The sequence below is a fragment of the Coregonus lavaretus genome, assembly GCF_964263955.1.
Source record: "Coregonus lavaretus genome assembly, chromosome: 16".
Classification (NCBI taxonomy): Eukaryota; Metazoa; Chordata; class Actinopteri; order Salmoniformes; family Salmonidae; genus Coregonus; species Coregonus lavaretus.
In genome coordinates, this window is record NC_140003.1 from 499,847 (window position 1) to 1,076,562 (window position 576,716).

General features: G+C 43.0%; 3 protein-coding genes across 5 annotated transcripts; 2 read left to right on the forward strand and 1 right to left on the reverse strand.

Annotated features, from left to right (window-relative positions):
* The first annotated feature begins 23,336 nt into the window (after nucleotides 1-23,336).
* On the forward strand, nucleotides 23,337-339,833 carry LOC311143712 (E3 ubiquitin-protein ligase MYCBP2-like). 3 transcript variants are annotated; one of them, XM_084179581.1, is made up of 83 exons: nucleotides 23,337-24,012; nucleotides 29,586-29,661; nucleotides 40,362-40,577; nucleotides 63,541-63,694; nucleotides 79,780-79,976; nucleotides 86,601-86,843; nucleotides 87,713-87,784; nucleotides 88,151-88,250; nucleotides 88,892-88,965; nucleotides 106,517-106,655; nucleotides 106,998-107,074; nucleotides 129,578-129,782; nucleotides 130,312-130,476; nucleotides 130,858-131,016; nucleotides 131,193-131,397; nucleotides 131,921-132,066; nucleotides 140,891-141,001; nucleotides 141,400-141,495; nucleotides 152,051-152,170; nucleotides 167,421-167,502; nucleotides 176,276-176,393; nucleotides 177,016-177,220; nucleotides 180,406-180,559; nucleotides 194,524-194,696; nucleotides 196,717-196,842; nucleotides 197,424-197,551; nucleotides 200,423-200,649; nucleotides 200,746-200,829; nucleotides 200,950-201,046; nucleotides 201,415-201,607; nucleotides 201,983-202,257; nucleotides 209,893-210,114; nucleotides 210,566-210,757; nucleotides 213,803-214,009; nucleotides 218,423-218,560; nucleotides 223,253-223,431; nucleotides 223,639-223,781; nucleotides 227,688-227,788; nucleotides 233,222-233,440; nucleotides 244,929-245,151; nucleotides 245,581-245,699; nucleotides 247,144-247,231; nucleotides 247,773-247,822; nucleotides 248,048-248,220; nucleotides 248,436-248,580; nucleotides 250,562-250,771; nucleotides 253,852-253,907; nucleotides 254,327-254,442; nucleotides 256,391-256,488; nucleotides 257,224-257,340; nucleotides 258,334-258,474; nucleotides 261,558-261,791; nucleotides 263,934-264,066; nucleotides 267,182-267,307; nucleotides 273,487-273,678; nucleotides 275,346-275,456; nucleotides 276,227-277,936; nucleotides 278,257-278,426; nucleotides 279,714-279,958; nucleotides 281,932-282,099; nucleotides 282,329-282,486; nucleotides 285,442-285,641; nucleotides 286,113-286,271; nucleotides 286,511-286,671; nucleotides 296,602-296,758; nucleotides 297,360-297,584; nucleotides 297,716-297,781; nucleotides 298,414-298,653; nucleotides 298,741-298,830; nucleotides 298,981-299,061; nucleotides 299,262-299,528; nucleotides 303,574-303,857; nucleotides 305,032-305,248; nucleotides 305,907-306,008; nucleotides 310,284-310,412; nucleotides 312,171-312,303; nucleotides 312,604-312,707; nucleotides 316,282-316,470; nucleotides 319,269-319,376; nucleotides 328,933-329,142; nucleotides 334,549-334,656; nucleotides 336,621-336,786; nucleotides 338,433-339,833. In XM_084179581.1, exons 1-83 carry the CDS (start codon nucleotides 23,747-23,749, stop codon nucleotides 338,546-338,548), a joined length of 14,379 nt encoding a protein of 4,792 aa, XP_084035707.1. In that variant the 5' UTR covers nucleotides 23,337-23,746; the 3' UTR covers nucleotides 338,549-339,833. The 3 variants fall into 3 exon arrangements, with proteins under 3 accessions (XP_084035707.1, XP_084035706.1, XP_084035708.1); XM_084179580.1 differs by having other exon boundaries at nucleotides 140,915-141,001; nucleotides 297,327-297,584; XM_084179582.1 differs by having other exon boundaries at nucleotides 140,915-141,001.
* A 1,880-nt stretch (nucleotides 339,834-341,713) lies between these two features.
* Nucleotides 341,714-355,374, forward strand: LOC311143570 (F-box/LRR-repeat protein 3-like). The gene is made up of 5 exons (XM_084179422.1): nucleotides 341,714-341,917; nucleotides 345,131-345,535; nucleotides 345,717-345,839; nucleotides 350,154-350,325; nucleotides 354,131-355,374. Exons 2-5 carry the CDS (start codon nucleotides 345,131-345,133, stop codon nucleotides 354,769-354,771), a joined length of 1,341 nt encoding a protein of 446 aa, XP_084035548.1. The 5' UTR covers nucleotides 341,714-341,917; the 3' UTR covers nucleotides 354,772-355,374.
* A 20,722-nt stretch (nucleotides 355,375-376,096) lies between these two features.
* Nucleotides 376,097-473,687, reverse strand: LOC311143713 (LIM domain only protein 7-like). Its single transcript, XM_084179583.1, has 30 exons — nucleotides 473,443-473,687; nucleotides 422,846-422,962; nucleotides 419,949-420,190; nucleotides 418,731-418,980; nucleotides 417,775-418,125; nucleotides 416,826-417,152; nucleotides 415,983-416,132; nucleotides 414,639-415,496; nucleotides 412,309-412,341; nucleotides 409,200-409,305; nucleotides 402,969-403,096; nucleotides 400,551-401,271; nucleotides 399,243-399,551; nucleotides 398,733-398,847; nucleotides 397,181-397,342; nucleotides 394,332-394,528; nucleotides 394,007-394,070; nucleotides 392,841-392,891; nucleotides 389,418-389,443; nucleotides 388,657-388,764; nucleotides 387,931-388,023; nucleotides 387,454-387,845; nucleotides 385,922-385,978; nucleotides 383,327-383,382; nucleotides 382,882-383,040; nucleotides 382,336-382,525; nucleotides 381,417-381,788; nucleotides 378,344-378,452; nucleotides 377,434-377,536; nucleotides 376,097-376,959 (listed from the first exon to the last, which is right to left on the reverse strand). The coding sequence occupies exons 4-30, from the start codon at nucleotides 418,946-418,948 to the stop codon at nucleotides 376,937-376,939; spliced, it is 5,478 nt and encodes a 1,825-aa protein (XP_084035709.1). The 5' UTR covers nucleotides 418,949-418,980; nucleotides 419,949-420,190; nucleotides 422,846-422,962; nucleotides 473,443-473,687; the 3' UTR covers nucleotides 376,097-376,936.
* Between the last annotated feature and the right edge of the window lie 103,029 nt (nucleotides 473,688-576,716).

The window sequence follows — 576,716 nt, forward strand, 5'->3', positions numbered from 1 at the left end:
TGTCCCCCAGGGCTCAGTTCTAGGCCCTCTCCTATTCTCGCTATACACCAAGTCACTTGGCTCTGTCATATCCTCACATGGCCTCTCCTATCATTGCTACGCAGACGACACACAACTAATCTTCTCCTTTCCCCCTTCAGATAACCAGGTGGCGAATCGCATCTCTGCATGTCTGGCAGAGCTCAAGCTGAACCTTGGCAAGACGGAGCTGCTCTTCCTCCCGGGGAAGGACTGCCTGTTCCATGATCTCGCCATCACGGTTGACAACTCCGTTGTGTCCTCCTCCCAGAGTGCGAAGAGCCTTGGCGTGACCCTGGACAACACCCTGTCGTTCTCCGCTAACATCAAGGCGGTGACCCGATCCTGTAGTTTCATGCTCTACAACATTCGGAGAGTACGACCCTGCCTTACACAGGAAGCGGCACAGGTCCTAATCCAGGCACTTGTCATCTCCCGTCTGGATTACTGCAACTCGCTGTTGGCTGGGCTCCCTGCCTGTGCCATTAAACCCCTACAACTCATCCAGAATGCTGCAGCCCGTCTGGTGTTCAACCTTCCCAAGTTCTCTCACGTCACCTCGCTCCTCCGCACACTCCACTGGCTTCCAGTTGAAGCTCGCATCTGCTACAAGACCATGGTGCTTGCCTACGGAGCTGTGAGGGGAACGGCACCTCCGTACCTTCAGGCTCTGATCAGTCCCTACACCCAAACGAGGGCATTGCGTTCATCCACCTCTGGCCTGCTGGCTCCCCTACCTCTGCGGAAGCATAGTTCCCGCTCAGCCCAGTCAAAACTGTTCGCTGCTCTGGCACCCCAATGGTGGAACAAGCTCCTTCACGACGCCAGGACAGCGGAGTCACTCACCACCTTCCGGAGACATTTGAAACCCCACCTCTTTAAGGAATACCTGGGATAGGATAAAGTAATCCTTCTACCCCCCCCTTACCCCAACCCCCCCCCCCAAAAAAAAACAACATAATAATAATAATAAACAAAAATTGGTTATCCCACTGGCTATAAGGTGAATGCACCAATTTGTAAGTCGCTCTGGATAAGAGCGTCTGCTAAATAACGTAAATGTAAATGTAAAAAATTCCGGTCTTGCTCTGTTAGTTTAGGAAGGTTCAAATTCTGAAAGAATGCCTCTGCTTTCTGCATATCTAAAGGACCGTCTGAAGTATAAAGTTCCTGATAGAAGTCTCAAAATGTATTGTTTATTTCTTTATGATTGGTAATCAGCTTGCCTGTCTTATTTCTGATTCCACATACGTGCCGATATGTTTCTCTAGATTTCAATTGACTGGCCAACAGTTTTCCTGCTTTTTCACCTGATTCGCACCATCTCTGCTTCAGCCTGTACAGTGAATATTCAGCTTTTTCACTGAATAAAGTATTCAGCTCGTATTTGGTTTTCGTCAGATTTACCAGATAAACGTTTTTAGGATTGGACCAATTTTCCCTCTCCAGCGTTTTGAGCTCTGTTTCAAGTTTCTCCATTTTCTGTTTATCTTGTTTCTTAATAATAGCTGATTGTTGTATCATTACTCCGCGTATGTAAGCTTTAAAAGCTTCCCAGACATGTACCTGTTTTGCACTATTGTTGTTTGTTTCAAAGAATATCGTAATGTGTGTTTTAAGGAATTCACAAAATGCCTTGTCCTGTAAAAGGCTGGTGTTCATTCACCAACATTGAAATGTTTCTCTTTCTTCTCCTATTCCAACAGTCAGATCAATGGGTGCATGATCTGACACAGCTATCGTGCCCACACTGCAAGCACCCACTTTATCTAGGAGAGAGTGTGAGATCAGAAAGTAGTCGATGCGTGAATAAACAGTGTGCCTATTTGAAAAGAATGTGTAATCACGAGCGGTTGGATTGATCAATCTCCATATATCATAAAGACCAGTGTTTTAATTGCTTCCATCTGTCTCCCACCCTTGGAGCATCATTTTCCAGCAGATGGGTCTCTTGGAGCATAATCACGTCAGAGATTTTTTGTTTAAGATAATTCAATACCTTACGTCTTTTTAAATATGAACCTAATCTGCTCACATTCCACGACGTAACTTTAATCACATTGGTCATTATATCTGAAAGGTTGTAAATATATTATTACCAAAACGTGACAAGCATTATAATATTTCTTATCAATGTATTTCTGATAGCCACTGCTTAGAAAATCAATTAAAGTGAATGACTGGTAATGCCCCCCACCTGGAACACTAAACTTCCCATAGAACAAACATGTCATAAACATATCCCAACCACACACGGTAAAAGATTATTGAAAAAATAAAATACAAAAATCCCTCCCCCCTAAACCAGGACTTCATCTGTGTGAAGTGTCCCAAGGTCTTCCGAGCACTGACGCTCCAACTAGAATAAGAGCGTTTGTCATGCGACGTGTATGCGGTAGCGAAGTCAAAAGCAGGACACAGAGCTGCTGGCAACGTTATTTACTGAACACAGTAAAATCAACGTACACAACAACAAACCTCCAAAACAGGGAGGAAAGCAACAAAGACCCGTACATACATGAACTGCCGGAAATGACAACAAACAATAACACAGAAAATACCAAATGAGAGACAGGGGTAAAAATAGGGAATACAATCAAACATAATGGGGAACAGGTGTAAACAATAAAGACTAAACAAGACAAACACCGAAACATCGATTGGCAGCAGCTAGTACTCCGGGGACGACGAACGCCGAAGCCTGCCCGAGCAAGGAGGAGGAGCAGCCTCGGCTGAAACCGTGACAGTAACCCCCCCTTGACGCGCGGCTCCAGCCGTGCGCCGACCCCGTCCTCGGGGACGGCCAGGAGGACGCGGAGCAGGGCGAGTCGGATGACTCCGGTGGAAATCCCTCAACAGGGAGGGATCTAGAATGTCCCTCCTAGGGACCCAGCACCGTTCCTCCGGACCGTACCCCTCCCACTCCACGAGATACTGCAGACCCCCCATCCGACGCCTCGAATCCACGATGGACCGGACTGAGTACGCCGGAGCCACCTCGATGTCTAGTGGGGGCGGAGGAGCCTCTCGTATCTCATTCTCCTGGAGTGGACCAGCTACCACCGGCCTGAGGAGAGACACATGGAACGAGGGGTTAATGCGGTAATTAATGGGCAGTTGTAACCTATAACATACCTCAATCTCCTCAGGACTTTAAATGGCCCCACAAACCGCCGACCCAGCTTCCGGCAGGGCAGGCAAAGGGGCAGGTTTCGGGTCGAGAGCCAGACCCGATCTCCCGGTGCATAAACCGGACCCTCACTGCGGTGGCGATCGGCGCTCGCCTTTTGCCGTCTGATAGCCCGCTGCAGATGGACATGCGCAGCGTTCCATGTTTCCTCCGAGCGCCGAAACCACTCATCCACCGCAGGAGCTTCGATCTGGCTCTGATGCCAGGGTGCCAGGACCGGCTGATACCCCAACACACACTGAAAAGGCGTAAGATTAGTGGAGGAGTGGCGGAGTGAGTTTTGGGCTATCTCTGCCCAGGGGATATACCCCGACCACTCCTCCTGCCGGTCCTGGCAATAGGAACTCAGAAACCTACCCACATCCTGGTTTACTCTCTCCACCTGCCCATTACTCTCAGGGTGAAAACCCGAGGTAAGGCTAATCGAGAACCCCAAACGTTCCATAAACGCCCTCCAGACTCTAGAGGTGAACTGGGGACCCCGATCAGACACTATATCCTCAGGCACCCCGTAGTGCCGGAAGACGTGAGTAAACAGGGCGTCGGCCGTTTGTAGGGCCGTAGGAAGACCTGGCATAGGAATGAGACGGCAGGCCTTAGAAAACCGATCCACAACGACCAAGATCGTGGTATTCCCCTGGGAGGGGGGAAGGTCCGTGACAAAATCCACCGATAGGTGAGACCACGGCCGTTGTGGAACGGGTAGAGGTTGTAACTTCCCTCTGGGCAGGTGTCTAGGCGCCTTACACTGGGCGCACACCGAGCAGGAAGAAACGTAAACCCTCACGTCCCTAGCTAAGGTGGGCCACCAGTACTTCCCGCTAAGGCAGTGCACCGTCCGACCAATACCAGGATGATCAGAGGAGGGTGACGTGTGAGCCCAATATATCAGTCGATCACGGACCTCGAGCGGCACGTACCTCCGCCCCTCTGGACACTCTGGGGGAGTAGGGTCGGCACGTAACGCCCGCTCGATTTCCGCATCGACCTCCCACACCACCGGTGCCACTAGACAAGACTCCGGAAGTATGGGAGTGGGCTCAATGGACCTCTCCTCTGTGTCATATCGTCGGGACAGGGCGTCTGCCTTGACGTTCTGTGACCCTGGTATATAAGTGAGCTTAAATACAAACCGGGCAAGAAACATGGCCCACCTAGCCCGACGAGGGTTCAGTCTCCTCGCTGCCCGGATGTACTCCAGGTTACGATGGTCAGTCAGAATGAGAAAAGGGTGTTTAGCCCCCTCAAGCCAATGCCTCCACACCTTCAGGGCTTGATCCACCGCTAGCAGCTCCCTGTCCCCCACGTCATAATTGCGTTCCGCCGGACTGAGCTTCTTAGAATAGAAAGCACAGGGGCAGAGTTTTGGAGGCGTGCCCGAGCGCTGAGACAGTATAGCACCGATCCCCGCCTCGGACGCATCCACCTCAACTTGGAACGCCAAAGAGGGATCCGGATGTGCCAGCACCGGAACCGAGGTGAACAGGTCCTTCAGATGTCTAAACGCCCTGTCCGCCTCAGCCGACCACTGCAAACGCACCGGGCCCCCCTTTAGCAGGGAGGTGATGGGAGCTGCTACCTGTCCAAAGCCCCGGATAAACCTCCGGTAGTAATTGGCAAAACCCAAAAACCGCTGCACCTCCTTCACCGTAGTGGGAGTCTGCCAATTACGCATGGCTGAAACACGGTCAATCTCCATCTCCACCCCTGACGCGGACAACCGATGTCCCAGGAAGGAGATGGACTCCTGGAAATACAGACATTTCTCCGCCTTCACATACAGGTCATGCTCCAACAGTCTACCTAGCACCCGACGCACCAGGGACACATGCTCGGCTCGTGTAGCGGAGTATATTAGAATGTCATCAATATACACCACTACACCCTGTCCATGCAAATCCCGGAAAATCTCGTCCACAAATGATTGGAAGACTGAAGGAGCATTCATTAAACCGTATGGCATGACGAGGTACTCATAGTGACCCGAGGTGGTACTGAATGCTGTCTTCCACTCATCTCCTTCCCTAATGCGCACCAGGTTGTAAGCGCTCCTGAGATCCAATTTTGTGAAGAATCGCGCCCCGTGTAATGACTCCGTCATACTAGCAATCAGAGGGAGAGGATAGCTGTATTTGATTGTAATCTGATTGAGACCACGGTAATCAATACACGGGCGTAAACCCCCATCCTTCTTCTTCACAAAAAATAAACTTGAGGACGCAGGGGAAGTGGATGGCCTTATGTATCCCTGTCTCAGAGATTCGGTGACGTATGTCTCCATAGCTGCCGTCTCCTCCTGAGACAGAGGATACACATGACTACGAGGAAGCGCAGCGCCTACCTGGAGGTCTATCGCACAATCCCCCTGTCGATGAGGTGGTAATTGAGTCGCCTTCTTTTTACAGAAGGCGAGTGCCAAATCGGCATACTCAGGAGGAATGTGCATTGTGGGAATTTGGTTCGGACTTTCCACCGTCGTTGCCCCTACGGAAACACCTACACACCGCCCGACACACTGATCAGACCATCCCTTGAGAGCCCTCTGTTGCCATGAAATGTTGGGGTCATGAGATGTTAACCAGGGAAGCCCCAACACCACGGGAAACGCAGGAGAGTCAATCAAATACAACTGTATAATCTCCTCATGGCCCTCCTGCGTCTTCATCTTAATTGGCGCTGTGACCTCCCTAATGAATCCCGACCCCAAAGGGCGGCTATCTAGGGCATGGATGGGGAAGGGCACATCAACTGGTACAATAGGAATCCCTAACTTATACGTGAACCGGCGATCGATAAAATTCCCAGCTACTCCTGAATCTACTAGCGCCTTATGCTGGGAGTGAGAAGAAACCTCGGGAAACACAACTTTAATACACATATGTACAACAGAGAGCTCTGGGTGAGTTGGTTGCTTCGACATGTCCACCAGCTGATCGAAACTTAGGTTGGTGTCCCTGCAGGCCAACTCCCGACAAATGTCCTCCCTGCACCTGTAGTGGTCGATGAGGGCCCTCTCATTCCATCCCGCATTGGCAGCCAGAGTCCGGAAGTCCAGTGCGAACTCCTGCGCGCTACTCTTCCCCTGTCTGTGGTGGAACAGACGCTCACCCGCCGCCTTCTCCTCTGGGGCATGATCGAACACCGCCCTGAAGCGGCGGGTGAACTCCACATAGTTGATTGTAGCGGCGTCTATTCCCCCCCACTCGGCGTTGGCCCACTCCAGTGCCTTGCCAGACAGGAGATGAGGGCGGACACGCTCTCACATCCCGAGGGCACCGGGTGGATGGTTGCCAGGTAGAGTTCCACTTGGAGTAGGAACCCCTGACACCCGGCCGCAGTGCCATCATAAGCCCTCGGGAGCGAGAGCCGAATCCCACTGGACTCCGGAGGTGAAGCGATGGGTATAGCTGATGGTGGTGGTATCGTTCGAGGAGGTGTGGGCAAACCTCCTCTTTCCCATCGCCTCAAAGTGTTCATCACCACTTCCATGTCGGTGCCAAGATCCTGGATCATGGCCGCTTGTTGGATAACGCGCTCCTCCAGTGATCCCGCTGGCACCGCCGCTCCTGCTGACTCCATGGGTGGTGTGTTATTCTGTCATGCGACGTGTATGCAGTAGCGAAGTCAAAAGCAGGACACAGAGCGGCTGGCAACGTTATTTATTGAACACAGTAAAATCAACGTACACAACAACAAACCTCCAAAACAGGGAGGAAAGCAACAAAGACCCGTACATACACGAACTGCCGGAAAGGACAACAAACAATAACACACAAAATACCAAATGAGAGACAGGGGTAAAAATAGGGAATACAATCAAACATAATGGGGAACAGGTGTAAACAATAAAGACTAAACAAGACAAACACCGAAACATCGATCGGCAGCAGTGTCACGCTCTGGCTCCGGGACTGTGTTGTTTGAGCCAGGGTGTATTCATTTGGTTGTGTTGGGTATAGGGTGTGTTCATTTGTTGTGTTTGGTATTGGTTTTGTTTTCCGTGTTTGGTCAGGTGACTCCCAATCGGAGGTAACGAGTGTCAGCTGTCGGCTCGTTATCTCTGATTGGGAGCCATATTTAAACTGTGTGTTTTCACCTTGTGGTTGTGGGTTATTGTTCTATGTTCAGTCGGTGTACTGAGGACTTTACGGATCGTGTTTTGTTTTGTCGTGTATTCAACATTAAAGTCATCATGTTCACTCCCAACGCTGCGCTTTGGTCCTCCTCCTCTATGTATGACGATCGTGACAGAATAACCCACCATCAAAGGACCAAGCAGCGTGTCCAGGAGTCGGCAGCCTGGATGTGGGAGCAGCGTCGGAGGGACGAGAGGCACCCCCAAGAAATTTTTAGGGGGGGGCACAGGGCATGGACGACGGGGCTGACGGAGGCAGAGAAGGGGCGAATTCAAAAGGCCACCAGGTTACGGGGGCCACTGGTCAAAGTAGGGAGAGGAGATGTAGAGGCACGGCGAGTGGTACTGGGGTGTATTACCAGTCCGGTCCGGCCCGTTCCAGTTCCCGGGGTAGAGCCAGTGGTGTGTGTCCCCAGTACGGTCCGGCCTGTTACGACCCCTCGCACCAAATGGACGGTGCGCGTCGCCAGCCCAGCCCGGCCTGTTCCTGCTCCACGTACGAAGCCTACGGTGTGCGTCGCCAGCCCAGCCCGGCCTGTTCCTGCCACCCGCACCAAGTGTACGGTGCGCGTCGCCAGCCCAGCCCGGCCTGTTCCTGCTCCACGTACGAAGCCTACGGTGTGCGTCGCCAGCCCAGCCCGGCCTGTTCCTGCCACCCGCACCAAGTGTACGGTGCGCGTCGCCAGCCCGACCCGGCCTGTTCCTGCCACTCGCACCAAACCTACGGTGCGCGTCGCCAGCCCGGTCCGGCCTGTTCCTGCCACCCGCACCAAGTCTACGGTGCGCGTCGCCAGCCCGGTCCGGCCTGTTCCTGCCACTCGCACCAAGCCAAGGGTGCGAGTCGTCAGCCTGGTTCAGCTCGTCCCTGCTACTCACACCAAGCCAAGGGTGCGAGTCGTCAGCCTGGTTCAGCTCGTCCCTGCTACTCGCACCAAGCCAAGGGTGCGAGCCGTCAGCCTGATCCAGCCCACTCCTGCTACTCGCACCAAGCCAGGGATGCGAGTCGTCAGCCTGGGGAGGCTCGTTCCGGCTCCACGCATCAAGCCTAGGGTGCGTTTCGTCGGCCCTGTCCGGCCCGTTCCTGCTCCCCGCACCAAGTCTGTGGTGCGTTTCGTCAGCCCTGTCCGGCCCGGTCCCGCTCTCCGCACCAAGTCAAGGGTGCGCTTCGTCAGCCCGGTCCGGCCCGTTCCTGCTCCCCGCGCCAAGGCAGTGGTGCGCGTCGTCAGCCTGGTAAGGCCCGTTCGTCCTCCACGCACCAAGCCAGGGGCGCGCGTTGGAGGTCCTGATCCAGCAAGCTGGGTCAGATCGGACCGGGGGCACTACGGGGGGAGTGAAGTGGGGTGGTGGTCAAGCCCGGAGCCGGAGCCGCCTCCGAGGAGCAACACCCACCCAGCCCTCCCCTATTTTGGGGTGTAGGCGCGGTCGGAGTCCGCGCCTTTAGGGGGGGGTACTGTCACGCTCTGGCTCCGGGACTGTGTTGTTTGAGCCAGGGTGTATTCATTTGGTTGTGTTGGGTATAGGGTGTGTTCATTTGTTGTGTTTGGTATTGGTTTTGTTTTCCGTGTTTGGTCAGGTGACTCCCAATCGGAGGTAACGAGTGTCAGCTGTCGGCTCGTTATCTCTGATTGGGAGCCATATTTAAACTGTGTGTTTTCACCTTGTGGTTGTGGGTTATTGTTCTATGTTCAGTCGGTGTACTGAGGACTTTACGGATCGTGTTTTGTTTTGTCGTGTATTCAACATTAAAGTCATCATGTTCACTCCCAACGCTGCGCTTTGGTCCTACTTCATTGGCGATCGTGACAAGCAGCTAGTACTCCGGGGACGACGAACGCTGAAGCCTGCCCGAGCAAGGAGGAGGAGCAGCCTCGGCTGAATCCGTGACAGCGTTTTACCAACCCCAAATATAGGCATGACCATATACATTTTATGACAGAGATGACATGTCATAGACATGACATAGATCAACCAAAAACATTGAACATAAAGACAGGCTGATCGTTATTCTCACAAAGAGAAGAGATTACCTTTCTCATGTAGACTGATACATGAACTGTCTAATTCCAAAAGACAGGAATGTAAGGTGAGGTCAAACACAAAACGGAGACCGGTATAGGTCATAATAATGATAAAATAAAATAAACTGACTAACACTTTGGGTTGTGCTCATCACACATGGCACAAACGCCTGGTATGGTCTATATTGACCCACTATTGTAGTTATTAGAGTGAAAACTTAAAATAATATATATGCTTATCACCACTATAACCATAATACAGAATTATATGCTTGGACTATATTCCTGCTTAATCTAGTACTATAATGATGTCAACTGTAAACAAGAAAGATAAATTATAGGCAGCATTTGTAGCATAAACACTCAATGAGACTGTTACTCACAACATGGGAGGTTCTATCACCTTAAAGAAAAATGGTTGTCCATCCGAGATGAACCACTGCCACCATGGGATCTTCCATAGCCTTCCACGCTACTCAATTTGTTCGGCCTCATTGACGTCCATGACACACTTCTTTGCCTCCTTTGGTTCTGTGAAACGACATGGTGATCCTTTCACAGTAACCCAGAACACGGCGGATATTGCAACGAGTTTTTCAGTCCCCGTTTCATGCACATATGTCTCACCTCCGTGAACACATTTCTCTTGTCCTGATCCTCCTTGGAAAAGTCAGGGAAAAACTCCACCTTTTGACCCTTTCCAGTGAAAAGTCCTGAGCTCTTTAGCTCTGAGCCGGACCTTCTCCCTGTTGGTGTATTGTAAGAATTTCACCAGGATAGGCCGGGGGTTGCGTGGTCCTGGGCGCAGTGTCGTCAGTGTCCGATGTGTTCTCTTGATGGTCATGTTGTTAACATCCTCCAGTGTGTTATCAAATAGGTTGCGTAAAATGTCTTTCACACAATCTCCCGTATTTATGTGGATTTCGGGAACCCCTCTGATCCGAAGTGTGTTTCTCTGACTGTAATTTTCCTGGTATTGAAGTTGTTCTTCGAGTTTTTCGATCACAGTCTCCATTTTTCAAACAGTGTTGTTTAGGCAGGTGTTCTTGTCCTCCAGGGTTGATATCCTCTCTTCTGCGTTTGTAACTTAGTTGTCGAGCGTGTCCACTTTTGTTTTCAGTGCGCCCACTGTATGTTTTACTTCAGCCACATCTTTGCCCACTTTCGCAATTTTCTCTTCGGGATTTTTGTTCATTTTGCAAATCTCATTTAGAACTGGGTCATCAGGCTGTTCTTCTCCGCCATTTTCCTTGCTAGCAGCAGCTGCAGGTAGAGACGACATTTTCGTGGTTTTCGTCAAAAGTGTCTGCTTTTGTGCGTTTCTATGTTGTTTTTCCATGTGACCGATATTTTGTGTAACTAGGCGTTGAATAATTAGTTAAAATATAGTTGGAGCTACACAGCCTCTTTAGTTAGCTGCTGCTCCTTGCCACATCGTCGCCGGAAGTCCTATACCTTTACTTTTAATACTTAAGTATATTTAAAACCAAATACTTTTAGACTTTTACTGGGTGACTTTCACTTTAGTTATTTTCTATGGTATTTTTACTTTTACTCAAGTATGACAATTGGGTGACTTTTCTACCACTGGTCAGATTCAAGTTCAATCCATGAAATATTGGAAGGTGGAAAAAAGTATACAATAGTCCTATAAATCTACCCTAATTCTCACTAATCATGGAACTATATGACACAATGGTCCAGTCATTGTGAGCTGTGCACCAGGCTCCAGGTTCAACCTACTTGGTGTGGTCTGAGTTCCATAATGATTCAAATAAGATGTCCCAAATTATTGCACTCTAGCCTAATATTATCAACGTGACAGAGGAAAGAAAGGTAAACGGAATGGAATTATGCAAAATGTAAGCTACAAATTGAAGAAAACGAACACTAAAGTGACAGTTATAAATGTATGTGGGTATTACTGACAGTGGCTCCTGATAGTGGCTAACATTTAACATGATACAAATTGTAAAATAAAACGGAGAAAATCCCGGTCATAGGCTATAATTAAAACATTCTAAAGCGCATACATCAACTCGGCAGGTTCAGCTCTACAGAAGCCCATAGCTTGGGTGTCCAAATTTCATCAACGCAAATTATGAGGGCACACAATTAAAATTCTGAATAATGGCACAGATATTTATAGCCTATTTCACTGTGGAAAAGGGGCCTCAATATATGTCATGTTAATATGATTTTCAGTTTGCTTCAATATGGCTGGTTTCACATTAGTCTCCAGGGATCATAATGAATGAATGGCGCCGGAGGAAATGGCTGCCGTTTTACGGGCTCCTAACCAATTGTGCTATTGTGTGTGTTTTTTTGCATTATTTGTAACTTATATTGTACATACTGTTTCTGCCACCGTCTCTTATGACCGAAAAGAGCTTCTGGATATCAGGACAGCGATTACTCACCTCGTACTGGATGAATATTTGTTATTTAACGAGTCGGACACAAAGGATTTTCTTCAGACACCCGACAAGGGCCAAATCCCTGTCATTCGCAGGAGAAAGAGACAGAGATATTGGGGAAGTAGGTCGGGGTGCCTTGTAAGGATCCGACGGCGAGTGGGTAATCTGCCTCTACCATCAGTCCTATTAGCCAACGTACAATCATTGGATAACACAATAGACGTACTACGATCACGGATATCCTACGAATGGGATATTAAAAACTGTAGTATCTTATGTTTCACCGAGTCGTGGCTGAACAACGACCTGGATAACATACAGCTGGCGGGATTTACAGTATGCTGCATCGGAAAGATAGAACAGCTGCCTCCGGTAAGACAAGAGGTGGCAGTCTGTGTATATTTGTAAACAACAGTTGGTGCACAAAATCTAATATTAAGGAAGTCTCGAGGTTTTGCTTGCCTGAGGTAGAGTATCTCATGATAAGCTGTAGACCACACTATTTACCAAGAGAGTTTTCATCTATAATTTTCGTAGCTGTCTATTTACCACCACAAACCAATGCTGGCACTAAGACCGCACTCAATGAGCTGTATAAGGCCATAAGCAAACAGGAAAACGCTCATCCAGTGGCGGCGCTCCTAGTGGCCGGGGACCTTAATGCAGGGAAACTTACATCTGTTTTACCTCATTTCTACCAGCATGTTAAATGTGCAACCAGAGGAAAAAAAACTCTAGACCACCTTTACTCCACATACAGAGACACATACAAAGCTCTCCCTCGCCCTCCATTTGGCAAATCTGACCATAACTCTATCCTCCTGATTCCTGCTTACAAGCAAAAACTAAAGCAGCAAGCACCAGTGACTCAGTCAATAAAAAAGTCGTCAGATGACGCAGATGCTAAGCTACAGGACTGTTTTACTAGCACCGACTGGAATATGTTCCTGGATTCTTCCGATGGCATCAATAAGTGCATTGATGACGTAGTCCCCACAGTGACCATACGTACATACCCCAACCAGAAGCCATGGATTACAAGCAACATCCGCACTGAGCTAAAGGGTAGAGCTGCCGCTTTCAAGGAGCGGGACTCTAACACGGACGCTTATAAGAAATCCCGCTATGCCCTCCGATGAACCATCAAACAGGCAAAGCGTCAATACAGGACTAAGATTGAATCGTACTACACCGGCTCCGACCCTCGTCGGATGTAGCAGGGCTTGCAAACTATTACAGACTACAAAGGGAAGCACAGCCGCAAGCTGCCCAGTGACACAAACTTACCAGACGAGCTAAATTACTTCTATGCTCGCTTCGAGGCAAGCAACACTGAAGCATGCATGAGAGCATCAGCTGTTCCGAACGACTGTGTGATCACGCTCTCCGTAGCTGATGTGAGTAAGACCTTTAAATAGGTCAACATTCACAAGGCTGCAGGGCCAGACGGTTTACCAGGACGTGGACTCCGAGCATGCGCTGACCAACAGGCAAGTGTCTTCACTGACCCTTTCAACCTGTCCCTGACTGAGCCTGTAATACCAACATGTTTCAAGCTGACCACCATAGTCCCTGTGCCCAAGAACACTAAGGTAACCTGCCTAAATGACTACCGACCCGTAGCACTCACGTCTGTAGCCATGAAGTGCTTTGAAAGGCTGGTCATGGCTCACATCAACACCATTATCCCAGAAACCCTAGACCCACTCCAATTTCCGTAACCGCCCCAACAGATCCACAGATGATGTAATCTCTATTGCACTCCACACTGCCCTTTCCCACCTGGACAAAAGGAACACCTACGTGAGAATGCTATTCATTGACTACCGTTCAGCATTCAGCACCATAGTGCCCTCAAAGCTCATCACTAAGTTAAGGACCCTGACACTAAACACCTCCCTCTACAACTGGATCCTGGACTTCCTGACGGGCCGTCCCCAGGTGGTAAGAGTAGGTAACAACACATCTGCCACACTGATCGTCAACACTGGGGCCCATCAGGGGTGCGTGCTCAGTCCCCTCCTTTACTCCCTGTTCACCCATGACTGCATGGCCAGGCACGACTCTAACACCATCATTAAGTTTGCCGACGACACAACTGTGGTAGGCCTGATCACCGACAACGATTAGACAGCCTATAGGGAGGAGGTGAGATACCTGGCCGTGTGGTGCCAGGATAACAACCTATCCCTCAACGTGACCAAGACAAAGGAGATGATTGTGGACAACAGGAAAAAGAGGACCGAGCATTCTCATCGACGGGGCTGTAGTGGAGCGGGTTTAGAGCTTCAAGTTCCTTGGTGTCCACATCACCAACAAACTATCATGGTCCAAACACACCAAGACAGTCGTGAAGAGGGCACAACAAAGCCTATTCCCTCTCAAGAAACTGAAAAGATTTGGCATGGGTCCTCAGATCCTCAAAAAGTTATACAGCTGCACCAGAGAGCATCCTGACTGGTTGAATCACTGCCTGGTATGGCAACTGCTTGGCCTCCAACCGCAAGGCACTACAGATTGGTGCATTCACCTTATAGCCAGTGGGATAACCACTTTACAATATGTATATATATATATTATTATTATTTTTTTTGGGGGGGGGGGTATTGGGGGGTAGAAGGATTACTTTATCCTATCCCAGGTATTCCTTAAAGAGGTGGGGTTTCAAGTGTCTCCGGAAGGTGGTGAGTGACTCCGCTGTCTTGGCGTCGTGAGGGAGCTTGTTCCACCATTGGGGTGCCAGAGCAGCGAACAGTTTTGACTGGGCTGAGCGGGAACTGTGCTTCCGCAGAGGTAGGGGGGCCAGCAGGCCAGAGGTGGATGAACGCAATGCCCTCGTTTGGGTGTAGGGACTGATCAGAGCCTGAAGGTACGGAGGTGCCGTTCCCCTCACAGCTCCGTAGGCAAGCACCATGGTCTTGTAGCAGATGCGAGCTTCAACTGGAAGCCAGTGGACTGTGCGGAGGAGCGGGGTGACGTGAGAGAACTTGGGAAGGTTGAACACCAGACGGGCTGCGGCATTCTGGATCAGTTGTAGGGGTTTAATGGCACAGGCAGGGAGCCCAGCCAACAGCGAGTTGCAGTAATCCAGACGGGAGATGAGAAGTGCCTGGATTAGGACCTGTGCCGCTTCCTGTGTAAGGCAGGGTCGTACTCTCCGAATGTTGTAGAGCATGAACCTACAGGATCGGGTCACCACCTTGATGTTAGCGGAGAACGACAGGGTGTTGTCCAGGGTCAAGCCAAGGCTCTTCGCACTCTGGGAGGAGGACACAACAGAGTTGTCAACCGTGATGGCAAGATCATGGAACGGGCAGTCCTTCCCCGGGAGGAAGAGCAGCTCCGTCTTGCCGAGGTTCAGCTTGAGGTGGTGATCCGTCATCCACACTGATATGTCTGCCAGACATGCAGAGATGCGATTCGCCACCTGGTTATCAGAAGGGGGAAAGGAGAAGATTAGTTGTGTGTCGTCTGCGTAGCAATGATAGGAGAGGCCATGTGAGGATATGACAGAGCCAAGTGACTTGGTGTATAGCGAGAATAGGAGAGGGCCTAGAACTGAGCCCTGGGGGACACCAGTGGTGAGAGCACGTGGTGTGGAGACAGATTCTCGCCACGCCACTTGGTAGGAGCGACCGGTCAGGTAGGACGCAATCCAAGAGTGAGCCGCGCCGGAGATGCCCAGCTCGGAGAGGGTGGAGAGGAGGATCTGATGGTTCACAGTATCAAAGGCAGCAGACAGGTCTAGAAGGACAAGAGCAGAGGAGAGAGAGTTAGCTTTAGCAGTGCGGAGAGCCTCCGTGACACAGAGAAGAGCAGTCTCAATTGAATGACCAGTCTTGAAACCTGACTGGTTTGGATCAAGAAGGTAATTCTGAGAGAGATAGCAAGAGAGTTGGCTAAAGACGGCACGCTCAAGAGTTTTGGTGAGAAAAGAAAGAAGGGATACTGGTCTGTAGTTGTTGACATCAGAGGGATCGAGTGTTGGTTTTTTGAGAAGGGGTGCAACTCTCGCTCTCTTGAAGACGGAATTGACATACCAGCGGTCAAGGATGAGTTGATGAGCGAGATGAGGTAAGGGAGAAGGTCACCGGAGATGGTCTGGAGAAGAGAGGAGGGGATAGGGTCAAGCGGGCAGGTTGTTGGGCGGCCGGCCATCACAAGTCGCAAGATTTTATCTGGAGAGAGAGGGGAGAAAGAAGTCAAAGCATAGGGTAGGGCAGTGTGAGCAGGACCAGCAGTGTCATTTGACTTAACAAACGAGGATCGGATGTCGTCAACCTTCTTTTCAAAATGGTTGACGAAGTCATCCACAGAGAGGGAGGGGGGGGGGGGGAGGATTCAGCAGAGAGGAGAAGGTGGCAAAGAGCTTCCTAGGGTTAGAGGCAGATGCTTGGAATTTAGAGTGGTAGAAAGTGACCTTAGCAGCAGAAACAGATGAAGAAAATGTAGAGAGGAGGGAGTGAAAAGATGCCAGATCCGCAGGGAGTCAAGTTTTCCTCGATTTCCGCTCGGCTGCACGGAGCCCTGTTCTGTGAGCTCGCAATGAGTCATCAAGCCACGGAGCAGGAGGGGAGGACCGAGCCGGCCGGGAGGATAGGGGACATAGAGAGTCAAAGGATGCAGAAAGGGAGGAGAGGAGGGTTGAGGAGGCAGAATCAGGAGATTGGAGGGAGAAGGATTGAGCAGAGGGAAGAGATGATAGGATGGAAGAGGAGAGAGTAGCGGGAGAGAGAGAGCGAAGGTTCCGATGGCGCATTACCATCTGAGTAGGGGCAGAGTGAGTAGTGTTGGAGGAGAGCGAGAGAGAAAAGGATACAAAGTAGTGGTCGGAGACATGGAGGGGAGTTGCAGTGAGATTAGTAGAAGAACAGCATCTAGTAAAGATGAGGTCAAGCGTATTGCCTGCCTTGTGAGTAGGGGGGGACGGTGAGAGGGTGAGGTCAAAAGAGGAGAGGAGTGGAAAGAAGGAGGCAGAGAGAAATGAGTCAAAGGCAGACGTAGGGAGGTTGAAGTCACCCAGAACTGTGAGGGGTGAGCCATCCTCAGGAAAGGAACTTATCAAGGCGTCAAGCTCATTGATGAACTCTCCAAGGGAACCTGGAGGGCGATAGATGACAAGGATATTAAGCTTAAATGGGCTAGTGACTGTGACAGCATGGAATTCAAATGAGGAGATAGACAGATGCGTCAGGGGAAAAATTGAGAATGTCCACTTGGGAGAGATGAGGATTCCTGTGCCACCACCCCGCTTACCAGATGCTCTCGGGGTATGCGAGAACACATTGTCAGACGAGGAGAGAGCAGTAGGAGTAGCAGTGTTTTCAGTGGTAATCCATGTTTCCGTCAGCGCCAAGAAGTCGAGGGACTGGAGGGTAGCATAGGCTGAGATGAACTCTGCCTTGTTGGCAGCAGAACGGCAGTTCCAGAGGCTGCCTGAGACCTGGAACTCCACGTGGGTGGTGCGTGCAGGGACCACCAGGTTAGAGAGGCAGCAGCCATGCGGTGTGAGGCGTTTGTATAGCCTGTGCGGAGAGGAGAGAACAGGGATAGACAGAGGCATAGTTGACAGGCTACAGAAAATGGCTACAATAATGCAAAGGAGATCGGAATGAAATGAACTAAACATCTGGGAAAGGAGAGAGCGGGGCCTCCCTCACTTACGTTTCACTGAAACACCCAAATATAACTCTCCCAATTTCCACCTCAGAAACTATAATTGTTGTAAACTACAGCGGTTCAATGTTTTCTAGGGATAGACTAACTTTATTCAGCTAGCTAACTTGGTACAGTATTCTTCCGTGAAAATCGTCCAGGGCACCTAGTCATATGACGCCACAGCCAACTAGCATGCCGGACTCCAACAACACGGTTTAGCACCAATACTCGGCCACAACAAACCACCAGTGTGTCAACATGCCATGCAGATCATTCGTGTCCGTGTCTAACGTTGTGGGTTAGTCCCGACAGCTTGAGCGAGTCCGTCGTCAACTTATTCAGCCAGTTAGTTAGCTAGAATAGTTAGCATACTAGCTAGCCATTGCTTTCAGACAACGAAGAAACCCCTCCTCCCACGGCACGAACACACAGAGAGAGCCAAGCTAACGTTAACTAGTCACCCATGTCCCGAATTCCCTTGAACGACTCTGGCTACCAGTATGTAAAAACAAAACACAAATGTAGGTTATAACTTACCCCTAGCAGCTACTGTTAGCTAGCCAAGTGCAAAGCTAGCCACTGAATTGACTCAGCCAGTTCGCGTCTGTTCGCTAGGTCGTTCCAGCTATTGTTTAGTAGCCATCCAGGTAGCAACAAACTAGCTAAATTTCAAGCACAGTAGCCACTTACTACCTAACGTTAACGCTTCAGACAATGAGGTTAGAAAAACAGCTGAATGGTAGGCATTATTGTATGTAATTATTGTAGGCAGCTAGCTGGCGTAATTACAGGTACTCTCAGGCGTGAAACAACTATCCACAGTTGCTAATAGTTACCAGTAGCTACCCGCTAGCTAGTCCAGGTAGTGGGTTAGCTAGCTTCGTGCTTCACCGGGCTCAGCCGAATACAATACTAACTACAATAATTCCATACAACAACCCACGATAACTACCTACAATACCTAACTACAATCTAAATACATAGTTTAAGCTTTACTCGACAAAGCCCAAACTATGTATATAAGCCATATAAGCCTGTCACACCCTGGCTCTGGGACTCTTTATGTTGAGCCAGGGTGTGTGCATTCTATGTGTTCATGTTCTATGTTGGGTGTCTAGGTTGTCGATGTCGATGTTTGTATTGAGTGACTCCCAATCGGAGGTAACGAGTGTCAGCTGTCGGCTCGTTGTCTCTGATTGGGAGCCATATTTATACTGTGTGTCTTCACCTTGTGTTTGTGGGTTTTTGTTCCGTGACGGTATGTTTAACCGTGGACTTCATGAATCGTGTTTTGTTTTGGTTTTCGTGCTTTAATTAAATAAAGTCATGTTTATTTCACACGCTGCGCCTTGGTCTACTACTCCTTACCCAGACGATCGTGACAGAAAGACCCACCATACCAGGACCAAGCAGCGTGTCCAGGAGCCAAGGGTCTGGACATGGGAGGAGATTGTGGACGGTAAAGGGTCTTGGACTTGGGAGGAGATCCTGGATGGGATGGATCGCCGGCCATGGAGTGAAACAGTGGAGAGGCGACTGAGAGAGGAGCAACGGCGTCAGCAGGGCCATCGTCGGAAGGACGAGAGGCAACCCCAAAAAAGTTTTTGGGGGGGGGCACATGGCTTGGGCGGCTGGGCAGCAGGAGGCTGCCACAGGGAGACGTGGAGAGAAGGCTACCGGATTACGGGAGCCATTGGCGAGTAGAGGGAGGGAAGTAGTTGAGGCACGGCGTAAGAGACTGAGGTGTGTTACCAGTCCGGTCCGGCCCGTTCCTGATCCCCGGTTAAGGCCAGTGGTGTGTGTTCCCAGTACGGACCGGCCTGTTCCTACTCCACGCATCAAGCCCACGGTGTGCGTGGCCAGCCCAGCCCGACCTGTTCCTGCTCCACGTACTAAGCCTAAGGTGTGCGTCGCCAGCCCAGCCCGGCCTGTTCCTGCTCCACGTACGAAGCCTACGGTGTGCGTGGCCAGCCCAGCCCGGCCTGTTCCTGCTCCACGTACTAAGCCTAAGGTGTGCGTCGCCAGCCCAGCCCGGCCTGTTCCTGCTCAACGCACAGAGCCTACGGTGTGCGTCGCCAGCCCAGCCCGGCCTGTTCCTGCTCCACGTACCAAGTCTACGGTGCGCGTCGCCGGCCCGACCCGGCCTGTTCCTGCCACTCGCACCAAACCTACGGTGCGCGTCGCCAGCCCGGTCCGGCCTGTTCCGGCCACCCGCACCAAGTGTACGGTGCGCGTCGCCAGCCCGACCCGGCCTGTTCCTGCCACTCGCACCAAACCTGCGGTGCGCGTCGCCAGCCCGGTCCGGCCTGTTCCTGCCACCCGCACCAAGTCTACGGTGCGCGTCGCCAGCCCGACCCGGCCTGTTCCTGCCACTCGCACCAAACCTACGGTGCGCGTCGCCAGCCCGGTCCGGCCTGTTCCTGCCACTCGCACCAAGCCAAGGGTGCGAGTCGTCAGCCTGGTCCAGCCCGTTCCTGCTACTCGCACCAAGCCAGGGGTGCGAGTCGTCAGCCTGGTAAGGCCCGTTCCTCCTCCACGCACAAAGCCCGGGGTGCGAGTCGTCAGCCTGGTAAGGCCCGTTCCTCCTGCACGCACCAAGCCAGGGGCGCGTGTCGTCAGTCCGGCTCCGGCCAGCGGGGCTAGACAGGACCAGGGGTACTATGGGGGGTGTATCGGAGGGTGGTGGTCAAGGCCGGAGCCAGAACCACCACCGAGGAGGTATGCCCGCCCAGCCCTCCCCTGTTTGGGGTTTTTGAGGCGCGGTCGCAGTCCGCGCCTTTAGGGGGGGGTACTGTCACACCCTGGCTCTGGGACTCTTTATGTTGAGCCAGGGTGTGTGCATTCTATGTGTTCATGTTCTATGTTGGGTGTCTAGGTTGTCGATGTCGATGTTTGTATTGAGTGACTCCCAATCGGAGGTAACGAGTGTCAGCTGTCGGCTCGTTGTCTCTGATTGGGAGCCATATTTATACTGTGTGTCTTCACCTTGTGTTTGTGGGTTTTTGTTCCGTGACGGTATGTTTAACCGTGGACTTCATGAATCGTGTTTTGTTTTGGTTTTCGTGCTTTAATTAAATAAAGTCATGTTTATTTCACACGCTGCGCCTTGGTCTACTACTCCTTACCCAGACGATCGTGACAAAGCCAAGCTTACCTCCCGCCAGAGAGAGACACAACCTCAACCGACGACGACTTTTAGCATGCAGGCCTTTGCAACTGCCTTATAAAATGTTTACTCACATCTGTCATCACTATTATGTTGATTGATTAATTCAGTTCATAATTTTGGATTGAAAACGTATAGGCAGCCTAGCCAGCCCAATTTTGAATATAAACCAAATTTGATCACATTCACATTTTCTCCTGACACACAAATGGACCATAAATACATAACGTTACCAATTAGTTAACCTGACCAAATGGACAGCGCACATAGGCTGTATGCATCTACTCTCATTAGTAGCCTACAGTAGCCTACTGAAAAATTGTCTCGTTTTCATCACATACAGCATGTTAAATCTCTAATGTTTAGGAGTAGCCTAGGCTGCTGCAACATTTATGTAATGAGTTTTTGCTTGTGTCTGTCCGGAGTGATTATGTGTTATCATCTTTGCTAAATAAATACAGAAGGAAAGTCGTGTCCTCTAAAAGCCAATTATTGCATGCCCAAAAACGCAGTGGTGTTGATAACCTGCTTGAGAACATCCCTGTTTCTTCTTACTTTCTCGTTGTGTTGCGCAGTTTGAATATGCAGACCTTCGTCATGATCGATGCAGCTTTTTCCCAGAAGCTTGAATCTGATGTGGGCATTTATATGCTCCCTGCTTTTGTTTTGCTGTTTAGCTGAACGATCAATGTTCTTCAGGTCACTGTACCCCTCGTTCACCCAAGGCTCAGACTTTCCAAAAAGCAGGCAAGGCCAGCAATACAGGTGGCTTGATGAAAGCTATACTTTTGAAACCAATTGGTATTGAACGCCTCACCTTTTCATCCTTCTTCATGAAACTGATCTCAGGCAGAGGTCGACCCTCGGTTTTAATTCACACCTTTTCTGTGTACCCCAGAGAATGAAAGGGGTTCTTCAACAAAAAGTCAAAAAAATGTGCGGTAGCATTGGCGGCAAAAGGTGCACACTCGCTACTGAAGTTAGCAAGGGAAATTGAAATACATTGCACTAACTGGACACAAAAATAAAGTTATAAAACCAAGAAAACAATTTATAATCTACCTCCTCCTGTAATTTGAAGAAACTAATTTGAATTGAATAATATGAAGAAAAAAAAATCAACTATCACTTTTCTTTATTTTTGACCCCCTTTACTCCCCAATTGGTAGTTACAGTCTTGTCCCATTGCTGCAACTCCCGTACAGACTCGGGAGAAGCGAAGGTCGAGAGCCGTGCATTCTCCGAAACACAACCCCACCCAGCCGCACTGCTTCTTGACACAATGCACGCTTAACCCGGAAGCCAGCCGCACCAATGTGTCGGAGGAAACAATGATGCAATGCCTTAGACCGCTGCGCCACTTGGGAGGCCACGTTTCAATCTCTATCCAATAATGTCACCAACTCACCAAGCTTCTCAACACATAGAACCTGCTCATAATGGTTTGCGGCACAACCCCAATACAACACACTAGGTTCATTCTCTGATCGTAATCCTATGATTGGATGGACAACATGTCAGTTCATAACGAAAAAGCTTTGATTGGTTGGAGGACGTCCTCCGGAGGTGGTCATAATTACCATGTAGGTCTATGGAAGGGGGTGAGGCCTACGAGCCTCCTAGGTTTTGTATTGAAGTCAATGTACCCAGAGGAGGACAGAAGCTAGCTGTCTTCCGGCTACACCATGGTGCTACCGTAGAGAGTGCTGTTGAAGTTACTATAGACCTTCATTGCAAAACAGTGTGTTTTAATCAATTATATGGTGACATATTAATATATTTAGTATAATTTTATCTAAAAAGGATAACTTTGTTAGTGTTTCACTATTTTAATTTTTATGAAATTTTACTGAGCAGGATGGTCCTCCCCTTCCTCCTCTGACGTTCCTCCACTGCTGTTCTTCAACAATGCCTCCTTGTCTTCTGTACTCTATTATTACAGTTTGCATATACTGTGGTATTATAGTAGGAGAGTGTATAAAAGTGTATTAGGCTAGTCTGAGTGTTGTTATTTGTGATGAAATATGTGATCTAACTGCCCCACAATCCAAAGTATTAAGGTTGATAGTGTAGTCTATCAAAGTGATCAGACAAATAATTTTACTAAATTTAACTTTGACTGTATTTAACTGCTTGGCTTAAGTAAAACATTTTAAACTTCTTCCACTACCACAAACATACTTGTAAAGAGTTAAAGCAAGTCCCATAAATGTTTCTTCATGGAAAAGTACCATGCTTTTTAAGTGTTCTCCCTCCAGAGGTTAAATGTATCTCAGGCCTTTAGATAAGTATGGCTCTGGATAAGAGCGTCTGCTAAATGACTAAAATGTAAATGTAAATAAGTAGCTAATTATTTCCTATTTGATGCTGTTGCCATGGTTACTGACCGTATCCTTAAAATTAAGGCCAAGCCAGAAAACAAAACAAAAAAACATGAATAGATTCAAAAGCAGACTATATAGGTCTACCTTGATTCGTATATGTTAGACATTGCATTGTCCTTGAGTGAAAGTCTTGTATTTGTATGTTTTCAAAAGAATAACTAGCTACATATTTATAAAAACGGAATTATTTCCTGTTACAAAACACTGTAATTTTTTATCGGGAAATGGAAATAGGAAGAATGATATTCCAATATGCAGTTACAAAGTCTCCTAGAATAACATAATTACTACTACTAATACTGTATTGTGTGCATGGAAATGTATCCCAGCATGCTTGACAGCGAAACGACGAGCAGGGAAGGATGATGAAGCTAAAATGGCAGCACAACTGACGGTGCTGCCAATTCGGGGTGAAGAAATACACAAGGAAGAAACTAGAACAAAAGGCGACATGACACATTTTTGAAAGAGATTCTTTGCTTAATCCCAAATTAAAAAACGATATGGTCTGAGATTCGGAATTCCGGGAAACAAGGACCGATTCGACGCTCTGAAATTAGAAGACTATTTCGCAGTTGCATCGCGCGGGCTACATTTTTTCCGTTTTTAGGAGATACACTGGGATGTAACAATTCTGCTGTTAATGCATTTCAGGATGGATAAATGACGTGAGGTGTAGGCTTTTATAATGACCGTTGAGATATAATTGCAAACTAGCTGTTATATTTTTAATGTTATATATGCATTGTTCTCCAAAACGATGATGTGTGCTGCTGCTGCAGCCGGTGGAGGGATTCTGCCATCCACATCGCCTTCGATGGGGCTAGGCATCAGGGTCATTTCTGGAGTTGGAGACGATTTCTCCTCCATTGGGTCGGGTATGGGTTCGTGTCAAACACCGGGAACCCAGTCGGATTGCCGAAGTCGGTACCAGCTTCTACTCTCTGGGCGAGCTTTGGCGGAAAGATACAGGAGGATTTATACCACGGCTATCAATGACAAAGAGCAAGGGATAAACCAAGGAAGGTATGTTGGGTGAAAATGAGAAATTGCAGACTCGTCTGACAAAGCTGGCTAGCCTTTGTAGCTAGCTTGCGAATTAGCCCAACTACCTGCAGGGTTTGTCACATCACCAATACTGTTTGACTGCATGCTCACATATCCAGTTAGCCTACTAAACTCAACGATTTACGATGGGAAATCCATCGTAAATCGTAGAGTTATGTTTAATCGGCTAATATCCAGTTAGCCAGGCTAACTTCCCTAACTAGGTTGCTAGCAAGGTGGCTAACTTTGACAGCTAACGTTAGATAGCTATCCAACACTTAGCAGTTTAGCAGCTAACTGGCCACATGATAGCTACGAGTGACGTTAACGTTAGTGTCCAGTCATAATAATTTTACTGTGGGGTAGGTTCGTTTTGAATAGGCTTATGTACGCACAGGCAGATACCCGTCAATTATGTTACTAGGTTATATCGGTAACTTACTAGCTAACTAACGTTAACTAGTAATGAGTAGCTAGCTACCTAATCTAATTAGCTAGCCCGCTATTTAGCATAGCTAGCTAACGTTAGCTATCCTCGCTAGTTGCGTTTGTGGTAATTTTTTACGCACTGCAGTATACAGGATTGCCAGCTAACGTCAGATAACGTTACTCTTCGTATGATCAATGCATGTTGGTTAATATGTGTAGTTACCGAACTAGTCTACATTCGGCAGGTAAACATAAACAAATAATGATGTCAGTAGCTGCTTGATTTTTGACATCTCACGTAGTTAAGTACCTAGCTAGCATGGATCGAACAATGTGTCTGGTATAGATCCTACTTAGTTTCTATTTAGTCATAAACCCTCAAAATTCGAGAATGGGGTTGAAAATTGCAGCCATATTGGTAAGGCAGAAATCCAAACCAGTCCAATTGCAATGAGTGGCAGTAAGGGCATAATCCTGATTTTACTTATGCAGGAAAATAAAAGGCATGTAATATATCAGAAATTGTGTAATATAATTATTGTCAACCAAAGATATTGTCATGTAATTATAAATAGTTTATACAAATCTTCTGTATAAATAGCCTCTAAAATATATGTAAACAGACCATAACTTTCTACATTTTGGTTTTCTTGGAAAGCTGTGAGTGCTACTATATAATACAGTATCAGTACTTCTTGCTTTTACAACTTGTTTAAGTCTTAATATCCACTGATTTCAGCCAGTGTATGGCTGTGTATTAGAGGTCTTTGCGGATCCGTGTGGACCCAATATATCCGAGACCGGGTTCGGGTCTGAAATTCTAACTGGTCCGGGCGGGTCCTGTTAGATTGTCCTAGGATTTCGGGTCTATGTAGCTACAGCTGGTGGACCCATGAAGATCTATATTGTGGATTGACTGCATTGTTTGAATGTAATGTTGGCATATTAGCAGTTAAAGCTGCAATATGTAACTTTTTGGGCGACCGATGAAATTCAAATAGAAATGTGAGTTATAGATCTCATTCTCATTGAACGCAAGTCTAAGAAGCGGTAGATCTGTTCTATGTGCGCTATTTCTATGCTTCCCGTGCTTAAGTGTCGTTTTTGCATCTTACGGTTTTATACACCAACTTCTAACAGCTGAAAATACAATATTTTTGGTTATTGAAAATATATTTCACAGCGGTTTAGATGGTACAATAATTCTCTACACTTGCTTGTTTTGTCATAAACTGAAATTAGGCAAACTTAGAATTTTAGCAACCAGGAAATGGAGTAGCGATTTCTGTATATAGCACCTTTTTTTAAATTAAAGAAATGTAAGGAATCAATCCTCTAAAATAGTCTGGTTAGCTAGCTAACAAACATACAGTTCAGATAAATTCTTCAAATTCATTATTTTACACAATAGCTTATTACAACTTTGGCAAACCATGGTTGACCAACTCCCTGACCAAAATCTCTGACCTTTATCCCATCATAAGAATGTTTGTTCCCATTCTAGTATTCAAATTACAAATTCTATGGCGTGTGTGGGCCCAAATTCACAGGGCTGTAGTAGCAGCCCTTCCCTTGCAAATGGTATTGTCTATAAGGGATACAGCTTTTGCCAAAATTGACTTTTCATAGAAGGTTTAGGAGAACTAATGCAGCAGGTAAGGATAATTAATGTAGCAGGTTAGGAGACGTTGGTTAAGGTTAGGAAAAAGGTTAGCTAAAATGCAAAACAATCTACTTTTGATGACAATTTGACAAATGCTGTGTCCTGTCTAGACATGACCCTGGCAAACGCAGCCAGCACTTTTTTTCTCAGATAAATAAAGGGTGGCCTTATCTGGGATTATAAAGTGCATTCGGAAAGTATTCAGACCCCTTGACCTTTTCCACATTTTGTTAAGTTACAAACTTATTCTAAAATGGATTAAATTGTTTTCCCCCCTCAATCTACACACACTACCCTATAATGACAAAGCAAAAACAGGTTTAGACATTTTAGCAAATGTATTAAAAATAAAACAATTACATTTACATAAGTATTCAGTCCCTTTACTCAGTACTTTGTTGAAGCACCTTTGGCAGCGATTACAGCCTCAAGTCTTCTTGGGTATGACGCTACAAGCTTGGCACACCTGTATTTGGGGAGTTTCTCCCTTCTCTGCAGATGCTCTCAAGCTCTGTCAGGTTGGATGGGGAGCGTTGCTGCACAGTTCTTTTCAGGTCTCTCCAGAGATGTTCGATCAGGTTCAAGTCCGGGCTCTGGCTGGGCCACTCAAGGACATTCAGAGACTTGTCCCGAAGCCACTCCTGCGTTGTCTTGGCTGTGTGCTTAGGGTTGTTGTCCTGTTGGAAGGTGAACCCAGTCTGAGGTCCTGAGTGCTCTGCAGCAGGTTTCCATCAAGGATCTCTCTGTACTTTGCTCCGTTCATCTTTCCCTCGACCCTGACTAGTCTCCCAGAGCCTGCCGCTGAAAAACATCCCAACAGCATGACGCTGCCACCACCGTGCTTCCTCCAGACGTGACGCTTGGCATTCAGGCCAAAGAGTTCAATCTTGGTTTCATCAGACCAGAGATCTTGTTTCTCATGGTCTGAGATTCCGTTAGGTGCCTTTTGGCAAACTCCAAGTGGCTGTCATGTGCCTTTTACTGAGGAGTGGCTTTCGTCTGGCCACTACGATAAAGGCCTGATTGGTGGAGTGCTGCAGAGATGGGAGAACCTTCCAGAAGGACAACCATCTCAACAGAGGAACTCTGGAGATCTGTCAGAATGACCATTGGGTTCTTGGTCACCTCCCTGACCAAGGCCCTTCTCCCCCGATTGCTCAGTTTGGCCGGGCGGCCAGATCTAGTAAGATTCTTGGTGGTTCCAAACTTCTTCCATTTAAGAACGATGGAGGTCACTGTGTTCGTGGACCTTCAATGCTGCAGAAATGTTTTGGTACCCTTCCCCAGATCTGGGCCTCGACACAATCCTGTCTCGTCAACTGTGGGACCTTAAATAGACAGGTGTGTGCCGTTCCAAATCATGTCCAATCAACCGAATTTACCACAGGTGTACTCCATTTATGTTGTAGAAACATCTCAAGGATGATCAATGGAAACAGGATGCACCTGAGCTCAATTTCGAGTGTCATAGCAAAGGGTGTGAATACTTACAATACCAGTCAAAAGTTTGGACGCCTACTCATTCAAGGGTTTTTCTTTATTTTTACTATTTTTTACATTGTGGAATGATAGTGAAGACATCACAACTATGAAATAACACATATGGAATCATGTAGTAAACCAAAAAGTGTTAAATCAATCAAAATATATTATATATTTAAGATTCTTCAAATAGCCACCCTTTTGCCTTGACAGCTTTGCACGCTCTTGGCATTCTCTCAACCAGCTTCACCTGGAATGCTTTTCCAACAGTCTTGAAGGAGTTCCCACATATGCTGTGCACTTGTTGGCTGCTTTTCCTTCACTCTGCGGTCAGACTCATCCCAAACCATCTCAATTGGGTTGAGGTAAGGGAATTGTGGAGGCCAGGTCATCTGATGCAGCACTCCATCACTCTACTTGGTCAAATAGCCCTTACACAGCCTGGAGGTGTGTTGGGTCATTGTCCTGTTGATAAACAAATGATAGTCCCACTAAGCCCAAACCAGATGGGATGGTGTATCGCTGTAGAATGCTGTGGTAGCCATGCTGGTTAAGTGTGCCTTGAATTCTAAATAAATCACAGACCGTGTCACCAGCAAAGCACCATAACACCACCACCTCCATGCATTACGGTGGGAAATACAATTGCGGAGATCATCCGTTCACCCACACCGCGTTTCACAAAGACACGGCGGTTGGAACCAAAAATCTCAAATTTGGACTCCAGACCAAAGGACACATTTCCACCGGTCTAAAGTCCATTGCTCGTGTTTCTTGATCCAAGCAGGTCTCTTCTTCTTATTGGTGTCCTTTAGTAGTGGTTTCTTCGCAGCAATTCGACCATGAAGGCCTGAATCACACAGTCCCATCTGAACAGTTGATGTTGAGATGTGTGTCTGTTACTTGAACTTTGTGAAGCATTTATTTGGGCTGCAATTTCTGAGGCTGGTAACTCTAATAAACGTATCCTCTGCAGCAGAGGTAACTCTGGATCTTCCATTCCTGTGTTGGTCCTCATGAGAGCCAGTTTCATCATAGCACTTGATGGTTTTTGCGACTGCACTTGAAGAAACTTTCAAAGTTCTTGACATTTTTTGGAATGACTGACCTGTCTTAAAGTAATGATGGACTGTCGTTTTCTCTTTGCTTATTTGAGCTATTCTTGATATAATATGGACTTGGTCTTTTACCAAATAGTGCTTTCTTCTGTATTACCCTCCCTACCTTGTCACAACACAACTGATTGCCTCAAACGCATTAAGAAGGAAAGAAATTCCACAAATTAACTTTTAACAAGGCACACCTGTTAATTGAAATCCATTCCAGATGACTACCTCATGAAGCTGGTTGAGAAAATGCGAAGAGTGTGCAAAGGTGTCATCAAGGCAAAGCGTGGCTATTTGAAGAATCTCAAATCTAAAATATATTTATGTTGGTAAAAAAAATGTTTGGTTACCTCATGATTCCATATGTGTTATTTCATAGTTTTGATGTCTTCACTATTATTCTACAATGTATTAAATATAAAAATAAAATAAAAAAAACCTTGAATGAGTAGGTGTGTCCAAACTTTTGACTTGTACTGTATGTAAATAAGGTATTTCTGTTTGTTTTTTTATACATGTGCAAACATTTCTAAACCTGTTTTCACTTTGTCATTATGGGGTATTGTGTGTAGATTTCTGAGGGAAAAAAATTAATTCAATCAGATTTATAAAAAGGCTGTGATGTAACAAAATGTGGAGAAATTCAAGGGGTACTTTTCGAATGCACTGTGTATATATATCTATTATTTAAATGTTTGTTTTTGTATGGAGGCCCTTGGAGGTTGTGGCCCCAGGGCGTTTGGTTGGTCAGCAATCTGGCCATTACCATCACTCTTTTGGTGAAAGTGTTACCATATTGATTAGACATTGCTGTGATAGGCTCTAGGCTCAAATGTTACTGAAATAGCTAATGAATTCACAATGTGTTTCAGAGGAAAGAAAGCTTTGAGCAAGAAGAAGCTGAAACGGCGGCAAAAGGTCAAGTCAAAAGTCAAAACAAGAACCAAGGTAAGAGATTTTATTGGTACAAGAGGGACCTTTCTTTCCTTGTGAGTTACTCACTTTTTTCAGAATAATCCAATAGTTTCTTTCCTCTCGTTCTTTTTGATCAAAGAATGTTGGAGTAGCCTATTTGAAGTCTCAAGCTGAGAAGAAAATAAATTATTTAAGCTGGGTGCCAGGAACACAGTTTTATTTAGCTGAGTTGACCAACTGCCAGGGCTCCATCTTCCACACACCAGGAGGAGTAGCTAGAGAAGGAGGATGAGGTAGGAATGGGAGTGGGTCTGGCTTGGGCATGATGGAGCTGTTGCTGAGCGACCTATGTGTTCCACATCTCCACAGAAACCGTTGCCAGCCTGCCATCTCCTGACCTGTGCTGTGAATCTTTCCTGTGTGTGTCTCTGTCTGCGCAGGGCTAGGAATAACTCTCTTAGTTATTTATGCCCAAGGGCAACACCCCAACAAAACATCAGCGTATTGAGTAGTTGAGCACTGCGAACATGGTCTGTGCAGCGTGTCGTAGTGCACAAAGTGACACTTGGTGTGTGTCCCAAATGGCACCCTGTTCCCTACATAGTGCACTACTTCTTACCAGGGCCCATAGGGCTCTGGTGAAAAGTAGTGCACTGTATACAGTATAGGACAGGGCTCTCCAACCCTGTTCCTAGAGAGCTAGCCCTAATCTAGCACACCTAATTCTAATAATTAGCAAGTTGATCAACTGAATCAGATTAGTTATAACTGGGGTTGGAGCGAAAACCTACAGGAGGGTAGCTCTCCAGGAACAGTATTGGAGAGTCCTGGTATAGGGAATAGTGTGCCATTTGGGACACTATCTTAGAGATGCCAGTAAATAATTCTGATTTGGTCAGGCCCCCAAATGGAATCCGGTCCGCTTAATGGAAAGTTGTCAAATATAATTCCACATGAAATAGCCTATCTACTAGGCCTAAAATTTTAAGGGTGCAACTCCTGAGTCCTGTCACCAGCTGCTGTCAGCAAAAGGGTCATGTTAATTTTGTCCTACAACATTTTACAACTTTTGCAACCGAAAACAAAAATGAGTTTATTGGACAAACCCTGTATCTGTCTGTTTTTGATGGCTAATAAACACAACCCAGCAGCTCTGGTCCCTTACAATTACAATCATCATCACCATGACTCAATCAGGTGTGATAGGATTTATCTTTGGGACTTGAGGCCTACTTGATTTTTCACGTTGACATCCGCATGTTCTATTAGCCTACATGCTGGACTAAGCTGACCGTTCAAATAATTCAGAACACACGACATGCTGTATTGCACTTCTTCTCTGCATTGCCTCTGCCGCTGTAAAGGCAATGCAACAGCAATTGTTAGCCATGGATTTGGATTGCAGACTAATTTGCATACATTACATATGCTATTCCTTATTGTACTGTGCTTAGTGGCTGAAGAGGCTTGCCCATCACCTCAGCCAGCCAAACTGCATTCCATATCATCACCATAGCCATCTTGGATACTTTGGGGTCATTTTCTGTCTCCAATTTGATTTGCAGCAGAAATAAGCAGATGTAATCTCTCTCAAATGGCACCCTATTCCCTATATAGACCCCTTTCTGAGGCACAAGGGCGATGTAAGCAATTTGGTTGCAGAACACGGGAGTTCTCAGATCGCCAGCAAAAAAAGCCTCCATTTACATTTAGCTTGAGTGCATTTCACACTACTTCTTGCTATAATTGTATTTTAAGGTTCGTATGAATGTCCTGCTTTATGTCTTTCATCACAAATCAACTGCATTATACTTAAACACTTCAACCAGTAAAATGGCTCTGGCTAGATTTGATATTGTAATGTTTTTAAAATTGTATAACTGCCAGACCCCAGGAAGAGTAGCTGCAGTCAATGTCAATTAGCGTTAGCATTTTAGCTGACAACTGCCGCATCCAAAATAGGTATTTTGCAAAGATCACAACCAAATATAATCGTAGCGATTTGTTCAAGCAATAATCAAAACAACATTGTTAAGCGTATTACAACCCCAAAATATAGGGCACTGGTTACAACAACCTTTGAATGTTTCTTCGGTGGCGCTGACTGACAATGGGGGACTTCCTGCTTTTTTTCTACATCCAATGTGTGTCATGTACTGAAAAGGGGCCTATAGTGTACAGTTGTGGTCAAAAGTTTTGAGAATGACACAAGTATTGGTCTTCACAAAGTTTGCTGCTTCAGTGTTTTTAGATATTTTTGTCAGATGTTACTATGGTATACTGAAGTATAATTACAAGCATTCCATAAGTGTCAAAGGCTTTTATTGACAATTACATTACGTTTATGCAAAGGGTCAATAATTGCAGTGTTGACCCTTCTTTTTCAAGAGCTTTGCAATTCGCCCTGGCATGCTGTCAATTAACTTCTGGGCCACATCCTGACTGATGGCAGCCGATTCTTGTATAATCAATGCTTGGATTGACCACAAGCTCTCAATGGGATTAAGGTCTGGGGAGTTTCCTGGCCATGGACGCAAAATGTCAATGGTTTGTTCCCCGAGCCACTTAGTTATCACTTTTGCCTTATGGCAAGGTGCTCCATCATGCTGGAAAAGGCATTGTTCGTCACCAACCTGTTCTTGGATGGTTGGGAGAAGTTGCTCTCGGAGGATGTGTTGGTACCATTCTTTATTCATGGCTGTGTTCTTAGGCAAAATTGTGAGTGAGCCCACTCCCTTGGCTGAGAAGCAACCCCACACATGAATGGTCTCAGGATGCTTTACTGTTGGCATGACACAAGACTGATGGTAGCGCTCACCTTGTCTTCTCCGGACAAGCTTTTTTCTGGATGCCCCAAACAATCTTAAAGGGGATTCATCAGAGAAAATGACTTTACCCCAGTTCTCAGCACTCCAATCCCTGTACCTTTTGCAGGATATCAGTCTGTCCCTGATGTTTTTCCTGGAGAGAAGTGGCTTCCTCGCTGCCCTTCTTGACACCAGGCCATCCTCCAAAAGTATTTGCCTCACTGTGCGTGCAGATGTACTCACACCTGCCTGCTGCCATTCCTGAGCAAGCTCTGCACTGGTGGTGCCCCGATCGCGCAGCTGAATCAACTTTAGGAGACGGTCCTGGCGCTTGCTGGACTTTCTTGGGCGCGCTGAAGCCGCCTTCACAACAATTGAACCTCTCTCCTTGAAGTTATTGATGATCCGATAAACGGTTGATTTAGGTGCAATCTTACTAGCAGCAATCTCCTTGCCTGTGAAGCCCTTTTTGTGCAACGCAATGATGACGGCACGTGTTTCCTTGCAGGTAACCATGGTTAACAGAGGAAGAACAATAATTTCAAGCACCACCCTCCTTTTTAAAGCTTCCAGTCTGTTATTCTAACTCAATCAGCATGACAGAGTGATCTCCAGCCTTGTCCTCGTCAACACTCTCACCTGTGTTAACGAGAGAATCACTGACATGATGTCAGCTGGTCCCTTTGTGGCAGGGCTAAAATGCAGTGGAAATGTTTTTTTGGGATTAAGTTCATTTTCATGGCAAAGAGGGACTATTAATTGCTATTCATCTGATCACTTGATAACATTCTGGAGTATATGCAAATTGCCATCATAAAAACTGAGGCAGCAGACTTTGTGAAAATTAATATTTGTGTCATTCTCAAAACTTCTGACCACGACTGTATGTAGGGATTAGGGTTCCAGCCTCTGTTTCTCCACAGCTGATGATGGGTCGTATTCTGTGGGCAGATGTAGGCCTAGGCTCTGTTTAGCTAGAACTAGGCTATGCTATGTATGTAATGTCTGAGTTTTTATTGGAGTGGTTGTGATTGTGACCCAGACCTAACAACTAGCATATGACTGGTCATAGGCCAAGATGTTGTAATAGAAGATTCAATAATTAGGCTAAATGTGTTTTGTCAATTTCATTAAAATTCTGCTGAACATAATTTTACTGACATGAATAGGCTAGTATGCAATGCAGGCTGAAGTGCTCTTATTGACTCTGTCCTGTAAGACCGAGTAGAGCTGTTGGTGAGGGCTAGGTAGGGTTGCAAACGGAGGGTATTTTACTGGAAACTTTCAAAGTTTACCAGTAAACTACCAGAATTTTGGTATCTTTCAAGGATTTTATGTCATCGATCACAACACACCTAGTGGCCCTTTTTGGTACTTCATATTATGACAGGTGTTTTATCTCTGGCCTGCTGTGCCTTATTACATGTAAAATATATTAAATGATTTCATACGTCTTTAAAATAAACAAATACTTACAAAGCTGTAAAACATTATCCTAAATATAAACCATCAACTTAGTGAATACCATTGGTGTTGTAATGATGGTTTCAGCATTAAATATCCCGTGTAGCTCAGTTGGTAGAGCATGGCTTTTGCAACGCCATGGTTGTGGGTTCGATTCCCACGGGGGGCCAGTATAAAAAAATAAGAAATGTATGCACTCACTAACTGTAAGTCACTCTGGATAAGAGCGTCTGCTAAATGACTAAAATGTAAAATATATTATATTTTTTATGTCTATATATTTGTTGTCAATGTTTTGCCGTTAAACTGGTGGCAGTTATGAAGAAAAGTCAATCGTTGGAGGAGTTGCAGAGTTCATTGAAAATAATGGCATTGTTGCATATGTGTGCATAATGTCCATGAGTTTCTAGTAGATACACCATATGGTTCAAGAGAAAATAGCCTTAACTGAAAAAAACATCTAATGCCATTTTCAGTTATTAGGCTATTTTCTCTTGAACCATATGCTTTTTTCAGTTATTAGGCTATTTTCTCTTGAACCATATGCTTTTTTCAGTTATTAGGATATGTTCTATTGAACCATATGGTCTATCTACTAGAAGCTCATGGGCAATATGGACATGGAAAAATATATGAATACATTTATTTTTTATTCAATTTGCAGCAGTGAGAAAATCCACCCCTGCAAGACATGTGGGTCAGGGTAGGGGGTTGAATATAGCCTAGTCTTCCTGGTGCTTTTTACTTAAGAAGATGGCACCGTACTGTATGGCTGCCGTCTTGGGAGCTCCGACCCAACTTTGCTATTTTGTGATTATTTTGGCATTTACCTTTTTCTTTTTTTGTTGTTGCATGAAATGTATCCACTATAATTTCTTATGATCGACAATAACTTTTGAACATCAGATCGGCAGTTGCTAACATAAATTCAGGCTTCAACTTCGACCATTCTGCCCTGGGCTCTTTGTCATTCCGACCCAATTTTTGGGCTATCCAAGAGGAAATGCCTGCGGAAAAGAGGCAGGAGAGGGAAGCCCATGGCGAGATTAAGGTGAAAGGAAAACCGGCCACCTCTTCCCTCTCTTCCATTGGCTTGATAGTAAGATGGATGACCTCCGATCGCAGATTTGCTATTAACGGGACTCTCGTAACTGCAATATTCTCAGCTTTTCTAAAACATGGCTTTTGGACAAGATACCCCCCATGGCTATCCAACTCAATGGATTCTCCATTCACCGAGCAGACAGGACATTAGATTCAGGAAAATTGAGAGGGGGAGGGGTATGCCTCTTCATCAACAGCAAATGGTGTGCTGACTGGTGCAGTGGAAGTCTCAACCTATTGTTCACCTGTCTTGGAATACCTGATGGTCAAATGCCGACCCTTCTATCTCCCGAAATAGTTTCCATCTCTTACCATGACTGCTGTATATATTCCACCTCAGGACAAGAAAAACAACAAGCTGGCACTTAACGAACTGTACGAGGCTATAAACAAGCAGGAAAACATGCACCCGGAGGCTGCTTTCCTTATTGCCAGCTTTAACCCTATTTAAAACGTGACGCCAAACTTCCATCAACACGGCCGATTTAAAGTCCTAGACCGCTGTTACTTTTTTTACCCACAAGCAAGCGTACAAGGCCCTCCCTCGTCCCCCTTCGGCAAATCAGATCATGACTCTATACTTCTGCTTCCTGTCTACAAGCAGAAGCTCAAACAGGAAATGTCTGTGACTAGTGTTGTCACGATAACAGAATTTTGACTAAGATACCAGGTTTAGTATCACAATACTCGATACTATCATGATACTCAATACCAAAACGATACAAAGGCAAAAAAGGCATATTAGCCAAAGTCACAATGGCATTTGATCCAGACAGAAACTCTGCTACGGTCATGTGAAATCCATAGATTAGGGCCTAATTAATTGAATTGACAGATTTTCCTAATGTGAAATATAACTCAGTGAAATTGTTGCATGTTGCGTTTTTATATTTTTGTTCAGTATAATTGTAATAATTATAATTCCCGGCTGCCAATCGCCGTACCCCCGAAGCACCTCTCACTCATATGGCTCTCTCAGGAACATGGTAAGACATGCCTCATAAAATGGAAAAATAAGTCCAGGTTTTAAACAATTACGGTAATGTTGTCTGCCTCCGCTCAGATTGCAAGGTGGGTGAACGAACAGTGCCTCAAGTATGTTGACAGAATCAAGTCTTTTAGATGTTAATATTAATAATGATCCTACATTATATTTGTCAAACCTGACTGGTGTTTAGCCTATGCATTCGGAAAGTATTCAGACCCCTTGACTTTTTCCACATTTTGTTACGTTACAGCCTTATTCTAAAATGCACACAATACCCAAAAATAACACAGAATAAACAGGTTTTTAGAAATGTTTGATAATTTATTAAAAATAATGTAAATATGACATTTACATAAGTATTCAGACCCTTTACTCAGTAATTTGTTGAAGCACCTTTGGCAGCGATTACATCCAAGTCTTCTTGGGTATGACGCTACAAGCTTGGCACACCTGTATTTGGGGAGTTTCTCCCATTCTTCTCTGCAGATCCTCTCAAGCTCTGTCAGGTTGGATGGGGAGCGTCGCTGCACAACTATTTTCAGGTCTCTCCAGAGATGTTAGATCGTGTTCAAGTCCGGGCTCTGGCTGGGCCACTCAAGGACATTTAGAGACTTGTCCTGAAGCCACTCCTGTGTTGTCTTGGTTGTGTGCTTAGGGTTGTTATCCTGTTGGAAGGTGAACCTTTGCCCCAGTCTGAGGTCCTGAACACTCTGGATCAGGTTTTCATCAAGCATCTCTCTGTGCTTTTCTCTGTTCATATTTCCCTTGATCCTGACTAGTCTCCCAGTCGCTGCTGCTGAAAAACATCCCCACCACATGATGCTGGCACAACCATGCTTCACCGTAGGGATGGTGCCAGGTTTCCTCCTGACGTGACGTTTGGCATTCAGGCTAAAGAGTTCAATCTTGGTTTCATCAGACCAGAGAATCTTGTTTCTCATGGTCTGTGAGAGTCCTTTGGGTGCCTTTTGGCAAACTCCAAGTGGGCTGTCATGTGCCTTTTTACTGAGGAGTGGCTTCAATCTGACCACTCTACCATAAAGGCCTGATTGATGGAGTGCTGCAGAGATGGTTGTCCTTCTGGAAGGTTCTCCCATCTCCACAGAGGAATTTTGGAGCTCTGTCAGAGTGACCATCGGGTTCTTGGTCACCTCCCTGACCAAGGCCCTTCTCCCCAGATTGCTCAGTTTGGCCGGGCGGCCAGCTCTAGAAAGATTCTTGGTGGTTCCACACTTCTTCCATTGAAGAATGATGGAGGCCACTGTGTTCATGGGGACCTTCAATGCTGCAGAAATGTTTTGGTACCCTTTCCCCGATCTGTGCCTTGACACAATCCTGTCTGGGAGCTCTACGGCCAATTCCTTCGACCTCATGGCTTGGTTTTTGCTCTGACATGCACTGTCAACTTATATAGACAGGTGTGTGTGCCTTTCCAAATCATATCCAATCAATTGAATTTACCACAGGTGTACTCCACTCAAGTTGTAGAAACATCTCAAGGATGATCAATGGAAACAGGATGCACTTGAGCTCAATTTCGAGTTTTATAAATTTTCAGACATTTCAGAAAACCAGTTTTCGCTTTGTCATTATGGGGTATTGTGTGTAGATTGAGGATTATTTAAAAAAATCAGTTTTAGAATATGGCTGTAATGTAACAAAATGTGGGGAAGGGGTCTGAATACTTTCCGAATTCACTGTATACAGTGAGCTCCAATAGTATTGGGAAAGCGACAATTGTTTTGTTGTTTTGGCTCTCTACTCCAGCACTTTGGATTTGAAATGATACAATGACTATGAAGTTAAAGTGCAGACTGTCAGCTTTAATTTGAGGGGATTTTCATCCATATCTGGTGAACCGTTTATAAATTACAGCACATTTTGTACAACCCCATTTTAGGGACCCCAAAGTATTGGGACAAATTCACTTATGTTAATTAAAGTAGTAGAAAGTTAAGTATTTTGGCCCCATATTCATAGCACTCAATTACTACTTCAACCTTGGGACTCTACACATTTTGTAGGATGCATTTTATGTTTGTTTTGGTTGTGCCCAATACAAATTAATGGTACATTTTAGAGTAATTTAAAATAAAAATAGAATGTTTCTAAACACTTCTACATTAATGTGGATGCTACCATGATTATGGATAATCCTGAATGAATCGTGAATAATGATCGGTGAGAGAGTTAGAGGTAAAAATATCATACCCCCCCGAAAATGCTAACCTCCCCTGCTATTGTAATGATTAGAGGTTAGCATGTCTTGGGGGTATGATATTTGTCTAACTTTCTCATTCATCATTATTCACGATTTATTCAGGACTATCCGTAATCATGGTGGCATCCACATTAATGTAGAAGTGTTTAGAAACATACTGTATTCTATAATTATTTACAATAAAAATGTCTAACTACACTTTTTACTACTTTAATATCCATATAAGTATACTTTTGGTCCCCTAAAATGGGGGGGACTATGTACAAAAACTGTTGTAAATTCTAAACGGTTCACCTGATATGGAGGAAAATACCCTCAAATTAAAGCTGACAGTCTGCACTTTAACCTCATAGTCATTGTATCATTTCCAATCCAAAGTGGTGGAGTACAGAGCCAAAACAACAAAACGTGTCACTGTCCCAATACTTTTGGAGCTCACTGTAGTGGTTTGGCCCGTTTTATAACCTTATTTCTGTGGTAAATGGTTCCTAGGCCTAGGTGCTCTTCACAGGCACAGTGTCCCTCGTTGAATGACGTAGCTGTGCCGACTCTGACGGGAGTGGTTCCCTCCCTGAGGAAAGAATGGGAGGGGGGAGAGTAGATATCTCCTCCCCCCTGGTGTGTTGCACTCAAAAATGAATGACCTCCCCTTCCTAAATGTATGACATCACCGTCTGTCAGTGGCTTCGATGCCTGAAATGTGACGATGCAGCAAGTCAAGGGGAAAACAATCAATAGCATGAAGCATTCTCCATCCGGAGGTTGCCTCAGGAGTACTGCGTAGTAACGCTATACCCTGGTCCATGAAAAGAAGAGTAATTTGATTTCATTGATCCAGGTTTTTAGGTGGTATTCATTAATTAATTGATCATAACTTCATTTTGTAGCAATGATTATTATCACGCATTAGCCTAAAGGCAATGGTGGACTTCTTATTTCTCGTTCAGCTAGATTTGTCCAACCCCTCATTTCAATGGCTCATTGACCTTACTGTTGGTGGCAATGCTGGGTTATTTAGCATTGTTTTAAAAGCCGTTCAGTGCTTATACTGAGCCATATTCACAGTGTAAGGAACCAAAGGAGGGCCACGTTTTTGAATTATTGACCAGGGCCTGTATTCTTATAGCATCTTGATCTAGTATCAGGTCCCCCCCGTCCATGTGATCGTATTTATTATCATCTAAGAGGCAAAACAGATCCTAAATTATTGTAGATGGGGCGGATGACTTTGTGTGCCGGTCACGTCCTTGTTCTTATCACTGCAAGGCAAATGGGGCGGCAGGTAGCCTGGCAGGTAGGAGCGTTGGGCCAGTAACCGAAAGGTTGCTGGGTGGAATCCCCGAGCTGACAAGGTAAAAGTCTGTCGTTCTGTCCCTGAGCAAGGCAGTTAACCCACTGTTCCCCGGCCACCGATGACGTGGATGTCGATTAAGGCAGCCCCCTGCACTAAATGTGGAAGACACATTTCAGTTGAATGCATTCCGTTGTACAACTGACTAGGTATCCCCCTTTCCCTTTCCAAATGGCCGCTTCCCCTCCTCTTTTAGCCTTAATCATTAAAACAGTGCCACTCCCTCCCCTCAATGGTTATTGGGCTGTCCTCACTCCTACCTTTACAGCTCACACCACAATAAAATAATCTCTTCTTTGCCTTCCTCTCTTCCCCTCTCTCCTACCGTCCCTCATCTTATCATCATCGCTCTCTCACTTGAATCGCTCTCTCTTCCCCTCTCACCATTTTTCATCCTATTTCTCGCACTGAAATCTGAGAATGGTATCCTCTTCTCGCAGACAATTCCATTAGGCTTAGTTTCACAGAATGATTTTCTCTGAATAGGCTATATCTCACTATATCCCTCTTTAGGCTTTACTGTAGTGTCTCGACTATCTGGTCTACCTTCTACTCCAAACAGAGAATCAATCTCCATTGGACTGCTACAGTTAGCTAAAGAACTTAGCCTACATCTTCCTCCAAGAATGCCTGCCATCTCTGAATATGCATTCTAATTAGCCTATCTGTCTTCTCTTTTGATGAAGGCTTGAGGGGCAACACGCCTCCATTCATTGACTGCTGAAAATAAATATGAATAATTGTTTATTTGCGAGTCATGGCTGTATTTCTTAAACTTTATCTCAATTTTCTCCACAGACTGATAACCTAGATGGGGCCTTCTGTGTGCCGGACATCAAGCTGCACAGTAACCCATCGGCGTTCAACGTGTACTGCAACGTGCGCCACTGCGTGCTGGACTGGCAGCAGCGGGAGTCGTCCCTGGCGCTGGCCTCACGGAGCTCCGTGCAGAGCGGTGACTCGGACAGCGAGGAGGAGGAGGAGTATCGTGAGCCCGCCATCAAGCTGCCCAAGGTAACTTCAGAAGCACAGAGATGGGAACAGGGTTGGTGGAAGGGTAGAAATACAATGACTAGAACAGGTTGAGGACCAAAGCTAGATAGCCCGGTAAATTTGAATATTTACCCTGTGGCAGCAGCCATCAATTAGACATTGGTTGCTGTCGCCGTGTAAATATTCAAATTTACCGGACTATCTAGCTCGGGTCCTCAACCTGTTATCCCAATATATTGGATACCACCCTTGATCCATCAAGCTTCCTAAGGTCAGAAAGAATGGAACGAATTGGTATCAGTTAAATCCAGCACAATTGTCCTAAAGTATAAAATGCATCTTGAATTTTCCTAAATAATCATTTAGCAAAATAAAAGTTGTAATGTGATCTCCTTAGTAAGTTGCACATCATACCGCGCCCTAACTGTGGGCATCTGTCCTGCCTTATACCTATCCATTTTAGTCTAGTCTATATGGTGCATGGTGAACTTTGCCTCTAGACATTGACCTAGAGTCAGTTTAGCATTTTCTCCACCAAAGGTTAGGATTGGGGAGGGGAAGCTGATCATAGATCTCTACCTAGTGGAATTTTCACCCCTGTAGCCTATATCCTGTATCTCCCATTGCTCTCTGGTTCCCGCCCCGACACTGAACTCTGTTACTCTGGGTTAGTGTTGTTGAACCCTTTTGACTGCCATGATAATTTATAGCAACACTATGAGAGGCTTAAAGCACTGGTCTGTGAGGATTAGCTACCGCCTTGTCTAACTCACTCAATCTCTCACTCACTGACTCACTCTCTTTCCGTGTCTGCCTCTCGCTGTCTCTCACTCTCGCTGTCTCTCACTCGCTGTGTCGCTGGCTCGTTATCTTTTTTTCTTTCAGCTCTCTCTGAGTCTCACTTTATTTTTCTCTCTCCCTGCCTCTCTGCCTCTCTCTCTCGTTTCTCTTGTTTGTTGTTTTCTCTCTGTCATGTCTCCCTTTCTCTCTGTTCCTCTCTGGTCGTCACTGCTTTGCCACTGTGGCCTCATTGAAACAGGGCATGTCCCCAGGAGCAATATCACAACACACAGAGGAGGGCGTGTGTGTGTAGCTGGTCTATGTTTGCGTGTGTGTCCTGCATCCCCCGCATTTTTTTGCGCCGGCCGTCGGCTAATTAGCTGTTTACAGACCAAAGATCAAGCGTGGTGGTGGTGTGATGGTTTGGGGATGCTTTGCTGCCTCAGGACCTGGACGACTTGCCTTAATAGAAGGAACCATGAATTCTGCTCTGTATCAGAGAATTCTACAGGAGAATGTCAGACCATCCGTCCGTGAGCTGAAGCTGAAGCGCAGCTGGGTCATGCAGCAAGACAATGATCCAAAACACACAATCAAGTCTACATGAAAATTGCTAAAAAGCAACAAATTGGAAGTTTTGGAATGGCCTAGTCAAAGTCCAGACCTAATCCCAATTGAGATGTTGTGGCAGGACTTGAAACGAGCAGTTCATGCTTGAAAACCCACACGTCACTGAGTTAAAGCAGTTCTGCATGGAAGAGTGGGCCAAAATTCCTCCACAGCGACGTGAGAGACTGATCAACAACTACAGGAAGCATTTGGTTGGAGTCATTGCAACTAAAGGTGGCACAACCAGTTATTGAGTGTAAGGGGGCAATTACTTCTTCACACAGGGGAATTGGGTGTTGCATAACTTTGTTTATGAAATAAATATGTAATTGTTGTTATTTGTCCACTTATGTTCCCTTTATCTAATATTAGGTTTTGGTTGAAGATCTGATAACATTCAGTATCACAAATATGCAAAAGTAGAGAAAATTAGAAAGGGGGCAAATACTTTTTCATAGCACTGTATACTAGGCTACTTTTAATTTAAAAGTTTCAAATCGCTAGTCCGTCGAGCCCTCTCCCACTAGAATGAACGGTATGCATCTTCTAGCGATCTATTGATAGGATAGATGGGCGCCTGTTAGTCACAAAGCGAGCGACGACAGGGAAACGCAGTCTGCTCTCTGTCCTGCCTCCCAGTACAATTTGTCTGTGCAGAAGTTGGTTGCAGTCTAATTTCTTTACACGGAGAAGGGAGAGCGCATGATGCGTGTATTTGGGCGTTCCATGTAATGTAAGTGGTAACGATGAGTCGAAATCCACTTAGTGAGTGACTCTCGTCAGTCAGTGTAACCTACCGAATCGCATCGTTGAGAGCCGTTCATTTGGTCCATAGTTTGCATAGGCTACTGGTAGGCCTAGGCTTTTTGCCGTTTCTCTGCAGATAAATTATGAAAAAGTTTGATGAAGATGGTCAATCATCACTGCAGGAACAATAGGTCCAAATTTGATAGTTAGGGCCCTCATGGAATCCAGGCATTAAAATGGAATTCAACAATATTCAAAAATGTATTGACCTCATTAGGGAATCCACTAAATGTATTGAAAATGTATAAATTTTCCCAAGTTTATCATAAGACCTGAACAGAATGGGGGGGGGGGGAAATACCTAGTCAGTTGCACAACTGAATGAATTCAACCGAAATGTGTCTTCCGCATTTAACCCAACCCCTTTGAGTCAAGAGAGGTGCAATGGGCTGCCTACATCGACATCCACGTCATCGGCGCCCAGGGAGCAGTTGTTGTTGGGGGTTAACTGCCTTGCTCAAGGGCAGAACAACTTATTTTTGGCTTCCAGTTACTGGCCCAACGCTCATACCCGCCAGGCTACCCTGTCACCTCTGCAGTGATTCGTATTTCCTAGAACTTTTTGAAGAGGCAACGAGAATGCCCCTATCTGTGTGTGTGCGGCGTACACATCTACCTCTTTGTCTAGCCGTTAGCAATGATGCTAATGAAAACAGTCTTCTGGTAGATGGAAAGGCTTTCCCAAAAGCCTTGTCAGTTAAATGCTAACTACAAAGTAGCCTATGCTTACCTGGCAGAATGATTATAATGATTATTTTAATAAATCCAGTGGGTATTTGTTTTGCAAACTCTACCATCACATGTGCGCTACAAAAACACAGCTAGACAACAGCCTCTTGCTAGGTGTACACTTGAATTAAAGGGTAACTTTTTGATGGAGGAGACTGTTATAGAGGAGTGTAAATGCTATTTTTAGGCTGGATCATGTAGTTGAATTGTATTGTTGTATGTTTTAATTCTGTAATATATTGATTGTTGCTGCCTTCTTGGCCAGGTCTCCCTAGAAAAAGAGACTCTGGTTCTCAATTGGCTTTTCCTGGTTAAATATAGGTAAAAAAATAAAATGGAAAAAAAAAACTCACCCAAAAATCCATATTTCTCAGATTTTTCCCAGACCTCAAAAGTGGTCTCCAAATGTGGTTTAAGCATTGTTGTGGACTTAGAACATCCAATTTGGTTGTTTTTCTATTTTTAAAAGTCGGATTTTGAAAGTGAAAACCTGGAAAAACTATTTGGGAATGAACAAAACGGACTAAGGCAAAAAATACATGATTTTAGGGCCCTACCTAATGATAATTAAGGGGAGGGCGGGGGGAGGGGGGGCATGGTTATGGCTAATAGGAGTACAGGCAGAGGTCTCCAGAATTTTTAATGAATTTTTTTGCATAAAGTTATTGCCAGTAACACCTGTAGGGGATTTAGTTGATGAAAAGAGAAGTGCTGGAAGAGAGGTGTTATGTGTACAGTGAGGGAAAAAAGTATTTGATCCCCTGCTGATTTTGTAAGTTTGCCCACTGACAAAGAAATGATCAGTCTAACTCTGTCCATAAGGTGTAGATAGTAAGTATAGATCGGAAGTAGAGGCCTGGGCATTGTTGTTCACTAATTTACTCCAAGTAGGGAAAGGATGGCGGGGTTGAAAAGTAATAAAGGGGAGTATATATATATATATATATATATATATATATATATATATATATATATATATATATATATATATATATATATATATATATAAATAAAACATGGGGGATTGGAAGTGATGCAGACAATTACATTGATAGAAGATTCAATCTATCTGCAATATTAAGCTGATCCACCCCCCCCCGAAAAAAAAGAAATGATCAGTCTATAATTTTAATGGTAGGTTTATTTGAACAGTGAGAAACAGAATAACAACAACAAAATCCAGAAAAACGCATGTCAAAAATGTTATAAATTGATTTGCATTTTAATGAGGGAAATAAGTATTTGACCCTCTCTCAATCAGAAAGATTTCTGGCTCCCAGGTGTCTTTTATACAGGTAACGAGCTGAGATTAGGAGCACACTCTTAAAGGGAGTGCTCCTAATCTCAGCTTGTTACGGTAACGAGCTGAGATTAGGAGCACACTCTTAAAGGGAGTGCTCCTAATCTCAGCTTGTTACCTATATACAGTGGGGAAAAAAAGTATTTAGTCAGCCACCAATTGTGCAAGTTCTCCCACTTAAAAAGATGAGAGAAGCCTGTAATTTTCATCATAGGTACACGTCAACTATGACAGACAAAATGAGAATTTTTTTTCTCCAGAAAATCACATTGTAGGATTTTTAATGAATGTATTTGCTAATTATGGTGGAAAATACGTATTTGGTCAATAACAAAAGTTTCTCAATACTTTTGTTATATAACCTTTGTTGGCAATGACACAGGTCAAATGTTTTCTGTAAGTCTTCACAAGCTTTTCACACACTGTTGCTTTAATATTTTGGCCCTTTCCTCCATGCAGATCTCCTCTAGAGCAGTGATGTTTTGGGGCTGTCGCTGGGCAACACGGACTTTCAACTCCCTCCAAAGATTTGAGATCTGGAGACTGGCAAGGCCACTCCAGGACCTTGAAATGCTTCTTACGAAGCCACTCCTTCGTTGCCCGGGCGGTGTGTTTGGGATCATTGTCATGCTGAAAGACCCAGCCACGTTTCATCTTCAATGCCCTTGCTGATGGAAGGAGGTTTTCACTCAAAATCTCACGATACATGGCCCCATTCATTCTTTCATTTACACGGATCAGTCGTCCTGGTCCCTTTGCAGAAAAACAGCCCCAAAGCATGATGTTTCCACCCCCATGCTTCACAGTAGGTATGGTGTTCTTTGGATGCAACTCAGCATTCTTTGTCCTCCAAACACGACGAGTTGAGTTTTTACCAAAAAGTTATATTTTGGTTTCATCTGACCATATGACATTCTCCCAATCCTCTTCTGGATCATCCAAATGCACTCTAGCAAACTTCAGACGGGCCTAGACATGTACTGGCTTAAGCAGGGGGACACGTCTGGCACTGCAGGATTTGAGTCCCTGGCGGCGTAGTGTGTTACTGATGGTAGGCTTTGTTACTTTGGTCCCAGCTCTCTGCAGGTCATTCACTAGGTCCCACCGTATGGTTCTGGGATTTTTGCTCACCGTTCTTGTGATCATTTTGACCCCACGGGGTGAGATCTTGCGTGGAGCCCCAGATCGAGGGAGATTATCAGTGGTCTTGTATTTGTGTCTTCCATTTCCTAATAATTGCTCCCACAGTTGATTTCTTCAAACCAAGCTGCTTACCTATTGCAGATTCAGTCTTCCCTGCCTGGTGAAGGTCTACAATTTTGTTTCTGGTGTCCTTTGACAGCTCTTTGGTCTTGGCCATAGTGGAGTTTGGAGTGTGACTGTTTGAGGTTGTGGACAGGTGTCTTTTATACTGATAACAAGTTCAAACAGGTGCCATTAATACAGGTAATGAGTGGAGGACAGAGGAGCCTCTTAAAGAAGAAGTTACAGGTCTGTGAGAGCCAGAAATCTTGCTTGTTTGTAGGTGACCAAATACTTATTTTCCACCATAATTTGCAAATAAATTCATTAAAAATCCTACAATGTGATTTTCTGGATATTTTTTCTCTCATTTTGTCTGTCATAGTTGACGTGTACCTATGATGAAAATTACAGGCCTCTCATCTTTTTAAGAGCGAGAACTTGCACAATTGGTGGCTGACTAAATACTTTTTTTCCCCACTGTAAAAGACACCTGTCCACAGAAGCAATCAATCAATCAGATTCCAAACTCTCCACCATGGCCAAGACCAAAGAGCTCTCCAAGGATGTCAGGGACAAGATTGTAGACCTACAAAAGGCTGGAATGGGCTACAAGACCATCGCCATGCAGCTTGGTGAGAAGGTGACAACAGTTGGTGCGATTATTCGCAAATGGAAGAAACATAACATAACTGTCAATCTCCCTCAGCCTGGGGCTCCATGCAAGATCTCAACTCGTGGAGTTGCAATGATCATGAGAACGGTGAGGCATCAGCCCAGAACTACACGGGAGGATCTTGTCAATGATCTCAAGGCAGCTGGGACCATAGTCACCAATAAAACAATTGGTAACACACTACGCCTTGAAGGACTGAAATCCTGCAGCGCCCGCAAGGTCCCCCTGCTCAAGAAAGCACATATACAGGCCCGTCTGAAGTTCGCCAATGAACATCGGAATGATTCAGAGGAGAATTGTGTGAAAGTGTTGTGGGCAGATGAGACCAAAATTGAGCTCTTTGTCATCAACTCAACTCGCCGTGTTTGGAGGAGGAGGAATGCTGCCTATGACCCCAAGAACACCACCCCCACCGTCAAACATGGAGGTGGAAACATTATGCTTTGGGGGTGTTTTTCTGCTAAGGGGACAAGACAACTTCACCGCATCAAAGGGACGATGGACGGGGCCATGTACCGTCAGATCTTGGGTGAGAACCTTCTTCCCTCAGCCAGGTCATTGAAAATGGGTTGAGGATGGGTATTCCAGCATGACAATGACCCAAAACACACGGCCAAGGCAACAAAGGAGTGGCTCAAGAAGAAGCACATTAAGGTCCTGGAGTGGCCTAGCCAGTCTCCAGACCTTAATCCCATAGAAAATCTGTGGAGGGAGCTGAAGTTTCGAGTTGCCAAACGTCAGCCTCGAAACCTTAATGACTTGGAGAAGATCTGCAAAGAGGAGTGGGACAAAATCCCTCCTGAGATGTTTTAAAACCTGGTGGCCAACTACAAGAAACGTCTGACCTCTGTGATTGCCAACAAGGGTTTTGCCACTAAGTACTAAGTCATGTTTTGCAGAGGGGTCATACTTATTTCCCTCATTAAAATGCAAATGAATGTATAACATTTTTGACATGCGTTTTTCTGGATTTTTTTGTTATTCTGTCTCTCACTGTTCAAATAAACCTACCATTAAAATTATAGACTGATCATGTCTTTGTCATTGGGCAAACGTACAAAATCAGCAGGGGATCAGATACTTTTTTCCCTCACTGTATATCTTTTTCAATAGCGAGCCATGAAGGGGTGGAGCGATCTACCATGCCAGGGTATGCATCCTGTCAATAAACCAGTGCTCTAGCATTTGCTGCCCAATAATAATGCTGAAAATTTGGCAGACTCAGGCCCCCTAATTTTGGGGGCCTGATTATGTTTTTTTGAGATACGGTGTACTTTGTATCCCCACACAAAAGGCAAGATGAGAGAATCCAAGGATTTGAAAAAAGCTTTAGTTAAAAATATAGGCAGATTCTGAAAGAGATAAAGGAATCTGGGGAGTGTATCCATTTTAATAGCATTAACGCGGCCTATCATAGTTAGATGCAACACTCTCCAGATCTCAATGTTGCACTTCAACTTCTCCATCATGTCGCTATAGTTCAATTTATAAATCAATTTAGGGTCCTTTGGGATGACGACACCTAAATATAAAATGTTGTCTCCTGTGATTTTAAAAGGTATATGTTTAAGAAACTCTGGGTTTAAGTCACCTTTAAGAGTCATGAATTCACTTTTATCCCAGTTTATGATGTACCCAGAGAGTGCTCCAAATGATTCGATGAGCTCCAACAGCGGTGGGAGTGACTCTTCGGGGCGTGAGACGTACAAAATGACGTCATCCGCATATAGCGAGATGCGGTGATCAACCTTGCCCATGTTTAGCGGAGCAATGACAGGATGGCTTCTGATACTAATAGCTAAGGGTTCCATAGCAATGGCGAATAGCAACGGACTCAAGGGGCACCCCTGGCGGCAGGAATCCAAAAACAACCAGCAAGTGAAAACGGAGATGATTTATTGTAATTAGTGAGAACTGAAGCAGTCGGGCACGCATATAGTATTTAAACCCAAGAGACAAAACTCGCCCAGACCAAACTCATTTATTACTGTCAGGATGTAGTTCCATTCCAATTGGTCAAATGCTTTTTGACCGTCAAGTGCAAGAATCGCAACTTTAGAATCTTTGTCATGTTTGGAATACATGATGTTCATCAGTTGCCTAACGTTGGAAAATGAGAATCTGCCTGGGATAAAACCAGTTAGGTCATGATCAATTATAGTGAAAATGCATTTATATAGTCTGTTTGCGAGTATTTTAGTAAACACATTAAGATCGCATCCGAGGAGGGCGAAAGGACGATATGAAGATGGATCTGTTTCATCTTTATCTTTCTTTAATATTAGGAGATATTGGCTGAGTATAAAGACTCCGGGAGTCTGCAAGTTTCAATAGAGTGTTTAAACACCCTCAACATAAGAGGAGTAACTTTTTCTAAATATGCTTTGTAAAACTCTACCAAAGCTGTCAGGGCCAGCCGCTTTACCGTTAGGGAAGGAACGTACTGCAGAGACAACCTCTTTTAAAGTTATCTCTGCATTTAGCTCCCTTTGAGCAGCGCTGCATAATTTAGGTAGGGAAAGGGAATGGAGGAAATCAGAACTTCTGCAGTAGTCTTTGAAGTGTAGAGGTCTTGATAAAACTTTGAAACATGCATTCATTTATTTTGGGTCCGTAGTAACAGCTCCTGTACTAGATTACATTTTATGAATAGCTCTATTGGCCTGTATACCTCTCAGCTGGCGCGCCAGTAGTTTATCCGGCTTGTCACCCAACTCAAAGTGTTTTTGTTTAATCTTTAATAGCATTGTCTTTACTTGGTTAGAGAGAATAGTGTTCTATTCATATTTTGAGTTCTATTATGTCATTCAACTTGGAAGATAAGGGCGCTTCCATATAATCTCTTTCAAGCACTGGGAGCTGTGCCTTGATTTCTAATCTTCTCTGCCTAAATTTTTTAATGGTAGCCTCATGATATTATATGCCTACGCATAACAGCCTTAAATGCCTCCCACAAAGTGGAGTCGGAAACATCAGCAGTATCATTCTGGGACATATAGTCCATAATTAAATTGGCTGTTTATTGGTGAAATTGTTCATCATTGAGAAATGTTGGATTAAATCGCCAGCTGAATTGAGGCTTTGTTCTGCCAAAATCCATTTGTAATAAAATGGGACTGTGATCGGAAATTATTATATTATGGTACTTGGTAGAGGTGACTTTTAACGAGTCTGTTAAAAAGTAGTAAATTCTTGTTTATGATTTATACGCATGTGAGATGAAAGAATAATCCTTATCCTTAGGCTGTTATCTTCAAATATCAAGGTTTATTGTTCCAATTAAATTATTCAAGACAGTAGTGGAATTTAGTGAAGTGGTAGGGCAAGTATGAAGCCTATCCATAGGATCCAAAATGCAGTTAAAATCTCTGCCTGTAATTAAGTGTGTGGTTGATAAATCTGGTAAGAGATTGAAGACATTCCGAAAGTACCCTGGGTCATCGAAATTTGGTGTTTAAAGATTAATAAAAAAAAAAAATTGTGATAGAATATGGCCTATTACTATAATAAAGCGGCTTATAGTTGAAATGTTTGAATGGGATGTTTTTTCGTAATATGGCTACACCTCTAGCCTTGGATGAGAAAGTTGATTGATAAATCTGTGATACCAACTACATTTTAATCTCCATTGCTCAGTATGGTTTATGTGAGTTTCTTGTAGTAACATAATATCTCCAGATAAAGATTTCAAATGGGGAAAAAAGCCTTTTTTTCAAATTTGTTCTCAAACCTCGTACATTCCACGAAAGAAGGGTAATGTCGATATGAGTTACCAGTAGCCATAATAAATAATTATTTGGTCCTCCAAATACATTAAAATTGTAGCAGTAGGGCTTGCACAACACGTAAAGAGCAAAGGACAAATGAAAAACACAAACATTCTCCACCTCCCTATCCCCGTCCACTTCCCCAAATTAAGTGGAATATAAGTTCCCCCATAAACACTGTGGAACTGCTGGACACTACAAGGAGACATAGGCTAGCTAACCAATTTATAATGAAACTAAATTAGCGTACTTTCAGGTGGTCTGAATGAGCCCCCTCACCCTTATGTCTAGAACAATTGCTCTTATAAAATAACTGAATTGAGCCAAACAATGTAGTCAATATGTCCCTACTGAAATAGGGAAACCGGTCAGGTGCAGTCTTACCCGCCTTTAGGACTATGATAGCGCTGTCATATCTAAAAACTTTGGGATAATCGGAACTACCTCTTCTGGTGAACAGCTACTCGGGACGGCCCTATCGGTTCTAGGCGTCGGTGGCTATGGTAGTAATCCTGTCAATGAAAGGCATATTGTGGTTTTTCGAACACCTTCACTACCGTATCATGGGTAAGAATCAGCTGAGCAGGGAAGAGGATGCCGTGTCTGATTCCCGCATCTCTGAGTTTCTTCCTAGCTCCATCGAAGGCCTGGCGCTGCTTGGTGACCTCAGCAGTGTAGTCTGGGTATATGTTAACCCGAGCCCTGTTGAAGGACATGGGTAATTGCTGGCGGGACAGACGCAGAATATTTTCCTTCTCGGGGTTGTGGTGTATTTTAGCAATCATATGACGTGGGGCCGTGTAGCTGAGAGCATACCGATGGGGTGCGCTCAGTCCACTTTTAGGCCTTTGGGGAAATTGTCAATCCCTAACAGTTTTGGTATGAGTACTGCCACGAACTGTGTTGGTCTGCCCTTCTCAATTTTTTCTTCGAAGACTGTGATTTTGATATTCGAACGCCTTAAACCTTCCCTCGAGGTCAAATAGCTTGAGTTTCATAGCTTTGTTTGCTGTTAGTAGCTCTTCATACTGTCCCTCGAGGGTGGTGCTGCGTGTCTCGTGGTCACCTGCGTTTCCTTCCAGGTCAATAATGCGGGTTGTGTGGTCAGCCAGGGAGGTTTGCACTGATTGTAAGGAGGAGTCCAGATTATTAAATTGAGCGTTCATGTCCTCTTCCATTTTCTTGATAGCTGCTAATATGATAGTCGGTGAAAGCTCAGAGTCCGGGTTAGCCATGCTAGCCATTACGGCCAGGCTAATGCAAGCATCGCCATCCTCGTCTTGTGCTGTGGTGGGTTCAGACACAACGGTAGGGACTTTTCCGTCTTTCATGCTGGTTGTTTTTTGATTAATTAGTTTCCCCTTGGCCGTGTTTCTCATAGGGTTTCTCATTGTAGCAGTTTGGTCAGGCAAAAGTAGAATTTAAATCAAATTTAAGCAGGGGTGAGGAGGTGGAAGTCGGAGAAGCGTCTACTCCAGGGTTCTTCAATTCCGGTCCTGGAGGGCCGAAACACTTCTGTTTTTTATTTCTACCCGGTAGTTAATTGCACTCACCTGGTGTCCCAGGTCTGAATTAGCCCCTGATTAGAAGGAGAGGATGAAAAACAGAGGCGTTTCGGCCCTCCAGGACCGGAATTGAAGAACCCTGCTCTACTCCATGTGGTGCTCACTAGCGCCCCCAGCTAATTCAGTTCTATGTGTAGGCTAAAGTAGAAATTAAGAAGCGACTAGATCATCTTATGCGCTGACCTTATGTTTAGCCAAGCTGACGGCAACTGGCTAGCCTATCTAACGTTAGCTAGCTTATATTTCTCTGTCAAATCACAATTATGCCAAGATGGCAAGAACCAGTGTCTGGAATGTATTTCATGAGACACTCGTTCTACAATACCTTGCCACGAAAGTAGCTTTTAATTTAGTTTCAAAGTTACATCACGTCATGTTACCTTGGAAACGATATCAACTACAGCTCAGCTGTCCTACAACACAATATTCTATAATTGGCTAGTTTTGTCTCGTCTCTCCTTATGTCCGCTGTTAGATCTTTCATGTTTTGTTTCCTTGCCACGATACTAATGAGTATCACGATACTGGTATCGTCCCGGACCTAATATTTATGTGCTTCTAGAGGTCGTATGTCTACACTTTACCTAGCAAATCAGAATCAGTTGTGTGTAGGGTACAGCTTCAGCTCTCTAACCAGAACTAGAAAAGTACATTTCCTGAAGAAAATGTGGTGTGCATGCTAGCTTGTAAAGGATCGATTGATTGATAGGAAAGCCTGAACATGTGAAAGTTGGTTTGGTGTCTCTAGCTTGAACGGATCAAGAGTTACTGTTGGTGGGTTATTTTATGCAAATGTATATAGTTATAGTTGATGATCATCTTAAAGAATTTGAAGTTAGGATAGCCTCAATGTTTTAAAGTTGATCTTCTATCGTAATTGGTCAAGGAGCAGGACCATTTTAAATAGTTTCCATTGTATTACTATGGTTCTAATTCATACCAATGTTAATTTATGCAAATTTTAAATGGTTATAATATAGTATAAACATTTTAATGCAAACAATCTAAATTGGTCTGAACATCTCAACGTTAGTTTGGCGTTGATCGCTTAAACGGTGTTAGAACAATGGTGAATCCAAATACTTCCCATTCAAGCCCTATAGAGCTTTTATTAACAAATGTTTATAGTTCCAAAACTATAAATGTTATTGAAATTCTGAATGCAAGCGACGTTAGTTTGGCATTGATAGTTTAAATGGTGTAGGAGGAGATACACACCCAGATTTCAAACATTTCCCCATGCAAGTATTTTGCAGTTGAAATGCATTGGGAGGTCATTTAACATTTACATTTTACATTTTAGTCATTTAGCAGACGCTCTTATCCAGAGCGACTTACAGTTAGTGAATACATATTTTTTTTATACTGGCCCCCCGTGGGAAACGAACCCACAACCCTGGCGTTGCAAACGCCATGCTCGATCAACTGAGCTACATCCCTGCCGGCCATTCCCTCCCCTACCCTGGACGACGCTGGGCCAATTGTGCACCGCCCATGAGTCTCCCGGTCGCGGCCGGCGGCGACAGAGCCTGGATTCGAACCAGGATCTCTAGTGGCACAGTTAGCACTGCGATGCAGTGCCTTAGACCACTGCGCCACTCAGGAGTACAAAATTTAAATATTATTGTAGTACAAAAAGTATAAATGTGACCGACCGGTTCGATTCGGTCTTATGTAGCAACATTTGAAAAGTTTTTTAAATTTATTTTTTACATTTGATAAAAGTAGAGACTCAGAGCTAGAAAATGGTATGCCATACACTACAGTTGAGGAACAATGGGAAAGTAATTCTGCTTTGAAAGTTGATAAACTTGTAACCTCACTTTTGAGAAAATGGCCTTTGAATGTTTTGGTACACCTACTGGAGAGCTCTACTTTGTCTACACCCATTCAGCATCGTTCAAACGTTCACACCCTCTTAAACTTTAGCCCCACCTATCTCTTTAAGGGTTGATCCGAGCGTTCTGTCCAAACAGCAGTCAAGCGCCCAAGCTAACATTGGCTAGCTTGCTAGCTACTTCCAGACAATGAGAGAACAGCTCACTCTGACCATTTTACTCGCCATAGCAGAGCTGGTTATCCAGAGCGTTGGTGACTGCAACTGTGCTGCTGGCAACATTTTACACTTTTTTGCAAACGTTTAGTGCGTTATTCGTCAGTTATTCTGCGCTCTGGCACACTCAGACGAGAGTGCTCTGAAATCGGAGTAGATAGCCAGAGCGAATTTACCAGCTACGTCTATCAACAGCTGTCGCAGTGACATCATGAACATTCTATTGAAATGGATATTTGCATAGTGGAGTCTTTTTTGTTTAGACATGTAGCTAGCTAGCCAACTCATGACGTTAATACCCTGCATGAATCTGCAGGTATTTACAGATGGCATACAAGTTTGTTATTAAGGCACATGAAAGTTCACGTTCCAGAAGGCATTTCTGCCAAAAAACGCATTTAGATTTTAAATTTTTTTTTATGTTCAAATGGCTCTCTTGTGAAGTAGTGATCTGCAAAATACGCCTAGTTTCCTGAAACGAGTCACAAATGCTATCAAAAATACACTGTGTACAAAAAAATCGGAACACCTTCCTAATATTGAGTTGCACCCCCTTTTGCCCTCAGAACAGCCTCAATTCGTTGGGGCATGGACTGACTACAAGGTGTCAAACGCGTTCCACAGGGATGCTGGCCGACGTTGACTCCAATGCTTCCCACAGTTTTCAAGTTGGCTGGTAGTGGATCTCTATTCCGAATAGCTCGTTCCATCATCCCACAGATGCTCAATTGGATTGAGATCTGGTGACTGGGCAGGCCACTGCAGCTGAATTCACTGTCATGTTCGTGGAACCATTCCTGGACAATCCTAGCCTTGTGTCATGGGGCATTATCCTGCTGGAAAAATCAATTTGCAGATGGACACTGCTGCACCTGATTGGCAATGATGTTCAGATATCCTGTGGCATTCAAACGTTGCTCCACTTTTATCATGGTGCCCAATGTGTGCCATGAAAACACACCCCACACCACCACCACCAGCCTGCAGTGTTGATACGCGGCATGATGGATGCATGTACTCAGGTGTTTTTCTCCATACCCTAGTCCTCCCATCAGCATGAAACGGCAGGAACCGGGATTCATCAGACCAGGCAATGTTTTTCCAATTCTCCAGTGTCCAGTGTTCCTTAGCGCACTGCAACTGCCGTTTCTTGTTTTGTGCTGGTAGAAATGGAACTCTGTAAGGTCGTCGGCTGCCATACCCCATTTGTGTCAAGTTACGATGAGTTGTGCATTCTTTTATGGGTCTTTTGGCTCCAATGTTGTACTATCCCTGATGGTGCTGACGGAGATGACGGCCACGCGACTAGCCCTTAGGAAACGTTGCAGTATTTTATTTTATTTTTATGTATTATTTTTTACATTATTAGCTCAGGAAATGTTTTGTCATTACATACAGCCGGGAAAAACTTGGATATCAGAGCGGCGGTAACTCACGAGAACTACCAGCATTACGACCAGGAATACGACTTCCCTGAAGTAGATCCTTTGTTCAGAGCAATTGAACTGATTCCAGAGGCCGACCCAAAACATCACCGGTAGAGGAGAGCCACTCAAGGCGGCCTGCTGGTTCGACTTCGGAGGCGCGTACACCACCAACCACTTCTGAGTATATTACTCGCTAATTTTCAGTCTTTGGATAACAAAGTTGACGAGCTCAGGGCAAGGATTTCTTTCCAGAGAGACATTACATTTACATTTTCGTCATTTAGCAGACGCGCTTATCCAGAGCGACTTACAAATCAGGGCCTGTAACATACTTTGTTTCACGGAAACATGGCTCTCTCGGGATACTCTGTCGAAATCGGTACAGCCAGATGGGTTCTCAGTTCATCGCGCAGATAGGAATAAATATTTCTCTGGGAAGCAGAAGGGCGGAGGTGTGTGTGTTTCATGATTTAACGACTCATGGTGTAATTGTAGTAACATACAGGAACTCAAGTCCTTTTGTTCACCCGACCTAGAATACATTACAATCAAATGAAGACCGTATTATCTCCCAAGAGATTTTTCCTCCGTTATAGCCATGGCCGTTTATATCCCCCCTCAAGCCGATACCACGACGGCCCTCAAAGAACTTCACTGGACTTCATGCAAACTGGAAACCACATATCCTGAGGCTGCATTTATTGTATCTGGGGAGTTTAACAAAGCAAATTTGAGGACTAGGCTGCCGAAGTTCTATTAACATATTGACTGTAGTACTCGCGCTGCTAAAACACTGGACAGATGTTATTCAAACTTCCGGGATGCTTACAAAGGGTCTCCCCCCCCTCTCCTTTTGGCAAATCTGACCACGACTCCATTTTGCTTCTCCCTTCCTATAGGCAGAAACTCAAACAGGAAGTATCCGTGCTAAGGACTATCCAACGCTGGTCTGAACAATCGGAATCCACGCTTCAGAATTGTTTTGATCACGCAGACTGGGATATGTTCCGGGTAGGTTGCGAAAATAATTTAGACGAATACACTGATACGGTGACTGAGTTTATCAGGAGGTGTATAGCAGATGTCGTACCCACTGTGACTATTTAAACCTACCCTAACCAGAAACAATTCAACGGCTCAGACACAAGACCTATGTGGCAGGGTCTACAGACAATCACGGACTAGAAAAGGAAAACCAGCCACGTCGCCGAGACCGACGTCTTGCTTCCGGACAAGCTAAACACCTTCTTCGTCCGCTTTGAGGATAACACAGTGCCACCGACGCGGCCCGCTACCAAGGACTATGGGCTCTCCTCCTCCGTGGCCGACGTTAGTAAAACATTTAAATGTGTTAACCCTTGCAAGGCTGCCGGCCCAGAAGGCATCCCGAGCCGCGTCCTCAGAGCATGCGCAGACCAGCTGGCTGGTGTGTTTACCGGCATATTCAATCTCTCCCTATCCTAGTCTGCTGTCCCCACATGCTTCAAGATGGCCACCATTGTTTCTGTACGCAAGAAAACCAAGGTAACTGAACTAAATGACTATCGCCCTGTAGCACTCACCTCTGTCATCATGAAGTGCTTTGAGAGACTAGTCAAGGATAATATCACCTCTACCTTACCTGCCACCCTAGACCCACTTCAATTTGCTACACACTGCCCTATCCCATCTGGTCAAGAGGTATACTTTCGTAAGAATTCTGTTCATTGACTATAGCTCAGCATTCAACACCATAGGACCCTCCAAGCTCATCATTAAGCTTGAGGCCCTGGGTCTGAACCCCGCCCTGTGCAACTGGTTCCTGGACTTCCTGACGGGCAACCCCCAGGTGGTGAAGGTAGGAAACAACACCTCCACTTCGCTGATCCTCAACACTGGGGCCCCACAAGGGTGCGTGCTCAGCCCACTCCTGTACTCCCTGTTCACCCATGACTGCGTGGCCAAGCACGCCTCCAACTCAATCATCAAGTTTGCAGACGACACAACAGTAGTAGGCTTGATTACCAACAATGACGAGACCGCCTACAGAAGGTGGTGAGGGCTCTGGCAGTGTGGTGCCAGGAAAATAACGTCTCACTCAACGTCAACAAAACAAAGGAGATGATCATGGACTTCAGGAAACAGCAGAGGGTGCACCCCTCTAACCACATCGACGTGACCGCAGTGGAGAAGGTGGAAAGCTTCAAGTTCCTTGGCGTTCACATCACTGACAAACTGAAATGGACCACACAGACAGTGTGGTGAAGAAGGTGCAACAGAGCCTCTTCAACCTCAGGAGGCTAAATACATTTGGCTTGGCACCTAAAACCCTCACAAACTTTTACCGATGCACAATTGAGAGCATCCTGTCGTGCTGTATCACCGCCTGGTACGGCAACTGCACCGCCCGCAACCGCAGCGCTCTCCAGAGGGTGGTGCGGTCTGCCCAATGCATTACCGGGGACAAACTACCCGCCCTCCAGGACACCTACAGCACCCGATGTCACAGGAAAGCCAACAATATCATCAAGGACATCAACCACCCGAGCCACTGCCTGTTCACCCCGCTATCATCCAGAAGGCGAGGTCAGTACAGGTGCATCAAAGCTGGGACCGGGAGACTGAAAAACAGCTTGGCCATCAGATTGTTAAACAGCCATCACTAGCACATTAGAGGTTGCTGCCTATGGACATAGACTAGAAATCACTGGCCACTTTAAGAAATGAAACACTAGCCACTTTAATAATGTTTACATATCTTGCATTACTCATCTCATATGTATATACTGTATTCTATACTATTCTACTGTATCTTAGTCCATGCCGCTCTGACATTGCTCGTCCATATATGTACATTATATCTTCTTAATTAGTTAATGTTACTGCACTGTCGGAGCTAGAAGCACAAGCATTTCGCTACACCCGCTATAACATCTGCTAAACACGTGTATGTGACAAGCAAAATGTGATTTGATTTGACTAACTGTAGCCCGTCTGTTGCTCTGCAGAATTTGTGTTCGTCTCCTTTGTCCTCTTTCATCAATGACCTGTTTTCGACCACTGGCCTGTTGTTGGCTGGATGCCTTTGGGTGGTGGACCATTCTTGATACATACAGGAAACTGTTGAGCGTGAAAAAACGAGTAGCGTTTGACACACTCAAACTGGTGCACCTGACACCTACTACCATACCCCGTTCAAAGGCACTTCAATATTTTGTCTTGTCCATTCACCCTCTGAATGACATGCATACACAATCCATGTCTCAATTGTCTCGAGGCTTAAAAATCTTTCTTTAACCTGTCTCATCCTCTTCATCTACACTGATTTGAAGTGGATTTAACAGGGATCATAGCTTTAACCTGGATTCACCTGGTCAGTCTATCATGGAAAGAGCAGGTGTTTCAAATGTTTTGTACACTCAGTGTATATTCTCAAGCAATCTAAGTTGGGGCAGTCTGCACGTTTGGAAGTTGGTTTTGTGTTAATAGCTTCAGTCATTTAAGCGCTAGAGCGAGCGGAATAAATATAATAATAATAATAATAATAATAATAATAATAATAATAATCATAATAATAATAATGCTATGTGAATTTATGCACATTTATGTAGTTATAGTTGATAAACGGGTTTAAGAATTTGATGTTAGGATAGCCTGAACATGAGGAAGTGGATGGTTTAGTGTCTCTAGCTTGAACGGTTTGAGTTACTATTGGTTATGTTATGCAAATGTATATAATTATAGTTGATAAAGATATTAAAACATTTGAAGTTAGGATAGCCTGAATGTTTTAAAGTTGGTCTTATAGCTTTATTGGCCAAGGAGCAGGACCATCTATCTACTACTGTATTACTGTGGTTCTAATTCAAACCCATGTTCATTTATGCAAATTTAAAATGGCTATAGTTCAAAAAGTATAAACGTTATCAAAATTCTGATTGCAATCAATCTAAGTTGGGTCAGTCTGAACATCTCAACGTTGGTTTGGCGTTGATAGTTTAAGTGGTAGGAGGAGATTCATGCCCACATTTCCATATTTTTCCAATGTAAGTCTATGGCACTGTTGTAGGACAAAGAAGTTTGGGCAGTCTGCACATTTGGAAGTTGGTTTCCTGATAATAGCTTAAGTCGTTTAAGAACTAGAGTGAGCGGAATATGTCAAATAATAATGAGTATGTAAGAAGTATGTGGACTTGTTCGTTGAATAAAGTCCCCAAAGTCATGGGCATTGATATGGAGTTTGTCCCCCCTTTGCTGCTATAACAGCCTCCACTCTTCTGGGAAGGCTTTCCACTAGATGTTGGAACATTGCTGCGGGGACTTGCTTCTATTCAGCCACAAGAGCATTAGTGAGGTCGGACACTGATGTTGGCCGATTAGGCCTGGCTCGCAGTCGGCGTTCCAATTCATTCCAAAGGTGTTTGATGGGGTTGAGGTCAGGGCTTTGTGCAGGCCAGTCAAGTTTTTCCACACCTATCTCGACAAACCATTTCTGTATGGACCTCGCTTTGTGCACGGAGGCATTGTCATTTTGAAACGGGAAAGGGCCTTATCCAAACTGTTGCCATAAAGTTGGAAGCACAGAATCGTCTAGAATGTCATTGTATGCTGTAGCTTTAAGATTTCCCTTCACTGGAACTAAGGGGCCTAGCCCGAACCATGAAAAACAGTCCCATACCATTATTCCTCCTCCATCAAACTTTACAGTTGGCACTATGCATTGGGGCAGGTAGCGTTCTCCTAGCATCCGCCAATCCCTAGATTCGTCCGTCGGACTGCCAGATGGTGACGCATGATTCATCACTCCAGAGAACGCGTTTGCACTGCTCCAGAGTACAATGGCGGCGAGCTTTACACCATTCCAGCCAACGCTTAGCATTGTGCGTGGTGATCTTAGGCTTGTGTGCGGCTGCTTGGTCATGGAAACCCATTTCATGAAGCTCCCGGCGAACAGTTATTGTGCTGACGTTGCTTCCAGAGGCAGTTTGGAACTCGGTAGTAAGTGTTTCAACCGAGGACAGACAATTTTTACGCGCTACGCGCTTCACCACTAGGCAGTCCCGTTCTGTGTGCTTGTGTGGCCTACCACTTCGCGGCTGAGCCGTTGTTGCTCCTAGACGTTTCCACTTCACAATAACAGCACTTACAGTTGACCGGGGCAGCTCTAGCAGGGCAGAAATTTGACTAACTGACTTGTAGGAAAGGTGGCATCCTATGACGGTGCCACATTGAAAGTCACTGAGCTCTTTAGTAAGGCCATTCTACTGCCAATGTTTGTCTGGAGATTGCATGGCTGTGTGTTCGTTTTTATACACCTGTCAGCAACGGGTGTGGCTGAAATAGCCGAATCCACTGATTTGAAGGGGTGTCCACATACTTTTTGTGTATATAGTGTATCTATCCTAATCTATCTATTTTATCTAGCCTGGCTCATTAGCATTATTACATAATGTTGCTAGCTGGCTAGCTAGCTAGTGCAACCAACTCACCAACATGTACAGGCAGTATCTTGTTTTGCATGGCACGGTGCCCCAGGTGGGCGGTGTCTTCTCCAACAACACGGTGCCACCACATGTTAATGGTCAAAAGGGGTCATGAATTGACATAATTGTAATCCAAACCCAACCTTCATTTACGTTGTGACGCACTCAGGCTCCTAACTCCGTTTTGGATGAGGTTGTCTTCATGACCAAAATTATCCTATTTACACTTTGTAGTCAATGTTAACAGTAAAATGAATGTTATTGACTCGTATTGATACCACAGGCCATTTTCAAAGGGATACAGTGAGGGGAAAAAAGTATTTGATCCCCTGCTGATTTTGTACGTTTGCCCACTGACAAAGACATGATCAGTCTATAATTTTAATGGTAGGTTTATTTGAACAGTGAGAGACAGAATAACAACAAAATAATCCAGAAAAACGCATGTCAGAAATGTTATAAATTGATTTGCATTTTAATGAGGGAAATAAGTATTTGACCCCTCTGCAAAACATGACTCAGTACTTGGTGGCAAAACCCTTGTTGGCAATCACAGAGGTCAGACGTTTCTTGTAGTTGGCCACCAGGTTTGCACACATCTCAGGAGGGATTTTGTCCCACTCCTCTTTGCAGATCTTCTCCAAGTCATTAAGGTTTCGAGGCTGACTCTGATTGATTGATTGCTTCTGTGGACAGGTGTCTTTTATACAGGTAACAAACTGAGATTAGGAGCACTCCCTTTAAGAGTGTGCTCCTAATCTCAGCTCGTTACCTGTATAAAAGACACCTGGGAGCCAGAAATCTTTCTGATTGAGAGAGGGTCAAATACTTATTTCCCTCATTAAAATGCAAATCAATTTATAACATTTTTTACATGCGTTTTTCTGGATTTATTTTTTGTTATTCTGTCTCTCACTGTTCAAATAAACCTACTATTAAAATCATAGACTGATAATTTCTTTGTCAGTGGGCAAACGTACAAAATCAGCAGGGATCAAATACTTTTTTCCCTCACTGTAAGTTGGTTTTTAGAGACAGTCGCTCTTTAAAGATACTAAATTAAGCTTTTGCCTCAGGCTCTTGAACCAAAAGGGGCCCCTAAATTGACAGAAATGTTGACTTTAATGTAGGTTTGTGATGAGACTGATTCTAGTTTAATTGTTTTTGACAATGCAACCCACCACCACTGTAGTTGTCTCCTAACCACCTCAAATAGTCAAATGAACACAAAATAATTGCATGATGTCACATAGCTTAATGATATTGATTGATTGCATAATAGGCTACTCTCTGTATGTGATCCATTTGAAATATGAACAGATGGTCAAGTGTGGTTGGATTGAAAGTTAGCCTATGTTAAAGGCCCAATCCGAATGGCTATTTCTAAAATCAACAAAACGGCAGCCTGGTATGCTATAAAGCTGAGGGATTGGGCCGTAGAAAAGTAACCACTCTCTAAAGGACTGACAATCCATGAGAGGGATCAGCATGGTAATACCAAGGTTCTGTATAGATTAACTTTTTCTTTAACTGATGGGCCTATAACTTCCAAAACTAGCCTTAAACGCGACATAAAGAGTTCCACCTCAATCATAGCTGATCCTTGGACACAATAAAATATTCCCTCCATTATACAATAAAATATATTATAATACTCTTCTACTTAATTCTGTAGCGGAACGGCCAAATTAATGAACCAATAAGAACAAACATAAACAAGCTCCTCACGCTGATGAGGACACAGTGTAACTTTTCCTTTACTTAGGGTACCAAATGGCACCCTATTCCATAGGATGTGTACTACTTTTGAGCAGGGCCCATAAGGATTCCAATAGGGCTCTGGTCAAAAGTAGTGCACAATGTAGGGAATAGGGTGCTATTTGGGACCACCTTAATTATATTCTAACGGGCAACCCTGAGAGGCAGGCCTTTCTAGGCCAAATTGTTACCTTTAACTTACCCTCTCAGAGAGAAGCTATCGTTATAGGCTGATCAGAATGGATGTTTAAACTTGGCCGTAATCACCGCACTGTACAGACTGTTCAGGCTCGGAGCCTACTAGAGGAAACCGAATGTTGTTCTCTGGGGTCGAATTCATTAGATTAAACTGTAACTAAATGTTTCGCAAAAGACAACAGAAATGAACATTTCTAAGTCAGGTAGACGGTCCTCCCTGTCTCAATCCGTTTTTGTCCGTTTGGTCCTAATAAAGAAGCCGTGGGTTGTTGGATGTGTGGACGTGGATAATAGGAGAGCGCAGCAGTCCATTTGAACCTTTGCGTAACCCTCCGATTGATAAAACTCAGAAAGATGCCTGAATAGAACCCAATAAATGCGAATGTTTAGAGGTCTAGCCTAGTTTTTGTGGATTGAGTCTTATTTAGGCTAAACCTCTCTGTGGGTTTTAGCTGAGGTGGTACCAGTGACTTCTTTTCTCTCTAGATCATTGGCACTGGGCTATGTTGAGTCTTTAAACCTCTTTGACGTGTGATATTTTGAGTTCTGTGTAATGTTGTAGCTTATAGCTATCTGATAATAACTGTATTGTGTGTGTTTTCTCTCTATAGATCATTGGCATCGGTCTGTGTGGGGTGTTTGAGCTGATCAAGGAGACACGGTTCTCCCACCCCTCCCTGTGCCTGCGCAGCCTTCAGGCCCTGCTGCATATGCTGCAGGGACAACAGCCAGAGGGCTTCCAGACCGAACCTCCTGATGTACTGGGTGAGTACTACTAATAATAATAATACTACTACTAATAATATATTTATTTCATATAGTGCTTTCATTACAAGTATAATCTCAAAGTCGCTTTAAAAACAAAATAAACCAAAAACAATTTAACAAAACAAATATAGGTATTTGGGCGATGTTCTTCCACATCTTTAGATGATAGGCAGTTCAGAAAGGTAGTATCCTGAGAGGAGGGAGCATAGATGGTAAAGCCAGGCAGGGAGGTAGAGACATCTGGCAGACTGGCCACAGAGCACCTCAACGGGAAACTCGTCATCTTTGAAAGTTACAGCTCCTCCTCTGTAGATCGTCCACTACTGAAATGTAACACCCACATGGGTGATGCTTCAGTGACTGTAAAAGTGGCAGTAAGACCACCACACCTCAGCAATGGCCAGAAAAGCCCCAGATGAAGTGAGCCTCTTCATCCCCTTACACCACTGTCCACTTCTCTCTAGAAACTGGAGCAGGGAGCTAAACATCTGATGCTGTTGATCTGGTGTTGCTGCATCATTCAAATCATATTAGTTAGCTAGCCAAGCCAAATATAAACTGACTTACCATAATCAGTCCTGCAATTCCATGTGTCACCACCAGATATTTCAGTTAATCTATCAACAAGTTATCAAAAGAATTATACAAATAAACAATTTTAATAATAATTTAATAAAGAAAATGCAATTTAAAAACAATATATGTAAAATATTTAGAGGGTTTCCAGCAATGGCGAAGCTCTAACAAGATGCGTCTGTGTAGTGTCCTCAAACCTTTGACATTTTCGTTTACCTGTTCGTTAAAAGTAGGTTGAAAGTTAATACGTCTCTTTTTATCGCCAAAACAAAAAATGCCCAATCATGCAAAGCCTCAGACGAGGCATGGAAAAGTGACCCCCCCCCCTCTGACAGCCCGTCGGCCTCAGCTGATGCTAGCTCGGAAGACGCACTAGCATGGTTCAGAATCAAATTAAATGAAATTTTATTGGTCACATATTTAGCAGATGTTATTGCGGGTGTAGCGAAATGCTTGTGTTCCTAGCTCCAACAGTGCAGTAGTATCTAACAATGCACACAAATCTACAAGTAAAAGATGAGTATGGACAAAGGTATTACACAAATTCAAGATGCACTTTCTGAACGCCTCATCAAAATTGATGTGCTGGTTGATAAACTTCACGAAGACCAGAATGTCACAAAGGGACGAGTGACAACGTTAGAAAAAGACCACGCTGCAATCCTGGAAGTCCGCGAGGACGTGGATTCAAAGCACAAGAAGTTGGAGGATGCCATTTTGAAACTCAGGGAGAAATTTGATTCTTAGGAACATTAACAAAACGCTTGAATTTCCCGGAGGCCGTGGAGGGAAGCGGTGCCATCTCCTTTCTACAGGAATGGATTCCCAGAATCCTGGATCTACCCCCTTCCGCGCACCCACTGGAAATCGAGAGGGCCCATCGCACACTACGGAGACAGCTGCCTGGCCAGGCTGTACCCACGGCATTTGTCATTTAAATTGCTACGGTACCAAGGCACTGTCCGCATCTTCGCTGCTGCCCGAGCAAAGGGAGAGCTCAAGTATAGAGATGCGAGAATCATGATCTTTCCGGTTCTTTCTCCCATACTACACAAGAGGAGGATGGTTTCTCCCCACTCAAGAGGCTTCTGCGGCAGGCGGGCATATGGCCTGCGCTACCCGGCGACTCTGGATCGAAACCAAGAATGGTGAGCCCACATTTAACTCTGTGAAGACGTCTGAAGCATACATGAAGAAGGAACACCCTGACTTGTTCACTCCAACTACATTATGAGGAACTGACTTTCGAACTTGGATACAGTGGATAGTGAACTGTTAGAACATGGCGATACAACAAAATGACTCTCAGATATGATCGACTGGCTGGCTGGCAAGATGGCTAGCTTGACAATGACTGGGAAGGTAACGTTGGAACATAGCTAATGTTGGCTGCGCTATTTAGCCAGCTAGCTAAGTTTACATGGGTGTGACTATAGCTACACAGCATAGCCACACTACGCCAAGTAGTTAGATTTATTGGGTGCTTTTATTTTGCGCATAGAGATCCAGTCGGATTTGTTTTAAATACAGTGAGGGAAAAAAGTATTTGATCCCCTGCTGATTTTGTACGTTTGCCCACTGACAAAGAAATTATCAGTCTATAATTTTAATGGTAGGTTTATTTGAACAGTGAGAGACAGAATAACAACAAAAAAATCCAGAAAAACGCATGTCAAAAATGTTATAAATTGATTTGCATTTTAATGAGGGAAATAAGTATTTGACCCTCTCTCAATCAAAGATTTCTGGCTCCCAGGTGTCTTTTATACAGGTAACGAGCTGAGATTAGGAGCACACTCTTAAAGGGAATGCTCCTAATCTCAGTTTGTTACCTGTATAAAAGACACCTGTCCACAGAAGCAATAAATCAATCAGATTCCAAACTCTCCACCATGGCCAAGACCAAAGAGCTCTCCAAGGATGTCAGGGACAAGATTGTAGACCTACACAAGGCTGGAATGGGCTACAAGACCATCGCCAAGCAGCTTGGTGAGAAGGTGACAACAGTTGGTGCAATTATTTGCAAATGGAAGAAACAAAAAATAACTGTATCTCCCTCGGCCTGGGGCTCCATGCAAGATATCACCTCGTGGAGTTGCAATGATCATGAGGAAGGTGAGGAATCAGTCCAGAACTACACGGGAGGATCTAGCCAATGATCTCAAGGCAGCTGGAACCATAGTCACCAAGAAAACAATTGGTAACACACTACGCCGTGAAAGACTGAAATCCTGCAGCACCCGCAAGGTCCCCTGCTCAAGAAAGCACATATACAGGCCCGTCTGAAGTTTGCCAATGAACATCTGAATGATTCAGAGGAGAACTGGGTGAAAGTGTTGTGTTCAGATGAGACCAAAATCGAGCTCTTTGGCATCAACTCAACTCGCTGTGTTTGGAGGAGGAGGAATGCTGCTGGTAGAGCACGGCGCTTGTAACGCCAAGGTAGTGGGTTCGATCCCCGGGACCACCCATACACAAAAATGTATGCACGCATGACTGTAAGTCGCTTTGGATAAAAGCGTCTGCTAAATGGCATATTATTATTATTATTATAACACCATTCCCACCGTCAAACATGGAGGTGGAAACATTATGCTTTGGGGGTGTTTTTATGCTAAGGGAACAGGACAACTTCACCGCATCAAAAGGGACGATGGACGGGGCTATGTACCGTCACATCTTGGGTGAGAACCTCCTTCCCTCAGCCAGGGCATTGAAAATGGGTTGTGGATGGGTATTCCAGCATAACAATGACCCAAAACACACGGCCAAGGCAACAAAGGAGTGGCTCAAGAAGAAGCACATTAAGGTCCTGGAGTGGCCTAGCCAGTCTCCAGACCTTAATCCCATAGAAAATCTGTGGAGGGAGCTGAAGGTTCGAGTTGCCAAACGTCAGCCTCGAAACCTTAATGACTTGGAGAAGATCTGCAAAGAGGTGTGGGACAAAATCCCTCCTGAGATGTGTGCAAACCTGGTGGCCAACTACAAGAAACGTCTGACCTCTGTGATTGCCAACAAGGGTTTTGCCACCAAGTACTAAGTCATGTTTTGCAGAGGGGTCAAATAGTTATTTCCCTCATTAAAATGCAAATCAATTTCTAACATTTTTGACATGCGTTTTTCTGGATTTTTTTGTTGTTATTCTGTCTCTCACTGTTCAAATAAACCTACCATTAAAATTATAGACTGATCATGTCTTTATCAGTGGGCAAACATAAAAAATCAGCAGGGGATCAAATAATTTTTTCCCTCACTGTAGTTATGTGGCTGTAGACTGTGGTTCAAGCCTAAGTTGTTCATATTACTGAAGTTGTTCATATTACTTCAGGGAATTTGACTGGCTTGTTTATCGTTATCGATTTATGCTAGCGTTAGTGATACCGAGGCAGGGATAAGCTACACAATAGCTAGCGTGGCTGGCTGCTGCTAGCTGATAGCTTTACTATTTTTTTCATTTGTGGTTGGGAAGGTAAACTCATGATGTTGATTGTTTAACTAATTGTCCCTGTTCCTATTTCATATTTGAGGGATGATAGCCATTGTCTCAAAGGTTTCCATTTATTCGTCATCTTTTTTCCTGGGCTGCTTGGGTGCGTTTGTGGTCATCGCTTTTGCTGCAGGTTACAGGGCACCTTGGGGAATGCTGATTGGTTGACATTTAAGTGTACTGGTAGGTACAGCACAGCTGCGGAGGACGACTGTGAATAAATACGTCCTCTATGTTTTTTTTTTTTTTTTTATTCCAGATACATGCTCAAGTGGGGCTAATAGTCCTGTATTTTTTGTTGCCGATGTTTGTCGCTTTGAATCACATTTTTATTTAGTGATTCGACTGACAACATTTTCATGTTACAGGGAACAGTTAATGCACTTTCATGCACTAGACGTATAATTTAGAATGAACCTAATTCGGGTGATGCTATGCACAGCAGGTACATCTAGCTTAAAGACTAGCGTCTAAGTTTTTTTTTGTTACACTCAGTTGAGGAGGGGGTTGGGTGGGTTTGTGGTATGGTCAGGGTTTTAGCTCACGAGGTATTTACTATTTTATACTTTCATATTTTCATTTTGTACAATTTGTATACACTCAATGCAATTTTGTTTCTAGCTCTTTTCCCTTTTCTTTTCCTTAAAGATGTTGGCACTTAATATCTATACATTTCTGACACTAAACTTTAGGCGTACTAAATGCCCAGTCAAGCGCATTCTGAATACTCTAAAGTGGCATAAGGTTGAAATAGCTCTTCTTCAGGAGACACACCTGACTGACACTGAGCATGGTAAACTAAAGAGAGAGTGGGTGGGTCAAGTTTACTATGCGTATTTCACCTCTCGGGCAAGAGGGGTTGCCATTCTCATTAATAAGAACTGCCCCTTTCAGCTACAATCTCTGATTAAAGACAACGGGTGTAGGTTTGTGATCATTCAAGGTTCCTTTAACACTGAGTCCATTACTATTGTGAATGTGTATGGGCCTAACCATGATGATCCTACATTTTACCAAGACATCTTTCAGGAATTAACATGCCCCTCATCAGAGATAATAATAGATTTTCCTCTAATAGTATTAACCTCACACAGGCAGCTAAAATTTTAAAAGCAGAAATGAAAGCTTTTGGACTTGTGGACATATGGAGATTTCACGACCAAAAGTTTATAGAATACTAATTTTACTCCCCTGTCCATAACAGTTACTCTAGAATTGACATGTTTCTTATTCCTGCAGGCACACAAGCAAGCATTTCGCTACACCCACAATAACATCTGCAAAATACAGTGGGGAAAAAAACTATTTAGTCAGCCACGAATTGTGCAAGTTCTCCCACTTAAAAAGATGAGAGCCCTGTAATTTTCACCATAGGTACACGTCAACTATGACAGACAAAATGAGATTTTTTCCCAGAAAATCACATTGTAGGATTTTTTATGAATTTATTTGCAAATTATGGTGGAAAATAAGTATTTCGTCAATAACAAAAGTTTCTCAATACTTTGTCATATATCCTTTGTTGGCAATGACACAGGTCAAACGTTTTCTGTAAGTCTTCACAAGGTTTTCACACACTGTTGCTGGTATTTTGGCCCATTCCTCCATGCAGATCTCCTCTAGAGCAGTGATGTTTTGGGGCTGTCGCTGGGCAACAGACTTTCAACTCCCTCCAAAGATTTTCTATTTGGTTTCATTTGACCATATGACATTCTCCCAATCCTCTTCTGGATCATCCAAATGCACTCTAGCAAACTTCAGACGTGCCTGGACATGTACTGGCTTAAGCAGGGGGACACGTCTGGCACTGCAGGATTTGAGTCCCTGGCGGCGTAGTGTGTTACTGATGGTAGGCTTTGTTACTTTGGTCCCAGCTCTCTGCAGGTCATTCACTAGGTCCCCCCGTGTGGTTTTGGGATTTTTGCTCACCTTCCTCATGATCATTGATGCCCCACGAGATGAGATCTTGCGTGGAGCCCCAGACCAAGGGAGATTATCAGTGGTCTTGTATGTCTTCCATTTCCTAATAATTGCTCCCACAGTTGATTTATTCAAACCAAGCTGCTTACCTATTGCAGATTCAGTCTTCCCAGCCTGGTGCAGGTCTACAATTTTGTTTCTGGTTCCTTTGACAGCTCTTTGGTCTTGGCCATAGTGGAGTTTGGAGTGTGACTGTTTGAGGTTGTGGACCAGGGGCGGTGTGTTCAATAGGGCGATATGGGCGACGCACTGCCAAACGGGAAAAGGAAGGGATTTTTTTTCTAATCAATTATATCACGGCAACAGTAGTTATCAGTGTTGTAATCTAGACGTTTGATCTGCCACAGTGCCACACTGCCACTAAATGTCCAATCAGGCTAAAGTCGTGCTTCAAATGCCCCCCCCCCCCCTTTTGGGGCGATTTCAGTCAGGTTGAAAATCGCCCAGAAGTCTGTCATAGACTCCCATGTAAAATCTATTTTTTTCAAATTTCAGAGCTTTCAATACAATCTCTATGGGTTTCTGAGGGCTTGCACTTACGCGCTTTCGTCATACGTAACGTAACCATGAACGTAACTAAGAAAAGAGCGGGTAGCAGCATCAATCAATTCACGTACTACTATCAAGATGGCTATAGCGTTCAGTGCAACTCGATTGTCTCTTTGAAAGAAGTTCACATCAAAGAGACAACCACAAAGTGCAGGAGCGCTTTTTTGAGTTCCTTCCCATCTCGGAATCAACCTCAGTCTCAATCGCCAGTGTGCTTTTGGAGAGACTGAACGGTCTTTTTGCCGACGACGTGAAAGTCAAACTCATTGCGCAAGCTTACGATGGAGCCAGTGTGATGAGGCGAGAGAAGGCAAAAGGTGCGTGAGCATTTCAAGAAAGGCCATTACGTGCATTGCTATGCGCATCAGCTGAATTTGATCATGCAGCAAGCTAAAAAGTAACTAGTAAACTAGTCCTCAGCATGCCTGATTTCAATGAGAAAGTCATTGACCGCTTTGCTGCATTGAAAGAGAGAAGAGAACAGTTTCAGTACAAGTAATGTAGCCTCTCTCTCTCTTTGTCCCTCCCTGTCTGTCTCTTTAACACACACACGCCCAAATCAGTTCACAGTTGATGTTGTTTAAAATAGTTATTTTTCATTTTAAAAAAAGTAAACAATTTTTTTTTTTACAAATCTATACAATTGGCCAGAATATGGTTGTTCATATTTACAAAGCCATACAGATAGCTGTGTTTACCTTTTCTAGAAATTATTTTCAAATTCTGTTTTCAGGCAAAATGTCTATCACTGTTCATTTTCACAAATCTATACAAGAGGGCAGAATATGGAAGTCTATAAAAATTTCTTATTACCAATAACTTGCATCAATGTTTTCAGTAGCCTCTATCAAAAGCTCCTGCTTGCTCAGGTGCACATATTTCCAATTCAACCATGAGGCCTTTTTGAAGCAAGTAATGTGTATATCAGTATTGACTTATATGCTGCCCCTGTCTTCATGTTGTTGCTGGACATATCTTTTTTAAAATGTGTGTAGGTCACCTAAATCATCAGAAAAATTGCCCCCCCCGAGAATTTTTTCAGGAGCCGCCACTGTTGTGGACAGGTGTCTTTTATACTGATAACAAGTTAAAACAGGTGCCATTAATACAGGTAACGAGTGGAGGACAGAGGAGCCTCTTAAAGAAGAAGTTACAGGTCTGTGAGAGCCAGAAATCTTGCTTGTTTGTAGGTGACCAAATACTTATTTTCCACCACAATTTGCAAATAAATTCATAAAAAATCCTACAATGTGATTTTCTGGAATTTTTTTTCTCAATTTGTCTGTCATAGTTGACGTGTACCTATGATCAAAATTACAGGCCTCATCTTTTTAAGTGGGAGAACTTGCACAATTGGTGGCTGACTAAATACTTTTTTCCCCCCACTGTATGTGTATTCGACCATTAAAATTGTATTTGATTTGAAGGGAACTTTAACTACTGGGTGTAAGTATTTATACAGATCTATAAAAGCTCTTAGGAGAACAAAAAACAAAAAAAGCTCTTAGGAGAACAAAACAAATCTACTATGAGCATGGAGATAAAGCCGGAAAGTAGCTTGCTTGGCAGATAAAGTGAGAGGAAGCAAGTAGAGTTATTAACTCTTATTAAGCTTCCCAATAACAGTTGTTCAGGGTCCTGAGGAAATGTATCTAGTCTTTAGGGAGTTTTATGAAACACTGTACAAGTCTGAAGGGGATGCCCCCTGCCACAATGCATGAGTTTTTGAACAAGCTCAATTTGAGCTTTAACTGATGAGAATAGAAAGGGCTTGGAGAAAGAGATTACATCTGAAGAAATTAGGGAATGCGTTTTCAACACTGCTGGGGGAAATCACCAGGGGTTAGACAGATTAATTGAGCCTCTTTGCGATATGTTTAATCATGCCATAGAGACAGAACAGCTCCCAGACACTTGAACAAGCACTGATCACAGTTTTGTTAAAACCTTGGAAAGATCCTCTGCTTTGTGGGTCGTATAGACCAATGTCTTTATTGAACACTTCATAAGATTCTTGCAAAACTCATAGCTCTTTGGCTATCGAGCCATTGGCGGAAGCTTTTAGATCCTATCCATCCATCCATCCATCCATCCATCCATCCATGGTGTTCGTATAAGTGGGCACGAACATCTGGTCTTGCTATATACTGATGACATTTTAGCTTTACCTCACTAAACCAGAAATTTCACTCTGAGCTTTAGTTGACATACTGAAATAATATTCAACCTTTTTAGGATATTAAATAAACCTATCAGAGTATAATCATGCGTTTTCACAGGAAGGTCTCTTCATTTCTGTTGAAACGGCAACCTCCCAGAGGGAAACTCACAACTTTATGCAGACCATACTTACTTTACCTGACTTCCAGTTGTATTACTGTGTGGGTATGGCAGGATACAACAACAAGTTCACCCTCTTGGAAACAGATGGAGGAAGAGTGTCTTTCCCGTTTCATTGGCAACTATACCTTATAGTAGCCCACCTAAAGCTTTGATGGGTCTCACAAACAACCCTATAATAAAAAACACTCTAAATATAATGATTGAAGTCCGTAAACAAGCAGGAGGGCATAGATCTATATATGAACAAACACCTTTCTGTAATTACCCCATCTTACCTAAAGCCCTGAGAGAGGGTATTACATTTTCTTGGTTCAACAAAGGAATTAAAACATTTGGTCGTCTGTATAGAAAAGGTGAACTATTATCTTTCCAACAACTGGGATCTCACTTTCAGTTACCTCAACCTAATTTATTCAAGTACCTACAGGTTAGGCATTATATTGCCATTCAACAGGGAGGTAGGAGTCAGCCCATGAGTAAATCTAATGGGGCATTATCTGATTGTCATACGCTATACAGTGGGGAGAACAAGTATTTGATACACTGCCGATTTTGCAGGTTTTCCTACTTACAAAGCATGTAGACGTCTGTAATTTTTATCATAGGTACACTTCAACTGTGAGAGACGGAATCTAAAACAAAAATCCAGAAAATCACATTGTATGATTTTTAAGTAATTAATTTGCATTTTATTGCATGACATAAGTATTTGATACATCAGAAAAGCAGAACTTAATATTTGGTACAGAAACCTTTGTTTGCAATTACAGAGATCATACGTTTCCTGTAGGTCTTGACCAGGTTTGCACACACTGCAGCAGGGATTTTGGCCCACTCCTCCATACAGACCTTCTCCAGATCCTTCAGGTTTTGGGGCTGTCGCTGGGCAATACGGACTTTCAGCTCCCTCCAAAGATGTTCTATTGGGTTCAGGTCTGGAGACTGGCTAGGCCACTCCAGGACCTTGAGATGCTTCTTACGGAGCCACTCCTTAGTTGCCCTGGCTGTGTGTTTCGGGTCGTTGTCATGCTGGAAGACCCAGCCACGACCCATCTTCAATGCTCTTACTGAGGGAAGGAGGTTGTTGGCCAAGATCTCGCGATACATGGCCCCATCCATCCTCCCCTCAATACGGTGCAGTCGTCCTGTCCCCTTTGCAGAAAAGCATCCCCAAAGAATGATGTTTCCACCTCCATGCTTCACGGTTGGGATGGTGTTCTTGGGGTTGTACTCATCCTTCTTCTTCCTCGAAACACGGCGAGTGGAATTTAGACCAAAAAGCTATATTTTTGTCTCATCAGACCACATGACCTTCTCCCATTCCTCCTCTGGATCATCCAGATGGTCATTGGCAAACTTCAGACGGGCCTGGACATGCGCTGGCTTGAGCAGGGGGACCTTGCGTGCGCTGCAGGATTTTAATCCATGACGGCGTAGTGTGTTACTAATGGTTTTCTTTGAGACTGTGGTCCCAGCTCTCTTCAGGTCATTGACCAGGTCCTGCCGTGTAGTTCTGGGCTGATCCCTCACCTTCCTCATGATCATTGATGCCCCACGAGATGAGATCTTGCATGGAGCCCCAGACCAAGGATGATTGACCGTCATCTTGAATCCATTTTCTAATAATTGCGCCAACAGTTGTTGCCTTCTCACCAAGCTGCTTGCCTATTGTCCTGTAGCCCATCCCAGCCTTGTGCAGGTCTACAATTTTATCCCTGATGTCCTTACACAGCTCTCTGGTCTTGGCCATTGTGGAGAGGTTGGAGTCTGTTTGATTGAGTGTGTGGACAGGTGTCTTTTATACAGGTAATGAGTTCAAACAGGTGCAGTTAATACAGGTAATGAATGGAGAACAGGAGGGCTTCTTAAAGAAAAACTAACAGGTCTGTTCCAGCTGGAATTCTTACTGGTTGGTAGGTGATCAAATACTTATGTCATGCAATAAAATGCAAATTAATTACTTAAAAATCATACAATGTGATTTTCTCTCACAGTTGAAGTGTACCTAGGATAAAAATTACAGACCTCTACATGCTTTGTAAGTAGGAAAACCTGCAAAATCGGCAGTGTATCATACCTGTTCTCCCCACTGTATATATACAAAAATATGTGTACACCCATTCAAATGAGTGGATTCGGCTATTTCAGCCACACCGTTGCTGAAAGGTGTATAAAATCGAGCATAGACAAACATTGGCAGTAGAATGGCCTTACGGAAGAGCTCATTGACTTTCAACGTGGCACTCATAGGATACCACCTTTGCAACAAGTCAGTTTGCTAGAGCTGCTCTGGTCAACTGTTAGTGCAGTTTTTGTGAAGTGGAACCGACTAGGAGCAACAACAGCTCAGCCGCGAAATGGTAGGCCACACAAGCTCACAGAACGGGACCGCCGAATGCTGAAGCGCGTAGCGAGTAATATTCTGTCCTCGGTTGCAACACTCACTACCGAGTGCCAAACTGCCTCTGTAAGCAACGTCAGCACAATAACTGTTTGTCGGGAGCTTAATTTATTAAAAATAAAACAGGGAAATATTAGATTTACATAAGTACTCAGACCCTTTACTCAGTACTTTGTTGAAGCACCGTAAGCAGCGATTACAGCATTGAGTCTTCTTGGATATGACGCTACAAGCTTGGCACACCTGTATTTGAGGAGCTTCTCCCATTCTTCTCTGCAGATCCTCTCAAGCTCTGTCAGGTTGGATGGGGGAGCGTTGCTTTCAGGTTTCTCCAGAGATGTTCGATCAGGTTCAAGTCCGGGCTCTGGCTGGGCCACTCAAGGACATTCAGAGACTTGTCCCGAAGCCGCTCCTGCGTTGTCTTGGCTGTGTGCTTAGGGTCATTGTCCTGTTGGAAGGTGAACCTTCGCCCCAGTCTGAGAACCTCCTCCAGAGCGCTCAGGACTTAATCAAGGATCTCTCTGTGCTTTGCGCCATTCATCTTTGCCTCGATCCTGACTAGTCTCCCAGTCCCTGCCGCTGAAAACCATCCCCACAGCATGATGCTGCCACCACCGTGCTTCACCATAAGGATGGTGCCAGGTTTCCCCCAGATGTGACGCTTGGCATTCATGCCAAAGAGTTCAATCTTGGTTTCATCAGACCAGAGAATCTTGTTTCTCATGGTCTGGGAGTCTTTTAGATGCCTTTTACTGAGGAGTGGCTTCCGTCTGGCCACTCTACCATAAAGGCCTGATTGGTGGAGTGCTGCAGAGATGGTTGTCCTACTGCAAGGTTCTCCCATCTCCACAGAGGAACTCTAGAGCTCTGTCAGAGTGACCATCGGGTTCTTGGTCACCTCCCTGACCAAGGCCCTTCTCCCCCGATTGCTCAGTTTGGCGGGGCGGCCAGCTCTAGGATGTGACTTGGTGGGTCCATACTACTTCCATTTAAGAATGATGGAGGCCACTGTGTTCTTGGGGACCTTCTATGCTGCAGACCTTTTTTGTACCCTTCGCCAGATCTGTGCCTCGACACAATCCTGTCTTGGGGCTCTACGGACAATTCCTTCGACCTCGCGGCTTGGTTTTTGCTCTGACATGCACTGTCAACTATGTGACCTTATATAGACATGTGTGCCTTTCCAAATCATGTCCAATCAATTGAATTTACCACAGTTGGACTCCAATCAAGTTGTAGAAACATCTCAATTTCGAGTCTCATAGCAAAGGGTCTGAATACTTATGTAAATAAGTATTATTATTTTAATTTTATTATTAAAGTAGTATTTATTTTTTCACTTTTTCCACAAACAAATAAATAAATTTTTTAAATAAAACGTACAGCATAAAAACATTGAGCATGACATCCAGACATATCCTCCAACATAGCACACATACACAGTCAAATAATATCTCACTAGCTATAATACAGAACTAAATGGGTTCACAAGCATAAGTAATCACCTCCCAGTCTTAGAAACATGACAAATAAAACGTGTCCAGCTTCTAGAATTGTCGTTTCTACCAGTGATCCTTGCAAGCATTTGTTCATAAGATGCTACCTCCAACATTGATTCTATCCACTGTTTCAGAGTAGGAGTGACATGACCCTTCCAAATTCTAAGGATTACTCTAGCTGCTGTAACGATACCAACAGTGATCAGTGCAAATTCCTCATTTGTGACTTTGTAACTCGCCCAAGAGACATATTCTCGGTGAAACTGGAATTGTTAACCCCAACTTTTCCTCCAGATATTTCAAAACATCCTTCCAGAAAGGTAGCGCTAATGTACATTCCCATATTGCGTGTAAAAAATGTCCCAGTGTCTTTTTGGCATTTCCAAAAAAGAGAATTGTTGGTCAGCCCCATCTTATGAAGCCTTGTTGGGGTCCAATAAAACCATTTTAATATCTTATATTGAGTAAGTTTCCCCCTGGCTTCCCTTTATGTTCCTCCCTGACAAGATCTTCAACCAGGTATCATCATCAATTTCACACTTAAGGTCAATTTGCCATATTGTTCAGAGGTTTTCAGTCTTTACTCTGCAGATAACTAAATATTGAGTAAAAGATGGCTGCTTTATGTTTGGGTAATTCCAAATACTCAGCTATTGGGTTCTTTCCTGGATTTTGTTGATAGCCAGTTAACAAACATTCTCTCAATTTGTAAATAGTTCCAGAAATGTCCCTTGTCCACCACATCACATTTTTGTACCAAATCTGAGTATGATATTAAAACATCTTCATTGTACAGATATGAATTCCTTTCATTAGCCACTGTTTCCAGTAAACAGACTAATTTTCCTATCTGTAGCCTAGGATTGTTCCACAATGATGAGTATCCTTGTTTTTGATGTGAAATTCCACATATCTTGTGTACTGTTCTCCACACCTCTTTTGAGTGTAACAAAATTGGGTTGGGAGTTTCAACAGACCTCTCCCCTGTAAGACTGTGACGGAGTATCAACAGGGGTGAAAGGATAACTTAGTTCCCGTTCTATTGCTATCCAATCCAAGCCACCATCCCTTTTGCCCCAATGCTTCTCCAATTTATCAATTTCAAATGATAAATTGTACAATTTAACATCTGGTAAAGCCAAGGCTCGTACATCCCTTGGTGAGCACATCTTCTTCATATTAATCCTGGGTTTCTTCCTATCCCACAAAAATGATTTAGTTAATTTGTCATATTGTTTAAAATATTAATAGTTAACATTGCAGAGATATATAATTAAATTGTGGTACCACAACCATTTTAATCACATTGTTCTTTCCCCATGAAGAAAGTTGTATCTTTTCCCATTTATCTAAATTGGTCTTAATCTTGACTAGTAGTGAGCTCAAATTCCTCCAAATATGAGCTCAACTTAATACCCAAATATTTAATCCCAGTAGAAATTTGAAATTCAATGTGGTAACGGTTCCAGAGTAACATTTGGCATTGCTTCCGACTTATTCCAATTAATTTTGTAGCCTGACATACTAGAATATGATTCAATACAAGTAAGTAATCCTGGTACAAACTATGAAATAACACATGGAATCATGTAGTAACCCAAAATGTGGTAAACAAATCAAAATATATTTTACATTCTTCAAAGTAGGCACCCTTTGCCTTGATGACAGCTTTACACACTCTTGGCATTCTCTCAACAGCTTCATGAGGAATTATTTTCCAACGGTCTTGAAGGAGTTCACACATGCTGAGTACTTGTTGGCTGCTTTTCCTTCACTCTGCGGTCCAACTCATCCCAAACCATCTCAATTGGGTTGAGGTCGGGTGATTGTGGAGGCCAGGTCATGTGATGCAGCACTTAATCACTCTCCTCCTTGATCAAAAGCCCTCACACATCCTGGTGGTGTGTTTTGGGTCATTGTCCTGTTGAAAAACCAATGATAGTCCCACTAAGCGCAAACCAGATGGGATGCCGTATCGCTGCAGAATGTTGAGGTAGCCATGCTGGTTAAGTGTGCCTTGAATTCTAAATAAATCACAGACACTGTCACCAGCAAAGTACCATCACACCTCCTCCTCCATGCTTCACGGTGGGTACCACACATGCGGAGATCATCCGTTCACCTGCTCTGCGTCTCACAAAGACATGCCGGTTGGAACCAAAAATCTCAAATTTGGACTCATCAAACCAAAGGACAGATTTCCACCGGTCCATTGCTCATGGTTCTTGGCCCAAGCAAGTCTGTTCTTCTTATTGGTGTCCTTTAGTAGTGGTTTCTTTGCAGCAATTGGACCATGAAGGCCTGATTCACGCAGTCTCCTCTGAACAGTTGATGTTGAGATGTGTCTGTTACTTGGAACTTTGTGAAGCATTTATTTTGAATGCAATTTCTGAGGCTGGTAACTCTAATGGACTTATCCTCTTCAGCAGAGGTAACTCTGGGTCTTCCTTTCCTGTGGCGGTCCTCATGAGTGCCAGTTTCATCATAGCGCTTGATGGCTTTTGCGACTGCACTTGAAGGAACTTTCAAAATTCTTGAAATATTCCGTATTGACTGACCTTCATGTCTTAAAAGTAATGATGGACTGTCGTTTCTCTTCGCTTATTTGAGCTGTTCTTTCCATAATATGGACTTGGTCTTTTACCAAGTAGTGCGATCTTCTGTATACCCCCCTACCTTGTCACAACACAACTTATTGGCTCAAACGCATTAAGAAGGAAAGAAATTCCACAAATTAACTTTTAACAAAGCACACCTGTTAATTGAAACGCATTCCAGCTGACTACCTCATGAAGCTTGTTGAGAGAATGCCAAGAGTGTGCAAAACTGTCATCAAGGCAAAGGGTGGCTACTTTAAAGAATCTCAAATATAAAATATATGTTTATTTGTTGAACACTTTTTTGGTTACTATATTATTCCATATGTGTTATTTCATATTGTTGATTTCTTCACTATTATTCTACAATGTAGAAAATAGTCAAAATAAAGAACAACCCTGGAATGAGTAGGTGTGTCCAAACTTTTGACTGGTACTGTATATACACACAGTATATCTACAGAGCTCTATTGCTGGCACGCACATGCTTGGGCAGACACGCACAGTGCATTTATACACGCACGCACGCAAATGCAAATAGACCAAGACACACAGAGGCATGCACGCAAACACACTTGTACAGACACAGGTTAACGCACACACATATTGCAGACACACACCCCTCTTAACCCTCTATATCCTCCCTTCAGAGTCTCTGTTCCACCTGCTGCTGGAGACGACAGTGCGCAGCACGGGGATGAACGACCCCACGGGGCAGGCCCTCACCGCCCTGTCCTGCGCCTGCCTCTTCAGCCTGGTGGTGTCCTGGGGAGACACGGGCAAGACCCTGCAGGCCGTCTCCGCCATACTCACCAACAACGGCAGTCACGCCTGCCAGACTATCCAGGTGAGACGACGCGGTGCAACACAACACTAAACAAGACAACACACTTCCCCACTCAGGGTAGACTTGTTAAAACTGCTCCACACTAATCAGACTGTCTCAAGGCAGCAGTGTCTGGAGATCTGATGGAGAGCAGAAATTACATTGGAGAGAATGTCAAGCGTCTGATTTCCACCCTCTTATGTTACCCCGCCCGCATTCTTCCACTTATTAAGTTTATAATATTTGAGCGTATGAGTCCCTTGTTTGTGTGTGTACGTTATTTTCTGCTTGAGTGATACTATTTGTGTGTGTGCGTTTGTCTGTCTGTAACCATGTTTAACCAACCTTTTTTAATGCGAGTAAAGTCATGCCGTATAAAAATTAATCACGACAGGTGGAATGAAAACAGCACAATTTCGTAAATGTCAAGACAATTTTTTCGTTCGTCATGTTGGGATCTTTTTGTATCGGTAAAATTAATAATGCGACAATTGTGATGGAAACGGTTTTATGCGCAAATATTGATAAAATAAATGTCGATGTCAACATGCACTCACGCGATGCTATGTTGTGTGGTCCTCCAACTGCGACTTGGAAAAGCATGCACAGTTTTTTTTAGGCTAAAGATGAAATAAGTTATGATTAACTTCACAGGGTGGTAAAAGTACACGGTGATGCGTTTGATGCTACTTTCCCAAAAATATGTGATTTAGTCTTATTGATTTGGTCTTTATGTAGCAACATTTTTAATGGTGTTTTTACATTGGATAAAAGTTGAGACTCCGAGCTAGAAAATGGCATATCATACACTGCAGTTTAGGAACAACGAGAAAGTAATTCTGCTTTCAAAGTTGATAAACTTGTAACCCCACTTTTGAGAAAATGGCCCGTGAATGTTTGGTACCTACTGGAGAGCTCTTCTTTGTCTACACCCATTCAGCATCATTCCCACCCTCTTAAGCCTTAACCCCACCCTTACTCTTTAAAGATTCACATGTGAGACCATGTGCTAAACAGAGTGGGTAAGGTAGTGTAGTAAACAACCAAAGATTTCAAGACTAAAAGTGGTGAAAGTAGTAGCAAAAAGTAGTAGTAAAAAAAAACGTTATCTATTCCTTGGCCTATATCCTAATGTGACTTTGGTGCAGGTCATGTTGTTCACATTACCGTCTCTGGTAAACACATACTATATCAAATAAAATCTAATTTTATTTGTCTCATGCACAGGATACAGAAGGTGTAAACGGTACAGTGAAATGGTTACTTGCATAGTGGAGCCTTTTGTTTAGACATGTAGCTAGCTAGCTAAACAATGAACCATAATCCCAACTATAATGCAGCGTAAAAAAAACTGGGAAAAATAGTTTTGAACGGTTATCCAACTCGGAATTCCAACTCGTGAACTCAGGCCTCTTTCTAGAGTTCCTACACAGATCATACACGTAATGTTAGCTAGCTAACTTGCAATGAAAATGACTTTCTGACAAAATTTGAAAAGTATACTGCTACCTAACTGTGTTCCGTACATCAGTGTTCCGTACGCTTGACCTTATTTTAGCGCCAAATAAATTAAATACTTCCAGGTCAACTGTAATATTAACACCATTGTAAAGGCCAATTTCTCCCCTTTCCAGCAAAATCAATGACGAGACCTCCACGCTCTGCATGATTGAAGAAAGCAATGGAGCTCTGCCGGGTCTTTTTAACAATGGCGGTGGGGGATGCGAAGGCTATTGAGTGATAGGGAAAGATATGTCGTTTGGGGAAACAGCTTTTTTCACCCGATTTGTCCAACTTAAAACCTCTAAAATGTCAATAAAACACTATAAAGAGTTTATATAATGTCTCATTACATACCTATTTGAAGGTTTGTCTAATTTTAATAGAGGTTTTAGGGCGGCGCTAAAGTTGTCTTCACACTTAAACTGCGGCTGTCACAGCTTTTGAGATGATGGCTTGCAGTGATGACACAAAAAATGTACTCTTGATTGAATTAACTGTTGATGAACTCACGAGTAATTAACTTTACACTCACCATTGATAATGTCTTGATAAATAAATAAATACCGTTAAATATTTGATTCACACAAAGTAGTGAACTTTATTTTGAGAGTGGTTGGACCCTAATTGCTCCTGTAAGTCGCTCTGGATAAGAGCATCTGCTAAATTACTAAAATGTAATGTAAATGTAATGTGATTCTGTTCAAAGAGATTAAGGAATATAATGTTACTTTATATAATGTTAATGAAGAAAGCATGAGAATGATTAGGGTTACTATTATAACTTCCAATAGCACGAGATAAATACTTTTATAAACTACTTAATGTTAGTAAATTACTGTATAAAGCAACTATTAATATAAAAAATAAATTAAACTAACAGTTGTAACACCAACTCACTCCATCATATACACTGAGTGTACATGAACACCTGCTCTTTCCATGAAATATGCAATAACATTATGTTGGATTACATGGAAATGATATCCACATTTGTGAGTCCATTTCCTTGGCACTATCTTAATAAATTATGTCGCATGAACACAAAAAAAAAAAACTTGTTTCATTGTATTATGACAGGAAATGTCTGGAAAGGGAATGGCCCAACAAGCCCAAGAAACAGCACCACTACACCCCCGAACAGGAAGTGAAGGCAGGGAAGAGCCTGAGGGAGGTGGCTCGTACCTCCTGTCAGTACCTGTTTTTACAGGGAAGCCAATGGTCCAAAAACATTCCACGTAGTTCATACAGTAACTATTGCAGTTTGGTGACATGCTGTTTTTTAGGGAGTCCTGTTCATTTTCTTCACCTGTGCACAATCAAGAGTAGAAAGGGAGGCACGCAGGAATGTCGCGTCTCATTTTGGGTTAGAGCATGTCATTTAAAAACGAGTTTAGTAGATGGCACACGTGAGATTTTAGGACATGCGTTATTGACATGCACATGAGAGTTCAGAATTATTGAACACAACTCTCGTGAATAGGTTGGCACAGCAAACGTGAGAGCAAAAAATCGAAAGCTCTTTGTGAGCAGGTATGACGGGTTTGCTTGTGTAAATTTAGATCAGAGGATGGCGCAGTGGTATTCTTTTTAAGATTCTGCACAAAGTATTTTATTCAATTCATTATTTATTGATTCAGTGTTTGTGTTATTGATGACCACATTGCTATTAGAACCCTACTCATGAAAGATGTTTAATATTAGCCATAATAATATGAATACTAATGCTCATTGAAACGAAAATCATGAATAATTAAGTGTATATGGTTAAGCATGTTTTTAATCTACGAGAGAAGCGCTACCCCTGGTGGAATGATGATGTACGGCAGCGTTGATGTAACGTACAGCGTTAGAGGGGTCCGTAAAAAAAAAAGAAAAAAAAAAAGCTTTTCTCTAATACTATTGGCCCATTACCATGTCAATCAACGCTTGAACAGAAACAGCTTATACCCCGGATTTTAATGCCAACATAGTCGCTACAGTCCCATTAGTTTTCATTACAGCCTCGTTTGAATGCCGCGGTTACGCAAAATGTGTACTGAACACACTGTCAAGTGTTTTATACAACAGCCTTCTTTCTGTGTTCTCTTTTTGGACTATCTTCCACCGGGCATTCCACTGATTTCAAAACTCTGTAAACTTATTCCGTGACAACGACACAGTTTCTTCCCCACCATTGTCATCAGAAGACTCTACAATGTCTGGTTCAATGAGAATGTTTTTACCTAAATCAGGGATTTCCTCATTCTGATTTATTTTCAGAGTCAGCATGGCATGATCATCCTCCAGAAAGTAGTCCATCACAACGTTTTCCCATGGAGCTTTGTCGATAGCGCTATTAACTTCAGGGCAGCAATGTTGAAAGTTGTAGCAAAACCTTCATGATATCTTTCAAAAAAAGCAGCGGTAGACAGGATTACCCACACATACTTAGCAGCTCATGTTATAGACAGAAGCATGCTACATGGCAGACCAATCCTCTCTCTTCTCTCGGCATGTCCAGCCCATCCATTATCTCAGCCAATCATGGCTAGCGGGAAGGTTCCTGTATTTTTCCGTGGCTAAACCAACTAGGCTTGTTATTTAACATTTGTATTTGTTTTTACAGATGGCATGCTTGTTTGTTATTAAGACACATGAAAGTTATCATGTTCCAGAAGGCTTTTCTGCCTCCAAAGTTTTAATTTTTTTAAACGTTCAAATGCCTCTCTTGTGAAGAAGTGACGTGCGACATACACCTAGTTTCTTGAAACGGGTCACATATAGAGGGCCTTCATTTGTATGCTGATGATCAGTGCTAGGATGCCAATTGACAAATACAAATTATCTTGCTCCTATCCATAATCTCATCATGCACTGTGTCTGCGAGCTGATGGCTAGAGTGCACGTGCCAAGACCCGAGGGGGCAGATTTGCTGTTTATCGCAGACTTTTTGTGCCAAAACCATCGACAGAGATAAAAATGGGATGGAAACACACAACTTTAGTTGTTTTATTCGGTAAATGAAAAGTTATACGACTAAATGCTTTTTATGTGCACTACGTCACCGTGCACAACCTTTTATTCACAATAAGTCAGTATGATGGATGGAAACACCTGTGGTGGGCAAATGCGCATATTCATTTAATGCAGATTTTAGAATATTTGCATGAAAATCTGTCGCAAATTGGATGGAAAACCTAGTTTGTGAGATGATTTGTTTCCTCTGTATCAAATGGTGTCTTCATTACGTTAATGCACAGTTCAGAGAATCATGCTCTTCAGGGGTGAATGGCGATATTTCCATTGGATAGGCCTAAAACTCCTGATGAGTGTTTATACAGTAAAACAATACTTTCTGTTTGAAAATCCCGTCATCATCAGGCCTCCACATATTACTCTAGTTAATGTGTGCCATGATTAACCCCAAAATGGACTACATCAAGGCGGATCCAGGTATTAACATTTATCAGAAACAATGTTATCTGAGAAAATCATGGATTCTGAGGTTACTATTGATGGTGTTAGAGTATTCAAGGCTGATAGAATGGGCAAAGGTGGTGGTGTTTCTATCTATACAAAAAGTCACCTTTGTGTCTCTTTTTTAAAGGCTTCTTCCAGTCTTAAACTATTTGAATTTCTAGCTTTAAGTCTTCGACTAGGTTCTAATTGTAAAGTAACTCTTCTGGGAGTCTACCGCCCTCCCTCCGCTAAGAAATGTTTGTTAACTAGTCACACTGACTTAATAGCTTATTTTTCTACTTCTGAGATGTTTGTCCCAGGTGACTTGAATCTGTCCTGGGGAACCCAAGACTCAGACGGTTTAATGGATTTTTGGAATAACCTAAATCTCACTCAGTTGATTACCAAGCCCACACGTCTAAATCAGAGGGATCCTACGAAATCAACATTAATTGACCTTACGTTTACAAATACTCCAGAGAAATTTGTGGTTAGTGGTGTTTTCTCCCAGGATATTAGCGATCACTGTCCTATTGTTTGTATTAAAGATGTTAGGACTCATTGGGCAAAACCATGCATTATTACAAAGAGACATTTTAAAATGTTTAGTGAACAAGCTTTTTTACATGATCTCTACCATTGTGATCTTAAAGGTATCTTAGCTATACCAGATTCTAAATAGGCTCTTAACCACTTTATTACTGTTTTTAAAAACATTGCAGATAAGCATGCCCCGTTTAAAAAAAACGGAGAGCTCAAAGTAGGTTGAACACTTGGTTCACACCTGATTTTATGAGTTCATACGCAATAGAGATGCTGCCTGGGCTATGGCTAGAAGTACTGACTCCGGCCGGGACTGGCAATCCTTCAGAGAATTGAGAAATCTATGTGGGAAACTTGTTCGAAAAGCGAAATCTGATTAGGATACTAACACTATAGCTGACTGTACTGGAAATCAATATAAATTCTGGAAAGTCATTAACCCCCTAAGGTAGATACCGCTCTCCCGCATAAATGTAATTAACATAATACAAAAATCCCCATAAAAATACGTCAGTTTAAGCTAGAGATATCGTTGCATTGGGTGCGGCTCAATCCACTGCAGCCGCCTATGTAACACTTCCGCATCTGCGATGAAAGGTGACAGAGCTTGAGTGTTGTTTGTCAGACCATGAAACACCCCCCTACATTTATTTTATGGAGACTGTTAAGTGAAAAAAAAGGGTTTAAATACATGTGTCAGCAACGGGTGTGACTGAAATAGCCAAATCCACTAATTTGAAGGGGTGTCCACATACTTTTGTATATATAGTGTAGGTTCTGATTTTTTTGGTTCAATTGAGAGGAATTTGTCTAAATTTTTACGTTCAATAATATCACGTTAGGCTATTTCATCTGGGGCTAATTCACCTGAAGAAGAGGAAACTCAAAACACATTAGCTAGATCGCAAACTCTAAATATAATACAATTGTATTTTGAGATGTTATACAATCAGAATGCATTTTTCTCAAATGAAAGGGTTGCAAAATGTGTCAACATTTTTGGCACTCTGGAGCCCTGATATCAAACCAGACCTTTCTACCAAAGTCAAAAAAAGCCAAAACAGTCCACTTCATAGTCTCCCATCTCTATTACAGTTCAATTCCGTTAAAGCTTCTACATTCTTAATCTTCATTCTTCCCTCCCTTTCCTCTTCGTCCCAGGTGCCGACCATTCTGAACGCGCTACAGAGGAGCGTGCAGGCCGTGCTGGTGGGCAAGATCCAGATCCAGGACTGGTTCGGCAACGGCATCAAGCGGGCGGCGCTGATGAACAAGTGGGTACTGAAGGAGGTGACGATCGACGAGGATGAGCGCTGCCTGCTGCAGACCGACGGCTCCTTCCTCTACCTGCTCTGCAAGGACGGCCTCTACAAAGTGGGCTCCGGCTACAGCGGCACAGTCAGGGTACGTGGGGTTGGGTATAGGAGGGTTGATGTGAGAGAGAGAGCGTATATGCTACCTGCTCTGCAAGGACGGCCTCTACAAAGTGGGCTCCGGCTACAAAAGTGACACATCCTTGCTCACTGCAGGCATAGTCCTCATAGTTTCTTTGCCAGTTTATATAGAAAGGTTTTTAAAGCATTTTTGTAACGCTATGCTCTTCTACAGCAACAATGGTTTTATGACTCTGTACCTCTGCTTTAAAGATGACAGGCTTGTCGAAGTGAAAAGTAGATTACAGCACACACGAAATAAGACTTTTTAATTTTTTTAATTTTTTTTTACATTTAGCAGACGCTCTTATCCAGAGCGACTTACAGGAGCAATTAGGGTTAAGTGCCTTGGGCACATCGACAGATTTTCACCTAGTCTGCTCGGGGATTAGAACCAGCGACCTTTCGGTTACTGGCACAACGCTCTTAACCACTAAGCTACCTGCCGCCCCCCTTCATCATACCTAAGTTCTTACAAAGCATTATGTAGATCCTTCCATTGACTTTTGATCACACAGTAATAGGTCATTGAGTCAGGACTTTTCAAAAACATATCTCCGAGCAAATGCTCCAGTTACTGCCCCAGTTGGTCGATAAGAGGAGACTCTCCATAATAGCACTCTGCTGTTCTAAAGTAGTAGAATAAATAAAATATTTGACACTAACTTCCCCCAGATTCCATAATCATTCTCTCATTTCTGAGGAGAATGATTGTTGATGCCACATAGTGCTGACACAGAGGACCATACATCATTGAGGGAACATATTTGTGTCTAACGTTTGGCTGTGCGTTTGTGGTTGCACTCTAAAATTGGATCAGTGTGTGTGTGTGTATTCCAGGGTCATGTGTATAATTCCACATCACGCATCAGGAATCGGAAGGAGAAGAGATCATGGTTGGGTTTCGCTCAGGTAACTTAACCTCCGGATTCTGTTTTCATAATGTGGAATCAAAATAAGATTAACACTAAAATTAAGACTATAGGCAACCTGGAATTCTATTTCATCGCGAGTTATGGTTGTCTTGTACAACGCCGTTTGCTCACTGCATTGATTTTGATCACCCCCCATTTGACCCAATAAACATGGTTGCTGATCTGTATGATTGTGACAAATGCAGTCCTAAAAGTAGTGTGTGTGTATGTGTGTGTGTATATATATATATATATATATATATATATATATATATATATATATATATATATATATATATATATATATATATATATATATATATATATATATTAAAAAAAATATTGATTGATTGTGTGCGTGCAGGGCTGCCTGTTGTACCGGGATATGAGTAACAACCACAGTACGTCGGCCATCAAGATCAACCCAGAGACTCTGGAGCACGAGGGGACCATCACCATGCCAGGTACATGACAACACACAGTAACACCTCCTTCTCCCCCATATTGTGTGTTATAATAAACAATGCATGGATTTTTTTTCATGCACCAGTTTTTTTTTGTTTTTTTGTAATGACTATTGTCTTGAACCAGTGAACAAGGCCTCTTTGAAAATAGATTTTATCTTGAGATTAACTTGGATACATTTAATAATAATATTTAAGGCTCATAAAACTAATAGGTGCTTTTAACCCGATTGACCAGTGATTGACAATATACCCTTTAGCCAGTTATCATATCATTAATATACGCTAAAATAAGGCTTGTACCTACAATATTTCAATATTCCTGATTGAACTAGGAAAGGATTGAAAGGGAACCAAATGGACAAATAGCCACAGGACAAGGATGGCTACATAGCTTTATCGATTCAATGTGCAGACAACACTTGAAACACTATCTGTTTTTTACAGTATGCAAAAAAATTGTACCGTATCAAGGACGGACACTTTAATTAATAAAAAAATAATAAGGTTGTATTAACGGAAACGGAGGCCAATGCACAACGTTTCGGCTGAATTCCTTTGTCAAGAACATGACAAATTCATCTCCCTCTTCTTTGTATATTATAACTAATCTCATCTTGCTCACTCTGTCCTCTCCATAGGCCTACAGGCAGACGGCCAGAACATAGTCTTCACCGATGGAGAGTACATCAACCAGATTGCTGCCTGCAAAGATGTGAGTCTCCTCATTCTCTATCACACACACACACACCTACCTACCTGCTCCAGGGGCGCTAAAGTATTCTTCCATTCTTTTATTTTTTTGCTTCTTGAGAGAGAGGAGTTGATAGGGCCAATACGTACAAACAACTCCCACTCCTCAAATGGTTATTATACTATAATGTAGAGAGCTGCTGGCCCCGACAGAGATCATAACGGCGTGGTCAGCATTTTTCCTGCTGTGGCCTTGAGCAGGCGGTCAGACTACTTCAGGATGAAAATATTTGGTAACACTTTACTTGACACCCAGCTTCATAGAGTACTAGGTCCAAAAGGCTCCTTAACAGCTTCTACTCCCAAGCTATAAGACTGCTGAACAATTAATCAAATGGCCGCTATTTACATTGACCCCCCCCTACTCGCTGTTGATTATCTATGCATAGTCACTTTACCCCTACCTACATGTACAAATTACATTGACTAACCTGTACCCCCGCACATTGACTCGGTACCGGTACCCCCTGTATATAGCCTCGTTATTGTGTTACTTTTTATTTAATTTTTTACTTTTGTTTATTTGGTAAATATTTGCATTGTTGGTTAAGTGCTTGTTAGTAAGCATTTCATGGTAAAGTCTACACCTTTTTGTATTCGGCGCATGTGACAAATACAATTTGATTTGATTTCAGGTGCAGGGCAAGACACCCTCTTTTTGACTGATGACTGACATAAGGGCATGTACGTGATAGGCCTATCTGGCTTATATGATTATGATGGTCATAATGCTTCTTGACCGTGTCATAAAGTGCATTTTCTTAGTCCCAAGTAAAGTGACACAGGATGGTCATAATGCTTCATGTGTCTGTACCTTTGTGTGTATCTCTTATCTGTCCCCGTTGTTCCATAAGGTGTATTTTTACCTTTTAAAATGTATTTATTTATCTGATTTTAGTGTTTGCATCAGTTACCGGTTGTGGAATAGAGTGCCATGTAGTCATTGCTCTATGTAGTACTGTGTGCCTCCCGTAGTCTGTTCTGGACTTGGGGACTGTCAAGAGACCTCTGGTGGCATGTCTTGTGGGGTATGCATGGGTGTCCGAGCTGTGTGCTAGTATTTTAAACAGACAGCTCGGTATATTCAGCTTGTCAGCACCTCTTACAAAAACAAGTAGTTATGAAGTCCATCTCTCTTCAGCTTTGAGCCATGAGAGAATTTTAGCTCTCCGTGTACTTTTAAGGGCCAGCCGTGCTGCCCTGTTCTGAGCCAACTACAATCCCTCTTTGTGGCACCTGACCACACTACTGAACAGTAGTCTAGGTGCGACAAAACTAGGGCCTATAGGACCTGCATTGTTGATAGTGTTGTTAAGAAGGCAGAGCAGCTCTTTATTATGGACAGACTTCTCCCCATCTTAGCTACTGTTGTATAAATATGTTTTGACCATGACAGTTTACTCCAAGCAATTTAGTCACTTCAACTTTCACATTATTCATTGCGAGATGTAGTTGAGGTTTAGGGTTTAGTGAATGATTTGTCCCAAATACAATGCTTTTAGTTTTGGAAATATTTAGGATTAACTTACTCCTTGCTACCCATTCCGAAATGAACTGCAGCTCTTTAAGTGTTGCAGTCATTTCAGTTCCTGTAATAACTAAAGTGTATAGTGTTGAGTCATCCGCATACATAGACACACTGGCTTTATTCAAAGCCAGTGGCATGTCATTAGTAAAGATTGAAAAAAAGTAAGGGCCTAGACAGCTGCCCTGGGGAATTCCTGATTCTACCTGGATTATGTTGGAGAGGCTTGCATTAAAGAACACCCTCTGTGTTCTGTTAGACATGTAACTCTTTGTCCACATTATAGCAGGGGGTGTAAAGCCATAACACATACGTTTTTCCAGCAGCAGACTATGATCTATAAAGTCAAAAGCTGCACTGAAGTCTAACAAGACAGCCCCCACAATCATTTTATCATCAATTTCTCTCAGCCAATCATCAGTCATTTGTGTAAGTGCTGTGCTTGTTGAGTGTCCTTCCCTATAAGCATGCTGAAAGTCTGTCAATTTGTTTACTGTAAAATAGCCTTGTATCTGGTCAAACACCATTTTTTCCAGAAGTTTACTACAGGTTGGTAACAGGCTGATTCGTAAGCTATTTTAGCCAGTAAAAGGGGCTTTAATATTCTTGGGTAGCGGAATGACTTTTGCTTCCCTCCAGGCCTGAGGGCACACACTTTCTAGTAGGCTTAAATTGAAGATATGGCAAATAGGAGTGGCAATATACTATCCACTATTATCCTCAGTAATTTTCCATCCAGATTGTCAGACCGGTGGCTTGTCATTGTTGATGGACGACAATAATTATTTCACTTCTTCCACACTGACTTTACGGAATTCTCGTCTTTCATAATTTGGTCAGATATACATGGATGTGTATTGTCAGCGTTTGTTGCTGTTATGTCATACCTAAGTTTGCTTATCTTGCCAATGAAAAAGTCATTAAGGTAGTTGGCAATATCAGTGGGTTTTGTGATGAGTGAGCCATCTGATTCTATGAATAATGGAGCCGAGTTTGCCTTTTTCCAAAACATTTCAGTTAAGGTGACTCAAAGCTTTTTACTATCATTCTTATATTATTTATTTTTGTTTCATAGTATAGTTTATTTTTATTTCGTTTAGTCACATGATTTCTTAATTTGCAGTACGTTTGCCAATCGATTGAGCTGCCAGACTTATTTGCCATACCTTTTTTCCTAATTTACATTTACATCATTTAGCAGACGCTCATCCCTCTCAACCATACACTTTTTTAATTCCTTGTCAATCCAAGGGGATTTAACAGTTTTTACAGTCATTTTCTTAATGGTTGCATGCTTATTAGTAACTGGAATAAGGAATATCATAAATGTGTCAAGTGCAGCGTCCGGTTGCTCCTCATTACACACCACAGACCAGCAAATATTATTTACATCATCAACATAAGAATCACTACAAAACTTATTGTATGACCTCTTATACACTATATTAGGCCCAGCCTTTGGAACTTTGGTTTTCCTAGATATGGCTACTTTATTGTGATCATTACATCCTATGGATTTGGATACTGCTTTAAATCAAATTTCTGCAGCATTAGTAAAGATGTGATCAATACATGTTGATGATTTAATTCCTGTGCTATTTCTAACTACCCTGGTAGGTTGACTGACAACCTGAACCAGGTTGCAGGCACAGGTTACATGTTTGAAGCTTTTTCTTGATGAAAGCCAGTCAATATTTAAATCACCTAGAAAATATATATCTCTGTTGATATCACTTACATTATCAAGCATTTCATAAATGTTATCCAGATACTGACTGTTAGCACTTGGTGGTCTATAGCAGCTTCCCACAAGAATGGGCTTTAGGTGAGGCATATTACTTCAACAGTATTTAACATGAGATCCTCTCTAATCTTTACAGGAATGCGGTTGTGAATATAGACCGCAACACTGCCCCCGTTGGCATTTCTGTCTTTTCGGTAGATGTTATAGCCATGTATTGCTACAACTTTATCATCAAAGGTATTATTTAAGTGAGTTTCAGAGATAGTCAGAATATGAATGTCATCTGTTACAAGAAAGTTATTTACTTCATGAACCTTGTTTCTTAGTCTACATATGTTCATATGGGTTATTTTTAGCACTTTTCTGGGTTACTTGATTGTTTTTAATGCATTACTGGGAAGCTTATCAGAAGTAGACTTGCTCATGTTATTTCTATTGGAACTGGTAGTGCACAGTGAGCTGCACATAGTGGACTTTCTACTAGTGCACACCGCCTTAGTGCTAACAGTGTAACTCCGGTTCATAGGCACATGATTACGGCATATAATAGCTGTATGATCAACAGAGGTATTCAGGGCAGTTAGGGGGACATAAGTTACTTAGATTGTGTCTGCCAACGCTCCTGGGATAATGTACATTTGATGCAGCATTATGACAACTCATTGTCACAATGGTAGGGATTAACTGAGCTGGTCTTGGGTCATTGAGAAGTCATTGTTTCAACGCAGCCTTGAAATGCGTGGACAGAGTCCAGGAGCCAAGATGATTTGGATGGTCATTCCTGTAGAGTATCTTCTGTTTCCAGAAGGTATCAAAGTTATCTACAAAAGTGATTCCAACAGAGCTACAGTAATCTTTTAGCCAGATGTGTAATGCCAGTAGACTCCTGAATCTTTCACACCCGTGGCCCAATGATGGTACCGGACTTGAAATTATTGGCCACTTTTTGGAATCTTTCAATGCTAGAATCAGTTCGTTAAAATCAATTTCAGAATTTCTGAGCTAGCCCTCCTGATGTCTTTTGACCCCACTTGGACTACTACAGCGTCAGCTCCTGGCATCTATCGTAGAATGGTTGAAGCAGCCCTGTAATGTCCTGTACTCGTGCTCCTGGGTTGCACAGGGTTTTTGCACTGGGAACCGAGATGTTTCTCACCATAGAGCTGCCGATGATGACATCTGGTGAAACAGCCGGGGAGGTCCTGACGTTCTTTCGCCTCGAGTGGTTTAAAAGACACCTCGAGGACCGTAGGTTGGTGTGGCCCGATGGACCATAGCCGGCTGTAGTATATATGCTGGAGAACCCCTGGGCTGGAGACAGGGTAGAGGATGAAGGAGCATGAATCTCTGGAAGCAGGTGGGCGAAGCTGTTGGTCAGCAGGATGTTATCCTCCAAAGCCATTTCAGCCAATTCACCAAAGACCCATGCCTTGCGCAGGGCTTACAGTGTGTGACGTGCCTCCACTGGGATGCAGGATCGATAACCGTGGCATCCGCCAGCTCCTCATAAAGCATCCTTGCTCCTTTTTTCTCAGAGAGGGGTGGGCAGGAAGGTCAGGGTTGGATGGGGAGCGCAGGTGAGATGGGAGGGGAGAGGTGACTTCACTAGGGAGGGGTCTCTGCAGGGCAGCTCTGCCCAGTCAGTCATAAGAGTGGCAACATGGTGGCGAGGCAGTGGCACGACGACCAAACTGAGGAGTAGAAAAGGTCTAAGAGTGGGACCTATCCAGGATACGCACCAATGTCTCAATTTTCTTACTCTGGACGTCCAGCTCAGACATGTATTCCTCAATAAGCTGAATGTTTTCACATTGGAAATATGGCTGGACAATATTATCTCAGAACTGTGAAAAATAGGTGCAGCTCCTACATGGGATGAAACATTCACCGTAGGCTCTGAAGGTGGTTGCTGCCAATCTGGATAAAGTCAGTTTCCCCTTATGGCGGAAAGTGGTAGACGACATTTTGGAACAATTCTGTTAAAATCCACGCAAATAAAATAGGTTGTAGAGGAATCAGCTAAAAGTCAATCAATCCACACAGTGTGATAGTCAGTTAGATTGAATCACACAGTTTGTAGGATCACCACAGTCATAGGCAGCGAGCCAGAACCCAACCACAGACTAGAAACCAGCCAGCAATAGCACCCACAATAAACACAACCAAGGCACAAAACTCGCCAGCATAACAACCGCAAGGAGAGAGCGGTGACTTACTCAATGCGATTGAATGTTGGGACCCATCAGCAACGCAATGGAGGCTGTGTTACCAGTATTACAGCCAGGAGAGAAGCACCTTGGAGGGGACGTAGTTTCCAGTACAGGTCGGTGGAAAGCCGGGAGGGTGGCAAGCACTACACCGGGACACAGAAGAGTCAAAAATAGTAAATCCAAGTGGAGTTCAAGTTAGGTAGTAGTCCAAAAACATCCAAGGCACATTGTCAAGTGGAAGGCACAATGTCAAGTGGAAGGATGAAAGCAGTAGTAGGCAGGTGTCTGCTCAGATAATGCCCCAGTGCAGAGTAGAGTGCCCAGGTATATCCAAGTAGGCCTCAAAAGTTTCAGCAGACCTGTTTTGTATGTCTCCTTAAAAACTCTGTATGCAATATTGCACTATTGTACAATGTGTTCACAGCCAGATGAAACAAAGGTAAATGGAGACACAAATCCACCAAAAACGTTTCAGCTACAAACACTGATCAGACAAAAAAAAGACATGCTTGCCGCCATCTTGAAAAGTGTGTGTGTCTCAGAATGGTATCAGATCAACAAGTTGTAGAAACTTCTCAAGGATGATCATAGGAAACAGGATGCACCTGAGCTCAATTTAGAGTCATAGCAAAGGGTCTGAATACTTACGTAAATAAGGGGGTCTGTTTAAAAAAACAAAAAAGTTAGCAGAAATTTCGAAAAACCTGTTTGCTTTGTCATTATGGGGTATTGTGTGTAGATTGATAAAAAAAAATTAATCGGTTTTAAAATACGGCTGTAACGTAACAAAATTTGGAAAATGTCAAGGGGTCTGAATACTTTCCGATTGCACTGTACGTGTCAGCAACCACAGCTAATGAAGTCACTGAAACCCTTAACAAGGAGTCGCAGTCAGTTTTGGAATGGGTGGCCAGTAATAAACTGGTCCTAAACATCTCTAAAACATTGTATTTGGTAAAAATCATTCCCTAAGCTCCAGACCTCGGCTGAATCTGGAAATGAATGATGTGTCTGTTGAACAAGTTGAGGATACAAAATTACTTGGTGTTAGCTTAGATTGTAAACTGCCATGGTCAAAACATATAGTTTAATTGGTTGTAAAGATGGGGAGAGGTCTGTCCATAATAAAGAGATGCTCTGCTTTTTTGACACCACACTCCACAAAGCAAGTCCTATAGGCTCTAGTTTTGTATTATCTTGATTATTGTCCGGTCGTGGTCAAGTGCTGCAAAGAAAGACCTAGTTAAAGGAAAAATCCACCCAAAATCACTAATTCCTTTAATTTACAGCCTTAAATAACACTAATATGTGAACAATATTTTTTGTGAACAAATGTTTCATTTTGGCATAATAATAGGGTTGGTAGCAACATGGAAAATCGTTGTGGAAATGTAGATGCAGCTCAAGTCGACTACAAAATTCGCAATGCGCTCTCTATGGGCTGGCCAGCTAGCTAGGCAAATATACCTACACACAGTAATACCAAAGACACTAGTAGCTAGTTAACTTTAAAATCGCTCAAACAAACTGCACTATCAATTTAGGAGTCTACAATCTCACCATGTTCAACTTTCTGTGCGATTCTGGGACAAGGAGCGCTCTCCTTCAAGGAGTGAACAGGAGTCTATTGGGCGCTAGCTCAAAAACCCAACATTAGCACACATTTCGTCAACAAGAAGTACAACATTACAAACCTTTTCCGAGATGTTAGATAGTATGTTAATTATCTGTAATATCGTATAGCTTTGGAATCGTGACATCATGTACTTTAGAAGAAAATAGACAAGTTTCTCGACATATACACTGACTTTGAGAAGGGATTGTGTGACGATAAGCTTAGCAACCACGTGATGCAGCATGACAACGTGAACGCGATTGGTCGACAGTGTGCTCGGTGGGGCGTTTATACATTCCTTTATTCATTGGATTCCGATCGCCTTTCTATAATATCTCTGGTAACGGCACCATGCAATGCACCCTGGACTAAAGAGGCAGACAAATAGGAAAACTGTACTAGACCCACCTTAAAATTAAACATTTCTCGAGGTAGGAGTATCGCAAAAATATGATCAATGGCTCATTCGAGAGAAGACATCCCCCCCAGAGTTATCGGCCGGTATTGAAATCTGACATGTATAACAGACATTTTTGTGATCTAAAAGTCATATACCTATTAACTTCCAGTGTAGTGAGAGCGACTTTATCAAAGTGTTACATCATACCGGCCAGATCTTTGCTTGCTTGAACGGCAATAACTCAGATAAATATGAAATTATCCAGGGAATCGATAGAACATCACTCAGAGATGCACAAAAACAATATAACATTCAAAATGGGTGAACCTTTTCTTTAAGCTGCAGCTAGCCCAGAACAGAATGGCACGTCTTGCTCTTCATGGGCTAATATAAATATTTTGCGTGCCAGTCTCTCTTGGCAAAGAGTTGAGGAGAGACTAACGACATCATTTCTTTTTATAAGAAACATTGTGTTAAATTCCAAATTGTTTGCAGAATCAACTTACACACAGCTCTGACACACACACTTACCCCACCAGACATGCCACCAGGGGTCTTTTCACAGTCCCCAAATCCAGAAGCAATTCAAGAAAGCGTACAGTATTATATAGAGCCATTATTGCACGGAACTCCCATCTCATATTGCTCAAATGAACAGCGAACTTGGTTTAAAAAAACCCCCAGATAAAACAATACCTCACGGCACAACACCTCTCCCATATTGGACCTAGATATTTTTTATGTAGGCTATGTGTGCCGTTTTAAAATGTATATAGTTCTGTCCTTTAGCTGTTCTTGTCTATTAATGTTCTGTATTATGACATGGAAGAGTAGCTGCTGCTTTTGCAACAGCTAATTTGGATCCTAATATAATACCAAAAATACCATGTCATGGCAAAATGGGTAGAATTGCAGGAAATTTGCTGTAAAACTGCAACAGAGAAATCTGTACATCAAACTTATTTGTTTACCTTTTGTTAATGAAGTATTTTTTATTTTAACAGATCCCTCTGTACGTATGAAATTATAGTTTTTAATCCCGGTGCTGAGTTAATGGGTAGCGGCTAATTGCATACTGTAGCTAATAGGCTATGTGTTTGCAGATGAACTGAGGTTACATTTACATTTACATTTACGTCATTTAGCAGACGCTCTTATCCAGAGCGACTTACAAATTGGTGCATTCACCCTATAGCCAGTGGGTTAACCACTTTACAATATATATATATTTTTAATAAAGTTACATGCAACCAATGTGATAATGAATGGGGTCATCTTTGTTTGTTTTTGCCGTGCTCCAAATAGGAATTTAGTGTTTTGAAATTGTATAGAAATGCAGTAAATGACCTTAAACTTTGTTAAAATAGGCACAAAAAGTCAGACCCTGCGGTATGGAGAAAGCAGTCCCACGCAGAACTCTACTATAGAGTGAGTGAGAGAGAATGAGTGAGTGAGAATGAGAGAGACCCTAGTTACCTCAGTCCCAGGCATCACTCTGTCCCCTCTTACAGCTCCGTCACAGAGAGAAGGGGTGTGTTTTTGTATTTTTCTGTGTGTGTATAAGGACAAACGCCTAGTAAACCAGCATGTCACCATACTCTCCAGGGTTAATCCTCCCAGGCAGATGTAGGTCTATACATTCATGAGTAGTAAGCAGAGATACAGGGGTGGGGGAGGACCTTACATTTATTTCAACTATGAAGCCTTATGCATGGGTATGTGATCAGTCCCTGGATAAAAGAGGGCGGGGGTGGGGTTGAACGTGTGATAGAGAGATGCTGCTGATGAGAGGAGCATATCTACCTTCCGCAGAGGAGGGAGATAGGCAGTAAAGGGAGGGGCAAGGGCAATCCGAGGGGAGGAGGAGAAGGAGGGGCTAGGCAGTGGATATCTTACAGAAATGGGATGGGATGACGGGAAGAAGAGCATGTGCTCAGCTCAGCAGGAATCAAAGCACAGTGGAGAACCGTGTCATCACACCAGCATGGCCCCAGTCCAGCTTCTGTCTATCATGGCCCAGCCCCCCTAATACGTTACCTTACAGAATCTCATCACTGTCACCGACTCGCTCTCTCCTTCATTCTTTTCACGAGCATGCAGAGAATGGGGTTCTAAACATTTTAATAAAATACATTTCAGGTAGGCTACTAGCAACGTCTCATATATTTAACACTACATGACCAAAAGTATGTGGACACCTGTTCGTCCAACACACCGATCTCGACAAACCGTTTCTGTATGGACCTCGCTTTGTGCACGGGGGCATTGTCATGCTGAAACAGGAAAGGCACTTCCCCCAACTGTTGCCACAAAGTTGGAAGCACATAATCTTCCCTTCACTGGAACTAAGGAGCCTAGCCCGGACCATGAAAAACAGCCCCAGACCATTAATCCTCCTCTGCCAAACTTTACAGTTGGCACTATGCATCGAGGCAGGTAGTGTTCTCCTGGCATCCGCCAAACCTAGATTCGTCCGTCGGACTGCCAGATGGTGAAGCGTGATTCCACTGTTCCAGAGTCCAATGTTGGCGAGCTTTACTCCACTAGCCGATGCTTAGCATTGCGCATGGTGATCTTAGGCTTGTGTGCGGCTGCTCAGCCGTGGAAACCCATTTCATGAAGCTCCCGACAAACAGTTCTTATGCTGATGTTGCTTCCAGAGGCAGTTTGGAACTCGGTAGTGAGTGTTGCAACCCAGGACAGACTATTTTTACGCACTATGTGCTTCAGCACTCGCCGGTCCCGTTCTGTGAGCTTGTGTGGCCTACCACTTTGCGGCTGAGCTGTTGTTGCTCCTAGACATTTCCACTTCATAATTACAGCACTTACAGTTGACCGGGGCAGCTCTAGAAGGGCAGAAATTTGACTAACTGACTTGTAGGAAAGGTGGCATCCTATGACGGTGCCATGTCCACATACCTTTGTATATACAGTGGGGGAAAAAAGTATTTAGTCAGCCACCAATTGTGCAAGTTCTCCCACTTAAAAAGATGAGAGAGGCCTGTAATTTTCATCATAGGTTCACGTCAACTATGACAGACAAATTGAGGGGAAAAAATCCAGAAAATCACATTGTAGGATTTTTAATGAATTTATTTGCAAATTATGGTGGAAAATAAGTATTTGGTCACCTACAAACAAGCAAGATTTCTGGCTCTCACAGACCTGTAACTTCTTCTTTAAGAGGCTCCTCTGTCCTCCCTCGTTACCTGTATTAATGGCACCTGTTTGAACTTGTTATCAGTATAAAAGACACCTGTCCACAACCTCAAACAGTCACACTCCAAACTCCACTATGGCCAAGACCAAAGAGCTGTCAAAGGACACCAGAAACAAAATTGTAGACCTGCACCAGGCTGGGAAGACTGAATCTGCAATAGGTAAGCAGCTTGGTTTGAAGAAATCAACTGTGGGAGCAATTATTAGGAAATGGAAGACATACAAGACCACTGATAATCTCCCTTGATCTGGGGCTCCACGCAAGATCTCACCCCGTGGGGTCAAAATGATCACAAGAACGGTGAGCAAAAATCCCAGAACCACACGGGGGGACCTAGTGAATGACCTGCAGAGAGCTGGGACCAAAGTAACAAAGCCTACCATCAGTAACACACTACGCCGCCAGGGACTCAAATCCTGCAGTGCCAGACGTGTCCCCCTGCTTAAGCCAGTACATGTCCAGGCCCGTCTGAAGTTTGCTAGAGTGCATTTGGATGATCCAGAAGAGGATTGGGAGAATGTCATATGGTCAGATGAAACCAAAATATAACTTTTTGGTAAAAACTCAACTCGTCGTGTTTGGAGGACAAAGAATGCTGAGTTGTATCCAAAGAACACCATACCTACTGTGAAGCATGGGGGTGGAAACATCATGCTTTGGGGCTGTTTTTCTGCAAAGGGACCAGGACCACTGATCCGTGTAAAGGAAAGAGTGAATGGGGCCATGTATCGTGAGATTTTGAGTGAAAACCTCCTTCCATCAGCAAGTGCATTGAAGATGAAACGTGGCTGGGTCTTTCAGCATGACAATGATCCCAAACACACCCCCCCAGGGAAACGAAGGAGTGGCTTCGTAAGAAGCATTTCAAGGTGCTGGAGTGGCCTAGCCAGTCTCCAGATCTCAACCCCATAGAAAATCTTTGGAGGGAGTTGAAAGTCTGTTGCCCAGCGACAGCCCCAAAACATCACTGCTCTAGAGGAGATCTGCATGGAGGAATGGGCCAAAATACCAGCAACAGTGTGTGTAAACCTTGTGAAGACTTACAGAAAATGTTTGACCTGTGTCATTGCCAACAAAGGGTATATAACAAAGTATTGAGAAACTTTTGATATTGACCAAATACTTATTTTCCACCTTAATTTGCAAATAAATTCATTAAAAGTCCTACAATGTGATTTTTCTGGATTTTTTCTCCTCATTTTTTCTGTCATAGTTGACGTGTACCTATGATGAAAATTACAGGCCTCTCTCATCTTTTTAAGTGGGAGAACTTGCACAATTGGTGGCTGACTAAAAACTTTTTTACCCCACTGTATAGTGTATCTAATCAAAACAGTAAAATTCTGTAAGCAGAAAAATAAAACTAATAGGCATGTTCAACTATTTTAAATAAATTATGACGTTCAACGATGGAGAGAGTCTATCAGAGCAGAGAGTGGAAATAGAATCTAAGGCGCACACTTTTTTTCTCTCACCACAGCAATGCGTTGCACTCAAAACATGAAATGTTGCGAAAACCTAAGCCCGGACACAGCCCAACCCAAATCTCACATTACATTTTTTTTTGGAGGTGGTGGGGGAGCAAGACAATTAATGAGGAGTGTTTCCAGATTTCTATGAACTATTGACTATACTTAACAAAAATATGTAAAGTGTTGATCCCATGTTTCATGTGCTGAAATAAAAGATCCCAGAAATTTTACATTTGCACAAAAAGCTTATTTCTATCAAATTTTGTGCACAAATTTGTTTTCATCCTTGTGAGCATTTCTCCTTTGCCAAGATAATCCATCCACCTGACAGGTGTGGCATATCAAGAAGCTGATACCACAGATGTCTCCCACTTTGAGGGAGCCTGCAGTTGGCATGCTGACTGCAGCAATGTCCACCAGAGCTGTTGCCAGAGAATTGAATTTTAATTTCTCGACCATAAGTTGTTTTAGAGAATTTGTCAGTACGTCCAACCGGCCTCACAATCGCAGTCCACATGTAATCACTCCAGCCAGGAAGTACCTCCACATCCGGCTTCTTCACCTGGTGGGATCGTCTGAGACCAGCCACCCGGACAGCTGATGAAACTGTGGGTTTGCACTACCGAATGTGCAGAAATTAAACGTTCAGAAACCGTCTCAGGGAAGCTCATTTGTGTGCTCGTCGTCCTAACCAGGGACTTCACCTGACTACAGTTTGGCGTCATAACCAACCCTGTGTCCCAAGGATCTGTACACAATTCCTGGAAGCTAAAAATGTCCCAGTTCTTCCATGGCCTGCGTACTCACTAGATATGCCACCCATTTAGCATGTTTGGGATGCTCTGGATCGACGTGTACGACAGCTTGTTCCAGCCAATATCCAGCAACTTTGCACAGCCATTGAAGAGGAGTGGGACAACATTCCACAGGCCACAATCAAAAGTCTGATCAACTCTATGCGAAGGAGATGTCGTGCTGCATGAGGCAAATGGTGGTTACACCAGATACTGACTGGTTTTCTGATCCACGCCCCTACCTTCTTTTTTAAGGCATCGGTGACCAACAGATGCATATCTGTATTCCCAGTCATGTGAACTCCATAGATTAGGGCCTATTGAATTTATTTCAATTGACTGATTTCCTTATATGAACTGTAACTCAGTAAAATCTTTGAAATTGTTGCGTTTGTTTTTGTTCAGTGTAATTACAAAATGAGTGAAATAGTTTTACTTCCACAAAATGCTAATTAAGTATGTTAAAAGCAGCTTTTATGTGTTGGAATGGTGTGGGTGTACCCCAACAACAGAATGGTGTCAGCGTATACCTGTCATAAAACAATATGAATGTGAGTAGACCGCTGATTGGCCAGCTCATCCTCCTCAGGAGGATAACATTATCCTCTGAGGAAATAGCAAGCATTTTTGCAATGGTCTGTTTGAGGTAGAAGTTTGAGGTGGGTTTTTTTAAGTGGGTTTTTCTCCAATTAATGCTTTGGCCATAAATATGAGTATATGATGCGTCAACAACATTATTTGTGTATGAGTTAACAGAATATTAACTTTTAAAAGTTAGATTTTCACTGGACAATTAATTTTAACTTGGATTGCTTTTATTAGAATTTCTTACTTTTCAAACAGTGGAAATTATGAGAGAGAGAGAGATAGAGGGCCTGATGCTATATCTAGCATATAGTGCTGAAAACGGCCTTTCCAAGCATTATATCCAAAGTTCTTTGCATGTCAGGGATGCCTGACTTTGCATGTTTGTGTTTGTGTTTGTATTTGTATTTATTATGGATCCCCATTAGCTGCTGCCAAGGTAGCAGCTACTCTTCCTGGGGTCCAGCAAAATTAAGGCAGTTTATACTATTTTAAAAACATTACAATACATTCACAGATTTCACTACACACTGTGTGCCATCAGGCCCCTACTCCACCACTACCACATATCTAGTTATCGTGTGTATGCATGTGTCTGTGCCTGTTTGTTGCTTCACAGTCCCCGCTGTTCCATAAGGTGTATTTTTATCTGTTTTTTTTAATCAAATTTTACTGCTTGCATCAGTTACTTGATGTGTAATAGAGTTCCATGTAGTCATGGCTCTATGTAGTACTGTGCGCCTCCCATAGTCTGTTCTGAACTTTAGGACTGTGAAGAGACCTCTTGTGGCATGTCTTGTGGGGTATGCATGGGTTTCCGAGCTGTGCGCTAGTTCAGACAGACAGCGTTCAACATGTCAATACCTCTCATAAATACAAGTAGTGATCAAGTCAATCTCTCCTCCACTTTTAGCCAGGAGAGATTGACATGCATATTATTAAAATTAGCGCTGTGTGTACATCCAAGGGCCAGCTGTGCTGCCCTGTCTGAGCCAATTGCAATTTTCCTAAATCCCTTTTTGTGGCACTTGACCACACGACTGAACAGTAGTCCAGGTGCGACAAAACTAGGGCCTGTAGGACCTGCCTTGTTGATAGTGCTGTTAAGAAGATAGAGCTGCACTTTATTAAGGACAGACTTCACCCCATCTTAGCTACTTGTTGTATCAATATGTTTTGACCATGACAGTTTTACTCCAAGCAGTTTAGTCACCTCAACTTTTTTAGATTTAGTTGAGGTTTAGGGTTTAGTGAATGATTTGTCCCAAATACAATGCTTTTAGTTTTAGAAATATTTTGGACTAACTCATTCCTTGCCACCCACTCTGAAACGAACTGCAGCTCTTTGTTAAGTGTTGGAGTCATTTCAGTCGCTGTAGTAGCTGACAGGTACAGTGAGGGGAAAAAAGTATTTGATCCCCTGCTGATTTTGTATGTTTGCCCACTGACAAAGACATGATCAGTCTATAATTTTAATGGTAGGTTTATTTGAACAGTGAGAGACAGAATAACAACAAAGCAATCCAGAAAGACTAATGTCAAAAATGTTATGAATTGATTTGCATTTTAATGAGTGAAATAAGTATTTGACCCCTCTGCAAAACATGACTTAGTACTTGGTGGCAAAACCCTTGTTGGCAATCACAGAGGTCAGACGTTTCTTGTAGTTGGCCACCAGGTTTGCACACATCTCAGGAGGGATTTTGTCCCACTCCTCTTTGCAGATCTTTTCCAAGTCATTAAGGTTTCGAGGCTGACGTTTGGCAACTCGAACCTTCAGCCCACTCCACAGATTTTCTATGGGATTAAGGTCTGGAGACTGGCTAGGCCACTCCAGGACCTTAATGTGCTTCTTCTTGAGCCACTCCTTTGTTGCCTTGGCCATGTGTTTTGGGTCATTGTCATGCTGGAATACCCATCCACGACCCATTTTCAATGCCCTGGCTGAGGGAAGGAGGTTCTCACCCAAGATTTGACGTACATGGCCCCGTCCATTGTCCCTTTGATGCAGTGAAGTTGTCCTGTCCCCTTAGCAGAAAAACACCCCCAAAGCATAATGTTTCCACCTCCATGTTTGACGGTGGGGATGGTGTTCTTTGGGTCATAGGCAGCTTTCCTCCTCCTCCAAACACGGCGAGTTGAGTTGATGCCAAAGAGCTCCATTTTGGTCTCATCTGACCACAACACTTTCACCCAGTTCTCCTCTGAATCATTCAGATGTTCATTGGAAAACTTCAGACGGGCCTGTATATGTGCTTTCTTGAGCAGGGGGACCTTGCGGGCGCTGCAGGATTTCAGTCCTTCACGGCGTAGTGTGTTACCAATTGTTTTCTTGGTGACTATGGTCCCAGCTGCCTTGAGATCATTGACAAGATCCTCCCGTGTAGTTCTGGGCTGATTCCTCACCGTTCTCATGATCATTGCAACTCCATGAGGTGAGATCTTGCATGGAGCCCCAGGCCGAGGGAGATTGACAGTTATTTTGTGTTTCTTCCATTTGCGAATAATCACACCAACTGTTGTCACCTTCTCACCAAGCTGCTTGGCAATGGTCTTGTAGCCCATTCCAGCCTTGTGTAGGTCTACAATCTTGTCCCTGACATCCTTGGAGAGCTCTTTGGTCTTGGCCATGGAGCAGAGTTTGGAATCTGATTGATTGATTGCTTCTGTGGACAGGTGTCTTTTTATACAGGTAACAAGCTGAGTTTAGGAGCACTCCCTTTAAGAGTGTGCTCCTAATCTCATCTCGTTACCTTTATAAAAGACACCTGGAAGCCAGAAATCTTTCTGATTGAGAGGGGGTCAAATACTTATTTCCCTCATTAAAATGCAAATCAATTCATAACATTTTTGACATGCGTTTTTCTGGATTTTTTTGTTGTTATTCTGTCTCTCACTGTTCAAATAAACCTACCATTAAAATTATAGACTGATCATTTCTTTGTCAGTGGGCAAATGTACAAAATCAGCAGGGGATCAAATACTTTTTTCCCCTCACTGTATAGTGTTGAGTCATCCGCATACATAGAAACACTGGCTTTACTCAAAGCCAGTGGCATGTCATTAGTAAAGATTGAAAAAAGTAAGGGGCCTAGACAGCTGCCCTGGGGAATTCCTGATTCTACCTGGATTATGTTTTAGAGGCTTCCATTAAAGAACACCCTCTGTGTTCTGTTAGACAGGTAACTCTTTATCCACAGGATAGCAGGGGGTGTAAAGCCATAACACATACGTTTTTCCAGCAGCAGACTATGATCGATAATCTCGAAAGCTACACTGAAGTCTAACAAAACAGCCCCCACAATCTTTTTATCATCAATGTCTCTCAGCCAATCATCAGTCATTTGTGTAAGTGCTGTGCTTGTTGAATGTCCTTCCCTATAAGCATGCTGAAAGTTTGTTGTAAATTTGTTCAATGTAAAATAGCATTGTATCTGGTCAAACACAATTATTTCCAAAAGTTTACTAAGTGTTGGTAACAGGCTGATTGGTTGGCTATTTGAGCCAGTTAAGGGGGATCTACTATTCTTAGGTAGCGGAATGACTTTTGCTTCCCTCCAAGCTTGGGGGCACACACTTTCTAGTAGGCTTAAATTGAAAATATGGCAAATAGGAGTGGCAATATCGTCCGCTATTATCCTCAGTAATTTTCCATCCAAATGTGTTACTCAGGACTTGGATTGCAAAATTCTGTGGATGTCCTAAAGCTCCCAAATATTTCAGAAATTATGGTTGTACGGATTCTGGATTTCCTGCTTATTCTCTCCTTATTCCAGTTATCTTCCAACTAGGATTTCTGGAAAACCTGGACATTTTGAGAATAAGTTACAGAAATATTCCTACCCCACTCATGAGTCCAAGCTTTTTTATGACCACAAACATTTGTGTCCTTCATACTTGCTATATTTCAAAGTGGAACTAAATAAGCCGTTGCCATGTTTCCCTCAGGATGGGTTTGTGGTGAGGATATACGCGACCAGCAATGACCCGGCACTGCAGCAGGAGCTCCAGCTGAAACTGGCCAGGAAGTGTCTCCACGCCTGCGGCATCTCTCTGTTTGACCTGGAGAAAGACCTACACATCATCAGTGAGTGCTACTGACTGTGCTCCGCTGTGAAATTTCCCCCTAGGACTAGCTTCCCCTCCCCCAATCCTAACCTTAACCATTAGTGGGGAAAATGGAAAACTGACCCAAGATCACCATCTCGCTCTGTCAGATATTGGCATATGAGGCGTCATCATATGTGCGTGTTTAAGAGACAAACCATGTTTGATACCTTTCTATTCATTCCATTCCAGTGATTGCAATGAGCCTGTCTCCATATGTGTGTCTGTTTGTGTATCTATAATGTCTTTGTTTATGTGTGAATTTGTGCGTCTGTGTTTCTCTGCAGAAGTCCATATATCAAAATGTGTCTGTGTTTTCCAGGTACAGGGTTTGACGAGGAGGCAGCATTGCTGGGAGCAGGCAGGGAATTTGCTTTGATGAAAACGGCCTCAGGAAAGGTAAGAACGCGAGAATTGTCCAAACTGAGATGCATGAAACTGCAGTATAAAAATGTTAATGGTAGTTTGTGTGTGGGTGAAATAAGGTTTAATTCAATAAGCATGCAAATAATAATTAATCTGCTACTATAATCTGCTACTCCTAGTTTTGGAGTGTGACCAGCAACACAAGGGCTCTGCCTGTTCTGTTCTTACTCGCTTCTCTCACACACACACACACACACACACACACACACACACACACACACACACACACACACACACACACACACAGTCTTCCTATAATAGTGAGGACCTTGACACAGGACCTTCAAATGAGGACCATTTCTGATAGATTTGGGAACAGACAGACATCTCACCTCATTCCAGCACTAAGTGGCCCCACATAGACATATGAAAAAATAGATATGCAGAGCACGAAGTCTAGTCGTTGCTAGGCAGTTTCTGGATCACATCTCCTTATTTGAGTGTCTGCAGCCTACAAGGCTGTTGCCGTCTGATGAGGTGAAAACATTACAGGAACGTTCTGCGATTGTTGATGAAGACGTCACTCAAAACACCCAAAAAAGACATGCAGGGAATGTTTTAAGAGTTTTTGTTCATGTTTTATTCAAGCCCCCATACTGCAAAACGAGCATGAGGAATTCAAATTGTTAAAAAACTGTCTGGACAGTGGATTTAAGAAGTGTCATCAATAAGGGATCATAGCGTTCATCTGGTCAGTCAATGTCATGGAAAGAGCAGGTGTTCTCAATGTTTTGTACACTCAATGTATACCATGCCATGAATTGAGTATCAAGTGTGATAAAATGGATACGTTTATGATTACGAGTATGACGAGATCAGCACATCCCTACAAACTACCACAACTTAAAGCTATACCGACCAGAACTTATTTTAAAAAGAATAGCTGCATAACTCCCATCATCAAAAAAAGAACATCAAATCTGTGTCATGCTTATGTTTGCAATAGCCTACTGTCACAACACAGACAAAGAACTAAGTTGGTTTGAAAATGTTGAGCACTGAGCAGCAGCTGAAAGGATAACAGACCATCTGTTTTGCCGGGAACCTTCTTTAGCGCCTCAAATTTTCCAAAAATGATGCCACACTGCCGCCTTCTCACAGCTGCTCCAGGGCCTCTTGGGTTGAGGAGTCATTCTCTCTCTATAAAATAAATGAAAGATTAAAACTAATACACATAATGGTCCAGCAAAGGAGGGGGAGGGGGGCAGGCAGAGGGAGGAAGGGAGAGGAGTGAAAAAAGGAGCATTAGCGAATGAGAGGTGAGGTGACAGAATAGAGAGGGAGAGGAAGCCAGCCATCTCTTTCTGTATTTCCACCTCACAGTAGAGTGCATGGGGTTGGGTACTCACGGTTCCCTGCAGGTGACCCGCAAAAAAATAAAATAATCAGCTGGTGGGTGGAGTGAAAACATTCCTTGAAACAGTTGGTCGGCTCGCGGTTCAGAACAATTATATTGCGGGTCGGAAACATTTTAATTAATGTTAACATAATATCTATAATATCTATTGTTAACAGGAAACTAATTCAACAATTTAGATGGAAAAAGGACTGGGGGGGGGCGAAATATACTTCTCCCATGGGCAAAGAAATTCAAAAGGGGTGATGATGTTAATTAACAATATTTATCAGAATGTGCAAATTGTCCAAACAGATCCTCAAGGTAGATGGATGATTTTAAGTATGTTATTGGACCATAAAAAGGATATGACTCATTAATCTATACGGTCCAAATAATGATGATCCATGCTTCTTTGAAAATATATTAATAATTGATCAAACCTACTAGCAATACAAAACTCTTATTATTGTGGGAGATTATAATACGGTTTTGAATACCTCAATGGACCGTAAAGGAAATCACACTACAAACTATCACCCTCATGCGCTTAAGGAAATCACAAATATCATGGATATATTGGAACTAGTGGATATAGGGAGGCTTAAATATCCTGACCTAAAAACAGATACCTTATTTACATAAGTATTCAGACCCTTTGCTATGAGTCTCGAAATTGAACTCAGGTGCATCCTGTTTCTGTTGATCATCCTTGAGATGTTTCTACAACTTGATTGGAGTCCACCTGTGGTAAATTCAATTGATTGGACATGATTTGTAAAGGCACACACCTTTCTATATATACCGTCCCACAGTTGACAGTGCATGTCAGAGCAAAAACCAAGCCATGAGGTCGAAGGAATTGTCCGAAGGAATTGTCCGTAGAGCGATGAGACAGGATTGTGTCGAGGCACAGGTCTGGAGAAGGGTACCAAAAAATTTCTGCAGCATTGAAGGGCCTGAAGAACACAGTGGCCTCCATCATTCTTAAATGGAAGAAGTTTGGAACCACCAAGACTCTTCCTATAGCTGGCCGCCCAGCCAAACTGAGCAACCAGGGGAGAAGGGCCTTGGTCAAGGAGGTGACCAAGAGCCCGATGGTCACTCTGACAGAGCTCTAGAGTTCCTCTGTGGAGATGGGAGATCCTTTCAGAAGGACAACCATCTCTGCAGCACTCCACCAATCAGGCCTTTATGGTAGTGGCCAGACGGAAGCCACTCCTCAGTAAAAGGCACATGACAGCCCACTTGGAGTTTGCCAAAAGGCACCTAAAGGAATCTCAGACCATGAGAAACAAGATTCTCTGGTCTGATGAAACCAAGATTTAACTCTTTGGCCTGAATGCCAAGCGTTACGTCTGGAGGAAACCTGGCACCATCCCTACGGTGAAGTATGGTGGTGGCAGCATCATGCTGTGGGGATGTTTTTCAGCGGCAGGGACTGGGAGACTAGTCAGGATGGAGGGAAAGATGAACGGAGCAAAGTACTGAGAGATCCTTGACGAAAACCTGCACCAGAGCTCTCAGGACCTCAGACTGGGGTGAAGCTTTACCTTCCAACAGGACAACGACCGTAAGCACACAGCCAAGACAATGCAGGAGTGACTTCAGGACAAGTCTCTGAATGTCCTTGAGTGGCCCAGCCAGAGCCCGGACTTAAACCTGATCTAACATCGCTGGACAGACCTGAAAATAGGTCTGACAGAGCTTGAGAGGATCTGCAGAGAAGAATGGGAGAAGCTCCTCAAATACAGGTGTGCCAAGCTTGTAGCGTCATACCCAAGACGACTCGAGGCTGTAATCGCTGCCAAAGGTGCTTCAACAAAGTCCTGAGTAAAGGGTCTGAATACTTATGTAAATGTGATATTTCCGTTTTTTATTTTGTATAAATTTGCTAAAATTTCTAAAAACCTTTTTTTGCTTTGTCATTGTGAGGTATTGTGGGTAGATTGAGGGGAGATTGAACAATTGAATCAATTATAGAATAAGGTTGTAACATAACAAAATGTTGAAAAAGTTATTGATTTATTGAATTGCTGTAGCATTTCTGTTGTGAATACTGCACCCACAATACAGTAGCCTAGTAGCTACAGTAGCCTAGTACTTGAAAGTTTGCTGTGGAGACGAGGGGGCTAAAGTCTATTACAAGCGGTGCCCGGTCCATAAATCAGAATGGAGGATTTGATTTACATGTCCACCAGCTTTACATCTAACTATTCATTACAGTAGCTAGCTAGACCATTGAGTGCTTTGTTAACTTTATTAGAAGTAGCCTAAGTTTTGAGAGGTGGAAAATGCGTGCATCTATAGCCCTGGTGCCCAGTGGTACCGTGGGCTGCCAACTCCTCTCTCTCTGCCTTGTTTGTGCACTGTGCTGTCCCGCCAATAAAGGCTTGAATAATATGCTAGCTAGTCTAAGGAGTTTTCTAGGCAGTGACCATGGCATGTTTTCTAAGATGAGACCGTGGCAGCTAGCATTCAGACCTTATAACTGTACACGCCCAGTCAGTAGCCTTTTGGACGTATGGCTAGTCTACTTCCCTGAATAGGCATTGTTTGACAGCTATCGGGTTGTTTTTTGAATGAACATCCCCTGATCTATTCACCCCTGCGTCTCATATTTTACATTACAAAATTACTGTTATTATTATGATACTACAGCTGTTATTATAGGCACATTTCAGTGATGAATAGGCCTATACCTTGCAAATTACCTTGTCATCTAAATATCACTATCGACATGGACATCTACATTTTCCAAAACGTTGTGACATGTAATTTGACTACTGGGCAATTGTCAGTACATTTTGTTGTCATATGATATCTACATGATCTAAAATGCTGAACATGTGCACAATGTTTGCAGTACCAGTGCACTGAGTGGTTCCCCTGGCGATGTGACAAGTGCTTGTTAGAAAGAATCCTAAGAAACAAACTAGTAATTATTATGGGAAAGGGGGGTACCTAGTCAGTTGTACAACTGAATGCGTTCAACTGAAATGCGTTTAACCCAACACCTCTGAATTAGAGAGGTGCAGTGGGCTGCCTTAATCGACATCAACGGCGCCCAGGGAGCAGTTGTTGGGGGTTTACTGCCTTGCTGGATGGGACCTCCTAGTGTTGATACGGAGCACCGCCGATCCATCACGACTGGTCTGCCGACGTAATCGTCTGATGTGGTTTCAACAGGCTTCCCGTTGCGACGACCACGAAGATCCATCTGCTAGCCTCGGCCCGCTAGCCCTGGCCCATCCTGGATGGATATTGACCTCATTCCGTCCGTACAGGATGCCTGGTTGTTCTTTTAAAAGTGCTTTCCTCTTAAATAAGCATGCCCCATTCAAAAAAATGCAGAACTAAGAACAGATATAGCCCCTGGTTAAGCCCAGACTTGACTGCCTTTGACCAGAACAAAAACATCCTGTGGCGTACTGCATTAGCATCGAACAGCCCCCGCGATATGCAACTTTTCAGGGAAGTCAGGAACCAATATACACAATCAGTTAGGAAAGCAAAGGCTAGCTTTTTCAAACAGAAATGTGCATCCTGTAGCACTATCTCCAAAAAGTTTTGCGACACTAAAGTCCATGGAGAATAAGAGCACCTCCTCCCAGCTGCCCACTGCACTGAGGCTAGGAAACACTCTCACTACCGATAAATCTATGATAATCGAAAATTTCAACAAGCATTTTGCTATGGCTGGCCATGCTTTCCACCTGGCTACCCCTACCCTGGCCACCAGCTCTGCACCCTCCGCTGCAACTTGCCCCGCTTCTCCTTCACCCTAATTCAGATTGCTGATGTTCTGAAAGAGCTGCAAAATCTGGACCCCTGCAAATCAGCTGGGCTAGACAATCTGGACCCTTTCTTTCTAAAATTATGCGCTGAAATTGTCGCAACCCCTATTACCAGGCTGTTCAACCTCTTTCTTATCGTCTGAGATCCCCAGAGATTGGAAAGCTGCCGCGCTCATCCCCCTCTTACATTTACATTTTAGTCATTTAGCAGACGCTCTTATCCAGAGCGACTTACAGGAGCAATTAGGGTTAAGTGCCTTGCTCAAGGGCACATTAACGTCATTTAGCAGACGCTCTTAGCCAGAGCGACTCACAAATTGGTGCGTTCACCCTATAGCCAGTGGGATAACTGGCTTCAAAGGGGGTGACACTCTAGATCCAAACTGTTACAGACCTATATCCATCCTGCTCTGCCTTTTGAAAGTATTTGAAAGCCAAGTTAACAAACAGATCACCGACCATTTAGAATCGCACGTACCTTCTCCGCTATGCAATCTGGTTTCCGAGCTGGTCATGGGTGCATCTCAGCCACGCTCAAGGTTCTAAACGGTATTATAACCGCGATTGATAAAAGACAGTACTGTGCAGACGTCTTCATCGACCTGGCCAAGGCTTTCGACTCTGTCAATCACCGCATTCTTATTGGCAGACTAAATAGCCTTGGTTTCTCAAATGACTGCACATCATCTTCTGCACATCTATCATTCCAGTGTTAATACTAAATTGTAACTATTTTGCACTATGGCCTATTTGTTTATCCCATATGTAACTCTGTTGATTTTATCACACTGCTTTGCTTTATCTTGGTCCCCTATGCCAACAGTGTGCAAAGCTGTCAAGGCAAAGGGTGGCTATTTGAAGAATTAAAAATTATAAAATATATTTTGATTTGTTTAACACTTTTTTGGTTACTAAATGATTCCATATGTGTTATTTCATAGTTTTGATGTCTTCACTTATTCTACAATGTAAAAAATAATGAAAATAAAGAAAAACCCTTGAATGAGTAGGTGTCCAAACTTTTGACTGGTAGTGTATGTTCGGTCCTCACAAGTATAGCAAGACGCACACACCTCATCTTTTAATTGAATGCTCCTTAACACATCTGCTTTGAGTTAACAACTTCAAGGAAAGGGGAAACCTAGTCAGTTGCACAACTGAATGCATTCAACCGAAATGTGTCTTCTGCGTTTAACCCAACCCCTCTGAATTCAGAGAGGTGCGGGGGGCTGCGTTAATCGACGTCCACGTCATTGGTGCCCGGGGATCAGTTGTTGGGGGTTAACTGCCTTGCTCAAGGGCATAACGGCAGATTTGTACATCTTGCTGGCTCGGGGATTCGAACCAGCGACCTTTAGGTTACTGGCCCGAGACCAGACCATGGGTGTGTTCACTATGAACCAAATGGAGGCAAAACGGCTGAAACGGGGTGAGACTAACTTGTTTTTTGTTGCAAAGTGTTACCCATTGCAAAACATTTTGCTACGTTTGCCAAGGTGTACACAAATGTCTTCTTGTGGTTTTGGAGCAGGTTGCTGATTGCTCATAAACACTTGCAAAGAAGCATATTCATTAAAAGACAAGCAAGGTGGTCAAACTGGCTTATACTGCCATATTCAAATTCAATATTTGGGCAATAGTCTGTTTTTATGTGTGGATGTTCATTTGCATGTCTCGTATGTTTTGTCTGTTTCAAATGAATGTGTGTGTTTGTATCTCAAATGTCTGTGTGTATTTGTTAATAATTAGTGTGTGAGGTTGTATTTAGTGTACAGGGGCTCTGTATGTATGTACAGTGCATTCGGAAAGTATTCAGACCCCTTGACTTTTTACACTTTATGTTACAGCCTTATTCTAAAATTGATTAAATAAAAACTAACCTCATCAATCAGGTTTTTTAGACATTTTTGCAAATGTATTAAAAATAAACAAATACCTTATTTACATACTATTTGCTATGAGGCTCGAAAATTGAGCTCAGGTGCATCCTGTTTCCATTGATCATCCTTGAGATGTTTCTGCAACTTAATTAGAGTCCACCTGTGGTAAATTAAATTAATTGGACATGATTTGGAAAGGCACACACCTGTCTATTTAAGGTCCCACAGTTGACAGTGCATGTCAGAGCAAAAACCAAGCCATTAGGTCGAAGGAATTGTCCGTAGAGCTCCGAGACGGGATTGTGTCGAGACACAGATCTGGGGAAGTCAGCACACAGCTTCGGGGCATTGTGTGAACAAGCCTCACAAACATATCGGTTACACTGCACACACTGTGGCAATTGGGATCACTGTCTCGGTTGGCTCTGTTCTGGTTATTCTGTAGGGAGGCTCAGGCATCGGAGGCGGAGGCTCAAAGTCAACATCAGAATCAGATGAAGACTCTTCATCAGCAATGTCGATTTCAAACTCAATATCTGAGCCTCCATCCGACTACAACTCATCTAAATTCTGCAGCATTTGCAATGCTGTCAGTGCGTCCATTTGTTTGGTTCATCTTGCCATTGTGAACTACGCACATTGTATGTTATACTCAGTGTCTGATTTGACTCTCCGAGGGGAAATGATATACAATTTCCAGCCTTTCATAATAAAATAATTAGACTGCCCACAATTCTTCATAATCATTACACTATTGTTCTAAATTAAATCATCTTCACCCTCCTCTTCATCATTCAGTTCATTGAAGTCACATGCACCATTATCAGTTTCTCTGGTTTCTATTGCCCATTCATCCGTTGACGACAGAAAAGCATATTTTCATTTTTAAGTTTATTATGTTACTAGATTTTGCTGCTGCTCAAGTGGTCATGTGCTGAATGCATGGACAGCACAAATATTATTGGAAAAAGTGAGATTTTGAAATGGAGCTACACCTCCTTGAATTGAGTTATTTGACAAAGGTAAGTGTCATAGAAACTGCAGAATATGCTCTTTCTGATACTATATAGAAATCAAAATGTTTTATCTGCATGTATTTATTATTTGTGTTTGTTGTCCGTAGTTTGTCTGCCCATACCATAACACCACTGCCACCATGGGTCACTCTGTTCACAACGTTGACATGAACAAACTGCTCACCCACACAATGCCATACACGAGGTCTGCCATCTGCCCGGTACAGTTGAAACCGGGATTCATCCTCGAATAGAACACTTTTCAAGCTGCCAGTGGCCATCGAAGGTGAACATTTGCCTACTGAAGTCGGTTACGATCTCGAACCGCAGTCAGGTCAAGACCTTGGTGAGGACGAGGAGCACGCAGATGAGCTTACCTGAGACGGTTTCTGACAGTTTGTGCAGAAATTCTTTGGTTCTGCAAACCCACAGTTTATCAGCTGTCTGGGTGGCTGGTCTCAGACAATCCCACAGGTGAAGAAGCCGGATGTGGAGGTCCTGGCTGGCGTGATTACATGTGGTCTGCAATCAAATTCTCAAAAATGTAATGAACATTAAATTCTCTGGCAACAGCTCTGGTGGACATTCCTGCAGTCAGCATGCCAATTGTACTCTCCCTCAAAACTTGAGACGTCTGCGGCATTGTGTTGTCACAAAACTGCACATTTTAGAGTGGCCTTTTATTGTCCCCTGCACAGATGTTTTTAATCAGCTTCTTGATATACCACACCTGTCAGGTGGATAGATTATCTTGGCAAAGGTGAAATGCTCACTAACAGGGATGTAAACAAATGTGTGCACAGTATTTGAGAGAAATAAGCTATTTGGGTATATTATCTGTTTTTTAAATCCGATTTCACTGCTTGCGTGAGTTACTTGATGTGGAATAGAGTTCCATGTAGCCATGGCTCTATGTAATACTGTACACCTCCCATATTCTGTTCTGGACTTGGGGACTGTGAAGAGACCTATGGTGGCATGTCTTGTGGGTATGCATGGGTGTCCGAGCGGTGTGCTAGTAGTTTAAACAGACAGCTTGGTGCATTCAGGTAGCAAGCTGTTAGCCAGCCTGCCAGCTTAGTGGAGTCTGCCACTAGCACAGTCGGTGTAGTCAGCTCAGCTATCCCCATTGAGACCGTGTCTGTGCCGCGATCTAGGTTGGGCAAAACAAAACATGGCGGTGTTCGCCTTAGCAATATCACTGGAATAAAGACCTTCTCCATTCCTGTCATTATTGAAAGAGATTGATATCTCACATCTCAAAATAGGGCTACTTAATGTTAGATCCCTCACTTCCAAGGCAGTCATAGTCAATTAACAAATCACTGATCATGACTTTGATGTTATTGGCCTGACTAAAACATGGCTCAAGCCAGATTAATGTACTGTGTTAAATGAGGCCTCCCCTCCTGGTTACACTAGTGACCATATCACCTGCGTATCCCGTAAAGGTGGAGGTGTTGCTAACATTTCCGACAGCAAATTTCAATTATAATAAGTAAAAAATATTACTGTGTTTTCGTCTTTTGAGCTTCTAGTCACAAGCTATGCAGTCTACTCAATCACAAGGCCTCCTGGGCCTTATACAACGTTCCTCACTGAGTTCCCTGAATTTCTATTGGACCTTGTAGTCATGGCAGATAATTTTCAAATTTTTGGTGACTTCAATATTCACATGGAAAAGTCCACAGACCCACTCTAAAAGGCTTTTGGAGCCATCATCGACTCAGTGGGTTTTGTCCAACATGTCTCCGAACCTACGCATTGCCACAGTCATACCCTGGATCTTAGTTCTGTCCCATAGAATAAATATTGTGGATCTAAATGTTTTTCTTCATAATCCTGGACTATCAGACCACCATTTTAATAAATTTGCAATCGCAACAAATAATCTGCTCAGACCCCAACCAAGGATTATCAAAAGCCGCGCTATAAATTCTCATAACTAAAGATTCCTAGATGCCCTTCCAGACTCCCTCCTGCATATTATTAATGAATAGTAATACAAGCCGTGCTGCCCTGTTCTGGGCCAGTTGTAATTTTCCCAAGTCTAGGTGCGATAAAACTAAGGCCTGTAGGACCTGCCTTGTTGATAAGAAGGCAGAGCAGCACTTTGTCATGGACATCTCTCCCCATCTTTCTTTTTACCCCCTTTTTCTCCCTAATTTCGTGATATCCAATTGGTAGTTAGTTTTGTCCCATCGCTGGTTCTAATCCCCGAGCAGACTAGGTGAAAAATCTGTCGATGTGCCCTTGAGCAAGGCACTTAACCCTAATTGCTCCTGTAAGTCACTCTGGATAAGAGCGTCTGCTAAATGACAAAAAACAAAAACAAAACAAAACAAAAATTAGGTCACTTACATCATGGCTTCTAACGCTCCTGGGACAATATACATTTGCTGCAGCACTATGACAAGTCAGCGACACAATGTTAGGGATTTTCTGAGCAGGGCTTGGTAAGTCATTGTCTCATCGCAGCCTTGAAATGCGTGGACAGAGTCCAGGAGCCAAGATGATTTGGATGGACTTCGTCATTCCTGTAGATCTTCTGTTTCCAGAATGTGTCAAAGTTATCTATAAAAGTTCTGCGAACAGCGCTACAGTATTATTTTAGCCAGTTGTGTAATGCCAGCAGCCTAATGAATATTTCACAGCCACGGCCCAACTGTGGTACCGGGCCTGAAATAACTGGCCGCTTTTTGGAAACTTTCAGAGCTAGAATCAGCTCTTTAAAATATATTTTCTGCAGTTCCGAGCTAGCCCTCCTAATGTTGTTGGAGCCCACATGGACTACGACAGCCCCCGGCATCTGTCGTAGAATGATAGGAAGCAGCCTTGTAATGTCCTGTACTCGTACAGGGTTTTTGTCCCGGGAACCGAGATGTTTCTCACCATAGAGCTGCCAATGATGACAGCTGGTGCAAAGGCTGAGGAGGTGTGGTCGCTCTTTTTCCTCGAGTGAACCCGAGCCAGCTGTTGAATCCATCGTGGATGATGATGGGTGCCGCCGTCTCAGACACCCTTACAGTCCTATGAGGGGGGGAGCTCTGAAGATCTGATACAGAGTTAGAAGCAACCGGAGAGCGCGACAGAACAGAGGACAATGGCGCAGGTATCTCCGGATCTGATCTTGAAGAAGAAGCCGGAACTTCTGGTTCCAGGGAAGCGAAGCTGTTTTAAGTCTGTGTCCAGTCTGTTCTTCCCATATCCAAGGAGGCCCCCATTGCCAGATGCCACTGCTTCCGACTTCCTTGGTGAGTGACTTATCTCCATGGCTGGTTGATAGGTTCAAGAACAGGAACATCCACCAAGTCATCCAGAAGCAGCTTACTGACTCCATTCTCTAGGGAATAGGGAGACACTTCGGCCAGATCGGGTTGGAGGGAAAAAGCAACAGGCAGCAGGAAATACAGCCAAAATTAGCGTGGCACACCTCCACTGTCCCAGCCACAAGGGCTAACCACGTCGCAGGCTGTGTTCAGGCTGTTCATGGAAAACCCTGCTGGCTTGATAGCTACGGCAAACAACTTCAGACTTTTTGGTCTGGCAGGATCCCGGGACAGATAGTAGTGGTCACAGCACCTGAGGCTAACCGCGTTGCGGGATCCAAAATCTAAAAGTATATAAACCAAACACTGTCACAACTTGACAAAAACAATAAACCGAGGTCTCTCGTTCAGCGTTCAACATGTCACGTTCTGATGACGTCATTCTGAAGGAGGATTTGATAAAGTGATGCTCCTTCGCTGCATCTGTAAATTAGAAGATGCGCCCTTCTCTTCATGTACAATTTGACAACTGGTAAGCCTAATACTGTCGCTCATCAGATTGTCAATTTTATGTTGTCTATAGGCTAACTCTTATGTTTGAAATTAGTGTCGGTGTAGTTTCGATGGGCCAGCTGTGCAGGCTGACTGGCATCGTTTGTTTCCCGCTTATTAACTTGGATAGAGCCAAGGATACACTATATATAACAAAGTCTGTGGACACCCCTTCAAATTAGTGGATTCAGCTATTTCAGCCACACCCGTTGCTGACAGGTGTATAAAACCTCTCCTTGGGACAGAGCCATGCAATCTCCATAGACAAACATTGGCAGTAGAATGGCCGTACTGAAGAATTCAGTGACTTTCAACGTGGCACCGTCTTAGGAAGCCACCTTTCCAACAAGTCAGTTCGTAAAATGTCTGCCCTGCTAGAGCTGCCCCAGTCAACTGGAAGTGCTGTTATTGTGAAGTGGAAACATCTAGGAGCAACAACGGCTCAGCCGCGAAGTGGTAGGCCACACAAGTTCACAGAATGGGACCGCCGAGTGCTGAAGCGCGTAGCGTGTAAAAACGTCTATCCTCGGTTGCAACACTCACTACCGAGTTCCAAACTGCCTCTGGAAGCAATGTCAGCACAAGATCTGTTCATCGGGCGCTTCATGAAATGGGTTTCCATGGCCGATCACCATGCGCAATGCCAAGCTTCGGCTGGAGTGGTGTAATGGTCTTGGGCTGTTTTTCATGGTTCGGGCTAGGCCTCTTAGTTCCAGTGAAGGGAAATCTTAACACTAAAGCATACAATGACGTTCTAGACAATTCTGTGCTTCCAACTTTGTGACAACAGTTTGGGGAAGGCCCTTTTCCTGTTTTAGCATGACAATGCCCCTGTGCACAAAGTGAATGTCCATACAGAAATGGTTTGTCGAGATCGTTAAGGAATAACTTTTTTTTATCTTTTCCTTTTATTTTCCCTTAACCCTCCCCTAATTGGAATAAACTAATGGACAGCAACACGTAGGCTTCTACTTCCAGCTTATACATAATAAAAAAAAACATATATATACATATATATATACACATATATACATATATATATACATACATACATACAGTGGGGAGAACAAGTATTTGATACACTGCCGATTTTGCAGGTTTTCCTACTTACAAAGCATGTAGAGGTCTGTAATTTTTATCATAGGTACACTTCAACTGTGAGAGACGGAATCTAAAACAAAAATCCAGAAAATCACATTGTATGATTCTTAAGTAATTCATTTTTTTTCCCGGAGTTAAAGGCTTTATTTGCATCAAGAAGTTCCTCCTCTATAATTTGGCCTTGACATGAGTCTTTCTTTACAGCTGTTAATTTTACATTATTAATAGCAAACAAATCCATACAATTAACTTCGGTTAGTGGAGATGAAGGAGATGAAGGAGACTGAAACAAAAACATATGCTTAAAGTACTTTACTTCCGCTTCCAAAATATAGTTAGGTGAATCATGGGGGACTCTGTCATTTGTAACAAGTTTCAGTAAATTATTTCTATGTTGAAGATTAAAAAATAATTTGGTGTATTTTTCCCCATATTCCATCCAGTTCACTTTATTTTTTATAATATATTACACTTTATCTTTCTGGAATAAGTTCCTCCATTTCTTTTGTTTTTCCTCTAACTTATTCTGTGCCTCTATGGTACAGTTTTTATTGCTCTCGGTCTGTACTGTTAGTCCTTCTTTTTATTTTGTTAATTGGAACTATTTTGACCTAAATTGCTGCTGTTTTAAGAGATGAGTATTGAGTTGCATGGCCTCTAAAGGCACATTTAAAAGTGTCCCATACAGTCAGTTATAAATTATTATATCCTAGTTAAAAAGTTGTCATCCAATAGGCTTTGATTACATTTCCAATATCTTCGCCCACATGGAAATTTTGTAAGAGTAATGTATATGCCAATTATTTGATGGTCCGACCACATTCTATCCCCTATCAACACCTTAACTTTTGGTGCCAGTGAGAATGACATAAGAAAGTAGTCAAGACGTCTAGCTTGATTGAGCCTCCGCCATGTACAGTACCAGTCAAAAGTTTGGACACACCTGATTTAAGGGTTTTTCTTTGTTTTTACTATTCTTTAGAATAGAATAGTAAAGACATCAAAACTATGAAATAACACATGGAATATTTTATATTTGAGATTATTCAAATAGCCTGCCTTTGTCTTGATGACAGCTTTGCACACTCTTGGCATTCTCTCAACTAGCTTGATGAGGTAGTCACCTGGAATGCATTTCAATTAACAGGTGTGCCTTGCTAAAAGTTCATTTGCTGAATTTCTTTCCTCCTTAATGCATTTGAGCCATTCAGTCGTGTTGTGACAAGGTAGGGGGGTATACAGAAGATAGCCCTGCTTGGTAAAAGAACAGCTCAAATAAGCAAAGAGAAACGACAGTCCATCATTACTTTTAAGACATGAAGGTCAGTCAATACGGAACATTTCAAGAACTTTGAAAGTTTCTTCAAGTGCAGTCGCAAAAACCATCAAGCGCTATGATGAAACTGGCTCTCATGAGGACTGCCACAGGAATGGAAGACCCAGAGTTACCTCTGCTGCAGAGGATACTTTCATTAGAGTTACCAGCCTCAGAAATTGCAGCCCAAATAAATGCTTCACAGAGTTGAAGTAACAGACACATCTCAACATCAACTGTTCAGAGGAGACTGTGTGAATCAGGCCTCCATGGTTCGAATTGCTGCAAAGAAACCACTACTAAAGGAAACCAATAAGAAGAAGAGACTTCATGGCGCCGTTTTATGGACTCTTAACCAACCGTGCTATTTTGTGTTTTTTCGCATTGTTTGTAACTTATTTTGTACATCATGTTGCTGCTACTGTCTCTTATTACCGAAAAGAGCTTCTGGACATCAGAACAGCGATTACTCACCTTGAACTGGACTATTAATTTTTCTTTAATGAGTCGGACGAGAGGGATTTGCTCCAGACACCCGACAGGGCGCTTATCCCCATCATTCGCAGTTTAAAGAAAAGGACGTATTGTGGAAGGAGATCGGGGTGCCTGGTAAGGAGCCGGCGACGAGTGGCTAATATGCCTTTGCCATCGATACTATTGGTCCACTTACAATCGCTGGATGATAAAGTGGACGAACTACAAGAACGTATATATTACCAACGGGACATTAAAAACTGTAATATCTTATGTTTCACCGAGTCGTGGCTGAACGAAGACAATAATAAAATACAGCTAGTGAGTTATACACTGTATCGGCAAGATAGAACAGCAGCCTCTGGTAAGACCAAGTGGTGGCGGTTTATGTATATTGATAAACAACATCTGGTGCACGATATCTAAGGAAGTCTCTAGGTTTTGCTCGCCTGAGGTAGAGTATCTCATGATAAGCTGTAGACCACACTATCTACCAAGAGTTTTCATCTGTATTCTTCGTAGCTGTCTATTTACCACCACAAACCGATGCTGGCACGAAGACTGCACTCAATGAACTGTATACGGCCATAAGCAAACAGGAAAACGCTCATCCAGAGGCGGCGCTCCTAGTGGCCGGGGACTTTAATGCAGGGAAACTTACATCCGTTTCATCTCATTTCTACCAGCATGTTAAATGTGCAACCAGAGGGAATACATTCTACACCACCTTTACTCTACACACAGAGACTCGTACAAAGCTCTCCTCGCCCTCCATTTGGCAAATCTGACCATAATTCTATCCTCCTGATTCATGCTTACAGGCAAAAACTAAAGCAGGAAGCACCAGTGACTCGGTCAAAAACAAAGTGGTCAGATGAAGCAGATGCTAAGCTACAGGACTGTTTTGCTAGCACAGTCTGGAATATGTTCCGGGGTTCTTTTGATGGCATTGAGCAGTACACCACATCAGTCACTGTCTTCATCAGTAAGTGCATCGATGACGTCGTCCCCACAGTGACCTTAAGTACATACCCCAACCAGAAGCCATGGATTACAGGCAACATCCGCACTGAGGTAAAGGGTAGAGCTGCCGCTATCAAGGAGCGGGACTCTAACCCAGATGCTTATAAGAAATCCCGCTATGCCCTTGGTTGAACCATCAAACAGGGCAAGCGGCAATACACGACTAAGATCGAATCGTACTACACCGGCTTTGACGCTCGTCGGATGTGGCAGGGCTTGCAAACTATTACAGACTACAAAAGGAAGCGCAGCCGCGAGCTGCCCAGTGACACGAGCCTACCAGATGAGCTAAATTACTTCTATGCTCGCTTCGAGGCAAGTAATACTGAAACATGCATGAGAGCATCAGCTGTTCCGGACGACTGTGTGATCACGCTCTCCGTAGCAGATATGAGTAAGATCTTTAAACAGGTCAACATTCACAAGGCCGCAGGGCCAGACGGATTACCAGGACGTGGACTCTGATCATGCGCTGACCAACTGGCAAGCGTCTTCACTGACATTTTCAACCTCTCCCTGTCTGAGTCTATAATACCAACATGTTTCTAGCAGACCACCGTAGTCTTCCTGATGGGCCGCCCCCACGTGGTAAGGGTAGGTAACAACACATCCGCCACGCTGATCCTCAAAACGGGGGCCCTCGGGTGCGTGCTCAGACCACTCCTGTACTCCCTGTTAACTCATGACTGCATGGCCAGGATTGTCTAGGCAGGGATCTGGGGAAGCTACCAAAAAATTTCTGCAGCATTGAAGTTCCCCAAGAACACAGTGGCCTCCATCATTCTTAAATGGAAGAAGTTTGGAACCACCAAGACTCTTCCTAGAGCTTGCCGCCCGGCCAAACTGAGCAATCGGGGGAGAAGGGCCTTGGTCAGGGAGGTGACTAAGAACCCGATGGTCACTCTGACAGAGCTCCAGAGTTCCTCTGTGGAGATGCGAGAACCTTACAGAAGGACAACCATCTCTGCAGCACTCCACCAATCCTGAAGCCACTCCTCAGTAAAAGGCACATGACAGCCCACTTGGAGTTTGCCAAAAGGCACCTAAAGACTCTCAGACCATGAGAAACAATATTCTCTGGTCTGATGGAAACCAAGATTGAACTCTTTGGCCTGAATGCCAAGCATCATGTCTGAAGGAAACCTGGCACCATTCCTACGGTGAAGCGTGGTGGCAGCATCATGCTGTGGGGATGTTTTTCAGAGGCAGGGACTGGGAGACTAGTCAGGATCAAGGTAAAGATGACAGGACAACGACCCTAAACACATACAGTGAGGGGAAAAAAGTATTTGATCCTCTGCTGATTTTGTACGTTTGCCCACTGACAAAGACATGATCAGTTTATAGTTTTAATGGTAGGTTTATTTGAACAGTGAGAGACAGAACAACAACAAAAAAATCCAGAAAAACGCATGCAAAAAATGTTATAAATTGATTTGCATTTTAATGAGGGAAATAAGTATTTGACCCCTCTGCAAAACATGACTTAGTACTTGGTGGAAAACCCTTGTTGGCAATCAGAGGTCAGACGTTTCTTGTAGTTGGCCACCAGGTTTGCACACATCTCAGGAGGGATTTTGTTCCACTCCTCTTTGCAGATTTTCTCCAAGTCATTAAGGTTTCGAGGCTGACGTTTGGCAACTCGAACCTTCAGCTCCCTCCACAGATTTTCTATGGGATTAAGGTCTGGAGACTGGCTAGGCCACTCCAGGATCTTAATGTGCTTCTTCTTGAGCCACTCCTTTGTTACCTTGGCCGTGTGTTTTGGGTCATTGTCATGCTGGAATACCCATCCACGACCCATTTTCAATGCCCTAGCTGAGGGAAGGAGGTTCTCACCCAAGATTTGACGGTACATGGCCCCGTCATTCGTCCCTTTGATGCAGTGAAGTTGTCCTGTCCCCTTAGCAGAAAAACACCCCCAAAGCATAATGTTTCCACCTCCATGTTTGACGGTGGGGATGGTGTTCTTGGGGTCATAGGCAGCATTCCTCCTCCTCCAAACACGGCGAGTTGAGTTGATGCCAAAGAGCTCGATTTTGGTCTCATCTGACCACAACACTTTCACCCAGTTCTCCTCTGAATCATTCAGATGTTCATTGGCAAACTTCAGATGGGCCTGTATATGTGCTTTCTTGAGCAGGGAGACCTTGCGGGCGCTGCAGGATTTCAGTCCTTCACGGCGTAGTGTTACCAATTGTTTTCTTGGTGACTATGGTCCCAGCTGCCTTGAGATCATTAACAAGATCTTCCCGTGTATTTCTGGGCTGATTCCTCACCGTTCTCATGATCATTGCATCTCCACGAGGTGATATCTTGCATGGAGCCCCAGGCCGAGGGAGATTGACAGTTCTTTTGTGTTTCTTCTATTTGCGAATAATCGCACCAACTGTTGTCACCTTCTCACCAAGCTGCTTGTCGATGGTCTTGTAGCCCATTCCAGCCTTGTGTAGGTCTACAATCTTGTCCCTGACATCCTTGGAGAGCTCTTTGGTCTTGGCCATGGTGGAGAATTTGGAATCTGATTGATTGCTGCTGTGGACAGGTGTCTTTTTTATACAGGTAACAAGCTGAGATTAGGAGCACTCCCTTTAAGAGTGTGCTCCTAATCTCAGCTCGTTACCTGTATAAAAGACACCTGGGAGCCAGAAATCTTTCTGATTGAGAGGGGGTCAAATACTTATTTCCCTCATTAAAATGCAAATCAATTTATAACATTTTTGACATGCGTTTTTCTAGATTTTTTTGTTGTTATTCTGTCTCTCACTGTTCAATTAAACCTACCATTAAAATTATAGACTGATCATTTCTTTGTCAGTGGGCAAAGGTACAAAATCAGCAGGGGATCAAATACTTTTTTCCCTCTCTGTAGCCAAGACAACACAGGAGTGGTTTCAGGAGCCCGGACTCGAACCCGATCGAACATCTCTGGCAAGACCTGAAAATAGCTGTGCAGCAATGCTCCCCATCTAACCTAACAGAGCTTGAGAGGATCTGCAGAGAATAATTAAGAAATATATACAGGTGTGCCAAGCTTGTAGCGTCATACCCAAGAAGACTCGATGCTGTAATCGCTGCCAAAGGGGCTTCAACAAAGAGCTCAGTAAATACTTATGTAAATGTAATGTTTCTGTTTATTTCTAATAAATTAGCAGAGAAAAAAAAAATGTTTTTGCTTTGTCATTATGGGGTATTGTGTGTAGATTGGGGGGGGGGGAACAATTTTATCAATTTTAGAATAAGGCTGTAACCTAACAAAATGTGGAAAAAGTCAAGGGGTCTGAATTCTTTCTGAAGGCGTCTGTAAATACACCTGGATCAAAAAATGTAATTAAACGAAATAGACTAGCCTGTTAAACTGAACTTTCTGCAAAAAACAATTCACTCTCAAATAAATTCATGCCCTCGCTCTCCTTCCAGTCAAAGAGTGGGCGTGGGCAGGAATGAAGAGAGGTGTGTGTGTGTGTGCCTGTGTTTGAGCAGTGAGCTCATGGATCCACTTCTATGCTTAAATAACTGGAAGTGATTGGATTATTCCATCCATCTAGCAGAGCAATGAGTCCACTGCTGCGTTGCTCTACTGCTGTCTGTGCCGCCCATTCCTCCCAGTTAAACAAGCAGGAGGGAAAACACTGACCAACCACCAGCACTGGATACAGAGATCCTATAATTCACAAACAATGAAATATACTGTATTATGGACCAATCTGGACGTCTAAGTGACAGACTGAAACAGAACCATGTTTGTTTGGGGGATAGTTTATTTGGATCCCCATTTAGCTGGAAGCTGGTCTTCCTGGGGTCCACAAAAAAGAAACATTAGGCCTAGATAGTAATACTTATATTAAATTAAAGGTACATGTTTATGTGGGCTTGTTTGTAATTATAACTGTGTGTTTACCTTCTCTAAATGCCAGGGATTAAGATCGTCTTGACTAAGTGGTATGTCTTTGCCTCTGTTTGGGTCTGTGTATGGGTGTCGTAGTGTAGGCCCTGTGAGATAGTGTAGCAGAGCTAGCTAGCCTGGCCCTTGTCTAGCCTGCTGTATCACTGAGAAGGCCGTAATCTCCACTGCTGGCTTTATCTGCAGATTACCCTCCCTGTTCCAGCCAGCCAGGGGATCCAAAGTAAAAATAGGAGCAGTTGACCTGTGACTCGGCACAAAGTTCATGCACACACACACGTTACAGAGGGTCAAGGATCATACCCCCAAGACATGCTAACCTCCCTGTTATTGATCATGGTGAGAGGTTAGCATGTCTTGTGGGTAGGATTTTTGACCCTCTAACTTTCTCACTCATCATTATTCACGATTCATTCAGGATTGTCTATTATCACGTCCTCTGCATCCATTTTGCTGTCACATGTGTTACGGTGTTCAGAGTTTGTTATAACCAATTTATTGATGTGTATATGATATGCTATAGGTCAGGCCCTATTGTGCCCTATTCAGACGGGATTAGTTTTACTGTTTTAATGTAATTATGTGCACGAGCACAAAACACCACATCAGTAGTTTTTGTCCTGTAATTTTTACATGGCAGCAGAGTAACAATTCCAGCAATTTTTGGCGAACTCCAACATCCTCTGATAATTAGGGGCTCCCGAGTGGTGCAGCGGTCTAAGGCACTGCAGCTCATTGCTAGAGGCGTCACTATAGACCCTGGTTCAATTCCAGGCTGTATCACAATCCGCCTGTGATTGGGAGTCCCATACGGCGGCGGACAATTGGCCCAGCGTCGTCCGGGTTTGGCCGGGGTAGGCCATTATTGTAAATAATAATTTGTTCTTAACTGACTTGCCTAGTTAAATAAAGGCCTAGTTAAATAAAGGTTAAAAACAATAATACTAGTCCCGTGCGAATCGACATCCCTGTGTTTTGAGATAAATGTCTGAGTTTGACAGGCGTTGGTCGCGGTTTGCGCAAGAAAACAATAACTGATTGGATAAATTGAACTAAATGCTGCGCATAAGCTATATATGAATGGCCTACCAATGTAGCCTATCAACTTTCACAGTGAATACTTTTGTTTATATGTTTTGTGTGTATGAATTGAATATTGCCAAATGCATCAGTAAAAAAGCCTATTTAATGTAACCCTTGCTGTTAATTGATTTGAATTCATTACATGAAATCCAAATGAAAATCCATTTAAATTACAGGTTGTAATGCAACAAAATAGGAAAAATGCCAAGGGGGATGAATACTTTTGCAAGGCGCTGTACATTCACTCTGGCAAAACAGTTACACAGGTATATTCACTCACCCCATCTAGACAACATGAAAACAGTCTAAGCAGCTCTCCTAGGATGAGTAAAATGGTCAAAGTCAGGGTTTCCCAAACTTTTTCACTCGGGGGGCCACCCTTTCAACATTGGGAACATCCACGTCTATTTCTATGGGCACAAGCACTGTTCATACAAGCACTGTTCATGACACAAACTGTTCACACCCTTCTTGTAGGTGGAGAGAATTTTGCACGTTTAAAGCTTATTTCCTGCAATTCTACACATTTTTTAATGGGGTGCAAAGAAAATGTTGCAGTTTTAAAAGTAAATTTTTTGCAATTATATACCTATTGCCATGTCTAATGTGAATTCTTGTGATATTTGAGTGACAAAAAAATTACAACAATTTCTATGGGCTTAATAACCTTAATAAAAAACGTTAGCTGACAGGGGCTAGTTGATCTGGACATTATAGTTATAAATAGCTCTCTAAGGTATGCAATGACTAACATGACAAGAGGAACTGATGATGCACTACCCAATTTCGAAATTGCTCCTTTCGTGGTCCTCTGTAGCTCAGCTGGTAGAGCACGGCGCTTGTAACGCCAAGGTAGTGGGGTCGAACCCCGGGACCACCCATATACAAAAAAAATGTATGCACGCATGACTGTAAGTCGCTTTGGATAAAAGCGTCTGCTAAATGGCATATTATTATTATTATTATTATTTTTAAAGAGTATGTTTAAAGCTGGACTGAGTTCCTCCCTGCCGACCCCTCGCCCCCGCCCCACAGTTTGGGAACCACTGGTCTAAGTGAGGTGTTCTCTTATTTATGTCTGGAGGAAGCAAGCAAGCTAGCCAACTTTAGCCAATTTAGCTTTGGTGCTTGACTGATGTTGTGTGATTAGAACACTACTCTTCAGCCACAGTGTCCTGTGTGTGACCATGGTACAGTTAGAGGTTGGATATTCGACAGACATTGGGCTCTATGCGGCTAGTTGGGGACCGTCAATAAATTACACAATGTACATGGGACAATATTTTCTTATTGCACACCTAGTTTTCTCATCAAATGATTTCAATATTTTATATGAACATTTTAATGTTTCTATGTCCAATAAATTCTGAGCTATTGGAAATGGGAAAATATTATCCAATGTACATTGTGTAATTTATTCCCTGTCCCTAACTGGCCCCAAAGAGCCCAATGTCTGTGGAATATCCAACTTCCAACCTCTAACTTTACCACATTCAGTGTGTGCTCCGAGAGATAATTTATTAAGGAACACCCACGTTTTAGTGGAAATTACTTGAAATCAAACTTTCTAATATTCTAAGGAAAGCAGAGACAGCATGGATTTCCCTAATCTCTGACTTTCTCATTTTAGACTATGTCCAGAATTTAAGCGACAGTTTCTATTAAATTATTTTCTCTCTCTCTCCCCTTTCCTCTCCCTCTCACCCCTCCTCCTCTCCCTCCTCAGATCTACTACACAGGGAAATATCAGAGCCTGGGCATCAAGCAGGGTGGTCCATCGGCAGGTAAATGGGTGGAACTGCCCGTCACCAAGTCCCCTAAGATCGTCCAGTTCTCGGTGGGCCACGACGGCTCGCACGCCCTGCTGGTGGCAGAGGATGGCAGCGTGTTCTTCACTGGCTCCGCCAGCAAGGGAGAGGACGGAGAGTCCAGTAAGTATGGATGAGAACACACACCTATACAGACGAGAACACGCGTAAATTAGAACACACACATCAATAAGTCAGGATATAAGATTCTGTATCTTTTGGTAAGGATTAGTTCCGGGAATTGCCAGGGACCTCACGATGCGATATTATCACGATACTTAGGTGCCGATAACAATATGTATTGCGATTCTCATGATTCTAGATGTTTTGCGATTCGATATTGCGATTTGATGTTCCAAATATATTGCTCACACGTGTCTGCTGCAGAGAGACAAGAGCGAGCCATGAGAAATTGAGTTTTGATCATTCAAGGCTCACTTTTTTAAAAGAAGATGGAGAAAAAGCTAGTTTTGCAGCAGGCACAGCCGACTAATGCTAGCTACAGTAGAAAATTACTTGAAGTCAAATGTTGATATAAAATCGTCCAAAAATAATATTGCGATATTTAACTGCTATCTCCCACTACACCTGTGTTGTCTTGTGCGCCTCTTGCATAGAGATGATTCTCTAATGTTTTGTCTGTACTCTCCAGCCAAGAGCCGGCGCCAGCCGAAGCCCTACAAGCCCAAGAAGATGATGAAGCTGGAGACCAAGATGGCGGTGAACACGGCCTGCAACAACGGCAGCAGCAGCATCGTCACCAAGGACGGAGAGCTATACATGTTCGGCAAGGACGCCATCTACAGCGACAGCACCTGTGAGTGGGATAGAGACCGGGGAAAAGGGTACATTTGGGTTGCGTTGGTTAGTGCAAATGTACACAAATGTTAATTTGCGTTAGTGATGCTGATGAACTTGAGTGGGTCAGAGAGAGGGTTAATCTGGGTAGTGTTCATTCGTGCAAATGTTTACGAATGTTCACAAATGAAATATTAGTCTGAAATATTACAACATGGCTATCAAAGAAAGCTTTTGAAAAGCCTTGTTGGTTTGATAATGGTCTTATATAGCCTGGAAATTCTGACCGAATTCAGCTCAGTTTAGTGAAACGTAGCATGATTCAGTCGGGGTAAGGTTAGGTCTTTTACAGTAGCTATACAGTATCAATATTTTCTCCTCTCTCTTGTGCCCCCTTCAGGCCAGGTGTCAGACCTGAAGGGTCACATTGTAACGCAGGTAGCCATGGGGAAGGCCCACACCTGTGTCCTGACAAAGAGTGGAGAGGTCTGGACATTTGGGGTCAACAACAAGGGCCAGTGTGGCCGAGAAACAGGGGCCATGAACCAGGCGGGGAAAGGTAACATGCATGACGGACACACATATGAGCATACACGAGCACACAAATTACCACACAACACAAACATACTTTAATATACCGTATGCACACCAAACACCTCTTTCTTTGCATGTATATATTGTGTATTTTGCGTGTATCACCCATTCATGTAAACATATCTTCTCTAACCCCTGTAGCATTTGGCGTGGAGAGCATGGCGACGGCCATGGATGAGGACCTGGAGGATGAGCTGGAGGAGAAGGAGGAGAAGAGCATGATGTGCCAGCCGGGCATGCACAAGTGGAAGCTGGACCAGTGCATGGTGTGCACGGTGTGTGGAGACTGCACCGGCTATGGAGCCAGCTGTGTCAGCAGTGGACGGCCCGACAGGGTACCCGGAGGGTAAGGAAACTTGACAAAGAGGCAGATATACAGACATACACACACATTCACTAGTTGCGTTATCTTTGATAAGAGAACGTACATTTATGGTTGGGTCTACGGGCGGCAGGTAGCCTAGCGGTTAAGAGCATTGGCCCAGTAACTGAAAGGTTGTTGGTTCGAGCTCACTAGGTAAGATATCTGTCCATGGCACTTAACCCAAATGGCTCCTGTAAGTCGCTCTGCATAACAGCCTCTGCTAAATGACTAAAATGTAAATGTAAAATGTATGTTTTCATGGTTGTTTTTTGGGCAAGTCTATTTGCTAGTGCCTGGTGCTCTGTCTTTACAAATCAGTATTGTTGTGTCGGAATGCTGATCAGATGAACTAATATTTGTGTCTGTATGTGTTTTTGTGTGCTTTGGTTTGTCTTGTGTCTGGTGGATGTCTTTTTTGTTTGTATTGATGTTTGTCTCTCTTGTCTGTGTGTGTCTATTTGTGTATTTTTGTCTGTTTGTGTTTCTCTCTCTCTCTCCCACTCAGTATCTGTGGCTGTGGTTCGGGGGAGTCTGGCTGCTCAGCATGTGGCTGCTGTAAATCCTGTGCCAGGGAGCTGGATGGACAGGAGGTCAGACAGAGGGGCATCTTCGACGCTGTCAAGGAGATGATACCACTAGACCTACTACTAGGTACAACACACAATAACAGTTGTTCAATATATCTGCATGCTCTGGTTTGGTGTACCCATTCGCAAACTGTATAGTATACAGTGCCTTCAGAAAGTACTCATACCTCTTGACTTATTCCACATTTTGTTGTTACAGCCTGAATTCAAAATTAAGTAGATTTTTTTTCTCAACCCATCTACACACAATACCCCATAATAAATGTTAGCTAATTTATACATAAGTATTCACACCCATATGTCAATACATGTTAGAATCACCTTTGGCAGCGATTACAGCTGTGAGTCTTTCTGTGTAAGGCTATAAGAACTTTGCGGATCTGGATTGTACAATATTTGCCCATTATTCTTTTCAAAATTCTTCAAGCTCTGTCAAATTGGTTGTTGATCATTGCTAGACAACCATTTTCAAGTCTTGCCATAGATTTTCAAGCAGATTTATGTAAAAACTAACTCGGCCACTCAGGAACATTCACTGTCTTCTTGGTAAGCAGCTCCAGTATAGATTTGGCCTTGTGTTTTAGGTTATTGTCCTGCTGAAAGGTCAATTAATCTCCCAATGTCTGGTGGAAAGCAGACTGAACCAGGTTTTCCTCTTATGATTTTGCCTGTGCTTAGCTTCCATTCATTTTTTTTATCCTGAAAAACTCCCCAGTCCTTAATGATTACAATCATACCCATAACATGATGAAGCCACCACTATAATTGAAAATGTGGAGAGCGGTACTCAGTAATGTGTTGTATTGGATTTGCTCCAAACATAACACTCTTTATTCAGGACAAAAAGTGAATATTGCTTTGCTACATTATTTGCCATCATTAAGTTTACCGACGACACAACAGTGGTAGGCATGATCACCGACAACGATGAGACAGCCTATAGGGAGGAGGTCAGAGACCTGGCCGTGTGGTTCCAGGATAACAACCTCTCCCTCAACGTGATCAAGACAAAGGAGATGATTGTGGACTACACGCCCCTATTCTCATCGACGGGGCTGTAGTGGAACAGGTTGAGAGCTTCAAGTTCCTTGGTGTCCACATCACCAACAAACTATCATAGTCCAAACACACCAAGACAAGTCGTGAAGTCGTGAAGAGGGCACAACAAAGCCTATTCCCCCTCAGGAGACTGAAAAGATTTGGCAAGGGTCCTCAGATCCTCAAAAAGTTCTACAACTGTACCATTGAGAGCATCCTTACTGGTTGCATCACTGCCTGGTATGGCAACTGCTCGGCCTTCCGACCGCAAGGCACTACAGAGGGTAGTGCGTACGGCCCAGTACATCACTGGGGCCAAGCTTCCTGCCATCCAGGACCTCTAAACCAGGCGGTGTCAGAGGAAGGCCCTAAAAATTGTCAGACTCCAGCCACCCTAGTCATAGACTGTTCTCTCTGCTTCTGCATGGCAAGCGGTACTGGAGCGCCAAGTCTAGGTCCAAAAGGCTTCTAAACAGCTTCTACCCCCCAAGCCATAAGACTCCTGAACAGCTAATCATGGATACCTGGACAATTTGCGTTGCCCCCCACCCCACCTCAACCCCCTCTTTTACGCTGCTGCTACTCTGTTTATATTTATGCATAGTCACTTTAACTATACCCACATGTACATATTACCTCAATTACCTCGACTAACCGGTTCCCCTTCACATTGCCTCTGTACCGGTACCCCCTGTATATAGCCTCCCTACTGTTATTTTATTTTACTGCTGCTCTTTAATTATTTGCTATTTTTAACTTATCTATTTTTTACTTAACACTTTTTTTATTTTCTTAACTGCATTGTTGGTTAAGGGCTTGTAAGCATTTCACTGTAATGTCTACAGCTGTTGTATTTGGCGCATGTGGCAAATACAATTTGATTTGATAATTCCTGGAAGCTGGGTAATGTCCCAGTTCTTCCATGGCCTGCGTACTCACCAAACATGTCACCCATTGAGCATATTTGGGATGCTCTGGATTGATGCGTACCACGGCGTGTTCCAGTTCCGCCTATATCCAGCATCTTCGCCCAGCCATTGAAGAGTGGCGCAACATTCCACAGGCCACAATCAACAGCCTGATCAACTATGCGAAGGAGATGTGTCGCACTGCATGAGGCAAGTGGTGGTCACACCAGATACTGACTGGTTTTCTGATCCACGCCCCTACCTTTTTTTTTTAAAGGTATCTGTGACCGAGATATACATATTTGTATTCCCAGTCGTGAAATCCATAGATTAGGGCCTAATGCGTTTATTTCAATTGACTGATTTCCTTATATGACATTATTATGGGATACTGTATGTAGGCCAGTGACAACAAATCTAAATTTAATCCAGTTTAAATTCAGGCTGTAACACAACAAACTGTGGAAAAAGTCAAGGGGTGTGAATACTTTCTGAAGGCACTCTATGTCACAAGTTACAAGCCATCGCTGTTTTCTGCTTCTTCTTTTATTTCTCTTTTGTCTATCATTCCATGTCAGCATACTGCTTTACCATAGCTACGTGTCTCAACCAGTGTTTTCCCTAGACCAGGCGTGGGCAAAATATGGCCTGTGGGCTGGATGTGGCCCGCCAGCCAAATAACAGCATAGAACCGTGGTTACATGAGTTACCTCTGTCTGCTATTTGCGGTTAGGACAAACAGAGCGGTTTCTGTTTTCTTCCTACGAATGACCCCCCCCAAAGAATGTGCGGCACTCTGTTTATTTTTGAAATCCCGATGTGGCCCTTGAGCCGCAATTATTGCCCACCCCTGCCCTAGACCAGCGATTCTCAACTGGTGAGTTGGGTCAAAGGAAGTTTTGAATGGGTTGCGGGTGTCTGAGTTAAAAAATATGTATACCCCTGTCTAAACTTAACACTAGAACCGCCATAGTCCAACGGCCTAAGAAAATATCAGCTCCCCAAAAATGCTATGTCCTGCGCCTTCCCTGACTTTTCCTAAATGTTTGGATTTTACACTGCTCATTTGTCAGAAATGTGAAAACACAAACAGAAAAGTTTTTAGAGCCTTTTTTCAAACCTATTTCTAACTTAACCCACCAAGACAATGTGCTGTAGGACGTTGGTACACAGCCAGGCGCTAATGTGTCTCTCTCTTCTCACTGAATGAATGACAAATGGATGAATTGGCTATAATTGTGCACCTTACTTCACAATTGAATTTAAATTAGGCCTAACTGAATGATAAGGTAAAGAGGTTGATTTAATTTAGATAGACAATAGTGTAACGATGAGTTTGTTATGCCTATTTATCAGTGTTGGTGCTCATGTTAATAATTTGACTGCGCGCCTTGGGGGTTGAGACCATTCTTGACTGTTTTATTTACTGTAACTCTATTACTAATCAAATGTAATGTAAGGGAAATTAAAACATGCTATGTGTTGCAGTCATCCAAGTTGATGAGCGGGAAAAAAATGATGCCAGTTAGCCTGCACAACCGGCCCATCGAAACTACACCTAAACTATACAGAAACTAATTTCACACATAATAAGAGTTAGCCTATAGACAAGATTAAATTGACAATCTGATGAGTGACAATATTAAGCCTATCAGTTGTCAAATTGTACATGAAGAAATGGGCGCATCTTGTAATTTACAGATGCATCACTTGATCAAATCCTCCTTCAGAGTCACATGCAGGTAATACATTTTGATTTCTATAAAGTATCAGAAAGAGGACGTTCGGCAGTTTCTGTTGCACTTACCTTTGTCAAATAACTCTCATAATTCAAGAGGTGTGCAGCTCTATTTCCAAATTTCACTTTTTCCAAGAATATCCATGCTGTCCATGCATTCAGTACATGACCACTCGCGCAGCATCATTGCTCTGGCTACTAAGCAAACACTAGTAACATAATAAACTTACAATTTAAATTAATATGCTATTTATTGATGCATTTCATCCTTTCCAATTGTTATTACACTGGTGCTTTTGTTTAGGAATACAGCAAATAATTTATATTATTATTATCTTTTTCGTTTCTACTTTGTCAAAGGAAGCTGTAACTGGACTTTATTCATTACTATAACTCTATTACTAATTCTACAAATCAAGTTGATCAAATGGATTACACTGTAATGTTTATTTTAAGGGAAACAAAAATAGGCTATATGCCTATGTTTTTTCTAGGAATTTGTAGAATTATACAAAACATCTTTGACTCTATCTAAACAAATAACTGTTCTTTTGTATTTTTATTGATATATTTTCCATGAATATTTCTTCATGCAATTCATCTTTTACAATAGATTATGCACTATTTATTAAGCATTGGTGCTTATGTTTGCACACCTTGTGGGTTGATAAGGATCTGAAGCATATGCTAAAGGGGGACGCCCGGCAACGTTCTCTAGCGGATACTTGTAGGCTGAAAGGCCAGGCGGTTCTAGTGTTAAACGACTTAATCCAGAAAGAAAGTGATTCAATAATTTTATCTCAGAATTAATTTTCTTCAGTATAGTTATTGGGTCGGCGACTGAGACAACCTGGTTCAAATTTGGGTCCCGAGGCAAAACCAGTTGAGAATCACTGCCGTAGACCATCCTCCTTAGATATATCCCAGATCTGCTGTTTAGCCCAAACATAAATCAAATCACATTTTATTTGTCACATACACATGCTCAGCAGATGTTATTGCGGGTGTAGCGAAATGCTTGTGTTTCTAGCTCCAACAGTACAGTATATAGTGAGGGAAAAAGGTATTTGATCCCCTGCTGATTTTGTACGTTTGCCCACTGACAAAGAAATGATCAGTCTACAATTTTAATGGTAGGTTTATTTGAACAGTGAGAGACAGAATAACAACAAAAAAAATCCAGAAATACGCATTTCAAAAATGTTATACATTGATTTGCATTTTAATGAGGGAATTAAGTATTTGACCCCTTTGCAAAACATGACTTAGTACTTGGTGGCAATCACAGAGGTCAGATGTTTCTTGTAGTTGGCCACCAGGTTTGCACACATCTCAGGAGGGATTTTGTCCCACTCCTCTTTGCAGATCTTCTCCAAGTCATTAAGGTTTCGAGGCTGACGTTTGGCAACTCGAACCTTCAGCTCCCTCCACATATTTTCTATGGGATTAAGGTCTGGAGACTGGTAGGCCACTCCAGGACCTTACATTTTACATTTTAGTCATTTAGCAGACGCTCTTATCCAGAGCGACTTACAGGAGCAATTAGGGTTAAGTGCCTTGCTCAAGGGCACATTTACGTCATTTAGCAGACGCTCTTATCCAGAGCGACTTACAAATTGGTGCATTCACCCTATAGCCAGTGGGATAACCACTTTACACTTTTTTTTTGGAAAGCACCTTAATGTGCTTCTTCTTGAGGCACTCCTTTGTTGCCTTGGCCGTGTGTTTTGAGTCATTGTCATGCTGGAATACCCATCCACGACCCATTTTCAATGTCCTGGCTGAGGGAAGGAGGTTCTCACCCAAGATTTGACGGTGAAGTTGTCCTGTCCCCTTAGCAGAAATGTTTCTGCATAATGTTTCCACCTCCATGTTCGATGGTGGGGATGGTGTTCTTGGGGTCATAGGCAGCATTCCTCCTCCAAATACGGCGAGTTGAGTTGATTCCAAAGTGCTCCATTTTGGTCTCATCTGAACACAACACTTTCACCGAGTTCTCCTCTGAATCATTCAGATGTTCATTGGTAAACTTCAGACGGGCCTGTATGTGCTTTCTTGAGCAGGGGGATCTTGCGGGCGCTGCAGGATTTCAGTCCTTCACGACATAGTGTGTTACCAATTGTTTTCTTGGTGACTATGGTCCCAGCTGCCTTGAGATCATTGAAAAGATCCTCCCGTGTAGTTCTGGGCTCATTCCTCACCGTTTTCATGATCATTGCAACTCCACGAGGTGAGATTTTGCATGGAGCCCCAGGCTGAGGGAGATTGACAGTTATTTTGTGTTTCTTCCATTTGCGAATAATCGCACCAACTGTTGTCACCTTCTCCACAAGCTGCTTGGCGATGGTCTTGTAGCCCATTCCAGCCTTGTGTAGGTCTACAATCTTGTCCCTGACATCCTTGGAGAGCTCTTTGGTCTTGGCCATGGTGGAGAGTTTGGAATCTGATTGATTGATTGCTTCTGTGGACAGGTCTTTTTATACAGGTAACAAACTGAGATTAGGAGCACTCCCTTTAAGAGTGTGCTCCTAATCTCAGCTCGTTACTTGTATAAAAGACACCTGGGAGCCAGAAATCTTTCTGATTGAGAGGGGGTCAAATATTATTTCCCTCATTAAAATGCAAATCAATTTATAACATTTTTGACATGCGTTTTTCTGGATTTTTTGGTTGTTATTCTGTCTCTGACTGTTCAAATAAACCTACCATTAAAATTATAGACTGATCATTTCTTTGTCAGTGGGCAAACGTACTAAATCAGCAGGGGATCAAATACTTTTTTCCCTCACTGTATCTAACAATTCACAACAATACACACAACCTAAAAGTAAAGTAATGGAATTAAGGAATAAATATTATAAATATTATGATGAGCAATGTCGGTATAGACTAAAATACAGTAGAGAATACAGTATATAAACCCTTTTTCAGGACCCTCTTTCAAAGATAATTCGTAAAAATCCAAATAACTTCACCGACCTTCATTGTAAAGGGTTTAAACACTGTTTCCCATGCTTGTTCAATGAACCATAAACAATTAATGAACATGCACCTGTAGAACGGTCGTTAAGACACTAACAACTACAGACGGAAGGCAATTAAGGTCACAGTTATGAAAACTTAGGACACTAAAGAGGCCTTTCTACTGACTCTGAAAAACACCAAAAGAAAGATGCCCAGGGTCCCTGCTCATCTGCGTGAACGTGCTTTAGGCATGCTGCAAGGAGGCATGAGGACTGCAGACGTGGCCAGGGCAATAAATTGCAATGTCTGTACTGTGAGACGCCTAAGACAGCGCTACAGGGAGACAGGACGGACAGCTGATCGTCCTCGCAGTGGCAGACCACGTGTAACAACACCTGCACAGGATCGGTACATCCGAACATCACACCTGCGGGACCGGTACAGGATGGCAACAACAACTGCCCAACTTCCCGAGTTACACCAGGAACGCACAATCCCTCCATCAGTGCTCAGACTGTCCGCAATAGGCTGAGAGAGGCTGGACTGAGGGCTTGTAGACCTGTTGTAAGGCAGATCCTCACCAGACATCACTGGCAACAACGTCGCCTATGGGCACAAACCCACCGTCGCTGGACCAGACAGGACTGGCAAAAAAATGACAACGCCACCAGCCATACTGCTCATTCTGTGCATGATTTCCTGCAAGACAGGAATGTCAGTGTTCTGCCATGGCCAGCGAAGAGCCCGGATCTGAATACCATTGAGCATGTCTGGGACCTGTTGGATCGGAGGGTGAGGGCTAGGGCCATTCCCCCCAGAAATGTCCGGGAACTTGCAGGTGCCTTGGTTGAAGAGTGGGGTAACATCTCACAGCAAGAACTGGCAAATCTGGTGCAGTCCATGAGGTGGAGATGCACTGCAGTACTTAATGCAGCTGGTGGCCACACCAGATACTGTTACTTTTGTCAATTTCTGTTAGTCACATGTCTGTGAAACTTGTTCAGTTTATATCTGATGTTGGATCTTGTTATGTTCATACAAATATTTACATGTTAAGTTTGCTGAAAATAAACGCAGTTGACAGTCAGAGGATGTTTCTTTTTTTGCTGAGTTTACATATGAGATGAGTAATGCTAAAATATCTAAACATTGTTAGAGTGACTTAAGGTGCAGGGTTACGTAACCGGGTGGAAGCTGCCCTAGTAATGGCTATTTAACAGTCTGATGGCCTTGAAATAGAAGCTGTTTTTCAGTCTCTCGGTCGCAGCTTTGATGCAGCTTTGATGCACCTGTACTGACCTCGCCTTCTGGATGATAGCGGGGTGAACAGGCAGTGGCTCAGGTGGTTGTTGTCCTTGATGATGTTTTTGGCCTTCCTGTGACATCGGGTCCTGGATGGCAGGTAGTTTGCCCCCTGGGATGCGTTGGGCAGACCACACCACCCTCTGGAGAGCCCTGCGGTTGCGGGCGGTGCAGTTGCCGTACCAGGTGGTGATATAGCCCGACAGGATGCTCTCAATTGTGCATCTGTAAAAGTTTGTGAGGGTTTTAGGTGCCAAGGTACATTTCTTCATACACATATACACACAGGTCTGGGATCAGGCCAGGGCATCTCGCTCAAGTAATAGTAGAAGAAACACTGGGCTCTCAGCATAAAGCTGCTTTTGCATTAATATGATATAGCTAGCTAGTAGCACGTCTGTCTTGTTTGTCTTCATGCAAAGCTCAACATAGAAGCTGCCCCTTAGACACAGATCTAGGATTAGGGGGGTGAAACTGTGGCCTTGGAATTCAAACTGAATCTCGCTATATTACACTATTGTTTCACTTCACCAATCCAGTCTTCCATTTCCTTCATTTAATCCGTTTGTACTCTTGTCTGAAATGAGGGGTTTTGTATGACATTTATTTGTATGTGGATCACACCATCAGACCAACCAGCTCATCATTTCTGAGAGGATTTTTTTACCAGGCCAATTGCCTCTATTGGAGGATGCCAGACTTAATTAGTAATGTGAAACAATTTAGCGTGATTTAGTTAGGATGTCGAGGATAATGAAATGGTAAACTGACCTCATGTCAGTTTCAAGGCAAGGGGTTTACGTCATTCTATCCTATGTGAAGATGCATCGCTTCTCCATGTCGTCTCCTCCCTCCATCATTCATCCACGTTGTGTGTTGTCTCTGTCTCTCCTCCTCCACCTGGTTCTCTCTCTCCCCTGGGGCGGTGTGTGTTTCAGCTGTGCCTGTCCCCCCCCCCCCAGGAGTCAACATCGAGGAGCACATCCAGATCCGGCAGGAGGAGAAACGTCAGCGGATCAACCGCCGACACCGGCTGGAGGAGGGACGAGGTACGGGTAAGGAGTCGATAGGGGTTAGGGGATAGGGGATAGGGGAGGCTTTGTGTTTGGGAAGGAGAAAAGGATGGAGCAGGGACGAAATATGGGATAAGGGGGGATGGGGCCGAAGGGGTAGGGAATAAGGGATAGGAGATAAGGGGATAGTGGAGGGTGTTTGGGGAAGAGGAAAGGCAAAACATCAACGACCTAGGAGGGGATAGTAAGTAGGGGATAGGGATTAGTGACTAGGGGAGGGTGGGTGTTGTTTGGTGCAGTGACCTGATTGGTATGACAGCTGGTTTTTGTGTGTTGTGCTATTATTGTTGTGCTTCAGTGTGACCATTGTGTATCTCTCCCAATCTGTGACCCTGCTGTGTCCATGCATGTGAAAGTTTATTTCTCCCTCCCAGGCCCCCTTGTTTTCCCTGGTCCCATATTAATGAACCAGCGTGAGCAGGCCCTAGCCAGACTCAGACCCCTAAGGCATAAGCGGGACAAGCACACAGGTACAACTGCCGGTCTTCAAATTCACTACCCTTAACTCAAACGTGCACCGATCCGCCCCTCTCGGGTCTGTCTCACACCCCACCAAACCGGCTGTCCCGCTCGTTTACACACCCGTCCGCCGACCCGTCCTCCTCTCTCTCACTCTCTTGAAAAGGAAGACTCATATCTGCACCGGATCATAATTAGGGACGGGAAGATAGCATTATCGCAATACTCGTTAGTATCGTGACAAGGAAACAAACCACGAAGCAGATTTAAATTCTTTAGGAAAGCGGTCCTAATGTTGTAAACAAACATAATTATGTTGTCATCAATAGTCACATTTATTCATTTTCCAAGCTATAGCGCACAATATTTGACATACTGCAGGTTTTTAAAAGACCAAAGAGTTTGATTTGCTTCGTGTTTTCATTTTTGCCATGGAAGAAATATTGCGATACTGGTATCGTCCCATCCTTAATCATAATGGTAAAAAATGATGTTGGTAGAATGGAGACCTATTCATTCCAGGGTTTTTCTTTATTTTTACTATTTTCTACATTGTAGAATAATAGTGAAGACATCAAAACTATGAAATAAAACATATGGAATCATGTAGTAACTAAAAAAGTGTTGAACAAATCAAAATATATTTTATAATTGAGATTCTTCAAATAGCCACCCTTTGCCTTGATGACAGCAAACTCTTGGCATTCTCTCAACCAGCTTCATGAGGTAGTCACCTAGAATGCAGTTCAATTAACAGGTGTGCCTTGTTAAGAAGGAAAGAAATTCCACAAATTAACTTTTAATGCATTTGAGCTAATCAGTTGTGTTGTGACAAGGTAGGGGTGGTATACAGAAGATAGCCATATTTGGCAAAAGACCAAGTCCATATTATTTCAAGAACAGCTCAAATAAGCAAAGAGAAACGACAGTCCATTGTTACTTTAAGACATGGTCAGTCAATACGGACATTTTCAGGAACTTTGAAAGTTCCTTCAAGTGCAGTCGCAAAAACCATCAAGCGCTATGATGAAACTGGCTCTCATGAGGATCGCCACAGGAAAGGAAGACCCAGAGTTTGCAGAGGATAAGTTCATTAGAGTTAACATCAACTGTTCAGAGGAGACTGCGTGAATCAGGCCTTCATTTACATTTTTTACATTTCAGTCATTTAGCAGACGCTCTTATCCAGAGTGACTTACAGTTAGTGAGTACATACATTTTTAATACTGGCCCCCCGTGGGAATCGAACCCACAACCCTGGCGTTGCAAGCGCCATGCTCTACCAACTGAGCTACACGGGACCATGGTCGTATTGCTTCAAAGAAACCACTACTAAAGGATACCAATAAGAAGAAGAGACTTGCTTGGGCCAAGCACCATGAGACATTAGACTGGTGGAAATCTGTCCTTTGGTCTGATGAGTTCAAATTTGAGATTTTTGGTTCCACCCGCCGTGTCTTTGTGAGACGCAGAGTAGGTGAACGGATGATCTTCGTATGTGTGGTTCACACCATGAAGGAGGAGGTGTGATGGTGTGGGGGTGCTTTGCTGGTGACACTGTCTTTGATTTATTTTGAATTCAAGGCACACTTAATCAGCATGGCTACCAGAGCATTCTGCAGCGATATACCATCCCATCTGGTTTGCGCTCAGTGGGACTATCATTTGTTTTTCAACAGGACACTGACCCAAAACACACCTCCAGGATGTTTGAAGGCTATTTGATCAAGAAGGAGAGTGATGGAGTATTGCATCAGATGACCTATCCTCCACAATCACCCGACCTCAACCCAATTGAGATGTTTTGGGATGAGTTGGACTGCAGAGTGAAGGAAAAGCAGCCAACAAGTGCTCAGGATATGTGGGAACTCCTTCAAGACTGTTGGAAAAGCATTCCTCATGAAGCTGTTTGAGAGAATGCCAAGAGCGTGCGAAGCTGTCATCAAGGCAAACGGTGGCTACTTTGAAGAATCTCAAATATAAATATATTTTGATTTGTTTAACACTTTTTTGGTTACTACATGATTCCATATGTTTTATTTCATAGTTTTGATATCTTCACTATTATTCTACAATGTAGAATATAGTAAAAATAAAGAAAAACCCTTGAATGAGTAGGTGTCCAAACTTTTGACTGGTACTGTATATACAGTTGAAGTCGGAAGTTTACATACACCTTAGCCAAATACATTTAAACTCAGTTTTTCACAATTCCTGACATTTAATCCTAGTAAAAATTCCCTGTCTTAGGTCAGTTAGGATCACCACTTTATTTTAAGAATGTGAAATGTCAGAATAATAGTAGAGAGTGATTTATTTCAGCTTTTATTTATTTCATCACATTCCCAGTGGGTCATAAGTTTACATACACTCAATTAGTATTTGGTAGCATTGCCTTTAAATTGTTTAACTTGGGTCAAATGTTTCGGGTAGCTTTCCACAAGCTTCCCACAATAAGTTGGGAATTTAGTCCCATTCCTCCTGACCGAGCTGGTGTAACTGAGTCAGGGTTGTAGGCCTCCTTGCTCGGATACGCCTTTTCAGTTCTGCCCACAAATGTTGTATAGGATTGAGGTCAGGGCTTTGTGATGGCCACTCCAATACCTTGACTTTGTTGTCCTTAAGCCATTTTGCCACAACTTTGGAAGCATGCTTGGGGTCATTGTCCATTTGGAAGACCCATTTGCGACCAAGCTTTAACTTCCTGACTGATGTCTTGAGATGTTGCTTCAATATATCCACATAATTTTTCTTCCTCATGATGCCATCTATTTTGTGAAGTGCACCAGTCCTTCCTGCAGCAAAGCACCCCCACAGCATGATGCTGCCACCCATGTTCTTCTTTGTTGGAATGGTGTTCTTCGGCTTGCAAGCAACCACCTTTTTCCTCCAAACATAACAATGGTCATTATGGCCAAACAGTTCTATTTTTGTTTAATCAGACCAGATGACATTTCTCCAAAAAGTACGATCTTTGTCCCCATGTGCAGTTGCAAACCGTAGTCTGGCTTTTTTTATGGCGGTTTTGGAGCAGTGGCTTCTTGCTTGATGAGCAGCCTTTCAGGTTATGTCGATATAGGACTTGTTTTACTGTGGATATAGATACTTTTGTACCTGTTTCCTCCAGCATCTTCACAAGGTCCTTTGCTGTTGTTCTGGGATTGATTTGCACTTTTCGCACCAAAGTACGTTCATCTCTCGGAGACAGAACGCGTCTCCTTCCTGAGTGGTATGACGCCTGCTTGGTCCCGTGGTGTTTATACTTGCGTATTATTGTTTGTACAGATGAACGTGGTACCTTCAGGCATTTGGAAATTGCTCCCAAGGATGAACCAGACTTGTGGAGGTCTACAATTTTTTTCTAAGGTCTTGGCTGATTTCTTTTGATTTTCCCTTGATGTCAAGCAAAGAGGCACTGAGTTTGAAGGTAGGCCTTGAAATACATCCACAGGTACACCTCCAATTGACTCAAATTATGTCAATTAGCCTATCAGAAGATTCTAAAGGCATGACATCATTTTCTGGAAATTTCCAAGCTGTTTATAGGCACAGTCAATTTAGTGTATGTAAACTTGGACCCACTGGAATTGTGATACAGTGAATTATAAATGAAATAATCTGTCTGTAAACAATTGTTGGAAAAATTACTTGTGTCATGCACAAAGTAGTTGTTCTAACCGACTTGCCAAAACTATAGTTCATTAACAAGAAATTTGTGGAGTGGTTGAAAAACGAGTTTTAATGACTCCAACCTAAGTGTATGTAAACTTCTGACTTCAACTGTATGTGACCCCTTCACTTTTTCCAGATTTTGTTACGTTAGTCTTATTCTGAAATGGAATAAATATAATGTTTTCCTCATCAATCTGCACACAATACCTTATAATGACAAAGCGAAAACAGGTTTCTATACATTTTTGCACATTTATAAAAAATAAACAGACCTTATTGACATAAATTTTCCCTTTGCTATGAGACTCGAAATTGAGCTTAGGTGCATCCTGTTTCCATTGATCATCCTTGAGATGTTTCTACAACTTCATTGGAGTCCACTTGTGGACATGATTTGGATAGCCACACAGCTGTCTATATAACGTCCCACAGTTGACAGTGCATGTCAGAGCAAAAACCAAGGCATGAGGTCGAAGGAATTGTCCGTAGAGCTCCGAGACAGGATTGTGTCGGCACAGATCTGGGGATGGGTACCAAAACATTTATTCAGCATTGATGGTCCCCCAATAACACAGTGGCCTCCATCATTATTTAAATGGAAGTAGTTTGGAACCACATATTCTTCCTAGAGCTGGCCACCCAGACAAAATTAGCAATTGGGGGAGAAGGGCCTTGGTCAGGGAGGTGACCAAGAACCCGATGGTCACTCTGACAGAGCTCCTAAAGGACTCTGACCATGAGAAACAATATTCTCTGGTATGATGAAATGAAGATTGAACTCTTTGGTCTGAATTCCAAGCGTCACGTCTGGAGGAAACCTGGCACCATCCCTACGGTGAAGCGTGGTGGCAGCATCATGCTGTGGGGATGTTTTTCAGTGGCAGGGACTGGGAGACTAGTCAGGATCGAGGGAAAGATGAACGGTGGGGATCCTTGATGAAAACCTGCTCCAGACCGCTCAGGACCTCAGACTGGGGCGAAGGTTCACCTTCCAACAGGACAACGACCCTAAGCACACAGCCAAGACAATGCAGGAGTGGCTTCGGGACAAGTCTCTGAAATTCCTTGACTGGCTCAGCCAGAGCCCGGACTTGAACCAGATCAAACATCTCTGGAGAGACCTGAAAATAGTTGTGCAGCGATGCTCCTCATTCAACCTAATAGAGCTTGAGAGGATCTTCAGAGAAGAATGGGAGAAACTCCCCAAATACAGGTTTGCCAAGCTTGTAGCGTCATACCCAAGAAGACTTGAGGCTTTGATCGCTGCCAAAGGTGCTTCAACATAAGTAAAGGGTCTGAATACTTATGTAAAACCAGTTTTTGCTTCGTCCTTATGGGGTGTTGTGTAGATTGATGAGGGGAAAAAACAATTTAATCAATTTTAGAATAAGGCTGTAACGTAACAAAATGTGGAAAAAGTGAAAGGGTCTGAAATCTTTCTGACTGCACTGTACTTTCAAACGAAACATTGATGAACAAATGCAAGATAGACCTTCGTCAAGGCAAATAACAACTTATTGAATTGTTGATTTTTTGATTGCCATTAAGTTATGTTAAATGCAATTGCAACAATGTGATTGCTACAACATTTTTGGACTTCGTTATATATAGCCATTGATTCTTGAAAAATATCACTTATAAATGCTTCATGAGCTTAGTTCAGCTGTCTAACCCCATCAAAACCCAAAATATAAGCTTGTTTCACTCCTTTGTTTGTAAATAATACAATTGTAAACATGCACTGTATAGCCTCAAAACTATCATTTCGATCTCATGGATGGCCAATCCTTGCATCCATAGCTCTGACTATGAATTTGAGTGGTTACATTTCTCCAGCCCCATCCCCCAGCTGTTTACCGAAATGGTGACCGATTTGCAATTGTTTGAACTGCAGATTGCCCCTTTAAGCAAAGACCCTTCTAAATAGGTTTCCTCTTTTTCTGGTGCATTAGTATAAATACAAAGGACGAACTGAGAGAATAAGAAACAATTGGGAGTCTATTACATTAATTATTCTTCTGCTTTGGCACTTTAGTCCTTGGACGTCAACGCAGTACTTTTGTTAAAGAAAAATCTATGTCAGAGTCTAACTTGATTGAACAACAATCTCTAAGCTGCAGAGTAGTTTTTTCTTACAGCGGCTGTCGTCTGATGCACCATAATTAGAAGCAGGTGAAACAGCAGGCGTTGTCATAGCGCCGCGCCATAAACAACAGGCAGACAATTATGGGATAGATAGATCAGAGAGGAGAGACAATGTGACGGATCGAATTCTGACACCAATTGTGCATATTTCATTTCAGCACAGACGTCAGCGCAGGCTTTCAAATTAGTATTTATAGCCACAAATGAAAGTATTTTTTTAGTCGTTTTTTATCTGAACAGTGTACATTTGAAATATCCTCCATGGATAATCACTAATCGGTATGACTAGATGGTGTCTGTGCCCTGTGTTTATATAAGAAAGCAACAAATTAAGTTTTAGAGAAAAGTGCAGATGGAAGATGTAAAAGAGACACTATTCTTAATCGGGGTTAATACTACGTCACACTGGTTAACCCATTTGGATTATTTAGTTACTAGGATTCTTCCCTCTTCCACCCCACAATTGATGGTTGTGGGGTTGAGAGCAGGGGAATGTGTAGGTATTGACACTGAATAGAAAAGAAGACAGAGGGAGGATGGATTTTCTGAAGCTTGTCACTTAAAGGTCAAATATAGGAGATAATGCTGTAATAAAGGTAACGCATCAAGGGGAGAGGGTGTGTTCGTGTACCCCTATTTTGCACCCCTCTTGAGGCAAAAATAAAACGTTCCTTTTATAGTTACCATCTACAGAACCCTGGTACATTGACTGGCATAATGCCACAGATGTCTCAAGTTTTGAGGGAGCGTGCAATTGGCATGCTGACTGCAGGAAGGTCCACCACAGCTGTTGCCAGATAATTGAATGCTCTACCATAAGCAGCCTCCAACATCGTTTTAGAGAATTTGGCAGTACGTCCAACCGGCCTCACAACTGCAGACCATGTAAATGGTGTTGTGTGGGTGAGCGGTTTGCTGATGTTAACGTTGTGAACAGAGTGGCCCATGGTGGCAGTGGGGTTATGGTATGGGCAGGCATAAGCTACGGACAATGAACACAATTGCATTTTATCGATGGCAATTTGAATGCACAGAGATACCGTGACGAGATCTTGAGGCCCAATGTCGTGCAATTCATCCGCCACCATCACCTCATGTTTCAGCATGATAATGCACGCCTGATGTCGCAAGGATCTGCACACAATTCCTGGAAGCCGAAAATGTCCCAGTTCTTCCATGGCCTGCATACTCAACAGACATTGTCACCCATTGAGCATGTTTGAGATGCTCTGGATCGACGTGTACGAGAACGTGTTCCAGTTCCCGCCAATATCCAGGAACCTAGCACAGCCATTGTAGAGGAGTGGGACAACATTCCACAGGCCACAATCAACAGCCTGATCAACTCTATGCGAAGGAGATGCTGTGCTGCATGAGGAAAATTGTTGTCACCAGATACTGACTGGTTTTCTGATCCAATCCCCTACTTAATTTTTTTAAAGGTATATGTGACCAACTGATGCATATCTATATTCTCAGTCATGTGAAATCCATAGATTAGGGCCTAATGCATTTATTTAAATTGAAGAGAACTGGGTGATCTCGCTCTCCGAGGCCGACGTGAGAAGGGTCTTTAATCAGGTCAACACCCGCAAGGCCGCGTGCCCCGACGGTATTCCAGGGCGCGTTCTCAGAGCATGCGCAGAACAGCTGGCAGGCATATTCAGGGTAAATTTCAACCTCTCCTTGTCCCAGTCTGTAAGCCCCACATTTTAAGATGACCACAATCATTCCTGTTTCTAAGAACTCTAAGGCTTTATGCCACAATGAATACCCCCTTGTAGCACTCACTTCTTTATTCATGAAGTGCTTTGACAGGCTGGTTATGGCACACATTAACTCCACCATCCCAGCCACCCTAGACCCACTCCAATTTGCATACCGCCCCAACAGATCAATAGATGACGCAATCTCAATTACTCTCCACACTGCCCTCACCCACCTAGATAAGAGGAATACTTAAGTGAGAATGCTGTTCATTGACTACAGAATTGTCCCCTCCAAGCTCGTCACCAAGCTTAGGACTCTGGGTCTGAACACCTCCCTCTGCAACTGGATCCTGGAATTCCTGATGGGCCGACCCCAGGTGGTGAGGGTAGGCAACATCACCTCCGCCACGCTGACCCTTAACACAGGGACCCCACAGGGGTTAGTGCTTAGTCCCCTCCTGTGCTGTTCACCCACGACTGTGTGGCCACGCACGACTCCAACACCATTATCAAGTTCGCTGACGACACGACTGTGGTAGGCCTGATCACCGGCAACAATGAGTCAGCCTACAGGGAGGAGGCCATTGACCTGGCAGTGTGGTGCCAGAGCAAGAACCCCTCCCACAACATCAGCAAGACCAAGGAGCTGATCGTGGACTACAGGAAACTGGGGGGCAAGCACACCCCCATCCATATCGACGTGGAGCAGGTAGACAGCTTCTAGTTCCTCTGTGTCCAAATCACTAAAGACTTAAAATGGTCCAAACACACTCACAGTAGTGAAGAAGGGGCGACAGTGCCTCTTCCCCCTCAGGAGGTTGAAAAAGTTTGGCATGGCCTCTTAAATCCTCAAATGGTTCTACAGCTGTGCCATTGAGAGCATATTGACTGGCTGCATCACTGCTTGGTATGGCAATAGCACCGCCCTCGATTGCATGGCGCAACAGAGGGTTGTGTGGACAGCCCAGTACATCACTGGGGCCGGGCTCCCTGCCATCCAGGACCTTTATATCAGGCAGTGTGAAAAGAAGGCCCGGAAAATAGACTATTTTCTCTGCTGCTGCACGGCAAGAGGTACCGGTGCATCAAGTCTGACACCAACAGGCTCTTGAACAGCTTCAAGCAATACGACTGATAAGTAGCTAACACAATAGCTACACTGACTATCTGAGTTAACCATGTATCTTTATTTACCTTTTATTTCAATCTTTGTACTGTCTCTATGCACATTCACAGGGTCCTACACACTCACACACACTGTCACTCCAACACACACACACACACACACACACTCAATCCATCATTTTCTCACTCGCACATACATTTGTACTGACTCTACACACCTACACACCCACTCACCTGCAAGCTACTGCTACTCTGTTTATCTTATACCCTGTTGCCTCATCCCCTTATCCCTATACATACAGTGAGGGGAAAAAAGTATTTGATCCCCTGCTGATTTTGTATGTTTGCCCACTGACAAAGAAATGATCAGTGTATAATTTTAATGGTAGGTTTATTTGAACAGTGAGAGACAGAATAACGACAAAAAAATCCAGAAAGGCGCATGTCAAAAATGTTATAAATTGATTTGCATTTTCATGAGGGAAATAAGTATTTGACCCCTCTGCAAAACATGACTTAGGTCAGACGTTTCTTGTAGTTTCCACCAGGTTTGCACACATCTCAGGAGGGATTTTGTCCCACTCCTCTTTGCAGATCTTCTCCAAGTCATTAAGGTTTCGAGGCTGACGTTTGGCAACTCGAACCTTCAGCTCCCTCCACAGATTTTCTATGGGATTAAGGTCTTAATGAGCAGAAAATATTTGGAGGGAGCTGAAAGTCCGTATTGCCCAGCGACAGCCCCGAAACCTGAAGGATCTGGAGAAGGTCTGTATGGAGGAGTGGGCCAAAATCCCTGCTGCAGTATGTGCAAACCTGGTCAAGACCTACAGGAAACGTATGATCTCTGTAATTGCAAACAAAGGTTTCTGTACCAAATATTAAGTTCTGCTTTTCTGATGTATCAAATACCTATGTCATGCAATAAAATGCAAATTAATTACTTACAAATCATACAATGTGATTTTCTGGATTTTTGTTTTAGATTCCGTCTCTCACATTTGGAGTGTACCTAAGATAAAAATTACAGACCTCTACATGCTTTGTAAGTAGGAAAACCTGCAAAATCGGCAGTGTATCAAATACTTGTTCTCCCCACTGTATCTGTATTCCCAGTCATGTGAAATTCATAGATTAGGGCTCAATTAATTTATTTCAATTGACTGATTTCTTTATATGAACTAACTCAGTAAAATATTTTAAATTGTTCTTTGTTGTGTTTATATTTTTGTTTAGTATAAAAGGAGGAAGACCATAGCATGTCAGTCCTTGGTATAAAATGGGGTTGAGCAACACTGTTCTATGATCACTGTAATGCATGGGCGTTCATCCACCCGGTTCCTCTCACCCACCATTATGACCGCTGAAACAATAGGACCCCTATGAAAGCCATTGACACCCCAAATTCACATTAAAATTTTATACAGAACCTGTATGACAGTATTTTCTTAACATTTTAAAATAAATGCAGCTGGAAAGAATGGCACTAAGCCCTGGATCCTGTTGCTGTGTAGTTAGGAGTCACAAGCACCTGCAAGTGGTACGTCACATTGAAATTGAACATGAAGCAATTGAAACGACTCCCCCACCAAATGTCCTCCCACAAATAGATGTCATGCTCTGTTTGAGATTTTGAGAGTTTTTACCTTATTTCTACCTTATTTTTGCATGACTTCATTGCCCTTCCTTCCTTTTCTCCCTTCCTTTTCTCCCTTTTTTTCTCAGAATCACTTGCTCCTTCCAGCTTCTCCCTCTCTCTCGCTCCAGGACTGTCGTTGTTCCGATCCTGAGACACCCATCTCTGAAGCTGCCAACAGAGTTCTCTCCCTCTTTCTTAACCCCCACCACCTCTCTCTCTCTCCTCCCTGCTCCCTCCTTCCCTCTGTCCACCTGACTGACGGCCTGTTTGCCTTTGCAGACGGAAACAGCGAGCGAGGGGAAAAGGACGCCAGTAAGATCACCACTTACCCCCCGGGGGCGGTGCATTTCGACTGCGAGATGAGAGCTGTGCAGGTTAGCTGCGGCTTCCACCATTCAGGTAGGTCCCCCGGCCACTTCCTATCACTCACTTCCTGCTTCCTCTTTGATCTATTCTTCAGTGGTGTTTGATCACAAGAGGAAACATTTGTTTTGAGGAGAGTCTTCTGGCCACATATCAAATAGCCACAGGTCATAAAGGTCTTTCAATAAAAACAGTTAAAGGAATGTACCCTTCGCTAAGCCCCGTCCCCTTGGTTACTGTTGCTACCTCGGTCAACATTTTCCTGGGTAGCTCAATCAACTACTGGAGAAAACCCCTCACGAGGATATCAAACTGAGTTTTTAATACACAATGTAATTAAACACAGACTAATCCTTGCTAATCAGGAGACTCTTGGGACTGTCAAAACAATTCCTCTCAAGTCATATCCTGCTATTGACAGCAGATGAGAGTTGTATTTATAATATAGCTAACATAGCTAGCTAACATAAAGTGCCTTCAGAAAGTATTCACACCACTTGATCTTTTCCACTTTTTGTTGTGTTACAGCCTGAATTTAAAATAGATTAAATTGAGTTTCTGGCCTACACACAATACCCCATAATATCAAAGTGGAATTATGTTTTTTTGAAGTGTTTGCAAATTAATGAAAAGCTGAAATGTCTTGACTCAGTAAGTATTCAACCCCTTTATGGAAGCTCAGTTGGTAGAGCATGGCGCTTGCAACGCCATGGTTGTGGGTTCGTTTCGTTCATTTCCCACGGGGGGCCAGTATGAAAATGTATGCACTCACTAACTGTAAGTCGCTCTGGATAAGAGCGTCTGCTAAATGACTAAAATGTAAAATGTAAATGGCAAGCCTAAATAAGTTTGAGAGTACAAATTAGCTTAACCAGTCACATGGGAAATTGCATGGACTCACTGTGTGCAATAATGTGTGCAATAATAGTGTTATTTTTTGGGGGAATGACTACCTCATCTCTGTACCCCACACATCTGTAATGTCCCTCAGTCGAGCAATGCATTTCAAACACAGTTTCAACCACAAAGACCAGGGAGATTTTCCAATGCCTCACAATGAAGGGCATTGGCAGATGGGTAAAAATTCAAATAAAAGCAGACATTGAATATCCCTTTGAGCATGGTGAAGTTACATTTTGGATGGTGTATCAATACACCCAGTCACTACAAAGATACAGATTTCCTTCCTAACTCAGTTGCCGGAGAGGAAGGAAACTGCTCAGGGATTTCTCAAAATGGTGACTTTAAACAGGTAAACAGTTAAAGCGTTTAATGGCAGTGATAGGAGAAAACGGAGGATGGATCAACAACATTGTAGTTACCCCACAATACTAACCAAAATGACAGAGTGAAAAGAAGGAAGCCTGTACAGAATAATAATATTCCAAAACATGCATCCTTTTGCAACAAGGCACTAAAATAATACTGCAAAAAATTTGGCAAAGCAATTCACTTTTTGTCCTAAATACAAAGTGTTATTTGGTATTTTATTAGGAACCCCATTAGCTGTTGCAAAAGCAGCAGCTACTCTTCCTGGGGTTCACACACAACATGAAACATGACATAACACATAACATGAATAGATACAGAACATTAATACATTTTTTTTTTAAAGGCACACGTAGCCTACATATCAATACATACACACAAACTATCTAGGTCAAATAGGGGAGAGGCGTTGTGCCGTGAGGTGTTGCTTTATCTGTTGCTTTATCTGTTTTTTGAAACAAGGTTTGCTGTTTATTTGTGCAATATGAGATGGAACGGAGTTCCATGCTGTAATGGCTCTATATACAGGTGAAGTCGGAAGTTTACATACACCTTAGCCAAATATATTTAAACTCAGTTTTTCACAATTCCTGACTTTAATCCTAGTAAGAATTCCCTGTCTTAGGTCAGTTAGGATCACCACTTTGTTTTAAGAATGTGAAATGTCAGAAAAATAGTTGAGAGAATTATTTATTTCAGCTTTTATTTCTTTCATCACATTCCCAGTGGGTCAGTAGTTTACATACACTCAATTAGTATTTGATAGCATTACCTTTTAAATTGTTTAACTTGGGTCAAACGTTTCGGGTAGCCTTCCACAAGCTTCCCACAATAAGTTGAGGGAATTTTGGCCTATTCCACCTGACAGAGCTGGTGTAACTGAGTCAGGTTTGTAGGCCTCCTTGCTCGCACACACTTTTTCAGTTCTGCCTACACATTTTCTATAGGATTGAGGGCAGGGCTTTGTGATGGCCACTCCAATACCTTGACTTTGTTGTACATAAGCCATTTTGCCACAACTTTGGAAGTATGCTTGGGGTCATTGTCCATTTGGAAGACCCATTGCAACCAAGCTTTAACTTCCTGACTGATGTCTTGAGATGTTGCTTCAATATATCCTCATAATTTCCCTTCCTCATGATGCCAGCTATTTTGTGAAGTGCACCAGTCCCTCCTGCAGCAAAGCACCCCCACAGCATGATGCTACCACCCCCGTGTTTCACGGTTGGGATGGTGTTCTTCGGCTTGCAAGGTACCCCCTTTTTCCTCCAAACATAACGATGGTCATTATGGCCAAACAGTTCTATTTTTGTTTCATCAGACCAGAGGACATTTCTCCAAAAAGTACGACCTTTTTCCCCATGTGCAGTTGCAAACCGTAGTCTGTATTTTTTATGGCGGTTTTGGAGCAGTGGCTTCTTCCTTGCTGAGCGGCCTTTCAGGTTATGTCGATATAGGACTTGTTTTACTGTGGATATAGATACTTTTGTACCTGTTTCCTCCAGCATTTTCACAAGGTCCTTTGCTGTTGTTCTGGGATTGATTTGTACTTTTCGCACCAAAGTACGTTCATCTCTAGGAGACAGAACGCATCTCCTTCCTGAGCGGTATGACAGCTGCGTGGACCCATGGTGGTTATACTTGCGTACTATTGTTTGTACCGATGAACTTGGTACCTTCAGGCGTTTGGAAATTGCTCCCAATGATGAACCAGACTTACAAAACATTTTTCTGAGGTCTTGGCTGATTTCTTTTGATTTTCCCATGATGTCAAGCAAAGAGGCACTGAGTTTGAAGGTAGGCCTTGAAATACATCCACAGGTACACCTCCAATTGACGCCAATTAGCCTATCAGAAGCTTCTAAAGCCATGATATCATTTTCTGGAATTTTCCAAGCTGTTTAAAGGCTCAGTCAACTTAGTGTATGTAAACTTCTGACTCACTTGAATTGTGATACAGTGAATTATAAGTTAAATCATCTGTCTGTAAACAATTGTTGGAAAAATTACATGTGACACACGAAGTAGATGTCCTAACCGACTTGCCAAAACTATAGTTTGTTAACAATACATTTGTGGAGTAGTTGAAAAACGAGTTTTAATGACTCCAACCTAAGTGTATGTAAACTTCCGACTTCAACTGTAGATAGCTCTGAATCCACAATATGGCAGAGGTTGAAATGCCATAACACATACATTTTTTCAACATCAGGTTATGGTCAATAATATCAAAGGCTGCACTGAAATCTAACAGTACAGCTCCCACAATCTTCTTATCAATTTATTTCAACCAATCTTCAGTAATTAGTGTCAGTGCAGTACATGTTTTTTATTTATTTTTATTTAACCTTTATTTAACTAGGCAAGTCAGTTAAGAACAAATTCTTATTTACAATGACGGCCTACACCGGCCAAACCCGGACGACGCTGGGCCAATTTTGCGCCGCCCTATGGGACTCCCAATCACAGCCGTTTGTGATACAGCCTGGATTCGAACCAGGGAGTCTGTAGTGACGCCTCAAGCACTGAGAATGCAGTGCCTTAGACCGCTGTGCCACTCGGGAGCCCAAGGATTATGTCAATATAGGACTCGTTTTACTGTGGATATAGATAATTTTGTACCTGTTGCCTCCAGCATCTTCACAAGGTCCTTTGCTCTTGTTCTGGGATTGATGTTGAGTGCCCTTCTCTATAAGTATGCTGAAAGTCTGTTGTTAATTTTACAGAGAAATAGCATTGTATTTGGTCAAACACCATTTTTTTCATTAGTTTGCTAAGAGCTGGCAGCAAGCTTATAGGTCTGCTGTTAGAACCAGTCAAGGCAAAGAGGACAAAGACTTTTCTCTAGGCTCAAATTAAAGATATGACAGATAGGAGTGGCTATAGAATCAGCTGCCATCCTCAGTAGCTTTCCATCTAAGTTGTCAATGCCAGGAGATCTATAACAATAATTTTTCCACCTCTCCCACACTAATTTTACAAAATTCAAACTTGCAATGCTTTTCTTTCATTATTTGTTTTTTTATGCATGTGTACGATGGCTCACTGTTCTTTGTTGGCATTTCATGCCGAAGTTTGCCAACTTTGCCAATTAAGTAATCATTAAATGATGAATAAGCCATCTGATTCGATTAAAGATGGAGTTAAATTTGTCTTTCTGCCCATAATTTCATAAAAAGTACTCCAGTTTTTTCCCCCAGCATTCTTTATATAATTGATATTGGCTTCATAATAAAGTTACTTATTTTTTGTTGAGTTTAGTCACATAATTTCTCAATTTGCAGTAAGTCAGCGAGTCAGATGTGCAGCCAGACTTATTAGACACTCCTTTTGCCCCATCTCTTTCAACCATACAGCTTTTCAATTCCTCATCAATCCATGGAGCCTTAACAGTTCTAACAGTCAGTTTCTTAACAGGTGCATGTTTATCAATAATTGGAAGAAGCAATTTCATAAATTCATCAACTGCAGCGTCTGGATGCTCCTTATTAATCACATCATACCAACAAATATTTTTAACATCATCAACATAAGAGTCACAACAAAATCGTTTGTATGATCTCTTATACACTATTTTAGGCCCAGCTGTTGGAACTTTGGCTTTCCTGGATATCACTGCATCCAATGGGTATGGATACAGCTTTAGAACAAAGTTCTACAGTATTAGTAAAGATGTGATCATTACATGTGGATGATCTTGTTCCTGTAGTGTTTGTAAACACCCTGGTAGGAACCAGATTACAGGCACTGGTTACAGTAAGAAGCTTCCTCTTGAGCGGACAGCTTGACGAAAACGAGTCAATATTCAGGTCCGCAAGAAAGTAGACCTCTCTGTTTAAATCACGTAGACTATCAAGCATTTCACACACATTATTTAGATTCTGACTGTTCACACTTAGTGGCCTATAGCAACACCCTAAAATAAAAGGCTTTTGATGTGCCAAGTGAACCTGCAACCACAACACTTCAATAACACTTGACATAAGATCTTCTCTAAGCATTACAGGGAAATGGCTCTGAATATATATATATATATATATATATATACATACATACATACATACATACATACATACATACATACATACATACATACATACATACATACAGTGGGGAGAACAAGTATTTGATACACTGCCGATTTTGCAGGTTTTCCTACTTACAAAGCATGTAGAGGTCTGTAATTTTTATCATAGCTACACTTCAACTGTGAGAGACGGAATCTAAAACAAAAATCCAGAAAATCACATTGTATGATTTTTAAGTAAATCATTTGCATTTTATTGCATGACATAAGTATTTGATCACCTACCAACCAGTAAGAATTCCGGCTCTCACAGACCTGTTAGTTTTTCTTTAAGAAGCCCTCCTGTTCTTCACTCATTACCTGTATTAACTGCACCTGTTTGAACTCCTTACCTGTATAAAAGACACCTGTCCACACACTCAATCAAACAGACTCCAACCTCTCCACAATGGCCAAGACAAGAGAGCTGTGTAAGGACATCAGGGATAAAATTGTAGACCCGCACAAGGCTGGGATGGTGTTCTTGGGGTTGTACTCATCCTTCTTCTTCTCCAAACACGGCGAGTGGAGTTTAGACCAAAAAGCTATATTTTTGTCTCATCAGACCACATGACCTTCTCCCATTCCTCCTCTGGATCATCCAGATGGCCATTGGCAAACTTCAGACGGGCCTGGACATGCGCTGGCTTGAGCAGGGGGACCTTGCGTGTGCTGCAGGATTTTAATCCATGACGGCGTAGTGTGTTACTAATGGTTTTCTTTGAGACTGTGGTCCCAGCTCTCTTCAGGTCATTGACTAGGTCCTGCTGTGTAGTTCTGGGCTGATCCCTCACCTTCCTCATGATCATTGATGCCCCACGAGGTGAGATCTTGCATGGCGCCCCAGACCGAGGGTGATTGACTGTCATCTTGAACTTCTTCCATTTTCTAATAATTGCGCCAACAGTTGTTGCCTTCTCACCAAGCTGCTTGCCTATTGTCCTGTAGCCCATCCCAGCCTTGTGCAGGTCTACAATTTTATCCCTGATGTCCTTACACAGCTCTCTGGTCTTGGCCATTGTGGAGAGGTTAGAGTCTGTTTGATTGAGTGTGTGGACAGGTGTCTTTTATACAGGTAACGAGTTCAAACAGGTGCAGTTAATACAGGTAATGAGTGGAGAACAGGAAGGCTTCTTAAAGAAAAAACTAACAGGTCTGTGAGAGCCGGAATTCTTACTGGTTGGTAGGTGATCAAATACTTATGTCATGCAATAAAATGCAAATGAATTACTTAAAAATCATAGAATGTGATTTTCTGGATTTTTGTTTTAGATTCCGTCTCTCACAGTTGAAGTGTACCTATGATAAAAATTACAGACCTCTACATGCTTTGTAAGTAGGTAAACCTGCAAAATCGGCAGTGTATCAAATACTTGTTCTCCCCACTGTGTGTGTGTGTGTGTGTGTGTGTGTATATATATATATATATATATATATATATATATATATATATATATATATATATATATATATATATATATATTAATTATTTATTCTTCTGGCGCACAGCTTCAGGATAGTCCTCGTTGAGGAAGATATATATGTTCCTCTCAAGTTCTTGGCTTTTTCCAGAACAGCTACCTTGTCCTTGAACCTCAGGAACGACCACTATCGGCCTGAGCCTGTCACCTGGGCTGGTGGTGGGTTTTCCAGTCCTGTGGGCGCGCTCCACCTCAATCTTCCTGTGGTGCATCTTCAATTTCTCAGAGATCATTTCCCTGACTTTGTCCTCCTGGGGCAAATCTAAATCCACAGTACCACTCTCCATATTTTTAAGCATAGTGGTGGCTGCATCATGTTATGGGTATGCTTGTAATCATTAAGGACTGGGGAGTTTTTTAGGATAAAAAAAGAAACAGAATGGAGCTAAGCACAGGCAAGATCCTAGAGGAAAACCTGGTTCAGTCTGCTTTCCACAAGACACTGGGAGATGAATTCACCTTTCAGCAGGACAACAACCTAAAACACAAGGTCAAATCTACACTGGAGTTGCTTACCAAGAAGACAGTGAATGTTCCTGAGTGGCCGAGTTAGTTTTAACTTAAATTTACTTGAAATTCTATAGCAAGACCTGAACATTGTGTTCTAGCAATGATCAACAACCAATTTGACAGAGCTTGAAGTATTTTGAAAAGAATAATGGGCAAATGTTGCACAGTCCAATTGTGGAAAGCTTTTAGAGACTTACCCAGAAAGACTCACAGATGTAATTGCTGCCAAAGGTGCCTTTACTAACACGACTCAGGATATGACCCAGATGCAGACACAGGAGACGGAAGGTTCAATATACAGAGTAGTTTATTAAAACCACAGGAGGCAGGCAAAGGGCAGGTCGAGGGCAGTCAGAGGTTCGTAACCAGGTCTGAGTTTGATAGGTACAGGGTGGCAGGCTGGCTTGGGGTCAGGGCAGGCAGAATAGGTCGGAACCGGAAAGCGGAGACAGGACTTTGAGACAGGTTTAATCCTTGATACATGAAAAGTGGGATAACTGGAGGTGGTGTTGAGAAGAGCAGACCGGGCTGTCTTCCAGGTATGGCGACAGCGGCGGACGAACATCTGGGCTGAGGATATGCTGACCTCTTCCTCTTGCTCAGGGAAGAGCGGGGGCTGATATCCCATCGGACACTCAAAAGGCGAGAGACCAGTGGCTGAGCAGGGAAGGATGTTGCAGGCGTATTCCACCCACACGAGTTGCTGGCTCCAGGTGGTGGGGTTGGTGGAGACAAGGCAATGAAGAGTCATATCCAGGTCCTGATTGGCTCGCTCCGACTGGCCGTTAGACTGGGGGTGAAACCCGGAGGATAGGCTGGCTGACGATCCAATGAGTGTGCAGAACACCTTCTAGAACTGGGACGAGAACTGAGGACTACGGTCGGAGACCATGTCCACCGGAAGTCCATGGATCCGGAAGACGTGCTGCACCATGAGCTGGGCCGTCTCCTTGGCTGAGGGTGGCTTGGGGGGGGAAATGAAATGGGCGGCTTTGAAAAACCTGTCCATTAGATGGAGGTAGAACAGTGACAGAGTCCAGGGATATATGCAACCAGGGCCGGTGAGGGACAGGAAGTGGTTGAAGGAGGCCAGCCGGAGCATGCCGAGTAGTCTTATTCTGAACACAGACAGTGCAGGCGGCGACAAACACGGAGACGTCAGGAACCATGGTGTGCCACCAAAAGCGTTGTCACACAAAGGCCAGGGTTCGATGGGAACCAGGGTGGCAGGCAAGCCTTGAGGAATGAGCCCATTCCAGGACCGGGGAGCGGGCAGCATCTGGGACAAACATCCAGTTAGCCAGCCAGCCCCCCCCCCCCCCCCCCCCCCCCGGGGGGCCTGCTTCTCTATTCCCCATATGAGTGCAGCGCCAGACACGAGGTAAGAAGGATAGTCTCGGGGTCTGAGGGTGTAGCAGCGGGGCTATAGCGGCGTGAAAGCGCATCCGGCTTAACATTCTTGGACCCCGGGCGGTAGGAGATGGTAAAGTTGAACTGAGTGAAAAGCAGGGCCCATCGAGCTTGCCTGGAGTTGAGACGCTTGGCGGTGCGGAGATTTTTGTATTTATTAGGGATCCTCTGCCAAGGCAGCAGCTACTCTTCCTGGGGCCCAAACATATTAAAGCACTTACATGACATATAAAACAAAATATAAAACAGTACATCATATGACATTATTACACCACTACCTATCTACAATACAAAATGTTTAATACCACCATACATCAATATCACAATGTGTGCGTATGCATGTGTCAATACCCTTGTGTGTCTCTTCACAGTCCCCGTTGTTCCATAAGGTGTATTTTTACCAGTTTTTTAAAAATCTGATTCTACTGCTTGAATCAGTTACCTGATGTGGAATATAGTTCTGTGTAGTCATGGCTCTATGTAGTACTGTGCGCCTCCCATAATCTGTTCTTGACTTGGGGACTGTGAAGAGACCTCTGGTGGCATGTCTTGTGGGGTATGCATGGGTGTCAGCTTGTCAACACCTCTTACAAAAACAAGCAGTGATGAAGTCAATCTCTCTTCCACTCTGAGCCAGGAGAGACTGACATGCATGTCATTAATTTTAGCTCTCCGTGTACTTTTAAGGGCCAGCCGTGGTGCCCTGTTCTGAGCCAACTGCAATTTTCCCAAGTCCCTCTTTGTGGCACCTGACCACACTACTGAACAGTAGTCTAGGTGCGACAAAACTAGGGCCTGTAGGATCTGCCTTTTTGATAGTGTTGTTAAGAAGGCAGAGCAGCTCTTCATTATGGACATACTTCTCCCCATCTTAACTACTGTTGTATCAATATGCTTTGACCATGACAGTCTCCTATCGAGGGTTACTCCAAGCAGTTTAGTCACCTCAACTTGCTCAATTTCCACATTATTCATTACGAGATGTAGTTGTGGCATGTCGTTAGTAAAGATCGAAAAAAGCAAGGGGCCTAGACAGCTGCCCTGGGGAATTCCTGATTCTACTTGGATTATGTTTGAGAGGCTTCCATTAAAGAACACCCTCTGTGTTCCATTAGACAAGTAACTCTTTATCCACATTATAGCAGGGGGTGTAAAGCAATAACACATACGTTTTTCCAGCAGCAGACTATGATCGATAATGTCAAAAGCCGCACTGAAGTCTAACAAAACAGCCCCCACAATCTTTTTATCATTAATTTCTCTCAGCCAATCATCAGTAATTTGTGTAAGTGCTGTGCTTGTTGAATGTCCTTCTCTGTAAGGATGCTGAAAGTTTGTTGTCAATTTGTTTACAGTAAAATGGCATTGTATCTGGTCAAACACAATTATTTCCAGAAGTTTACTAAGGGTTGGTTACAGGCTAATTGGTTGGCTATTTGAGCCAGTAAAGGGGACTTTACTATTCTTAGGTAGCTGAATGACTTTTACTTTCCTCCAAGCCCGGGGGCACACACATTCTAGTTGGCTTAAATTGAAAATATGTCAAATAGGAGTGGCAATATCGTCCGCTATTATCCTCAGCAATTTTCCATCCAAGTTGTCAGACCACGGTGGCTTGTCATTGTTAATAAACAACAATAATTTTTTCACTTCTTTCACATTCACTTTACAAATTTGTCAGATATACTGGATGTGTAGTGTCAGCAATTGTTGCTGGCATGTCATGCCTAAGTTTGCTAATCTTGCCAATGAAAAAATATTAAAGTAGGTGGCAATATCAGTTGGTTTTGTGATGAACGACGATCTGATTCAATGAATGATGGAGCAGAGTTAGCCTTTTTTCCCAACATTTCATTTAAGGTGCTCCAAAGCTTTTTACTATCATTCTTTGTAATTTATCCTTGTTTTGTAGTGTTTTTTTCCCTTCTTTTTCTTCAGTTTAGTCACATGATTTCTCAATTTGCAATACGTTTGCCAATCAGTTGTGCAGCCAGACTTATTTGCCATTCCTTTTTGCCTCATCCCCCTCTCAACCATACCATTTTTCAATTCCTCATCAGTCCACAGGGATTTAACAGGTTTACAGTCATTTTCTTAATGGGTGCATGCTTATTAGTAACTGGAATAAGCAATTTCATAAATGTGTCAAGTGCAGTATCTGTTTGCTCCTCATTACACACCACGGACCAACATATATTCTTTACATCAACAACATAGGAATCTCTACAAAAATTATTGTATGACCTCTTATACATAATATTAGTCCCAGCCTTTGGAACTTTGTTTTTCCTATATATGGGTACTATATTGTGATAACTACATCCAATGGATTTGGATACTGCTTTCAAATAAATCTCTGCAGCATTAGTAAAGATATGATCAAAACATGTTGATGATTTAATTCCTGTACTCTTTGTAACCACCCTGGTAGGTTGACAGATAACCTGAACCAGGTTGCAGGCGCACTGGTTACAGTTTGAAGCTTTCTCTTGAGTGGGCAGCCTAATCAAAGCCAGTCAATATTTAAATCACCCAGAATATATACCATACATACCTATCCATACATATCAAGCATTTCACACATGTTATCCAGATACTGACTGTTAGCACTCGGTGGTCTATAGCAGCTTCCCACCAGAATGGGCTTTAGGTGAGGCAGATGAACCTGTAGCCATATTACTTCAATAGTATTTAACATGAGATCCTCTCTAATCTTCACAGGGAGTGGTTCTGAGTATAAACAGTAGCACCTCCACCATTGACATTTCTATATTTTCTGTAAATGTTATAACCTTGTGTTGCTACCACTGTATCATCAAAGGTATTATCTAAGTGAGTTTCAAAGATAGTCAGGATATGAATCTCATCTGTTACTAGCAAATTATTGATTTCATGAACCTTGTTTCTTATGCTACAAATGTTAACGTGGGCTATTTTGAGCACTTTTCTTCTGGGATGCTTACTTGTTTTTATTGCTTTACTGGGAAGCTTAGCAGCAGTAGATGTGCTCATGTTCTTTATGTTATTGCAGGGTGAGCTGCACACAGTGGACTGCCTCCTTTGGCACACCGGCTCAGTGCTAACAGTATAAATCTGGCTCTTAGGCACGTTATTTTACTGCACACAATAGCTGTAGGATCAGCAGAGGCATTCAGGGCAGTTAGAGGGACATAACTTATTTTTTATTTATTTTATTTTATTTATTTTTTAAGCCATTTAGCATACACTCTTATCCAGAGCGACCTACAGTTAGTGAGTGCATACATTTTTCATACTGGCCCCCTGTGGGAATTTAACCCACAACCCTGCCGTTGCAAGGGCCATGCTCTACCAACTGAGCTACAGGAGGGCTTATGTTGTATCTACCGATGCCCCTGATGTAATGTACATTTGCTGAAGCATTTTGACAACTCTGTGTCACAATGGTATGGATTAGCTGAGCTGGGCTTGGGTCATTGCTAAGTCATTGTCTCAACGCATCCTTATAATGCTGTGAAAGGATCCAGGAACCGAAACGATTTTGGTGGATCCCATCGTCCTTATAAAACGTGAATTGTTTCCAAAAGATATCGAATTTGTCAACAAAAGTTACACCCATTGAGCTGCAATAATCACATAGCCAGTTGTGAAGAGCAAGAATCCTGCTCAAGTGTTGAACGCCACGATTCAGAGAGAGGCACAGGGCCAGATTTGATGTTTTTTTTTGTTAGTGTCTAGCAGAGAGTCAATCAGCTCTTTAAAATCCAGTTTCAACTGTTCAGAGCTGCCCTTCATAATGTCTTTAAAACCCACATGGACTAAGAATCGATTTCCATGTCCTGACGTAGTACATTCGGGAACAGCTTAGTAATGTAATTTACTCGAGCTCCGGGATAGGACATTGTTTTTGCACCAGGAACGGTCACATTTTTAAAAATGGAGCTACCCAAAATCACGGCTGGCGAGAAGGACATGGAAATCCGCCCACTCCCACACTTCACAGGCCTCCGACAGATGGAGAAGCCCCGCTCGATCCAGAGCAGGGACGGAAGGTTGCAGACGTCGACTATGAAATCGTAGTAGTAGGCATTGCTGCTGCAGACACAGGCACCCCCAGTGACGAAGGTGCAGGAAGATTAGGCTCCAGGACGGTGAAACTATTTGTTGTTTGTATCCGCGCAGGGCCTCTCGTTGGGAGTGTAGACTGTTTGCGGGTGGTCGCTGTCTTCGGCTTCCACGGCTCATGACATGCGACCATCGTTGATTGCCTTTTTCCTCATGCTGTGCTCCTTCGACGGCGCAATCAGATGGGGGAGCTCCGGGCAACACAGGCCAGTCAGAGAACGACAAACGACAAGGCGGAGATGCATCCAACAAGCGCGAACGCCGTATAGCCACCGGCGTAGAAAATGTAAACATTCTACACTGCCTTTTCCCCAGTTTCTTACGTAGGCTGGGGACCTGCGTGATCAAGGAAGCCACCTCAAGCCTATAATCCTCGGCAAGTAAACAATTGCCACGTTGGAACTCCGAGTGATCTGGTTTGTCCCGAAACAAATCGTGATAGATTTCAGGTTAGATAAATATTCCATCAATAGGCTCAGCATTTTAGGACTCAGTCGCAAGTAACCCTGGTGCACTGTTCAGTTATTTATGTATTTAAACCCATTTTTTCTGATTTTTTTTTTTTAATTCCCCGTTTGCCATTGCCCTCATAGGCTTCCATGTGTTTGAAGCGTAAGCTTGTCTGAGGGCGTCGGACACAAGGTTGGTTAGCAACAGTTCCTATCCACTGTGATTGGTTGCCCAAAATTCTGGGGTGGGACTTAGCTTTCCTTTCCCTATAAGCAGTCTATAGACAAGGTAAGACAACAATCCATGCTTTGGTTTTGTTTACCTGGCCACTGTCTTCAAATGCTAACTTTTTAGCATTTGGGGCCCAAAACCAATGCAAGTCAATATCCTCAATATTAACCTTTTCCACATTGAACTATCCCTTTAACCCCCTCGAGTCTATCTCTGTAACATAATAAAAAAATCCCCATCAAAATCCATTAATTTAAGCTAGAGATATCTGGATGCATCTCAATCCACCGCATCCGCCGATGTCGCAGTGAAAGGTGCCAGAGCTAGAGTGGTGTTTGTTAGACCATGAGACATACCGGAAATCGGTCTTCTCACGAAAACGTCTGTAGCGTACAAACTATTATGATCACTCTATGGAAAGGGGAGACTTACACGAACACGATAGTATTCTCGATAGTGTTCTCTGTGTCACAGGACTCGTCTGAAGGTAACCGGTACCGGTTTAAAACAATTAATGGAAGTATGAAGGTAGTTTAGTGCCTACCCAAAGGACACCAATAAGAAGAATACTTGCTTGGGCAAAGAAACACAAGCAATGGAGATTAGACCGGTGGAAATCTGTCCATTTGTGTGATGAGTCCAAATTTCAGATTTTTGGTTCCAAACGGCGTGTCTTTGTGAGATGCAGAGTAGGTGAACGGATGATCTCCGCATGTGTGGTTCACACCGTGAAGCATGAAGGAGGAGGTGTGATGGTGTGGAGATGCTTTGGTGGTGACACTGTCAGTGATTTATTTAGAATTCAAGGCACACTTAATCAGCATGGCTACCAGAGCATTCTGCAGCGATATACCATCCCATCTGGTTTGCGCTCAGTGGGACTATCATTTGTTTTTCAACAGGACAATGACTCAAAGCACACCTCCAGGTGGTATAAGGGCTATGTGATCGAGGAGAGTGATGGAGTATTGCATCAGATGACCTGGCCTCCACAATCACCCGACCTCAACCCAATTGAGATGGTTTGGGATGAGTTGGACCGCAGAGTGAAGGAAAAGCAGCCAACAAGTGCTCAGCATATGTGGGAACTCCTTCAAGACTGTTGGGAAAAGCATTCCTCATGAATCTGGTTGAGAGAATGCCAAGAGTGTGCAAAGCTGTCATCAAGGCAAAGGGTGGCTACTTTGAAGAATCTGAAATCTCAAATATATTTTGATTTGTTGAACACTTTTTTGGTTACTACATGATTCCATATGTGTTATGTCATAGTTTTGATGTCTCCACTGTTATTCTACAATGTAGAAAATAGTAAAAATAAGAAACACCCTTGAATGAGTAGGTGTCCAAACTTTTGACTGGTACTGTATATTGTTCCTGAGCTTTCTCCTAGATATAGGACAAACACTTCAAAACCTTGTTTTTCATTATTTATTTTTTTACTGTTTTTTATTTTTTTGCCATTTATGAATGTGTTATTCATTGCATTTCTCTGGGCTATAGTAGTAAAGGCCAAATTAAATATTTTATCAAATCAATTTTTAATACTGTTTTTAGCAAAGGAAGCGCTTAACATTTCAATGACAGTTAAACACGTGCAGTTGAAATTCTGTGTATAACGTAAGACAGCAATACTCTCTGTAACATGACTGTATATAGGAAAATAACGCAACATATGAAACGTGCACAACACATTCAGACTAGTAATGTAATGTGGTATTTAATGTGTAATGATGACGTTATGGAATGTTATTTTTTTTCTCTGTAGTGGTGCTGATGGAGAATGGGGATGTCTATACGTTTGGCTACGGTCAGCATGGCCAGCTTGGACACGGGGACGTCAACTCAAGGTAACCACTGACTGTAACGAACGCAAAAATGATCAACATTTGGACACAAAAAAACATAGTTCTAGATGTTCTATTCAGACAATGAATAGGTTTTAACAGTGTAGGATAGATAGGCTAGGTAGTCAGTGTTTTCCACAAGTACATAGAGTAGCAACCCAGGGGGGCTTGCCTCCCATGGTTAGACATTTCTGCCAAAGGAATACTCCCAGATTGGAAAAATGTGTTGTGGTAGTGTGTAGAAAGACTTTACAATTGTTTGTATTTATATATGTATTTTTTATTTAAAAAAATATTCCCCACACCAGATACAAACATCACATACGAACAACAACTTAGACACAAACAACGACTACATCTCATCTGCCTAGACCCGCATGCTCACACCCCCATCCCTAGTGCCTGCATTATTGTTTGCCACATGGTCTTAAATTGTACCAATTTGTTTTTCTTGGTTGCCCTTGCTATTTCAATATTTCAATAATAAATCATTTGATTTTCCAATTGTGTTAATGATGGCGGATTGATTGATTTTCAAGTTAAGTACACTTGTTTTCAAGATGAGTGAGAAAATAATTATCCAGCCCATTGGGTATTTTCACTACGCCGCCATATACCATGTTTTGAGATATGCAGACTGACGGATTAAAAGTACGTTTACATTGTAATACACTGCTCAAAAAAATTAAGGGAACACTAAAATAACACATCCTAGATCTGAATGAATGAAATAATCTTATTAAATACTTTTTCTTTACATAGTTGAATGTGCTGACAACAAAATCACACACAAATTATCAATGGAAATCAAATGTATCAACCCATGGAGGTCTGGATTTGGAGTCACCCTCAAAATTAAAGTGGAAAACCACACTACAGGCTGATCCAACTTTGATGTAATGTCCTTAAAACAAGTCAAAATGAGGCTCAGTAGTGTGTGTGGCCTCCACGTGCCTGTATGACCTCCCTACAACGCCTGGGCATGCTCCTGATGAGGTGGCGGATGGTCTCCTGAGGGATCTCCTCCCAGACCTGGACTAAAGCATCCGCCAACTCCTGGACAGTCTGTCCCAGATGTGCTCAATTGGATTCAGGTCTGGGGAACGGGCGGGCCAGTACATAGCATCAATGCCTTCCTCTTGCAGGAACTGCTGACACACTCCAGCCACATGAGGTCTAGCATTGTCTTGCATTAGGAGGAACCCAGGGCCAACCGCACCAGCATATGGTCTCACAAGGGGTCTGAGGATCTCATCTCGGTACCTAATGGCAGTCAGGCTACCTCTGGCGAGCACATGGAGGGCTGTGCGGCCCCCCAAAGAAATGCCACCCCACACCATGACTGACCCACCGCCAAACCGGTCATGCTGGAGGATGTTGCAGGCAGCAGAACGTTCTCCACAGCGTCTCCAGACTCTGTCACGTCTGTCACATGTGCTCAGTGTGAACCTGCTTTCATCTGTGAAGAGCACAGGGCGCCAGTGGCGAATTTGCCAATCTTGGTGTTCTCTGGCAAATGCCAAACGTCCTGCACGGTGTTGGGCTGTAAGCACAACCCCCACCTGTGGACGTCGGGCCCTCATATCACCCTCATGGAGTCTGTTTCTGACCGTCTGAGCAGACACATGCACATTTGTGGCCTGCTGGAGGTCATTTTGCAGGGCTCTGGCAGTGCTCCTCCTTGCACAAAGGCGGAGGTAGCAGTCCTGCTGCTGGGTTGTTGCCCTCCTACGGCCGCCTCCACGTCTCCTGATGTACTGGCCTGTCTCCTGGTAGCGCCTCCATGCTCTGGACACTACGCTGACAGGCACAGCAAACCTTCTTGCCACAGCTTGCATTGATGTGCCATCCTGGATGAGCTGCACTACCTGAGCCACTTGTGTGGGTTGTAGACTCCGTCTCATGCTACCACTAGAGTGAACGCACCACCAGCATTCAAAAGTGACCCAAATATCAGCCAGGAACCATAGGAACTAAGAAGTGGTCTGTGGTCACCACCTGCAAAACCATTTCTTTATTGGGGGTGTCTTGCTAATTGCCTATAATTTCCACCTGTTGTCTATTCCATTTGCACAACAGCATGTGAAATGTATTGTCAATCAGTGTTGCTTCCTAAGTGGACAGTTTGATTTCACAGAAGTGTGATTGACTTGGAGTTACATTGTGTTGTTTAAGTGTTCCCTTTATTTTTTTGAGCAGTGTACTTCTAACAGCTATCTTTCTAGCTCCGCCCATAACTTTTGGACTTTATAGCATTTCCAGAAAGCATGGATTATTGGGTTATTGTTAATTTTACACTTAAGGCATAACTCTTGCTGTTGTGCTGTAGAATTTGTGAATTTTGGCTACTGTATAATACATTCTATATATTAGTTTATACTGGGTTAAGCATAAATTTTCTTTAACTAATTTCATTAGTTATGCTCCAACATGAGTTATTTTTAACTCTTGGTTGTAATAGTTTATATTTATTTCTAAGAGATTGTCAGGTGGATATGCTCTCTGCAAGGTTTTGTATATCTTTATTTGGTAACACTTTACACCCAGCGCCCTAACACGCTATGACACTATGTACAGTGCATTCGAAAAGTATTCAGACCCCTTCCCCTTTTCCACATTTTGTTACGTTACAGCTTTATTCTAAAATGGATTTTTATTTTATTTTCCTTCATCAGGTTTTTAGAAAATAAATAAGAAAAACCTTATTTAAATACACCTGTATTCTCAGACCCTTTGCTATGAGACTTGAAATTGAGCTCAGGTGCATCCTGTTTCCATTGATCATCCTTGAGATGTTCCTACAACTTGATTGGGGTCCACCTGTGGTAAATTCTATTGATTGGATATGATTTGGAAAGGCACACACCTGTCTATATAAGGTCCCACAGTTGACAGTGCATGGTCAGAGCAAAAACCATGCCATGAGGTCGAAGGAATTGTCCGTAGATCTCCGAGAAAGGATTGTGTCGAGGCACAGATCTGGGGAAGAGTATCAAACAATTTTTATAGCATTGAAGGTCCCCAAGAACACAGTGGTCTCCATCATTGTTAAATGGAAGAAGTTTGGAATCACCAAGACTCTTCCCAGAGCTGGCCGCCCTGACAAACTGATCAGGGGAGAAGGGCCTTGGTCAGGGAGGTGACCAAGAACCCGAGGTGACCTAGGCCCCTTAGTTCACTGGAACTAAGGGGCTTAGCCCAAACCATGAAAAACAGCCCCAGACCATTGTTCCTCCTCCACCAAACTTTACAGTTGGCACTATGCATTGGGGCAGGCAGCATTCTCCTGGCATTCGCCAAACCCAGATTCATCCGTCGGACTGCCAGATGGTGAAGCGTGATTCATCACTCCAGAGAACGCGTTTCCACTGCTCCAGAGTCCAATGGCGGCGAGCTTTACACCACTCCAGCCGACGCTTGGCATTGCACATGGTGAACTTAGGTTTGTGTGCGGCTGCTGGGCTATGGTAACCCATTTCATGAAGCTCCTGACGAACAGTTATTTTGCAGATGTTGCTTCCAGAGGCAGTTTGGAACTCGGTAGTGAGTGTTGCAACCGAGGACAGATTTTTTAAAAATCTCTTCAGCACTCGGCGGTCCTGTTTGGTGAGCTTGTGTGGCCTACCACTTCGCGGCTATGCCGTTGTTGCTCCTAGACGTTTCCACTTCACAATAACAGCTCTAGCAGGGCAGAAATTTGACGAACTGACTTGTTGGAAAGGTGGAATCCTATGCCGGTGCACCCTTGAAAGTCACTGAGCTCTTCGTTACAGGCCATTCTACTGCCAGTGTTTGTCTATGGAGATTGCATGGCTGTGTGCTTGATTTTATACACCTGTCAGCAACGGGTGTGGCTGAAATGGCCGAATCAAATTTTATTTGTCACGTGTCGAATACATCAGGTGTAGACCTTACCGTGAAATGCTTAGTTACAAACCCTTAACCAACAATGCAGTTCAAGAAATAGTGAAGAAATTTAGCTAGCATATTTGGATCTCAACTCTCTCTAAATTCTCTGTCACATGAAACCGCTCACAATGGTGTGTTTCCCGCTAATTGCATTATGGAACGAACATTCGCACGTAGCCTACTGACTTGTGCACATTGCTATGCTTATAATATGAATAAATAATAGTGTAGGCCTATCAACATTTTATGCTAAACATTTTGATCTGTTGCATGAGCCTCATTGCTTTTTAAAACGTTTTTGGGATGTAGCCTAGGCCTACTGGTTGTATGAATTTGGGATCTATCGTCCCACCTCTGTCCCAGAGTCTGTTTGGAATTGGCTATTTATTTCTCACACAGAACGACAAGCTGACCAATAGAATAGGTAAACTTTTCTACTATGGGGGATAGTAGATCGACATATAGTGAGGGGAAAAAACTATTTGATCCCCTGCTGATTTTGTACGTTTGCCCACTGACAAATAAATTATCAGTCTATAATTTTAATGGTAGGTTTATTTGAACAGTAAGAGACAGAATAACAACAACAAAATCCAGAAAAAACGCATGTCAAAAATGTTATAAATTGATTAGCATTTTAATGAGGGAAATAAGTATTTGACCCCCTCTCAATCAGAAAGATTTCTGGCTCCCAGGTGTCTTTTATACAGGTAACGAGCTGAGATTAGGCGCACACACTTAAAGGGAGTGCTCCTAATCTCCGTTTGTTAACTGTATAAAAGGCACCTGTCCACAGAAGCAATCAATCAATCAGATTCCAAACTCTCCACCATGGCCAAGACCAAAGAGCTCTCCAAGGATGTCAGTGACAAGATTATAGACCTACACAAGGCTGGAATGGGCCCATTGCCAAGCAGCTTGGTGAGAAGGTGACAACAGTTGGTGCGATTATTCGCAAATGGAAGAAACAAAATAACTGTCAATCTCCCTCGGCCTGGGGCTCCATGCAAGATCTCACCTCGTGGAGTTGCAATGATCATGAGAACGGTGAGGAATCAGCCCAGAACTACACGGGAGGATCTTGTCAATGATCTCAAGGCAGCTGGGACCATAGTCACCAAGAAAACAATTGGTAACACACTACGCTGTGAAGGGCTGAAATCCTGCAGCGCCCGCAAGGTCCCCCTGCTCAAGAAAGCACATACACATGCCCGTCTGAAGTTTGCCAATGAACATCTGACTGATTCAGAGGAGAACTGGGTGAAAGTGTTGTGGTCAGATGAGACCAAAATGGAGCTCTTTGGCCTCAACTCGCCGTGTTTGGAGGAGGATGAATGCTGCCTATGACCTAAAGAACACCATCTCCACCGTCATACATGGAGGTGGAAACATTATGCGTTGGGGGTGTTTTTCTGCTAAGGGGACAGGACAACTTTACCGCATCAAAGGGACGATGGACGGGGCCATGTACCGTCAAATCTTGGGTGAGAACCTCCTTCCCTCAGCCAGGGCGTTAAAAATGGGTCGTGGATGGGTATTCCAGCATGACAATGACCCAAAACACACGGCCAAGGCAACAAAGGAGTGGCTCAAGAAGAAGCACATTAAGGTCCTGGAGTGGCCTAGCCAGTCTCCAGACCTTAATCCCATAGAAAATCTGTGGAGGGAGCTGAAGGTTCGAGTTGCCAAACGTCAGGCTCGAAACCTTAATGACTTGGAGAAGATCTGCAAAGAGGAGTGGGACAAAATCCCTCCTGAGATGTGTGAAAACCTGGTGGCCAACTACAAGAAACGTCTGACCTCTGTGATTGCCAACAAGGGTTTAGCCACCAAGTACTAAGTCATGTTTTACAGACGGGTCAAATACTTATTTCCCTCATTAAAATGCAAATCAATTTATAACATTTTTGACATGTGTTTTTTTTTCTGATCATGTCTGTCAGTGGGCAAACGTACAAAATCAGCAGGGGATCAAATACTTTTTTCCCTCACTGTAGGCTAGTGATTTTGCTGTTTGTTACTCATCTGTATTTGGTGCAAATCATTCCCTAAATTGTAGACCTCAGCTGAATCTGGTAATGAATGGTGTGGCTGTTGAACAAGTTGAGACTAAATTACTTGGCGTTACCTTAGATTGTAAACTATCATGGTGAAAACATATAGATTCAGTGTCTGTAAAGATAGGAAGAGGTCTGTCCGTAATAAAGAGATGCTCTGCTTTTTTGACACCACACTCCAAAAAAAAGTTCTGCAGGCTCTAGATTTGTCTAATCTTGATTATTGTCCAGTCGTGTTGTCCAGTGCTGCAAGGAAAGACCTAGTTAAGCTGCAGCTGGCCCAAAACAGAGCGGCACGTCTTGCTCTTCATTGTAGTCAGAGGGCTGATATAAATACTATGCATGCTAGTCTCTCTTGGCTAAGAGTTGAGGAGAGACTGACTGCATCACTTCTTATTTTTATAAGAAACATGAATGTGTTGAAAATCCCAAATTGTTTGCATAGTCAACTTACACACCGCTCTGACACACACACTTACCCCACCAGACGTGCCACCAGGGGTCTTTTCACAGTCCCCAAATCCAGAACAAATTCAAGAAAGCGTACAGTATTATATAGAGCCATTATTGCATGGAACTCCGTTCCATCTCATATTGCTCAAATAAACAGCAAACCTGGTTTTAAAAAACAGATAAAGCAACACCTCACGGCACAACGCCTCTCCCCTATTTGACCTAGATAGTTTGTGTGTATGTATTGAGATGTAGGCTACGTTTGCCTTTAAAAGAAAATGTATGTAGTTCTGTCCTTGAGCTGTTCTTGTCTATTAATGTTCTGTATTATGTAATGTTTCATGTTTTGTGTGGACCCCAGGAAAAGTAGCTGCTGCTTTTGCAACAGCTAATGGGGATCCTAATCAAATACCAAATACCAAATCTTGTTTGCTGAGAAAAAGTAAATGTGGGCAGTTATTCTAACGTGTTTTTCAAGTTTTGGGAAGCTAATTTTCACCATAACAGTTCACCTTTATAATAAAGCATTCCATGCACCATCACATGTGCAGAGTTATGTAAGATAGCCTACTATTCCTAATGTGATGATTAGATTGGATAGTCATAATTTAGGATTATAATATAACTCAATCACTCTTCGCAATAGACTGTTCAATGCAGCGCGTGTGTTACAAAATAAATGTACACATACATGTTATTCAATCATTGCATCCACACTGCTCGTGCGCGTCAACGAGCGTCTGCGTAGCCAGGCGCTAAAATAGAACTTGGTTATATTTGTGAAGCTTGACGCGCTGCAAGTCCCGGCTCTCCCTTCTCCTCATTGGTTTTTAGGAGCATATACCCACGTGGGTGATTGAAAGATGAACTGAGGTCCAACCTCAAAGTTGGTTGCCAACCGCCATATAATGTCCAAAGAAGAAGCCTGAAGGAGGAGAGATTACTAGAAACAAAGAAGGTTTACCCTTTTATCTGTGGATTAATTGAGTAGAGGACCTTGTGCATTTCAGGTAAAATTACAACCCAATGTTTATATCCTAGGACAAATTAGCTAGCAACAGCAAGCTAGCTAAGTTGCCATAAATGTTCAATGCTTTTCAACCTGTCCCCAAATTAATATAGTGGCCCAGAGTTCATTTTGATATTTCAACCTGCGTGTCCTGATCGCGTCTGGTGTCGGCGGACAAAATCAACATGCGCGCGATGGCGCACGTGCGCGCCCGGTCTAGTCAGCATGTTAGAGTAGGCCTAGGCTATATCAGCCTATATTTCTCACTTCTCCTTTCTTTGCGCTGGAAAATGTTGGCCTTTTATAAACACATTTAATGCAATTCTACTACACTTTATATGACTGGAGACATTTGCATAATCTTTTTTTTATACAACAAAAATTACAGGGTAGCCTACTCTGCTGACACTGGCAAACAGATCAATAAAAACAACGTTGTCTGATCCATATATTAGGCCTACGAAAAGGGGAGACACAAATACAATATGATGTCCATCTAACCTGGAGGAGGAAATTATTGTCCAAAAACAAACAAAAGTGGCACAGACCCAAGACAGTGAATATGCACACTCACAGGGGATATGGCCGATGTTCTCCACTGGTGCTAATAAGAAGGCTACTTTTCTTTCAATTAAATTCAGAATTCTGATAACTAAAACACAGATTGGATTATTTTCATTGCCTTCTCTTTACAGCAATAGCCATTTGTTTTTCTGCGATTTTACTTTAAAATATTGCGATATGCCTGGCTGGGTCTCTCTGCTTTTCAATGACAGTGTCAACTTAACAATCATCTATTTGGTATTTGCTGCGCACTCTGCCCAAATTGCGGGCCTTTCAGACTGCAGGCTATGCGATTTAAAACAATCCGCAGGTTTTATTAAAAAAATATATATAAACAAATTAAGCTAATAATCCTCTGGCCAAATCATGCTTTTCGGTGAAGTAGCCTATTTTGAATGATTTTATTTATTTATGTATAGACAAGAGTAAGCTAATTAGGCTGTATAATTTTGGCAATTTATTTCAATTTACTTTAGGGAGGGCTTAGCTTCCACTAGCCTTATTGACGCGCCACCTATGTATGGTACATTTCTTACATGTCCGGTAAATTCAAATGCTGCCAGTCAAATGTCCGACGCCACATAATGTTTCCATCATTAGGACTGTTCAGAAAATTTTGTCCGCTTCATGTTTTGTTTCCTTGCCACGATACTGGTATCATGACAACCCTGGTCCCTTGATGTTTAGCCTCACAGTTTGGTGGTAAAGTCTGTCCTTGAACCTGGGTAATTAATTATCTCTTTCTTTCCCCTCCCCTCCCCTCTCTCTCTCTGTGTCTGTGTAGGGGCTCTCCCACACTGGTGCAGGCCCTCCCAGGTCCGAGTATCCAGGTGACAGCTGGTAGTAACCACACGGCTGTGCTCCTCATGGATGGACAGGTCTTCACCTTCGGCAGCTTCTCGGTACGCCACGCAGCTGTTCTCTTCTATTTTTTCACAGATGTGATTTGATCTCAGACATTGTTTTCCTAATTAACTAATATTACATTTTAGTCATTTAGCAGACACTCTTATCCAGAGCGACTTACAGTTAGTGAGTGCATACATTTTCATACTGGCCCCCCGTGGGAAACGAACCCACAACCCTGGCGTTGCAAGCGCCATGCTCTACCAACTGAGCTACAGGGAACCTAATACCATTTCATTGTATCTAACCCCAACCAGAATCATTAATTTTCCTTATTGACCTTGTTGTAATGGTCACATCTTTTTTTTTTTTTTTTTTCTCAGAGTGCAATATTACTTAAAAACACAATGCCATACCCATTGTCCATTGCCTTATTCTATTATTTACTGAAGTCCATACACACTCTTATTGAATGCATAGAGATGAATATTGTATCGTATTTGAAATGCAGGTGACCACAGAATGAGGATACTGACTTCTCTTCTTTGTCTTGTCAGATCCTGGTTGTTTTACCTACTTTTGTTGAATGCAGTGATTTGTAAACAGTTCTATATGGGATGACTGACCTGACTAAATGACTGAAACGTAATTACTAAAATGTTATACATGTCTCCACAGAAAGGGCAGCTGGGTCGGCCAATCCTGGACATGCCCTACTGGAACGCCAAGCCTTCCCCCATGCCCAACATTGGTGCCAAGTATGGCCGCAAGGCCACCTGGATCGGGGCCAGCGGCGACCAGACCTTCCTGAGGATCGACGAGGCCCTGATTAACTCGCACGTCCTTGCTACCTCTGAGATCTTTGCTAGCAAACACATCATTGGTAAGTGTGCACACCCTCTGCTCACTGAGGTCCTAACCTGAAACTGAGATCAGGACTTATATTCATAAAGTGTCTCAAATTAGTAATGCTGATCTAGGAGTTTGGCCTTCTAGATCTTAATTAGTAAGATTACATGGACAGGGGGGACCTGATTCTAGAATAGCACTGCTACTCGGAGACACTTTTCTAGCAAAACTTCCATTGACATAAATGTGGGATTCACATTCAACTTAGGGTTGGTCCTTTACTCAAAAACCTCTATGTGGAAATGTCATATTTTGTGTGAAGAAATTGCAAAAAAAATGTAGATTAAACAATTAACTATCCCCTATGCCATTTTAGCTTGCCTTAAAAATGTACCTCAACGAAAAAGCGCATTAGCCTTCAAAGTGGAACTGACAGCATTTTAGCAACATGAAATCTTACTAAAATCTGTTTATATACACCCCCAGGAAGAATGACACTTTTAAAAACATTTTCTGACAAGTGAGCACTTAGATATGGCCATTTTCACGTTTTCATAAATTCTTAGTGTTTGGGAATTACGTATAATAAGGCATTTGTGAAAATTCTATAGCAATATAGAGTGGGAAAGTGGCCGTGCGTTTGGACAATTAATAGACACTGCAGTAATTAAAACGTAATAAAAGCATCGGTCTCGCCCAAGACCGGAGTCTACTCAGACCGGTGCGCCTTAGCCAATCAGCTACAGTAGTCCTTTATGCAAACAAGCCATTTGCCGCACAGGACTGCCATCATTCACTTTGAACTGGACTGTGTGTTTACAGGCAGTTGCAACAGCGCAACTTTAGATTATTAGAACGCTTACATTTGGGAACTTTGCAGTCCTATTGATCAAACAACCATGAAAAGGTAGGCTCTCTCTCTCTCAGTTATGCACATCAACAATAACAAGATCAACAACTAATGCTAGCCAGAGCAAGATTAACTCAAATCTAATGAAGGTACATTAGATAAACCCTCTCAAACTTTTTCAGCTAGTTGCCCGTCAAAATTGCACTGATAAACGATGGGGAATTGTAGCCTACTCGTCCTTCTGCAGCGTTCTTGTCCCAACCAAGCACCCAAGCTAACTGGCTAAAGTTGGCTAGCTTGCTAGCTAGCTTCTTCCAGACACAAATGAGAGAACACCACACTGACCATTTTACTCGCCGTAGCAGAGCTGGTTAGGCTGTTTACATGTTATCTACAGTGTTCGTGACTAACTTACTTTTTTTTGTCTACGTTTACTGACACCTGTCATATGTAGTGGGTGTTACGCGTTCGTAAATTCATCAGTTGTTCTGCGCTCTGGCACAGATAGCCAGAGTGAAGCAGATAGCCAGAGTGAATTTGCTAACGCAAGAGATATGCTAACTGGATAACATTTGTTCAAGTTCTTGCTAGCTAACCAAATGACACCTGCATCTCTAGCTGTGTATTGCCACAGAAAAACAATGATGGGGGAAAAGTCAGTCACTCACCCACTCCTCCAATGACATTACATGACATCCTCCTGGCAGCTAGCTATCTAGCTAACGTTAGGCTCCGTGTTTTTAGCTTGCTACATAGCAAAAATATAAACGCAACATGTCCCATGTTGGTCCCATGTTTCATGAGCTTAAATAAAAGATCTCAGAAATGTTCCATGTGCATAAAAAGCGTATTTCTCTCAAATGCACAAATTAGTTTACATCCCTTTTAGTGAGCATTTCTCCTTTGCCAAGATAATCTATCCACCTGACAGGTGTGGCATATCAAGAAGCTGATTAAACAGCATGATCATTACACAGGTGCACCTTGTGCTGGAGACAATAAGAGGCCACTCTAAAATGTGCGTTTTTGTCACACAACACAATGCTGCAGATGTCTCAAGTTTTGAGGGAGTGTGCAATTGGCATGCTGACTGCAGGAATGTCCACCAGAGCTGTTGCCAGAGAATTGAATGTTCATTTCTCTACCATAAGCCACCTCCAACGTAGTTTTAGAGAATTTGGCAGTACGTCCAACCAGCCTCACAACCGCAGACCACGTGTAACCACTCCAGCCTAGGACCTCCACATCCAGCTTCTTCACCTGTAGGATCATCTAAGACCAGCCACCCGGACAGCTGATGAAACTGAGGAGTATTTATTTCTGTATTAAAGCCCTTTTGTGGGGAAAAACTCATTCTGATTGGCTGGGCCTGGCTCCCAAGTGGCTGTGCCCCTGCCCAGTCATGTGAAGTCCATAGATTAGGGGCTAATGCATTTTATTAAATTGACTGATTTGCTTATATGAACTGTAAATTGTTGCGTTTGTTTTTGTTAGGATAGATACGCTAGCTTATTAGCCACGTTATGACTGAATTGTGATCATTGCCCTCGCTAGTTTGATTCTATTGACATTCCCAGCCTTAGTTACATTCGTCCGTTTTTGTTCAAAATATTGAGTCATTGAAACTGAAACAGTGCATCCCGAATGAAGGCAGCAAACAATGTACCGGGCCAGCTGGGATTTACACCCTGATAGCAATTGGGACTACCAAGAAATGTATTGATGAATTATATGAATCATGCTGTGAACGGCATCCATCTTTTCTGCCAACAATGCCTTAGTGTACGTCATGGAATGTTGAGTCAAATAGAACCTATTTTTAAAACCTCTTATAAAGTTGGTTTTGTAGTATCAACTGTGAATTTGATATTTTTGACTGATATGATTGTTTCATATCTGCAAAGTAGCTGTAATGCTGTCAGTTCCACTTTTAAAGGTCCAATGCAGCCGTTTTTATTTCAATATCAAATCATTTCTGGGCAATAATGAAGTACCTTACTGTGATTGTTTTCAATTAAAATGGTCAAAAAGAAACGAAAAAAGCTTATTAGCAAAGGGCAATTTCTCAAACAAAGATTTTTCTAGGACTGATTGATTGGGGAGGGGAAAACTAAAAACTAGCTCTTATCGGCATGGAGGTTTGAACCGCTCTTTCTTATTGGTCTATTAACTAATTTACCGCCTGCTGATGTCACCAGGCAGACAAAAACTCCATCCCATCAAACTGCTCTTGCGCTAAAAGGGCATTATCATCATTTTCACAATTTCACAATTTTATTCCAACCTCATAATGTATATAAAACACAGGAAAATCACGTTTTTGACTGCACTGTGCCTTTAATGAACCTCTCTTCTCTGTGTCCGACCAGGCTTAGTCCCCACCTCGGTGTCGGAGCCCCCCCCCTTCAAATGCCTGCTAATCAACAAGCTGGATGGCAGCTGCCGCACCTTCAATGACTCAGAGCAGGAGGACCTGCAGGGCTTCGGCCTCTGTCTCGACCCCGTCTACGACGTCATCTGGAGGTCAGACTCATTCTCTTTCTCTTTATTTCTCTATCCCTCCCTCTTTCCCCTTGTTCTGAGTTTAGCTGCGTCTCATAGCACACCCTTTTCTCCATATGGTGGACTATTAATGTTTTCACACTAACGAGCAGAAACTGGTTACAGATCCGCCATAATTGTTGGAACCATGCTGGAAAGGACAATAGGGAAATTGAAAGCAGAGTCAGAGCAGTACGATTTGGGTCAGTCCTATAGAGTGAATCTAGCATTGGTGAACTATATGAGGAGTATGGTATCATTTCAGAATCACTGTCATGGCATAATGTCCTTTTCAATGTGACAGATAGGAAACTCAAAACCCATAGTCATAACTACAGTGGTTTTAACAGTGTTATTTTATCTACTACTGTAAAGAAGAGTACTGGTGAAACGAAGGGAGTATCAAACAGAGAGGTAGTTTGTTTTCTTTGATTCAGTGTTGTAAGATTGGAACGTTTAACACACTCGTAGGACTGGGCTGTAGGCTATATCGTATTTAATTTTATAAACCAGGTAGTTTGCATTCCAGCCATGTGAATATATCCAAATAAATGTCAATAGAAAACAGCTAAAGCAAACCAAAATGCAGGTAGTTTGACTGATTTTGTTTGCTGTCGATGGCTAGCACGTTGACAATTGACAAGAATGTTAGCGGAAGCCTGCATAGCAACCATTCTTTGATTGCATAGCAAAGATGGAAAGAATACGAGAGGTCACAATAGCAAGCAAATTTAGATCCTGGTGGTGAAAAATACATTCCTATGTTTTTTTGTTTTTGATTGTCTTGATATTGACAGTAATCTACAGGATGGGGAGTTTGTAATTATATAAAAGTTACAATAAAGCCCATTTTCAGCAATATAAGATGTTCCATGTGTTATTTTGCTTATGATAAGCTGCTGTGTGTGACTGTTTGAAAGGTTAGCAATCACACCAGTTGACATAAAGTTGTCTACATTCATGGCTAACAGGCAAGCAAACTGATGGCTATCGAGAAATCAAACAAAGAAATTAGACGACAATTCACCATATTCCCTACTTCAGTGTCTAACTTGCTTATCACTGTGATTAACAAGAATAACGACAGCCTATACCCAATATTTGTGCATATAACGCTAGCATTGAGGTGCTGGGGGGGGTGCTTGTCTCACCTTATTTAGTCCCTTGATGATGGTCTAAAATATCATAAAATCTGCTGCAGTTCTGTTGATAAGCATCAATTTATGATCAACTTCTCTGCTTCACGTTAACCCCCCTAAGGTCGATGTCTGCGCCCCTGCTGAAATCTGATTAGCATTTTTTTTTAAAATACAAATCCCCATATGTCAGACAGTTTAGAGATATGTTTTTTTGCATGGGATGCGTCTCAATCCACCGCATCCGCTTATGTAACACTTCCACATCTGTGGTGAAAGGTGACAGAGCTAGAGCAGTGTTTGTCAGACCATAAGACATCCCGATCTTCTCGGTCTTCTCACATTCGTCGGTCTTCTCACAAAATTGTTGGTTTGGTCTACAAACTATTATGACCCCTCTATGGAAAGATGAGACTCTCACGAACACGATGGTGTTCTCAGTTTTGCTCTACAACACCCACAAGCTTCTTGGGACACGTCTGAAGTCGTTACAGCCGATCTGCCATCTGTAGCGACCGAACAGTTTGGGCTACACACTAATCTCTGATATAGAATAGACTTCAGAACAAACTTCCTTTTGATTTTGTGGGGGGGATTATCTGTTATTCAATGCGTTTGTATGGGCTAATAACAGTAAGGCCAAATAAAAATGTTCAACTAATATTTTTTTTATATTTTTTTTATACTTCAAGCGGTATTTTTTATACTTCCCTTTAAGAAAGTAATGATGTTAAGGCACAGGCAGTCTGTTCGAAGGAGATGGGAGGCTAGGCTGACGAAGTGAATTAATAAAGTTTTAGGTGACAATCAGCTTTGAAATCAGCATATTTTGCTGAATTCACAGCTAACTGAAAGTACTAGGGTTGTGAATTGATGTTAGCTTCAGCTGTAAGCTAGCAAGAAAAGTTTGCCTAAAGCTTAAGCTACCGGTATCATCTTGCATTGTGAAAGTATTCTAGCCTGTTAATGACATTGTTTTGCGAACAGTAATTCAAAATTTCTACATGTCATGTTGCATTATTCAAATGCATTAGCTAACTTTTGTGCAGCATGAGTGGGGAGCTAACAATGCAGCCCAGACAGCTCTACTAATGATTAAGTGGCGCAGGCGTGCTATGCACTGATAGAGTTGATCCTCTCAATCACGTTTGACAGAAGTACCGATCGTATAAAAAGATTATAGTACCGAACTGTTCTAAGTTTTTGTCAAAAACTTCCTGATTTCCTGGTGTGACTGCCATGGGACAATGGACATAGCTCAGCTTGAGGGTCTTGCATTTTCAGTGCGGCTTTTGACATTATCGATCATAGTCTGCTGAGGGAAAAACGTATGTGTTATGGCTTTACAACCCCTGCTATATTGTGAATAAAGAGTTACCTGTCTAACAGAACACATAGGGTGTTCTTTAATGGAAGCCTCTCCAACATAATCCAGGTAGAATCATACTGCCTTTTGTAGGCCGAGGACCAAATTATTATTATTGCATTTTTTGGTATCTCAGTCAGGGTCTCAATTTACTGTTGAGAGTTAGAATAATAGAATAGACGAGGTGCAATTTCAAAATGTGGTTGTGCATCAGCAGTAACTCAATTAGTCAGTAAAACATTTTTAGATTGGTATATTAGCCTAGCGGCCAGCTATCTATACTTGGTCGAATTACTTACCTGTTTTTCTGTGACCCCCACCCCCATCAAAGTTACCCATCCCTGGTCTAGATCATCCACTGTACAAATGAAGACTGCATGGTGAAGCGGTTCCATTACAGCTGTGGAAGAATGAAAAGGAAGACAGGGCAATGGTTGTGCAATGCGTGTAGGAAGTATCTTAAACAAGAAGTGGCAGTGTTGATTCTGCACATGACTGAGTCGAGACTAGAGTATACAAAGTTACCCCTTCAAATGAGACGATTGGACTGTAGACTGGGGTAAGAGTCTAGCTCCCCCAGTCCCCCTATTGTGGCTTCTTCAAAAACATGTTGAACAAATGATTTCACCTTAAATTCCTCTTACTAACAACTCATTAGAACTTCACAAAAAAAACAGGATTAAAAAATGGTAATGTTTAATTTAGTAAATTACAGTAAAATTCTCAACCTTGAGGTTGAGAAATCAAAAGAGGGTCATATTAGCGATGCCACGTTAGAATAGGAATTTTCATAGCATTTTTACTCATCTCAAAAATATAACATAAATTACTTTAGGTCTGCTTTAATGGATTTTATAGGTAAGTATTTCTAAATGAGGACTGATGTCAATTGTAAACAAATTATGGTAATTTTGTGTGTCCAAACATAAAAATAAAAATGAATGTGTTTTCAGGTGGTCCCCCAAAAATGTTTATATAGAATTTCTAATTATCTAGTTTCTTCCATCGTGTTTTCCACATGTTCAGACAACATTTTGAGATAATAAATGACAAAGAGCTGTTTTTTAATACTATTATAGACCTTATTTAATAGGCAACCTTTAGTCTAAATATTGATTAATTGACCCCATGGGGCATGAAATGTGGTTTAACCAATTTATGTTGAATAATATTGTGTGTTGTCAACAACTCAATCATATTTTTCACCAAAATAAGTATTTTTAACAAAACAATTATTTACCCTGTTCTTACTCCACTGCACTTCTTGCTGACATATCAACTGCCTGGTTAAGCAAAAAACATTTATATTATTTATTTTAACAATGTATTTACATATTCATACTGTTCAATGCGATATTCATCCCTCACCAACTGAATTCTTGCCTTTTATCCCATATCTTTGGTGACTGATTCTGAGTTTTCTTTCTTTGAGTGGGCAAATTTAGTGCCACATCACCTGAACTGCATCAACCCAAAAGGATACAAATTATGTAAATTGTACAGGAGGGTTCAGCTGAAGATTTTCTTTCATATCCACTTCTAAATCCACTATCAAAACATGCTCTACCAGTCGGTTGAAAATAGGGTTAAGCTGACTGAGGGGAATCAGCACACAATCCATTATTTTAGTTTTACATTACTCTTTTAATTCATTTCCAAAAGTCAAAATGCACAAAAAACACTGGGCTAAGAGGATAGCTCCCCCATTTATTGTGTGGGTTTCTGTTTTGATATAGGCCTGAATTTGAGCGTGCCACATTAAATTGAATCTTAAAATTGTGTTTACGTTCATGGAATTTCAATATGATATATCAAATTTAACTAATGCCACAGAATAACTGAAATAAACAAGATTTATATATAATAATACATTTATTGGTTGAACAATATATTGAATTGTCATATAACGCACGCGCACACACACACACACACACACACACACACACACACACACACACACACACACACACACACACAGTTATTCAATGAGCTTAGGTAAAACATTTCTCAAGGCACAGCAAATTGTTAATGTCACTAGATGGAGGCACCAAAGTCAGTGGAAGAGTGTTTTTGCAGGATGTCAAAAATCATAATTTTCTCAATGACTCTCTCCACATGTATTCTCAAGGCAGACAACTGTCTTGCCCTCTCGACTGAATGTCCTGAAAGGTGATGCCTTCCCTTGAGAAAGGGAGGCATAACCAGTGTGTCACCAAGTTTAGCCAAGTCTTCAGCAATCAGGAATCCTCTGTCTGCAATCACTTGGCCTCCAGGATTGATACATGCATAGAAGTCAGACTTTGCGGTAATCTCTTTGTCCGAGATTCTCCCTCCCCAAAGCTTTGAAACAAACGAAATGGCACCATATGGCGTGATGCCAATGAAGGCTTTCAGAGTGTTATGGTGTTTGGTTTGACCAGGTCTGTGGCCTCGCCCTCAAATTAAATGGCCTCTCAATAAAAAAACTGTGCAAGTCACTCACTGTTTACCCAGCCTAGTACACAGAAAAATGTGATGTAATTTCCTGTCATAAACTCGGATACCTCCTGTGCCTCGACCTATTGTTTTCGGTCTGTTGTTTACGAAGATTTATTTTGTTCATAAGTGTTTGTGTCAAAACCTGCTGGTTTGGACTGGATGTTTACCCGCTAGCCAGCTAGCTAGCTAGGTTGCAATGGAGCCCGCTTTGCCTTGAATAGCTAATGAATATTTCCAGCGCTGTAGAAGCTGTGTTTGTTACGCTCTTGTCCGGGACAATATTGACAATCCGGAGATCCAATGCAACTATTGTTTGCTTGCGGAGGATTAAAGGAATGTGGTAGCTATCCTTAGCAAGCAAATTTCAATTCTGTGCGAACTTAAAGGAAAAACGCAAATTGGAACTTTCTCGTTCTCAACACCTGTGGCTGGGCGCCGCTCCGGCTTGATGGATGTATCTTGTCATCTGTTCCTATCCGAATGGCCCATGCTACCTGGAACTTGCCTGACAAGTAGGTCGTCTCCATTTGCTTCTCCTCCTCCATTTTGTAGTGGAGTAGACGGAGAACAGCTAGATGATTGTTATTTATGTTTATTAATTATGTTTGACACACAAGCAGCAGACACCCCGAAGCGAAAAGCTAAGTCTCAGTTGTTTAGTCCATGGCGTAACTTAATCAATGTAAGGAACACAGAATCCTCCTCTCACTAATGAATTGAAAAAAATCCACACAACAAACGCCATGCTTGGCACCCCACAGTAGTATGTATGTGTTTAATTGTTTTTGCTTATGAAGGTGCCAAAAGAGAGAGAGAGGATTTAGATGCCTTCTCTTTGTAGAAGTCTCTCTCTGCCCTGATCTTTACAGCCTCGAGTTGCAGAGCATCGTACCTGCACTGCAAATCCTTTAAGCCCTTCTTCAGGACATCACATGATACACAAGTGCCCAGGTCCTGCTCATTTGGATCTGCTTGTGTTTCTTCTGCAGTGGTATAGGTATGTTGTTGGTTCTCACCCACGTCAGCACCTCCACCTCCAACTGAGCAATCGGGGAAGAAGGGCCTTGGTCAGGGAGGTGACCAATAACCCGATGGTCACTCTGACAGAGCTCCAGGGTTCCTCTGTGGAGATGGGAGAACCTTCCATAAGGACAACCATCTCTGCAGCACTCCACCAATCAGGCCTTTATGGTAGAGTGGCCAGACGGAAGCCACTCCTCAGTAAAAGGCACATGACAGTCCACTTGGAGTTTGCCAAAAGGCACCTAAACGACTCGGACCATGAGAAACACAATTCTCTGGTCTGATGAAACCAAGATTGAACTATTTGGCCTGAATGCCAAGCGTCACTTCTGGAGAAAATCTGGCACCATCCCTAGGGTGAAGCATGGTGGTGGCAGCATCATGCTGTGGGTATGTTTTTCAGTGACAGGGATTGGGAGACGAGTCAGGATCGAGGGAAAGATGAACGGAGGGAATTACAGAGATCCTTGATGAAAACCTGCTCCAGAGCACTCAGGACCTCAGACTAGTTGAACATGCAAAAAAAACGACCTTGAAATCTCTAATCCAATAGCTTGCTAGCTATTTAGCTAGAATTTCATTGTGGCTAGCTAGCTAGCCAACTTAGCATGTGTCTATAATAATGTAACATGGTTTGATTAGCTTGCTAATTGATTAGCACTCACACCACAGTGGCTATTTTCAGTAGCTAGCTAGTTAAACATGACAAACTGGCAAACATGAAAAAGATTATAATGTCATACATGCCTTAGCATATCAGCAATCAACGTTAACAGCAGAGTGCAACTGGCCAGTGTAAGTTTTTGAAGAAATGAAGGCATTCTGTTTCAAGTTCTATTAGTCATATGTACGGGTTACGCATGGTATACATCATCCAACGAAATGCTTACTTACAGGTTCTTTCTCGATGTTGTGAACTTGGCTATGTTGGATGAATAATTGATTAATTACTGGAATAATTAATCCAATTTATCATAATTAATTTGGTTATCCCATCGGGATTTTTATACGGAGAGGTCCCATTCATTAACTCTACAATAGTTATCATTAACCGTTATACCATTAATACTTATATCAACAGTAGTCTCAATCAACAGTCAGTTACTATATTCTCATTCTGAAATGTCATCGAGTTCTCAGACTTCAAAAATCCAATGGCTTGTTTAAGGACTTTTATTACTAGGCTAAATACGTTGGAAAATGAGGTAGTTACAGTGGTCTTAATAGACCAGATACAAGTGTAATGCAATAGTCATTGACATGGAAAACACTACAAATCAATTGAATAGGCTTATGGAATCTAACAGGACTTTGGAGTTGGGAATTCTTAGTTGTGAAAAATAGGAGCAGTGAGTGTAAGGTTCCACCAGGGGTCGCCCGTGGCACTGACAGTATTTATCATGACATGTAATTAAGACTAACGTACAACACTAACAGTCTTACAATAATCAGTTACTGCCACCAATGTAATGCAGACACATCGTCACACCAAAGGGAAATTCAATGCAATGATATATGTGACTCGGTTCAGGAAACTAGGCGTATGTGGCGGGTCACTACTTCACAGGAGAGCCATTTGAACGTAAACTTTTTTTTAAACCAAAATGCATTTTTTTGCAGTAATGCCTTCTGGAACATGTGAACTTTCATGTGCCTTAATAACAAACGTGTATACAATCTGTTAATACAAATAAAATTGTTAAATTATGAGCCTAGTTGGTTTAGCCATGGAAAAAGACAGCAACCTTCCTGCTAGCCATGATTGGCTGAGATAATGAGTGGGCTGGACATGCCGAGAGATGAGTTCGGATTGGTTTGCCCAGTAGCACGCTTCTGTCTATTTGAGCTGGTCAGTATGTGTAGGTAATCCTGTCTAACGCTGCTTTAAATCAAATATATTGCGTAGTAGGACTGCATAAGGGTTGCTCTCAACTTTCTGAAACACTGAGTTTTGAGTATGATAGCTAAGGAGATGGAGAAAACACCTGTCTCCGGATTACATCTTCAAACTAAGGGCAACCATGGCATCCGTGACAGTGAGGGAGAAGCATCCATCCATGTATACGGGTAAGATAGTCTAGCTAGCTACATTTTCAGATAATACACGTTTCTAATTTTGTCAGAAAGTCGTTTTCATTTCAAGTTAGTGTACTGTTAGCTAGCTAGCTAACATTAGCTGGCTGGCTGGCTCGCTAGCTAACGTTACGTGTATGATCTGTGTAGTAATATTATTCGTATCTCAGAGCCATTTGCTTTGCTAGTTATAGCCTAATGTTAGCTAGCTAAAATTGAACCTGGTTGGTTAGCTACCTGCAGATTCATGCAGGTTAGTAACGTCATGTGTTGGGATTATGGTTCATTGTTTAGCTAGCTAGCTACTTGTCTTAACAAAAGACTCCACTATGCAAGTAACCATTTCAATAGAATGTTAATGATGCCACTGCGACAGCTGTTGCTGGACATAGCTGGTAAATTCGCTCTGACTATCTACTCCGATTTCTGAGCACTCTCGTCTGAGTGTGCCAGAGCGCAGAATAACTGACACATTTATGAACGCTCAACACCCGTTGAATAAACGTTGCCAAAAAAGCGTAAATTGTTGCCAGCAGCACAGTTGCAGTCACCAATGCTCGGAATAACATAAAAAACAGCCTAACCAGCCCTGCTAGAGCGAGTAAAATTGTCAGAATGAGCTGTTCTCTCATTTGTGTCTGGAAGTAGCTAGCAAGTGAGCCAATGTTAGCTTGGGTGCTTGACTGCTGTTGTTAGGACAGAATGCTCAGATCAACCCTTAAAGAGATGGGTGGGGCTAAAGCTTAAGAGGGTGTGAACGATGCTGAATTGGTGTAGACAAAGAAGAGCTCTCAAGTAGGTGTGCCAAAATATTCAAAGGCCATTTTCTCAAAAGTGAGGTTCAAGTTTATCAACGTTCAAAGGGGAATTACTTTCCCATTCTTCCTCAACTGTAGTGTATGATATATGTTGGCAGTATGTTGTCGCTTTGGGTCCCTTCTGCAAGAGATGAAGACTCAGTGGTTCGTCTTGAGTGATCAGCGTGTGTTATTCAGCAAAAGTTCCTCTCAGGTGATTGTTTCTCTCGGAGTCGGATGGTAACAGTCAGAGTTAAGTTTCATTGAACCTGTAAGGTATTGGCCACACCTCCCAAAGTTCAGATCTGAAGTGTTTGTAAGCCTTGTACTTTTATAGACACTCACAGAAGGTGGGGTCTAACAGCCAGGCCATGTCATTGGGACTGCCTAGTTGAATGTAAGGATTCAAAAGTTTTAGTGTTCATATGAGATAAACCTGAGACTAAAGGCGTCCACATGCTTCCCAGACTAAACAGTTTGGAAGAGTTTGTGCATATATTATGACAACATCTTGTGACGTTTTTGTTAGTTTTGGACTTCGGTGAGGGGTTTTTCCGGCTGTTCGGGCACAATTTCTTTTCTGGAGGCAAGCTGAGGTTCGCAGCCCAATTCTATGCCCCTTCGTCAGTGATTGGTCAACAGTAGAGCTTTTTCAATAAAGTCTTTGTTGTCATTCAATGAGAGACGACTCGTTTTCATGGAATTTCTTTCCTTTACAAATACTTCACCAAACATCTTATTTAGATGTCAAATTGCGCGACTAAGATCTCCTCGGCAAAAACGTCAAAATTAATGGCAGATTTCTTGAGTTATCTTAGATTAATTTGGACTATTTTGAGGACGTGTATACAGGCTACGGCGGCGTCTCAAAATGGACAAACAGTACTATTGTCGCTTTTTTCTTGTTTTTCAAGCGAATAACTTTTATGGGAGTATTCGAGCACACTCGTTCGGTTCGGCTAGGCGCCATCCGAACTGAAGCATGCTGACTAACGCCTTTACTAATAAGTGTTCCCAGCAGGTTAAAATGTGCTTTGAACCAGAAAAACAATCTGCAGGATGAAATAAGTAGTTTACAGGTTTTAAACATGGTCATGATAAAATCTGTACCTTTCATATTACAGTAAAACACATATTACACTTTTAATACATGGAAATCAGAAGGAAAAATATCACACTATAGATTGGGTTCATACCAATCATGTGGTGAGCCATTCAGTTTAATACATTGTTTAGAACCATGTCAAGTGTCTCATGTTGCATTTGGCGCCATTTCTCTCCTTAGAACAAAGAAAGCACCAGGCCAAACATTTCACTCTTCCTGAGAGTCAACCCATTTGGCGCCAGGATGCTTTCATAAAATTGTCTACATTTGACCCCCCCGTGACCCTGTTGGGGTACTTAAGGATGTAAAAGGGTTCTGCTGACTGCCTCCTGACAACCAGCAGACCATTCCGAGTCGTAACAGGATGTTGGGGAAAATCAGTTGTTTGTCTTGTGATCAGCTTGCCAGGGGCGCTGTCAATTACAGGATCTGTAATTCTTGGTATGGAATGTCATGAGTTATCCACTTGTGGGCTCAATGACACAACATCAACAATGCAACAACAATAATAAATAGTAAAATATAAGAATACGAACATAAGTAAATGGCAGTAGAATAGAAAAATACATTTTTGCATAATTATAATACAGGATGGCACAATTTATAGTCCAATATTTACACGTATACTAGGGATGGGGGGGATGGGGGGGCAAGTGTATAAATTGAGCAGTATAATAAAAGTCTGGTAGCAGCAGTTGTGGTGTGTGTGTGTGTGTAGCATGAATGTATATGGGTGTGTGCATGTGTGATAAGTTGCAGAGAATCAGAGCAGGTGGTCAGTCCAGTTCAAGTGTTCAGCAGTCTGATGGCTTGTAGATGGTAGGAACTGAGTCCATAATAACGTAATATGTTTGCCTAGTTGGTATCAGACCTCATGCTCTGATACCGTCTGCTGGTAAGGGAGAGAACAGCCCGTGGCTGAGGTATGTGGCGTCATTGATGATGCTGCATGCCTTCCTCAGGCACCGTTTCGAGTATATGTCCTGGATGGGTAGGAGCACAGTCCCAGTGATGTAATGGGCCGACTTTACCATCCGCTGGAGGGCCTTGCGGTCATGGACGGAGCAATTCCCGTCATGGTGCAGCGGTAGTATTTAGAAAAGACCCGGGGTGGCATGTCAAATTTCTTCAGCCACCTTAGGAAGTAGAGACGCTGTTGCGCCCTCTTGACAAGGGTCAAGAGGCAAATGTTTGCAGTTTTTAATATGATAACTGATGATCAATATGCCCCACCCCGATCGGTAATTCGACCTACAAGTTTAGATAGCTGGCCGCTAGAGTAATTTACCAATCTAAAAATGTTTTGCTGATATGGGCTAATTTAAGTGACTACTGATGCACAACCAAATTTCGAAATTGCACCTTGTGTAGTCTATTATTCGAACTCTCATAAGTAAGAATAAAAAAAAATGGTGTAAAAAAACTCAACAGTAAGCATTTATTTATTATAATTTTTAAACGGTAAAAAGCCAGTTGCCCATCCCTGGTATACAGGGATAAAACAATACACAAGGATAAAACAAATGTGACCGTGTGTAAATGGTATTAAATGAGTGTGTGATTAAAAAATCGATAAAAATGCTTAAAATGAAGGAATACAACTGAATGCTGTAATTGAACAAATGTGCCGTAGCAAAGTTTGAGGCAAAAGAGGATTTTGATTCCTATGGAAAGTTGCAAATAGGACTACATCACCGTCAGTTTGGTCCTCCTAATATTTTTGGTTGAAGTTTGATTAAACATTATAGAACAATCAGAATGGAGAAAGCCCCACTAAAACCCCTTGGAATTCATTTGTTGCCATCCTACAGTCATGCACTACCCATAAAGCATATTTAGAATGTAAGGTTATTATTCAGAAGTATAAAATACCTTAATACTGTTAAAAATGAGAAAAATATCATATGACATTTAGGCCATATCCCCCAGCCCTAGAGAAACGTGTCTGGTCTACGAAATACATTGCGTTCGGAAATTATTCAGACCCCTTCCTTTTTTCGACATTTTGTTACGTTACAGCCTTATTCTAAAATTGATTAAATTCAGTGTTTTCCTCATCAATTTGCACACAATACCCAATAATAACAAAGCGAAAACAGGTTTTTAGAAATGTTTGCACATATTTATAAAAAAAAAAACAGAAATACCTTATTTACATAAGTACTGAGACCCTTTGCTATGAGACTCGAAATTGAGCTCAGGTGCATCCTGATTTCATCATCCTTGAGATGTTTCTACAACTTGATTGGAGTCCACCTGTGGTAAATTCAATTGATTGGACATGATTTGGAAAGGCACACACCTGTCTATATAAGGTCCCACAGTTGACAGTGCATGTCAGAGCAAAAACCTAGCCTTGAGGTCAAAGGAATTGTCCGTAGAGCTCCGAGACAGGATTGTGTCAAGGCACAGATCTGGTGAAGGGTACCAAAAAATAATAATGTCTATAGCATTGAAGGTCCTGGCTAGGCCACTCCAGGACCTTAATGTGCTTCTTCTTGAGCCACTCCTTTGTTGCCTTAGCCGTGTGTTTTGGGTCATTGTCATGCTGGAATACCCATCCACGACCCATTTTCAATGCCCTGGCTGAGGGTAGGAGCACAGTTCTCACCCAAGATTTGACGGTACATGGCCCCGTCCATCGTCCCTTTGATGCGTTGAATTTGTCCTGTCCCCTTAGCAGAAAAACACCCCCAAAGCATAATGTTTTCACCTCCATGTTTGACGGTGGGGATGGTGTTCTTGGGGTCATAGGCAGCATTCCTCCTCCTCCAAACACGGCGAGTTGAGTTGATGCCAAAGAGCTCGATTTTGGTCTCATCTGACCACAACACTTTCACCCAGTTTTCCTCTGAATCATTCAGATGTTCATTGGCAAACTTCAGACGGCCCTGTATATGTGCTTTCTTGAGCAGGGGGTCCTTGCGGGCGCTGCAGGATTTCAGTCCTTCACGGCGTACTGTGTTACCAATTGTTTTCTTGGTGACTATGGTCCCAGCTGCCTTGAGATCATTGAAAAGATCCTCCCGTGTAGTTCTGGGCTGATTCCGTTCTCATGATCATTGCAACTCCACGAGGTGAGATCTTGCATGGAGCCCCAGGCCGAGGGAGATTGACAGTTATTTTGTGTTTCTTCCATTTGCGAATAACCACACCAACTCTTGTCACCTTCTTACCAAGCTGCTTGGCGATGGTCTTGTAGCCCATTCCAGCCTTGTGTAGGTCTACAATCTTGTCCCTGACATCCTTGGAGAGCTCTTTGGTCTTGGCCATGGTGGAGAGTTTGGAATCTGATTGATTGATTGCTTCTGTGGACAGGTGTCTTTTATACAGGTAACAAGCTGAGATTAGGAGCACTCCCTTTAAGAGTGTGCTCCTAATCTCAGCTCGTTACCTGTATAAAAGACACCTGGGATCCAGAAATCTTTCTGATTGAGAGGGGGTAAAATACTTATTTCCCTCATTAAAATGCAAATCAATTTATAACATTTTTGACATGCGATTTTCACTGTTCAAATAAACCTACCATTAAAATTATAGACTGATCATTTCTTTGTCAGTGGGCAAACGTACAAAATCAGCAGGGGTTCAAATACTTTTTTCCCTCACTGGAAATGTGATATTTCAGTTTTTTATTTTTAATACATTTGCAAAAATTTATAAAAACCTGTTTTTGCTTTGTCATTTTTGGGTATTGTGTGTAGATTGATGAGGAAAATAATTTTATCAATTTTAGAATAAGGCTGTAACCTAACAAAATGTGGAAAAAGTCAAGGGGTCTGAATATTTTCCGATTACACTGTATATTTCGATATGTTTATATCTGAATGCTCTTTAACCTTTTTACCTCACACAGACAAACGCACGCACGCATGCACACACACACACACACACACACACACACACACACACACCCTTTAATACCCTCTATTTGATATTTCAACTGCTCACTGTCCTCCCACCTGTAGATTTCTGCCAGCATCGAGGGAGATGTGGTGCTACAACGCCGTGATAGCCGACGCCCGTGTGCCCTCGGCCACTGACCTCCAGGCCAGCTGCAGCATCCTCAGCCCAGAGCTGGCACTGCCCGCCGGCTCCCACGCCACCACCACCCGCTCCCACGGAGCCCTGCACATACTGGGTATAATCAGAATGATGATACAAATATTACGGACCTCTTTCTGTGAGGATTTACTGAGGAATCATAGTGTAGCAGGTCCCTGGTCATATTCGCTGGGAACAAAATGGAAACGAGCAGGCTGAAATGGAGAGGGACTACCTGAACTTGTCCAATAAGGAACGCTTGTTTTTTGTTTTCCGTTGCAATACATTTTCTTACTTTTTTCAATGGTGTGCACTAATGAATATGGTCCTGATTTTAAGCCTGTACTGATTTAAGCAGAATCGACTTATTCAACAATGCCGTAGTATAAGGGTTTACTATTTGTTTCTGATTTGGCTAGGAGGGCATTCTAGAGAGGACATTACATTTAGGTATACGGGACAGTTGGAAAAGATATAGGACACCTCTGAAGTAGTGCTAACAATATGCACATTTTTACCGTTCTAAACCATTACATCATGCAGACCGTACTTGCTACAAAGTTAAAGAAAGCTAAACCAACAACCAAACAAACAGAAATTGGATACATTGTAAACGGAGGTCCAATGAGGGAAAACTAGCTAGCATTCATTTGTTTTTGTAGAGATTGCATTAATTTCTCAGGTCTGTCAATTTTGCAGTCATGATGCAAGTGGTGCTATGCTGTCAAATCCTCCCACATGTTTCTAGTTTGAACAGCTGTTTTCAGCAACTGCTATTGTTGAATTCGGTTGTCATATTGGCAGATTTGCTAACAGACTATTTAGCTAGCTTTTAGCCTAGTGTTCGATATGCAATGTGATTTCCTCTACTGTAATGAACAGTGTGTCTGGACGAGACAGCAACTATTCTAAACCAGGCAAAATTGCGCATCATCAGCTTATTGTTATTTATGTATTCAAATAAATGTCACTAAAAAAACTGCTAAAACAAACGCAGATGCTGCTACATTGCAGTCATTCTGGCTGCACTGTTTGACGTGACTGTGTTAACCATAGTTTGGTAGCTAGCTAGCAAGCAAGGGATAGGAATGTTGCATAAGTATAACATAGATCAGAACAAAAATAATTATCAACTGGGTCGTATCTCTCTGGCAACCTAACCGATAGAACTAAAACGACCAGCTTTGGTATGAAGTATGAACTTATCAAAATGAAAATATCAAATCAAATCACATTTTATTTGTCACATGCACCGAATACAACAGGTGTAGACCTTACAGTGAAATGCTTACTTACCTTAACCAACAATGCAGTTTTAAGAAAGAATACCAAAAGGATTCACGAAAAAATACGAAATAAAAGTAACAAATAATTAAAGAGCAGCAGTAAAAATAACAATAGCGAGGTTATATATATCAATGAAAACATGTAATTTCTACCGGTAAATGTGTGCTTTAGTATTGTTTTCTTTGGCAACCGTGGTATAAGCGGGATAAACGCCTCCGCTCTGTACAATTATTTTGGAACTAATGAACTCCGCTCCGCGTCGTCCATACCATATTGTACATTATTTTCAAGAAAATATAAACTTTATGCGTTTATCCCTTACATATGTTGTCCGTGTTGGCCAGGAAATACACAGTCAGCTATTTGATTCGTACTCTTTTACTATTTGCCTCAGTATTTACATTTAACATGGCTCTGGCAGCTCAGTGTATCAATGCAACTATTGGCCAAATGTATGTTGCTTGATATCAGTTGTCCCGGACTTGTCACTCTGCTGTCACTGTCTCTCTTACTCCTTCCCTCTCTCGCTCCTCTAAAGCACTTTATTTTGACATAATTTTATTTTGACAGCTATTGAAAATGCCTTTAGTACTTAGTGTTAGATCTTATTTATTTAATCTTATTCTCTCAGGGCATAGGAACATTATACATGTGCATACTTGCAGAAAGGCCTAGTTATAAGAAAAGCATTATTATTCTGTACCACTTTAGCACAGTGCTATGATAGCAGTACTTCCAAGCACTTATAAAAAGCACAGCAAAAATAGACAAAACAATAAACAGAGGTTTCCATTCGTCTGATGAATGTCCCCTGTGTGTGTTGTGAACAGGTTGCCTGGATACGCTGGCGACCATGCAGGAGCTGAAGATGGGTGTGACCAGCACAGAGGAGGAGACTCAGGCCGTTATGAAGGTCTACTCCAAAGAAGACTACAGCGTGGTCAACCGCTTTGAGAGTGAGTCCTCAGTCCACACACAAACATTCACACATGGGATTTTTCCCGATGACTAACAGGAAATCATGGTTTTCATTTCTCATCTTCTACAGTATTTGTCACACTCAGCTATTTCTCTTATCCCCTTTTCTCTTATCCCCTTTTCCTGATTTTGGTTTGATTAATTGATTTACATGAAATTCCAGCCAGAGACAATATACTTATATATATTACATATACTTCATCACCAGTGATACATTAAAAACGTGCCAATTCAAGGATTATTATACAAATTATTATAATTCAGGGTTGCATTAATTCAAGGATGCTTTAGGAAGTATTTGAACAGCAGAGCACCTTGTACTCTACTATATGTTCATATGGCATATTGCAGTGACTGGGCACTTCTAGGACCACCCATACGTAAAAATGTATGCACGCATGACTGTAAGTCGCTTTGGATAAAAGCGTCTGCTAAATGGCATATTATTATTATTATTATTATTATTATTATTAGTAAAACTAACCTCATTGTATTGTTATGAGTACAGATGATGATGCTGCAGAGCTGACTTATCGCAACTTCCTATGTAATGTCATAGGTCACGGGGGTGGCTGGGGTTACTCGGCCCACTCGGTGGAGGCTATCCGCTTCTGTGCTGATGCGGACATCCTGCTGGGGGGGCTGGGCCTGTTTGGGGGCCGTGGGGAGTACACCGCTAAGATCAAGGTCAGTGGCAGGGATACTAGCAAATGCACTGCATTTCCTCTAGCTCTTTTTGCTAGGTCTATACAGTGCCTTCAGAAAGTATTCATACACCTTGACTTATTCCACAATTAGTTGTGTTACAGCCTGGATTCCAAATGTATTAAATAATTTTTTTTCTCAACCATCTACACACAATACCCTATAATGAAGAAGTGAAAACATGTTTTTGGAAATTTTACTAATTTAATGAAAATGAAATACAGAAATATCTCATTTACATAAGTATTCACACCCCTGAGTCAATAATTTGTAGAAACACCTTTGGCAGTGATTACAGCTGTGCGTCTTTCTGGGTACGTTTCTAAGAGCTTTCCACACCTGGATTGTGCAACATTTGCTCATTATTCTTTTTTTAAAATCTTCAAGCTTTTTCAAATTGGTTGTTAGACAATCATTTTTCAGGTCTTGCAAGATTTGGCCTTGTGTTTTAGGTTATTGTCCTGCTGAAAGGTGAAGTCATCTTCCAGTGTCTGGTGAAAAGCCGACTGAATCAGGTTTTCCTGTAGAATTTTGCCTGTGCTTAGCTCCATTCCGTTACTTTTTAATCCTGGAAAAACTCCCCAGTCCTTAACGATTAAAAGCACACCCATAACATGATGCAGCCACCACTATGTTTAAAAATATGGAGAGTGGTACTACGTAATTTGTGGTATTGGATTTGCCCCTAACATAACACTTTGTATTCAGGACAAAAAGTTAATTGCTTTGCCACATTTTTTGCAGTATGACTTTAGTGCATTGTTGCAAACAAGATGCACGTTTTGGAATAGTTTTATATTGTACAGGCTTCCTCCTTTTTTAAACTCACCATTGGCCTCATGGTGAAATCTGAGCGGTTTCCTTCCTCTCCAGCAACTGAGTTGGACACGTATCTTTGTAGTGACTGGGTGCATCCAAAGTGTAATTGATAACTTCACCATGCTTAAAGTGATATTCATTGTCTACTTTTTTTTTTAACCATCTACCAATAGGTGCCGTTCTTTGTGAGGCATTGGAAAACCTCCTTGGTCTTTTTGGTTGAATCTGTGTTTGAAGTTCACTGCTCGAATGTGGGACCTTACAGTTAATTGTATGTTGGATACAGAGATGAGTTAGTTATTCAAAAATCATGTTAACCCCCTAGAGTTGATTGACGGACCGGTGTGTCAATCTAAGTAACATAATAAAAAAATGTAAGCTAGAGATCTGTAGCGTCCGAAAATATTATGACCACTCTATGGAAAGGAGAGACTCTCACGAACACAATGGTGTACGACCCTCACGAGTGTCACGGGACTCGACTGAAGGTAATCTGTACCGGTTTTTAAAAAATTTACGGAAGTATGAAGGTAGTTTTGTGCCTACCCAAAATAGGGTTAAATATGTATAAAAAAACTACAAATATTTCCTGAGCTTTCTTATATCTTCTAGATATAGGACAAACACGTCAAAACCTTGTTTCTTATGATACATTTTTTGACTGTCTTTTTTGCCATTTATGAATGTGTTATTTAATGCATTTCTCTGGGCTATAGTGGTAAAGGCCAAATTCAATATTTGATCAAGTCATTGTTTTGTGTAATTGTTTTTATTATACCTAAAGCGGTCCTAAAATTCCAAATCAAATAGCTAAATGATCCGTAGTATGACCATCTTAAAACAATTCCATGTCAGCTTAGACCTCCCCCTCCCCCAAAGGCTTAGACTTTTAAGAATTTAACACTATTATAGCACACAGAGTGAGTCCATGCAACTTATTTTGTGACTTGTTAAGCACATTTTTACTCCTGAACTTATTTAGGCTTGCCATAACAAAGGGGTTGAATACTTTTTGACTCGGCATTTGAGCTTTTAATTTATATAAAAAATACAATCCACTATGGGGGATTGTGTGTAGGCCAGTGACCAAAAATCTTAATTTAATCCATTTTAAAGTTAGGCTGTAACAAAACTATATGGGGAAAAAGTCAAGGGATGTGAATACTTTCTGAAGGCACTGTACATGTTTGACATTGTAGGACGGTCATTTATCCCATATCCCACCAATCTGTAGTACCCAAATGGGTCATGCACAGCACTGATGGCTGCCACACTGGTCATCACACCCAACAGCTATCACCAATCTATATCTATACGCTGGAGACACTTATCTCCCTCACTAACTTTAAGCATCAGTTGTCAGAGCAGCTTACCGATCACTGCACCTGTACACAGCCCATCTGAAATTAGCCCGCCCAACTACCTCATCCCTATATTGTTATTTATTTTGCTCATTTGTACCCCAGTATCTCTATTTGCACATCATCTCTTGCACATCTATCATTCCAGTGTTAATACTAATTGTAATTATTTTGCACTATAGCCTATTTTATTGCCTTACCTCCATAACTTGCTAAATTTGCACACACTGTATATTATATGTATTTCTGTTGTATTTTTGACTTTGTTTTGTTTTACCCCATATGTAACTCTCTGTTGTTGTTTTTATCGCACTGCTTTGCTTTATCTTGGCCAGGTCGCAGTTGTAAATGAGAACTTGTTCTCAACTGGTTTACCTGGTTAAATAAAGGTGAAATAAAAATAAATAAAATAAATATTTAACATATGTTAGCCTATTATGTTATCTATGTTACCGACGTAATCTAAGTTGTTTGAGTACACCGCCAAGATCAAGGTTAGTAGGTGTACTAGTATCAACTAATTATGTATTTATCAATGTATGCATTTAATTGCTAGGTTCTGTGATATTGAACAAATTAGTCAAGAGCTGAAAAATTGCCACAGTCCGAATAGAGGTATATTCAAGAGTCTTGTATGTTGTCACTGACTGTTGTGTTGTGTGTTACTGCACAGTTGTTTGAGCTAGGGCCTGATGGTGGAGACCATGAGACAGATGGGGACCTCCTGGCTGAGACTGACGTCCTGGCCTATGACTGCGCTGCCAGGGAGAAGTACGCCATGATGTTTGATGAGCCGGTGCTGCTGCAGCTTGGCTGGTGGTATGTGGCCTGGGCCCGTGTGTCTGGGCCCAGCTCAGACTGTGGCTCCCACGGACAGGCCACCATCACCACAGATGACAGGTACCTACTGGAGCCCATAGAAATACAATTACTTGAACAGATATCCCCATTCCTCATTGTACATTGTGAATTATGTGAACCTACTCCCTTTTGCAGTGTGGTCTTTCAGTTCAAGAGCTCCAAGAAGTCAAACAACGGTACCGACGTGAATGCAGGTCAAATACCTCAGCTCTTGTACAGGCAAGTCATTTTCCTACACTCCTTATATTGTCTGAATAGTGACCCGTGAAATGTATGTTGATGAACTTCAAGTAACCGGCTTTGTAATGGGAATGTAATGTGGTTGTTTTACTACTGCAGGCTTCCGTCAAATGATGGCAACGCAGCCAAAGGGAAACAGCAGACCAGTGAGCCGGTTCACATCCTCAAACGTTCCTTCGCCCGGACCGTCTCAGTGGTACGTACCGTACGCCTGTTTCTCCCCTAGCTAGACTTGTTCCAAGGCAGGCCGCAGAGACCCCATAATAAGAACATGGGCTTGTATGATAGCAATATTGAAACCAATTGTGTTCATCAGGCATCAAATGGAGGAAAATTTATTTAAACAGAGGGGAACTACCTGGACTGGTCCAATAAGAAACACTCATTTTAGTTTTCTGTTGCAAAATGTTTGGAAACTTTTTCCTTTGCATGCCCTAATGAACATCACCCTGGAGTGTAATACAGTAGTTGTTAGGATGTAAGCTCATAAAGGTTTCATTAATAGGTGGTAAACCTGTAGTAAACATGTAATAAACATGTCATCCCCCCCTCCTATCCCTGTAGGAGTGTTTCGAGTCCCTGCTGAGTATCCTCAACTGGAGCTGGACCACCCTAGTGCTGGGGGTGGAGGAACTGAGAGGCCTGAAAGGCTTCCAGTACACGGCCACCCTGCTGGACCTGGAGCGTCTGCGCTTTGTTGGAACCTGCTGCCTTCGCCTGCTCCGTGTCTATATCTGTGAGATCTTCCCCATCTCTGGTAGGCTCTCTGGTAGGGTTACAAAGATGCTCTAAGACACACAAACACAACCATGCAGGTACTCATAGTAGTACTCACACACACACAGGTAACACACACACAGGTAACACACACACACAGGTAACACACATATGGAAATGATAGAAAAGACAAAATCAAGAATCCAAGTTGATAGCAATGAGTTTGCTACATTGAGAGACCTAACATATTATAAGCATTATAATAAAGGCTCATAGTTATAGCAATTAATGAAACCATTATACCCGTCAGCTGTAAGTAAAGTTTCTGAATCGTCAACTGAATGTAACAGCATCATATTGTCCCTGGTTTAACCCTCAGGCCTCTGTCCTATTCCCCCCTCTTCCTCCTTTTCAGCCAGCACCAAGGCGGTGGTGGAGGAGTCCAGCAAGCTGGCGGAGTGCGTGGGCAAGACCCGTAGCTTGCTCAAGAAGATCCTGTCAGAGGGCATGGACAACTGCCTGACCAAGCTGGACAACGACCCCCAGGGCTACCTGTCCCAGCCCCTCACCCTGCTGGAGGCCGTGCTGCAGGAGTGCCACAACACCTTTACCGCCTGCTTCCACTCCTTCTACCCCACGCCTGCACTGCAGTGGGCCTGCCTCTGCGACTTACTCAACTGCCTCGACCAGGTAGGTCTAAGAGAGAGATTGTGGGTTAACGAGTAAGGTTGTTTGTTCAGTTCCTACACGGACCGCATAGACTTACAGATTTGGTCAAATATATTGTCACCCTTGCACTTTACAATTGACTGCAATACAGCGGAATGTTTTGTTTTTTTTTCTATAAAAAAAATGGTAGCATGGCTATTTTTTACCCTGTAGGCACCTGCAACTTTCCACAGGTGAAGTGAATTACACTGTAAATGAGAATAATTGCCTCCTTTTGTTGGGGTACAATATTCCAATTCTTATCATTTCATATTCATTTAATATATTTCCCATTCATTATTTTTCAAATATACTGTATATTTGTACTGTACCTGTGAGCGCAAACTTGAACATTGTGAAAATTCTTTGCAACTTCCAGTGCGCATTTACTGTGAACACTGAGGCTGTACGTGCTTCTAAGTTACAGTTGTAACAGTGACCATGTAGGCTACTGTGGCAATTTGATCATAATGTAGGACTACTAGAGGGGCCTACCATCAAAAACAATGGAGAAAATGCATCCCATAACATTTTAACTTGGAAATAGCTGTTCTATCATTTGTGTGGTGTTCAGTGTAGGCCCACATTCCATGGGACTTTGGTGAGAAAAAAACAAAACATGCAGGGCTTGACATTATCCTGTTTATCCACTTGTCCTTCAGACAAGGAGGTGACTGAAAATGTGTTTGATGCAAGAAACCACTTTACAAAAGAAAATGCATTATTATTCCCATACCATTATTACAGAGAATCAGACAAATTATGTTACCCTCTGCCTATTGGCTACTTAGCTTATTCAAGCCTGTCTCAAAATACAACACTGCCCCTTTAAGACAAAAAAAGCTCTTTACGTTTTGTGCTCTTGGAGGAAGCAGTCACTCCCGTATTGCTGACTACAAATTATCTATAACTGAGCTAATAACTCACTAACTAGCAAAGGATATGAACAAAATGTGCACACGTGGCTAAATGCAGCTCTCGCTTTGATCTCAAAACAAGCGCATCTACTCATGACCGCTCATGCTGTAAACACAGTCCAGTTCAAAGTAAATGGCACAGATCCATATATGGCAATTATTTATTTGCATATATGCCTACTGCAGCTCTGATTGTTTATGCAGAACCGGTCTGTGAAGAGTGCGGGCTGAGTAGTGCGTGTCAATGCAATAGAATCCTACTCCAATGTGTTCTGCCTACAACAAAATCTTTTGCGTAGTTCGTTTTGTGTCGCTATGTTGCATTGAAAGTGGCTAATATGTCATCATAATTGCCACAGTAAAGGGAAACATTGATAGCGATAACAGGGAAAACTCTAGAACAGTGGTCACCAACTTTTTCTGAGTCAAAATGCAAGCCGAGATCTACTGCTCAGATTTTTTTATTAACATGACTTAAAAAACAGAAGCCTATAGTGCATTCAGAACATATTCAGAGCCCTTGACTTTTTCCAAATGTTGTTACATTACAGCCTTATTCTAAAATTGATTAAATTGTTTTTTTCACCCTAATCAATCTGCACACAATACCCCATAATGACAAAGCAAAAACCGGTTAAAATGTATAATTAATAAAAAACAGATATTATATTTACATAAGTATTCAGACCCTTTACTCAGTACTTTTGTTGAAGCACCTTTGGCAGCGATTACAGCCTTGCGTCTTCTTGGGTATGACGCTACAAGCTTGGCACACCTGTATTTGGGGAGTTTCTCCCATACTTCTCTGCAGATCCTCTCAAGCTCTGTCAGTTTGGATGGGGAGCGTCGCTGCGCAGCTATTTTCAGGTCTCTCCAGAGATGTTTGATCGGGTTCAAGTCCGGGCTCTGGCTGGGCCACTCAAGGACATTCAGAGGCTTGTCCAAAAGCCAGTCCTGCGTTCTCTTGGCTGTGCGCTTAGGGTCGTATTCCTGTTGAAGGTGAACCTTCGCCCCAGTCTGAGGTCCTGAGTGCTCTGGAGCAGGTTTTCATCTTTCTCTCAATCCTGACTAGTCTCCCAGTCCCTGCTGTTGTAAAACATCCCCACAGCATGATGCTGCCACCACCAGGTTTCCTCCAGACGTGATGCTTGGCATTCAGGCCAAAGAGTTCAATCTTGGTTTCATCAGACCAGAGAATTTTGTTTCTCATGGTCTGAGAGTCCTTTAGGTGCCTTTTGGCAAACTCCAAGCGGGCTGTCATGTGCCTTTTACTGAGGCGTGGCTTCCGTCTGGCCACTCTACCATAAAGGCCTGATTGTTGGACTGCTGCAGAGATTGTAGTCCTTCTGGAAGGTTCTCCCATCTCCACAGAGGAACTCTGGAGCTCTGTCAGAGTGACCATCGGGTTCTTGGTCACCTCCCTGACCAAAGCCCTTCTCCCCCGATTGCTCAGTTTGGCCGGGCGGCCAGCTCTAGTAAGAGTCTTGGTGGTTCCAAACTTCTTCCATTTTAAGAATGATGGAGTCTACTGTGTTCTTGGGGACCTTCAATGCTGCAGAAATGTATTGGTACCCTTCCCCATATCTGTGTTTAGACACAATCCTGTCTCGAAGCTCTACGGCCAATTCCTTCGACCTCATGGCTTGGTTTTTGCTCTGACATGCACTGTCAACTTATATAGACAGGTGTGTGCCTTTCCAAATCATATCCAATCAATTGAATTTACCACAGGTGTACTCCACTCAAGTTGTAGAAACATCTCAAGGATGATCAATGGAAACAGGATGCACCTGAGCTCAATGTCGAGTCTCATAGCAAAGGGTCTGAATACTTATGTAAATAAGCTATTTCTGTTTTTTTATGTGTACTACATTTGCTAAAATTGATCAACTGTTTTTCGCTTCGTCATTATGGGGTATTGTGTGTAGATTGACGAGGAACAACATTTATTTAATCTATTTTAGAATAAGGCTGTAAAGTAACAAAATGTGGAAAAAGTGAAGGAGTCTGAATATTTCCGAAGCCACTGTGTGCAACATTAACCAATTAAAAACAGTACTGTAGAAATGAGGTTTGTGCAGTAAGGTATAGGCCCCAATACATTATCACTGCATATTGGCTTTGCTTGAATTGCCCTGCCAATGCACTGTTGTTTGGGGCATTTGAAGTAGGCTATATGATCACACCGGTAATGGATCCGTTGTTGTATTACTTGTGAAGCACAGCTGAGTGAGCATACATTTAAATCATTTTATTTATATTTTTATTTTACTGGGCTGATGGTGCCTGCATCCGATGATCAGTCTCAGAGGAGGGATAGAGCAGCAGACTGATGGTCCGCCTCTCAACATCCCTCCACTTTCCCTTTCCTCCGCTGACACTGACCAAAAAGAGACACCGTCTTCCAGCTGAATGCGAAACTCGAGTCGCACCGCATTATTTCTTCCTCATGCAGAAATTAATGTTGTTACTCCTATGAACAGAGAAAGTAAAATATTCCTCGATATTAAAAAAGACCCAAGCCAATTAAAATAACAACAACGCAAACCTATAGGGTAAACATCCCTATTTAGCCCACCAAATCCGCTTTTCAGACATTTTTTATATATACTGACCCAATTTAAGTGAGAACATTTTAGTTAAAATGAAAGTCTAATCTCTCATTTGAAGTGTCAATAATTCATTTATAACAATTTCTAATGTTTTTATTGTTTAATTTGTCAATGTACCCTTTAAGCACATGGGTGTTCCAAATAAGCCCTCTTCAGATTTGTTGATAAATAAATATATTTAAAAAAATCTTAATACAAACTTGTTCTATTCAAATCTGTAATCTCTTAGCTCTCAATAGCTATTTTCCTTTTGTCTCCACTCCTATCCTATGGCCTGTAAATGGCATTTGAAATAGGCGTGACCAGCCTTTTTGCTGTGTCGTCAACGCAGAAAAAGCTAAACTTACAACATGTCTTCTTTAGAATGTAGCCAAAAAACTATTTACGAACAAAATCAAAACTATAGTGGAAATTACACTTCAATACTTCATCTTTCATTATGTGTTGTCATTTAGTCTGTATCTCTATCCTGTGGTGTGCTGTTGGCATTTGAAATTGGCCAACATTTCTGGTACAGCCAACTGGTTGAAAGGTTTTTATGAAGATTTCTGAAGAAAAGCAGTTTGCAGGTTCAAAATTAATGATCTAACGATAGTAAATGAGTCAATTTCAGGATTTACATTTAAACAATAGCTTTAATTGATTTTCAAATGTTAATCACATTTAGGCTAGTATTTTGAAAACATTGTAAAAACGCATTTTAAAACCATTCAGTTCATTGTGAGGAGACATCAGTCATAACATCTTGAAGCTCATGTATCATTAGCATACAACGTAAGCAAAATAAACAAACATTTCTGCAATTTCTACTTTCTCCTAGGCTAAACATAGGCCTATGCTCTTTAATGTGATTGTATTGTTTTAGTTATCTTAGTAGTGTAACATAACAGGTTATAGGGTGGTCTAAGCTTTATTTTGTTTTTGTTTCAATGTTTTGCCCACGTTGTGGTTGTCTTTGCTTGCCAGTCTTTTGCTAACAAGTCATTGATGGCTTTCATCTTGTTTTTGTACAGATTTTCAATGACCTCATGTTTGCGCAAATAGAACGGTATAGGTCCCTCCAGCTCACACCAAGATCCATAGAGGTGTTTCCCCTTGTACAGCACATAGGGTGGGAGGGTCTGTCCTGCTGCATTCCCTGTTATGCAGACATAGATCTGTTCCCTTCCATTTCCGTCCGTGTTTTGGTACACGTTCTTGCTGCCTCTTCTTGACAGGACTTTGCCTGCTGCCGGATCAGTGATGAAGCCTGTCTCGTCTATGTTATAGATATTTTCAGGCTTATCCATGACATCGGCTTTAACCATCTCCTTTTCAAGGAGCGCAAACCAGCCTCTGAGAATGGCTGGGTCGGATGTGGCTTTTGCCCTTGCCTCTGGGAACTGTTCTGACTTCCTTATGGTCAGTTCCGGATGGTCCCGCATGAAGCGTTCAAACCATTTTCGGCCGGGTCTTTGGTCCTTGAAGGGGGTTTGAAGTTCCTTTGCTATCACAAACTCTTGAACGAGATGGAGAAGATCCGTCTGGGTAAAGCCCCAACCCCACTGGCAAAGGACCTGAAGAGATGGAGAATGACAAAGCATTAGTCCTGGACGCACGTGTGCGTGCGCGCGCATGCACACACTCACTTATTTATGCGCGTGCACACACACACACACACACACACATTGCATACACATTTATGCACCACACAAACACGTACACAGACACACACACATACCGACAGGTCACACATTGAGAACCACTGGATTAGGCAAAATCACATTTTCAATGACCTCATATTAGGCTATCCACTGTTTCGTGTTATCCTTTTCTTAGCCAATCAGTCACTACAGTATAACCCTACCTGAAGACACTCTGAAATCTCTTGCTCTACAGCTGGACTCAGGTAGATCACATGTCCCTGTTGTGCGTCAATGCTCAGCTGCTCCTTCCCTCTCTGCCTCAACGACTTCCTTTCTACTCCATAATGTTTTGCCAGAAATTAGAGATTTTGCATTGTTCCCTCCCTGTACAGACTGCATGCTTCTATCATGCGTGGGCATGAACTGTCGTTTTTTTTTGGGTGTGTTTTAGACATCTCAATCTAAAACTCATCTGAAAAGTAGGCCTAAAGATAAAACAATTATTGTTAATGTTAGGATAGAATATAGGCCTATCCAGAATGAATTGACCTATGCAATATGACTGATATTTAAATATGGGTATTAATTATCTGAATTATGGAGCTGATTTATCAGGTGAGGTCCAAATTAGGAAGGAAAATGGTTCAAAGGTCAAAAGGAAGAAAATCCCCATTGAAACACAGTCAAGTGGGCTTAATGGGAGCAGGTGGGCTTAAAGGGAACGTCAGTGAATTTATGGTTAAAAGACAGAATATTTTATTCTACGCACATGACAATAAAAAAACAACTATATATGAAATAAATCTATAAATGGTGCACTAACATAACATGAAAAGTATAAATGTATCATGCAGAGAAGTAATTAGCTATGCTCATTTACATCCACCCCAGACAGTGTGATATTTTTGCTAGCGTCCCCTTTAAGCCCACTAGGTAAAAATGTTAATAAAAACATTTATAAAGATAAACATACACATTTATTGTCTATTTAACAGTATAATAATATAAACTGCATACAAAAATGTAAACTATACCTGCTTAGCATGCTTTGTCATTGCAATGAACCATATTATGCAGCTACTATATTGATGCAGCATGTGGTCTGTTTGCTAGCATACTAAAATTCATATTTTGATTTCAAAAGTAACAATTTATAATTCAAGTAATATTCTAACATACGTCTTATTCAAAACACTAATCACTTCGATTTTGATAACAAATGAGTACTTACCAAAAACAGGAGTAGAAATATGCAAAAAATGTTATCTTCTGAGGGTACCAAAATCACACGTTTTTTTGCAACTACTTCTGGGATCAGCAGGCACATGTTACACATGCTTTGATAACTCAATATTGACAAATCTGATTGGCCTACAATAATAAGTGTAATTTATGTAACAAGCAGCTTCATTGGAAGAAAAGTGATGTATTTTTTTTATTTTTTTTCACTCAGAAGTTGGGGTTAATAGGGACGTTTACCCTAGAGACACTTTCCTACTCATTCATTACTGCTGCAGTGCTTGTTGTAGCGCTCAGTGGAAGTAGGAAGAACGGCTTATAAAAGTGTTGAATACAAAGTGTTGACAGTGCTGAGTAAGAACTTAAACATGAACATCTCTTTGCTGGATTCATTGACAGTCTCTCTCTAGTCATGGTTTTAAAAGTTTTGAAGTCTCACAGTATCAACTTTGCTGTAGCTTTCTGCTACGTTATTGCAGACACGGTCATCAGAGCCATCCGATTGGCCAGCGGTAGGCCCATAGTACACTTGATTTGCTCTCTGGGCCCGCAGGGAAGGCAGAGTTTGTACCTTCAGACACATGAAATTGACAAAGTTAGACGCACAAATATCATACCCCCCAAAAATGCTAACCTCCCCTGTTATTGTAATGGTGATATGATATTTGTCGGTCTGTAACTTTCTCACTCATCATTATTCACGATTCATTCAGGATTATCCGTAATCATGGTAGCATCCACATTAATAAGAAAGTGTTTTGAAACATATTCTTATTTACAATAAAGTTGACTCCAAATGCATCCACATTAATGTAGAAGTGTTTAGAAACATATTATATTCTTATTTACAATAAAAGTGACACAATACATTATTTACAATTCATTTCTATTGGGCACAAAATAATCTGAAACACAACCAAAACAAAGAGCAAATGCATCCAACAAATCTGTAGCATTTAAAATCCAAAGTGCTGCAGTAATGAGCCAAAACACCATAAAATGTGTCACTGTCCCAATACCTTTGGAGCTCACTGTATTGTTATAATAATAAATATACTATGTCTTGGTTGCCATTCAAATTGCTCCTCTAAGCTTTTGTGTACAAAGATAATCTAGAAAATACATAGCTAATGATAAGTTATGGTCAAAATGCATTCTGGCTCTAGTTATCACATCTCTTTAGTGAAAGTTTGCTACTTCACCCACCCTTCTTCCTTTCACCAGGACATTGCCGAGGCCAATTTCCGCACATCAAGCAGCCGACTGTTAGCGGCGGTGATGTCTGCACTGTGCAACACGTCAGTCAAGCTGACGTCCATCTTGCCCATTGCGTACGACGGCGAGGTGCTGCTGCGCTCGCTGGTCAAACAGGTCAGCACGGAGAATGACTCGGCGCTCGCCCACCGCTTCCCCCTGCTGGTGGCACACATGGAAAAACTCAGCCACGTGAGTAAACATCAAAGATAGCGGAATTTCGACACAATGTCTGACCAATGAGGACCCGTATTCAAAAAGCGTCTCCCAGTAGGAGTGCTGATCTATATTCAGTTCCCCGGATCCATATAATCCTATTCATTATGATCTAAAAAGCTAAATTGATCCTAGCACTCCTACTCTGAGACTTTTTGTGAATATCCCATAACTAGCACAGGGGTTAGCCGTATTGCTTTACCTATTTTACTGTTGGAACACTCACCTATTAAAATGTGTTATCATTGAAATGGGCATGTAACCTCTGTCTCCTGATTTCCCATGTTGTGCTTATCACATAACATTTTATGGATTCAGTGGAGTTAAAAACATTTATTTTTATTTTTATATACAATCAGAGAAGACACAATTGCTGACCTTTCTCATGTTCTTTCACTTTCTTTCTTTTCTCCACTCCCCCTTTCAGACAGAGGAGAACCTGATGGGGATGACAAGTTTCAGGGAGGTTCTCGAGAAGATGCTGGTGATTGTAGTGCTACCAGTGAGGAAGAGCCTGAGAAAGGAGGTGGAGCTCTTCTCCCCCCACCTGGTCTCCAACACCTGTGGCCTGCTGGCCAGCATAGTCTCTGAGCTCACCGCCTCTGCACTGGGCTCCGAGGTAAAGAACAAACACAGACACACGAGCTGGCACTCCGGCACACGCACAGACCCCCCCCCCCCCCCCATCCACACACACACTCTGATGGTTTATGTCTAAAGACACAAGTCAATGTTTGTGTTGCTTAGGATTTAATTGATTACCAGGTTGTGCCTGTTCAGGGATTGAACAGGACATTGATATTGACAGCCATTAAAAGATCTAGTCCTATTCCTGTTAATAGGTTGGCTAGATTCGTAATGGAATCGACCTACCCTAAATTTAGACCTGACTCCAGTCCAAATATAGCGCTCTGTTGGGGTTGAGAGATGATGTCATTCAGTTGAGGTATCCGCCATTTACATTGTATTCTATTCCCCCTACTTCAATCTGAATGATTTCTTAGCAATTCTAATATTCAAGGTTAATAAAATCAAATGTTATCAAATATACATAACATTTAAATGTTATACTACATACAGTATCTGCATCAATATATTTGTTGAAAACGATTAAATCAAAATGGAGAAAGCAAAACAATTGCAGAATTACCTTTCTTGTTTACAAGACGCTGAGTCACTTCGGGGAGTGACGTCTCTCACTCTGTCCATCCACACGTCTGTCCCTCTGTCCTTCCACTTTTCCGTCTGTTTCGCTGTACCCTGCAGCTGCCGGCTGCATTCTCAACACTCAATCTCAATCACCCTGCAGTTTGGCCGTCATGACAACAGCCCCAGCCGCCACAGTTGTTCTAAATCCATTGTTCACATTGTCAAGGAAACTGCTGTTCTCAGTTGTTCTAAATCCATTGTTCACATTGTCAAGGAAACTGCTGTTCTCCGTTTAGGGACCTGGGCCTGGTTGCATAAAACACCTTAAGTTAATTTTCCCCTTATCCTTTCCCTTAAAGTTTCCTTAACTTTAAATCAGTTGCACAAAACATTTTAAGGTGAATTCCACCCTTAAATTAAGTGAAAAAGTTAAGGGTGCCCTTGAGGTCCCTTAACTGCTTCATTCAGTATGGCTATCAATGGAAAAGCATTTGTGGAGGTGAATGTAGCTTTCATCTGCCCTGGTTACAAAAGGAAAACATCAACCAGCTAGCTACTTAGCTAAATAATGGAAGATGCACAATCCATACCTACTCTGTAAGCTAGCTTGAAGTGCTAGAATGTAATAGAAACAAGTTTGGAAAAAAGTTACTACATGAAATGTGGTTTATTATCGTCTGAAGCAATTTGGTTATCCTGTCTTGATTGTAGAAGTTCTATTTTTCTATCTCAAAAAATAAATGTTTTCTCTTTGACAAGACGTTTAGTCATTGCATCAGGCTGTCTCCATGGTAACCAGATACTCTTTCTACTATAAATCCCATTAAGTATGCCTTTACATAAGGGAATATTTGAGGGGCTCTATGCAAATCCCTTAAACAATTACCTTAGGTAAGGGACAATTATTCCTCAAATTAAACACTTAAGATGTTTTATGCAACCGGGCCCTGGATATCCGTGTACCAACCACAGACAGACTATCTCTGGCCACATAGGTGTGTCATAAATAGCAAGGTAACTAATACTAACCACACCACGTCGATCAGGACATCCTCGTAGTAGGGATGGAACAATTACATGTAACCGACGGTTATGGATTTTTGAGTGTGGAAAGAACAGCTGACTGAAGATTGGACGGCCGGGCATTCGTGCGGTTGAGTCCGTTTCTGCTGTAACATGGACATGAAACTTTGTTGCTCCATGCTGAAACACGTAAGGTGTAGTAGCAAACGAGTCTTAGGTTGCCTAGGCAACACCCCCTCCCTGCAGCAGCAGCAAATGCATTCAGGAACAGAGGAGAGGAGAAAATGTGTGTCTTAAAAAATAAATATATACACCACCGTTCAAAGACCAGAGACTGGTGTTTTGCAGGTACTATTTAATGAAGCTGCTGGTTGAGGACCTGTGAGGCGCCTGTTTCTCAAACTAGACACTCTAATGTATTTGTCCTCTTGCTCAGTAGTGAACCTGGGCCTCCCACTCCTCTTTCTATTCTGGTTAGAGCCAGTTTGCGCTGTTCTGTGAAAGGAGTAGTACACAGCGTTGTACGAGATCTTCATTTTCTTGGCAATTTCTCGCATGGAATAGCCTTAATTTCTCAGAACAAGAATAGACTGACGAGTTTCAGAAGAAAGTTATTTGTTTCTGGCCATTTTGATCCTGTAATCGAACCCACAATTGCTGGTGCTCCAGATACTCAACTAGCCTCAAGAAGGCCAGTTTTATTGCTTCTTTAATTAGCACAACAGTTTTCAGCTGTGCTAACATAATTGCAAAATGGTTTTCTAATGATCAATTAGCCTTTTAAAAAGATGATAAACCTGGATTAGCAAACACAACGTGAAGTTGGAACACTGATGGTTGATGATATTTGGCCTCTGTACGCCTATGTAGATATTCCATAAAAAATCTACAATAGCCATTTACAACATTAACAATGTCTACACTGTATTTCTGGTCAATTTGATGTTATTTTAATGGACCAAAAAATTGCTTTTTCTTTCGAAAACAAGGACATTTCTAAGTGACCCCTAACTTTTGAACGGTAGTGTATATTATTTTTTCTTTGCTATTCAAACGGTTATTATGGTGACCGCAGTAATTTGTCTGACCAATAACTGTCTTCCAAATTTCCATAACTGCCACAGCCCTACCTCGTGGTATTGTATTTGTTTCTGAAGTAAGTTGGCCGATGTCATGGTCAGTGAGGTTGTCATACATTGTCTTGTACAATAACAATGGAAAGCCCCTGCTGGTGTTTATTCACCTCAGTACTACCACCTGGTGGAATTATATAGCAACCAGGTAAATACTTAGTTTTCATGACAAGGTCAAGATGTCATGGGAAAGAGGTAATATTTTGGTTGTTGTCTGGTCAGATTACAACCAGATAAATGCCTATTGCTAAAATGACGTTAACAAAACTTCCTTAATACAACCACTATATGACCTAACCATGACTATATCAAAACAATATAAAATACATCATAATCACTTGTCTCTTCGTCTCTCCCAGGTGGACGGTCTGAACTCGCTTCACTCGGTGAAGTCCACTCCCAACCGCTTCACCAAGACGAGCCAGGGCCGCAGCTGGAACACGGGCAATGGCTCTCCAGATGCCATCTGTCTGACTGTGGACAAGCCCGGCGTGGTGCTGGTTGGCTTCTGCGTCTACGGCGGCGGGGGCATCCATGAGTATGAGTTGGAGGTGCTCGCTGATGACGTAAGAGTTTTAGATCTGCCTTTTATTTTTATTAACTTTGGAAGCTATTTTAGATTTAGTTTTAGTCTAAGTCTTTTGACTAAAATACTTTTATGGTCTTAGTCACATTTTAGCCATTTCATCCGTCTTAGTTTTTGTTACCAGTTAACTAAAAGTCCAAACACTTTTAGTCTTCTTTTTGCTCACAGTCATTTTAGTCAATGCATTTTTTTTTATACCTTGTTCTATTTACCTCTAACTTCCATCATGTGCACATTCAGATATCATTGTCCAACTACAATCCCCATCTATATCTTAGCTGGTAATATTGCTATTGTGGCAGAATATAACCATAGTAACCCATGATTAATCATAGGCTACAAAGCCGGCTACAGGTTAAACAATTTACAAATCTGATTTTATTCTGTCATAACCGTCCGAGGTGGGTAAATAACAGAGATTCCCTTGAAAGGGGATGAATCTGAGCTTTCCAACGATCCACAAATTATTACTGTACTTCTAATATTCAGGAAATAGTATTTTCAATCGGAGAAAACAACTCATATTTGCGGACCACAAGAGTGGTAAACAGCATACATGGCTTCTGGTGTGAGAGTGGAGACATTATTGTTTCTTAGCAGACTTGAGGTTAGGTACCATTTACCTGGCTGTGGTACAAGTACCATGGTTTCCTGCGCATTAGTGAAGAAAGGATGAGACGAGTGAGCTGGTTTTAGTGACAGCCCGGGTCGGGAGCTGTGTTTGTGTGGCAGTGGCGCAGGGCTCAGCTCAAACAGTCCTGGAAACTAAGAGATGTTCATTCTGCCAATGAGAGGATTGTATGAAATATTTTGCAAAGTCATACATGCTAATGATTGGACAAAACATATACAGAGCCTTCAGAAAGTATTCACTCCCCTTGACTTTTTCCACATTTTGTTGTGTTACAAAGTGGATTAAAATTGATTGATTTTTAATTTTTTGTCAACGATCTACACAAAATACTCTGTCAAGGTGGAAGAAAAATTATAACATTTGTCAAAACATTATGAAAAATAAAACCTAAATATATCTTGTATAGTCAATACATGTTCGAATCACCTTTGGCAGCAATTACAGCTGTGAGTCTTTCTGGGTAAGTCTCTGAGCTTTCCACACCTGGATTGTGCAACATTTGCCTGTTATTCTTTTCAAAATCCTTCAAGCTTTGTCAAATTGGTTGTTGATCATTGCTAGACAACCATTTTCAAGTCTTGACATACATTTTCAAGCACGTTAAGTCAAAACTGTAACTAGGCCACTCAGGAACATTCAATGTAGTGCAGAGTTTGCCTTGTGTTTTAGGTTATTGTCCTGCTGAAAGGTGTATTCATCTCCCAGTGTCTGGTGAAAAGCAGACTAGACCCAGTTTTCCTCTAGGATTTTGCCTGTGCTTAGCTCCATTCCATTTTTTAAATCCTGATAAACTCCCCAGTCCTTAACGATTACAAGCATACCCATAACATGCAGCTACCACTATGTTTGAAAATATGGTGATACTGTTGTACTCAGTAATTTGTTATGTTGGATTTGCCCCAAACATAACACTTTGTATTCAGGGCAAAATGTTAATTGCTTTGCCACATTTTTTGCAGTATTACTTTAGTGCCTTGTTGCAAACAGGATGCATGTTTTGGAATATTTGTATTCTGTACAGGTTTCCTTCTTTTCACTCTGTCAGTTAGGTTAGTATTGTGGAGTAACAATGTTGTTGATTCATCCTCAGTTTTCTTCTATCACCGTCATTAAACTCTGTAACTGTTTTAAAGTCACCATTGGCCTCATTGTGAAATCCCCGAGCGGTTTCCTTCCTCTCCGGCAACTGAGTTAGGACGGACGCCTGCATCTTTGAAGTGAATGGGTGTATTGATACACCATCCAAAGAGTAATTAATAACTTCACCATGCTCAAAGGGATATTCAGTGTCTGCTTTTTTATTTGTTTTACCCATCTACCAATAGGTGCCCTTCTTTGCGAGGCATTGGAAAAACCTATCTGGTCCTTGTGGTTGAATCTGTGTTTGAAATTCACTGCTCGACTGAGGGACCTTACAATTATCTGTATGTGTGGGTTACAGAGATATGGTAGTTATTCAAAAATCATGTTAAACACCATTAATGCACACAGTGAGTCCATTCAACTTATGTGACTTGTTAAGCAAATTTGTACTCCTGAAGTTATTTAGGGTTGACATAACAAAGGGGTTGAATACTTATTGACTCAAGACATTTCAGCTTTTAATTTTTTGTTAATTTGTAAGCATTTAGAAAACCATAATTCCATTTTGACATTATTGGTTATAGTGTGGATATATATATATATATATATATATATATATATATATATATATATATATATATATATATATATATATATATATATATATATATATATATATATATATATATATAGTTATATATATATAGTTATATATATATAGTTATATATATATATATATATATAGTTATATATATATATATATATATATATAGTTATATATATATATATATATATATAGTTATATATATATATATATATATATATAGTTATATATATATATATATATATATATAGTTATATAGTTCATTTTTATAGGTTATTTAACCTGGAATTCCCTTGAAATAAAAAAAAATGGAGGGAGGCCTTTTTTCTCATCACTATACATTTTTGTCGTTGATACATTTAGCTCAGGTAGTCCTCGAGCACAATCTTAAACATGCTTTTTAAACTCAGCAAAAAATGAAACGTCCTCTCACTGTCAACTGCGTTTCTTTTCAGCGAACTTAACATGTGTAAATATTTGTATGACCATAACAAGATTCAACAACTGAGACATAAACTGAACAAGTTAAGACATTGAATAATGTGTCCCTGAACAAAGGTCAACATCAAAAGTAACAGTCAGTATCTTGGTGTGGCCACCAGCTGCATTAAGTACTGCAGTGCATCTCCTCCTCATGGACTGCACCAGATTTGCCAGTTCTTGCTGTGAGATGTTACCCCACTCTCCCACCAAGGCACCTGCAAGTTCCCTGACATTTCTGGGGGGAATGGCCCTAGCCCTCACCCTCCGATCCAACAGGTCCCAGACGTGCTCAATGGGATTGAGATCCGGGCTCTTCGCTGGCCATGGCAGAACACTGACATTCCTGTCTTGCAGGAAATCACACACAGAACGATCAGTATGGCTTGTGGCGTTGTCATGCTGGAGGGTCATGTCAGGATGAGCCTGCAGGAAGGGTACCACATGAGGGAGGGGGATGTCTTCCCTGTAACGCACAGCGTTGAGATTGCCTGCAATGACAACAAGCTCAGTCCGATGATGCTGTGACACACCGCCCCAGACCATGACAGACGCTCCACGTCCAAATCGATCCCGCTCCAGAGTACAGGCCTCGGTGTAACGCTCATTCCTTCGACGATAAACGCAAATCCTACCACCACCCCTGGTGAGACAAAACCGTGACTCGTCAGTGAAGAGCACTTTTTGCTAGTCATGTCTCGTCAAACGACGGTGGGTTTGTGCCCATAGGCGACGTTGTTGCCGGTGATGTCTGGTGAGGACCTGCCTTACAACAGGCCTACAAGCCCTCAGTCCAGCCTCTCTCAGCCTATTGTGGACAGTCTGAGCATTGGAGGGATTGTGCGTTCCTGGTGTAACTCGGGCAGTTGTTGCCATCCTGTACCTGTCCCGCAGGTGTGATGTTTGGATGTACCGATCCTGTGAAGGTGTTGTTACACGTGGTCTGCCACTGTGAGGACGATCAGCTGTCCGTCCTGTCTCCCTGTAGCGCTGTCTTAGGCGTCTCACAGTACGGACATTGCAATTTATTGCCCTGGCCACATCTGCAGTCCTCATGCCTCCTTGCAGCATGCCTAAGGCACGTTCACGCAGATGAGCAGGGACCGTGGGCATCTTTCTTTTGGTGTTTTTCAGAGTCAGTAGAAAGGCCTCTTTAGTGTCCTAAATTGTCATAATTGTGAACTTAATTTCCTACCGTCTGTAAGCTGTTAGTGTCTTAACGACCGTTCTACAGGTACATGTTCATTAATTGTTTATGGTTCATTGAACAAGCATGGGAAACAGTGTTTAAACCCTTTACAATGAAGGTCTGTGAAGTTATTTAGATTTTTACGAAATATATTTGAAAGACAGGGTCCTGAAAAAGGGACCTTTTTCTTTTTTTGCTGAGTTTATATAATCCAGCAGTAACAAGTTAAATTCAGGGCAGTTTACAACTTTTCAAAGACTTGTGTGTGTATATTGGTATTCATTGCGATTCATTTTCCTAAAGCCACTGACCATCTCTTTTGGTTCTTGAGTTTAAGCTTTCCCAGGAGTTCTTTCTCACCACTTCTCTCCTTTCTCTCTTTCCCCCTCTTCTTCCTCTCCAGGCCCAGACAGAGCACCCTGGGGACTCGACCCACACCCACAGGTGGACGTCTCTGGAGCTAGTCAAGGGAACCTACAGCACCGATGACTCCCCCAGCGACATTGCTGAGATACGCCTCGACAAGGCCGTGCCACTCAAGGTACACGGGACTAAAATGATGTGCCCTATACAGACATATCTATTCATCTATCTAACCATATGTATGCCAGGGTTTCCGTTTAGGAAATGTTGTATAATATTTTGATTTGTTTAACACTTTTTTGGTTACTACATGATTCCATATGTGTTATTTCATAGTTTTGATGTCTTCACTATTAAACTACAATGTAGAAAATAGTGAAAATAAAGAAAAACCCTGGAATGAGTAGGTGTGTCCAAACTTTTGATATGATTCTCTGCTAAACAAACAGACAACAAATAGACCTAGTAGCGAAGATTCAGCACCATGGATAGCACCGCGGTTAATTAAAAAGGACAGAACGGCTGCGTCGGGGAAGTTCAGAGGAGGGGGTGTGTGTCTCTGTTAACAACAACTGGTGCGTGATCTCTAATATTAAGGAAGTCTCAAGGTTCTGCTCGCCCGAGTTAGAATACCTTCATGATAAGCTGTAGACCACACTATTTACCAAGTGAGTTTTCATCTATATTTTTCGTGGCAGTCGATTTACCAACACAATCCGATGCTTGCACTCAGACCACACTCAACGAGCTGTATAGGGCCATAAGCAAACAAGAAAATGCTCACCCAGAGGTGGCGCTCCTAGTGGCCGGTAACTTTAATGCAGGAAAACTGAAATCCGTTTTACATCATTTCTACCAGCATTTCAATTCTGCAACTAGAGGCGAAACAACTCTAGATCACTTTTACTCCACACACAGTGATGCATACAAAGTATCCCCCACTTTCCATTTGGCAAATCTGACCATTACTCTATCCTCCTGATTAATGCTTACAAGCAAAAACTTAAAACAGGAAGTACTAGTGACGTGCTCAATACGGAAGTGGTCCGATGAAGCAGATGCTAAACTACAGGATTGTTTCGCTTGCACTGACTGGAATATGTTCTGGGATTCATCCGATGGCATTGAGAAGTTTACCACACCAGTCATCGGCTTCATTAATAAGTGCATTGACAACGTACATATCCCAACCAGAAGCCATGGATTACAGGCAATATCCACATTGAGCTAAAGGCTAGAGCTGCCGCTTTCAATGAGCTACGCCCTCCGACGAACCATAAAACAGGCATAGTGTCAATACAGGACCAATATCGAATCCTACTACACCGGCTCTGATGCTCGTCGGATGTGGCAGGGCTAGCAAACTATCACGGATTACAAAGGGAAACCCAGCTGCGAGCTGTCCAGTGATGCGAACCTACCAGATGAGCTGTCCAGTGCGAGCTGCGAGCTGTCCAGTGATGCGAGCCTACCAGATGAGCTATATACAGTGGGGAGAACAAGTATTTGATAACCTGCCGATTTTGCAGGTTTTCCTACTTTTTAACATAGGTACACTTCAACTGTGAGAGACGGAATCTAAAACAAAAATCCAGAAAATCACATTGTATGAATTTTAAGTGATTAATTTGCATTTTATTGCATGACATAAGTATTTGATCACCTACCAACCAGGCTCTCACAGACCTGTTAGTTTTTCTTTAAGAAGCCCTCCTGTTCTCCACTCATTACCTGTATTAATTGGACCTGTTTGAACTCATTACCTGTATAAAAGACACCTGTCCACACACTCAATCAAACAGACTCCAACCTCTCCACAAGACCAGAGAGCTGTGTAAGGACATCAGGGCTAAAATTGTAGATCTGCACAAGGCTGGGATGGGCTACAGGACAATAGACAAGCAGCTTGGTGAGAAGGCAACAACTTTTGGCACAATTATTAGAAAATGGAAGAAGTTCAAGATGACGGTCAATCACCCTCGGTCTGGGGCTCCATGCAAGATCTCACCTCGTGGGGCATCAATGATCATGAGGAAGGTGAGGGATCAGCCCAGAACTACACGGCAGGACCTGGTCAATGACCTGAAGAGAGCTGGGACCACAGTCTCAAAGAAAACCATTAGTAACACACTACGCCGTCATGGATTAAAATCCTGCAGCGCACGCAAGGTCCCCCTGCTCAAGCCAGCGCATGTCCAGGCCCGCCAGAGGAGGAATGGGAGAAGGTCATGTGGTCTGATGAGACAAAAATAGAGCTTTTTGGTCTAAACTCCACTCGCCGTGTTTGGAGGAAGAAGGATGAGTACAACCCCAAGAACACCATCCCAACCGTGAAGCATGGAGGTGGAAACATCATTCTTTGAGGATGCTTTTCTGCAAAGGGGACAGGGTGACTGCACCGTATTGAGGGGAGGATGGATGGGGCCATGTATCGCGAGATCTTGGCCAACAACCTCCTTCCCTCAGTAAGAGCATTGAAGATGGGTCGTGGCTGGGTCTTCCAGCATGACAACGACCCAAAACACACAGCCAGGGCAACTAAGGAGTGGCTCCGTAAGAAGCATCTCAAGGTCCTGGAGTGGCCTAGCCAGTCTCCAGATCTGAACCCAATAGAAAATCTTTGGAGGGAGCTGAAAGTCCGTATTGCCTAGCGACAGCCCCGAAACCTGAAGGATCTGGAGAAGGTCTGTATGGAGGAGTGGGCCAAAATCCCTGCTGCAGTGTGTGCAAACCTGGTCAAGACCTACAGGAAACGTATGATCTCTGTAATTGCAAACAAAGGTTTCTGTACCAAATATTAAGTTCTACTTTTCTGATGTATCAAATACTTGCAAATTAATTACTTAAATCATACAATGTGATTTTCTGGATTTTTGTTTTAGATTCCGTCTCTCACAGTTGAAGTGTACCTATGATAAAAATTACAGACCTCTACATGCTTTGTAAGTAGGAAAACCTGCAAAATCGGCAGTGTATCAAATACTTGTTCTCCCCACTGTACTTTCTATGCACTCTTTGAGGCTAGCAACACTGAACAAAGACTTTTCTCTCTGCTACTGCGCAACAAGCAGTACCGATGCTGGAACAAACAGGACCCTGAACAGCTTCTACCCCAAAGCTATAAGACTGCTAAATAGTTAGTTAAACAGTTAACCAATAGCTACCCGGAATATCTGCGTTGACCCTTTTTTACACTAATCTCTTTTGACTCATCACATACGATGCTGTTACTGTTTGTCTATCCCGTTGCCTAATAATAAGAATAATTTATTCAACTTATATAGCGCTTTTCAAAGAATCTCAAAGCGCTTCAAAGCACACAAAAAAAGACAAGTAATTTAGAAAAACAACATCACAACATCATGAGATGGACAGTCATTAGAAGGTTAATGGCTTGAGGGAGGTGATCAAGCGGGGAGAGAAAGTCCGTAGGCAGGAAGCGCGGTCTTATCAAGGTGTCTAGCTGTCTCTGGCTTTTCTGTAGTAGAACTCAGTCAGATGAAGTTTGAGCTAAGCCACTGCAGTCCATAGACTCTGTAGTAGTTCACTACTACCAAAATGAAGCACCCACATGGATGATCCTACTGCAGGCACGTGGCGCCAGAAAGCACACCACATTTCAATAATAATTAAAGGGCAGCCTTTGTCTTCCTTTCGTTCCTCATCACTGCACCCTCTGTCTTCTTGCTTTTGGCATCTCTCCATCCTCAACCTCAGGACACTGGTTAGCATTGGAATCAATACAGCTAGCCAGCTAACATACAAATTACTTGCCAGCTTCAGGCTTAACGCTGTGGTGGATTCTGATTTATATTAATTAGCTATATTAATTGTTCATTCTTAAAACAAAAAGATTGTAGTTAAAAAATGCCATAAAAATGAATTAATTACAAAAATATTACGAAATGTACAGGAGCTCTCTGCTTAGGCTGCTGCTAGGGCGCCATGGCAACACTTTATCCCTACTGATAAAGGTTTCGTTTTTTCTATTCATATTTCAAGGTAGCACCGATTGGTGTTAGTAAGTATGTGTTACACCTGTGCTGGCTTGTCCGTCTCATTAGTTGGAAGGTGTTTCACCTGTGCTAGCCCAGATGATATTTAAGAGTGGCTGGCCCAGTGCTCCAGTTGAGCTTGAGAGATGTTGGGAGAGCTGCTCTTCACGTCAGCTGAGGTGCGATTTCAGCTCAATCATTTAAGTTTGAAAGAAGCCAGATTTTTGGTGTTTCCCCTGTTTGTTTTGCTCCATATTCTTTTTACTCCCTATGCTAAGTTGTTGTGGGTTTTTCTTTTAGTTTGTCTTTTCGGAGGCAAACCTAGTGGGCATCCCTGATGGGTGTCTTTTAGAACCCCTTACTAGTGGCTTTGCCAACTTTCATTGGGCACCCACATGAGTTTTGTTTTTGGTTGTCAAAGAGATTTTCTTGTGAGCGACATTTTGAGTTGGTCTTGTGGGAACGTAACACTACCTATATCTACTGTAAGTGGGGACTATTGGACTTTATGTTGAGGAGGCCAAATATGGTAGGCTGCTAGCGTTGTGATGACTGGTCTAATTAATGAATAAAGCCTGAGAGTTGATTAGTCTGGTTCATGCAGCTATTTGCATGTTACTTTGCATTAGTGCAGCATAAACATTTTATATTATTGGTCCACGGGACCTGTCATTACTATTCTCAGGAAAGGGGAAGGAGCTTGGTTGGGAAGTCCCAGGATACCGGTCACCGGAATTAAACCCTAGCATGCATCCATCCATCCTTCTTTATAACTCAATGCCACTTATGATATGAAAACCACATATGTTGCACAATCCTGTTTGTCCTCCCCTATCTCTGTCCTCATCTGACAGATTTTTGTATACATTCTGCAGGAGGGTGTGAAATACGCTGTCCGCCTGCGTAACTATGGTAGCCGAACGGCCAATGGGGATGGCGGGATGACCACGGTTCAGTGTTCCGATGGCATGGCCTTCACATTCAGCACCTGTAGCCTGAGCAGCAACGGGACCAACCAGACCAGAGGACAGATACCACAGATACTGTACTACAGGTACACACACACCCACAGAGACACACACACACACACACACACACACACACACACACACACACACACACTTCCATTACATGAGTGACATATCCAGGCTGCCACACACCCCTAAGACAATTTAAAGCCTCAAGTTGAGATTCATGTAATTTCCAATGCTAACAACCATTGCTGGTGCTAACACATGGGCGTGTGTGTCTTTGCCCGTAGGAGTGAGTATGACGGGGATCTGCAGTCCCAGCTGCTGAGCAAAGCCAATGAGGAGGACAAGAACTGCAGCAGAGCTCTCTCAGTGGTCAGTGCAGTGGTCAGAGCTGCCAAAGACCTCCTTCACAGGGCGTTCGCTGTGGATGGTAAGAACTGGGAGCTCTCTGTGAACAAGGCAAAACCTGTCAACCTTATTTTCATAATAAGTGACCTATGACAGGAAGGACATCGAACTATAGCCTATTGGCAAATTGTACACAAGCAGGTGTTTTCTCCATCTCCTTAGCTATCATACTCTAATTCCACTGATTTCAAAACTCGGTCCTCCAGAAAGTGGAGAGCAACACTTATGCAGTTCTACTACGTGATACATGAAATAAAAAGCTGAGTTAGACAGGATAACCTACACATACTGCCCAGCTTAAATAGACAGAAGCACGCTATATGGCAGACCAATCATCTCTTGGCATGTCCAGCCCACTCATTATCTCAGCCAATCATAGCTAACAGGAAGGTTGCTGTCTTTTTCTGTGGCTAAACCAACTAGGCTCGTAATTTAACCATTGTATTCGTATTTACTGATGGCATACCTGTCTGCCAGTAAGGCACATGAAAGTTCACATGTTCCAGAAGGCATTTCTGCCAAAAAAAGTTTACGTTTAAATGGCTCTCCTGTGAAGTAGTGACCCGTGACATACGCCTAGTTTCCTGAAACGAGTCACATGAACTGTAACTCAAGTCAAATTGTTGAAATTGTCGCATGTTAATTTATATTTTTGTTCAGTGTATATATACCTACAGGGGCTCTAAAATTCCAAATCAAATAGCAAAATGATCTATGGTATGACCATCTTAAAACAATTCCATATGTTAGCTTAGTAGAACCCCCCCCCCCCCCCCCCCCCCCCCCCATTGTGCAATGACTAGGCTTGTAAGAACATATGTTTCTCTCCATGCAGCAAACAGCTGTTTGATCTGCGTGCTCTCACTGCCCGTGCGGTGCACGTGTGATAAATAAGATACAGCGAACTAACAAAAATACATGTGCCAATTTAATTCCACTACATTATTCAAATTAACCTATAATCCGATAATAAATGTATTTTGGCAGCTAACCGACTAATGGTTAACCATTAACATCCCTAGTTAGTAATACGTACCATGGCCCTATCGCTGCTGGTTTCCTATTAAGTCTACTCAAGCCCAGCTCAGTGAATCCCTACCATTGTGTCGCTGAGTTGCCATAATGCTTCAGAAAATGTACATTATCCCAGGGGCATTGGAAGACACAATGTAAGTAACCTAATTGATGTCCCTCTAACTGCTTGAATGCCTCTGCTGATCCTACAGCTATTGTATGCAGTAATCATGTGCCTATGAATGAAAGTTATACTGTTAGCACTGATGTGTGCCCTAGTAGGAAGTCCACTGTGTGCACTACTGCACTAACATAAATAACACGAGCATGTCTACTTCTGCTAAGCTTCCCAGGAAAGCAATGAAAACAATCAAGCATCCCAGAAAAGTGTTAAAAATAGCCCACGTTAACATATGTAGCTTAAGAAACAAGGTTCATTAAATCAATAATTTGCTAGTAACAGATGACATTCATATTCTGCCTATCTCTGAAACTCACTTAATACATTTGATACAGTGGTAGAAATATATGGTTATAACATCTACAGAAATGACAGAAATGCTAAAGGTGTTACCATTTATATTCAGAACCACATTCTGTAAAGCTTAGAGAGGATCTCATGTTAAATACAGTTGAAGTAATATGGCTACAGGTTCATCTGCCTCACCTAAAGCCCATTTTGGTGGGTAGCAGCTATAGGCTAACAGTCAGTATCTGGATAACTTGTGTGAAATGCTTGATAATGTATGTGATATCAACAGAGGTATATTTTCTGGGTGATTTAAATATTGACTGGCTTTCGTCAAGCTGCCCACTCAAGAAAAAGCTTAAAACTGTAACTAGTGCCTGCAACCTGGTTCAGGTTATCAGTCAACCTACCAGGGTAGTTGCATACTGCACAGGAATGAAATCCTCAACATGTATTGATCACATCTTTACTAATGCTGCAGAAATGTGCTTTAAAGCAGTATCCAAATCCATAGGATGTAGTGATCACAATATAGTAGCCAGACCTAGTGATTCCTATGTTGTTGATGTAAATAATATTTGTTGGTCTGTGGTGTCATGAGTAGCAACCAGACGCTGCACTTGACACTCCAGTTACTAATAAGCTTGCACCCATTAAGAAAATGACTATAAAAATGGTTAAATCCCCGTGGATTGATGAGTAATTGAAAACATTTATGGTTGAGAGGGATGCGGCAAAAGGAATGGCAAATAATTCTGTCTGCACAACCGATTGGCAAACGTATTGCAAATTGAGAAGTCATGTGACTAAACTGAATAAAAAGAAGGAGAAACTATACTATGAAACAAAGATAAATGATATAAAGAATGATAGTGGTCCTCTGTAGCTCAGCTGGTAGAGCACGGCGCTTGTAACGCCAAGGTAGTGGGTTCGATCCCCGGGACCACCCATACACAAAAATGTATGCACGCATGACTGTAAGTCGCTTTGGATAAAAGTGTCTGCTAAATGGCATATTATTATTATTATAGTAAAAAGCTTTGGAGCGCCTTAAATGAAATTTTGGGCAAAAAGGCAAACTCGGCTCCATCATTCTTTGCATCAGGTGGCTCATTCATCATGATTTTTCATTGGCAAGATTAGCAAACTTGGGCATGAAATGTCAGCAACAAACGCTGATACTACACATCCAAGTATAACTGATCAAATTATGAAAGACAAGCATTGTAATTTTGAATTCCGTAAAGTGAGTGTGGAAGAAGTGAAAAAATTGTCTGTCAACAATGACAAGCCACTGGGGTCTGACAACTTGGATGGAAAATCACTCAGGATAATAGCAGACGATATTGCCACTCCTATTTGTCATATATTCAATCTAAGCCTTCTAGAAAGTGTGTGCCCTCAGGCCTGGAGGGAAGCAAAAGTCATTCTGCTACCCAAGATTAGTAAAGCCCCCTTTACTGGCTCAAATAGACGACCAATCCACTTGTTACCAACCCATAGTAAACTTTTTTATATTTTTATATTGTGTTTGACCAGATACAATGCTATTTTACTGTAAACAAATTGACAGCAGACTTGCAGCACGCTTGTAGGGAAGGACATTCAACAAGCATGGCATTTATACAATTGACTGATGATTGGCTGAGAGAAAGTGATGATAAAAAGATTGTGGGAGCTGTTTTGTTAGACCTCAGTGCGGCTTTTGACATTATCAATCATAGTCTGCTGATGGAAAAATGTATGTGTTATGGCTTTACACCCCCTGCTATATTGTGGATAAAGAGTTACCTGTCTAACATAACACAGAGGGTGTTCTTTAATGGAAGTCTCTCCAACATAATCCATGTAGAATCAGGAATTCCCCAGGGCAGCTGTCTAGGCCCCTTACTTGTTCAATTTTTACTAATGACATGCCACTGGCCTTGAGTAAAGCCAGTGTGTCTATGTATGCGGAAGACGCAACACTATATACGTCAGCTACTAACCGAGTGAAATCACTGCAACACTCCCAGTCTACCTCACTTCATTTCTGTCCTGTAGATCTAGTGATTATCAGACACACTCCCAAAGTATGCTGCTTTGATGTTCCCCATGTCTCCTTTGAATTGGGCAAACCTGCTTTTAGTTAAAGTGTTCTTCATTCCTGGAATGACATTCCAAGATATATTAGAGTTGGATGTCCTGGTTTCATTAGGTCACTTTAAGACTTTAATACAGGACATTCATTGTGGACTGCACTTGTAAAATCTAATAATTTCTGCTATGTATGTAATTTTATCTGTTTGAACTGTTTGGATTGTTGATTGTTGTAACACATGGCACCATTGAAAAAGAGACCCTGGTCTCAACTGGGATTCCCTGTATAAATAATGGTTAAAACATTTAAAAAAGAAAACCAGCCCTATATGTCTGTGTAATTCAAACCTGTGCTCTTGTCTGCAGCGGAGGACATCCCTGAGCTGCTGAGCTCTTCCAGTCTGTTCTCCATGCTGCTCCCCCTCATCCTGGCCTACATCGGCCCTGTGGCTACCTCAGTACCCAAGGTGAGATGTGGTTAAATGTTGTCTGTGAAATAGGTTATACTTTTTTTTACTGCTGTATCTAGTCAAAGGTCCCCAAGGTGAGAGTAAGGATTTTTTTTTTCTAGATTAACTACATTGATCCAGCCTAACACTCTTTTTGAAGCTACAGCTTCAGGCCTGGAGGGAAGCTAAAGTCATTCCGCTACCTAAGAATAGCAAAGCACCCTTTACTGGCTCAAACAGCCGACTAATCAGCCTCCTATCAACCCTTAGTAAACTTTTGGAAAATATGGTTTGACCAGATACAATGCTATTTCACAGTAAACAAATTAACAACTGACTTTCAGTATGCTTATTGGGAGGGGCACTCAACATGTACAGCACTTACACAAATGACTGATGATTGGCTGAAATAAACTGTTTTGTTAGAGTTCAGTGCAGCTGTTGACATTATTGATCATAATCTGCTGCTGGAAAATGTATGTGTTATGGCTTTACATACCCTGCTATATCGTGGATTGAGAGTTACCTGTATCAGGACACAGAGGGTGTTCTTTAATGGAAGCATCTCCCAACGTAATCCAGGTAGTGTCAGGCATTCACCAGGGCAGTTGTCTAGGCCCCTTTACTAATGAACTGGCACTGAGTAAAGCCTGTGTAGCTACGTCAGCTACCACAGCAAGTGAAATCACTGTAAAACTTAACAAAGAGCTGCAGTCAGTTTTAGAATGGATAAGCTAGTACCAAATATTTTTTTAAAAACTGAAAGCATCGTATTTGGGACAAACTACACCCTAAACCTCAACTGACTCTTGTAATAAATAATTTGTAAGTTGCGGAGACTAAACTGCTTGGTGTAACTCTGGATTGTAAACTGTCATGGTCAAAACATATTGATGCAATGGTAGCTAATTTGGGGAGAAGTCTGACCATAATAAAGTGCTGCTCTGCTTTCTTGACAAGGCTATCAACAAAACAAGTCCTACATGCCCAAGTTTTGTCGCACCTGGACTACTGTCCAGTCATATGGTCAAGTGCCACAAAGAGGGACATACACTACCGGTCAAAGGTTTTAGAACACCTATTCATTCAAGGGTTTTTCTTTATTTGTGCTATTTTCTACATTGTTTAATAATAGTGAAGACATCAAAACTTTGAAATAACACACATGGAATCATGTAGTAACCAAAAAAGTGTTAAATAAATGAAAATATATGTTATATTTGAGATTCTTCAAATAGCCACCCTTTGCCTTGATGACAGCTTTGCACACTCTTGGCATTCTCTCAACCAGCTTCACCTGGAATGCTTTTCCAACAGTCTTGAAGGAGTTCCCACATATGTTGAGCCCTTGTTGGCTGCTTTTCGTTTACTCTGCGGTCCGACTTATCCCAAACCATCTCAATTTGGTTGAGGTCGGGGGATTGTGGAGGCCAGGTCTTCTGATGCAGAACTCCATCACTCTCCTTCTTTGTCAAATAGCCCTTAACAGCCTTGAGGTGTGTGTTGGGTCATTGTCCTGTTGAAAGACAAATAATAGTCCCACTAAGCCCAAACCAGATGGGATGGCGTATCACTGCAGGATGCTGTGGTAGCCATGCTGGTTAAGTGTGCCTTGAATTCTAAATAAATCACAGACAGTGTCACCAGCAAAGCCACCCCCACACTATAAGACCACCTCATCCATGCTTTACAGTGGGAAATACACATGCGGAGATCATCCGTTCACCTACACCGCGTCTCACAACACATTTCCACCGGTCTAATGTCCATTGCTTGTGTTTCTTGGCCCAAGCAAGTCTCTTCTTCTTATTGGTGTCCTTTAGTAGTGGTTTCGTTGCAGTAATTCGACCCATGAAGGCCTGATTCACACAGTCTTCTCTGAACAGTTGATGTTGAGATGTGTCAGTTACTTGAACTCTGTGAAGCATTTATTTGGGATGCAATTTCTGAGGCTGGTAACTCTAATGAACTTATCCTCTGCAGCATAGGTAACTCTGGGTCTTCCATTCCTGTGGCTCATGAGAGCCAGTTTCGTCATAGCACTTGATGGTTTTTGCGACTGCACTCGTTTCTCTTTGCTTATTTGAGCTGTTCTTGCCATAATATGGACTTGGTATTTTACCAAATAGGGCTATCTTCTTGTCACAACACTACTGATTGGCTCAAACGCATTAAGAAGGAAATAAATTCCACACATTAACTTTTAAGGCACACCAGTTAATTGAAATGCATTCCTGGTGTCTGTCTCATGAAGCTGGTTGAGAGAATGCCAAGAGTGTGCAAAGCTGTCATCAAGGCAAAGCGTGGCTACTTTGAAGAATCTCAAATCTCAAATATATGATTCCGTTTGTGTCATTTCATAGTTTTGATGTCTTCACTATTATTCTACAATGTAGAAAATAGTACAAATAAAGAAAAATCCTTGAATGAGTAGGTGTTCTGAAACCTTCGACCGGTACTGTAGGAAAAATACAGTTGGCCCAGAACAGAGCACCACGGCTGGCCCTTAAATGTACACCGAGAGCTAACATCAATTACATGCATGTCAATCTCTCCTGGCTCAAAGTAGAGGAGAGATTGACTACATCACTACTTGTCTTTGTGAGAGGGATTGACATGTTGGGAGTACCGAGCTGTCTGTTCAATTGACTAGCGCACAGCTCAGACACCCATGCATACCCCACAAGACATGCCACCAGGGGTTTCTTCCCGGTCCCCAAGTCCAGAACAGACTCCGGGAAACGGCCAGTACTACACAGAGTTATGACTACATGGAACTCTATTCCACATCAAATAACTCATGCAAACCTGAACATTTAATTGAAAAAACACAAAACTACACCTTAAGGAACAATGTGGACTGTGTGTGAAGAGATGCATAGTGGCTTGCGAAACTATTCACCCCCCTTGGCATTTTTCCTATTTTGTTGCCTTACACCCTGAAATTAAAATATATTTTTTGGGGCTTTGTATCATTTGATTTACACAACATGCATACCACTTTGAAGATGCAAAATATGTGTTATTGTGAAACAAACAAGAAATAAGACAAAAAAACAGAACCTGAGCGTGCATAACTATTCACACCCCCCAAAGTCAATACTTTGTAGAGCCACCTTTTGCAGCAATTACAGCTGCAAGTCTCTTGCTCTCTATAAGCTTGGCACATCTAGCCACTGGGATTTTTGCCAATTCTTCAATGCAAAACTGCTCCAGCTCCTTCAAGTTGGATGGGTTCCGTTGGTGTACAGCAATCTTTAAGTCATACCACAGATTCTCAATTGGATTGAGGTCTGGGCTTTGACTAGGCCATTCCAAGACATTTCCCCTTAAACCACTCGAGTGTTGCTTTAGCAGTATGCTTAGGGTCATTGTCCTGCTGGATGGTGAACCTCTGTCCCAGTCTCAAATCTCTAGAAGACTGAAACAGGTTTCCCTCAAGAAATTCCCTGTATTTAGCGCCGTCCATCATTCCTTCAATTCTGACCATTTTCCCAGTCCCTGCCGATGAAAAACATCCCCACAGCATGATGCACCACACCATGCTTCACTGTGGAGATGGTGTTCTCGGGGTGATGAGAGGTGTTGGGTTTGCGCCAGACATAGCGTTTTCCTTGATGGCCAAAAAGCTCAATTTTAGTCTCATCTGACCAGAGTACCTTCTTCCATATGTTTGGGAAGTCTCCCACATGCTTTTTGGCGAACACCAAACGTGTTTGCTTATTTTTTTCTTGAAGCAATGGCTTTTTTCTGGCCACTCTTCCGTAAAGCCCAGCTCTGTGGAGTGTACGGCTTAAAGTGGTTCTATGAACAGATACTCCAATCTCCGCTGTGGAGCTTTGCAACTCCTTCAGGGTTACCTTTGGTCTCTTTGTTGCCTCTCTGATTAATGCCCTCCTTGCCTGGTCTGTGAGTTTTGGTGGGCGGCCCTCTCTTGGCAGGTTTGTTGTGGTGCCATATTTTTTCCAGTTTTTAATAATGGATTTAATGGTGCTCCGTGGGATGTTCAAAGTTTCGGATTTTTAAAAATAAGCCAACCCTGATCTGTACTTCTCCACAACTTTGTCCCTGACCTGTTTGGAGAGCTCCTTGGTCTTCATGGTGCCGTTTGCTTGGTGGTGCCCCTTGCTTAGTGGTGTTGCAGACTCTGGGGCCTTTCTGTGTATGCCACCTGCATACACACACAAACCAGACAGCCCACACACACAGCATTCTCACACTCACACATCACCCCCACCAATACACACACACACACACAGCCAAACACAGACATCTCAGCATCCCCAAACACACACTCACACACTACACACACCACACTACACACACACACACACACACACACACACACACACACACACACACACACACACACACATCCTAACACACACACACACATCCTAACACAGACACACACTTCTCAATAAGTCTGAACAGTAACACAGAAGGCTACACTATTAGTCTAATAACATAGCTTACTTCTAAGGTAGGCCTACACCTGAGTTGGGTTACATTGTAATGTTATGTTTGGTGTTGATAAGTTACTGTAGTGATGGGAGGGTAAACTACCCCGTTTCCGAGTGAGCTGCCTGCTAGCCACCTGCACAGAAAGATAGATGGGACACATTTTCAATTCACTGGTATGTAGCTATGTTTTTATCAATTGTAGGGCAGAAGCCACTGAATTCTGGTAGTTTACACCGCAAAGCAGCACTGCCTCTCACCCAGAGCGTTACCTCAGCAAATGGCATCAAGCCAACAAACACTCCCTCACACTAGCTAGCATCTCGTCATGAAAACGGGTGGCGCCATGTTTGTTTGGACCAATCCCTGACAACCCATACACCAGAATGTAGCTACAAAGTAGTACTTTGTAAGCTGCTATGCTTTTGTCTCTGAAAAGATCAATGACAGAAGCAAAGGAAAAAAAGTTTGACCTTATAATTTATTCAAAGGACATCTGTTGACCATAAAACACCATCAGGACTTTCCCATACTTGTTGGCAATAAAATGTCACATCGAGCTTACTAAAATGGAGTGAGGAACACACCGATTTCGCGGGTTTCATAAAAAAGGCTGTCCTGCAGAATTGAATGTTCTAAGCACGGCACTTACTTTACATTTGGGCTCATATCATGTAAATATCATAATGTACAGTATGTGATTTTTAGACATGGTTAAAAAAACTTCCACTTTCATGTTTTCAAATGATTTATTATGTATTTTGACGACCACATGGTTGACATTTAATGAAAATCTCACATAACGTCCATTGTTTGTTACGTCACCTAACACCCTACCTATGTGTTTAGATGTAAATGTGATTAAAGACCATACACGCAATACACAGAGGGTCATCGTCCTGCTTTCAGACATCAACATCATCTAAGTCTACCTTTTAAGTGAAAGAACCATTGTGATTCATTTCATGTTTTTTCCTCATTCCTCATCAGGCTGCAGTGGAAGTCTTTGGTCTGGTCCAGGAGTTACTTCCTGCTGCCTCTGCTCTGAACCAGAAGTATTCCCCACCGGCTTTCAACCCCAACCAATCAACAGACAGCACCACGGGCAACCTGCCTGAGCAGGGCCTATCAGCTTGCACCACCTCCAGTCACTATGCTGTGATAGAGAGCGACCACCCTTACAAGCAGGCCGGAGTCGCACAGTATAAGGTAACGCACACACGCTCACTGGCACACAACACACACGCACACACACACACACACACACACACACACACACACACACACACACACACACACACACACACACACACACACACACACACGGTACAGTAGGACTATTTCCAACATAAGAATTCTTAGTCAATGGTAAATAAAAAAGTACATGTAAAACTACAGTGGGGGAAAAAAAGTATTTAGTCAGCCACCAATTGTGCAAGTTCTTCCACTTAAAAAGATGAGAGAGGCCTGTCATTTTCATCATAGGTACACGTCAACTATGACAGACAAATTGAGAAAAAAAATTCCAGAAAATCACATTGTAGGATTTTTAATGAATTTATTTGCAAATTATGGTGGAAAATAAGTATTTGGTCACCTACAAACAAGCAAGATTTCTGGCTCTCACAGACCTGTAACTTCTTCTTTAAGAGGCTCCTCTGTCCTCCACTCGTTACCTGTATTAATGGCACCTGTTTTAACTTGTTATCAGTATAAAAGACACCTGTCCACAACCTCAAACAGTCACACTCCAAACTCCACTATGGTCAAGACCAAAGAGCTGTCAAAGGACACCAGAAACAAAATTGTAGACCTGCACCAGGCTGGGAAGACTGAATCTGCAATAGGTAAGCAGCTTGGTTTGAAGAAATCAACTGTGGGAGCAATTATTAGGAAATGGAAGACATACAAGACCACTGATAATCTCCCTCGATCTGGGGCTCCACGCAAGATCTCACCCCGTGGGGTCAAAATGATCACAAGAACGGTGAGCAAAAATCCCAGAACCACACGGGGGGACCTAGTGAATGACCTGCAGAGAGCTGGGACCAAAGTAACAAAGCCTACCATCAGTAACACACTACTCCGCCAGGGACTCAAATCCTGCATTGCCAGACGTGTCCCCCTGCTTAAGCCAGTACATGTCCAGGCCCGTCTGAAGTTTGATAGAGTGCATTTGGATGATCCAGAAGAGGATTGGGAGAATGTCATATGGTCAGATGAAACCAAAATAGAACTTTTTGGTAAAAACTCAACTCATCGTGTTTGGAGGACAAAGAATGCTGAGTTGCATCCAAAGAACACCATACCTACTGTGAAGCATGGGGGTGGAAACATCATGCTTTGGGGCTGTTTTTCTGCAAAGGGACCAGGACGACTGATCCGTGTAAAGGAAAGAATGAATGGGGCCATGTATCGTGAGATTTTGAGTGAAAACCTCCTTCCATCAGCAAGGGCATTGAAGATGAAACGTGGCTGGGTCTTTTAGCATGACAATGATCCCAAACACACCTCCCGGGCAACGAAGGAGTGGCTTCGTAAGAAGCATTTCAAGGTCCTGGAGTGGCCTAGCCAGTCTCCAGATCTCAACCCCATAGAAAATCTTTGGAGGGAGTTGAAAGTCCGTGTTGCCCAGCGACAGCCCCAAAACATCACTGCTCTAGAGGAGATCTGCATGGAGGAATGGGCCAAAATACCAGCAACAGTGTGTGAAAACCTTGTGAAGACTTACAGAAAACGTTTGACCTGTGTCATTGCCAACAAGGGGTATATAACAAAGTATTGAGAAACTTTTGTTATTGACCAAATACTTATTTTCCACCATAATTTGCAAATAAATTCATAAAAAATCCTACAATGTGATTTTCTGGATTTTTTTTTCTCATTTTGTCTGTCATAGTTGACATGTACCTATGATGAAAATTACAGGCCTCTCTCATCTTTTTAAGTGGGAGAACTTGCACAATTGGTGGCTGACTAAATACTTTTTTTCCCCACTTTATGTGTGTGTGTGTATGTATGTGTGTATATATATATATATATATATATATATATTCACACTCACACTACCGGTCAAATGTTTTAGAACACCTACTCATTCAAGGGTTTTTCTTAATTTTTACTATTTTCTATATTGTAGAATAATAGTGACGACATAAAAACTATGAAATAACACATATTGAATCATGTGGTAACCAAAAAAGTGTTAAACAAATCAAAATATGTTTTATATTTGAGATTCTTCAAATAGCCACCCTTTGCCTTGATGACAGCTTTGCACACTATAAACACAACATGCAACAATTTAAGGAAATCAGTCAATTGAAATAAATAAATTAGACCCTAATCTATGGATTTCACATGACTGGGAATAAAGATATGCATCTGTTGGTCACATATACCTTAAAAAAAAGGTAGGGGCGTGGATCAGAGAACCAGTCAGTACCACCATTTGCCTCAAGCAGCGTGACACATCTCCTTCTTATAGAGTTGATCAGGCTGATGATTGTGGCCTGTGGAATGTTGTTCTACTACTCTTCAATGGCTGTGCGAAGTTGTTGGATATTGGCGGAAACTGGAACACGCAGTTGTACACGTCGATCCATAGCATCCCAAACATGCTCAATGGGTGACATGTCTGGTGAGTATGCAGGACATGGAAGAACTGGGACATTTTCAGCTTCCATGAATTGTGCACAGATCCTTGCGACATGGCACAGTGCATTATCATGCTGAAACATGAGGTAATGGCGGCGGATGAATGGCACGACAAATAAAATGCAATTGTGTTCGTTCTCCGTAGCTTATACCTGCCCATACCATAGCCCCACCGCCACCATGGGTAACTCTGTTCACAACGTTGACATCAGCAAACCGCTCGCCCACACAACGTCGTACACGCTAGTCTTAGACGATCCCGGATGTGGAGGTCCTGGGGCTGGCGTGGTTACATGTGGTCTGCGGTTGTGAGGCCGGTTGGATGACCTGCAAAATTCTCTAAAATGACATGGGAGGTGGCTTATGGTAGAGAAATTAACATTCAATTATCTGGCAACAGCTCTGGTGAACATTCCTGCAGTCAGCATGCCAATTGCACGCTCCCTCAAAACTTGAGACATCTGTGGCATTGTGTTGTGTGACAAAACTGCACATTTTAGAGTGGCCTTTTATTGTCCCCAGAACAAGGTGCACCTGTGTATTGATCATGCTGTTTAATCAGCTTCTTGATATGACACACCAGTCAGGTGGATGGATTATCTTGGCAAAGGAGAAATGCTCACTAACAAGGATGTAAACAAATGTGTGCACAGAATTTGAGTGAAATAAGCTTGAAAATGCTTGAAACATAGGACCAACACTTTACATGTTACTTTTATATTTTTGTTCATTGTGTGTATATATACAGTGCATTCGGAAAGTATTCAGTCCCCTTGACTTATTCTAAAATGTATTAAATAGTTTTTTTCCCCTCATCAATCTACACACAATACCCCATAATGACAAAGCAAAAATTGGTTTTTAGAAATGTTAGCAAATATATTTAAAAAATAATAATAACTGAAATATCTTATTTATATAAGTATTCAGACCCTTTACTCAGTACTTTGTTGAAGCACCTTTGGCAGCGATTACAGACTCAAGTCTTCTTGGGTATGACGTTACAAGCTTGGCACACCTGTATTTGGGGAGTTTTTCCCATACTTCTCTGCAGATCCTCTCAAGCTCTGTCAGGTTGGATGGGGAGCGTCGCTGCACAGCTATTTTCAGGTCTCCCCCAGAGATGTTAGTTCGGGTTCAAGTCCGGGCTCTGGCTGGGCCACTCAAGGACATTTAGAGACTTGTCCCGAAGCCACTCCTGCTTGCCTTGGCTGTGTGCTTAGGGTCGTTGTCCTGTTGGAAGGTGAACCTTCGCCCCAGTCTGAGATCCTGAGCGCTCTGGAGCAGGTTTTCATCAAGGATCTCTCTGTACTTTGCTCCGTTCATCTTTTTCTCGATCCTGACTAGTCTCCAATCCCTGCCGCTGAAGAAAATCCCCACAGCATGATGCTGCCACTACCATGCTTCACTGTAGGGATGGTGCCAGGTTTCCTCCAGACGTGATGCTTGGCATTCAGGCCAAAGAGTTCAATCTTGGTTTCATCAGACCAGAGAATCTTGTTTTTCATGGTCTAAGTCCTTTAGGTGCCTTCTGCCAAAATCCAAGCGGGCTGTCATGTGCCTTTTACTGAGGAGTGGCTTCCGTCTGGCCACTCTACCATAAAGGCCTGATTGGTGGAGTGCTGCAGAGATGGTTGTCCTTCTAGAAGGTTCTCCCATCTCCACAGAGGAGCTCTGTCAGCGTGACCATCAGGTTCTTGGTCACCTCCCTGACCAAGGCCCTTCTCCACCGATTGCTCAGTTTGGCCGGTCAGCCAGCTCTAGGAAGAGTCTTGATGGTTCCAAATATCTTCCATTTAAGAGTGATGGTGGCCGCTGTGTTCTTGGGGACCTTCAATGCTGCAGAATGTTTTTAGTACCTTTCCCCAGATCTGTGCCTCAACACAATCCTGTCTTGGAGCTCTACGGACAATTCCTTCGACCTCATGGCTTGGTTTTTGCTCTGACATGCACCGTCAACTGTGGGACCTTCATATAGACAGGTGTGTGCCTTTCCAAATCATGTCCAATGAATTGAATTTACCACAGGTGGACTCCAAGTGGTATGAACATGTCAAGGATGATAAATGGAAATAGGATGTACCTGAGCTTAATTTCGAGTATCATAGAAAAGGGTCTGAATACTTACGTAAATTAGGTATTTTTTTATTTTTATTTTTTATACATTTGGAAAAATGTCTAAAAACCTGTTTTCGCTTTGCTATTATGGGGTGTAGATTGATTAGGGAAAACATTTATTTAATACATTTTAGAATATGGCTGTAACGTAAAATTTTTTGGAGAAAGGGGTCTGAATACTTTCCAAATGCACTGTGGGTGTGTATATAAAATATATACTCAGCAAAAAAAGAAACGTCCCTTTTTCAGGACCCTGTCTTTCAAAGATATTTCGAAAAAATCAAAAGAACTTCATAGATCTTCATTGTAAAGTGTTTAAACACAGTTTCCCATGCTTGGTGGTCCTCTGTAGCTCAGCTGGTAGAGCACGGCGCTTGTAACGCCAAGGTAGTGGGTTCGATCCCCGGGACCACCCATACACAAAAATGTATGCACGCATGACTGTAAGTCGCTTTGGATAAAAGCGTCTGCTAAATGGCATATTATTATTATTATTATTATTATTGTTCAATGAACCATGAACATGCACCTGTGGAACGGTCGTTAAGACACTAACAGCTTACAGACGGTAGGCAATTAAGGTCACTTAAGGTCACAGTTATGAAAACTTAGGACACTAAAGAGGCCTTTCTACTGACTCTGAAAAACACCAAAAGAAAGATGCCCTGGGTCCCTGATCATCTGCGTGAACGTGCCTTAGGCATGCTGCAAAGAGGCATGAGGACCAGGGAAATACATTGCAATGTCCGTACTGTGAGATGCCTAAGACAGCGCTACAGGGAGACAGGACGGACAGCTGATCGTCCTCGCAGTGGCAGACCACGTGTAACAACACCTGCACAGGATCGGTACATCCGAACATCACACCTGCGGGACAAGTACAGGATGACAACAACAACTGCCTGAGTTACACCAGGAACGCACAATCCCTCCATCAGTGCTCAGACTGTCCGCAATAGTCTGAGAGAGGCTGGACTGAGGGCTTGTAGGCCTGTTGTAAGGCAGGTCCTCACCAGACATCACTGGCAACACCGTTGCTGGACCAGACAGGACTGGCAAAAAGTGCTCTTCACTGACGAGTCGCGGTTTTGTCTCACCAGGGGTGATGGTCGGATTCGTGTTTATCGTCGAAGGAATGAGCGTTACACCGAGGCCTGTACTCTGGAGCGGGATCGATTTGGAGGTGGAGGGTCCGTCATGGTCTGTGGCGGTGTGTCACAGCATCATCGGACTGAGCTTGTTGTCATTGCAGGCAAACTCAGTGCTGTGCATTACAGGGAAGACATCCTCCTCCCTGATGTGGTGCTCATCCTGACATGACCCTCCAGCATGACAATGCCACAAGCCATACTGCTCGTTCTGTGCGTGACTTCCTGCAAGACTGGAATGTCAGTGTTCTGCCATGGCCAGCGAAGAGCCCGGATCTCAATCCCATTTGAGCACATCTGGGACCTGTTAGATCGGAGGGTGAGGGCTAGGGCCATTCCCCCCAGAAATGTCTGGGAATTTGCAGGTGCCTTGGTGGAAGAGTGGAGTAACATCTCACAGCAAGAACTGGCAAATCTGGTGCAGTCCATGAGGAGGAGATGCACTGCAGTACTTATTGCAGCTGGTGGCCACACCAGATACTGACTGTTACTTTTGATTATGACCCCCCCCCCCCCCCTTTCTTCAGGGACACATTATTCAATTTCTGTTAGTCACATGTCTGTGGAACTTGTTCAGTATATGTCTCAGTTGTTGAATGTTGTTATGTTCATACAAATATTTACACATGTTAAGTTTGCTGAAAATAAACACAGTTGACAGTGAGAGGACGTTTCTTTTTTGAGTGTACAAAACACCTTCCTAATATCACTTGCCCTCAGAACAGCCTGAATTCATTGGGGCATGGACTCTACAAGGTGTCGAAAGCATTCCACAGGGATGCTGGCCCATGTTGACTCCAATGCTTACCACAGTTGTGTCAAGTGTCTGGATGTCCTTTGGGTGGTGGACCATTCTTGATACACACGGGAAACTGTTGAGCATGAAAAACCCAGCAGCTTTGCAGCTCTTGTTACAAACCGGTGCGCCTGGCACCTACTACCATACACCGTTCAAAGACACTTCAATCTTTTGTCTTGCCCATTCATCCTCTGAAAGGCACACATGAACAATACATGTTTCAATTGACTCAAGGCTTAAGAATCTTTCTTTAACCAGTCTCCTCCCCTTCATCAACACTGATTGAAGTGGATTTAACAAGTGATCTTAGCTTTCACCTGGATTCACCCGGTCAGTCTATGTCATGGAAAGAGCAGGTGTTTTTAATGTTTTGTACACTCAATGTATTTGTATTTATTAGGGATCCCCATTAGCTTCTGCCAAGGCAGTCCCCGCTGTTCCATAAGGTGTACTTTTACCTATTTTCTAAATCTGATTCTACTGCTAGCATCAGTTACTTGATGTGGAATAGAGTTCAATGTAGTCATGGCTCTATGTACTACTGTGTGCCTCCCATAGTCTGTTCGGGACTTGGGCAATGTGAAGAGACCTCTGGTGGTATGTCTTGTGGGGTATGCATGGGTGTCCGAGCTGTGTGCTAGTAGTTTAAACAGACAGCTCGGTACATTCAGCTTGTCAACACTTCTTACAAAAACAGGTAGTGATGACGTCAATGTCTCTTCCACTTTGAGCCGTTAGAGATTGACATGCATATCATTAATGTTAGCTCTCAGTGTACTTTTAAGGGCCAGCCGTGCTGCTCTGTTCTGAGCCCTCTTTGTGGCACCTGACCACACTACTGAACAGTAGTCTAGGTACGACAAAACTGGGGCCTGTGGGACCTAGAATGCAGAGGAACGCTTTATTATGGACAGACTTAGCTACTTATCTACCAATATGTTTTGACCATGACAGTTTACAATCCAGGGTTACTTCAAGCAGTTTAATCACCTCAACTTGCTCAATTTCCACATTATTCGTTACAAGATGTAATTAAGGTTTAGGCTTCAGTGAATGATTTGTCCCAAATACGATGCTTTTAGTTTAGGAAATATTTAGGACTAACTTATTCCGTGCCACCCATTCTGAAACTAACTGCAGGTCTTTAAGTGTTCCAGTCATTTCAGTTCTTGTATATAGTGTTAAGTCATCCGCATACATAGACACACTGGCTTTACTCCAAGCTAGTGGCATGTCGTTAGTAAAGATTGAAAAAATTAAGGAGCCTAAACAGCTGCCCTGGGGAATTCCTGATTCTACCTGGATTATGTTTGAGAGGCTTCCATTAAAGAACACCCTCTGTGTTCTGTTGGACAGGTAACTCTTTATCCACAATATAGCAGGGGGTGTAAAGCCATAACACATACGTTTTTCCAGCAGCAGACTATGATCGATAATTTGACAACACTTCTTACAAAAACAGGTAGTGATGACGTCAATGTCTCTTCCACTTTAAGCCGTTAGAGATTGACATGCATATCATTAATGTTAGCTCTCAGTTTACTATTCTTGGGTAGTGGAATGACTTTTGCTTCCCTCCAGGCCTGAGGTCACACACGTTCTACTCAGCTTAAATTGAAGATGTGGCATTATCGTCCGCTATTATCCTCAGTAATTTTCCATCCAGATTGTCAGACCCCGGTGGCTTGTCATTGTTGATAGACAACAATTATTTTTTCACCTCTTCCACACTCATTTTATGGAATTCAAAAGTACAATGGTTGTCTTTCATAATTTGGTCAGAAATACAGTACCAGTCAAAAGTTTGGACACACCTATTCATTCCAAGTTTTTTTTTATTCATTTTTACTATTTTATACATTGTAGAATAATAGTGAAGACATCAAAACTATGACAACACATATGGAATCATGTAGTAACCAAAAAAGTGTTAAACAAATTAAAATGTTATATTTTATATTCTTCAAAGTAGCCACCCTTTGCCTTGATGACAGCTTTGCACGCTCTTGGCATTCTCTCAACCAGCTTCATGAGGTAGTCACCAGGAATGCATTTCAATTAACAGGTGTGCCTTGTTAAAAGTTATTTTTTTTATTTTTTTTCCTTCTTAATGCGTTTGAGCCAATCAGTTGTGTTGTGACAAGGTAGGGGTGGTATACAGAAGATAGCCCTATTTGGTAAAATTCAAAATTAAAGCAAGAACAGCTCAAATAAGCAAAGAGAAACGACAGTCCATCATTACCTTAAGACATGAAGGTCAGTCAATACGGAACATTTCAAGAACTTTGAAAGTTTCTTCAAGTGCAGTCGCAAAAAACATCAAGTGCTATGATAAAGCTGTCTCTCACGAGGACTGCCACAGGAAAGGAAGACCCAGAGTTACCTCTGCTGCAGAGGATACGTTCATTAGAGTTAACTGCACCTCAAATTGCAGCCCAAATAAATGCTTCACAGAGTTCAAGTAACAGACACATCTCAACATCAACTGTTCAGAGGAGACTGCGTGAATCAGGCCTTTGTGGTCGAATTGCTGCAAAGAAACCACTACTAAAGGACACCAATAAGAATAAGAGACTTGCTTGGGCCAAGAAACATGAGCAATGGACATTAGACCGGTGGAAATCTGTTCTTTGGTCTGATGAGTCCAAATTTGAGATTTTTGGTTCCAACCGCCGTGTCTTTGTGAGACGCAGAGTAGGTGAACGGATGATCTCCGAATGTGTGGTTCCCACCATGAAGTATGGAGGAGGAGGTGTGATGGTGTGGGGGTTATTTATTTAGAATTCAAAGGACACTTAACCAGCATGGCTACTACATCATTCTGCAGCGATACGCCATCCCATCTGGTTTGCTCTTAGTGGGACTATCATTTGTTTTTCAACTGGACAATGACCCAAAACACACCTCCAGGCTGTGTAAGGGCTATTTGACCAAGGAGAGTGATGGAGTATTGCATGACCTAGCCTCCACAATCACCCGATCTCAACCCATTTCAGATGGTTTGGGATTAGTTGGACCGCAGAATGAAGGAAAAGCAGCCAACAAGTGCTCAGCATATGTGGGAACTCTTTCAAGACTGTTGGAAAAGCATTCCTCATGAAGCTGGTTGAGAGAATGCCAAGAGTTTGCAAAGCTGTCAAGGCAAAGGGTGGCTACTTTGAAGACTCCAAAATATATTAACACTTTTTTGGTTACTACATGATTCCATATGTGTTATTTCATAGATTTGATATCTTCACTATTATTCTACAATATAGAAAATAGTAAAAAAATAAAAATAATGAGTAGGTGTGTCCAAACTTTTGACTGGTACTTTACTTGGATATGTAGTGTCAGCGTTTGTTGCTGGCCTAAGTTTGCTTATCTTGCCAATGAAAAAGTAAGTTGGCAATATCAGTGGGTTTTGTGATGAATGAGCCATCTGATTCAATGAATGATGGAGCAAAAGTTTGCCTTTTTTCCCAAAATGTCATTTAAGGTGCTCCAAAGCTTTTTACTATCATTCTTTATATCATTTTTTTTTTTTTCAAAGCACAGTTTAATTTAGTTTTTATTTAGTTTAGTCACATGATTTCTTAATTTGCAGTACGTTTGCCAATCGATTGGGCTGCCAGACTTATTTGCCATACCATTTTTAAATTCCTCATCAATCCAAGGGGATTTAATCATTTTTACAGTCCTTTTCTTAATGGTTGCATGCTTATTAGTAACTGGAATAAGCAATTTCATAAATGTGTCAAGTGCAGCGTCTGGTTGCTCCTCATTACACACAACAGACCAATAAATATTATTTACATTATCAACATAAGAATCACTACAAAACGTATTGTATGACCTCTTATACACTATATTAGGCCCAGCATTTGGCACTTTTGTTTACCTAGATATGGCTCCTATATGTGATCACTACATCCTATGGATTTGGATACTGCTTTAAAGCAAATTTCTGCAGCATTAGTAAAGATGTGATCAATACATGTTGATTTCATTCCTGTGCTATTTGTAACTACCCTGGTAGATTGACTGACAACCTGAACCAGGTTGCAGGCACAGGTTACATTTTTGAAGCTTTTTCTTGAGTGGGTAGCTTGATGAAAGCCAGTCTATTTAAATCACCTAGAAAATATACTTCTCTGTTGATATCACATACATTATCAAGCATTTCACGCATATTATCCAGATACTGACTGTTAGCACTTGGTGGTCTATAGCAGCTTCCCACAAGAATGGGCTTTAGGTGAGGCAGATGAACCTGTAGCCATATTACTTCAACAGTATTTAACATGAGATACTCTAAGCTTTACAGGGATGTGGTTCTGATTATAGACCGTAACACTGCCCCCGTTGGCTTTTCTTCTTTACCGTAGAAGTTATAGCCATTTATTGCTACCACTTTATACGTTTTTTATTTTTATTTATTTTTTTATTTAGCAGACGCTCTTATCCAGAGCAACTTACATGAGCAATTAGGGTTAAGTGCCTTGCTCAAGTGCACATCGACAGATGTTTCACCTAGTCGGGTCGGGGATTAGAACCAGCGACCTTTCGGTTACTGGCACAATGCTCTTAACCACTAAGCTACCTGCCGCCCATATAATCAAAGGTATTATCTAAGTGAGTTTCAGAGATAGTCAGAATATGAATGTCATCTGTTACAAGAAAGTTATTGACTTCATGAGCCTTGTTTCTTTGGCTACATATGTTCATATGGGCTATTTTTAGCACTTTTCTGGGTTGCTTTATTGTTTTTAATGCTTTACTGGGAAGCTTATCAGAAGTAGACTTGCTCATGTTATTTATATTGGAGCTGATAGTGCACGGTGAGCTGCACACAGTGGACTTCCTGCTAGGGCACACTGCCTCAGTGCTAACAGTGTAACTCTGGTTCATAGGCACATGTGTATATATATGAGGCAGGATGATTACCTTTAATTGTTTCATGGCTTTGACCATCCTCTCCCCCTCCACACCTCAGGTGTCATTCCCGGACTGCGTGCGGTGGACCACCATCGAATTTGACCCCCAGTGTGGCACGGCCCAGCCAGAGGATGTCCTCCGCCTGCTCATCCCCAGCCGCTCGCTCCACCTGTCCAGCCTGGGCTCCAAGCCCCTGGCCCACGACACCATCAACACCTGGGTGGAGCTCAAGAAGATCTCCGGCTCCAATGGCTGGCCCACCACCGTCCTAGTGCTGCCAGGTAAGATAAGAGGTCCAACTCTTCACCTCCTGTCAGATGAAACTCTTTGACACAATGTTTATTTATTTTTAAGCTTTGATCCTTGTTAGATGTGTAATTATTGTTCTGTGGCTAATGCTGAGTGGGTAAAACTGGTTGTAATGACTTAGTTTCAAACAGATTTGCCTGTTGGGTGATGCTTTTTTGTTTCAGTAGGAAGGCATTTCATTTGACTAGCTAACTAAAATGACAAGCAAGGACAAAAATCTTCTGAACCAATCAAATGTTAGCTTATTGATCGATTTGGGACAGCTCAATCTCTTCAATGGACAGCTCTGCTGAACCACCTGCATTAATTAATCTCAGCTAATCTACATTAAAGTAGTCTCCCTGTCCTCCCTGCTGTCAATATCACTGTATCACCCATGTGTTCTTCCTCTGGGATTCCAGGAAATGAGGCCCTGTTCTCCTTGGAAACGGCCTCTGACTACGTAAAAGACGAGAAGGCTTGTTTCTATGGCTTCAAGTGTGTTGCCGTGGGATACGAATTCAACCCTGGACCAGATGAGGTAAGGGGGAACTAGTTTTTGCATGTTAAAGGGGTAGTTTACCCCAAAACAAGATTTGCCAACTTTTCTTATTCTTGTACTGTCTCAGAAGATCTCCGGCTCAGGCTCTCCGGCTCAGAAAACATTTTTTTTTTACAACAAATTATACATTTAGATATGCTGTTGGAAAATCTTGAATTGATGATTATTGATAATAATTCGTAATGACTGTCGAGCTTGGCCTCTATCCCAGGCCTTGATTTCCACAACTCATCGTGTCCTGATCCCTTCACCCCTCTCGAGCTGTCCGAGTGATTTGACGAGAAGCCCATCAAGCTTGTATGCGTCTCGAAGAGGGCAAGAGACCCATGCTTTCCTGAGCAGCAGAGAAAGTTCCCTAATAAATACATAAACTTTATTAATAACGTTCACACAATGATTCAGCCCCGTAGCCTACAACAAGGAAAAATATGTTTCCTTTACAAAACACAGCTTGCTTTGAAGCTTGAATTAGGATAGGGAAAGACATTGCAAGTGCTACATATTCAGTTATTGGTATAGATGCAGATCAGTGGTGATTTACATGCGTGTTTATCTGGTTGCTTCAGCATTTAAACACAGCTCGCAGCTGCAACTTTGACACTGTTGAACTGCATGTCTGAGTGTGCCGAGTGGACAGGGGGAAAGGAGAGAGGAGACAAAGATGGTAGCCATTCATGTGCTCTTCTCGCTAGAGCACTCAAAATGCAGTGAATTTATCCCTTGCTTGCTACGAAGTTACAATCACTGTAGACACTTGTGAAAAAAGGAATCCACAGATGAATCTTTAAATAAGTTTCAGATCCGAGCGGTCATGAAGAAGGAAATCGTGAAATGTTGTCAATTATTGCTTTATCTGAGAGTATTAAGTCAGTTGATGGAATGCATATATAAAAACTGAAATTGGGTAATATTCCTCTTTAAGTCAAATGTTAAAAATACTGGTTGAAGTATGGATACGTTTCCCTGTAAAATTCAAACCTTAACTTATTATACTGTATTCACTGAGGCACCCCACTGTGTGTGTGTGTCAGTGTTAATTTCATCAACAAAAATAGTGACTATAATATTTGTCAAACATCAATTTTTCTGTGGCCATTGACTATAAATGACTAAATAGACCTAGAAAAAAGATTTTTCATTTCAGTTGACTAAAACAAGACAAGACAAAATAATCTCTGACAAAAATCTGACAACTAAATGGACTGGACAAGAGTTTTTGGAGAGATTGAAAGCTTTTCAGTGACGAGCATAATATTAGCAGCAAGGATGCGCAGCGCAGTTCTGTTTAGCAATGGGAAGGGACACGTCATTATTCAAATTACAAAAATGTTATTAAGGCTTAATGATATTTTAGTCAAAATGACTCGACTAAATCTGAAAAAGAGGGCCAAAATTAACACTGGTGTGTGTGTGTGTGTTTCAGGGTATTATCCAGCTGGAGAAGGAGTTGGCGTACTTGGGCAGTTTGTGTGCTGCTGCTCTCATGAAGAAGGATCTGGCTCTGCCTATAGGTGAGGGAGATCATACAAGAACATACAGGTAGATGGTAGAACTGATAGGGAACACAGGTGAAAAGATATTGAACATATATCAACTCATATTCTTTCAACACCAAGTACCAGGTGCTTAGTTCTCATTATTTAAGTTTACCATCTTTTTTCATGCTCAGCTAAAGTGCAAATATATGGTCAATATATTGGCACCCTTGCACTTTACAATGGAGTGCAATGGAGCAGAATGTTGTTATTTTTTCTCTTTTCAAAACTGGTTAATAATTTAGTCCAGGACAATTTGTGACTTTAAAGGGAAAAATCTCAATTTCATTGCAAGGGTTCCAATTTCACTGTGCAGTTTTAAATCAAACAAATACACGTGTGAACACCAAATGTTTTTTTTTTTCAATTTCATCTTATTTTAGAAGAAATTGTGAATCGTGCAAGGGTGCCAATATATTTGACCGCAACTGTATGTACGTATATGATAAGTGCATGTAAGATTATAATTTGCACCAAATGGCATATCCTATTTTATACTCTGTACTTTTTTTTCCAGGGAATGAACTTGAGGAGGACCTTGAGATTCTTGAAGAGGCCTCTCTCCAGGTATTCTGATGTCATTGAACCTTTTATAAAAATCACATTGCGACATAATAACTAAAGCTGTCAAGGGTGTAACCACATATGAAAAAGACAGCCAGCACTCAAAAACGTATCAGAAGTCACAATGGACGCATTTCTGCCATCAAGCCTTCGTCAGCATGTAACCATGACATACTTCCATCTCCACCCCCTCTTCTTCCCCCCTTAACTCCCCCCCTCTCCCCACAGGTGTGTAAGGCCCACTCAGGTATCCTGGGCAAGGGGCTGGCCCTGTCCCACTCCCCCACCATCCTGGAGGCTCTGGAGGGCAACCTGCCCCTGCACCTGCAGACCAACGAGCACTCCTTCCTGGAGGACTTCATCACCTGTGTGCAGAACTCCAGCGGAGGACGCCTGGCCAGGTGAGAGAGAGGAAGAGTGCATGTAGACACAAAAAAAACGTAGGCCCGGACACACATTCCTACATGCACACTAAGCATGGATGTACGCACACACACAAACACACACTACTGTGAAACAAATATCAGCTCAATGCTTTTTAAATTTCTTCGGCTCTTGGCCAGGTCGTCAATAAATGGATGAACAAATGCCCCCCCCCCCCCTTTCCTCCCTCCAGGTGGCTGCAGCCAGACTCGTACGCGGACCCCCAGAAGACGTCTCTGATTCTGAACAAGGACGACATCCGCTGCGGCTGGCCCACCACAGTGGCCGTCCAGACCAAAGACCAGTACGGAGATGTGGTGCACGTGCCGAACATGAAGGTCAGAGTTTTTAATTTTTTCGATTCTTACCTCATGTAATATGAGGCCTACATCATCACATGATTGTCTGTGGTGACAGTGATCATACACTTATGTTTGCCGCACACTACCTATTCAGACTGTTAGCTAACCTGCTGTTCAGGCTTGGCGAGAAAGCTAGCGACCAAGTCACTTGAAATTTGCGTTAACCTTACACTCATGGAAATTGGAATATATGGATAGTGCCAAATGTAAATGTTTCTAACAGAAGAACTATAGAAAGCATATGCATGACCATGGTAGCAACTGAAAGAGAACACTGGAGGTAATGGGGAAATTATCTGACCGAAGGTGAGGACAGAACAGTTCACCTGACACAAGACTGAATCCAAACATTATGCTGTTGATTTTATGTGCATTTTACATTTGCTGTACTTTTCACAGCATTTGTAAATAACGAAATCTGAAAATACTCTGGATACATTCAGTAACATAAGAATATTAATTGACATTTTTGAGTAGGCGCAAGGTAAGAAAAAACAATTCCAAGGCTTTGAGCGAGAGGTCTAACTGGTGTATCCAAGTGGCCACACACCTCTCCAAACCGTGCACAGTTCTTAAGTAATTTCAATGCACTTTTATGACTCAAAGAAATTACCTTACTTTTACATTTTAGTCATTTAGCAGACACTCTTATCCAGAGCGACTTACAGGAGCAATTATAAGTGCCTTGCTCAAGGGCACATCGACAGAGTTTTCACCTAGTCTGCTCTGGGATTCAAACCAGCGACCATTCGGTTACTGGCCCAATGCTCTTAACCGCTAGGCTACCTGCTGCCCTCCAAAAACGCAATCCAAAAACAATCCATGTATATCACAATCTGGGTCAGGTGGGCATCATTTAATAATAATAATAATAATATGCCATTTAGCAGACGCTTTTATCCAAAGCGACTTACAGTCATGCGTGCATACATTTGAAAGCTTATTATATTGCCAACATGACTAGATATGTTATAAAATATGATCTTAGTGTAAGGCTTTCAAAAGGCACTTCAGACAAACAGATTGTAATTTTGGTGGGCATAGACTGGAGTCATGAGTGCATTCAAATGTGTGTTCCGCGGCTTATTTTCTAAAAAATACGACAAACAGGCTCATTCTGTTCAGGACAACCCAGGGTATAACGCATCCTTGTAACTGGATCAGACATAGCGATCATAAATGTTGATACTGTAAATTACATGAGTTTTCAAATATAGAAATGTGAAGTGCACATTTGGACTGGTATGACATCAAAGCGGTATTTATTATAATCGTCAACATCTATTATTATTATTTATTATAATCGTCTCATCTGTCAGAACACATCAACTCCTCTCGATTTACAGCATTTCCCTCATTCAGACAACAACAAATGTGCAAAAGTACCCCCATAATTTTATTTTTTATTATCTTTAACTCTGCATTGTTGGAAAAGGACCCATAAGTAAGCTGTTAGTCTACACCTGTTTTTTACGAAGCATGTGACATAACATTGGATTTGATTTGGGGCATCTTGTCGCGCGCGGTGCTCAAGTTTATAACGGCTGTCAGTCAAAACCCATACAGCGCTGTGAGGCGGAGAAACCTGAGCTCTGACGACATGTAAAGCATGTTACTGTACAGCCACTGCATTCCAATTTAGGCGCTGATCAATGACATGACGGGCTGTGAGTGGAAAGGTTAACTTAGGACATTTTCAACTCTGGTCACGAGCTCGCTAGTTGCCAACCGATAAGTTGCTGAGTGTCCCCTTGTGTCCATCGGAAAATGACTGGGTGCTGATAGACTCAGCAAATTTGAACCCACTGATAGACTCAGCAAATTTGAACCCCAAATTTGAACCCAATGTTAGTACATTTTCAAGGTGAACATAAAACAAATAGTATATATTAGCTAATGTTTGCAAACTGTATGCCTTTTTGAACGTTTCCCATGTCTCTCCCTCTCCTCTTCCCAGGTGGAGGTGAAGGCGGTGCCCGTCTCCCAGAAGAAGTCCATGCAGCAGGAGAGCATGAGGAAGCTGCAGCGTCTCCCAGGCAGCGCCAACCCCTCCTCCTCGGGCACAGCTGACCTTACCTTCGGGGGCCTGCCCATGCCCAAGCTGGAGGCCACCTATGAGCCCATGATCGTCAAGGAGGCGCGCTACATTGCCATCACAATGATGAAGGTTAGGGAACCACAAACCTGGGACCATAGAGATAAAAATATTTTTAGGCCTCCCGAGTGGCGCAGCGGTCTAAGCACTGCGGCGTCACTACAGACCCGGGTTCGATCACGGGCTGTGTCGCAGCCGGCCGTGACCAGGAGACCCATGAGGCGGCGCACAATTGGCCCAGCGTCGTCCGGGTTAGGGGAGGGTTTGGCCGCCAGTTATGCAGCGTTTCCTCCGACACATTGGTGCGGCTGGCTTCCGGGTTAAGCGAACAGTGTGTCAAGAAGCAGTGCGACTTGGCAGGGTTGTGTTTCGGAGGACGCATGGCTCTCGACCTTCGCCTCTCCCGAGTCTGTAGGGAGTTGCAGCGATGGGACAAGACTGTAACTTCCAATTGGGGAGTAATATATATATATATATACAGTGAGGGAAAAAAGTATTTGATCCCCTGCTGATTTTGTACGTTTGCCCACTGATAAAGAAATGATCAGTCTATAATTTTTATGGTAGGTTTATTTAAACAGTGAGAGACAGAATAACTACAAAAAAATCCAGAAAAACACATGTCAAAAATGTTATAAATTGATTTGCATTTTAATGAGGGAAATAATTATTTGACCCCCTCTCAATCAGAAAGATTTCTGTCTCCCAGGTGTCTTTTATACAGGTAACGAGCTGAGATTAGGAGCACACTCTTAAAGGGGGTGCTCCTAATCTCAGTTTGTTACCTGTATAAAAGACACCTGTCCACAGAAGCAATCAATCAATCAGATTCCAAACTCTCCACCATGGCCAAGACCAAAGAGCTCTCCAAGGATGTCAGGGACAAGATTGTAGACCTACACAAGGCTGGAATGGGCTACAAGACCATCGCCAAGCAGCTTGGTGAGAAGGTGACAACAGTTGGTGCGATTATTCGCAAATGGAAGAAACACAAATTAACTGTCAATCTCCCTTGTCCTGGGGCTCCATGCAAGATCTCACCTTGTGGAGTTGCAATGATCATGAGAACGGTGAGGAATCAACCCAGAACTACACGGGAGGATCTTGTCAATGATCTCAAGGCAGCTGGGACCATAGTCACCAAGAAAACAATTGGTAACACAGTACGCCGTGAAGGACTGAAATCCTGCAGCGCCCGCAAGGTCCCCCTGCTCAAGAAAGCACATATACAAGCCTGTCTGAAGTTTGCCAATGAACATCTGAATGATTCGGAGGAGAACTGGGTGAAAGTGTTGTGGTCAGATGAGACCAAAATCGAGCTCTTTGGCATCAACTCAACTCGCCGTGTTTGGAGGAGGAGAAATGATGCCTATGACCCCAAGAACACCATCCCCACCGTCAAACAGGTGGAAACATTATGCTTTGGGGGTGTTTTTCTGCTAAGGGGACAGGACAACTTCACCGCATCAAAGGGACGATGGACGGGGCCATGTACCGTCAAATCTTGGGTGAGAACCTCCTTCCCTCAGCCAGGGCATTGAAAATGGGTCGTGGATGGGTATTCCAGCATGACAATGACCCAAAACACACGGCCAAGGCAACAAAGGAGTGGCTCAAGAAGAAGCACATTAAGGTCCTGGAGTGGCCTAGCCAGTCTCCAGACCTTAATCCCATAGAAAATCTGTGGAGGGAGCTGAAGGTTCGAGTTGCCAAACGTCAGGCTCGAAACCTTAATGACTTGGAGAAGATCTGCAAAGAGGAGTGGGACAAAATCCATCCTGAGATGTGTGCAAACCTGGGGGCCAACTACAAGAAACGTCTGACCTCTGTGATTGCCAATAAGGGTTTTGCCACCAAGTACTAAGTCATGTTTTGCAGAGGGGTCAAATACTTATTTCCTAAAATGCAAATCAATTTATAACATTTTTGACATGCGTTTTTCTGGGTTTTTTGGTTGTTATTCTGTCTCTCACTGTTCAAATAAACCTACCATTAAAATTATAGACTGATGATGTCTTTGTCAGTGGGCAAACATACAAAATCAGCAGGGGATCAAATACTTTTTTCCCTCAGTGCCTTGCAAAAGTATAGAAAATTGAGCTTTTTGGCCATCAAGGAAAACGCTATGTCTGGTGCAAACACAACACCTCTCATCACCCCGAGAACACCATCCCCACAGTGAAGCATGGTGGTGGCAGCATCATGCTGTGGAGTGTTGTTCATCGGCAGGGACTGGGAAGCTGGTCAGAATTGAAGGAATTGATGGATGGTGCTAAATACAGGGAAATTCTTGAGGGAAACCTGTTTCAGTCTTCCAGAGATTTGAGACTGGGACGGAGGTTCACCTTCCAGCAGGACAATGACCCTAAGCATACTGCTAAAGCAACACTTGAGTGGTTTAAGGGGAAACATTTAAATGTCTTGGAATGGCCTAGTCAAAGCCCAGACCTCAATCAAATTGAGAATATGTGGTATGACTTAGATTGCTGTACACCAGCGGAACCCATCCAACTTGCATCTTCAAAGTGGTAGGCATGTTGTGTAAATCAAATGATACAAACCCCCCAAAATTCAATTTTAATTCCAGGTTGTAAGGCAACAAAATAGGAAAAATGCCAAGGGGGGTGAATAATTTCGCAAGCCACTGTATATACAATAACATTACAAATATATAGATATATATCAGCTTGTAAGTAAAGAATACTGGTTTATTTCTACCTGGGATGCGTTTCATGCCAAGAAGATTCCAAGTACCCTTCTCTCTGCCCCCGTTCTCTCCCCTTCACAGATCAGATAGATCTGGATGGAAAAGCAACATGGCAGAACCTTGAAAAATGTGTTTGTTTCACATGATTTGTGTTTTGCTTTTCATGGTTTGTGTTTGCTTTTTAATGTATTGTGTAATTGATGTGTGTATATATATATTTATAGTGTAATTGTTGTTAACTGATGTGTTCGTGCAGGGCTCATCTGCAAAAGAGACCGTGGTCTCAGCATGATTCCCTGGTTAAATAAAAAACATAAAACAAAAGGTGTTGCTCACCTGACCCATGTTTCCTTGTGAAATTATACAGAGAAATTGTTTCTTTTTTGAGAGCGTAACCTAGCTGTATTATGTTTTTTGACACCATGTTTATCCTCTCTTTGTCCAGGCCTATGAGAATTACTCGTTTGAGGAGCTTCGCTTTGCTTCACCCACGCCAAAGAGGTAAGAGATGAGATCAAGTTCAATCAAGTGCAGCAAAAGTAATTGAATGAGAACAAACACTATTTGAACCCAGGTTTGATGACAAAATGTACTTTAACTCTACCCACGTACAAATTACCTCAACTACCTCAACTAGCCGGTGCCCCCGCTCATTGACTCTGCACCGGTACCCCCACTGTATATAGCCTCCCTACTGTTATTTTATTTTACTTCTGCTCTTTTTTTCTCAACACTTTATTTTTATTTTTTATTTATTACTTTTTTTATTAAACTAAATGCATTGTTGGTTAAGGGCTGTAAGTAAGCATTTCACAGTAATGTCTACACCTGTTGTATTCGGCGCATGTGGCAAGTAACATTTTATTTTATTTGAAAATTGAATGAGAAATGTTTTCATCCCTGTTTCTCTCCACTGCCAGGCCCAGTGAGAACATGTTGATTCGGGCCAACATAGACGGGACGTACAGTGCCAACTGGACCCCCGGAGCTGTGGGCTTCTACACCATCCACGTCACCATCGACGGCATCGAGATCGGTAACGCAGAACAGGGTTGGGTTCACTTATTTCTATTTAATCATTTCATTGTAGTAAGTGAACAGAGATTCCAATTCCCATGTTCCTGTTTTGAAATTGGACTAGAGCTCAAGTCAGCTCAACATACAGTGGGGGAAAAAAGTATTTAGTCAGCCACCAATTGTGCAAGTTCTCCCACTTAAAAAGATGAGAGAGGCCTGTAATTTTCATCATAGGTACACGTCAACTATGACTGACAAAATGAGGGAAAAAAATCCTGAAAATTACATTGTAGGATTTTTGATGAATTTATTTGCAAATTATGGTGGAAAATAAGTATTTGGTCACCTACAAACAAGCAAGATTTCTGGCTCTCACAGACCTGTAACTTCTTCTTTAAGAGGCTCCTCTGTCCTCCACTCGTTACCTGTATTAATGGCACCTGTTTGAACTTGTTATCAGTATAAAAGACACCTGTCCACAACCTCAAACAGTCACACTCCAAACTCCACTATGGCCAAGACCAAAGAGCTGTCAAAGGACACCAAAAACAAAATTGTAGACCTGCACCAGGCTGGGAAGACTGAATCTGCAATAGGTAAGCAGCTTGGTTTGAAGAAATCAACTGTGGGAGCAATTATTAGGAAATGGAAGACATACAAGACCACTGATAATCTCCCTCGATCTGGGGCTCCACGCAAGATCTCACCCCGTGGGGTCAAAATGATCACAAGAACGGTGAGCAAAAATCCCAGAACCACACGGGGGGACCTAGTGAATGACCTGCAGAGAGCTGGGACCAAAGTAACAAAGCCTACCATCAGTAACACACAACGCCGCCAGGGACTCAAATCCTGCAGTGCCAGACGTGTCCCCCTGCTTAAGCCAGTACATGTCCAGGCCCGTCTGAAGTTTGCTAGAGTGCATTTGGATGATCCAGAAGAGGATTGGGAGAATGTCATATGGTCAGATGAAACCAAAATATAACTTTTTGGTAAAAACTCAACTCGTCGTGTTTGGAGGACAAAGAATGCTGAGTTGCATCCAAAGAACACCATGCCTACTGTGAAGCATGGGGGTGGAAACATCATGCTTTGGGGCTGTTTTTCTGCAAAGGGACCAGGACGACTGATCCGTGTAAAGGAAAGAATGAATGGGGCCATGTATCGTGAGATTTTGAGTGAAAACCTCCTTCCATCAGCAAGGGCATTGAAGATTAAACGTGGCTGGGTCTTTCAGCATGACAATGATCCCAAACACACTGCCCGGGCAACGAAGGAGTGGCTTCGTAAGAAGCATTTCAAGGTCCTGGAGTGGCCTAGCCAGTCTCCAGATCTCAACCCCATAGAAAATCTTTGGAGGGAGTTGAAAGTCCGTGTTGCCCAGCGATAGCCCCAAAACATCACTGCTCTAGAGGAGATCTGCATGGAGGAATGGGCCAAAATACCAGCAACAGTGTGTGAAAACCTTGTGAATACTTACAGAAAACTTTTGACCTGTGTCATTGCCAACAAAGGGTATATAAGAAAGTATTGAGAAACTTTTGTTATTGACCAAATACTTATTTTCCACCATAATTTGCAAATAAATTCATTAAAAATCCTACAATGTGGTTTTCTTGATTTTTTTTTCTCATTTTGTCTGTCATAGTTGACGTGTACCTATGATGAAAATTACAGGCCTCTCATCTTTTTAAGTGGGAGAACTTGCACAATTGGTGGCTGACTAAATACTTTTTCCCCCACTGTAACTTGTGTTGATGTGTTATTTATTTGTGTCTGTTCATTTAAAGTTTGGCACAGCACAAGCCCTCCAAAAAATGTATGTTGGTATTGTGGTTAGTCTATGATTAGAGAAACTAACTGTATTAGCTAGGAAATCTATTAAACATATGTTAGTTATTAAAGTTAATATAAATTAAAGTTATCTGCTAGCTGAGTGTGGACTGTGTGCATGTTTAACCCACTAGATGCTGGTCTGGAGGTGGAGGTGAAAGACCCTCCTAAAGGCATGATTCCACCTGGCACACAGATGGTTAAACCCAAGGCCGAGCCCCAACCTAGCAAGGTGAGACCCACACACCTGACCACACACACACACAGCTGAGAACACACACTCATCTGAGAACAGACACGTGCCTAAACCAAAATACCTGAAAACACTCCGTCACAGCCAGTTGTGTGTTCATTCACTGTTTGTATCTGGTTGTTTACTCCAGCTGTTGTTGCAAGTGTCTGGATGGAATCCATAGGAATATTTACGTCTTGTTCATGCTCATTCCAACTGAAGCTTATCTGTGTAGATATTTATCATGAAGAACATTGCAACATGAGGAGTGTTGTATGTTTTAATGCTGTGAATATTTCCACTGTCACGAACCAAGTTCTGTATCATTGTTTTTGTGGCTGACTATAATTAAACTGAAAATGGGGAAACAAGCAACAAACTGCACATTTCCACTCAGCTCTTTGTATCTCCCTTCTGAACTTGTGTACAGTGGATCATATCTAACGCCGATAAGAGAACTGGGTGGATGGTAGGGTTTCTTACTGTTTTTCAAGTCATCCTTGGGTTTGCACTGGATATGTCCAACCAGCACTGTTCAGAACGGAGTACTTCTACACTTTCTCCCACTGTTTGTGTGTGTGTGTGTGTGTGTACACTTTGTGCGGTGCCTTCATTGCCTTTACGATTATGTCAGTGTCTCTGCAGTGTCCTCCTCCCCTCTGCTGCCTCTTTTTCACTTTCCCCTCTTGAGGCTCCTACGGCTTACTGTCTTCCTGTCTCCTCTGCTTCTCTCAGGTCCGCAAATTTGTGTCCAAGGACAGCGCAGGCCTCCGTGTGCGTAGTCACCCTTCCCTGCAGAGCGAACAGATAGGCATAGTGCAAGTCAATGGCACCATCACTTTCATTGATGAGGTAAACTGCTCTAGACCAGGCGATTTGATCGTGTTGTAGCGTTAGATTCTCTTTCTTTTCTTTGACCTTTTCTTTGTTTGTCTTCTGTTTTTTCCTTAATTCCTCTTTTAATTTGACTGAATCCTAGCTTGAGATCCAGGTGTGTAACCTTAAAGGTTTGCAACATTACAGAAACATTCCCAAAAGTTCCTCCAACCTTCTGGGAACTTTGGGAAAGTTTCCGGTATTTTGCAACCCTAACCTCAGACTTTCACGCAGGTCATACGTTATGGTCAGTGGGGGATTTCAGTGGAAATCTGAGATATATGCGCAGATCACAAGTCAGGATTCAGTCCTCGCAATCTACAGAGTAAATGTGTATGACTGTTTTGAGTACAGTAAAACTGTGCAGTGTGTCTACCTCTTTCTAGTGATTGCTGCTTCTCATTTGTTACTTTTGCCTTTGTGTTGCTTCATACACATGCAAGACACTCCGAGGCTGCAGTGAGGAAAAACATCAACATTATGGCAGAGCATGTTGCGTACAGAATTTCGTCCTCCATTTTAGCCTATGAAAGCGTTTCATAGTTTTCATCAAACCTCTTCTCAAACATCGTCTCGAACCTTGGCAAAAAGCAGAGACCGTCCAAACCAATACTAGAGCGAGTCACAGCATTCTCCTAAGTGATGTTACTCTCAGTTCAGTGGGTTTTCACAAAGCATGCTACCAAGCATGAACCATTTATTTTAGGACAGGTTTTAAATCTGGGTTTTACATTATTCTTCTCCACTCGGTATAGGTAACTCTGCCTTCCTTTTTGTTGAATCTGGGTTTCTGGAGCCATTCAGCCCAGTTGACTACCCTATTATTCGGCCTCCCTCTCTCTCCCGCTGCAGCCTCGCGTAAGGTGTTCTTATTGCCTGGGGGACTCCGCCACCCCTCTTTCCGTTTCCATAGTGACATGAGGGGGACATGGCTGTGCTCTCTGCCCTCTGTTGCTTGTTTTCCCATAGATCCACAATGATGATGGTGTTTGGCTCAGGCTGAATGATGAGACAGTAAAGAAGTATGTGCCCAACATGAATGGGTACACTGAAGCCTGGTGCCTCTCTTTTAACCAGCACGTGGGCAGGAGCCTGCTGGTCCCAGCCAACGTAAGTAAAGTGACGATCAGTCAGTCAGTCAGTCTGTAGGATAGCAGGGTAGTCTACCCCTCTATGCTGCTCATTTGGGGAAAACATCACAGATCAGTGCTTCCACCATTCATGTGTAACTCAATTGGAACCCCCCAACTCAATGGGATTGATTTGATGTATGATGATGGTTGTATAGAAGTTTGAAGATTCCCCCTTTATCTACTACCTACCTACACTGTGTCTAGTGATATTGGATGGTATCCGTTCCCCAAATGTCTACAAGCATGAAGGATCGAGAACCTCCTTTAAGAGTTCGAAAGGACTTAAGTGTGTTGTTGCATGAGGTGTCCAAATGGACGTCACTGCCATGTCATGAGCCCTCACTAACAGACATTCACGCAGCATAAGGGCAACGTGCATGTCTTAACTCATCTCTCAGGGGATGAAAAATATTTACTTTAGTGTGACTAGAATCGTGTTCGGTTGGACTCTCGAAAAACCCTCACATGATCAGTTAATGTTTAATGCATTGAAGGCATCCCCAATGCATGAATTGACCAAAAAGAGAGAGGTAGTAGATGAGCAATTTCAGTGTGTTTAGTTTGAGGGTCTTTAGCTGCACTATCTGCGATTCTCTTCACCTCTTCCTCATTGCTTTTTCTTGCCCATGCTTCATAAGCACAGGCACCTCAGAGCAAGACGAAAAAAGCTCTTCTCTCTAAAGAGTTGTCACATAAATTTGCTCCATGGAACAAACAATCTCCAAAATCTAAAGGCCGGTTTCATAGACTCAGACGAAGCCTAGTCCTGGCCTAAAAAATTTATTTTTCAATGATGCGTTCTTTTTAGTCCAGGACTAGGCTTAATCTGGGTCCGGGAAACTGGCCCTGTCTAATCAGGGACTTCATGCGTGGATAGATTTAGAAATGTTAACGTTCATTAATTAAAAGTCATTGCCTACGTATTCACATTTAAATGGATGGTTTTCTGTCATGAGGCAATCATTGGTCCCCAACACAGCTTCATGTAGAAATTGTGCTTCTACCACTCCACAATTCCACCTATGAGCCTTCTAAGGTTCACAGAGGCTTCTATGTAAAGGGCGTTGTCGAAAACAGCATGACACACTACATCCTATGTGTGGAAGATTTTTTGGGACGTTTTTTTCTTCTTCTTGAAAGTGATTTTCTCTCAATATATTTGATTGTTTCACCATTGCTGTAACCCAAAGTGGGTTTAAAAATTCCACCCCAACCCCTTTCCACCCAAAATAACAAAATGTCTCCGTTCCGAATCCTTCACAACATCTTGCCATTCCTTCACAATTGTTTGTGTACAAGGCCTATCTGGTACATTTTACATTTTAGTCATTTAGCAGACGCTCTTATCCAGGGTTAAGTGGATCCAGGCTCAAGGGCACATCGACAGATTTTTCACCTAGTCGGCTCGGGGATTAGAACCAGTGACCTTTCGGTTACTGGCACTACGCTCTGTACCCCCGTCAAAATTGGTGACAGCCCACTCTTCTCAAGTTCAAATTACAAAATAACTTATACACGGACAAAATTGCAAAAAATACAATAAAATAATGATTTCTCCCAACAACAAAAAAAGACCTCAGCGCTTTTTCTCTCTTTCTCACGCTTAAATGAATCCTCTGCCGTTTCTTGACTTGCACTTACGATTTGTTGCTCAGAGTGTCTTTAACGCTAGCCAAGGAGTCAGGGATATCGGCTTTTTGTCGTGGACCCCCTTAACTATATTCCCACAGGTGAGTTGTGTGAAGGAGAGATGTGTATGGCTTGGCTGCTCTGTTACTTTTTCATCCATCTGTTATTTCTACGTGTCCTATTGAAACCCCCTCCCCCCCCTGTGAAGTTCTAGAATTTGAGTTATAGTCAACTTTGAGTTTTATCGTCAGGGACATGAGTTTTTAACCACAGTTGCATGACTTTATGAGTAGTTTAATATAAGAACACTGTCGTTCTACCTCAATTCCCCTTTAGGAATCAACTATTCATTCAAGGTCCATTTGTTATGTTGTCTGTCCCGTCATAACTTTGTTCCCATTTCACATGAAATTCAAGCTATTGAGTGAAATTGACATTTGTGTGTTGCATGAGGGTTAATAACAATGACACCAATACGTTACATGTTGAAAGGGTAGATGACATGTAGCCTACTGTATGTGTCTAGTGCTGTGATTACATTTATAATTTACATTTGACATTTTAGTCATTTAGCAGACTCTCTTATCCAGAGCGACTTACAGTAGTGAGTGGATCATTTTTGGTACTTTTTCCCGTACTAACATGCATCTCCCTTGTTAGTAGAAGTCTACCCATAACCACACATCTATCCACCATGATAATGTTCTTGAACCGGACCATTTATTTTCTGGCGTATCATCTATTTTAGAGTGACATTGATGCAACAGTGTACTGAATTCATATAGCAAATCAAATTCATAGCGTTCTGAGTTTTAAATCTTCAGGTTTACTTTCACTGTACTTTTCACACATGTTCACAATGTTTGTGGTTAAGTAAATGTACAATTGAAACATATTTCAAGCCTGTACAGTATGAAGTGATACATTATTTTTGTTGAGGGAGGGAATTGACAGGCGTCACACTTTTTGAGAACTTTGTGGCATTCAGGTGTTGCCAATGAAGACTGTCTTCTTGTCCACTTGATGCCATTGAGGCAGTATCAGCCCAACAACCACCTGTGCACTTGATGCTCATAGGGTGTCCTCGAAAATGTGATAGTCATTGCTGCGACATTGAAGTAAACTTTAGGCTCTAGGCTTATGTCAACATTTGTTAGAGAGAGTGTATCCTACTGGTTTTGTTGAACTGATAGCTCTTTGGACAGTACTGTAAAACTGTAACAGCTATGATGGAACTTTGATCATTTGATAACCTGAAACACTAGTCACGCTATATTCTCTCTCATAAGACACACACACACACACACAGTTGTCAGGAATCAGGATGAAAGTATGACATCACATTAGACAAATCCATCACTACTCTTCCATTGACTGTGGTCTTCTAACCTAGCCTGATTGGTATTAACGCCTGTCAATTCCCTCTTGCAGGAGGCCAGAGGCCAATCGGAGCAGAGTGTTAAGGAGGTGAGCTCCAGTGGCCGCCCCTCCTATGAGGCCCCCTCAATGCGGGAGCAGGACAGGGCGGGGCAGGGCGGCGGCCCTGGGCTTTATAAGGTAGTGAAGACTGGTCCCTCGGGTCACAACATCAGAAGCTGCCCAAACCTTAGGGGTATCCCCATTGGAATGTTAGTACTTGGGAACACGGTCAAGGCAGTAGGCGAGGTACGCACCCCCCCCCCCCCCCCCCCCCCCCCAAAACCCTGAAAATGACAAATGTGATGTCTTAAATGACTTATTGTGGCTGCCGTTAAATTCTAATAAATTAATCTAGATGACTTAGTTACTGTTTTGTAGTTCTTATACTTTTTTTTTTTTTTGCACTCCTCTACTTTGATCTCTCTTTGCAAAACAGACAGACGTCATTGTAATGTCGTTTGTTTCCTCCCCCTTTTGCTTGTAAATTGACTTGTTTTGGATGTATGTACTTTGCCATTGAAAGGGTGAATACATGAGATGCCTCTGGGTGTGGGTGTGTGCTCTGTCCTTTCTTTCGATGTGTGGAGGCTCTTTTCTTTTATGAACACTCCAATGGCTACAGCATTTTTTATTTGTTTCCTTTTGCATTTATGCATTTGAGTTCATTTTAATATATACTGAACAAAAATATTAACGCAACATGCAGAATGTCAATGGTTTTACTAAGTTACTGTAAGGAAATCAGTCAATTGAAATAAATACATTAGGCCCTAATCTATGGATTTCAGATGACTGGGCAGGGGCGCAGCCATGGGTGGGCCTGGGAGGGCATAGGCCCACCCAGTTGGGAGCCAGGCCCAGCCAATCAGAATGAGTTTTTCCTCACAAAAGGGCTTTATTACATACAGAAATATTCCTCAGTTTCATCAGCTCTCCGGGTGGCTGGTCTCAGACGAAGAAGACTGATTTGGAGGTCCTGGGCTGGCGTGGTTACACGTGGTCTGCAGTTGTGAGGCCGGTTGGACATACTGCCAAATTCTCTAAAATTACATTGGAGGCATCTTATGGTAGAGAAATCAACATTTAATTATCTGGAAACAGCTCTGGGGGACATTCCTGCAGGCAGCATGCCAATTGCACGCTCCCTCAAAACTTGAGACATCTGTGGCATTGTGTTGTGTGACAAAACAGCACATTTTAGAGTTTTTTTATTGTCCCCAGTACAAGGTGCACCTAATGATCATGCTGTTTAATCAGCTTCTTGATATGCCACACCTGTCGGGTGGATGGATTATCTTGGCAAAGGAGAAATGCTCACTAACAGGGATGTAAACAAATTTGTGCACAAAATAAGGTTTTTGTGTGTGTGTGTGGAACATTTCTGAGATATTTCAGCTCATGAAACATGGGACCAACATTTCATGTTTATATTTTTGTTCAGTATAGTTTAAATAAACTATCTTAGTTTATTTATAATTTGAAACTGATTCAATATTTTCTGAGGTTTGCGAAAAATATATATATCCTTCACTATTTTCTAACATTGGATTCTTGAAATGCTGAAGCCATGCTGTACCTCAGATTAATCTTCTCCCCTCTTACACCTTCTGTCCTCTTTTTTGTTTCTTTGTGCACATTTTTATACTCTCTAAAATTCCTTTACCCGGAAGTGCCTATTTTTTCTCGCCACAGATTTTGATAGTCTCTAAAACTCCTTGACCCGGAAGTGCTGAATGGTGCCTACTTCCTGCTTGACCTCTGATTGGGGGATGTGGTGTTGTCATGCTGTTACTAGAATGCTCTCTCTGAACCAATGGCTCTCTGGCTCTTTCTCATTTAATCTTTCCTCGATTCCCCACGTCCTATCTCCTCGTCTCCTTCTCAACACGCATATGAAAAGAAGGTCTGAGGGGAGGAACCTTGGACCTCCTCCTCCGGTAGGGTAGAGAAGGTGGCAAGGAGATATTAGGCTACGAGGAATCATATAAATACTCACTAAGTCTCTCTCTCTATACGCAGTGCAACCTCTGCATTTATTAACATTTCCACTTTCCATCTGTGTCCGTCTGTCTAAAGTGATGATTTTTCAGGACCTTTAGAAAACCAAGACAAACATGCATTTACCTTTCAATATGATTCACTTTTAGAGTAAGTTGTTTAATTCATTCTCTTTAGCCAGTGATCTCTGCAAAATGCTGCTTTTATGAGAAACATTATAGCTACAATGCCATATGGAATTACTCTGTAGGAATTATGTACATTTTGTATAGGGGGATGGGATAATATTTGAGAGAATGGTGCTGTGTGTGTACGTTTGTGTGCGTGTGAGGACTGTAGCATTTGTGTGTGTGCGTGTATAGGGATAAAGAGCGTTGTGTTGTGCGTCAGGTGGTAAACACGGATGGGACGTGGGTGCAGCTGGACAAAAACAGCGTGGTGGAGTTCTGCGAGAGCGACGAAGGAGAGGCCTGGTCTCTGGCCCGAGACCGTGGGGGAAACCAGTACCTACGCCACGAGGAAGGTAAGAGCCTTTTTACTTAACTTACTGCTTTTACTCCTGTGTCCTTTTTTATTTATTTATCAGAGCCTGTATTAGACTTGGTTGTATACCGTAAATACCATATACCGGGGTATAATTTATTTTGCCACAGCATGATTTTCAATACCGTCCATAAAAATTTAAATAAACTTATTTTTTGGGGTCAGGGCCCCCCTCGCGGGAGCTGCAGGGGTGTGTGCTATGCCACTGCTTATAACTAACTATAAGTTAACTATCTAACTAAGTGCCAATTTAATTATCTCCAGCTCAGGGCTCCAGCTATGTATTTGGTTTTCTAACTTGATAGCTAAGTCACTAGCTTGCAAGTAGGGATGCACATTTCTGTCAATTTTACTGCCGACTAACTGACCCTCATTAACCGGTCAACAAATGGTAAAAAAAAATTCCAAACATTAAACGTGTGACCAACAGAAAATACTATCAGAGATCTGTACATATAATGACGGTTATGTTTCCGCCCTAACAATGGGAGTCGTCCCAAGGCAGGAAGGCAGGCGACAAGCTTAGGCCCAAAAAAAGCCCATAGAAACTCATTGGGCTTATTTTGGACATTTTGGGGAGAGTGAATCCTCTCGCTTCACCTCTTCCTCTTTGATACTATGCATGCATACAAGGACCGGACATTTTCATTAAGAGCTTAATGGAAACAGACTTGCTATTGTTGCATATCGTCTTACAGTCAAAAGGCGATAGCCTATTATTGAACATGCAACTCCTATAATGAAGCAGATAATAAAACGTCAGTTTCAAACATTTTCCAAAATGCAAATCGCGGATAACACCGTTCTAAACAGCGCACCTAATGCGAGTAGTTCCATATGTGACAGAGATGAAAATATCTGGTAGAAACTTAGAAAGAGGGGAAATCTAATAGCAACAGCTATGATGGGTTTCTAATATGACTAGGATTGTGCCTTTGGCTTCTGGACAACAAAGTAAATTATATGAAAAGCAGTAGAACAGGAGAGAAATGCTGGTTTATTGGCATGAGGAAGTCTTTATAAAATAATTGCCTCCACGTTTCTATGGCTGGATTTCCGCAAGGCTACTTTGAAGCAAGGTAAGAAATGCCTCATTATTTGAAGTCAAGTAAAAACGTTCAGGTTTCAAACAATTATACTTCCTAAAGCTCACATTGCAAAGTGGTAGGGGACGTGCTGATAGTCAACGGTAGGCAGGCTATAGCCTATGCACTCGAACGGTGAATTGGAGGCGCGCTTTAATTACGAGCTGAGATTGAGAAATATAAATAGCTAATTCTAATCGTGGCCACCAACGTTTTTAACACGCAATTGCATTTACAATTGTTATTTGTTGCGCAATGATTGGGCTTACAGGTTTCACTCCAGTAGCCTACAGGCTCTTTGAAGAGCTAAGTTACTCTCCTGCTGTCTGACAGGCGGTAGGCTATTCCGCTCCTCAAACTAGGCTCTCTCTGTATGCTGCGCATGATAAATAAAATGCATGATGACTAACAAAAATACATTTGTATTTGTATAAAACTGCGAGTAGCCTTTTTAAGATTGTTGTATAACTTTATGAGCTGGGTTGTCGGCCCTTGCAATTAGAAATGTTTGTTCATGCTTCTTAGCATTTAGCTAGTGTCCGCAGTGGAATTTCCCTAAAAATTGTTAGCTTTTGTTAGCATTTTTTCAATACAGTCAAATAATGTGAATATATATATATATATATATATATATATATATATATATATATATATATTATATATATATATTATTATATATATTTACATTTGGAAAGAAATAGTGCTCCTTGTGTGCACTGCCGGTAATACCGTATACCCCTGTATGCTATAGGAACGGTATGAAAATCTGGATACTGCCCAACCCTAGCCCGTATTCACAAAGTGTCTCAGAGTACGAGTGCAGATCTAGGATCAGATCCACCCCCCCCCCCTTCCATGTAGTCTTATCTGAAAGGCAAAACTGGTCCGGGATCAGCACTCCTACTCTGAGACGCTCTTTGAATATGGGCCCAGAGGTCTCCTCTATGAAAGAAGGTGGAATTTACCTGGTATCTGGACAGATCCTAATTCTTTAGGCTGAACCAGCACTTGAGATAATACCTGTAAATTGAACTTTGGTGTAAATCAAGTCAAATGGGAGAGTTGACCTAAAGAAAATTGACCTCCCGAGTGGCGCAGTGGTCTAAGGCACTGCATCGCAGTGCTAGCTGTGCCACTAGAGATCCTGGTTCGTATCCAGGCTCTGCTGTAGCCGGCCGCAACCGGGAGACCAATGGGGCGGCGCACAATTGGCCCAGCGTCGTCCAGGGTAGGGGAGGGAATGGCCAGCAGGGAGGTAGCTCAGTTGGTAGAGCATGGTGTTTGCAACACCAGGGTTGTGGGTTCGATTCCCACGGAGGGCCAGTATGAAAATAAAAAAGAATAATGTATGCACTAACTGTAAGTCGCTCTGGATAAGAGCGTCTGCTAAATGACGTTAAATAAAAATAAAATATAAAAATAAAATATATATATATATATATATATATATATATATATATATAATTGAGTTGAGCATTTCGATCTCAAGTTGGGATTGGGTTCTCGCAGATCTAACTCATCTTAGTTTTTAAGGTTATTCTTAAAGTTACTGTCAGTGTCCAGTGTTTCCAGATTTGTATTAAATATGCAATATGAGTAAAATAGTTTTTAAAATAAATATGTTAAAAAGCTTTTCTGTGGGTTAATGGTGTTCTGCGTACCCCAACAACAGTATGGTGTGGTAAACAGCTGATTAGCCAGCTTAGCCAATGAGACGTCTCGGACAAAAACGATACGTCATGTTATGTGAGGAAATAGCAAGCATTTTTTTTAACTGTCTGTTTGAGATAAGGTTATTTGTTTCTCACATTTTTGCTTTGGCCACAAATACGAGTATATGAAGAGTCTACAACATTATTTGGGTATGAGTTAACAGAATATATGAACTTTTAAAAGTGAGATTTTCACTGGACAGTAACTTTAACGAATCTAACATGGATTTGAATGGATGTTTTGGTTGCTGTTGTTGGTGGAGCTAACGTGGTCCAGCTCTGTCTCCTCTCCCAACAGAACAAACCCTCCTGGAACACAGGGCCCAAACCCCCCCACCTAGCCCCTTCTCTGTCCAGGCCTTCAACAGGGCTACTGCAGCCAATGGGGCACAGGGCTTCGACTATGGTATCTCAAACAACAAAGGTGAGGCCAGCCGGGGGACGTGGCTTGGTGGCTGGGCGGGAGAGGGACGCCTACACAGTTAAATATGTACCTGGGGCTTGGTAGCTACAGCTGCTTCTGCTTTAGGTCGTGGTTATGAGGCACAAAACGTAAGAAAATGGGCAAGTAGTGTATCTATTCCAGTAGGAAATACTAGTTTTCGTTGTCTGTTGCAAAGTGTTTTAAAACATGGTCTGTTGTGCCACCAAATGAACAAAACCCAGATGTAGCTACCAAGGTGCCTCACACGTAGGCACCTAGCAACTGTCATCCTCAGGCACTTGGCTAGTCAGGATGAGTTAGAATCACAACCAGGAGAATGAAAAATTGACAAACTTAAGCTAGCCTTACTTTGCTACTCTCCTTATCCCTCCTTCTATGATAAGTTGTCTGACTAGTAATATTCTGACTTGATATACTCATGACATTGCCTATGCAAGTCAGATTATTGGAGACACTCAGATGTATTTATTTATTTAACCTTTATTTAACCAGGTAAGACCCATTGAGGTTAAAAATATATTTTGCGAGGGTGACCTGGCATGAAGGCAAAACAGGGAAATAGCAGCGTGTACATCAAATATTACAGAAAAATACAAAATACACACAAAAGACAGTGTCACAAGTTACAGATACCATTGAAGATTAGGGGTTCATTGTGCTAGTTGTAGTTATGCATGCATATCTCAAGTGAGGATGTCAAAAATATTTTTCTCATTTCGCATTGGAGTAGTTTCCTTTTCCTGACAAACCTTGCTGATTTATTCATCAATTAACCCACTTGTTGAAATCATGTCTTCAGTGCCTTATTTTAACAACCATGATACATTTTCACTTTGGGTACAAAACGTATGATTCACTGTGACTAGGGAACTGCTGAAGAGATGCACAAGTCTCCACATACAGTTGCTCTTCATCAGTTCTTCTCCCACTGTCATTCTGCATCCACTGTGTCTTTTACTTCCTGTTTACTTCCTGCTTCTTGTCTCACAACTCCTGTGGGCTTCCTGGGTTCTCTTGGTCTTGCTTTTAGCTTCCCAAATCAGGGGTGGCATATTGATTTTAATTAACATGTAGAGTGTTGGCTTCAGAATATCTCTCTAGTTTTGTAGTTTTGGGGAAATAGTGGAGACCATAGCATTAGCAAAATCTTAAAGGTATTGTTCACTTTTTAGAAGTTTAGCTTATTTTCGACATACCTGTCATGTAATCAGACTTGACTATGCTTGAGTAAAAAAGCTACTAGCGGTGTATCTTTATGAAGGCAAATGTATTGCTAGCTTGACGTTGCTTCACATTACAAGCCACATGAGAGAGCGAGAGATGCTTTCCTCATGAACACCTAAATTCCCACAGGCCCTCATTAGCATATGGCCAATCAGGATGCAATATGCAATTTTTTCAGTATTTTGTTCTTGTTTGCTTTGACTTATAGTTCCAGTCTTTGAGGTTTAACTATTGCTCGCCCAGACCTTGTTCTGGGTGTAGCAGGTACATCTGTGATGACCTAGGGTGTTGGTGTTTCTGGCAGGTCGGAGTGGTGAAGACACTTGAATCTTCTCCTGAGTAGCGTTGTTGTTTTCAGGTCCATCCATAGGGATGAGGTGATGTCTTTAAAAAATATATTTTACAATTATTATTCTACTTTTTTTTTGGGGGGGGGGTTATTTTACCCCCTTTTTCTCCCCAATTTCGTGGTATCCAATTGGTAGTTACAGTTTTGTCCCATCGCTGCAACTCCCGTACGGACATGGGAGAGGCGAAAGTCGAGAGTCGTGCGTCCTCCGAAACACAACCCAACCGAGCCACACTGCTTCTTGACACAGTGCACGCTTAACGCAGAAGCCAGCCGCACCAATGTGTCGGAGGAAACACTGTACACCTGGCGACGAGGCAGCCAGCAGGTCACTACTAGCAGGTAGGTGGTGCTTTTCAGAGTGAACAAGTCCGCTCCCAGTCTTTGCCAGGGTCTCTCTGGAAGTTGTGATGATATGAGTGGTTCTGTGTGGTTTGTGCGCTCTTTGATGCATGTCCTGCAGTTAAGCACAAGGCCAGGCAACCACACAGCCTGTTGTGCGCGTGTTCTGCACTTGACCACACCTTGATGACCCTCGTGCAGCTTGGTGAGGACATCATTTCGTAAGGCTGATGGAATGACAAGTCTTGTTCCTTTCAACAGGAGACCGTCGTGCACTGTGAGAAAAGCACATTCTGCCCAATACAGTTTCAGTGGTCCTTCACATCCTTCCTGACACATTGTCATTACTTTTGAGCAAACACTGTCTGCTTTGAGTTGTTCTCTCAGATTGTCCATGTAGGAAACACTCACTGGAAGCTGTTCCACGATGGCGTCCACATAGATATTTGTGCTCTCCATGAGCTCCTTTTCTGCAGCAGTAGCTTTGGCTATGACTGCTGCATGTGACAGCGTGTCTGCAGTCCACATATTCTTTCCAGGGACATGAGCAATCGTGTAGGAGTATCTCATAAGTCTCATCCTGAAGCGCTGGATTTGTGGGGGAAGGGTGTCCAAGGGTTGGTTCCCCAGAAGGCTCAGGAGAGGTTTGTGATCAGTTTCCAACTAAAAGTGTTGACCAATAAGAAAGTCTCTGAATCTTCCACATGCCCATGTCAGCCCCAGAGCTTCTTTTTCCACTTAAGCGTATCTCTGCTTGGTCTTTGTGAGAGACCAAGAAGTTTAGGCAACAGGTCTTCATTCCTCGCACTTCTTCTGCAGCAGCACTCCTCCTAGTCCATAGGAAGACGTATCGGCTTACACATCTCTTTGTTAGGGTCGTACAGGGTTAACACGGGTGTGGATGTCAGCTCCCCCTTCAGCTCTTCGAAGGCTCTGGCTTGGTCGGCCCCCCAGTACCAGTGGTTTTTCTTTGAGTAGGTCTCTGAGAGGTTTGTCCTTTTCAGCTGAGGGATGAACTTTCCTAGATGGTTCACCATACCTAGGAAACTCTGCAGCTCGCTGACGTTGGATGGCTCTGCCAGCTCCTTGACAGCCTCTGTCTTTGTCACTTCCTGCTTTGACAGGTCACATTTGTCCATGTTCAGAGTTAAGCCGGATTTTTCCATCTTCTGAAATGCGGCATGAAGTCTTGCATCATGCTCCTCCTGTGTTTGGCCCCAGACTAACACATTATCCATGTGACAGACCACACCTTCCAGGCCTTCAGTGACCTCTGTCACAATTCTGTTCTGGAAGTGTTCAGGCGCTGAAGCGATGCCGAAAAGCAGGTGGTTGAAGTAGTAACGAAAGGTGTGATGAAGGTTGTTAGCTTAACTGACTCCTCAGCTAGCGGGATCTGCCAGAAGCACATGTTCGCATCGACCTTGCTGAAGATCTTCGCCACAGCTATTGAGCCAAGGATTTGTTCGACAGTGGGAAATATGTATTTTTCTCTACACACTGACTCGTTGAGACGAGTGAAATCGACATGTCCGCACATCTCCGTTCTTCTTGGGACAACCACCATGCTGGCGCACCAGTCCGTGGGCTCCTCCACTCTGGTGACAACCTTGAACCCTTGCCTGCGCTCTAGCTCTTTCTTGACTTTTGGCAGCAATGTCAGAGGAATCCGTCATGGAGTGAGTAGGGCTCTGCGCCGGGTTTCAGCTTGATGGTATATGGTTGTTGTACTGTGCCAAGACCGCTGCACAGCTTTGGATGGCTTTCTTTCAGTGTCTGTAAATCAGTGCTGTCAAGTCGATCAACTAGCTCAAGCTTTGTGATAGCTGGTCTGCCTAGTAAAGCTGTGTGTAGATCTCTGATGACATACACATCCTCCAGTGTCACCTTTTCTCCCTTTTGTAGAACCACACTTGCAACGCTCTTCCTGGTCCTAGCAGAGGTTTTGTTGATTTTTGCAGAGCTGGCTTGCTGGTTCCTGCAAAAATGTGATTGAACACATTGTCTTGGATAACAGTCACATCGGCACCAGTGTCTATTTTGAATTTCACATTTCTGTCCATCCATGGGTCACCTCCTGCTGTTATTGTTCCTTGGAAAATGCTATCATCCTCTTTTTGAACCTTGTTTACAGGGTCACACACTACTTCATTAGCTGCACACTTTTGCCACAGTTTCGACACTGACTGCTTTTTGTCATTAGCATTACCATGGCTAGCTTTCTCACGCTGGAATATCTGTTTCCACTGATACTGGCTGCCTTTCTGCATAACTCTATCCACTGAGCATGCCTCTTTCGTTGTTATTGTTTCACCTCGCAGGCAACTTTGTTGCTTTTTCACTTCAGTTTGCGTGAGATCTTTATCTAGCTGCATCCGTTCTGACAGACGCATGTCTGCTAATCCAACGGATAGCCTGCCTCTAATTAGCTCATCATGCAAAAGGCCATAGTTGCAATGCTCTGCTAGGGCATATAAGGCTGTGACAAAATAATCCACTGTTTCATTTTCCCCCTGTCCTCCACATGTTAAAACGGGCTCTTTCATAGATCAAGTTATTTTTCACAATAAAGAATGCATGAAATCCGTCTCTTACTTGTCCATACTGTTGTTGCTCGAGTTAATTTAGGTTTAGACCCCAGAAAACGTAATCTGCTTCATCGCACATACAGTACATGAGTGTTTACCTGGTTCTCCTCTGTTGTTGTGTGAAGATGACTCACCTGACAAAAGCGCTCAAACCTCCTAATCCATTTGGTCCATTCTTGCGGTTTACAAAAATCAAACAGCTCCGGCGGCTGTATGCTAAATGTAGCACTTTGGCCTGCATTCGCGAGTATCTGTGCCCCTCCCGCTGCACCTTGCATGGGCGGCTGGCCTCTTCCTCCATCCACTGCTGCCGGTGGCTGCTGATTAGCCTCCTCCATTTTCTTCCCAAAACTTTTCAACCCGTTGAGCTAAACTCTGTTGGTAAATACACTCGTTCTAGTCCATTTCTCACACAGTGTCGTGTAATCAGACTTGTCTATATGTGAGTAAAATAACTACTTACGGTGTATCTTTATGAAGGCACATTTATTGGTAGCTTGACGTTGCTTCACATTACAAGCCACGTGAGAGAGCGAGAGATGCTTTCCTCATGAACACCTAAATTCCCACAGGCCCTCATTAGCATATGGCCAATAAGGATGCAATATGCAAAGTACACCACAATACCTAGGGTGTTATCATTTTGTCCAAACCCTTTAAAAATTAGTTAGCTGATCAGAATGAGTCCTAAATCTTCTGGCTAGCATTTTTGGAGAATGTAGCAATACTAGTGGAAACAGATTGTATCAGTTAGCGGTGCACTCAAAAGCATGGGAAAGCGGGGTAGTGGCCCAAAACAGCACTCTTTCCCCATACTGGATCAAGTTGACCCTCAAGGCCACAGGGGCTGTCAATAAACACTAACTCGATGTCCATGTTTTTGTTCTGCATGTCTCATTGTATTTCATGGTGTGTGTATGTCATATCTAACATCACTGCTATGTTCAGGCATAATGTGTCTCAGACTGTGTGCATGGGCCAGTCAGTGTGCTTCTGCCAGGTCAGGTGGGACCTGGAATCTCTTCCCAACACAAGTTCCCCCCCAACGAAAAAGGGTGTCCTGCCAAATCGGAATCACCGCCCACAGCTTCCTATTGGCTCATCGGATTCCTTTCCTCTCCAAATTCCCTCCAACTTTTTCTCAGGTTTTTTCTTAGCTGGTAAATTAATCAGTAGAATAGATCTGAATAAAGGGGCTGGACTTTCAGAACTTGCTTACCATTTACTTAGTACCATTTACGTTTTTAGAGATACTGCAGTACATATAGTACAAACAGTGTTATTTTCCCTATTTGGGTTCCACACTTTGTCCCAAGTGACACAAACCCGGCCCAGCCAATCGCCATTACTGTCCCAAAACCCCACTCTGTGACATCACCCATTACCACATGTCACTTTAGTTTACCCCCTTCCCCCTCCTGTCCAGAAACTCTCACCTCACCCACCCCCCCTACACCCCCCACCCCCTTCCACCTCTCCGGCATTATCTGTGTGGGAGATGATTGATCAATCAATGGACACTTTAATGGTTACTGTTTAATGGATTCATTGATTGATTGATACCCCCCCCTTTTGGAATCCTATAAGACCATAGTGTAAGCTAAGCTGTAGTCCCCCGTCCCCCCCCCCTTCCCCTTGTCTTCCGTTATTTGCAGGTGACCAACGGTTGACTGCCATACTGAATAGTGCCATTCAGTCTGGGCCCTTCCTCCCTCCAGCCGCTCCTCCCTCCTCTTCCTCCGTATTTGAGCAAGCCGCCCAACCTCCCTCCTCCCATGTCCACAGCCCATTTGTGTTTGGACAATGCCCCAGGTCCCAAGTGTCTCAGCCGCTGCCACAGCTTCCGAGTAAGTCTGTCCGTCTGTATGACAGTGTCGGCGCTTGCTTGCACAGGTGCTGCCTGGTCCCATCTTAATTCCTCCTTAGCTTATCACTCTTTTGTTTGCGATTTTTTTTTACTTTACATACATATTTGTTTAGCTTATTTCTGTTTTTGGGGGGGCATCGGGGGACTGATGACACCATAACATTGCTGTTATGTTCTGACTGGTGCTTACGGTACTTTGCCTAGTAATGTAGCTGCTTGCTTTTTGTTTATATACCAGTGACCTTTCTCTCCTCTTCATCTTCATCCCTGATTTAAACCGAGACTCAGCGATATGACGTGATCACGAGCAGCAGTCTGCCCAGAGATATTGTCAAGAGAGTGAGGCAAAAGGCTGCATTCGACATCACCCATACAGATACTGGCATCTGCGCATTTGTACATAGGTTTGCTTTTATCTCCTACAATTGAATAGCTGCCTGACGACAAATGTTGACTAGTGCAGCCTCTGCCTTCGCACGGTCTTTGTTTGTGTCAGAAGTCACCCTGCTCCTCTTGGTAAACGCATATCACTGATTCTACTTTTAAACATCAGCTCTGCAGCTCCCATTCCTGCTAAGTGCTCCCGTTGCAAATGTAGACTACCTTAGTGTAAATAATCCGATATGAATTTAGGAAGCATCATTTTGTGTACTTATTACTGTATTCGTTTACTACAAGCTTTCATTCTTTACATTTCTGAATATCTAAAAAGGTCCTGGGCAGGTACACTAAACTCAAATTCCTAGAGAATGTGTAAATATGACCAAACTTACTAACCTTAACTCACAGCACCTGTGGTGCATAAATCAGAGACAATCTCATGGTCACGTTAGTGGATATGCTCCCAACTATTAGGTTTCAATAAAGTATGACCTGTAGCAATAAGTTTCCGTTCACTCCATTTTCTCAGCCCCTGGCTCAAACTCATGTCTCCCAGCCCTAGTTCATGCATCTCTTACTACCCGCTTTCTGTTCTCTTATAGCTGTCTGTTCTCCATATGTCTGTTGGTCTGACTCTCCATCTTTTGCACTCTCAATGGCCATCCTCTATCTCTCCACCTCTCTCCTTCTTTCTCTCACTCCTTCTCGCTCTCAATCCCTCTCTCTCCCTCCTTCTCTTTCTCTCACTCCTTCTCTCTCTCAATCCCTCTCTCTCCCTCCTCTTTCTCTCTCTCAATCCCTCTCTCTCCCTCCTTCTCTTTCTCTCACTCCTTCTCTCTCTCAATCCCTCTCTCTCCCTCCTTCTCTTTCTCTCACTCCTTCTCTCTCTCAATCCCTCTCTCTCCCTCCTTCTCTTTCTCTCACTCCTTCTCTCTCAATCCCTCTCTCTCCCTCCTTCTCTTTCGCTCACTCCTTCTCTCTCTCAATCCCTCTCTCTCCCTCCTTCACTTTCGCTCACTCCTTCTCTCTCTCAATCCCTCTCTCTCCCTCCTTCTCTTTCTCTCACTCCTTCTCTCTCTCAATCCCTCTCTCTCCCTCCTTCTCTTTCTCTCCCTCCTTCTCTCTCTCAATCCCTCTCTCTCCCTCCTTCTCTTTCTCTCTGTGGTGTGTTTCCTTACCTGTACACTCTACTCTTCTTATCTCTGTGATGGTGTCCCTGCATTCATGCCCTGTGTTTTGCTTACCTGCCACTGTTTTCCGCTGTAGATGGTTCTTCATCACGCAACCTTGCATCTTCTCACGAGCGTGTGCACAAAAGCAGTGCGTCCGCGGCTGGGCATGGTTCTGCTCTCTCATCTCTTGCTCTCAGGCAAAAGGGTGGGTAACATACAGAATGCATGCCTCCTTCAGACTGAAATGTGGGTGTCAGTTACTGAGTCAGTTAATGCCGAACAACAGGATAAATAGGATTATCAAGAGTAAAACACAAGTAAATAGATAATTTGTTCTAAACTGAACACTAGTTACAATTATCAGAAGGAATAGGGGAGATGCTTATTCACATAGAGGTTAGGGGTGGGACTAATGTCCCTAGAAAGGATCCATTCTAAAGACCATTTATATATTACCTAGTCTAGGGGACAGTGCTGGGCTGCATGGGCTTCTTCTCATCAGTTGCAACATGATCCGTTAGCTACCCTTGTCTGTGTAAGGGGCCTTCAGACATGCATAGGTAGATTAATAATTAATAAGAATTTGTTCTTAACTGACTTGCCTAGTTAAATAAAGGTAAAATAAATTAATTAATTAATGTCAAGGCTCTTCTAGAATGATCTATGTCCTCTGCTCTAATGCTGTCACTTTACTCAAATGTATTGGTCCACAACTTTCCACCGTCTAAGGGAGGTTTCTTATTGACTCAAAAATAATTATTTCATTTTTTTATGTTAATATATTTTCTTCAAATTTTTTCCCAGACTTCTACTGTTGTTTCTCTTCTTTCCTCCCCTTCATCCCATTTTTTTCTTCCCTTTCATAATCCTTTTTGTTGACCCTTAGATGTTGAGTATCGTACTCGGATGTGCTGCCTTTTACAGTAAACCTCTGAGTTATAGTATAACTGTTTCTATGTTGTGGCTGGCTACTAGGTAACTCAGGGGCGCGCCCCATGTCCCCGGCCTCCAAACAACGACAGGAAAGTCGCTCCCCAAAACAGGAGGGGCGCGGCTGTCGCACCTCAGACCAGTCCAAAAGCAAAGATCTGCCGGCCAGCGAGGCATTGATCCTGCGGTCGGACACTGCCAAGCTGCGGTCGGACTCCCATAGCCGCTCCCACTCACCCAACCACAACACCCTGCAGGCACTGAAGGCCGACGGGCGTGATCGTAACTCCTCCGGCCTGCGCGCTGAGTCGCCTAACCCTGGCTCCCGCTCCTCCTCGCCCAAGCAGAAGGGCCTTTCCTCCTCCTCAGGGAGGTCTAGCCCCTCCAGCACCTCCTCGCCACGCTCCTCCTCCACCCAGCACGACAAGAACTTTGCTCAGGACAAGAACCAACCAGTTGACAAGAACATGCCACAAGACAAGAACCAACCTAATGACCAGAACCTCCCACCCAAAGTCAGCCCCTCCTCCAAGGATCGGCTGGACCCGCCCAGAGAAAGGTCCAAGTCGGACTCGTACACCCTGGACCCGGACACCCTGAGGAAGAAGAAAGTCCCTCTCACCTCGGAGCCCCTAAGGGGAAGGTCCACCTCGCCCAAACCCAAACTACCACCCAAGGAAGGGAGCAGCAAAGGAGGTGACAGGAACTCAGGGAACCGCACCCCGTCGCCCCATGTGACCCAGGAGAACCTCCATAGCGAGGTGGTGGAGGTGTGTACGTCTAGTGCTCTTCTTTCCAATGATGATGAGGGAAACAACGAAAATGCGGAGGTGAGCAACGCAGAGGAGGGCTCCTCAAAGGTGCACTTCAGCATCGGCAAGGCACCCGTCAAGGAGGAGCTGGAGAGCAGCCGCTTGTCGCCCAAAGTCAGCCGCAAGACCTCCAGCCGCCACGTGCGCCCCAAGAAGGACAAGTCGGGCCCGCTCTTCAAGGGCGAGAGCTCGTCGAGGCTCGCCGAGCCCGCCAAGCAGGCTATGTCGCCCTCAGTTGCAGAGTGTGCCCGGGCGGTCTTCGCCGCGTTCCTCTGGCACGAGGGTATCGTCCACGACGCCATGGCCTGCTCCTCGTTCCTCAAGTTCAACCCAGAACGGACCAAGGAGCACGCGCCCATCCGCAGCTCGCTGGGTGGACAGGGCGGCCAAGAGGAGAAGGAAAGCAAGCTGAAGAACCGCCACTCACTGGAGATATCCTCGGCCCTCAATATGTTCAACATTGCCCCACACGGGCCAGACATCTCCAAGATGGGCAGCATCAACAAGAACAAGGTCCTGTCAATGCTCAAAGAGCCTCCGCTGCCCGAAAAGTGCGAGGACGGCAAGGGGGAGCACGTCTCCTTTGAGGTGACCTCTCACCCTGCCATGAGGGCTAAGTCCATCCTGCCGCTCACCCTCCAGCACCTCGTTGCATTCTGGGAGGACATCTCCATGGCGACCATCAAGGCAGCCACCCAGAACATGATTTTCCCCAGCCCGGGCTCCAGCGCCATCCTGAAGAAAAAGGAGAACGAGAAGGACAGTAAGAAGTCCAAGAAAGAGAAGAAGAAAAGAGAGAAAGTGGAGGTGCGTCCCAGGGGGAACCTGTTTGGGGAGATGGCCCAGCTGGCCATGGGGGGACCGGAGAAGGACACCATCTGTGAGCTGTGTGGGGAGTCGCACCCCTACCCTGTCACCTACCACATGAGGCAGGCCCACCCAGGTAAGACCAACAATGTTGTGTTTGCCTTTATTCCATACGTTCAGAAATACACATACCATATCACTGTGAGAGGTTAGCCTACCTCTCACATATAAAAGTCAGACTAGAAAGTTTTTGTGGACGAAAAGAACGCTTTAAAGCGGAACATTTCTTCATACCGAGGCAGATGGTGGCTAACCCCATTAAACCATTTGCACTGTATCTCTGCTAATACGGCAGCACAACTCAATATGATCTTAGCATAGAGATACATGTATATTAATATGTTATATTTTAGTCTGTGGATTTTAGCTTAATTTGTTGTGTTTTGTCTTGGGCAGGTTGCGGTCGTTATGCGGGAGGCCAGGGCTATAACAGCATCGGCCACTTCTGCGGGGGCTGGGCGGGGAACTGTGGAGACGGCGGGATCGGAGGAAGCACCTGGTACCTGGTGTGTGACCGCTGCAGGGAGAAGTACCTGAGAGAGAAGCAGACTGCAGCCAGGGAAAAGGTACTGTACTTTTCTACGCATCAATCAATTGTTGTTTTGTACTGTATCTTTACACATTAAATTCTTCAAGTTCAAATGGAAATTTAACAAACAGATACTTGGATAGTTAACAATCAGGATTTAACACTAACATATTATGCTCATTGTACTAATTTCTCACTGTAATAGTCACAGTTCAGAGGATAACCTTTCGCAACCATATGGTTTCATAAACAACCTTGGTAACATGCTTGCGACACTCTTACAATGCATTATAACGGCATCATAATGCATTATGCCTACAAGTAGAGGTCTGCGCGGGACTGATTTATTCATCCCACCTGCACCCGCAGCATTTCATACCACACCCGCCCACACCCACTGGCTTTCTGTCCGACTCCCACCCGCTACCGCAAGAACTGGACCCGAAACCAACCGCAGTCTCGCTATGTTATTTTAGGCGTATGCGACGCAGCTCACTTCCCAGCCATGGTCGCAGCAATTTTGCGGCCTATAGGCAATTTCAAAATGACCTAAGAAATGCCTTTAATTACCAGAGATTCTCACGTGTATTACTGGGCTATATCAGCTAATAGGCTAGATGTAGTTTAAAGAGAGCTGAGTTTGAGAGACTGGCACTTTCTTTTGAGCTATGTTTTATAGCCTACCTTTTAGGAGTGGGAGGATTTTCAGAGGGAGACAAATATGATTGATCAATATTTATTTCTAGGTAATGTAGTAAACTATAGCCTAATCATATTTAGGAAGTACATTTCCTTGGAAAGATAACTGCCCCCGTGCTTCTACACCCATGCATAGGCAACCTACTCTATTTCATTGAGACCACACATATACTAGGCGCACTTGATCTCGCACCCCCAACTAGGAGAGGAGGTAGGCTGCTTAACATGAAGCAGCGAATTCTGAGTGTGTGGATAATGCAACAAAGATGTGTTTTTAATACAATAGGGAGGCTAACGCATAAAAAACAGAAAGAACGGCTGTTTCCAAATAATCTGCGGGACAACCAAAATATTTTCATCCCAAAGATCTGACCGCACGCTTCCAACCGAAGCTCTACATTTATATTTTATTCATTTAGCAGACGCTCTTATCCAGAGCGATTTACAGGAGCAATTAAGGTTAAGTGCCTTGCTCATGGACAGGTTGACAGATTTTTCACCTAGCCAGCTTGGGGATTCGAACCAGCGACCTTTCGATAACTGGCCCAACGCCCTTAAACGCTAGGCTACCTGCCCCCACCTCTAACCCACCCGTGACCTCTAACCTCCCTCCCTACCCATCCAGGTGAAGCAGTCGAGGAAGAAGCCCCTGCAGGTGAAGACGCCGCGGGCGCTTCCCACCATGGAGGCCCACCAGGTGATCCGTGCCAACGCCCTGTTCCTGCTGTCCCTAAGCAGTGCCGCCGAGCCCAGCCTGCTGTGCCACCACCCGCCTCGCCCGCTCCACTCCACACTGCCCAGCCTCAAGGAGGGCGTCTCGGACGAGATGCCCAACAAGATCGGCTGCCTCTACCTGCAGACGCTAGCCAGGTAAATGATGGATAGCTATTATGATGATGATCAAAATTAAAAGAACGGGAGAGACTGGGAGGGAACAAATTAAAGGTGATCTCCTTTTATTTTTGCCTCCCAAACAGTCTCCTTCTCTTTTGGTTTTATGCCCTTTGGGACGGCATTACACTTGAAGCGCTGTGGCCACTTTAATTGAAGCGATGATGATCATACATTTTGGTTGTGTATAATGTCTTACCCATATCCCGTGAACATGTTACACAGTGAAAACCATCATGGAATTCTTAACATTTATTTGCTAGGAGGTAGCATCCACATACAGTGGGGAAAAAAAGTATTTAGTCAGCCACCAATTGTGCAAGTTCTCCCACTTAAAAAGATGAGAGAGGCCTGTAATTTTCATCATAGGTACACGTCAACTATGACAGACAAATTGAGATTTTCTTTCTCCAGAAAATCACATTGTAGGATTTTTTATGAATTTATTTGCAAATTATGGTGGAAAATAAGTATTTGGTCACCTACAAACAAGCAAGATTTCTGGCTCTCACAGACCTGTAACTTCTTCTTTAAGAGGCTCCTCTGTCCTCCACTCGTTACCTGTATTAATGGCACCTGTTTGAACTTGTTATCAGTATAAAAGACACCTGTCCACAACCTCAAACAGTCACACTCCAAACTCCACTATGGCCAAGACCAAAGAGCTGTCAAAGGACACCAGAAACAAAATTGTAGACCTGCACCAGGCTGGGAAGACTGCATCTGCAATAGGTAAGCAGCTTGGTTTGAAGAAATCAACTGTGGGAGCAATTATTAGGAAATGGAAGACATATAAGACCACTGATAATCTCCCTCGATCTGGGGCTCCACGCAAGATCTCACCCCGTGGGGTCAAAATGATCACAAGAACGGTGAGCAAAAATCCCAGAACCACACAGGGGGACCTAGTGAATGACCTGCAGAGAGCTGGGACCAAAGTAACAAAGCCTACCATCAGTAACACACTACGCCGCCAGGGACTCAAATCCTGCAGTGCCAGACGTGTCCCCCTGCTTAAGCCAGTACATGTCCAGGCCCGTCTGAAGTTTGCTAGAGTGCATTTGGATGATCCAGAAGAGGATTGGGAGAATGTCATATGGTCAGATGAAACCAAAATATAACTTTTTGGTAAAAACTCAACACGTCGTGTTTGGAGGACAAAGAATGCTGAGTTGCATCCAAAGAACGCCATACCTACTGTGAAGCATGGGGGTGGAAACATCATGCTTTGGGGCTGTTTTTCTGCAAAGGGACCAGGACGACTGATCCGTGTAAAGGAAAGAATGAATGGGGCCATGTATTGTGAGATTTTGAGTGAAAACCTCCTTCCATCAGCAAGGGCATTGAAGATGAAACGTGGCTGGGTCTTTCAGCATGACAATGATCCCTAACACACCGCCCGGGCAACGAAGGAGTGGCTTCGTAAGAAGCATTTCAAGGTCCTGGAGTGGCCTAGCCAGTCTCCAGATCTCAACCCCATAGAAAATCTTTGGAGGGAGTTGAAAGTCCGTGTTGCCCAGCGACAGCCCCAAAACATCACTGCTCTAGAGGAGATCTGCATGGAGGAATGGGCCAAAATACCAGCAACAGTGTGTGAAAACCTTGTGAAGACTTACAGAAAACGTTTGACCTGTGTCATTGCCAACAAAGGGTATATAACAAAGTATTGAGAAACTTTTGTTATTGACCAAATACTTATTTTCCACCATAATTAGCAAATAAATTCATAAAAAATCCTACACTGTGATTTTCTGGATTTTTTTCCTTCTCATTTTGTCTGTCATAGTTGACGTGTACCTATGATGAAAATTACAGGCCTCTCTCATCTTTTTAAGTGGGAGAACTTGCACAATTGGTGGCTGACTAAATACTTTTTTCCCCACTGTAACCTAAACACTAAATCCTTTAACTACATATGATACATGTATGTAAATCTGTCTCCCCTCTTCCAGGCAACACACAGAGAACTTTGGTGCGTACCAGGATGACAACCTGTTCCAGGACGAGATGAGGTACCTGCGCTCCACGTCTGTCCCTGCGCCCTACATCTCAGTCACCCCCGACGCCTGCCCCAACGTGTTCGAGGAGCCCGAGAGCAACATGAAGTCCATGCCCCCCAGGTAACACACGCACCTCTTTTTGAGAGTAGAGATGTGCAGACTGTGATTATGTCTATGTGTGTACTGTATGTGGGTGTAGTGTGTGTCATATCTGTGCGTGTGTGTGTGAGAGAGACTCGTACCAGTGTGGTATGTGTGTGTGTTCTTCTGTGAGTGTGTGTGTTGTGTATATATGTGTCATGGATGACAGAAACAGATGGTCAACATTTATTTGTTGTATCTCTTGCAGTCTGGAGACCAGCCCAATCACAGACAGTGACTTGTCTAAGCGGACGGTGTTCCAGAGGTCCTACTCTGTGGTGGCATCTGAGTATGACAAGCAGCATTCAGCCTCCCCGGCCAGGGTCAAAGCCGTGCCCAGACGCAGAGTCCACAGTGGGGATGCAGGTGGGTAAACCTACCCCTGAACCACCAGACCAGAGGACTTTGATCCTATTTACTAGTATAGTCCATTATACTAAGGGGTTTGGATGTAGATAAAAGTCATTTTACACTTCACCATTAACCCATGTACCTGGTGTTTACTACAAAATGATTATGGTAATGGTCATTACATGATGAAAACATTGAAGTATAACTCTTTTTTTAGTTTTCATATGATTCATTAATTCTTAGAAAATGTCAGCTGGAATAGGGCTGCAAATTACTAAGTGTTAACAATCACCATGACATTTGTAATACCGTATTTAATATGTACACTACCGTTCAAAAGTTTGGGTCACTTAGAAATGTCCTTGTTTTCCATGAAAACATACATGAAATTAGTTTGAATAGGAAATATAGCAAAATGCATAGGAAATGTAGTCATTGACAAGGTTAGAAATAATGATTTTTAATAGAAATAATAATTGTGTCCTTCAAACTTTGCTTTTGTCAAAGAATCCTCCATTTGCAGCAATTACAGCCTTGCAGACCTTTGGCATTCTAGTTGTCAATTTGTTGAGGTAATCTGAAGAGATTTCACCCCATGCTTCCTGAAGCACCTCCCACAAGTTGGATTGGCTTGATGGGCACTTCTTACATACCATACGGTCAAGCTGCTCCCACAACAGCTCAATAGGGTTGAGATCCGGTGACTGTGCTGGCCACTCCATTATAGACAGAATACCAGCTCACTGCTTCTTCCCTAAATAGTTATTGCATAGTTTGGAGCTGTGCTTTGGGTCATTGTCCTGTTGTAGGAGGAAATTGACTCCAATCAAGTGCCGTCCACAGGGTATGGCATGGCGTTGCAAAATGGAGTGATAGCCTTCCTTCTTCAAGATCCCTTTTACCCTGTACAAATCTCCCACTTTACCACCACCAAAGCACCCCCAGACCATCACATTGCCTCCACCATGCTTGACAGATGGCATCAAGCACTCCTCCAGCATCTTTTCATTTGGTCTGCGTCTCACAAATGTTCTTCTTTGTGATCCAAAACACCTCAAACTTCGATTATTCTGTCCATAACTTTTTACCCATCTTAATCTTTCCTTTTTAATGGCCAGTCTGAGATATGGCTTTTTCTTTGCAACTCTGCCTAGAAGGTCAGCATCCCGGAGTCGCCTCTTCACTGTTGACGTTGAGACTGGTGTTTTACGGGTACTATTTAATGAAGCTGCCAGTTGAGGATCTGTGAGGCATCTGTTTCTCAAACTAGACACACTAATGTATTTGTCCTCTTGCTCAGTTGTGCACCTGGGCCTCCCACTCCTCTTTCTATTCTGGTTAGAGCCAGTTTGCGCTGTTCTGAGAAGGGAGTAGTACACAGCGTTGTAAGAGATCTTCAGTTTCTTGGCAATTTCTCGCATGGAATATCCTTCATTTCTCAGAACAAGAATAGACTGACGAGTTTCAGAAGAAAGTTATTTGTTTCTGGCCATTTTGATCCTGTAATCGAATCCACAATTGCTGATGCTCCAGATACTCAACTAGTCTTAGGAAGGCCAGTTTTATTGCTTCTTTAATCAGCACAACAGTTTTCAGCTGTGCTAACATAATTGCTAACATAAAGGGTTTACTAATGATCAATTAGCCTTTTTAAAATGATAAACTTGGATTAGCAAACACAACGTGCCATTGGAACACAGGACTGATGGTTGCTGATAATGGGCCTCTGTACGCCTATGTAGATATTCCATTAAAAATCAGCCGTTTCCAGCTACAATAGCCATTTACAACATTAACAATGTCTACACTGTATTTCTGGTCAATTTGATGTTATTTTAATGGACAAAAAAATTGCTTTACTTTAGAAAAAAATGACATTTCTAAGTAACCCCAAACTTTTGAACGGTTGTGTATGTAATATGTATTTATTGTTTTGTTATTTATATCATCTTTATACAATGGGTGGGTCAAATCCTGAATGCTGATTGGTTAAAACCGCATTCCAGCCGGTGTCTATTCCACAAGTTACCACCGGCTAAATCTATGACCTTAAAATGCCTATTTACTCTGTTCCATCTGACTGTGCAATCCACTGTCTCATCAGCCCAGCCAGGCTATTTATAAACTTGATCTCCACTATAAAAAGCATCTAGACATTATCTCACATTTCTTTTAGAATAACATTTAGTTTTCAACAGCGGAGATTTGTCTAAACCTTACTGTCTGTCTATCTGACATTTGCAACATTGTTTCAATATTCAAATTCGATCTCCAGCTGTCCCATGGTAATGAATTTTTATGGATATATAAAAAGGTAAAACGAAACTAAGTGCAGCTAGTTTGCAGTCTTTCCAGCTTGTTTTAGCTGTGTTGTTGGCTAGCTCCTCTGAACAACAGTGTCCTGACGAGAGAGCACATTTTCTATGCCAGGCGAAATCGCGCCTCATTAGCTCATTGTTATGGATGTATCCAAATAAATGTCACTAGAAAACAGCTTAAACAAATGCAAATGCAGCTAATTTGCTGTTATTCTGGCTGCACTTTTTGACGTGACTGTAAGTTAGCCGTAGTTGGCTAGCTAGCAAGCAAGGGATAAGAACGTTGCCAGCCATTATGGCAATGGAACATTTAGAACGAACGACTGGGTCGCGTCCATAGATACAGAACAAAAAGACTGAACGACCAGCCGGCTTGGGTAGCAACCCTAGATTTGTGTCGGGACTATATCTTGTGAAAGGATGAAATAATTAATCAAAATAACGTTGTCAATGTCAATCATTATTTGAATATGCTGGTAACCCATTGTATAAAAGTGATAATGCCCTCGTAACCGGTCTTTGGAGGATATATTGGCAAGGTTTGTCGGCCCTCGACTTAGTCACGGGCCTAACAACACCTGTGCCAATATATCCTCCAAACACCGGCTTCTCGGGCATTATCACTTAATTGTAACACTGTCCCCTCCTCCAGAAGTGGGTTCCTCTCTGCTGCGCCACCCGTCCCCGGAGCTGTCCCGTCTCATCTCTGCCCATGGATCCCTCAGTAAGGGCGAGAGGAACTTCCAGTGGCCCGTCCTGGCCTTCGTCATCCAGCACCACGACTTGGAGGGTCTGGAGGTGGCCATGAAGCATGCCCTCCGCAAGTCCGCCTGCAGGGTCTTCGCCATGGAGGTACGTCCATCAAAGATACTCCTGCACATGGTGTACATTAAGTATTTCCCATAGGAAAATGTATCATGCTTACTCTAGCTGGGCATTTGCAGTTGTATACCACAATTCAATAGTTAGCCCTGTAATGTCAAATGCTAACGTGATTAGCCAATTGCAAACATCCTCTTTGAGGTGTCAGTGGTAGTCGCTAGACGGCCCTGTTAGAAAGGACAGAAGTGTAGGCAATATCTGAGATGATAAACTGATTAGAAAGTTTATTTTTCTGAAGTAGTAGTGCTAGGGTTAAGATTAGGTTAAGGTTAGGTTAGTGGTTTGGAAAGCACTGTACCTTTTTCCTAAAAAGTATCGCTCTCCCCTCTGATGATTTTCAAACAGGTTATTTTTGTCAACATTGTAGGTTTTTGTTTTTGTTGTGAAATGAAAAGGACTGAGGTCTGAAAGCCACCATCTAACCCCTCTCCCCCTCCTCAGGCATTCAACTGGCTGCTGTGTAACGTGATCCAGACCACTTCGCTGCACGACATCCTGTGGCACTTTGTCGCCTCCCTCACCCCATCACCCTTTGAACCCGAGGAAGAGGAGGAGGAAGAAAATAAAGCCCATGGGAACAAGGAAATTGTGATGGAGCAGGTGATGTTTGATTAAGAAACCAGGACCTGGGTGGTGTGAGTGGGGGGGCTTGCGAAACAGGTCTCTTGCAAAATAGATTATCTCAATGAGACAAACCTGGATACATAAAGGTTTTTATTTGAGGTACCGGTACAAACATTTTCTATATTCAGACAATATCAATGTATGTCTGAAGTCATTGCATCCTTAATATGTGTGTTTTTATAAACTTTTCCATTATGTTTTCTTCGTACACACAGGAGAGGGACCTTGGAGTGTGTGAGCACCCACTCTCTGACATTGTGATCGCCGGGGAGGCCGCCCACCCGCTCCCCCACACCTTCCACCGCCTCCTCCAGACTATCTCCGACCTCATGATGTCACTTCCTAGTGGCAGCTCCCTGCAGCAGATGGCCCTCAGGTACGGTGGCCCTGTTGCTCAAAGTTCACCTACGCTTTAAACTTCAGCTAAATAATGTTAACCATACACTTGGAACAGAGCATATTATCTTGCAATAAGACTAAAGCTAAGGGTCAAATACTTTTCTGTATATATGAATAGGCCATATAATGTTAACTTTACCAAAGGTTACGTGTGTTGTGACTGAGTGTGTGACAGAGAAAATTGTTTTTTGTGTCATTTAGAGGGACAATGCGTGCATTTTAGCGTTTGAGTCACTTTTCAAAAGTTGCTAAAAGTTCCCAAAATCTTTTTAAAAGTAGCTACATTTGTTGCCAGGGTAGTCTGAAAAGTTGCTAAATCTACCAACAAAATTGCTAAGTTGGCATCACTGGTTGCTATAGACCAAGTGCTAACAGTCACTATCTGGATAATATGTGTGAAATGCTTGATAATGAATGTGATATCAACAGAGAGGTATATTTTCTGGGTGACCTAAATATTGTGACTGGCTTTCATCAAGCTGTCCAATCAAGAAAAAACTTGAAACTGTAACCAGTGCCTGCAACCTGGTTCAGGTTATCAGTCAACCTACCAGGGTATTTACAAAAATAACAGGAATTAATCATCCACTTGTATAGACCACATATTTACTAATGCTGCAGAAATCTGCTCTAAAGCAGTATCTACACCCATTGGATTTAGTAATAAATAATAGCCATATCTAGGAAAACCAAAGTTCCAAAGACTGGACCTAAAATAGTGTATAAGCGATCATACAAGAGGTTTTGCAATGATTCCTATGTTGAAGATTTGGAAAATATTTGTTGGTCTGATGTGTGTAATAAGGAATATACTGACGCTGCACTTCCGGTTACTGACAGGCATGCGCCCATAAAGAAACTGACTGTTAAAACTGTCAAATCCCCATGGATGAATTGAAAAACTGTATGGCTGAGAGGGATGAGGCTAAGGGAACGGCAAATACAGTCATGGCCAAAATTGTTGGCACCCCTGAAATTTTTCCAGAAAATGAAGTATTTCTCACAGAAAAGTATTGAAATTACACATGTTTTGCTATGCACATGTTTATTTCCTTTGTGTGTATTGGAATAACACAAAAAAAAACAGGAAAAAAGCAAATTTGACATAATTTCACACAAAACTAAAAAAATGGGCCGGACAAAGTTATTGGCACCCTTTCAAAATTGTGGATAAATAAGTTTGTTCCAAGCATGTGATGCTCCTTTAAACTCACCTGGGGCAAGTAACAGGTGTGGGCAATCTAAAAATCACACCTGAAAGCAGATAAAAAGGAGAGAAGTTGACTCAGTCTTTGCATTGTGTTTCTGTGTGTGCCACACTAAGCATGGAGAACAGAAAGAGGAAAAGAGAACTGTCTGAGGACTTGAGAACCAAAATTGTGGAAAAATATCAACAATCTCAAGGTTACAAGTCCATCTCCAGAGATCTAGATGTTCCTTTGTCCACAGTGCGCAACATGATCAAGAAGTTTGCAACCCATGGCACTGTAGCTAATCTCCCTGGACGTGGACGGAAGAGAAAAATTGATGAAAGGTTGCAACGCAGGATAGTCCGGATGGTGGATAAGCAGCCCCAAACAAGTTCCAAAGAAATTCAAGCTGTCCTGCAGGCTCAGGGTGCATCAGTGTCAGCGCGAACTATACGTCGAAATTTGAATGAAATGAAACGCTATGGCAGGAGACCCAGGAGGACCCCACTGCTGACACAGAGACATAAAAAAGCAAGACTACAGTTTGCCAAAATGTACATGAGTAAGCCAAATTCCTTCTGGGAGAACGTCTTATGGACAGATGAGACCAAGATAGAGCTTTTTGGTAAAGCACATCGTTCTACTGTTTACCGAAAATGTAATGAAGCCTTCAAAGAAAACACAGTACCTACAGTCAAATATGGTGGAGGTTCAAAGATGTTTTGGGGTTGTTTTGCTGCCTCTGGCACTGGGTGCCTTGACTGTGTGCAAGGCATCATGAAATCTGAGGATTACCAAAGGATTTTGGGTCGCAATGTAGGGCCCAGTGTCAGAAAGCTGGGTTTGCGTCCGAGATCATGGGTCTTCCAGCAGGACAATGACCCCAAACATACTTCAAAAAGCACCCAGAAATGGATGGCAACAAAGCGCTGGAGAGTTCTGAAGTGGCCAGCAATGAGTCCAGATCTTAATCCCATTGAACACCTGTGGAGAGATCTTAAAATTGCTGTTGGGAAAAGGCACCCATCCAATATGAGAGACCTGGAGCAGTTTGCAAAAGAAGAGTGGTCCAAAATTCCGGGTGAGAGGTGTAAGAAGCTTATTGATGGTTATAGGAAGCGACTGATTTCAGTTATTTTTTCCAAAGGGTGTGCAACTAAATATTAAGTTAAGGGTGCCAATCATTTTGTCCGGCCCATTTTTTGAGTTTTGTGTGAAATTATGTCAAATTTGCTTTTTTCCTGTTTTTTTTGTGTTATTCCAATACACACAAAGGAAATAAACATGTGCATAGCAAAACATGTGTAATTTCAATACTTTTCTGTGAGAAATACTTCATTTTCTGGAAAAATTTCAGGGGTGCCAACAATTTTGGCCATGACTGTAAGTCTCGCAACACAGCAGATTGGTAAACATACAGTAGAAATTGCATAACTAAACTACACAAAAAGAAACAACTATACTATGGAACAAAGTTACACAATATAAATAATTATAGTTAAAAAGCTCTGGAGTACCTTTAATGAAATTCTAGGCAGAAAAGCTAACTCGGCTCCATCCTTCATTGAGGCTAATGGCTCATTCATAACAAAACCCTTTGATATTGCACACCACAAGATTAGCAAATTTAGTCATGACATGCAAACAACAAATGCTGAGCCTTCATATGCATGCATAACGGATTCAATAATGAAGGACAATTCCGCAAAGTTAGTGTGAAGGAGGTGATAAATTATTGCTATGTATAAATAAGGACAAACCACCTGGAACCGACGACATGGATGGTAAATTACTGAGGTTGGTGGCGTAATACATTGCGGCTCCTATTTGCCACATCTTCAATCTAAGCCTAGAGTGTGCCCTAGGCCTGGAGGGAGGCAAAGGTCATTCCACTGCCCCAAAATAGCAAAGCACACTTTTAATGGTTCAAACAGCAGTTCTAAGCTGACATATGGAATTGTTTTAAGATGGTCATAACATGGATAATTTAGCTATTTGATTTTGAATTTTAGGACTCCATTAAGTATCAGAAAAAAATGTAATAGAAATATTTGATAAAATATTGAATTTGACCTTTACTACTATAGCCCATAGAAACGCATTGAATAACACATTCGTAAATTGAAAAAAAAAAGCCAGTCAAAAAATAAATCATAAGGAATAAGGTTTTGAAGTGTTCGTCCTATATCTAGGAGATATGACAGCTCGGGAAATATATACACTACCGTTCAAAAGTTTGGGGTCACTTAGAAATGTTCTTGTTTTCGAAAGAAAAGCAATTTTTTTGTCCATTAAAATTACATCAAATTGATCAGAAATACAGTGTAGACATTGTTAATGTTGTAAATGGCTATTGTAGCTGGAAACGGCTGATTTTTTTATGGAAAATCTACATAGGCGTACAGAGGCCCATTATCAGCAACCATCAGTCCTGTGTTCCAATGGCACGTTGTGTTTTCTAATCCAAGTTTATCATTTTATAAGGCTAATTGATCATTAGAAAACCCTTTTGCAATTATGTTAGCACAGCTGAAAACTGTTGTGCTGATTAAAGAAGCAATAAAACTGGCCTTCTTGAGACTAGTTGAGTATCTGGAGCATCAGTAATTGTGGGTTCGATTACAGGCTCAAAATGGCCAGAAACAAATAACTTTCTTCTGAAACTCATGAGTGTAATCTTATTCTGAGAAATGAAGGCTATTCCATGCGAGAAATTGCCAAGAAACTGAAGATCTCGTACAACACTGTGTACTACTCCCTTCACAGAACAGCGCAAACTGGCTCTAACCAGAATAGAAAGAGGAGTGGAAGGCCCCGGTGCACAACTGAGCAAGAGGACAAATACATTAGTGTCTAGTTTGAGAAACAGACTCCTCACAGATCCTCAACTGGCAGCTTCATTAAATAGTACCCGCAAAACACCAGTCTCAACGTCAACAGTGAAGAGGCGACTCCGGGATGCTGACCTTCTAGGCAGAGTTGCAAAGAAAAAGCCATATCTCATATCTTAATCTTTTCTTTTTATTGGCCAGTCTGAGATATGGCTTTTTCTTTGCAAGCATTTTTCCTATTTTGTTGCCTTACAACGTGGAATTAAAATTGATATTTTTTGGGGGGTTTGTATCATTTGATTTACACAACATGCCTACCACGTTGAAGATGCAAAATATTTTTTGGGGTGAAACAAACAAGAAATAAGACAAAAAAACAGAGCTTGAAGCGTGCATAACTATTCACCCCCCCCCCCCCCCCCCCCCCCCAAAGTCAACACTTTGTAGAGCCTCCTTTTGCAGCAATTAGAGCTGCAAGTCTCTTGGGGTATGTCTCTATAAGCTTGGCACATCTAGCCACTGGGATTTTTACCCATTCTTCAAGGCAAAACTGCTCCAGCTCCTTCAAGTTGGATGGGTTCTGCTGGTGTACAGCAATCTTTAAGTCATACCACATTTCGATTCTCAATTGGATTGAGGTCTGGGCTTTGACTAGGCCATTCCAAGACATTTAAATGTTTCCCCTTAAACCACTCAAGTGTTGCTTTAGCAGTATGCTTAGGGTCATTGTCCTGCTGGAAGGTGAACCTCCGTCCCAGTCTCAAATATCTGGAAAACTGAAACCGGTTTCCCTCAAGAATTTCCCTGTGTTTAGCGCCATCCATCATTCCTTCAATTCAGACCACTTTCCCAATCCCTGCCAATGAAAAACATCCCCACAGCATGATGCTGCCACCATCATGCTTCACTGTGGAGATGGTGTTCTCGGGGTGATGAGAGGTGTTGGGTTTGCGCCAGAAATGGTGTTTTCCTTGATGGCCAAAAAGCTCAACTTTAGTCTCATCTGACCAGAGTACCTTATTCCATTTGTTTGGGGAGTCTCCCACGTGTTTGCTTATTGTTTTGCTTTCTTTAAGCAATGTATTTTTTCTGGCCACTCTTCCGTAAAGCCCAGCTCTGTGGAGTGTACGGCTTAAAGTGGTCCTATGGACAGATACTCCAATCTCCGCTGTGGAGCTTTGCAGCTCCTTCAGGGTTATGTTTGGTCTCTTTGTTGACTCTGATTAATGCCCTCCTTACCTGGTCTGTGAGTTTTGGTGGGCGACCCTCTCTTGGCAGGTTTGTTGTGGTGCCATATTCTTTCTATTTTTTTAAAATGGATTTAATGGTGCTCCGTGGGATGTTCAAAGTTTCTGATATTTCTTTATAACCCAACCCTAATCTGTACTTCTCCACAACTTTGTCCCTGACCTGTTTGGAGAGCTCCTTGGTCTTCATGGTGCCACTTGCTTGGTGGTGCCCCTTGCTTAGTGGTGTTGCAGACTCTGGGGCCTTTCAGAACAGGTGTGTGTATATATACTGATATCATGTGGCACTTAGATTGCACACAGTGGACTTTATTTAACTAATTATGTGACTTCTGAAGGTAATTGGTTGCACCAGATCTTATTTAGGGGCTTCATAGCAAAGGGGGTGAATACATATGCACGCGCTACTTTTCCATTCTTAATTTTTTTAGACTTTTTTTGAAACAAGTTATTTTTTTGGTTTCACTTCACCAATTTGGACTATTTTGTGTATGTCCATTACATGAAATCCAAATAACAATCAATTTAAATTACAGGTTGTAATGCAACAAAATAGGAAAAACGCCAAGGGGGATGAATACTTTTGCAAGGCACTGTAGAGTTTAATGGCTGTGATAGGAGAAAACAGGATGGATCAACAACATTGTAGTTACTCCACAATACTAACCTAATTGACAGAGTGAAAAGAAGGAAGCCTGTACAGAATAAAACTCTTCCAAAACATGTATCCTGTTTGCAACAAGACACTAAAGTAATACTGCACAACAATGTGGCAAAGCAATTAACTTATTGTCCTGAATACAAAGCGTTATGTTTGGGGCTAATGCAATACATTACGGAGTACCACTCTCCATGTTTTCAATCACAGTGGTGGCTGCATCATGTTATGGGTATACCAGGATAAAAAATGTATGGAATGGAGCTAAGCATAGGCAAAATCCATGAGGAAAACCTGGTTCAGTCTGCTTTCCAGCAGACACTGGGAGATGAATTCACCTTTCTGCAGGACATTAACCTTAAACTCAAGTCCAAATCTACACTGGAGTTGTTTACCAAGAAGACGGTATAGGTTCCTGAGTGGCCGAGTTACCGTTTTGACTTAAATCTACTTGAAAATCTATGGCAAGACCTGAAAATGGTTGTTGATCAACAACCAATTTGAAGGAATTTTGAAAAGAATAATGGGCAAATGTTGCACAATCCAGGTGTGGAAAGCTCCTAGAGACTCACCCAGAAAGACTCACAGCTGTAATCGCTGCCAAAGGTGCGTCTTTAAAGTATTGACTCGGGTGTGAGTACTAATGTAAATGAGATTTCTGTATTTCATTTTCAATACATTTGAAAATGTTTCTGAAAACATGTTTTCACTTTGTCATTATGGGGTATTGTGTGTAGATGAGTGATAGAGAGAAAAATCCATCCATTTTAAATTCAGGCTATAACACAACAAAATGTGAAGTAAGTCAGTGTTTGAATACTTTCTGAAGGCACTGTATTTTTCTTAGGTTTTGCCACAATAAATTATATTGAAAAAGTGTTTTAATGATGATTACTAATCTACTACCTTCTCTGAAAATCTCACCCCCAATAATTAATTGATAGGTATGAAACCCTACCAATCCTGTGACCCACAAACATCAATTTTCTTTCTCAATATGGTAGTGTTATCTGGTAGGGCATTGAACTGTCGACTTGAAAATGCAAACTGGAGTTTTGCATAAAGATTTGGCCATAGATTACATTCACGTAAAAATAATATCGCCAATATATTATTAATTAATCATTCTCATTATCAAATTAGATTATTTTTTGGCAGCTATATATATCCATAAATTGCACACTGAATATGCAATAATAATAATAAAATGTAGCTCCGGCAATATGGGTCATATTTAAACGGTTTGGTCTAGAGCAAGGGACTCCAACTATTTCTTTAATAAGAGCTACTTCATACAAAAAATCATTTTTGCGAGCTATTCATATACAGCCTGCATATTTTGTTATTGTGTAAGTCTAATTTGATGAATAGAAACAAAGAACAGCACCGCATACATAATGTGATTGCGTTTTGGTTCTTAAAACCACACACCATTCTACTGTAGCCTACCTTGAGAATCGTGCCTTTTTAAGATGAGAGAAAATAAAAGGGTTTACATTTGTACAGATCTGTAGCCTGCCATTACAGGACTAGGCTACTATCAATTATTTTTGTCATTCTGTTTAATAGTGGCTTTTTAAACAACACACCACAGTGAGTAGGCTACATATTTGACAACAAATCGTGAAGAAATTGAATAATCATGATGAAGAAACAGAATAATCAAACTATGAGGAAAATCAAAAGTGTAGTCTCAGCAAGCACACTACTTGACCGTTCCGCTTTTTGAACTAAAACATTTTCACAATGTGATTTAACCGATTGATGTCGAGCAAATAGATGGAAACAATTACAGAATGGTGTTAAATGCCTGTAAACGACTTGGGAAGAAAAATTATTTCACATATTTAATTAGTGGTGTAATGGTTCACCAAACCCACGGTTCGGTATGTATTGATCATGAGTCATATAATGCCTGATGAGAGCAGAATCAGGAATACCAAGACTTTTGTATTTTCTTAAATGAAAACACATGATTACTCAACAACAACACTAAAATAAAGTGCAATATGCATGTGAAATCAATATGGAAACATGGCTCAGTCATTGTATAGGCCTATGCTATAACATTTTCTTACAAAGAGAAAAATATGCGCTTTTGTGTGACTCATAAAGGAGGCATGTCTGGTAGGCTACTTCTCATTTCCCACTCAGGGGTAATGTGATGGGCTGTCACTGTTAAGTAGCTCTCTGTAGCCCTGGATGTTCATCCATCTGTAGGAAGCGCAACACAGGATGCATTGGCCAATTCATTGACTTCAGTTTTAGCTTGCTTATATAGAGTGGTTACTACCTGTTTGCTGAAATGGGTGTGAGAGGGCGAAGTTCGTAACGTGGCTCCAGCACTTTCACGAGGTGCTGAAACCCCCTATTCTTCGCAACCACCGAGAATGGGCGCATATCTGCGGTTATAAACATTCCTACCGCAGAGGGAGACGTTGTTGTTTTTTGTGTTTCCGTCTTGCTCCCGTGGTAGGAATACTGGGGTGATGTCGGTGTAAATGTGTCAATATGTTTGAGGTGTTGGCAGCTGCATAGGCTTTTCTCATTGAGCAGTGGTGACACTCTCTCTATCACAGTTGTAATCTACTGGGAATCCAGAATGTTCCCAAACTGGAGATTTAAACGATGATGGAGAATCCTCCTGGTTTAACAACCCCACCACTCGCCATCGTACAGAACTAGTTCCCGGCTGCGCCTCACAAAAGGACAGTTTGAAATGCGGCAATTAAGAATATAATTTTGATTACAACGTGCGCATAGGCTCTAGTTGTTTAACGGAATAGCCTGAAATGTTTTTTACAGCTCAGATTTACTTAACAGGCATACAACGCAGCGTAGGCATAGCCTATAGGCCTAGTGTTTTTCATATTTATTCATGTATTCATTCGAGTTCACAGTGCAAACCGAGGTCCCCGTACCGAACAGTTCGATACAATATGTGTACCGTTACTCCCCTAGATTTAATAAAGTAATATTAGGCCTACTGATTATTTCTCAGTATCTACTTGCGAGCTACTCATTGACAGCCCACGAGCTACCGAACTTGCAGTTTTCTGCAAAGGTGCAACCTTTGGTAGGCAGACGGAAGATAAGGTCACTCAGTCCAGAGGCTGCGATACAGCGAAGCCGAATCAGACATGCCCGTTCTCATGGCCTTAATGGCCATGTACTCTTATCTCCACCCGGCACAGCCAGAAGAGGACTGGCCACCCCTGTCTGGTTCCTCTCTAGGTTTCTGCCTTTCTAGAGTTTTTCCTAGCCACCGTGCTTCTACATCTGCATTGCTTGCTGTGTGGGGTTTTAGGCTGGGTTTCTGTATAGCACTTTGTGACATCTGCTGATGTAAAAAGGGCTTTATAATTTTTATTTTATTTTTATTTGGTTCTTACAGGCGAAGTGAAATTATACAATGAATTTACATGTGGTGCACGCCGCTCAAATTATATTTAACAACACCCTGAGTGCATCGGACATGAAACAACGATACAAATGTAACAACAGCACAACAAAATAAATCAACCTTTTTTTTTTCTTTTTTTTTTCTTTAACCTTTATTTAACTTTATTTTGCAGGTGCTTTTTCATTTTAAACACCAGTGGTCTAACTAGCACTTTCTATTAGCTGCACTGAACCAAAACAGTGTGTCGCGGGAGCGAAGCAAAACTTTAGTGGTCAAAACCATTCATCGATGGGGGGTGGTGGTGCAAAATGCAATCTTAATTCTAAAATGTTTGAATACAGACTAGTTCAAAACATTACTAATCATTGAAAATTACAAATGGATAATTTTCTAGTAATAAAGTGGGGTTGCAAAAAAAAAAACTATTTTGAAAGTGGTGGTGCAGCTGCTCTGTTTGCGCCATTGGTCAGGCGCCTATGGGTGCACCATCCGCCAACCAACTTAGCTACCACTGTACTGATCAATGTGAGCGCATGATCTCACCCTTGACCCGGAGTGTTTCCCCATTTATCTATCAGGTGTTGGAGTCTGAAGTTCAAGCAGTCGGACCACCAGTTCCTGCACCAGAGCAACGTGTTCCACCACATCAACAACATCCTGTCCAAGTCGGACGACGGCGACAGCGAGGAGAGCTTCAACATCAGTGTGCAGTCTGGCTACGAGGCCATGAGCCAGGTGAGACAGAATCCCATAGGAGAGCCATACCCATAGGGCCGTTTTCCCGGACCCATATTAAGCCTAGTACTGGACTAAGAAGTTATTTAAATGGAAAATATCCATTGAAAATTATTTTTAAACCAGGACTAGATCTGGGAAACTGGCCCTTGAAGTTTTGTGGTGGCTAGCTCGACCTTATGAAAGCGGGTAGAGAAGAGACTAGGTGAGTCAGGTACCACAGATGCTGTCTGAGACCCAAGTGCAGACCAACACAACAGTCCAACTGATACCTGAGTCGTGTTCATTAGGGAATGCAACAGAATTATTTTTAAAACTTTTCTTATTTGTTAAGTCCAGGTATTCCCTCCTTTTTTCAGTCTGCTTTCTTCCGTTAAGTGCCTAAAGAACATGACCCTGGACCTTCTTTATTGATGAAATTATTACTTTTATATTGGACTAGGTTTAGGAGTAACAACATTGTAATTTTTTTTATGTTATCCTCAATTATTTTAAATGTGTTGTATCCACTTGTGTGGCTGAAATGTTCATTTCTAAATTGTCCAATAAATCTTATTTATCTATATAGCTGGGAGGTGTTGAACATCATTTGACCTTCCAGGAGATGTGCCTGGTGACCTGTCTGAAGGACCTGACCAGCTTGGTGGACATCAAGACGTCCAGCCGTCCGGCCATGATTGGCAGCCTAACGGACGGCTCCACCGAGACCTTTTGGGAGTCGGGCGATGAGGACAAGAACAAGACCAAGAGCATCACCGTCAGCTGCGTCAAGGGCATCAACGCCTCCTACGTCACCGTGCACGTGGACAACTCCCGCGACATCGGGGTGAGTAGGGAGGGGTTGGAGGGACATAATACTCCAAAATCTAATTAGTCAGATGCCACAATCTAAGATTAATGGAAAAACTGGCTGTGTTTATTGATATTAAAGCCGCTCTTCGCTGTCTAACTCCACAGAACAAAGTCACCTCCATGACGTTCCTGTGTGGCAAAGCCGTGGAGGACCTCTGCAGAATCAAACAGGTTTGGCCTCTTATTTTTAATTTTAAAAAATACATTAAAAAAATTCCGCAAATTATGAAAGTGAAGGAGAGTGATTCATTGAATGGGACACAGACATAGGAGCAGTTTGATTCATATCCACGCTAACACACACTGAATATGTATATGTATTTATTATGGATCTCTTCCTGGGCTCCAGCGAAATTAAGGCAGTTCTACAATTTTTAAAACATTACAATACATTCATAACAGATTTCACAACACATTAACACATATGTGCTGCAGGCCATGGCCTTACCGCCAGACCAGCCCCAAGCATCTGAGTGGGTAGGTTGTGTGAATAAGGAAAGGACTCAATTAATCACCCTAAGATGTGCCTCTGGTTAAAAGTAGGTCACTACATGTATTGCACTACTATTTGGGAAGTGAAGTGAGATACAGCCTAATATAGCTAACTACTATACTACAGGATATGGCAAACTTACAGCAATTGAAGCCCTTCTGTACAATGTGTATTGTAATTTACTGTATGTAAATAACATCTGTTTTAAAAAGAAGGAACAAAGGGAAAGCGGTACTAAACATTTTGGTTCACCTCGGCGTCAACACAACCTTCACTCACCAATCCCTTCCTTCTCCCCACCTCTCTCCAGATCGACCTCGACTCGCGTCACATGGGCTGGGTGACCAGCGAGGTTCCTGGGGGAGACCACCATGTGATCAAGGTGGAGCTGAAGGGGCCCGAGAACACGCTGCGGGTGCGCCAAGTCAAGGTGTTGGGCTGGAAGGAGGGCGAGAGCATTAAGATCGCGGGGCAGATCTCGGCCAGCGTGGCCCAACAGAAGAACTGCGAGGCCGAGACGCTCCGCGTGTTCCGCCTCATCACCTCACAGGTCGGTTCACCTGACAATCAATTGCACTATGGGATCAAAATGTTAATGTTTTCTTTCACTTTAGATCTAAGTGTGTTGTGTGTGTAGGTGTTTGGGAAGCTGATCTGCGGAGATGCTGAGCCCACCCCTGAACAGGAGGAGAAGAACCTGCTGTCATCACCAGAGGGAGAGGACAAGGTAAGGGGTCATACTGTATACCAGGGATTCCCAACCTTTTTCACCCACCCCCCTATTTCACACTTGAATTGTTTTTGCAAATAAAGACAAAAAACAACATTGGATATGATAAATATTGTTGTTTATGTGTTATTGTTTACCTGTCATCAGGCGCCTTCAGATGCAGACCTGAAGGAACACATGGTGGGCATAATTTTCAGCCGGAGCAAGCTGACCAACCTGCAGAAACAGGTCAGCAGTCTCTTACCTCACAACCTATGGAATACCTGGCCAATAAAGTGCAATTAACTACAATATACAATAATCCTCTGTAGCAGGCTTTGAGGGACCGGGTTCAAGCCCCTGACTCTGCTTACCCTCTTCATGTTATCTTCACACTTGAAATTGACTTCATATCCCTCTCTCGCTTTCCTCTCCCTTCCCCCTTCCAGGTGTGCGCCCACATCGTCCAGGCCATTCGCATGGAGGCGACCCGGGTGCGTGAGGAATGGGAGCACGCTATCTCCAGCAAGGAAAACGCCAACTCGCAGCCCAGCGACGACGACGCCTCCTCGGACGCCTACTGCTTCGAGTTGCTCTCCATGGTGCTGGCGCTGAGCGGCTCCAACGTGGGCCGCCAATACCTGGCCCAGCAGCTGACACTGATGCAGGACCTGTTCTCGCTGCTGCACACGGCCTCGCCGCGTGTCCAGAGACAGGTGGGCAGGGTTAATTTCGTCGACAAAGTATTCGTCAAATACCTATTTTTCAGTGGCAATTGACGAGACTATAACTGACTAAATAGACCCAGCAAAAAATACTTTTCATTTCTGTTGATTAAAACGAGACGATACGAAATTATCTCTGTGACTAAAATCGGACTACTAAGTGGACTGGACAAGAGTTTTTGAGAGATGGAGGGCATTTCAGTGTTAAGCATAATGAATATTAGCAGCACAGATGTGCAGCACAGTTCTGTTCAGCAGTGGGAAGGACGCGCCACACCCGGCACACGCAGCCTAGCCTACATCAGCTGGTGAGCTGCCTGGGAGCAAGCGATGAGTGTGGGCAGACAGGCTCCGCTCCGGCTCCGCTTCCGATTATACACATCGCGCAGGAGACTTTCTTGCTTCCCCATAGCTAACCAGTCACCACCAGCCTTCTAGTTATATACCCTTTGCCTGGTTAAGAAAAACAAGCTACTTTACGAAATGAAAAACAACGGCAGCATTACGTTTAATAGTAAAACAATAGTCTAGCAATGTTTTCTCACCGTTGAGTATAGAAACGTTTTTGATTTTGTAGTCTCACTCAACCCTCGCACTTTCACCACTGCATTTCATTGCTAGGTTCTGTAGCCGACGTACTAGCCAAGTCTCCCTCTTTTCCTCAGAGAAAACAGCTTGATTCTATCCATTGCCATTCAAAAGATATAATACCGGCGCTATGTTTTTTTTTTTCTATTGTTCATTGGCAGGCCGGACTTTACATTCATAAAGTAAATCGCGGGCCGTTCTAAAACTAGACTACTTGCGGACCGGACCGTTAACCATTTGTTTAGGGGTACACCTTGTTCAGTCACGTTACCTCATTAGCTAGCTATAGCTAACAACCTGGGGCGTGTTCAGCAGGATGCAGCGTTTATGAACATTCAGATATAAATATGTTAGGTAGAAGAAACATGCCTCTAAAGGCGTCAGCATGCTTCTGTTCAGCCGGCTCCTAGCGAACCGGACGAGTCCCTTAAAATAATTTCGCTTGGAAAACTAGAAAAAGCTGCAATAGTGCTGTTTGTCCATATTGAGACTTCCTCAAAAGAGTCAGAATTAATCAAAAATAACTCAAGAAATCTGTCATTAGTTTTGATTTTTTTGCCGAGGAGATCTTAGTCGCACAATATGCTTACATTTACATTTTAGTCATTTAGCAGATACTTTTATCCAGAGCGACTTACAGTTAGTGAGTGCATACATTATTTTTTTATTTTTTCATATTTGCCCCCCGTGGGAATCGAACCCACAACCCTGGCGTTGCAAACGCCATGCTCTACCAACTCCCTCCCCTACCTTGGACGACACTGGGCCAATTGTGCGCCGCCCCATGGGTCTCCCGGTCGCGGCCGGCTATGACAGAGCCTGGATTCGAACCAGGTTCTCTAGTGGCACAGCTAGCACTGCGATGCAGTGCCTTAGACCACTGCGCCACTCGGGAGAGTGGCTGCTTTTCCTTCACTCTGCCATCCGACTCATCCCAAACCATCTCAATTGGGGTTGAGATCGGGGGATTGTGGAGTCCAGGTCATCTGATGCAGTACACCATCACTCTCCTTCTTGGTAAAATAGCCCTTACACAGCCTGGAGGTGTGTTGAGTCATTGTCCAGTTGAAAAACAAATTATAGTACCACTAAGCCCAAACCATAAGGGATGGCGTATCGCTGCAGAATGCTTACGTAGCCATGCTGGTTATTGTTATCTACACAATATCCCATAATGACAAAGCAAAAACTTGATTGGAGTCCACTTGTGGGAAATTCAATTGATTGGACATGATTTGGAAAGTGCATGTCAGAGCAAAAACCAAGCCATGAGGTCGAAGCAATTGTCCGTAGAGCTCTGAGACTGGATTGTGTCGAGGCACAGATCTGGGGAAGGGTACCAAAAAATGTCTGCGGCATTGAAGGTCCCGAAGAACACATTGGGTCTATCGTTCTTAAATGGAAGAAGTTTGGAACCACCAAGACTCTTCCTAGAGCTGGCCGCCCGGCTAAACTGAACAATCAGAGGGGAAGGGCCTTTGTCAGGGAGGTGACCAAGAACCTGATAGTCACTCTGACAGAGCTCCAGAGTTCCTCTGTGGAGATGCGAGAACCTTCCAAAAGGACAACCATCTCTGTAGCACTCCACCAATCAGTCTTTTATGGTAGAGTTGCCAGACGGAAGCCACTCCTCAGTAAAAGGCACATGAAAGCCCGCTTGGAGTTTGCCAAAAGACACCTTAAGACTCTCAGACCATGAGAAACAAAATTCTCTGGTCTGATGAAACCTAGATTGAACTCCTGAATGCCGAGCGTCACGTCTGGAGGAAACCTGGCACTATCCCTACTGTGAAGCATGGTGGTGGCAGCATCATGCTGTGGGTATGTTTTTCAGTGGCAGGGACTGGGAGACTAGTCAGGATCAAGGGAAAGATGAACAGAGCAAAGTACAGAGAGATCCTTGATGAAAACCTGCTCCATAGCGCTCAGGACCTCAGACTGGCGTGAAGGATCACCTTCCAACAGGACAACGACATTAAACACACAGCCAAGACAACGCAGGCGCAGTTTCGGGAAAATAGCTGTGCAGTGACGCTCCCCATCCAACCTGACATAGCTTGAGAGGATCTGCAGAGAAGAATGGGAGAAACTCCCCAAATACAGTTGTGCCAAGCTTGTAGCGTCATACCCAAGAAGACTCAAGGCTGTAATCGCAGCCAAAGGTGCTTCAACAAAGTACTGAGTAAAAGGTCTGAATACTTATGTAAATGTTATATTTCAAAAAATGTATATATACATTTGCAAAAATTTCTAAAACCCCTTTTTTGCTTTGTCATTATGGGGTATTGTGTGTAGATTGATGGGGGGGGGGGGGGGGACATTTTATCCATTGAAGAATAAGGCTGTAACATAACAAAATGTGGAAAAAGTGAAGAGGTCTGAATACTTTCCGAATGCACTGTATACACCTGGCACACCTACTCAATGACGAACCATGTGGTGCTGGTCCAGTCTGGTTTCCTGAATCATGACAATCTTAAGAGGAGCTGAACTCAAAAACGTATCTGGTTCAAAACAGCCTATGTGGCATCAGTATTAGTCATAAACAATTGTATTAGTTGCAAAGTTGGTAGAACTTTGGTCATGAAGTCAGTATATTCCAAAACTGATATTAGTGAGATTTAAAGATTCTAGGGGTACATAAGAGTTTTCTTGGATTTAGATTTCATCCTGCCCACATGTCCATGGCTGGCAGCCCCCGAATAACCAACCTTCAGCCTGCCCTTTTTCTTTACAGACAGCAGAGCTAACCAATTGAGGCATTAGCACACAGCATCTCGGGGCTCGTTTGATTTACGTAATTTGAGACAACGAACTAGAGGATCTCTATGAAAGCACCATTCTATCGGACAACTGCATTAAAAATGGGTCCAATGTAATTCAAATTCATAAAATAAACCACTGATTTGATCCATGTCGTCTTCTAAAGCAGCGAACATCGTCGCCAATGTTATGTTAAAAGAACGTCACTTTTTTTCTCCCAACTCAAACATCCTCACATTCATGATGTTAAAAGAACGTCACTTTTTTTTTATTTTACTCAAACATCCTCACATTCATGAGCTAACGTTAACATCACAAACAACTGTCATTAAAGATACGGAAATGCTCAGAGCTTGCGATTCTTGACCAATCAAATGTGCATTGTCATGCGGCGTCACCCGTTTGCTAAGCCATTGTTCAGGCGTACGGTGGCTGTTTGGGATATTTGAAGTCAAGAGGAACACACAACGGTAGGCTATTAGTGAACATAACACACTCACAACTCTTTTTGCTTCAGTAATGGTGAAAAAAAACGAGGCTAAATCAGTGAGTTCAACCCCCCTTTAACATCAGCAAAGCCAAAAGAGAATCTCTGCATGATGTACAGTATTATCACTCCAACCATTTGATAACATTGACCACATGGCTATCCATTCTCACCCTTCACCTGTCCCCTCTCTCCCAGGTGACCTCTCTCCTCCGTCGCGTCCTCCCCGAGGTGACGCCCGTGCGCCTGGCCAGCATCATCGGTGTCAAGGCCCTGCCGCCTGCCGATATCAGTGACATCATCCACTCGACCGAGAAGGGTGACTGGAACAAGCTTGGCATCCTGGACATGTTCCTAGGCTGCATCGCCAAGGCGCTCACCGTGCAGCTCAAGGCCAAGGGGACCACAATTTCCGGCACGGCGGGCATGGCGGCAGGCAAAGGCGTTACCACTGTCACGCTGCCCATGATCTTCAACTCCAGGTGAGACTACAACTTTGAGATGTACTCGGGTGAGGGTGGTGTCCCAAAACTAAGTCAAGATGTTTTGCGGTGGTGTGCCCTAACGACCCTGGTACTGTAAATGTAGCCCACCTGGATGGGTTATCTCTCAAAAACAATACATGACTTCGTCGACAAACATTTTTGAGATATTCTCAAACCAATTCTCATTTGTGGTTGTTTGTATATTGTTTTATCAGATGTGATTTCTCCTGATTCAACAAAAATTCCTGATTTTTCAATCAAATCTCAGTCAAATGTATTTATCAAATCAAATTGTATTTGTCACATGCGCCGAATACAACAGGTGTAGACCTTACAGTGAAATGCTTACTTACAAGCCCTTAACCAAGAATGCAGATTTAAGAAAGAATACCCCCAAAAAATAAGAAATAAAAGTAACAGATAATTAAAGAGCAGCAGTAAAATAACAATAGTAAGATAACAATAGCGAGGCTATATACAGGGGGGTACCAGCACAGAGTCAATGTGCGGGGGCACCGGTTAGTCGAGGTAATGGAGGTAATATGTACATGTAGGTAGAGTTATTAAAGTGACTATGCATAGATAATAAACAGAGTAGCAGCAGCGTAAAGTGGGAGGGGGGGGGGGGGGGGCAATGCAAATATAATATAATAATATATAATATGCCATTTAGCAGACGCTTTTATCCAAAGCGACTTACAGTCATGCGTGCATACATTTTTGTGTATGGGTGGTCCCGGGGATCGAACCCACTACCTTGGCGTTACATAGCTGTTCAGGAGTCTTATGGCTTGGGAGTAGAAGCTGTTTGGAAGCCTCTTGGACCTAGACTTGGCGCTCCGGTACCGCTTGCCGTGCGGTAGCAGAGAGAACAGTCTATGACTTGGGTGGCTGGAGTCTTTGAAAATTTCTAGGGCCTTCCTCTGACACTGCCTAGTATAGAGGTCCTGGATGGCAGGAAGCTTGGCCCCAGTGATGTACTGGACCGTACACACTACCTTCTGTATAACGCCCTTTATACATTTTACTAAAATCCTCTTCTATTCATACATCTCTGTAATTTACCTAACCCCTCAAAACCAATATACTCATTGTTTTGCTGATCAGATCTCTGTAGTATTATGTCCCATACTGAACACATTGGTCTAAAACTGCCTCTCTCCATGTGCAGCTACATACGCCGGGGGGAAAGCCACTGGTGGATGAAGGGATCAACTCCCCCTCAGATCGCTGAGATCATCATCAAGCTGGTCAAAGACATGGCTGCCGGACACCTGTCGGACGCCTGGTCTCGGGTGACAAAGAACGCCATCGCTGAGACCATCATCGCCCTCACCAAGATGGAGGAGGAGCATCGCTCGCCAGTCCGCTGCATCGCCACCACCCGGGTACGGCTGTTTTCATATCACGCTACCACAAGTGTGTGTGTGTATGTGCGAGTGTGCATGTCAGACCTTGGTTCAAATACTATTTTGATTACTTTGACATACATTTCAAAGTAAGTATTTGTGTGTGTGTATATATATATATATATATATATATATATATATATATATATATATTATTTTTTATTTTTTTATTAAATAGTATTTGAATATTGAAATGTGTTTGGAAATACACTTGGAAAGTATTGGCATGTATTTTAAATTTACAAATCAAATAAATACTACCATGCATTTGAACCCAGGTCCTAGGAGTATATGAAATAATGCATTTGGAAATAAGTATTTGAAAATATTTTCAAATAGTAGGCTGTTTATAGGACATTATTTAAAAATACTTTCAAATATTTCAGGCACTTTATTTGACAATACTCAATACACAGAAAGTAAGTAGCTATGTCAATAACAAATAATCGAAATGCACATGTATTTGAACCCAGGTCTGGTGTGTGGCTGAAATGTTTGCATGAACTGCGCTCTGTGTGTGTGTGTGTAGTGTGTGACGGATGTTTGTCTGTACACATGTGTTAGGTTAGTGTGTTTGAGTAAATTTGTTGGGATATTCTCCTTTGTCCTCTCTGTCCTCTCTCTCTCTGTACTGTAGTTGTGGCTGGCACTGGCCTCTCTGTGTGTGTTGGACCAGGATCATGTGGACAGGCTGTCCTCGGGCCGCTGGATGGGCAAAGACGGACAGCAGAAACAGATGGTAACTTGTCCAAATTAGCCTCATAGAACGTGCACTTTGGCAAAGCAATATTGCATTGTAACTTGTAACCAATAGAATCAGAGGCTCTTTTCAATTGTAACCTGTTGAGATAATGCATAAATTAATGGATTTAATTCATAGCACTCAAAAGCGTATTCCTTACAAATGCGATAATTTTAACATTTACATTCATAGGACTATATGGTAAATCAATTTTAATTAAATCACTTTTTGTCAGCATCCCTTTTGATTTAAACAAAACTTCCCATACGTGTTTGCCCATGGAAGAAGTGGTCAGAAAGTGACTTTTTGGACCTGAATGCCAAAACATTCAGGAGATAAAGGTGCTCAGTTGACCCATTTTGTATACCCCAGCATACCATATCACTGGAAAAGATAAACGGTTGAGTTTGATATCATTTAAAAGCTTACCAACAGTGTTGTCAAACTATTTGAGTATTTCTTAAAAATAAATTGCATATGTTGTAGCTTAGACCCTATTTCACATCATCTGAGGTTTTTGTATTTAGCCCGTCATCAGTTGAGACACAACATGCGCTTGAGTACAGGGTGGGTGTGATTTCAATCATAGAAATAGAATTCATAGAATGGACTTATCCCTTCAGACCACTGCAATTTAGCTGGTACACCAGTGAAAAGTAATTTACATTTTAACTTATAATTACTATCACAAAAATGACTGCAGGTCCATCCACCTTAGAATGTAAACTTAAATGGTAATGTCTATTATATTATGTATATTTATATGATTTCAATAGGTTTCCTATAGATGATTGACATTCTAATTTAAAATAACATACAGTACCTGTCAAAAGTTTGGACACACCTACTCATTCAAGGGTTTTTCTTTTTTTGTAAAACTATGTTCTACATTGTAGAATAATAGTGAAGACATCAAAATTATGAAATAACACATATGGAATCATGTAGGAACCAAAAAAGTGTTAAACAAATCAAAATATATTTTAGAATCTTCAAATAGCCACCCTTTGCCTTGATGACAGCTTTGCACACTCTTGGTATTCTCTCAACCAGCTTCACCTGGAATGCTTTTCCAACAGTCTTGAAGGAGTTCCCACATATTCTGAGCACTTGTTGGCTGCTTTTCCTTCACACTGCGGTCCGACTTATCCCAAACCATCTCAGTTGGGTTGAGATCGGGGGATTGTGGAGACCAGGTCATCTGATGGTCATCTCCATCACTCTCCTTCTTGGTAAAATAGCCCTTACACAGCCCGGAGGTGTGTTGGGTCGTTGTCCTGTTGAAAAACAAATGATAGTCCCACTAAGCCCAAACCAGATGGGATGGCGTATCGCTGCAGAATGCTGTGGTAGCCATGCTGGTTAAGTGTGCCTTGAATAAATCACAGACAGTGTCACCAGCAAAGCACCCCCACACCATAACACCACCTCCTCCATGCTTTACGGTGGGAAATAAACATGCAGAGATCATCCATTCACCACACCGCATCTCACAAAGACACGGCTGTTGGAACCAAAAATCTCAAATTTGGACTCCAGACCAAAGGACAAATTTCCACCGGTCTAATGTCCATTGCTTGTGTTTCAAGCAAGTCTCTTCTTCTTATTGGTGTCCTTTAGTAATGGTTTCTTTGCAGCAATTTGACCATGAAGGCCTGATTCACACAGTCTCCTCTGAACAGTTGATGTTGAGATGTGTCTGTGACTTGAACTCTGTGAAGCATTTATTTGGGCTGCAATTTCAGAGGTTGGTAACCTTAATGAACTTATCCTCAGCAGAGGTAACTCTGGGTCTTCCATTCCTGTGGCGTTCCTCATGAGAGCCAGTTTCATCATAGCACTTGATGGTTTTTGTGACTGCATTTGAAAAAAGTTCTTGACATTTTCCGTATTGACTGACCTTCATGTCCTAAAATAATGATGGACTGTCGTTTCTCATTGCTTATTTAAGCTGTTCTTGCCATAATATGGACTTGGCCTTTTACCAAATAGGGCTATATTCTCTATACCCCCCCTACCTTGTCACAACACAATTGATTGTCTCAAACGCATTAAGAAGGAAAGAAATTCCACAAATGTACTTTTAAGAAGGCACACCTGTTAATTGAAATGCATTTCAGGTGATTACCTCATGAAGCTGGTTGAGAGAATGCCAAGAGCGTGCAATGCTGTCATCAAGGCAAAGGGTGGCTATTTGAAGAATCTCAAATATAACATATATTTAGATTTGTTTAACACTTTTTTGGTTACTACATGATTCCAAATAAAATAAAGAAAAACACTTGAATGAGTAGGTGTGTCCAAACTTTCGACTGGTACTGTATATTCCCATTCAAGTCAACTTCCATTGAAGTCAATTGTCTTTATGGTACCATTTAAAAGTTGAAATTTTAATTGTATTGCCATTTTAGCACAATTATAAGCCAAAACATGATACCCACTCTGTGTTCAAGAGCATGATGTCTCAACCGATGCTGGGCACAACAAGTAATTGTCAAGTTCGCAACCCCCCACCTTGTCCATTGGTTGAGCATGTTGATCTGCCATGTACGGAGTACGCACGCACGGTTGCGCCTTTTCCCTAGTTGTCCGGTCGAGTGTGTATAGCTAGCTACCTAGTTTAAATATCAACACTACTGCCACAGCAGCGTAACATTTGATTAACACTTGATTTAGCCTACATCATCATCAATATTCGGTCTGGTTGGCAGATATGCTCAGCAGAGAGAGGCAGAAAGACATAGAAAGGTAAATCATGAATCAGTAAAAGAAATCAAGCTAGCTAACTAGCAGATTTACATCAGTCATCAACATCAATGATCAGCTGATAGCCCACCTTTTCCAGATGTCAATCATGTATTTAGGAGGCTCTGTAACTAGCTTGCTTACATAGGCCTATGCTAAAAAAAAAAAAAAAAAAACTTTAGCTACAGAGGCATTTAGTATGTTATGATTGTCGAGATATGAATTATGAAAGTAAAATAAAAATATGACCGACCAGCTCGATTCGGTCTGATTCTTTGTCTACACCCATTCAGCATCGTTCACACCCTCTTAAGCTTTAGCCCCACCCATCTCTTTAAGGATTCACATTTGAGGCCATGTACTAAACAACCAAAGATTTCAAGACTAAAGACTGGTTTATACAAATTTAATCTGGAGTGCCAGAGTGTGCTCTGGGCGTTCGTAAACTCAGAGCGTTGTCAGATTGTCCGTTCGTAAATTCAGAGCGTTTTGCTCTTGGAACGTTTAGAGCGCACACTGGACGCTCTGGTCGAGGAGTTAGAGTTGATCCGAGCGTTCTGACCCTAACAGCAGCAGTCAGGCACCCAAGCTAACTGGCTAACGTTGGCTAGCTTGCTAGCTGCTTCCAGACACAAATGAGAGAACAGCTCACTCTGACCATTTTACTCGCCCTAGCAGAGCTGGTTAGGCTGTTTTTATGTTATTCAGAGCGTTGGTGACTGAAACTGTGCTGCTGACAACAATTGAATTACGCTTTTTTGCTAACATTTACTGACACCAGCCATATTCAACGGGTGTTGAGCGTTTGTAAATTTGTCAGTTATTGTGCGCTCTCTCAGATGAGAGTGCTCTGAAATCGGATTAGATGTAGCAGTGACGTCATCTGTCTGTCTATCGACAGTTGTCGCAGTGACATCATGAACATTCTATTGAAATGGTTACTTGTATAGAGGAGTCTTTTGTTTAGACGTGTAGCTAGCTAGCTAAACAATGAACCATAATCCCAACTCATAACGTTACTACCCTGCATTAATCTGAAGGTAGCTAACCAACCAGGTTCAATGTTAGCTAGCTAACATTAGGCTATAACTAGCAATGCAAATGGCTCTGAGATACCAATAATATTACTACACAGATCATACACATAACGTTAGTTAGCGAGCCAGCCAGCTAACATTATCTAGCTAGCTAACAGTATACATTAACTTGAAATGGAAACATATTTCTGTGGCTAAACCAACTAGGCTCGTAATTTAACAATTTTATTTGTATTTACAGATAGCATACAGATGGCATTTCTGCCCAAAAACGCATTTTGATTTTTAAAATGTTTACGTTCAAATGGCTCTCCTGTGAAGTAGTGACGTGCGACATACACTTAGTTTCCTGAAACGAGCCACAAATTCAAGCGGGGGGGGGTGCCCTTTTTTAAATTCATTTTTTTGCACTTGCCCAATGAAAGGTCTGTGCACGGCCCTGTCGAGGTGTTCAGGTCGTAACAATAAAGTCTCATGCTCCCATCCACAGCCCATGTGTGATAACCACGACGACGGTGAGACTGCAGCCATTATCCTGTGTAACATGTGTGGTAACCTGTGTACCGACTGTGACCGCTTCCTCCACCTGCACCGACGCACACGCTCCCATCAGAGACAGGTCAGTAGTACCCACATTCACCTGTAGATGGCAATCTGCTCCCAGTCATTACAGTGCCTTCAGAAAGTATTCAAACCCCTTGGCTTTTTCCACATTTTATTGTGTTACAGCCTGAATTTAAAATTGGTTAAAAAAAAGAATGTAAATGTCAGTGGCCTACACACAATACCCCGTAATGTCAAAGTGGAATTATGTTTATCGAAATCTTTACAAATTAATAAAACATGAAAAGCTGAAATGTCTTGAGTCAATAAGTATTCAGCCCCTTTGTTATGGCAAGCCTTTGTAATGGTCTAAAGTCTAAATAAATTCAGGATTAAAACATGTCACATAATAAGTTGCATGGATTCACTCTGTGTGCAATAATAGTGTTTAACATGATTTTTGAATGACTACCTTATCTCTGTACCCCACACATACAATTATCTGTAAGGTCCCTCAGTCGAGCAGTGAATTTCAAACACAGATTCAATCACAAAGACCAGGGATGTTTTCCAATGCCTCACAAAGAAGGGCACCTATTGGTAGATGGGTAAAAATATAAAAGCAGACATTGAATTTCCCTTTGAGCATGGTGAAGTTAATAATTACACTTTGGATGTTGTATCAATACATCCAGTCACAACAAAGATTCAGGCGTCCTTATTAATACTGCAAAAAATTTGGCAAAGCAATTCACTTTTTGTCCTGAATACAAAGTGTTATGTTTGGGGTTACTGAGTACCACTATCCATATTTTCAAGCATAGTGGTGGCTGCATCATGTTATGGGTATGTTATGGGTATGCTTGTAATCGTTAAGGACTGGGGAGTTTTTCAGGATAAAAAAGAAATGGAATGGAGCTAAGCACAGGCAAAATACTAGAGGAAAACCTGGTTTAGTCGGCTTTCCACCAGACTGGGAGATTAATTCACCTTTCAGCAGGAGAATAACCTAAAACACAATGCCAAATCTACACTGGAGTTGCTTACCAAGAAGACAGTGAATGTTCCTGAATGGCCGAGTTACAGTTTTGACTTAAATCTACTTGGAAATCTATGGCAAGACCTGAAACTGGTTGTCTAGCAATGATCAACAACCAATTTGACAAAGCCTGAAGAATTTTGAAAAGAATAATGGGCAAATATTGGACAATCCAGGTGTGGAAAGATCTTAGAGACTTACCCAGAAAGACCCACAGCTGTAATTGCTGCCAAAGGTGCTTCTACAAAGTATTGACTCAGGGGTGTGAATACTTATGTAAATTAGATTTCTGTATTTAATTTTCAATAAATTAGCTATATTTTCTAAAAACATGTTTTCACTGTGTCATTATGGGGTATTGTGTATAGATGGGTGAGAAAAAATCTGTTTAGTCCTTTTTTAATTCAGGCTGTAAACCAACAAAATGTGGAATAAGTCAAGCTACTTTCTGAAGAGACTGGGAGCCTGTCAGTGTCATGCTTCTTTCCCCCTTTTTACCACCTGCAATAATGTGTATACCCCCATTTGTGAAGACCTGACCACCTATAAATGTTAGAGATGTTCGACTCAAAATACAACCTAAAATGTTTTTTCCACCTACCTTGGCTATAGTCATTTACAAGACAGTTTTTGTTAGTCATGCTGTGTTTTTTCAGTATTACCATTCATTCTGAAAATATCCAAAACACCTTACAAGACCCTACAATCCAATTCGTATTGCAACTGTAGCCCTTTCTGACAGTAATGATATGTAATTCAACATGGCGGTAACCCTAGTCTGCTGTTTCTCTCCAGGTGTTTAAGGAGGAGGAGGAGGCAATCAAGGTGGACCTCCACGAGGGCTGTGGGAGGACAAAGCTCTTCTGGCTCATGGCTCTGGCTGACTCCAAGACCATGAAGGCCATGGTGGAGTTCAGGGAGCACACAGGTAACAGACCATATCTAGACCCTTTCTGGCCCTGTCCAGAAACAACCCCTAGCTTACCATTACCCCCTAGACAGTTGTATAGATCTGAGAGGGACTGAATATGGTGACATTTCTACCTAGCCTATTAGAAGGTAAAGTGGAGCTACTACTTGTTGCTTATACCTTTCAAATTCTTTACGATCATAAAACGACACCGGCTGTCATGACTGTTAACATCTGCCATGTGATGTTTATGACAGGGTTATGTATGGCTTATTATCCTTTTTTTGTGCATAGCTAATGCTCTGCCTCTGTGTGCAGGGAAACCAGCCTCCAGCAGCTCAGACGCTTGCAGGTTCTGTGGCACCAGGAACGGCACCGAGCTCTCGGCCGTGGGCAGTGTGTGCTCTGACCCAGACTGCCAGGTACCAACCACTCACAACATCAGTCATAATGATCATAGTTCTGGATTGCATTGATAAATCTCTTTTCATATTCAAGTGTTCAGAGCACTACATTTACCTGATCCAGTCATAGTAACATATTGGATCTATATACAGTGGGGAGAACAAGTATTTGATACACTGCCGATTTTGCAGGTTTTCCTACTTACAAAGCATGTAGAGGTCTGTAATTTTTATCATAGGTACACTTCAACTGTGAGAGACAAAAATCCAGAAAATCACATTGTATGATTTTTAAGTAATTAATTTGCATTTTATTGCATGACATAAGTATTTGATCACCTACCAACCAGTAAGAATTCCGGCTCTCACAGACCTGTTAGTTTTTCTTTAAGAAGCCCTCCTGTTCTCCACTGATTACCTGTATGAACTGCACCTGTTTGAACGTGTTACCTGCATAAAAGACACCTGTCCACACACTCAATCAAACAGACTCCAACCTCTCCACAATGGCCAAGACCAGAGAGCTGTGTAAGGACATCAGGGATAACATTGTAGACCTGCACAAGGCTGGGATGGGCTACAGAACAATAGGCAAGCAGCTTGGTGAGAAGGCAACAACTGTTGGCGCAATTATTAGAAAATGGAAGAAGTTCAAGATGACGGTCAATCACCCTCGGTCTGGGGCTCCATGCAAGATCTCACCTCATGGGGCATCAATGATCATGAGGAAGGTGAGGGATCAGCCCAGAACTACACGACAGGACCTGGTCAATGACCTGAAGAGAACTGTGACCACAGTCTCAAAGAAAACCATTAGTAAAACACTACGCCGTCATGGATTAAAATCCTGCAGCGCACGCAAGGTCCCCCTGCTCAAGCCTGCGCATGTCCAGGCCCGTCTGAAGTTTGCCAATGACCATCTGGATGATCCAGAGGAGGAATGGGAGAAGGTCATGTGGTCTGATGACAAAAATATAGCTTTTTGGTCTAAACTCCACTCGCCGTGTTTGGAGGAAGAAGAAGGATGAGTACAACCCCAAGAACACCATCCCAACCGTGAAGCATGGAGGTGGAAACATCATTCTTTGGGGATGCTTTTCTGCAAAGGGGACAGGACGACTGCACCGTATTGAGGGGAGGATGGATGGGGCCATGTATCGCGAGAACCTTCCCTCAGTAAGAGCATTGAAGATGGGTCATGGCTGGGTCTTCCAGCATGACAACGACCCGAAACACACAGCCAGGGCAACTAAGGAGTGGCTCCGTAAGAAGCATCTCAAGGTCCTGGAGTGGCCTAGCCAGTCTCCAGACCTGAACCCAATAGAACATCTTTGGAGGGAGCTGAGAGTCCGTATTGCCCAGCGACAGCCCCGAAACCTGAAGGATCTGGTCAAGACCTACAGGAAACGTATGATCTCTGTAATTGCAAACAAAGGTTTCTCTACCAAATATTAAGTTCTGCTTTTCTGATGTATCAAATACTTATGTCATGCAATAAAATGCAAATTAATTACTTAAAAATCATACAATGTGATTTTCTGGATTTTTGTTTTAGATTCCTTCTCTCACAGTTGAAGTGTACCTATGATAAAAATTACAGACCTCTACATGCTTTGTACAGTGGGGAAAAAAAGTATTTAGTCAGCCACCAATTGTGCAAGTTCTCCCACTTAAAAAGATGAGAGAGGCCTGTATTTTTCATCATAGGTACACGTCAACTATGACAGACAAAATGAGGGAAAAAAAATCCAGAAAATCACATTGTAGGATTTTTTATGAATTTATTTGCAAATTATGGTGGAAAATAGGTATTTGGTCAATAACAAAAGTTTCTCAATACTTTGTTATATACCCTTTGTTGGCAATGACACAGGTCAAACGTTTTCTGTAAGTCTTCACAAGGTTTTCACACACAGTTGCTCGTATTTTGGCCCATTCCTCCATGCAGATCTCCTCTAGAGCAGTGATGTTTTGGGGCTGTCGCTGGGCAACACAGACTTTCAACTCCCTCCAAAGATTTTCTATTTTGGTTTCATCTGACCATATGACATTCTCCCAATCCTCTTCTGGATCATCCAAATGCACTCTAGCAAACTTCAGACGGGCCTGGACATGTACTGGCTTAAGCAGGGGGACACGTCTGGCACTGCAGGATTTGAGTCCCTGGCGGCGTAGTGTGTTACTGATGGTAGGCTTTGTTACTTTGGTCCCAGCTCTCTGCAGGTCATTCACTAGGTCCCCCCGTGTGGTTCTGGGATTTTTGCTCACCGTTCTTGTGATCATTTTGACCCCACGGGGTGAGATCTTGCGTGGCGCCCCAGATCGAGGGAGATTATCAGTGGTCTTGTATGTCTTCCATTTCCTAATAATTGCTCCCACAGTTGATTTCTTCAAACCAAGCTGCTTACCTATTGCAGATTCAGTCTTCCCAGCCTGGTGCAGGTCTACAATTTTGTTTCTGGTGTCCTTTGACAGCTCTTTGGTCTTGGCCATAGTGGAGTTTGGAGTGTGACTGTTTGAGGTTGTGGACAGGTGTCTTTTATACTGATAACAAGTTCAAACAGGTGCCATTAATACAGGTAACGAGTGGAGGACAGAGGATCCTCTTGAAGAAGAAGTTACAGGTCTGTGAGAGCCAGAAATCTTGCTTGTTTGTAGGTGACCAAATACTTATTTTCCACCACAATTGGCAAATAAATTCATAAAAAATCCTACAATGTGATTTTCTGGAGAGAAAAAATCTCAATTTTTCTGTCATAGTTGACGTGTACCTATGATGAAAATTACAGGCCTCTCTCATCTTTTTAAGTGGGAAACTTGCACAATTGGTGGCTGACTAAATACTTTTTTTCCCCACTGTAAGTAGGAAAACCTGCAAAATCGGCAGTGTATCAAATACTTGTTTTCCCCACTGTAGCTAGCTCTTTCAAAGTGTTCAAAACACGAAGGCCATACAAATGTAATGTTTAATGGATACATTTTTTGGAAAAGTGTGACGAGCGGAAAAAAGAAGGCGGCTAAAAAGAGGCATTGTTCAGACATAATCTGAGCGGAAGTTGTGTATCTCTTTATTGGAATCTTGAGGACATTCTTTAACTATAATCTTGCAATTTGTCGTTTCAACTTTTCACATTTTCAGATATTTATTTGTATTTTACATTAAAGAAAAGTGAAAAATGGCATCCTTTAAACATTAATTTTAATTTGTATGGCCTTAGTTTACTTCATCCGCCACTATTGTGAAAAACCCAACTCGGTAATAATGATCATAGGAATGGATTCTTTAAGTGTTCAAAGTGTCTAAATGTACCTTACCTGCGACCAGTGGGAGACACCCAACTCAACTTGGTTTATTAGGCTTGGATATTGAAACTCAATTCATGAATTGAAAAGTGTAATTTATTTTAAATTGTACAATTCATGAATTGAATTCCAAGTTACTCGCTAAACGGATAGATTTGAAATCAATTTGACCCCGACCCTGCTGTACATAATTGCACTGCAAAGGGTGTTCCAATTTTAAACACACTTTGAACAAAATTGGATTTGATTAGATGTAAAAAGATAATCTGACCCTCTGTGCCCTCTGTAGGAGTATGCCAAGCTGGCGTGTAGTAAGACCCACGCGTGCGGCCACCCCTGTGGCGGGGTGAAGAACGAGGAGAGCTGCCTGCCCTGTCTGCACGGCTGTGACAAGAGCACAGGCTGCCTGAAACAGGACGCCGACGACATGTGCATGATCTGCTTCACAGAGGCACTCTCTGCCGCTCCCGCTGTCCAGGTACATTAAACTGTACACAGAATTAAATACGAATACTATTATTAATAGTATATTGTATCTCTATGATATTCTATGACTTGCTTGAATCAGATGGTGACTCACACCTGGGTTCAATTAGTATCCGTTTCCTTCGGAAAGTATTCAGACCTCTTGACTTTTTCCACATTTAGTTAAGTTACAGCCTTATTCTAAAATGGATTAAATAAATAAAAATGTAATCAATCTACACACAATACCCCGTAATGACAAAGCAAAAACAGGTTTTTAGACATTTTTGCAAATGTATAATATATATACAGTGGGGGAAAAAAGTATTTAGTCAGCCACCAATTGTGCAAGTTCTCCCACTTAAAAAGATGAGAGAGGCCTGTAATTTTCATCATAGGTACACGTCAACTATGACAGACAAATTGAGGAAAAAAAATCCAGAAAATCACATTGTAGGATTTTTTATGAATTTATTTGCAAATTATGGTGGAAAATAAGTATTTGGTCACCTACAAACAAGCAAGATTTCTGGCTCTCACAGACATGTAACTTCTTCTTTAAGAGGCTCCTCTGTCCTCCACTCATTACCTGTATTAATGGCACCTGTTTGAACTTGTTATCAGTATAAAAGACACCTGTCCACAACCTCAAACAGTCACACTCCAAACTCCACTATGGCCAAGACCAAAGAGCTGTCAAAGGACACCAGAAACAAAATTGTAGACCTGCACCAGGCTGGGAAGACTGAATCTGCAATAGGTAAGCAGCTTGGTTTGAAGAAATCAACTGTGGGAGCAATTATTAGGAAATGGAAGACATACAAGACCACTGATAATCTCCCTCGATCTGGGTCTCCATGCAAGATCTCACACCGTGGGGTCAAAATGATCACAAGAACAGTGAGCAAAAATCCCAGAACCACACAGGGGGACCTAGTGAATGACCTGCATCAGTAACACACTACGCCGCCAGGGACTCAAATCCTGCAGTGCCAGACGTGTCCCCCTGCTTAAGCCAGTACATGTCCAGGCCCGTCTGAAGTTTGCTAGAGTGCATTTGGATGATCCAGAAGAGGATTGGGAGAATGTCATATGGTCAGATGAAACCAAAATATAACTTTTTGTAAAAACTCAACTCGTCGTGTTTGGAGGACAAAGAATGCTGAGTTGCATCCAAAGAACACCATACCTACTGTGAAGCATGGGGGTGGAAACATCATGCTTTGGGGCTGTTTTTCTGCAAAGGGACCAGGATGACTGATCCGTATAAAGGAAAGAATGAATGGGGCCATGTATCGTGAGATTTTGAGTGAAAACCTTCCATCAGCAAGGGCATTGAAGATTAAACGTGGCTGGGTCTTTCAGCATGACAATGATCCCAAACACACCGCCCGGGCAACGAAGGAGTGGCTTCGTAAGAAGCATTTCAAGGTCCTGGAGTGGCCTAGCCAGTCTCCAGATCTCAACCCCATAGAAAATCTTTGGAGGGTGTTGAAAGTCTGTGTTGCCCAGCGACAGCCCCAAAACATCACTGCTCTAGAGGAGATCTGCATGGAGGAATGGGCCAAAATACCAGCAACAGTGTGTGAAAACCTTGTGAAGACTTACAGAAAACGTTTGACCTGTGTCATTGCCAACAAAGGGTATATAACAAAGTATTGAGAAACTTTTGTTATTGACCAAATACTTATTTTCCACCATAATTTGCTAATAAATTCATAAAAAATCCTACAATGTGATTTCTGGATATTTTTTTCTCATTTTGTCTGTCATAGTTGACGTGTACCTATGATGAAAATCACAGGCCTCTCTCATCTTTTTAAGTGGGAGAACTTGCACAATTGGTGGCTGACTAAATACTTTTTTCCCCCACTGTATATATATATACTTTTTTTTTTAAACCTTATTTATATAAGTACTCAGACCCTTTGCTATGAGACTCGAAATTGAGCTCAGGTACATCCTGTTTACATTGATCATCCTTGAGATGTTTCTACAACTTAATTGGAGTCCACCTGTGGTAAATTAAATTGATTGGACATGATTTGGAAAGGCACACACCTGTCTATATAAGGTCACACAGTTGACTGTGCATGTCAGAGCAAAAACCAAGCCATGAGGTCGAAGGAATTGTCCATAGAGCTACGAGACAGGATTGTGTCAAGGCACAGATCTGGGGAAGGGTATCAAAAAATTTCTGCATCTCTGGAGAGACCTGAAAATCAATGTGCAGCGACGCTCCCCATCCAACCTGACAAAGCTTGAGAGGATCTGCAGAGAAGAATGGGAGAAACTCCCCAAATACAGGTGTGCCAAGCTTGTAGCATCATACCCAAGAAGATGTGAGGCTGTAATCGCTGCTAAAGGTGCTTCAACAAAGTACTGCGTAAAGGGTCTGAATATTTATGTAAATGTGTATATCCGTTTTTGTTTTTTGTTTTTTGCAAAAAATTATAAAAACCTGTTTTTGCTTTGTTATTATGGGGTATTGTTTGTAGATCGATGAGGGAATATTTTTTTTTTTATTCTATTTTAGAATAAGGCTGTAACCTAACAAAATGTGGAAAAAGTAAAGAGGTCTGAAAACTTTCCAAACGCACTGTGTATATATATATTTATTTATTTATTTATTTACATATTAATTTTTTGGAGTGCCAGATGGGTAGAATTTGAACTTTTGGGACTATTCCATTGGTTTCAATTTTTGAAAAGAAATAACAAATACTGTTTGAACCAAGGATTCTTGTATGCCACAGATGTATTCGGGTTCGAGGTCAGGTTCTATGTGTGTGGTTCTGTTCTGTTCCTCAGCTGGACTGCAGTCACGTGTTCCATCTCCAGTGTACCCGTCGTGTTCTGGACAACCGCTGGCTCGGGCCCAGGATCACCTTCGGCTTCATGTCCTGCCCAATCTGCAAGGTACTATTTACCTTATGTAGCCCCGCCCACTTGACCTGAGTGGTTGTCTTTCAACTTCCGGCCTATTGACACACAAGCAAAACCATGGTTAAATATGAAATAAATGTTGCGTTATCGTTTAGTATAAGCACTCGGAAGCCAACATTAGCATAATTAGCATTCCCATAGAACTAACATGGTGACATAGACTCTATCTAATGGTCGTTATCCGTACAGGCTGTATTCCTTTTTAATCGAAGATCAATGCTTGAAAGTTCAAATGTTGTTAGACACAGAATCCCAATGACAAAAGACAGTAATAGTGCTGAAATGTTTTGATGTAGATAACATTAAGATATTTGCAATAGGTTGTACCCAATAATGTATATGTACACTAGATGACTGATAGGTGGCACTGCCCCAACATTGTAGAAAAATACAATAAAAACAACATACATTTAGGATCAAGGCCCGTTTCAAAATGTCTTAGTGATGGAGCGGCTCTTAGATGGTCAGGGAGAGCGTTCCATAGGTGAGGGGCAAGGGAGCTGAAGGCTCGGTCCCCCATAGTTCGGAGACGTGTCTTGGGGACTTGAAGCAGTAGGGAGTAGCTAGAGCGGAGAGTGCGAGATGGCTCTCTGATTGAGATGAGGTCGCTGATGTATTTGTATTTATTATGTATCCCCATTAGCTGCTGCCAAGCATTAGCTGCTGCCAATATTTCACAACACATTAAGTGTGTGCCCTCAGGCCACTACTCTACTACCACATACATTATCTACAACACAAAATCCATGTGTGTGTATTGTGCGTATGTTATCGTGTGTTTGTATGCATGTGTCTGTGCCTATGTTTGTTTCTTCACAGTCCCTGTTATATTTGTATCTGTTTTTTAAAATCTAATGTTACTGCTTGCATGAGTTACTTGATGTGGAATAGAGTTCCATGTAGTCATGGCTCTATGTAGTACTGTGCGCCTCCCATAGTCTGTTATGGACTTGAGGACTGTGAAGAGACACAAATACAAGTAGTGATGAAGACAATCTCTCCTCCACTTACAGCCAGGAGAGATTGACATGCATATTATTAATGTTAGCTTTCTGTGTACATCTAAGGGCCAGCTGTGCTACCCTGTTTCTTGGCAATTGCAATCTTACTAAGTCCCTCTTTGTGGCACCTGACCACACGACTGAACAGTAGTCCAGGTGCGACAAAACTAGGGCCTGTAGGACCTGCCTTGTTGATAGTGCTGTTAAGAAAGCAGTGCAGCGTTTTATGGACAGACTTCTCCCCATTTTAGCTACTGTTGTATCAATATGTTTTGACCATGACAGTTTATAATCCAAGGTTACTCCAAGCAGTTTAGTCACCTCAACTTGTTTAACTTCCACATTCATTACAATATTTAGTTGAGGATTAGTGAATGATTTGTCCCAAATACAATGCTTTTAGTTTTTGAAATATTTAGGACTAACTTATTCCTTGCCACCCATTCTGAAACTAACTGCAGCTCTTTGTTAAGTGTTGCAGTCATTTCAGTCGCTGTAGTAGCTGACGTGTATAGTGTTGAGTCATCCGCATACTAGACACACTGACTTTACTCCAAGCTAGTGGCATGTCGTTACTAAAAATTGAAAAAAAGTAATGGGCCTAGACAGCTGCCCTGGGTAATTCCTGATTCTACCTGGATTATGTTGGATAGGCTTCCATTAAAGAACACCCTCTGTGTTCTGTTAGACAGGTAACTCTTTATCCACAATATAGCAGGGGGTGTAATGCCATAACACATACGTTTTTCCAGAAGCAGACTGACGGATAATGTCAAAGCCGCACTGAAGTATAACAAAACAGCCCCCACAATCTTTTTATCATCAATTTCTCTCAGCCAGTCATAAGTCATTTGTGTAACTGCTGTGCTTGTTGAATGTCCTTCCCTACATAAGGGACCGAAATGTCCAAAAAAGAGGGCTTTTCCCTTACCTATAAGCGTGCTGAAAGTCTGTTGTCAATTTGTTTATTGTAAAATAGCATTGTATCTGGTCAAACACCATTTTTTCGTAACAGGCTGATTGGTAGGCTATTTGAGCCAGTAAAGTGGGCTTTACTATTCTTAGGTAGGGGAATGACGTTTGCTTCCCTACAGGCCTGAGGGCACACACTTTCTAGTAGGCTTAAATTGAAGATATGGCAAATAGGAGTGGCAATATCGTCCGCTATTATCCAATTTTTCATCCAAGTTGTCAGACCCTGGTGGCTTGTCATTGTTGATAGACAACAAAAAAAAATTAACCTCTTCCACACTCACTTTACGGAATTCAAAATTACAATGCTAATCTTTCATAATTTGGTCAGATATACTTGTATGTGTAGTGAGCGTTTGTTGCTGGCATGTCATGCCTACATTGACTAATCTTGCCAATGAAAGAATCATTTAAAGTAGTTGGCAATATCAGTGGGTTTTGTGATGAATGAGCCATCTGATTCAATGAATGATGGAGCAGTGTTTGCCATTTTTGCCAACATTTCATTTAAGGTGCGCCAAAGCTTTACTATCATTCTTTGTCATTTATCTTTGTTGCATAGTGTAGATTCTTCTTTTTTTTTAACTCAGTTTAGTCACATGATTTCTCAATTTGCAGTAAGTTTGCCAATCGGTTGTGCAGCCAGACTTATTTGCCATTCCTTTTGCCTCATCCCTCTCAACCATACGATTTTTAAATTCCTCTTTAATCCATTGGAATTCAACAGTTTTTACAGTCATTTTCTTAATGGGTGCATGCTTATTAGTAACTGGGATAAGCAATTTCATGTGCAGCATCTGGTGCAGCATCTGGTTGCTCCTCATTACACACCACAGACAACACATATTATTTACATCAACAACATAGGAATCACTACAAAACTTATTGTATGACCTCTTATACACTATATTAGGCCCAGCCTTTGGAACTTTGGTTTTCCTAGATATGGCTACTATATTGTGATCACTACATCCGATGGATTTGGATACTGCTTTAAAGTACATTTCTGCAGCATTAGTAAAGATGTGATCAAAACATGTTGATAACTAACCTGGTAGGTTGACTGATAACCTGAATAAGGTTGCAGGCACTAGTTACAGTTTGAAGCTTTCTCTTGAGTGGGCAGCCTGATGAAAGCCAGTCAATATTTATATCACCCAGAAAATATACCTCTATTTATATCACATACATGATCAAGCATTTCACATGTTATCCAGATACTGACTGTTAGCACTTGGTGGTCTATAGCAGCTTCCCACCAGAATGGGCTTTAGGTAAGGCAGATGAACCTGCAGCCATATTACTTCAACAGTATTTAACATGAGATCCTCTCTAAGCTTTACAGGAATGTTGTTCTGAATATAAACGGCAACACCTCCACCTTTGGTATTTCAGTCGTTTCTGTAGATAAGGGTTGCCCAACCCTGTTCCTGGAGAGCTACCCTCCTGTAGGTTTTCCCTCCAACCCTAGGTGTTACTAACCTGATTCATCTTATCAACCTGCTAATTATTATAATCAGGTGTGCTAGATTAGGGTTGTAGCAAAAACCTACAGGACGGTAGCTCTCCAGGAACAGTGTTGGGCTGTCCGGTTGTAGATGTTAACCATGTATTGCTACCACTGTATCATCAAAGGTGTTATCTACGCCATCCCCTCTGGTTTGGGCTTAGTGGGAGTATCATTTGGTTTTCAACAGGACAATGACCCGAACCCCACCTCCAGGCTGTGTAAGGGCTATTTGACCAAGTAGAGTGATGGAGTGCTGCATCAGATGACCTGTCCTCCACAATCACCCAACTTCAACACAATTGAAATGGTTTGGGATGAGTTGGACCGCAGAGTGAAGGAAAAGCAGCCAACAAGTGCTCAGCATATGTGGGACCTCCTTCAAGACTGTTGGAAAAACATTCCTCATTAAGCTGGTTGAGAGAATGCCAAGAGTGTGCAAAGCTGTCACCAAGGCAAAGGGTGGCTACTTTGAAGAATCTCAAATCGAAAATATATTTTGATTTAACACTTTTTTGGTTACTACATGGTTCCATATGTGCTATTTCATAGCTTTGATGTCTTCACTATTATTCTACAATGTAGAAAATAGTTTTAAAAAAATACAGAAAACCCTTGAATGAGTAGATGTGTCCAAACTTTTGACTGGTACTGTATTTTATAACAGGATTCTTTAAAGAGCTGTATTTTGTATTTTCAAAATATAAAATATTTTTCAACAGTCCTGATAGAAAGATATATAGGGCCTATTTATTCTAAAATAAGTTGAAATTGGAAATTTTTTTAGTGTTCACATGTATTTGTATTTATTATGGATCCCCATTAGCTGCTGCCAACGCAGCAGCTACTCTTCCTGGGGTCCAGCAAAATTATGGCAGTTATACATTTTTAAAAACATTACCATACATTCACAACAGATTTCACAAGATTAAGTTTGAGCCAATCATTTTCACCTCTTCCACACGTATTTTGTTGCTGGCATGTCATGCCTAAGTTTGCTAATCTTGCCAATGGAAAAATCATTAAAGTAGTTGGGTTTAGTGATGAATGAGCCATCTGATTCAATGAATGATGGAGGGGAGTTTGCCTTTTTTCCCAAAATGTAATTTAAGGTGCTCCAGAGCGTTTTACTATAATTATTTGTCATTTATCTTCATTTCATAGTTTCTTCTTCTTTTTATTCAGTTTAGTCACATGATTTCTCAATTTGTAGTGCGTTTGCCAATCGGTTGTACAGCCAGACCTATTTGCCATTTCTTTTGCCTCATCCCTCTCAACCATACAAGTTTCCAATTCCTCATCAATCCATGGGGATTTAACAGTTTTACAGTCATTTTCTTATTGGGGGCATGCTTATTAGTAACTGGGATAAGCAATTTCATAAATGTGTCAAGTGCAGCGTCTGGTTGCTCCTCATTACACACCACAGACCAACAAATATTATTTACATCAACAACATAGGAAACAGTACAAAACGTATTGTATGACCTCTTATACACTATATTAGGCCCAGCCTTTGGAACTTAGGTTTTCCTAGATATGGTTACTATATTGTGATCACTACATCCGATGGATTTACAGTGAGGGAAAAAAGTATTTGATCCCCTGCTGATTTTGTACGTTTGCCCACTGACAAAGAAATGATCAGTCTATAATTTTAATGGTAGGTTTATTTGAACAGTGAGAGACAGAATAACAACAACAAAATCCAGAAAAACGCATGTCAAAAATGTTATAAATTGATTTGCATTTTAATGAGGGAAATAAGTATTTGACCCCCTCTCAATCAGAAAGATTTCTGGCTCCCAGGTGTCTTTTATACAGGTAACGAGCTGAGATTAGGAGCACACTCTTAAAGGGAGTGCTCCTAATCTCAGCTTGTTACCTGTATAAAAGACACCTGTCCACAGAAGCAATCAATCAATCAGATTCCAAACTCTCCACCATGGCCAAGACCAAAGAGCTCTCCAAGGATGTCAGGGACAAGATTGTAGAACTACACAAGGCTGGAATGGGCTACAAGACCATTGCCAAGCAGCTTGGTGAGAAGGTGACAACAGTTGGTGCGATTATTCGCAAATGGAAGAAACACAAAATAACTGTCAATCTCCCTCGGCCTGGGGCTCCATACAAGATCTCACCTCGTGGAGTTGCAATGATCATGAGAACGGTGAGGAATCAGCCCAGAACTACACGGGAGGATCTTGTCAATGATCTCAAGGCAGCTGGGACCATAGTCACCAAGAAAACAATTGGTAACACACTATGCCGTGAAGGACTGAAATCCTGCAGCGCCCGCAAGGTTCCCCTGCTCAAGAAAGCACATATACAGGCCAGTCTGAAGTTTGCCAATGAACATCTGAATGATTCAGAGGAGAACTGGGTGAAAGTGTTGTGGTCAGATGAGACCAAAATCGAGCTCTTTGGCATCAACTCAACTCGCCGTGTTTGGAGGAGGAGGAATGCTGCCTATGAACCCAAGAACACCATCCCCACCGTCAAACATGGAGGTGGAAACATTATGCTTTGGGGGTGTTTTTCTGCTAAGGGGACAGGACAACTTCACCGCATCAAAGGGACGATGGACGGGGCCTTGTACCGTCAAATCTTGGGTGAGAACCTCCTTCCCTCTGCCAGGGCATTGGAAATGGGTCATGGATGGGTATTCCAGCATGACAATGACCCAAAACGTACGGCCAAGGCAACAAAGGAGTGGCTCAAGAAGAAGCACATTAAGGTCCTGGAGTGGTCTAGCCAGTCTCCAGACCTTAATCCCATAGAAAATCTGTGGAGGGAGCTGAAGGTTCGAGTTGCCAAACGTCAGCCTCAAAATCTTAATGACTTGGAGAAGATCTGCAAAGAGGAGTGAGACAAAATCCCTCCTGAGATGTGTGCAAACCTGGTGGCCAACTACAAGAAACGTCTGACCTCTGTGATTGCCAACAAGGGTTTTGCCACCAAGTACTAAGTCATGTTTTGCGGAGAGGTCAAATACTTATTTCCCTCATTAAAATGCAAATCAATTTATAACATTTTTGACATGCGTTTTTCTGGATTTTTTTGTTGTTATTCTGTCTCTCACGGTTCAAATAAACCTAACATAAAAATTATAGACTGATCATTTCTTTGTCAGTGGGCAAACGTAAAAAATCAGCAGGGGATCAAATACTTTTTTCTCTCACTGTAGATGCTGCTTTCAAACAGATTTCAGCAGCATTAGTAAAGATGTGATCAATACATGTTGATGATTTCATTCCTGAGCTGTTTGTAACTACCTGGTAGGTTGACTAATAACCTGAACCAGGTTGCAGGCACTAGTTACAGTTTGAAACTTTCTCTTGAGTGGGCAGCCTGATGAAAGCCAGTCAATATTTAAATCACCATGTTGTTTGCGGACTGCACGACCTAGGCTACACAGTTTTGGTGTATTTCATTCCATTTACGAGTTGGGCCGTACGAACTACCTTCTGTGGCGCCTTGCGGCCGGATGCCGAGCAGTTGCCATACCAAGCACTGATGCAGGTGGTCAAGATGCTCTCAATTGTGCAGCTGTAGAACTTTTTGAGGATCAGAGGGCCCATGCCAAATATTTTCAGCCTCTTGATGGTGAAGAAGCACTTTTCACAACTGTGGTTGTGTGTTTGGACCATTATAGGTCCTTAATGATGTGAACACCAAGGAACTTGAAGCGCTCGATCGTCTCCACTACAGTCCTGTCGATGTGAGTGGGGGTGTTTTCGGCCCTCGGTTTCCTGTAGTCCGCGATCAGCTCCTTTGTCTTGCTGACGTTGTTGTCCTGGCACCACACTGCCAGGTCTCTGACCTCCTCCCTATAGGCTGTATCATCATCGTCAGTGATCAGGCCTACCACTGTCGTGTTGTTGGCAAACTTAATGATGGTGTTGGAGTCGTGTGCGGCCACGCAGTGGTGGGTGAACAGGGAGTACAGGAGGGGGCAAGCACGCACAGCTGATGGGCCCCCATGTTGAGGGTCAGCGTGGCAGATGTTTTTGCCTACCCTCACCACCTGGGGGTGGCCCGTCAGAAAGTCCAGTATCCAATTGCAGTGGGATGTGTTTAATCCTACAGGGTCCTTAGCTTAGTGATGACCTTGGAGGGCACTATGGTGTTGAACGCTGAGCTGTAGTCAATGACCAGCATTCTCAAGAAGGTGTTCCTTTTGTCCAGGTGGGAAAGGGCAGTGTGAAGTGCAATAGAGATTGTGTCATCTGTGGGTCTGATGGGGCAGTATGCGAATTGGAGTGGGTCCAGGGTGTTTGGGATGATGGTGTTAATGTGAGCCATGACCAGCCTTTCAAAGCATTTCATGGCTACAGATGTGAGTGCTACAGGGCGATAGTCATTTAGCAAAGTTACCTTGGCGTTCTTGGGCACGGGACTATGGTGGTCTGCTTGAAACATAGGGGGTTTACACATTGAGTCAGGGAGAGGTTGAAAATGTCAGTGAAGACACTTGCCAGCTGGTCAGCGCATGCTCTGAGTACGTGTCCTGGTAATCCGTCTGGCCCTAAAGGTCTTACTCACTTCGGCTATGGTGAGCGTGATCACACAGTTGTCCGGAACAGCTGGTGCTCTCATGCATGGTTCCGTGTTGCTTGCCTCGAATTGAGCATTCAAGGCATTAAGTCTGGTTAACTCACGTCACTGGACAGCTTGCAGCTGGGTTTCCCTTTGTAATCTGTGATAGTTTGCAAGCCCTGCCACATCCGACGAGCGTCAGAGCCGGTGTAGTACGATTTGATCTTAGTTCTGTATTGACACTTTGCCTGTTTGATGTTTCATCGGAGTGCGTAGCGGGATTTCTTATAAGCGTCCGGATATGTTTCCCGCTCCTTGAAAGCAGCAGCTCTAGCCTTTAGCTCAGTGTGAATGTTGCCTGTAATCCATGGCTTTTGGTTAGGTTACGTACGGTCACTGTGGGGACTACGCCGTCGATGCACTTATTAATGAAGCCTGTGACTGATGTGGTAAACTCCTCAATGCCATCGGATGAATCCCAGAACATTTTCCAATCTGTGCTAGCGAAACAGTCCTGTAGCTTAGCGTCCGCTTCATCTGACCACTTCCATATTGAGCGCTTCACTGGTAGAAAACTCTCTTGGTAAATAGTGAGGTAATCTAACTCAGGCGAGCAGAACCTGGAGACTTCCTTAATATTAGAGATCGCGCACCAACTGTTGTTGACAGAGACACGCCCCTATCCCCTCAGCTTACCCGACGCAGCTGTCCTGCCGATGCATAGAAAAAACAGCTACATTTATATTTTCCATGTCCTTGTTCAGCCAGGACTCTATGAAACATAGGTTATTACAGTTCTTCAGAGTACGTTGATAGGATAGTCTCGAACTGAGCTCGTCCAGTTTACATTCCAGTGATTGCATGTTCGCCAATAGAACAGTGTGTAAGGGCAACTTAACCACTTGCCGTAGCATTCTCGTTGGGTATCCTGCATGCCGGCCCCTATTGCGCCACCTCCTCCAAGTGACGGGGATTTGGGCCTGGTCTGGGATGTGAATTATTTATTTAGCCTCTGATTCGTTGAAATAGACGTCCTCATCCAAAACGAGGTTAGTCATCGCTGTTTTGATGTCCTGAAGCTCTTTTCGGTCATTTGAAACAATGGCCGAAACATTATGTACCAAAAAAGTTAGGACCAGCGCAAAAAAACACACAAAATAGCACAATTGGTCCGGAGCCATCCCCTCCGGCGCCATTCTCAAATTCATCCCACTGCCCTTCTGACTCACAGTCCTCCTACCTTTATGGTCTACTCTCCAATGTCCTATCTGGTCAATAAAACAAAACAAAAAATACAAAAACTCCAATGTTGCAATGAGTTGTGTAGAGTTGGGGATTGAGTTCTCAAATTTACCAATTGACCTTACAGAGATTCATATCTTCCTGATTTTCAATGTAACTTGCTTGGATCATAACAGCTCTGGCTCAGTTTGTTTGAACTAACATTGTGCGAACCGAGTTAAGGATAGAAAATTTACTTGAGACTTGACTGTTGCGTTTTTCCTCCCAGAACAAGATCAACCACTTGGTCATCAAGGACCTGCTGGACCCTATAAAGGAGCTGTTTGAGGACGTACGGAGGAAAGCTCTGATGAGAATGGAGTACGAGGGGCTGCACAAGAGCGAGGCCATCACCACGCCCGGTGCCCGCTTCCACAACGATCCGGCCGGCTTCGCAATGAACCGATACGCCTACTACGTCTGCTACAAGTGCAAGAAGGTAATCAGAATTAAGTTTCATAATAGAATGGATGTTTCCCTTAAAGGGCTAGTTCACTTTATAAAGTTTAAAGTTAGTCTATTCAGTGTTGTGTCAATTCGAAAAAAGAACCTAATTAGCATAATCAAAAAATCAGTTTAAGCAAAACAATTATAAACATTTGCATGGAAAATGGCAGCCTTCCCATCTGCGGTGGAAGGTGGCCGAACTACAGTGGTGTTTGTCAGACAATGAGACATCCTGAAAATCGGTCTTCTCACAAAAACGTCTGTACAGTTTAGCCTACAAACTAATATGACCCCTCTATGGAAAGATTAGACTCTCACGAACACGTACATATTTTGCTGTAGGACGCACACAAGACTCGTCTGTATATACGGAACAGGGTTTCTGTTAGCCGGTAAATGCCAGCTTTTGGCCGATAATTCTTTTTATGAAAAGCCGATAAATCAAATTGTCCCCCTAAAAAAATACATTGCAAAATAATGGTTTTTATTAATTGATGGAAATAACAGTCGATGTGCTCCAACTTCAAAGGCAAATATACTTTATAGGCTAATAAATCCTCAAGCTGCTTGGAAATTAGTGTTGGTTGTGTGTGTTTTTATTTTTACTCACACAAAAGACACCAGGTACTCATAAGGGACTTCAGCTAAGTGTACCTCGACTTGGCAAAATTGGAAAAGATTGTGTTGATTATCCCCATTTCCAGAGTGCCCGCCGAGATGGAATTATTTCTCCAAAACAGAGTAAAGATGGCCTCAAGATCGCGCCTTCTTGAGGACAAAGTAATGAAGCTGATGCGCATCGCAATTTGTGCTTATTCAGAAGCACTTGGAAACGAAACATTGTTGCCAACTATTCACATCGGATGTCTAGATGTTCAATCAATAGGCAGCCAACTGCATATAGTAGGAAACAGAGTTATCAATAAGCCACATATATCACACATGACAAAAGTCACGACCCCACGATAGTTCAAATTACAATAAACATAACATTTATTAACATCATCCAGTAGAACTGTAAAAAGAGAGTGATATAATTTGAGCTTTGGAAACAAGTGCTTTTATAAATGCGTGGCGCGGGCCAGGAGCATTGTACAATAAGCTTTCTCCCAATGAACCAGCCTTAACGAATGTTGTTTATTTACATATCGAATTTGATTGTCCAACATCAGTTATATAATTTCTTCATTCTTCAAAAAATAATATACAGTGGGGAGAACAAGTATTTGATACACTGCCGATTTTGCAGGTTTTCCTACTTACAAAGCATGTAGAGGTCTGTAATTTTTATCATAGGTACACTTCAACAGTGAGAGACGGAATCTAAAACAAAAATCCAGATAATCACATTGTATGATTTTTAAGTAATTAATTTGCATTTTATTGCATGACATAAGTATTTGATCACCTACCAACCAGTAAGAATTCCGGCTCTCACAGACCTGTTAGTTTTTCTTTAAGAAGCCCTCCTGTTCTCCACTCATTACCTGTATTAACTGCACCTGTTTGAACTCGTTACCTGTATAAAAGACACCTGTCCACACACTCAATTAAACAGACTCCAACCTCTCCACAATGGCCAAGACCAGAGAGCTGTGTAAGGACATCAGGGATAAAATTGTAGACCTGCACAAGGCTGGGATGGGCTACAGGACAATAGGCAAGCAGCTTGGTGAGAAGGCAACAACTGTTGGCGCAATTATTAGAAAATGGAAGAAGTTCAAGATGACGGTCAATCACCCTCGGTCTGGGGCTCCATGCAAGATCTCACCTCGTGGGGCATCAATGATCATGAGGAAGGTGAGGGATCAGCCCAGAACTACACGGCAGGACCTGGTCAATGACCTGAAGAGAGCTGGGACCACAGTCTCAAAGAAAACCATTAGTAACACACTACGCCGTCATGGATTAAAATCCTGCAGCGCACGCAAGGTCCCCCTGCTCAAGCCAGCGCATGTCCAGGCCCGTCTGAAGTTTGCCAATGACCATCTGGATGATCCAGAGGAGGAATGGGAGAAGGTAATGTGGTCTGATGAGACAAAAATAGAGCTTTTTGGTCTAAACTCCACTCGCTGTGTTTGAAGGAAGAAGAAGGATGAGTACAACCCCAAGAACACCATCCCAACCGTGAAGCATGGAGGTGGAAACATCATTCTTTGGGGATGCTTTTCTGCAAAGGGGACAGGACGACTGCACCGTATTGAGGGGAGGATGGATGGGGCCATGTATTGCGAGATCTTGGCCAACAACCTCCTTCCCTCAGTAAGAGCATTGAAGATGGGTCGTGGCTGGGTCTTCCAGCATGACAACGACCCGAAACACACAGCCAGGGCAACTAAGGAGTGGCTCCGTAAGAAGCATCTCAAGGTCCTGGAGTGGCCTAGCCAGTCTCCAGACCTGAACCCAATAGAAAATCTTTGGAGGGAGCTGAAAGTCCGTATTTCCCAGTGACAGCCCCGAAACCTGATGGATCTGGAGAAGGTCTGTATGGAGGAGTGGGCCAAAATCCCTGCTGCAGTGTGTGCAAACCTGGTCAAGACCTACAGGAAACGTATGATCTCTGTAATTGCAAACAAAGGTTTCTGTACCAAATATTAAGTTCTGCTTTTCTGATGTATCAAATACTTATGTCATGCAATAAAATGCAAATTAATTATTTAAAAATCATACAATGTGATTTTCTGGATTTTTGTTTTAGATTCCGTCTCTCACAGTTGAAGTGTACCTATGATAAAAATTACAGACCTCTACATGCTTTGTAAGTAGGAAAACATGCAAAATCGGCAGTGTATCAAATACTTGTTCTCCCCACTGTATATGTATGCACTCACTAACTGTAAGTCGCTCTGGATAAGAGCGTCTGCTAAATGACTAAAATGTAAAATGGGTAGAAGCTGTTAAGGAGCCTTTTGGTCCCAGACTTGGCATTCTGGTACTGCTTGCCGTGCGGTAGCAGAGAGAACAGACTGTGACTTGGGTGGCTGGATGTGATGTACTGAGCCGTACGCACTACCCTCTGTGGCGTCTTGCGGTCAGATGCCGACCAGTTGCCATACCAAGCGGTGATGCAACCAGTCAGGATGCTCACGATGGTGCAGGTGAAAAACTTTTGTAGAATTGCAGTGGGAGTGGGGCGGGCTGGCCCGGTCATGGCTAGAAGGATCCAGCTTTTGTCAAATTAACGTCAAAAGTTAGCTAACCCTTTTCCTAACCTTAACCTAATTCTCCTAACCTGCTACGTAAATTATCCTAACCTGTTACGAAAAGTCAAATCTGACGTTAATTTGACATAAGCTGGATCCCTTCTAGCCATGACCGGCCTGCCCTGGTGTTCGTAGACAGCCATGTTTTGTTATTTATTAGGCCTAATTAAAATGTTAATGCCTAGGCTAAATTAAATTTGAGGCCTAGATTTGTATTTGAAAACAGCTGTGTTTTGTTATTTACTAATTAAAATGTTAATACAAATAGCCTATAGGACACGTCGTTTGCAAATTATGATACAAATATAATATTTGGAAGTTATTTTATTACTGTGTATGTAGGTGACTAGTTCTTCTTGGCGATTTATTTTTAATTTTTATGATATTCATTTATGATTTACAGCAGGGATTAAGAGGCGCAACGTGCAATGTTTTGCTTTTCAATTAAACGTTAATTTCTATTCTATTCTGATTAATTACAATAATCTAAATGTGATTTTGAGCACAGTGGGTGGACGCCCTAATGCGTTACGTACCCAATGCATATGGATGTCCGGTAAATTTCTCAAATGTCCGGTAAATTAAAATCTTGCCGGTCACATTGACCGGCGCCAAAATGAAACCCAAAAAAGGGGTTAATATGGGTAATTTAAAAAATATATAATTTCCTGATCTTTCTTATATATCTCAGATATAGGACAGACACTTTAAAACACAATTCCTTTTGATGTATGAATCTGTTATTCAGTGCATTTGGAAAGTATTCAGACCCCTTTTTCCACATTTTGTTCTAAAATGGATTTTAAAAAATTAGTCTCAACAATTTACACACAGAACCCCATAATGACAAAGCAAAAACAGGTTTTTAGAAATGTTTGATAATTTATACAAAAATAAAAAAACAGATACCTTATTTACACAAGTATTCAGACCCTTTACTATGAGACTCGAAATTGAGCTCAGGTGCATCCTGTTTACATTGATCATCCTTGAGATATTTCTACAACTTGATTGGAGTCCACCTGTGGTAAATTCAATTGGTTGGACATGATTTGGAAAGGCACACACTGTCTATATAAGGTCCCACAGTTGACAGTGCATGTCAGAGCAAAAACCAAGCCATGAGGTCGAAGAAATTGTCCGTAGAGCTCCGAGACAGGATTGTGTGGAGGCACAGATCTGCAGATAGGTACCAAAAAATGTCTGCAGCATTGAAGGTCCCCAAGAACACAGGGGCCTCCATCATTCTTAAATGGAAGAAGTTTGGAACCACCAAGACTCTTCCTAAAGCTGGCCGCCCGGCTGAACTGAGCAATCGGGGGAAAAGAGCCTTGCTCAGGGAGGTGACCAAGAACCCGATGGTCACTCTGAAAGAGCTTCATAGTTCCTCTGTGGAGATGGGAGAACCTTCCAGAAGGACACCCATCTCTGCAGCACTCCTCCACCAATCAGGCCTTCATGGTAGAGTGGCCAGACGGAAGCCACTCTACCATAAAAAATTATGAATTTGCAAACATTTATAAAAACCTGTTTTTGCTTTGTCATTATGGGGTATTGTGTGTAGATTGATGAGGGGGAAAAACGATTTAATCAATTTTAGAATAAGGCTGTAATGTAACAAAATGTGGAAAAAGTCAAGGGGTCTGAATACTTTCCGAATGCCCTATTTCTTCTATAGGCTAATAGCGGTAAGGCCAAATTCATCAAATATTGTTTTTATATATTTTGGGGATAGCTAAAGGGGTCCTACATTTCCAAATCAAATAGCCAAATGATCCTTTGTCTGACCATCTTAAAACAATTCCATATGTTAATATTAATTAATTATTAATTAATTAATATTAATAATTAATTAATTTAATTAATATGCCATTTAGCAGACGCTTTTATCCAAAGCGACTTACAGTCATGCGTGCATACATTTTTGTGTATGGGTGGTCCCGGGGATCGAACCCACTACCTTGGCGTTACAAGCGCCGTGCTCTACCAGCTGAGCTACAGAGGACCACATTCATATGTTAGCATAGGCTTAGACTTGTGAAAATATGGTAGCAGCAGGCATACAGTTCCCCTACATGGAATGTTTCGGAAAGTAATATATTTCGCAGAGGTCTGTCAGTCAGTTTCACTTGTCTCTAATAAACTACTTTGGGAGGCTTATCCCCTGACCCATTCCCTTCCTTCCTCTGTTGCAGGCATACTTTGGGGGAGAGGCGCGCTGTGACGCGGAGGCAGGACAGGGAGACGACTATGACCCCAGCGAGCTGATCTGTGGCGCATGCTCAGATGTGTCCAGGGCACAGGTGGGTGGAGGAAAAGCTCCAGAGAAGGCCTTAGGACATTGACTCCATTGGGCTGTGTAACAGCATCCACACTAGCATACTGCTTAGTATGCATGGCCAATACGTTGCTGAATACTTGATAGTATCCGGGTTTGGATAGTGGGACACATCTTGACACTCTTGAACTCCTGACACTATCACTTAAAATGAAGACATTGTTTTTCCAATAATTCGATTTATTGTCAATTTCAATAGAAATTCATTTTGTGACCTCAGCAATACATTTAAATACACAAAACACCCCAAAAATTATACAATACAATTGACACACTATACATCCCTGAAAAGTGATATATATATATATACAGTGAGGAAAAAAAGTATTTAGTCAGCCACCAATTGTGCAAGTTCTCCCACTTAAAAAGATGAGAGAGGCCTGTAATTTTCATCATAGGTACACGTCAACTATGACAGACAAATTGAGAAAAGAAAATCCAGAAAATCACATTATAGGATTTTTTATGAATTTATTTGCAAATTATGGTGGAAAATAAGTATTTGGTCAATAACAAAAGTTTCTCAATACTTTGTTATATACCCTTTGTTGGCAATGACACAGGTCAAACGTTTTCTGTAAGTCTTCACAAGGTTTTCACACACTGTTGCTGGTATTTTGGCCCATTCCTCCATGCAGATCTCCTCTAGATCAGTGATGTTTTGGGGCTGTCGCTGGGCAACACAGACTTTCAACTCCCTCCAAAGATTTTCTATGGGGTTGAGATCTGGAGACTGGCTAGGCCACTCCAGGACCTTGAAATGCTTCTTACGAAGCCACTCCTTCGTTGCCCGGGCGGTGTGTTTGGGATCATTGTCATGCTGAAAGACCCAGCCACGTTTCATCTTCAATGACCTTGCTGATGGAAGGAGGTTTTCACTCAAAATCTCACGATACATGGCCCCATTCATTCTTTCCTTTACACGGATCAGTCGTCCTGGTCCCTTTGCAGAAAAACAGCCCCAAAGCATGATGTTTCCACCCCCATGCTTCACAGTAGGTATGGTGTTCTTTGGATGCAACTCAGCATTCTTTGTCCTCCAAACACGACGAGTTGAGTTTTTACCAAAAAGTTATATTTTGGTTTCATCTGACATTCTCCCAATCCTCTTCTGGATCATCCAAATGCACTCTAGCAAACTTCAGACGGGCCTGGACATGTACTGGCTTAAGCAGGGGGACACGTCTTGCACTGCAGGATTTGAGTCCCTGGAGGCGTAGTGCGTTACTGATGGTAGGCTTTGTTACTTTGGTCCCAGCTCTCTGCAGGTCATTCACTAGGTCCCCCCGTGTGGTTCTGGGATTTTTGCTCACCGTTCTTGTGATCATTTTGACCCCACGGTTGAGATCTTGCGTGGAGCCCCAGATCGAGGGAGATTATCAGTGGTCTTGTATGTCTTCCATTTCCTAATAATTGCTCCCACAGTTGATTTCTTCAAACCAAGCTGCTTACCTATTGCAGATTCAGTCTTCCCAGCCTGGTGCAGGTCTACAATTTTGTTTCTGGTGACCTTTGACAGCTCTTTGGTCTTGGCCATAGTGGAGTTTGGAGTGTGACTGTTTGAGGTTGTGGACAGGTGTCTTTTATACTGATAACAAGTTCAAACAGGTGCCATTAATACAGGTAACGAGTGGAGGACAGAGGAGCCTCTTAAAGAAGAAGTTACAGGTCTGTGAGAGCCTGAAATCTTGCTTGTTTGTAGGTGACCAAATACTTATTTTCCACCATAATTTGCAAATAAATTCATTAAAAATCCTACAATGTGATTTTCTGGAATTTTTTTTGTCAATTTGTCTGTCATAGTTGACGTGTACCTATGATGAAAATTACAGGCCTCTCTCATCTTTTTAAGTGGGAGAACTTGCACAATTGGTGGCTGACTAAATACTTTTTTTCCCCACTTTATACACATCCATGTTCCGTCTGCAGATGTGTTCCAAGCACGGGACAGACTTTCTGGAGTACAAATGCCGTTACTGCTGCTCGGTGGCCGTGTTCTTCTGCTTCGGCACCACTCACTTCTGTAACGCATGCCATGATGACTTCCAGAAGATGACCAGCGTGCCCAAGGAGGAGCTGCCTCACTGTCCTGCAGGTACTGACTTATTGTGCAAAATGCTTCATCATAACAGTTTTTGCTCTATACGGAAAGGGCTCCATCTTGAAAACTTGACTGCTGATATGCATACTTTTTGGGGATTGTATTTAAGTGAACAAAATGAACTAAATACTGAACAAAACACTAAAAGATTGCTTGTGAGTGTAGTATTGCTTTAAGCCACATATCAGGCCATTGTCAAATGTCCTCCATTTCACTCGGTACGGGGCAAGTTTTTTGTTGTCGCAGCAGTTGAAGTACCAGGTGTGCAACCAGACAACCGGACCAATACCCTATTTATCTATTCCATTATTTACTTACCTGTTATTTATAACCAGGAACGTTGATTTTAGAGCAGTGGTTCCTAACCTGGGGTTAAGCTGACCTGGGGGTACCTGACCTATCCACAGGGGGTACATGGGAGACTCATAAGAACATTGACCTAATGATCAGGGAAGAGCAAAATGTGATTGGAGGTTCCCAAAGATGGTTGCGAACCACTGGTTTACAACAGCGTCCCGGGGAAGAGTTACAGTGGAAATGAGATGGGATGGGCTGAATAAGCCAGTTGGTGGCAGGGGACGGTTAGGTGGCTCCCTGTGGAAAAGGAAGATTCTTCCTTTGAATCATTCAGACCAAAGGGTCTGTGCGTTTCGAAGGTTTGTTAATAGTGATGTCATGGTAATTCCAAGTTGATCTGGTTCGATGCTCTTTGACCTACTGTAGTTGAGGTGCTGCTTAGTGCTTAGCTCAAGTCGTTGAGGGCCGCCACAGCATCTGCTAGTTTTACCCTGTTGGCACTTGATTGATCAGTCGATGTCATTGATTGGCCAGAATCAGACCACTGACGACCTCCACATCTAAATAAGAGACTGTTTTTAAAAAACAGGCTGAGAACCAACAGAGGTTCTTGAAATACAATGACAAACAATTTTATGAAATCACAAATCATGACAAACGGTAGCCCATTCATAGACACTAACTACCTTTAGCAGTATCTTCTGGTCAGGGAGGTTTGTTAAGAGCCCCAACGTTTGCTCTAAACGTTAACACGCATCACTTGCGGTACGGTTTTGGAAACATAAGGAACGTATCTTTCGTATCAGCGAGAAATAATACAAAATAAAAAAAAAAGTTACATTACTACACACCTTTTATAGGGTTAGGGTTCCCGTACGGCTATATTTCCATGTTACATAATTTGTTTACGGAAAACAGTCGGCTACCTGTGCTAATTGGCTATCTGCGTCCGAACACCTGTGTCTAGACGGAAGACGGAACCCACACCACAAACGTGTTGTCACTGAAAAATACTGTTAGCTGCAACTGTGTTAAAACCAATTATTTTGATGTGATATGATTCTAATTGAGAATCGATTCACGTTTAGATGGAGTATTTGGCTGTTTTGGCTGCCAGAGCCAGTTTGCCTCTAAACAGAACATGTAAAGTCCTTGGACTATAAGGAGTAACGTTAGACTCCTTTAGTCCATTATTGGGCTAGACAAACGGTAAACTAAATAGGGAGTCTCAAAGGGGCGAATGTTCACTTTGACATCAATGCATGACTAAGGTGGAATCAAATGTTCGCCCTCAAATAAAGTATTTCAAGCCAAATTCCTCATTATTCCCCTTCCGTCCCCAGGTCCCAAAGGCAAGCAGTTGGAGGGGACGGAGTGCCCCTTACACGTGGTTCACCCACCCACCGGCGAGGAGTTTGCCCTGGGCTGTGGAGTGTGCAGGAACGCCCATACCTTCTAAAAAACACCCAGTTCTGAAAAACCAGAGACCTGTACCGAACACTCGTTCTTCTACTGTGACTGCAGGCTGTTGGCTGCAGCCGGAGCCCAGTCTGTCAAGTATTTCCTTGTGTTGGCTCTCGTTGTCAGATGGCCATGGACACCGTTTCAGGTATTTCTAACGTACCCAAGAGTCCCAAGTTGTGCTCTTCTACATACCAACCAAAGTCTTCAAGGCTCTACTACAAAAACAGCTCTCTTTGGATTCCAGAGGAAACTCCCTTTTTTTTTTGTACTTGTGATGTGTTTGCATGCGGCCGTTGTAACCCCTCGGCTTCCATAGACGTTGCACACCTTCCGATCACTGAAGTGTAAAAAAGTATTGAAGATAAAAAAAAATCATTTGAAATACATTTTGCTTAGGCAACTGTGGATGAACTTGGATATATAAAAGGAAAAAAAAGTGACAGGCCTTATTTCCAGCTTCCTAACTATGAATTCTAAATATTGTTGTATGTAAACAGACTTTTTTCCCGTAATCCTGTACAGTATTCTCTCCACTGTCGAGTGCATCATGGGTTGACAGAGAAAAAAAATAGAATAATTCTGATGAGGGGGTGAAAAATAGTACGATTTATCTAATCTTGTATATAATGATAGTATCCTAAATAGCTGTATTCCGAAGTTGCTACTCTACACTTCAGTTTCGTTTGATATTCTGGGTTATATTTTGAGCCAGAACTTTTAATGAAGTGCAATACTGGGTGTGCCTCCTATCTTGCAGCAGTTTAACCTATGGAATGTATGTCAATAAAAGCCACTGTACATTTTTATACAGTGATAAATACAGTCGCGTATTACCCCAATTCAAAATGTCAGATCACTTCTGTTCTCTGAAAATGCAGAGGATCCCAGCGTCTGCAGTGTATGAAGGTTGATTGATGTGAACCCTTTTTTCAGTTCCTCAATTAGAAAAAGAACGTGGTGGTACAAACCCCTTTTTTTTCTGTAATTCTTTTTAAACAACTGAGAAGGTGAATATACTATAGGCTACCATTGTATTGTAAAGGAGTGATAACTGAACGTGTTGGGGGGCCAGTCTTCACCAAATATAATAAATAATTGTGAATCTGTAATGCTTCTCCATCATTAGGAGGCAGGCGGGACATATGGGTATGGGGGTTTGAGAAAAAACAAACAGCTGCTGTTATAAAAGCTTAATACTTGTGAATCTGCTCTGTAATATCTGTGATGGATGGAGTTGAATGGTAATAAACCAGGTTCTCTGTTTCGCAAGGTACATTCAAGCGGACTCCTGTGTGTTTATTTCACCTGGTTATGGTTATGAAGTCATTTCATACAGTATACTGCTGATACAGTCAACACCACATGTATTTGGAAAGTGAAGCTAGCTAATATTTTTTATTTGGCTCTTTGGTTTGTTTTGCCCAATAGTAACTAAATTGTGAATGATGACTGGAGTAATTTTATTTCTAAGTGAGTAGATAACATGTTTCTGAACACTAACGCTACTAAATTAATCCTGATAATGCCATGATTAAGAGAAATCATGAATGAATAATGATGAGTGAGAAGCACTGCATATGCCATACTGCTGTGCAGAAAAGCAGACGTCACTGTGTTTGAGATACGCTATGCATTATGTTATGTTTCCTCCTAAACAAGTAGGTATTCTAAAAATGATTTTCAAAATATTCAACACAGGAGACGCAGCCATTTCATACAGTATCACCACAGATAGAACAAGGAGCGATATTTCACCAGATGTATAAATGTGAAGCATCCGGTTGGCGTTTCCACTCACTACCAAATATGGTGGTGAGAGGAAGCCCAGTGGCCGGCAGTGGGAGAAGATGGAGCGAGATGGATTTTGGCCGACATTCTGCACATTTTCTCATCAATGAAACTTTTGCTCTCAATGCAATTTTCTGTTTCCAAAACAAAAATGTGTTATGAACAAAGTGGACTAAGTGTTTTACCCAATGTTTCCAAAAATGGCATTGTTTAGAACGAGTGCAAGGGCGAATTGAGTTATTGCACTTCAGAGTAGGCGTTCCCTAACGCAAATATGCAAATAACGCTAGAACGCGCCAATAGGCTCTCGCTTCCTCGTGCTTGGCTCTGCCCACCTCCTTGCTTGTTCTTCCCACTATTATTCATTTGTTCCCATTGGAAACGACAGGCCGTGGTGGACTTTGGCCTTTATCGCAATGGTGATAAATCACACTGTCAAAGTGGAGAAAAGATCTAGGAAGATTGAAATCATTGTAATTGCAGCGGAGCGGCTCCTGGTTGTGAAAGATTTCACAGCAAAGGACTTACATGGAATGTAAGCAAAAGCCGTACCACCTTCTCAGGTCCTAGAGCCTGAGAAGCGAGATATGGAGAACTAAAAGAAGGAAGAAGAGGGAGTTTTGTTTGTTTTGGCAATGTACTATTGTTATTAGGGTGGATTGTTAGAATCACTATTAAGTATGGATTATTAAAAAAATTTAAATCGTCCAATTGGTGGCGCCATAAAACCCACAGAAGAAGAGGACAGGCCGCGGTCCGTCTATCTTGGGTTAGTTATAAAATATATTTAGTATCACCCACATTGCACCGCTTCTGTCACAACAACTCATCGCCATTTCAGGGATGGGGGTGGGTGGGAGCAAGCTGAAACTCCCGTGAAGGGATTAGGGCACCGGAAATCAGATGGGTATTCAGATAAGATTTACTTGGGTCCCAGCCCATGTGGGGGTGGAGGAAAATGAGGCAGTAGATGAACAGAGCACTTAGTACAGATGAGGCTATTTTTACAAGATTAAGGGTGGGACACAGCCAGTTGAATAAGACATTAAATGTGATAGGAAAGCATCCAACGGGAAAGTGTGATTATTGTCAGGAAACAGAGACCGTGGAGCATGTATTGCTACAGTGTGGGCAGTATCAGAGGGAAAGAGAGAGGTTGAGATCTAGTACAGGAAATTAGTTTAAAGAGTATATTGAGTAGAACGTCATTAGAAATAGTCTCAAATATGTTATACTTTGTAAGAACAACGGGGCTGGCAGGTAGGATTTAGTTTCTCCCTGTCTCTGACCCACACTCCGGTACAGTAGGTGGCGTTAATGCACCATAACGTTGATTGCCAATCGCCGATAAACCCCACTGAAGAAGAAGGTCACTGGAAATATATCAATTTACACGAACATACTGTGTTTTAAAGAAAACTGTACATCTGGCTAAATCTTAAACTGATGGCACCGAGTTGGTGCCCGATGCGTGTTATTTGGCTCGGGCGAATGAATTGTCAAGTGCGGAAGTTGTCAGTAATTTGATTTTTCACTGCGAACAGCTAACCGTTAGCTAGCCAAGTGTAAACATAAGGTAAGGAAGAGGATATGGGTCTGCTAACAGCTAGCTAACGTTAGCTTCACTTCCACCACCATTCAATGTTTGTCAAGATTAGTATCTTATTATTCACTTAAGTAGCTAACGTATTTAGAACCAATATGGCTACCATGTTTACCCCATTCTGTAACTATGAGTGTTTATGACATAGACCCTCAAGTAATTTATTAGGATCTCTATGGCCACAGCATACTGGGCCAGACAGCTTCCTTCCATGCATGATGATGCTAGCTAGCCCTTCAAATCTTGCTGTCACTTATATTTAAACAGCAACGTTCCGTCCAATGACTGTATATAAGAATGGACAAAGGCATTGATCACGTGACACCATTGATTCCTATGTGAAGACTCAATAGTGTATTGAATCCAAAGATGCATGACAACGAACGAAAGTACACGCGCCAATTTAATTGCACTAAATTATCCCATAAACCGATAAGCATTACTGGTCAAATGTATTTTCGGTAGTTAACCAATTAACGGTTTTTAGATTAACTGTTAACATCCCTACTCAAATCTGTTAGCTAGCTAAGTTAGCAAGGTTATGAATACAACTCCCATCTGCTGTCGACATCAGGATACTATTTGAGAGCACTAGCTAGTTAGCTCCAAACGGGGTTATAGCTTTCAGTGTAATGTTGCACGGTATAACGAAACTTCTGTACTTTTCGATACTAGAACATGAAAAATGGTTCAGTACTAGAGTTACTTTCGGAACTTCTGTCAATTGTGTCTCACGTCGTATACTGATTGAGAGGATCAAGTCTTTCTATCAGCGCAGCCGATGGCCCCTTATAGCACGAGCGCACGTTAATGCCTCTTGCCTGCTCCACTTACACTCATTGCTAGGCTTGGGTGGTATCTAGATTGTCATACATTCATACCGACCTTGTGCCATACCAGTAATACCGGCACTCAACACAAGGGGCGCTATTGTAATCCAAAGGTTAGCAATGCTAACAACTACATGTAAAATCCCATATAGAATGCCAACATTTTACAGTCTCTGACCTAAAGTATTTGCAGGACAAAGTTTTACAAGTAACACAACCACGCACAAAATAAATATTAGACAGCAAGGCTCTTGATCCAGGAGGGGATTTTCTGCTGTTACCAAGCAAAACTTGATTTTGGAAGAAGCTAACCACTTAGCTAGATAGCTAAGGGGCTCCCGAGTGGCGCAGCGGTTTTAGGCACTGCATCTCAGTGCTTGAGGTGTCACTACAGACCCCCTGGTTCGATTCCAGGCTGTATCACAACCGGCCGTGATTGGGAGTCACATAGGGCGGCGCACAGTGGTGTAGGCCGTCATTGTAAATAATAATTTGTTCTTAACTGACTTGCCTAGTTAAATAAAGGTTAAAATACAGTGGGGAAAAAAAGTATTTAGTCAGCCACCAATTGTGCAAGTTCTCCAACTTAAAAAGATGAGAGAGGCCTGTAATTTTCATCATGGGTACACGTAAACTATGACAGACAAAATGAGAAAAAAAATCCTGAAAATCACATTGTAGGATTTTTAATGAATTTATTTGCAAATTATGGTGGAAAATAAGTATTTGGTCAATAACAAAAGTTTCTCAATACTTTGTTATATACCCTTTGTTGGCAATGACACAGGTCAAACGTTTTCTGTAAGTCTTCACAAGGTTTTCACACACTGTTGCTGGTATTTTGGCCCATTCCTCCATGCAGATCTCCTCTAGAGCAGTGATGTTTTGGGGCTGTCGCTGGGCAACACGGACTTTCAACTCCCTCCAACGATTTTCTATGGGGTTGAGATCTGGAGACTGGCTAGGCCACTCCAGGACCTTGAAATGCTTCTTATGAAGCCACTCCTTCATTGCCCGGGCGGTGTGTTTGGGATCATTGTCATGCTGAAAGACCCAGCCACATTTCATCTTCAATGCCCTTGCTGATGGAAGGAGGTTTTCACTCAAAATCTCACGATACATGGCCCCATTCATTCTTTCCTTTACACGGATCAGTCGTCCTGGTCCCTTTGCAGAAAAACAGCCCCAAAGCATGATGTTTCCACCCCCATGCTTCACAGTAGGTATGGTGTTCTTTGGATGCAACTCAGCATTCGTTGTCCTCCAAACACGACGAGTTGAGTTTTTACCAAAAAGTTCTATTTTGGTTTCATCTGACCATATGACATTCTCCCAATCCTCTTCTGGATCATCCAAATGCACTCTAGCAAACTTCAGACGGGCCTGGACATGTACTGGCTTAAGCAGGGGGACACGTCTGGCACTGCAGGATTTGAGTCCCTGGCGGCGTAGTGTGTTACTGATGGTAGGCTTTGTTACTTTGGTCCCAGCTCTCTGCAGGTCATTCACTAGGTCCCCCCGTGTGGTTCTGGGATTTTTGCTCACCGTTCTTGTGATCATTTTGACCCCACGGGGTGAGATCTTGCGTGGAGCCCCAGATCGAGGGAGATTATCAGTGGTCTTGTATGTCTTCCATTTCCTAATAATTACTCCCACAGTTGATTTCTTCAAACCAAGCTGCTTACCTATTGCAGATTCAGTCTTCCCAGCCTGGTGCAGGTCTACAATTTTGTTTCTGGTGTCCTTTGACAGCTCTTTGGTCTTGGCCATAGTGGAGTTTGGAGTGTGACTGTTTGAGGTTGTGGACAGGTGCCATTAATACAGGTAACGAGTGGAGGACAGAGGAGCCTCTTAAAGAAGAAGTTACAGGTCTGTGAGAGCCAGAAATCTTGCTTGTTTGTAGGTGACCAAATACTTATTTTCCACCATAATTTGCAAATAAATTCATTAAAAATCCTACAATGTGATTGTCTGGATTTTTTTTCTCAATTTGTCTGTCATAGTTGACGTGTACCTATGATGAAAATGACAGGCCTCTGTCATCTTTTTAAGTGGGAGAACTTGCACAATTGGTGGCTGACTAAATACTTTTTTCCCCCACTGTATAGTGAGCAATATGTTTGGAATATGAAATCGCAGTATCAAATCCCAATCGTGAGAATCGCAATACATATCGTATTGGCACCTAAGTATTGTGATATCGTATCGTGAAGTCCCAGCGCTATTGTATGCTGTGATATTGTTTTTTTATGCACAAAATCCCCTAAATTGAATAAACTATAAATGCGAGCAGGCTGTCCATGATCAGCAATGTGTTATTCTCACCAAACCTGGTTGTCTGTCTCTCCCTTATAAGATGAAGAGGGTGAAAGGAAATAAGGAATATGCCTGCAGCTCTTCCAGCGGGGGCCCAACAGCGTCCTGGAAGAAGATGCGGCAGCTACAGCCAAGGGAAGAGAAGCACCAAGAGAAGGAAGAAGAAGAGACTGATGTAGAACCCATCGAGTTTGGCTTTGACTGGGCACTGCTCCCACATGAGATCTTGCTCAACATCTTCCAATTCCTGCCTTTTCTGGACCGGGCGTACGCCTCGCAGGTGTGCCGCGGCTTTAACCAAGCCTTCCACATGCCCGAGCTGTGGAGGTGCTTTGAGTTTGAGCTGAATCAGCCTGCCAGTTCTTACCTGAAAGCGACACACCCAGACCTAATCAAGCAGATCATCAAGAGGCATTCGAATCACCTGCAGTATGTCAGTTTCAAGGTGAGTGGGAAAGACAACATTAGTGTGGTGGGTAGTGATGGTGTCTATAGGTTGATGGTGCTATATATATTTTTTTAGGCTATGTGGTGTAGCTTTTCCAGTATCCCATTCACCTGGAAAGGAGAGCCATCATCCTACCCAGCATTGAATGCTATCTATATTGTTTGTGTTTGATCTCTAGGTGGACAGCAGCACGGAGTCTGCCGAGGCGGCCTGTGATATTCTCTCCCAGCTGGTGAACTGTTCATTAAAGACCCTAGGGCTAATCTCCACGGCCAGGCCCAGCTTCATGGAGTTGCCCAAGGTAGATTACAAAGCCTGTTGGAATCAGCTATAGATAGGCCTTATATTTACAGTGTTCAGGAAACTATCCTCCATGTTGGCACCAAATGTTCCATGACAATGGCATTCTAATGTGTAATCTCGAATGTGAATACCATTTTATAACTAGGATTTGATTATCTGTCAGCTTTTGGCGCCTGTTAAAAGGTCAAAATTCCAGTTGACACTTTTTATTTTTTACACAGTGGAGTTCAACCGGTACACTTTCTCCATTAATTCATTTTGTTAAACAGTCCATAGCTGACCTGATCACTGTGTTGATTCTCCCAGAATGTATGCCCTATACCCTACACCTGCTGGATGTCATAAGTAACCCAAGATGGCGTAGCAGTGCGGTCGTGTTTTTCTGTAGTGTCCTTGTGTAAATAGACCGTTTTTTTGTCTATTTTGTATATATTTCTCAATTTTACTTTTCATTCTTTAACTAAATATACTTTCCTGCAACCCGCCTCACCCAACGTGGAAAGGATTCTATTATTATTCTAAGAACCTTAAGCTGAAACTAGTCTAGCTGCAGCCGAATGGCTGTGGTAGCTAGCTAGCTAGCTAGCTAGCTAGCTACTTGCTATTAGCCACCGTTAGCGTCTTCACCATCGTCCGTGGCCTGCACTACCCACCAGCCAGTTCTAGCTCTAGCCTGGACAATTTGTCTGCCAGTCTGCACAGCGTGCTATCGACCCAGAGCATATCGGATTTTCTGCAGGTATCACTGGACCTAGCGCCGGATCATCGCAACCAGCTAGCTGCAACCAAATGGCTGTTGTCGTTGGCTAATTACCATTGCCCTTAGCAAGCACCAGTTAGCCTTGAGCTAGCCTCGAGCCAGGCCCATCTCCCAGCTATCTACCTCTCTGTCAACCGGACGGGACCTCCTAGTGTTGACACGGAGCCCCGCCGATCCAACACGACTGGTTTGCCGACAAAATCATCTGATGTGGTTTCAACAGGCTTCCCGTTACGACGTCGACCTCGAAGATCCATCTGCTAGCCCCGGCACGCTAGCACACGCAAGCCAGGCCTATTGCTCGCCAGTGCTGTAGCAGCCCCCGATCTACCTCCGAACTCTCCTATTGCTGTTCACCGGACCTTATGATAACTCAGCTATACAGCTGATGCCTGCTGGACTGTTCCTTTATACGGTACCGCATCCTGTTTATGTTTAGCCTCAGCCCAAACTTTGTCGCCATTACCAGCTGTTGTCTTAGCTCTCTCGAATAACACCTGTGATTGCTTTATGACTCTCTCCCATGTCAATATGCCTTGCTGATTGCTGTTTCGGTTATTTCTTATTGTACTATTTCACTGTAGAGCCCCCAGCCCAGCTCAACCTGCCTTAGACAGCTCCTTTGTCCCGCCCCCCATACACGCGGAGACCGACTCAATCGGTGCCTCCAGTGATGCTATCTCTTTCATCGTTACCTAATGCTTAGTTTACCTCCACTGTACTCATATCCTTCCATATCCTTGTCTATACATAATGCCCTGAATCTATTCTACAATGCCCGGAAATCTGCCCCTTTTTTTCTCTGTACCCAACGCACTAGAAGACCAGTTCTTAAAGCCTTCAGCCGTATCCTTATTCTACTCCTCCTCTGTTCCTCTGGTGATGTAGAGGTTAACCCAGGCCCTGTAGCCCCCAGTATCACTCCTACTCCCCAGGCGTTATCATTTGTTGACTTCTGTAACCGTAAAAGCCTTGGTTTCTTGCACGTTAACATCAGAAGCCTCCTCCCTAAGTTTGAGTTATTCACTGCGTTAGCACACTCCGCCAACCCTGATTTTCTAGCAGTGTCTGAATCCTGGCTTAGGAAGGCCACCAAAAATTCAGAAATGTCCATCCCCAACTACAAAATTTTCCATCTCGATAGAACTGCCAAAGGGGGTGGAGTTAGCCTGCAGAGCTCTATCATACTATCCAGGTCTGTGCCCAAACAGTTTGAGCTTCTACTTCTAAAAATCCACCTTTCCAGAAATAAGTCTCTCACTGTTGCCGCTTGCTACAGACCCCCCTCAGCCCTGAGCTGTGCCCTGGACACCATATGTGAACTGATTGCCCCCCATCTATCCTCAGAGTTCGTACTGCTTGGTGACCTAAACTGGGATATGCTTAACACCCCGGCCAACCTACAATCTAAACTAGATGCCCTCAATCTCACACAAATTATCAACGAACCTACCAGGTACAACCCAAAATCTGTAAACATGGGCACCCTCATAGATATCGTCCTGACAAATGTACCCTCTAAATACACCTCTGCTTTCTAATAGACCTGGCCCGGGTATCCTGGATGGATATTGACCTCATTCCGTCAGTAGAGGATGCCTGGTTGTTCTTTAAAAGTGCTTTCCTCTCAATCTTAAATAAGCATGCCCCATTCAAAAAATTCAGAACTAAGAACAGATATAGCCCCTGGTTCTCCTCAGACTTGACTGCCCTTGACCAGCACAAAAACATCCTGTGGCGTACTGCATTAGCATCAAACAGCCCCCGCGATATGCAACTTTTCAGGGAAGTCAGGAACCAATATACACAATCAGTTAGGAAAGCAAAGGCTAGCTTTTTCAAACAGAAATTTGCATCCTGTAGCACTAACTCCAAAAGGTTTTGGGACACTGTAAAGTCCATGGAGAATAAGAGCACCTCCTCCCAACTGCCCACTGCACTGAGGCTAGGAAACACTGTCACCACCGATAAATCTACAATAATCGAGAATTTCAACAAGCATTTTGCTACGGCTGGCCATGCTTTCCACCTGGCTATCACTACCCCGGCCACCAGCTCTGCACCCTCCGCTGCAACTTGCCCATGCCCCCCCCCCCCCCCCCCCCCCCCACTTCTCTTTTACACAAATTCAGACAGCTGATGTTCTGAAAGAGCTGAAAAATCTGGACCCCTACAAGTCAGCTGGGCTAGACAATCTGGTCCCTTTATTTCTAAAATTAGCCGCCGAAATTGTCGCAACCCCTATTACTAGCCAGTTCAACCTCTCTTTCGTAACGTCTGAGATCCCCAGAGATTGGAAAGCTGCCGCGGTCATCCCCCTCTTCAAAGGGGGTGACACTCTCGATCCAAACTGTTACAGACCTATATCCATCCTGCCCTGCCTTTCAAACGTTTTTGAAAGCCAAGTTAACAAACAGATCACCGACCATTTCGAATCCCACCGTACCTTCTCCGCTATGCAATCCGGTTTCCGAGCTGGTCATGGGTGCACCTCAGCCACGCTCAAGGTCCTAAACGATATTATAACCGCGATCGATAAAAGAAAGTACTGCGCAGCCGTCTTCATCGACCTGGCCAAGGCTTTCGACTCTGTCAACCACCGCATTCATATTGGCAGACTAAATAGCCTTGGTTTCTCAAATGACTGCCTCGCCTGGTTCACCAACTACTTCTCAGATAGAGTTCGATGTGTCAAATCGGAGGGCCTGTTGTCTGGACCTCTGGCAGTCTCTATGGGGGTGCCACAGGGTTCAATTCTCGGGCCGACTCTATTCTCTGTGTATATCAATGATGTCGTGCTTGCTGCTGGTGACGCTTGGATACCATTTTGTATACATCTGGCCCTTCATTGGACACTGTGTTAACAAACCTCCAAACGAGCTTCAACGCCATACAACACTCCTTCCGTAGCCTCCAACTGCTCTTAAACACTAGTAAAACTAAATGCATGCTCTTCAACCGAACGCTGCTTGCACCCGCCCACCAGACTAGAATCACTACTCTCGGCTGGTCTGACCTAGAGTATGTGGACAACTACAAATACCTAGGTGTCTGGTTAGACTGTAAACTCTCCTTCCAGACTCACATTAAGCATCTCCAATCAAAAGTTAGATCTAGAATCGGCTTCCTATTTCGCAACAAAGCCTCCATCCCCATATTGTTATTTATTTTGCTAATTTGCACCCCAGTATCTCTATTTGCACATCATCTTTTGCACATCTATCATTCCAGTGTTAATACGAAATTGTAACTATTTTGCACTATGGCCTATTTATTACCTTACCTCCATAATTTACTACATTCGCACACACTGTATATAGATTTTCTGTTGTATTTTTGACTTTATGTTTTGTTTACCCCATATGTAACTCTGTGTTGTTGTTTTTATCGCACTGCTTTGCTTTATCTTGGCCAGGTCGCAGTTGTAAATGAGAACTTGTTCTCAACTGGCTTACCTGGTTAAATAAAGGTGAAATTAAAAAAAACACTACCTGCAGTCATCAATTTTATTAACCTATTCACTGATTGGTCATAAATGTTTTCCTCCTTTAGTCTCATTTCATCTCGGCCCTGACGGTGGTGTTTGTCAACTCCAAGTCCCTGTCGTCTCTGAAGATCGACGACACACCGGTGGACGACCCGTCGCTGAAGGTCCTGGTGGCCAACAACAGCGACACGCTGAAGCTGTTGAAGATGAGCAGCTGCCCTCATGTCTCCCCTGCAGGTAGGGTGCTTGTCTGAGTTGATGGTCATTGAATGGTCCCTAGAATGGATTACTTTTATATACAGTCGATTCCTGATTAGTGGACATCAAATACACTGAGTGTACAAAACATTAAGGACTCCTGCTCTTTCCATGACATAGACTGAACAGGTGAATCCAGGTGAAAGCTATTATCCTTTATTGATGTCACTTGTTAAATCTACTTCAATCTGTGTAGATGAAGGGGAGGAGACAGGTTAAATAAGGATTTTGAACATGGATTGTACATGTGTGCCATTCAGAGGGTCTATGGGCAAGACAAAAGATTTAAGTGCCTTGGAACAGGGTATGGTAGTTTGTGCTAGGCGCACCGGTTTGTGTCAAGAACTGCAACGCTGCTGGGTTTTTCACGCTCAACAGTTTCCGGTGTGTTTCAAGAATGGTCCACCACCCTAAGGACATCCAGACAACTTGACACAACTGTGGGAAGCATGGGCCAGCATCCCTGTGGAACGCTTTCTACACTTTTTCCCGACAAATTGAGGCTGTTCTGAAAGCAAAAGGGGGGGTGCAACTCAATATTAGGAAAGTGTTCTTAATGTTTAGTACACTCAGTGTAAGTTCACCAGTACCAGTTCAAATAGCCTACTTTGTTTTAACTTACTCTGGATGTCTGCATGCTCCTGTTTTGCATTTAGAAATCTACTTTATGTTGGCTAGTGCTTTAAACTGGTTCAGGTCATGTGTACTACTTGTTTTGACACATTTAAATCCTTATTCTTGTGACTCACATTTGATTGAACCTTTATTATAGGGAGTCATGCTTAGACCAAGGTCTCTTTTACAGATGAGCCCTGTAATTACAAAAATATACACATCAAATAGAAATGCAAAACAGAAATACAAAACACGACCATGGAAAACAAACATTCATTAGTAATAAGGTCACAAAGTGCTGTATAAGCACTTTGTGACAACTGCTGTAAAAAGGGCTTTATAAAATACATTTGACTGAATTTGATAAGGAGGCTTCTGAATTCAGTTGTCAATTATTCTCCTTTTAAAGTAGGTGACGTCAGAGGTCACCATGTGGGAGAAGTGGGTGCTCAGGATGATAGACGAGTTTCCCACTAGTAATTACCAGTTGGAAGGCCGTATAAACACTTAAAATAAGGGCTGTGCTTTGTGTAGGATTACCCTGGCATGACGTTTTGATAGCCATGTAAATCTCTCTCGGACAAGGTGACTTTTATCAATATATTTGGCTCTATTTTACTCTCAGATTCGAAAATGATAATTAGCATCAAAGTAGAGATCATGCAAGACTACAAATCCCTGCAAGCTCCTGCACGTCATCTCTAGCTGACACCGTCATCTCTAGCTGACACCCACCGGGGCGGCAGGTAGCTTAGTGGGTAAGAGCGTTGTGCCAGTAACCGAAAGGTCGCTAGTTCTAATCCCCGAGCTGACTAGGTGAAAAATCTGTCGATGTGCCCTTAAGCAAGGCACTTAACCCTAATTGCTCATGTAAGTTGCTCTGGATAAGAGCGTCTGCTAAATAATGTAATTTAATTTTTTTAATTTAACCTTTGCTAACAGGTATTGTATCAATTTAAAACTTTCACAAGGCAGTTCAAAGAATTGTACATTTAAAGAAATGTTTCCCATTTATTACTAAATTTAGCTAACATTAGATGGTTAATCCAGAGATTCTTACCTTTGCCTCGATTCGGCAGTCTCGTCCAGATCATCATGGCATTTGTAGTTCTTTATGATAGCCACATTAGCAACAAATTAGCGTCTCATATATTGATAAAAGTCACCTTGTCCTAGAGAGATTTAGACGGTTATCAAAACGTCACACCAGGGTAAGCCTACACGAAACACAGCCCTTATTTTAAGTGTTTCTAAAAAAAATCTCCTATAGGGAAAAATTGTGGAAAAAACGATTTGCAACCATTTCCTTGTTTGACCCCTAGGTTTTATGGGTATTATGACTCATACTGTGGTACTCTGTTCATTGAAAACTTTTGCTTTGTCTTGCTTATGTAGAGCAGGTACTACCTGTTTGCTGAAATGGATGCAACGTGTCTCGAGCACTTTCACGAGGTGCTGTTGAAACCCCCTATTCTCAACCAGCGAGAATGGGCGCATATCTGCAGATATAAACCAAAGACTGTAAATAATGTAAACACAGCCTACCTATTGCTCTTGTAATTTCTTTGGCCTGGTCAGAAGCAGCTACCAAGGGCTGCTTGAATGCAGATGGGTGACAATGTTGTGTTTCTTTGCGTTTCCGTCTTGGCAGCTGCATAGGCTATTCTCATTGAGCGTGGCGACATACTGTTAATATTTTATCCACAACTCTGTCCATCACCGTTGTAATCTACTGGTAAGTCAAAAATGTTCCCAAACTGGAGATTTAAACGATGGAGGATCCTCCAATTCTGGCATATCGACCCCCACCACTCGCCATCGTAAAGAACTAGTTCCCGGCTGCGCCTCACAAAAGCACAGTTTATAATGCGCCAATTAAGATTAGAATTTTGATTAACATGCGCATAGGCTCTAGTTGTTTTAACGGAATGGCCTGAAAAAAAATGTCCAGCTCCAATTTACTTAAGAGTCATAGGCCTGCCACAACGCAGCGAAGGCATAGCCTAAAGGCCTAGAGTTTTTATTTTGTAAATCTTTTTTTTGTATTCATTCGGGTTCACAGTGCAGACCGAACCGAGTAATACGTGTACCGTTACACCCCTACTGGTCTGTGTTTCTCTGGTAAGCCTACTATTTATGGATAGCTTTTGTCTGAGCTCTTATTCCCCTCAATGGTAGAAATGGATGTGAAAAATTGTCAAGCTTTTATGGCAACACTTAGTCTAATATTTAGGTTGTGGGGCAGTGCCTATACCCAGGGCTCTTCAACACCGGTCCTGGAGGGCCGAAACACATGGTAGTTAATTGCACTCACCTGATGTCCCAGGTCTGAATCAGTGTTTCGGCCTTCCAGGACCGGAGTTGAAAAGTCCTGGCTTGTAGTATACTGCATCTGCCCGTAAAGCGCTTTGATTGTTTCAAAGTTTAAGTGGGCTACCTACATACACTACCGTTCAAAAGTTTGGGGTCCCTTAGAAATGTCCTTGTTTTCTTTCTTCTTTGCAACTCTGCCTAGAAGGTCAGCATCCCGGAGTAGCCTTCATTTCTCAGAACAAGAATAGACTGACGAGTTTCAGAAGAGTTCTTTGTTTCTGAGCCTGTAATCGAACCTACCATTGCTGATGCTCCAGATACTCAACTTGTCTCAAGAAGGCCAGTTTTATTGCACCTTTAATCAGCACAACAGTTTTCAGCTGTGCTAACATAATAGCGAAAGTGTTTTCTAATGATCAATTAGCCTTTTTTAAATTATAAACTTGGATTAGCAAACACAACGTGCCATTGGAACACAAGACTGATGGTTGCTGATAATGGGCCTCTGTATGCCTATGTAGATATTCCATTTAAAAATCAGCCGTTTCCAGCTACAATAGCCATTTACAAGATTAACAATGTCTACACTGTATTTCTGATCAATTTGATGTCATTTTAATGGACAAAAATATTGCTTTTCTTTCGAAAACAAGGACATTTCTAAGTGACCCCATACTTTTGAACGGTAGTGTATGTGTTGTTTAAACCGAAAACCTTGGGCACAAAACTGAAAGTTCTCAATAAACCATTAATAACAATGGTTAAAACTAAATTAATTCAAACTAAATAGGCACTGTGTTATAATTGGAGTAATAAAATACCTATGTTTCTAAACCAAACCTTGCTTTGTGTGCAGGTATCCTGTGTGTGGCGGACCAGTGCCACGGCCTGAGGGAGCTGGCGCTAAACTACCAACTGCTGAGCGACGAGCTCTTATTAGCCCTCTCCTCTGAGAAACACGTGCACTTGGAGCATCTCCGCATCGACGTGGTCAGCGAGAATCCCGGGCAGAATTTCCACACCATCAAGAAGTCCAGCTGGGATGCTATGGTGCGCCACTCGCCCATGTTCAACCTGGTCATGTACTTCTTCCTCTACGAGGATGAGTTTGGCCCTTTCTTCAAGGAGGAGGTCCCCGTCACCCACCTCTACTTTGGCCGCTCTGTCAGTAAGGACGTGCTGGGCCGTGTGGGGCTCCACTGCCCTCGGCTAGTGGAGTTGGTGGTGTGTGCCAATGGGCTGCGGCCGCTGGATGAGGAGCTGATCCGCATCGCCAAGCGCTGCACCCAGCTGTCGGCCATCGGCCTTGGGGAGTGTGAGGTGTCGTGCAGCGCATTCGTGGAATTTGTGAAGATGTGCGGTCGGAGGTTGTCCCAGCTGTCCATCATGGAAGAGGTGCTGATTCCCGACCATAAGTACAACCTTGACGAAATCCACTGGGAGGTGTCCAAGCACCTGGGCCGTGTCTGGTTCCCTGACATGATGCCCACCTGGTAGAGCCGTTCACAGGTACAGAGTTTGACAAACGTGGAGTCCATGATGGCACCCAAGGATCAACTGAAGTTCCGAAGATAATCCTATTCTACTGATAATGGGAATTTCAGGGATGTGATTTTTTCTGATTTAAATCGGGAATTTCTGATATGACTATCCTCCATTCATATGTTTGAAGCTGACCTATCCCCCTAGAGCGCAGACAAAACTGATTTTCCTAATTTTCTGTTCTCTTGATCATATCCCTGAAATGTGGAATATTCTTGTTATGGAATGTTTGGCGTCAACATAGAGGCTAGTTTGCCAAACTCTGTACTGTATATCTGTGGTGAAGGAGCACACCCCTCCCCAGGTGGAAGAGGCTACACTGGGCAAGGACGAAGGGTGGAGTTTTGGGTTAACTCACTGTGCAGACAGTAATGCTGTGGCTGGTTATTGATATAGCTTAGCTAGCTAGCACTGTTAGAAAACACCAACCGTATTTTCACCATCTTTAAAGTGCCACTGTAACCGCTGCTGCCCACACAAAAATCCGATACTACAACAGATTAGCTAAAAAAAGCAAGGCTATGATTTGGACAGGAACTCTGCACTTTTTGCAACAGAACATACAGTGGGGGAAAAAAGTATTTAGTCAGCAACCAATTGTGCAAGTTCTCCCACTTAAAAAGATGAGAGAGGCCTGTAATTTTCATCATAGGTACACGTCAACTATGACAGACAAAATGAGATTTTTTTTCTCCAGAAAATCACATTGTAGGATTTTTTATGAATTTATTTGCAAATTATGGTGGAAAATAAGTATTTGGTCAATAACAAAAGTTTCTCAATACTTTGTTATATACCCTTTGTTGGCAATGACACAGGTCAAACGTTTTCTGTAAGTCTTCACAAGGTTTTCACACACTGTTGCTGGTATTTTGGCCCATTCCTCCATGCAGATCTCCTCTAGAGCAGTGATGTTTTGGGGCTGTCGCTGGGCAACACAGACTTTCAACTCCCTCCAAAGATTTTCTATGGGGTTGAGATCTGGAGACTGGCTAGGCCACTCCAGGACCTTGAAATGCTTCTTACGAAGCCACTCCTTCGTTGCCCGGGCGGTGTGTTTGGGATCATTGTCATGCTGAAAGACCCAGCCACGTTTCATCTTCAATGCCCTTGCTGATGGAAGGAGGTTTTCACTCAAAATCTCACGATACATGGCCCCATTCATTCTTTCCTTTACACGGATCAGTCGTCCTGGTCCCTTTGCAGAAAAACAGCCGCAAAGCATGATGTTTCCACCCCCATGCTTCACAGTAGGTATGGTGTTCTTTGGATGCAACTCAGCATTCTTTGTCCTCCAAACATGACGAGTTGAGTTTTTACCAAAAAGTTCTATTTTGGTTTCATCTGACCATATGACATTCTCCCAATCCTCTTCTGGATCATCCAAATGCACTCTATCAAACTTCAGACGGGCCTGGACATGTACTGGCATAAGCAGGGGGACACGTCTGGCACTGCAGGATTTCAGTCCCTGGCGGTGTAGTGTGTTACTGATGGTAGGCTTTGTTACTTTGGTCCCAGCTCTCTGCAGGTCATTCACTAGGTCCCCCCGTGTGGTTCTGGGATTTTTGCTCACCGTTCTTGTGATTATTTTGACCCCACGGGGTGAGATCTTGCGTGGAGCCCCAGATCGAGGGAGATTATCAGTGGTCTTGTATGTCTTCCATTTCCTAATAATTGCTCCCACAGTTGATTTCTTCAAACCAAGCTGCTTACCTATTGCAGATTCAGTCTTCCCAGCCTGGTGCTGGTCTACAATTTTGTTTCTGGTGTCCTTTGACAGCTCTTTGGTCTTGGCCATAGTGGAGTTTGGAGTGTGACTGTTTGAGGTTGTGGACAGGTGTCTTTTATACTGATAACAAGTTCAAACAGGTGCCATTAATACAGGTAACGAGTGGAGGACAGAGGAGCCTCTTAAAGAAGAAGTTACAGGTCTGTGAGAGCCAGAAATCTTGCTTGTTTGTAGGTGACCAAATACTTATTTTCCACCATAATTTGCAAATAAATTCATTAAAAATCCTACAATGTGATTTTCTGGGAAAAAAATTCTCAATTTGTCTGTCATAGTTGACGTGTACCTATGATGAAAATTACAGGCCTCTCTCATCTTTTTAAGTGGGAGAACTTGCACAATTGGTGGCTGACTAAATACTTTTTTCCCCACTGTATTTGAGTAATCGCAGTTGACACAATTGTTTGTGTATGTGACTGATGGAATGGTGATAGGTGATCCAGTGTAGCATACCGTGTAGTAAAAATAGTCTCCGAATAATCTAAATCTAAAATTATGAGAGAATTCACACTAAAGCAATCAGGCGTGAAACTACTTGTACTCATTTATGATGCACCTATATGGACTGGTAACTTCAAATATATTTTCAGTTGTCAAATCCTGACAGAATGGAACATACTTGGCGTGTTCTAGATTGGAACGTCCTGGGTGGAATCAGGTTCTAGAATGCAGCAAATTAGCTCTCATCACTTGCTAGTGTCAGACTTGTCTTCTGGTCCAGCGCTGTTTGGTGGGAGAGAAGTTAGTCACTGGCTGTTTCCTGGGTAGCCTAAGCGTAGGTGAGGATTTGGAGTAGAAGAGAGCGAGAGAAAGCCAAACGTATGCTATTTGAAGTGTTTCACTATACCAACTGATGCTGATGGTGGTGTTTTTTGTAAACAGGGCTATCAGTGAAGGTGTATAGTTTTGTTATTAGGGGTTTACAGTGAAGCTGTGAAACCTATTGTTGTTCTCTTTTTCGGGGGGGGGGGGATTCTACGTTTTTCACGCAGAAAGGGAAAGATAAAACCCAGAACAAATATCTTGCTGCGTCTTATTGTAAATTCTGCTCAGCTTCAGTCAGGGTTCACTCCAAATCATGAATGTAATTTTGTGCTTCAGTTGCACTTCTCCACACTGGATGAAATGTATTTGCTTTCATCATTGGATCACCAGACAACACTCCGACTGATGTGTAGGCTACTTTTCTCCGGTACTTTCCTCCAGTGTAGTTTTTCTCTGGTAGCCTTCAGAAAAGTATTCACACCCCTTTACTTTTTCCACATTTTGTTACAAAGTGGGATTAAAATTGATTTAATTGTAATTTTTGGTCAACGATCTACACAAAATACTGTGAAAGTGGAAGATTTGTAAAAAAAAAAAAAAAAAATATATATATATATATATATATATATATATATATATAAATAATAAACACATATATATCTTCATTAGATAAGTAAGTATTAAAGTCCCTGAGTCAATACATGTTAGAATCACCTTTGGCAGCAATTACAGCTGTAAGTCTTTCAGGGTAAGTCTCTAAAAGCTGATGACAAGCATACCCATAACATGATGCAGCCACCACTAGGGTGGGATCCCGGGACCACTCTACACATTTCCCAAAAAAATTACATTACAATGTCGCACTAATGCAATTCCACAAAATACACAACATATACATTTTGCTGTGTCTAATGTGTATTCATGTAATATGAGTGACTAAAAAATTACAATATTTTAGGGCTAAAACATCTAAATAAATAAAAAGCGTTAGCTGACATGGGCTAGTTGATCTGGACATTTCTGACAAGTTATAAATAGCTCTCTAAGGTATGCAATGACTAACATGGCCAGAGGAACTGATGATGCACTACTCAATTTCGAAATTGCACCTTATGCATTCTACTATTACAACCTTAAAAGAGTATGTTTAAAGCCGGACTGAGTTCTGGACTGAAGCCAGTGTAGAGGCTAGCACTGGAGTAATAAGATTACATTTTTTGGTTCTAGTCAAGATTCTAGCAGCTGTGTTTAGCACTAACTGAAGTTTATTTAGTGCTTTATCCGTATAGCCAGAGAGTAGAGCATTGCAGTAGTCTAATCTAGAAGTGACAAAAGCATGGATTCGCTTTTTCTTATTTTTGCAATGTTACAAAGATGGAAAAAAGCTGCCCTTGAAATATTCTTGATATGTTCGTCAAAAGAGAGATCAGAGTCCAGAGTAACCCCAAGGTCCTTCAGTTTTATTTGAGACAACTGTACAACCATCAAGATGAATTGTCAGATCCAACAGCAGATCTCTTTGTTTCTTGGGACCTAGAACTAGCATGTTCGTTTTGTCTGAGTTTAAAAGTAAAACATTTGCCGCCATCCACTTTCTTATGTCTGGAACACAGGTTTCCAGGGTTGGCAATTTTGGGGCTTCACCATGTTTCATCGAAATGTACAGCTGTGTGTCGTCCGCAGTGAAAGTTGACATTGTGTTTCCGAATGACATCACCAAGAGGTATAATATATAGTGAAAACAATAGTGGTCCTAAAACAAAACCTTGAGGAACCCCAAAACATACAATTGATTTGTCAGAGGACAAACCATCCACAGAGACTAACTGATACCTTTCCGACAGATAAGATCTAAACCAGGCAAGAACTTGTCCGTGTAGAACAATTACGGTTTCCAATCGCTCCAAAAGATTGTGGTGATCGATGGTGTCAAAAGCAGCACTAAGGTCTAGGAGCACGAGGACAGATGCAGAGCCTTGGTCTGATGCCATTAAAAGGTAATTTACCACCTTCACGAGTACAGTCTCAGTACTATGATGGGGTCTAAAACCAGACTGAAGTGTTTGGTATACATTATTTGTCTTCGGGAAGGCATTGAGTTGCTGCGCAACACCTTTTTCAAAATGTTTAGAGGAATGGGAGATTTGATATAGGCCGAATTATTTATATATATTTTTTTTTTTGAATTGTTACATTTTCCCAGTCAAGGTTTGGCTTTTTCAGGAGAGCTGTATTACTGCCACTTTTAGTGAGTTTGGTACACATCCGGAGGATAGGGAGCCGTTTATTATGTTCAACATAGGAGGGCCAAGCACAAGAAGTAGCTCTTTCAGTAGTTTAGTTGAAATAGGGTCCAGTATGCAGATGGAAGGCATAGAGGCCATGACTATTTTCGTGAATGTGTCAAGCGATACAGGATTAAAAAACATAAGTCAGAGTCAGGACGACTGCGCTTTGGATAAATTCAAAGAGGAGTCCGTAATTAATAAATATTTTTGTTGAAGATGTTCATTAATTCATTACTGCTGAAGTGAAAGCCATCCTCTCTTGGGAAATGCTGCTTTTTAGTTAGCTTTGCAACAGTATCAAAAATAAATGTTGATTGTTCTTATTCTCCTCAATTAGGTTGGAAAAAATAGGCTGATCGAGCAGCAGTGAGGGCTCTTCGATATTGCACGGTACTGTCTTTCCAAGCTAGTCCGAAGACTTCCAGTTTGGTGGAGCGCCATTTCCGTTCCAATTTTCTGGAAGCTTCAGGGCTCGGGTATTTTCTGTATACAAGGGAGCTCATTTCTTGTGACAAATGTTTTTTGTTTTTAGGTGTGCAACTGCATCTAGGGTATTACGCAAGGTTAAATGTAGACCCTCAGTTAGGTGGTTAACCGATTTTTGTACTCCGTCCTTGGGTAGGTGGAAGGAGTCTGGAAGGGCATCTAGGAATCTTTGGGTTGTCCGAGAATTTATAGCGCGGCTTTTGATAATCCTTGGTTGGGGTCTGAGCAGATTATTTGTTGCGATTGCAAACGTAATAAAATGGTGGTCCGATAGTCCAGAATTATGAGGAAAAACATTTGGATCCACAATATTTATTCCACGGGACAAAACTAGATCCAGGGTATGACTGTGGCATTGCTTAGGTCCGGAGACATGTTGGACCAAACCCTGAGTCGATGATGGCTCAAAGACTTTTGGAGTGGGTCTGTGGACTTTTCCATGTGAATATTGAAGTGACCAAAAATGTGATGATGATTACAAGGTCTGATAGGAATTCAGGGAACTCAGTGAGGAACACTGTATATGACCCAGGAGGCCTGTAAACAGTAGCTATAAAAAGTGATTGAGTAGGCTGCATAGATTTCATGACTAGAAGCTCAAAAGATTAACATTTCAAATGTACTGTTAAAATGTTATCAACACCTCCGCCTTTGCGGGATGTGCGAGGGATATGGTCACTAGTGTAACCAGGAGAGGCCTCTTTTAACACAGTAAATTCATCAGGCTTGAGCCATGTTTCAGTCAGGCCAATCACATCAAGGTTATGATCAGTGATTAGTGACTGCCTTGGAAGTGAGGGATCTAACATTAGGTAGCCCTATTTTGAGATGTGAGATATCACAAACTCTTTCAATAATGACAGGAATGGAGGAGGTCTTTATTCCAGTGAGATTGCTAAAGCGAACACCGCCATGTTTTGTTTTGCCCAACATAGATTGAGGCACAGACACAGTCTCAATGGGAATAACTGAGCTGACTACACTGACTGTGCTAGTGGCAGACTCCACTAAACTGGCAGGCTGGCTAATAGCCTGCTTCCTGGCCTGCACCGTCTCTCTCATGGTGGAGCTAGAGGAGTTAGAGCCCTGTCTATGTTGATAGATAAGATGAGAGCACCCCTCCAACTAGGATGGAGTCCATCACTCCTCAGCAGGCCAGGCTTGATCCTGTTTGTGGGTGAGTCCCAGAAAGAGGGCCAATTATCTACAAATTCTATCTTTCGGTGGGGCAGAAAACCGTTTTCAACCAGCGATTGAGTTGTGAGACTCTGCTGTAGAGCTCATTACTCCCCCTAACTGGGAGGGTAGTGATGGACCTCCTTTGGCCGCCATTCCTTCCAGTTCTCTGCTGCTAATGACTGGAACGAACTGCAAAAATCTCTGAAGCTGGAGACTCTTATCTCCCTCACTAACTTTAAGCATCAGTTGTCAGAGCAGCTTACCGATCACTGCACCTGTACACAGCCCATCTGTAATTAGCCCACCCAACTACCTCATCCCCATATTGTTATTTATTTTGCTCATTTGCACCCCGGTATCTCTATTTGCACATCATCTTCTGCACATCTATCACTCCAGTGTTAATCCTAAATTGTAATTATTTTGCACTATGTCCTATTTATTGCCTTACCTCCATAACTTACTACATTTGCACACACTGTATATAGATTTTCTATTGTGTGATTGACTGTATGTTTTGTTTTACCCCATATGTAACTCTGTGTTGTTTTTATCTTCCTGCTTTGCTTTATCTTGGCCAGGTTGCAGTTGTAAATGAGAACTTGTTCTCAACTGGCCTACTTAAATAAAGGTGAAATAAAAGGGGGCCAGAGAATCGATGCTGACACATCTTTCTAGCTAATTTACACACTGAAGCTATGTTGCGCTTGGTGACCTCTGACTGTTTCATCCTAACATCGTTAGGATTGTGGTCCTCTAGCTCAATTGGTAGAGCATGGCGCTTGTAACGCCAGGGTAGTGGGTTCGATCCCGGGACCACCCATACGTAAAAATGTATGCACACATGACTGTAAGTCGCTTTGGATAAAAGCGTCTGCTAAATGGCATATTGTTATTATTATAGTTGGTGCTGACGTGGATAAGAATATCCCTCTACACTCGCCAGTTTTAGCCTTAGCCAGCACCCTCTTCAGATTAGCCTTTACTCTGCCCCCTGGTAAACCGTGTATGATCGCTGGAGGATTATTTTTAAGCCTAATATTGCGGGTAATGGAGTCGCCAATGACAAGGGTTTTAAATTTGTCAGAGCTAATGGTGGGAGGCTTCAGCGGCTCAGACCCCGTAACGGGTGGAAGAGAGACCTGAGAAGGCTCGGCCTCTGACTCGTTGCTTAGTGGGGAGAACCGGTTGAAAGTTTCTGTCGGCTGAATGAGCGACACCGGTTGAGCATGCCAACAGCATTTCTTTACAGAAGCCCCCTTACAAAAAAAGATTGCAGTTTTGAAACTGCAGTAAAAGTGCAGTAACTACATTCGACTGTGGTATTTTGGACACAGTAAGTGCAGAATAACTGCAGTTATACTGCACTCTAACGAAATGTAAATCAAATTTAAATCCGTGTACTGCAGTTATACTGCATTCTGACTGCAATCTTTTTTGGTAAGGGCCTTGAGAAAATTGTCCGGCTGCGGGGACTGTGCGGGGGGATCTATACTACTATCTGTACTAGCTGGTGGCACAGACGTAGTTTCATCCTTTCCTACACTTAAATTGCCCTTGCCTAACGATTGTGTCTGAAGCTGTGCTTGCAACTCACCATATCCTCACCATAAGGCGATAGTTTTCCTGTATATTATGAGTACAGCGACTGAAATTAGATGGCATAGCGTTAATTTTACTAGAGGAAGTGGTAGCTCATTTATTTGTTTGCTCATCTATCACTGATCTGAAACATTTAGCAAGCAATAATGTAGCTAGCCTAAATCAAGTGTCTTATTCATCTATTGACTCACGGAGTAGCCTTATATAGCCTTATATAGAGGCTATTTTCCTATCGTCCCAATCCCACTGAAACCCTAAATTCGGACAGTCATCCATGAAAATTCCTAATTTTATTCTGTAATCCATAGGATGCATTATCAAAGCACGTCATTGGCGATCAAAGTTACTCTATCATGACTAAATATCAGTTTCACTTGCTGTGAAATCTTTACATATTGGCGCAGCTACAATCTAATTTTGGGATAACTCAGTGACCATATCTTGGTTTTAAACGCTTTTAAATTGGCACTTTTGCTGTGTTTCCAAGGACTCTCGGGATAAATATGAATTATTCCCGGTATTGAAACTTGGTCGATTTTCGGGAAAATATTAATGCAACGTGCAAAAAAAAAAAGTGGTACTCTGTGATGTGTTGGATTTGCCCCAAATAAAACGCTTCAGGACATGAAGTTAATTTCTTTGCCACATTTCCTGCTGTTTTACTTTAGTGCCTTACTGCAAACAGGATTAATGTTTTGGAATATGTTTTATTCTGTACAGGCATCCTTTTCACTCTGTCAATTACGTTGGTATAGTAGCGTATACAATGTTGTTGATCCATCCTCATTTTTCTCCTATCACAGCCATTAAACTCTAACTCTTTTAAAGTCACCATTGGCCTCATTGATTTTGCAATTTTATAACAAATGTCATGTTATTCTACTCATTTTGCCATTGGGAGGAGAGGAAGATTTGCTGATTTACAGCTAAATTCGTGCAAATTTACACAGTTTGGGTGGAGAGAAATGTTTGACGTTTTTAATATTATATCGGAGTCAGACTGACTAACAAAATCATTGGGGCGGTAATTCGACTATGATTACTACAAGTGTAGATAGCGAGCCGCTAGACTAATTTACCAACCTAAAAATGTTTAGCTTACATGGGATATTTGAGTAACTAGATAAAAACTGCTAATGCACAACCACATTTCAAAATTGTACCTTGTGTATTCTATTATTCTAACTCGCAACAGTAAGTTGAGACCCAGACTAATGGAATTGGGGGGATTGTTCCGAGGGTAGTCATAAATTGCCCATCCCTAAGGTAGTCATAAAAAAATAATGTTAAACACTGTTATTGCATAATCAACCAGGTTACTGTCGATGTGCCCGTGAGCAAGACACTTAAACCTAATTGCTACTGTAAGTCACTCTGGATAAGAGTGTCTGCTAAATGACTAAAATGTAAATGCACACAGTGAGTCCATGCAACTTATGTGACTTAAGGACATTTTTACTCCTGACCTTATTTAGGCTTGCAACAACAAAGGGGTTGAATACTTATTGACTCAAGACATTTCAGCTTTTCATTTTTTATTATTTTGTAAAAATTTCAAATAACATAATTCCACTTTGACATTATGGGGTATTTTGTGTAGGACAGTGAAGGCACTGTATGTATGGCTGCTAGCCAAATAACGTTGCACTTCTGTCTGTTGTCATCTGATGAAAACGATTTTCTGCTGAATGTGTTGCACTAATATATTTTGTTTAAGAAAAACTATAGTTGCACACCCCATATCACTCTATTGAAGCAAAAAAAACTGGGACTTTCTATATAAAACGCAGGTGAAATGGTTTAAAACAGATTTTTTGATGGTCTGCGTTTTTGAAAATGCAGATTTCTGAAAGCTAATGCGACCCCTGCCTTGACATGGTCAAATAACTCAAGCATAGATTGGTAACTTTTTAAAAATAATTTGGCACACAGAAACTAGAGGGCATGAGTAACTTGGTCAAAAGGAATGGCACCGATTGGTGCCATCCCTCATATCGGTCGCCCCGCGTGACCTAGAAACCCGTTTGACCTTGAAACTTTGTATGTAGGTGTCTTTCCTCATGCTGAACAAATTTGCCTCAAGGAACATTAAGGTCCGTCGGGATAGATTTTCCTCCATCTTGGACATTTCTGTAAACATTTGAAAAACGTATTCTCATGAACCATAAGTCAAAATAACACCAGATTTGGTATGTAGGCCCATCTCTTAACTTAGTTAAGAAAAGCCAAGGGATTGTTTAAGAGATTACTGAGTTATTGATAAATCAAGAAATCTGATTTTACGTGTCCATTGAAATCCACGCCACAATGGCCTATCAACTTGAAAACATGTTTTACTGTCCTAATAATTACGGAGGGCACTGTATAAAATGAGAAAGGGCGAAGATTGGGCAGATTGAGAGAATCATGATCTGGGTTGGTGATCGATCTGTTTGATATAGCAAGCGAGAATTAGTTTACCTAGTCATATACACTACTGGTCAAAAGTTTTAGAACACCCACTCATTCAAGGGTTTTTCTTTATTTTTACTATTTTCTACATTGTAGAATAATAGTGAAGACATCAAAACTATGAAATAACACATTGAGTCATGTAGTAACCAAATAAGTGTTAAACAAATAAAAATATATTTTATATTTGAGATTCTTCAAATAGCCACCCTTTTGCCTTTGACAGCTTTGGACACTATTGGCATTCTCTCAAACAGCTTCACCTGGAATGCTTTTCCAACAGTCTTGAAGGAGTTCCCACATATGTTGAGCACTTGTTGACTGCTTTTCCTTCACTCTGCGGTCCAAACGTCTGAAGGTACCATGTTCATCTGTACAAACAATAGTACGCAAGTATATACACCATGGGACCACGCAGCCGTCATACCGCTCAGGAAGGAGACACGTTCTTTCTCCTAGAAATGAACATACTTTGGTGCGAAATGTGCAAATAAATCCCAGAACAATAGCAAAGGACCTTGTGAAGATGCTGGAGGAAACAGGTACAAAAGTATCTATATCCACAGTAAAACGAGTCCTATATCGACATAACCTGAAAGGCCACTCAGCAAGGAAGAAGCCACTGCTCCAAAACCGCCATAAAAAAGCCAGACTACGGTTTGCAACTGCACATGGGGACAAAGATTGTACTTTTTGGAGGAATGCCCTCTGGTCTGATGAAACAAAAATAGAACTGTTTGGCCATAATGACCATCGTTATGTTTGGGAGGAAAAAAGGGGGCACCTTGCAAGCCGAAGAACACCATCCCAACCATGAAGCACGGTGGTGGCAGCATCATGCTGTGGGGGTGCTTTGCTGCAGGAGGGACTGGTGCACTTCACAAAATAGATGGCATCATGAGGAAGGAAAATTATGTGGATATATTGAAGCAACATCTCAAGACATCAGTCAGGAAGTTAAAGCTTGGTCGCAAATGGGTCTTCCAAATGGACAATGACCCCAAGCATACTTCCAAAGTTGTGGCAAAATGGCTTAAAGACAACAAAGTCAAAGTATTGGAGTGGCCATCACAAAGCCCTCACCTCAATCCTATAGAAAATGTGTGGGCAGAACTGAAAAAGCGTGTGCAAGCAAGGAGGCCTACAAACCTGACTCAGTTACACCAGCTCTGTCAGGAGGAATGGGCCAAAATTCACCCAACTTATTGTGGGAAGCTTGTGGAAGGCTACCTGAAACGTTTGACCCAAGTTAAACAATTTAAAGGCAATGCTACCAAATACTAACTGAGTGTATGTAAACTTCTGACCCACTGGGAATGTGATGAAAGAAATAAAACCTGAAATAAATAATTCTCTGACATTTCACATTCTTAAAATAAAGTGGTGATCCTAACTGACCTAAGACGGGGAATTATTACTAGGATTAAATGTCAGGAATTGTGAAAAACTGAGTTTAAATGTATTTGGCTAAGGTGTATGTAAACTTCCGACTTCAACTGTATGGAGGATACAACCATCCCAGCTCTGCAGATTTTGCTGCGAAGAGACAGAATAATTAGATCATTTGTTTTGGTCCTGTCCATATGTAGATTGTTTTTGGTCACAGGTCCAGGAATGACTGAAGATTGCAATATTTACCTGGAGCAAACTCTGCAGATTGCCCTACTGGGTGATTTAAAAAGTCATAGCCAATCGATAAATTATATAAAAGTACATTTAGCAAAAATGTTTGTCTTTAATTTACCATCTGTAGAAACTATGAGAATAGAAAGGTTCAGAACTTTTGAGAAACATCACAGCACAGTTAAAAAATATATTGCAAATACAAATCCAATATGGATGGTGTTAAGAGGTAGATGGGAGGGTTTGAGTGGAGCTGAAGTGGGGGATTAATAAAAACAAGATAACTAAGTTAGCACAGTTAAAAATATATGGCAAATAGAACTCACACTGGATGGTCTTCAGAAATACAGTGGCTTGCGAAAGTATTCACCCCCCTTGGCATTTTTCCTATTTTGTTGCTTTACAACCTGGAATTAAAAGCGTCGCTCTTCAGCCAACCTGAGAGAGCTTGAGAGGGTCTGCAGAGAAGAATGTTGTGCCAAGCTTGTAGCGTCATACCCAAGAAGACTTGAGGCTGTAATCGATGCCAAAGATTCTTCAACAAAGTACTGAGTAAATGTGATATTTTCTGTTTTTTATTTTGAATAAATTAGTTATAATTTCTATGGGTATTGTGTGTAGATTGATAAGGGAAAAAACAATTTACTCAATTTTAGAATAAGGCTATAACATAACAAAATGTGGAAAAAGCAAAGGGGTCTGAATACTTTCCGAAGGCACTGTATATACAGTCGTGGTCAAAAGATTTGAGAATGACACAAATATTAATTTTCACTAAGTCTGCTGCCTCAGTTTTTATGATGGCAATTTGCATATACTCCAGAATGTTATGAAAAGTGATCAGATGAATTGCAATTAATTGCAAAGTCCCTCTTTGCCATGAAAATGAACTTAATCCCCAAAAAAACATTTCCACTGCATTTCAGCCCTGCCACAGAAGAACCAGCTGACATCATGTCAGTGATTCTCTCGTTAACACAGGTGAGAGTGTTGACGAGGACAAGGCTGGAGATCACTCTGTCATGCTGATTGAGTTAGAATAACAGACTGGAAGCTTTAAAAGGAGGGTGGTGCTTGAAATCATTGTTCTTCCTCTGTTAACCATGGTTACCTGCAAGGAAACACGTGCCGTCATCATTGCTTTGCACAAAAAGGGTTTTCACAGGCAAGGATATTGCTGCTAGTAAGATTGCACCTAAATCAACCGTTTATCGGATCATCAAGAACTTCAAGGAGAGAGGTTCAATTGTTGTGAAGAAGGCTTCAGGGCGCCCAAGAAAGTCCAGCAAGCACCAGGACCGTCTCCTAAAGTTGATTCAGCTGCAGGATCGGGGCACCACCAGTGCAGAGCTTGCTCAGGAATGGCAGCAGGCAGGTGTGAGTGCATCTGGAAGCTTTAAAAGGAGGGTGGTGCTTGAAATCATTGTTCTTCCTCTGTTAACCATGGTTACCTGCAAGGAAACACGTGCCGTCATCATTGCTTTGCACAAAAAGGGTTTTCACAGGCAAGGATATTGCTGCTAGTAAGATTGCACCTAAATCAACCGTTTATCGGATCATCAAGAACTTCAAGGAGAGAGGTTCAATTGTTGTGAAGAAGGCTTCAGGGCGCCCAAGAAAGTCCAGCAAGCACCAGGACCGTCTCCTAAAGTTGATTCAGCTGCGGGATCGGGGCACCACCAGTGCAGAGCTTGCTCAGGAATGGCAGCAGGCAGGTGTGAGTGCATCTGCACGCACAGTGAGGCAAAGACTTTTGGAGGATGGCCTGGTGTCAAGAAGGGCAGCGAGGAAGCCACTTCTCTCCAGGAAAAACATCAGGGACAGACTGATATTCTGCAAAAGGTAAAGGAATTGGACTACTGAGGACTGGGGAAAAGTCATTTTCTCTGATTAATCCCCTTTCCGATTGTTTGGGGCATCCGGAAAGCTTGTCCGAAGAAGACAAGGTGAGCGCTACCATCAGTCCTGTGTCATGCCAACAGTAAAGCATCCTGAGACCATTCATGTGTGGGGTTTCTTCTCAGCCAAGGGAGTGGGCTCACTCACAATTTTGCCTAAGAACACAGCCATGAATAAAGAGTGGTACCAACACATCCTCCGAGAGCAACTTCTCCCAACCATCCTAGAACAGGTTGGTGATGAACAATGTATTTTCCAGCATGATGGAGCACCTTGCCATAAGGCAAAAGTGATAACTAAGTGGCTCGGGGAACAAAACATCGACATTTTGGGTCCATGGCCAGGAAACACCCCTGACTTTAATCCCATTGAGAACTTGTGGTCAATCCTCAAGAGGCGGGTGGACAAACAAAAACCCACATATTTTGACAAACTCCAAGCATGGATTATGCAAGAATGGGCTGCCATCAGTCAGGATGTGGCCCAGAAGTTAATTGACAGCATGCCAGGGCGGATTGCAGAGCTCTTGAAAAAGAAGGGTCAACACTGCAAATATTGACTCTTTGCATAAACTTAATGTAATTGTCAATAAAAGCCTTTGACACTTAAGGAATGCTTGTAATCATACTTCAGTATAACATAGTAACATCTGACAAAAATATCTAAAAACACTGAAGCAGCAAACTTTGTGAAGACCAATACTTGTGTCATTCTCAAATATTTTGACCACGACTGTATATATGTATGTATGTGTATGTATATACTGTATATATATATGTATATACACTGCTCAAAAAAATAAAGGGAACACTTAAACAACACAATGTAACTCCAAGTCAATCACACTTCTGTGAAATCAAACTTTCCACTTAGGAAGCAACACTGATTGACAATACATTTCACATGCTGTTGTGCAAATGGAATAGACAACAGGTGGAAATTATTGGCAATTAGCAAGACACCCCCAATAAAGGACTGGTTTTGCAGGTGGTGACCACAGATCACTTCTCAGTTCCTATGCTTCCTGGCTGATGTTTTGGTCACTTTTGAATGCTGGCGGTGCTTTCACTCTAGTGGTAGCATGAGACGGAGTCTACAACCCACACAAGTGGCTCAGGTAGTGCAGCTCATCCAGGATGGCACATCAAAGCGAGCTGTGGCAAGAAGGTTTGCTGTGTCTGTCAGCGTAGTGTCCAGAGCATGGAGGCGCTACCAGGAGACAGGCCAGTACATCAGGAGACGTGGAGGAGGCTGTAGGAGGGCAACAACCCAGCAGCAGGACTGCTACCTCCGCCTTTGTGCAAGGATGAGCAGAAGGAGCACTGCCAGAGCCCTGCAAAATGACCTCCAGCAGGCCACAAATGTGCATGTGTCTTCTCAAACGGTCAGAAACAGACTCCATGAGGGTGGTATGAGGGCCCGACATCCACAGGTGGGGGTTGTGCTTACAGCCCAACACCGTGCAGGACGTTTGGCATTTGCCAGAGAACACCAAGATTGGCAAATTCGCCACTGGCGCCCTGTGCTCTTCACAGATGAAAGCAGGTTCACACTGAACACATGTGACAGAGTCTGGAGACGCCGTGGAGAACGTTCTGCTGCCTGCAACATCCTCCAGCATGACCGGTTTGGCGGTGGGTCAGTCATGGTGTGGGGTGGCATTTCTTTGGGGGGCCGCACAGCCCTCCATGTGCTCGCCAGAGGTAGCCTGACTGCCATTAGGTACCGAGATTAGATCCTCAGACCCCTTGTGAGACCATATGCTGGTGCGGTTGGCCCTGGGTTCCTCCTAATGCAAGATGATGCTAGACCTCATGTGGCTGGAGTGTGTCAGCAGTTCCTGCAAGAGGAAGGCATTGATGCTATGGACTGGCCCGCCCGTTCCCCAGACCTGAATCCAATTGAGCACATCTGGGACATCATGTCTCGCTCCATCCACCAACGCCACGTTGCACCACAGACTATCCAGGAGTTGGCGGATGCTTTAGTCCAGGTCTGGGAGGAGATCCCTCAGGAGACCATCCGCCACCTCATCAGGAGCATGCCCAGGCGTTGTAGGGAGGTCATACAGGCACGTGGAGGCCACACACACTACTGAGCCTCATTTTGACTTGTTTTAAGGACATTACATCAAAGTTGGATCAGCCTGTAGTGTGGTTTTCCACTTTAATTTTGAGGGTGACTCCAAATCCAGACCTCCATGGGTTGATAAATTTGATTTCCATTGATCATTTTTGTGTGATTTTGTTGTCAGCACATTCAACTATGTAAAGAAAAAAGTATTTAATAAGATTATTTCATTCATTCAGATCTAGGATGTGTTATTTTAGTGTTCCCTTTATTTGTTTGAGCAGTGTATATATGTGTGTGTATATATATATATATATATATATATATATATATATATATATATATATATATATATATATATACACTGCTCAAAAAAATAAAGGTAACACTAAAATAACAGATCCTAGATCTGAATGAATGAAATAATCTTATTAAATACTTTTTTCTTTACATAGTTGAATGTGCTGACAACCAAATCACACAAAAATGATCAATGGAAATCAAATGTATCAACCCATGGAGGTCTGGATTTGGAGTCACCCTCAAAATTAAAGTGGAAAACCACACTACAGGCTGATCCAACTTTGATGTAATGTCCTTAAAACAAGTCAAAATGAGGCTTAGTAGTGTGTGTGGCCTCCACGTGCCTGTATGACCTCCCTACAACGCCTGGGCATGCTCCTGATGAGGTGGCGTATGGTCTCCTGAGGGATCTCCTCCCAGACCTGGACTAAAGCATCTGCCAACTCCTGAACAGTCTGTGGTGCAACGTGGCGTTGGTGGATGGAGCGAGACATGATGTCCCAGATGTGCTCAATTGGATTCAGGTCTGGGGAATGGGCGGGCCAGTCCATAGCATCAATGCCTTCCTCTTGCAGGAACTGCTGACACACTCCAGCCACCTGAGGTCTAGCATTGTCTTGCATTAGGAGGAACCCAGGGCCAACCGCACCAGCAAATGGTCTCACAAGGGGTCTGAGGATCTCATCTCGGTACCTAATGGCAGTCAGGCTACCTCTGGCGAGCACATGGAGGGCTGTGCGGCCCCCCAAAGAAATGCCACCCCACACCATGACTGACCCACCGCCAAACCGGTCATGCTGGAGGATGTTGCAGGCAGCAGAACGTTCTCCACGGCGTCTCCAGACTCTGTCACGTCTGTCACGTGCTCAGTGTGAACCTGCTTCCATCTGTGAAGAGCACAGGGCGCCAGTGGCGAATTTGCCAATCTTGGTGTTCTCTGGCAAATGCCAAACGTCCTGCACGGTGTTGGGCTGTAAGCACAACCCCCACCTGTGGACGTCGGGCCCTCATACGACCCTCATGGAGTCTGTTTCTGACCGTTTGAGCAGACACATGCACATTTGTGGCCTGCTGGAGGTCATTTTGCAGGGCTCTGGCAGTGCTCCTCCTGCTCCTCCTTGCACAAAGGCGGAGGTAGCAGTCCTGCTGCTGGGTTGTTGCCCTCCTACGGCCTCCTCCACGTCTCCTGATGTACTGGCCCGTCTCCTGGTAGCACCTCCATGCTCTGGACACTACGCTGACAGACACAGCAAACCTTCTTGCCACAGCTCGCATTGATGTGCCATCCTGGATGAGCTGCACTACCTGAGCCACTTGTGTGGGTTGTAGACTCCGTCTCATGCTACCACTAGAGTGAAAGCACCGCCAGCATTCAAAAGTGACCAAAACATCAGCCAGGAAGCATAGGAACTGAGAAGTGGTCTGTGGTCACCACATGCAAAACCAGTCCTTTATTGGGGGTGTCTTGCTAATTGCCTATAATTTCCACCTATTGTCTATTCCATTTGCACAACAGCATGTGAAATGTATTGTCAATCATTGTTGCTTCCTAAGTGGACAGTTTGATTTCACAGAAGTGTGATTGACTTGGAGTTACATTGTGTTGTTTAAGTGTTCCCTTTATTTTTTTGAGCAGTGTATATATATATATATATATATATATATATATATATATATATATATATATATATATACAGTACCAGTCAAAAGTTTGGACACACCTACTCATTCAAGGGTTTTTCTTAATTTTTTAGAGAATGCCAAGAGTGTGCAAAGCTGTCATCAAGGCAAAGGGTGGCCACATTGAAGAATCTGAAATATAAAATATATGTTTATTTGTTGAACACTTTTTTGGTTACTATATTATTCCATATGTGTTATTTCATATTGTTGATTTCTTCACTATTATTCTACAATGTAGAAAATAGTCAAAATAAACAAAAACCCTTGAATGAGTAGGTGTGTCCAAACTTTTGACTGGTACTGTACATATTTATACCAAAAATATATGGGGGATTGGAAATTATGCGGACAATTACATTGATGGAAGCTACAATCTAGCTGCAACATTAAAGCTGATCTACCCCGCAAAAAAAAAAATTAACCAAAAAAAAGACAGTGTCTGCATTCCAGAGCTTAGACGTTGCAGACGCCTGACAGATCTTACAACGCCTGGATAGGTATTTTAAGTGTCAGCTAACCACATATGTTATAGCAATCTGCCAGTTGATGACATAGTCGATGAAGTGGCACACAACCATTGGTTGTTGTGTCGCCTCGCCTTAGCTGTGAAACGCGGCCTGTATCTCCATGGCAAGCCCCTTGTGTCATTGTCCGCATCCACTTCCTTTCATAGATTGTGCTCTTTAATCCTCTCTGTAATGTCATCTAATATATAAAGAGAAGTGTACAAGTAAACCACATGGAGCCTGCACACCATGGCAACAGGTCTTGGGAGTCATCGTTGTTGACTGTGATGACATGACTAAAATAGAATCAATTCAGATCAACAGGTGGATTAGTGGCAGAGCGTTTCAAAAAATATAGAATATTTTACTGAAGGGTGTCCATCTGTGTACTAAAAGGGACATTATGGCCTTGTCCAGAAACAACCCCTAGACTCTACTCCCTAGGCACGTGAGTAGATCTGAAAGGAATCTGCAAAATTACTTACAGTAGTTACCCAAATCTTTCTGATCAACATTGAGCAGTGCACATGGTGTAAGGGTTGTATAAGAAAAGGGCTAACATCAGTCTAACTCGTCAGGTCCTGTCAGAAATTAAAATTGGCATCAACAGGTGATTGGATCTGAAGAATTTCAATCCGTATTTAATCGCTAAAGCCCAATTTAAATTTAAAGGCAACGTTCCCGCGTTGGTGGAGACTGCATTCACGGTAAACGTATTCTATAGCGCAATCTGTAACACTTCAGCGATACAGATTGAATAGAGCCCTAAGTTGTTCAGTGTCATGCACTGAAACAGAATACATCCAAAATCCATAAATGAAAGTGAATTTGACATCCATTCACTCGTCACAAAGCCTGTGCATACCAAAATATATTTAAGGTTGTAACAGCAAACTACAAGAGTTTGGTAAACGGTTGGAGACTGGTGATGTATTGTGGGTATTATTATCTGAGGCCCTTATCCTCTGGCAAGAAGAGCAGAGGGTTCTTATAACAGCATCAGTCCACATGGGACATATTAGACAGACATACAGACACTGACTAACTGGAATTTAATCAAATCTTCTAGGCTAGTACCTACACACACACACACACACACGCTCGTACGCAGATGAAGTAAGGAGTCTTTTTCTAGTCAGCAGTCTCAGCTTTGAAACATACTGCCGCCTTGATAGGATTCTTGTGTTTGAGGGTTTCAAATTTTCTTCACTCAGAACAGAGCAGACCGGGTTTGTTGTCTAAGCACTAGTATTCAAATCTCTTCACAGGAGCCCAAAAAACAAAACAAAAAAGGAATTGAAGAAATCTGAATGTTTACATAAAAACTCATGACTGTAACAAGGTGAGTAGGACGGAGCCAGGCGCAGGAGGTGTGAATCAAAGAATAAGGTTTATTTGGACAATACAGCAGTCCGCAGCAATGGGTAAACCAAATACAGTGCGACTTAAATGCGTACTGGGAAAACAAAACACACGGATGAATATCCCGGCGATAAAAGTAACATAATGCTCAACACGAGCTAGCGACACCTCCACATGGAACAATGACACACAAAGACATGGGGGAGCAGAGGGAATAATTATACAGAGACTGATGAGGAGATATGTACCAGGTGTGTGTGAAAAACAAGACAAAACTAATGGAATTATGAAAAGAGGAGTGGCAGTGGCTAGAAGGCCGGTGACGACGAACGCCGAAGCCTGCCCGAACAAGGAGATGAGGCAGCTTCGGAGGGAGTCATGACAGTGCTTTCCCACCACTCTCCTCCCTCCCTCCCTCGTTCTTTCTCTTTTCCTCCGTCTCGCGTAACAGGAGGAAAATGAGGACAAACTCTCACCTTGGCGCTCATACACATTAGCTGGAGCTGAGATCTAAGCAATCAGGAGTGTCTTTATTCATTTTCCTATGAATATTGGATGTATGTTTATGCAGATATCAATTCATTAGACAGCCTAAATGGAAGAATACATTAAGAGAATAGCTTATCATAGTGAGTAATGTAATGCATGCGTGGGGGAATTAAATATGCATGACAAATTTGCTTTGGAGGACATACGGCAGCCATGTCCGCTCAACCCTGCTCACCAACTCATTGAAATTCCTTTCATTATCAGTAAAACACTACAGAGAGAAATGGAAGGAGAAAGACAGAGGGAGAGAATGAGAGACTATAGATGAAGAGAAAGAGAAGAAAATGAGAGAAAGCTAACACGACTCAGGATATGACCCAGATGCAGACACAGGAGATGGCAGGTTCAATATACAGAGTCGTTTATTAAAACCACAGGAGGCAGGCAAAGGGCAGGTCGAGGACAGGCAGAGGTTCGTAACCAGGTCTGAGTCTGATAGGTACAGGGCGGCAGGCAAGCTTGGGTTCAGCGCAGGCAGAATAGGTCGGAACCGGGAGAACTAGAAAACAGGGACTAGAGAGAACAGGAGTACGGGAAAAAACACGCTGGTAGGCTTGACGAGACAAGATGAACTGGCAACAGACAAACAGAAAACTCAGGAATAAATGCACAGGGGATAACGGGGAAAATGGGCGACACCTGGAGGGGGGCGGAGACAAGCACAAGACAGGTGAAACAGATCAGGGTGTGACAAAAGCTATTGAAGAAGACCAAGTAAGAGATCACGATTTAGTCACTTTATTTACAAACTTTACCTCAATGCCATACATTATAGTGATATATATTTTTTCTCAACCCACATTTTTTTTTACTGCTAAAATGTATAAGATTAATGCGAAAGAACAACAACTCCCCAATACGTGCTCACTCTCTTTCTCTCTCTCTCTCTCTCTCTCTAACCAACCATGCCAGTTTTTTAAAATATATTTTCATCTAAATAATCTCCCCCCATCACAAACAAAAAAGGCACATCGATAAAAATAAACGAGTCAACAACAAACCTTAGTCAACAACAAACTTGATGTAACTAAAAGACTTGCAGGCGAAAAAGGAGAAGAAATCTCAGGTTTCCCCCGGCCTAACATGAAAACTCTTACATCTCTGAAGTATGCAGCGATCAGGATCAATAATCTCATGAACCAGACCGAAATCAATTTACAGTATTGTTTCCAGTTGGGGTTTCAAAATTCCCCAAACCCTCCACCGGGGATTTCTGATAAACCCATGAAATTTGGGAAAGTTTTCGGAATTTTCCAACCCTATTTTCAGCTAAAAGTCTAGAACTCGCAGGTGCATGCACATCCCTCATACATTATACAAGCAATTGGTAAAAATAATACATTGATATAAACATTTTCACGTATCTTTTGTCAATCTCACCCTCTCAAGCGTACAGTAAAAATAAAGAATAAGATAGTTGTTCATTGAAGAATCAGGGCTTTTTGCTGAATCATAAAACACATTAATACATCTAAAGTTGTCATCTAGCGAAGTGTTACGGCTGGTTGCAGTGTTCATGGGTTGTTGTCAAGTAGTCCTTTATCTACTGTTGTAAAGCGATGTCACATGGAGTTTGGCTGTCCAGCTAGAGGGGAAAGAGGATAGAGGTTATAACACGATACGAAATTATACTATTCAATAACACAACAACACAGCATATCACTAAATGACACGGCAAGACTCAACATAATATAACTGACACGACACAACAGACAATAGTAACAGGATCCCTGGTCAGGTATGACTATGGCATTTCATAAACAGCGGCAGCTAGCCTAGTGGTTAGAGCATTGGGCCAGTAACCGAAAGGTCGCTAGTTCATATCCCTGAGCCGAAAAAGGTGAAATTATGTGCCCTTGAGCAAGGCACTTAACCCTAATTGCTCCAGGGGCGCTGGACAATGGTGACCCCACTCTCAAGGGGAGTTGGGATATGCAAAAAACAAACACAGACTGGAGAACTGAGAATACACATGTAAGCACACCCCAAATTGTTATTATACAGCTTTGAATCTAGTTGGCTCACTTTTCAGCTGGTAGCCAGCTAAAGTCATACTCACTTTTGAATCGCATGTAGCAGGAGTTACAGTAAAGCTGTCGGTTACGTATTCTGACCTCAGCTCCGGCCTCCGATCCTCCCAGGTCAGACTTACAGTCGATGCACTGGAAGTTAGGGAGAGAGGGGAATGGTCAATGAGGGCTAGCCTAGATCCCTCACTCCCAGATGGGGAGAGAAGAGGACAGTCGCCCCCTGGAGGAAAGACGAGTTCCACAGACAGAGCAGCCATGGGGAGAATGCTAGACATATACCCATGGAGCCACAACCAGATAGACAGAGCCCATGAGAGACGCCTGACACTTGACTGACAGACAGAGAGACCAATGAGATTAGCATACATGTAGGGACTTTTGGAAGCTCGTTATGAATTCAGCAGCAGTGTTGGTGATAGGAAATAGTGAGGTGAAGGATTGATTAGTGGGTTTTGGCACAAATGCAGTCAGATTTCATGAAATGCTCATAAAACCATGAAAACAATGTCCCAATACTGTTTGCCATTTCTGCAGCAAGTTATAGATCATAGGGAATTTGGAAGATACTGTCTTTTTCAATTAACTAAAAAGTTCATGGAAACATTACTCCAGTCAAGTTACACTGGAAACCTTAATTAAATGGTAATCATTGGCCACATTGGAAAAGTCACCAACTATCCATCTTACAACCCAGTGGGACTTTGGACTTCTGTTTCCTTGGTTTTGTGTGTACGGTTATAAAGGATCAGACCAGATTGTGAACCATTCATGCTGTTTAGGTTAGTATCACATTAATCAGGGTCAAGTTGTCCACATTAGGACAGCCTCATTCCGTGGATCAGGTTAGTACTGAGATGACAGGTTTAGTCTTTGCTATGGACCAATCATGACCTCAATCTCCAGGTCAGGGAGGTCCGGTCTTGAACTTTGAACTCTCACCTTGAAACAGGTCAAATGATAGCAGAGTCCCAGGGACTCGATGATCATGGCGGCTCCCTTGCCCAGCACCGTGTCACAGAACGTACAGATTTTCTTGCCACTCACTGACCTGAGATTACAGAATGCAGAACACACACACACAGACTGGAGAACTGAGAATACACATGTCCACCCACACAAATATCCACCCACGCACCCGCACCCACACCCACACTGGAAAACTGAGAATACACACACACACACACACATCCAAGCGTCCGCCCTCCCATCCACCCACAGACACAGACAGAAAGACAGACACACCAGTGGAGGCTCCTCAGAGGAGGAAGGGGAGGACCATCCTACTAAGTGAATTTCTGAAAAACTAAATAGTGAAAAAAAGTTATACTTTTTTGATAAAACTATACTAAATATATTCACTTCACCAAATAACTGATTAAAACACACTGTTTTGCAATGAAGGGTTACAGTAGCCTCAACAGCACTCTCTGGAGTAGAACCATGGTGTAGCCGGAGGACAGCTATTTTCCGTCCTACTCTGGGTACATTGACTTCAACACAAAACCTAGGAGGCTCATGGTTCTCACAAGGCTCCATAGACCCACTTCAATTTGCTTACCGCCCCAATAGATCCACAGACAATGCAATCGCCATCACACTGTACACTGCCCTATCCCATCTGGACAAGAGGAATACCTATGTAAGAATGCTGTTCATTGACTATAGCTCAGCATTCAACACCATAGTACCCTCCAAACTCATCATTAAGCTCAAGGCCCTGGGTCTGAACCCTGCCCTGTGCAACTGGGTCCTGGACTTCCTGACGGGCCGCCCCCAGGTGGTGAAGGTAGGAAACAACACCTCCACTTCGCTGATCCTCAACATTGGGGCCCCACAAGGGTGCGTGCTCAGCCCACTCCTGTACTCCCTGTTCACCCATGACTGTGTGGCCAAGCACGCCTCCAACTCAATCATCAAGTTTGCAGACGACACAACAGTAGTAGGCTTGATTACCAGCAATGACGAGACAGCCTACATGGAGGAGGCGAGGGCTCTGGGAGTGTGGTGCCAGGAAAATAACCTCTCACTCAACGTCAACAAAACAAAGGAGATGATCGTGAACTTCAGGAAACAGCAGAGGGTGCACCCCCTATCCACATCAACAGGACCTCAGTGGAAAGCTTCAAGTTCCTTGGCGCAAACATCACTGAAAAACTGAAATGGTACACCCACACAGACAGTGTGGAGAAGAAGGCGCATCCTGTCGGGCTGTATCACCGCCTGGTACGGCAACTGCACCGCCCGTAACCGCAGGGCTCTCCAGAGGGTGGTGCGGCCTGCCCAACGCATTACCGGGGGGCAAACTACCCACCCTCCAGGACACTTCCGATGTCACAGGAAGGCCAAAAACATCATCAAGGACATCAACCACCCGAACCACTGCCTGTTCACCCCGCTATCATCCAGAAGGCGAGGTCAGTAAAGGTGCATCAAAGCTGGGACAGAGAGACTGAAAAATAGCTTCTATCTCAAGGCCATCAGACCGTTAAATAGCCATCACTAGCACATTAGAGGCTGCTGCCAATAGACATAGACTAGAAATCACTGGCCACTTTAAGAAATGGAACACTAGTCACTTTAATAATGTTTACATATCTTGCATTACTCATCTCATATGTATATACTGTATTCTATACTATTCTACTGTATCTTAGTCCATGCCACTCTGTCATTGCTCATCCATATATGTATATATTCTTAATTCCATTCCTTATTTAGATTTGTGTGTGTTGGGTATATGTTGTGAAATTGTTAGATATTACTTGTTAGATATTACCGCACTGTCGGAGCTAGAAGCACAAGCATTTCGCTACACCCGCAATAACATCTGCTAAACACGTGTATGTGACCAATACAAATGTATTTGATTTGATTTAGATTTACAAACTAATTATGACAAATTCCGGAGGACGTCCTCCAACCTAATCAGAGCTCTTGCAGCATGAACTGTCATGTTGTTCACCCAATCAAAGGATCAGCTAGTTAATTTTGCCTACTCGAACACCCGGCTCAAACAGATAGGAATGCTATTCATGTTAGCTAGCTAGAACTCTTCCAAGTCGAGATAAGCTTTTGGTTTTATTAATTTATTGCCACCGTGGGCCGTTGGTGTAACTGCTAAATTGCTTGCAGTACACTGCGTGATTGTAGTGGGTTTACTAAGGCGTTAGTTCTAGTTGCTATGTTGACTATGACGTTAGCTAATATGGTTGACAACGATGTAGACTGTGTGTAGCAGTTAGCGGTTATGGTATGAAGGTTTAGCTTGGAGAGGTCAAGACAGCTGTTGTGTTGTGCACTGTCCACAAGCGAAGGGAAAAGGTAAACGTAGATGCGAGAAGGAATTATACAACGAGAAAAGTGATGATGCTGCTATGAAAGTGAACTTTGAGTGTGCCGATTCTGTTGAAAAAAGTGTCTTAATTGGAAGCAAACGGAACGGGGATAGACCTACCTGAATTTGTCCAATAGAAACTCTCGGAACGTTTTGCAACTGTTTGGATGATTACAACCTAGATCAACTAGATGCAGGCAAGGCAAGGCGGTATTGAATGTGTAACTGTCTGTCACCCTGATTACTCCAATTTGTCTCTCGACATGTGCACCTACATAATACACTTTCATTCGTAGGTTGTAGCAACCTCATGATGGGTATAGGGAAAATGTGAGTATCATGTAGTAGCCTAAACCTATCGATGTTACATTGAGCTGGGTGAATGGAATATGAATGAAAGTCATCCAATATGCTGTAATAGAAATAAGGCCATGCTCGTAAAAAAAAAGAAATCGTGGTTTCACCACTCACCACACAGACACCACGCACCGACATTTTGATGCATATCAGCATTTGTAGCTTTGGGCAAGTGTTTTTGGTGTTACCCTTAACCCCAGATCTAGAATCTGACCTTTAGCCCTAATATCTGACATTGTATCAGTCATTGGGAGCAAATCTACCTACTCAGTTTTTTGGCAAGCAGCAGTGTGCCACGTGATTGGACGTTGGATGTTTTACCTGCTACGTTGCTGTGAGAATGGGCGTGATTCGGGTTCGGGGCCAGGAGAAGGGGTGGGTGCGAGAGATGAGGGGGTTGGCTGGGACCAGGAAGATGGGTTGCTCCCCCCGGCCCCTCTGAGGGAGCTCATGGAGAGTGAGGAGGGCAGGGTGGCTGAGCCGGGACGACTTCCGGCCCCGCCGCCACTGTAGCCACCACTGCCGTAGCCACCACTGCCGTAGCCACCACCGCTGTAGGAGGATGTAGTGTTGAGACCGGAAAGGGCGGAGTGAGGCCTGCTGTAGTTGGGGATGGACGAGGTGCTTCCCGGTGTCCACGACGAGCGCCAGGAAGAGTGGGGCGCGGTGTCCAGGTTGTCCAGAGACTCGCCTCTGAAAAGTTGAACACATTAGCGGATGTTAGTGGATGTTAGCGGGTTAGCGTAAGCATCCAAATAGCCTGGATACCACAGGCCATTATGTTTCTGATTTAGCCAACTCTTTTGATAACTGCAAACAGAAAAGAGACTGGCATCCAGGCTAGAGCCCAAAACATTCAAGCCACTAAAAACAGTTACTTTTACAAAATTGTTGTTGTAAGTTATGTGTTAGCATGTTACACACAGTTATTCGAGCTATCATTATACAGCATTAAACCCCTGGCGACCCAAACTAGGTAGTTTAGTACACTGTCCATATTGGAACAGAGTAGTCACAAATTCATGGAAGGTGTGTCAGAGCTACTTGGAGTTGGTGTCAGAGTCATGTGGAGCTGTCCTAACATGAACGCCCAGGTGAATCCCAGGTAGAGTACCTTCTAATAGGGCCGGTGAGGCTGGTTTAACCGCTATCTATCATTCAACACACAGTGTACTGTACTGATCCACCAACCCCACACCCCCAGGCCAGCGGAGCCCCAGTCAAGCCCCAGGAAGAGTACCTCCTGATGGGGCTGGCAGTGGGGTCCTTGCTGGTGGTGGTGGAGTGCTGGCGTATCCAGCTGTTGTCTGTGGACAGCTGGGTCTTCTTCTTCATCTCCTGCAGGATCTGCTGCCTCTCCAGCTCCGCCTGGGGTAGGCTCTGCTGGCCCTTACTCCACAACATCTCGCCAAGCCCACCGCTGCTAGTCACTGTGGACCAATGAGAGAAGAGAGGGAGTCAGGGGATGGACATGAGAGCCAATGAGATTGGATGGAAGTCCAGAAATAGACTGTAGACCAATGATTCATCCAGGAAACACCAATACGACCAGTGATTCATTATCATGACAGAGCCACTGGAGAGGACAGATTCATTTTCTGTATTCAGCTTCAGTGACCAATAGGACTTGATCAAGACAGATTATAAAATCTGGAAGTGTCTGTTTATATATTCATTCATGCTAAACACGATTGATCGGCTGAGCTGGTTGGTTGATTGGGTCCTGCATTGATTAGACAGGAGCGGTCAGGAACGGTCGAGGAACGGTCGAGGCTGTGAACCACACCTCTTTCTGGCTCTCTGTATCTCATGGCGTTTAGGATGTTTCTCCTCTCCAACTCCAGCTCGGACGCAGCCCGGAGACTCTGGGCCTTTTTGTCTGCTTTACGTCTCAACTCCTCCTCCAGTAACCTCTGGGCCATGCCCCCCGAGCGGCCGTACCAGCCTGGGCACAGTGTGTACAGTATTCATACTCACTGACATACAGTTAGTTACATATGTGTGCACACACAAACCTCTAGATTGGCTAAAAGTGTCTGGGTACAGCCTCTACAGATACAGATCACACTCACTGACTCCTAATGCCAAATTCACGCTGGTGCACAAGCACGCACACACACACACACACCAGCTTCCCTGCGCTAATTTGAGCAGCTAAATAATGGTTCAACTTCCACCGAAGGTCAATAAGGATGAATTAATATTGAGGACATTAATAAATCCCCACTGACCTTTAGTCTCTGGTTTCTCCACGTCGTCCAGCTCTGGTGTAGATTTCGACTTTGCCCTGCCAATCACAACAAACACATTTAGAGGCGGATAATCAATAATATTAATTCTCTCTCAAATCAATGTACACTGGAAAACACATTATTGATATACTTGGTCGACATCCCAAATTGTACCCTATTCCCTACAAAGCGCACTACATTTGACCAGGGCCGATGGGGCTCTTTGTATTTTCAAATATGTTCAGTTCAATATATTAACACATACAGTACATGAGTGGACCACAATGGAAATAAGCCTTCAGGCTTTGTTGCGTATTATCTGTGATACAACTGTTTTACTGTACAGTGCATTCGGAAAGTATTCAGACTCCTTGACGTTTTCCACATTTTGTTACGTTACAGCCTTATTCTAAAATTGAGTAAATTGTTATTTTTTCTCAATCTACACACAATACCCAATAATGACAAAGCAAAAACAGGTTTTTACAAATGTTTGCAAATTTATAAAAAAAAAAAAAATGAAATATAACATTTACATTTCAGATCCTTTATTCAGTACTTTGTTAAAGCACATTTGGTAGCGATTTCAGCCTCGAGTCTTCCTGGGTTTATGCTACAAGCTTGGCACACCTGTATTTGGGGAGTTTCTCCCATTCTTCTCTGCAGATCCTCTCAAGCTCTGTCAGGTTGGATGGGGAGCGTTGCTGCACAGCTATTTTTAGGTCTCTCCAGAGATGTTCAATCGGGTTCAAGTCCGGGCTCTGGCTGGGCCACTCAAGGACATCCAGAGACTTGTCCCAAAGCCACTCCTGCATTGTCTTGGCTGTGTGCTTAGGGTCGTTGTCCTGTTGGAAGGTGAACCTTCGCCACAGTCGGAGGTCCTGAGCGCTCTGGAGGAGATTTTCATCAATGATCTCTCTGTACTTTGCTCCATTCATCTTTACCTCGATCCTGACTAGTCTCCCAGTCCCTGCTGCTGAAAAACATCCCCACAGCATGATGCTGCCACCACCATGCTTCACCGTAGGGATGGGCCAGGTTTCCTCCAGATGTGACATTTGGCCAAAGAGTTCAATCTTGGTTTCATCAGACCAGAGAATCTTGTTTCTCATGGTCTGAGAGTCTTTAGGTGCCTTTTGGCAAACTCCAAGCGGGCTGTCATGTGCCTTTTACTGAGGAGTGGCTTCCGTCTGGCCACTCTACCATAAAGGCCTGATTGGTGGTGCTGCAGAGATCGTTGTCCTTCTGGAAGGTTCTCCCATCTCCACAGAGGAACTCTAGAGCTCTGTCAGAGTGACCATCGGGTTCTTGGTCACCTCCCTGACCAAGGCCCTTCTCCCCCGATTGCTCAGTTTGGCCGGACGGCCAGCTCTAAGAAGAGTCTTGGTGATTCCAAACTTCTTCCATTTAAGAATGATGGAGGCCACTATGTTCTTGGGGACCTTAAATGCTGCAGAAATGTTTTGGTACCCTTCTCCAGATCTGTGCCTCGACACCATCCTGTCTCTACGATCAATTCCTTCGACCTCATGGCTTGGTTTTTGCTCTGACATGCACAGTCAACTGTGGGACCTTAAATAGACAGGTGTGTGCCTTCCAAATCATGTCCAATCAATTGAATTTACCACAGGTGGACTCCAATCAAGTTGTAGAAACATCTCAAGGATGATCAATGGAAACAGGATGCACCTGAGCTCAATTTCAAGTCTCATAGCAAAGGGTCTGAATACTTATATAAATAAGGTATTAAAAAAAATATATATACACATTTGCTGACTTTTTTTAATTTTTTTTATCCTTTTTAGAATAAGGCTGTAACTTACTTATTTTTTGAAAAAGTCAATGGGTCTGAATACTTTCCGAATGCACTGTATGTACTGTCCGGCGAGCTGGAGCAGCCTTCTATGTACTTTTAATTGTCAAATTATTAAATCAAATCAGATAGTAAGATATACTGTGTGCTATGGCTATGGGGCGCATTATGAAACATGGAGTAAGCTGGGAGATGTGTTCTTCTGTTCAGGTCCCAAAAGTGCACTACTTTTGACCAGGGCCGGTAGGGCTCTGGTCAAAAGTAGTGCCCTGTATTGGGAATAGGGTGCCATTTGGGACACACACCAGGTTAACACATGGGGACATGGGCTGCGGTACACATTTAGTTCTGTTGGTTAAATATTGACTCTTAAAACATACTGTATTAGTTATAGGCTTAGGCATGCTTTGCGTTTGCTATTAACAGACTATAGATTTTATGAAAGCAATTAAGTTTAGTGGAATACCTACAGTCTGATTGCAACAGAGGCAAAGTTGTGGCCATTCTAACGCATGCACACACGCATGCACTCACACCAGACCTGGGTTTCAAACACTTGAACATCATACCAAATACTTAATCTGTGCAGGTTTGAGCTTGCCTGGCTTAATAAACCAATAGAATAGTCTGAAAACTGCAAACCCAGCTCATCTGGCACTCAAGGCAGACGTAAGCAAATCCTCAAAGTATTTTAAATTATTTTTTGAGTATTTGAACCCAGGTCTGATGCAAGCACACACTCAACTGATGTTTAGGCTGAACCGTGGCATACACACACTGACCTGTCTGCCATGGATATCTCAGGCTGGACCTTGGCATAGCCATAGAAGTCCCCGACCCTGCCAGCAGTTTTGCGAAAGGGTTATGGGGTTACAGCAGCAGAAAGAGAATATAGACAGACAGACAGACAGACAGACAGACAGACAGACAGACAGACAGACAGACAGACAGACAGACAGACAGACAGACAGACAGACAGACAGACAGACAGACAGACAGACAGACAGACAGGGACAGAAAGAAGGAACAGATGGACAGACAGGCGGACAGACAGGACAAAACACAGACAGAGAAGACAAAACACAAGTAGACCATTAGTGGGGGTTAGAGTTGACTATACAATGTAAAGTAGACATTAGAGCAGGCAACAATTAAAGATGAATAAACTAAATGTTAATGTTTAATATACTGCAGTGAGCTGGTGTTTACAATAAGCATTTGAAGATTAAAGCACAGATTTAGCACACACAAATCTTAAAGCCTTACAAACACTTTAACGTTATTTCTGTAACGACAAAAGCGCTATAGAAGATAGATGGGCTAGAATAAAATATATATAAGAAATGTGAATAAAACCTTGGATGTATAAGGAGGTAACTAACATAAGGCAGAGGCACTAGATCCTCAATTTTTTTTTGCAGTTGCTATATTGTTTATATCGTTGCCTTATTTTATTTGTTATTTTTCTCTTTTTCTTTTTAATCCTTGGTGTTTAAAACGGTATATGTAAGACAATGGTCTTTTGTTTCTGTTTGATCATTTTATTTATTCATGCGCTTGCTTCAGCAAGACCACTACTGTTATCCGGCATAGTTCTTTTTTATTAGTGTGCTTGCTGAAAGCACACTACTGTTATTATTCACTGTTGTTATCCATCAATTTACCTCTTTAACCTCTCTTAACCCTTGCCTTCACCCCCCCAACCTCTCTTTATCCATCCATCAACCCAAGTACGGGTACGCAAGTACGGGTTTTTTCGGAAAGGCCAGGGTATTTAACTCATTCAAATTCTGCTCAGCTTGAACTCTACATTTGCCAATTTATCCTCCTCCCACTGCCAGAAAAAAAATATTTTTAGACTGCACACAAATGATATGTACCATTTCTAATTCAGGGAGGGAACTGGGTAGGATGGGAAGGGGGAATTATAGGGGAGGAAAAACGGCATTATTGCAAATCTTTATCATTGTAAAAAGCAACACTGAAAAACTGGGTGAAAATAAAAATAATTCCTGTAATGTATACTGGACCATTATCTATAAGTGACCTTGTTCGGCTACATAATCAATTTTAGATACTTTAGGATAATTTGGATATGATGTGCGAAAAATGCTAATATAGGTACAACGACTTGCATTGGATTAGTGCCACAAATGTTAAAATGTTAGCATTTGGAAACAGTGCCAGGGAAACTAAACCAAAGCATGGATTGCTGTCATAACTCGTCCATAGACTGCTTATAGGGTAAGGAAACCATCATTTTGTAATTTGGGTGAACTAAACCTTTAAAGAAAACATTATTATTATTATTAACCATTGCTGCTGCTGCTGCTCCTGCATTTTCTCTTTCTCCCTGTGCTGTTGTTCCGCAGCCTCCTGGCGCCTACTTTCCTCCCTCTCCTCCTTCTTCCTCTGCAATCTCAGCTTCTCCTCTTCCCTCTGTCTCCTCTCCTCATCCTCCTGCTTCTCCCTGCTCTTCCGCTCCTTCTGAAGACGCAGCTGCTCTCGCTCCTCCTCCTCCTCCCTCCTCCTCTCCTCCTCCACTCTCCTCCTCTCTTCCTCCTCCTGTCTTCGCTGTGCCTCCTCCTCTTCCCTCCTCCTCCTTTCCTTCTCTTGCGCTTCCTTGTCCTCCCAGGGCGCGGTGGGCTTGCGTAGGGGGGAGAGGGGGCTGATATTTCTGCTGTCCACCTCCAGGCCTCTCGGTTCCTGAGGAACAGACAGTAAAGGGTTAAAGCCAAAGTCCTGAGTTACAACCAGAAAATTACATTGCTATGGTGTTATGGTTCCTCACCTCTTGGTGGTGTCTGCCCCCTTCTGTCACAGCCTCCTGCTGGGCCCGACGCCACTCCTCCTCCAGCTTCTCCTGGTCACGACGGTATTTCTCCTGATCACACACACGCACACAGAGAGAGACAGGTTGCTGTACTGTATGGACACCCACACACACACATACAGAGTTTCTCAGGAGCTTTGGTCACCGGCCCCCTACTGACAACCACTTTTAATCACAATTTGATGTAAGAGGAAAATAGTATACTCTTCTTAAACAATAGAAATAGAAAGTGTTGGTTTCATGATAAAGACAAGGAAAGTGCCTCAACTCATTCAACAACTGCCATCCCTTAATATCCCGACAAATAAAAAAATATACCACATTTTATTCTACCAAAACCTAAGAAAAGGGCAATTGGAAGACAAATGACATAACGTCCAAGATTAGCTGAAGTATACCTAACACCTGAGAATGAAAACTGAAACAATCCCAAAGTTTCACCTCCAACCGCTCAGTTTGTTTTAACAAGCTCTACATTCCAACTACGTTCCCCAGAGTAGGTGAACCTTGGTAGAAGCTTGGCAGAAAATCTATGTCTCATTAAGAAATTAGGCCGTTTGACCTGCGGGGAATACAGAGTGGAGGAATAACGAGCCTTGGCTTCTGGTCTACAGCTGCTCTGCAGGGGTCAGGTTGGACACATTTTGATCTCTCTACCTCCACACACACACACTACACTGTTACCTGTAGGATTCTCTCCTGCTCCTTTTGCCATTTCTCCTGCCTCCTGCGCTCCTCCTCCGGGTCCCAGGACCAGTGGTTAGAGGAGGGAGCGATGGAGGCAACGGGCATCTGATGGAGGAGAGGAAGAGGAGAGCAGAGAAGAGACATTGCCATTATTTCCTTTATAGGTGAACAAACTTATCCTGCAAATACACTAATTACTGCATAGTTTTTTCTCCATCTAATGCTTGAATACAAGTAACTCTTACAGTATCTTAATCACACTTAATCAACAAAGCTATTTGAGTCTCCCCAACCCTTATACATATTGTCATGCATTTTACTTGTTTTTCATTTGAATGTTTCATTGTTTATATATTAACGTGATACCCATGTACAGTATTTCAGTGTCTATGACTAAGATGAAAAGTAAAAACTTGAACTTGAACTGTTAGGTATGTTATTCCTTCAGTCAACCTTTTCAAAGTGAGCCACAGATGCTTCAGTCCACTCGAGTTATCATCATCCAATTTCAAAGATTGTTCATACAATACTCAATGACACAAAGGTTGGGGCTAGCATTTTCAATCAAGGAGTTTAATGGGGCTCAGGATCCTGCCCCTGGGGTGGTAGTTAAATAAACCATTACTATCCCACACAGTAAAGATGTCACACACAATGATGGGTCAATGCATTGCAATAACCTAAGAACATAAACACATATTTGAAACCCCAACCACTTGCTTGTAAACATTTGGTAAATATTAAATCGATTTGCTTACATCAGATATCGCAGACTCTGATCCTCCTTGAAAAAGAATAAACATGATCAAATAAATGGATCTAATGTTTATAGTCATATCTCAGTGTCACACCCTGATCTGTTTCACCTGTCTTGTGCTTGTCTCCGCCCCTCAGCAGGTGTCTCCTATTTTTTCCCCATTATCCCCTGTGTATTTATACCTGCGTTTTCTGTTTGTCTGTTGCCAGTTCGTCTTGTTTTGTCAGGTCTTACCAGTGTGTTTCCCGTTTCTCCTGTTCTCAAGTTTTTGTTTTCTAGTCTGCCTGTTCTGACCCTTAGCCTGCCTGCTGTTCTGTCCCTGATTGACTATGCCAAGGATTACGAACCTCTGCCTGCCCTCGACCTTCCCTTTGCCTGACCCTTATTCGGAGAATCAAACTATCCACCTCCTGTGTCTGCATCTGGGTCATATCCTGAGTCGTGATACAGAGTGTTATACAACATTCAGTATATGCTGCCATGAGAAGCATTGTTTCTGTATTCTAAAATACTACATCATTGCCATGTTTGTCAAGACAATTAAAAGTTTGCTAAAGCAGACGCACAGACTGACACCTAGGCTAGACATAATACATGTATTTCAATCTCACACACCTGGATGCTACACAGGCTAATAATAATAATAATAATAATAATAATATAATAATAATAATAATATAATAATAATATTGGCTACCACACAGACAGAAAGCTGACAGGCTTGTTAAAACCTCAACTCTTATCTGAGGTTGAGTGTGTGTTCAGATTTTAAAACTATTAAATGGTGTTTCAACTTTAACCAAACCCTCAGCTATAATTAGAGATTTTTAAATCAAGCCTGAAGCAAAGAAGATGTATTTTAAATTCAACTACAGTCTTGCCAATATTGCCACAAAGAGTCTATGATTTGGGCAGAATAACAGTCCCTGACTGCTGAATAGTAGGTCCCAACATACTGTTGGTGTGTTACAAAGTACATCACACTAACTAGATTCAACTTATTAACATCTCATTAAAATAAAAACATTTTTAAACGGATATAACAACAAACATGCACAAGATGCAAACAGGAATAGAACACAAAAGTCAAAATAAGCACCAGTCACCAAAATGCATGTTGATATGTTGATGCATGCAGAAGCATTGGCTATTAGTAATAACACAAGAGCACCAGCACAGCAAAGCATGCAAGGTTGAGAAGGAGGGGAGCCAATGTGTGACACCTGGACATCATACCAACATACTGTACCATATGCCTGACAGCATATGACACCTGAGTTAACTTTGTGATAGCATTACTTTCTAGGCTTATGGCTTAGTGAATAGCCCAGGGCCATAGATATACACTACCTGACCAAAAGTATATGGACACCTGCTCGTCGAACATCTCATTCCAAAATCATGGGCATTAATATAGAGTTGGTCCCCCCTGCTGCTATAACAGCCTTCACTCTTTTGGGAAGGCTTTCCAATAGATGTTGGAACGTTGCTGCGGGTACTTGGTCCATTCAGCCACAAGACAATTAGTGAGGTCAGGCACTGATGTTGGGCGATTAGGCCTGGCTCGCAGTCGGCGTTCCAATTCATCCAAAAGGTGTTTGATGGGGTTGAGGTCAGGGCTTTGTGCAGGCCAGTCAAGTTCTTCCACGCCGATCTCGACAAACCATTTCTGTATGGGCCTCGCTTTGTGCACGGGGTCATTGTCATGCTGAACAGGAAAGGGCCTTCCCCAAACTGTTGTCACAAAGTTGGAAGCACAGAATCGTCTAGAATGTCATTGTATGCTGTAGCGCTAAGATTTACCTTCACTGGAACTAACTCGCTCGAACCATGAACAGCCCCATTATTCCTCCTGCACCAAACCTTACAGTTGGCACTATGCATTCGGGCAGGTAGTGTTCTCCTGGCATCCGCCAAACCCAGATTTGTCCGTCGGACTGCCAGATGGTGAAGCATGATTCATCACTCCAGAGAACGCGTTTGCACTGCTCCAGAGTCCAATGGCGGCGAGCTTTACACAACTCCAGCCGACGCTTGGCATTGCACATGGTGATCTTAGGCTTGTGTTTGGCTGCTCGGCCATGGAAACCCATTTCATGAAGCTCCCGACAAACAGTTATTGTGCTGGCGTTGCTTCCAGAGGCAGTTTGGAACTCAGTAGTGAGTGTTGCAACGTAAGACAAGCGCTAAGCGCTTCAGCACTCGGCGGTCCCGTTCTGTGAGCTTGTGTGGCCTACCATTTCGAGGCTGAGCCGTTGTTAATCCTAGACGTTTCCACTTCACAATAAAAGCACTTACAGTTGACCGGGGCAACTCTAGCACGGCAGAAACTGACTTGTTGGAAAGGTGGCCTCCTATTACGGTGCCACATTGAAAGTCACTGAGCTCTTCAGTAAAGCTATTCTACTGTCAATGTTTGTCTATGGAGAGTACATGGCTGTGTGCTCGATTTTATACACCTGTCAGCAATGGGTGTGGCTGAAATAGCCGAATCCACTAATTTGAAGGGTGTCCACATACTTTTGTATATACAGTATAGTGTATATCACTATCCTATATGGCTCTGGAACAGCCTATGATTGAACATCTTTAATGTTGATTCTCAGTTACTCCTGTGTATGCAGGCTCTCAAAATGCAGGCAATCAAAAACACACAAGCAAGAAGTGAGAACCTGCATGCAGTCTGACATTAATTTTGTGACCACTTCTCTGGAGTCTAGTAGATTGGTATGTTGGTATGGCATTCTGACATGCTGTCTACCCTTTGGTGCTTCAAAGTGTTGGTGAAAACAGTACTTTTTCGTCAAGTGTTTCCCAAGCCTCTCCTGAGGGATCCTCAGACGGTTCTCAATTTGGTTTTAGCCCTGAACGAGCGCACCTGATTCAACTAATCTAGGCCTTTGTGATTAGTTGTCAGCTCAGAGCTGCAACAGAAATGTAGATATATTGCTGGTCCCACAGGAGAGGGTTGGGAGACACTGGTCTAGACTCATTGAGCTCAGACGGCATGTCAGTGTCTCAGGGAGAATCACTGCACACTCAACCCTGTTTACCATAGACATAGACCAGCACACTGACACTGGGCACTGAGAAGCCTGGGTTTGGGAGGAAAGGAGAGACCAGTGGGGTTACACTCCCTCAGTACCAGATCAGATGGAAAAAAGCAGTTGCTTCTAAGCAGCGGGCCCAACATGGATCCCTGGGGAACTCCTGAGTATTCAACTTTTTGTCTCAACCTTCCCTTAATCATGATTAGGTTAAGTCATAATTGAGCCAAAAACCTGTATACCAGGTAGGTCCATAGGAGAACCACTGGAATAGAGAGAACGAGATGGAAGCCAAGAGCACCCAGCCTCCTGATAGTTACACAGACGATTGATAATAACCCTTCACCAACACCAGGGCTCGATCAGGGGTGTTTTACCTTGTTCAAAAAACTCGGACCTCCGTTTTAAGTTTTTCATGGATATGGGTTCTACATGAGAGATGGAGAAATCAGAACAGGGTCAGAGAGCGTAAGAGAGTGGGAGAGAAACATTGAAGTAATAGCTTCTATCATGCAGGCATGTGCACAGATAAGGCTCTACCTGTGCAGAGCACATGCCCTTTTGCCCTTCCAGTCTCCAAATTGCCCTTTTGGGTGGTGGTATAATTCTTTTTTTGTATACAGATTTTGTCACTGTTGTTTGGAACCCACTGCCCGCAAGTCATTGTCAAGTTCGCTACCCCTCATCCTGTCCGTTGATTGCGCCTGTTGATCTGCCCTGTACGGAGCTCGCGTGCGCCCGGTTGTGCCTTTTCCCCAGTCTGTCCTGTACGGAGACTCCACGCACCTGGTATCCAAACATGCATGCCTTGAGAGATGCGGTCACTGGTTGAGTGGGTGTAGCTAGCTAGCTAGCTATCTAGTTTCAATATCAAGAGTACTGCCACAGCAGCATAACATTTGATTAACACTTGATAACACTTGATTTAGCCTACATCATCATCAATATTCTGGTTTGCTGATGTACGCAGCAGAGAGAGGCAGAAAGACAGAGAGGTAAATCACAATCAGTAAAATAAATTGAGATAGCTAACTATCATCAACATCAATGATCAGCTGATTGCCCACCCTCTTTTCCCGATGTCAATCATGTATTTAGGAGGCACTGTAACTAGTTGGCTTACAATTTGTGATGATGAGCTGTTGCAGAAATAGGCCTATGCTAAAAAAAAGTCATTACATTTTCGCTACAGAGGCATTTGGTATGTTATTATTTTAGAGATATGAATTATGAAAGGTCTGTGCACGGCCCTGCTATCATGGCGTGGGTAACTTCTATCAAGAGCTCCATTCTCCACCACTGAAAACATAACAATTACCCTTGAGGTCTGGCCAAGTCTTTCCAAAATGCTCACACAAACACATCCTACATTACAAGTAAACAGTACATCATCATATCATCAGTACATAATTAAGCAATGAGCATTTCACCACCAAAAACACATACAGTCCCAAAGAGAGAACATTGCTTTCTCAAACTCGTTCCTGTTAATAAAGGCTAGTCATAACCGCTCTGGTTAGTATCTCTGCTCTATGCTCTTTACCTTTGTTTCTCATGGTCACTGTCTCGTCACGGAAACCTCCATTCTCTCCATTGGATGCCACATCCTGCAACAAGATGAAGTAAAAGCCTGTTGAGAACTGTCTGGGGTTTTACCAATACACTGTATTAATATAGATTCAATATGACCATGCAACAAACAAAAATCACAAGTTTTTTCTATATATAAATATTAATGTCCTTACCAACCTTGTCACAACATGTTTGCAACTTTGTGATGGATCATGTTTTATTTGGGTATTTGTGAGTAACACGAAAAGAAACATTTGAACCCTATCAACACCATGAGGTCTTCGTGTAAAACTCACAATTATTGGTTGGGTAGTGACCTCCTTGGTGGTTTCCATGGATCCCCGAGAGGTGAAATCCAAGCTGGTGGTTGCGTTAACGGCGTTAACGGTGGTTGTGTCGGGGGAACCTATAAGTGTTGGATGATGATCCATACTGGTCAGATTGATGGTCTTATGGCTTTTAAATGGCAGGGAAGGTAGGTCTCTGTCCCAGTCTGAACGTTGCAGACATGTGGCAATGGCAAAGATACAAAGGGGTGTGTGTGTTTATGTGTGTGTGTTTGTGTGTGTGTGTGTGTGTGTGTGTGTGTGCGTGGGTGTGTGTGTGTGTGAGAGAGAGAGAGAGAGATAGAGAGAGAACAATAGAGCAAAATAAAGATATAATGTGTGTGTGTGAGAGAGAGAAAGAGAAAGATAGTATATAAAGTTGAAGTCGTAAGTTTACATACACCTTAGCCAAATACATTTAAACTCAATTTTTCACAATTTCTGACATTTAATCCAAGTAAACATTCCCTGTCTTAGGTCAGTTAGGATCACCACTTTATTTTAAGAATGTGAAATGTCAGAATAATAGTAGAGGGAATTATTTATTTAAGCTTTTATTTATTTCAACACAGTCCCAGTGGGTCAGAAGTTTACATACACTCAATTAGTATTTGGTAGCATTGTCTTTAAATGGTTTAACTTGGGTCAAACGTTTCGGGTAGCCTTCCACAAGCTTCCCACAATAAGTTGGGTGAATTTTGGCCCATTCCTCCTGACAGAGCTGGTGTAACTGAGTCAGGTATGTAGGCCTCCTTGCTCGCACACGCTTTTTCAGTTCTGCCCACAAATGTTCTATAGGATTGAGGTCAGGGCTTTGTGATGGCCACTCCAATACCTTGACTTTGTTGTCCTTAAGCCATTTTGCCACAACTTTGGAAGTATGCTTGGGGTCATTGTCCATTTGGAAGACCCATTTGCGACCAAGCTTTAACTTCCTGACTGATGTCTTGAGATGTTGCTTCAATATATCCACATAATTTTCCTTCCTCATGATGCCATCTGTTTTGTGAAGTGCACCAGTCCCTCCTGCAGCAAAGCACCCCCACAGCATGATGCTGCCACCCCCGTGCTTCACGGTTGGGATGGTGTTCTTCGGCTTGCAAGCTACCCCCTTTTCCCTCCAAATGTAACGATGGTCATTATGGCCAAACAGTTCTATTTTTGTTTCATCAGACCAGAGGACATTTCTCCAAAAAGTACAATCTTTGTCCCCATGTGCAGTTGCAAACCGTAGTCTGGCTTTTCTATGGCGGTTTTGGAGCAGTGTCTTCTTCCATGCTGAGCGGCCTTTCAGGTTATGTCGATATAGGACTTGTTTTACTGTGGATATAGATACTTTTGCACCTGTTTCCTCCAGCATCTTCACAAGGTCCTTTGCTGTTGTTCTGGGATTGATTTGCACTTTTCGCACCAAAGTACGTTCATCTCTAGGAGACAGAATGCATCTCCTTCCTAAGCGGTATGACGGCTGCGTGGTCCCATGGTGTTTATACTTGTGTACTATTGTTTGTACAGATGAACGTGGTACCTTCAGGCATTTGGAAATTGCTCCTAAGGATGAACCAGACTTGTGGAGGTCTACAATATATTTTCTGAGGTCTTGGCTGATTTCTTTTGATTTTCCCATGATGTCAAGCAAAGAGGCACTGAGTTTGAAGGTAGGCCTTGAAATACATCCACAGGTACACCTCCAATTGACTCAAATGATGTCAATTAGCCTATCAGAAGCTTCTAAAGCCATGACATCATTTTCTGGAATTTTCCAAGCTGTTAAAAGGCACAGTCAACTTAGTGTTTGTAAATTTCTGACCCACTGGAATTGTGATACAGTGAATTATAAGTGAAATAATCTGTCTGTAAACAATTGTTGGGAAAATTACTTGTGTCATGCACAAAGTAGATGTCCTAACCGACTTGCCAAAACTATAGTTTTGTGGTTGAAAATCGAGTTTTAATGAATCCAACCTAAGTGAATGTAAACTTCCGACATCAAATGTATGTGTATGTGTGTAAGAGATAGTGTGTGTGTGAAAGCATTGGGAAAGGTACTAGTACTTTAAAGGTACTACTATACAACTATAGTACACAAAGTATTTACGCTACCGCTTGGAAGGGAACATAAGGTTGCTGTTATGGTGTTATTCTAAAGAACAGTGGGGAAAACAGAGAAACCACCTTCCGCACCCATGCACAATCTACAAACCCCTAGCTTTACCAACAGGTTTACACGCTCTCCTGCAAATGCGTCTATTTTGATATGCATTGCACATTCAACAGATCACACAAATCAATATACTGACTGATGTTTAGGTGGTATAATCGTGATATAGTAGGATGTGTAAACCTGTTGGTGAAAACATACAGTGAGCTCCAAAAGTACTGGGACAGTGAGATTTTGTTTTGGCTCTGTACTCCAGCACTTTGGATTTAAAATGTTTCAATAACTGTGAAGTGCAGACTGTCAGCTTTAAGTTGATGGTATTTTCATCCATATCGGGTGAACTGTTTAGACATTACAGCACTTTCTGTACATAGTCTCCCCATTTTAGGGGACCAAAAGTATTGGGACAAATCCACTTATATGTGTATTAAATTAGTACAAGGTTAAGTATTTGGTACCATATTCATAACACGTAATAACTACATCAAGCTTGTGACTCTCTCTCTCTCTCTCTCTCTCTCTCTCTCTCTCTCTCTCTCTCTCTCTCTCTCTCTCTCTCTCTCTCTCTCTCTCTCTCTCTCTCTCTCTCTCTCTCTCTCTCTCTCTCTCTCTCTCTCTCTCTCTCTCTCTCTCTCTCTCTCTCTCTCCGTCTACTCACTGTTACTGCCGTGGCGGCGTATGTCCATGGTGAGGCTGCCCTGCTGCAGAGCCTGCTCTGTGCTGCTCTTCCACTTGCCGTAGCTCATCTCTGCCACCCTTTGCCCACTCACAGACAGCACCTCGTCGCCCACCTGCAGTTGGCACAGCTCCGCTGGGCTGCCTGGGGGGCACAGAGAGGGGCAGCGAGGTCAGATATAGAGAGGGTAAAGAAGGAACAGAAGGAAGGAACAGGGGTCAGACATAGAGATTTTAGAGGGCACAGGGGGTGAGATAGATATGTAGAGAGGGAACCGGGGCTCAGATAGAGAGGGTAGAGAGGGCACTGGGGTGAGTTAAAGAGTGGGCAAGACAGGTGTCACAGTAGTGATGTAGAGAGGTCAAGATCAAATGAAACTGCCACAATAAAGAGAAGGCAGTGATTGCAATAAAACATCTCAATGATTTAATGTGGCTTCCGCTTCTTGTCTCCTTCCCTCATCTGCAGTCAGGGGTGGAATGACAACGGGTGCCAAGTACTCCCCTAGCACATACAGTGTAGGCTAGAGAGAGACAAGCCCAGCAGATCTGACCTAGATAGAGGCTGCCCTACATAATGCCGGGCACATGATCTGCTACTGACTACTTCTCTTCTAGTCATCATTCTTCTAGTCAGTCTCTTCTAGAAACATTTGTGTGTTGAAAATGCATAACCACTTGTATAATGTATTTGCACACACTTCAAACAGACATACATACCCCACCAGACACGCCACTATGGGTTTCTTCACGGTACCCAAACCAAAAACAGATTGAATGTGTAGCTCAGTTATGTGTAGAGCCATGTCATCGTGGAATGCACTACCACCAGAGGTCACTCAGGTAAAAAGCAAGTTTAGCTTAAAAAAACAGATTTAAAAAACATACTGTATGACAGCGCCTCTCCTCTTTCTAAAGATCTAATTGAACTGTACTGTAAGAATATGAATACGTATATATAAATAGTGTGTACATAGTATTTGTTGTTGTGTCTTGGTGTCTTTCCTATATATAACTCGTATTTTTATTTTTTTTATGTTTTAATGTAATATAGTTTACCAAGCCACCAATTACTTCCCACTGGAAGAAGTTAAGCTACACAAAATCTACCCTTAAGAAAAATATAGTTTACTTAACTAAAGTTATTTTGAAAAATGATAATGTCGAAGGGCAGTTTTATTCCCAGTGTCTCACACATTGTCCATTGCTTAAATAAACAACCTTTTAAAACTTTCTCACTGAGATGAGAGATGAGACTGCTGTGCCAGTGGAGGCTGGTGTCACTTTAAATCGAAGGATGCGCTCATTGTTAAGGCTGGACTGGAACGGTACCAAATGTTTTATACCGTTCCATTAATTGCCATTACTCTGTGCCCATTCCCCCTTCACTATTCTCCACCATGCTGTATGTACGGTGGCCCGGTTTACAATCAGACAGTTTGTTCAGTGTTTGGCCTTGACAGTTGTTACTCTTTGTTTGTGTTAACCATGCTAAATGTGTGTGTTTTGTGCTAAATGTGTGTGTATGTGTTTACCTGGTTGGATGGAGGTGATGTGTGCTCCGGTGGAGTCCCACTCTGTCTGGAAGCCAAAGTCTCTGCTGCTGTTGGGCTTCTGGTTGAGACTAATCCGCATGTCAGCGTAGCTCTCCTACACAACACACACACACACACACACACACAGAAATCCAGGTTGTGTTCCAAAGCCAGGGAAAGGATAACATTTGTTCTTCACTATGAATTATTAATTGCTGTCTGACAATGACAAGCATCGCTCCTACTGTATCTCCAACTGAATGTAGCACTAGCTGCATAGAATAGTATGCACAATGACACTACAGTATCCAGTGCACATCGTACTCGCTTTCTCACTCACTCACTCGTTCCAGCACTGTGCTTGCTACTTCCATTCCAACATTTCTTTAACAAATTGGTTTTACATTTGATGTCCTTATTTCTATATGCTATTTTTGGCTTCAGCTCTGGACTACTGCAAATTTGCACTGAAAAAGTATAATCTGCCGAATAACCAAAATCTAAACCTACCTGGTTTGTGTCTTTTGCAGATAACGGACTGACTGGGGCTGGGGAGGTCACTTTTGGGGTCTGGAGGGCGGGGGAAGGAATCCTGGCCTGAGAAGGGGCCAGGGTAGGAGCAAGTGTGGGGGTCGCACCCCTTTCCCTCTCCTCTTCTTCTTCCTCTTCCTCTCCTCCACTGCTGTGGGCGGAGCTGGAGAGGGAGCGCGCCTCGTCCTCAGAGGTCATGACCTGGCTATAGCGGCTGGGGGCCAACGGCTTCTTGGTGACATCCGTCTCTCCGTTCACACGTTTCTGAGAGACACCCATCTGAGGAGCCTACAGTGCATTCGGAAAGTATTCAGACCCCTTCACTTTATCCACATTTAGCCTTATTCTAAAATGGATTAAATTGTTTTTTTCCCCCCTCATCAATCTACATACAATACCCCATAATGACATGGGGTTAAAACAGTTATTTTTTTTATTTTAGCAAATTGTCCTGTTGGAAGGGGAACCTTCGCCCCAGTCTGAGGTCCTGAGCGCTCTGGAGCAGGTTTTCATCAAGGATCTCTCTGTACTTTGCTCCGTTCATCTTTCCCTCGATGACTAGTCTCCCAGTCCCTGCCGTTGAAAATCATCTCCACAGCAGGATGCTGCCACCACCATGCTTCACCATAGGGATGATAGTTCCTATGTAGTTGTATGAAGTTCCTGACACAACTTATTAGCTCGTGGACAGACGCGCGTAATATAAGATGGTATCATAGCGTCTGTCAACCGACTGTGGGATGCGAAGACTAATGCGGAACTTTGTTCCAGTGCGCAGATTTCTTCGTCACTGATCATTTGGACAAATCATGATTTCGCAGGTGTTTGCATGTTTCGAATTTCGGACGGGGAGGGGACAATTGGCCCATGCTTTGGCTGAGTGTTTCTATTTAGGGGGAGTGGAGACTGGTCTCATTGATATCTTTTATCATCCATCTCCCCCTAGAACCTAATCGAGCATCTGACTTTATGTTCTGGGTTTCCGAAATTACTAACACTCAAACAATCACTCAAACTACACTGGAAATAGACTGCACTGCAACCGACACAACACAACATTCCTACAGTCTTAGGTCCTGTTCATTATGCACCAAATAGAGGAAAATGGACTGAAACAGGTCACGATTATCTGGATTTAGCCATTGAAGTACCTCACCCAAATCCTCTAGTCTACAGTAGATGTCCTAAAAAGCAGTTTCTGCAGAAAGCAGTCCTGAGGTAACAAACAACTATACACACAGACAGAACTGGACATGTGGAAATATTACTGTATACTATGGTACTCACGGTGTAGGCGCAGGGCAGTGATGCGACGCGTGTGGACTGGCTCCCGAAGGGCCGTGGAGTGACGACAGAGGTGAGCCGAGCGCTATCCGATCTCATGTAGCTCCTGGGGAGAGAGGCAGAAACCCGAGACACACCGGGAGGCATGGGCTTTGGGTCCATCACCACCGAGTTGTACTGTGGTTGTTGTTTGTATGGAGAGCCACCACCAGTGGAGGGGGTCACTTCTTCAGACACCTTGCCTACCCATGGTCGACTGGGCTCGGGCGCTTTGGGTAGGAAGCTGGGGGTGGTGGTGGTGGTGGTGCTTAAGGTCTCCTCCATCTTGGCTGTACTGGTATACCGCGAGGCCGGGCTTGGGGCTTTCTCCGAGGGAGTCGGGGCTGGAACGTAGGGGTTGTAGTTGGAGGTACGACCGACCGTGGTAGTGTTGTTGGTGATGTCGCTACCAGAACCGGAGGGACTGTCGCTACTGTCGCTACTGTCACTCATGTTGCCCCTAGAGGGCGAGCCAGCCCTGTTGGTTGCCGTGGTGGCAGCGGGGGCCTCCTCCTTTGGGGGGGGCACGGAGGAGCTAGTGGTGCTGAGGCGGTCAACAGTGGTGTAGGGGTAGGGGTTATCGATGGTGTAGCTCCTCGGGGGGAAGGTGCGGCGGACCGGGGCGGAGTCTTCAAACACGTCCTGGTCCAGGGAGGCGAGGGAGTTGAGGCGACTGCCGATGGAGCTGTGGGGATGGAGAAGAGAGGGAGGGTGGTGAAGTAGAGAGGGAATAGTGGGAGGGAGGGAGAGAGAGGGGAGAGAGGGAAGGGAGGTGAAAGAGAGAGGGGAAAGGGATTAAAATGTGTAAGGTAAGAGAGAGAGAGAGAGAGAGAGAGAGAGAGAGAGAGAGAGAGAGACAGGGTAAAAGGAAGATAGGATGGGTGAAAGAGCGAAAGGAGCCGAGGAAAGGAGGCGAAGAGGCAAGGGAGGATGGGAGAACAGAGGAAAAAGGGGGATAAAAGGATTGAGAAATGGTGAAAGGGAGGAGGGAAAGAGAAGTTTGAAAGAACAAAAAAATTGGTGAGGCAGGATCTAAGCCACAATTAGATTACACTTTCACACAACACTTTGCAGAGAGACAATTTCTGTTCATTCATTAACACAGTCTCAGGTCACTTTCTCTCAGGGCAAAAGTCTCCACAAAAGTCTGTTAACAACACAAACGTTTGTATGGCCCTGTATTTGTCTCTGCGTCGTCATCGACAGCGGTTTGTTGGTGCAGTCAGTACATATACAGTAACAGGACAGCTTTGAGTGAGAGTGAAAACACATCTAAAAACACTGATGAGAATTCTGATGACAAAATACTTAAAACAGGGTAAAACATCTACAACCAATAAAGGATTACATGTTTCTAATTGTCTGTACAAAAATAATGATGTATACCTTGTAGGAGCATGGCTAGCCCAAATGCCCTTTGGTAACTGTATAGAATATAGAGAACATAGTAACAAGAACACAGGCATACTGTGTCCATAATAAGTATGTAGGTTGTATGTTGGGAGCTTTTGGGAAAGAGCACAGTTAGAAAGATATGGCATATAGAAGCAAACCGGATGGAAATCATGAAAATGATCGGAGAGGTTGAGAGTAGTAGAAGTTCAGGAGCAAAAACGAATAAAATAGAATTATTGTAAAATTGACTGTGTCCATAAGGTGTAGATAGTAAGTATAGGCTGGAAGTAGAGGCCTGGGCATTGTTGTTCACTAATTTACCCCAAGTAGGGAAAGGATGGCGGAGTTGAAAAGGAATAAAGGGGAGTATATATATAAAAAACATGGGGGATTGGAAGTGATGCAGACAATTACATTGATGGAAGTTACAATCTATCTGCAATATTAAGCTGATCTACCCAAAAAAAAAAATAATATAATAATAAAAAAAAAAAAAAAAAAAAAAGAACACAGGCAGGATTTGTACTTGAGGGTGTCTAGTCCAGCAGATACATTACTTTCAACAATAATTTGCACTGCAGCAAGACTGTTGGGCTTGATTCCTTTTTTAAGTCTTACATTCAGTCAGGGCATATTTCATGAACACATTTCATTATATAGGTTATTGTTAGATGATTGCTAATAAACTTGGCAATTGCCACATTAACAATGTACTTTGCTGCAGCACAGGCATTCAAAAAGTAACAGTTTAATGCCCAGACCTGTATGTACTCAACCCAGGTGCAGTATCTACCTATCCCCACTGTCATCTTCATTAGGCACCAAACGGAAGAACAGGCAGGGACTAGGTGGACATGGAGGGATCAACAGGACATGTCCAGTAAGAAACCCTCATTATAATTTTCCCTTGCAAATTGTTTTCCGTTGACTGCCCGCATTAAATCATTAGCCCTGGTGTCTACCTGTGCTCAGGTGTCACTCTATTACCTCCAATTGGACCTCTGTAAACCGCCGCTCCCTCCTCCGGTGCTCGCTGTGCTCCGCTCCCTCTCCTCTTTCTTCTTCACAATATCAGAGTTGAAGCTCTTGCGACGGTTCTTCCACTTGGTGAGGTCCTGCGGAGACGAAACACAAGTCAGAGACCTCCTTAGAAACGTGCATCTTGGAAAAACTCATGTAACAGTTAAATCCCCTAACGGATGTCGAGGGTGGATAATGTGAAAGTGGTTAGCCGCATAGTAGAGGACAGAGACAGTGAGAGAGACAGTGAGAGAGAGAGAGAGAGAGAGAGAGAGAGAGAGAGAGAGAGAGAGAGAGAGAGGACTAGATTCGAAGGTATCCTATTTGTGTCAGTTTAGCTCCTCCCGCCTCACGTCCCGTGTGTATTGGGGCCCATGAATGACCTAAATCTGTGCTAAGACACCAAGACACTATACTATACTGCTGCACTATGTTATCACACCACTGATAGACATATAGCACTGTAACTGGTTACAGTAACAGGTAAGAATGAGGCCTTTACCATACTCACTCATATTTCGTGGAATAATTACATGAACTGAGTTGGACATGGTGAAACATTGTGAAATGACCTAACTTTTGCATCCTGCCCCTCTTTTTCTTCTCTCTCTCTTTTTCTGTGCACTCTCTTCACTCTTTCTCTTTCTCTCTGTACCTTTACAAAACAAGCTCTCCTTTCACCTGTACCCACAGGCACACACTGGGCCAGAATACCTGTTCTCTTCAGATTTCCATTCTCCCCATTTCAAATACTAACTAGACTGATCTATCATACAGTATGTTGTTACCTGTAGACAGCTGGGATGGCTTTGACTTGAGTGTACACATTTTAGACAAGGATACAATAACCATGGCTTATATATTGACATGTTCGATGACTGTTTAATCTGTGATAATTAAACAGGCCTAGTTCCCTACGTGTTAATGACCATACTAGATTGCGTAAAGCATGGGTTGGACAGGTTTTTCATTCTTATTTTAATGGCAAAGTCAGGGGAACAGCAATAGTGATTCACAAACGAGTACAGTTTTCACCCCCACAGATGATTTCAGATCCTGTAAGAAGTTATACAATAGTTAGTGGCCCCCTCTTCCAGACCCCTGTAGTACTTGAGAATGTTTACACCCCTAACTGGGATGACACTAGATTCATGACATCTCTTTTAGCCTCTCTCCCTAATCTTGACACCCACCGCCTTGTCTTCGGCGGGGACCTTAACTGTGTTATTGAACACTTGAACACTTACTCCTTCTGGGATGGCAAAAGCTCTTTCTACATTCATGACCCAAATGGGTTGTGTTGATCCATGGCGCTTCCTCCACCCGGTCACAAAGGACTTCTCCTACTTTACTTAATGTTCATCAAGACTACTCGCGCATAGACTACATTTATTTTATTTTAGATAGAGCCCTTCTCCCCTCAGTTAAAACTACATAATATTCTGCTATAGTAATTTGGGACCATTCCCCCCACATTCTGGATTTAGCTCTTACTCCGAGCGCAAAAAAACTGTTGAATTGGAGATTTAACACGGCCCTATTGTCTAACAAAGAATTCTGTGACTTTATTTCAACCAACATAGACGTATTCATTCAAACAAATAAAAATGACGACACCTCCCCCTCTCTTCTTTGGGAGACTTTCAAAGCTGTATTACGGGGAAAGATAATTTCTTACAAAGCTCATTTTTGTCAAACAAAGAAAACTGAAACGTCAAGAACTGGTGGACTCAGTGCTGTCAATAGACCACCAATATTCAACTTCACCATCCCCTGAATTATACGCAGAGAGGCTGAAACTTAAAACTCAATTTAATCTGCTTTCCACTGATAAAGCAGAGTTTCTGTTGCAATGAACAAAGGGGACGTACTACGAATATGGTGACATGGCCAGCCGCCTTTTGGCACACCAACTTCAAATCAAATTGTATTTGTCACCTTACCGCAAATTGCTTACTTACAAGCCCTTAACCAACAATGCAGTTCAAGAAATAGAGTTAAGAATATATTTACTAAATAAAATAAAGTAAAAAATTAAATAAAAAGTAACACAATAAAATAACAATACAGAGGCTATATACAGGGGGTACCGGTAACAAGTCAATGTGCGGGGGTACAGGTTAGTCGACATAATTTAGACATGTAGGTAGGGGTAAAGTTCCACAGTCAGCATCTCCAGTCAGCATCTCATCTTATCTCTCAGGTATATGACTCTTACAAGTGATCCCTCTAATATTAATTCAACTTTTGTGTCATTTTATTCTATCCTCTACAAATCTGAACCCCCATCAGATAATACGGCTATGGACAACATTTTAGATAACTTGGACATGAGTAAAGTTCTGGACAACCCTTGCATCTAGATGAGATAACAAAGGGTCTAAAGTTAATGCAAAGTGGCAAGGCCCCAGGCCCTGATGGCTGCCCCGTCGATTTGTATTAACAATTCTCAGATCAACTCGCCCCATTATTATTAAATATGTTCACTGACTCGTTATCACAGGGCTGTCTCCCCCCAACGCTAAATCAAGCCTTCATCTCACTTACACTCAAGAAAGATAAAGATCTGGCAGAATGTGGTGGATATCGGCCCATTTCACTTTTGAACACTGATGTTAAACTATTAGCTAAGGTTCTAACATGCCGGTTGGAACCCTGCCTTCAGCATGTCATACAGTGCCTTGCAAAAGTATTCATCCCCCTTGGCGTTTTTCCTATTTTGTTGCATTACAACCTGTAATTTAAATTGATTTTTATTTAGATTTCATGAAATGGACAAACACAAAATTGTCCAAATTGGTGAAGTGAAATGAAAAAAAATAACTTGTTTCAAAAGATTCAAAAAAATAAATAATGGAGAAGTGGTGCGTGCATATGTATTCACCCCCTTTGCTATGAAGCCCCTAAATAAGATCTGGTGCAACCAATTACCTTAAGAAGTCACATAATTAGTTAAATAAAGTCCACCTGTGTGCAATCTAAGTGTCACATGATCTCAGTATATATACACCTGTTCTGAAAGGCCCCAGAGTCTACAACACCACTAAGCAAGGGGCACCACCAAGCAAGCGGCACCATGAAGACCAAGGAGCTCTCCAAATAGGTCAGGGACAAAGTTGTGGAGAAGTACAGATCAGGGCTGTGTTATAAAAAAACATCAGAACATCCCACGGAGCACCATTAAATCCATTATTAAAGAATGGAAAGAATATTGCACCACAACAAACCTGGCAAGAGAGGGCTGCCCACCAACACTCATGGACCAGGCAAGGAGGGCATTAATCAGAGAGGCAACAAAGAGACCAAAGATAACCCTGAAGGAGCTGCAAAGCTCCACAGCGGAGATTGGAGTATCTGTCCATAAGACCACTTTAATCCGTACACTCCACAGAGCTGGGTTTTACGGAAGAGTGGCCAGAAATATAGTTCTGTTTTTTTGTCTTATTTTTGTTTGTTTCACAATAAAAAATATTTTGCATCTTCAAAGTGGTAGGCATGTTGTGTAAATCAAATGATACAAACCCCCCAAAAAGGGTTTCAACCTGGTTGAGTGGGATTATTTATTTAAGATTTGGTGAAGATTTGGTTTTGGGTCCAATTTCATCTCATGGATACATCTGCTCTATTCTGCTCCTACGGCTACCGTACACACCAACTCTCAACACTCAAAATACTTCCCCCTCTCCAGAGGGACCCGTCAAGGGTGTCCTATGTCTCCGCTCCTTTTTGCACTTGCGATAGAACCACTTTCCTTGGCCTTAAAATTATCATCATGATTCACTGGAATCCACCGAGCTGGTGAAGAACACAAAATGTCACTGTATGCAGATGATTTACTATTATATATAACTAACCCTGTGAACTATGTCGATAACATAACGCATATTTTAAACACATTTAGATCATTCTCAGGTTACAAATTGAACATTCAGAAAAGTGAATGTTTTCTGATCAACACCGCTGCCAAACATAGGACAGCCGTCTTCTCTCTCTCCAAATACTTGGAGTGATCAGAGTTGGAGGGAGGCTGCGCCAAGCAGAAGTCTTGGATACCGATGCTATCCATCGAATTATCCTTGACTCCAGACACCCTCTCACCAGCCTCCTCATCAAGAGTTATGATGAGAGGCTTCTCCACCCAGGGCCAGAGAGAGTCTATGGGGAGATGAGGCGGAAGTACTGGATACTTGGAGGACAAGGAGCCATTCACAAGCACCAATACGCCTGCATGGAATGTCAGAGATGGTGGGCCAGAGCAACTGTGCTCAAAATGGCAGATTTGCCCCCTGCTCGCGTGCACCTCCTCAAACCCCGCTTCTGGTCAACAGGAGCAGATTGCTTTGGGCCCTTTACGGTCAATCTAGGTCGTCGAGTGGAGAAGCGCTTGGGCATTATTTTCAAGTGTTTGACAACTAGATGCGTCCACCTGGACCTACTGGAGAGTTTGGACACTGAATTCTTCCTCATGGCCCTACGGCAGTTTATCTCCCGACGGGGGAATCCATACGAGATCCTGGCTGACAGGGGCACAAACCTCAAGGCAGGATAAGCCAGGTTGGAGGAAGCCTTCCAAGCAATGGAACCAACCCTCCAGGATCAACTGATGGACCAACAAATCTACTTCAAATTCAATCCTCCAAGAGCTCCTCAGTTTGGAGGCACGAGAGCTCAAATCTGTCACACCGAATCTGCTCTTGATGGGGCGCCGAGACGCCTCACTTCCTCAAGCCATGTATGCTGATACCAACCTCGTTGGCAGACGCCGGTGGCGGCACAGCCAGATCTTGGCTGACCATTTCTGGGCCCGATTCATTCTGGGATTACCTACCAACCCTACAGCACAGAGGGAAATGGCGGAGAGAAACGGCCAGCCTGGACACTGGCCAAGTAGTAATAATAATGGACCCTCAACTGCCTCGAGCCTCCTGGCCGGTGGGCCATATCACCAAGACCATGCCTGGGACCGACGGTCGTGTTAGATCAGTGGAGATCAAGGTAAAGAACCGGACATATATCCGGCCAGTTGCCTGACTAATTCCTCTCCCTGAGTTGACAGAGGACGTGGAGCGATGAGCCTTGTGAGGAGTATGGAATTTTACAAATTTCCGGGGTGGCTGTAGAAAAGGCCTATGGAGTTGGTGGAATCACCCTTTAATTCATGGCCAATTGCGCAGCTGGGCCAGAGTGCTTTAATTCGGTCAGGTGAAAATGTCTGACAGATCTCAACTCATTAAAAGGAGGAAATCACCACCGCCCGACCTAGCTGCTTTCTCTTCCCCAACTCCGTCTAATCCAGACATTTTGTGCATCCACGAATCAACGTAAATCCACCGAATCTGTTATCTTTCATCTGAATTATCTGTTGCGATCAGGAGAGCGGGAGAGCGGGCCATCAGTTATTGTTTCTAGTTATTACTGCGGAGTGTGGCTTGGTGCACACGCTTCAAACCCATTGTGTTATGTCAATGGACAATGATCACGGCCTTACAGATCATCACATGCCAATTATGCCATTGATATATGGTTAAAATGTCACAAAATAACATGTAAATATGAAGACAATCCTGGAAGAATGAAATAGGAAACTTTATTATTATTTTCTAAATTGATCAATCCTGACATCAAACGTATTGAGATTATAGATTGAATAATTGATAACTGATCGATTTATTTGCATTATCATTCTCATGATTATGATGAATGGTTATGATCCTAAAGGACTCAATCATGCTTCATATTGAATTCCTACTGAAATGAATTGCGGAATTACCTCATTATGTTAATAATGAGAATGATTGTTATGATTTGACTTTTGTGATTATGAATTTGATTGGATACATGTTATTCTGTTTCCTTTGTTATGCAGCACAGACAAACTACCCAGTAAATATACCACTTTGGGGTTAAAGGAATTCCTGCCTCAGTCTCCTGACCCGTGACCACCTGTTCACCTTCACTATTGTCAGTCATCCTACCTGTCCAGCTACCCACACAGATTCCAATAATCTTTCAGTTTCTATTGGACAAATTCTGGTAGGTCCTTACCAGTTTCGTCCTGTTTGCTTCCATTTGGTTCTTAGTGAATACACCCCAAGTCTACCTGATCCAATTACAAACGCTAATTTTCATTTAGCGTTTCAAGATGTTTTGTCACAGTATGCCTACTGAACTGTGGTGGTTGCAGGTTCATGTACTCACATCCTGCCACTGGTCCTCATTCTCCTTGACCTGCTCTCTGATCTTCTGTAGCTCCTCGTAGCGCACCTGCTTCAGGTCCACCGCAAGGTCTGTCATTGATTTGCTCCTACACACCGCCAGAGAAGAGGAAGAGGGTTTAAAGACAGGTTTGGGATCAGTGTCAACTCAGTTACAGGCATTGGACCATCAGCAAGGAGCATAAACGTACTGTGCACAAGACTGATGTTACTGTCACAAAGTAGGCTACAGATGTATGTGTCAACATACACTCCAAATCCACTACAATCCCAGATGCTGACACACATGCCAATCATTAATGCTCTCAAAATGTGGAACAAAAAGTGCTTGTTAAACTAAATCTCAATTAAATAAACTGAAACATACTTTTACACATACAGTGAGGGAAAAAAGTATTTGATCCCCTGCTGATTTTGTACGTTTGCCCACTGACAAAGAAATGATCAGTCTATAATTTTAAAGGTAGGTTTATTTGAACAGTGAGAGACAGAATAACAACAACAAAATCTAGAAAAACGCATGTCAAAAATGTTATAAATTGATTTGCATTTTAATGAGGGAAATAAGTATTTGACCCCCTCTCAATCAGAAAGATTTCTGGCTCCCAGGTGTCTTTTACATTTACATTTTAGTCATTTAGCAGACGCTCTTATCCAGAGCGACTTACAGTTAGTGAATACATATATATATTTTTTTATACTTGCCCCCCCGTGGGAATCGAACCCACAACCCTGGTGTTGCAAACGCCATGCTCTATCAACTGAGCTACATCCCTGCCGGCCATTCCCTCCCCTACCCTGGACGACGCTGGGCCAATTGTGCGCCGCCCCATGGGTCCCCCGGTCGCGGCCGGCTGCGACAGAGCCTGGATTCGAACCAGGATCTCTAGTAGCACAGTTTGCACTGCGATGCAGTGCCTTAGACCACTGCGCCACTCAGGAGGAGCTGAGACCACTGCGCCACAGGTAACGAGCTGAGATTAGGAGCACACTCTTAAAGGGAGTGCTCCTAATCTCAGCTTGTTACCTGTATAAAAGACACCTGTCCACAGAAGCAATCAATCAATCAGATTCCAAACTCTCCACCATGGCCAAGATCAAAGAGCTCTCCAAGGATGTCAGGGACAAGATTGTAGACCTACACAAGGCTGGAATGGGCTACAAAACCATCGCCAAGCAGCTTGGTGAGAAGGTGACAACAGTTGGTGCGATTATTCGCAAATGGCAGAAACATAAAATAACTGTCAATCTCCCTCGGCCTGGGGCTCCATGCAAGATCTCAACTAGTGGAGTTGCAATGATCATGAGAACGGTGAGGAATCAGCCCAGAACTACACGGGAGGATCTTGTCAATGATCTCAAGGCAGCTGGGACCATAGTCACAAAGAAAACAATTGGTAACACACTACGCCGTGAAGGACTGAAATCCAGCAGCGCCCGCAAGGTCCCCCTGCTCAAGAAAGCACATATACAGGCCCGTCTGAAGTTTGCCAATGAACATCTGAATGATTCAGAGGAGAACTGGGTGAAAGTGTTGTGGTCAGATGAGACCAAAATCGAGCTCTTTGGCATCAACTCAACTCGACGTGTTTGGAGGAGGAGGAATGCTGCCTATGACCCCAAGAACACCATCCCCACCGTCAAACATGGAGGTGGAAACATTATGCTTTGGGGGTGTTTTTCTGCTAAGGGGACAGGACAACTTCACCGCATCAAAGGGCCGATGGACGGGGCCATGTACCGTCAAATCTTGGGTGAGAACCTCCTTCCCTCAGCCAGGGCATTGAAAATGGGTCGTGGATGGGTATTCCAGCATGACAATGACCCAAAACACATGGCCAAGGCAACAAAGGAGTGGCTCAAGAAGAGCACATTAAGTTCCTGGAGTGGCCTAGCCAGTCTCCAGACCTTAATCCCATAGAAAATCTGTGGAGGGAGCTGAAGGTTCGAGTTGCCAAACGTCAGGCTCGAAACCTTAATGACTTGGAGAAGATCTGCAAAGAGGAGTGGGACAAAATCCCTCCTGAGATGTATGCAAACCTGGTGGCCAACTACAAGAAACGTCTGACCTCTGTGATTGCCAGCAAGGGTTTTGCCACCAAGTACTAAGTCATGTTTTACAGAGGGGTCAAATACTTATTTCCCTCATTAAAATGCAAATCAATTTATAAAATGTTTGACATGCGTTTTTCTGGATTTTGTTGTTGTTATTCTGTCTCTCACTGTTCAAATAAACCTACCATTAAAATGATAGACTGATCATGTCTTTGTCAGGGGATCAAATACTTTTTCCCTCACTGTATGTTTCTCATAAGAACACAGAAAACAAAAACATTTCAAGGTTCAACATTCATTGAAGATGAAACAGTATTTTTCATCTACACAACACCGTTAAGACTAAAAGATAGTACAAACAAAACATGTTCCCCATTTTTCACATTTCTTAGTCAGGTATTAGTAAGCAAACAAAATAAGCAACAGTTGAGTCACACAAAACACAAGCTTAATGTGGTTTTAGCCTAATGGGTTAGACAAACCATGCTGTAAATCTCAACCATCCCATTCATGCAAAATATGCTTGTTCACTCGAAGCTTTCAAAGTTGTCTATGGCCAAAAACATTCACTCCATTTCACTGACCTGTAAACTTCTGAATCATACTGCTATCAATGTCTCTTCATCTTGTCTGTCTGTTACACAAAACCAACCATCACGCTAGCCTACAACCTGTGCTTGAACAATTTTCTAACTCTCAGCTGTACAGAACATACAGTATGTTTGGTTGGATGACCCAGCATATCGGTATTGTGTGTAAAATCCCCTCACACCACTTTGTTGCTTTGTCAATAGTTTTGTGGAGTGCGTCGTGTCCCACCCCCCTTGGTTTGGCCCTGCACCATTCAATTCCCAGCAATGTGTCAGTGTCAGCGTATAGCAGTCAGCCAGAGAGTGAGGGAGCTAGTAAACGAGAGAAGCAACACGAAGGCAAAAGGAGGAAGGAGGCAGAGGGGTGCTCTGTGATTGCATGGCGGGGGTGGCTGTGGAGAGAACACGACCATGCCACATTCCTGGGAACAGACATAATCAACTCACCCATCGCTAGCAACGTCATGCTTTTGGAGCAGTCTAGGAGAGCCAGAGAAGAGAACCACACAGACAAAAAAGTCACATTTGGGACAGAATTTATTTTCCTATTCTGGGAATAAGTAGAGGTGAAGTGATCCCTAACCACTATCTGGAGTTTTTCTCTCCCTCTAATGGTTAAGGTTAGGATTGGGAATCTAATCCTAGACAGACCTGTGGTAAGGGATGGCTACCTCCAGCCTCTGTCTTCAAGATTCATACAGGAGGGGAAAAAGATCAAGTGCATGGATGGACACACATAATGGTTCATTACAATGCATAGTCAAGTGCCCCTCCACTTCAGCTTCGTTCTCCTGGGGTTTCACTTTCCTTTTTATTGAAGGTGGGTGTGTATCACAGTTCGAGTACCACCTTCCTTTGATCTCTTCGAGACCAGAGCTAGGGTGATGTCACTGGAAACTCTACAGGACTTTTCCATGTGTGAGGGAAATACATCCAGATGCCTCAGACTCATGTTTGAATGGCCTGTTTTGTGAGTGTGTCACACAGAGAAATAGAACGTGGGTGCATGTGATTGTGAGTGTGTGAGAGGGAAGGTGTGTGTGTGTGTGTGTGCGTCATATGTACACTCACCTCCATATGTATTTGGACAGTGAAGCTACATTTTTTTATTTTGTCACCCCATTTGAAGAAATCACAAGTATTTGGACAAATGTACTTATAGTGTATTAAAGCAGTCAAAAGTTTCGTGTTTTGGATTATGTTATGCCTAACAGGAATTGAATGGTGAATAATGTCTTGTGCCATTTTGGAGTCAATTTTATTGTAAGTAAGAATAGAAGATGTTTCTGAACACTTCTACATTTATGTGGATGCTACCATGATTATGGATAATCATGAATGAATTGTGAATAATGATGAGTGAGAAGGTTAGCATGTTTTGTTGAACATTATCTCATTCATCATTATTCATGATTCATTCATGATTCATTCATGATTTTTCTTAATCATGGCATTATCAGGATTAATTTTGTTCTGAAACATCTTATCTACTCACTTAGAAAGAATGTTACTCCAGTCATCATTCACCATGCAGTTACTATTGCGCCAGGCAAGCTCAAAGGACCACAGCTAAAGTATTTGAAATGATTTCAAATAGTATTTTGAATCCAGGTCTGGTTTGGTGCAGTGTCTAGGTGTAAGTATGGGGTTCATCTCGGAAACCCAAAACTAAAATCTTGCGTAATTGCATCAGATGCTTGATTAGGTTCAGGAGGGAGATTATATACTGTATTTTATGAGAAAAGATACTAACAAGACTAGCAAAGTCTCCATCCCCCTAAACGGAAACTCTCAGCCAAAGCATGGGCCAAATGTTCCTCGTTAGTTGTCGCATCTCCGTCTGTTTGACAGACGCTATGTTACGTGTGTCTGTCCATGAGAGTGAGTTTGTGGTCAATAGCCTGAGTTATATATAGATCTTACTCATGTTCAATTCCTTATCATACCACTGTGCTCATACTGTTCCCTGCTCCCCAAGTCAGTATGAAGTTCCCTGATGTTGAGGAGACACTGTGTTGTTCCAAGGCAAATAGAGGTGCTAGGGTGATGTCATACTACGCCATTCGTGAACCACCTCTGATTGATTCCATGACAACAGCTTTCAGTCTGTTTTGTCTTTTTTTATTAAGCATGGGACAAAGTATTTTTAAATTCACAGGCAAAGGCAATCCATGAGCAGAAAACAACCCCCCCCCCAATTCTGATGGACGCATACATTTTTGGTCACTGCATTGACGACAGTACTCATGTGGTGGTGTCTAGAATTAGCACTTTTAAAAAGGTTGGCAGCAGTTATGCAAGTTGTACAGAAAGGTCATTCACTTAGGGTGTTGCGTTTTAGATCTTCAGAATCGTATAGCTTGTATGGTTTCAGAAAATACCACAACCTGGGTAAAAAAGGTCATTTGTTTAAATTAAAGAAGAAAACAACACACAACCCAGAGATTTGAGGCTCTGTCTCAAATGGCACCCTATATAGTGCACTACTTTTGACTAGAGCCTCACACGGTAGACATATGTGGGTCTGGGTCAGTCATAGTAGTACAGTGTCCCTGGAGCAAATTAGAGTTAAGTACTTTGCTCAGGGGCACGTCGACAGATTTTTCACCTTGTCGGCACGGGTATTCGAACCAGCAACTCTTCAGTTACTGGCCCAACGCTCTAACCGCTACGCTACCTGCTGCCCATAGCAGTGCACTATATAGGGTTTGGGGTGCCAAATGAGATTTGTTGTTTTCGGCAGCCATTTTAGTTCCTAACGGTTCAGAAAGGCTAACCTCTCGATCATCATCCTCTTCTTGTACCTAAGCCGACTAGCCTCCCTAATCGCCACCATTTTCTGCAGGTCGCCCTCGCTACAGGAAGTGGGCAGCGACGGACCCATCTGATTGGCTGACGTACCTAGATACGAACCCTGACCTTGGATACGCACTGCCCCCACCCCCACCCCGAGCACCACCCCAAACTTCCTCAGCAGCATGTCATCCGTTTTGGGGTGCCCGTCACAATCTCCTCTTTCCTCATGGTTCTCCCCGCCCTCAGCTTCAACCTCCTGGTTCAAAGGTGAGGGGGCGCAGAGCAGCCGTGCCTGGAGCTTGGCAGGCAGCGCCCACGGCTCAGGGATGTTCATCGGGTTGTAGCTGTCGGCAGCACCCAACAGTGGTCTCTGCCGCCGACCATCCTGGGGCGGGTTGACCTTCCGAAAGACAAAGTCGTCCCGCTCGATGTCGGGGATGACGGTCTTGTTGCCCTTGCCCGGCCTATGCGGCTGGGTGGCAATGCTGAGCTGGGGGTTCGAGGCGTAGAGCTGGCCGGACATGCGGTTTACACACACCTGGGTTTTCAGCACAGCCAGCTCCGAGTTGGAGTGGAAGGCCTGGGTGCGTCGGGCGAACATGTCGTCATTCTCCAGGTCAGGGAAGATGCTCGCCAGGGACTCATCCGATGGGTCTGGAGGCTCCAGGGGGTTGTCACGCCCCAGAAGGGGACGCTTCTCACATCTGACCAGCCGGGGGCCTGAGGTGGGGTCGATCTTGGAGAATACCACCGGGGAACGCTCAAAGTATGGGATGTTGGTGGGTTGCTTTTTGGGGGGCTGGTAGAGGGCAGTGTATTGTGGCTGAGTGTTGTAGGGACTGGAGGAGGGGGGGGGGGGGCGCGGGAGAGAGAAGAGAAAGAGAGAGGGTAGAGGGTTGATGAGTTGCATGCAAGTAGAATAGGAGGAAAACTGAAAGAGCTAGGAAAAGGAGGTTTAAAAAAAGGAAAGCTGTTTGATTCAAAACAGGGCTGCATCAAACTGGGGATCTTGTATTCTGAAGCATCTTATTCAAATCGTAAATGCTTGGCAAAGAGTACAGTATCTTAACATATGTACTGATGCAAATTGGACTAAACAGCAAGACAGCAAAGCGATTATACCTCAGTATAACTGGTATAACTGTCAAAACTGTCAAAACTGCTCTTCAAGGCATGTTAGGGCAAAGTTATTAGCTTAGCTTTGTGGCACAGTATCGCTGTTAGTACGTGAGGGAGGGCAGCCAATCAGAACTCCTGCCCTTTTAAGGCAATGTTCTAGACCAGTGCTCCTGTGATGTCACAATCAATCGAGCAGCTGTATCGACCTTTGATCTGCAGCCGGGTGGCTGGTGTGGGTGGAGCCTTCAGGTACATGGGGGTGAGAGGAGGGGGAGGGGCCTGAAGGGGCTGAGGAGAGCCAGCGACTGACATCGCAGTCAGAGTCGTCAGAGGATGAGCTGCCAGACTTCTTTCGGCTATGGCCCCAGAGAGAGGAGTGGGTGCAGAAAAGAAAGAGATAGAAAGAGAAAGAGAGAGGTGGGGAGAGAGAGAAAGAGAGAGGGGGGGGAGAGAGAGAAGGGGGGAGGGAAAGTGAGGGAAAAAGAGAGTGGGGAAAGGGAGAGTAAGGCAAAGTGAGAAGAAAAGAGAGAAACAGAAGTCAGACAGGTGGAATCAACACAGTGAAGTAGTGTAAAAGTAGAGTAGAATAGTGCCCCACAGCAGTGCAGACCCAACTAATCAATCAAATGAAAGCTTTATGAATGATGTTAGAATCACATGGATTAAACAGACTATAGGGAATCACTGGAAAATGTTGTGATAGAAAGAGATAGAAACTGGAAACTGTGAAAATTGTTGGTTATAGAGTGATAAAGTACTGTTATAGCAATAAGCATGGGCTGTGCTATTAGAAATATTGAATGGAAGAAAGAGTAAGGAAATTATGGTTTGTAAATGTTGACATTGTATGTACTAATGTTGTATATAGTATTTGAAATGTACAGTATGAACATGTGAATGGAATGTAAGTGCTTTAAATTATGACATTAAATCTGTGTTATGGGTATGATGATGCTGTAAGTGTGTGTGTGTGTGTGGTGTGTGCGGTCTTTAACATTGGCCCTCTCTGCATCGTCCGTCCCCCCCTCCCTGTCAGTATGTCCACAGACCTGAAGCCCTGGATCTTTTTGTACCAGGGTCTCCTCTGGGACCCCAGTTTGATCTTCTGCATGTGGGCGTCCTCCTCGGGCGTCCAGAACTTGGGTAGGAACCTGTCATATGACACGTCGACAGGTGGCTTGGGCGACACGCCCACTTTGCGGGCGTACAGGTCGTCCTGAACGGGGTCAGCGTACCCAACATCATCTTCCTCGTCTTCAGAATCGTCGTACATCTGTCGGAGGAGGCTATCAGTGGGGAGAGGATGGCGGTGGTCCACCCTCACTGAGCCCATCTGAGGCTGGGGGGAGCGCATCGGCGTCATTGGCCCACTGCTGCTACTCGAGAGAGAAAGAGACCAGCCAATCATATGAGTGGAAAGGGTTTATCAGGAAGTGCACACAAGCAATCACAGGCAGAGCAAGGAGCCTATAGTGTTGGAACAACCTTGGGTAAACGGCACACAATCTCCAATGAGAGCACACAAGGATAGGGTTAGAAGACAATGCAGAACCAAAACGAAAAACACATGATGAACAAAAAAATATTTTTGGGGATGTTTCAAATCAATTAAATCAAATCAATTAAATTAAATCAATTAAATCAAGTAAATGAAATCGAGTCAATGAAATTGGATATTTCGGATGGCAAGTCACTCACTCAGTCACTGCAAATCCAACTGCAAAAGGAACGAGCAAATACAACTAAAGAAAACAATCAAACAGAACAATCAAACACACACACAAAAAAAACGTATCAAATCAATCAGTTAGAAGCGGCCGGCAAGTTAAGACCAAGGTAACCTGCTACACTCATGGTTCTAGAAACCATGCAAACTGAAGCGCTCTCTCGTTCTCTCATTCTTTCTTTCTCCCACACTCGTTCATCCGGCAGGCGTAACAGAAGAAGCGCTCTCTCTTTCTCTCTCTCTCTGGTCAGATGGTCATCAGGCTTTCTGACCTGAGGCAGGTCACCGTCTGCCGCGGTGGGTCGTTCGTGTTCGTGGTCATTGTCACCATTGGCCAGGTCCCTCCTTTCGCCACTGAAACCCCTCCTCCCCCTCCTCCTAATCCCACGGCATTCCCGGCCTCCACAGGGCTGATTGGTAGTGCGAAGTTGGTAGGCGGGGCGGGGGAGGGACTGTGGAAGCGCCGGCTGGCCAGGTCATCCAGAACGAGGTCGGGGTCCGGCCGCTCGGGGTCGGACTCGTCGTCACTGCCACTCTCGTACTCGTACGCCCACTGCAGGTGGGCGGCGGGCAGGGAATTCTGGGATATGCATCTGTTGTTGGAGGATTCGGACCTGGTCTCACTGAGGTCAGTGTTCCGTGGTTAGTCGCAACAGGAGGATATGATGGTACAGTGCACACACACAACCATAACCATGGGACAATCATACACAACCATGGGAGAAACAACCAGTAGACAGACAGACAGACAGTGGAGATGATAGGAGAGGAGTGTGTAAGGACAGGGCAGGGATCAGGGTATGGCATACAGTAGATTTAAACCACATAGAGTCAGAACCATTTCTTATACAGTATTCACCAGTGCAAAGTGGAAGTTTTATTCCGTGTGAAAGAAAACAAGCTGGCTTATAAAGCTAGCTTACTGTAGCTTAATGTAGTTTCATAACGATCAAAGAAACTGGGTGGCAAGGTTTGGCTCGATACCATTTCGATTTAATAGAAGGATACCAATTCACCTGAATTTGACTGAATTAAAATGGAATTGAGCCCCACCCTTCTGGATGATTTAACCATTGACAGACCAGTGAACAGGCCGTAATGAACATTTTACACTTCTATTGGCCCTTCGTATATCTGAAAGGATTTGCTAGAGCAGCACCTGTGGATAAAGACTTGAGGCAGCTGATTTCTGGTGTATAAGCTATAGGTGTGTGTATGACTCTGCTACCTGGTGAAGGTGCCATCCTCCTCTGTGTACATGGGGCTGGCCCAGCTTCGGCGGCTGTCCTCGTGGCGCTCGGCCCGCTTCTTGCGGAGCGGCGCTGGCACGTAGGCCGCCGGCTTGTCCTTGGTGGGCAGGAACTGGTTGAACTGTGTGGTCGTTTTGGGTGCGATGACCAGCGAGCGGCGGTAGTGCAGCGAATCCTTGTTACTGTCCGCCGCCATCCTGAAGACTGAGTCCGTGTCACTCCCACAACCTAGGGGGGTGAGGAGAAATAGAGAAGGAAGAGGGGAGAAATTGAAGAGGAAGGGGGAGCGAAGAGTAAGAGGAGAGAAAAAGTAGAAAGAGGGAGAATTCCAGTGAGGGTTGTGGAGGGGGAGATAAGAGGTAAAAGAGAGAATAGCAAAGTGGAGATTGGAAAGGGAGGTAAGGGGAAGGGAAGGTGGGAGGAGGGACCTGCTCTCCTAGGCCTTAAACACCACCAACCCCTATCTAAGACCAAACCAAAACCTATTCGACTTAATTAAAATAACTATTGTATAATAGAAGTAGAAAATAGCTTTTTGTGTAATATATTGTTCTCCTTACAGTGAGTTTGATGAGTTGTGAAGAGAAAATACATATCATTAAATGTATCAACCACTAGAGAGCGATACGTATTTATTTTTACAAGTAGTTTGCTCTCTTAAACTGATGCTACATGTTTTTTTATCCCAAAACATTATTTGTTTTACATTGAGACTAAGACATTGTATTATGAAAATATTCCTATTTTTGTGTCGGCTGCGAGACTTTGAACTGATAAACTAGTTCACACACTGTCAAATGTCAACAAAGATCCGATATTGGTAAAATCAACATGCTCAGTGTGAATTTCACAGATATTCTCAGATAGTCCTAAGGAAACAATACCATCTACCCTTCAAATACCATCACGTTAACACAATCATTACTGCTCAAGATCTCAGACTAAGATATAGAGGTATACTATTATTAGCCAAAAACAAAGCATAACAAAATATACCCAAAACACACTCAAGTCCTGTCCGAGTGGAGTGTGTGATAATTGAGATTGGTGTGTGTGTGTGTGTGTGTGTGTAAAAGCGTAACAAAGTTTAACCAAAACACGCAACTTGGGTCCTGTCCGATTGAGATTGACGTGTGTGTGTGTGTCTCTGTGTGTCTGTGTGTAGTTGAGATTGACAAGTGTGTGTGTGTCCATACCCTCACTGTTGCCTTTGAGTGTTGTTCGAGGATTTGCTATGTGGTCTAGAACCCAGGGAGTCCAAGCTATCCAAAGAGTCCCCTCTTCTGTGTCCTCCTCCTCCTCCTCCTCCTCTCAGTATAGGGAATAGATCGTCTTTGTCACTGTACCAGCTGTCTCCAAAACCACTGTCTCTTTCTCTAAAGCTGCTGCTGCTGCTGCTAAGGCTGCTGGCTCTCTGGCCGGACGATTCCTTGAGTGCCTGCAATACATACAAACACACAAACATTTGAAAGACAGAATGTTGTGTCTCTTAGTCATTTAGCTTTTTAGGGTTATCCTCACTGGGTACATGACAACTCACACACGTACACATGCACACACACACACCTCCCCGACACACATACTTCTGATGACCACAACTCCAACGCATAAATGTTTTCCGCTCTGACTCATACAAGCACAACCCAGTTAGCCATGCGTTGTGTGATGATGGCGACCATGATAACTGTTGACTGTCTAAAGACTGGCTTAGCGTAAGCACTCAAACTGGACAGTTTTATTTCCATCTACACATTCAAAGACTTAATCATGGACACTTTTACTGACACTTTTGGCTGCTTCGTGTGATGTATTCCCAGCTAGCAATGAGGAATCGGCCCAGAAACGGCCCTCTTCCGGGTGGCCGGATCTGATTGAATCGGCCCGGAATCGGGTGTCAGGCTCGGCCCGGAATCAAAATGAATGACTGCACAGAATCGGCCCAAGTACATCGGCCCGTTTCCGTCTACCGGAATTCAGACGACTTTGCCGGCATCTTACCAGAATCCCCCCCGAAGCGGGCCGATGCAAATTTAAATATTACTATTATACATTTTATACCCATCCACAAAGTTAAATTTTTTATTTTTTACCCCCTTTTCGTCATATCCAGTTGGTAGTTACAGTCTTGTCCCATCGCTGCAACTCCCGTACGGAGTTACTACTTAAACAGATTTTTTTTTAAAATGTTTATTTTATTTTTTTGATCACAGAAACAATGAGAAAATATGGAAAAATGAAATGTTAATGTTAATTATATAAAGCAGCACGTGTAATCATCTGCCAGAGAGTAGCCACAATCGGCCCGAGAACCTAGGAATACATTTGGGCCAAATAACTCACACCGGAATCGGCCCGAGCTCAATCCCAGCATCCTAGCCATAAGTAATACTGCCGGGCCACATGAATTGGCCCAGATCCACTGTGCTAGCTAGGTTTTTGTCTCTACCTTTTTGCCCTTTGTACTGTTGTCTGTGCCTAACAATATTTGTACCATGTTTGTGCCGCCACCATGTTGTTCTGCTGCCATGTTGTGTTGCTACCATGTTGTGTTGTTGTCATGTTGTGTTGCTACCATGTTGTGTGGTCATGTTGTGTTGCTGCCATGTTGTATTGTTGTCTTAAGTATCTCTTTATGTAGTGTTGTGGTGTCTTTCTTGTCGTGATGTGTGTTTTGTTCTACTTTTTTATGTATTATCCCAACCCCTGTCCCCACAGGAGGCCTTTTGTCTCTTGGTAGGCCGTCATTGTAAATAAGAATTTGTTCTAAATGGACTTGCCTAGTTAAATAAATGTTAAATAAAATAGAACAAAAATGGCCTGGAGCCTCTCTAACCAGCCTGCTTCCCAACAAGCAACAACTTGTCAGCTGCTCCCTATGAAACAATAACTGCCTTGGCTTCCAAATGGCGCCCTTTTCCCTATATAATGTAATTCTTTTTGAACAAATTCCTATGGGCTCTGGTCAAAAGTGATGAAATATGTAAGGAATAGGGTGCCATATGGGACACAGACAATGTCAGATTTGTAATTGACTTTGAATCCAGGGCTAAACAATGCTATTCTATGCTATTCCCTACGGAGCTCGGCTTAACTTTGCTTCACTGATCTCGGACTGGAACAGATAAATGCATGGAACATGTCGTAACCAACCATCACTTTTGCCTGTTTTTAATCGTATAAAATCCAATGGTATAGAGTGTAATCGGAAGGGTTGAATGTGCTTGGTAAATCTAACTGTAAACAAACCAAACTGTAAAATTCAGCAATGTCACGACACACACAAACACATGTACATGCATGTGCAAAGACAGACATACACACACCGACACACACACTTTTATGCATGTATCAAGTGACCTATGGGCTCCTGAAGTAAACAAGATTAAAATAGCTGCGTCAGGAGATTGGATCAGTTATGACTTAACGTTGCTATGTTTTTAGTGCCGACTGTCAAGTATTTTGAGCCTGAAGCCCCTTGGCCAATGGGCTGGCTTCCTCAAAACATAGCTAAAATACCAGGAAGGATGTAGAGATGTGATGGTCTGTGAATGTAAAAGAGGATTTCATTCATACGATTTGATTCCTAGCTATGCTGATTACTCAAAGCATTACTTGGTAGCACACATAACATAAAAACTGTAGTTTGAATAACAATGTGCAGGTACATCAGGGTTGAGGTCCATTCCAATTCAATTCAGTCTCATGAACTGAAATTCCAATTAAAGTATTGAAAAATCCTAATTGAAACTAAAAGGCACCTTTCCATTCTCGAATTGAAATGGAATGTCCATCAATTGATGGACCCCAAACTTAACTAGCCCACTGTAGTACAGTGAGGCGGCTTAACTTTGAATAGCGCTAATACCGTAGCCTGGTCATTGTCGTGCAAACTCCTATGGTTAAACACATTGGCAAGACAGTACAAACAGATCTGGGACCAGGCTATTATTACTGCACCCATAGAAATATAATTACTAAAAGGGACAAACATAAAAATAGAATGGGTTATATTGAGTATAATAGAGTGAATAATTATAGAACAATAAAGTGTTAACCTAGCCTAGCACAGCATACAGTAAGGTTATATATTTACCTTGGATACTGCTGCTATGCCCAGTAGTCGTTCGAAGGCCTTGAGGTTTAGGTTAGGTCTATTATAGAAAGGTTTGCTTTGTGCCTTCCTACCCAGCCAGTATATGGTGATCAGCACCTGGGAGAAAGAGGACATGAGCTATTACAAAAATCATAATTTTAATGTATGCACAAGTACTTTACAGGAGCAATGCCAATGTCTCTAAACGCAGAGACTGGGTGGGCGCAGATGCTTTTTGCCAGAGTTTTTTCTACTTCTACTAGATCAGCTATTAAACAGAATAAACAAGCAGACCTGGGTTCAAATAGTACTTGTTTTCTTTCAAATACTTTGATTGTTTGAGGAGTGCCAGATGGGCAGGGTTTGCACTTGTGGGACTATACAATTGGTTATATGCCAGGCACCCTCAACAAGTGTGGCTAAAGTATTTGAAAGAAAACAAATCCTGTTTGAACTCATGTAAACAGTGGAAAACAGTAGGACATAGTTATATATTGATGAGAACACACTTACAGTACATTCTAGCAGCACACTAGATAGCCTACATATAGTATGGACTGTTAGGATGGATCATGATTAGATTTCTGTATTGTTATTGTATAGTAATGCCCATACAGAGGTTATACTGGCCGCTGTGGCCCCTGTGGCCACTAGTGTCCAGCTCTTTGCTTTCCTGCCTCATCCAGAACCGTCTGATACATCGCTATTTGTTTGTGTGCACTGACCTGACCTATACCTCTTGTAAACATGCAGGGCTTTGAATCATGTTTTAGAAACGTAATGTAACTCTCAACAATGCAATTCCATGAGCACTACAGATATCACAGAAATCAGGTGCAATTTGCAGGTAAAAAATGTTGAGGGATGCATTTACTCCAGTTTTACAGTACGTTTTTGTCGGTGACCCACTCTTTGATGCTAGTTCCACTTTATGTTCAGATTTCTGCATATTACATGGTAATTATATTTTGTATTGGCAGCACAGGGTAATGCTAACTACAGTGCATATTACAGGCCTTCTCTGCAAAAACATTGCTCAAGAGTCTTTAGACTAAAGCGGATACCTCGTCAGTTGCACAACTGAATGCATTTAACAAAAAATGTGTCTTCCACATTTAACCTAAGCTGCGACATCATCAGCGCCCGGGGAGCAGTTAATTACATTGCTCAAGGGCAAAACGGCAGATTTTACCACCTTGCTGGCTCAGGGATTCGAACCAGCAACCTTTCGGTTATTGCTCCAACACTCTTAACCGCTAGGCTACCTGCTACCCCCTAGCCTAAGCTACCTGCTGCACCAGAGAGTGATCTGGGTATGGTATTATGTAAATCACTTCTAATGCACATTGTCTGGCTTCTATTGACGCGGTCTGATGGTTAAGAAATGACTACATACTGTATACAGTATATTGGAATGCAGCAATAGGATGGATAAACACATACTGCAAGTACCCTACAATCACCCTACTGTTCCATTGGATTCTACAGTAGTGGGCAAAGCCAATCTCAGCCATCTTCTCAAACGTTCCCAAATAAAATAAAAACTTTTCCACTCACATTTGTCAGTCTCCTGCTGGTCCCTTGATAGGTGTGTGTATGAGAGAAGTGTATGTGGGAGTGTTTGTGTGGTTTATCACTCACTGCCTGCGAAAATGACAATAAAATAATAGCGTGTTTTGGTCTGTGTGCTTCCCCCACTGAAAGAGCTGGAAAGTGAGAGCACAATCCAGGCGGCGACTGCCAGCCCTCGAATCACCCCTGCCCCCCTCACACAACAACAGAACAACACAAAGGCTGGGGATGGGATGGAGTGGAGGCCACACACACAAGCACACACACACACAATTTCTGTCAATGGCCATACGCACACAGACTCACACACATACATACAGTGCCTTCGGGAAGCAAAAACAGGTTTCAAAAAATTGAAATATTACATTTATATAAGTATTCAGACCCTTTACTCAGTCCTTTGTTGAAGCACCTTTGGCAGCGATTACAGCCTCGAGTCTTCTCGGGTATTACATTTACATTTACATTTACGTCATTTAGCTGACGCTCTTGGATTTATTGATCATTTATGGCTATCAAAGAAGATGCATGCATACATAGTTGGCAATAAAACTGTCTTAATTAAGTACATTGATTGTATCAAAGAGATATCCTCCAGTCTCTTTTAGAAGTTTATGTTCTCATACACTTTATCTCAAGTCTGACTTGAGAACCTTCCTGTGTGTGCGTGTGCATTGGTGGTTAGGCGTTTGGTCCATATTTGCGTCGGTTATTTACGACAGTCACTAAATACCACACAGCCATAACAATAATTGGTCTTTGAAGGGTAAAAAGCAGAGGTAAGAAAAGAATGTGAGGTCCTGACACAGATTTATATGAATTTAAACCTCCCAAATACAGTAACACACAGCCTGCACACATAGATTCTCAGACAGTCAGAGATATACACCCCCAAAACATTCCACTTTTCCAGAAGTTCAGTCATATTTTTGGTTCTTGTGTATACTGACCCACAAACGTCAGTAAATCAGCCTAGTAGTAGAAGTATTGAGTCTCGATGGGTCGCTTTGCAAGTGCAACCAAACTACACCAACAAACAAAGCACATTCTAACCTTCCTGAACTTACACTCTGCCTCCAATTACTCTCCATATGTCACATGTGAAGAGGACAATAGTACGTACATCATGTGTGCTTCAACAGGGGACAAATAGCGCTGTAAAGTAGCGCGCTAGCATGATAACCACAGTGACAGAGGGATATACTGTATACAACCCTTCTCTCTGTCTCTCCGTGCTCCGCATTCCTCCCATCACACGACGATAATACAATACTCACAACACACTGAGCACTGTGTGTGTGTGTGTTATGTCCTGTGGCCCTTGCTTTTACCCAGCATGCAATGGGGCTGGTGTGGCTTGGAGCACTTGCTGAGTATACTGGGGGTGAACATTCCGTTCTGACAACTGAGTTGCTGCGACGACGACCATCTGACTTTCCATTAAAACGTTCAGAATTCTGCCTCTGCTTCGGTTTAGCATGAAAAGCGACAACAAGAAAACATATAGGTATGAGAAAGGTTCATTTCAGTTTGAAGTTAAATTATAGGTGTTGTTATCCCAATATAAATTTTTTGATGATCTTTCCACTTTATTAACAAATAAACATCTCGCTTTATCTCTGGTGCGGCCTGGAACAAAGTCTACATTCTTAACATTTATGGTGCTGCCAGGGCTGAAGAGGCAAGGTTACCTAATGCTAATTTATGAGGGCTGGTAATGGATGTAGGCCTTGTTAGGGGAACATGGGATAAAGACCTATTCTCTGTCCCCCTCAGGCCTGTACTGACGCCTCACCACCGGATCAGCTGAGAGAGAGCTATCAACAGCACCAGGCATTGTGACTGTTATTGGTCGCATACACATATTGAGCAGATGTTATTGCGGGTGTAGCGAAATGCTTGTGTTCCTAGCTCCAACAGTGCAGTAATATCTAACAATACACAACACAACAAACAAATCTAAAAAAGTTAAAGAATGGAATTAACAAATATAGAAATATTAAGACGAGCAATGTCAGAGTCGAGTATAATATATATATATATATATATATATATATATATATATATATATATATATATATATATATATACACACGATGAGATGTAGATAAATTATGGACAGTATATGACAGAATATGTAGAATATCTGAAGAGTACGTAGGATAGAATAGTATATGTACAGCAATAGTTAAACAGGATAGGCCTTGACCAGAATACAGTATAGTGGGTCAAGCAGTATGTAAACATTATTAAAGTGACCAGTGTTCCATTATTAAAGTGACCAGTGTTCCATGTCTATGTACATAGGCAGCAGCCTCTAAGGTGCAGGGTTGAGTAACCAGGTGGTAGCCGGCAAGTGGAGACTAAAGTTCAGGGCAGGGTACTGGCCCAAGGCCGGCTAGTGGTGACTATTTAACAGTCTGATGGCCTTGAGATAGAAGCTGTTTTTCAGTCTCTCGGTCCCAGCTTTGATGCACCTGTACTGACCATGCCTTCTGGGTGGTATCGGGGGGAACAGGCCGTGGCTCAGGTGGCTGAGGTCCTTGATGATTTTCTTGGACTTCCTGTGACACCGGGTGCTGTAGATGTCCTGGAGGGCAGGTAGTGTGCCCCCGGTGATACTATGGGCAGACCACACCACCCTCTGTAGATCCCTGTGGTTGCGGACGGTGCAGTTGCCGTACCAGGGAGTGATACAGCCCGACAGGATGCTCTCAATGGTGCAGCTGTAAATGTTTGTGAGGGTCTTAGGGACCAAGCCAAATTTCTTTAGCCTCCTGAGGTTGAAGAGGTGCTGTTGCTCCTTCTTCACCACACTGTCTGTGTGGGTGGACCATTTCAGATTGTCAGTGATGTGTAAGCCGAGGAACTTGAAACTTTTCACTTTATCTACTGCGGCCCCATCGATGTGGGTGAGGGTGTGCTTCCTCTGCTGTCTCCTGCAGTCCACGATCAGCTCCTTTGTTTTGTTGACGTTGAGGGAGAGGTTATTTTCCTGGAACCACTCCGCCAGGACCCTCACCTCCTTTCAGTAGGGTGTCTCATCGTTGCTGATAATCAGGCCTACCACTGTTGGGTCGTCTGCAAACCTGATAATTGAGTTGGAGGCGTGAGTGGCCACACAGCCATGGGTGAACAGGGAGTACAGGAGGGGACCGAGCACTCACCCTTGTGGGGCCCCTGTGTTGAGAATCAGCATAGTGGAGGTGTTGTTGCCTACCTTCACCACCTGGGGGCGGCCCGTCAGGAAGTCCAGGACCCAGTTGCACAGGGCAGGGTTCAGACCCAGGGCCCTAGCTTAATGATGAGCTTGGAGGGTACTATGGTGTTGAAGACTGAGATGTAGTCAATGAACAGCATTCTTACGTACAGTGAGGGAAAAAAGTATTTAATCCCCTGCTGATTTTGTACGTTTGCCCACTGACAAAGACATGATCAGTCTATAATTTTAACGGTAGGTTTATTTGAACAGTGAGAGACAGAATAACAAAAAATCCAGAAAAACGCATGTCAAAAATGTTATAAATTGATTTGCATTTTAATGAGGGAAATAAGTATTTGACCCCTCTGCAAAACATGACTTAGTACTTGGTGGAAAAAAACCTTGTTGGCAATCACAGAGGTCAGACGTTTCTTGTAGTTGGCCACCAGGTTTGCACACATCTCAGGAGGGATTTTGTCCCACTCCTCTTTACAGATCTAAGGCCACTCCAGGACCTTAATGTGCTTCTTCTTGAGCCACTCCTTTGTTGCCTTGGCCGTGTGTTTTGGGTCATTGTCATGCTGGAATACCCATCCACTACCCATTTTCAATGCCCTGGCTGAGGGAAGGAGGTTCTCACCCAAGATTTGATGCTACATGACCCCGTCCATCGTCCCTTTGATGCGGTGAAGTTGTCCTGTCCCCTTAGCAGAAAAACACCCCCAAAGCATAATGTTTCCACCTCCATGTTTGACGGTGGGGATGGTGTTCTTGGGGTCATAGGCAGCATTCCTCCTCCTCCAAACACAGCGAGTTGAGTTGATGCCAAAGAGCACGATTTTGGTCTCATCTGACCACAACACTTTCACCCAGTTCTCCTCTGAATCATTCAGATGTTCACTGGCAAACTTCAGACGGGCCTGTATATGTGCTTTCTTGAGCAGGGGGACCTTGCGGGCACTGCAGGATTTCAGTCCTTCGTGGCGTAGTGTGTTACCAATTATTTTCTTGGTGACTATGGTCCCAGCTGCCTTGAGATCATTGACAAGATCCTCCCGTGTAGTTCTGGGCTGATTCCTCACCGTTCTCAAGATGAACTCCACGAGGTGAGATCTTGCATGGAGCCCCAGGCCGAGGGAGATTGACAGTTATTTTGTGTTTCTTCCATTTGCGAATAATCGCACCAACTGTTGTCACCTTCTCACCAAGCTGCTTGGCGATGGTCTTGTAGCCCATTCCAGCCTTGTGTAGGTCTACAATCTTGTCCCTGACATCCTTGGAGAGCTCTTTGGTCTTGGCCATGGTGGAGAGTTTGGAATCTGATTGATTGATTGCTTCTGTGGACAGGTGTCTTTTATACAGGTAACAAGCTGAGATTAGGAGCACTCCCTTTAAGAGTGTGCTCCTAATCTCAGGTCGTTACCTGTATAAAAGACACCTGGGATCCAGAAATCTTTCTGATTGAGATGGGGTCAAATACTTATTTCCCTCATTAAAATGCAAATCAATTTGTAACATTTTTGACATGCGTTTTTCTGGATTTTTTTGTTGTTATTCTGTCTCTCACTGTTCAAATAAACCTACCATTAAAATGATAGACTGATAATTTCTTTGTCAGTGGGCAAACGTACAAAATCAGCAGGGGATCAAATACTTTTTTCCCTCACTGTAGCTATTCCTCTTGTCCATATGGGATAAGGCAGTGTGCAGTGCGATGGTGATTGCGTCAGCCGTGGATCTAATGGGGCGGTACGCAAATTACAGTTGGTCGTGTAAGGTGGAGGTGATATGATCCTTATCTTTCAAAGCAGTTCATGATGACAAAAGTGAGTGCTAAGGGGCAATAGTCATTTAGTTCAGTTACCTTTGCTTTCTTGGGTACAGGAACAATATGACTGTAAACACTCCAGCCAGCTGGTCTGCGCATGCTCTGAGGACACAGCTAGGGATGCCGTCTAGGCTGGCAGCCTTGCGAGGCTTAAATGTTTTACACGTGTGTAACCACAGAGAACGAGAGCTCACTGTCCTCGGAAGTGGTGGTGGCCCACGTCGGCAGCACTGTGTTTTCCTCAAAGCAAGTGAAGGTGCTTTGCTTGTCTGGTAGCAAGACGGTGGTGTCCGCGACATGGCTGGCTTTCCCTTTATAATCTGTGATTGTCTGGAGTCCCTGCCACATACTGCTCTGTCTGAGCCATTGAATTGTGCCTCCACTTTGTCTCTGTACTGACGTTTAGTCTGTTTGTACTCAACCATATTCCCAGTCACCTTGACATGGTTAAATTCGGTGGTTCGCGCTTTCAGTTTTGCGCGATTGATGCCATCTATCAACGGTTTTTGGTTTGGATAGGTTTTAATCGTCATGGTGGGAACAACATCCCCTATACACTTCCTGATTAACTCATTCACCGTGCAGTGTATACGTCAATTTTATGCTAAGAGGCAACCCGGAACATATCCCAGTCCGCATGATCAAAACAATCTTGAAGCATGATTCCGATTGGTCAAACCAGCGTTGAACAGTCCTTATGACGGGTACTTCCTGTTTGACTTTCTGCCTATAGGAAGGGAGAAGCAGAATGGAAGCATGATCTGATTTGCCGAAGGGGGGGGTAGTACTTGTAGCCGTCCAGGAAGGGAGAGTAGCAATGGTCGAGAGTTTTTGAAGCGCGAGTAGATGTGCGAGTATACATTTTCTAATGGTATCAGGTATCTTTTTAAAATATTTTGTGTTAAAATAAAGGGGGATTCCGCTTTGAGATTGGATCCGGAGGTACCTGCGCCTTCGTCCCCTGTTCTGTCTCCCTCTCCGGTGTCTTCTACGGTGAATGAGGCTTCGTTGGTTATGGGAGGCTTGAACCGGGTGCCAAGAGTTGCGGGCGTGTGAGATTCCGCCCCTCGCAAATCCTCGACGGGTCTTCCGAATCATGCTAGGCATAGGAATAGGCAGATTTCCTCTCCCATCTCGCCCGGTGTTGTTTTAGGCAGCTCTATGGTAAGAAACGTATCGGTTCCTGGGCTGCTCCCCATTGTTCTACGTCAGCACATGGAGGAGATTGATGCTGTTGTAGTCCATGTGGTAATGAATGACATTAGGAATGGTAGCTCGGAACGGCTGAAACAGGATTCTGAAGAACTGATTGGGTCTCTGCTGGACACCAAAAAGCGTCCTATAATTTCTGGCCCTGTGCCCTCGATGGGTCAAAGTGGTGAACGTTTTATCAGGCAACTAGCACTTCACAACTGGCTATGTGACTACTGCAGCTCCATGGGTGTAACTTTTGTAGACAACTTTGACACCTTTTGGAAGCAGAGGATGCTTCATAAGGAGGATGGGATCCACCATAACCATTTGCGTGCCTGGATCCTGTCCAAACACTACAAGGCAGTGCTGAAGCATTGACTGATCAAATCAAGCTCTTCAAAGGTATTTACTCCCATTAAATCGCAGCGATATCATTCCGCCACAGCTTCCCATGTTGATTGGGGTATTGTAAATAGTAATTCTGTGCCTGTTAATTCAATATCCGTTGATAACTCTGTTAGCTCCTGTAAGGAACCCACTGTTGTTAGCTCCACCCATGCTATTAATAGTCTTATATCAAGCTATTGTATTGCAACATGTGCTCATAAGCATAGGGGTATTGTCAATAGTAAACTTGTGCACATTTACCTGGATTCTACTATTAGCTCTGCAACTTTGAATCCAATCAGGAAGCCCGTTGTGGCTAGCTCATCCAGTTCTATTGACTCTTGTGTCACCATGGATACTGCTGTTTTCAAATCTCGCAGAGGACTTGGACTGTTACATATAAATGTACGAAACCTGATGTCTAAACTAGACTTTCTGGATGTCTGGGTGCATGACACTAGCCCAGACGTTCTGGTTATCTCAGAGACCTGGATGAGTAATTTGATTATTAATATGGATGTTGCCATTGAAGATGGGGGGGGGCTATTTATGTCAAATCTACTCTTATGGCATCATGCTCTCTTCGCATCTCTGTCCCCAAAATGTGTGAGCTGTTGGTTGTAAAAGTGGCCATAAGCCAAAATGCATATATACTGAACAAAAATATAAACACAGCATGTAAAGTGTTTGTCCCATGTTTCATGAGCTGAAATAAAAGATCCCAGAAATGTTCCATAAATTAATCGTTTCAGGAAACTAGGGCTATGTCCTGCGCCACTACTACAAAGGAGAGCCATTTTAACGTAAACTTTATTTTTAAAATCAAAATGCGTTTTTTGGCAGAAACGCCTTCTGGAATATGTGAACTATCATGCACCTTAATAACAAACGTGTATGCCATCGGTAAATATGAATAAAATGGTTAAATTACTAAGTAATTGGTTTAGCTACAGAAAAAGACAGGAACCTTCCTGCTAGCCATGATTGGCTGAGATAATGATTGGGCTGGACATGCCGAGAGATGAGTTCGGATTGGTCTGCTATGTAGCACGCTTCTGTCTATAACATGAGCTGGTCAGTAAGCTAGTAAGCTAGCCAACGTTAGCCAGTTTGCTTGGGTGCTTGACTGCTGTTGTTAGGTCAGAATGCTCGGATCAATGCTACTGCTCGGACAGAGCATCCAGTGTGTGCTCTAAACTCTCCGAGAGCGAAACGCTCAGAATTTACAAACGGACAATCTGACAACGCTCTGAGTTTACGAATGTCCAGAGTGCACTCTGGCACTCCAGATTGAATTGACGAATACACCCGTACTATAAACCAGCCTTTAGTCTTGAAACCCTTGGTTGGTTAGTACATGGCCTCACATGTGAATCCTTAAAGAGATGGGTGGGGCTAAGGCTTAAGAGGGTGTGAACGATGCTGAATGGGTGTAGACAAAGAAGAGCTCTCCAGTAGGTTTACCAAAACAATCAAGGGCCATTTTCTAAAATGTGAGGTTTAATTTTATCAATTTCCAAGCAGAATTACTTTCCCATTGTTCCTCATCTGTAGTGTATGATATACAATTTTCAAGCTCAGAGTCTCTACTTTTATCCAATGTAAAAAACACAATTTCAAATGTTGCTACATAAGACCGAATCGAGCCGGTCGGTCACATATGCACAAAAAACGTATTTCTCTCAAATTGTGTGCACAAATTTGTTTACATCCATGTTAGTGAGCATTTCTCCTTTGCCAAGATAATCCATCCACCTGACAGGTGTGGCATATCAAGAAGCTGATTAAACAGCATGATCATTACATAGGTGCAGCTTGTGCTGGGGGCAATAAAAGGCCACTCTAAAAAGTGCAGTTTTGTCACACAACACAATGCCACAGATGTCTCAAGGTTTGAGGGAGCGTGCAATTGGCATGCTGACTGCAGGAATGTCCACCTGTTGTTGCCAGAGAAATGAATATTCATTTATCTGCCATAAGCTGCCTCCAACATCATTTTGTAGAATTTGGCAGTACGTCCAACCGGCCTCACAACCGCAGACCATGTGTAACCACGCCAGCCCATGACCTCCACATCCGGCTTCTTCACATGCGGAATCATCTGAGCCCAGCCACCCGGACAGCTGATGAAAGTGTGGGTTTGCACAACTGAATAATTTCTGCACAAACTGTCAGAAACTGTCTAATCTACGTGCTCATCGTCCTCACCAGGGTCTTGACCTGACTGCAGTTCAGCGTCGTAACCGACTTCAGTAGGCACATGCTCACCTTCGATGGCCACTGGCACGCTGGAGCAGTGTGCTCTTCACAGATTAATCCCGGTTTCAACTGTACCAGGTAGATGGAAGACAGCGTGTATGGCATCGTGTGGGCAAGCGGTTTGCAGATGTCAACGTTGTGAACAGAGTGCCCCATGGGTTATGGTATGGGCATGCATAAGCTACGGACAATGAACCCAATTGCATTTTATCTATGGCAATTTGAATGCACAGAGATACCGTGACGAGATCCTGAGGCCCATTGTCGTGTCATTCATCAGCCACCATCACCTCATGTTTCAGCATGATAATGCACCGCCCCATGTCGCAAGGATCTGTACACAATTCCTGGAAGCTGTAAATGACTCAGTTCTTCCATGTCACCCATTGAGCATGTTTGGGATTCTCGGGATGGACGTGTATGACAGCGTGTTCCAGTCCCCGCCAATATGGGACAACATTCCACAGGCCACAATCAACAGCCTGATCAAATCTATGTGTAGTTGATCTGTCGCGCTGCATGAGGCAAATGGTGGTCACACAAGGTACTGCCTGGTTTTCTGATCCACGACCCATCCTTTTTTTAAGGTATCTGTGACCAACAAATGGATATCTGTATTCCCAGTCATGTGAAATCCATAGATTAGGGCCTAATGAATTTATTTCAATTGACTTATTTCCTTTTATGAACTGTAACTCAGTAAAATCTTTGAAATTGTTACATGTTACGTTTATATTTTTGTTCAGTGTATTTATTGCTGCAGTCTACCACCCCCCAGCCGCTTCGGCGGAGGCTGTTGGTATTATTTTGGATGATTTAAAACCCTTTCTGGTATGTGAACTGGTTGTGTTAGGAGATCTAAATCTTGATTGGCTTACACATGCCTCAGATCAGTTTAAGAATATCTGTCTTGAGTTCAATTTGACTCAGCTGATAATGAAACCCACTTGGATTAATGTAAAAAAAAAAATGATATCAGCGACCACTGCCCTATTGCTTGCATTAGAGATACCAAATTGAAAAGCTCTGACTCTCATATAATTGTGAAGAGAAATTGTTACAAATTCTCACCCCAGACATTCCTTCATGATCTATAGTATATTATTCAGACCTTTTTTCTACTAGCTGCATACCAGACCCTGTTTGGCACTTCCATTTCTACCTCTCTGGCTGATAAACATGCCCCTTTCAAACAACTCTGAGTCAAAAACCAAACTAATCCGTGTTACTCTCCTGTGATCTCAGACCTTCTCTTGATAAAAAATACCTCCTGGGCCAAGGCTAGACAAACTAGCTCATTAGCTGATTGGCAGCTATTTAGGCAATTGAGAAGTAGGTACACTGCCTCAGTTAAACAGGCCAAATTAAACTACTTCCTTTGCGCTATGGCAGACTCTGTTAGTGATCCTTCTAAATTCTGGAAAACCATTAATTCACTGAAGCGGGGTAATTCCTCTACTTCCCTGCCTAAGCAAGTAGGTTTAGACACCTGCATCATTGCTGAGAAGGTTAAGATTTGTGATGCTTTTAATCAGCATTTTATCTCAGCTGGTTTGTTATTTGAAAGAAATGGTGGTCATACTGGTCTTTGCCAGTCAGTTGACCTTTCCCACATACAGCCTCCAGTTGCCTTGATGGATGATCAGCCAACCTCACGTGACTTGGGAAATCAGGGTTTTTCTTTTTTGGCAAATCACAGAAACAGAAGTTCTTGCTATTAGCTATTTACACCAAGACATCATTAGGGGCTGACAATTTGGATCCGTCTTTGCTTAAGTATGCAGCGCCCCTCATTGCTGGCTCAGTAACACACATTTTTAATACTGTAGACCATGTTATTCTTTTGAATAAGCTGTCCTCGATAGGGTTAGGTACTGATGCTTGCCGATGGTTCATAATTATCTTAATAACAGAACTCAGGCCATCAAGGTAGATGGGGTTAAATCTGAGTTCCTTCAGTTACACACTGCCCACTACTGTTTACAATCTATATAATTAATATTGGTAATGCTGTAAGAAATTGTAATATTAATTTGTATGCGTTTTGTTTGCATTTAGCACTAACTTTAGATCCAATAGTGACCTCTGCAGTGCTAGAAAATCTGATTTCAAATTTGAAAATACTTGGCCAACCGATGGAGTAATGGAACACAACACATGCTTTTTTTCTAGGTCCCATAACCCTGATTTAAATGAAATTGTAATTACTAGTTTGAACGGCACACAAATTGAGCGAGCTCCTTCCTATAAATATCTTAGTATCTGGCTTGATGACAAACTGTCATTTAAAAAACATGTCACTGAGCAGGTGAAGAAGTTGAAGTTCAAGGTTGGTTTCTATTACAGAAACAAAGCATGTCTGACATTTGTTAATAGGAAGGAAATTGACCAGGCCACTTTTATGTCTATTTTAGAATATGGGGATATTATCGCTATGTGCACAGGTGAGATCAGGGACATTGCCCCTGCGTACTGAAACAGGTCGGTAATGTGGTGAAATGGAAGCGGAAATACTATGTAACTATTGTGATTTCGAAGAAATAGAGAATGAAACTAACATGTAACAATGTTATCCTCTAGTGCCCTTTCTACCACGATATACTCTTGCCCTTATTCCAGAAACCACACCAGATATACCCTGGCATTATGTGGCTGAGCGATGAGGAGAAACTGAAATGTTTTTCTTGTCCATTGTGTAACTTATAAAAAGATTTAGCTTCTATATAGCAAATGGCACGTATGTAAGATTGTGTGTAGGCCTGTCTCCCACTTTAATCTTCTCTTTGTGCCAGACTGGGTTCAAATTCCTTCCGTTTCATTTCTATCTATCTATCTATCTACTACCGGTACAAAAGTTTTAGAACACCTACTCATTCAAGGGTTTTTCTTTATTTTTACTATTTCTACTTTGTAGAATAATAGTGAAGACATCAAAACTATGAAATAACACATATGGAATCATGTAGTAACCCAAAAAGTGTTAAACAAATAAAAATATATTTTAGATTTTAGATTCTTTAAATAGCCACTCTTTGCCTTGATGACAGCTTTGCACACTCCTGGCATTCTCTCAACCAGCTTCACCTGGAATGCTTTTCCAACAGTCTTGAAGGAGTTCCCACATATGCTGAGCACTTGTTGGCTGCTTTTCCTTCACTCTGCGGTCCGACTCATCCCAAACCATCTCAATTTGGTTGAGGTCGGGGGATTGTGGAGGCCAGGTCATCTGATGCAGCACTCCATCACTCTCCTTCTTGGTAAAATAGCCCTTACTGTACACAGCCTGGAGGTGTGTTGGGTCATTGTCCTGTTGAAAAACAAATGATAGTCCCACTAAGCCCAAACCAGATGGGATGGCGTATCGCTGCAGAATGCTGTGGTAGCCATGCTGGTTAAGTATGCCTTGAATTCTAAATAGATCACAGACAGTGTCACCAGCAAAGCACCCCCACACCATAACACCTCCTCCTCCATGCTTTACGGTGGGAAATACACATGCGGAGATCATCCGTTCACCCACACAGCGTCTCACAAAGACACAGCAGTTGGAACCAAAATCTCAAATTTGGACTCATCAGACCAAAGGACACATTTCCACCGGTCTAATGTCCATTGCTCATGTTTCTTGGCCCAAGCAAGTCTCTTCTTCTTATTGGTGTCCTTTAGTAGTGGTTTCTTTGCAGCAATTCAACCATGAAGGCCTAATTCACACAGTCTCCTCTGAACAGTTGATGTTGAGATGTGTCTGTTACTCTGTAAAGCATTTATTTCGGCTGCAATTTCTGAGGCTGGTAACTCTAATGAACTTATCCTCTGCAGCAGAGGTAACTCTTGGTCTTTCATTCCTGTGGCGGTCCTCAAGAGAGCCAGTTTCATCATAGCGCTTGATGGTTTTTGCGACTGCACTTGTGTTACTTCATAGTTTCGATGTCTACACAATTATTCTACAATGTAGAAAATAGTAAAAATAAAGATAAACCCTTTGATGAGTAAGTGTTCTAAAACGTTTGACCGGTAGTGTATATATCAATTATAATAGTTTTTTAAATTATTTGTACTGTTTCTAGGGATATAATTATTGCTTTGATAACCTTTTTTACCATTATGTATTGATTTATTTTTCACTCTTTATGTGGTGCGCACTGCAGAGAACACTGGAAGAATTATCACTGATTTATCACAGTGAATTATTGTAATGTTTGTTTATGTATTAATTAATCCCATAAGGGATGGGTTGCCAACTGGAGCTTTGACTCGAAAAATTTAAAAAATAAAATATGTAATTCATGAATTGATCTATATGCATTCAGCAACATCCACACTTAAACCACTATATGCTGTTTTCCATTGTGCCCTTAGGTTTATTACTGGTGATGGTTATAGAACTCACCATTGTGTTTTGTATCAAAAAGTGAGCCTCTTTGTATGTAAAAGAGAGAGCAGTATTCTCTTGTGATTATTTACATCGCACTCATGCAGAAACATCCTATGTATCTAATCATCATTAATTCAATTTAGACTTACAAATGACCAAACCCGGTCACACGCTTGGATAACACTGGAGGCCCCTTCGGTCTCCACAGAGTTGGGTAAAGCTGCTTTTAGTTTTTTTGTATCCTTTATGTGGAACAACTCACAGAGCTCTCTGAAATTAGAGGTTCTGGTCCCCCTTTGTCAGTTCAGAGAAATGATCAGAGTTTATGGTGACTTAATTCCATTTTAATTGCAGGTGGATTTCTGAAGACTTAGATACACACGCAGGCTAATCACAAACATACACACAAACGCTAATCACAAAAATACAAACACACACTAATCGCACACACAAACGCTAATCACACACACACATGCTAATCACATACACACACTCAACGATAAAAGGATCTTGCACCTGCCATTGCTCCATGCCAAACTAACTACCTGTACACAATGGAACACCACCCACAAGGCCACACCTGCAAGATGCCAATGACCCATTGGTCCACCCCACCCATGCCAAGCCCTGCTGGGCGAGACAAGGTCATCACACACAATGGATGGGTAGGTCTGGGAGTCCTGATGAGTGATGCCTCAACACTGAAAACTACACACACTGAACACACATACCTAAACACCACACCACATTGTACCGAAAGTACACCTTCCCAAAATAAAAATACCAAAGCCTTAAAATTAATGGGTGTGTGCACTGCAGTGCACAGTCGTCAGCATACCTGGGAAAATTAAGATCACCAGTTCTTCTGCGTGATTGATTGATTCAGCCAGGGCATGGAATGTTCTCACTCTGCGTTCTTCATCAATAAATACCTCACATACATACGTACACATAACACCTTGTCACCAAGTATCAATCAGGTGTTATGAAAAATGAAAAGGTGGGTTATAAAAAATGAAAAAAGCTCTTGTCTAGTATCAGTCTCAGCTAAGCTCAGATGTCAAATATTGTTTTATTGGAAGCATCACACACACACAAATATTGAGAGAGGGATTGTGTCACGCTTATCAGACACTATAGCCACTGTTGACGGGTGAGAGAACAAGCGGGTGGGCAAACAGGGAGAGGCTGGCATTTCTCTCTCCAGCCAGGGAGCACAAATATAGCCTTTGAGCTGTGTTGGCCGTTCACCATTATCGCTCCTCGTTCCGTTTCACAATCTCTTCACAGTTCAAACACGGCTGCACAGAGGAAGGATAGTTTGAGCGGTTCAGTAAGGGATGAAAGCAAATAAATACAGTGTGAGTGTTGTGTCACACAGACACAACCTAAATGCAAACAGAGAGCTCTTTTTGTCCGTTTTTTCTGCTTTACTGGGACTAAACACCTCCCTCTGCAACTGGATCCTGGACTTCCTGACGGGCCGCCCCCAGGTGGTAAGGGTACGTAACAACACATCTGCCACGCTGATCATCAACAACGGGGGCTCCTCAGGGGTGCATGCTCAGTCCCCTCCTGTACTTCCTGTTCACTCATGACTGCATGGCCAGGCACAACTCCAACACCATCATTAAGTTTGGCGAAGACACAACAGTGGCACAATGATGAGAGCCTACAGGGAGGAGGTCAGAGACCTGGCCGTGTGGTGCCAGGATAACAACCTCTCCCTCAACGTGATCAAGACAAAGGAGATGATTGTGGACTACAGGGAAAAAAAGAGGACTGAGCACGCCCCCATTCTCATCGACGTGGCTGTAGTGGAACAGGTTGAGAGCTTCAAGTTCCTTGGTGTCCACATCACCAACAAACTATCATGGTCCAAACACACCAAGACAGCACAATAAAGCCTATTCCCCCTCAGGAGACTGAAAATATTTGGCATGGGTCCTCAGATCCTCAAAAAGTTATACAGCTTCACCATTGAGAGCATCCTGACTGGTTGCATCACTGCCTGGTATGGCAACTGCTCGGCCTCCAACCGCAAGGCACTACAGAGGGTTTTTCTTAAAACTGCATTGTTGCTTAAGGGCTTGTAAGTAAGCATTTCACTGTAAGGTCTACACCTGTTGTATTAGGCGCATGTGACAAATAACATTTGATTTTATTTTATTTGAAAAAATGACAGTTACAGACTTGTCCTTGTGGAGGTAAAACAAACAAACAAATGTTGTTTCTTTACGCCTACCAAGGGCATGCTGACATTTCATCAAAAATTATACCTCCTCGAATATGAGATGGTGCATCTCAAGGGGTTAATACTGTCATGAAAATGTCTAATGAATAGATAAATGTTGATCATATATTTGTGCAGCATTCCTATTCCGCTTGATTTTATGTTTAGGTAAAGTCAACTTTCATATTGTCACAGATTTAGCCGAGGCTTCTCCTCCTCCTTGCTCGGGCAGGCTTCGGCGTTCGTCGTCCCCGGAGTACTAGCTGACACCGATCTAGGTTTCAGCAATCATCTAGATTGGTCTGCTTTGTGTACACCTGTTTCCCATTAGTGTTGATGGTTTCCCTTTATAACCCCTGTCTGTCATTCGTTTGTTGTGTGTGATTGTTCTCCGTTTGTTTTCGGCAGGACTGTGTATTGCGATTATTGTTCCTCCCTGTTTTGGAGGTTTTGTTGTTTTGTACTTTTCATTACGTTTATTAGTAAAGTACATCTGCCAGTCTCTCGGTGTCCTGCGCTTGACTTCGTTCACCGCATACACGTTTATCCTGACAGAATCACACACCTCACATGGAGTCAGCAGGAGCGGCGGTGCCAGCTGGATCAGAGGAGGAACGCGTTGAACAACAAGCGGCCATGATCCAGGCTTTCGGCACCGCCATGGAACGGGTGGTGAGCACTATGGAGCGATGGGAAAGAGGGGGTCTGCCTACACCTCCTCCTATGATACCACCACCATCGGCATTCCCCATCGCTTCTCCTCCGGGGTCCAGTGGGATTCGGCTCTCGCTCCCGAGGGCTTATGATGGCACAGCTGCCGGGTGTCAGGGTTTCCTGCTCCAGGTTGAACTCTACCTGGCAACCATCCACCCGGTGCCCTCGGGATACGAGAGCGTGTCCGCCCTCATCTCCTGTCTGTCCGGCAAGGCGCTGGAGTGGGCCAACGCCGAGTGGGGGGGAATAGACGCCGCTAATGTCAACTATGCGGAGTTCACCCGCTGCTTCAGGGCAGTTTTCGATCATCCACCAGAGGGTAAGGCGGCGGGTGAGCGTCTATTCCACCTCAGGCAGGGGAGAAGGAGCGCACAGGAGTTCGCGCTGGACTTCCGGACGCTGGCTGCCAACACGGGATGGAATGAGAGGGCCCTCATCGACCACTACCGATGTAGCCTGAGGGAGGACGTGTGTCGGGAATTGGCCTGCAGGGACACCAACCTCAGCTTCGACCAACTGGTGGACATGTCTATTCGCCTGGATACCCTGTTGGCTACCCGCGGACGTCCGGATTCAGGGCCGTCCATTCCATCCCCCAGCACTTCCGAGCCGACCCCTATGGAGCTCGGAGGTGCTGGTGCTAGGGAGACCAGGAGAGTGGCCAGGAGGGCGGCCGTCCCCTGCACCAACTGTGGCCGCAGAGGACACACTGCTGGTCGGTGCTGGGGAGGGTCTCCTGGGATTCGAGGCGGTGGGCAGCGCACTGATGAGTCATTCTAGGTGAGTAGGCACCCAACTCACCCAGAGCTCTCTGGTGCGCATATGTGTATTACTGTTATGTTTCCCGAGGTCTCTCCTCATTCCCAGCATAAGGCGCTAGTAGATTCAGGCACAGCTGGGAAGTTTATAGATCGCCAGTTCACCTATAAGTTAGGGATTCCTATTGTACCCGTTGATGTGCCCTTCCCCATCCATGCCCTAGATAGCCGTCCTTTGGGGTCAGGATTGATTAGGGAAGTCACAGCACCTCTCAAGATGAGAACGCAGGAGGGCCATGAGGAGTTAATTAGTTTGTATTTTATGGATTCTCCTGAGTTTCCCGTGGTGTTGGGACTCCCCTGGTTAATGTCACATGACCCCAACATTTCATGGCAGCAGAGGGCTCTCAAGGGAGGGTCTGATCAGTGTTTCGGGCGGTGTGTAGGTGTTTCCGTATGGGCAACGACGGTGGAAAGTCCGAACCAAGTTCCCCCCATGCACATTCCACCTGAATATGCCGATTTGGCGCTCGCCTTCAGTAAAAAGAAGGCGACTCAATTACCACCTCATCGACAGGGGGATTGTGCGATAGACCTCCAAGTAGGCGCTGCGCTTCCTCGTAGTCATGTGTATCCTCTGTCTCAGGAGGAGACGGCGGCTATGGAGACATATGTCGCCGAATCTCTGGGACAGGGATACATACGGCCACCCACCTCCCCTGTGTCATCGAGTTTCTTTTTTGTGAAGAAGAAGGATGGGGGTTTACGCCCGTGTATTGATTAACGTGGTCTCAATCAGATCACAATCAAGTACAGCTATCCTCTCCCTCTGATTGCTAGTATGACGGAGTCATTACACAGGGCGCGATTCTTCACAAAATTGGACCTCAGGAGCGCGTACAACCTGGTGCGCGTTAGGGAGGGAGATGAGTGGAAGACAGCATTTAGTACAACCTCGGGTCACTATGAGTACCTTGTCATGCCATACGGTTTAATGAATGCTCCTTCAGTATTCCAATCGTTTGTGGACGAGATTTTCCGGGACTTGCATGGACAGGGTGTAGTGGTGTATATTGATGACATTCTAATATACGCCGCTACACGCGCCGAGCATGTGTCCCTGGTGCGTCGGGTGCATGGTAGACTGTTGGAGCATGACCTGTATGTGAAGGCAGAGAAGTGTCTGTTCTTCCAGGAGTCCATCACCTTCCTGGGGCATCGGTTGTCCGCGTCAGGGGTGGAGATGGAGATTGACCGCGTTTCAGCCGTGCGTAATTGGCAGACTCCCACCACGGTGAAGGAAGTGCAGCGGTCTTTGGGTTTTGCCAATTACTACCGGAGGTTTATCCGGGACTTTGGACAGGTAGCAGCTCCCATCACCTCCCTGCTAAAGGGGGGTCCGGCGCGTCTGCAGTGGTCGGCTGAGGCGGACAAGGCGTTTAGACATCTGAAGGACCTGTTTACCTCGGCTCCGGTGCTGGCACATCCGGATCCCTCTTTGGCGTTCCAAGTTGAGGTGGATGCGTCCGAGGCTGGGATTGGTGCTGTACTATCTCAGCGCTCGGGTACGCCACCAAAACTCCGCCCCTGTGCCTTCTTCTCTAAGAAGCTCAGTCCGGCGGAGCGTAATTATGACGTGGGGGACAGGGAGCTGTTGGCTGTAGTCCAAGCCCTGAAGGTGTGGAGACATTGGCTTGAGGGGGCTAACCACCCTTTTCTCATTTTGACTGACCATCGTAACCTGAGTACATCCGGGCAGCGAGGAGGCTAAACCCTCGCCAGGCAAGGTGGGCCATGTTCTTTACCAGATTTGTATTTAAACTCACCTATAGACCAGGGTCACAGAACACTAAGGTGGATGCCCTGTCCCGACTGTATGACACAGAGGAGAGGTCCATTGAGCCCACTCCCATACTTCCGGAGTCTTGTCTGGTGGCACCGGTGGTGTGGGAGGGTGATGCGGACATCGAGCGGGCATTACGTACCGATCCTACTCCCCCACAATGTCCAGAGGATTGGAAGTACGTGCCGCTCGAGGTTCGTGATCGATTGATCTATTGGGCTCACACGTCACCCTCCTCTGGTCATCCTGGTATTGGTCGGACGGTGCACTGCCTTAGTGGGAAGTACTGGTGGCCCACTTTAGCTAAGGACGTGCAGGTTTATGTTTCCTCCTGCTCGGTGTGTGCCCAGTGTAAGGCGCCTAGACACCTGCCCAGAGGGAAATTACAACCCCTACCCGTTCCACAACGGCCGTGGTCTCACCTATCGGTGGATTTTGTCACGGACCTTCCCCCCTCCCAGGGGAACACTACGATCTTGGTCGTTGTGGATCGGTTTTCAAAGGCCTGCCGTCTCATTCCTATGCCAGGTCTCCCTACAGCCCTACAAACTGCTGACGCCCTGTTTACACACGTCTTCCGGCACTACGGGGTGCCTGAGGATATAGTGTCTGATCGGGGCCCCCAGTTCACCTCTAGAGTCTGTAGGGCGTTTATGGAACGTCTGGGGGTCTCGATTAGCCTTACCTCAGGTTTTCACCCCGAGAGTAATGGGCAGGTGGAAAGAGTTAACCAGGATGTGGGTAGGTTTCTGAGGTCCTATTGCCAGGACCGGCAGGGGAAGTGGTCGGTATATATCCCCTGGGCGGAGATAGCTCAAAACTCACTCCGTCACTCCTCCACTAACCTTACGCCTTTTCAGTGTGTGCTGGGTTATCAGCCGGTTCTGGCACCTTGGCATCAGAGCCAGATCGAAGCCCCTGCGGTGGACGAGTGGTTTTGGCGCTCGGAGGAGACATGGAACGCTGCGCATGTCCATCTGCAACGGGCCATCAGGCGGCAGAAGGCGAGCGCCGATCGCCACCGTAGTGAGGCTCCGGTGTATGCACCGGGAGATCGGGTCTGGCTCTCGACCCGAAACCTGCCCCTTCGCCTGCCCTGCCGGAAGCTGGGTCGGCAGTTTGTGGGGCCATTTAAAGTCCTGAGGAGATTGAACGAGGTATGCTATACATTACAACTGCCAATTAATTACCGCATTAACCCCTCGTTCCATGTGTCTCTCCTCAAGCCGGTGGTAGCTGGTCCACTCCAGGAGAGTGAGGTACGAGAGGTTCCTCCACCTCCATTGGACATCGAGGGGGCTCCGGCGTACTCAGTCCGTTCCATCTTGGATTCGAGGCGTCGGATGGGGGGCCTGCAGTATCTCGTGGAGTGGGAGGGATACGGTCCGGAGGAACGGTGCTGGGTCCCTAGGAGGGACATCCTAGACCCCTCCATGCTGAGGGATTTCCACCGGAGTCATCCGACTCGCCCTGCTCCGCGTCCTCCTGGCCGTCCCCGAGGCCGGGGTCGGCGCACGGCTGGAGCCGCGCGTCAAGGGGGGGGGGGGGGGTACTGTCACGGATTTAGCCGAGGCTGCTCCTCCTCCTTGCTCGGGCACGCTTCGGCGTTCGTCATCCCCGGAGTACTAGCTGACACCGATCTAGGTTTCAGCAATCATCTAGATTGGTCTGCTTTGTGTACACCTGTTTCCCATTAGCGTTGATGGTTTCCCTTTATAACCCCTGTCTGTCATTCGTTTGTTGTGTGTGATTGTTCTCTGTTTGTTTTCGGCAGGACTGTGTATTGCGATTATTGTTCCTCCCTGTTTTGGAGGTTTTGTTGTTTTGTACTTTTCATTACGTTTATTAGTAAAGTACATCTGCCAGTCTCTCGGTGTCCTGCGCTTGACTTCGTTCACCGCATACACGTTTATCCTGACACATATCTAGCCGTCAATCTGACAAAAAGGCACTCCACCCTGTAAATCAGACAGTTTGCTCGATCAACAGTGGCAGAGAGTGTTACATAATCAAATGCTATCGTGCCACATTGCCACTCCTCTAGCTTATTGTCTGGTGACGGTCATTTAAATTTCTCAGGGGCCAAAGATTATTGTACTCTACCTCCCTCAGACTCCTGTGTGAAGTTCTGTTTTTGGGCTGTGAAGTAATCTCTCCATGTCAATAATTTGCTAAATCAAAAGGCCAACAGCAGAGTGACTTTGGACCAGAAATACAGTCTGTGTCTCTCATAGACACAGAAAGGAAGCGGACAGGCCTCAATGTAAGACCCAAGCAGGGCTAAATACTTCATATTTAAACTGCAGGTAGAATTTGCCCTTAACCACAGATTACTCTACCCTCTACAACCTCAACCGTTAGGGAGGAAGTAAAAATAATCTGACTCTGGTTACTTGCAATTTCTACCAACTCTGTAAAATGAGCTGACTAAGCATGAACATTTCTAACATCCTTCTGTACAGTGGATAAATGACTAGAACAATGCTGTTGGTACAGTCATATCCATCCTATAAGGCAGAAAGCCCATTTAGCCTTTAGATTTGGGAAGTAATAAGACGTATTCTGAAGGTGTAGGTTCACATACTACGACCTAATCAGCTGATTTCAGGGGTCAGCTGGTAAAGCCTGGCTCAATACATTCCAGAGTTTTTTTTCATAACAGATCAGAGCGACTGTAGTGCATTCAACTTCTTTCTGCATTCACCGTTACAGGACATTGTTATGAGGGCCAGATTTTCCTGACCAAGTGACCTGAACTCTCTAGATATAAACTCTAGAACTGAACAATGCTACATCATTGCTAGGGCTGTTTTACCTGATGGTTAGGCCAGTAGGTTTTCATTTACATTTACATTTACATTTACATTTTAGTCATTTAGCAGACGCTCTTATCCAGAGCGACTTACAGTTAGTGAATACATATATTTTTTTTTATACTGGCCCCCCGTGGGAATCGAACCCACAACCCTGGCGTTGCAAACGCCATGCTCTATCAACTGAGCTACATCCCTGCCGGCCATTCCCTCCCCTACCCTGGACGACGCTGGGCCAATTGTGCGCCGCCCATGAGTCTCCCGGTCGCGGCCGGCTGCGACAGAGCCTGGATTCGAACCAGGATCTCTAGTGGCACAGTATGCACTGCGATGCAGTGCCTTAGACCACTGCGCCACTCAGGAGGTGGTTTTCCCTGTCCATGTGACCTGACCACTAATAACTCTTGAACTCTGTAGATAAAAACTATTGAAAACTCTAGAACTGAACATCACTACATCATTGCTAAGGACACACTGCAAATAATTAAAATAATTTTTTCATGATTACAATCTTGTCGTCTCATCACTGCAACTCCCCAACGGTCTCAGGAGAGGCAAAGGTCAAGTCCTCTGAAACAGGACCCGCCAAGCCACGCTTCTTAACACCCACTCACTTAACCCAGAAGCACCAATGTGTCAGAGGAAACACTGTTCAACTGACAACCGAAGTCAGCCTGCAGGCACAAGGAGTCGCTAGCGCGTAATGAGCCAAGTAAAGCCCCCCCGGCCAAACCCTCCCCTAACCCGGACGACGCTGGGCCAATTCTACACCACCGTCACGACCAGTTATGACACAGCCTGGGATCGAACCCCAGGCTGTAGTGACGCTGCGACACTGCGATGCAGTGTCTTAGACCGCTGTGCCACTCGGGAGGCCCCAAGAATTACAATCTAATTTAGGTTTTTAATCTTGTATTGAAATAAATTAAAATACCAAGATACATTATCTTACTGCACTGGCAGACAATTCTGCTTATTTTAATCTGAAAAAGGCTTGATACATGTGGGGTAAGATAATGTATCTTGCTAAGACATCTTAAAATATTAAAGAGATTGAATAATTTCATCCAATGACGAATTGCTTGTCAACTTGGCACAATGACACCTTGGGCAATTCTTATGGTTATAAAAGGCGGGTGTGGTGAGGTGACTGAGGTGAGGGAATCTTCTAGAATAGGCATGGGAAAGTTCCCTCCACAGGAACACCAGTGTCTGCTGGTTTTCTCTTCTCCTCGACACTGTGCTCAGAATGTGCACAGACCTAAGTAGTTTACAGTAGGGTGAAACATTTTCAATCAAACGTTTTTAGAGTGAAGTGGGGTGGTGCTACCTTAACTCTAACAAGAAATGCAAATTTTCAGTTAGAATCCCCCAATGCCCCCAATCCCCCCTTCCCTAAAACATTTGTAAATATTGGACTATAAATTGTGCCTTCCTGTATTATACTTATGCTAAAATGGTTATTATATTCTACTGAGCCATTTACTTAATGTTCATATTCTTATATTTTATTATTTCTTGTTGTTGTTGCGTTGTCGAGAAGGAACCTGCAAGTAAACATTTCGTTGGACGGTGTATACCATGTGTATCTACTAATAAAACTTGAACTTGAAAAAAGTTCAAGTTTACGTTTTTTACGTTGGGAGGCAGGTAGCCTAGCAGTTAAGAGCGTTGGTCCAGTAACCTTAAAGTCACTGGTTCAAATCTCTGAGCCGATTAGGTGAAAAATCTGTTGATGTGCCCTTGAGCAAGGTACTTAACCCTAATTGCTCTGGATAATAGCGTCTGCTAAATAACTAAAATGTGTACCCTACTAAACATGACCCTGGTTTCTCAGGTCTAAATCATTTGCCGATATGAAGAAAAAGACAAAAACCCAACGGGACCATAATTGCTCTTTCTTGTTCTAGAATTTGCTCTCCATTTGTCACATTGCAACCTCATGTTTTCATAAGGAATGTCTTATCAGTCCTTGTCTTCAACACAACAGCTTTTTCATGACACATATGGCAATTTTGATCCAAGGTATCTGCACGGTTGAAAGATAAGTGTGGTTAGGTTATGTAAAGTTGGGTAATAGAGCAGTATACAACAGCCAGTGGGGGGTAAAGTAAAGCCAATACTACAACAATGAGCTAGGGCTCAAAGGTCAAGCTAAGATAACCATATAGTTCATTTTATGGTTGTCATGACAACATAGCCTACTTTGGAGTCAACTGTGATCTGAGACAACAAACTAATTAGGCCATCTCAACCTCTCAATACTAGCCTGAAGCCTCTCACTAAATTATTCTGCTACTCTGTCATTGGCCACAGATTTTAGTCTGAATCTGCTATTATTGAAAGTTGCTTGAGTGATGTTGTTTGTGGTGAAAACAAAGTAATTGGATCGTCTCTAACCAATCACAGTACCAAAGCCAATTACATACTTTGAAAATGGCGCTTCACCCACGTGTGTTCTGGCTCTGGTTCTGGCTCGGTTTCTGAGACTAATCAGACGGCCCCGAATGTGTTCGCATTCGGTGAAGGGTCAGGGAGTATGGTCAGATCCAAACTGATGTCTGTGGGCGTGGCGTAGTGTTCGAATGGAGCAAGGAGCCTGGGTAGTCAGGTAATCTCAATACATAAGATACTTACTCCCTTCCCTCGGGAGCATAACAAATAAATGTTTACTTAAACTATTCTGTCAATTCAAGCAATGCTATAGCTATCCAATTTAAGTTACTTTAAGGGTCCAAGGCAAATGGAGGATATAGCCTAGAACATCAAGTCAACAGGCCAAACCACAGAACAACATACCAACCCAATGATAACAGGAGTAATATTGCTGTATGTATGAGATAATAACTAGTGTATGAGAACACACAGACATGGAGCAGCACACCTGTCAGACTGGGTTTTAGGGAGTGGAGACTTGGACACACACCAGGAACACAACAGCTGATGTGGCATTCTTCATGTGTGTGTGTGTGTGTGAATATGTGTGTGTGTGTGTGGCCGAGAGTCATGGCCCGGGTCTATATTGGTAGACATTCCAGTTTGTGCACGCAAAACATCCACATACCTCCTCACCCTCAACACACAACTCACCATTTACAAGAAAACATACGCGTAAACACACAGACAAGGACTAATCGAGGGGAGGATGCCAAGCGGGGGAGAAAACACAAGGTAAAAAAAGCTCCTCTCCCAAGATTGCTCTCATCATTCCACTCAATCCAATGTCAAAATGTGACCCTCCAGGTCCTAAATTTAGCCAAGCAAGCCCCCCATATAGTTCCCCCCACTTGGATGCCTGAGATGGGGGGAACAGAGAGAAACATGGCCCCTAGAGAGAACCAGCACTCAGCCTGATAGGGGCAGTAAACACAGAGTTACTAAGGGAGTATTAGCCTCTTGGACATCCGACACTACTATGTACCCACATTCATAGCCTTGGGAAGTAGGGGTGCTGAGGGTGCTGCAGCACCCCATGAAAAATCAGAATAAGAAATATGTATATATATTTTTTCAATATACAGTACCAGTCAAAAGTTTGGACACACCTACTCATTCCAGGGTTTTTCTTTATTTTTACTATTTTCTACATTGTAGAATAATAGTGAAGACATCAAAACTATGAAATAACACATATGGAATAATGTAGTAAACAAAAAAGTGTTAAACAAATCAAAATATATTTTATATTTGAGATTCTTCAAATAACCACCCCATGCCTTGATGACAGCTATACACACTATTGGCATTCTCTCAACCAGCTTCACCTGGAACGCTTTTCCAACAGTCTTGAAGGAGTTCCCACATAAGCTGAGCACTTGTTGGCTGCTTTTCCTTTACTCTGAGGTCCGACTCATCTCAATTGGGTGGTGGTCGGGGGATTGTGGAGTCCAGGACATCTGATGCAGCACTCCATCACTCTCCTTCTTGGTAAAATAGCCCTTACACAGCCTGGAGGTGTGTTGGGTCATTGTCCTGTTGAAAAACAAATGATAGTCCCACTAAGCCCAAACCAGATGGGATGGCGTATCGCTGCAGAATGCTGAGGTAGCCATGCTGGTTAAGTGTGCCTTGAATTCTAAATAAATCACAAACAGTGTCACCAGCAAAGCACCCCCACACCATAACACCTCCTCCTCCATGCTTTACGGTGGGATATACACATGCAGAGATCATCGGTTCACCCACACCGCGTCTCACAAAGACACGGCGGTTAGAACCAAAAATCTTCAATTTGGACTCCAGACCAAAGGACACATTTCCACCGGTCTAATGTCCATTGCTCGTGTTTCTTGGCCCAAGCAAGTCTCTTCTTCTCATTGGTGTCCTTTGGTAGTGGTGTCTTTGTAGCAATTCGACCATGAAGGCCTGATTCACACAGTCTTCTCTGAACAGTTGATGTTGAGATGTGTCTGTTACTTGAACTCTGTGAAGCATTTATTTGGGCTGCAATATCTGAGGCTGGTAACTCTAATGAACTTATCCTCTGCAGCAGAGGTAACTCTGGGTCTTCCATTCCTGTGGCGATCCTCATGAGAGCCAGTTTCATCATAGCGCTTGATGGTTTTTGCGACTGCACTTGAAGAAACTTTCAAAGTTCTTGAAATGTTCCGTATTGACTGACCTTCATGTCTTAAAGTAATGATGGACTGTTGTTTCTCTTTGCTTATTTGAGCTGTTCTTGCCATAATATGTACTTGGTCTTTCACCAAATAGGGCTATCTTCTGTATACCCCCCCTACCTTGTCATAACACAACTGATTGGATCAAACACATTAAGAAGGAAAGAAATTCAATAAATTAACTTTTAAGAAGGCACACCTGTTAATTTAAATGCATTCCAGGTGACTATCTCATGAAGCTGGTTGAGAGAATGCCAAGAGTGTGCAAAGCTGTCATCAAGGCAAAGTGTGGCTATTTGAAGAGTCTCAAATATAAAACATATTTTGATTTGTTTAACACTTTTTTGGTTACTACATGATTCCGTATGTGTTATTTCATAGTTTTGATGTCGTCACTATTATTCCACAATGTAAAAAATAGTAAAAATAAAGAAAAACCCTTGAATGAGTAGGTGTGTCCAAACTTTTGACTGGTAGTGTATTTCCTTTCACAAAACTAGTGTACTGGGCATTTAATAGTTGTGTATTAGTGGACTGATATAGCCGTTTGCATTAGCGGACCGATATAACCATCTGCAGCGCGGGCAAAAACCTTTTTTGAAGCAAGGAAGCAAATACATCTAGAGCTTCCATTATGTCCATCCAGTACCAATCACTTTGTGCAGCGGTGCAGGAGCTAAATTCATAGTTAGTCCGCTGGCCCATTATTATTTACAAGCATATAAATGATTTATCTCCATGTTTACAACCTCAATTAATAAGCCTTACGAGGCTCGGACATCTTATTTAGATTGAGATATTTCTAAATATATGGCTCTGAGGTGGACTATTGTGACTGTGGCTGCAGTGTGAACTATGTTTTAAGGAGCATACTTTCTGCAGCATCTGTCCATTCATGACATGACCCTTTCCTGTTTTATCTGTATCTCAGTTTCTGTCGGTCTGTGCCGACCGCGTTGCTAGGGACAGGAGGGTGTGGTGTGGTTAGTTACCAACAGGCAGAGTTAGCTTTGTTTGGTGTGTGTGTTGTTGTTGTGTGTCTACCTATGTGTGTTCACGAGCCGTGCCTTTGACAGAAGAGCGGATGACACAGCCATTGTGGATCCTGGGAGAAATTAACCTGCTGCTTGCGCCACTCCACCTTATCAAAGGAGTGGCTAATTTAAGCATAGCTAGATCATTATACATTGCTGAATGACACACTAAAGCCGAGAGAGAGAGAGAGAGAGAAGAGAGAGAAGAGAGAGCGAGAGAGAGATTCACTGGCATGGCAGGTTCACTTCACAGTGGTTTCGTGTTTTAAGACATTACTGGAACATACTTCTGTCAAATGAATTACTTCTTAAAAGTTTATAATACACTTCACCCATGAGAGTCAATAGTCTACATCAGTAGTGTGGCCTCCTAGAACACAGTGTATTTGTCTTATAAAAATCCTATTTGTCACAAATAATTTGACTCTCATAGCGAACTGATTAATCTAAGCAAAGTTCATTGTGAGCATAAGAATGTTTGTGCCCCATGGTTTTTGGACCACTATAGGCAGCCAGGCACTATAGACTTGTTTGTGTTGTTTGGTTTTCTCCGGGCTGCATCTGCTGCCATGGTGAATGTGTCTGAGTGGATGGTCTCTACCTCCCTCCACCTCACCTTTCTGCCTCCCTGCCTCCCAAAGACACACCCGTGTCAAAACTGAACAGGTTGTTCGACATACCGCATGCACCTCCGCCCAGTGTGCAAGTCGGAGCTGAGAGAAGGAAAGCAACCAACACAACAACTCATAAACAGTGTAGCAACACACCACACACCTTATATCCTGAACACACAAACAGCAAAAGACCATGACATAATGATTGCTCTCTCTACCTCGCTCTCGCACGCGCACACACACACTATATTTCTCTGTCTCTCTCTCTCTTTGGTTTCACTGGGTGAATACCAGGGTAGCATTGTATATTAAAGAGACATATCTCAACCACGGCTGATGTCAAATTCGAACACCTGGGTGATATTCATTAGAGAACTGACACACAGTAACAACATCTTTAGTAACCGAAAACAAAAATGAGTGTTTATTATTGGACAAATTGGACCTAAAAAATCCCTAACAGTATGGTAATTTTGCAGCCGCTTTTATTCCAATCAGTTTATAGTTAACACATATTATAGTGTATGGCCCATGTGGCAATCAATTCTGTTTGCTACAACAAAATGCTCCAACTAACTAGGCCATCTCTACCTCCCAATACTAGCCTGACGCCTCACACAAAAATGTTCCCCTGCTCTTTTGTTCGCTACAGACTTTAGTCTTAATCTGCCACCATTGAAAGTCGTTTGGGTGATGCCATTTGTGGTGAAAACAAAGTCATCAGCGATTGGATCGTCTCTAACCAATCACAGTATCAAAGCCAGTTACGTACTTTGATAACACCGCTTCACCCACGTGTGTTCTGGCTCTTGCCCAGGGTCAGGGAGTACGGTCAGATTCAGACTCCTTGCAGAGTAACAAATGTACGTGGGCGTGGCGTAGGGTTTGAACGGAGCAAGGATTCTGGGTAGCCAGGCAATCTCAATATCGTTTATGTTCAGAGTCATATTCCTGTAAAGCTTAGAGAGGATCTCATGTCAAATGCTGTTGAAGTAACATGGCTACAGGTTAACTTGCCTCACCTAAAGCCCATTCTTGTGGGAAGCTGCTATAGACCACCAAGTGCTAACAGTTAGTATTTGGATAATATGTGTGAAATGGTTGATAATGTATGTGATATCAACAGAGAGGTATATTTTCTGGGTGACCTAAATATTGACTGGCTTTCATCAAGCTGCCCACTTAAGAAATTGCTTCAAACTGTAACCAGTGCCTGCAACCTGGTTCAGGTTATCAGTCAACCAGGGTATTTACGAACAGCACAGGAATGAAATCATCCACATGTATTTACTAATGTTGCAGAAATCAGTTCTAAAGCAGTATCGAAATCCATCGGATGTGGTGATCATTGTTGGTTTTCCTAGCCATATCTAGGAAAACCAGCAACCAGACGCTGCACTTGACACATTTATGAAATTGCTTATTTCAGTTACTAATAAGCATGCACCAATTAAGAAATTGACTGTAAAAACTGTTAAATCCATGTGGTTTGATGAGGAATTGAAAATTGTATGGTTGAAAGGGATGAGGCAAAAGGAATGGCAAATAAGTCTGGCTGCACAGCTGATTGGCAAATGTACTGTCAATTGAGAAATCATGTGACTAAACTTAACAAAAAGAAGAAGAAACTGTACAATGAAACAAAGATAAATTATATAAAGAATGATAGTAAAATGCTTTGGAGCACCTTAAACTACATTTTGGGCAAAAAGGCAATCTCTGCTCCATCATTCATTGAATCAGATAGCTAATTCATCACAAAACCCACTGATATTGCCAAGTACTTTAATGATTTTTTCATTGGCAAGATTATCAAACTTAGGCATGACAACAAATTCTGAACCTATCCATCCATAACTGACCAAATTATGAAAGACAAGCATTGTAACTTTGAATTCCGTGGAAGAGGTGAACAAATTATTGTTGGCTATCAACAATGACAAGCCCCCTGGGTCTGACAACTTGGATGGAAAATTACTGAGGATGATTGCGGACGATATTGCCACTCCTATTTGCCTTCTCATCAATCTAAGCCTACAGTAAAGTGTTTCCTCTCAGGCCTGGAAGGAAGCAAAAGTCATTCCGCTACCCAAGAATAGCAAAGCACCTTTTACTGGCTCAAACTGCCGACTGATCAGCCTGTTACCAACCCTTAGTAAACTTTAGGAAAACATTTTGCTTGACCAGATATGATGCTATTTCACAGTCAACAAATTAAGAACAGATTTTCAGCACACTTATAGGGAAGGCCATTCAACATGCACAACACTTACACAAATGACTGATGATTGGCCGAGAGAAATTGATAATAAAAAGATTGTGGGAGCTATTTTGTTAGACTTCAGTGCAGCTTTTGAAATTATCAATAATCATCTGCGGCTGGAAAAATGTACAGTTGAAGTCGAAAGTTTACATACACTTAGGTTGGAGTCATTAAAACTTGTTTATCAACCACTCCACAGATTTCTTGTTAACAAACTATAGTTTTGGCAAGTCGGTTAGGACATCTACTTTGTGCATGACACAAGGCATTTTTCCAGCTATTGTTTACAGACAGATACTTTCACTTATAATTCACTGTATCACAATTCCAGTGGGTCAGAAGTTTACATATACTAAGTTGACTGTACCTTTAAACAGCTTGGAAAATTCCAGAAAATGATGTTATGGCTTTACATCTCCTGCTATATTGTGGATAAAGAGTTACCTGTCTAACAGAACACAGAGGGTGTTCTTTAATGGAAGCCCTCTCCAAAATCATCCCGGTACAGTCAGGCATTCCCCAGGGCAGCTGTCTATTTCTTTCAATCTTTACTAATGACCTGCCACTGGCTCTGAGTAAAGCCTGTGCGTCTATGTACTCTGATGATTCAACACTATACACGTCAGCTACCACAGCAAGTTAGATCACTGCAACACTTAACAAAGAGCTGCAGTCAGTTTCAGAATGGGTGGCAAGAAATAAGTTAGTCCTAAATATTTCAAAAACTAAAAGCATTCACTAAACGCTAAACCTCAACTAAAGCTTGTAATGAATAATGTGGAAATTGAGTTGAGGAGACTAAACTGATTGGAGTAACCCTGGATTGTTAACAAAAATTGTCAAAACATATTGGTACAGTAGCTAAAATGGGGAGAAGTCTTAACAACACTATCAACAAGGCAGGTCCTACTACAGGCCCTAGTTTTGTCGCACCTGGACTACTGTTCAGTCGTGTGGTCAGGTGCCACAAAGAGGGACATAGGAAAATTACAATTGGCCCAGAACAGGGCAGCACGGCTGGCCCTTAAATGAACATGGAAAGCTAACAATTATAATATGCAAGTCAATCTCTCCTGGCTCAAAGTAGAGGAGAGACTGACTTCATCACTACTTGTATTTGTGAGAGGTATTGACATGTTGAATGCACCGAGCTGTCTGTTGAAATGACTAGCACACATCTCAGACACCCATGCATGCCAACAGAGGTCTCTTCACAGTCCCCAAGTCCAGAACAGACAATGGGAGGCGGACAGTACTACATAGAGCCATGACTACATGGAATTCTATTCCACATCAAGTGACTCATGCAAGCAGTAAAATCGGATTAAAAAAACACCTTATGGAACAGTGGGGACTGTGAAGAGACACACACATAGGAACAGACATAGGCATTCACACACACGATAACATAACATACATGTACGCATTCATTTTGTGTTGTAGATATGTGTTAGTAGAGGAGTTAATGTGTTGTGAAATCTGTTGTGAAATATAATGTAATGTTTTTAATTGTATATAAATGCCTTAATTTTGCAGGACCCCAGGTAGAGTAGCTGAATCCACAACAAATACAAATACACATACCTAAGATAGCCCAATACTTACTCCCTTCCCTCAGGAGCATCAAAAACTAACTCAAACTACTCTGTCAATGCAAGCTATGCTATAGATATCCAATTCAAGTTACTTCAATACCAGTAAGTACCTGGCAGTACGTTAACCACAACAGCCAGTTCCGCAGATAAGGCCCTATAACCAGCGGTTCCCAAACTAGGGGTCGCGGCCCCATGAGGGGTCACCTGATATGAAAATGGGGTCACGGGAGAATTTCCCAAAAAAAAAAAGATTAAATACGAATTATTTTAAAACAATATATTGTATATATTTTTTTATCTCTAAATCATTGTAGTGTGGTTAACCTTAAAAATGGAAATGAAAATTATTGAAATCTAAAAGATCAAATTCAACCAGAGAGTGCCTTTAGATCGTGGGAAAAGGTAACACTTGACCGTTGCTCTTGAATCGGAATGATTCGAGCTGGCATGTAATTGAATGCTGCAGTCAACGCATTCATGGATCAGTACGGAGGAGTTTTGGTTCCTGACTCAAAGGGAATAGCCTGCAATCTCCCTCAGAGCATTACAACTCATAGTACCCTTCTCCAGCTCATATCTGTGTGAAGCTGGATTCATTGAAGCTATGATCGTGAGTTGAAAAGACAATCACAAATACTGTTAGAATGTTTTGCAATTGACTGCCATTGACCCAAATTAAAAAAGTAAACATTGGCTGTTAATTATAGCATTTTTTCACATGGTTGGGGTCGCGAGAATTTTCAGATATCAAAAAGGGGTCGTGGACAAAAAAAGTTTGGGAACCCCTGCTATAGACCTTAGTTGTCCAGCATGGTTTACATAAGCAACAATGCCAATGTGTGTGTGTGTGTGTGTCAGTGTCCAACAACAGCTCCAGGAAGACAGGATATATTTACAGTACCAGTGAAAAGTTTGGACACACCTACTCATTCAAGGGTTTTTCTTAATTTTTACTATTTTCTACATTTTGAATCATCAAAACTATGAAATAACACATATGGAATCATGTAGTAGCAAAAAAGTGTTAATCAAATCAAAATATATTTCATATTTGAGATTCTTCAAATAGCCACCCTTTGCCTTGATGACAGCTTTGCACACATTTGGCATTCTCTCAACCAGCTTCATATTTTGATTTGTTAAACACTTTTTTGGTTACTACATGATTCCATATGTGTTATTTCATAGTTTTGATGATTAAAAATGTAGAAAATAGTAAAAATTAAGAAAAACCCTTGAATGAGTAGGTGTGTCCAAACTTTTCACTGGTACCTTATATATATATTCGTAGACATTCCAGTTTGTACATGCAAAACATCCACGCACCCCCTCACTGTAGCAGCACACACACACACACACACACGACATACTGCATGTCATTAAGCTACTAAATGACACAGTCCAGGCTGATTTGGTTAAGGCAGTGCCATGCGGAACTGAATCAGATGTTGGTCATGTAAAGGTTTGAATTCTGTCATCCGTTGGGCTGTTATCAGGCCAAAGTGTCACTTCACCTGCAGCTGAAAGTTCACTTCCTCTTTCTCTATTTCTCTGTCTCTCTTTCTCTCTCCTGTCTACCTCTCTCGCTGTCTCTTTCTATTTGTCTCTAGCTATCTCTCTTTCTCTGCTCCATTAATTTTTTTGGTTTCAATGGGTGACTACCATGGTAGCACTGTATATTAAAGAGACATAACTAATTCACTGTCAGCCCTCACGCAAACAGATGGGAAAAAATTTAAAAATAAAATACAAAATACTTTTGCAAAGTATTGTATTGAATTAAAATACTGGTATCTTGCAACCTCAACAACATTCTCAGTAATGGTAACAAAAACCTTTTACTTGCTATGACCGTGATACAGTGCATTCGTAAAGTATTCAGACCCCTTGACTTTTTCCACATTTTGTTACATTACAGCCTTATTCTAAATGGATTACTGAAAACTTTTTACGAATGAACTGTATGTGGTTGTTCATGTACTTTAGTTGAATGAACTGACTGTAAGTCACTCAGGATGCTAAATAACCAAAATCAAATGTAAAAATGAACACTGGCAAAGCATGCTGGGTATCATTATTATTCTAATGAGCTCCACCCCCAAACAAGAGTACATTTGACATTTTTTTGAGTGACTTTACAGATCAGCAAAGATACATCAAAATGTATCTTGTTATAAAATACCCTAAAGAATGTATACAAATAAAATCCGAAATACTGTTGTCAACAATACATTTTTATTTTTACAAAAATATGGTAATTTTACATATTTTTTTAAAAAATGTTTTACTTTACTATTTAAAACAAAGCAGTTACATATAGTCAAAGTTAAATTTAGTAAAATAATTGGCCTGATTACTTTGATAGACTACTATATCAATCGTATTACTTTGGATTGTGGGTCAGTTACATTACAAAAATGTCTAGACTACAATTGAAAGAAGAATGACATTGGACATCACGATCTTCTGTCAGAAGATAGGAATAAAAGGCAGGATCTCTTAGGAAAGCAAAGCAACTCTGAATCATTTATGCTGTGGGTTCCAGATAAATAGATGCACAATTTACCTTTGTAAAACGGAAAGTTTAAATTAAGTTTTATTTTAGTTGAATGATGATATAATGATAAGAAAGTTTTAGGCTATTATTTGGGGAGAGAAATATGATGGTGCATTTAGTGATGACAGCCCTTTAAACATATTTTTTTGTGGTAGTTCAAGAACTATGTAGAATACGTTCGTATGTAGATCTACTGATACAGTAGCTAGCTGTAGTTCTATCTAATAAATAAACTCTTTAGGCTAACAGTGATCACTGAAAAGTACATTTCCTGAAGAAAATATGTTGTGCTTGCTAGCTTGTTTTAATGTATGTATGGTTTTGAAATAAGTTATAGTGCTAAATGACTCAAATGTAATGTACATATAGTGGTAGTGTCTGCTGTAGTAATGGTGGTGACTGGTTAGATTTGTTCACCTTGTCGGCTCTGGAATTTGAACCAGCAACCTTTTGGTTACTGGCCCAACACTCTAACCTCGAGGTTACCTGCCTATAGTGAATACCAGAGATAGACAAGAGCTAGTGTGAACCAGAGCTAGCTAGCTACACCCAGGACCAGAGCTGGACCAGAACTAGTGTGAACCAGAGCTAGCTAGCTACACCCAGGACCAGAGCTGGACCAGAGCTAGTGTGAACCAGAGCTAGCTAGCTACACCCAGGACCAGCGCTAGTGCAGACCAGAGCAGTAGTTGTGGTCAGTAGTTATGGTCAGTAGTTGGGGTCAGTAGTTGTGTAGTTGTGTGGTTGTGTTGCAGGTTCTTTGGGCCCTAGAGTATGGATGTGGTCAGAAGTTGAGGTCAGTAGTTGTGTGGTCAGTAGTGGTGTGGTCAGTAGTAGAGTGGTTGTGGTCAGTAGCTGTGGTCAGTAGTTGTGCTCAGTAGTTTTGCTGTTGTGGTCATTAGTTGTGTGGTTCAGTAGTTTGTGGTCAGTAGTTGAGTGGTTGTGGTCAGTAGTTGTGGTCACTAGTTGTGGCCAGCAGTTTTGTAGTTGTGGACAGTAGTTGTGGTTTAGTAGTTGTGGTCAGTACAGTGGCTTGCGAAAGTATTCACCCCCCTTTGCATTTTTCCTATTTTGTTGCCTTACAAACTGGAATTAAAATGGATTTTTGGGGGGTTTGTGTCATTTGATTTACACAAAATGCCTACCACTTTGATGATGCAAAATCTTCAATACTTTGTAGAGCCACCTTTTGCAGCAATTACAGCTGCAAGTCTCTTGGGGTATGTCTCTATAAACTTGGCACATCTAGCCACTGGGATTTTTGCCCATTCTTCAAGGCAAAACTGCTCCAGCTCCTTCAAGTTGGATGGGTTCCGAGATGTTGGGTTTGCGCCAGACATAGAGTTTTCCTTGATGGCCAAAAAGCTCAATTTTAGTCTCATCTGACCAGAGTACCTTCTTCCATATGTTTGGGGAGTCTCCCATATGGCTTTTGGCGAACACCAAAAGTGTTTACTTATTTTTTTTCTTTAAGCAATGGCTTTTTTTCTGGCCACTCTTCCGTAAAGCCCAGCTCTGTGGAGTGTACGGCTTAAAGGGGTCCTATGGACAGATACTCCAATCTTCGCTGTGGAGCTTTGCAGCTCCTTCAGGGTTATCTTTGGTCTCTTTGTTGCCTCTCTGATTAATGCCCTCCTTGCCTGGTCTGTGAGTTTTGGTGGGCGGCCTTCTCTTGGCAGGTTTGTTGTGGTGCCATATTCTTTCAATTTTTTAAATAATGGATTCAATGGTGTTCCGTGGGATGTTCAAAGTTTCAGATATTTTTTTATAACCCAACCCTGATCTGTACTTCTCCACAACTTTGTCCCTGACCTGTTTGTAGAGCTCCTTGGTCTTCATGGTGCCGCTTGCTTGGTGGTGCCCCTTGCTTAGTGGTGTTGCAGACTCTGGGGCCTTTCAGAACAGGTGTCTATATACTGAGATCATGTGACATATCATGTGACACTTAGATTGCACACAGGTGGACTTCATTTAACTAACTATGTGACTTCTGAAGGTAATTGGTTGCACCAGATCTTATTTAGGGGCTTCATAGCAAAGGGGGTGAATACATAGGGCGGCAGGTAGCTTAGTGGGTAAGAGCGTTGTGCCAGTAACCGAAAGGTCGCTGGTTCTAATACCCGAGCCGACTAGGTGAAAAATCTGTCGATGTACCCTTAAGCAAGGCACTTAACCCTAATTGCTCCTGTAAGTCGCTCTGGATAAGAGCGTCTGCTAAATGACTAAAATGTAAAATGTACATATGCACGCACCACTTTTCCGTTATTTTTTTTTTCGAAATCTTTTAAACAAGTTATTTTTTTCATGTCACTTCACCAATTTGGACTATTTTGTGTGTGACCATTACATGAAATCCAAATAAAAATCTGTTTCAATTACAGGTTGTAATGCAACAAAATGTGTGGTTCATTAGTTGTGGTCAGTAGCTGTGTAGTTGTGGTCAGTAGTTGTGGTCAGTAGTTTTGTGGTTGTGGTCAGTTGTTGTGGTTTAGTAGTTGTGGTCAGTAGCTGTGTAGTTGTTGTCAGTAGCTGTGGTCAGTTGTTGTGGTTAGTAATTTTGTGGTTGTGGTCAGTATTTCTGGTGAGTAGTTTTGGTAAGCAGTGGTCAGTAGTTGTGGTCAGTAGTTTTGTGGTTGTGGTCAGTATGTAGTGATCAGTAGTTTGTATTTATATTTGTATTTATTAGGGATCCCCATTAGCTTCTGCCAAGGCAGCAGCTACTCTTCCTGAGGTCCAAACACATTAAGGCACTTACATTACATGTAAAACAAAAGATTAAACAGCACATCATATAACATTATTACACCACTACATATCTACAATAAAAAAATGTATAATACCACCATACAACAATATTACAATGGACGTATGTATAGATTGCGTGTGCTAGCACTTGTATGCGTATGCGTGTGTCTGTACCTTTGTGTCTGTCTCTTCACAGTCCCCGCTGTTCCATAAGGTGCATTTTTACCTGTTTTTTTTTTATCTGATTCTACTGCTTGCATCAGTTACCTGATGTGGAATAGAGTTCCATGTAGTCATGGCTCTATTTAGTACTGTGCGCCTCCCATAGTCTGTTCTGGACTTGGGGATTGTGAAGAGACCTCTTGTGGCATGTCTTGTTAGATATGCATTTGTACATTCAGCTTGTCAACACTTCTTACAAAAGCAAGTATTGATGAAATCAATCTCTCTTCCACTTTGAGCTATGAGAGATTGACATGCATATCATTAATGTTAGCTCCCTGTGTACTTTTAAGGGCCAGCCGTGCTGCCCTGTTCTGAGCCAATTGTAATTTTCCTAAGTCCCTCTATGTGGCACCTGACCACACTACTGAACAGCAGTCCAGGTGCGACAAAACTAGGGCCTGTAGGACCTGCCTTGTTGATAGTGTTGTTGACGGCAGAGCAGCGCTTTATTATGGAAAGACTTCTCCCAATCTTAGCTCCTGTTGTATCAATATGTTTTGACCATGACAGTTTACAATCCAGGGTTACTCCAAGCAGTTTAGTCTCCTCAACTTGCTCAATTTCCACATTATTCATTACAATATTTAGTTGAGGTTTAGGGTTTAGTGAATGATTTGTAGCAAATACAATGCTTTTAGTTTTATAAATATTTAGGACTAACTTATTCCTTGCCACCCATTCTGAAACTAACTGCAGCTCTTTGTTAAGTGTTGCAGTCATTTCAGTCACTGTAATAGCTGACGCATACATAGACACACTGGCTTTACTCAAAGCTAGTGGCATGTCGTTAGTAAAGATTGAAAAATGTAAGAGGCCTAAACAGCTGCCCTGGGGAATTCCTGATTCTACCTGGATTTTGTTGGATAGGCTTCCATTAAAGAACACCCTCTGTGTTCTGTTAGACAGGTAACTCTTTATACACAAAATAGCATGGGGTGTAAAGCCATAACACACAGGTTTTTCCAGTAGCAGACTATGATCGATAATGTCAAAAGTCGTGCTGAAGTCTAACAAAACAGCCCCCACAATCTTTTAATCATCAATTTCTCTCAGCCAATCATCAGTCATTTGATGTGCTTGTTGAATGTCCTTCCCTTTATGCGTGCTGAAAGTCTGTTGTCAATTTGTTTACTGTAAAATAGCATTGTATCTGTTCCAACACAATTTTTTCCCAAAGTTTACTAAGGGTTGGTAACAGGCTGATTGGTCGGCTATTTGAGCCAGCAAAGGGGGCTTTACTATTCTTGGGTAGCAGAATGACTTTTGCTTCCCTCCAGGCCTGAGGGCACATAATTTCTAGCAGGCTTAATTGAAGCAATTGAAGATAGGTGTGTGGTTCAGTAGTTGTGGTCAGTAGTTGTATGGTTGTGGTGAGTAGCTAGTTTCGGACAGTATTTGTGGTCAGTAGTTTTGTGGTTGTGGTCAGTAGTTGTGGTCAGTAGTTGTGTGGTTGTGGTGAGTAGCTAGTTTCGGTCAGTAGTGGTCAGTATTTGTGGTCAGTATTTGTGGTCAGTCGTTTTGTGGTTGTGGTCAGTAGTTGTGGTTTAGTAGTTGTGGTCAGTAGTTGTGTGGTTGTGGTCAGTAGTTGTGGTCAGTAGTGGTCAGTAGTTGTGTGATTGTGGTCAGTAGCTAGTTATGGTCAGTAGTGGTCTGTAGTTTTGTGGTTGTAGTCAGTAGTTGTGGTCAGTAGTTGTGTGGTTGTGGTCAGTGTCTAAACTACCGTGTGAAACTAAAACAAGAAAGATATAGGACAAAGTGATGCTTTGGGTTTCAGATAAATAGAAGCACAATTTACCTTTGTAAAATGGAAAGCTTAAATTAAGTTTTATTTTAGTTGAATGATGATATAATGATTAGAATGTTTCATGCTATTATTTGGGGAGAGAAATATGATGGTGCATAAAGTGATGAGAGCTCTTTAAAAGTATTTTTTGTGGCAGTTGACGAAATATGTAGAATAGCTTCGTATGTAGATATACTGATAGCTACAGTTGAAGTCGGAAGTTTACATACACTTAGGTTGGAGTCATTAAAACTTGTTTTTCAACCACTCCTCAAATTTCTTGTTAACAAACTATAGTTTTGGAAAGTCGTTTAGGACAGCTACTTTGTGCATGACACAAGTAATTTTCCCAACAATTGTTTACAGACAGATTATTTCACTTATAATTCACTGTATCACAATTCCAGTGGGTCAGAAGTTTACATACACTAAGTTGACTGTGCCTTTAAACAGCTTGGAAAATTCCAGAAAATGATTTCATGGCTTTAGAAGCTTCTGATAGGCTAATTGACATCATTTGAGTCAATTGGAGGTGTACCTGTGGATGTATTTCAAGGCCTACCTTCAAACTCAGTGCATCTTTGCTTGACATCATGGGAAAATGAAAAGAAATCAGTCAAGACCTCAGAAAAGAAATGTAGACCTCCATAAGTCTGGTTCATCCTTGGGAGCAATTTCCAAAAGCCTGAAGGTACCACATTCATCTGTACAAACAATAGTATGCAAGTATAAACACCATGGGACCACGCAGCCGTCATTCCGCTCAGGAAGGAGACGCATTCTGTCTCCTAGAGATTAACGTACTTTGGTGCGAAAAGTGCAAATCAATCCCAGAACAACAGCAAAGGACCTTGTGAAGATGCTGGAGGAAACCGGTACAAAAGTATCTATATCCACTGTAAAACGAGTCCTATATCAACATAACCTGAAAGGACGCTCAGCAAGGAAGAAGCCACTGCTCCAAAACCGCCATAAAAAAGGCAGACTACGGTTTGCAACTGCACATGGGGACAAAGATCGTACTTTTTCCTCTGGTCTGATGAAAAAAAAATATAACATTTCGTTCATAATGACCATCGTTATGTTTGGAGGAAAAATGGGGTGCCTTGCAAGCCAAAGAACACCATCCCAACCGTGAAGCAGGGGGTGGCAGCATCATGTTGTGGGGGTGCTTTGCTGCAGGAGGGACTGGTGCACTTAACAAAATAGATGGCACCATGAGGAAGGAAAATTATGTGGATATATTGAAGCAACATCTCAAGACATCAGTCAGAAAGTTAAAGCTTGGTCGCAAATGGGGCTTCCAAATGGACAATGACCCCAAGCATACTTCCAAAGTTGTGGCAAAATGGCTTAAGGACAACAAAGTCAAGGTATTGGAGTGGCCATCACAAAGCCCTGACCTCAATTCTATAGAAAATGTGTGGGCAGAACTGAAAAAGCATGTGCGAGCAAGGAGGCCTACAATCCTGATTCATTTACACCAGTTCTGTCAGGAAGAAGGGGCCAAAATTCCCCCAAATTATTGTGGGAAGCTTGTGGAAGGCTACCCGAAACGTTTGACCCAAGTTAAACAATTTAACGGCAATGCTACCAAATACTAATTGAGTGTATGTAAACTTCTGACCCACTGGGAATGTGATGAAATAAATAAAAGCTGAAAGAAATCATTCTCTCTACTATTATTCTGACATTTCACATTCTTAAAATAAAGTGGTGATCCTAACTGACCTAAGATCGGGAATTTTGACTAGGATTAAAAGTCAGGAATTGTGAAAAACTGAGTTTAAATGTATTTGGCTAAGGTGTATGTAAACTTCCGACTTCAACTGTAGGTGTAGTTCTATCTAATAAATAAACTCTTTAGGCTAACAGTGATCACTGAAAATTACACTTCCTGAAGAAAATAGTGGTGGTGTCTGCAGTAGAAATGGTGGTGATTGGTTATAGTTGAAAAAGTAGGTAGATGAAAGATTGATTGATTGATTGGTTGGTTCATAGGATAGGATAGCCTGAATATGTGAAAGTTGGTTTGATGTAACAGTTTGGTGTAATGGTCATAAGTTGTGTGGTTCAGTAGTTTTGTGGTTAGTAGTTGTGTGGTTGTGGTCAGTAGTTGTGGTCAGTAGTGGTCAGTAGTTCAAATTCAATTCAAATCATGTTAATTTCCTGGGAGGGAACTTCATGTTTTGGTGAGAAGTTTTGTTAAGTAGCTTTTGTGGTTCATTAGTTGTGGTCAGTATTTGTGTAGTTGTGGTCAGTAGGTGTGGTTGTGTTGCAGGGTCTTTGGGCCCTACAGTATGTACCTGGTCAGTAGTTGTGGTCAGTAGTTGTGGTCAGTAGTTGTGTGGTCAGTAGTTGTGTGGCTGTGGTCAGTGTCTAAACTACAGTTGTTGCGTGTGAAAACTGAAAGAAGTGCGATGAGAAGTGATACGGTGAAATATGAAACGAGTGAACAAAGACAGCTTCGCTCTATCCAATCAGATCAGCAGGATCAACGTACAGCTCGCTCTTTTCTTTACAGACAGGCAAACTAGCCAGTTGAGGTATTTAGAGCATGGGGCATGATCTTGAGAAGGAGACCGAAGCTAGTGAGCATTAGAAATCTTCTGTGTATCATTCCAGGTCATCCAGACCGGGGAAGCTTTAGAAATCTTAAACCTTGTTCAGTCCGAAACAGATTCACAAAAAATGGGAATGTGTTGCGCTATGAAGAGTTTTCTCCCTCCAAGGCATGTGTTGCTAGGCAACAGTTGCCTTGGCAGGCCAGCCAAAATAGATGGCACCATGAGGAAGGAAAATTATGTGGATATATTGAAGCAACATCTCAAGACATCAGTCAGAAAGTTAAAGCTTGGTCGCAAATGGGGCTTCCAAATGGACAATGACCCCAAGCATACTTCCAAAGTTGTGGCAAAATGGCTTAAGGACAACAAAGTCAAGGTATTGGAGTGGCCATCACAAAGCCCTGACCTCAATTCTATAGAAAATGTGTGGGCAGAACTGAAAAAGCATGTGCGAGCAAGGAGGCCTACAATCCTGATTCATTTACACCAGTTCTGTCAGGAAGAAGGGGCCAAAATTCCCCCAAATTATTGTGGGAAGCTTGTGGAAGGCTACCCGAAACGTTTGACCCAAGTTAAACAATTTAACGGCAATGCTACCAAATACTAATTGAGTGTATGTAAACTTCTGACCCATGTTTAAAGTTGTGGTTGTTTATAAAAAGTTACAGAAAATGTTGTTGATGCAGTTACTAAAACAGCTGTAACTTTTTATCGGAATAGCTGATATAGCTGATTTGTGTCAAAAGTTGCAATGTTGCATGTTGCAGTGAAGGGAATGTTGGAAGAGATGAATGTTGAGGAAATCCCATTCAAGTGGATGGAGAACAAAAAGGACAAAAAGGTTAATAGTTTACAAAGTGTAAAATATATCTAAAAGTTGTATACAAGCACACTATTCCAGACTGATCTGCACGTTTGAAAGTTCGAAGGACATTTCTAGCTTAAACTGTGTAAGAGGAGTACCGTTCCAAATAAAATGGAATGACGAAGATTTAGAATGGGACGTAGGCTTCACAAGTCAGAAGTATGTTGAAGATTTCGCAAGCCCTACTAACTATAATAAGTCAGAAGTATGTCAAAAATGTGGAATGGGACATATGCCACTCCTATTAAATATATGTTCTGTCAAATGTCCTGTGCGTTGTAAATCAATGCTCTTAGTCCTCATCTTTGTAACTCACGTGGGAAAATGTCACATGAACATCAGTTAAAGAAAGGATTATTACTCTTCATGAAGAAATTACTAATTTGACCAAGGGCCTTGAACTGAATAAGGATTCCATGAGACTATCGGCATCTTTAAATGCTTCCTATCAAAACATCCAAGAGGATCATAATGGCACCTTCATGGACTATGATCATTTTCCGCCACTTCACCCCTTTACTAGTGTCAGGGCGTGCTGTAGGTGTAGTGGTGGAATCAAACGCAGGACTCAGAACGATAATCCAAAGACTTGTATTAAAGCCAAAACCAAGGCAAAAGGACAACTGGCCCGAAGGCGAAAATACGCACGAAGGCGAAATAGTAACAGCGCACAAACATGTGCGAAAATACTACAGCGCAGTGGAGAGAAGCTCAACCGAGCGAAACACACGACTGACGTAAAAACAATTACACACAACACTAGACAAACACAACGAGAAACTTATAGGACACTAATTACGCCAAAATAGAAACAGGTGTGAAAACAAACAGACAAAAGCAAACGAACATGAAACATACAACGGTGGCAGCTAGAATTCCGGAGACGACGAACGCCGAAGCCTGCCCGAACAAGGGAGAGAGGCAGCCTCGGCCGAAACCGTGACAACTAGCTTGAACCAGAAAATGGCTGCTCATTGTTCGACTCCAGGTGAGCGTAAATAGATGCGTGTCGGAACCAGAAAGAAGGAGAAGAATCGTTCTTGGCGCACCTGACTTCTTCCCCCGCGTCCGGACTTAAGACTTTCAAATCGCTTTGAGCCCCTGTACCAGCTGTCTTCTGCTTGGGCTTGGGTGTTCCCTCCATGGCTGTGGATGTCCCTCCAGCTACCTCTCCCTGTCCTAGTCAATCAACTGCCTGGGCACAGTCTGGACCACCACGGCCCCCCTCCGCTGGGCCGTACTCTCTGGATCAGAGCTCTGTCCCTTTGGCTGTTTTGGCCTGCACGCAGCCGGCGTCTCAGCAGCCCTCTTCTCAGGTGAGTTCTGTGGCTCTGGCCTCGCAATCAGCTTTGAGACACGGCAGAGGCCGGATCATTCCGGATATTGTGATAGGGAGTTCGATGGAGAGGCATATATCTGTACCTGGGGCAAAGACTTTGTGTTTTCCTGGGGCAAAAGTTCAGGATATCACCAGATTGCTTCCCGAGGCTGTGCGTCAGTCACCAGGGGCTGATACTGTCATGGTTCATGTCGAATGACATTATGAAGGGCAGCTCAGAACAGCTGAAGATGGATTTAAAAAAACTGATTGGGCCAATACTTGACACCAACAAACGCCCCGTAATATCTGGCCCTCTGCCCTCCTTAAATCGTGGCATTGAACGGTTCAGCAGACTTTTAGCCCTCCATAACTGGCTACGAGGCTATTGCAGCTCTGTGGGTGTTACATTTATTGACAACCTGAAGCCCATTCTGGTGGGAAGCTGCTATAGACCACCAAGTGCTAACAGTCAGTATCTGGATAACATGTGTGAAATGCTTGATAATGTATGTGATATTAATAGAGAGGTATATTTTCTCGGTGATTTAAATATTGACTGGCTTTCATCAGGCTGCCCACTCAAGAGAAAGCTTCAAACTTTAACTAGTGCCTACAACCTGGTTCAGGTTATCAGTCAATCTACCAGGGTAGTTACAAACAGCACAGGAATGAAATCATCAACATGTATTGATAACATCTTTACTAATGCTACAGAAATCTGTTTGAAAGCAGCATCTAAATCCATCGGATGTAGTGATCACAATATAGTAGCCATATCTAGCAAAACCCAAGTTCAATACGTTTTGTACTGTTTCCTATGTTGTTGATGTAAATAATATTTGTTGGTCCGTGGTGTGTAATGAGGAGCAACCAGACGCTGCACTTGATATATTTATGAAATTGCTTATCCCAGTTACTAATAAGCATGCACCCAATAAGAAAATGACTGTAAAACTGTTAAATCACTGTGGATTTATGAGGAATTGGAAACTTGCATGGTTGAGAGGGATGAGGCAAAAGAAATTGCAAATAGGTCTGCCTGTACAACCGATTGGGAAGTACTGCAAATTGAGAAATCAAGTGACTAACCTGAATAAAAAGAAGAAGAAACTAAACTATGAAATGAAGATAAATGACATAAAGAATGATAGTAAAAAGCTTTGGAGCATCTTAAATGACATTTTGGGAAAAAAGGCAAACTCCCCTCCATCATTCATTGAATCAGATGGCTCATTCAACACTAAACCCACTGATATTGCCAACTACTTCAATTATTTTTCTATTGGCAAGATTAGCAAACTTTGGCATGACATGCCAGTAACAAAGTAAGTGTGGAAGAGGTGAAAATGATTGGCTTAAACTTAATATGTAGTGAAATCTGTTGTGAATGTATCGTAATGTTTGAAAACATTTATAACTGCCATAATTTTGCTGGACCCCAGGAAGAGTAGCTGCTGCGTTGGCCATAATAAATAGAAATACATGTGTGAACACCAAACGTTTTTTCAATTTCAATTTATTTTAGAATAAATAGGCCCTATATATCTTTCTATCAGGACTGTTGAAAAGTATTTTCTATTTTGAAAATACAAAATACAGCTCTCTAAAGAATCTTGTTATAAAATACACTGGAGTGTAGTTCAGGCCAGTGAAATACGAATTACAAAATACTCAAAAGTCATTTAAATAAGTATTTCAAATACATGTAACATACAGTACCAGTCAAAAGTTTGGACACATCTACTCATTCAAGGGTTTTCTTAATTTTTTACTATTTCCTATATTGTAGAATAATATTGAAGACATCAAAGCTATAAAATAACATATATGGAACCATGTAGTAACCAAAAAAGTGTTAAACAAATCAAAATATATTTTAGATTTGAGATTCTTCAAAGTAGCCACCCTTTGCCTTGGTAACAGCTTTGCACACTCTTGGCATTCTCTCAACCAGCTTCATGATGAATGCTTTTCCAACAGTCTTGAAGGAGTTCCCACATATGCTGAGCACTTGTTGGATGCTTTTCCTTCATTCTGCGGTCCAACTCATCCCAAACCATCTCAATTGGGTTGAGGTCAGTTGATTGTGAAGGCCAGGTCATCTGATGTAGCACTCCATCACACTACTTGGTCAAATAGCCCTTACACAGCCTGGAGGTTGGGTTCGGGTTATTGTCCTGTTGAAAAACAAATGATAGTCCCACTAAGCCCAAACCAGAGGGGATGTCGTATCGCTGCAGAATGCTGTGGTAGCCATGCTAGTTAAGTGTGCCTTAAATTCTAAATAAATCACCAACAGTGTCACCAGCAAATTACCCCCACACCACCACACCTCCTCCTCCATGCCTCATGGTGGGAACCACACATGCGGAGATCATCCGTTCACCTACTCTGCGTCTCACAAAGACACGGCGGTTGGAACCAAAAATCTTAAATTTGGAGTCATCAGACCAAAGGACAAATTTCCACCGGTCTAATGTACATTGTTTCTTGGCCCAAGCTATTCTCTTCTTCTTATTGGTGTCCTTTAGTAGTGGTTTCTTTGCAGCAATTTGACCATGAAGGCCTGATTCACGCAGTCTTCTCTGAACAGTTGATGTTGAGATGTGTCTGTTACTTGAACTCTGTGAAGCATTTATTTGGGCTGCAATCTGAGGTGCAGTTAACTCTAATTAACTTATCATCTGCAGCAGAGGTAACTCTGGGTCTTCCTTTCCTGTGGCGGTCCTCATTTCCTGTGGAAGTCCTCATGATGAAAATAGCGCTTGATGGTTTTTGGACTGCACCTGAAGAAACGTTCAAAGTTCTTGAAATATTGCTGATTGACTAACCTTCATGTCTTAAAGTAAAGATGGACTGTTGTTTCTCTTTGCTTATTTGAGCTGTTCTTGCTTTAATTTGGAATTTTACCAAATAGGTCTATCTTCTGTATACCACCCCTACCTTGTCACAACACAACTGATTGGCTCAAACGCATTAAGAAGGAAATACATTTCACAAGTTATATTTTAACAAGGCACACCTGCTACCTCATGAATCTGGTTGAGAGAGTGCAAGAGTGTGCAAAGGGTGGCTACTTTGAAGAATCTCAAATATAAAATAGATTTAGATTTGTTTAACACTTTTTTGGTTACTACATGATTCCATATGTGTTATTTCATAGTTTTGATATCTTCACTATTATTCTACAATGTGGAAAATAGTAAAAATAAAGAAAAACCCTGGAATGAGTAGGCGTGTCCAAACTTTTGACTGGTATTGTAAATACTGCTCTTCTCTGCGTGTAAGCACACACGCACACACACACACACACACACACACACACACACACACACACACACACACACAAACACACACACAGAGTAGTAATTGATGGCAGGTATCTATTCTATTCTACTGTACGGCAAACAGTAGAGACAATAGTAAATTACGTTTAGAATAGCACCAGAGATTTACGCTTTGAATAGCACCTTTTTGTTGACCCCTTCTCAACCTCTCCATATGGAGCAGATTTCACATGGAGAGCCGTGTGGTCGAGAAGACAGTCCACATAGTTACATTTAAACCCGGGGTCATATTCAAACACGTTCACAAGTTCACCCCAATCACGCACACACTCGCATAACTGCACACACGCACCCACACACACACACACCCTTACACACACACACACAAAAGCCTGCACACACACACACACAAGAGGAAGTCTCTATCTGTAAAAGTCTTGTTAAAAAGATAAAGGTGAGTCTCTCACACTGTTCAAACTTAGTCTCATAAAATAACCGGTATCAGAGTATGTGAGTGAAGTGAGGAGCGGAGTGTGTCCAATTTGACTGGACCACAGAGCCAGATGCTAAAGGCTGGAGCGTCGGCCTTCTCGCCCACTCCAATTTCGCTCCAGTAGCGCTCCAAGTAGCGCTCAATTCATGAGCTCAGGGCATGCCCAGCATGCATTTGTAGTCTACTTGTGTGCCTCTATAGCCCCTTGCTTTAGCTACTGTCATGGAGTTCGCTAAATATTTTCTGAAAGAAACTGATATAACACACAGATGAAATATCAAGGTGACTTACAAAGATGAGGACAAAGAGCAAGAGAGGTAGTGCGGTGATGTAGTGTCCACAACTAAAGAATCATCATGGAATCTGAAAAGACACATATCCCGAAAGCATGACGGTGTACTTACTACATACACATGCTAAAAGAAAGGAACAAGGTGGGTAGATAACTAAGTGTCATTGTAGCATGTATTTATAAACAAAAAATCAGATCTCTTAAACGTTTCATTCATTTTTGTTCTATTATCGATACAATAAGCCATCATTGATTTTGGCCCAATAGGCCTGGCATATTCTCACGTTCAAGAAGCTTTCCGTTTTGATTGGGTTATTTTGCCTAAAAACCGTAGGCCTACCTATAGAAAAATAAAAAAAACAACTCTGCATCTCTGCCCAGCCTGGCAAGAGTGGCCAAAAGAGTGTTTAGCATCCCCAGTGGCTCTGCAAGTGTGGAGAGGATATTCTCCGCAGCTGGCCTGCTCTCCAGGCATCATCGCATGAGCATGAAGCCACAGACTGGCCAAACTCGTGTTTCTAAAAATGAATTCTAAACATTTATTAAAAGGCTCTAATAAGTCATTTTTCGTTTAATTTCTATTTAATTCTAATTCACAGCCTATATACACAATTTATAGACCATAATGATTTAATACAACAAAATGTTGTTTAAATGCTGAGAGCTTTACGTCCCTACCAGCCTATTGCGTCACAGTCGCTAATGTATCACAATGTATTTCTTTGTAGGCTATAGCCATGAAATAATTGAAATAATATAGCCTAAATAATTAATCTTCTAGGCTCCCTGACTGGATCCTGACCTATTTAGAGTGTTTATAGGCTGTTTAATATGACATGTAGCGCTTCTTACATTCACCTTTTCATGTTAATTCAAATCATTTTCATTCAAATGATTTGGTTTGGTTTCAATACTTCAAAACCGAATTTGGAGCTGCAGTTGTTTTTCCTGTGTGCATGGAGCCGTTTTTAGCGGAGTGCTGAAAGGACATGGAGTACCTAGTGGTGCGCAGCTCTTAGTGGGATTTCCAACCTCACAACTCCGCTCACATACTCTGACCAGTATGTTCCAGTCACAGATCAGACAATACATAAAAAAGTAATCAATATCTTGTCATCTGTATGTAAATATGTGCATCCTAATATGTAGCAGCACTTACTTGACAGTGACTAGTGGATATGTCTTGGAGGTCTCCTGGGTGAAAGAGCTGTGCCTCCTTTAGTCCGAGCTTCCCAAAGGCCTTGAGGAAGACGTTAAAGTTGTCCTGTGGAGAGACAGATAGACAAACAGACAGACTGAGAGACGGACGGGGAGAGAGAAGGTTTGTCCACCTTTAGAGTCACCGTCAATAATGACTCAGGCATTCTCTGGCAGACATGACAAGCAACAGTTCCACACTTCACTGCTGCATCCAAAGTTCATACCACCCACGAGAACTGAGAAAGGGGCGGGTTGGAGCATGTGTGTGTGTAGCAAATAGAGAGTGACACAATGCAGAACACACAGACAGGCAGGGGCAGGGCCGCATGACTGGCAAATTGACAGCTCTAAAACTAACTGTGGGAGTGTGTGGGCCGGCCAAGGGGGCGGGGTTTTTGGAACTAGGAAAGGTGAGTGAAGTGTACATTCTCACACCCTTAAACCGCCCTCCCTCACCTCCCTGCGCTGTAGAATACCTGCAGTTGTAACAAGAGGTTGGGTGACTAAAACTGCAATGGCAGGTAGCCTAGCAGTTAAGAGCGTTGGGCCAGTAACCACAAGTTTGCTGGTTCGAATCCTTGAGCTGACTAGGTGGAAAATCTGTTGATTTTGAGCAACGCACTTAACCCTAATTGCTCCTGTAAATCGCTCTGGATAAGAGCGTCTGCTAAATGACTAAAATGTCAAATGTAAATGAAACTACCAGGCAAATATTCCCTGCGAGTGACTAGTAGGGAGTGGAGAAATATTCTCTCTTCATAGCAATCATTTTTTATGTGAGTGTGTGTGCACGCGTGCGCTGTGTGTGAGAGAGAGTATTACAGGCTGTATATGTCACCTGACATAACACCCTGCATATTTGAATCCTGTATTACAATCCACAAACAGATCCCTAGCGTGTGTACTGTGTACAATAGGCCAATTCCTTCTTCCTAGACCAACACTACTCTAATGTTTCATGTTCTAACTCCCCAGTGCCTCCTCCTCCCTCCCAGTTTGTACATCTGCATATCCCATTGGGATTTAGGACTATACACAACCCTACTACATGTAATGACACATTGGATTCAAACATTCAACATGGGGCTGAAAAAATGACAGGGGTAGCCGGGTCTATATTTAAACACCAAACATGCTTATTAGCAGATGGCAGGGGAGAGTTGACCTCTGCAGCTGCCGGCTTCGCATTACAGGAATTTTAGTGAGGGCACTCTCATGTGGCGGGTTGTCCCGCCACCTCCACCACACAACTGCAGGCTTCCTCCTCGCGATGGTTAAAAGGAGAAACCAGCAGCAGAGATCCAGAGGAGAACAAACAAGACTCAAAGCTACAACATAATAATAATAATAATAATAATATGCCATTTAGCAGACGCTTTTATCCAAAGCAACTTACAGTCATGCGTGCATACATTTTTGTGTATGGGTGGTCCCGGGGATCGAACCCACTACCTTGGCGTTACAAACGCCGTGCTCTACCAGCTGAGCTACAGAGGACCATGTTGAAGTAGGGATCAGCGATGGAACATGGAGGGAGGGAGGGGGGTGGGGGGGGGGAGCAGAGGAAGAGAAAGAGAGAGGGAGAGAGAGATAGACTGACATGGGAAAGAAAACGTAGCGCTGGATACAACTGAAACCAAAGAATACGCCTAAGTCTGCACATTTTTATTTTATTTATTTCACCTTTATTTAACCAGGTAAGCCAGTTGAGAACAAGTTCTCATTTACAACTGTGACCTGGCCAAGATAAAGTAAAGCAGTGCGATAAAAACAACAACACAGAGTTACATATGGGGTAAACAAAACATAAAGTCAAAAATACACACAGAAAATATATATACAGTGTGTGCGAATGTAGTAAGTTATGGAGGTAAGGCAATAAAGAGGCCATAGTGCAAAATAGTTACAATTTCGTATTAACATTGGAATGATAGATGTGCAAAAGATTATGTGCAAATAGAGATACTGTGGTGCAAATTAGCAAAATAAATAACAAGATGGGGATGAGGTAGTTGGGTGGGCTAATTTCAGAATGGCTGTGTACAGGTGCAGTGATCGGTAAGCTGCTCTGACAACTGACGCTTAAAGTTAGTGAGGGAGATAAGAGTCTCCAGCTTCAGAGATTTTTGCAGTTCGTTCCAGTCATTGGCAGCATAGAACTGGAAGGAATGGCGGCCAAAGGAGGTGTTGGCTTTGGGGATGACCAGTGAGATATACCTGCTGGAGTGCAGACTACGGGTGGGTGTTGCTATGGTGACCAGTGAGCTAAGGTAAGACGGAGATTTGCCTAGCAGTGATTTATAGATGACCTGTATCCAGTGGGTTTGGCGACGAATATGTAGTGAGGGCTAGCCAACAAGAGCGTACAGGTCACAATGGTGGGTAGTATATGGGGCTTTGGTGACAAAACGGATGGCACTGTGATAGACTACATCCAATTTGCTGAATAGAGTGTTGGAGGCTATTTTGTAAATGACATCGCCGAAGTCAAGGATCGGTAGGATAGTCAGTTTTAACGAGGGCATGTTTGGCAGCATGAGTGAAGGAGGCTTTGTTGCGAAATAGGAAGCCGATTCTAGATCTAACTTTTGATTGGAGATGCTTAATGTGAGTCTGGAAGGAGAGTTTAAAGTCTAACCAGACACCTAGGTATTTGTAGTTGTCCACATACTCTAGGTCAGACCCGCCGAGAGTAGTGATTCTAGTCGGGTGGGCGGGTGCAAGCAGCGTTCGGTTGAAGAGCATGCATTTAGTTTTACTAGTGTTTAAGAGCAGTTGGAGGCTACAGAAGAAGTGTTGTATGGCGTTGAAGCTCGTTTGGAGGTTTGTTAACACAGTGTCCAATGAAGGGCCAGAAGTATACAAAATGGTGTCGTCCGCATAGAGGTGGATCCGAGCTTCACCAGCAGCAAGAGCGACATCATTGATATACACAGAGAATAGAGTCGGCCCGAGAATTGAACCCTGTGGCACCCCCATAGAGACGGCCAGAGGTCCAGACAACAGGCCCTCCAATTTGACACATTGAACTCTATCTGAGAAGTAGTTGGTGAACCAGGCGAGGCAGTCATTAGAGAAACCAAGGCTATTTAGTCTGCCAATAAGAATGCGGTGGTTGACAGAGTCGAAAGCCTTGGCCAGGTCGATGAAGACGGCTGCACAGTACTGTCTTTTATCGATCGTGGTTATTATATCGTTTAGGACCTTGAGCGTGGCTGAGGTGCACCCATGACCAGCTCGGAAACCAGATTGCATGGCAGAGAAGTTATGGTGGGATTCGAAATGGTTGGTGATCTGTTTGTTAACGTGGCTTTCAAATACTTTCGAAAGGCAGGGCAGGATGGATATACAGTGGGGGAAAAAAGTATTTAGTCAGCCACCAATTGTGCAAGTTCTCCCACTTAAAAAGATGAGAGAGGCCTGTAATTTTCATCATAGGTACACGTCAACTATGACAGACAAAATGAGAAAAAAAATTCCAGAAAATCACATTGTAGGATTTTTAATGAATTTATTTGCAAATTATGGTGGAAAATAAGTATTTGGTCAATAACAAAAGTTTCTCAATACTTTGTTATATACCCTTTGTTGGCAATGACACAGGTCAAACGTTTTCTGTAAGTCTTCACAAGGTTTTCACACACTGTTGCTGGTATTTTGGCCCATTCCTCCATGCAGATCTCCTCTAGAGCAGTGATGTTTTGGGGCTGTCGCTGGGCAACACAGACTTTCAACTCCCTCCAAAGATTTTCTATGGGGTTGAGATCTGGAGACTGGCTAGGCCACTCCAGGACCTTGAAATGCTTCTTACGAAGCCACTCCTTCGTTGCCCGGGCGGTGTGTTTGGGATCATTGTCATGCTGAAAGACCCAGCCACGTTTCATCTTCAATGCCCTTGCTGATGGAAGGAGGTTTTCACTCAAAATCTCACGATACATGGCCCCATTCATTCTTTCCTTTACACGGATCAGTCGTCCTGGTCCCTTTGCAGAAAAACAGCCCCAAAGCATGATGTTTCCACCCCCATGCTTCACAGTAGGTATGGTGTTCTTTGGATGCAACTCAGCATTCTTTGTCCTCCAAACACGACGAGTTGAGTTTTTACCAAAAAGTTATATTTTGGTTTCATCTGACCATATGACATTCTCCCAATCCTCTTCTGGATCATCCAAATACACTCTAGCAAACTTCAGACAGGCCTGGACATGTACTGGCTTAAGCAGGGGGACACGTCTGGCACTGCAGGATTTGAGTCCCTGGCGGCGTAGTGTGTTACTGATGGTAGGCTTTGTTACTTTGGTCCCAGCTCTCTGCAGGTCATTCACTAGGTCCCCCCGTGTGGTTCTGGGATTTTTGCTCACCGTTCTTGTGATCATTTTGACCCCACGGGGTTAGATCTTGCGTGGAGCCCCAGATCGAGGGAGATTATCAGTGGTCTTGTATGTCTTCCATTTCCTAATAATTGCTCCCACAGTTGATTTTTTCAAACCAAGCTGCTTACCTATTGCAGATTCAGTCTTCCCAGCCTGGTTCAGGTCTACAATTTTGATTCTGGTGTCCTTTGACAGCTCTTTGGTCTTGGCCATAGTGGAGTTTGGAGTGTGACTGTTTGAGGTTGTGGACAGGTGTCTTTTATACTGATAACAAGTTCAAACAGGTGCTATTAATACAGGTAACGAGTGGAGGACAGAGGAGCCTCTTAAAAAGAAGAAGTTACAGGTCTGTGAGAGCCAGAAATCTTGCTTGTTTGTAGGTGACCAAATACTTATTTTCCACCATAATTTGCAAATAAATTCATAAAAAATCCTACAATGTGATTTTCTGGATTTTTTCCCCTCAATTTGTCTGTCATAGTTGACATGTACCTATGATGAAAATTACAGGCCTCTCTCATCTTTTTAAGTGGGAGAACTTGCACAATTGGTGGCTGACTAAATACTTTTTTTCCCCACTGTAGGTCTGTAACAGTTTGGATCTAGAGTGTCACCCCCTTTGAAGAGGGGGATGACCGCAGCAGCTTTCCAATCTCTGGGGATCTCAGACGTTACGAAAGAGAGGTTGAACAGGCTAGTAATAGGGGTTGCGACAATTTCGGCGGCTAATTTTAGAAAGAAAGGGTCCAGATTGTCTAGCCCAGCTGATTTGTAGGGGTCCAGATTTTTCAGCTCTTTTAGAACATCAGCTGTCTGAATTTGTGTGAAGGAGAAGCGTGGGGGGCATGGGCAAGTTGCAGTGGAGGGTGCACAGCTGGTGGCCGGGGTAGTGGTAGCCAGGTAGAAAGCATGGCCAGCCGTAGCAAAATGCTTGTTGAAATTCTCGATTATTGTAGATTTATCGGTGGTGACAGTGTTTCTTAGCCTCAGTGCAGTTGGCAGTTGGGAAGAGGTGCTGTTATTTTCCATGGACTTTACAGTGTCCCAAAACTTTTTGGAGTTAGCGCTACAGGATGCAAATTTCTGTTTGAAAAAGCTAGCCTTTGCTTTCCTAACTGATTGTGTATATTGGTTCCTGACTTCCCTGAAAAGTGGCATATCGCGGGGGCTGTTCGATGCTAATGCAGTACGCCACAGGATGTTTTTGTGCTGGTCAAGGGCAGTCAAGTCTGAGGAGAACCAGGGGCTATATCTGTTCTTAGTTCTGAATTTTTTGAATGGGGCATGCTTATTTAAGATTGAGAGGAAAGCGCTTTTAAAGAACAACCAGGCATCCTGTACTGACAGAATGAGGTCAATATCCATCCAGGATACCCGGGCCAGGTCAATTAGAAAGGCCTGCTCGCTAAAGTGTTTTAGGGAGCATTTGACAGTGATGAGGGGTGGTCGTTTGACCACGGACCCATTACGGACGCAGGCAATAAGGCAGTGATCGCTGAGATCCTGGTTGAAGACAGCGGAGGTGTATTTAGAGGGTAAATTTGTCAGGATGATATCTATGAGGGTGCCCATGTTTACAGATTTAGGGTTGTACCTGGTAGGTTCGTTGATAATTTGAGGGCATCTAGTTTAGATTGTAGGTTGGCCGGGGTGTTAAGCATATCCCAGTTTAGGTCACCAAGCAGTATGATCTCTGAGGATAGATGGGGGGCAATCAGTTCACATATGGTGTCAAGGGCACAGCTCGGGGCTGAGGGGGGTCTGTAGCAAGCGGCAACAGTGAGAGACTTATTTCTGGAAAGGTGGATTCTTAGAAGTAGAAGCTCAAACTGTTTGGGCACAGACCTGGATAGTACAATAGAGCTCTGCAGGCTATCTCTACAGTAGATTGCAACCCCACCCCCTTTGGCAGTTCTATCGAGACGGAAAATGTTGTAGTTGGGGATGGACATTTCTGAATTTTTGGTGGCCTTCCTAAGCCAGGATTCAGACACTGCTAGAACATCAGGGTTGGCGGAGTGTGCTAACGCAGTTAATAACTCAAACTTAGGGAGGAGGCTTCCGATGTTAACGTGCAAGAAACTAATGCTTTTACGGTTACAGAAGTCAACAAATGATAACGCCTGGGGAGTAGGAGTGATACTGGGGGCTACAGGGCCTGGGTTAACCTCTACATCACCAGAGGAACAGAGGAGGAGTAGAATAAGGATACGGCTAAAGGCTTTAAGTACTGGTCTTCTAGTGCATTGGGTACAGAGAAAAAAAGGGGCAGGTTTCCGGGCGTTGTAGAATAGATTCAGGGCATTATGTACAGAAAAGGATATGGAAGGATATGAGTACAGTTGAGGTAAACCTAAGCGTTGGGTAACAATGAAAGAGATAGCATCACTGGAGGCACCGATTGAGTCTGTCTCCGCGTGTATGGGGGATGGGACAAAGGAGCTATCTATGGCAGGTTGAGCTGGGCTGGGGGATCTACAGTGAAATAGTACAATAAGAAATAACCGAAACAGCAATAAGCAAGGCATATTGACATGGGAGAGAGGCATAAAGCAATCACAGGTGTTATTCGAGAGAGCTAAGACAACAGCTGGTAATGGCGACAAAGTTTGGGCTGAGGCTAAACATAAACAGGATGCGGTACCGTATAAAGGAACAGTCCAGCAGGCGTCAGCTGTATAGCTGAGTTATCATAAGGTCCGGTGAACAGCAATAGGAGAGTTCGGAGGTAGTTCGGGGGCTGCTATAGCACTGGCGAGCAAGAGGCCATGGCTAGCGTGTGCTAGCGGGCCGGGGCTAGCAGATGGATCTTCGTGGTCGACGTCGTAACGGGAAACCTGTTGTAATCACTTCAGACGATTTCATCGGCAGACCAGTCGTGTTGGATTGGCGGGGCTCCGTGTCAACACTAGGAGGTCCCATCCGGTTGACAGAGAGGTAGATAGCCGGGAGAAGGGCCTGGCTCGCGGCTAGCTCAAGGCTGATTAGCCAACAACAACGTCCATTTGATTACAGCTATATAGCTACGATGATCCGGTGTTAAAGGTCCAGTGAATCAGTGATTCCGGCAGAAAAAACGATATGTTCTGGGTCGATAACGCGCTGTGCAGACAGTGCAAAGACTGGCCGATAATAGTCCAGGCTAGAGCTGGCTGGTAGGTAGTGCAGGCCACGGACAATGGTGAGAAACCGCTAACGGTGGCTAATAGCAAGTAGCTAGTTAGCTGGCTATTCCCGCCCGGTAGACAGAGAGGTAGATAGCCGGGATATGGGCCTGGCTCAAGGCTAGCTCAAGGCTAACTGGTGCTTGCTTCAGGGGCAGTGGTAATTAGCCAAACAGCAACATCCAATTCGGTTGCGGCTAGCTAGTTGTGATCCGGTGTTAATGTCCAGTGATTCAGTTATTCCGGCAGAAAATCCGATGTTCTGGGTGAAAACCGCTAACGGTGGCTAATAGCAAGTAGCTAGTTAGCTGGCTAGCTGGTATCAACTGGAGATTCTAGATAAAAGGTAAGTCAATAATAGAATCCGTTCCACATTGAGTGAGGCGGGTTGCAGGAAAGTATATTTTGTAGAAGGATGAAAAGTGTGATAGGGAAATATGTACGAAAAATACAAAATAAATACAAAAAACTGGCTATTTACACAGACACACAACAAAGACCACGACCGCACTGCTACGCCAACTTGGATTCATGATATATGGATTCATACGGAAAACTAACATATTATAATGTAAATACATACAGTACCAGTCAAAAGTTTGGACACACCTACTCATTCCAGGGTTTTTCTTATTTTTACTATTTTCTACATAGTAATAATAATAATAATAATAATAATAATAATATGCCATTTAGCAGACGCTTTTATCCAAAGCGACTTACAGTCATGCGTGCATACATTTTTTGTGTATGGGTGGTCCCGGGGATCGAACCCACTACCTTGGCGTTACAAGCGCCGTGCTCTACCAGCTGAGGACCATAGTAGAATAATAGTGAAGACATCAAAACTATGAAATAACACATATGGAATCATGTAGTAACCAAAAAAGTGTTAAACGAATCAAAATATATTTTATATGTTAGATTCTTCAAAGTAGCCACCCTTTGCCTCGATGACAGCTTTGAACACTCTTGGCATTTCCTCAACCAGCTTCTTGAGGAATGCTTTTCCAACAGTCTTGAAGGAGTTCCCACACATGCTTAGCACTTGTTGGCTGCTTTTCCTTCACTCTGCGGTCCAATTCATCCAAATCCATCTCAATTGGGTTGAAGTCGGGTGATTGTGGAGGCCAGGTCATCTGATGCAGCACTCCATCACTCTCCTTCTTGGTGAAATAGCCCTTACACAGCCTGGAGGTGTGTTTTGGGTAATTGTCCTGTTGATGAACAAATGATAGTCCCACTAAGCGCAAACCAGATGGGATGGCGTATCGCTGCAGAATGCTGTGGTAGCCATGCTGGTTAAGTTTGCCTTGAATTCTAAATAAATCACAGACAGTGTCACCAGCAAAGCACCCCCACACCATCCCACCTCCTCCTCCATTCTTCACGGTGGGAACCACACATGCAGAGATCATCCGTTCACCTACTCTGCGTCTCACAAAGACACAGCGGTTGGAACCAAAAATCTCACATTTGGACTCATCAGACCAAAGGACAGATTTCCACCGGTCTAATGTACATTGCTCGTGTTTTTTGGCCCAAGCCTCTTATTCTTATTGGTGTCCTTTAGTAGTGGTTTCTTTGCAGCAATTCCTTTCCTCTGGTGGTCCTCATGAGAACCAGTTTCATCATAGCGCTTGATGGTATTTGCGACTGCACTTCAAGAAACGTTCAAAGTTTTTGAAATGTTGCTGATTGACTGACCTTCATGTCTTAAAGTAATGATGGACTGTCGTTTCTCTTTGCTTATTCTTGCCATAATATGGACTTGTTCTTTCACCAAAAAGGGCTATCTTCTGTATACCACCCCTACCTTGTCACAACACAACTGATTGGCTCAAACACATTAAGAAGGAAAGAAATTCCACAAATTAATTTTTAACAAGGCACACCTGTTAATTGAAATGCATTCCAGGTGACTACCTCATGAAGCTGGTTGAGAGAATGCCAAGAGTGTGCAAAGCTATCATCAAGGCAAAGGGTGGCTACTTTGAAGAATCTCAAATATAAAACATATTTTGATTTGTTAAACACTTTTTGGGCTACTACATGATTCCTATGTGTTATTTCATAGTTTTGATGTCTTCACTATTATTCTACAATGTAGAAAACTGTCAAAATAAAGAAAAACCCTTAAATGAGTAGGTGTGTCCAATCTTTTTACTGGTACTGTACGTCCAGAATATATTCATGAAATATATAACTTGAGCACATCATAGAATATGTATGTAAATATGTTTAAAAATATATGTTAATTAAATATATTTTTTGCACCACATGTATCATGCTGAATTGCAATGTTGAGTCTATTGACCTCTGGTACCTTGGCATTACGTTCCCAAAGTGGGGTTTGCGTGCAAAAGTTTAAAATAAATGATGCAGTTATTGAAGGTACATGCCACTTATGAAACATAGTAAGATTAGCTATGTTGTTTTCGAAAAGAGACACATGAAGCTAGAACATATTGCTCCCAAGCTGTCAATAAGAAATTGAAATGTTTCCAAGCCCCATCCCTATCCCCGCCTCCAACTGATAGAGAAGCCGTTGCAATTTCGAATTTTATTCAGATGCAGAGAAGAGCAGCTGTCAGAGGCAAAAATGTATAATGGTATTTTATTTGATTATATAATCATAACATTGATTTTAAATATGTCTTTCACCTGGCGGGTGACAGAGGAAGAAGATAGAGTATTTTCTTAAACGGCCTGCAAGCAAGAGTTTTCACCAAGCTAGCTAACACAGCTAGTTAGCTACAGTTGAAGTCGGAAGTTTACATACACAAATTTCTTGTTAACAAACTATAGTTTTGGAAAGTCGGTTATGACATCTACTTTGTGCATGACACAAGTACTTTTTCCAACAATTGTTTACAGACAGATTATTTCACTTATAATTCACTGTATCACAATTCCAGTGGGGTCAGGAGTTTACATACACTAAGTTCACTGTGCCTTTAAACAGCTTGGAAAATTCCAGAAAATGATGTCATGGCTTTAGAAGCTTCTGATAGGCTAGTTGACATCATTTGAGTCAATTGGAGGTGTACCTGTGGATGTATTTCAAGGCCTAGCTTCATACTCAGTGCCTCTTTGCTTGACATCATGGGAAAATCAAAAGAAATCAGCCAAGACCTCAGAAAAAAAAATGTAGACCTCCACAAGTCTGGTTCATCCTTGGGAGCAATTTCCAAATGCCTGAAGGTACCACGTTCATTTGTAAAAACAATAGTACGCAAGTATAAACACCATGGGATCACGCAGCCGTCATACCGCTCAGGAAGGAGACGCGTTCAATCCCAAGTGCAAATCAATCCCAGAACAATAGCAAAGGACCTTGTGAAGATGCTGGAGGAAACAGGTACAAAGGTATCTATTTCCACAGTAAAACGAGTCCTATATATCGACATAACCTGAAAGGCCGCTCAGCAAGGAAGAAGCCACTGCTCCAAAACCACAATAAAAAAGCCAGACTACGGTTTGCAACTGCACATGGGGACAAAGATCGTACTTTTTGGAGAAATGTCCTTTGGTCTGATGAAACAAAAATAGAACTGTTTGGCCATAATGACCATCGTTATGTTTGGAGGAAAAAGGGGGACGCTTGCAAGCCGAAGAACACCATCTCAACTGTGAAGCACGGGGGTGGCAGCATCATGCTGTGGGGGTGCTTTGCTGCAGGAGGGACTGGTGCACTTCACAAAATAGATGGCATCATGAGGATGGAAAATTATGTGGATATATTGAAGCAACATCTCAAGACATCAGTCAGGAAGTTAAAGCTTGGTCGCAAGTGGGTCTTCCAAATGGACAATGACCCCAAGCATACTTCCAAAGTTGTGGCAAAATGGCTTATGTACAACAAAGTCAAGGTATTGGAGTGGCCATCACAAAGCCCTGGCCTCAAACCTATAGAACATTTGTGGGCAGAACTGAAAAAGCATGTGCGAGCAAGGAGGCCTACAACCTGACTCAGTTACACCAGCTCTGTCAGGAAGAAGGGGCCAAAATTCCCCCAAATTATTGTGGGAAGCTTGTGGAAGGCTACCCGAAACGTTTGACCCGAGATAAACAATTTAAAGGCAATGCTACCAAATACTAATTGAGTTTATGTAAACTTCTGACCCACTGGGAATGTGATGAAAAAAATAAAAAGCTGAAATAAATAATTCTCTCTACTATTATTCTGACATTTCACATTCTTAAAATAAAGTGGTGATCCTAACTGACCTAAAACAGGAAATTTTTACTAGGATTAAATGTCAGGAATTGTGAAAAACTGAGTTTAAATGTATTTGGCTAAGATGTATGTAAACTTCCGACTTCAACTGTACCTAGCTCCTTTCCCTTGCCACCAAAACATGCAGTGTGACTGACCAAGGTAAGTATTGTTTTGGATATTAAAGCTCAGAGTTAATATGTCATGTATATACCCCCTTTGCTGCTATAACACCCTCCACTCTTCTGGCAAGGCTTTCCACCAGATGTTGGAACATTGCTGCGTTGACGTGCTTCCGTTCAGCCACAAGAGCATTAGTGAGGTCGGGCACTGATGTTGGGCGATTTGGCACTGATGTTGGGCGATTAGGCCTGGCTCGCAGTCGGCCTTCCAATTCATCCCCTTTGTGCACGGGGGTATTGTCATGCTGAAACAGGAAAGGGCCTTCCCTAAACTGTTACCAAAAAGTTGGAAGCACAGAATTGTCTAGAATGTCATTGTATGCTGTAGTGTTAAGATTTCCCTTCACTGGAACTAAGGGGCCTAGGCCGATCCATGAAAAACAGCCCCAGACCATTATTCCTCCTCCAACAAACTTTACAGTTGGCAATATTCATTCGGGCATATATAGCGTTCTATTGGCATCCGCCAGATTCGCCCGTCGGCCTGCCAGATGGTGTAGCGTTATTCATCACTCCAGAGAACGGGTTTCTACTGCTCCAGAGTCCAATGGCGGTGAGACTTACACCACTCCAGCCGACCCTTAGCTTTTCACATGGTGATCTTAGGCTTGTGTGCAGCTGCTCGGCCATGGAAACCCGTATCATGAAGCTCCCGACGAACAGTTTTTGTGCTTCCAGAGGCAGTTTGGAACTCAGTAGTGAGTTATGCAACCGAAGACAATTTTTATGCGCTACGCGCTTCAGCACTCTCCGGTCCCATTCTGTGAGCTTGTGTGGCCTACCACTTCTCGGCTGAGCCGTTGTTGCTCCTAGACTTTTCCACTTCACAATAACAGCATTTACAGTTGACTGGGGCAGCTCTAGTACAGCAGAAACTTGACAAACTGACTTGTTGTAAAGGTGGCATCCTATGACGGTGCCACGTTGAAAGTCACTGATCTCTTCAGTAAGGCCATTCTACTGCCAATGATTGTCTATGGAGATTGCATGGCGGTGTGCTCGATTTTATACACCTGTCAGCTACGGGTGAGGCTGAATTAGCCGGATCCACTAATATGAAGGGGTGTCCACATACTTTTGTGTATATAGTGTATTTCCATGACATAGACTGACCAGGTGAATTGTTCTTCTTCTTCTTTGGTATTATGGTGGTTGCACATTTTGTTTGTGCATGCCGCCACCTAATGTGCGTTATTGTGTGGTCAATCACCTTCTCCTGCACCATGCCAACGGCCTAAGAGGAGTGGACACCACCACTCAACACACCCTGTAACTCTTCTGAGGTAAAATCTCGTATACCCAAAAACGTATCTTCAGCTGTCACCACAACATCTATTTTCTGTGAGTTACGTTCCATTTCTGCGGTACAGTTGATAAACATTGCTATGAACGCTAAGAATCCAACCTTACTGAAGCATATATCACTCGTTGGCCTATGTTTCTGTGCTGGCACAGATTTACTACTCACAGGGATCCTCTCTGGATCTCTCACCCTTGACCCATCCTCCTCTACCTTCTTCACTGTCTCAGCATACGACACCTTCGGCACTATTCTGACTCTGGCCACCTCAACCTGCCTCTCTTGCACCGGACACTTCTGATCCCTAGCAACATGGGCGCCCATACAGTTGACACACACAATTTTATCCACTGAAACTACACAATCCTCTGTCCCATGCCCTCCTGCACACTTCCCACATCTGGGCATCTCCCTCCTACACACTGCTACAACCATAAACGTTGCACCTGAAACAGCGCAGTGGATTCCGTACAATTGCTCTAACAGGATAACCTAACATGACGCCACAAACACCAGCAGTCTTCAACCTTAATTGCTCCACCTCCACACTTAACGCTACACCAGAAATCACTCCTTTCAATGATGCCCTATTCCTAAGAGCAAAGCATGAAACAGATCTTGACTCAAGTTGCGTGACACGGAACGCCCGCTCCCTCTGGACAAAAGAAACACAAACAAATATCACAAGTCCACTACAGGTGACCTTCACTGATTCAACCGCACCCAACTCATTTCCCACCCAACCTGAAACCACCAATGGATCCGCCAAAAGGCAAGGATCCACTTTCTCCAAAAATATCACTCCTACTGGACTAGATTCTTCTTTATTATGTCCATCGATGCCAGGTTCGGACTCGGAGCTCTTCACCACACCTTCCACCTCACTTAACTCGCCCTCATTCACTTCCATTTCACCTCCAGAACTCAGTCTGGCACATAGCTCACTCTGTTTGCACTTGACACCCCATCTCCATTTTTATTGCCATCTTCCTCAAATTCAACTCCACCCTCTGCTTTCCTCATTCTCTTTGACCTCTTCTTCCTCTTTTTCCACCTCAGAAATCCACCTTTCTGTGTCCCTGTCCCAATATTCCTCTTCCGTCGCCATCTACCAAAAAAACAATCGGGGGCTGCAGTTTGCAAACGACTGTGGTTATCATCTTGCCTGGCTACCCAGACTCCTTGCTCTGGCCACTGGAAGGTGTCCTATGTATCGAATCAGATGAAAGCTATGATCCCAGCACGTTCAGGTGAAAGCTATGATCCCTTATTGATGTCACTTGTTAAATCCACTTTAGTCAGTGTAGATTTTTTAAGCATTGAGACAATTGAGACATGGATTGTGTATGTGTACCATTCAGAGGGTGACAGTTTCCAGCCAACTTGACACAACTGTGGGAAACATTGGAGTCAACATGGGCCAGCATCCCTGTGGAACACTTTCAACACCTTATAGAGTCCATGCCCTGACAAATTGAGGCTGTTCTGAGGACAGAAGGTGGTGCAACTCAATATTAGGAAGGTGTTCCTAATGTTTTGTACACTCAGTGTATAATTTCATTCCCAAAGCTAGCTAGTTAATGTTAAATGTTGCTTACCAAGCAATGTGTTGCTTGATAGCTACCTAGCTTGCTAGCCTTGTAGTGAGGGCTGGATTTCTCTGACAGCAATATAGGAAGGTGTGCCCTAGTAGGCAGTCTACTGTGTGCAGCTCACCCTGCACTAACATAAATAACATGAGCATGTCTACTTCTACTAAGCTTCCCAGTAAGGCAATGAAAACAATCAAGCATCCCAGAAAAGTGCTAAAAATGGCCCACGTTAACATATGTAGCTTAAGAAACAAGGTTCATGAAATTAATAACTTTCTAGTAACAGATAACATTTATATTCTGACTATCTCTGAAACTCACTTAGATAAAACCTTTCATGATACAGTGGCAGCAATACAAGGTTATAAGATCTACAGAAAAGACAGAAATGCCAATGGTGGTGTTGCTGTTTATATTCAGAACCACATTCCTGTAAAGCTCAGAGAGGATTTCATGTTAAATAGTGTTGAAGTAATATGGCTGCAGGTTCATCTGCCTCACCTAAAGCCTATTCTGGTGGGAAGCTGCTTTAGGGTTAGGGCCCCCTTTACGGGCTCAAATAGCCAACCAATCAGCCTGTTACCAACCCTTTGTAAACTTTTGCGATTTTTGTTGTTGTGTTTAACCAGATACAATGCTATTTTACAGTAAACAAATTGACAACAGACTTTCAGCACGCTTCTATGGAAGGTCATTCAACAAGCACAGTTTTGATATAATTCAGTGCGGCTTTTGACATTATTGATCATAGTCTGCTGCTGGAAAAAGAAATGTGTTATGGCTTTACACCCCCTGCTATATTGTGGATAAAGAGTTCCTTTTTTAATTATTAAATTAAATTAAAAATTAAAATTAAATTTAAATTAAATTTTTTAGTTTTTATTAACCCATCCTCTCCGGAGGACACATATTTTTTGATTTTACAGCATTTTTTGCTACATATACATACATTTTGCATACACATTTTACATACATGGTACTTTTATATACAGTAATCACAAAACAATAATACTTTACTGAACATAAGCTCTTTAATCCCACCCCTCAGCCACTCTCAGCCCATCACACCTATCACCATAGACCACCCTCGTTTGGTTTCCATGTGCAATATATTTTTCAATTGTGCTGTAATGCTTTACAATCATTTTTTACCTTTCGAATCATATAGTATCCACTGATTGTGAGCTAAAGATGAAAACCTTTCCTACGAGTATTATTATATTATTTATTGACTGACTATGGATTTCCAAATCGCCCAAAATTGCTATTTGTAAGGTTAATTTTAAGTGAATGTTATGATTTTTTTAACCATTCCTGAACCTGTGAGCAGAAACAAGCTACATAGGGGCAATACCAGAATAAATGATCTAGTGATTCTGTCTCTTCGCATTAAAATCTACAGAGCTGAGATTGTTGTATGCCCCATATACTATATATAGCAGTCTGTTGGTGGCAATCATTTTTTTATAATAATTGAAATTGTAAAACTTGTGTTGAATCAAGTGTTCTTTTTTGTATCAGTGCATAAACCATGTGCCATGGAATCGGTACATCGAAAATCTCTTTCCATTTATTTTGCAACCTGTATGGAACAGCTGTCAACATTTTTGTCCTCAAATTAAACTGGAATATTTTTCTATACAATTCTTTTCAGCCAAATTGTATCTTTAATATTATGTCAGACAAACAAGTTGATAGCTGCATATATGACATAACTCCACCGTTTCTATTCATAATATCATTAATAAATATAATGCAATTTTTAAACATTTTTTACATAAAGAATGTTTTTTTAGTATATTTGAGTTGAACCTTAATATTTGTTGTAATATTTATTCTACCTTTTCTAGAGGATAAAACTGAAATTGTTACCAGCTTTGTATAGCTTGTTTAAGAAAGGGTGATACTTAAATCTTTTTTTTTTTTTTCAATTACTCGGAAATGAGAAGTTGTAATCTGTGTAAAGGCAAAAAGGCAATTTTTATAGCAAAGCATGAGCCTTTCTTAATAATCTACTGGAGAACCATTTTGGGTTTAAGTATAACTTGTATGAGTGAAGCTTTTAGTGAGAGGTTTAAAGCTTTAATGTTTAATAATTTTAGCCCCCCAAACTCATATTCACTATATAAATAGGCACATATATTTTGTCTGGCTTAGCATTCCAAATAAAATGAAATATTATTTGTTCATATGATTTAGAAAACGAGTTGTCTGGAGTAGGCAGCGAGCGTTAGTAAGTAAGTAAACTGTGATTGGACCAATGGGATTTTTCCATAAATATACAAATATTTACCTCTCCCATGGTTGCAGAATCGTATCTATTTTTGCAAACTTTCTATTGAAATTGATTGTGGTAAGTTCATTTATATTTTTTGAGATATGAATACCAAGTATGCCTACTTCACCATCTGCCAATTTTATTGGTAAACTACAAGGTAATGTAAAAACTGTGTATTTTAATGATCCAATATGTAATATGGTACACTTGTCATAATTAGGTGTTAGTCCAGAGATACTAGAAAAATGATCAAGAACTTCAATGTGCAGGGATCCAGATTGCGGACATAAGAAATCACTTGAGTCATCAGCATACATTGACACTTTTGTTTTTATCCCTTGGATTTCTAACCCCTTGATGTTCTTGTTGGATCTAATTTTAATAGCTAGCATTTCAATGGTCATAATAAATAGACATGGAGACAACGGACAGCCTTGTTTCCCTCCTCTTAAAACTCAATACTTTCTGAGAAGTAACCATTATTTACTATTTTACACCCGGGGTTGCTGTACAAAATTTTAACCCATTCTATAAGAGATTCACCGAAATTAAAGTAATCCAGGCATTTATATATAAATTCTAGTTGTACTTTATCAAACGCCTTTTCAAAATCTGCTATGAAGACCAGGCCTGGTGTCTTAGATGTTTCATAATGTTCATTTGTTTCAAGTAATTGTCGTATATTATCTTCAACATATTGTCCATCTAAAAAACCTGTCTGATCAGGATGAACAATATCTGGTAAAACCTTTTATATTCCATGTGCCAGGATTTTCACATCACAACATTGAAGTGTAAGAGGCCTCCAGTTTTTTAAATGGACTGGATCTTTATACTTACCACCTGGGTCCTGTTTCAGTAGTAATGAAATCAAACCTTCTTGTTGAGTACCTGAAGTCTACCGTTTTTATAGGAGTAATTAAAACATGCTTATAATTTATCTTTGAGTACATACAAAAAGGTCTGATATACCTCTCTGGTATACCACCAAGCCCTGGTGTTTCTCCAGACTGAAAATATTTAATTGCCTCAAAAAGTTCCTCCTCTGTAAGTTGGCCTTCACACAGGTCTTTCTGTACATTTGTTAATTTTACATTATCATTATTAGGAAATAAATCCTTACAGTTAACATCATTCAGTGGAAATGGAGGAGACTGAAAAGAAAACAAATGCTTAAAATATTTTGCTTCCTCTTTCAAAATATATAATTTGGTGAATCATGGATGACTCCATTTGTAACGGGTTTCTGTAAATTCTTTTTGGTAGCATTTCTATGTTGAAGATTCAAGAAAAACATAGTGCATTTTTCAAAATTGCACGTTATCACTTTATTATTGTAATAAATTACACTTGATCGTTCATGAATAAGTACCTCCAATTATTTGTGTTTTTCCTCTATAGTACAGTTTCCATTACCATCTACCTGCACTGTTATTTCCTCTATTTCCTTTATTAGACTAATGTATTTTGACCTAAACTGCTTTTGTTTTAATGATAAGTATTGTATTGAATGGCCTCTAAAAGTACATTTAAAAGTGTCCCATAAAATAAGGGGATCAGCTGTACCTACAGTACCAGTCAAAAGTTTGGACACACCAAAGGTTTAAACAAATCAAAATATGTTTTATATTTGAGATTCTTCAAATAGCCACCCTTTGCCTTGACGACAGCTTTGCACACTCTTGGCATTCTCTCAACCAGCTTCACCTGGAATGCTTTTCCAACAGTCTTGAAGGAGGTCCCACATATGCTGAGCACTTGTTGGCTGCTTTTCCTTCACTCTGCCATCTGACTCATCCCAAACCATCTCAATTGGGTTGAGGTCGGGGGATTGTGGAGGCCAGGTCATCTGATGCAGCACTCCATCACTCTCCTTCTTGGTAAAATAGCCCTTACACAGTCTGGAGGTGTGTTGCGTCATTGTCCTGTTGAAAAACAAATGATAGTCCCACTAAGCCCAAACCAGATGGGATGGCGTGTTGCTGCTGAATGCTGCGGTAGCCATACTGGTTAAGTGTGCCTTGAATTCTAAATAAATCACAGACAGTGTCACCAGCAAAGCACCCCCACACTCCTTCATATCTTAAAGTAATGATGGACTGTGGTTTCTCTTTGCTTATTTGAGCTGTTCTTGCCATAATATGGACTTGGTCTTTTACCAAATGGGGCTATCTTCTGTATACCACCCCTACCTTCTCACAACACAACTGATTGGCTCAAATGCGTTAAGAAGGAAAGACATTCCACAAATTAACTTTTAACAAGGCACACTTGTTAATTGAAATGCATTCCAGGTGACTACCTCATTAAGCTGGTTGAGAGAATGCCAAGAGTGTGCAAAGCTGTCATCAAGGCAAAGGGTGGCTATTTGAAGAATCTCAAATATAAAATATATTTTGATTTGTTTAACACTTTTTTGGTTATAACATGATTCCATATGTGTTATTTAATAGTTTGATGTCTTCAATCAGGCCTTCGTGGTCGAATTGCTGCAAAGAAACCACTACTAAAGGACACCTATAAGAAGAAGAGACTTGCTTGGGCCAAGAAACACAAGCAATGTACATTAGACCGGTGTTCCAATTCATCCCAAAGGTGTTCAATTGGGTTGAGGTCAGGGCTCTGTGCAGGCCAGTCAAGTTCTTCCACACCGATTTCGACAAACCATTTCTGTATGGACCTCGCTTTGTGCACGGGGGCATTGTCATGCTGAAACAGGAAAGGGCCTTCCCCAAACTGTTTTTGGAAGCACAGAATTGTCTGGAATGTCATTGTACGCTGTATTATTAAGATTTCGCTACACTGGAACTAAGGGGCCTAGCCCAAACCATGAAAAACAGCCCCAGACCATTATTCCTCCTCAACCAAACTTTACAGTTGGCACTATGCATTCGGGCAGGTTGCGTTCTCCTGGCATCCGCCAAACCCAGATTCGTCCATCGGACTGCCCGATGCTGAAGCGTGATTCATCACTTCAGAGAACGCGTTTCCACTGCTCCAGAGTCCAATGGCGGACAGCTTTACACCACTCCAGCCAACGCTTGGCATTGCGCATGGTGATCTTAGGCTTGTGTCAAAGGAATTTATTTGTTTCATTTAAGTAAATATTTTGAGTTTGTACGACTATTGCACTACTCAATGTTCAATCTTTACTAACGACATGCCACTGGCTTCGAGTAAAGCCAGTGTGTCTTATGTATGCGGATGACTCAACAATATATACACGTCAGCTACCACAGCGACTGAAATGACTGCAACACTTAACAAAGAGCTGCAGTTAGTTTCAGAATGGGTGGCATGGAATAAGTTAGTCCTAAATATTTCAAAAACTAAAAGCATTGTATTTGGGAAAAATCATTCACTAAACCCTAAACCTCAACTAAATCTTGTAATGAATAATGTGGAAATTGAGCAAGTTGAGGAGACTAAACTGCTTGGAGAAACCGTGGATTGTGAACTGTCATGGTCAAAACATATTGATACAACAGTAGCTAAGATGGGGAGAAGTCTGTCCATAATAAAGCGGTACTCTGCATTCTTAGTAGCACTATCAACAAGGCAGGTCCTACAGGCTCTAGTTTTGTCGCACCTGGACTACTGTTCAGTCGTGTGGTCAGGAAAATTGCAATTGTCTCAGAACAGGGCAGCACGGCTGGCCCTTGGATGTACACCAAGATCATGTCAATCTCTCCTGGCTCAAAGTGGAGGAGAGATTGACTTCATCACTACTTGTACTTGTGAGAGGTATTGACATGTTGAGCTGTCTGTTTAAACGACTAGCACACAGCTCGGACACTCGTGCATACCCCACCAGACATGCCACCAGAGGTCTCTTCACAGTCCCCAAGTTTAGAACAGACTGTGGGAGGCGCACAGTACTACATAATGCCATGACTACATGGAACTCTATTCCACATCAAGTAACTCATGCAAGCAGTAAAATTAGATTTAGAAACAAGACAAAAATACACCTTATGGAACAGTTAGGACTGTGAAGCAACATAAACATGGGCACAGACACCTGCATACTAACACACAATAACATACACACTATACACACGTACACATGGATTTTGTGTTGTAGATATGTGGTAGTAAAGTAGGGGCCTGAAGGCACACACTTAATATGTTGTGAAATCTGTTGTGAATGTATTGTAATATTTTTTTAAAATGTGTAACTGCCTTAATTTTGCAGGACCCCAGGAAGAGTAGCTGCTGCCTTTGCAGAAGCTAATGGGGATCCATAATAAATACAAACACAAATACAAATACAAACGAAGTGAAGTGGAGTACAGTTAAAGCATAGCAATTCAATATGCAGCAATTCAATGTATTAAATTAAACAATCTTTTTAACTTAAGTACAGTTAAAAACAATTTAGTTTGCATAAAACCATTAGGTTAACACAAGTAATTCAAAATAATTAGGTGTGCCTTCATTTTAACTTTTTAGTTTGTTAACTTAAAATTTAGGAGGTTATTGGTTTCCTAAAAAATGTAGTTCACGGAACTTCTAGGGTTTTACAGTGCGGTTTTTGTCATGCAAAACATGACAACGACCATAGGAGTTGACTATAAAGCACAAACAGATCTGAAACCAGGCTAACAGTACTGAAGACTACTTCCATAGACATTGAGAAAACATTGAGAAGTCCCTGACTGACTATGTGTCTGCCGTTCTCCTGAGGGTGGTAAAAAGTGGAGTCAGGTTGAGATCAGCAGAATTATGGGCTGTCTGTCTTTGTCTGACTGTGCTTTACAGAGTGGACGGCCCGAGTGGTCAGGGAGATTCCGCAACGGCCTGTGGTAATTAAAGCCCTCTGCTGAGTCACTGAAACTACACCAGGGTGTCCGAGCCGCCCACGCACGCGCACACACACACACACGCAAAGAACAGCATGCGTCTCAATGTTATCATAGTGTTATGCTAACATCTCCTTCCACATTTACATTTTACATTTTAGTCATTTAGCAGACGCTCTTATCCAGAGCGACTTACAGTTAGTGAGTGCATACATTCTTTCATTTTTTTCAGTTAAGTGTTCTCAAATTCATTGAGGTCAATCCAACACTGCTTTGCTTTCCACTGTGGTTTCAGCTACAGCGATCCCAATTAACTCCACAGCCTATCACCCCTCTCATTAAAGAAGCCAAGATGGCAACCAGCCTGCTCCATCCCAATCACATCTGTCCCACAAGCAAAACCATCACCCTTTAAAATACATTACAGGACATCATAGCAAAACAAGATGGGACAGAGCGCAAACAAACAAAAAATGTGTGGGTTCTACTAGTAACATTCTGCATTGGGAAATGTCAGTAACAAGACGTCATTGCAAAACAAGACTGAACAGAGCAGAATATGACAATCAAACGCTAACATGGCATGTATTTAAGTCCAAATGGGCTCTGTTTTCAATAAGGTGGTTTAACAACAAGGTTTAACAAACAAACATTCTATAGTACATTCAGTGCTGGGAAACTCAGTAACACTTACGGAATAAGTAGAGGTCTGGAGAGAGGAGAGAGGGTCCTGAATGAATGGGAGGCTTGAAAGAGCGAGAGAGAGAGAGAGAGACCGTTCTCCAGAGCAGATCAAAGTTGTTGCACCCAAATGTTTTCTTGGTTACTGCCTGTAAACGTCATGAAAAGACGGATACGGAGTGAAAGGGAGCAAGAGAGCGAGCGAGCGAGAGAGGGTGAGTGAGTTAACCTAGAGAAGGAAGGTAGGATGTATAGAACAGTTGTTTTTTCCTTCTCAGTCTTCTCCAATCCTCCACTGTAAGTTCCTGCAGAGTGAAAGTTAAGTTCCTTCAGGTTTTTGCTGGAGTTTCTGAGTCTGAGTCAGTGATTGACTTACTGCGTTTGCAGTAAACAGAGAAGGGGAGTGCTATAAACTGTTCTGGAGCTAGCCAGGCAGACCACATGGGCTGTGAGCAAGCATCTGGAGTATAGAGGGGGAAACACACACACACACAGAGCCCGAGTGTTGTTACGGCCTTATGCCTTTCCCATGATCTCAAACCTCTGCTGCAGGAACACAGAGCAAGAGAAACAGGCCACTGTTGTTGTCAAAACACACACAGCAGATACACACAAAAACACACACAGTCTGGGTTTGGTGTTTATACATGGGTGTGAAGTCTATTGACATTGATCAGGCAATACAGTTAAATAAAAACGGATATAACTGTGCTGATTCGGGACTATCCCTTGAGAAAAATGTATTCTGACCTCAAAAAATGTTGTTACATCATATAATATGTGACTGACCGCCTTGATTAGGTCTTATGTAGCAAAATTTGAAATGGCGTTTTTTACATTGGATAAAATCAGAGACACAGAGCTACAAAATGGTATATCATACACTGAATTTAAGGGAACAATGGGAAAGTAATTCTGCTTTGAAAGTTGATAGACTTCTAATCTCACTTTTGAGAAAATGGCCTTTGAATGTTTTGGTACCTAGTGAAGAGCTCTTCTTTGTCTACACCCATTCAGCATCGTTCACACCCTCTTAAGCTTTAGCCCCACCCATCTTGTTTCGCTCTCGGAGCGTTCAGAGCGCACACTTTACGCTCTGGCCGATGAGTAGGGTTGATCCGAACGTTCTGACCTCACAACAGCAGTAAAGCACCCAAGCTAACTGGCTAACATTGGCTAGCTTGCTATTTACTTTCAGACACAAAATTGGGATTATGGTTCATTGTTTACCTCTGGATAACATGAAAACAGCCTAATCAGCTCTGCTGGCAACAATTTCATTATGCTTTTTTGCCAACGTTTACTGACACCGGCCATATTCAATGGGTGTTGTGTGTTTGTAAATTCATCAGTTATTTTGCGCTCTGGCATACTCAGACTGAATTTACGAACGCACCCGAAATGGTTACTTGCATAGTGGAGTCTTTTGTTAAGACATGTAGCTAGCTAGCTACGTAAACAATGAACCTAGCTAGGTAAACAACGTGTAAGATCATACACGTCATGTAACGTTAGCTAGCGAGCCAGCCAGATAACATTAGCTAGTTAAACAATTAACCATAGTGCCAAAACATGACGTTACTACCCTTGTATGAATCTGCTGGTATTGGTAGCTACTCAACTAGGTTCAATGTTAGCTAGCTAACATTAAGCTCATACTAGCCAAGCAAATGGCTATGAGATACAAAAAATAACATCATACAAGTAATGTTAGCTAGCGGGCCAGCCAGCTAACATTAGCTAGCTAGCTAACAGTAGACTTTAACTTGAAATGAAACCACTTTCTGTCAAAATTTGAAACGTGTAATATCTGAAAATGTAGCTAGCTAGACTATCTTACCCGTATACATCATTATGCATGATGGATGCATCTCCCTGACACGGTTTCCCTTAGTTTGAAGAATTCCTTTCCCATTGTTCCTCAACTGCAGTGTATGATATACAATTTTCTAGCTCTGAGTCGCAACTTTAATCCAATGTAAAAAAACACAATTTCAAATGTTGCTACATAAGACCGAATCGAGCCAGTCGGTCACATTTGCTATTAGTTGACTATAATATATGCTTATACAGAGAAAAATGTTATATTTTTCCATACAAATAAATGTAGTTATTTGATCATTTAGATGTATTGAATTATTCTGCAGTGTAGGCTACAGTATACTGTCAGTAGTTGGTACGAAATCTAAACCATTGGAATTCCTTTATTTCTAGGTTTGTTTCTGGTAATTGCAACAATGAACATTAAAATGTAAGCCAATCCCACATTTGTAAAATGTTATTGAAACCACTGCGCTCCGAACTGGTGTGTTGCCCTGGTACGTCACACACACTGAAGATGGCCTTAAAGCCAAAATTGTTTTATTTTGTTCTTGCCTCAATGAATAAAAAAGCATAACATAACTTTTTATGAGAGCCAACCTACTACTTATAAATTAGATTTGAAGTAGTGCCACTTCCTTATCAGAGGAGAAGTATGTGACAACGCTTAAACATTAATACATTAACTAAGACATTAATAACAGTATTACCAGCATCTTATAAAGAGAATTGAACTTGGAGCAGAGAGAAAGGGAAACATGGCTTGTTCAGACTGCAGTCCTCTATTGTTTGTTCCTACAAACTGCAGGGCCACATCAGAAGAGCAGTATGTGAACTTCAATTGACTGCGGTCTGTGGCTCTCCGTGTCATCTTTTCTGAAGTGCAAAAATAAATGGGCAAAAATATAAATGTTCAAATAACGAAACAAATGGGTTCAAATCATCGACAATCAGTATGTGTCCATATGTCAACACAACATTCGATTTGTTGCCAGAATACAGAACAGAACAGACTAGAACAGAGCGAGAGACAGAGAGAGAGAGAGAGAACGAGAGAAAGACAGAGGGAGAGTCATTGTTAATTCATGCAGGGACAATAAAGCATACCAGCATTCTGAGGTTTGTTTGATGGTCGCACGGAATGCAGCCCATCACTAATTGTGTCAAAGTGCTATAGTACCCCCCTGAACAGAGCGTGGGGTAGGGGGTTGCTGAAGGGTAACGAGGACATTAGACAAATTCCAGAATCCAGCTACTTGCCTCCATACAATCCTCTGTTTTACCAGAACAGATAGTTGTTCAAGATAGCTGTTCTTCCAATACAGATACAGTGTGGCAGTCAAATCACACCTCCATGGACTTGTTTCATACAACCTGAAACTGGGAAAATGCAGCACCCAATCTCTGCGTGATGTATGGCGGCTTGCCTGAACTGCCTGCCCGCTCCACATGACTACATTTAAATACATAGGCTGCGATCTAATTGGCACCCCTATTCCTTATCTTGAGCACTACTTTTGACTAGATATGATAGGGCTCTGGTCAAAAGTAGTGCACTATATAGGGTATAGGGTGCCATTTGGGACTCAAACAGTATGTCTCAGCTGGCTGGTCACTGGTCTGGTCATAACAATAAAAAAACTGGGTTTAGTTTGTGAAGACGTGATGGGCTAAAGGATTGGCTTGCAGTGTGAAAAACAACAACAAAACACCGCCACAGACCACGAAGGGTCATTAGAGAGGCAGGGGGACAGAGAGACTAATTACAAATGTGATTGAGGGGTCAGAGGGGAATGGGTAGAGAAATAGAGAGAGGTATGGAACTGATGAGTTGCAAAGTGCTCCAACAATGTGGACAGATTCATGTGTAGAAAAACATGCAGGGGAAAGATGTGATCGCTTTTGTCAGCTACGATCAATTAAGACACGCCTCCACTCGCAACAAAACATGAGATAAATAAGACAAGATCAAAGCCAGAAGAGAGAGAGAGAGAGAGAGAGATACTTTTACTTTTTGCATTTCTTTAATGAGCCAACCTCATTGTAATAAAAACACCACATTACCCCCCCCTAAAAACGCATTGTGTACCACCAAACCAGAGAGAGAGAAAGAGATAGAGAGAGCGAGAGAGGATCTATATAACCTAACGTAGCAGGCCTAAAATAAATGCTTGAGCAGATTGGAGGAAACCGGAAGCATCCGGTTTTCGAGCTTCGCCTCTTCCTCTCTGCTTTTCCCCTGAAAACCGGATGTCTGTGCTGACCCCGCTGAGCCTGCCCTCAATACAGTGCCAGCCACCATGGCTTGTGATGTTTCAACAAAACCAATTCACATGAAAACTACAACACGTGATAAGTAACTCTTCAACCTTTCGTAAACCAGGAAAGTGCTCGCATAGGACGTCCACCATGGCTCTTCGCCTCAACTATTTTCTGCGCAGGAGGGCTATTGCCTCTTCAGCCAGATATGTCTGTGAGAACAACTGATTATTTACAACAAAAAACACTGTGAAAATAACACACTGTCTTACCTCAATGTAGAGTAGAAAATCAGCTGACCTATGACTGGATTGTTGGGTAGTGTGCAGGGCTGTATAATGCTCACAAAAAGGAAACGCTTGTTTACTGAGAGGAATTCCAAATATGCTGGATAAGACCTTAAGAAACTCGCTAAGAAGTGGATATATATACAGTTGAAGTCTTTAAAACTTGGAGTCATTAAAACCTGTTTTTCAACCACTCCACACATTTCTTGTTAACAAACTATAGTTTTGGCAAGTCGTTTAGGACATCTACTTTGTGCATGACACAAGTAATTTTTCCAACAATTGTTTACAGACAGATTATTTCACTTATAACTCACTGTATCACAATTCCAGTGGGTCAGAAGTTTACATACACTAAGTTCACTGTGCCTTTAAACAGCTTGGAAAAATTCCAGAAAATTATGTCATGGCTTTAGAAGCTTCTGATAGGCTAATTGACATAATTTGAGTCAATTGGAGGTGTACCTGTGGATGTATTTCAAGGCCTACCTTCAAACTCAGTGCCTCTTTGCTTGACATCATGGGAAAATCAAAAGAAATCAGCCAAGACCTAAGAAATAAAATTGTAGACCTCCACAAGTCTGGTTCATCCTTGGGAGCAATTTCCAAACGCCTGAAGGTACCACGTTCATCTGTACAAACAATAGTACGCAAGTATAAACACCATGGGACCACGCAGCCGTCATACCGCTCAGGAAGGCGTAGAGTTCTGTCTCCTAGAGATTAACGTACTTTGGTGCGAAAAGTGCAAATCAATTCCAGAACAAGGACCTTGTGAAGATGCTGGAGGAAACAGGTACAAAAGTATCTATATCCACTGTAAAACAAGTCCTATATCGACATAACCTGAAAGGCCGCTCAGCAAGGAAGAAGCCACTGCTCCTAAACCGCCATAAGAAAGCCAGACTACGGTTTACAACTGCACATGGGGACAAAGATCGTACTTTTTGGAGAACTGTCCTCTGGTCTGATGAAAGAAAAATAGAGCTGTTTGGCCTTAATGACCATGGTTATGTTTGGAGGAAAAAGGGGGACGCTTGCAAGCCGAAGAACACCATCCCAACCGTGAAGCATGGGGGTGGCAGCATCATGCTGTGGGGATGCTTTGCTGCAGGAGGGACTGGTGCACTTCACAAAATAGATGGCATCAAGAGGAAGGAAAATGATGTGGATATATTGAAGCAACATCTCAAGACATCAGTCAGGAAGTTAAAGCTTGGTCGCAAATGGTTCTTCCAAATGGACAATGACCCCAAGCATACTTCCAAAGTTGTGGCAAAATGACTTAAGGACAACAAAGTCAAGGTATTGGAGTGGCCATCACAAAGCCCTGACCTCTATCCTATAGAACATTTGTGGGACAAATACTAATTGAGTGTATGTAATCTTCTGACCCACTGGGAATGTGATGAAATAAATAAAAGCTGAAATAAATCATTCTCTCTACTATTATTCTGACATTTCACATACTTAAAATAAAGTGGTGAGCCTAACTGACCTAAGACAGGGAATTTTTACTAGGATTAAATGTCAGGAATTGTGAAAAACTGAGTTTGAATGTATTTGGCTAAGGTGTATGTAAACTTCAGACTTCAAATGTACCTGCTGCAAGCTCCTGTCAATCAAGACTGACGATGTAACACCAAAGGATGGGAATGTCACTACACTCTGTGTACACAGCTCACTGCTTGGCATAGGATACACTACATTAGAATCGCCAACAACACTTTCATAATACTACTATTGCTACTACTACTACTTCCCAGTGGGGGAAAACTAGTTACAATGGCATCATTATGGCATCATGGTCAGGTTGTATACTGGTTGTATAACGTTAGGTCGTTATTAATAACGTCATATTCAAACATTCGATTCCCAGCTGGGGGGCAAGCCCGCCCGCCCGCCCGGTCCAATGCATTACACCGCAAAACGTAATTGGAGTACATCTCTCAATATTGGCCACCATTTAATTTGATATTCCTTATGGAACAGCGGGGATTGTGAAGCATCACAAACATAGGCGCAGACACATGCATACACACACACGATAACATACGCACTATATCTGTGAATGTACTGTAATGTTTTTAAAATTGTATGAACTGCCTTAATTTTGCTGGACCCCAGGAAGAATGGGGATCCATAACAAATACAAAAACAAATACAAATACAAATATTTGAGTGATATGAAATAAAAATCTACTTTACCTGACAAGTATGTGTAGTTTAGGTTAATTTTCCCATGTAGTGCTAGAAACAATGTTTGCCAGCTAGAAACGTTGTAAAGTCGCCTAAACATTATGGTAAGTTATCTACTTTCTTTCCTCCAACTAACATTCCTTAGCTAGCTAATATTATACCCCTTTCAACATTGATTTTAAGACTGTTTAATCACGATTGCTGGTGGAAAGCAACTTATACAGACATTGATTGATGGACCACGTCAAATTGTATAGCTGGCTAATGACAGATCACATCAATTTGGCTAGCTAACAGCTAGCTTTCAGTGGATAAACTAGCTAGTTAGCTATCTCTAAATATTGTTTGATTTGCTTGCCAGCTATGCCTATAGTAGTGATGACAGTAGTCAGACAGACAACTTTTCCAGAAAGAGTTTAGACTCAAAATATACAGTGAGGGAAAAAAGTATTTGATCCCCTGCTGATTTTGTACGTTTGCCCACTGACAAAGACTTGATCAGTCTATAATGTTAATGGTAGGTTTATTTGAACAGTGAGAGACAGAATAACAACAAAAAAATCCAGAAAAACGTATGTAAAATTTTTTATGAATTGATTTCCATTTTAATGAGGGAAATAAGTATTTGACCACTCTGCAAAACATGACTTAGTACTTGGTGGCAAAACCCTTGTTGGCAATCACAGAGGTCAGACGTTTCTTGTATAAAAGACACCTGGGAGCCAGAAATCTTTCTGATTGAGAGGGGGTCAAATACTTATTTCCCTAATTAAAATGCAAATCAATTTATAACATTTTTTACATGCGTTTTTCTGGATTTTTTTGTTGTTATTCTGTCTCACTGTTCAAATAAACCTACCATTGAAAATATAAAACTGATCATTTCTTTGTCAGTGGGCAAACGTACAAAATCTGCAGGGGATCAAATACTTTTTTTCCCTCACTGTAGGCTACTTGCTGTCAAGCTCTTTCCAAAAGCCTTCTCTAATTAAGCAAGCTAAATTACACAAGTTCTTTGCTTAGCTACATGCCGAATGGATATGCTACCCTCACATAGCCCATGATCATGTAATAACTATGATATAGAGCTTAATGTTTTGCATGGAATAATAAGAAATTAGTAGTTCTGAGTTGACCATATTAACCAAATAATTGTCACATTTATTTGACAATCCCTTGAGAACAGCATGCAGTTGTCAATGGTTTTAGCAGACTTGGAGGTGCAAATCGAACGCTCTGCACCTTATTGTGATGTTTATGGATAACAGCCATAGAATTAGGAATTAGAATACTAATTAGTAATTTAATACTCAGAGTAGATCACGTCATAAGAAGGAATTTCCCTCGACCCCACCCACAAATTGACGATAGCAAACATTAATTCTCATTATAAAAGAGACAACGTCATCATAGATTTTTAGTTATACAGAAATAACAAAACATGCCGAAAAGCTGCTGTGTTGTTGAATGTTCATGTAACCAGGTAACCAGTTAAAAATGCTCCCACGTAGGGAAATAGAGCCTCCGAGAAGAACCCTGTGGCTTCAGGTTATTCGACATGGGAGATTGGGAAATGTGGGGACCCGGTGTCCAAGTAAGTAGGCTACACGTATGTGTGTGGAATACATTTCATCACAGGTAAGACATTTATCTTGTTTAGTATAGTCTGTTTGTAACTCCAATCTCTACTTGTAGCTCTATAGTCCATTTGTTTGTGTTGTTGGTCTTGGCAAGCTTAATGTTCCGGTTGGTAGCTAGCTAGCACTGGGCGGATTCCATTATGCTGAGCCGCGGGGGGCACAGGTTTATGGCCCGTGACGTGAACGGGCAAAAGTGGTGAGGCAGGAGCACCCTTCCTAAAACAAACAGTAATCTGCACCGATCTGTCATGTTGTCAACAAGGCAGCATGGTGCATTGTCCAGAAACATACAACATCTCTTTTCCATAAAATACAGTGGGGGAAAAAAGTATTTAGTCAGCCACCAATTGTGCAAGTTCTCCCACTTAAAAAGATGAGAGAGGCCTGTAATTTTCATCATAGGTACACGTCAACTATGACAGACAAATTGAGAAGAAAAAATCCAGAAAATCACATTGTAGGATTTTTAATGAATTTATTTGCAAATTATGGTGGAAAATAAGTATTTGGTCACCTACAAACAAGCAAGATTTCTGGCTCTCACAGACCTGTAACTTCTTCTTTAAGAGGCTCCTCTGTCCTCCACTCGTTACCTGTATTAATGGCACCAGTTTGAACTTGTTATCAGTATAAAAGACACCTGTCCACAACCTCAAACAGTCACACTCCAAACTCCACTATGGCCAAGACCAAAGAGCTGTCAAAGGACACCAGAAACAAAATTGTAGACCTGCACCAGGCTGGGAAGACTGAATCTGCAATAGGTAAGCAGCTTGGTTTGAAGAAATCAACTGTGGGAGCAATTATTAGGAAATGGAAGACATACAAGACCACTGATAATCTCCCTCGATCTGGGGCTCCACGCAAGATCTCACCCCGTGGGGTCAAAATGATCACAAAACCAGTGAGCAAAAATCCCAGAACCACACGGGGGGACCTAGTGAATGACCTGCAGAGAGCTGGGACCAAAGTAACAAAGCCTACCATCAGTAACACACTACGCCGCCAGGGACTCAAATCCTGCAGTGCCAGATGTGTCCCCCTGCATAAGCCAGTACATGTCCAGGCCCATCTGAAGTTTGCTAGAGTTCATTTGGATGATCCAGAAGAGGATTGGGAGAATGTCATATGGTCAGATGAAACCAAAATATAACTTTTTGGTAAAAACTCAACTCGTCGTGTTTGGAGGACAAAGAATGCTGAGTTGCATCCAAAGAACACCATACCTACTGTGAAGCATGGGGGTGGAAACATCATGCTTTGGGGCTGTTTTTCTGCAAAGGGACCAGGACGACTGATCCGTGTAAAGGAAAGAATGAATGGGGACATGTATCGTGAGATTTTGAGTGAAAACCTCCTTCCATCAGCAAGGGCATTGAAGATGAAACGTGGCTGGGTCTTTCAGCATGACAATGATCCCAAACACACCACCCGGGCAACGAAGGACTGGCTTCGTAAGAAGCATTTCAAGATCCTGGAGTGGCCTAGCCAGTCTCCAGATCTCAACCCCATAGAAAATCTTTGGAGGGAGTTGAAAGTCTGTGTTGCCCAGCGACAGCCCCAAAACATCACTGCTCTAGAGGAGATCTGCATGGAGGAATGGGCCAAAATACCAGCAACAGTGTGTGAAAACCTTGTTAAGACTTACAGAAAACGTTTGACCTGTGTCATTGCCAACAAAGGGTATATAACAAAGTATTGAGAAACTTTTGTTATTGACCAAATACTTATTTTCCACCATCATTTGCAAATAAATTCATAAAAAATCCTACAATGTGATTTTCTGGAGAATTCTTTTTCTCATTTTGTCTGTCATAGTTGACGTGTACCTATGATGAAAATTACAGGCCTCTCTCATCTTTTTAAGTGGGAGAACTTGCACAATTGGTGGCTGACTAAATACTTTTTTTCCCCACTGTATCTGTTTACATTTTTTTTACTAGTTTTTATTGGGAAGACAGATTACATTATTTTATCAAAAGCAATCACTTTTGCATGTGAAAACACAGAATCCTACTCATTACTCCCCGTGCTTAATTACGTCACTTTTGTTTTTAACCGACTTCGCCGTGGGATTTGAATGGGCACGGGCAAGTAGGCAGCCCGGATCCAAAACGAATGCAATCAACTTTCACCCAGTGCAAAACACGCCTACAAGATCAATCAAATCAAATCCCCTTACTCACTCATGTGACTAATAGCACCGTCATGAAAAGGGGCATGAGGGAAGGCAATGGTGAAATGTAATCTTTAGACATGTTGTACTTTTCTTAAATGTATTTTTGTAATTGACTAAAACAAGTACACAACAAGAAAATTGGGTTACGTGTAATTACACTGTAACAAGTATTGTAGTTAACTGTAATAATTCTTAGCTACAGTGTAATAACATGTTACTGGTAGTAATTGCGGTCTGTAATTACAGAAGTGTAAGAAGGAATGCTTGTTACCATGCTTGTTACAAATGGCCAGGTTTCCACTAAATTCACCAGCTTATTGTTTTGTTTCTTCTCAGCTGCATCCGATTCATTAACAACTGGGACAAACGTTGGGATCCCTTGTGGACGCTCTGGATGTCTGAGAGATTATAGCCTATGCTCAATAGGCTCTAATCACTTAACCACGAATGTGCACGGTTCAAAATATATCTCCAGTCAACATTGTTGCTAGCAATTGCCGCTAAAATAAAGCATACCATCTGGGTTAACTTGGTTGAGCTTACAAAAACAGATCTAATACGAGTGTCATCCCAGATGAGGAATAAGACACTATTTCAAAGCATAGTACATGTAATGTTTGCCTAAGTACAATATAATTAACAGTTGTTACACAGGATTTAGCTAGTTAAAATATAGTGTATCTTGCAGGGTACTTACTTGTAACTAATGTGTACTTATACAGTACATTACCCATCCTGACAACCTGGCCTCATTTTTTTCTGGAAGCTCCATCCAAGTAGGAGAATAAACACACTAGTACACCATAGAGTACATGTAATATTCACATAGGATTTAGCTAGTTAAAATGAAGTGTATCTTGAGGGGTATTGACTTGTAATTATAGTGTACCTGCAAAGTACGTTACCCATCTTGACAATTATGACAATTTAGCATTAGACACTACAGTGAGGGAAAAAAGTATTTGATCCCCTGTTGATTTTGTTTGTTTGCTCACTGACAAAGAAATGATCAGTCTATAATTTTAATGGTAGGTTTATTTGAACAGTGAGAGACAGAATAACAACAAAAGAAATCCAGAAAAACGCATGTCAAAAATGTTATGAATTGATTTGCATTTTAATGAGGGAAATAAGTATTTGACCCCTCTGCAAAACATGACCTAGTACTTGGTGGCAAAACCCTTGTTGGCAATCACAGAGGTCAGACGTTTCTGGTAGTTGGCCACCAGGTTTGCACACATCTCAGGAGGGATTTTGTCCCACTCCTCTTTGCAGATCTTCTCCAAGTCATTAAGGTTTCGAGGCTGACGTTTGGCAACTCGAACCTTCAACTCCCTCCACATATTTTCTATGGGATTAAGGTCTGGAGACTGGCTAGGCCACCTTAATGTGCTTCTTCTTGAGCCATTCCTTTGTTGCCTTGGCCGTGTGTTTTGGGTCATTGTCATGCTGGAATACCCATCCACAACCCATTTTCAATGCCCTGGCTGAGGGAAGGAGGTTCTCACCCAAGATTTGATGGTACATGGCCCCGTCCATCGTCCCTTTGATGCGGTGAAGCTGTCCTGTCCCCTTAGCAGAAAAACACCCCCAAAGCATAATGTTTCCACCTCCATGTTTGATGGTGGGGATGGTGTTCTTGGGGTCATAGGCAGCATTCCTCCTCCTCCAAACACGGCGAGTTGAGTTGATGCCAAAGAGCTCCATTTTGGTCTCATCTGACCACAACACTTTCACCCAGTTCTCCTCTGAATCATTCAGATGTTCATTGGCAAACTTCAGACTGGCATGTATATGTGCTTTCTTGAACAGGGGGACCTTGCGGGCGCTGCAGGATTTCAGTCCTTCACGGCGTAGTGTGTTACCAATTGTTATCTTGGTGACTATGGTCCTAGCTGCCTTGAGATCATTGACAAGATCCTCCTGTGTAGTTCTGGGCTGATTCCTCACCGTTCTCATGATCATTGCAACTCCACGAGGTGAGATCTTGCATGGAGCCCCAGGCCGAGGGAGATTGACAGTTATTTTGTGTTTCTTCCATTTGTTAATAATCGCACCAACTCTTTGTCACCTTCCACCAAGCTGCTTGGCGATGGTCTTGTAGCCCATTCCAGCCTTGTGTAGATCTACAATCGTGTCCCTGACATCCTTGGAGAGCTCTTTGGTCTTGGCCATTTCGGAGAGTTTGGAATCTGATTGATTGCTTCTGTGGATAGGTGTATTTTATACAGGTAACAAACTGAGATTAGGAGCACTCCCTTTAAGAATGTGCTCCTAATCTCAGCTCGTTACCTGTATAAAAGACACCTGGGAGCCAGAAATCTTTCTGATGGAGAGGGGGTCAAATACTTATTTCCCTCATTAAAATGCAAATCAATTCGTTTTTCTGGATTTTGTTGTTGTTATTCTGTCTATCATTGTTCAAATAAACCTACCATTAAAATTATAGACTGATCATTTCTTTGTCAGTGAGCAAACGTACAAAATCAGCAGGGGATCAAATACTTTTTTCCCTCACTGTATGTTATCCTGTACTATTTATTTCTATTTGCATTTATTATGGATCCCCATTAGCTGCTGCCAAGGCAAGGTGTATGATATTATGTGTGTATGCATGTGTCTGTGCCTATGTTTGTGTTCCTTCACAGTCCCTGCTGTTCCATAAGATGTATGTTTATCTCTTTTTTAAATCTAATTTTACTGCTTGCATGAGTTACTTGATGTGGAACAGAGTTCCATGTAGTCATGGCTCTATGTAGTACTGTGCGCCTCCCATAGTCTGTTCTGGACTTGGGGACTGTGAAGAGACCTCTGGTGGCATGTCTTGTGGGGTATGCACGAGTGTCCTAGCTGTATGCCAGTAGTTCAAACAGACAGCTCGGTGCATTCAAAATGTCAATACCTCTTACAAAACAATTACAAGTACTGACGAAGTCAATCTCTCCTCCACTTTGAGCCAGGAGAGCTTGACATGCATATTATTAATGTTAGCTGGTTGGTGATGTGGACATCAAGGAACTTGAAGCTCTAAATCTGTTCCACTACAGCCCCGTCGATGAGAATGGGGGCTTACTCAGTCCTATTTTTGTTCCTGTAGTCCACAATCATCTCCTTTGTCTTGATCACGTTGAGTGAGAGGTTGTTATCCTGGCACCACACGGCCAGGTCTCTGACCTCCTTCCTATAGGCTGTCTCATCGTTGTCGGTGATCAGGCCTACCACTGTTGTGTCGTCGGCAAACTTGATGGTGTTGGAGTTTTGCCTGGCCATGCAGTCATGGGTGAACAGTCAATCAGCTCTTTAAAATCCAGTTTCAACTGTTCAGAGCTGCCCTTCATAATGTCATTAAAACCCACATGGACTACTATAGAATTAGTACATTCGGGAGCAGCTTAGTAATGTCATTTATTCGAGCTCCGAGATAGGACATTGTTTTTGCAACAGTCACACAGCCACATTTGGCTGGTGAGAAGGACGGGGAAATCCGCCCACTCCCACGCTTCACAGGATTCTGAGAACCCTTTAAGGATGGGTGAGAGGCAGGATAACTTGAGCCGTACCTCCTGGCGTCTGGTGAAAGCCTCCGACAGATGGAAAAGCCCCGCTCGATCCAGAGCAGGGACGTAAGGTTGCCGACGTCGACTTTGAAATCGTAGGGGAAGGAGTAGGAGTAGGCACAGCGGCCGCAGACACAGGTACCCCCAGCAACGAAGGTGCAGGAAGATGAGGCTCCAGGGCGCGAAACTCTTCATTGTTTGTTTCCGCTCTGGTCCTCTCGTTGGGAGCGTAGACTGCTTTGCGGGAGGCCACAGTCTTCGGCTTCCACGGCTCGTGACATGCGATGATCGTTGATTGCCATGCTCATCTTCTGTGCTCCTTTGACTCCCCTATGACAGGTTAGATGGGGAGCTTCGCTGCACAGCTATTTTCAGGTCTCTCCAGAGATTTTCGATCAGGTTCAAGTCCGGGCTCTGGCTGGGCCACTCAAGGACATTCAGAGACTTGTCCCAAAGCCACTCCTGAATTGTCTTGGCTGTGTGCTTAGGGTCGTTGTCCTGTTGGAAGGTGAACCTTCGCCCCAGTCTGAAGTCCTGAGCGCTCTGGAGCAGGTTTTCATCAAGGATCTCTTTGTACTTTACTCCATTCTCTTTCCCTTGATCCTGACTAGTCTCCCTGTCCCTGCCGCTGAAAAACATCCCCACAGCATGATGCTGCCACCGCCATGCTTCACCATAGGGATGGTGCCAGGTTTCCTCCAGACGTGATGCTTGGTATTCAGGCCAAAGAGTTCAATCTTGGTTTCATCAGACCAGAGAATCTTGTTTTTCATGGTCTGAGAGTCCTTTAGGTGCCTTTTGGCAAAATCCAAGCAGGTCTTTTACTGAGGAGTGGCTTCCATCTGGCCACTCTACCATAAAGGCCTGATTGGTGGAGTGCTGCAGAGATGGTTGTCCTTCTGGAAGGTTCTCCCATCTCCACAGAGGAACTCTGGAGCTCTGTCGGAGTGAGCATCGGGTTCTTGGTCACCTCCCTGACCAAGGCCCTTCTCCCCCGATTGTTCAGTTTGGCCGGGAGGCCACTCTAGGAAGAGTCTTGGTGGTTCCAAACGTCTTCCATTTAAGAATGATGGAGGCCACTGTGTTCTTGGGGACATTCAATGTTGCAGAAATGTTTTGGTACCCTTCCCCAGATCTGTGCCTTGACACAATCCTGTCTCGGAGCTCTACGGATAATTCCTTCGACCTCATGGCTTGGTTTTTTCTCTGACATGCACTGTCAACTGTGGGACTTTATATAGACAGGTGTGTGCCTTTCCAAATCATGTCCAATCAATTGAATTTACCACAGGTGGACTCCAATCAAGTTGTAGAAACATCTCAAGGATGATCAATGGAAACAGGAGGCACCTGAGCTCAATTTCGAGTCTCATAGCAAAGGATCTGAATACTTATGCAAATAAGGTATTTCTGTTTTTTTAGTTTTTATAAATTTGCAACAATTTATTAAAACATGTTTTTGCTTTGTCATTATGGGGTATTGTGTGTAGATTGATGAGGGGAAAAAATTATTTAATCAATTTTATAATAAGGCTGTAACGTAACACATCCTGACAACCTGGCCCTCAATTTAAAGCTTGTGGAAGCTAGATCCAAGTCGGAGAATAAGTACAATGTACTTATAGTGTACCTTTAACTAGTGGTCAAAAAAGTACTCAATTTTCATACTTGAGTAAAAGTAAATGATACCCTAATAGAAAATGACTGAAGTAAAAGTGAAAGTCACAAAGTAAAATACTCCTAGAGTAAAAGTCTAAAAGTATTTGGTTTTAAATATACTTAAGTATCAAATGTAAAAGTATAAATCATTTCAAATTCTTTATAGAGCAAACCGGACGGCACAATAAAATAATAAAAAAAGATTATGGATCGCCAAGGTCACACACATTTTTGCTAGAGCAATCTCTGCACAATGCACACACACACTTGCCCATTTGTATTGTCCACCATCATAAACAGCTATCAAAGTGTTTGCTATTTTGAATCCTTAAGAGTCTATTTGTATTTGTATTTATTAGGGATCCCCATTAGCTGCTGCCAAGTCAGCAGCTACTCTTCCTGGGGTCCAATCACAAATCTGTTTTTTTGTATTTGATTCTACTGCTTGCATCAGTTACCTGATGTGGAATAGAGTTCCATGTAGTCATGGCTCTATGTAGTACTTTGTGCCTCCCATAGTCTATTCTGGACTTGGGGATTGTCACGAGACCTCTGGTGGCATGTCTTGTGGGGTTAAGCATGGGTGTCCGAGCTGTGTGCTAGTCGTTTTAACAGACAGCTCTGTGAATTCAGCTTGTCAACACTTCTTACAAAAACAAGTAGTGATGAAGTCTCTCCTCCACTTTGAGCCATGAGAGATTGACATGCATATAATTAATATTAGCTCTGTGTGTACTTTTAAGGGCCAGCCGTGCTGCCCTGTTCTGAGCCAATTGTAATTGTCCTAAGTCCCTATTTGTGGCACCTGACCACACGACTGAACAGTAGTCCAGGTGCGACAAAACTAGGGCCTGTAGTAGGACCTGCCTTGTTGATAGTGTTGTTAAGAAGGCAGAGTTACGCTTTATTATGAACAGACTTCTCCCCATCTTAGCTACTGTTGTGTCAAGATGTTTTGACCGTGACTGTTTACAATCCAGGGTTACTCCAAGCAGTTTAGTCACCTCAACTTGCTCAATTTCCACATTGTTTATTACAAGATTTAGTTGAGGTTTAGGGTTTAGTGAATGATTTGTCCCAAATACAATGCATTTAGTTTTAGAAATATTTAGGACTAACATATTCCTTGCCACCCATTCTGAAACAAACTGCAGCTCTTTGTTAAGTGTTGCAATCATTTAGTCACTGTAGTAGCTGAAGTGTATAGTGTTGAGTCATCCGCATACATAGACACACTGGCTTTACTCACACTGGCATGTCATTAGTACAGATTGAAAAAAGTAAGGGGCGTAGACAGCTGCCCTGGGGAATTTCTGATTCTACCTGGATTATGTTGGAGAGGCATCCATTAAAGAACACCCTCTATGTTTTGTTAGATAGGTAACTCTTTATCCACAATATAGCATGGGGTGCAAAGCCATAACACATAAGTTATTCCAGGAGCAGACTATGATCGATAATGTCAAAAACCACACTGAAATCTAACAAAACAGCCCCCACAATACTTTTATCATCGATTTTTTCAGCCAATCATCAGTCATTTTTGTAAGTCCTGTGCTTGTTGAAGGTCCTTCCCTATAAGCATGCTGAAAGTATGTTGTCAATTTGTTTACTGTAAAATAGTATTGTATCTGGTCAAAAAATTTTTTTCTAAATGTTTACTAAGGGCTGATAACAGGCTGATTGGTCGGCTATTTTGCCTCACCCCTCTCAACCATACAATTTTTCAATTCCTCATCTATCCAAGGGGATTTAATAGTTTTTACAGTCAATTTCTTAACCTCTATTGGATGGTTGTCCCGAAATCGGGACAGTTGTTGCTTAACACGTATAATGTAACTACATTGATGTTGTAAACAAAAGCACATTTTCACGGACATATAAACGTCTTAAATGGGCAGAAAGCTTAAATTATTGTTAATCTAACTGCAGTGTCCAATTTACAGTAGGTATTACAGCGAAAAAATACCATGCTATTGTTTGAAGACACTTCTATCAAGGCAACTGGTTTGATACATTCATCTCTGAAGGTAAATAATGTACTTACATTCAATAATCTTGCTCTGATTTGTCATCCTGAGGGTCCCAGACACAAAACATAGTGTTGTTTTGTTTGATAAAATCTATTTTTATATCCTAACACTGTCCATGTTGTATACAGAGTTTCGCCTGAATTCCGACTAGTTGAACGTGCAACGCAATATTTCAACGTAATATAAACGCTACACTTTGTTGTTTCACCCAGTCAAGTTCCGTTTTTTTCTATCCTCAAATACTCTAAAAGGCGACCAAACTTGTTTCACGATTCTGCATGACGCATTGGCTAAACAAAAGGTATATTAGCTCACCAAGGATTTACATGATTACGCTCCAATGAAACGGGCGGTGTTCACTTGATTGACTGTATCTTGGTCCAATGACCACCTATAGTTTTGAAACATAGCTAGCTAGATAGCCAATGAGCTGGGCTTTACATGAGTATGTGATGGTCCTTTGTGTGAGTAAAAGCCATTGTGCTGAGCTTGAGCGCAACAACCTACATTGGGCAGATAAAATCGAGAGAACAAAGAGGGACTCGTATTACGCACGCACGCTCGATTAGTTGTTCCAAGTTTTTGCATGTATACTGATTTTGACGAGATTATTGCAGAAATCGATCGGGAAAGTGACATACGGTGAGGGAAAAAAGTATTTGATCCCCTGTTGATTTTGTACGTTTGCCCACTGACAAAGAAATGATCAGTTTATAATTTTATAATAAGGAATGCTGCCTATGACCCCAAGAACACCATCCCCACCATCAAACATGGAGGTGGAAACATTATGCTAAGGGGGTGTTTTTCTGCTAAGGGGACAGGACAACTTCACCGCATGAAAGGGACGATGGACGGGGCCATGTACCATCAAATCTTGGGTGAGAACCTCCTTCCCTCAGCCAGGGCATTGAAAATGGGTTGTGGATGGGTATTCCAGCATGACAATGACCCAAAACACATGGCCAAGGCAACAAAGAAGTGGCTCAAGAAGAAGCACATTAAGGTCCTGGAGTGGCGTAGCCAGTCTCCAGACCTTAATCCCATAGAAAATCTGTGGAGGGAGCTGAAGTTTCGAGTTGCCAAACGTCAGCCTCGAAACCTTAATGACTTGGAGAAGATCTGCAAAGAGGAGTGGGACAAAATCCCTCCTGAGATGTGTGCAAACCTGGTGGCCAACTACCAGAAACGTCTGACCTCTGTGATTGCCAACAAGGGTTTTGCCACCAAGTACTAAGTCATGTTTAGCAGAGGGGTCAAATACTTATTTCCCTCATTAAAATGCAAATTAATTTATAACATTTATGACATGCGTTTTTCTTGATTTTTTTGTTGTTTTTCTGTCTCACTGTTCAAATAAACCTACCATTAACATTTTAGACTGATCAAATCAAATCAAATTGTATTGGCCACATGCGCCGAATACAACAGGTGCAGACATTACAGTGAAATGCTTACTTACATCCCTTAACCAACAGTGCATCTGTTTTTAATAAAAAAAGTAAAATAAAACAACAACAAAAAAGTGTTGAGAAAAAAAGAGCAGAAGTAAAATAAGATAACAGTTGGGAGGCGATATATACAGGAGGGTACTGGTGCAGAGTCAATGTGCGGGGTCACCGGCTAGTTGAGGTAGTTGAAGTAATACAGTGGGGGAAAAAAGTATTTAGTCAGCCACCAATTGTGCAAGTTCTCCCATTTAAAAAGATGAGAGAGGCCGGTAATTTTCATCATAGGTACACGTCAACTATGACAGACAAATTGAGGAAAAAAAATCCTGAAAATCACATTGTAGGATTTTTTATGAATTTATTTGCAAATTATGGTGGAAAATAAGTATTTGGACACCTACAAACAAGCAAGATTTCTGGCTCTCACAGACCTGTAACTTCTTCTTTAAGAGGCTCCTCTGTCCTCCACTCGTTACCTGTATTAATGGCACCTGTTTGAACTTGTTATCAGTATAAAAGACACCTGTCCACAACCTCAAACAGTCACACTCCAAACTCCACTATGGCCAAGACCAAAGAGCTGTCAAAGGACACCAGAAACAAAATTGTAGACCTGCACCAGGCTGGGAAGACTGAATCTGCAATAGGTAAGCAGCTTGGTTTGAAGAAATCAACTGTGGGAGCAATTATTAGGAAATGGAAGACATACAAGACCACTGATAATCTCCCTCGATCTGGGGCTCCACGCAAGATCTCACCCCGTGGGGTCAAAATGATCACAAGAACGGTGAGCAAAAATCCCAGAACCACACGGGGGGACCTAGTGAATGACCTGCAGAGAGCTGGGACCAAAGTAACAAAGCCTACCATCAGTAACACACTACGCCGCCAGGGACTCAAATCCTGCAGTGCCAGAAGTGTCCCCCTGCTTAAGCCAGTACATGTCCAGGCCTGTCTGAAGTTTGCTAGAGTGCATTTGGATGATCCAGAAGAGGATTGGGAGAATGTCATATGGTCAGATGAAACCAAAATATAACTTTTTGGTAAAAACTCAACTCGTCGTGTTTGGAGGACAAAGAATGCTGAGTTGCATCCAAAGAACACCATACCTACTGTGAAGCATGGGGGTGGAAACATCATGCTTTGGGGCTGTTTTTCTGCAAAGGGACCAGGACGACTGATCCGTGTAAAGGAAAGAATGAATGGGGCCATGTATCGTGAGATTTTGAGTGAAAACCTCCTTCCATCAGCAAGGGCATTGAAGATGAAACGTGGCTGGGTCTTTCAGCATGACAATGATCCCAAACACACCGCCAGGGCAACGAAGGAGTGGCTTCATAAGAAGCATTTCAAGATCCTGGAGTGGCCTAGCCAGTCTCCAGATCTCAACCCCATAGAAAATCTTTGGAGGGAGTTGAAAGTCCGTGTTGCCCAGCGACAGCCCCAAAACATCACTGCTCTAGAGGAGATCTGCATGGAGGAATGGGCCAAAATACCAGCAACAGTGTGTGAAAACCTTGTGAAGACTTACAGAAAACGTTTGACCTGTGTCATTGCCAACAAAGGGTATATAACAAAGTATTGAGAAACTTTTGTTATTGACCAAATACTTATTTTCCACCATAATTTGCAAATAAATTCATAAAAAATCCTACAATGTGATTTTCTGGATTTTTTTTCTCATTTTGTCTGTCATAGTTGACGTGTACCTATGATGAAAATTACAGGCCTCTCTCATCTTTTTAAGTGGGAAAACTTGCACAATTGGTGGCTGACTAAATACTTTTTTCCCCCACTGTACATGTGGGTAGAGTTAAAGTGACTATGCATAAATAATTAACAGAGTAGCAGCAGCATAAAAAGATGGGGTGGGGGTGGGGGGGCAGTGCAAATAGTCTGGGTAGCCATGATTAGCTGTTCAGGAGTCTTAAGGCTTGGGGGTAGAAGCTGTTGAGAAGTCTTTTGGACCTAGACATGGCACTCCGGTACTGCTTGCCGTGCGGTAGCAGAGAGAACAGTCTATGACTAGGGTGGCTGGAGTCTTTGACAATTTTGAGGGCCTTCCTCTGACACCGCCTGGTATAGAGGTCCTGGATGGCAGGAAGCTTGGCCCCAGTGATGTACTGGGCCGTACGCACTACCCTCTGTAGTGCCTTGCGGTCGGAGGCCAAGCAGTTGCCATACCAGGCGGTGATGCAACCAGTCAGGATGCTCTCAATGGTGCAGCTGTAGAATTCTTTGAGGATCTGAGGACCCATGCCAAATATTTTCAGTCTCCTGAGGGGGAATAAGCTTTGTCGTGCCCTCTTCACGACTGTCTTGTCTTGGTGACCATGATAGTTCGTTGGTGATGTGGACACCAAGGAACTTGAAGCTCTCAACCTGTTCCACTACAGCCCCTTCGTTGAGAATGGGGGCGTGCTCAGTCCTCTTTTTTTTTCCTGTAGTCCACAATCATCTTCTTTGTCTTGGTCACGTTGAGGGAGAGGTTGTTATCCTGGCACCACACGGCCAGGTCTCTGACCTCCTCCCTATAGGCTGTCTCATCGTTGTTGGGGATCAGGCCTACCACTGTTGTGTCGTCGGCAAATGTAATGATGGTTTTGGAGTCATGCCTGGCCATGCAGTCATGGGTGAACAGGGAGTACAGGAAGGCACTGAGCACGCACCCCTGAGGGGCCCCCGTGTTGAGGATCAGTGTGGCAGATGTGTTGGTACCTACCCTTACCACCTGGGGGTGGCCCGTCAGGAAGTCCAGGATCCAGTTGCAGAGGGAGGTGTTTAGTTCCAGGATCCTTAGTGATGAGCTTTGAGGGCACTATGGTGTTGAATGCTGAGCTGTAGTCAATGAATAGCATGTCTTTGTCAGTGGGCAAACGTACAAAATCAGCAGGGCATCAAATACCTTTTTCCCTCACTGTAGAAGTTGATGAGGACTCAGTTTGTGATTACACTGTAGACTCACGCTGATTTCTTTTGGATGGGATCGATGTAACTTTAGACTGGTAAGTAAAATACTTTATTTCTTTCATGCTAATGCCATTGTTTAAATGGTTGCATATTATTCATTTGAGATATTTTTCTTTGATTGCTATGTATACAGTGGGGAGAATTAGTATTTGATACAGTGCCGATTTTGCAGGTTTTCCTACTTACAAAGCATGTAGAGGTCTGTAATTTTTATCATAGGTACACTTCAACTGTGAGAGACGGAATCTAAAACAAAAATCCAGAAAATCACATTGTATGATTTTTAAGTAATTAATTTGCATTTTATTGCATGACATAAGTATTTGATCACCTACCAACCAGTAAGAATTCCGGCTCTCACAGACCTGTTAGTTTTTCTTTAAGAAGCCCTCCTGTTCTCCACTCATTACCTGTATTAACTGCACCTGTTTGAACTCGTTACCTGTATAAAAGACACCTGTCCACACACTCAATCAAACAGACTCCAACCTCTCCACAATGGCCAAGACCAGAGAGCTTTGTAAGGACATCAGGGATAAAATTGTAGACCTGCACAAGGCTGGGATGGGCTACAGGACAATAGGCAAGCAGCTTGGTGAGAAGGCAACAACTGTTGGCACAATTATTAGAAAATGGAAGAATTTCAAGATGACGGTCAATCACCCTCGGTCTGGGGCTCAATGCAAGATCACACCTCGTGGGGCATCAATGATCATGAGGAAGGTGAGGAATCAGCCCAGAACTACACGGCAGGACCTGGTCAATGGCCTGAAGAGAGCTGGGACCACAGTCTCAAAGAAAACCATTAGTAACACACTACGCCGTCATGGATTAAAATCCAGCAGCACACGCAAGGTCCCCCTGCTCAAGCCAGCGCATGTCCAGGCCCATCTGAAGTTTGCCAATGACCATCTGGATGATCCAGAGGAGGAATGGGAGAAGGTCATGTGGTCTGATGAGACAAAAACAGAGCTTTTTGGTCTAAACTCCACTCGCCGTGTTTGGAGGAAGAAGAAGGATGAGTACAACCCCAAGAACACCATCCCAACCGTGAAGCATGGAGGTGGAAACATCATTCTTTGGGGATGCTTTTCTGTAAAGGGGACAGGACGACTGCACCGTATTGAGGGGAGGATGGATGGGGCCATGTATCGCGAGATCTTGGCCAACAACCTCCTTCCCTCAGTAAGAGCATTGAAGATGGGTCGTGGCTGGGTCTTCCAGCATGACAACGACCCGAAACACACAGCCAGGGTAACTAAGGAGTGGCTCCGTAAGAAGCATCTCAAGGTCCTGGAGTGGCCTAGCCAGTCTCCAGACCTGAACCCAATAGTAAATCTTTGGAGGGAGTATTGCCCAGCGACAGCCCCGAAACCTGAAGGATCTGGAGAAGGTCTGTATGGAGGAGTGGGCCAAAATCCCTGCTGCAGTGTGTGCAAACCTGATCAAGACCTACAGGAAACGTATGATATCTGTAATTGCAAACAAAGGTTTCTGTACCAAATATTAAGTTCTGCTTTTCTGATGTATCAAATACTTATGTCATGCAATATGCAATATGCAAATGAATTACTTAAAAATCATACAATGTGATTTTCTGGATGTTTGTTTTAGATTCCGTCTCTCACAGTTGAAGTGTACCTATGATACAAATTACAGACCTCTACATGCTTTGTAAGTAGGAAAACCTGCAAAATCGGCAGTGTATCAAATACTTGTTCTCCCCACTGTATATATAAAATCATTATAATGAAATACGTTTAGTACCACATCAGGGCACTATTAGTACATCATCATGCCATACGGGTTGCTCCATCAGTCTTCCAATCCTTTGTAGATTAGATTTTCAGGGACCTGCATGGTCAGGGTGTAGTGGTGTATATAGATGATATTCTCATATACTCCGCTACACGAGCCGAGCATGTGTCCCTGGTGCGCAAGGTGCTTGGTCGACTGTTGGAACATGACCTGTACGTCAAGGCGGAGAAATGTCTGTTCTTTCAAAAGTCTGTCTCCTTCCTAGGGCACCGCCTGTCTGCGTCAGGGGTGGAGATGGAGATTGACCGCATTTCGGCCGTGCGTAATTGGCCGACTCCAACCACGGTTAAGGAGGTGCAGCGATTCTTAGGGTTTGCAAACTACTACTGGGGGTTTATCCGGGGCTTTGGTCAGGTAGCGTGAGCTGTTAGCTGTGGTTAAAGCTCTGAAAGTGTGGAGGCATTGGCTTGAGGGGGCTAAACACCATTTTCTCATTTTGACTGACCACCGCAATCTGGAGTACATCCGGGCGGCGAGGAGATGTTTTTCACTCGTTTTTTGTTCACCCTTTTATACAGACCAGGTTCCCAGAACGTTAAGGCAGACGCCCTGTCCCGACTGTATGACACAGAGGAGAGGTCCATTGAGCCCACTCCCATACTTCCGGTGTCGTGTCTGGTGGCGCCGGTGGTGTGGGAGGTTGACGCGGACATCGAGTGGGCGTTACCTACAGAGCCCACTCCCCCCCAGTGTCCAGAGGGTCGTATGTACGTGCCATTAGAGGTCCGTGATCGATTGATCTATTGGGCTCACACGTCACCCTCCTCTGGTCATCCTGGCATCGGTCGGACATTGCACCGTCTTAGTGAGAAATACTGGTGGCCCACTTTAGCCAAGGACGTGAGGATTTATGTTTCCTCCTGCTCGGTGTGCGCTCAGTGTAAGGCACCTAGACACCTGCCCAGAGGGAAATTACAACCCCTACCCATTCCACAACGGCCGTGGTCCCACCTATCGGTGGATTTTGTTACGGACCTTCCCCCGTCTCAAGGGAACACCACGATCCTGGTCGTTGTGGATCGGTTTTCTAAGTCCTGCCATCTCATTCCTATGCCCGGTCTCCCTACGGCCCTACAGACTGCGGAGGCCCTATTTACACACGTCTTCCGGCACTACGGGGTACCTGAGGATATAGTGTCTGATCGGGGTTCCCAGTTCACCTCAAGGGTCTGGAGGGCGTTCATGGAACGTCTGGGGGTCTCGGTCAGCCTAACCTCAGGGTTTCACCCCAAGAGTAATGGGCAGGTGGAAAGAGTAAACCAGGATGTGGATAAGTTTCTGCGGTCCTATTGCCAGGACCGGCCGGGGGAGTGGTCGGTTTTCATCCCCTGTAAAGTACGTTTTCGATTAGCTCTGTGTCCTGCGCCTGACTTCGTACTACCGCATCACACTGACCGCCTGACAGTTTACCAATAGTAAATAGGGCTCTTGAAAACCATAGGCACAGCATGTGATAGTCAACATAAAATACACATTGGCTAGGGCTCACCCCCCTGCTAAAATAATTGATGCAGGGCTCACCCCCTGCTAAAATAAAGGTTCAATAAAATAAGTAATAGTAAACTTGAGTTCTTACTATATTTTCTAAATATTCTATAGTGCTAGAGGCTCAGTCAACGTAAAATACACAATGGCTATGCTAATACATTTTAGGTCTGTATAAATACATTGTAGGTCTGTGCTCTATTTACTATTGGTAAACATATTTCATCATAGTGATTGTGTTCCCCAAACTCTATAATATATATGTTTACAAATATGTGTTGTTTATTTGATGTATTGATGCAGGGCTCATCCGTAAAAGTATTGATGCAGGGCTCACCCCCTGCTAAAATAAAGGTTCAATAAAATAAGTAATAGTAAACTTGAGTTCTTACTGATTTTGTGCTAGAGATTCTGACTCAGATGACCTCTGGGAGCCAACACCAAAGAGACCACATTCAAGTCCTCCAGTAGAAACTGGTTCATTCAGTCGGACCCCTGCTGCTGTCTCTGGCTCCACACCCACCCCGCCCGGGCATCTAGATGTGTGAAGGTTAGGGTCTTATGTAGGGTAGCTAATGATCCATCATATGGTTGACATTCCTGGGAGTGTGTAAACTAAATGTTATGTAGCTCGCTCATTCTTGAAGGTATCAGTCTGCAACTGTGGACATACACTGTTGAACTCTTGTGGACAACATCAAAATTACCTCCAGCTTCCTATCTGAATCTATAGCTTTTATATTTGATGTCAAAGATTATGCAACAAAAATAAAAATAGAAAACATATGTTTTTTTTGTTTTGTATTATCTTTAATAATAATAATAATAATATGCCATTTAGCAGACGCTTTTATCCAAAGCGACTTACAGTCATGCGTGCATACATTTTTGTGTATGGGATCTATTGTTTTATGTTCTCCTACATTAATTTCACATTTCCACAAACTTCAAAGTGTTTATTTTCAAATAGTATCAAGAATTTGCAGGTCCTGAGCTACAGGCAGTTAGATTTGGGTATGTCATTTTAGGCGGAAATTGAAAAGAAGGGTGTGATCCTTAAGAGGTTAATAGGTCAAATAAAATAAAATGGTATTTGTCACATACACGTTTAGCAGATGTTATTGCGGGTGTAGCGAAATGCTTGTGCTTCCAGCTCCGACAGTGTAGTAATATCTAACAAGTAATATCTAACAATTTCACAACATATACCCAATACACACAAATCTAAGTAAGGAATGGAATTAAGAATATATACATATATGGACGAGCAATGCTTATTAGTAACTGGAACAATGGAATCAATTTTTTTTACAGTTTTTACAGTCAATTTCTTAATGGGTACATGCTTATTAGTAACTGGAATACTGTAACAATTTTTTTGTACATTTTTTGTTTTTTTTATAGAACTGTGCCGGAGGGGATGGCTGCCGTTTTACGGGTTCATAACCAATTGTGCTATTTTGTGTGTTTTTTTCACATTGTTTGTAACTTATTTTGTACATAATGTTGATGCTATTGTCTCTTCTGAACGAAAAGAGCTTCTGGATATCAGAACAGCGAATACTCACCTCAAACTGGACAAAGATTTTTTCATTCATGAGTCGGACGTGAAGGATATAATGTTGCTCCCAGACAAGGTCCAAATCGCTGTCATTCCCATGAAGAAAATAAGGAAATACAGGGGGTGGAGATCAGGGTGCCTTGTGAGAATTCGTCGGCGAGTGGGTAACCCGCCTCTTCCATCCGTTCTATTAGCCAACGTGCAATCACTGGAGAATAAACTGAATGAGCTCCTCCGATGTCTAATATTAAGGTAGTCTCGAGGTATTGCTCGCCTGAGGAATGTACCTCATGATAAGCTGTAAACCACACTATCTACCAAGACAGTTTTCATATATATTTTTCGTAGCAGTCTATTTATCACCACAAATTGACGCTGGCACTAAGACCGCACTCAACGAGCTGTATAAGGCAATAAGCAAACAACAAAATGCTCATCCAGAAGCGCCGCTCCTAGTGGCCAGGGACTTTAATGCAGGCAAACTTAAATCCGTTTTACCTACTTTCTACCAGCATGTCTAGGTCCAAAAGGCTCTTTAACAGCTTCTACCCCCAAGCCATAAGACTGCTGAACAATTAATCAAATGGCCACCCGGACTATTTGCATTGACCCCCCCCCCCCCCCCTCCCTTTGTTTTTACACTGCTGCTACTCGCTGTTTATTATCTATGCATAGTCACTTTACCCCTACCTACAAGTACAAATTACCTAGACTAACCTGTACCTCCGCACATTGACTCGGTACCGCTATCCCCTCTATATAGCCTCACTACTGTTATTTTCTTGTGTTACTTTTTATTTTATTTTATTTTTTGACTTTATTTTATTTAGTAAATATTTTATTTTTCTTAAAACTGCATTGTTGGTTAAGGGCTTGTAAGTAAGCATTTCACGGTAAGGTCTACACCTGTTGTATTCGGCGCATGTGACAAATAAAAAATTTGATTGATTTGAATTGAATAAGCGTTTCATAAATGTGTAAAGTGCAGCGTCTGGTAGTTCCTCATTACACACCACAGACCAGCAAATATTATTTACATCATCAACATAAGACTCACTACAAAACTTATTGTATGACCTCACCCAGAAAAATATACCTCTCTGTTGATATCACATACAGTACATTATCAAGCATTTAACATATTATAAAGATACTGACTGTTAGCACTTGATGGTCTATAGCAGCTTCCCACAAGAATGGGCTTTAGGTGAGGCAGATGAACCTGTAGCCATATTACTTAAACAGTATTTAAACATGAGATCCTCTCTAAGCTTTACAGGAATGTGGTTCTTAATGTAGACCGCAACACCGCCCCATTGGCATTTCTGTATTTTCGGTAGATGTTATGACCATTTATTGCTACCACTGTATCATCGAAGGTATTATCTAAGTGAGTTTTAGAAATAGTCCGAATATTTTACATTTACGTCATTTAGCAGACGCTCTTATCCAGAGCGACTTACAAATCGGTGCATTCAACTTATGATAGCCAGTGGGACAACCACTTTTCTTTTTTTTTATGGGAGGGGGGGGGGGTAGAAGGATTACTTTTATACTATTCCAGGTATTCCTTAAAGAGGTAGGGTTTCAAGTGTCTCCGGAAGGTGGTCAGTGACTCCGCTGTCCTGGCGTCGTGGGGGAGCTTGTTCCACCATTGGGGTGCCAGTGCAGCGAATAGCTTTGACTGGGCTGAGTGGGAAATGTGCTTCCGTAGAGGTAGGGGGGCTAGCAGGCCAGAGATGGATGAACGTAGTGCCCTCGTTTGGGTGTAGGGTCTGATCAGAGCCTGAAGGTAAGGAGGTGCCGTTCCCCTCAAAGCTCCGTAGGCAAGCACCATGGTCTTGTAGTAGATGCGAGCCTCAACTGGAAGCCATTGGAGAGTGCGGAGGAGTGGGGTGACATGAGAGAACTTGGGAAGGTTAAACACCAGACGGGCTGCAGCATTCTGGATAAGTTGTAGGGGTTTAATGGCACAGGCAGGGAGCCCAGCCAACAGCAAGTTGCAGTAATCCAGACGGGAGATGACAAGTGCCTGGATTAGGACCTGTGCCGCTTTCTGTGTAAGGTAGGGTCATACTCTGCGAATGTTGTAGAGCATGAACCTGTAGGATCAGGTCACCGCTTTGATGTTAGCGGAGAACGACAGGGTGTTGTCCAGGGTCACGCCAAGGTTCTTTGCACTCTGGGTGGAGGACACAATGGAGTTGTCAACAGTGATGGCGAGATCATGGAGCGGGCAGTCCTTCCCCGGGAGGAAGAGCAGCTCCGTCTTGCCGAGGTTCAGCTTGAGGTGGTGATCCGACATCCACACTGATATGTCTGCCAGACATGTAGAGATGCGATTCGCCACCTGGTTATCAGAAGGGGGAAAGGAGAAAAGTAGTTGTGTGTCATCTGCGTAGCAATGATAGGAGAAACCATGTGAGGATATTTACATTTTACATTTTATTCATTTAGCAGATGCTCAGGGATTAGAACCAGCGACCTTTCGGTTACTGGCACAACGCTCTTAACCACTAAGCTACCTGCCGCCCCAAGTGACTTGGTGTATAGAGAGAATAGGAGAGGGCCTAGAACTGAGCCCTGTGGGACACCAGTGGTGAGACAGATTCTCGCCACGCCACCTGGTAGGAGCGACCTGTCAGGTAGGATGCAATCCAAGAGTGAGCAGCGCCGGAGATGCCCAACTCAGAGAGGGTGGAGAGGAGGATCTGATGGTTCACAGTATCAAAGGCAGCAGATAGGTCTAGAAGGATAAGAGCAGAGGAGAGAAAGTTAGCTTTAGCAGTGCGGAGACCCTCCGTGACACAGAGAAGAGCAATCTCAGTTGAATGACCAGTCTTGAAACCTGACTGGTTTGGATCAAGAAGGTCATTCTGAGAGAGATAGCAGGAGAGTTGGCTAGAGACGGCACGCTCAAGAGTTTTGGAGAGAAAAGAAAGAAGGGATACTGGTCTGTAGTTGTTGACATCGGAGGGATCGAGTGTAGGTTTTTTGAGTAGGGGTGCAACTCTCGCTCTCTTGAAGACGGAAGGGACATGGCCAGCGGTCAAGGATGAGTTGATGAGAGAGGTGAGGTAAGAGAGAAGGTCTCCGGAAATGGTCTGGAGAAGAGAGGAGGGGATAGGGTCAAGCGGGGAGGTTGTTGGGCGGCCGGCCGTCACAAGTCGCAAGATTTCATCTGGAGACAGAGGGGAGAAAGAAGTCAAAGCATAGGGTAGGGCAGTGTGAGCAGGACCAGCGATGTCATTTGACTTAATACATTAGGCTCGGATGTCATCAACCTTCTTTTCAAAATGGTTGACGAAGTCATCCACAGAGCGGGAGGAGGGAGGGGGAGGAGGAGGAGGATTCAGCAGGGAGGAGAAGGTGGCAAAGAGCTTCCTAGGGTTAGAGGCAGAGGCTTGAAATTTAGAGTGGTAGAAAGTGGCTTTAGCAGCAGAAACAGAGGAAGAGAATGTAGAGAGGAGGGAGTGAAAAGATGACAGGTCTGCAGGGAGTCTAGTTTTCCTCCATTTCCGCTCGGCTGCCCGGAGCCCTGTTCTGTGAGCTCGCAATGAGTCGTCAAGCCACAGAGCAGGAGGGGAGGACCGAGCCGGCCGGGAGGATAGGGGACATAAAGAGTCAAAAGATGCAGAAAGGGAGGAGAGGAGGGTTGAGGAGGCAGAATCAGGAGATCGGAGGGAGAAGGATTTAGCACAGGGAAGAGATGATAGGATGGAAGAGGAGAGAGTAGTGGCAGAGAGAGAGCGAAGGTTGCGACGGCACATTACCATCTGAGTAGGGGCAGAGTGAGTAGTGTTGGAGGAGAGAGAGAGAGAAAAGGATACAATGTAGTGGTCGGAGACTTGGAGGTGAGTTGCAGTGAGATTAGTAGAAGAACAGCATCTAGTAAAGATGAGGTCAAGCGTATTGCCTGCCTTGTGAGTAGGGGGGACAGTGAGAGGGTGAGGTCAAAAGAGGAAAGGAGTGGAAAGAAGGAGGCAGAGAGAAATGAGTCAAAGGCAGATGTAGGGAGGTTAAAGTCACCCAGAACTGTGAGGGGTGAACCATCCTCAGGAAAGGAACTTATCAAGGCGTCAAGCTCATTGATGAACTCTCCAAGGGAACCTGGAGGGTGATAAATGATAAGGATGTTAAGCTTGAATGGGCTAGTGACTGTGACAGCATGGAATTCAAATGAGGAGATAGACAGATGGGTCAGGGGGAAAAGAGAGAATGTCCACTTGGGAGAGATGAGGATTCCTGTGCAACCGCCGCGCTGACCAGATGCTCTCGGGGTATGCGAGAACAGATGATCAGACGAGGAAAGAGCAGTAGGAGTAACAGTGTTTTCTGTGGTAATCCATGTTTCCGTCAGCGCCAAGAAGTCGAGGGACTGGAGGATAGCATAGGCTGAGATGAACTCTGCCTTGTTGGCCGCAGAACGGCAGTTCCAGAGGCTGCCGGAGACCTGGAACTGAGGGGAACGGCACCTCCTTACCGCACGTGGGTCGTGCGCGCATGGACCACCAGATTAGAGTGGCAGCAGCCACGCGGTGTGAAGCGTTTGTACGGCCTGTGCAGAGAGGAGAGATCAGGGATAGACAGACACATAGTTGACAGGCTACAGAAAAGGCTACAATAATAATAAGATCGGAATGAAATTAACTAAACATCTGGGAAAGCGAGAGAGCGGGGCCTCCCTCACTTACGTTTCACTGAAACACTCAAATATAACTCTCCCAACTTCCACTTTAGAAATTATAATTGTTGTAAACTACAGCGGTTCAATGTTTTCTAGGAATAGACTCTAACTTAGTTTATTCATCTAGCTAACTTGGTACAGTATTCTTCCTTGAAATCCTCCCAGGGCACCGTATCCTATGACGCCATAGCTAACTAGCATGCTAGCTTCCAATAACACGGTTTAGCATCAATACTCAGTTACAACAAACTACCAATGTTTGTTAATACGCTAAACAGATCATTTGTGTCCGTGTCTAACGTTGTGTAAAGTTTTGGGGTTAGTTTTGACAGTTTGAGTGAGTACGTCGTCAATTTATTCGGCCAGTTAGTTAACTAGATAGAATAGTTAGCATATTAGCTAGCCATTGCTCTCTGTCAACGAACAAACCCCTCCTCCCACAGTATGAAACACACAGAGAGAGCCAAGCTAATGTTAACTAGTCACCCATGTCTTGAATTCCTTTTGAACGACTCTGGTTACCAGTATGTAAAAATAAAATTAAAATAAATGTAGGTTATAACTTACCCTTAGTAGCTACTGTTAGCTAGTTAAGTGTAAAGCTAGCTACTGAAGCGATTTAGCCAGTTCGCGTCTGTCCAAACGGAGAGAAAGCGACTCCAAACATTACAGCTAGGTCGTTCCAGCTATTGTTTAGTTAGCGATCCAGGTAGCAACAAGCTAGCTACATTTCGAGTACAGTAGCTACTAACTACCTAACGTTAACGCTTCAATGAGGTTAGAAAAACAGCTGAATGGTAGGTAGCTAGCTGGCATAATTACAGGTACTCTTAAGCGTGAAATAACATTGGAAACAACTATCCACAGTTGCTAATGGTTACCAGTAGCTACCCGCTAGCTAGCTAGCTTTATTGGTCCAGGTAGTGGGTTAGCTAGCCTCGTGCTTCACCGGGCTCAGCCGAATACAATACTTACCTACAATAATTACCTACAATAACTACCTAGATAAACTACCTACCTACAATCTAAATACATGGTTTAAGCTTTACTCGACACCATATAAAGAAGAAGCCAAGCTTACCTCCTGCTTAGAGAAACACAACCTCACCCCATCGCCACCTGTTGATTACAGAATATGAATGTCATCTGTTACTAGCAAGTTATTGACTTCATGAACCTTGTTTCTTAGGCTACATATGTTAATATGGGCTAATTTTAGCACTTTTCTGGGATGCTTGATTGTTTTTAATGCTTTACTGCGAAGCTTATCAGAAGTAGACTTTCTCATGTTATTTATATTGGAGCTGATAGTGCAGGGTGAGCTGCACACAGTGGACCTCCTACTAGGGCTCACCACAGTGCTAACAGTATAACTCGGGTTCATAGTCACATTATTACTGCATACAGTAGCTGTAGGATCAACAGAGGTATTCAGGGCAGTTAGGGGGACATAAATTAAGTTACTTACATTGTGTCTGCCAACGCCCGTGGGATAATGTACATTTGATGCAGCATTATGACAACTCAGCAACACAATGGTAGGGATTAACTGTTGCTGGTCTTGGGTCAATCTAAGTAACGTAATAAAAATATCCCCATAAAAATCGGTCTGTTTAAGCTAGAGATATCCACCGCATCTGAATCCACCGCATCCGCCTATGTCGGCCTTCCGCATCTACGGTGGAAGGTGGCCGAGCTGCAGTGGTCTTTCTCAGACCATGAGCTACAACCTAATATGTTAAGGGAGGACTCTCACAAACATGATGGTGTTCTCCGTTTTGCTCTACGGACCCCCACAAGTGTCACGGGACTCATCTGAATGTGTCACGGGACTCATCTGAATGGGACTCGTCTGAAGGTCACCCATAAAAACAAATGGAAGTATGGAGGTAGCTTTGTGCCAACAAAAATAATGGATTAAATATGGGTAAATAACTACAAAAATATTTCCTGAGCTTTCTTATGTCTCATAGATATAGGACAGACACTTCAAAACCTAATTCCTTATTATATATTTGCCATTTATGAACGTGTTATTCTATGTGTTTATATGTGCTATAGTAGTAGGCCAAATTCAGTATTTTATCAAATAATGTTTTACATATTTTATATATATATATATATATATATATACACACCTCAAGGGGTCCTAAAATAAAACATTTAATTGCTAAATGATCCTAGGTATGACCACCTTAAAACAATTCCATGAAGCAGGCCTACTGGTTTCTGAAAGCAGAATGGGGGTGCTTTAACGAGCTGACAGCAGGCCAGAGTAGAAGACATGCGCACAAACACACAGAATAGGCAGCACTCTGCCCACAGCTGATGATGCCAACAGACATGGCAGCTCTGTTTCTAGCTCCTAAGCAACTTTGCAGTATTTTGTTTTTTTTGTGTGTTATTTCTTACATTATTAGCCCAGATTTTTTTTGTTTTGTTATTACATACAGCCGAAAATAACTTTTGGATATCAGAGCGGCAGTAACTCACCAGCATTACGACCATGAATACAAGTTTCCCGAATTGGATCCTGTGTTCGTACCCCCCAGGGAAATTGAACTTATCCCAGAGGCTACTCCAAGACGCCGCCGGTGGAGAAGAGGAATTTGGAGTGGACTTCTAGTCCGACTCAGGAAACGTGCACATCATGTGCCGCTTCCGAGTATATTACTCGCTAATGTTCAGTCGCCGGACAATAAAGTAGACGAGCTCAGGGCGAGGATCTCCTTCCAGAGAGACATCAGGGACTGTAACATACTCTGTTTCACGGAATCATGGCTCTCTCCGGATATACTGTCCCCGTCCATACAGCCAGCTGGGTTCTCAGTACATTGCGCAGACAGGAATAAAGAACTCTCCGGGAAGAAGAAAGGCGGTGGTGTATGTTTCATGATTAACTACTCATGGTGTGATCGTTGTAACGTACAGGAACTCAAGTCCTTTTGTTCACCCGACCAATAATACCTCCCAAGAAAATTATCTTTGGTTATAGTCACAGCCATGTATATTCCCCCTCAAGCCGATACCAAGACGGCCCTCAAGGAACTACACTGGACTTTGTGGAAACTGGAAACCACATATCCTGTAGCTGTGATTTTAACAATGCAAATTTGAGGAAAATGCTACTGAAGCTCTATGAACACATTGCCTGTAGTTCTCGCCTATCAAAAAATCTCAAACATTGTTACTCCCCCTTCCGGGATGGCTACAAGGCCCTCCCCAGCTCTCCCTTTAGCAAATCAGATCACGACTCCATCCTGCTCCTCCCTTCCTATAGGCAGAAACTCAAAAAGGAAGTACCGGTGCTAAGGTCTATTAAACGCTGGTCTGACCAATCGGAATCCATGCTTCAAGATTGTACTGATCACGCAGACTGGTATATGTTCCGGGTTGCCCCTGAGAATAACATTGATGTATACATGGACACGGTGAGAGAGTTCATCAGGAAGTGTATAGGGGATGTTGTTCCCACTGTGACTATTTAAACCTACCTAAACCAAAAACTGTGGATAGATGGCAGCATTTGTGCAAAACTGAAAGCGCAAACCACTGCATTTAACCACGGCAAGGTGACTGGGAATATGGTCGAATAAAAACAGTGAAGTTATTCCCTCCGTAAGGCAATCAAACAGGCAAAATGTCAGTACAGAGACAAAGTGGAGTCGCAATTCAACGGCTCAGACACAAGACGTATTTGGCAGGGTCTACAGACAATCACGGATTACAAAGGGAAAACCAGCTACATCGCGGACACCGATGTCTTGCTCCCGGACAAGCTAAACAACTTCTTCACCCGCTTTGAGGATAACACAATGCCACTGACGCGACCCGCTCCAAAGGATCGTGGACTCTCTTTCTCCGTGGCAGTGTTAACCCTCGCAAGGCTGCCGGCCCAGACGGCATCCCTAGCCGCGTCCTCAGAGCATGCACAGACCAGCTGGCTGGAGTGTTTACGGACATATTCAATCTCTCCCTATCCCAGTCTGCTGCCCCCACTTGCTTCAAGATGTCCACCATTGTTCCTGTACCCAAGAAAGCAACGGTAACTGAACTAAATGACTATCACCCCGTAGCACTCACTTCTGTCATCATGAAGTGTTTTGAGAGGCTAGTTAAGGATCATATCACCTCCACCTTACCTAGACCCAATTCAATTTGCATACCGCCCTAATAGATCCACAGACGATGCAATCGCCATCGCACTGCACACTGCCCTATCCTATCTGGACAAGAGGAATACCTATGTAAGAATGCTGTTCATTGACTATAGCTCAGTCTTCAACACCATAGTACCCTCCAAGTTCATCATCAAGCTCGGGGCTCTGGGTCTGAACCCCGCCCTGTGCAACTAGGTTCTGGACTTCCTGACAGGCCGCCCCCAGGTGGGGAAAGTAGGAAACAACACCTCCACTACGCTGATCCTCAACACAAGGGACCCACAAGGGTGCGTGCTCAGCCCTGTACTCCCTGTTCATCCATGACTGCATGGCCACGCACACCTCCAACTCAATCATCAAGTTTGCAGACGACACAACAGTAGTAGGCCTGATTACCACCAATGACGAGTCAGCCTACAGGGAGGAGGTGAGGAAACTGTCGGAGTGGTGCCAGGAAAATAGCCTCTCCCTCAACGTTAACAAAACGAAGGAGCTGATCGTGGACTTCAGGAGACAGCAGAGGGAGCACGCCCCTATCCACATCGACGGGACCGCAGTGGAGAAGGTGAAAAGCTTAAAGTTCCTCGGAGTACACATTACTGACAATCTGAAATGGTCCAACAACACAGTCCACCTCAGGAGGCTTAAGAAATGTGGCTTGGCCCCTAAGACCCGCACAAACTTTTACAAATGCATAATTGAAAGCATCCTGTCAGGCTGTAGCACCGCCCGCAACCACAGGGCTCTCCAGAGGGTGGTGCGGTCTGCCCAACGCATCACCGGGGGCACACTGCCTGCCCTCCAGAACACCTACAGCACCCAATGTCACAGGAAGGCAAAAAAGATAATCAAGGACATCAACCACCCGAGCCACAGCCTGTTCACCCTGCTACTATCCAGAAGGCGAGGTCAGTACAGGTGCATCAAAGCTGGGACCGAGAGACTGAAAAACAGCTTCTCTCTCAAGGCCATCAGACTGTTAACCTCTACTGGATGGGTGTCCCGAAATCGGGACAGCTGTTGCTCAATACGGATAATGTAACTACAAATCTTCACGGACATATATATGTCTTATATGGGCAGAAAGCTTAAATTATTGTTAATCTAACTGCAGTGTCCAATTTACAGTAGGTATTACAGCGAAAAAATACCATGCTTCCAACAACAAAACACTTCTATCAAGGCAACTGGTTTGATACATTCACCTCTGAAGGTAAATAATGTACTTACATTCAGTAATCTTGCTCTGATTTGTCATCCTGAGGGTCCCAGAGATAAAATGTAGAGTTGTTTTGTTCGATAAAGTCCATGTTTATATCCTAACACGATTCCTGTTGTATACAGTGTTTCTCCTGAATTCCGACTTGTTCAACTTGCAACAAAACATTGACATAATATAAGTCCAGGTATACAGATTTGGACGAGATTATACCAGAAATTGACCAGGAAAGCATTACAGAACCAGTAGATGAGGACTTGGTGAATATAGTTTAGACTCAACAGCTGAAGAGATTTTTTCTTTGATTGCTATATATATACAGTGGGGGGGAAAAGTATTTAGTCAGCCACCAATTGTCCACTTAAAAAGATGAGAGAGGCCTGTAATTTTCATCATAGGTACACATCAACTATGACAGACAAATTGAGGAAAAAAAATCCAGAAAATCACATTGTAGGATTTTTAATGAATTTATTTGCAAAGTATGGTGGAAAATAAGTATTTGGTCACCTACAAACAAGCAAGATTTCTGGCTCTCACAGACCTGTAACTTCTTCTTTAAGAGGCTATTCTGTCCTCCACTCGTTACCTGTATTAATGGCACCTGTTTGAACTTGTTATCAGTTTAAAAGACACCTGTCCACAACCTCAAACAGTCACACTCCAAACTCCACTATGGCCAAGACCAAAGAGCTGTCAAAGGACACCAGAAACAAAAGTGTAGACCTGCACCAGGCTGGGAAGACTGAATCTGCAATAGGTAAGCAGCTTGGTTTGAAGAAATCAACTGTGGGAGCAATTATTAGGAAATGGAAGACATACAAGACCACTGATAATCTCCCTCGATCTGGGGCTCCACGCAAGATCCCACCCCGTGGGGTCAAAATGATCACAAGAACGGTGAGCAAAAATCCCAGAACCACACGGGGGGACCTAGTGAATGACCTGCAGAGAGCTGCGACCAAAGTAACAAAGCCTACCATCAGTAACACACTACGCCGCCAGGGTCTCAAATCCTGCAGTGCCAGACGTGTCCCCCTGCTTAAGCCAGTACATGTCCAAGCCCGTCTGAAGTTTGCTAGAGTGCATTTGGATGATCCAGAAGAGGATTGGGAGAATGTCATATGGTCAGATGAAACCAAAATAGAACTTTTTGGTAAAAACTCAACTCGTCGTGTTTGGAGGACAAAGAATGCTGAGTTGCATCCAAAGAACACCATACCTACTGTGAAGCATGGGGGTGGAAACATCATGCTTTGGGGCTGTTTTTCTGCAAAGGGACCAGGACGACTGATCCGTGTAAAGGAAAGAATGAATGGGGCCATGTATCGTGAGATTTTGAGTGAAAACCTCCTTCCATCAGCAAGGGCATTGAAGATGAAACGTGGCTGGGTCTTTCAGCATGACAATGATCCCAAACACACCGCCCGGGCAACGAAGGAGTGGCTTTGTAAGAAGCATTTCAAGGTCCTGGAGTGGCCTAGCCAGTCTCCAGATCTCAACCCTATAGAAAATCTTTGGAGGGAGTTGAAAGTCCGTGTTGCCCAGCGACAGCCCCAAAACATCACTGCTCTAGAGGAGATCTGCATGGAGGAATGGGCCAAAATACCAGCAACAGTGTGTGAAAACCTTGTGAAGACTTACAAAAAACGTTTGACCTGTGTCATTGCCAACAAAGGGTATATAACAAAGTATTGAGAAACTTTTGTTATTGACCAAATACCTATTTTCCACCATTATTTGCAAATAAATTCATAAAAAATCCTACAATGTGATTTTCTGGATTTTTTTTCTCGTTTTGTCTGTCATAGTTGACGTGTACCTATGATGAAAATTACAGGCCTCTCTCATCTTTTTAAGTGGGAGAACTTGCACAAATGGTGGCTGACTAAATACTTTTTTTCCCCACTGTATACACACACTACCGTTCAAAAGTTTGGGGTCATTTAGAAATGTCCTTGTTTTCGAAAGAAAAGCTATTTTTTTGTCCATTACAATAATATCTAATTGATCAGAAATACAGTTTAGACATTGTTAATGTTGTAAATGGCTATTGTCGCTGGAAATGGCTGATTTGTAATGGAATATCTACATAGGCGTACAGAGGCCCATTATCAGCAACCATCAGTCCTGTGTTCCAATGGCACGTTGTGTTTGCTAATCCATGTTTATAATTTTAAAAGGCTAATTGATCATTAGAAAACCCTTTTGCAGTTATGTTAGCACAGCTGATTAAAGAAGCAATACAACTGGCCTTCTTGAGACTAGTTGAGTATCTGGAGCATCAGCAATTGTGGGTTCGATTACAGGCTCGTAAATGGCCAAAAACAAAGAACTTTCTTCTGAAACTCGTCAGTCTATTCTTGTTCTGAGAAATGAAGGCTATTCCATGTGAGAAATTGCCAAGAAACTGAAGATCTCGTACAACGCTGTGTACTACTCCCTTCACAGAACAGCGCAAACTGGCTCCAACCAGAATAGAAAGAGGAGTGAGAGGCCCCGGTGCACCACTGAGCAAGAGGACAAATACATTAGAGTGTCTAGTTTGAGAAACAGACGCCTCACAGGTCCTCAACTTGCAGCTTCATTAAATACTACCCGCAAAACACCAGTGTCAATGTCAACAGTGAAGAGGCGACTCTGGGATGCTGATCTAGGCAGAGTTGCAAAGAAAAAGCCATATCTCAGACTGGCCAATAAAAATAAAAGATGGGCAAAAGAACACAGACACTGGACTTTTTCTTTGCAACTCTGCCTAGAAGGTCAGCATCCCGGAGTCGCCTCTTCACTGTTGACATTGAGACTGGTGTTTTGCGGGTACTATTTAATGAAGCTGCCAGTTGAGGACCTGTGAGGCGTCTGTTTCTCAAACTAGACACTAATGTATTTGTTCTCTTGCTCAGTTGTGCACCGGGGCCTCCCACTCCTATAACGAGTCCTATATCGACATAACCTGAAAGGCTGCTCAGCAAGGAAGAAGCTACTGTTCCAAAACCGCCATAAAAAAGCCAGACTACAGTTTGCAACTGCACATTGGGACAAAGATCGTACTTTTTGGAGAAATGTCGTCTGGTCTGATGAAACAAAAATAGAACTGTTTGGCCATAATGACCATCGTTATGTTTGGAGGAAAAAGGGAGATGGCTTGCAAGCCGAAGAACACTATCCCAACCGTGAAGCACGGGGGTGGCAGCATAATGCTGTGGGGGTGCTTTACTGCAGGAGGGACTGGTGCACTTCACTAAATAGATGGCATCATGAGGAAGGAAAATTATGTGGATATATTAAAGCAACATCTCAAGACATCAGTCAAGAAGTTAAAGCTTGGTCGCAAATGGGTCTTCCAAATGGACAATGACCCCAAGCATACTTCCAAAGTTGTGGCAAAATAGCTTAAGGAGAACAAAGTCAAGGTATTGGAGTGGCCATCACAAAGCCCTGACCTCAATCCTATAGAACATTTGTGGGCAGAACTGAAAAAGCGTGTGCGAGCAAGGAGGCCTACAAGCCTGATTCATTTACACCAGCTCTGTCAGGAAGAAGGGGCCAAAATTCACCCAATTTATTGTGGGAAGCTTGTGGAAGGCTACCCGAAACGTTTCACCCAAGTTAAACAATTTAAAGGCAATGCTACCAAATACTAATTGAGTGTATGTAAACTTCTGACCCACTGGGAATGCGATGAAATAAATAAAAGCTGAAATAAATCATTCTCTCTACTATTATTCTGACATTTCACATTCTTAAAATAAAGTGGTGATCCTAACTGACCAAAGACAGGGAATTTTTACTAGGATTAAATGTCAGGAATTGTGAAAAACTGAGTTTAAATGTATTTGGCTAAGGTGTATGTAAACCTCTGACTGTGTTAAACAAATATTTTATATTTGATATTCTTCAGATAGCCACCGTTTGCTTTGATGACAGCTTTGCACACTCTTGGCATTCTCTCAACCAGCTTCACCTGGAATGCTTTTCCAATAGTCTTGAAGGAGTTCCAACAAATGCTGAGCACTTGATGGCTGCTTTTCCTTCACTCTGCCATCTGACTCATCCCAAACCATCTCAATTGGGTTGGTCGGGGGATTGTGAAGGCCAGGTCATCTGATGCAGCACTCCATCACTCTCCTTCTTGGTAAAATAGCCCTTACACAGCTTGGAGGTGTGCTGGGTCATTGTTCTGTTGAAAAACAAATGATAGCTTTACGGTGGGAACTACACATGCAGAGATCATCTGTTCACCCACATCGCGTCTCACAACGACACGGCGGTTAGAACCAAAAATCTCAAATTTGGACTCCAAATTGACAACTTTCCACCGGTCTAATGTCCATTGCTCGTATTTCTTGGCCCAAGCAGGTCTCTTCTCCTTATTGGTGCACACCTGTTAATTGAAATGCATTACAGGTGACTACCTCATGAAGCTGGTTGAGAGAATGCCAAGAGTGTGCAAAGCTGTCATCAAGGCAAAGGGTGGCTATTTGAAGAATCTCAAATATAGAATATATTTTGATTTGTTTAACACTTTTTTGGTGTTATTTCATAGTTTTGATGTCTTCACTATTATTCTACAATGTAAAAAATTGTACAAATAAAGAAAAACCCTTGAATGAGTAGGTGTGTCCAAACTTTTCACTGGTAGTGTTTATATAATCACTAATTAAATATGTGTATGAATAGCAAACAAGGCACTCGAAAACCACAGCCACAGCATGTCAAAGTCAACATGAAATATATATATATATATATATACACATGCCAGTGGGTGCTGGTGACGGGAGGACGGCCCACAACAATGGCCGGAATGGAGTGGAATGGCTGGAATGGAGTGAATGGAACAACACGAAACAGATGTAAACCATGTGCTTGATATCATTCCACTCATCCCACCCCGGCCACCACTCCGAGCCGTCCTCCCCTCACCAGCCTTATTTACCATTGGTACACACACATCATTACAGTGATTGTGTTCCCCCTACTCTATATAATTTTTCTGTTTATAGATATGTGGTGTTTATTTGATGTATTGATGCAGGGCTCATCCGTAAAAGTATTCTTACAAATGCTTCTTTTTTATTCAGTCCGACCCCTGCTGCTGTCTCTGGATCCACACCTACCACCACCCGGCCATCTAGAGGTGTGAAGAGGCCAGCCCAGAAGCGGCACACTGTGCTAGAATATGATGTGGAGCCACTTCCACCAACATTTCGACCGAAAAGGCAGCCAGGACCTCAGCTGGACATAACTGGAAAGTACAGCCTCCTACCCCTGCCACCAGTGGTGTTCACCTGCCAAAATACATAACTGCTGACATGAATGTGCCTCAGGGCCAAAAGAGCACAGCAGGAGGCGTCGTTGTATTTGTATTTATTATAGATCCCCATTACTCTTCCTTGGGTCTAGCAAAATTAAGGCAGTACCTTTTATGTAGGGAAGCTAATGATCCATCATGTATGACATTCCTGGGAGTGTGTAAACTTGTATTTTTTATTACCATAGCATTTTTGTATGTTCTCTATAGTTATGTACTTGAAAATGTATCAATTTACCAATTCGGCCACTTGGAGGCCACTTGGGTACATTTGGGCAAACTCTTGAGGGACACCTGGGTGACTTCATACTAAATGTTATGTAGCTCCCTCATTCTTGAAGGTATCAGTCTGAAACTTTGCAGATACACTGTTGCCCTCTTGTAGACAACATCTAAATGACTGAATGTATGGCTTTTCTTTTTCATGTCAAAGATGATGCAACAAAAATAAAAATAGAAAACATATGTTTCTTTGTTTGTATTATCTTTAACTAGATCTATTGTGTTATGTTCTCCTACATTAATTTCACATTTCTACAAACTTCAAAGTGTTTCCATTCAAATAGTACCAAGAATATGCATATCCTTGCTTTAGGTCCTGAGCTACAGGAAGTTAGATTTGGGTATGTCATTTTAGGCGGAAATTGAAAAGAAGTGTCTGATCCTTAAGAGGTTCAATAGCCATCACTAGCCGGCTACCACCCCGTTACTCAACCCTGCACCTTAGAGGCCACTGCCCTATGTACATAGACATGGAATCACTGGTCACTTTAATAATGGAACACTAGTCACTTTAATAATGTTTACATACTGCTTTACTCATTTCAAATGTATTTGCGGTTTTCTACTGTATTTTAGTCAATGCCATTCCGATGTAGTTCATCCTAATATTTATATATTTCTTAATTCAATTATTTTACTTTTAGATTGGTGTGTATTGTTGTGAATTGCTAGATACTACTGCACTGTTGAAGCTAGGAACACAAGCATTTCGCTACTCCGCAATAACATCTGCTAAATATGAGTATGTGACCAATAAAATTTGATTTGATTTGAGCCAAGGAGCCCACTGGAGGAATGTGTGCATGTGACAAACACACACAGAAAGAGACACACACGCACGGGCAAACCCATGTGCACACACACAGAGACACATACACATGCGCAATTCCATGTACGGAGGCGCACGCACATAAACAGACCTCTGTAAAGACTGCCCTTAATCCTAGCTGCCTGTTAATCATTCAGTAGTGGACCCAAAAGTGTCACAATCTCTCTGCAGAGGAGCAATCAGCCTTGGCTGCTCACCACCTCTCCAGCTCCTGCCCTTACCTCGCTTCCTACCTGCTCCTGTCCTTGTCCCGGTTACGGCTTATGCCTCAACTCCTGCCACAACCCCAGTTTCTACTGTACCTGCCCCTACTCCAGCTTCAGTCCTAGCCTCTAACCATCCTGGCCACAACAGTAGGCCTGCCTCTGTCCCAGCTTCTACAACTGCCTACAGTATGTCCCTGCCCCAGCTCTTGTCCAGGCCTCAACCCATCCCCCAGCCCTGTCCTTGCCCCTGCATAGTCCACCGGCCTGGCCATAACAATATACCTACTATCTCTACCCAGCCCCATCCCTATAACCCAGTCCCTACTGCTGCCTATGTCTCTACCCTCAGCCCCTGCCCCTACTAACCCCAGCTCCTGTCCTAGCCTCCAGCTCCAGTCCAAGTCTCATTCCCTGCTCCCTACCCCAGCTCCAGTCCAAGTCTCATTCCCTGCTCCCTACCCCAGCTCCAGTCCAAGTCTCATTCCCTGCTCCCTACCCCAGCTCCAGTCCAAGTCTCATTCCCTGCTCCCTACCCCAGCTCCAGTCCAAGTCTCATTCCCTGCTCCCTACCCCAGCTCCAGTCCAAGTCTCATTCCCTGCTCCCTACCCCAGCTCCAGTCCAAACCTCAGCCCTATTCCCCCTACCACTGCTCCTGTCCCTGCCAAGTTCCACTGGCCGCCCAGCCACAACAATGTGCCAGTGTGCAAGTGTGAAAGAGGTTGATGTCACAATGAAAGCATTCAGATTCACCCCTCATGAAATAAGAACAATATATGTTTAGTTATAGCCAGCGCACCATCTCTGTTGGGTCCTGATGATAAGGGAATTCACAAAGCTTGGAAACTCCTCATAACTCTAGTACCCTGTATATGGAGGAAAAAGATGTGAGAACAAGGGGGTCTGGAGGCTCCATAGAAAGTTTGGAAACTACCGATGATTGTTCAGCCTGTTCTCATCAAGGGGCCAGGGTTCTGGTCTAGAAACACAGTTTTGACTGCTCCTACAGTTTTGCTTCGGTACTGCAGTTTAACTGATGCCCGGCCCAGAAAGACAATATTTGAAAATTCCTAATAAGACACTTTATTAATCACCTTTGTGCACAAAACATCCATTGAATTATTCCAATAATTGTCGCTGAGGCGAAAAATAAATCCCCCATCACTCACAGCCGAAGAAATTAAAATGTTATGTTCATGCTGTGACGTCATGCCCAAGTGGACGAGCTTGTGTCACATGCACACGCTTAAGACAAAACAATGGAAATCATTCACTCGACCACTCAACCGAGACCTGCTTGTGCTGGGTGCTGTGCTGAATACCTGACCTGAGAGTGGAAGATGAGAATGGAAGAGAATGCATGTTTAAGTGAATTGATGGATCCAAATAGTTTTGTTAGATCATGACATTTATGGAAATGTTTATTAAATGTTTGTGTTGCTTTTTTGTAATAATGATAAAATCTGAAATTTAACATGTGTTTGACAAAGAGTTGTGCTGCATGTGAATTTTCAGTCTTAAATAAGAAATATGTCAACAACAATTTTGAAAATTAATAACATGCGGTATTCAGCATTTATTATATCCAATGCAATGACGTGTGATGTTAACAAAACTTTTCAAAAGAAGATAAAGAAAACGTGGTGAATAAGTGCAATTATATACAGTGAGGGAAAAAAGTATTTGATCCCCTGCTGATTTTGTACATTTGCCCACTGACAAAGAAATGATCAGTCTATAATTTTAATGGTAGGTTTATTTGAACAGTGAGAGACAGAATAACAACAAAAAAATCCAGAAAAAGGCATGTCAAAAATGTTATAAATTGATTTGCATTTTAATGAGGGAAATAAGTATTTGACCCCTCTGCAAAACATGACTTAGTAATTGGTGGCAAAACCCTTGTTGGCAATCACAGAGGTCAGACGTTTCTTGTAGTTGGCCACCAGGTTTGCACACATCTCAGGAGGGATTTTGTCCCACTTCTCTTTGCAGATCTTCTTCAAGTCATTAAGGTTTCGAGGCTGACGTTTGGCAACTCGAACCTTCAGCTCCCTCCACAGATTTTCTATGGGATTAAGGTCTGGAGACTGGCTAGGCCACTCCAGGACCTTAATGTGCTTCTTCTTGAGCCACTCCTTTGTTGCCTTGGCCGTGTGTTTTGGGTCATTGTCATGCTGGAATACCAATCCACGACCCATTTTCAATGCCCTGGATGAGGGAAGGAGGTTCTCACCCAAGATTTGACGGTACATGGCCCCGTCCATCATCCCTTTGATGCGGTGAAGTTGTCCTGTCCCCTTAGCAGAAAAACAACCCAAAGCATAATGTTTCCACCTGCATCTTTGACGGTGGGGATGGTGTTCTTGGGGTCATAGGCAGCATTCCTCCTCCTCCAAACACGGCGAGTTGAGTTGATGGCAAAGAGCTAGATTTTGGTCTTATCTGACCACAACACTTTCACCCAGTTCTCCTCTGAATCATTCAGATGTTCATTGACAAACTTCAGACGGGCATGTATATGTGCTTTCTTGAGCAGGGGGACCTTGCGGGCGCTGCAGGATTTCAGTCCTTCATGGCGTAGTGTGTTACCAATTATTTTCTTGGTGACTATGGTCTCAGCTGCCTTGAGACCATTGACAAGATCGTCCCGTGTAGTTCTGGGCTGATTCCTCACCGTTCTCATGATCATTGCAACTCCACGAGGTGAGATCTTGCATGGAGCCCCAGGCCGAGGGAGATTGACAGTTCTTTTGTGTTTCTTCCATTTGCGAATAATCGCACCAACTGTTGTCACCTTCTCACCAAGCTGCTTGGCGATGGTCTTGTAGCCCATTCCAGCCTTGTGTAGGTCTACAATCTTGTCCCTGACATCCTTGGAGAGCTCTTTGGTCTTGGTCATGGTGGAGAGTTTGGAATCTGATTAATTGATTGCTTCTGTGGACAGGTGTCTTTTATACAGGTAACAAGCTGAGATTAGGAGCACTCCCTTTAAGAGTGTGCTCCTAATCTCAGCTCGTTACCTGTATAAAAGACACCTGGGAGCCAGAAATCTTTCTGATTGAGAGGGGGTCAAATACTTATTTCCCTCATTAAAATGCAAATCAATTTATAACATTTTTGACATGCGTCTTTCTGGATTTTGTTTCTCACTGTTCAAATTAACCTACCATTAAAATTATAGACTGATCATTTCTTTGTCAGTGGGCAAACGTACAAAATCAGCAGGGGATCAAATACTTTTTTCCCCTCACTGTATAATATTCATTATATGACTATAAGTGGTGTTTTGATTTCAATAATCTAATTTACATATAAATAGATCAAGATATAGCCTAATGTTTACTAGGTTTTTATAATTGTTATCATTAAGCTATGGTTTGTATGAGCAAGACGATTTTTTCAGGTGGGGTACCCTGCATTTTCTAGTGTTAATCTGGGGTTGTGTGCAGAATGAGAACCCCTGAAGTAGGCTATCTATTGGAGGTGTAATGGTTGATTACATTGGTGCCGTATGTGGTTTTCTTAGGTCTCTAATGATCTCCTTTAATGTTAAAATGCTTGAATGTACAAAAGACACACTATTTTACTTTTACTGTCACTGTCCACTGTCTGTTTAATTTGTCACCAGTGATGTTGGCCTACTTTATTTGTGCAATGTTTAACAGTTGAGTAGTATAAACTGAAACAACAAGGCAACTGAAAAAAATGATTCATTCTTCCTTTGTCGTTTACTGTTTAGACTTGGCTAAGACCTAGTGTACTATTAAATACATCATCTTTTTCCACAGGTTCCCACTGTATGACAAGCCCAGGCTGCAGCAGTGGGTAGCAAATCTCCGGTGGATTAATTGGAAACCAACCCAACACTCGTCTCTGTGCCCATCACTTTCAAGATGAGTGCTAACGGGATGATAACGAAAAAGTCTGCCTCACCACGACTGCTGTGCCCACCATTTTCTCATCTACAAAAGCAGTTGCAACGCCACAGGGAAAGACTAAGGAATACAGGAGGTACAGAGGTAAGTGGCAACGTTGACCATGCGAAAGCATCTGCTGCACATGATCACGCTTACTGTGTTGTGTTTGAGGTACTTGATGAGGTTGAGGTATTTGATTAAATACTTGATGATACTGATGATGATGCAGCCATTGATCACAGCAATATCACTGATGTTGGATGTGCATAATGACATCACCATGGTATAGCTATGACAGTGGATGTATGTGAAGAAAGTGTGGTGGATGTATGTGAGGAAAGTGTGGCGTCAGAGGTCCATGATACTTGGGTTAATGATCATGGTTATGCAAAAGTCCGAAAGAATTGTCAGAGGAATTGCTGTCTTTCGCTATGATTCTACTTTGCGATAGAATATGAGTATGTGCGTGAATGCTTTCACCATGTTTTTGTCCCACCCTGAGATACCAAACCCCAATGAGGACATCAATCAAAAAACGCAAAGAAGCCTTTCTGCTTTAAGCTGAAAAGTGTGTGTAATTGGATTTATTGCCAGTTGCAGGAGCATACTGAATGTTTTCCATGACCTTGTAGAAATACTAGATGCCCAATGTTGGTACCTCTTCACCTACAAGCTGTCAAGATCCCATGGAGCTCTTCTGCGCCGTCAGAGCACGTGGGGGATTCAACAACAACCCAACTGCCAGACAGTTCAAAGCCGCATACAAATGCCTTCTGGGGCGGGAACAGGAGAAGAAAGGCACAGGCAACTGTATCCTTCGAGGCAACACCACCATGTTGGAGGCAACATCTGCGTCAGCAAACACTGCTCGTAGGTTTGACCTGAAGCCTGTGGAGCCTGAAAATTCTTACCATGATTATCAACACTGCCCGAATGTTGATGAAGTTTCTGAATTCAAAGATGCTGCCATTACCTACATTAATTGGCTTCATGGTTAACAAAAAAATCAAGGAACAACACACTTGTATGCCTTGCTCCGAGGCTTTAAGTTCAGATTCCTCTGTATATCCCTTTGTCACCTTGAAAGATCGTGGAAGGGTTCCAAAAACCATCACCAGGGATTGTTGCAGTGTGTAAAGACACTCTGGCAAGCTACCCCAGGGACCCGGAATAAAAAAAGCATCCATTGCCAATCAAGTACTAGCTGATGGTGCTGATAAGGCCCTCTTCCCGGAGCCGGATAGCCACATGTTTCACACCACTGTGGAAGACAATCACGTACAGTGCCTTGCAAAAGTATTCATCCTGTAATTTAACTGGATTTTTATTTGGATTTCATGTAATGGACATACACAAAATAGTCCAACTTGGTGAAGTGAAATGAAAAAAATAACTTGTTTCAAAAAATTCTAAAAAATAAATAACGGAAAAGTGGTGCGTGTATATGTATTCACCCCCTTTGCTATGAAGCCTCTAAATAAGATCTGGTGCAACCAATTACCTTCAGAAGTCACATAATTAGTTAAATAAAGTCAACCCATATTCTGAAAGGCCCCAGAGTCTGCAACACCACTAAGCAAGGGGCACCACCAAGCAAGCGACACCATGAAGACCAAGGATCTCTCCAAACAGGTCAGGGACAAAGTTGTGGAGAAGTACAGATCAGGTTTGGGTTATAAAAAAATGTCCCAAACTTTGAACATCCCACGGAGCACCATTAAATCCATTATTAAAAAATTGAAAGAATATGGCACCACAACAAACCTGCCAATAGAGGGCCGCCCACCAAAACTCACGGACCAGGCAAGGAGGGCATTAATCAGAGAGGCAACAAAGAGACCAAAGATAACCCTGAAGGAGCTGCAAAGCTCCACAGCAGAGATTGGAGTATCTGTCCATAGGACCACTTTAAGCCATACACTCCACAGAGCTGGGCTTTATGGAAGAGTGGGCAGAAAAAAGACATTGCTTAAAGAAAAAAAGAAGCAAACGCGTTTGGTGTTCGCCAAAAGGCATGTGGGAGACTCCCCAAACATATGGAAGAAGGTACTCTGGTCAGATGAGACTAAAATTGAGCTTTTTGGCCATGAAGGAAAACACTATGTCTGGCGCAAACCCAACACCTCTCATCACCCCGAGAACACCATACCCATAGTGAAGCATGGTGGTGGCAGGATCATGCTGTGGGGATGTTTTTTTCCATCGGCAGGGACTGGGAAACTGGTCAGAATTGAAGGAATGATGGATGGCGCTAAATACAGGTACATTTGAGGGAAACCTGTTTCAGTCTTCCAGAGATTTGAGACTGGGACGGAGGTTCACCTTCCAGCAGGACAATGCGACCCGAAGCATACTGCTAAAGCAACACTCGAGTGGTTTAAGGGGAAACATTTAAATGTCTTGGAATGGCCTAGTCAAAGCCCAGACCTCAATCCAATTCGATAGAGCAGGAGAGCTCCCTTCAAGAGGAGGCACTGCAGGAGGCCCGTAGGGAGAAGGAAGTAGTGGATGCACGGAGAGAGGAGCTGGTCAGGCAACAAAAGGAGCGTGTGTTCATTGAGGAACCAAGGTATGCAGAGATACAGTGCGCCTCCACGGTCCAGTATACCCTGTGCCAGTCCTACGCACTGTCGCCAGTGCGCGTTCACAGCCCAGTCCGTCCTGTGCCAGCGCCCCGCACGTGCTTTGCGAAAGTGGCCATCCAGCCAGGACGGGTTGTGCCAGCTGTACACTCCAGACCTCCAATACGCCTCCATGGTCCAGTATATCCTGCTCCGGTTCTATGCACTGTCACCAGTGCGCCTCCCCAGCCTGGTACGGCCCATACCTGCTCCCCGCACCAAACCAGTGGTGCGTGTATCCAGTCCAGCTCCGGTCAGCTGCTCCACTCCAGAACCAGACGTCAACCCCTCTCCAGGGTTGGGACCTCCCACACCAGGGTCCAGACAGGGCTTGGTGCATCGTGGAAGGACTGAGAGGGGAAGCATCGCACCGAGGTCCAGACCGGACCAGGGGTGCAACGGGGAGGCAGTAAGGGAGAGGACGTCACGCCCGGAGCCGGAGCCGCCACCGAGGCTAGATGCCCACCCGGACCCTCCCCTGTTAAGTTAGGTTTTCCGGCCGGAGTCCGCACCTTTGGGGGGTGGGGTACTGTCACGCCCTGACATAGAGTTCGCTAGTTGGTTTAGTCAGGGTGTGAATATCTATGTGTGTGAATTTCTATGTGGACATTCTATGTCATTGTATTTCTATGTTGGCCGGGTGTGGTTCCCAATCAGAGGTAGCTGTCGATCGTTGTCTCTGATTGGGGATCATACTTAGGTAGCCATTTTGCCTACCTTAGTTGTGGGATCTTGACTCTTGTTTGGCTTGCGTGTGTGTAGCCATTGTGAGCTTCACGTTACGTTGCTTTTGTTGTTTTGTCGTGTGTTTACTTTATAAATAAACATGTATGCATTCCACGCTGCACCTTGGTCCAATCCTGTACTCAACGAACGTGACACCAATTGAGAATCTGTGGTATGACTTAAAGATTGCTATACTCCAGCGGAACCCATCCAACTTGAAGGAGCTGGAGCAGTTTTGCTTTGAAGAATGGGCAAAAATCCCAGTGGCTAGATGTGCCAAGCTTATAGAGACATACCAAGAGACTTGCAGCTGTAATTGCTGCAAAAGGTGGCTCTACAAAGTATTGACTTTGGAGGGGGTGAATAGTTATGCACGCTCAAGTTCTGTTTTTTTGTCTTATTTTTGTTTGTTTCACAACAAAAAATATTTTGCATCTTCAAAGTGGTAGGCATGTTGTGTAATTCAAATGATACAACCCCCCCCAAAATCAATTTTAATTCCAGGTTGTAAGGCAACAAAATAGGAAAAATGCCAAGGGGGGTGAATACTTTCGCAAGCCACTGTACATCTCTTGGGGAAAAAGGCATCCTCCATGTACTGCAAAATCAGGATGCAACACTTGGCAAGAAGGGAAAGCGAAATTAACAGAGAAATGACACTTTTTCGACAAAAGATGACCAAGTTGATTCATTTTTATCACGAGTAGTGAGAGTGTTGTTCCTACTTTTTTGTATGTCCCTATGTGTGTGGGTTCCATATCTTTGAATGTTATGATATATACACTCACTGCCCAGTTTATTAGGTATACCACCCTGTTCGCGAAAATGTTTTGCTCCTATAGACTGAGTCACATAACCGTGGCTTGCACTATAAAGCAGGCAGACAGGCATCAAAGCATTCAGTTACTGTTCGATTGAACATTAGAATAGGCAAAACAAGTGACCAAAGTGACTTTGAGCGTGGTATGATCGTCAGTGCCAGGCGCGCTGTTTCCAGTATCTCAGAAACTGCCGGCCTCTTGGGCTTTTCACGCACAACAGTTTTTAGGGTTTCCCGAGAATGGTGCGACAACAAAAAACATCCATTCAGCGGCAATCCTGTGGGCGAAAACAGCTTGTTGATGAAAGGTCAAAGGAGAATGGCAAGAATCGTGCAAGCTAACAGGTGGGCCACAAACAGGCAAATAACGGCGCAGTACAACCTTGGTGTGCAGAATGGCATCTCGGAATGCACAACTCGTCGGTCCTTGTCAGGGATGGGCTATTGCAGCAGACGACCACACCGGGTTCCACTCCTATCAGCTAAAAACAAGACAAAGCGGCTCCAGTGGGTACGCGATCACCAACACTGGACAATTTAGGAATGGGAAAACATCGCCTGGTCCGACAAATCCCGGTTCCTGTTGTTTCATGCTGATGAGTCAGGATTTGGCGTAAGCAGCATGAGTCCATGGCCGCATCCTTCCTGGTGTCAACGGTACAGGCTGGTGGCGGGGGTGTAATGTTAAGGGTAATGTTTTCCTGGCACACGTTAGGTCTATTGATACTGTCGTGGAAATTCTTACATAGGGACACTCAAAATCAATCTTAGCTGAATCATTGTTTATTATCAGCGCGCTGGAGAGGTTCCAACCAACTCAATGCACAAAGTACACATGTCGATCAGGAGCTCTACCGGGGCAGTCCGGTAGAAAAGCACCAACATAAAATGTTCCAGCACAATACCAAAAGTTCCCATGCCCCGAAGAATTCAGGCTATTCTGGAGGCTAAGGGGGGTCTGAAACGGTACTAGATGGGTGTATCTAATAAACTGGCCACTGAGTGTATGTGTTTGTATTCCATATTACTGTTGTCTTATTTCTGTATGTCCCATATATACAGTATATATATATATATATGTCATATTTGTGTCTAGATTTCTGCGTCCTGTCCTTTATACATTTGTGCAATATGAATTAATATGCACATATTTATCAGTTGAACAATCCTTTCACCTTTGAAAGTGAAAATTACTCTGGACAACATCCTCACATGAGCACTTTAAAGCCAGCTACTACATACCCATGTATTGGCGCCAACCCCTGTTGAAATAGAACTAAAGGCAGTGGCTCATTGTAAAACTGCATCACAGGGCTTAAGTCTTTACTGAATATTCTGTCTGCAAAATAAAGAAAACCACAGGAAGACACTGTTCATTGTAATACTTGGAGTCAGCATCATGGGGCCCAAGTTTTTACTGAACATTGCATTCTATCCTTACCTACGTAACCACTTATCCACTTCAGACATGACGATGACCTTAGCCATCTGTTTTGCTGTGTATAGTTAGTTGTAGGTTCTAAATGTTATTTTATTATCTGACAGCACTTATATAAAACACCAAAAATAACATTTGCATTCCTAAAAAAGTTAATAATGTCCTGTTTTGTGTCACACTTGTGTTTGTTGTATTTCTGCATATACTGTAAATGTTCATACATTTCGTTTTTATAGTTGCACTTTCAAATACCTTATACTAAACATGTACAGAGTGTCACGTTGTATAATGATTAGAAGACAGGCGCAGGAATATGTATTAGGGGTTTTATTACTCCACCCAACAAACACGTATATATTGTGGCGTACAGCAGGTCAGCCACCAGGGGGAGACTCGCCGAGGCCTGGTAACAGATGGAGTATACATCACGAGGAGGTGGCTCCATCTGCTGGACGTGCCAGGTCTCGACGGGCTCCCCGGACAGGACTAATTGGGGCTGATTGGGAGCTGGTGAGTAATTAAGGGCGGATTGCTCACCAGCTGTGCAAGGCCCATAAAGCTGCCAGAAGGGCAGCACATGGGGAAGGACTGGGGGAAATAAGGTAACTTCTGTGTAGTTGGAGACGGTATCCTGGAGAGGGTCTCATGGGGGAGACCTATCCTTTTCTTTTGATTATTTTATTAATAAACACCCTTGAAACTGAGCTAATCATACTCTGTCCGTGTCTGATCTGTGTAAACGTCTTGACCCAACACTCTAATCTGCCACAAGTGGTGGAGAATGCGGGCATCTTGATAACGTTGTCGTATCGGGGTTGACGTTTACACAGCATCAGCATGGACAAGTTGATAGCTCAGTTCGTCCGGGCTCAACAAGCACAACAGGCGGTTCAGGAACGAATGCTGGATGAACAGCGACTAGAAAACGTCCACCTCGTGGAGGAAGTCAGGAAGCTGCAAGGAGGAGCGTCTCCTGAATCCCATCCCAACCAGTTTTTAAATCAAGCTAACGGAAGACGATGACATTGAAACATACAGTGGGGAAAAAAAGTATTTAGTCAGCCACCAATTGTGCAAGTTATCCCACTTAAAAAGATGAGAGGCCTGTAATTTTCATCATAGGTACACGTCAACTATGACAGACAAAATGAGGAAAAAAAATCCAGAAAATCACATTGTAGGATTTTTAATGAATTTATTTGCAAATTATGGTGGAAAATAAGTATTTGGTCAATAACAAAAGTTTCTCAATACTTTGTTATATACCCTTTGTTGGCAATGACACAGGTCAAACTTTTTCTGTAAGTCTTCACAAGGTTTTCACACACTATTGCTGGTATTTTGGCCCATTCCTCCATGCAGATCTCCTCTAGAGCAGTGATGTGTTGGGGCTGTCGCTGGGCAACACGGACTTTCAACTCCCTCCAAAGATTTTCTATGGGGTTGAGATCTGGAGACTGGCTAGGCCACTCCAGGACCTTGAAATGCTTCTTACGAAGCCACTCCTTCGTTGCCCGGGCGGTGTGTTTGGGATCATTGTCATGCTGAAAGACCCAGCCACGTTTCATCTTCAATGCCCTTGCTGATGGAAGGAGGTTTTCACTCAAAATCTCACGATACATGGCCCCATTCATTCTTTCCTTTACACGGATCAGTCGTCCTGGTCCCTTTGCAGAAAAACAGCCCCAAAGCATGATGTTTCCACCGCCATGCTACACAGTAGGTATGGTGTTCTTTGGATGCAACTCAGCATTCGTTGTCCTCCAAACACGACAAGTTGAGTTTTTACCAAAAAGTTATATTTTGGTTTCATCTGACCATATGACATTCTCCCAATCCTCTTCTGGATCATCCAAATGCACTCTAGCAAACTTCAGACGGGCCTGGACATGTACTGGCTTAAGCAGGGGGACACGTCTTGCACTGCAGAATTTGAGTCCCTGGCGGCGTAGTGTGTTACTGATGGTAGGTTTTGTTACTTTGGTCCCAACTCTCTGCAGGTCATTCACTAGGTCCCCCCGTGTGGTTCTGGGATTTTTGTGATCATTTTGACCCCACGGGGTGAGATCTTGCGTGGAGCCCCAGATCGAGGGAGATTATCAGTGGTCTTGTATGTCTTCCATTTCCTAATAATTGCTCCCACAGTTGATTTCTTCAAACCAAGCTGCTTACCTATTGCAGATTCAGTCTTCCCAGCCTGGTGCAGGTCTACAATTTTGTTTCTGGTGTCCTTTGACAGCTCTTTGGTCTTGGCCATAGTGGAGTTTGGAGTGTGACTGTTTGAGGTTGTGGACAGGTGTCTTTTATACTGATAACAAATTCAAACAGGTGCCATTAATACAGATAACGAGTGGAGGACAGAGGAGCCTCTTAAAGAAGAAGTTACAGGTCTGTGAGAGCCAGAAATCTTGCTTGTTTGTAGGTGACCAAATACTTATTTTCCACCACTGGCCCTGGATGAGGATGGCCGTGGAAGACTACTGTTGCAGCTGCCCGGAGTGTCAACTCATTGCCCCGAAAGCACACTTCCGAAACCCTCTGGTCCCCCTGACGATCATCGGGGTGCCCTTCGAACGCATCGCCATGGACATAGTGGGACCCCTGGTAAAGACTGCACGAGGACACAGGTACATCTTGGTAATAGTAGACTATGCCACCCAGTATCCCGGGGCCATTCCCCTACGGGCGGCGGTATCCAAGGGAATCGCCTGGGAGCTGTTCCACCTCTTTAGCCGGGTGGGCATCCTGAACGAGATCCTGACAGACCAACTGGGACCAGCTACTACCCCACCTAATGTTCTCAATCCGAGAAGTACCCCAATCCTCCACTGGGTTTTCCCCCGTTTGAACTCCTCTACGGGAGGAGGCCACATGGCCTACTGGACCTCGCAAAAGTAGGTGTGGTAAGCCCAACCGATCCCCTTACGCAGCGTGGTAGAGCACATGGAGACGATGCGGGAGCGGATGACAGCCATATGGCCAGTCGTGAGGGAACATATGGAGAAGGCCCAACGCGCCCAATCCCAGTTCTACAATCGGGGAGCCCAGCCCCGAGAATTCCAGGTGGGAGACAGGGTGTTGGTGTTGATCCCCACGGCCGAAAGTAAGTTCCTGGCAACATGGCACGGACCATACGAGGTGGTCGAGAAACTGGGACCTGTCAACTACCGCGTATGGCAACCGGGGAGACGGAAACCTCAGATTTACCACGTGAACCTGTTGAAGAAGTGGCACGAGAGGACAGCCTTGGCCGTGTTATGGTCGGGACCCAGGACGCCAACGGTACCAGTGGTGGTCCCAAGCAGTGAGGACCTCGACCCGGCCCAGAAGCAAGAGCTCCGGGAGCTTGTCGATCAGAACACGGCGGTGTTCTCCGTGAAGCCGGGCCGCACGACCCTCATTGAACACCACATCTGTACCCGGCCCGGGGAAACGGTAAGAAAGAGGCCGTATCGAATTCCGGAGGCCCGACGGAAGGCTGTGAAACAAGAAGTGGAGGCTATGCTGAGGATGGGGGTCGTTGAAGAATCCCACAGTGCATGGTGCAGCCCCATCGTGTTGGTGCCAAACCGGACGGTAGCCTCCGCTTCTGTAAGGATTTCCGGGTTGTGAACGACATAAGCGTATTCGACGCCTACCCCATGCCGAGGGTGGACGAGCTAATCGACCGATTGGGAAAGGCCCAGTATATCAGCAACCTTGACCTGACCAGATATTGGCAGGTACGATTGGCAGCCTCCTCCCGGGAGTAGACGGCATTCTCGACACCAGACGGTCTGTACCAGTACCGGGTGCTCCCGTTCGGTCTCCACGGAGCCCCGCCCACATTCCAGCGACTGATGAACAGAGTGCTTCGACCCCACCAGCAGTACGCAGCGGCCTATCTGGATGATATCATCATCCACAGCCAAGGTTGGGAGGAGCACCTGACGTGCATCCAGGCGGTGCTGGACGCGCTCAGACAAGCCGGGTTGACCGCAAACTCCAAGAAATGTAAGCTAGTGTTCGAGGAGGTGGAGTACCTGGGGTATTTGATCGGACGGGGGAACTTCAAGCCCCAGGAGAGGAAGGTTCACGCGGTATGTGACTGGCCCGTTCCACGCACCAAGACACAGGTCAAGTCCTTCCTGGGACTGGCAGGATACTATAGCCGGTTTATCCCCAACTTTGCGGCTATAGTTTCCCCCCTCACCGATCTAACCAGGGCCCGCCTCCCGGAAACAACAGTGAAATGGACGGACGAGACAGAAGCTCCATTCAGCCGTCTGAAAGAAGCGCTGTGCTCCCATCCGATTCTCATAAACGCCCCATTTCCAGGTGCCGATGGTGGTCCAGACGGGTGCATGTGATACGGGACTAGGGGCCGTTCTGTCCCAGATACACGATGGGGAGGAGCACCCCATCATGTACATCAGTTGAAAGCTGATACCGAGAGAAAAAAATACTCAATTGTTGAGAGAGTGTCTGGCGGTGAAGTGGGCGCTATACACTCAAGTATTACCTGTTAGGTACCCACTTCACCCTGGTCACGGACCATGCTCCCCTGGTGAAAAGCCAGGGGAAAAGACACAAACGATCGGGTCACCTGGTGGTTCTTGTCCCTTCAAAACTTCTCTTTTTCTGTTGTTCACAGGTCAGGGGCGAAGCACCGAAACGCGGACTCGTCGAGGCATGGTAACAGATGGAGTATACATCATGAGGAGGTGGCTCCATCTGCTGGACGTGCCAGGTCTCGACGGGCTCCCCGGACAGGACTAATTGGGGCTGATTGGGAGCTGGTGAGTAATTAAGGGCGGATTGCTCACCAGCTGTGAAAGGCCCATAAAGCTGCCAGAAGGGCAGCACATGGTGAAGTAAGGTAACTTCCGTGTAGTTGGAGACAGTATCCTGGAGAGGGTCTTCTTTTGATAATTTTATTAATAAACACCCTTGAAACCGAGCTAATCATACTCTGCCCGTGTCTGATCTGTGTAATCGTCTTGACCCAACACCCTGATATGCCACAATATATACAAAAGGGATGTAACCCAAACAAAGAGCGAGGTGTAACCTCTACAAAATACACGGGACGAGACCCGTAAACAACAAGAGCACAATACACGGTACTCACGAGACCAACGGACATGGGACAATAATCGACAAGGACAACGGGGAACAGAGGGCACATATATACACATACTAATCAGGGGGAATGGGAACCAGGTGTGCGTAATGAGACAAGACAGTCTGGGGTTGGTGGTAATGAACTAGGTCAGTGACGCCTAGATAGCCGGTGACGTAGACCTCCGGAACTGGTGAACGGAATGAGCAGCAGTACCGGGGGAATCCGTGACACAGAGTTGCAATTTTTTCCTAATTTATTACATTATTGTTGTTAGACTTTTCTTGTTTTGGATGTTTGTCTGTGTACTTTCAGTGTGAATATGCTCATAACTAACATCACCTTTGTATTGTCACTACTAACAACCCACTCATGGCCTGTACCTTGACGTAGTGAGTGGGCTTTAAATCAAGAGAGGCCATTAATTTATAATTTCTTTAGAAGTCTCAGATAACCACCTGTGTGTGCCCTTTACTTTTATTGATTTACTTATGGATCCAGAGACTGTCGCAGCTGTAACATAACTATTGAACATAACTGAGTGAGTAGTTATTGAACATTGACTGTGCATTGAACTATGAACATGGAACTATGAATACTGCTCAAGTGTTACTGTTATTGTGTGCCACTGGGTGTGCTGTGTTCTGGGAGCTTTTGTATTCAGGTGCCCTGACTCGGAAGCAGTGCGGCAGCCCTACCCCACTGGCGGCCTGTAATTGGCTAGTATCTTATCTGCATTTAGAATGGAGACAATGGGGGGAGGGGGGAACAGCATTGGCAGGGCCCTGCAAAGAAGGATGAAATTTTCCATACTTATTTCGTTTGGCGTGAGTGTCATTTACCGTTTGTGTTCACATGCCACCTACCTGAGGACCTCCTGTGTATTTCAGTCTCCTGACGCCCAAAGCAACGCTTCCGCTGCACCTTCACCTCCGAATTCCTTCATTAGCTTGAGTGTGACAGCTGACATTGTTAATCACATGCCATTCATTCAATTTCACCTTTGTGTTCCAGGCCACCCGCCACCGGAGCCCCAGAGAGCTTGCCGACACGACGAACAGGACAAAGTAGGCCTCATCCCCCTGCACAATGCTGCCTCATACAAAGATTATATCAGGCCTTTGAATAAGTTTTATATGCTGTAGGGTTTGCCATAAGGTTTTATAACATAGAACAGGGATGGGCAACTGGTGCCCCCCCCCCCCCCCTTTATGTAGCCCCCCGTGTAGCTCAGTTGGTAGAGCATGGCGTTTGCAATGCCAGGGTTGTGGGTTCGATTCCCACGGGAGGGCCAGTATGAAAAATGAAAATGTATGCACTCACTAACTGTAAGTCGCTCTGGCTAAAATGACTAAAATGAAAAAAATGTCAGCCGCCAAGGAACTCAGTAAGGGTCTCAACTTACTGTTGATAGTTAGAATAATAGAATATACAAGGGGGGTGTCCCCATTGATCATCAGATATCATATTCAAAACTGCAAACATTTGTCTCCACTAGGGCTGTGCGGTCACTAGATTTTGTCAGTCGGTGATTGTCAAGCAAATAACTGCCGGTCTCACAGTAATTGACCGTTAATTAACAAACACATTTAGCATCTCCTGGCTATGCCATATGGCTGTGGGCTACACAAGTTCATTTAGCAGACAAGATTTGCTTAGAATTCCGTGGCATTATTTTATATATATACAGTGGGGAGAACAAGTATTTGATACACTGCCGATTTTGCAGGTTTTCCTACTTACAAAGCATGTAGAGGTCTGTAATTTTTATCATAGGTACAGATACAGTACCAGTCAAAAGTTTGGACACACCTACTCATTCAAGGGTTTTTCTTTGTTTTTACTATTTTCTACATTGTGGAATAATAGTGAAGACATCAACATTCTGAAATAACACATATGGAATCATGTAGTAACCAAAAACGTGTTAAACAAATCAAAATATATTTTATATTTTACATTCTTCAAAGTAGCCACCCTTTGCCTTGACAGCTTTGCACATTCTCTCAACAAGCTTCACCTGGAATGCTTTTCCAACAGTCTTGAAGGAGTTCCCACATATGGTGAGCACTTGTTGGCTGCTTTTCTTTCACTCTGCTATCCGACTCATCCCAAACCATCTCAATTGGGTTGAGGTCGGGGGATTGTGGAGGCCAGGTCATCTGATGCAGCACTCCATCACTCTCCTTCTTAGCCATGCTGGTTAAGTGTGCCTTGAATTCTAAATAAATCACAGACAGTGTCACCAGCAAAGCACCCCCACACCATAACACCTCCTCTTCCATGCTTTACGGTGGGAACTACACATGCGGAGATCATCCGTTCACCCACACCGCGTCTCAAAGACACAGCGGTTGGAACCATAAATCTCCAATTTGGACTCCAGACCAAAAGGACAAATTTCCACCGGTCTAATGTTCATTGCTTGTGTTTCTTGGCCCAAGCAGGTCTCTTCTTCTTATTGGTGTCCTTTAGTAGTGGTTTCTTTGCAGCAATTTGACCATGAAGGCCTGATTCACACAGTCCCTTCTGAACAGTTGATGTTGATATGTGTCTGTGACTTGAACTCTGTGAAGCATTTATTTGGCCTGCAATTTCTGAGGCTCTAATGAACTTGTCCTCTGCAGCAGAGGTAACTCTGGGTCTGGAGTCAGCAGGAGCGGGGAATATGCCTGGAGTCTTTGAGCGGGTCCGGGAGCATTACAACATGTTAGCCAGCTTGGGAGAAGCGATGGATCGGGTTCTCCAGGCCGTCCAGCGCCTGGAGAAGAGAGGATCCGACCCTGCAGAACCAGCTGAGCAACCGGATCCAGCCACCTACACACCAGCAACCAGGGGTATTCACCTGTCTCTACCGAGGGAATTCGACGGGACAGCTGCCCGCTGCTATGGTTTCCTCCTGCAGCTGGACCTACTTCAACACCATCAGCCCTGCTCCATCAGATCGGGAGAAGGTGTCCACCCTCGTCTCCTGCCTCTCGGGGAAAGCCCTGGAATGGGCCAACGTGGTCTGGAGTGAAGGAGGAGACGCGTTGGACAGCTACGGAGAGTTCGCTCGCCTCTTCCGTGTAGTCTTTGATCATCCCCCCCCCGAAGGAAGAGAGGAGGGCGAGCATCTGTTCCATCTGAGGCAGGGGACGAGGACCGTACAAGACTTTGCCCTGGAGTTTAGAACTCTAGCGACTGGGTCTGGGTGGAACGAGCGGTCCCTCATCGACCATTTCCAATGCAGCCTGCGTGAGGACGTCCGAAGGGAGCTAGCCTGCCGGGATAGCACTCTGACCTTCAACCAACTGGTGGACATGGCCAGCCGGTTGGACAACCTGCTGGCTTCGAGAGGATGTCCTGGAAGGGGCCTTTCCGTTTCACCCCCCCTCAATCCGGCTCACGTTCTGATGGAGCTGGGAGCTGGGAGCTGGGAGCTGCAGCGTTCCGGGAGAACGGAGGACGACAGATCCAGTGTCACTCGTGGCAGAAGAGGACATTCTGCTGCACGATGTCGTCAGAGTTCTTCTGGTTCTGGAGGTGGCAGGCAGGGCACTCTCCCGTCACCTCAGGTAGCACAAACCCACACTCGTTCAGAGCCCTCTGCTGCGCATTTAACCATCCACGTGAACTTCCCTGATTACACGGTAGTTACCCAGTGAAAGGCTCTGGTAGATTCAGGCGTCGCTGGTAACTTTATGAACAGGTCTTTAGCTCTTAGTCTACATATTACTTTGGTTCCCCTGTCTATTCCATTGCCTGTCAAAGCACTTGACAATCGACCATTATGGTCAGATTTTGTTAGGGAGGTTACAGCACCAGTCACTATGATTACGCAGGAGACCCATAAATCAGCAAATCACGTTTCATATTATTGAGTCCCTTGATTTCCCTGTTGTGTTGGGCCTTCCGTGGCTAACACTACACGACCCCACCTTTTCATGGCCACAGAGGGCTCACAGGGTGGTCGCGAGAGTGTCAGGGTAGGTGTCTACCTGTTTCCGTTGGTGGAAAGTCCAGACAATGCCTCCACCGTGCGCATTCCCCCCGAATACCTCGATTTGGCGCACGCCTTTTCCAAAACGCAGGCGACCAAATTACCACCCCATCGCTCGGGGGATTGCGCGATAAACCTCCGGTTAGACGTTGTGCCACCCAGGAGTCATATATATCCCTTGTCGCAGGCAGAAACGGAGGCTATGGAAACTTGTCATGCTTGTGTACTAGTACGAAAGGTTGTGGAGAGGTAGTCCATGGACTAAAGGAGGGAATGTGAATGGTGATAAAAGGTTGCCTGTATGTTCTGGAGGAGAGCTTCATCCATGGTTAGAAAAGCAAAAAGATATTCAAACGTTGTTTGAACGTGATTTGAGTGTATTAGCAGTAGCAATAAGGAGAGAGGTTGGTTTATGCCCTATTGGGACACGGAACGGTGACATATTGTGTGGAAATAGGAAGACAACTGTGAATAATTTGTTACTTGTGTTGTCAACAACAGTGATATTTGAGACGTAACATGGGTATAAGACATTAAGTCACCCATATTCTCCAGTAGTAAATTGGCAGACCTTCAGTATTGTTTCTAATACAAGGTATCAGGTCCTGTGACCAAATTATTAGGTACCTATACCGTAACTACTCTCCGTGAAGTGTAATACTACCTAAAAAAAAGTTTAAATTGGCATGTATTAGAGGTGAGGAAATCAAAACACTCTGGACACCGTCGGGAGAGGCGTCGGAATAATAACTATTGAACTGGCGACCGGTGGCCCTGATTCTCCCTGTAAAGGGGGGCTAGAGGAATAAAAGTTTAATAAAGCCATAGAGGCACTGAAATAGGCGCACAAGCAAAAACATTTACCAAAATTGATCAAATTGGTCAGCATTTCCATGCTGACGAAAAAATCCAATCTACTAAATAATTCAGAGATGATATTGTGAGTTGGCACAATGACATAAAAGAAAAATCTAAAGCTCAATAGACCAGCGTTTTGATGTCAGCGTTCAATCAAAAGAGAAGCAAAACCGATAAAACCAAAATTAATAGATTTACTCGGCATCAAAAAGACTGTGTACGTGAGTACATTGATAGAATGTGTACATTTGCTTTGATGGCAGGTTTGAAATCTGTTATAAAAATGGCTATTGCGGGGGTAGTGGACCAACATTTGCATTGGGAAAAATACAGAAGCGTAGGGCGATAGATCCTTGTTTTAGGTGTGGGGCCATTGGTCATTGGAAATGTGAGTGTAACGGGGCAAGGGAGCTCGAAATTGGCAAAATGTATGACAAAAAGTATTATATTTATTGGGGTAACGGGCAGAATCTAAAGCGATACAGCTACTACCCATGTCTTTGAACATAAGACCAGTAACAATACCTGGATCATTTTAGATGGCGACGGGTATAGAACCGATTTGGGGGTTGGATAATCTTTGCGAGATGCCAGAAGAGTGGATTCTACAAGGTAACAAATTTAAATTGGCAGTACGAACGGCGAAAGCCGAGCACTTGTTGTTTCAGGATCATCCACTATTGGCAAAAAGACCCATTAGATTGTGGTCTGATTAAAGGTTGGTGGAGGGTGGGGGGGGTGAGCCGCCGCCGCCGCCACCGCTGAAGCTAGACCCCATTAAAAATGGGGCTGAGAAATCGGTGGCGGAGGATCTTCCAATATTACTTGAACGAGGCATAGTGGTATGAGGACCAGCTCTGTGCAACATCCCTTTATTCCCAATGAAAAAGGGACTGAAATGGCGTATTACGGTGGATATTCTCAGCATTAACAAACATGGTAGCGGATTTGGCAGACCTTTTGGCATTGTAGTGTAGAGAAAACGATGCTAATTATGCTGTGAGAACAAGGAAATCCGCTGACACTGTACTTTGATTATAAAGGTTTATTATATCAAAGGATTCCAGCGTCAATTTACAGACATCTGCCGAAATCTGGAGAATAACCGTCTCCAATCTCTAATATGTTATTCTCCCCGTCCTTTGTCCCAAACCATAGTATATATCCTATGTAAACTGATATGGGTGTTTTCCCCTACAGACAAATCCCAGGACTCCACCTAACAGACTTCCTCTGTTTTAGGGTGCCCCTATATAACTACTCTCCAGATGCTCCCTTAAGCTGAGTCAACATCCTCTAATACCATTTGCAACCATTAGCAAAGTCATAAATTGTCCAGATACCACAGCATCTATTCCCTCAGACTCAGAATGGTACAGTGTGCTTGACATGAGAAATAGATTTTGGTCAGTGCCGGTGGCTGAGGAGTCACGCCACTGGTTTGGTTTTCTTTGCCAGGGGGAGCAGTATGTGTGGGCGAGAGCACCAATGAGGTTTACAAATAGTCCAACTTTCTATCATGCCGCATTGAAACAATCGCTAAAATTGTGTACATTTTAGGCTTCTGTGTTGATACAGTATGTAGATGATTTGTTATTGGCGTCAAAATATCCTTGTCATCTATCGCCCACCAGGTTCCCTTGGAGAGTTCATCAATGAGCTTGACGCCTTGATAAGTTCCTTTCCTGAGGATGGCTCACCCCTCATATTTCTGGGGTATTTCAACCTCCCTACGTCTACATTTGACTCATTTCTCTCTGCCTCCTTCTTTCCACTCCTCTCCTCTTTTGACCTCACCCTCTCACCACCCCCCCCTACTCACAAGGCAGGCAATACGCTTGACCTCATCTTTACTAGATGCTGTTGTTCTACTAATCTCACTGCAACTCCCCTCCAAATCTCCGACCACTACTTTGTGTCCTTTTCTCTCTCCCTCTCCTCCAACACTACTCACTCTGCCCCTACACAGATGGTAATGCGCCGTCGCAACCTTCGCTCTCTCTCTCCCGCTACTCTCTCCTCTTCCATCCTATCATCTCTTCCCTCTGCTCAATCCTTCTCCCTCCAATCTCCTGATTCTGCCTCCTCAACCCTCCTCTCCTCCTTCTCTGCATCCTTTGACTCTCTATGTCCCCTATCCTCCCGGCCGGCTCGGTCCACCCCTCCAGCTCCGTGGCTTGATGACTCATTGCGAGCTCACAGAACAGAGCTCCGGGCAGCTGAGCGTAAATGGAAGAAAACTAGACTCCCTGCGGACCTGGCATCTTTTCACTCCCTCCTCTCTACATTTTCTTCATCTGTTTCTGCTGCTAAGGCCACTTTCTACCACTCTAAATTCCAAGCATCTGCCTCTAACCCTAGGAAGCTCTTTGCCACATTCTCCTCCCTGCTGAATCCTCCCCCCCCCCATCCTCCCTCTCTGTGGATGACTTCTTCAACCATTTTGAAAAGAAGGTTGACGACATCCGATCCTCGTTTGTTAAGTCAAATGACACTGCTGGTCCTGCTCACACTGCCCTACCCTATGCTTTGACTTCTTTCTCCCCTCTCTCTCCAGATAAAATGTTGCGACTTGTGACGGCAGGCCGCCCAACAACCTGCCCGCTTGACCCTATCCCCTCCTCTCTTCTCCAGACCATCTCCGGTGACCTTCTCCCTTACCTCACCTCGCTGATCAACTCATCCTTGACCGCTGGCTATGTCCCTTCCGTCTTCAAGAGAGCGAGAGTTGCACCCCTTCTCAAAAAACCAACACTCGATCCCTCTGATGTCAACAACTACAGACCAGTATCCCTTCTTTCTTTTCTCTCCAAAACTATTGAGCGTGCCGTCTTTAGCCAACTCTCTTGCTATCTCTCTCAGAATGACCTTCTTGATCCAAACCAGTCAGGTTTCAAGACTGGTCATTCAACTGAGACTGCTCTTCTGTGTCACGGAGGCTCTCCGCACTGCTAAAGCTAACTCTCTCTCCTCTGCTCTTGTCCTTCTAGACCTGTCTGCTGCCTTTGATACTGTGAACCATCAGATCCTCCTCTCCACCCTCTCCGAGCTGGGCATCTCCGGCGCGGCTCACTCTTGGATTGCGTCCTACCTGACCGGTCGCTCCTACCAAGTGGCGTGGCGAGAAGCTGTCTTCGCACCACGTGCTCTCACCACTGGTGTCCCCCAGGGCTCAGTTCTAGGCCCTCTCCTATTCTCGCTATACACCAAGTCACTTGGCTCTGTCATATCCTCACATGGCCTCTCCTATCATTGCTACGCTGACGACACACAACTAATCTTCTCCTTTCCCCCTTCAGATAACCAGGTGGTGAATCGCATCTCTGCATGTCTGGAAGACATATCAGTATGGATGACGGATCACCACCTCAAGCTGAACCTTGGCAAGACGGAGCTGCTCTTCCTCTCGGGGAAGGACTGCCTGTTCCATGATCTCGCCATCACGGTTGACAACTCCGTTGTGTCCTCCTCCCAGAGTGCGAAGAGCCTTGGCGTGACCCTGGACAACACCCTGTCGTTCTCCGCTAACATCAAGGCGGTGACCCGATCCTGTAGGTTCATGCTCTACAACGTTCGGAGAGTACGACCCTGCCTTACACAGGAAGCGGCACAGGTCCTAATCCAGGCACTTGTCATCTCCCGTCTGGATTACTGCAACTCGCTGTTGGCTGGGCTCCCTGCCTGTGCCATTAAACCCCTATAACTCATCCAGAATGCTGCAGCCCGTCTGGTGTTCAACCTTCCCAAGTTCTCTCACGTCACCCCGCTCCTCCGCACACTCCACTGGCTTCCAGTTGAAGCTCGCATCTGCTACAAGACCATGGTGCTTGCCTACAGAGCTGTGAGGGGAACGGCACCTCCGTACCTTCAGGCTCTGATCAGTCCCTACACCCAAACGATGGCATTGCATTCATCCACCTCTGGCCTGCTGGCTCCCCTACCTCTGTGGAAGCATAGTTCCCGCTCAGCCCAGTCAAAACTGTTCGCTGCTCTGGCACCCCAATGGTGGAACAAGCTCCCTCACGACGCCAGGACAGCGGAGTCACTGACCACCTTCCGGAGACATTTGAAACCCCACCTCTTTAAGGAATACCTGGGATAGGATAAAGTAATCCTTCTACCCCCCCCTTACCCCACCCCAAAAACTAAAAATCTAAAAAAAAACATTGTAAAGTGGTGATCCCACTGGCTATAAGGTGAATGCACCTATTTGTAAGTCACTCTGGATAAGAGCGTCTGCTAAATGACTTAAATGTAAATGTAAAAATACGAAGAAACTCATATGCGAGACCTCACATTAGTAAACTATTTGGCAGAGCAGGGTCACAAATCATCATATGAGAAAGCACAACTAGCGAAACAAAAGGTAACATATTTGGGGGTTTCGATTTCAAAAGGCACAAAGCACATTATACGTGATCGAGTAGGAACAATGCGTTCTTTGGCACAACCAAACACTCCTCGCACACTCAGGAAAACCCTAGGTGTTTTTCAATCTTGTGAGACACTATTCCATCTTATTCTGAAATATCTTTATAGAATTGACGAAAGGGAAGAGGGGTCACGAGAAAATAGAGTGGAGTCAAAAGTGTGAGGAAGCGTTTGTCGAGCTAAAGAAGCAATTGTGTCAGGCGCCAGCATTGGGGTTGCCAAACCTAAAATTACCTTTTTGTTCATGAACATGAAGGGCATTGTAGTGCGATGGTCACGTAAAATCATGGGGGAAAAGAGTGAACAGTCATACACGGGAGTAAATCGTTAGACTCGGGGACGAGAGAAATGCTGCTGTGTCTAAGGCTACATAAAGGGTACATAAACGTTGGGATGGACGATTCATGATTGGAGGGAGGACAGTGGACTTACCATTATCATGTTTTGTTTTGTTTGTAATTACAACTTTTGTGTTGCTGATTAACATTTAGCATAGTGAATACTAACGAAATGAACACTCTCTTCCATGAGAGGATGGGGTGTCTATCTCTCTTTGAAATGTTTCCCGAGGCTGTTGTGTTGGGAGAGCAGTTAGTGAAATTCTGCAGTAAAGGGAGCACCCAAATAAGTAAGGCCTGGCCATTTGTTTGTTTTTGCCTTACGTTTTACCGCACACACAACCCACCGGTTATGAATATTTGTTAGTGGTGTTTGATTTATTGTGTGGGGTCTTTTTAATTTGGTTGTAGTAGGTTCTTCATGGGTGAGAAAGGATGCACCTTAAGGGCACACAAATGACATTTTCTGAAGTATCTCTGGTTCGAATGTTGGTTACACCCATGTAAATGCTCCTGATAAGAAATGTACTGAGAAACCCAATGTAAACCTGGTACACAGAATGTTTGAAATGTGTGAAATGTTTTTAAATAAGGAGTCTGAAGTACAGTGAAAGAAAAGGGAAAGAAATAGTTAATGGTGTTGAATGACCTTTGTCCTGACATTCTGGTGAGGCCTGATCAACCTCACTAGAAATGAGAGACATTGGGTGAGATTTAAGTATAATATGAAGAAGTGTATCGCTGTTGTTGTTTTGGTTGTTCTTGTTTTTGTCTTTGGTTCAATACAAATCGGGATTTCTTCCTAAGGGTTAGTTCTCTAACTCCCTGAGATTAACTCTGCGGTGAGGTTGGCAGTATGATATGGGAGTATAAGCCAATTTACAAAATTGTTTCAACAGTGTGTGTTATGCTCTTTGACATTTTTCTTAGAAATGTTGGTATTAAGAAAATTGGGAATGTAATACATTTGTCATACGGTGAATAGTTGTTTGGATTTTCTGAATCAGAAATGCCTTAGACTGTTGTTTTGGTCTGTCCTCTCTCGAAGTTATGGTGATAGTGACTACAGATGGTATCTAGATGCATGGAAGGAATAATTTGACGAGAACAGTGAGCTTCACCCCCTCTAACCGGCTAAAGTAATGGCGACAAAGGCGTTCACTACGAGCTTGTCTTTCACCACTTCTACTGAGACCTGAGTCTGAGCCAGCAACCTGTGTACGAGCAGCAGGAGTGCGGCATGGGTCTTGAAACCGTGCATGTGGAGTGAGCATGGAGAGAGATCACGTCCAAACTCCTCTCATGCTGCTGGTGCACTGGTGGGGAAATGGACTAGTCAGAATGAATCGTACAGAATGGTAGTAGAGGTTCAGGTGAGAGATTTGTTTGCTTGGGAAAATCTGATTATGTCCCAAATATTGGAATCAGGCATGATCAAGGGCCATCAACTTTGACAGGCATGAGTTACATATGTGCCATTGTGAGGATGAACTGTAACGCTATCTGAAGAAGAAAATGAAGAGATGCCAGAAGAAGAGTGCCGGGAAGGAGGGGGGTGGTCAACTGTGCCGTAAATTGATTTAGGGTTGCTCTAAACTGTTTATTTGGGGTATCAGGTTGATTTTGTAGGAGGTCTGCACACTTGGAAGTTGATTGTCATTTAGATTAAAATGCATTGAGATACCGATCTGTCATTAACATGCACTCGCGACAGTGTAAGACAGGGATAAACGTGGGCCGTGATGAGAAAAGTTACTGGTAATATAAGTAGTACATACTGTCTATATATTTTCCCTGTCTGTAAATGTACATTCAAACCGTGTCGTTAGGTGCTAAGTTGAGGGTCTTGAATTCGAGTGATAGACTCAATGTGAAGCTCTAAGGACTGTAATTCTAAATTTGGGTTGAATAAGTTATCAATAGTTCTAATGATTCGGAAAGGCGAGAAAAGAGAGACCACAAAGTGAGGGGAGGGTGCACTGTTCGAATCTATTGAGTCTAGGGAGGGTTTCCTTCCAGGAACCCTTATATTTTTGTGTCCTCCGAGAGGGTTTTAGAGAACCCACTAGATGGTAGCTTGGGCTAACCATGATGGGGACATTGATAGTAGGGGTTTTGTTTACCATGTCATCAGAATCCTAATGTTAAAGCGCATCAATACATATGGCTTTCTGGATGATACAGTACAATTAATTATGTACATAGCTCATAGTCTGTGTCTTGCTTTGACACCTGAGGATGAGGATGAAGGAGACTGGCATGGAGACTAGCATCCCATTGGCAAAGAACAGAATGGATGGACGGTTCTCATCAAGGGTGGTGTGAAATTATTAAATATGTATTTTCTCTCTTCCCTGTTTAAGTCAATATGTTTTCTAGGTGGCGTGGAACATGAGTGATCATTGTTCCAGAGGAGAGATTGTTGGAAATTGACTAATTGACTTGAGCATGTTTTAGTATGTTTATAAATATATAAGTGGACTAGCATTAGTGACTAACGTGTTATGGGTTAGATGGAATGATTTATGTGCAAATGTATTTGTGGCCGGAGGCGAAGTACAGAGGGGGGGCTGTGTTTGAGACAGAATGTTTGCATAAGGGTGTTAGTTGCAGAGTCTGGCAGGACCGACATCAGTGTATTATATGGAGTCCCAAAAACCAAGTTGAACGATACACATACCCAGATCATGGTGGGAGTAGCAGAGATAGTGTTGTCATTTCAGACACTATTGTCAACTTTCAGTGAGGGGTTTGTCAAAGAAGGTGGCTGCTTATCAACCATTGGGACCCAAAGTTTACAATGTAGCGAGAGTGTTCACAAAGGGGTTGGGTGTAGATTGGCCGTGGGATGAGAGAGGTGTGCCTAACCTGAGCAGAGAGAAGTATTATCTACAGATACTGACTGTAGCAGAACATAGGATGTCATTGGAGATGTTGATGGCTAGAAAACCATAGGAGACAGGTAGGGAGTATCTGAAAGATTCAGTCCTAGATCTATCAGTGAACCACAAAAGCAATAGGATATCAGGAGCAGGAGACAGATTCAATGCAATAGCTATTCTCACGGCAGTCACCGTAGGGACAGTAACTCGAACGCTGCTGGCACCCGCCCACCCGACTAGAATCACTACTCTCGATGGGTCTGACCTAGAGTATGTGGACAACTACAAATACCTAGGTGTCTGGTTAGACTGTAAACTCTCCTTCCAGACTCAAATTAAGAATCTCCAATCCAAAGTTAAATCTAGAATCGGCTTCCTATTTCACAACAAAGCCTCCTTCACTCATGCTGCCAAACATGCCCTCGTAAAACTGACTATCCTACCGATCCTTGACTTCGGCGATGTCATTTACAAAATAGCCTCCAACACTCTACTCAGCAAATTGGATGTAGTCTATCACAGTGCCATCCATTTTGTCTCCAAAGCCCCATACACTACCCACCACTCTGACCTGTACGCTCTTGTTGGCTGGTCCTCACTACATGTTCGTCGTCAAACCCACTGGCTCCAGGCCATCTATAAATCACTGCTAGGCAAATCCCAGCCTTATCTTAGCTCATTGGTCACCATAGCAGCACCCACCCGTAGTCTGCGCTCCAGCAGGTATCTCTCACTGGTCATCCCCAAAGCCAACACCTCCTTTGGCCGCCATTCCTTCCAGTTCTCTGCTGCCAATGACTGGAACGAATTGCAAAAATCTCTGAAGCTGGAGACTCTTATCTCCCTCACTAACTTTAAGCATCAGTTGTCAGAGCACCTTACCGATCACTGCACCTGTACACAGCCCATCTGAAATTAGCCCACCCAACTACCTCATCCCTATATTGTTATTTATTTTGCTTTTTTGCACCCCAGTATCTCTATTTGCACATAATCTCTTGCACATCTAGCATTCCAGTGTTAATACTAATTGTAATTATTTTGCACTATAGCCTATTTATTGCCTTACCTCCATAACTTGCTACATTTGCACACACTGTATATATATTTTCTGTTGTATTTTTTGACTTTATGTTTTTTTACCCCATATGTAACTCTGTGTTGTTGTTTTTAATCGCACTGCTTTGCTTTATCTTGGCCAGGTCGCAGTTGTAAATGAGAACTTGTTCTCAACTGGCTTACCTGGTTATATTAAGGTGGAAAAAAAAAACTGAAGCAGCAGTAGTAGTGGTGAAGGATGCTATAGTAACAGCATGGAACTGGACTACTGCGCAAATGAGGGTTATTTTGACGTATGCATCATGGGCAGTGTTAATGGTAGCAGGGGTTACCTTGGTAGCATTGTTGGGATATCATCTTCTGAGGGCATTGATGTTGAAACGTATATACAGTGCTGATTTGATTAAGGTCACCGCACGTGTATATCGGGTGACGATGGAGGAAGGAGGAGGTGGGGAGCGAAGTGAAAATAATATGGCATTAGAGCACCTTTTGTAACCTGTGCATATAAATGTATAATATGCATAGCTTAATGCATTATTAGTACTTGTCATGTTTTGTGTTTCTTTTTGCTTTTCAAGTCTTGTGCTATCACTCTTAGGATCCCGAAGGAGGAAATTGAGAAAGTCAAAAGCTCCAGCTGAAATGGAGGAAGACAAAAGCTCCAGCTGAAATGTCATTATCAGTTGTCGACGAGAGAGGGAAATAAGAGGTAGCATAGTGTAATTATAGATCAGAAGCCATAAGTCTCGGTGTAAATATACAAATCAACTGTGAATGTTAATTATGTATAATTTTTTGTATTTATAAGTAATTTCAAAGTTTATATGATGTTGAACAGTATGGAATTACTATTCAAAAAGGAGGGACTGTTGGGTTGTAGTTGGAAATACTTGCTATACAAGAAGTTAATGGTTACATGTATATGGTGGGGTCAATGGAGGGTGGATAAGAAGTATGGGTCTGAAAAGTTAATAAGTAAAGGAAAAGGTAATCACCTGGTTTCTGTCACTGATAAGGTTGGATAGCAATGGATTAGTGAGGAATGAGGGCCAAGGTCAGGTCAGATGAAGGGAGATGGAACAGTTTTATTACACACATCACTTAACTTCCTGCCTAGCAACAAAGATGTATTGGCTATCTAGAGGTGCAAGGAAGAGACTCCGCCTAAAGGAGGGTATAAACACTTGTGCTGGTGGAAACATGTCTTTTTCTTTTCAGCTGTTTGACCAAGTGGGTGATACATTTGGTTTGAGCTTTGACTAGTTGTCCGTTAGTTTTTTTACTCTGTTAATTTAGAACCTAACACTGCCTTTGTCAATCTACTATCCCCCATAGTACAAAAGTTGACCTATTCTTTACTAGAAATAAATATTCCAAACATAGTCTGGGACAGTTGTGGGATGCGATAGATCCCAAATTAATACAACCACTAGCATCCAAAAACTTTTTTTACACAATGAGGCTGACGCAACAGATCAGAACGTTTAGCTGAACATCTTTAGAAACTATTAGGCTATTTCTTCACATTATAAGCGCAGCAATGCGGACACGGCAAATGTTTAAAAATGCAATCAATTAGCAGGAAAACACCATTCTCAAAAGTGACCGCAAATGCGATTATGAATGTAATGCTTTTATTATAAAGGTGGATTTTTATGGTGAAAATGATCTTCCCCAAACTTGAAACTCGTGCTGCGTATGTATGCCAGTTAGGCTCTACACCTGTTGTAAAGTGGATTAATGTGCTTAAATTTTAAGAAGTTATTTGCCCACTTTAGTTGTGATACAAACTATGGGTCTATGGGCTAGGCTGCATGGGGTGTGCGACTGATTTGAAAAAGTCGCAAAAAAAGGCATGCGCTGTTTCCTGCCTTACTGCACACAAGCTGGGCATCATTCACAAGTGCTAATATATTCACAAGTGATAGGCTAATATTGTCACCCATCAGACTGTCCTTGATTTAATCTTGTCTTTACATATACTAAATAATATATGTGTGAAATTTGTTTTGATTTAGAATGGACCATTATCATGCACCTGTCTCGAAACAGGGCCAGGGAGATAAAATACATGTAATCTATGCACTTACTGTAAATAGCGAATGGAGGACACTTTTCCCATGGTTTATTTTCATGTGAGCCAGGTAGGCTATACTCCTGTTGTAAAGAGAAGCGGGGTAAAAAATACATGTAATCTATGCACTTACTGTAAATAGCGAATGGAGGACACTTTTCCCATGGTTTATTTTCATGCGAGCCAGGTAGGCTATACTCCTGTTGTAAAGAGAAGCAATATGCTTAATATTAGGAAAGTTGAGAAATAAATATAGTAGGCCTAGGCTATAGAAAGCTGATGGGATCCTCCTCTTTTTAATAAAGACAATCACTATGTTTTCTCACACATCTGCATAGCCTATAGAAATGTTGCGCAACATGAGCTCATAGGCTTTCATTAAGTATTTTATTCTATTTTTTTATCACATTTGCATTGAGATCAGAGTGATTAGAGGGACAATAGAGTGCTGAGTAACAGGCAGTTAGCACGTTTGGTAGGCTACTATTGACCATCAACAGCATCAGAGCTTGGAGAAGCCTATTTACCTTGACTAAACGGTCATGTGGAATTTGACTGCTGTCATGACTCCTGACTGCCGGTGTGATGGTAATACGTTCACCATAACAGCCCTATACACGACTAAATCAAAATTAATTGGTTGCATACACATGTTTAGCAAATGTTATTGCATGAAAATGAACCACGGGAAAAGCGCCGTCGATTTGCTATTATAGCCACAGGGGTCTGACAACTTGGATGGAAAACTACTGAGGATAATAGCGGATGATATTGCCACGCCTATTTTCCATATCTTCAATTTAAGCCCACTAGAATGTGTGTGCCCTCAGGCTTGGATGGAAGCAAAAGTTATTCCCCTACCTAAGAATATTAAACCCCCTTTACTTGCTCAAATAGCCGACCAATCAGCCTGCTACCAACCCTTAGTAAACTTTTGGAAAAAATGGTGTTTGACCAGATACAACGCTATTTTACAGTAAACAAATTGACAACAGACATTCAGCACGCTTACAGGGAATAGAATTCAACAAGCACAGCACTTACAGAAATGACTGATGATTGGCTGAGAGAAATTGATGAAAAAAATATTGTGGGGGCTGTTTTGTTAGACTTCAGTGCGGCTTTTGACATTATCGATCATAGACTTAATGGAAAAACGTACTGTATGTGTTAAGGCTTTACATCCCTTGCTATATTGTGGATAAAGAGTTACCTTTCTAACAGAACACAGAGGGTGTTCTTTAAATGGAAGCCTCTCCAACAAAATTCAGGTAGAATCAGGAATTCCCCAGGGCTGCAGCACTTAACAAAAACCTGCAGTTAGTTTCAGAATGGGTGGCATGGAACTCTATTCCACATCAAGGAACTCCTGCAAGCAGTAAAATTTGATTTAGAAACCAGACAAAAATACACCTTATGGAACAGTTGGGACTGTGAAGCAACACAAACATAGGCACAGACACCTGCATACTAACACACAATAACATACACACGTACACATGGATTTTGTGTTGTAGATATGTGGTAGTAAAGTAGGGGCCTGAGGGCACACAGTTAATATGTTGTGAAATTTGTTGTGACTGTATTGTAATGTTTTTCAAAATGTATAACTGGCTTAATTTTGCTGGACCCCAGGAATAGTAGCTGCTACCTTGGCAGCAGCTAAATGGGGATCCATAATAAATACAAATACAAAAGTGCATAGATGACATGTATCTTTTTCCCCTGCCCCTGTTTCGAGACAGGTGCATGATAATGGTCCATTCTAAATCAAAACAAATTTCACACATACGTATATGATTTAGTATATGTAAAGACAAGATTAAATCAACAATAGTCTAATGGGTGACAATATTAGCCTATCACTTGTGAATGATGCCCAGTGTAAGGCAAGAAACAATGCATACCTTTTTCTTGCGACTTTTTCAAAATCATAGTCACACACCATGTAGCCTAGCCCATAGGCCTATATGTTTTGATAAGGTTTGTTTTACAACTAAAGTGGCCAAATAACTTCTAAAAATTAAGCACATTAATCCGCTTTATAATGGGTGTAGAGCCTAACTGGCATACATACGCAACGCGCGAGTTTAAAGTTTGGGGTAGATCATTTTCACCATGAAAATGCACCTTTATAATAAAAGCATTACATGCATAATCCCATTTGCGGTCACTGTTGAGAATGGTGTTTTCCTGCTAATGGAACATTCACACTTACAGCCTACTGCCGTGTGCGGATTCCTGCGCTTATAATGTGAAGAAATAGCCTAATAGTTTAGCAACATTTTAAGCTAAACGCTCTGATCTGTTGCTTCAGCCTACTTGTGTAAAAAAGGTTTTTTTATGCTAGTGGTTGTATTAATTTGGGATCTATCGCATCCCACAACTGTCCCAGACTCTGTTTAGAATATTTATTTATTGCACAGAATAGGTCAACTTTTGTACTATGGGGGATAGTAGATTAACATAGGCTAGTGCTTTTGCCTACTCACCTTGTTGGCCGACAAAAAGTAAATGTGGACAGTTCTTCCAATTTCATCAATATGCGACTCAGAATCAGATGTCCTCACTTGTAGCCTGTGAGAAAGAACTGATCAAGTGATGGAGAGCCATGTGAGTGAGAGGTGCTTCGGAGCACGCAGCATGCAGTTCCTTCAAGTTGGATGGGTTCCGCTGGTGTACAGCAATCTTTAAGTCATACCACAGATTCTCAATTGAATTGAGGTCTGGGCTTTGACTAAGCCATTCCAAGACATTTAAATGTTTTCCCTTAAACCACTTGAGTGTTGCTTTAGCAGTATGCTTAGGGTCATTGTCCTGCTGGAAGGTGAACCTCCGTCCCAGTCTCAAATCTCTTGAAGACTGAAACAGGTTTCCCTCAAGAATATCCCTGTATTTAGCGCCATCCATCATTCCTTCAATTCTGACCAGTTTCCCAGTCCCTGCCGATGAAAAACATTGTGTTCTTAGGGTGTTGAGAGGTGTTGGGTTTGCGCCAGACATAGCGTTTTCCTTGATGGCCAAAAAGCTCAATTTTAGTCTCATCTGACCAGAGTACCTTCTTCCATATGTTTGGGGAGTCTCCCACATGCCTTTTGGCGAACACCAAACGTGTTTGCTGATTTTTTTCTTTAAGCAATGGCTTTTTTCTGGCCACTCTTCCGTAAAGCCCAGCTCTGTGGAGTGTACGGCTTAAAGCGTTCCTATGGACAGATACTCCAATCTCCGCTGTGGAGCTTTGCAGCTCCTTCAGGGTTATCTTTGGTCTCTTTGTTGCCTCTCTGATTAATGCCCTCCTTGCCTGGTCCGTGAGTTTTGGTGAGCGGCCTTCTCTTGGCAGGTTTGTTGTGGTGCCATATTCTTTCCATTTTTTAATAATGGATTTAATGATGCTCCGTGGGATGTTCAAAGTTTCTGATATTTTTTTATAACCCAACCCTGATCTGTACTTCCCCACAACTTTGTCCCTGACCTGTTTGGAGAGCTCCTTGGTCTTCATGGTGCAGCTTACTTGGTTGTGCCCCTTGCTTAGTGGTGTTGCAGACTCTGGGGCCTTTCAGAACAGGTGTATATATACTGAGATCATGTGACACTTAATTTGTTAAATGAAGTCCACCTGTGAGCAATCTATGTGACTTCTGAAGGTAATTGGTTGCACCAGATCTTATTTAGGGGCTTCATAGCAAAGGGGGTGAATACATATGCACGCACCACTTTTCCGTTATTTATTTTTTTGAATTTTTTGAAACAAGTTATGTTTTTCATTTCACTTCACCAATTTGGACTATTTTGTGTATGTCCATTACATGAAATCAAAATAGAAATCCATTTAAATTACAGGTTGTAATGCAACAAAATAGGAAAAACACCAAGGGGGATGAATACTTTTGCAAGGCACAGTATACAATACATAGCCTACCGCAAATGACGCATGGCAGAAAAACATTTGAAAAATAACTGATTTAGAATGTCTTTGGAACATAATTGGTCTAGCCAATACTCTAAAATTAAACAAATTCTAATTATCGCCTTTGAGTGTGGACTGTATTATTATGCAAACTGAATGGACTGGTTAACTTATGCTACGCTCCAAACTTTCTATCCACGAGTCTGGGAGAGAACGTATAGGCCTAAGCGATGCTGTTTGGTTCATTGATTGTGCAGGGCGGCTTACAGCGTTAGCCTACAATTATAGTGAATTTGTATTTGATTTAGAATAAGAGGGAATTTTTTATATTTTCGTAAGTCATAGGCTGACATTACCTTCAGCTACAGAATCTCACCACCATGCGTTTCCATCTCCTCCTCTCTCTCCTTCATTCCTTCCTCGAGCATGCAGAGAGAGGGGCTGTCAACAGTTTAATTAAATATGTTTTGTTGTGAAAACATGTTACTATCAATGTTCCCGAACAGATTTGGTTTCCCAAATTAAGCATTGGGTAGCTGCAGGAACATGATTGGAGAGCCCATGGCATACAGAGTTTTGGCGGAATATCACCTGTGGTTGATGCATGAAATAAAATGTTCTTAAAAGCCCAGACATTTCTAAATGCAATCCCGTGTGAAAGGAGAGTTTTGATGGTTGCCATTAAAAAGAGGATCCCAGCTGCTACTATATTTATTTCTCAGCTGCTAATATTAAGCACATGCACCACTATAAAAACAGGAGAAGCCTACCTTGCATGTTTGAAAAACGAAAAAGCTTTTTTTGCGACTTTTTCAAATAGTCAATAGCCTATAGTCATGCAGTCATGTTTTGATTTCTAAGACATTCTAAGGTTTGTATAATTCACAACAAAATTAGCCAAATAAACTCAGAATCTAGCGTATAGGGCCTGTTTCAAATGATCACTTTTATGCTCAGCATAGCTACTTCATATGCACACTCGCTCTGGAATGGGAAAAATATCCTTTCATTTTATTCAGCTAAGTTCAATTATATTCTTCTTACTATAAAATCATATAATATAAAATAATGGCATGGGACTGAGAACCATACAGTGAGGGAAAAAAGTATTTGATCCCCTGCTGATTTTGTACGTTTGCCCACTGACAAAGAAATGATCAGTCTATAATTTTAATGCTAGGTTTATTTGAACAGTGAGAGACAGAATAACAACAAAAACGCATGTCAAAAATATTATAAATTGATTAGCATTTTAATGAGGGAAATAAGAATTTGACCCCCTCTCAATCAGAAAGATTTCTGGCTCCCAGGTGTCTTTTATACAGGTAACGAGCTGAGATTAGGAGCACACTCTTAAAGGGAGTGCTCCTAATCTCAGATCGTTACCTGTATAAAATACACCTGTCCACAGAAGCAATCAATCAATCAGATTCCAAACTCTTCACCATTGCCAAGACCAAAGTGCTCTCCAAGGATGTCAGGGACAAGATTGTAGACCTACACAAGGCTGGAATGGGCTACAAGACCATCGCCAAGCAGCTTGGTGAGAAGGTGACAACAGCGATTATTTGCAAATGGAAGAAACACAAAAGATCTGTCAATCTCCCTCGGCCTGGGGCTCCATGCAAGATCTCACCTCGTGGAGTTGCAATGATCATGAGAACGATGAGGAATCAGCCCAGAACTACACGGGAGGATCTTGTCAATGATCTCAAGGCAGCTGGGACCATAGTCACCAAGAAAACAATTGGTAACACACTACGCCGTGAAGGACTGAAATCCTGCAGCGCCCGCAAGGTCCCCCTGCTCAAGAAAGCACATATATAGGGCCGTCTGATGTTTGCCAATGAACATCTGAATGATTCAGAGGAGAACTGGGTGAAAGTGTTGTGGTCAGATGAGACCAAAATTGAGCTCTTTGGCATCAACTCAACTCGCCGTGTTTGGAGGAGGAGGAATGCTGCCTATGACCCCAAGAACACAATCCCCACCGTCAGACATGGAGGTGGAAACATTATGCTTTGGGGGTGTTTTTCTGCTAAAGGGACAGGACAACTTCACCGTATCAAAGAGATGATGGACGGGGTCATATACCGTCAAATCTTGGGTGAGAACCTCCTTCCCTCAGCCAGGGCACTGAAAATGGGTCGTGGATGGGTATTCTAGCATGACAATGACCCAAAACACACGGCCAAGGCAACAAAGGAGTGGCTCAAGAAGAAGCACATTAAGGTCCTGGAGTGGCCTTGCCAGTCTCCAGACCTTAATCCCATAGAAAATCTGTGGAGGGAGCTGAAGGTTCAAGTTGCCAAACGTCAGCCTCGAAACCTTAATGACTTGGAGAAGATCTGCGAAGAGGAGTGGGACAAAATCCCTCCTGAGATGTGTGCAAACCTGGTGGCCAACTACAAGAAACGTCTGACCTCTGTGATTGCCAACAAGGGTTTTGCCACCAAGTACTAAGTCATGTATTGCAGAGGGGTCAAATACTTATTTCCCTCATTAAATTGCAAATCAATTTATAACATTTTTGACATGCGTTTTTCTGGAATTTTTTGTTGTTATTCTGTCTCTCAATGTTCAAATAAATCTACATTTAAAATTATAGACTGATCATTTCATTGTCAGTGGGCAAACGTACAAAATCAGCAGGGGATCAAATACTTTTTCCCCCTCACTGTATCTTTTCTGCTAAACGAACTAGGCTACAGCCTATGGAATGGTGCATACAGTAGGCTGACTCATATTTGGTTATTCTGAAATACATTTTCTTCATATTATGTTTCGGTCCCGCTTTATTTGAAGTGAATCTTATGAAGGCATGATAAAGTATTCATATATGCTTCATAAGCACTACATGAATGGGTTCCA

Bases quoted from the DNA above. Each gene is read 5' to 3' on its own strand.
- LOC311143712 (XM_084179580.1), top strand. From the start codon at position 23,747: ATGATGTGTGCTGCTGCTGCAGCCGGTGGAGGGATTCTGCCATCCACA. The intron at 282,487-285,441 runs GTGGGTAAACCT...CCCCTCCTCCAG, and splicing joins AGTCCACAGTGGGGATGCAG to AAGTGGGTTCCTCTCTGCTG. The intron at 316,471-319,268 runs GTACATTAAACT...TCTGTTCCTCAG, and splicing joins CTGCCGCTCCCGCTGTCCAG to CTGGACTGCAGTCACGTGTT.
- LOC311143713 (XM_084179583.1), bottom strand. From the start codon at position 418,948: ATGGCGGCGGACAGTAACAAGGATTCGCTGCACTACCGCCGCTCGCTG. The intron at 409,306-412,308 runs GTGAGTTGATTA...GGCGGTGTGTAG, and splicing joins CATGACGTTGCTAGCGATGG to GAGCAAATCAATGACAGACC. The intron at 387,846-387,930 runs GTGAGGAACCAT...TCTGTTCCTCAG, and splicing joins GGGGCAGACACCACCAAGAG to GAACCGAGAGGCCTGGAGGT.
- LOC311143570 (XM_084179422.1), top strand. From the start codon at position 345,131: ATGAAGAGGGTGAAAGGAAATAAGGAATATGCCTGCAGCTCTTCCAGC. The intron at 345,536-345,716 runs GTGAGTGGGAAA...TTTGATCTCTAG, and splicing joins TGCAGTATGTCAGTTTCAAG to GTGGACAGCAGCACGGAGTC. The intron at 350,326-354,130 runs GTAGGGTGCTTG...CTTTGTGTGCAG, and splicing joins CCCTCATGTCTCCCCTGCAG to GTATCCTGTGTGTGGCGGAC.